At 29.5% G+C, this 576,716-nt stretch overlaps 20 protein-coding genes across 21 annotated transcripts; 9 read left to right on the forward strand and 11 right to left on the reverse strand.

The window, feature by feature from the left end:
- The first annotated feature begins 2,273 nt into the window (after positions 1-2,273).
- LOC123294181 (eye-specific diacylglycerol kinase) lies at positions 2,274-302,658 on the forward strand. 2 transcript variants are annotated; one of them, XM_044875288.1, is made up of 16 exons: positions 2,274-2,432; positions 8,929-9,036; positions 294,524-294,680; positions 294,747-294,950; positions 295,160-295,985; positions 296,116-296,411; positions 296,650-296,840; positions 297,333-297,430; positions 297,918-298,046; positions 298,189-298,381; positions 298,448-298,660; positions 298,878-298,925; positions 299,683-299,746; positions 299,808-299,965; positions 300,055-300,218; positions 300,292-302,658. In XM_044875288.1, exons 1-16 carry the CDS (start codon positions 2,350-2,352, stop codon positions 300,339-300,341), a joined length of 2,982 nt encoding a protein of 993 aa, XP_044731223.1. In that variant the 5' UTR covers positions 2,274-2,349; the 3' UTR covers positions 300,342-302,658. The 2 variants fall into 2 exon arrangements, with proteins under 2 accessions (XP_044731223.1, XP_044731224.1); XM_044875289.1 differs by lacking the exons at positions 2,274-2,432; positions 8,929-9,036 and adding exons at positions 277,840-277,914; positions 277,980-278,580.
- Positions 302,659-306,251: 3,593 nt separating this feature from the next.
- Positions 306,252-320,334, reverse strand: LOC123294205 (nose resistant to fluoxetine protein 6-like). Its single transcript, XM_044875315.1, has 13 exons — positions 320,250-320,334; positions 319,090-319,325; positions 311,837-312,063; positions 311,700-311,770; positions 310,920-311,110; positions 310,684-310,844; positions 309,716-309,893; positions 309,460-309,653; positions 308,978-309,104; positions 308,544-308,876; positions 308,357-308,471; positions 308,178-308,278; positions 306,252-306,413 (listed from the first exon to the last, which is right to left on the reverse strand). Exons 1-12 carry the CDS (start codon positions 320,263-320,265, stop codon positions 308,220-308,222), a joined length of 1,908 nt encoding a protein of 635 aa, XP_044731250.1. The 5' UTR covers positions 320,266-320,334; the 3' UTR covers positions 306,252-306,413; positions 308,178-308,219.
- Positions 315,513-317,845, forward strand: LOC123294206 (larval cuticle protein A2B-like). The gene is made up of 2 exons (XM_044875316.1): positions 315,513-315,596; positions 317,339-317,845. The coding sequence occupies exons 1-2, from the start codon at positions 315,585-315,587 to the stop codon at positions 317,816-317,818; spliced, it is 492 nt and encodes a 163-aa protein (XP_044731251.1). The 5' UTR covers positions 315,513-315,584; the 3' UTR covers positions 317,819-317,845.
- A 4,182-nt stretch (positions 320,335-324,516) lies between the features above and the next one.
- On the forward strand, positions 324,517-328,568 carry LOC123292369 (integrator complex subunit 10). The gene is made up of 13 exons (XM_044872999.1): positions 324,517-324,693; positions 324,755-324,822; positions 324,886-325,019; positions 325,157-325,272; positions 325,337-325,549; positions 325,664-325,770; positions 325,925-326,109; positions 326,358-326,540; positions 326,760-326,953; positions 327,160-327,330; positions 327,574-327,741; positions 327,834-327,937; positions 328,056-328,568. The coding sequence occupies exons 1-13, from the start codon at positions 324,544-324,546 to the stop codon at positions 328,216-328,218; spliced, it is 1,956 nt and encodes a 651-aa protein (XP_044728934.1). The 5' UTR covers positions 324,517-324,543; the 3' UTR covers positions 328,219-328,568.
- A 1,153-nt stretch (positions 328,569-329,721) lies between these two features.
- On the forward strand, positions 329,722-335,514 carry LOC123292370 (GPI mannosyltransferase 3). The gene is made up of 8 exons (XM_044873000.1): positions 329,722-329,822; positions 330,166-330,404; positions 331,476-331,689; positions 332,060-332,210; positions 332,465-332,848; positions 332,965-333,150; positions 333,769-333,969; positions 334,214-335,514. The coding sequence occupies exons 1-8, from the start codon at positions 329,795-329,797 to the stop codon at positions 334,302-334,304; spliced, it is 1,494 nt and encodes a 497-aa protein (XP_044728935.1). The 5' UTR covers positions 329,722-329,794; the 3' UTR covers positions 334,305-335,514.
- Positions 335,515-335,677: 163 nt separating this feature from the next.
- On the reverse strand, positions 335,678-340,817 carry LOC123292257 (trypsin-1-like). The gene is made up of 7 exons (XM_044872834.1): positions 340,764-340,817; positions 338,480-338,510; positions 337,667-337,835; positions 337,195-337,397; positions 336,821-337,014; positions 336,352-336,409; positions 335,678-335,921 (listed from the first exon to the last, which is right to left on the reverse strand). Exons 1-7 carry the CDS (start codon positions 340,782-340,784, stop codon positions 335,797-335,799), a joined length of 801 nt encoding a protein of 266 aa, XP_044728769.1. The 5' UTR covers positions 340,785-340,817; the 3' UTR covers positions 335,678-335,796.
- Positions 340,818-341,195: 378 nt separating this feature from the next.
- Positions 341,196-347,253, reverse strand: LOC123291495 (plasma kallikrein-like). The gene is made up of 7 exons (XM_044871800.1): positions 347,148-347,253; positions 346,416-346,608; positions 345,180-345,394; positions 344,777-344,997; positions 344,255-344,312; positions 343,911-344,073; positions 341,196-341,223 (listed from the first exon to the last, which is right to left on the reverse strand). Exons 1-7 carry the CDS (start codon positions 347,215-347,217, stop codon positions 341,196-341,198), a joined length of 948 nt encoding a protein of 315 aa, XP_044727735.1. The 5' UTR covers positions 347,218-347,253.
- A 1,686-nt stretch (positions 347,254-348,939) lies between these two features.
- LOC123291497 (transmembrane protease serine 13-like) lies at positions 348,940-350,675 on the reverse strand. Its single transcript, XM_044871804.1, has 5 exons — positions 350,660-350,675; positions 350,191-350,365; positions 349,819-350,021; positions 349,228-349,433; positions 348,940-349,014 (listed from the first exon to the last, which is right to left on the reverse strand). Exons 2-5 carry the CDS (start codon positions 350,274-350,276, stop codon positions 348,940-348,942), a joined length of 570 nt encoding a protein of 189 aa, XP_044727739.1. The 5' UTR covers positions 350,277-350,365; positions 350,660-350,675.
- Positions 350,676-352,268: 1,593 nt separating this feature from the next.
- LOC123292265 ((11Z)-hexadec-11-enoyl-CoA conjugase-like) lies at positions 352,269-356,715 on the reverse strand. The gene is made up of 6 exons (XM_044872849.1): positions 356,663-356,715; positions 356,176-356,500; positions 355,727-355,857; positions 354,807-355,012; positions 352,873-353,058; positions 352,269-352,685 (listed from the first exon to the last, which is right to left on the reverse strand). The coding sequence occupies exons 2-6, from the start codon at positions 356,471-356,473 to the stop codon at positions 352,310-352,312; spliced, it is 1,197 nt and encodes a 398-aa protein (XP_044728784.1). The 5' UTR covers positions 356,474-356,500; positions 356,663-356,715; the 3' UTR covers positions 352,269-352,309.
- A 2,003-nt stretch (positions 356,716-358,718) lies between these two features.
- Positions 358,719-368,283, reverse strand: LOC123292263 (ATP-binding cassette sub-family C member 4-like). The gene is made up of 15 exons (XM_044872847.1): positions 368,040-368,283; positions 366,069-366,179; positions 365,823-365,960; positions 365,513-365,726; positions 365,210-365,435; positions 363,915-364,999; positions 363,532-363,684; positions 363,255-363,454; positions 362,705-363,095; positions 362,093-362,243; positions 361,501-361,731; positions 361,234-361,407; positions 360,858-360,985; positions 360,221-360,627; positions 358,719-359,958 (listed from the first exon to the last, which is right to left on the reverse strand). The coding sequence occupies exons 1-15, from the start codon at positions 368,111-368,113 to the stop codon at positions 359,583-359,585; spliced, it is 4,059 nt and encodes a 1,352-aa protein (XP_044728782.1). The 5' UTR covers positions 368,114-368,283; the 3' UTR covers positions 358,719-359,582.
- Positions 368,284-374,829: 6,546 nt separating this feature from the next.
- On the reverse strand, positions 374,830-406,426 carry LOC123292264 (ATP-binding cassette subfamily C member 4-like). The gene is made up of 16 exons (XM_044872848.1): positions 406,247-406,426; positions 385,381-385,491; positions 384,145-384,282; positions 383,760-383,973; positions 381,667-381,892; positions 380,816-381,475; positions 379,999-380,453; positions 379,777-379,917; positions 378,655-378,848; positions 377,958-378,327; positions 377,742-377,892; positions 376,988-377,218; positions 376,692-376,865; positions 376,501-376,628; positions 376,040-376,446; positions 374,830-375,778 (listed from the first exon to the last, which is right to left on the reverse strand). The coding sequence occupies exons 1-16, from the start codon at positions 406,321-406,323 to the stop codon at positions 375,538-375,540; spliced, it is 3,918 nt and encodes a 1,305-aa protein (XP_044728783.1). The 5' UTR covers positions 406,324-406,426; the 3' UTR covers positions 374,830-375,537.
- Positions 406,427-411,141: 4,715 nt separating this feature from the next.
- LOC123291500 (ATP-binding cassette sub-family C member 4-like) lies at positions 411,142-416,808 on the forward strand. Its single transcript, XM_044871807.1, has 11 exons — positions 411,142-411,291; positions 411,482-411,707; positions 411,843-412,915; positions 413,010-413,362; positions 413,613-413,985; positions 414,290-414,440; positions 414,838-415,068; positions 415,331-415,504; positions 415,819-415,943; positions 416,004-416,410; positions 416,574-416,808. Exons 1-11 carry the CDS (start codon positions 411,166-411,168, stop codon positions 416,806-416,808), a joined length of 3,474 nt encoding a protein of 1,157 aa, XP_044727742.1. The 5' UTR covers positions 411,142-411,165.
- A 4,549-nt stretch (positions 416,809-421,357) lies between these two features.
- Positions 421,358-426,173, forward strand: LOC123291505 (ATP-binding cassette sub-family C member 4-like). The gene is made up of 9 exons (XM_044871811.1): positions 421,358-422,109; positions 422,204-422,559; positions 422,644-423,016; positions 423,266-423,416; positions 423,728-423,958; positions 424,236-424,409; positions 424,716-424,840; positions 424,903-425,309; positions 425,644-426,173. Exons 1-9 carry the CDS (start codon positions 421,375-421,377, stop codon positions 425,876-425,878), a joined length of 2,787 nt encoding a protein of 928 aa, XP_044727746.1. The 5' UTR covers positions 421,358-421,374; the 3' UTR covers positions 425,879-426,173.
- Positions 426,174-426,806: 633 nt separating this feature from the next.
- LOC123291506 (ATP-binding cassette sub-family C member 4-like) lies at positions 426,807-433,283 on the reverse strand. The gene is made up of 12 exons (XM_044871812.1): positions 433,242-433,283; positions 432,720-432,945; positions 431,192-432,255; positions 430,689-430,823; positions 430,398-430,594; positions 429,561-429,948; positions 429,026-429,176; positions 428,384-428,614; positions 428,143-428,316; positions 427,605-427,729; positions 427,136-427,542; positions 426,807-427,047 (listed from the first exon to the last, which is right to left on the reverse strand). Exons 1-12 carry the CDS (start codon positions 433,281-433,283, stop codon positions 426,807-426,809), a joined length of 3,381 nt encoding a protein of 1,126 aa, XP_044727747.1.
- A 7,153-nt stretch (positions 433,284-440,436) lies between these two features.
- On the reverse strand, positions 440,437-455,975 carry LOC123292141 (ATP-binding cassette sub-family C member 4-like). Its single transcript, XM_044872697.1, has 15 exons — positions 455,849-455,975; positions 448,636-448,746; positions 448,241-448,565; positions 447,583-447,805; positions 447,046-447,202; positions 446,841-446,979; positions 445,862-446,686; positions 444,900-445,049; positions 444,602-444,825; positions 443,661-443,900; positions 443,072-443,286; positions 442,223-442,456; positions 441,131-441,666; positions 440,898-441,067; positions 440,437-440,773 (listed from the first exon to the last, which is right to left on the reverse strand). The coding sequence occupies exons 1-15, from the start codon at positions 455,920-455,922 to the stop codon at positions 440,494-440,496; spliced, it is 3,903 nt and encodes a 1,300-aa protein (XP_044728632.1). The 5' UTR covers positions 455,923-455,975; the 3' UTR covers positions 440,437-440,493.
- A 6,853-nt stretch (positions 455,976-462,828) lies between these two features.
- On the forward strand, positions 462,829-464,312 carry LOC123291509 (odorant receptor Or2-like). Its single transcript, XM_044871817.1, has 3 exons — positions 462,829-462,999; positions 463,324-463,584; positions 464,247-464,312. The coding sequence occupies exons 1-3, from the start codon at positions 462,829-462,831 to the stop codon at positions 464,310-464,312; spliced, it is 498 nt and encodes a 165-aa protein (XP_044727752.1).
- A 1,607-nt stretch (positions 464,313-465,919) lies between these two features.
- LOC123292144 (elongin-B) lies at positions 465,920-468,204 on the forward strand. Its single transcript, XM_044872701.1, has 4 exons — positions 465,920-466,078; positions 466,183-466,276; positions 466,348-466,492; positions 467,876-468,204. The coding sequence occupies exons 1-4, from the start codon at positions 466,076-466,078 to the stop codon at positions 467,985-467,987; spliced, it is 354 nt and encodes a 117-aa protein (XP_044728636.1). The 5' UTR covers positions 465,920-466,075; the 3' UTR covers positions 467,988-468,204.
- Positions 468,205-474,771: 6,567 nt separating this feature from the next.
- Positions 474,772-479,488, reverse strand: LOC123292143 (importin subunit alpha-5). The gene is made up of 9 exons (XM_044872699.1): positions 479,239-479,488; positions 479,010-479,181; positions 478,777-478,924; positions 477,378-477,633; positions 476,870-477,184; positions 476,435-476,617; positions 475,279-475,461; positions 475,053-475,199; positions 474,772-474,904 (listed from the first exon to the last, which is right to left on the reverse strand). Exons 1-9 carry the CDS (start codon positions 479,287-479,289, stop codon positions 474,809-474,811), a joined length of 1,551 nt encoding a protein of 516 aa, XP_044728634.1. The 5' UTR covers positions 479,290-479,488; the 3' UTR covers positions 474,772-474,808.
- Positions 479,489-481,593: 2,105 nt separating this feature from the next.
- LOC123291510 (anaphase-promoting complex subunit 1) lies at positions 481,594-491,691 on the reverse strand. Its single transcript, XM_044871818.1, has 18 exons — positions 491,558-491,691; positions 490,197-491,491; positions 488,714-488,908; positions 488,456-488,645; positions 488,180-488,346; positions 487,975-488,120; positions 486,448-487,697; positions 485,972-486,103; positions 485,712-485,908; positions 485,329-485,655; positions 484,903-485,156; positions 484,660-484,842; positions 484,245-484,463; positions 484,052-484,184; positions 483,787-483,988; positions 483,199-483,683; positions 482,546-482,930; positions 481,594-481,986 (listed from the first exon to the last, which is right to left on the reverse strand). Exons 1-18 carry the CDS (start codon positions 491,579-491,581, stop codon positions 481,594-481,596), a joined length of 6,177 nt encoding a protein of 2,058 aa, XP_044727753.1. The 5' UTR covers positions 491,582-491,691.
- An 888-nt stretch (positions 491,692-492,579) lies between these two features.
- Positions 492,580-498,330, forward strand: LOC123292142 (CLK4-associating serine/arginine rich protein). Its single transcript, XM_044872698.1, has 8 exons — positions 492,580-492,903; positions 493,406-493,503; positions 493,568-494,884; positions 495,239-495,299; positions 495,451-495,523; positions 495,876-495,981; positions 496,046-496,305; positions 496,589-498,330. Exons 1-8 carry the CDS (start codon positions 492,805-492,807, stop codon positions 496,762-496,764), a joined length of 2,190 nt encoding a protein of 729 aa, XP_044728633.1. The 5' UTR covers positions 492,580-492,804; the 3' UTR covers positions 496,765-498,330.
- Positions 498,331-576,716: the final 78,386 nt, after the last annotated feature.

Raw genomic sequence — 576,716 nt, forward strand, 5'->3', positions numbered from 1 at the left:
CACCAGGTCTCCACATTCTTGGAATCTAATAGAGCTTGGTTAATTTTGATCTCAAAAGTATGACCCAAATTTAGTAGGATTACATACTTGGTTTATTAAAATTGGATAAATTTTGGATGTGATAGAGAAAAATTAAATTTTTTTAATTTTGATGACGTCATGAAGTTAAAAAATTCGATTTTTTTGATAACACAGGCAAATTTGATCCGATCTTATTGGAATTTTTTTTGTAAGCCACTAATTTTGGGGCAGTCTTTTCATCTGTGATGTCAATATTTCGCTAGCTATCACTTATATGATTAATTCCGACACCAGGTCTTCACAGTCTTGGAATCTAATAGAGCTAGGTTAATTTTGATCTCAAATTTGAAAAGTATGACCCAAATTTAGTAGGATTTCATACTTGATTTACCAAAATTGGATAAAATTTGGATGTGATAGAGCAAAATTAAATTCTTTGGATTTTGATGACGTCATGAAGTTGAAAAATTTGATTTTTTTGATAACACAGGCAAATTTGATCCGATCTTATTGGAATTTTTTTTGTAACCCACTAATTTTGGGGCAGTCTTTTCACCTGTGATGTCAATATTTCGCTAGCTATCACTTATGTGATTAATTCCGGGTCCAGGTCTCCACATTCTTGGAATCTAATAGAGGTAGGTTAATTTTGATCTCAAATTTGAAAAGTATGACCCAAATTTAGTAGGATTTCATACTTGGTTTACCAAAATCGGATTAAATTTGGATGTGATAGAGCAAAATTAAATTTTTTGGATTTTGATGACGTCATGAAGTTAAAAAATTCGATTTTTTTTATAACACAGGCAAATTTGATGCGATCTTTTTGGACTTTTTTTTGTAACCCACTAATTTTGGGGCAGTCTTTTCACCTGTGATGTCAAGATTTCGCTAGCTATCACTTATGTGATTAATTCCGGGACCTGGTCTCCACATTCTTGGAATCTAATAGAGCTAGGTTAATTTTGATCTCAAATTTGAAAAGAATGACCCAAATTTAGTAGGATTTCATACTTGGTTTACCAAAATTGGATAAAATTTGGATGTGATAGAGCAAAATTAAATTTTTTGGATTCTGATGACGTCATTAAGTTAAAAAATTTGATTTTTTTGATAACACAGGCAAATTTGATCCGATCTTATTGGAATTTTTTTTGTAACCCACTAATTTTGGGGCAGTCTTTTCACCTGTGATGTCAATATTTCGCTAGCTATCACTTATGTGATTAATTCCGGGTCCAGGTCTCCACATTCTTGGAATCTAATAGAGGTAGGTTAATTTTGATCTCAAATTTGAAAAGTATGACCCAAATTTAGTAGGATTTCATACTTGGTTTACCAAAATCGGATAAAATTTGGATGTGATAGAGCAAAATTAAATTTTTTGAATTTTGATGACGTCATGAAGTTAAAAAATTCGATTTTTTTTATAACACAGGCAAATTTGATGCGATCTTTTTGGACTTTTTTTTGTAACCCACTAATTTTGAGGCAGTCTTTTCACCTGTGATGTCAATATTTCGCTAGCTATCACTTATGTGATTAATTCCGGGATCAGGTCTCCACGTTCTTGAAATCTATTAGAGCTAGGTTAATTTTGATCTCAAATTTGAAAAGTATGACCCAAATTTAGTAGGATTACATACTCGGTTTACCAAAATTGGATAAAATTTGGATGAAGTTTAAAACCCTTTACTTTTTTGTCCAACTTGTGCTATAGGTATAATTAACTACTTTAGCCGTAATTACATTAATTTATATGAAATGGTCTTTTTTGAAATTGTGTTTTAGAATCATGACAAATGAATGACAAACAGGCCATTAAAAAAAATCAGTCGTGAAATAAAATATCTACAGTAAAAATGATTAATGACTTATGTATAAATTTTTAAAAAGCTTGTAAACAATTTTTCAAATAATAAAAATATAATTTACAAGTAATTAAAAAAAAAATATTACAATTAAGATATGAAAATTATTTCTATTTGAAAAAAATAAATAAAAAAAATAGGTATTCAAAGGAAATTATTTAATATAATAATAAATTTTGATAGTGAATTTTGTGTGAGTAAAAGGTGGAAAAGTGTTTTAAAATTTATTACTTTAAGTATATACAATTTTTGTGAAATATTTAAAGTATATCGCGACAAAACAATTTCCTTCCGTCTTTAGTTTTAAAGAGTTTTTATTGTTTTAAAGCACGCACTTATTTTATACCTTATTCAAGTGTTATTTTTAAACTAAGCTATCTACCTTTATAAAGTTCATATAATTTTAAGTGTGTTTATACAATTTTTTTTATTGTACCGTGATTATTATTAAAACATCATGCATATTAAAATAACAACATGCCCGTCTTTCAAATTACCAAATTTTTGTACTTCGTATAGTAAATGGAAAGGTCAATATAAGTAAGTATTTATTTATTTTTTTGTTAATTAACAACATTGTTTTTTTTAAGTTTTTATTTGATTTAAGATTGCTTAATTGAAAAATATTTAAATATCCGTTTTAACAAATTATTTAAATAAATTCATAAACTTAGGGTGTCTCTGTTTACCCTAATATTTGAGCAGATAAGGGTGCATCCGTTGGAGGAAAATTTTGAATTCGATTTATGTTTCCTCCTTAGAATTTTTCCAAACATTTAATTGTTAATATTTCGGAAACGGTGAATTTTGAGAAATAATCACAAGATCCTTTTTTGATGTAAAATGACCCAAGAATAATTTTTATTTTGTGAAGAAAATGTCGCATTTGAGACTTATTAAAAAGACAGTTAGAAAGTTATTTGAAATAAGAAGGAATAATATTTAATATACAAAACTATTGAATTTCGATAATTTGAATTCGGCGCGCTTTGTTCAGCAATCCACTATGGCCATAATGTGGCTATTAACAAAAAACAAGAGCAAACGCAAAGTTTAAAAAATCAATTTAAAAAAAATAAAAAATTGTGTGGTAAATCATGTTGAAATTCAACAAAATTTCGTTTTTAATGCTATTTAAGGATGTTCCAGCATGGTATTTGCAGTTTCTATGTTAAAGCAATGGTACAATTTTTTTTTCGACAGAATTTAACGAAAAATTAAATTTAAGAATTTAATAATGCTTACTATTAATTCCCAAAGTTTCAGAAATTTTGACCGTTTAAAATGGGAAATAATTATGCCAACGTCCCAATTTCGATCAATTTACGTCAAAATTAATATCTCGAAAGTGAAAATTAATTTCTAAATTTTTTTCTTAGAATTGTATTGTATAAACATTTTTTTCTACTTTTTCTTCAATATATAATAATATCATAAAAAATAGTTGGAGAGACCGGACATTTTACATGCTTTAAATGGGACATGACCCTCAAAATCGCGAACTTTGTCTTTAAATATCTCGCGATCTAAACGGTCAAAAATTATGAAATTTTAGGAATTCATAAATAAAGCTATTATAAACCCGAGAAAAAAAATTCGGCCAAATCTGTCGAAAAGTGATTTCATGCTGGTACTACCTTAATACATCAAGATGTTTTTTTACTATAGAGAGACTGTGGTAATTTTTCAAACAGAGCTTTAAAAAAAGGAGTTAACTTTGACCTTCGGTACTGCTCCACTACTTACCTTAAAATATTCGGCTAGTACAGGAGTGACGAATCTTTATTACCAACGTGCCATTTTTTCTAAATAAATGCTTAATGAGGCCACAGACGTGCCACGTCAATTAATTTTGACTTCGTGATTATTGGGATTTGCAATTAATCCTTTATTAATGACGTTTTCTACGAAATATTGAGAAAAAACAGCTAAATTTGATGATTTATAGACGTCAGTGCTTTCGCCTAGTCATACATTTCGCCAAATCGTTGCATTTTTGTCAGTTTTAGGATTCTTTGTTTAATTGTGATTTTAGATAGAGTATCTTTGATGCGCTTAATTATCTTATTTTTACTATCCAAATCATCAAAAAGTGAGGGCGCGCATGTTAACCAGGCTTTAAAAACCTTCTAAAACCTCAACCTCTTGAAATGGCTTAGGTACTATGCCAAAGGTTTACTTGGCGCGCGTATGAAAATTTTTTCCAGCACATTTAATTATATAGACGTCCACTGTTTTTTCCTGTCTATCATTGCGCTTGCAATTAATTCCTTTTGTTCTTATGACAAACGATGTAACTACAATAACAAATGAGCGCGTATTAGTTCGTAATATAAGACTTCATAATGAAAATTGTGATCGGTGGCGTGCCTAAAATATTGTGTCGCATGACATCAATGGCACGCGTGCCATTGGTTCGCCATCCCTGGAATAGTATATAAAATCAGGTTGTTGTTCATCAAATCACATGTGTCGAAAATTTTGCCATAAACTTTTTTGATCGAAAACATTTTTTGTTCATGTTTCATTTAAACTGCAATTGTTTGAATTGAGTTTGTGATTTGAACTTGGGAGGTCATTTTAGTAATTATGTAGTATTTAGTATGTACGATGGATGGATATGTGACTAATTGATAGGTATAGGTAGGCAGCTAATTATTATTTTATTTATAAACATATAAATAAATATGTTGAAACTCAACCAACTATGAAGAATTAAATTTTTTTAATTTATAGGAAAAAAACATTTGATTTAAATTATGAAGGTTACTTTTTTATGATAATGTTACAAATAGTTATTAAGTAGGTATTATTAATACGGAACCTAGACGGGTTACAGCCGTGAATGCTGTCAATAGATTTTAGCTTTTTTAAGTTTGTGATACAGAAATGTACAATGAACTTTAATTATCACAATACTGTGTACAATAATCAAAAATCATAATTTTATAGAGCTTATATATTCATTATAAAGCCGTGTTTTTATACCATGCATATATGTAATATGCAAGGTATATTAAGTTTAGTACCAAGTTAGTCAATTTCCGGTTGTCTGTCTGTCGTCTGTCTGTCCGTCTGTATCACGATTACTCAAAAACGAAAAGAGATATCAAGCTGAAATTTTTATAGCGTACTAAGGACGTAAAAAGTGAGCAACATAGGTCCCCATCCGTAGGACCCATCTTGTAAACTGTTAGAGATACAACAAAAGTTTAAACGTAAAAAATATTCCTTATAAAAAAATAACAAACTTTTGTTTGAAACATTTTTTCGTAAATATCACTGTTTACCCGTGAGGGCGCATCAGTTATGTATGTGTGACATGTATGTATGTGTAACGTGATAGAGTCATCAACACTGTCTATGCATGGTATTTCAACAATTAACTCAGTCAATTGTTTGTTTTCACTTGTTCTCATTGAATTTGGTTTATATTTCATTTCTATGTGATTTTCATTCCATTTTTGGTTTGTGCAATTTCGGAAGAGGCTTCTAAGGACGCCCCCGAAAATCTGGAACAAGTCTACACTCAACTTGATTATACATTGAAAATTAAATATGAAGAACTATTATAAGAATTGCCACACAGACAACTGTATGTAGCTTGCTTACGCTCCGGGTAACCGTCTGACTTATTCGCTTACGCACCAGACGCAAAAACAAAAAATCACTAAACATAATATACAGCCAAACGCTCTTTATGCGGGATTGTAACGCGGTCCGCATACGGCTTGTCTATTTTAAGAATATTAGATGTATGAACTAAAAGTATTTGCAAAGAATAAAATTACGTATAAGTATAGTTATTAATTTATTTATCTTTGTAATTAGTACGTACCTATATGCGTATGATTTATCAATATTTTGGTAAATTATGTAAAAATTACATTATGGAATTTATAGTTTGTATATTGTAGCAGGTAGAGGGGAAAGCTAAATGGAAGCAGCGCTGTTATCTTATAAAATTTGCAATTCGCGACTTCAAGAAACTATAGAAGGCCCTCTAATAGCAGTTGAAGAGGGTATAAATATCTATCTCCATGGTATAAACAAACAAAAAGCCATAGAACATATAATCTATTTTATACCATTTACAACTCTAGTTCGAAAGTAATTAGTAGAACTTTTCTTTCTATGTCAATTAATTATAGAAAATCAATTAATTATGTTAATTAACGCCATGACAAATTTTAACTGTCGTTTATCTTCATATTATAGAGACGTAGATGTCCTGCGAATGTCCAACTTGTGCTACGCACTCGTTGTGCAAATTTCGTAGGCGTACGATAATAACACTGTTATCCCACTAGTATCGTAAATAACTATAAAAAAATTATTTAATTTTTGATTTCGATTTTCACGGTTAAACCGTGACCTTTCTGTCAAAATATTAAAAATATGATGTATAAAGATTTTATCAAAGGTTATTATTTTTACCAAATATAAAAATGAATATGTTAAACACAATAAAGTTAGTTTAAATAGAAGTATTAAATTAAATATTTTGATTTGAAATGAAGAAATAATCAAATATAGGTACTTTATTGAAAATGTTATGTAGACATTACCTAAATTAAATATGAATATTAACATTATACGCTGACATGAAAACAATAAAACACAATGCGTTTAATCAAAGAATTCTTTTACTTTGAATCATAAAATGTTTTGTGATTTTGAATTGAATTGAATTTTTATATACATAAAATTGTAACAATTATATTTTCTTTGATAAAATAATAGACAATTCAATTGCAGTGTAAGCAAAAATCAACACTAATAATCAACGCGCCCGTAGATAATTTCAAAATTAGTGTCCCTTCATCGTAATAAAAAATTTATCAATAAACACCTTCTTTTTAGTCCAAATATCCAAAAATTTGAATCATATTTTCAAATATATGGTCAAATTTAACTCACCTTCAATAAATTTTGATAATACAGTGACTTGGTTAATTCCCTTTTTGGTATAAGGGATTCGAACCCGTAACCTAGGCCTGAGTAAAAAAAAACGGTTAAAGTATATCCGTTATTATGCAACCTTTTTGAGAGCCAGCTTACGGAGACAGCCGATATATTTACATACACTCTTGATTTCACTTTGCATGTGTTTGTAACATTGAAATAAGATAATTAACAAAAATATGTTAAAAAAATTTATATGTCTAGGTTAACATAAATTTACCAAAACTGAATATACCAACATCCCAAAAAACAGTCATTATTTTATTAGTGATGCCGCGAAACGAAACTTTAGTGGTATCTCCTTTTTTGTTGAGTTGACAAAAATGATTTTTACTTGCTACGTTTTCTTGGAAAAAATGTTTTATTTTATTCTATATTAGCAGATACAACCCCGCTTTGCTGGGCAATTTGTCCTTCAAAAACAAGACTATCACGTTATAGCTCTCACTTATCCACCATCCTTTTTGTTCACAATTTTACTGATTTTTTGGTGGGGAACTCTAACTTATTTGAAAATGGTGTTTTGCCCATGATACTTGCTGACATTATAACTTTCTATAGGTCCAATCATAAAAATTAACCTGAATTTTATACTTTTTGGATAAAAATTACCAATTTCGATAAAACTTATCGAAAATCGGATTAATTCTGGTCTCGCATATCACATTTCTGGTATAGTATCTGTTAGACCAAGATCTTAACAACAAAATATAATGTATATATGTCGCAGCCAATTAGCTTAATTTTAAGTTTTTTCTCGTCTCAACTAAAGATAAATTTCTCGATAATTATAGAGGCGAGAATTCTCGAGCAGAAACCCTAGTGTCGCAATAATAGAAGATAAAATTTCAGTTTAACTTGCGTTAACAAATAATATTTGAAAAAATGAAAGTTACGCTATTTGATCTCATGATGTTATATTAGACAATAAGGCTGAAAATCATCCAGGCCTCTAGTTGAACGGAGCCGTTTAATAAAAAGGCTTGACTGTTAATTGAACGACTAATTAAGTTACTTGGCTGCGACATATACATATATAATACTATGCTTTAATAACCATTTTATATGAAAAGTGAATGGTAATTTAAAGTATAATAGTAATATTCTGTTCTGTATGTTCTACGTTATATCCTATGTCAATTGCCAAGGTAAACAACTTCTGATGTTATTTAGTTATGATGCATATAACATTCATAAAAATACCCGACCACTGCACTATTACTGTTTATTAATAATATATTAAAAAAAAATTTTAGGAAATCCCCGACACAAAATCAGGTCTGAACGGATGAACCGATTTTTATTATTTGCTTGTTTGAAAGATAATTTAATCGAGACTATTCTTAGCTATATTTCAAAAAAATCTGCTCATCTGTTTGAAGATCTTTCCCTCTTTTCACAAACATCCTTACTTTCACATTTATAATATATAAGGATAAGGATAAAGATAAGGACAAGGATTTGAATGATTTTTCTTGAAATTTTACACAAAATAAAACATCTTTTAAATTTTTTTTTGTTTCTTAGCGATGCACTCAATATATTTTAATAAGATTCATTAATAATTACATAATCAAACAAAAAAAAAAAAGAAAAAAAAAACAGTAAATATTGTAATTCAATGTTTAGCTTTACATTTAATTTTACAATCTCGTTAATTTTATATCTTAATTCAAGGTGGAACAAAACCTATTTTTTTTTCTTTTTATTTATCATGAACCCATAGTTTAAAGTACTATAGTTCATTACTAGTATTAGGCAAATGAGTTTAAAATTAAAAAGAATGAACCCGTCCGTTTTTTCAACGTTAGGAGAAAAATAATAGTTTTTAAGAAAATATAAGCAGAGAAAATAAATGGCGCAAAATGCGAGTTTTCGAGATAAAGCGAGTTTTCTCGTAAAGTTTTGAACGAATTGGACTTTTTCTTTAGCTCTGCATCCCTCTATTTCAACAGGATAATTACGCCCGGCCCGGTTGATCCAAGACCCAATTGACCCATCAGATATATTTGTAGGATAGTAATATAAATAGAGAATATTTGTTTCATAAAATACTTGAAATTTGTTTCAGAATGTCACAAATAATACCAGGTCTAAATTATGACAAGAAAAAAGGTGCTTGGGGAGATAGACCTCCAACTCCATTACCATATGGAAGATATCGTGTCGAATCTGAACGGTAAGTCGATTATTTGTTTACTTAGTAAAATTGACGACGAAAAGAGGGTAATTTTACGTTTAAACGACGTAGGAAGGGCTTTTAATAATGTCTGGGATATGCCATCGGAAAACTTCATTCCAGTTACCTCTTCACTACAGCCCCTGTGAAATACCAACCTTTTATTTAATATAAAATAACAATTAGTATACTTGCCTCCTGACTATTAAGTGTTTTGTGATTTGATAAAAGATATTTGGCAAAATTTCCGAAATTACGCAACAGATCGAAATTTTGTAAAGAACTTTTTTGTTCGTATTGATGAGATTAATCTCATAGTAAACTTTTCCAAAGTCAATTAAGGAACACCCTGTATACTAACTTAAATTTTTGAAAATTGAAAATGTTTTTTTTGTTTTTGTTTTTATATTATGTTCTCATAGTTACATTATAAATGAATTCTCATAACAACATCATTTAATACGTGACGAAAATTTTTCAAACAAACGGTCACGTCACAAAGGTATTAGAATGACAAACATAAAAAAAGGGTACTCTGTATACAGTACAGTATATTCGCTCCGTGCGTGAGTTTCGTTTCCATGGTAACGATACACTACTTTAATTATAGAATTGTATGGATGCATATATAATTGTATGGATTGTATTTAAGACTTACATTGAAAATTTAATATTATTGTCTCACAAATTTAAATAAATTATTATGATAATTTACATTTGAAAAATAATATTTGTTCAATTTGATTTCTTATTTTCACAATTTTAAATGCATTAAGGATGTATGAGCATGACAACAATGTTTGATTTAAAGGCTTAAAATTTGTTTGTAGGTAGTCTTTTACTCAAAGAATATGTGGTTAAAATTTCAGCTAAGGTAACCGTGCAAATTTTTAAGAAAAAAGTCATTAAAAATCGATATAAAATACATTGGCTCTTATGGAGGAATCTCAAAAAACGACATATTTTGGAAGTTTTTGATAATTTTCATTTGGAATGAATGAAAACAAATTAAAAAAAAACTTTTTAATAGAAAGTAAACATATAAGCAATGAATTAGAAAAGAAAAAAACTAAGTGTCACCGTCCATATAAGGGATGTAAGAGCAGGGTAGATTAAGGGTTGAAATTATTTTTATCTTATTTTCAACTTTGATGATGAATTTTGTTATAACTTCATGAATGTAGACGAAAAATAAGAATAAAATTTTTCGATATGTGTCTTGGTTTTCGAAATATCGAAAGCTAAATAATTAGACAAAATTTTCAATTTTCGATATTTTGAAAATTAAGCCAGATATCGAAAAATTTTATTCTTACTTTTGGTCTTATATCGTCAAGTAATAATATAAATTTATCATCAAAATTGAAAATATCTATTTTTAAATTTGTGCCCCCACTACCATACATCCTTAAGTTTAATTAATTCGTGTTTTACAATAATTTTAGTTTGACATTTCTATAACATTAACATGTAAAGAACTGCAAATTAGTAATAACAGCCCCCTTTAACGCCAAAATTTTTCACTGGAAGCGCTGGCATCGATTTTATTGTCCCTATCATGACTACGCACACAACGGATATAGTACAGTATACACATATGCATGCACAACTATACTATCTATCATAAATACTATATTACTGCACGTAAGTACATACATAAATATGTGAGTGAAAAATAAATGGGACAGTCATTTTCTTTATTCTTTTTCACATATGGAAATTTGTTTAGAATGTTTAAGATTTGTATTTATTTGAATCTCTTAAAATTTTCGTGTCGCTATCGTTGAGAGGAGTGTCCATAAAACAGAATTTTAAACTAACATTATGCATGTAGACAAGCATTTGTACGTTTGTTACAGTTGTGCCTCTTCCGATCGAATGCCCTAGGCTGGTGCCTGGTTTGTTTTAATGTAAATCCACGTGTCGAAATTTGTTTAGAATATTAATTTATAGTCAACTAAATTCATATTAGGGATGGGTGATTCCTGCAAAGGAATCGATTCTTGGATCGATCTCGAATCGATAAATCGTCTTATCGATTAACTTAAAAATCAACTGTAATGAAACGATCTTAAAAGGAATATTAGATAGGATATGGCTTTCTGTGAAACTTTGTTTTACCCAACCTTAAATGTAAATTCAATCACCCTTGTCATTCTGATAAAAAGCACTCACGGTACCACAATCTTTTAACAAGTTGTTTTCTGTCTACGGACGATCAAAGCTACACATATATTATATTTATAGCACCTTTATGACTAAGAACATGGCTTTCAAAAGCTCTCGCGGCCACAAAATTTTTTGACGAGTAGCTTTCGGCAATCAAAGCTACTCATACATTATAGTTATATTGCATAAAGCTCGAAAACTATTTTGTGGCCGCGAGAGCTCTTAATCAGAACGAACAATTTTTTTTGAACGACGTTCTTTAACGAGGTCTACGATGGTGAGCTAACTGATAGAAATCGTCACGTAACAGTGTGAGGTATACTGCATACTTCGACGTTCGTCGGAGCCCAGCCTAATAGAGACTTTCTGTACAATGTTTGTTTCGTCAGAATATTATTTTTAAATAAGAAAAGTTTTTCAATTAATGTCTCTTGATAATCGTTTTCTTGGTTTTTATTTTACTGTGTTTATTTATTATTTTGTTGTTTTTCTGTTACTAACTAATTATAACTGTTATATATTCTAACATGTAATAACAACAATAATTATTAATAAAAATATTCATTGTATTGACTGTTTTGATCCAAATTAAGCTCTGTTACGAAAGCGACGCAAAGTAAGGAAATCGCATTTAAAAAAATGCCAAAATTAGGTACTTTTTAAGTGCTAATTAGGTACCAAAGTCATGAAATTATTATATATTCGTTAAATATTCCAATTAAATCAATTTACAATCAATTATTGTTTTATGATAGTCTCCTCTATATTCCAAAGTGACACCTACTACTTTTAATGAATTTGATAGGTCTGGCAATTCATAAATCTTTCTATTTTTCCCATAGCCATATCTCCCGAATCAGGCCTCAGATTGAAATTTGGTAGAGAACTTTTCCATTTGTTTTGATAAGCTTAATTTAGTGGTATAATTTTCTGCTATCAATAACAGAACACCCTGTATATATTATATAAAGCAGGCTGCACGTTACATTATTGAAATATTTTGAATTTTAGAATAAGCATCGTCAATATTAATTAATACCTCTGTCTTTCATCTGACTAATACAGATCAATAACTTCTCTACATAATATTTTCATTTTGCAAAGTGGTGGAAAAATATTAAAAGAGAGGTAGTGAATTTTATTTTGTAAATAATAAATTTTTTTCGATTCTTATTAAACCGTTTACGAAGAAAAGGAATGTTCACCTCCCTTGATAAATTTAATTTGATTGGTTTAGGTAATGAATTTTAAAACGAATGTTGGTAAAACATGCAACTTTTCATTTTTTTTTATTGTTTCGTTTAGTCCTTGTTTTTTTTTTGTGTTATTTTTGCCTGATATATATTTTAATCAATTCATAAAATTATTTTCTGATTGATATGAGTTCAATAAATTTTTTATACTTTTTCAAGGTTGACACGCGTACCTATAGTTTAGTGTGTTTTTTTGAGTTATTCAACAGTGAAAATTCCAAATGGGAAAAATTTTGTTTGTTTTAAAATGTTTACAGTGGTTAATTTTGTTGTCAATGTTTTGGTTTTATTTTTGGACTGGCTATTGTACGCATTAGTGATGGGACGAATGTTTATTTCTAATATTCGCGAATGCGAATGCGAATGTTAACTTTCAACTGAAGCACTCACTAATTATATTTTATTCACTTAATTATTCCTTATACATTATTTCTCCAGCATGTTTTTATACCATGCATAAATGTAATATGCAAGGTATACTAAGTTTAGTCCCAAGTTTGTGACACTTAAAAATATTGATGCTACCATCAAAATTTTGGTAGAGGTGTTCATAAAATCACCTAATTAGTCCATTTCCGCTTGTCCGTCCGTCCGTCCGTCTGTGGGCACGATAACTCAAAAACGAAAAAAGATATCAAGCTGAAATTTTTACAGCGTACTCAGGACGTAAAAAGCGTACTCAGTGATTAATTTTGTTGATGTTTTGTTTTCATTTTTGGACTGGCTATTGTACGCACTAGTGATGGGACGATTGTTTATTTCTAATATTCGCGAATGCGAATGCGAATGTTAACTTTCAAGTGAAGCACTCACAAATTCTAATTTATTAACTTAATTAATCCCTTACATTATTTCTCCAGCATGTTTTTTCTTATTTTCCTTATTCCTTTATCAAATTCCATGGTAAACCCCTCATTTTCAAGCTTATCATGTTGGCTTTTAATGAAAAATATACTCACGAACTAAAATTGTACCGCTTAGGAAAAAACATCCTAGACACAATTTTAACGAAAAAATATAATAAGTTAAAATGTGAAATAATAAGTGTATCAAGCAAACATGATTCGAATGTAACAGTTTTTATAGATGTTGTCCTAATACTAAAGACATTTTTAAGAAGTGAAACAGAAACTGTAAAGATACACCTGTATATCTACACTGTTTTCCTTCAGTTTGAATATATGATAGGTACTTTATATATGTAATTGTTATTTGTATAATGTACTTAAAATTGCATAAATTAAATAGCATTGAATAAGAAAATTATACAAACAAAATAATATAATTTTATTAATAAAAAGTGCATACGTTAACAAATTTCATCGACTAAAATGATACTAGTAATTGTAACCAGGAAAAAACACTACTTCTATATTTAAACATCATGTATAGTTAAAATGAGAAAAATTGAAGCAATTTAAAATTTTTTCTCACCTCCGTGCAGAAAATGTTAAATTTCGTCTAGCTTTGCAAAACGAAGTTGTATAAATTAATTTTTTTTTGTTATGGCGGGAATCGAACCCGCTACCCTAGGCATGCCGTGAACGGAATTGATTACGCCTTAACTAACTAAGCCACTGGGGTTGACTTGATTCAATTTGTTTATGTTACTTTTTGTTCTGGATATGATAAAATAGTATATTTCTCACTTCCATGCAGTGTCAACTTTCTGCCCGCTGCGCAAAAAGAACTTGACGCTTTCTGCCTCCACCGGGGAAAAATAGTACACACACCACGGAAGCAAGTAAAGAATGTCACAGATGTCATGTTTCACGTACTGGTTTCATTTTATAAGAAAATTTAATCTACTTTAAGAAAGGTTATTAGCAGTATTTCGGCAAGCATTTTGTTAGCACATCATCCTGAAGGTTGTAAATCAGGATTTACAGTCAAAGTAATGGTCCAAAACTCATATTAAAAAATTAAAAATTAGTAATACTCCACTTAAGGATGTATGAGCGCCGGAGCAATTTTTTGATTTCGAAATAATTAAACAAAATTTTCGATATTTTGAAAGACGAAAAGTAAAAATAAAATTGTTTGATATATGGAGTTATTTTCAAAATATCGAAAATTGAAAATTTTGTTTTAGTATTTAGCTCTAGATATTTCGAAAACCAAGACAGGTATCGAAAAATTGTATTCTTATTTTTCGTTTTCATCCATGAAGTTATAACAAAATTAATCATAAAAGTTGAAAATAAGGTACAAATAACTTCAACCACAAGGTTAAACTTACCTTGGCTTTGTCTTGTACTACTTTAATGTAGGATCATGCCTTTTTTGTTTTAACGTTTCGTTTGAGCAATTTTTTGATTTTGAAGTATTTGTTTGAGTGTTCAATGATTGTTGAGCAGTTTGTTTCTTTGAAAACGAAGAACCCAAAAATGCTTGTTTAGATGGATCGAATTCTAGACATCGACAGTAATATACCTATGTGTAGTTATTATTGTTACAATTTAAGTAAAAACTTCATAAGTTTCCTTACTAATTGCATTAATTTAGTCGTCTGACTTAAGTACTCTTATTCTTAATATTTATCTATAATAATTCATCGTTATCTTGTTTTGATACATTTCAATTAAATATTCACCATTTCATTTCAATATTAAATAAATATTATATAAATATTGAGAATACCAACTTGAAAGTATACATTGATAGATGCTCTAGTTTATTTTAAAAGGATTACACAGCTACAACCTGTGTTTTACATAATCTTATTAACTTAATTCTACCCAAAGGACATTTTTTACTTACGTACTGATATATAGTTATTGTTTTCAACACGAAAATAGAAATCTTGATATTATCTTTATGAAGTGTTTGCCTCATATCCGCCCGTTTCACTGGGCTTAAAGTAAAAAACATCGCTTTATAGCCGCCACCTCTCTTGATGCGCAAAGTTTTCAATTTTGTTAAATGTAAAACAGTCATAACTCATTGAGTATATCAGAAAAGTTGGCCATGAATGGTTTGACATTTACTATTTTAAATTTTTACAGAATACTTTAATTTATGGTTCAAAATGATGATTATAGATCTACTCCATCTATAATCATCATTTTGAACCATAAATTACAGATTTCTGTAAAAATTTAAAATAGTAAATGTCAGATTAAATTTTATTTTTTTTAAATATATCTTTATAAATTATAGTTCATGTGTTATTCTCATATATCAGCTATATTTCTGTACAGTTTCATTAGAAACCATTCGCTAGTTTTAGCGTGAAAGCGTAACAAACAAACAAACATCCTTACTTTCGCATTTATAATATATAGAGATGGAGAATAGAGATAATAAGTAATAATGAGAATATAGTTTAAGAAACTAAAAAACACGCTTGTTGTTTGTTCTAAGTATAATGTTTAGTATGGTTATGGGTAGTAGAATAAATGTATATAACTGATGATGTCCTATGCATGGGTATGATATAAGAGAGTTAAATACAATCATACATACACAGAAATGAAGCTTATATAAGCGTGTTAAAAATGATTATGTAGCGATAGTAGTGCTACCAGTATTGATCAAGAATACAACTTAATCAGAAAGTTATTAATTTGGTTCTTTCAGGCCACATCCGCCACGGATTGTTAGTTTGGTAGGTAAGTAGAATATGAGGCTAGGGTAGTTTTTTCATCACGCTATATGTTTTTTTTTTTGTTTTTTTTTATTATCAAATCTATTAGTGATTGAATTTAATATCGAAGTTAGTCTTCAAGGAATCATTGTTTAATTTTGTTGTTTTTTTTTTTCGAGGCAGAATTTTTCCACCTAGTGATTAGTGACGTTTAAGATTTAATTAACCATATTGAAAAGTTAATAACCTGCGGGAGTTTAAATCGGTGTGTTATTTTCTGATCTTTAAAATTTAATTCAGATTAGAGAGATTATGAGTTAATTACTATTTGTGAGATTTATTGATTTATTTTATTTTTTTGTTCTGGCTACTCATCGTAAGTTGTTTTTTTCCCCTTTGTGTAGCAAAACATCGAACCATTTGATGTTTGAATGAAAAGAAATGATTTGAAATTTTGTTTAAAAAGTTTTTCAAGGCTTGTAAAATCTTGTTCAATTACGGTAAATTGAAAAAAATTTTGAAAAATGTAAACTGGAATTTTTTCTTTCGCAATTTTAATAATAGTCCATAGTTTGATCCTCAGTAATTCAATTTTATTGACTATACATTAAAGAACCTGGAATGAACGATACATTTTTCCATTTATGGACTGTATTTTGGACTAAATAAGAAAATTAAGAAATAGAAGGACAGATGATTTGTATAAACCGGGTTTCAAATTCAGAGTTAATCCTAGAATTTTCAAATTCCAATCTTTTTTTTGACAACATTGAGTCTTTCTGAAGAGAGAAAAAAGATATAAAAAACACAAAATTTGCAAAATAGGCCTCATTTCTGATTAGACCAAATAGTTCATATTCTTATTTTTACTTCTATATGAGAATTATTATACCATGTATATATGAAATATATCATAGTATATTAAGTTTAGTCCCATGTTTGTAACACTTATATGTATTGATGCTACGAATACAATTTTGATAAATTTTGATATAGATGGTCAGAAAATACACCTAATTAGTCCATTTCCGGTTGTCTGTCTGTCTGCCTGTCCGTCTGTCCATCTGTGTACACGATAACTCAAAAACGAAAAAAGATATCATGCTGAAATTTTTATATCTTGTTCAGGATAAAAAAAAGTGGGTCAATTGGGCTTCTAAACCTTTAGAGCTACAACAAAAGTTAAAAAAATCAGAACATAATGTGTCCCATCAATCAAACTCTGCAACTTTTGTTTAAGTTATTTTTTGATTTATTAACTTTAAATTGCGCTGGTCTAAGAGGGTTCTTTCCATTTGGACTTTTGATCAGGAGTTTCAAATTATTTTAATCAAAAGCCAATTCCCATGTTAAATTAGCGGGAATCCTTACATCCATTAGTGGATATTATTGGTAAATCATAATATTCTGTTCGATATTTTGCTACCACTCTCATTTTTCTAGATTTTTGGTAGCGGTGAACAAATTATAAAAACAAAATTAACATTTTAGTGAGTTAATTTTCTAAAAATCAATTATCAAAAGTGATTTTAAAAAAAACATTTTTTCTTGAACTAAGTATATAAAAATAGTTGATAGACTCGTAGATAAAAATCTTAGCAAGGATTATAACTTTTCTATTAAATTTTAATATAAAAATACTAGGTAACTAGAAAACTAGAATAATAGTAAATAATCTGTGTTAAATTTAAAAAAAAAAAAAAACTATAATACAACATGGGTGACGATACATTGCCAGTGCCAGTGCCGCTTTCAAGTGAAACGCAAGTACCATCTGGTACAGATGATAATGATACTTCTAAAGATTCAATTACCAAGGATACTACACCGACGGTTGTTGAAGATGACGGTCCTGATGAAGATGATACTGAAGAAGGGTGAGTAGAGTACAGCACATTCGCATCATATCTATTGTTGTGGTAAAAAAAAATCCTTATAATAATATAATAGTATTAGTCCCATCAAGTTAGCTGAAATGATTTCGCATTATTTTATAGGAAAATCACTTTCTGAGAAACTTTGAGAACACCCTTTTCTTAGTCATATAGGTATGACTAAGAAAAAGGGCTTTCTATGAAATTTTTTCAAATCGCCCACAAAATGCTCTTTGGATCGTTCTAATCTAAATCTTTCACGCCCACAAAGCTTATAAACGGGTAGTATTCGAGCTACGGGCTACAACTATAATTTATTTGTATAGCTTTGAAAGCCCGTACCTCGAAAACCACCACTTCATTTTTGTGACATTGTGAGCTTTTGATCAGAATGATATGAAGAACATTTTGAGGGCGGGTTTAAAAAATTTTGCAGAAAACCATTTTGCCAGTCATATACGTACTCTACTCTTAAAATTTTTGTGTCCGCAAGAGCTTTTGATCAGAATGATTCAAAGAAAATTTAAGGGTGGATTAAAAAAAGTTTTACAGAACGCTATTTTCCTATCTAATATTGCGGGGTCCTTTACTGAATTTTTGGGTACAGCAATGCCACCCACCTATGTTAAGTTTTAGCGTTTTATCTCTAGAATAGAAAGACACAGAAAATTGTGCATTGATGTAAGTAAGAAAAAGTTTATATACACAAATCGTGGGGAAATTTTACGCCCGACAACTTTGGGTTGAACTATTTTTCTCTAAAATGCATAGTTTTCGAGTAAATTGCAAAAAATTTTTGTAGAATATTGAAAAATCGTTTTTATTATACAGGTACAAAAGTTAAAAATTGGCATAGGTGATATTGTAGGTACCGAAAACTTCAGTAAATCATAAGAAATTACTACTTGATGGGGCTATATGTTGCATGCATCATTGTAATTTTTACAGAGTTTGTTCAAAACTTATTCCCTATGTATAATCTCAATCTCAGTTTGTCAGAATATATTGTAGTATTTTTCTTATATTTGTTTATTGACGTATTTGGTGGAGAAAGTCTCTTTTTTCCTACCAGAACATTTTTAGCATAATTTATAGAATGTTATATAAATTAGTCAAAAAACCACTTTGAAATTTATTGACAATGATTATTGTTGAAGGATAATAAAAAAAAAAAAGTAACAGAATGTCTTAATAAATTTCAATTAAATGTCAACTTACATAAAATTTATTTATCCAAGTCTTAATACTCAACCTACACCAGTCATGATGTAATTGATATTAAATTACTTGAAGTTTCTGGAAAATATCGAGAAAATTTTATTGTTAAACATACATTTTTATTCACAAATGTCATTTAATATTTATATTATATTTCCACTTCTTTTATTCTGTATGAAAAAGTATGGTGTGGATCACCTCCACATAACCTGTATATTTATGTAATGGACATTATTCCACTTGCGAAATATGTGCACTGTCATAGACCATCATTAGTTCCACTATCTTATAAGTCCCCTCAACTCAAACTCCCACTGAGGAAACAAGGTGGCTAGGAGTATTTGGAAGATACATTAACGAAACAAAAATGTGGACTTACCTACATATGGTCCAAGAGGCAACCGTAAAAACATTTGATTAAATTATGAAAGCTTTTTTTGACAAAATTTTGGTTACAGTGGAAAAGGTGTGGTATGATGCCTATTGCCGCCTTTCTCAGGAGTAATTGACACATATTTTAGAGGAGCCTATATCGATTACGATACCGTCAAAGGATGTTATAACGAAAAAATTCGTTCGAAACTCTACATCGTATTTTTTAGTTGGTATGACTAAGTATACAGAGGTGAAAATATCAAAAAGAAATAAAAGAAAAACAGTTCATTAAACATAGCAGTTCTTTTTCAAAGATGTTTTACAAGAATTCGAAAGAAATGGGGTCCATTCTTTGAAATATATATATACTATGAGTAATATAGAATTTTATGCAAAATTTTGTATGTGAAAAATATCATATTACATCCAAAATTATGAACAGAGACAGTCTTTATATTTATACACCGTGGTACAGAAAGGGTGCATTGTTAAATGATTAATACATAATTGAAACTTTGTGAACGGCTTTTTTAGGCGTGAATATCTGTCTGCGCCTTTTTTCAAAAGTGATGAGTTTTCAAATAAGCATTATTTAAGATATTGGTCTGAAAAAACGCGGCATGGAATTTGTCGGACACTATGACCACTTGATGACCAATTCAGGAAAAGTGAACTGTATGTTTGTATCCAAAAACAAAAATACTAAAAGTACGGCCTGTTCGAGATATAGAAGAAACAAGTGAAAGCAAATAATTGACTGAGTTAATTGTTAAAATACCATGTACACATACATACATGTCACACATACCTAACTAATATAATTGATATTCCTATATAATATATACTATACAATTTACGTTTAATTTGTGCTCTCACGGGTAAAGACTGAGATGTTTACGAAAAAATGTTTCAAACAAAAGTTGTTTATTTTTTGCTAAGGAACTTTTTTTACATTTAAATTTTTGTTCTATCTCTAACGGTTTACAAGATGGGTCCTACGGACCTAAGACCCAATTAACCTAGGCTGCTCATTTACGAATTCGACCTCACTTTTTACGTCCTGAGTACGCTGTAAGAACTTCAACTTGATATATTTTTTCTTTTGTGAGTTATCGTGCTCACAGGTGGACGGACGGACGGACGGGCAACCGGAATTGGACTAATTAGGTGATTTTATGAACACCTATGACAAAATTTTGTGTGTAGCATCAATATTTTTAAGCGTTAAAAACTTGGGACTAAACTCAGTATACCTTGCATGCTACATATATGCAATGGTATAAAAAAGCAGTTGGGTAATTTCTTTAATGGATGGTATGGTTTCAGACTTATAGAAAATTATATAGATATTCATAAATACAATGAATTAGGATAGCAAGAAATATTTATTATATTTTTAAAAACTAGTACATTAACAAAGAAAATAATAAAAAAGCATTTATTTCTTTGAAAAATAATACAGTGTGGAACATTTTATGATTTTAACAAGAAAATTTTAGAATAAAAAATATTGGGCTTAAAGAAAGATATCTATTTAAGTTTGAATTGACCTTAACCTTTTGGAGAATCTAAAAACCACCTCAGGCTCTCTTAAATGGCAAGAAATAGAAAAGACCTTTAAACTATTTGTTATAGTCAAAAATTTGAAAAGTATGACCCAAATTTAGTAGGATTACATACTTGATTTATCAAAATTGGATAAAATTTGGATGTGATAGAGCAAAATTAAATTTTTTGGATTCTGATGACGTCATAAAGTTCAAAAATTCGATTTTTTTGATAACACCGGCAAATTTGATCCAATCTTAATGGAATTTTTTTTGAAATCCACTAATTTTGGGTCATTCTTTTCAGCTGTAATGTCAGTTTTTCCCTAGCTATCATTTATGTGCTTGATTCCGTGACCAGGACTCCACATTCTTGAAACCTATTAGAGCTAGGTTAATTTTGATCACAAATTTGAAAAATATGATCCAAATTTAGTAGGATTACATACTTGATTTATGAAAATAGGATAAAATTTGGATGTGATAGAGCAAATTAAATTTTTTAGATTCTGATGACGTCATAAAGTTCAAAAATTCGATTTTTTTGATAACACAGGCAAATTTGATCCAATCTTAATGGAATTTTTTTTGAAACCCACTAATTTTGGGTCATTCTTTTCAGCTGTAATGTCAGTTTTTCCCTAGCTATCATTTATGTGCTTGATTGCGGGACCAGGACTCCACATTCTTGAAACCTATTAGAGCTAGGTTAATTTTGATCACAAATTTGAAAAATATGACCCAAATTTAGTAGGATAACATACTTGGTTTATCAAAATTGGATAAAATTTGGATGTGATAGAGCAAAATTAAATTTTTTGGATTCTGATGACGTCATAAAGTTAAAAAATTCGATTTTTTTGAGAACACAGGTAAATTTGATCCGATCTTATTGGAATTTTTTTTGAAACCCACTAAAAAAAAACCTTTGGGCCATTCTTTTCAGCTATGATGTTAATTTTTCGCTAGCTATACTTATGTGATTAAGTCCGGCATCAGGTCTCCACGTTCTTGAAATCTATTAGAGCTAGGTTAATTTTGATCACAAATTTGTATAGTATGACCCAAATTTAGCTAAATATACACTTTCACTAAAAAAAAAAAGATTATAACCAGTACTCAGTACTGTGATAATACCATCTTCTAGCGGCGGTCACACTGTAGGATATCATATGAAAATGCAATACATGTATGCTTCTTTTCTTATTTCACTTAAATTATTAAATGAACTGAAAGAAAAATAGAATGGACAGTTTAAAAAAAAAAAAACTGTAACTATAGAATACGTATATATATCATAAAATTAATATCATAATGAAATATGGTTTGTACGCTTACTATTACTGAAAAATATAATTGCATCTGTTGGACAGAGAAACACACCAATATACCAGAATCTATAACTCGACTTAATTTTGAGTTTGTGATGATTTTAAGGTGGAAGTTTAGCTAGTGGAATTTTCTTGAAAATTTTATTAAATTTTTTTTTTTGTAATTTTCAGTCTGTTAATTCACATTTTTTTAAATCGTCTTTCTAGTTTGATAACAATAAGCAATAACAAAGCTGGCCATTGATCCATTACCTCTTATGGAAAGAGTATATATTGTTTCGCTTGCCTCTATTTTCCTGGGTACGCGATATCTTCTTTATTCCTTTATCAAATTCTATTATTTACTTCTCATTTAAAAGTTTATCGTGCTGACTAATGATGAAAAATAGACTCATGGTCTAAAAATGTACCGCTTAGGAAAGAAAAGGATAGAGAAATAATATTAATATTTTATTTTGTTCATTACGTAATTTGCCTGAGCAATACCCCCACAAAACTGACCGCTCTGTAGAAAGAGACAAAGTGTGTGGGAAATTCCATTAATGAAAAGTGAAACTTAAAGGTGCAACCTGCTTAAATGAGATCGACAATCGCGAATCCTCGTTCACACCTTACAGAGAGACCATCATGGATTCTTTGAGATCTTGGAGGTCATATGGAGCACTTTGGGAATCACTGATTTAAACAAATTTCTTTTTTTGTTCTCAAAGAAATCGTTTTTAATGTAATTGCACGGGACATAATTTTTTCACAGAAACTAATTTTCTTTTGAAACAATAATACTTTAGCTGTCCTTAATTTTCATTCTGTTTTCATAGCGATAATGCAGAAAGTTTGGTTCGAAAACAGAGTAGGGTTTATTCAGGTTTCCCGCCTTGTTACAAATAACAAAACATTGTTACTTATATATAAATTCTTAAAGAGTAGGTAAGGATATAAATCTTTTGTGTTCAAGAAGATATATTAGACATTTTATATAAAGATATCGTTCATCTGATTTATTTTGTATTTTGGTTACCTTAACACAACAACAACAACAATAACAATAAACATGACGAACAAACTGGTAAACATTTGTAAACAAACAATAAACGCCTTTTTTTTAGATAACTAAAATGTGTGTAGATGAATACCTACAAAATAGAAAAATTCATTTTAAGAAGGAATACTGAGAAATAATATTGTTTGTGCACTGTTGTTGCTTTTATGAGATTTACGGTGTTATCTTTTACGTTTTAGTCTATCAGTATGCTTCTTAAAATGATAGGACGCACAAAATAGAACAAACAATAAACTTTATCCTTTTAGTGATTGCATCAATTCAATTGTTTTTCCGGTGTCTACCCAATCCCACCCATGACAACCTACCTCCCTGCCTCCATTAGAAACCAAATCGGCCCTACCTCAAAAATTTTCTCGAAAAAGTCGAAAAATATGAAATTGAAGATTTTAATGGTAAGAAAGACTCTATCTAGTGATAGAAAAACGAACTATATGTGTTAGCTGTGTAGGTATATAATATTTAATTGAAATGTTGTTTACAATACTGTATATTGCATACCATAAATACGACCGAACGCCGCATTATTTTCCAACAGGATGTAAGTAAAGTTGATCCTTAGGGAGGCCAATGAAAGGAAAAACAACCGGGTTGAAAGGTAGCATGTGTTTTCAAAGTTGACATCTATATTGCAGTATAGCAATATATAGAGGGGAAAAAGTTTGGTTAAAAGTGAGGTAAAGTTTGGTTTGGTTCTCTAAATGAATCAATGATTTACTATATGATACATTATCACGAGCGAATGAGAGAGAAGTATACTGTATCACTGTTTTATTTCATTCTTTAAAAGAGCACAGCATGACCCAATGCCGAGCTATTTTCCAGGGGGATATAAGTAAAGTTGATGTTTAGAAGGCGGGCTAAGCGAGGAAAAGTGGGTTGAAGAATAGCATGTGGGTCTTTAAAGAAATGAATCATGTATGAAATAAATTGAAATGAATCTTTATCACGAGTAAAGCCGCGGACAAAAGCTAGTTTCAAGTTTCATAATTTGCTGTTAAAAATTTCCGGAACTGCATTTTATATTTTCGTAATATACTGTAAAATTAATATAAAGAACAACACTATAGATATAATAAGTATTCACTCGCATATTAAAAGCATCACAGAATATTTTACTGCTTAAATGTTATATGGTCGTTCATTTTGTTGGTTCTATTCTATGTACAGTTAAGCTTTATTGCTGTTCCTGGTTTTCGAAGAAAAGAGATTTTATTTATAATATCAGGTTTCAGTATGCATGAAAATGTAGTTTTCATTGCCATATATCTGAAAATTTTATATAGTTCAATCAGTGCCGATTTTCCAAATTTCAAATTTTTATACTAAAAGTTCTAAGTTTTCACTTCTATCGGCAGTCCCTATGCCTACAATTCACTTTATTGGCAAGTTTCAGGTTTTCTTCATTGTCTTGGTTTGTGAAGAAAGCTTCGGTGGAACCAGAATTGGAGTTCGGATATAATCTTTTATATAATTCTTCGGTATATTTAATTAATGTCGTTTTATTGCAGCGTTGAAAAATTCTTTCATTTTCATTGTTATATGTTATAGGGTTTTGCTTTTTTTTAGTCACCTGGTGCACGGAATTTATTTTTCGAGTTCTTGGAGCATAAAGTGTTTTTTCCCGTCTCGACTGAAGACAAATTTCTCGAGATTTCTTGAGGAGAAACTCTACATTTGTTGTTCTTTTAAAATTTCCGACGTTGACAGATATCTTGTAACATGAAAATTAAAAAACTGGACTGTGCTTACATTTGTTTGATATTTGAATGGTACAATTGAGTATACCCAATCATTAATTAATCAATATATCTTTCAAATAATGATAAATAAAAACTATGTTAGTAGATATTTATTTCTCGAGTTCTCGAGGCATAAAGTGTTTTTTCCCGTTTCGACTGAAGACAAATTTCTCGAGGAGAAACCCTACAGACGACACCTGTTGTTCTTTTAACATTTACGACGTTGCCAGACACCTTGTAACAGGAAAATTGAAAAAACTGGACTGTACTTATATTTGTTTGATATTTGAATGGTACAATTGAATATACCCAATCATTAATTAATCAATATAACTTTCAAATAATGATAAAGAAAAACTATGTTAGTAGATGTTGTTGGATTGTTGGTTTATAATAATAATATATAATAATAATATGTATAATATAAAATATAGTATTGTATACTTGTACCACTTATATTACTCTACTAACTTTTTACAATACATTTACAATGTTTTATGATACTCTTGTTCTAGATTCCTTGAAATGGCGTCACTTGGTATTCATGTACAATTTGATGAATCTACTTTTAAGTGAGTTTTATGTTGTTTGTCATATTGTTGTATACATATAAATATATGTTATCGGGAATGTATTATTTACGTTACACTATTTTATACAATGTAGAAAATAGCTAATAAAACGTTCAGGCAATCTACAAATCATTATTTTTTTATATTATTAGCTAAATAATGTATACAATCTATACGAATTATCGAATTTATCGCATTATAGAGTACTGCCACAAACCCCCTGTAGTTCGGAACTTTTTGAAAAAGAATATCTTGTAATCCGACAGATTACATGTCAAAGTAGTAAGATTTCAATCATTTTTTAATTTCAGCCACGAAAGTATTGCAATTTCCGTAATAGATGTGTCGGATTACAAAAGATGTCGGGTTAGACAAGGGTCGAATTGACACGGGCCTACTATATTATTTATCTAGTCTGTTTTTTCTTGTCCACGCGATATCTTCCTGATTCCTTTATCAAGTTCCATGATTTATCCATGATTTTCAAGGCTTTCGTGCTGGCTACTGATGAAAAATAGACTCACGGTCTAAAAATGTACCGGCTTAAGAAGAACAGGCTAGGGAACTAATATTAAGATTTAATTCTGTTTATTATGTAATTTGTATATCATATCTGTAATAAAATTGCCTATAAATAACATGAATGTAAATTTTTGTATCACTTATATATTATTTCCCTGGCCAGTTTTTATCCTCGGGTACAGCAATAGTTAATCTAGAGCCTTGATCGATCAGAAAATTTATTCTCGAATTTTCAGAAAAAAAGCAACAGTAAATTGGATATAAAAAATCGAAGTTATGATGAAAAAAATTCTTCGATCAGGATCAAAAATTCAGGATTATATATGTTTTAAAAAAGTTGTACAAATTCTTTTCAAATTATTCGAACAGTTTTTGAATGGCTGGGATATTAGAAACATTTGAGAAAAACTCTTTTAAAGTTTTACACTTGCTCCCGAGCGTCAGAGAACTTTCCCAAAAAGTGCGTTATATGTGTAAACGTAGATAAATTTATACCTTATAATATTAAGGATATATATGTTTAAGATGACTAAAGATTCTATAAAATACCACTGCATTTTAATACTTTACCGGTAACATATATATACATACATCTAAGTACGTACATTATTTATTTATGCATTTTTATTTCTCTTCTTTATGACAATTTAAGATGCACTACCACTATCCAGGCTAATTTCTTTTATATTAATGAAAGAGTGACGTACCTTAGATCAAAATTTACTTTTCTATTGTTATATTTTAGAATGTATATATAGCGAATCTAGGAAAAAGTAGATTTGAAAAAAATAGATTCGGAAAAAACACCTGAAAATAGTAACTGACAAGAATTTTGATTCATAAACATAATAAATAATTAACAATTTCGTTCAATGAAACTATTTTTCAGTTTAAATTATCTTGATGGATTCATCAACATCGTTAACTTTTGAATTATTAATTACTAGCTGTGAACTACCCGCTTTGCTGGGCAACATCCCCACTTGCACCCCTCCCTCCACATTTCCTTGCGTGGGATAACAGTTTTGTAATGTACACGTCATGCTCTTTTATTTGATACCCCACTTAGGTATATTTGTAAATATTCGATAATTCCTTCCCACTTTCTCGCTACACCTTTCTACCCTCCGAAGGTTAAAAGTAGATAAAAACAATAGATCTTTGAAGCTGGTTGTATATCGTGTCAATATTTTAGCTTAATCGATGCACAACTTTTTTAGTTTTTGAAGCATATCCCTTTCAACCCATATTTCAACCCCTTACTCTACTATAATATGGATGTATTATACATAAAAACCTTCCTCTTGAATCACTCTATCTATTTAAAAAATCCGCATCAAAATCCGTTGCGTAGTTTCAAAGATTTAAGCATACAAAGGGACATAGGGACATAGGGACATAGGGACATAGGGACATAGGGACATAGGGACATAGGGACATAGGGACATAGGGACAGAGAAAGCGACTTTGTTTTATACTATGTATTGATATATCAAAATCCAAACTCAACAATTTTCTTTACTCAAAGAAAATATCAGGCGAATTTCGTTTACGATATTATCTCCGTTTACTGTAATAGTGTCTCATTTTTGAAATCAAGGGCTAAAAATTTCAGAATCCATCCAACTCCTCTATATATTCAACAAACTTAACCCAACCAACGCGTAATCAAAACAAAACAGAACTATCAAAAATTAATATCAGATGTGTTTGGAATTTATAATTCTGGATCTAATTTTCCGTTGTTTTTTTCCGGGTGTAGCTTTTGCGTCCCTATTGAGATCGATTTCGAAACCATAATGAAAATATTCTAAATTAATGAATTTCTCCACAAAACTTCTGTATTTCTATTCCGTGTTGTAACAATCTTTTATAAGAAAAATTGAAAGCCATTTAGCCTTATTAGTGAAGTACACATTATCCAATGGAGATTTTAATTGATTTATTATAATATCAATAATAATAATTAATAATCCTTTATTTAAACATTTAGTTAATTGTGAAGCAGGTATATAACACACACACATCATATGTGTTATGCTTCAAATAGCTTATTAAATAATTATGATATATTGTTTGTTTTATCTTAAATATGACCTGATTGTATTCTATTTTACAGTGTGCTCCATCCAGTTTTGCCACCGCAAAGTTCTGGGAAGTGGGAAGATAAACCAGAAAGTGAAATTAATCTAATTATACCACCGATTTATAATATTGCTCTATATTTCTTTTTTATTTGCTCTGTTCAAGGTTCGATAGCAAGCAAGGTCGATGCAGAATTTTTTGACAAACAATTCTTTTTTTTTATTAATCTCATTCCGATCAAAAGAAGTAGAGATATTCATGAAAACGTCACCAAAGAAAACAATCTAGAGATAAAAAAGACGTGCAGAAGAACGTGCGGGTTGAATCAATCTCCTTTTCTCTATTTTTTACAACAAAGGAGACCTATTAAAAAATTAGACATTTGCAAAAATCATTATCAAAATCCGGTATATTTATCCAACTTAAAAGTAGTCATTTTTTTTTTTATAAAAGCTAACTATGTAATTGAAAGCTTTGGTTTCTCTCTTAACTTGCATAAAATTAAATGCACATCGCATACTTTCGTTTAAGTACAAATAAATTTTTGTTTTCAATTTTTAGAAAATCTTGGCAGTTCAGGAATTTAGGCCACCATACTAGGTCGAAGGAAGATTTCCTTTCCACAAGTAGAACCACTATCGGTTTTTTTCCTAAAACAATTCGTTGTTCTCAAACATCTATTAAATTTTATTGTTACATATATGGGACACCTGGTACATATAAATAAACGATATGTTAGTGAGTCCATTTTGAACAATTAATGAATTGTATGTTGAATTAAGGGATTCTGGTTTGTTGGATCGGAAAGTTTAGGATAGGATGGATATACTACTGTTCTACAGTATTAGTATTTAACTCCTGAAAACAAGGGGTCCAAGTGACATTAAACAAGTGAAAACAAACAATTGATTGAGTTAATTGTTGAAATACCATATATAGATAGTGTTGATTACTCACATTACACATATACCTATACATGTCACACATACATAACTGATTTTTCCATATTAATATATACTATAAAACTTGCATCTAATTTGTGCTCTCGTGAGTGAACAGTGAAGTTTACAAAAAAAATGTTTCAAATACAAGTTGTTTATTTTTTGATTAGGAACATTTTTAGATTTAAACTTTTGTTCTATCTCTAACGATTTACAAGATGGGTCCTACTATGTTGCTCATTTACGAACTCGATTTTATCGGTTTTCAGACGGACGGACAACCGAAAATGGACTAATTAGATGATTCTAAAAGCATCTATACCAATTTTTTTTTGTAGCTTCAATATTCCTAAGCGTTACAAACTTGAGACTAAACTTAATATACTATGATATATTTCATATATACATGGTATAAAAACTAAATTAGATGCTGTAAATTAGATGAGTATGCAGTGTTGCAAACAATAAATTCTCAAGCCTGCTAGACAAACCTTTCATTTTATTCTCAACACGGTATTGTTATTTTAGCTCATTTTATGCCTTCTTATAACCAGCGCAAGATCAAGTCCCTTCCAACGAGACCTAATTTATCAAATTATGATAAGTAGTTTATAATAGTAGTACATATATACGTATCGGTTAAACACATAACCCTCTTCGTCGGCTGAGTAAACACAACTTTCAATACTCAAAATGAAAAAAATGTCACTTAGGTCCCTTGTGTTCTACAGTCCACATTTGTAATAAAGGATGAAGGTAGGTATATGTTGAATGAATTTCTATATTATTATTATTATATTGTTTATTATCTACCGAACATAACATAGATAATCCGACATACCTACATATGCAGATTAAATTGAATCATTTATAATAAATGTGGGTTTAAAATGTACAAATGTAAATTAGAAGCCGAGTATCGCCTTTCCGAGTATGACGTTTACAAAAAATTGTAGTTGGTTTTTATATATTTTCATACAAACTTTCATCCCCTATTGCAACCCCTTTAGGGGATTAATTTTGAAAAAATTCTTTCTAAAATGACATCTGCAGTATAAAATCAATATTCTATCGAAATTTAAAACTTCTATCATTAGAAATATCAATCGGGATACTGCATTTTCCCCCGCCAGATAATTATCTGATTTTAAGTAATATAAAAAAATAATCATTTTGAAAAAAAAAATCATCAAAATCAATGCAGTTATTGATGACTCCTGAGTAAAAACATTAATTGATGTGACTAAATCCCTATATATTATAAATGTGAAAATAAGCATGTTTGTTTGTTTGTAACACTTTCACGGTTAAACTAGAGAATGATTTTTAATGAAACTGTACAGCAATATAGCTGATATAACAGAATAACACATGAACTATAATAATTTATAAAGATATATAATTTATAAAAATAATAAACAAATTTAATTTAATTAGACATTTACCCTTTTTTAAATCTTGGAGCAAATCTATGATCATCATTTTGAACCATAAATTAAAGAATTCTGTAAAAATTTAAAATAGTAAATGCCAAACAAATCATGGCCAACTATTGTGATATACTAAATGAATTATGACTATTTTACATTTAACAAAATTGAAAACTGTGTATATCAAGAGAGTGGTTTTTACTTTAAAGCCCAGTGAAGCGGGCGGGTATCAATCTAGTAGTACATAATATCTTTGGTCTGACATCTTGTATTTAGGATAAGCTTTATACAAGTTTTTATTTAACTTAGTCAAACCGTACCTACTCGTATAATATACAAACATGTATACCATGTGTGTTTGTACCATCTGGGCATATACATATCTTTAGTATGATATAATACATGCGATTAGTAATGTATCTAAGCGAGAGGTATTATATACATGTATTGAACATTAGTTGGAAGACGCTTGGAGAGTGGGAGTTTTTTAGTTACAGATAACTAGTAAGTATGCAACAAAACTCCCACTCTCTGCATGCATACAACAGAAGATCTGTTGTATCGTATCTGTAGTCTTACAACAAATGTATATAATACCTCTCGCTTAGATGCATTACTAAACGGATGTATTCTGTTATACTACAGATATGTATATGCCTAGATGGTACAAACACACATGGTATAATATATACAAACATATACAATAACATATATATATAATATATAATATAATATAAACCCATTAAAAGTATCTTTTACGCAGTATGTAGAATTTAAATATTAATAAGAATGTATTATACATTATTTATAAGAGAAATGTTTTTATATAATACTAACATACTTACATACAAACATACTTGACATTGACTATAGAGCAGGTCGGAATGGTACATTCGTAAATAGAGCTATTAGAAGTTTTTTTTTTGTTTCTTCAAAACCTTGGTTAAGTTAATCATAAATTGATATTATATCATGAATCATAATAGAAATTTTGATGCTGTTATCTTCGTAATCTATTACGAACAAGTACCCTGTATCGTGTAGGTGATTGCAGGTGTTTTGTATGCACTGAATGGATTTAGTCGAGAGATAGATCAATTTATATGTTTATCGAATGTTTACTCATAGACGAAGAAATGAAGGAATAAAGTTCGAAAAATTTGAGCAGTAAGTAAGATATGAATGCGTCAGGAAATTTTGTGACCTAATTTGATTTATATGAAATTAAAAATATGCAATTATAAATTTCTTATAAAAAGAGCCCGAATAGTTTTACTTATAAGTGTGCCATCTCGGCCTGTTCTATCAAATGATATTTTACGCATTCCACTTTTATTTAATAATTAATTATTAATTAGTCAATTTTAGATGTCTTTGATTATATGTGTATATACGTAGGTACCATTAACAAATTTTATATATACTGACAACCAAAGTTTTTTGTGGCAGATTTTGTTTCTTTTGTCAGAAATTTTTGTCACCCGATTTTATGTACCATCAAAACCAGTACAAATTTTTTTCGTTCCATGAAATCATGAAATCACTCCCATAGGCTTTTATATTTAAACATTACTATAACATAAACATAGCACACTATGTCCAATAACGTTTGAAATTTGTAAATACTGAATTCTTGCTTTGAGATACGGACTAAAATCGATCCAAAAATTGCGATATCTCAGAAACCCTACATCCAATCATTAAATTAACCCGATTTTTATACTTTTTGGATCAAAGTTACCCCATTCACCGAGTTTCATCAAATTCCAAAACAAAATTTTTTTTTCGATTTTCTCGATTTTTTCAAAGGGGGTACCCCTTAAAAAAATTGCAAAAAATTGAAAATTTTTTTAAATCTCCAATTTCGATAAAACTCAATATATAAGGTAATTTTGACCCAAAAAGTACAAAAATCGGGTGAATTTGTTGACTGGTCGAATAGTTTTTGAGATACGGACTAAAATCGATCCAAATATTGCGATATCTCAGAAACTCTGCATCCAATCATTAAATTAATCCGATTTTTATACTTTTTGGGTCAAAATTACCCCATCCACCGAGTTTCATCAAATTCCAAAACAAAATTTTTTTTTCGATTTTCTCGATTTTTTCAAAGGGGTACCCCTTAAAAAAATTTCAAAAAATCGAAAATTTTTTTTAATCTCCAATTTCGATAAAACTCAGTATATAAGGTAATTTTGACCCAAAAAGTACAAAAATCGGGTGTATTTGTTGACTGGTCGAATAGTTTTTGAGATACGGACTAAAATCGATCCAAAAATTACCATATCTCAGAAACTTTGCATCCAATCATTAAATTAACCCGATTTTCATACTTTTTGGATCAAAATTACCCCATCCACCGAGTTTCATCAAATTCCAAAACAACAATTTTTTTTTCGATTTTTTCGATTTTTTCAAAGGGGTACCCCTTAAAAAAATTTCAAAAAATCGAAAATTTTTTTTAATCTCCAATTTCGATAAAACTTAGTATATAAGGTAATTTTGACCCAAAAAGTACAAAAATTGGGTGTATTTGTTGACTGGTCGAATAGTTTTTGAGATACGGACTAAAATCGATCCAAAAATTGCCATATCTCAGAAACTTTGCATCCAATCATTAAATTAACCCGATTTTCATACTTTTTGGATCAAAATTACCCCATCCACCGAGTTTCATCAAATTCCAAAACAAAAATTTTTTTTTCGATTTTCTCGATTTTTTCAAAGGGGTACCCCTTAAAAAATTGCAAAAAATCGAGAAATTTTTTTTATCTCCAATTTTGATAAAACTCAGTATATAAAGTAATTTTGATCCAAAACAAAAAGGATGAATTTCCGAAAATCCATTCTTATTGCTCACTTACGTTACTTAAGGTGTGTACAAAATTTCAGGCTTTCAGGCTTCTAGATCCAGCGGTTTCAGCTGTGCGTTGATCGATCTGTCAGCTTCCATTCTTTTATATATATATATATATAAAAGTAGAAACAAAATACAAAAATTTATAGTAACGGTAGTAACCGTAGCAGCGGTAGTAGCCGTATAACCTTAAGGTGTTTTCATAAACTGCATATAAGCTTGGAGCACACTGTTGCAAATAAAGTAAGTACGTACATATTTACACGTTTGTTGTTGTAATAAGAATAATAATACATCATGTTTCTTTATGGGCACTATCAAATGTGACGCGTTTAATACCCATGAGTGTGATTCTATTTTAAACAACATATATACGGATACGAAATGATGTAAGTCTTATTCTTTACTATGAACAGAATACTTGTAATCAAAAATAATGATTCCATAATCTTGGAGCTCTATACTACCCCAATAAACGAGGCGAAAAAAAGACGAAATCTCTAAATTTTGATTTATAGCACCGATTTCGAAGAAAATTTGGAAGTATATAGGGTGCTTAGTTATGCTGTTGTCCAGGGGGCGGAAATTGATAGAGCGATTAAATCTAAGCAAAAAGTCTCATTTAAGTATATTTCGAAAAGTCAATATTTTCCGAGTTATTAACGATTGAAATTCGGAGTAGTTAACGTTAAATAACTGAAAAATTGGACGTTTTTTGGAAAAAAGTATTTTATACATTTTTTAAAGTTTTAACAAGTGAAAACAAACAATTGACTGAGTTAATTGTTGAAATACCATGTATAGACAGTGTTGATTACATTGTCACATTACTCATACATACATGTCACACACATATAACTGATATACCCATATTATACTACAATTTGCGCTCTCACAGGTAAACACTGATGTTTACGAAAAAATGTTTCAAAACAAAGTTGTTTATTTTAAATTTTTGTTCTATTTCTAACGGTTTACAAGGTGAGTCCTACGGACCCAAGACCCAATTGACCTACGTTGCTCATTTACGAACTTAACCTCATTTTTTACGTCCTCAGCACGCTATAAATTTTAGTTTGATATCTCTTTTCGTTTTTGAGTAATCGTGATGACAGACGGACAAACGACAGACAGACCACAGACACACAGACAGACAACCGGGAATGTACTAATTCTGTGATTCTATGAACACCTATACCAAAATTTTTTTCGTACCATCAATATATTTAAGATTAGAAAGCGTTGCAAAAGATTTAAGTCGTTTGCACGAAAATTAACGGAGTTAAAATGAAAAATAAGTTTCTCTTACCTTTTTTAAGCTTTATTTAGCTCAAAAAAATTTACCACGGAAACTAAATGGTTGACACTTTCTTATTTACTTTATTTAGGTACTGAACACATGTTCAAACTTAAAAACGTAAAATAGTTCATTTTTTTCTAATTCGCATGTACTTGTACTTTGGAAGAGTACAGTTTGGTAGTAACATAAGCTTGGTGTTGGATTTAAAGCACAGGTGGGTGGTATACGAAAATGGTTATCCTGATTTGTGAGTAAATTTTTACCATTCTAAATCCTTTTCTTGTATATTTCTCAGTATCATTTACAATACGGAAGATTTGTTGCTATTTCATACTTAAGTAAAATGAATGTTACGTGCATAAATATATGCATTTTATATTTCTTTATTTATTTATGTTTATTAATCCACAAGTTTGAATACTATAAAAAACACAATACGGCAAGAGGTGCTGTCCTCTGGAAGCGCTGGCGTTGGTTTGATTGTCTCTACCAAGATTAGGCACCCAACGAATATCGCCCATTAAATGAGAACTAAATATTTAATTTAACAAATATTGGGAAACATTTTATTTTATTATATCGTCGATAATCATCAATAATAGATCAACATTTCATTTATTCGATATATTTTTAGAATTATGGATTTTATATGTTTACATATTAATTTTGAGTTATATGTATTCTTATACTAATCAAAAGTATTAAAGGAAAATTTTTTAAGACAAAATTTTAACAAGTACAGCTGTATCTTCTTAACATTAAGAAGATATGCTAGGATTGAATAATACTAGGAATTTCAATAAAACTATATAAATACATTTTTTGATTAACAAAGTTTCCAAAAATCACAAAAAATTCCTAGTTCACCGGGCTTTTTATTATTATTTTATAGTTCAAAGTTGGCTGAAAAAATGATGAATCATATAGGTTATCTTTTTTAATTGGATATTTCTATATCAAAAAATCTAGAGAGTGTGATAAAAAAACTATCTAAAATATTTAGAAAATCTTTTAGTTTGTAAAAATACCATAAAAATATAAGGTTGTCGATGATATAAAAACAAAATTTTAATTTAGTTATGGGCTCATCGAAGATCCATCATTTAATGAACAGAGACGACTATACTTAGAGTATTGATGATTGAAGAACGATATCTATTTTATCAAATTTACAAGCAGCACTTGCACACATATATTATATATTTTTGTGGTTGTGTGGTATTGTAAGGCTAAAAATAATCCATTATTTGACTACAAAGCATGTATTTTGTTTGTATGTATGTACCGTGCAATAAACCAAAACTTTTTTACAATACTGTAAGTTTGCAATCACCTTAAACTGCTTTCTTTTATGTCATAGCATTTTGTTTTGTAAAAACTTTTATCACTCTTTCACTTTTCTTTTTTAAAACATGACAAAAAACATAATTATTCAATAAATTTTTACCGCCTGGGAACTTCAGTCTCACTCACATGAATCGAATGCATATCTACATTTTTTGCCATGGATTTATTGTATGGTAGATAGCTCAATATGTAAAAATATCTTAAATTTTTCGATTTTGTTTTGAAAACAATATTTTTCTATCAGACATTTAAAAATGGAATGTTATTAATAAATATATATATACAGATTGATGGCCATTAATTTAATTTTATATTAAATCAGAAGAGTAGAGATCAAGTTCACGAACTTGTTAGTTTTAAAATAAACTCACATTCGAAAATGTTATAGACATAAAAATGCATAAACATTGTTTGTTATATTGTGGTGGCGTCTTATATCCGTATAAACACACTGGGAATACAAATATCGAATTTTTACACGTACTAATCAGGTACAATTCTTTAAATTTTGTAAGAAAGCAATTTCCTCATCACCTCCAACTATTTAACGTATATGTAAACGATTGGCTAATATTCTAGGAGACGGAATGGTTGGCTAAACAAACATTTTACTATGAGGAAAATGTGCTCGGAAACGATCTTATTTGGAACAAGCAGCTATGAAATACTCATAATTAATTGTTAGCTAGAATGTGCAATTGGGTTGTTGAATAAAAAATAATAAGTAATTTTTGTATTTTACTTCAATACTTAATAATATTGAACTTCGCCAAGAAAACTTTTTTAAAAGCTATGTATAATTAACTTAATTAAAATGTATAGTATATTCAAAAGAATTTACAGATTGCAAACGTTATTTAAGCATAGTGTGGTATTCTCGTGACGTAGAAATATACAGAGTGTCCCGTGACTCGATGGACATAGCTTAAGAGCGTATTCGTTGGACAATTTTAAATCAAAAGTGTCTTATATACTTCTGTCCAAATCCCAATATTTCAGGAGCTATTGGCACTATTAAATTTAACTTTCTAGCATCAAAATTGGCTGAGATATACCACTTTTTACGATAAGTAGGGTTGATTGGGGCTACTTGTGCAATGGGGCAAGTTGTTGGAGGCATTCAGCAGCGCTAGTGCAGCGCAATGCGAAGTTACTTAAAATTCAATGTATGCCGTATAGATAAATAATATTAGATATCAGAACAAGATTATACATATTTGTCTGCTATAACTCCTGCCACTGCCCATAACTCCTTAACTATTGGGTTTTGAACAAAAGTCCAAAAAGCATTTTCGACTTAAAATTGTTCAGAGAATATACTCTTAAGCTATAACCATCTAGTCAAGGACACCCTGTATACACACATAATTAAAATTATTACTTACACGATATTTTACATAAATGTTTTCCTCGGGCGTTTTCGCTTCGCTTAATTTTTAAAGTTTTATAAACTTGTTTGTAATTATTATGACGAAATTATTATGTTTTTTTTTTTATAAAACTTATTCTAAAGTCAATTTTGTTTCACTTTCCTTCCAAACTTTGATCAACTTTTAGGGAGTTCGTACCTCTTTATCTATCTTAAATTTTGAAGTTTTAATTTTTTAATAGAAACGTTTTGCTATTGTATCTGCATGTGAACACAGCCGCTAGCAAAACTATTTCTTTATAATATTCTTTTCTCTATATTCACCACTTATAATATGAATGATAGAATTGCCCTATAGCCATAGGCTAAATGTGATGTAGCTATACCCTACTTCTACAGCTTTCATAACTCATAAAAAAGCACAATGCCATGCAGATTGTATTTTCTTGTAGACTTACTTGGAAGACATTGAATGAAAATTATTTTATGTTTAAGGTATACTTAAATAATTTCTGTATACGTAATTTTAATTAAACAAGTTCTAGCTAAAAGCGTTTTAATTATGGTTAAGACAAGTAAAGCATTCTTCTAATTAGTCCAAACAATAAAACACATTAAGGATCAATTATACATGATTTAACTGAAGATATTTCCAGCATGATATTTGCAGTTCCTATGTTAAACTAATTTTGAAAACGACAGAATTTAACGAGAAATTACATTTAAGAATTTAATAGAGCTTGCTGTTTAATCCCAAAGTTTCAGAAATTTTGGCCCTTTAAAGCATGTACAAATAAACTGTATATTCGAACGTTGAATCTGTTATGACGCGAATCATGGATTTCGCATTTCAATGTCGTATTCATCGCAGATATAGCTCATGGTTTTGAAAATTTTCCTTAACTCTCAAACGTTTCCTCTTCTTTACTAGTTCGATTGCCTCGCCAAATAAACGAATGAACCAAGCTCAAAATATAAAGGACTATGTATGGGTTTTTATAAAACTGAATAAATGTGATCCGTAATAAAAAAAATTGTGATTAAATGTGTTAGAAGCTTTACCGGGTGTTTGATAATTCGATGGCCACTTTATAGAGGCTTATACTACAGCCTATTTGCAACAAACTTTAATTTGAACTTGCAAATACTAGCTTGGATTGTTTCGCTTTTTAACTGTTTATTGTCTAGACTAAACAAGTTTGTGTATCGCATTGTAAACTATTCCAAGTATGGTGTTTAAGATAAACTTTCATAAGATAATGAAAATAGTTGTTAATTACCAAAAATAATAAACATGTATGCTATTGCGTTGTTCACGAAGTTTTCAAAGTCGTCTTCTAGTCTCACGTTTACTAGAAGTTAGTGTGAAATGAAATAATTGTATTTTATTGATAAGAAAATCAACAGTCGATGTCTACAGGCGAGAGGGAAGTGAAGACCAATGAAAACGTGAGAAGAAATATAGACTGAGTTCATATGCACTTTTTGTTGCTGATATTATCGGCTTAATTGATTTCAGTTTTACCGCCCTATAAGAGAATTGAAAAATACCAGTAAAAAGGACAAAATATTAGTATTTGCTCAATTAAACCTGTTCTCAATTGAACTATTTTAGAGGTAATTTCTAAAAATTAAAACGTCCTTAAAATCAGAACAGGACATTGATTTATAGCTGTAGAAAATCTCACAATAACTATAAAAAAATCAGCCAGATAATCCACTACTGATATTAACAGCTTCGAGCCCATAACTTTGCACTAACAATGCTGCAGAAATCTAATCCTAGAAGTTTAAGTACAAATTGCCGTCGGTGTGTTTGTTATGTTTTCAGGTAAAAACTTAGCAAAATACTATCTGTGTACGTGGGTTATTCCATTAATGAAAAGTGAAAATTAGAGTCACAACTTACTTACTTGAGAACGACTCTTGTGAACTTCTGTTTACATCTCACAGACCTCCAATTCTGCTTTTTCGTTAACAAGGATCTCTCGTAGGTCATCGCGGATCCCTGGAGGCCATATAGGCTACTCTAGGATTTTCTGAACGACTGACTGGATGTCGGTGAAGCGGCGCAATGGTAAGGGTGTAGAAATGTTTCATAAGACATGTATACTCAATGTCACAAAAAATGCTCGTTTTAAAACATTCTAAGTGTTACTATTATAACATAACATATAATGAGTACGCTTATATGTTAGTATACATCAGACATGGGCGAGTAATTTTAAGTCGAAGTCATCATTGTTATAACTTTATTGTGTGTCATAAACTTTATTGTGTATCTCTTTATCCAAGTCCGTATTGTTCATAAAGGAGGAAGACGGGTATACTACTCTTACTATGAGAGAAACTGAGATAGGTAGAAAAAAAATGTTGTCTCTCTGTTACACTAGTATTTTAGATTGTCACTGTCTTATTTGTCTGTTAAGTTAGGAGTCCGAGGGACTTCTGTGAGTCACATTTGCCCATGCCTGATATACATGAAAAACTTTTAAAATAAATGAAACATGTATTATTAATAGAATACAATAATAAATTTATGACTTTTAAAAACCATAAAATTTTAAACAATAAATTTTAAAGGAAACAAATATGAAAAAGAATATCATAATATAATAGTTTATTCTTTATAGCTTATATATTCAACGTATATATTATGTACATTGTACATATATTTATATTTGATCTATGACTCTCTATAGAGAATGCCAATGTGTATTCTGGCTGCTATCTGGGGACGGTAGAACTATAGCGATCCAAGTACCATTTTTATAATTGTGAGAAAACAAATAAATGTGTATTTAAGGAGATATACAAGGATTGAATAATAATAAGGATTTCAGTTAAACTTTATAAATACATTTTTTGATAAACAAAGTTTCTAAAAATCACAAAAAAATTCTAGGTCATCGGGCTTTTCATTATTATTTTATCGTTCAAAGTTGGCTGAAAAAAGGATGAATCGTATAGGTTATCATTTTCAATTGGATATTTCTATATCAAAAAATCTGGAGAGTGTGGTAAAAAGCTATCTAAAATATTTAGATAATCTTGTAGTTTATAATAATACCATAAAAATATAAGGTTGTCGATGATATAAAAACAAAATTTTGATTTAATTATGAGTTCATCGAAGATCCATCATTTGATAAACAGAGACGACTATAGTTAGTTATTTCTTTCAAGAAATTGCTCATAGTGCCTAAGTTTCCAAAATCGAGGCTATAGATTTACACATACACCTTGCGCCAGTCAAATTTGTTGCTTTTGTGCAATCAACTTTAAAATGATTAAGTTTATTACTGAAAAAGTTTAAACTGATTTACATTAGCAACAAGTAGACCATAAGCTACAAAGCCATATTTCATTCGACGTTGTTAAATTTTACATACATACCGGCTCAATATGTTTCTAAACAAGAAAAAAAACTACCAATGATTTTGCTATATTGCGGTCTTTCAATTAACCAGTGTTTTTATTTCAAAAACAGTTTTGTTCGAGATTTCGGATATATTATTATTTTTTATAATTAATGCAATTTTTTGAACAATGATTATGTTTTGTTTCGATACAACACACGGTATCAGCCTTTCAAGTATTTGTAGAACTACTAACTATTCACCATTGTTCTATTTTTAAAATGTAATTTATAACAAAAAAAAAAAAATTTAATTAAAATCTGCCATTATAATTCAATTAAAAAAAACAACAGTAGAAATGGATTTGTTTAGTCAGCGAGAGTGCTTCGAATGAGGCTATTTGAGTGAAAATTAAATAAGTGTTAAGGAAGTTCGCATACGGTACCTTTAAAAAAATTTAAATCATTAGAAAGAATTGGAAAAGAAAGATGTGTCTTTTTTAAATTGTCATGTGCTTGAACCATAAAAACAAACTTTTTTCGATTAAAATTCTTCAAGCGGAAAATATTGGGTGTATAGGTGCACATCTTACGCAGAAATTAAACTTCTGTCCCACGATCTATAGCTTTTAATAAAATTAAGCCTCACTGGCATTTCTAAAAAAAAAACAAAGACTTGTTTGCTTAAGGGTTATGTGTGGCCTGTTTTATGGCATGCAGGCGAATTTACTGTACATATTTTTTGGTATGGGACTGAGGTAGAAAAGAATAGAGGAAGACAATGCATTTTTAATCTTCCTTCGCGTATTTTCCTTCAAGACAGGGGGTGCAAGTGCACCTTCTTGAATACCTCCCCCTCCTTCCAGTGCCTATATTATTCACTGAGTTATTGGATTGTAAATAATTTTTTAAGATGAATTTTTAGTTCATTTATTCTTATTTGAGAAAATTTTTATATTTTTTAAACGACCATGAAGATACAGGTGAAATTGAATGTCGTCGTAATAAATTACGAATTAGGACACACGGTGCGTTGTTACAGGATATAATATTGAGGTTATGCTGTGGGTTACCAAATATCACTCACATATTGTGGTGAACAACATGCGTACGTGTATATACGTGTTTAAATTATATATATTTATGTACACATTATAAATTTGGTAACCAAAACTGACTAAATTCAATTGAAAATACAAATGGTGAATGGTTTTAATGGTTGACCTCGCAATTTTTTTTATCCATGAATTTTTTTTAATCAATTCTAGGTAAGAGAGGTGGCTACTATAATTGCATAGTTTAATTTTTATTTCCTTATTATACACTATTCTATAGAATGTAGAATACCTAATAAAAGGCAATCTTTAACATTTGTTTATACAGAATGTTCGATTTGCATATAGTCATATAAATATCAAGAGTATGACAGAGTACATACCTTAAGCAATGCATCTAAGTAAGAGGTATTATTACTACAGTAAATAAGCCGGAAATTACCATCAAATGTGGAAAAGTGGTGGAACAGCTCCGATTTCAAAAATTTTTTGTGTACGTATTCCTTAGACCTCTAGGAACATTCAGCCGCACTAACCTTGGCATTTGAAAAAAAAACGAGAAAGTTAGGGTAGTTTTCCCATCCCCAAATTGTAACAGTGAAAACAAATCAACATTTCACCTCAAAAATCGTCTCCCGAGGGTTTTCGTGGTCACTGATCATGAATTCAAGGTTTAAAAACAACTGAAAATGGTTGCAACCCCATTAAAACTACCCCTATAAGTGTCAGTAATTAAAAAATTTTGAAAATTTTGAATTTGATCTCAGAAATTATCTTTCTGCGGTTTTTGAAGTCGTTGATAATGAATTTGAGAGTAAGAAGCATGAATGTAGTTCCAAGCCACCCCTAAAATCCACCCCTAGAAGATACAGAGATAAAATTTTAAATTTTTAATCAAATATGGTCTTTCGGGGTGTTTTTGGCATCGCTGATCACGAATTCAAGGTCAAAAAGTAACTTGGATGGTTGCAACCCCATTAAAACTACCCCTAGAAGTGTGAATGATTAAAAAATTTTGAAAATTTTGAATTTTTTTAAATGTTTATAATTTTTACATCTGGGGGAAGTTTTTTGGGGTTGCAACCCTCTTCAGCTACTTTTTGACCTTGGATTCGTAATCAGCGCCCCCAAAATTACTCGAAAGACGATATTCGAGGAGAGAATTCAAATTTAAAATTTTATCTCTGTCACTTCTAGGGGAGGTTTTTATAAGGATGCTGTGACATTTAGTTATTTTTTGACCTCAAATTCATGATTAGCGACTCCTAAAACCGCAGAGAGACAATTTCTGTGGTGAAATTCAGTATTTTCAAAATTAATTTATCATTGACATTTCTAGGGGTAGTTTTAATGGGGTTGCAACCATCCAAGTTACTTTTTGAACGTGGATTCGTGATCAGCGGCCCCAAAAACCCCCCGAAAGACGATATTCGAGGAACAATTTAAAATTTTTTCTCTGTCACCTCTAGGGGTGGCCTTTAGGGGTGACTTGGGACTACATTCAGTTGCTTCTTGCCCTCAAATTCATTATCAATGGCTTCTAAAACCAGAGAGAGACAATTTCTGGGGTGAAATTCAGAATTTTCAAATTTATTTTATCATTGACACTTCCAGGGGTAGTTTTAATGGGGTTGAAACAATCCTCCATTGCTTTTTGACCTTAAATTTGTGAACACGAAACCTAAAAGCTTCACGAGACACGATTTCTGAGGCAAAATTTTGAATTTAATAAAGTTTTTGTCTCTATCACTTTAAGGGTAGTTTTATTGGGTTTGCAACCATATTCAGTTGCTTTTTAACCTTGAATTCATGATCAACGACCTCAAAAACCCTCGGAAGACTATTTTTGAGTTGAAATATTGATTTGTTCTCACTGTTACTATTTGGAGAGTTTTGGGGATTGGAAAACTACCCTAACTTTCTCAGTTTTTTTTCAAATGCCAAGGTTAGTGCGGCTGAATGTTCCTAGGGGTCTAAGGAATACGCACACACAAAATTTTTGAAATCGGAGCTGTTCCACCACTTTTCCACATTTTCCGGCTTATTTATTGCACTATATAGGTGTTATATGAAATTGCAAAAGTGACTTGTATTGTGGCTTATCTGTTGTAGTTAATCTATTCAACTAGGAATCTCCCACTCTTCAAGCATCTTACAACTATCTCAAAGCATATCGAAGCATATATATATATATATATATATATATATATATATATATTATATATATTTCAAATATTTAAAAAATCATGTCGATGCATGCTAAGAAATGTACGGCGTTTACTTCAATACTAGTATGGTATATGGACAGATCCCTAGTGTCTTTATTAGTATAAGTAATATTACAGTTTTGAGGTTTCTATCAGAAGTATTGTTGATATCGCCAACTAGTATGGGTCTGACTCCCACACTGCATTGTTTCGTCCGCCATAACTATTGCTCATGTTACTACTACCTCAATACAGTACATAGTATGGCGTTCACACCGATGTAGGATAAGTACTATGAAATATTTAACTTTCAGAATGGTTAAAACTAAACTAAGAATAGTACATTTCTATAGCCTTCCACTATAAATTCTATTCAACATCATGCTATTTACCGATAAAATGCAATTCGAACAGCATAGGTATAGCATAGCATACTTTACCAAAACATTATTAAATTTTAAATATGATATTATACTTTACTGAGAAAATTCTGCTTTTTTTTTTTAACAAAAGAAAATGTTTGCGTGCTTTTTTACAACAATGCTATATTCTCGTTTTCCTGGATTATATATTGAATTTAAGTAGTTTTTCACATGAAAACTCATATTATTTCTAGTTAAGAGAAAATAAATTTTCGATTTTATGTTACATTATAATGAAGGTGTTTTGTTACTATTTTTAATGAAAATTTCATATAAATTTTAATATATCCAAAAAATAAACAATTTTTTTTTGTTTCAGGTGAGTGGTTTTTCTAATGGTTTATTCCTTTAAGAAGAAATTTTTAACAACAGAGAAGAAATACAAATCTGATAAATTAAATAAAATTGTAATTTTTAACTTAAGGTAGTACTATCGGTAATAGACTTTGCATTCAGAATTTAATGAAACTTGGCATAGTTGTCCATTATTATATCATAATTAACCAGTTAAATTTTTAGGGGCCTTCAGAGAACTGAAAATCTGAACGTCCATTGGTATGTACGTATAGATATGCTTAGCACACTCAAATAAGTATTAATTTTAGCATGTTTTTAACTCAACCGTCCATTTATCACGTATTCTGTATGATAATAGCATGATAAAAAAACATCTGTAATTCTGTATATAATAGACATCTCTCTTACACTACTTATACTCTAAATATAATTGTTTCTGTCAACAAAACTTTAAAAAAAGTAATTATATCTCAAGAATGAAAATGTCAAAAGTTTTGGTTTATTTTTTTAAACTCACGTGCACAAATTCATGAATGTTCAGTTAGTTTTTTGAAAATATCTTAAATCTAGTTTTTTTCTAGAATTAAAAAACTTGTTAAAAACACAACAAAACGCAACCTTTCCTATGCTCTCCATGTTAATTATCCGAACTTTAATTGTATTTAACTTGAGTTAGAGACGGTCAATTATGGCACGCCATTTTACTATTTAATGTCCGAAAAAAAATGATCGTAATAATAATACATTATTATTATGTTATCATCATAATAATAATCATTTTCATTATGTACATAATTTTAATTCAATCATTTTTATTATGTACATAATTTTAATTCAATCATTTTTATTATGTACATAATTTTAATTCAATCATTTTTATTATGTACATAATTTTAATTCATATTAAATAGTAAAACGGCGTGCCATATATTTCCATTATGTACATAATTTTAATTCAATCATTTTTATTATGTACATAATTTTAATTCTCTATTTCCAATATGTACATAATTTTAATTCAATCTTTTTTATTATGTACATAATTTTAATTCTCTATTTCCATTATGTACATAATTTTAATTCAATCATTTTTTTTAAATCTAATTCAAATAAAATTAACTGATTTATTATTATGTATCATCATAATAATAATACATTTTTATTATGATGATAACATAATAAAAATGTATTATTATTATGTATCATCATAATAATAATACATTATTATTATGATGATACATAATAATAATACATTTTTATTATGTTATCATCATAATTTTAATTCTCATCTCTCTTTTCTCATCTTATCTTATATCAATCTCTCTTTTACTAAGATTTATTTTACAAAATATAAAATATAAAATTTCTGATTGAAAAAAAAAAATTAATTAATTTTTTTCTCGATAAAAATTCGCCTATTAAATAGTAAATTGGCGTGCCATAGTCAATAGATTTCAAATTTGTTTGGTTAATGTATTATTATATTCTTAATAAATATACATAAATTTAGAATTTTCTGTCGATATGCCCATAGCAAGAAAACAATGCAACAACGAGTAATTAAGTAAATAAAGGACAATTATAAGATTCAAAAATTAATCAGCAAAAAGTTTATTTATTAACGATTTTATGAAAAATAATTTGATAAAAAAAGCTGTGTTCATCTAAAAATAAATAATTTTGTGTCTAATAGAAATTGAGATTTATTAACCAGAAATAATATTACAAGAAGTTTTTGTAATAGTCACCTGTACAATATAACATGTAAGTAATACTCCAACAGAAATAAACGCAGACAATATGAAAGGTCATTGAATTTTAAGGTGATATCTATCGCATATAAATGTTTTCTATATTTTTTTTTTGTTTACCCTTTAATAACGGGTTTTTGTAAGGGTTGAATTGTTAATATATAAAAGTGCTTTTCTCCGGATTTACAAAATGTCTAGAATATTGAACTCTCTGAGAAAAACTTTTATCGAATCTAACAAAAACAATTGAATTGTTTGATGAAAATTGAAATCAAAGGTGTAATTTTATTATACAAAAATATATAACAAAAAAAATAAAATATCTTTCAAATTGAGAGAGTTTCGTAAGCTTCATCCCAAATTCTTTTTTGATTTATTCGAAAGAATATACCTTTATGTTAACTTATATAGAAAAAAATCAAATTTTTTACTACATTGTTTAAGAAATATAATTGATTGAAAATGTGGAAAATACATCAGCTCTTATAAGTTTGATTGTTTAATATCGGCGGAAATTCATGGTTTGTAAAAAGTCGGCAAACAGCTACAGAGTAACAGAGGGAATGAAAAAGTAGATAAAACTTTGTCGTTTTTGAAGTTAGAAATATAAAAATTGATGTGTGTTCTCATGGTTTGAGATAAAAGTAGATTATATCTAAATTTTCGGCATTTTTTTCGTACATTTATAATCGTGTAAGGATCCCCCATGATGTTTTAATATCAATATTAAAATGAATTTGACTGGTCTATAAAGAAAAGCGTATTTTGTCATCAAACAAATTTCACTAAACAATTAATCATTAAAAAATAACAATATTGGTTGTTGATATTTCTATTCTTTGTCGGTTTATATGATCTGAGCAATACCTTCTGAAACTTAAATTTAATAACTGTAATTCAGGCATTGCAGGTGTTTAACAGCTTAAATTGTCTTCGCTTCATTAAAATCGTTTTTATCGGGGTCTATTTCGCAAAATGGATGATAAATTGATTCGCCTTTGTGTTATAAAAGTCAACCCATGATAGTTCAACCCAACACAGCTGAACTCATTTATTTTAGAGAGAGATTTTTGAGGCAACTAAAAATAAAACAGTGAGTGCTCTCCGGCTCGATAAATAATCAGTAAGTTGTTTATAATAATCGTCATAATGCTAGCAATCTCAAAAGTTAGTCCGCGATAACTCAACCCAGCTAGGTTTGGTTGATTTTTGTGACAATTGAAATTATTCATTTGAATTGTATCTTATATAATATTTATAAATCGATTGTCAGAAGTTTATTTTGACATTTCTCTGTTACATAGATAATTTGATATTGGATATTTTTGTCACTGACATTTTCACATTAGGTAATTTATATTAGACATTTTTACATTGGACATTTTTGAAATACAATAGTCTCGTTAATTCTGCCTTTTAAACACTAAGGGATGCTGGGTTATTGGAATTTGCAACAAAAAAAAATTTTTTGCTGTAGATATTTTGAACTCCGCACACCAGTACTTCTCTTTCGTTCATTTGATATATTGTCGTACGTTCAGCAGTATTTCAACTGACCAACTTGCCCCATTGCACAACTAGCCCCGGTCAATACTACATCGTACCTGAACATTAGTAGTAATAATAATATTGCCCAGATTAGATCCACCTTTTATTATTAATTTTTTTTTTTGTCGATTTTAATGTAAAAATCAAATGTTTATTCTTTATTATGATTAAGCACGTATTTTTATTTTTACAATATAAAGTAATTCCCACATTTCCCAACAAATGCTAGCACACGAGTCACTCACTCACTTTTTATCTTATTTCTCTTTCTATCTAATGTTATTTGTGTTGGTAAAACCATATAACACTTTCACACCTAAAATTAATATTTTGTGTGTTTGATTGCTATTGAAAACCAATTAATTATTTTTTTTATTTATACCTTTTAAATACAGACCAAGGGCAAAAAAAAAAAAAAAAATGAAAAAACTTTTATGATAATAAATGATGCTGTAAATGATTTCACAAAAACTTTTATTTCCATATTACATATTTCTTACCTAAAAAAGACTTTTTCTTGATCTTTGCTCAAAATTTTGTATCCGAATTTTAGGACTTTTTTGTCAAAACTTGTTTTAAAAGACGTAGGTGTCAAAAAATGGACGATTTTAGAAATTTTCTTTCTTAGAAAAATTTTAAATCGGAAATATTTGAAACGGATTTTAACCAGAATTTATGTTCTGTTAATTCGCATTTGAACCTCTTAATATTATTGTTTGGAGTTAATATGAAATTGGTAGGAATAAATTCACTAATGGAAGCTTATAAAAATTTGCAATTCTATCTTTTATAATTGTGAAGAAAACGAAAACTTTTGCTCAGCGTTGATACTTTATGCATGTATTATTTATACTGTTATATAAGATCTTAAAACTTTTGCTTTTTGAGTGTCGGTTAATGAATTTTCAATTTGAAGTGAATAAAACAACCGAAACTTTTTCGAGTGCCATGACAAAGAACATTTCTGTACCGAGAATTTTTTTGTGAGACGTTACTTTCCAGAATATAAAAAACGCATATACAAAGTCTAAACGGTGATGTTATCAGTAATTTCTCGGGTGTAATCCTGCAAAATATTAACTTACTTAATAATTACTTACTGAAACTATACATACCAATTTCAACCTTTTATAATTTCGAAAAAACAACTTTGGAAAAATTTTCTATTTTTTAATTTTTGGAAACGCGCTTTACCCTTTTCTTATCATTAAATCGGAATTAATTGGATACAAAATTCTGTATAGTTTGAAAGAAAAGCCTCAAATTTTGAAAGTTGATTGAGCTTTTCCTGGCTGGATTATAATACCTTCTATGGTCTCATTTTTTTGGAAAATGAGAAGCAAAAGCTAAAACATGTTTTAATTTAACATGAATAGGTTCTTTATTGGATGTATTTGTATTTTATAGATTCCGTAGCTGATAAAATATCTTTTGAAAAGCTTTGATCACTAGTACATCGTCAACTTAAATTACAGACCGAGACCAAACCAGAAAAATGGGTCGCAACTATAACCAATTGATGCAAATCATAAATATTCAATTTTTGGAACTCAAACAATAGTTCTACTCTTAGACAACAATTTTCATTCTCGCTTATTTTGAAAATTTCGATTAAAAAACGTTTATTTCAATTAAACATTTCAATAATCAACGATAAAAAGTGGAATCTGTGGCGAAATATTTCGCACTTGACCTGTTTTTCTTCAATACAAATAGATATAAAATTAAAGAGAAAATTAGGTAATCATATTAAGAGTCAAGAAACTTTTCTTATATAGAATAGAAAAACTTTAATTCTTCGTTCATGATTTTCGGTATGAATTTCAGTATAATTACTGATTGAAATTGAACATTCATATTAAAATTTGTTTTGATATTCCTTCTAGCCAACTGCCAGACCCTGATTAGAAAAATGAAAATAAAAATTTATATTTTTCACGAAACCCATATGAGCATGTTGGGGCCCACTTAACCTCAAAACGCTATAAATTAATTAAATAAAATTTAAAAAAAAATCGTTATGAGTAAAATAATTCATCATTTTTTGGCAATACAAATTTTACTTGTCATATTTAAGTGATTTTTTAACTGAAAAAAATTTAAATTAAAAAAAAAAAGTATTGATGGGCCATGATAGGTATATAGTTGGCAAAGATGGTTAAAAAACTATGTAAAATTATCATTTTATTGCGTTTTTATTTTAATACATACGTCCATTTAAAAATTAAGAAAATTTTGTCAAAAAAGTGGAAGTTTTAGGCTTTTCAAAACTTAAAATTTTCTTTTATCTTTTCATATTTAAGACATATTTTTTTAATTTCTTTAATTTAAAAATGACGAAATAAATTTTCATTACCGTGTAAATTCTCTTCGTAAATTAATGAAGGTCGAGTTACTAAATGAATTTATGAATTTCGTGATTTTCAATCATTTCGATTAGTTCCACATAATTTTTGCCATTACTTTCAAATTTCTATTTAACAGTGATTTATTATGTACACTATTAAATAATATTTTATTTCCCAATTAATTTTAATATAACTGTAAAATTCTCAAGTAAGTTGTAAACTTTGAAATTAGTTTTTAGCACGATTACTTGAAAATGAATAAATATATATAAAATTTCCATATATGTTGAGCGTAAAAATAAAATAATTAGTTTCTTAAAAATGTTCGAACGTCAAGACAATTTTGAATAAAAGGCTGGATTTTTTTATTTATATGAAGTTGGACTTAGGAAATTTTAGGGGGGGGGGGAATTACACAAGAAGCAATCTAGAACTGCACAAACCCGAAGTAGACCCACAAAATTTTTGTCGAACTGCATGCTGCAATGACGCCATTACTACAATGTTGGTGTAATATAGAGGCAGATACTATATTTTCTATTACATTATTGAGAATAGGGCTACGCTCCTGAAGTATTGTGATATCGCACACTAGTATGGGCTTGACGTCCATATTGCACTGACTCGTCCGGCATAACTATTGCTAATGTTACTATTCCCCCAATGGACAAATCAGTATGGCGCCTACACCTATATTGACATAGTGATATCTACAAATTTCTTACCGCGTATATTGAAAATTTGATATTAACTTTCAAAATTATCCACTATTTATTCATCCTGAAAGATTCTGTTGCACAATAGGTTAAGTTTAATTTTGAAAACTGCAAGCAATGAAACACTATTCCCATAATATTCTCAGAATGTATTTTAAAACGTTTCCTTTGCAATCTCATCAATATTTAATAAACCTATCTCTATTTCATTGAACAATAAAATTTTATGTGTTTGATTACAACTTTAATACCAAATGTGATGTTTCATGGAAATATTTTATATCGATTTCAACGAAATTTCCATATAAATATTTAAAATCTATTACAGCTATATTTTGGTATAGGTAACTACGTATTCATTCAGAATATTTGTGTTATACAAAATTGAAATTGTGTATTTATGATATTAGAAAATTTGTTTTTTTATTTTTCGCAAACCAATATTTTGTGTCGTGCAAATAAAAATGTTACAAAATAATATTGTAATGTATATTATGGATTATATAGCTTGTGAATTTTTAACGCATATATTATATAAACTAGAGGCATGTTAAAATTTGGATACAATGATGTTCGTTATCATACGTATTGTGTTTGATTGGGCTGTCGGAATACAGTGCAATACTAACCCACCAGCCCTATTATCTCAATTGGTTAAAGCGTAATCAGTTTCGTTCGCAGTATGTTTAGAGTAGCGGGTTCGATTCCTTCCGTCGCAACAAAATTAATTTAATTAATAGTATTGATTGGTTGGTGTAGTACATGGTATATGCATGAAGGAGTTCAGCCTCTGAAATTGAGGAGTTGATAAATGAAATTATCAGCGAACAGGCGGTAAAACACATATATGGTATCACAATGGGCTCTATAGCCTAAGTGTGTCCTTCGTGGACAGCCAATATAACCTAACCTAACCTAACCCACCAGCACTCGCGTTAACTGTTCGATAATCTTTAGCCGCATGATGAGTGATTTGCTCAAGCGTTCTATACGTCAAATATTTCGCGCGTTAAATGTTCTTTAACTTTGTAAATCATAACCTCTACATTACTCTAGTGGTTACGCAATACCGTTGCCCTTAAATAATGTTGTAGTAAAAAAAACAATTCCATATGAACAAAATAATCGTAAATTTTTTAGTTTCATACACAAACTGTGTCTAGTTAGTAGACACTCAATGAAACTTGTCTTTTGATGAAAGAAAAACACACACAGTATGTTATTTATAAATACTTCTTCTTGGGCTCCTTTTATTTCTGTAAGCTGAACCTTTTTTAATTCTCGAGGTACGAATCTTTTCAACCAGGATTTTTCGAGTTTCTCGAGTATTTTATAATAAAAAACCATATATTTATTACAAATGGGGATATTGACTTAATTTTTTTTATCACTTCAGATGAAGAATTCTCACTTCACGAATAGAAAAGTGAGTTGGTTTTTGAAAATACACAAAATATGAACGTTAAAAACTTCTAATTAAACAAAGAGGAAAATATCGATTAGTGACTTGGATAAGGTGACTGATTAGGAATTGATTTATCGAGCTCTCGAGGCAATGACGTATTTTCCCGTCTCGACTAATGATAAATTTCTACATAATTCTCGAGGCGAGAATTCTGAGCAGAAACCTAAATAAGGATGCAAACATTATAAGTACATACTTCATTTATCTGCGCCTGTGAGAGAAATAGTTCATTACCGCACTGATTGTCATTACCACATTACCGCAAAATGATCTTTTAACCTGATTCGTTTACTGATGCGTATTTATAAATTATTTCATCATTCGACTAAATACATTAAAAGCTCATATGTCATATATCTTACTATATAAAGTTTTTGAAAGTTAATAAAGTTTTCTTATATTATCATATTTTTTACTTATTTGTATCCATCCCCAGAAAAATAAAAAGTTTGTTGAAATAAACTTTGGTTAACATCTATATTCAGTTTTTTTTTTTTAAATTTAGCTTTCTACGCATATCATCTAAACAAAACAATTTATTTTGTGAAAATGATTTTTTATATTTATCGTTTCACATATAGCTTCCTTGCCAGCTTTATTAGCTTTAAAAATAGAAAATCGATTTCAGTCTCCCATAAAATTTTGCAAACGTGGCATGAGTAGTTCCTTAGTAGTTAATGTATCCAAATGTTTTTGGATACATTAATATAGGTGTACATTGGATACACCTATATCAAATGTACACGAAAAAAGCTACAGAAAAATGCTACATTACCAGCGAGTAACATGGGCTGTATTTTATTTTCAAAAAAATTAGGACACCGCACAAAAAAATTAAAACCAACGAATTTAACGGGGAAGGAAGTTGCAGTTGCTCAGCGAAGCGGGTGAGTAAACTGCTAGTTTTAGAATAAAATATGTTTTTAGAACAACTGGGATAAAATTTCAATTTCCCGTTATCAAAGCTATGATTATTTATGCTGATGAAATCCTACAAAAGTATGAACTATGGACTTCTAGAAAATTCTTATATATTTCGCTTCAAGTTATTATTATAGACAAATCAGGATGTTCCAGAAGTAACGGGCACTCATTGCATCAGTTAGAAAAGAAAATTTTAAGACGAAAAGTTCTCTTTCATTTTTTGATCTGATGCACGGTTATATCCGCCCCTTAAAACACATTCACACACTTGCACACGTATGCATACGTATAAGCTATAGTGTAACTTTGAAGCTCTCGCGTTTCACTCCCGCAATTTCTTACTATTTTCATTACAATTCCCCCACCGCACTGTCTAGCCGCTGAAGCGCGCTTCTATTTGGCTGCGTATTTTAATTAAAAGCTAATTATCTATGCCTCCGATCAACAAATCGAAAAATACTTTTTGTTATAGAATTTTATTTTCTATCTAATGCAACAAGGGTGTCCGTTACTCCTGGGACACCCCTGTATATTTTTCTAGATAGGGTAGGGTATACATACCTAGTAAGTTTCTAACTTCATATTTACCTATACTTGAGAGTAGTTTGATACACACTAAAATTATTATACCATGTATATGAAATATACCAAAGTATACTAAGTTTTGTCCCAAGTTTGTAACTCATATTGATATTATAAACAAAATTTTGGTATAGGTATAAAATCATTTAATTAGTCCATTTCTGGTTGTCTGTCAGCCTGTCTGTCTGTCGCCTGCCTGTCCGTCTGTCATCACGATTACTCAAAAACAAAAAGAGATAACAAGCTGAAATTTTTTTAGCGTGCTTAGGACGTAAAAAGTGAGGTCGAGTTCGTAAATGAGCAACATAGGGCAATTGGATCTTGGATCCGTGAGCCCCATCTTGTAAACCGTTAGAGATAGAACAAAATTTTAAATGTAAAAAATGTTTCGTATAAAAAAATAAACAACTTTTGTTTGAAACATTTTTTCGTAAACATCACTCTTTCGATGTGAGAGCGCAAATTATGCGGTAATTGTATAGTATGCATTATATGGGAATATCAGTTATATATGTGTGACATGTTTGTATGTGTAATGTGACAGAGTAATCAACACTGTCTATACATGGTATTTCAACAATTAACTCAGTCAACTGTTTGTTTTCACTTGTTTTATTTTATAAGGATAACACGTGGAAAACTAAATCTTGGTAGTTAAATAAATATACAAGGTATATAAAATATGAATATTCAATACTTTGTTTTACTTTTCTTTTACAAAGTTGTTGAATAGCGACCAAACTAGCGAGCTTAGGTTGTGTGCAGTTAGTCATATGAGATGGTTCTCATGATCGACCATATTTTATATGTAGCATTATTAGAAACATTTTCTTTAGGAGGAAAAAAGCTCAAAATGAAGAAGTTGTAGGCATTTAAAGTGATATATTCTACAACAAGTGCGATAAAAATTGATAAATTCACACGAGCGTGGAGTTGTGACTTTGGTTTTCTTAGCAATTTCAAATTTAAATTTCATGAATATTCCCTATTGATGATAATGGTTGTGTAGCAATCGAAATACAATACAATTAGAGGAATATATATTTATATGTGGGTCTCTTTTCAAGTGGGATAAAAATTGTCAATTTCACACGAACGTGGAGTTGTGACTTCGGTTTTCTTAGCAATTTCAAATTTAAATTTCATGAATGTTCCCTATTGATGATAATGGTTGTGTAGCAATCGAAATACAATACAATTAGAGGAATATATATTTATATAATATATTTATATAATATTATTATATTTATTGTGGCTTAAAAAATTTATTTATATTTATTATTGTTTATTTACAAAAATTATTACTGTTTATTATGGTTTACAAAATTTATTTATATTTATATTTATATTTATATTTATTATTATTGTTTATTATCGTTTCTATTCCCTGTCTACTGGAATTATTATTACTATTATTGTTTACTAAGTCTATCTATATAATCCTTAATGTTGTTTTCAAAAATAATAAAATAATTAATTATTGTTTACAAAATTTATTTTGTCGAAGTCGACGCATTCTATGTACTATGTACGTCAAATTTTTGAGAATAAAGTTTATTATTATTATTATTATTATTATTATTATTATTATTATTATATATGTGGGTCCCTTTTCAAGTGGGATAAAAATTGTCAATTTCACACGAACGAGGAGTTGTGACTTCGGATTTCTTAGCAATTTCTAATTTAAATTTCATGAATATTCCCTATTGATGATAATGGTTGTGTAGCAATCGAAATACAATACAATTAGATGAATATATATTTATATGTGGGTCTCTTTTACCTATTTAAACAATGAACTCATCTACATAGGTAAGTAAAATTGTACCTATGTATATGATATTTAACTGGTAGATACCTATATAATATATACTCTAAGACTGACTAGGCCGTCCAACATACACGTCCGTCTGCCTACCTCTCTGAAAGCTGTTCTGTTGTGTACTTTATGTAGGCAGCTAGTCGATGTACTTCTAAGTCTGTTCGTCACAACGATCATACGTTCGCGCAAACGTTCATCACAAAATAACATAACACAGAGTAAACTGGCTGTTTGTGTAAGTTCACAGTACAACGAACGATTGATATGAACGTCGTCGCGCGTTCAACTTGGAAAAACAAAAATTTTTCACCCAGTATGTTTATAGTAAAAATTGTTATCGTGTGTCGTCCAGTAAACAACAAACCTTCATAGACGGTATCACGAAGTTGCAATCCAGTCAGTATAGTTAGTGTGGTGTTATTATTATTTTTTTAAATAACTTACTCTTGGTTTTATCAGATAGATAGATTTGATCAACAAGCGTCTACAGCGAGTGTCTACATTAATCATTGCACCTCTTATCAACAACAATAACAATTTTCCACGTTATCCATCATCAAAATATTATATATATTTTTTTTCGTTTTTTAATATTTTGTGTGTTTAATTTTTGAGTGCGCGTCCTTTTCGGTTTTTTTCTACGTTAAATTATTGTTGTATTTTTCTAGTTTTTCTATATTATTGAGTGGTTGTTTACATAAACTCGTGGATGTGTTTATTTTAATTTGATTTAAAAAAAATGTAAATTTTAATACCTGTTTATTATTTTTAAAATCATTTAATTTCTAACAGATTTATTTGTTTTGATTGAATATTGAATGAGATAATCTGTTTGGCTTTAGTTGAATTCTAACAGGTAGTTGGAATGAATATATAGTTATGAATGGTTTATTTTTTCAAAGGTTTCATTTTAAGAGGACCTAATTATTTTCTCTACAAAAATTTATCGATTCCAACATTTTATATTTATTAATATTTTTTTCGCAATTATTTTCTTTTTAAAAATTCATCGATTTTACATTTTCAAATAATGATAATGTAAATCTATTGTAATCGGATGGGAGGTAAAATTTCAATACACTCTTTAAATTAGTATAATTGAAAAACCTAAAAGAAATTCAGTCTAGAGTACGCATTGCGTAATTTTTGCATTCCAAAGCTTTTTTCTGAAACTGAATAAAGAATGGAAAAATTTGTTGGTTCCCCTGTGTTGAAAGTTTATTGTACCTAATTTCATACCAACCACGTCTAACAAGCCTCTACGTTGGAGGTCGAAAGCCATTTGTTCCGAAAAATGATATGATTATCTAAATATCTTTCAATGGTTTCATTTCATTGGCGTTTTTGCGAAAATATTTGCAAAATTTGGAGGCTGTTTATAAAAAAATATCCTTTGTGGACATAATTTTGGAAATAAATCTTGTACCTACATATAAATCAATCAAGAGTTACGTATCCCCTAGAGGATGTTGGATGAGGTGGTTGAATTTAATGTTGGTCCATTTTATGATATTATCCAACCGTGATGTTTGTTTTTTTTTTGCTTTCTGATTATTTGACCTACATATAAAGTTTCAAAAAATTTACGACATAATTAATAGGATTTTAAGGCATTTATAAGATATACGTAATGTGCGAATTTTTAATTTGACATCATTTTTATTTCTTATAAATTTTAAATTTTTAATGAGTATAATTATTGTAAAAAATTGTAAATTTAGGTAGAATTTATTTTGAATTTAGTATTTTGCAATTTAGAGACTCTTTCTTTGTTCGTTTTGTATGATAAATACAATCGGCCTCTAAGATTTTGATCAAAATGGTAGTATGTTTGGTTTTTTATGATTCGCTCGTCTGGTAGATAATTTGTTCTCGATTAAGTTGTAAATTTGATGTTTGTAGCTATTAATGATGAAGTTTATTTATAAATATACAATAAATATAACATGTTTTCAATATACTATTTTTAAAGCTATTAATAAAGTATACAGTGATCTATATATGTTTAATTTAATTTATATCAATTTTTTTAAATAAATTTTTTATAATCAACTATGATTTTTGAAATATTTAAAAAAATAATATTTTCTTTATAAAATTATTTTGGTTTAAAAAACATAGAACAATTGCAATTAAACTGTTTTAGTCCAATTAAGTATAGGAGAAATCTCGATAACTCAACCATCAAAGGAAATGCCAAAAATTTCGAGTTGATTAGCTTTACTTTACTAAGTGTCACTTCATTATAATTTACTAACCACGACTTATAGATTATCTGCTTTTGAAATTCGAGTTACAGAATATAAATATGTACTATCAATACCTCGCAGGTATATAACATTTTGTTCGGTCAAAAACTATAAATAATTCGAGATACCGAGATAATTCGATATAAAGGAGGTTCGAGTTATGAAGATTTGACTGTAATTCCGTACTTGCAAGTAAAATGCTTACACATGCCTTTGGTGGGTTTGTAATTTTTCCGAATTAACTATTTATTGTTTGGATTTATACGAATCCGAACTTTTTTAAAATTATTTCTATATACATTATGGTGACAATCTCTACACAAAGAGAATAATTTACGATTGAACATCAAAGAGAAAAAATACTGCAAATAAGTTCATAATTCAAGTAATTATTAACATGTTCCCCTGGATTTACCGTTCTTAATATTATAGACTGGATTGTTTTGAAATTAGGATCAATAAACCAACAAATTGAAGGGATCTACAAATTTGGAACCCAACCCAACCCAATTTGTAAATTTTTTTGCATTTCGAAATCCACTTACCTTTTATTACCTAGCTATTACAAACACAGACCATTTTCTTCAGAGAATTTAGACCATTTACTTCAGACTACAGAGAATTTTTTTCTGTATTACATTACAGGAGTTATTTTTTTATTTAAATAAGTTCAGTACCACGTACTGAATGTAATTGCACAAAATCCTTCCAAAAAAAGAAAGGAATTCTTCAATTTTAGGGAAACTCGTTTTGGTCAATATTATTTAAGATAATTAAATTTCCTATCTTCTGTGTAAGATTTTTTTTGTATCACTAACCGTTTTATGACTATGACGATTTACTTTGACCAATATTTCTTCTAATATTTGTTTAAATAACTTTTACATCTACAACTTTTCTTTCTAAAATTAATATTTTTAAAAATATTATACGTTCAAATTAATAATTGCCACAAATAAAAAATGGTCTTGAACATTTTTTAATCATGTCAAGTATAAATGTTCATGATTCGATTCACTTTATATTTCTTAGAAAAATCAGAAAGCAAAAGTAATTTTTGAAAATATTTCACAACAAAAAAGGAGTGGTATATGTATAGAAATAAAATTTTTGTTGAAAAATAAACAAATAAATTTGTTAGAAAATTTAAAGGTATTAAAAATATTAATCTACCCAAAACATACGCACAATGGTACCTATATTACCGAGTACCAGTATGAAAGTATAGAATATAATTTCTGTTTTTTCTTCACATTATTCCAGGTAGAAAAACAGTTTTCACGCAATTTTTAATAATAATAATAACAAGAAATAATAACAAACATTTAGAGGTAAGGTTTACAAATTACCTTACAACATTTATATTTCATTTACAGTTTAATTTTTCCTCTATTTAGACAAGGCTGTATGGGAGCTACTATTCTAAAATTTATTCGGATTGAAGTTTTGCTGGAATCGATTCACTAATTTAAAAAATGAATGAAAAGAAAACAGAACAGAAAAATATTTCACCATTTTGTCAGAAATTGAGAAATACTTCCTCGTTAATCGTCCAATTCGCTGGACTATTATTTGACCTTTCTTAAAGTCCTCTTGACCTCAAACAGACAAATAAACAAAAAATTATGTATACCCATCGTTCGAATCGTGCGTTATCGTCATGAGTTCATACAAAAATCCTCTTTAAAAAATACATTCAACTGTTTCCGGATTTTCCAATTTTCAAAACAACCTCCAACTTTTCTTACGGACTCTTGGAATTATTATAAACAATTAAATAAAAAAAGCAAAATCAGCCCAGCCGGTTTCGGGTAATGTGCTTACCAACGAAGAGCATTTTATTTTATGCAAGCAAATAAACAGTGAAACTTTAAGGCCATAATTCAGAGTAATTTAAAGCAGAAAATATTTCTTACATTATTTCTCATAGCTCAAAAGTTAAAGATACTCTGAAAGAGAGACGTCTTCAACTATAGAAGGGCGAAAATATGTTTTTTCGACCTTTTATAGTTTTAAAATTTTTGAAAAAAATCACAGTATTTAAAATGATTTTTTTCATATAAATTAAGGCGGTATTCAGAAAGGTATTTTCCCTTCAAATTGACGAACTTATGTATGAAACAATTAAAAAAAAAATCATTCCTTAGAAGGATAACCTTCCCCTGTACGCTGTTTAGGAAATAATTAATAATGATTTCGCTAGAAAGTAGTAGGTGATATATTTTTGTGATTTTTAACTTGGAAGAGAAAAATAGGGATGCCCAGGATTTAGTTCCTGGTAGTTTTACTATATGTTTAAGAGCCTAAATGGCCCAGCGGTCTAAGGAGTTTGCCTTTGACTGTTTATCGATTTAGACTTGGTTGCGGGTTCGAATCCAGGCAGCGGCAGTGTGAACAATTTATAATTAATGGGAGTGCAGAATTGATCACATTGTCGTCGCTTGGATAAGAACGAAGTAACCGACTCCACCCACATCAAAATGTAATTGTAAAATATGTTTGTAATTAAATAAATAAAGATTAACAAATAATGATGTGGACGTATATGTCAGAGAAACGGAGGTTAAACCTCATTATAATTATTATTACTATATGTTTTCGTTTCATTTTTATGTCAATGAATTTAGACTGTCCAAAACATTCGTTCCGAATTTATTGCGGAATATCAGCACCCGTATAAACTTGTCTAATTTAAATTTTCTTTTATTTTGAGACACTCTAGTTAAATACAATTGTGGTTTAGTTTCTTTTTAATTTTTTTGAAATTCTTGTTTAGTGAATTGGTAATAAGAGAAAAGTTTTTGTTTGTTTTTCTGGTTAATTTTATGTGTTTATGGTGTGTGTACGTTATGACAGGAAAATCACAGGATGAAAATTGACAAAAATTTTAAATTGTGTTATTTTAAATAAAATATACGAATATCAACAGACATCAATAACAACTAACATCAAAACCAGAACTATATATATATAGAACTATATAGCTACAGGTAGGTGGGGTGTAATTATTATTTTTATTTAAAAAAAACATGCTTTGAAAAACAAAAAAAAAAACAAATGTAATGAACTCAATGCTTTGGAGCTTTTTGTTCTCTTCAAATAATGAACCATATCATAACATACAGCATTTATGGTATATTTTTTTCTGCGGAATTGTCTAAGTGACCGGCGCCGGTAACAGATATTTTCTAATTAATTCAGTTAAATTATCATTCAGTAATTTTTGGCGTAAAATTAAAAGAATTTGTCTTTTGTCTTCTTGGAAGTTCGATCTGCGGACACTGGTATAGATCATACCATAACTAATCTGCTGGTAATGATTAAAATTAATTTAAAGAGGTTATTTTAAAATTTAAAATTATTACTTTGGAAAATGTTAGTTTCTGACGGCGGCCACGTAGACTTTATTTATATTTTATATTCCATTCTATTTCAGTGATGAGAGAGAGCAATTCAATATAATGAAGGCCATGTTCTATTCGGGTGGTTTTCAGTTTTGTAGGAGCAGATTTTTAATGAAAACAGCATTTCTATAATTTAGAAATTATTTTATAGTATAGTAAATACGTAAGAAAATACGTCAGATTTTTAAAATAATTCTCTCGTCTTTGGAAAAAATCAGAGTGTAGGAAGTTGTTTAAGAAAATCGGAAAAAAGGATAGTTTTTTTCATTATTCTAACTCATTTTCAAGGTTTTTTATACTACTTTAAAAAGTGCACGGTACAATTTTTTAAAAAAACGTCAAATTTTTCAGTTATTTGACGTTAAATACTCCGAATTTCAATCACCAATAACTCAGAAAGTATTGACTTTTCGTAATATACTTAAATCATACTTTTTAGTCAGAATTCATCCCCGTTTTATTCAACATAATTTTTCCCACCTCCTAGAAGGGGTGGTTATCACTTCCTGGACCAAAGCACTACTCTACATCTTATGACTTTTGTTTCTTGGGGTTTTATTCACTTATCATCACGTTTTAAAGTCAATCGGAGCTATAGGCAGGAATTTAGAGGTTTAATCCTCGTTAACTTGTGTAAAGATGATAATTACACGGATTGTATCTAATCTTAACGGTGATCAACACCCCCACCCCCCAAGACTTTTGCTTCAAAGAGTTGTGTGCTTGGGCATGTATCTCAAAAATTTGGTACGTATAATACTATATCTTCTTGACCTTTCAACTTTTTACTAATGGTATAGTTGGTAGTATAGTAAGAGAATAATACACAAAATAAAAATGAAATTTAAAAAGATGTTTTATGATGCAATCAAGCAAATAATAAAAAATGTATTCAATGGTTACTTCTTATGACTATGAATGGTTGGTTATTATTAAAGATACATATTATTTTGATTATTACCATTTCTACTCTCTATTAATTTTCATCGCCTTTTATAATAAGATTAATAAAAAAAATAGTCGAAAGAAATGGCTGGCTATGTCTATGAAAGTAATAAAGTTTATTAAATATTGAAAGATGAAATTACTTGTAGCTTTCCCGAAGAGAAAACCGTAAAAGTCCTAAATTTGCATTAAGTATGCACGACCAGAGGGCGAATAAATCAATATCACGCTAACCGATTTCGATGATTCTTTTTTTAGTGATAAATTAGTTAGTGTACTTCAGATTCACTAAAAATCACAAAATAAACTAAAATTTTAACAAAAAGAAAACCGACTTAAAAAAAATATGCACTAAAAAGTAAAAAAAAAAAAAACGATAATATAATGTAGTTAAAATAATTGTTATTTTTAGAGTCGGTGTCAGCCAAGCTAATGGAGCAAACTGTTCTGTCAGAGTTGTTTCCATGGCTGACACCGACTCCAAATATAACAATAGTATTAATTGCATTATATTATCGTTATTTTTTTACTTTTTAGCACGGTTCGAGGATATATATCAATGGATATACATCATGATATATATCCGATATATATCCGATATATCACGTGAATTTTTATGATATATATCAATATAAAAATGATTTTAAAAAATTTAATATTATTTAGTAATTTTTGGCGTTTGTTACCGTATTTCTACTTCCGAAATTTTGATGGCATTGGAGTAGAGTTAAAACCTACTAATACTAAGCTCAAATCCTGTCGTGTCAGAAAAAGTTCGTTACTAAAGAGTAAGTTTAAGTAAGATTCAGAATCGGAAGATGATCTAGCTTTATCTTCCTTGCAGTCAAACCACGCACAATTATGCAACGACATTTTTTTATTTTTTATTTGATAATTAACAATTTATTACGAATGACTGATGACTGATTTGATAACTGATTATACTCTAGAGTTATTATTTGTAATGTTTATTGTTTTGTTGCCTAAGTGTAGGTATGACCATTGACTGATAACAATTTATAAAATTGTTTTTTGTTTTAAAGTTGATTTTTATTTATAAAAATTTTATTATTTTTAATTGATTTTGTCTGATCTAGAAGAATATTTTATGTTTTGGTTTCATTTGTCTGATTTGAAGTGCCTAAGTAAATAAAACCCTTAAAACATTTTAGTTTTTTTTAAATATCAAAATTTTGATATATATCGGATATATATCAAAAATATCCGATATTTTGATATTTATAATAAATATCGGATATTTTCGAACACTGCTTTTTAGAGCATATTAATTTGTTTTGGAAAAGTTATTCTTTTGAAGTAGGTTTTCTTATTGTTTTTTCCAAGTCGAGTTTCAGTATGATAGAGCTGAGTACTTCTAATTTCAAAATTTAAGAAACTCTCTGTATTATGGATTTTTGTATAGTATGATATTCACCCAAAAAAAAAATACCAACAACTAATAAAACCCTATTCAAAAGAAAAATAATAATGAAATTAATATTTGTATATATATATTTCTATTTGAATTTTTTTTTTTGTGCTCTATTTACTTTAACTTTACGTAGGTACATTACGAACCGAATAGACCGGCTCTGATAAAACGAGCATAAACCTATTTAATTAAAAAAATATACTTTTTCTTTGTACACGCGAATAAAATAAAAAAATTTTCAGTAAAATTCTCTTGTTTACAAATTCTCTTCAAAATTAATTTTTATATTCTGTTATTTACTTCTTTTAAATAATAAATTTATAACTTTTCTATTGTGGATAAAAATTTTTTTTATTACTCAGTTTTTATCAAATTAAAAAGATAATATAACGCTTTATTAATATTATTTATGATACAGATACCAAGATCACATTTACCAAAAGGATATTTTCAATTTTATTTAAATTTTCTTTTACAAAAATATTCATTTTTTTAACCCCCGAACTAAAAAAAGGGGTGTTATAAGTTTGACCGATGTATGTGTGTCTGTCCGTGGCATCGTAGCGCCTAAACGGATGAACCGATTTTAATTTTTTTGGTTTCATTTGAAAGGTAATTTAACGGAGAATGTTCTTTGCTATGAGTGTTCTTTCAAGTGCGAGCTTTGAGTTCCAAACTAACTAAAAAATTGGCGATGATCTTCAAAATCGATTCATAACATTTAATTTTAACATATATTAATAATTACTATGGAAATGAATGGTCAAATAAACCTGGCACCTTCAAAAGTGAAATGATAAAATAATTAAATAATTCAAAAGAATAATTCAAACGTACAAAGTCAACTCAAATATTTCAATTTCAATGAAAATATTTCCAAAAATTTGTCCCAAAAAATGATCGCTCTCTAAGTATCCTTTTCATCTCATCTGATATTGATTTCAGAAGGAGTGTATAATTTTAAAGTGTTTATCTGCGCGTCTGTGTGTTTCTCAGTGGCATCGTACCCCCAAACCGTCGAACCGATTCAATTGAGAACATTTTATAGCTAAGTTTCCAAAAATCGGCTTACAAGGAATAAATCGCATTTGTCGTGGGTTTATTAAATTTCATAAATTTCACTTGTAAATCATATAAAAAAAATAGCTGTAAAAGATCGAATAGTTTTTAATATTGCATAATTTTTGACTCTGAAGACTGAATCTTTTCGAGTACTCGTCGAGAAGGAGGTTTTCAATTGATGACAGAAACCCACTAATGTAGGAAACGAAACCAAAAAATTCAATCTAACACAGAAAACATTCCAGTGGAAAATATTTATCTGAATATCCTCAACAAAATCATAAAACTATTCAGTGAAGTTCAAAAATCGTTCTTTATTGCAGATGATTCTCTATAAAAGTCAAAATTTGCATTCATGATTTATATTAGTGTTATTTTTTTTGAAGTACCTTTGTTCTATAAAATTCTGTTTTTAATTTTATGAAACGTTTATACTGGTTATTCAAAACTTTTGAATCAAAAGTAATAATATTCAACTATGATTGTGGGGGGTTCAACTAGTTCCTATGAAATATCTAACCCTATGCTTATACTACAATAGCACATACAAAACATAAAAGTAATGGATATAATATATGTACTACATATAATACAGATTCATTGATACATACGAAATGAAAATATGTTATGGTCAATGATTTTTTGATGTGAACATAGGTGGAACACAGAGTGTGCTTTTACTTTGCCAATCAATAATTACATTATACGATTTGGGTTCTTTTTTTTCTGGAAAAGCCTATAAAATTATCTTTCCAACTGCCAGGCTGGATTGTTTATTAGGGATGTATGAGCATGACAACAATGTTTGATTTAAAGGCTCAAAATTTGTTTGTAGGTAGTCTTTTACTCAAAAAATATGTGGTTAAAATTTCAGCTTAGGTATCCGTGCAAATTTTTAAGAAAAAAGTCATTAAAAATCGATATAAAATACATTGGCTCTTATGGAGGAATCTCAAAAAATGACATATTTTGGAAGTTTTTGATAATTTTAATTTGGAATGAATGAAAACAAATTTAAAAAAATCTTTTTAATAGAAAGTAAACATATTAGCAATGAATTAGAAAAGAAAAAAACTAAGTGTCACCGTCCATATAAGGGATGTAAGAGCAGGGTAGATTAAGGGTTGAAATTATTTTTATCTTATTTTCAACTTTGATGATGAATTTTGTTATAACTTCATGAATGTAGACGAAAAATAAGAATAAAATTTTTCGATATGTGTCTTGGTTTTCGAAATATCGAAAACTAAATAATTAAACAAAATTTTCAATTTTCGATATTTTGAAAATTAAGCCAGATATCGAAAAATTTTATTCTTACTTTTCGTCTTATATCGTCAAGTAATAATATAAATTTATCATCAAAATTGAAAATATCTATTTTTAAATTTGTGCCCCCACTACCATGCTCATACATCCTTAAGCGGATTTTAGTATCACTATCTTCATTGATAGTCAAGGGACGACAAAATCATTAAGCTCTGTCTACCTAGTTTTCTCGAAATGAGGTGTCGAAAAATATGTAAATCTGTGTAATACCTACCATACGGACTATTCGTTGTTTTTGAAGTCATGGTAGGGACAATAAAATCGACGCCAGCGCTTCCAGTGGATTATTTTGGCGTTATAGGAAGCTGTTATGACTAATTTGCAATTCTTTACATGTAAATATTATGGTAAATTATATATATCATCCATGCAATTATATAAATAGAAGAAGTGTATCGTTATCATGGAAACGCCTCCAATAAAACTCATTTACGGTGCGAATAGAAGATCGAAGAACAAAAACAGTATGGTAGGCTTACCTAGCCAACTGTTCCTTAATTTAATGTGAAAATTGAATGTATAAAATGCAAATGGTACGCCTGTATTTGTATTTATATATTTATATGAACACATATTGCCAAGGTTTAAATAAATATTTATGTAGTTATGGTTTGTTTTCAAATGAAAAACCAAAAAACGTTAACTAGCTAAACTAAACGTAAACTAAAAATATTTATTTATTACCATATCATATCCGCATATTATTTTGTTAATGTGTTCTGTGCTGTGCTGTGTTCTGTTCAATTGGCTAAGGTTGAATGACTACGAATTTTTATATATCTACGTTACATCAAATTGTTCATTTTTAATCAGCTTACGATGCAAAAAGTTTATGTCAAAATTTTGATGAAACCTGGTAGAATCTTTTTTTGATATCCAGTCATAAATATGTCACATACACATGACTGATGTTCCCATATAATACATACTATACAATGTTCGAACCTAAGTTGTATATTTTTCAAACAAAAATTGTTTATTTTTTTATATTTCTTACACTTAAACTTTTGTTCTATCTCTAACGGTTTACAAGATAGATCCTACTTTTTTCGTTTTTAAATTATCGTGTTGTCAGACACAATAATTTGCAATTTTTATGTGCTGAAAAACGATTCTAGCACATTTTCCCGATTCTCCGTGAGTTTTCCGACATCATACCGAATTCAATGTGCTATCACGCGTATTTTTACGACCAATATTGCACCATTTTGAAATTGTTGACTAGTTTATTAATTTTTCAATGGGTAGGTACTTGTGTATGGTAAAGTTGGGTGCAGCCACGCTCCTGATATTTTTTCCTATAGGGGAGCACTTATGGCTTTACGTTTTACCAACGATTGAGTTACTTTACATAGTTTTGAAATTTAATAATATACATATTAAATAATTTTTTGAAAGCTTATTAATTTTTTTTTTTTTTTGCAGTTGAATGCTTATGCAAATTATGTTTTTTAAAATTATTTTACCATAACCTTCAATTAATTCAATTTTGATGTTATTAATATTGTTTATCTACATCAAATTTAATATCATTATCAAAACATAATAACATGACATAAAATTGTCATAGGTTCATGTTTTGAAACATTAAATTTTATAGTAGAAGAATACAAGCTCATGCTAAAATTTTTCGGGTGAAATGACCCACCAGGAAGTATGTTGAAAAAGATGCAAGTAAAAGTAAGTTTTACGCGGTACAGGCGAGTACAGATGAGAATTGAATGTTACATCCCTTTATTAGCAAATATGTCCGGCGTTCCTGGACACTAACTAACTCTACATAAGTATTCGCAGGGAATTACTTAAATGCGGTGCAGAAATAAATCACGCAGGGCTTCGAAAATTAACCAATCGAAAATAATGGTATAGGAGGCTTATCTGAAATAGCCACTGACACTTCACTTCTGACAAAAATCAATAAAACTGTATAAAAAATATGTCTAATGTGGCTAACGATGGGTGAAGATCGACCTTATACCGTCTCGTGTACTATGACTTTATACTCACATGTATAATTTTAGTTATGCAACTGATTTGTGGACATTATCATTTAATGCTATTAAAATTTCAATGTTTATATCAATAGATGCATTATTTTATTTGTAAAATTTAAAAGTAATTATTTTTGTTTAATCAGTTATTCATGTTTATATATTAGTCTAAGAGCCGAATTAGGATCAACCTTAACCCTTTTGTTTACCGAAAGATAATTATTTTTTATGAAATGTAAAATATTATCAACTATATCTCGATAAAAGGTTGTTTAAAAAAATTTGGTCTGAAGGACTACTTTAAAAAATAGTAAATGAAAAATTTAAAATAGTAAATGTAAAACAAATTATGGCCAACTATTCTGATATACTCAATGAATTATGACTATTTTACATTTAACAAAATTTAAAACTGTGTATATCAAGAGATAGTGGAGGATATAAAGCGGTGGTTTTTGCTTTTAAGCCCAGTGAAGCGGGTGGGTATCACGCTAGTTAAGTATAATGTATTTTGGTTTTTTGTTTCAATCAAATTGTTTTTAGTGTTCATTGCTATTTTGTTATTTGTTTTGGTAAAAAACATATTATAAAGTGTCAAATATTATTTTGTTGAACTTATGTAACTACCAAAATAATCCCTCATTAATATTTGAAAATTGTTTTTAGCTTTAATATGCATTTAAAGGATTAAATATGCATTAAAGTTATAACAAAATTGAAATCGGTTTATATCCACAATCATATTCTATTTTTGAATAAGTAGCTATTCAATGCGATACCATTTATACAGTGTGCTAAAAAAGTTCGAAATCCCACGGAAGTGAAATTTACGAAAATTAAAAAAACCCTCGACAAATGAGATTTATTCCTTGTAAACCAATTTTTGGAAACTTTGCCATAAAATGTTCTCAATCAAGTCGGTTCGACCGTTTAGGGGCTACGATGCCATTGAGAAACACACAGACGCACAAATTACCACTTTAAACTTATAACACTCCTTCTTAAATCAATATCAAAGTGATGGTCAAGGACATTAGATGAAATGAAATTGATACTCAGAGAGCTATCATTTTTCGGGGCAAATTGGAATGTAAAAACTGAACAAATTGATAATTTAATAGAGTTATGTATTCAAATATTTCAATAAACTTGTACTAATTATGAGTGTGGAACGAAATATGTGCGTTTTTTCTATATGTCTAACCATCTCTGAAGCTAGACAAAATATTTAGAATGGGCCCTATTTGTCAATTTGTAAATCAAATAAGTATCAAATCAAAATTCCTATAAATAAATAGCTTATTCCTAAAATATGAGGGTCTTACTAAAATATGAGGGTAATGTACTTTATATCGTTAACTACCATATACGTATATCACACCAGCTATCTATCAACCAAAACTGACATGTATGATATGGAAAGTAAAAACTTTACAAAAGGTTGGACAAGCCCGAAAAAGATAATATATATTGTGTAACCGTCGAAATAAAAATATTAATATTATTACTTGTGATGGTATCGTATCTTTTCTTTTCATGACGATAATGATAAATAAATTATAATTTCTTGATCAATCAATTTATTTGATTATTATTATACAAATACACGCACTTGTACTTTATAAAGACTTTTACCCATTATATCTACACTATATAACTACCTCCATTAAAAAGTTTGTGTGTTTTCTTTTAACTATGTATCTGTTTTATTTACTATTTATTTACATTCTAAAAGTAGTTTATACAACAAGGGTGCATACATAGGTTTTTCTTTCTGCTGAGGTATGACGTAAGCTGACGTTACTACAATGTTCAAATGAGTAACAGTGTAGTGGTACTGATTTTGAGGAGGTATGCAAGGATTGAATAATACTAGGGGTTTTAATTAAACTTTATAAATACATTTTTTGATTAACAAAGTTTCCAAAAATCACAAAAAATTCCTAGATCATCGGGCTTTTTATTATTATCTTATCGTTTAAAGTTGGCAGAAAAAATGATGAATCATATAGGTTATCCTTTTCAATTGGATATTTCTATATAAAAAAATCTAGAAAGTGTGATAAAAACTATTTAGACAATCTTTGTTTGTAATAATACCATAAAAATATGAGGTTGTCGATGATATAGAAACAAAATTTTAATTTAATTATGAGTTCATCGAAGATCCATCATTTGATGAACATAGACGACTATAGTTAGAGTATTGATGATCGAAGAGAGATATCTATATTATTAAATTTATAAGCACTTAACGAAGAATAAGAATAATTAACACTAGTAATTCATTAATTTTATCACATCTCATCAGGTTAACTAATTTTTTCCAGTTTGGTACACAATTTGTAAGCCTATTCCAATAGTCTAACTTTGGAAAAAATAGAGAAATTTTAGTCAAGAAACTTTTTAGTCTGGAATAACCTGGTGCCAAAAATTGAAGTGGCTGGAAAATTTTTCAGAAAATCATCCTTGTTTAACCCAGAATGAGGTATTTTCTTAATTCCCCCTGAAAATAAGATCCGATTTTATCTAATTTGAATATTCCAATACATTTTTTAACGAATTTGCTGGAAAGTTTTTAAAATATTATTAAACAATATTATTAATATATTCATACAATGCATTATTTCAATGAACTGATTATTATATACTATTGCTAGTTGCATTTAATTAGTTAGTTATTTGTATAAAATGTTATAATACTATTTTTGAAAACTTTTCTGAAGTAATGTGCAACAGTAGCCTTAACTTTAAGGGGGTTTCTAATAAAATTATGAGTGTATGAACATATTTGAGACTTACGTGCCAAATTTTGAGGGTGGATTCTGTTAGAAACCAGGAAAAATTAGACGAAAATTAAGATTAAAATTTTTCAATTTATACCACAGTTATTGATGCCTAAAGATTAAGAGAAAAATACTTATTTTTATACCAGGTATACCTATATGAAATATACATAGTATATTAAGTTTAATCCCAAGTTTGTGACGCTGAATTTTTACAGCGTACTCAGGACGTAAAAAGTGAGGTCAAGTTCGTAAATGAGCATCGTAGGTCAATTGGGTCTTGGGTCCGTAGGACCCATCTTGTAAACCGTTAGAGAAAGAACAAAAGTTTAAATGTAAAAAATGTTCCTTATAATAAATTAAACAACTTTTGTTTGAAACATTTTTTCGTAAACATCATTGTTTACCCGTGAGGGTGCCAATTAGGTGGAAATTTTATACTATGTACCATACTTGAATATCAGTTATGTATGTGTCACATGTATGTATGTGTTATGTGATAAAGAAATCAACACTGACTATACATGGTATTTCAACAAATAATTCGGTCAATTGTTTGTTTTCACTTGTTTTAACATAAATTCCATTCATTTCATCACTTTAAATTTATTTTTTGGAAAAACGAGTGCAGCTTATTATATTTTCTTTATAGAAAAGTATTTGTCATGCTTTTAATGAATATTAGTTTTCCAAATTAATCTTAACAAAATTAGCCTTGTTACATAAAAGATACTATTAAAAACACTTCATTATAGGATTTATATGTTAAAAATGCAAACTTTAACACTCGAATCTATAAATTTAACACCGTAAGGAATTTTGTAAAGGTCATTAATAATAATAATAATAATAATAATAATGGGGTTTAACCTCCATTTCTCTGACATATACGCCTATAACAGAGGCCACCCACATCATTATTTGTTAATCTTTATTTATTTAATTACAAACATATTTACAATTACATTTCGATGTGGCTCTCAAAGGTCATTAATAAGAATGTATATGCACGATTTAAAGATAATCTTAAGAAAACGTGATTTGCTAAAGAACCTGGTCTAAATGCGAAAAATCACCACCATATCATAAGTTGCGAACGCTATAACATGCGTAAAAAGTAAATTTTTGGTAAAGGGTAGTATGATGATATAAGAAATTATTTTTGTTGTATTTATTTTTATATTTCTAATAACAAGTTAGTTATGTATGTTGTCCTAGAAATTTAATGAAATATAATAATAATAATAATAATAATAATAATAATAATAATAATAATAATAGGGTTTTGATATAATAGTACCCTACGTTTGTATGTTTTGTATGTCTACTGTGTATGTACGTATGTCTGTCTACATAACAATCATTATATAAATGATTATTGTATACTTAACTATTGTTGAAGAAATCATTTAAAATTAATGTTATTTATAATATGAAAAGCACTTATCAATAATATATTCCTCAGTTCATGTGGTAGTAAAAATGCAACTGCCTAGCGAAGCGGGTGGGTAGAGTTTCTGAGATATCGTAATGTTTGCATCGATTTTAGTCCGTATTTCAAAAACTATTCGACCAGTCCAAAAATGCACCCGATTTTTGTACTTTTTGGGTCAAAATTACCTTATATACTAAGTTTTATCGAAATTGGGGATACAAAAAATTTTTCGATTTTTTGCAATTTTTTTAAGGGGTACCCCTTTGAAAAAATCGAGAAAAACGGGGAAAAAAATTTTGTTTTGGAATTTGATGAAACTCGGTGGATGGGGTAATTTTGATCCAAAAAGTATAAAAATCCGGTTAATATAATGATTGGATGCAGAGTTTCTGAGATATCGCAATATTTGGATCGATTTTAGCCCGTATCTCAAAAACTATTCGACCAGTCATTAAATGCACCCGATTTTTGTACTTTTTGGGTCAAAATTACCTTATATACTAAGTTTTATCGAAATTGGGGATACAAAAAATTTTTCGATTTTTTGCAATTTTTTTAAGGGGTACCCCTTTGAAAAAATCGAGAAAAACGGGGAAAAAAATTTTGTTTTGGAATTTGATGAAACTCGGTGGATGAGGTAATTTTGATCCAAAAAGTATAAAAATCCGGTTAATATAATGATTGGATGCAGAGTTTCTGAGATATCGCAATATTTGGATCGATTTTAGTCCGTATCTCAAAAACCAAGGGCTATAACATGATAGTCATTATATGAGAATATCAGTAACATGTGTGTGGCTATCTTAGAGTGGATATCTTTCTTTGCTTACGTGAAGTCAAAAAACAAACGATTGTCTCATCAACACTGTCGATACATGGTTTTCCAACAATTAACTCAGTCAATTGTTTGTTTTCACTTGTTTTTTATTGGGATTTATTTGCATGGAGTTATTTTTTTATTGAATATAGTTGTATTTAGATTATTCTTTTTTTTATTGATCGTATTTAATTATATTTATATTTAATTTAATATTTTTATTTGAATAAATTAATTTTTTTCGATCATAATTATTAAAATCAAATCAAACGTATGCAATTAGTGTGACGCTATAGCAAATGATTGACTTGGGGTACGATGTTATGCCAGAGGAAGTTTTGTATAGATAGACTTTTACACAAAGAATATGTGGTTAAAATTTCAAAATAGATACTCGTGTAAATTTTTAAGAAAAATCGATATAAAATACATTGGCTCTTATGGAGGAATCTCAAAAACATAGAAAGTAAACATATAAGCAATGGCATAGAAAAGAAAAGAACCAAGTGTTTCCGTCCATACAAGGGATGTAAGAGCAGGGTAGATGTAGGATTGAAATTATTTATATCTTATTTTCAACTTCATGAATGTACATATGAAAAATAATAGTAAAATTTTTCGATACGTGCCTTGGTTTTCGAAATATTGAAAGCTGAATAATTAATTAAAATTTTCAATTTTCGATATTTTGAAAATTACGTCAGATATTGAAAAAAATTACTCTTACTTTTCGTCTTATATCGTCAAGTTATAATATAATTTATCATCAAAATTGAAAATATCTATTTTTAAATTTTTATAGGAGTTGGCACACCTATAATTCTTTATTTTGAGTAATTTTTTTCTTGCTCCTGAACTACAATTTTCTGCTTTTATTTTATCATCATTATCAATCTCGACATGAACTAAATGTTATACCCCCTGGATGTTTTTAACAACCCAAACTTGTAATAAAATTTCTTAGAATTAATTTTTTATTATCATTTTTCTTAATATAATTTAAATAACATATTCATAAATATTAATATTTAATGAATTAATTTTAATTTCTGAGAAATAAATATTAAAAAAAGTAGAACATTCGTTTAGTGCATTGCCAAATTAAGTGCCTTCTCGCAGAAATCGGTGACCAGGGATTGTGAAATGCATTTAGGAACTGGAGCAATTTTTATGACATAATTTCGCATAAAATGCGCAAAATTATATATAAAGCATTATAGAACTTTTGTTTGAAACTTTTTTTTATTTAACGCATAGTTTTCATGTCTAATCGATAAACAAAGTAAAGTAAATTGGGTATATTGCTAAATATAAATACTATTTCCCTAACAATTTTTTTTTTTTAAATTTGCCAATAATATTTTGGTGGTAAAAATGACTATTTTTAGGAAAAGGTGGCATTTACTACTTGCAATATGTTTACCATTTTTGGGCAGTTTACAATGAAAGGTATGGAGTTATTCTAAATTAAATTACGAAGAAAATGAGCCGCGTTACGTCTGAATCAGACTGTTCTCAAAAAAATTAGATTTAAAAACTCTATTTGCCTACACTTTTGAAAGAATTTATATAGAATAAATTTTATTTCTGTAAATTCATGATTTATTTACTACAATTATTTGCTAAATCAGAAAGCTATTGGTCTATCTTAGTAACGCCATATCCACCACTAGTTAAAATTATCTTTACATTATTAATATAATAACAATTTATTTATAATTTTATATAATAAAGAAATATAGAAATTTTTTAATCATGGGAAAATTTTTTACTAACAAAATATGTTTTATGTGGGTTTCGTGAATATAACAGTTTACAGCGAACTATTCCATTCTCTCTCTGGCATGGTAATTTCGATTTGGCTTGCTTTTACCTTTAATTCATTTTTCACATTGTTTTCAATAATTATATTTGCTTGATTTTCAAAGTTGAGTCAACTTTGGTTACCTTAACATTCAAAAAATAAGACGACCAGGTTTAACACCTCATCTCCAGGATTACCTCTACATTGTAATAAAATGCATCCAAATTAATTACCCTTAATTACTCAAGGTAGCTGATCACGGATATTATGTCTAAAATAAACCTCCATGTACTTGAGGACCAGAATGCCCTGGTTGCTTAGCTCATCTTCAGGACTATTCAGAAAATTGGTCGCGAAATGCATCCAAAATGGGTACTCGGGTGTTGCTGATCAAAAATATGATGTCTTTCAAAAATTTTGTGAAAAATCTTAGAGATGAGCTTTGGAACCATGGTATTCTAGTCCCCAAGTAAACTTGGGAGTACTTTATACATTTTATTCGTGATCAACGACCTCGGAAATGCCGAGTAATTATTTTGGATGCATTTTATAACAATTTAGCTGTACCACCAAATGCATCGAGGAAATTTTGAACATCATATACGGGATCGGAGATACCAAAACCTCCGAGCAACAAAATTTTGTCGATTTCGTTAGTTATTTATCAAGTAATAAAAATTGCAAATACGAAAATGTATCTAAGCGATGCCAAAACCGTTTTCATGGGTTGTATAGAATCGAACACAAAAAATCGAATCGCTATCTGTCTTGCCTAAAAAAAAACCGATCTCAAATGTTATATTTTTTCGTCTATTTGTATTATGTTATTATAAGTTCAGGTATGTGAATTCGATCGCTCATCGACACCGATGGTACGTATTATATATAAATATTATAATAGAAATCAGTATTGAACCCCATTCAATCTACGCATTAACAAAATATATATAAGAATAATAAATAAGAACTAAGAATTACGTTCTTTCGTACACTCGTCGGCACAAAATTTCCCTCCTGAAAGAATTATCAAAATAATTGTCGTAATTTCACATATCTATATCTCCTCGAAACATGATCCGAAGCTGGCCGTATATATAGCTGAACCGAAATGTGTTTTCATTGGATTTTAAACTTTTTGAAAAAGTTGCTTTTTCAACGTTTTAATATTCCTTTTAATTTACGAATAAATAAATATTGATGGCAACCTACTATTACTATGAAAATATTATTTTTGCCTTTATGATCTCACATCATGGCGACTCCTTTTTTAGGTAATTTTAATATAATAAAACAATAATGTGCTTTTATGACTCAAAATCAAAATATTGAAGTATATTTCTACATAAAATTTATTTTTAATCAAATTTCATAATTTATTTTTCACTTCCGAAAGTATCCGATTCTTTCTGGAAGAAATTCTATGCTGGTTAGTGTATGTGATAGGGTGTAGCTAAAATATTTATTTTTGAGGGAAAGAGTTTGAAGAAAATAATTAATGATCATTTTACATTATAGGTATATTTTATATATTTAAATAATAATACTTTTCGACTTAATGAAAAGTGATTGCGTAAGTAAATGTTATTAAGTGCGAATATAACAAACACCGTATGTTTATTTAATATTTAGAGTTTTAATTTGAACGAACCATCCATAAGATTATTTTTAATTGCCCTTCATGTCGTTGTCGTTGCCCTTCATGTCGTACTTTATTGGGTGCCATAAACTTTATTTTGTGTCTCTTTATACAAGTCCGAATTGCTCATAGGAGAGGAAGCGAGACGGATATACGACTCTTCTACCTATCTCAGTTGTATCTCTGTCTTACTCATATTATTGGTTGACACTGGTTAAGTTTTCGCTGTCTTGCTCGTTATTTAGTTACAAAAGTCTGAGGAACGTCTCTGAGTCACATTTGCTCATGCCTGTACTAGACGAATTTAAACAATAATGATTCCCTGAAGTTTTACATTCCCTGAATCCTACACGGAGCTTTCGAAAAGTCTAAGACATCCGGTATATTTTACATAATACAAAACATAAAATAAATTGTTATTACACAATATGAATATAATAAATTATTTATAATACATTTTCAGACTTCTTATAACGTTTTATTTTGTTTTTTTAAAAAGAAAGCATATCAAATGATTAATTATTTTATCCTTTAATTACTATTTGCATATACTTTTACAGCCATTTATATTGTAGTAGGTATAATAACACCATCCCCTCAAGAATATTAAAAAAAAGAAAAAGAATGAAAACTTACTTCAATGCTGTACTAATTTATTAATTCTAATAAAAATTACTTTTATTTTGAATTAAATCAAGTATCGTATTTGTCATAAAATATAAATTAATTTATGCTATCTATTCTATATAAGATACAAAATTTAATGAATAAAATCGTTTTAAAATGATTTAATTTCCTGTCAAATCTTACCCCAACTTATTGAAACACCTTTTAAATGCGAAAATCATTCATTTGTAAACCTTTATTTGTGAATAATTTTGAAAAAAAAAAACTAATGTTTGTCTTTGCATATTATGCGGTTTTTTTTCGAAAGTTTATTAACAATTACTAATTTTTTAACCCGAATTTTTTAACTTGGACGTCATCAGAACCCAAAAATTTAATTTTTCTCTATCACATCCAAATTTTATCCAATTTTGATAAACCAAGTATGCAATCCTGCTAAATTTGGGTCATAGTTTTCAAAGTTGTGATCAAAATTAACCTATCTCTAATAGATTTCAAGAATGTGGAGTCCTGGTCCGGAAATTAAGCACAGAAGTGATACTTATCGAAAAATTGACAACACAGCTGAAAAGAATGACCCAAAATTAGTGGGTTTCAAAAAAATTTCCAAAAAGATCGGATCAAATTTGCCTGTGTTATCAAAAAATCGAATTTTTTAACTTTATGACGTCATCAGAATCCAAAAAATTTAATTTTGATCTATCAAATCCAAATTTTATCCAATTTTGATAAACAAAGTATGTAATTCTACTAAATTTGGGTCATACTTTTCAAATTTATGATCAAAATTAACCTAGCTCTAATAGGTTCGCAGGATGTGGAATCCTGGTTCCGGTATTAAGTGATAACTATCGAAAAACTGGCATCATAGCTGAAAAGAATGGCCCAAAATTAGTGGGTTTAAAAAAAAAAAACCGGTAACCCCGGTAACGGGTGCCTCTTTTGCCACGTCCTAGTTACGAACCTGTAGACTTGTACTTATATTATAATTGTATTGTCATTACAGATATAATAACAATGATGTTGTTAAAATAAGTTTTTGTACAATATTAACTATTAACTATGAACACAAAGGCAACAAAAAACTATATAATATGTTATGTATCATATACACACAAAAGTTGAACTTACGAAAACTAAAACAACTTAACGAAGAGAAAGCCAAAGACTTTCTATTCTAAATCCTCAAACCTCACTACTTTAATACCTTGTAATTCTAGTTGTATTTACTATTTACCTATATTATGAAACATTTTAATCACCCACAAGAGTTCTATGTTATTCTGTTTTATGTGTTAAAATATTATATTATTTGTTTCTAATTTACAACAACTATAACTAACACTTTAGTCGCATCAATGAATGCTTTTACTCGGGAGTCCTCAATCACAGCTCCGATTTTGATGATTTTTTTTAAATGCCTCTTTTAGAATATCATTGAAAGTCTGGATGGAAATCTGGAGGGGGGAAACGAAATGTCCCGACTGATAGATCGGCGTTCTGCTTATATCGCTTATGATAGAAGTTTGAAATTTTGAGATAATATTGATTTTATACTGTGGGTGTCATTTAAGAAAGGATTTTTCGAAATGCTTCACCTAAAGGGATGAAATAGGGGATTAAAGTTTGTTTGAAACCCAAACTTTTTTGAAAATAAAATATAACCCATGTTATTAGCTGATAATGTAGCATGCTATGGTAAATGAATTTTTGGAAGCGTTTAAGGATGTATGAGCATGGTAGTGGGGGCACAAATTTAAAAATAGATATTTTCAATTTTGATGATAAATTTATATTATTACTTGACGATATAAGACGAAAAGTAAGAATAAAATTTATCGATATCTGGCTTAATTTTCAAAATATCGAAAATTGAAAATTTTGTTTAATTATTTAGCTTTCGATATTTCGAAAACCAAGACACATATCGAAAAATTTTATTCTTATTTTTCGTCTACATTCATGAAGTTATAACAAAATTCATCATCAAAGTTGAAAATAAGATAAAAATAATTTCAACCCTTAATCTACCCTGCTCTTACATCCCTTATATGGACGGTGACACTTAGTTTTTTTCTTTTCTAATTCATTGCTAATATGTTTACTTTCTATCAAAAAGTTTTTTTTAAATTTGTTTTCATTCATTCCAAATGAAAATTATCAAAAACTTCCAAAATATGTCGTTTTTTGAGATTCCTCCATAAGAGCCAATGTATTTTATATCGATTTTTAATGACTTTTTCCTTAAAAATTTGCACGGATACCTAAACTGAATTTTTAACCACATATTCTTTGAGTAAAAGACTACCTACAAACAAATTGAGCCTTTAAATCAAACATTGTTGTCATGCTCATACATCCTTAAGTGATGAACTCAAAAAATATGATATGATATACAAATTACATAATGTTAAACTATCATATTATTTCTCTAGGTTTTTTCCATAACGGTACATTTTGAAACCGTGCGTCTATTTTTTGTCATTAACCAGCTCGATATGCTTTAAAGCCACGCATATAGTTATCTGGAACATGGACTAGGTATAAGACTCAGCTAGATAATGCTAGGTTCGTACACGGCGCGATACAACATATTTATCCGTAAATAATATTCTGGAATAAAAAGACAATATATAAAGAGAATGTCGTATGCCTTTGTGTTTGAGAATGTAATGTTGTGAAAATTAATAAAATATCATACGTACAGTGCGTTCAATAAATACTTGGATTGAGTTGACTTTTCATGCAAGGAATAAAAAAATTACCAATCAAAGAAGGTTGTTGGTTTTTAAAACTCAAAATTTACTACGTTGACTGTGACCCCGAAACTTCCCAATCCATCTTTTTACTCTGGATATTGAGAGTACGTAAAAGTTTAGAGACGCATTCACGACCCAGGTCATCGTGACCTCTAGGGGTCAGGTAAGTGGTCAACAGGTCAGCCATGGTGTCTGCCAAAACATCCCCTACCATCTTGTTAAATAACCTTGTGCTTTACAAGCTTTTATTTATTTTCGTGTTCCAGTGCCTGCGTGTAACCTGTCAGAACTGGATCCGATCTTATTGGAATTTTTTTTGAAACCCACTAATTTTGGGTCATTCTTTTCAACTGTAATGTCAGTTTTTCCCTAGCTGTCGTTTATGTGCTTGATTCCGGGACCAGGACTCCACATTCTTGAAACCTATTAGAGTTAGGTTAATTTTGATCACAAATTTGAAAAATATGAACCAAATTTAGTAGGATTACATACTTGGTTTATCAAAATTGGATAAAATTTGGATGTGGTGGAGCAAAATTAAATTTTTTGGATTCTGATGACGTCATAAAGTTCAAAAATTCGATTTTTTTGATAACAACGGCAAATTTGATCCGATCTTATTGGAATTTTTTTTGAAACCCACTAATTTTGGGTCATTCTTTTCAGCTCTGATGTCAATTTTTCGCTAGCTATTATTTATGTGCATGATTGCGGCACTAAGACCCCACATTTAGTAGGATTACATACTTGGTTTATCAAAATTGGATAAAATTATCTGCTGTGATAATTATACATTTTTATGGTAAACATGGCCAAATTTTTACATCGTTTTCATCATATTTCACATTCGTTTTTTAGTTGTGTATTACAAATTTGAATAAAAAATTCTTTTTAAGAGACAAAAGTTTTATTGGACTCAAATAAGTAGAAAATTTGATATTTTAAATTGGTACTTATTGGACTCATTGTATAATAACGTAGAAGCAAGGAGAATGAAAAGAAATGCTCACAAATCAGTTCCACAAAGAAAATAAAGAGATAAACCAACCACAAAGCCCACAACCATTCAACGAACCATCAATTTCGTTTTATAAGTATAATAATCATGCCATGTATAATATTGTAAATAGTACACTTACATCCATGAATTCAAATCAAAATCAATAAACAAATATTTTTACAACTCAGACCGCTTGGGTTTTTTACCAAATATGATAAAATAGACTTAAATATATGGAAGTTTTTTCTAAAATATGAAAGCGAAAGTGAAAATTATTAGCAGAAAATCGAAAAGGAAAGTAACGAAGGAATTTCTTTTCTTACAAAAAATCACTTGCTACATAGCTTTTGGGTTAGTAAAAATAAGGATAAAAATCACAGAATCTCGGTTGGAAACATTTTTTAAATAATTTTTTTACTTTATTATTAGGCAAGAATATTTCAACTTTAAGGCGTTCATTTTTGTTCTGCGTTAAGCAAATATACAGGAGTGATTTGATCACTCCTGTAGCCACGCCCAGACTTGATACTTTAAGGATGTTTCAAAAAGAAAAATGAGTCAATGAAAATATTTGAGACTTACCTTTCAAATTTTGTTGATGAATTCTTTTAAAAGCTTGGGAAAATTGGGCGAAAATTAAAACTAAAATTGTTCGATATATAAAACAGTTTTTGAAATTTTATTGCCTAAAGATTAATAGGAAATCACTTATAGAAGAAATACTAATTTTCTTAAAACAAATGCATTTCATCACTTTAAATGTATTTTATGAAAATGAGAGTGCCGCGTGTAATAATTACCTTACAATTAATCTTACAACTCGCACCTTTCCATAAACTCGCACTTGAAACATAGCCAAAAAAAAAGACGAAACTAAAAAAATTAAAATCAGTTCCCCCATTTAGGCGCTACGATACCACAGAATACAGACACACACACACATAGCGGTCAAACTTATAACACCACTTTTTTGAGTTCGGGGGTTAAAAAATAACAAAAATAAGACCAAAGAAACCATCCAATCGAATTGATTTATAATTGTAGATTGAAAACATTTTTGTTACTGTTAATTTGAAATATTATATGATTGTAGAAGTAAAGAATAAAATACCCTCAAGACATTTCAAGTCCTTTTAAGACTTGATCATCATGAGGATATGAAAAAAAAAGGAAAAAAATTAATCGGTTGATATTTTATTAAAATAAAAGTCGTTCAGTGTTTATGACATTTATTATTAGTAAACAATATATTTTTTTTTAAATCTTCCGGTGTCAGGAAGTCAATTGTAATCTTCTGTCGATCGACCTTTTTTTCATTTTATTAAAACCTTGACCGTTTGACATTTGTTCTCAAAACAAACACAACGCTGTAATCTTTTGCTTACGTCCAACGTGAACTCAGCTAAGAAGTTGCACAAAATAAAAATTCCTGCTGCTTATTATTTGAGTTTTGCACCTATTAGAGTTTCTGCTCGAGAAATGTATCTAGTATTAATTCCAATTACCGAAATATTGGAAGAGGGGTATGGCAGCTCCAATAAAATTTGGAGTGGAGCAAAAGTGCCTTTCCCACCCATTGTTGCCGCTCCGGCATACAATAAGAATATGAACAAAAATTACCTACGAACATTTATAAGCTTTATCCAGATGCAGGTAGCTAATTATCTTTATAATTGTTATCAAAGATTATAAATGAGAACTCGATAAAATTCGAAATAAATTTCGATTTTCCCCAAATTTTGTAAGTAGGTTGAAAACAACAGAACAAATAAAATATGAGTACAAACGAACGTATTCTCTATACATTTTAATTTAAATCGAAATTAATATTTCGACTAAAATGTTAATTTAGTTTTAAATTAACATTTTGTATTTATGTTATGTGACAAGAGTCCGAATTATAGTATTTAATTAAATTTCAATCTATTTTTAAATTTCCAACAAGCGGATATTAAATAAAGAGCGTTTATTCTCAAAATTTTGGTAGAAATTTTCAACATGTTATTGTCTTTTGTTTTGACAGGTAGCTGCGTAATCTATTTGTTTATTTCTTCGCTCATTTTGTTATTATACTTTTGATGAAATCAGATAATATTTCATAATGAGAATGCTTAGATTAATATTTTCATGATATATATTTCCACGAAAAGTTGAAGGTTCTCGTTGGATACCACTCTTAGTTTTTTACAAACTGTTAAGGTACATGTTAAGGTACGAAAGACAGGCCACGAATTGTAAAAAACAAACGTTGTCTCGAGTTACTGTTTTGGGTTTTAACCAAGAACAAACAAAGTTTATTATCGTACGGATGCTTATGGTACAGTTTATAAATAAATACATCTATTTTATATTGTTTTGTAATACAATATCTTTTCATACTTTTCATACTATTAAAGCCATAATCTGCTTTCCTGGGGGGGGGGGGGTGGTTAGATTTCTGGATAATAGGCAATTCGTTATAATTTAAAATTATTATATCTTAGTTCACTAAAAAAGGGACGTAAAAAGTGAGGCTAAGTTCGTAAATGAGCAATATAGGTCAATTGGATCTTGGATTTTGTAAACCGTTAGAGATAGAACAAAAGTTGAAATGTAAAAATTTTGTCGTCACTGTTTATCCGTGAGAGCGCAAATTAGGACGAAACTTTGGAAACTTTTGAGCGCAAATTTGAACGAAAACCAAATAAATGTGCGGACGAAAGGTCGTCATAATTGTGTTGGTACTATAAACTCTTCTTATTTATAAAAAAAAATAATGCAAGCACTGATATTCAACACTTTCTATACAGGGTATTTCAACAATTAACTTAGACAGTTGTTTCTTTTCACTTGTTTTTTTTAAATTTCTGATTTTAAAATAGCAGCTGTGCTTCTTAAGTCAATAGAGGTTGTGTAGCATATTGATTGATTGACTAATTGAAATATCTCTTTACAAAAAGCAGCACTTTTACACTCCACAGTAAATTAAAATATTATAAGATAATCAATAAAATGTAAACAATTTGATTTTATCTGATAAATAAAATGATTCAGTATAAAGTGTTAGTTAAATGTTGAAGGTGGACATATTTCGATTAATATTAGTAAAATGGAAATTGGTGTTAGGAAAGTCAAGTTGAAGAGGAGAATTTAATATAAAAAATTCAAAGATCTTGTCATTGTTCCATGAAGTTTAAATCAGTACAGTTAGAGGTAGCGCTTTGGCGTTCATCTTAGCGCTTGATTTTTTGTAAGCGCTAGTGAATTAGTATATTTGTAACGCGCATTTTTTTTTAATCTCGATAACATTGAAGTAGTGTTTTGATACGTATTTTTAAGATTTTAGGAGTTGAATTCCACGTTTTATTCCTATAAACAATGGTTTTGTGATTAGTTGTAGACATTAGACATTTGAATCGCATTTTCCAGGAAAAGTATCATTATCAAAAATGCCCTAATTAAGACTATAGAAAACAAAATTAGAACAATTTGACTTGAATTTGCACCTCTGTATGTTGATTTCTTGAGTTATACGCCTTATGTACAGTTTCCTCCGCTAACATCATGCAGTTGCAAAAAGGATTTTTTTCTTTTATACTTTCTAACCAAGAATTGAAAGAGTAATCCCGTGACTTAATTTTTCGTACGTGCACCACCTCAATACAAAAACGATTCTAATTTCTTTTACTACTCTTCTAAATTTGTACAAACTTCCAATATTACTTTTACTGATAAGGCTGCTTTTACAAGGGGTGCGAAATTTATATATTTTATTTACATATAAATTTATGAGTATATTGTATGCCATAATATGTCTATGTTATATGCATAACATTTATTTTTTCCGTTTTCAGTCACGATATAGTCAAAATTTATATATTTGTTTATTATTATCCCAATTTCATTTTGAAAATCTATTGATTTTAACATTTAAATAACATTTATTCATTCAAAATACTGGAATTGTTACATTCTTTATGTAAATTATCTTTTAATGATTGAATTCGAGCAATACAATGATGACAAAGACGAAAAAAAATGACATTCTAGTCAAGATAGTATACGCATTTATAGAAATATCTTATGAAAAAATCGAAAGAAATTTCACTTTTAATCAATTTCTTTTAACGATTTTCACTCTATTTGACCCCCGAACTAAAAAAGGGGTGTTATAAATTTGACCGCTATGTTTGTGTGTCTGTGTGTTTGTCTGTCAGTGGCATAGTAGCGCCTAAACGGATAAATCGATTTTAATTTTTTTGGTTTCATTTGAAAGGTTATTTAACGGAGAGTGTTTTTAGCTATGTTTCATGTGCGAGCTAAGAAAGAAAAAAATTCGGCATGATCTTCAAAATCGATTCAGTTTGGAAAAGGCATGAATAATTACTATGGAAATGAATGGTCAAATAAACCTGGCTCAATTCATTTTGAAAAGTGAAATAATGGTCAAATAATGAGGTAATTCAAAACAATAATTCAAAAGAACAAAGTAAACCCAAATACTTCAATTTCAATTAAAATATTTCCAAAAATTTGTCTCAAAAAATGATAGCTCTCTAAGTATTCTTTTCATTTCATTTGATGTCCTTGACCATCACTTTGACGTTGATTAGGAGTGTTATAAGTTTAAAGTGTTTATCTGCGCGTCCGAGTGTTTCTCAGTGACATCGTAGCCCTTAACCCGTCGAACCAACTTCATTGAGAACATTTTATAGCTAAGTTTCCAAAAATCGGTTTACAAAAAACAAACCGCATTTGTCGGGGGTTTTTTAAATTTTGTAAATTTCACTTGTAGTCAACTGAATATAATTTTTTACAACGATTTCATGTTTTTAACGTAATTAACATATATTATGCAGCATTTTATAAAGAGCGAATTCACAATGAAATAAAGCATTAAATTTTGGTATGTAAATGAAATTTGTCAGATTGTCATCAAGCGGTCTATTTGATTTGTGTAATGTTCAAAAACAATGTGTGCTAAATTTAAACATGGATATAAATAGAATGTCATTTTTGTTGCCAATTAAATGGCACTATGTACTAAATCAGGGTTGGGCTAACTGATTTACAAATATGATTAGAAATAAATGAATATTCAAAATTCGTTATTAAGGATGTATGAGCATGACAACAATGTTTGATTTAAAGGTTCAAAATTTGTTTGTAGGTAGTCTTTTACTCAAAGAATATGTGGTTAAAATTTCAGCTTAGGTATCCGTGCAAATATTTAAGAAAAAAGTCATTAAAAATCAATATAAAATGCATTGGGTCTTATGGAGGAATCTCAAAAAACGACATATTTTGGAAGTTTTTGATAATTTTCATTTGGAATGAATGAAAACAAATTTAAAAAAAAAACTTTTTAATAGAAAGTAAACATATTAGCAATGAATTAGAAAAGAAAAAAACTAAGTGTCACCGTCCATATAAGGGATGTAAGAGCAGGGTAGATTAAGGGTTGAAATTATTTTTATCTTATTTTCAACTTTGATGATGAATTTTGTTATAACTTCATGAATGTAGACGAAAAATAAGAATAAAATTTTTCGATATGTGTCTTGGTTTTCGAAATATCGAAAGCTTAATAATTAAACAAAATTTTCAATTTTCGATATTTTGAAAATTAAGCCAGATATCGAAAAATTTTATTCTTACTTTTCGTCTTATATCGTCAAGTAATAATATAAATTTATCATCAAAATTGAAAAATCTATTTTTAAATTTGTGCCCCCACTACCATGCTCATACATCCTTAATAGATAGAATTTAAAACTGAGATTATATTCATAGAATATTAGATTATTTTGTGTATCTACTAAAAATCTGGTTCACAAAAGTACTAAGGTAGATTTTTGATACAGATTAAAAGAAAAACACTTTCGAGAAATAATATATAGAGATGGTCGATTTTAACTAAGTTTTATCAAGAAAGAATTAAACAAAGTTAGTCGTATTACGAAACAAATGACACTAACGTATCGGAATAACTCGAAATAATATCATTGAATTTATAAAAAATAATTTTGTCTTAGAAAAAAAATTTTATGAACAAGTGAAAACAAACAATTGACTGAGTTAATTGTTGAAATACCATGCATAGTCAGTGTTGATTTCTTTATCACATTACACATACAAACATGTGACACATGCTGATAATCAAGTATAGTACATATTATAAAATTTCCGACTAATTGGCGCCCTCACGGGTAAACAGTGATGTTTACGAAAAAATGTTTCAAACAAAAGTTGTTTAATTTTTGATAAGGTACATTTTTTACATCTAAATTTTTGTTCTATCTCTAACGGTTTACAAGACGGGTCCTTCGGACCCAAGACCCAATTAACCTATGATGCTCATTTACGAATTTAACCTCACTTTTTACGTCCTGAGTACGGTGTAAAAATTTCAGCTCGATATCTTTTTTCGTTTTTGAGTTATCGTGTCCACAGACGGACGGACGGACAACCGGAAACGGACTAATTAGGTGATTTTATGAACACCTATGACAAACTTTTTTTCCTTGCATCATTATTTTTAAGCGTTACAAACTTGGGACTAAACTTAATATACTATGTATATTTCATATATACATGGTATAAAAATGTTATTATACCCATTGAAAACAAATACATCAATGTTTGAAAATAAAGTTTTACGATCAATTTAAACGGTATTAGAAAAATGTGTGAATCGTATTAAGTTAAAACAATTGTTTGTGGCTTTTGTATTTTCAGAACCACAGAGCAGTTTTCTATTCAGTTTTACGACAACCTCAATCAATATCTTATTTGGATAAAGTGACAAACAAATAAAATATTTTTTATTATTATTTTATTACTTCATCATATAAAATATGAGAACAAATTTAAAAGAGTATTAAAATCCCTATATATTATAAATGTGAAAGTAAGGATGTTTGTTTGTTTGATTGTTACGCTTTCACACAAAAACTACCAAACGGATTTGAATGAAACTGTACAACAATATAGCTCATACATCAGAATTACACATGAGCTATAATTTATAAAAATATATTTAATAATTTAAAAAAATAAATTTAATCTGACAGATTACTGCCCCATCTATGATAATCATTTTAAACCGTAAATTAAAGATTTCTATAAAAATTTATGATAGTAAATGTCAAACAATTCATGGTCTTCTTTCCTGATATACTATAATAATATAAATATTTTAGCTGTGTAAAATAATTCCTTCGAGCGTCATGGAAGGGGAATAAGTTAGATCAAGAGAGGTGGAGCCCATATGCCGGTGGTTTTTACTTTTAAGCTCAGTGAAGTAGGCGGGTATCAAGCTAGTTAAATAAATTGATGAAACATGTCTGAATTTTATTACTTTAAAAGAATGAATTAATTCATAAAAATTTTGTAGCAGAATTTTAAGAATAATATCTCAATAAATTTATAATAAAATACTTTGTAGAATGATTTTTAAAAAAGTTTTTTCATTCATATATGTCGAAAACAGAATAGAAGTGAAAAAATGTCACAAGTAAGTTAAACACAGGTTGAATTTATCCAATAAATTAGCGCCGAATTTTGGACAGGGTCAGCGGGGCCGTGGCCCCAGAAACTTGAATTTAGCTAATGAATTGATTCATCTCGCCATCTTTGCAAAACAGTAAGAAAAGAAAAGAAAACAAGTGAAAACAAACTCTTGACGGAGTCAATTGTTGAAATACCATGCATAAATAGTGTTGATTACTATATCACATTGCACATACATATACAATTTATATAATACATACTATACAATTTACGCCTAATTTGCACGGGTAAACAGTGATGTTTACGAAAAAATGTTTCAAACAAAAGTTGTTTATTTTTTGATAAGGAAAATTTTTTGCACTTAAACTTTTGTTCTATCTCTAACGGTTTACAAAATGGGTCCTACTGACCCATAGGTCAAGACCCAATTGACCTATGTTGCTCATTTACGAACTCGACCTCTCTTTTTACGTCCTGAGTACGCTGTAAAAATTTCAGCTTGATATCTTTTTTCATTTTTGAGTTATCGTGCCCACAGACGGACGGACGGACGGATGGACAACCGGAAATGGACTAATTAGGTGATTTTATGAACACCTATGCCAAAATTTTGTTCGTAGCATCAATATTTTTAAGCGTTACAAACTTGGGACTAAACTTAGTATACCTTGCATATTACATAATATATGCATGGTATAAATATGTCGTATTATGAGATTCCTCCTTAAGAGCAAATGTATTTAATTTTGATTTTCAATGATATTTATCTTAAAAATTTGCATGGATATCTTAACCACTGATATTTTTATTGAAATTTTAATCACATATTCTATGAGTAAAAGTCTACGCATAAAAAAAATTTGAGCCTTTTAAATCAATTATTGTTGCCATACTCATACATCCTTAATCAAAATGAAATCTAAACAGCATATTGTAACACAATAATTTTTATTGTGAAAACAATTTACAAAATGAACAATAGTAATAAATACTTAACATTTATTACTGGTTCAAACATTGGATCAATTACATACGTAACGTAGACGTTAGAAGAAGGTACGTTAGAAGAATGATTGACCTTGACATATTATTTTTATTTGAATTGTTTGTTTATTTTCTATTTTGTTATCTTAAAAATATTCTCCATTGCATATTGAAATGTAATCAAGTGAATATCATCAAATGAAAGAAAATATATTATTTTGAAATCAATAATAGAAATTTTATAAGAGCATCTTTATCATCAAGTTACCAGTTAAGTTACGTTTTATACCTTCTACAGAATATCAACATCCTACTATCACATACTGTCTGTATTCTCTTGAAAATTATTACTCTTGGGAATTACGGATAGTAATATTCGAAAAATTCTTACTATTTTACACACTATCTAGTTTTACATATTTCCGCGGTTTCAAGGATGCAATATCTGAATCTAACCTTTTTAATGTGATGTCTGTGTGTGCGTATCGATTATCTCGCGAGCCATTTATGACATTAACACGTGACTGGACTTATTCGACCCGTAATCGCGTATTCAAGAACTGAAAGAGTTTTCAGGAGAATTAGTTGAGCCCTTTTTAATGGTAATAAAAAAACTGGAAGAAACTGAATAAATAGAATCTGAAAAGTGGATAAAACACATTTTTTATCTATGGAGATAATGATCGTTCCAGCATAAGCAGTAGTACATGTTCGAAGATCTATGAAGGCTAACAAGACATTTATTTACTGTTTATTTCCCGCCTGGGAAGTTAGTCGTGTGGGCTATAGGAGTCGCACTCACACGACTTTAGTACCACACCGAATATGTAGTGCCAATTTATAAAAATCTTTGTTTTATTAATTATTTTAGTGCTCAAAATTAACAAGTGGCAAATTGTGGTGAATGAACATCAAACTTTCAGCATTTGTTTGTAAGAGGCGACTCTGCTTGGCTTCGTATACCATATCAGCTTTTGAAACTTCGGGTATTGATTCACATTAACTGGCAACCGGGTATTGGTCGTGATTGCGATCGATTCGACATGTCTTTAAGAAAAAGTCAACCTTGGTAGCAATTGGATTTTGTTTTTCTTCATCGCGACAAGCACTACTATTATCGTTTGCCACTTCATTGAAACAGTGGCAGTCAGATTACAATATGGCTAGTTGATTTAGATTGTGTTGAAATGATGTAATGCTACGACATATATATCAATACTAGCTTAATACCCGCCCGCTTCACTGAGCTTAAAAGTAAATACCACCGCTTTATGGCCTCCACCTCTCTTGATTTAAATTATCTTACTTCCATAACACTCGAAGGGATTATTTTACACAGCTAAAATATATGCACAGTTTTCAATTTTTTTAAGTGTAAAATAGTCAAAAATTCATTGACCATATCAGAAAAGATGAGAATTAAGTATATCAGAAAAGATGGCCATAAATTGTTTAACTATTTAAAAAATTTTCAGATATCTTTAATTTATGATTCAAAATGATCATAGATGGAGTAGTAAGATGTCAGATTAAATTAATTTTTTTTAATTATTATTATTTTTTAAATATATCTTTATAAATTATAGCTCATGTGTTATTCTGCTGTATTAGCTATATTGTCCTACAATTTCATTAAAATCCAATCGCTAGTTTTTGCGTGAAAGCGTAACAAACAAACAACCAAACATCCTTACTTTCACATTTATAATAAATAGGGATAGAGATGGTAGGTAGTAATATATATCAATTACCATAATTGAATTGAATATTGTAAAGTTAAAAGCTTTTCTTCAAATAATATAAAATATATTTATACAATAATATAAATAATATCTACTCGTATAAAATAATTTAATATCTATTGTTTAACTTTATCTTTATACTTTGAGGTAGTATTTCTTATTTTTATTTTTAAAAAATAAATAGAATATCATTGAAATAACTAACCCAATTAATAGTTTAAAAACTACTAATCTCCTGACACAAATGACTGCCAACAAGTGCCATAACCTAAGTGCAAATCTGCATATTCCATTCTTTTTTATTTTTCAGAAAAAATAATACAAAACTGTATATAATCTCTTGGTACAAAACAAATATAAAAGCAGACACAAAATCTCAATGGTCTCAAAATCTCAAATCATATGACTATGACAGGGACACAGGGGAACTCACTAACATTCTTCTCTCACATTCATCATTCGATCCCTCGCGTTCTTTATGTGTATTAACTCTTTTGATTCAAAACCATTCATAAAAGATGTTAATATTAACCTTGTAAAAATTTGAACTTTAATATAAAATTTTTGATTAAATGGACGATTAAAAAACGGTTTCGATAGCTTAGATGATATTTTTTGGACTTTAACTAAACTTTTAAAGACAAAAAAAGCTTTTTTAGCTTAAATTAAAGCATAAAGTTTATATGGATTTAAAAAATAACTAGTAATTTCTTTTTTAAATAACTAGCAATAACAGCTAATACTCGAATGAATATTAAAAATATTTCGCTCTTTTTTCCGTACCATTATTTTCAATTTATGCTCTTTTAATATTTGCTTGCCTCTCTTTGTACAATATTATTGTATTATTATACAATTCAATAATAAATAGACAAGTTCTAATTCAATTTTACCCAACATAATAGAATTACGTATAAGTATTGTAATTTCTATTATACTATTATATTATATCATTTTGAGTCAATTTAAACGGAAGTAAGACGTTTGAAGTGACTGCACGTTACAATTCTTTTCATTTTACGTATTTGTTTACATAGAAATTTTACTTTGAAAATTTAGAATATTTTCTGGTTTGAATAATAAATAATGTAAATAACTTTATAAAATAATAATAATTCTTAACAATATAAACGTACACGAAATAAAAAGATGAAGTATTCTAACATTTTTAAACTTGAGTTGAATCATTCTCACCTCCATTGCTATACAGAATGTTCGAGTTACATGTAGGCATTTAAATATAACGAGTATGACAGAGTACATGCGTTAAGCAATACATCTAAGTAAGAGATATTATAGGTGTTATATGAAATTGCAAAAGTGACTTGTATCGTGGCTTATCTGTTGTAGTTTATCTATTCAAGTAAGAAACACCGACTCTCCAAGCGTCTTACAACTATCTCAATATCGAAGCTTCAACACATGTATATAATACCACTCACTTAGATGCATTGCTTAACGCATGTATTCTGTCATACTCGTGATGTTTATATGCCTAAATGTAAATCGAACATTCTGTATATGTACATTTGGAGAAATAATCTTAAAATCATTAAAATGGAAATTGCGCTACTCTCTGTATTAGACGAATCTAACGACGCCTCGTACATTAAAATCCAGCAGGTGAGGCTGCTTGAAGACATGCGCTTGACGAGAATACAAACAAATTGCGTCTAATGATTTGGAAAACACTTCTCTTTTTTGAGACTATCGAGCCAAAAGTGTTATTAAAGTATATGCCTCAATTAATGGGATAAAAATATGAAATGGAAAAAATTTTTTTTGCCTCATTCCACAGGAAAAAAAAGGTGAATAATGTAATCGAGACATTAAAATTAATAAACATAAATATGAGACTAATAAGCACCACACAAAATGACTTTTTTTCGCATGCTATTATGTAAAGAGAATATATTTGCGTTGAAATATGAACATTGAGAGCTTAAGGGTATTCAAACAATTAAATTCCAATAATAATTTTCCAAAATTGATTTGTATACATTTTCATTAAGGGCATTCAATTTAGCTTAAACAATAAATATTTTGTATTTGTCAAAGTACCTCCATATAACGAATAAATTATGGGCAGTTTAAAAATACTTCACTAGCCTGCGAATTTTGATGTTCTGCGAAAAAGTATTTATTACATTTACTATGGCAACTGTATCATTAAAGGTGAATATATTTAAAATAGAAAAAATACTCAATATCGCTATCATTTATTGATTAATCGATCAACGCCCAGCTAAAACTGCTAGATCTAGGATCATGAAATTTTGGAGTGTGCACTACAAAGTGATTTTTGGTCATTCATACCCTAAGGGGTACAAACGAGGGTTGGAAAACTTGGTCAATTTTGAAGTTGGAAATGTAAAAAATGATATGTGAGCTCATGGTTCAAGAAAAAAGTTTGTTGTATGAGTTTATTTTGGAAAAGTTCAAGGCATTAAAAAAGGGGGCGAAAGTTTATATGAAACTTTGTCTTTTTGAAGTTAGAAATGTAAAAATTGATATTTGTGCGCATGGTTTGAGACAAAAGTTTTCTGTCTCCATTTTTTTATGAAAATTCATTCTTTAAGGGTGTAGAATAAGGGATGAAAGTTTATATGAAACATTGTTATTTTTTAGGAATGTATTCAAAATCGAAATTATTCATCGATGCCGGTGGGCAACTACTGAAATTGTCCAAAATTGTTCAACAGTTTTTACATAATGACTTTCTTTGACGTACGAAATATTGATCAATACTTATTTTTCAATTTTATTCGCTTAACTGACGTATCTCCTGCACGACGATTTTATTTTTTTGTTGTTGTGTAAATTAAGTTTTATAGACCATGTTTTTGCTAACACAATCGGACACGACATCATGTTTTGTTTTATAATATTAGCAGGCAGCATCACTGTTTTGTTAATGTTTTTCCAATATTTACAAAAAAATTAATTAATAAAGAGTGAAGCAGTTAACTAATGTTAAATTAAAATCATGTAACAGTTGTAATTGTACTGAATTGTTTATTTTCAATTTATAAATGTTTTATGTACCTTCAGGATATTTTACAAACGGTACAACATTTTTAACTCTGACAGAAATTTATTATTTTCATCCCGAACACCGACTTTTAAAATTCGGAACAATTCAGTGTTAGACAACTAACACGAGATGGATGATTTTTCATATAATCACAAATAATTAATCACAATTAATAGATTAAATTATATTGTGCTATCAAACATATTAAATTATAATCTTCTATCAAATAGATTATGTAATCTACTGAATAATCAGAGAAATAATTATGAATAGATTAGAAATTATTTAGGCGCTAGTTCTTCTTGGGGTTGTGGGATCTTCTCTGAAAATCTCGATCTGCGTCATTTCGGCTGCCGAATGACTGAAGCGTGTATCAAGCGGAAGTGATTGCTATTTATGAGGTATATTAATGTCTAAGACTGAACACCCTTAGGTGCAGTGACATTATAATCTTCACCGACAGCCAATCATTCCTTAAATCCTTCAGCTCTGTCTATCTAACCTCAAAGGTAGCACAGGACTGCCGTGAGTCCTTAAATGAGATGTCGGAACAAATGAATGTAAACCTGGTATGGATACCGGGACACAGAGACATTCCCAGAAATTTTGCAGCGGACGAGCTTGCTAGAAATGGCACAATGCTGCCGGACCCAATCTAAGATGGAAGGAGGAACGTACTTTTAGTACTACAAGACAGATATGGTCCGAGCACAATCGTAGGCGTTCATATCACTTCCAACGGCTTTATTAGCAAAGAGGTTGCGGCTATTACAGGACACTGTTTGTCTAGGCCTGGCAGTGTATCACGACTACTGCAGGCGATGTCACAGTAGTGCGGAGGAGGATACATTGTCTCATCTTCTCTGTCACTGCCCAGCTCTTGCCATGAGAAGATAGACTTACTTTATCCAGCCTCTCTGTGACGACCTCTCCAACCTAAAATCCGTCGTCGTCACAGCACTCCTGCTGTTCTTAAAGAGCTCCAAATGGTTCATGGAGTAGTGGCCGGGAACTGGTTCATTTTCACTCGGAGAAAATATTAAAATGAACTCAAATACTTGCCTAACAATTATGAAATATAATTGCATATCTATTATTAAATAAACATAATTGCCTATCTATTATGAAATATGATCCGCTTGTGAGTGAAGTATATTTTGTAAATGTTTCTAAAACTAATTATATATTAATAAACTACTGCAGTGTTCCATATTGACTTCCCTTCGAATATAAACCATATACAAGCATTCAAACCAAACGATCTGGGGGTGGTATTTAATGACCTGTTAGGACATATATCTAATAATAATATTATTAGTAATCATTGCTTTGCTTGTACCTATGTTACGGATACCGGAACGGATCATTACATTTTGAATAATGTATGTGTGTGTGCACCTACTTAGAGGGTACCTCAGAGAATACGGTATATATTTTGCAGCCAATTATCTTAATTAGCCATTTAATAAACAGTCTAGCCTTTTTGCTAAACGGCGCCATTCAACTAGCGGCCTGAAAATATTCAGCCATTCAATCAAATAGCTAGGCCAATGACTTGGATCGATAGCTTTTATCTATTTGCCTAGTCTATACATATAAAATGCTTTGTCCTGAATGACTGGCTGACTGATGGATTAACGCACAACATAAACCGTTGATCGTTGACACTAGAAACTTGGAGGGGTGGTTTTTTGACAATGCGATTTCTTGGTCCAATCTACTTCAAATTTTGTATAAACATTCTTTTACAGAATTGATAGAAGATGTGTTTCGTATTTACCCACCAAAGTGGATTGTGGGCTTTTGGACATGAAAAATATTCAAGGGAAAATTGTTGATGTAAGAAACGGTGTTCATAAAGTAGGAATGGCCTAAGCTTTAGCCAGCTATTAAATACTATATTAGACGTTACGGCTGATTGTCAATCATATCGCTAGTTGAACAGTGTCGTTTTGTAAAAAGGCTAGGATGATATTTGAACGGCTAATTAAGCTATTTGCCTGCGACATATCCGCTCAACAAGTGTGTTACTGGTAAATCACCACGTATAGCGAATTCAATGGAGACCTTAGAGTGCTGTGGAGATTGTATGAAAATTTCCAAAAATACTGGTAATGTAAAATAAGTGTGGGAACCTACTATTGATATCCAAATATTAAAAAATGTTTATATAAAAATGGGCTAAAAAATATCCCGCTTCCATAAGATAAAAATGTGTCATTTAGGATCACTCTCTTTTATAAATTATTGCAATTCCTTTTTTGATTCGAATTTTGAAAAATTCGTTTAAAAACATATTCTTGACTGTCTAACCTTTAAAAAAAATCGATTTTTTCTAATTTCTAGACGAGAATAATGCCTGAAACGTATATGACATAAAGTGCTTTATGTTACTTTTATTTAAATATACAATTTGAATAATTCGCAGTATCATAATCGGTAAAGTTATTGATACAATATAATTGGAAATAATTTGAAAGGCAAACTGTATAATTTTAATGAAATTAAATACCGTCATTCATTGTCACTTTTAACTTAATTATAATATAACTTTGATAGTTGGTAATTCTCAAATTAAATGTGGACTCCTTTACCGATGTCAGGCTATATAGTGATGATATTCCTGAATAGATGCATCTAACATTTAAACGATACAGGATTTAACAAAAACAAAACTGTTGCAATAAGTTTATTGATAATATTAAATCAATCAAAGATTTGAACATGTATCAATTAAACTATCAAAGATTTTAACACATACAATTAATAGTCTAGAATCCGAATTAGGGTCGACCTTCATTCATATGTTTACTGAATGAAAGATAACAAATATCTCTACAAAAATACCAAGAGTAAAATTTTTTGGAATTTGGCACTGGCTTGCTTATCTAACGAATTTTGGTCTACTTGAAAGTAAAAGTCGTGAGGAATATGCAGCAGTTGAATTGTCTGTTAAAGTTGATAAAACTACGGTGTTGTATGATTGTCCACGGAATATCGGTCTGAGGATAGAAGCTTTCGAAATTTTGATATTTTTATTAAAAGTATTCTTTACCATATTTTTTTTTAAATAACCCATTCATTACAGGGATATCTGATACATTTCATAAAAAATAAATTTTATTCTGTAATGGATGAAATGGCAGTACGGATTTTGATGAAATTTTGTGTATGTTTTCAAGTGGAATGGCTTAGATTCACAATTCAGTTCACTGTAAAATGTTTTTAAGGGTTCAGCACAATAATAATAACATTATACCTCATAAAATAAATGGTGGAAACGCATATAAATGATGCGTTATATTACATCTTACAATGTACTATGTTTTTATTTGCGCTTCCACCATATTTATCTAAAATTGTGAGCATGTATTTAAATGTATTTAGGTATAATTTATTATTATTCAAAGATTGTGACTTCATTGTGTGTACAGGCTAATTATGATTCGTAACAAAACAATTATTGATATCCAAGTATAAATAAAGTTCTTAAATAACTGACTATTTTTAGTTTTAAAAAATCAGAGATAATTCCCATGATACAAAGTTATACAAACTGCCATATTTAATTATATTTGGTATATTTTCAAATATTTAATTTTTCTATTGATGTTTACATATATGTATACTCGTTGGACTATTTTTAATCGATAATGACACAAATTTTGTAGGTTAATTTAAATTTAGAAAAATATTTCAAATAAACAATTTTGGAAAAGGAAGACATGTTTAAGACAGTGCAAATGGATCGTGACCTTCTAAAAGTCACCTAATAAGTAAGATATAAGAGATAGTCTGTAGAACATCACCGTTTTTGTTAAACGATTAATACAGACTTCCTTTTGGCGTGCCTAACAAACTTTTTTTGACGACTTTTTTTCGATAGTGCTGTATTTTCAAATGAGCATGATAACGTTATATTTAAGCTATGACGACTTGATAGCATTAAAATTATTTTCTCAAATTGATTTTTCTGGAGAATTAGCTTGAGCGAACTTCTAGGACTAGATAAAAATGTACTTTCCAATTAATATGACATTGGTCTAAACACACACATACAAAAATTTTGAGTCGATTTCCTACAATGGGCGAGTTTCCAACTTTGTTGATTTTTCATCTCCCTTTTTTTTTAACTAACTTAAGAGATTGAATTAGCCTTTTTCCTCTGAAGATTAAAAAACTAGGGGGGGTACAAATATATTCTGCCATCTAGAGGATCTTTTTTTAATCTTCAGAAGAAAAAGGCTAATTCATTTTTAGTCTTGAACAGCATATGTTTTTTATTTGATGTAACTACTTTGTAATTTAAAGTGATCTTTTCTATCTCTTGCTGGAAATGACTTCTAGATGGTCCCGAGGTTTTTGGTCAATTTCAAGGCGTTTAAAAGATGTCGCCCTTTGAGCTCAAATTTTTGGTGATTTTAGTTACCTAACTTTACAATATTTTTCCCGTTATCGATTAAATTTTTCCACCCCGTATACAGTTTAAACTACAAGTTTACTATGCATTATATATAGCTTGAAGCATTTGCATATTATATATATTTTACAATTTAGAATAAAACTGAATGTAGGTACATAAATGTTGTTGGATTTCTAGTGCTAGTGTTAATTACGAATGAGTTTAGTTTTAGTTTAGTTTAGTTTAGCTTAAACGTGAAGTGAGGAGTTTGTTTAGTCACTAAATATATGTATTTTAAAGATTTAACTTAATTTATGAAAATTTAAACAAATGTTATCACTGTTTATAATTTATACTTTATGAGATTTTCTACGATTCAAACACAAAAGGATATACGATTCTAATGTTTAAAATGAAACAACACTAAGTGTTATTTATCATTTTTAACCAACTTCAAACAAAAAAGGAGGAGGTTATCAATTCGACTGTATTTTTTTTTAATGTGTGTTACCTCAGAACTGTCGAATGGCTGAACCGATTTTAATGATTCCTTATCTATTTGAAAACTGGTGCTTTCCGTGTGGTCCCATTTTATTTTCGTCCAGTTCTGACAACGACATCCATGAGAAAAACATAAAACTATGCACGACAAGACGACGAATAACTCAATATCACGCCAACGGATTTCGATGATTCTTTTTTTAGTGAAAATTAGTTAGTGTACTTCAGATTCACTAAAAATCACAAAATAAAAAAAAACTATTTTTGGAGTCGGTGTCAGCCAAGGAAACAACTCTGACACAACAGTTTGCTACATTGGCTTGGTGTTCTTTTGAAGTCGGTTTTCTTTTTGTTAAAAGTTTTTTGTACTTTGTGATTTTTAGTGAATCTGAAGTACACTAACTAATTTGTTACTAAAAAAAGAACCATCGAAATCGGTTGGCGTGATATTGAGTTATTCGTCCTCTTGTCGTGCATACTTAATGAAAATTTAAGACTTTTATGGTTTTCTCATAGATGCCGCTGTCAGAACTGGATCAAAATAAAATGGGACCACATGGAAAGCACCAGCTTTTAAATAGATAAAGAATCGTCAAAATCGGTTCATTCAGTCAAAATCTCTGAGGTAACACACATAAAAAAATACAGTTGAATTTATAACCTCCTCCTTTTTTGTTTGAAGTCGATTAAAAAGTCATTTTAAACAAAACGTGTGATTTATTGCAAATTTCATAAGAGAGGAGCACTGCGATCGATTCAGTTGCCCCCTCCAACTATTTTGCCCACAACGAAAGTGTATCATCCATCACAAAAGCAGGTTTTTTATCTGTTTCTTTTCTATAACGATGGTCAATATTTCATATATCGATATCGATATAAGTATAAATATAGAGTTTCGATGAAATCGAACTATTATGAATAGTATTGTGTTACATTTTAAATTGACATAAATTTTGCATTAAAATGCATCTAATAATATTTAATAATGTTGGTATGAATGTCACGTAATTCAAATTCTAAAGGTTAAAATTATAACGATTTCTGTCTCAATTGATAAAATTGAATTACGAGAACAATAGTTTGAATTCAGTTGTTATATTAACTGTATTCTATGTTCGAAAATAGAATTTATTTGATGTATAGATTATTGTATGTACTTCTGCAATTGTTCGTATGCATCGCATGTATAGGATGATCAAATTGGATTTATATAATTTACTTTAAAATAAATGAAAAATGGTATTTTTTTTTATTCCATGTATATGAAATATATCAAGGTATACTAAGTTTAGTCCCAAGTTTTTAAAGCTTAAAAATATTGATGCTACGAAAAAAATTTTGGTATAAGTGTTCATAGAATCATCTAGTTAGTTCAGTTTCGGTTGTCCATCCGTCCGTCCGCCTGTGAACACGATAACTCAAAAACAAAAAAAGATATCAAGCTGAATTTTTTATGGCGCACTCAAGAGTAAAAAGTAAGGTCGAGTTCGTAAATGAGCAACTTGGTCAATTGGGTCTTGGATCCGTAGGATCCATCTTGTAAACCGTTAAAGATAGAACATTAGTTTCGAAGAAGAAAATGTTCCTTATCAAAAAATAAACAACTTTTGTTTGAAACATGTTTTTGTAAACATCACTGTTTACTCATGAGGGCACACATTAGATGCAAATTTTAAAGTATGTATTAATATATGATTATCAGTCATGTATGTGTGACATGTATAGGTATATGTGTAATGTGATAGAGTAATCAACACTGTCTATACATGGTATTTCAACAATTGTTTGTTTTCATTTCAGGAAATGGATTTTTTACTTGTATATACATTTTACTTTCAATGACCATCGTTACAATTTATTTAAAAGTAATAGTTTCATACTCTTAGGAGGACAATAACTGGTTTTACGATTACTGCCTTGATGAAAATGAATCACCTTGTATATACCCACAACAAAAAACCAAGTATTGTAAAAAAACTCGTAAAAAAGTTATTCTACATTTTGTTGTTGTTATTGTAATAAATAACAAAATTATTTCCAATTCTATTTTATTTATGTCGCTGTCAACTTGTTTAATTAGCCGTTCAGTTAACAGTCTAGTCTTTTTAATAAACGTCGCCGAACTGGCTAATGCCTAGATAATTCATACAATAAAGAGACCATTTGTAAAAACAAGATGAAATTTCTGACATTTGAAAGTGTTTATTTTCGTAATTAAGGTGTTTGTTTCCCCACAGTGTTTTATGAAAATTTTGGTTTATAGCACAGTACATACATATAAACCAAATGCTTTGTAGTCAAGTTAAAATACCACGCTACTACAAAAATATATTATATATTGTATGCAAGTGATGCTTATAAATTTCATAATATATATATATATATATATATCGCTCTTCAATAATCAATACACAATACTGATTCACAGCAGGCCTACAACTATACATTTTTAGAAGGTCTGGCAACCAAAAGGTGGCAGACTTGCCACGGTCTGGACGGTCTAAACGAAATAACACTTTCTGAAATATACACTACACTCTTCCATTATCCTTTTTTTTGCGTCAACCCAAACAAACAGTGATAAACATCAACAATATTGATGCTTGCCGATGCCATACTGACAGTCCGTGGATTACAACGCCTAGTGGTAGGAAGTAGAACTAAATCTAAATTACTAGGCTAGACAAGCACTTGAACGTTATCGATACACTTGAAGTTATTTGCCTAGTTGGTTGGTCGATGAATATCGTTTAGGTTGCAAGTTGAACGGCGCCGTTTAACCAAAAGCCTAGGCTGGTCATTCAACGGCTAGTTAAGCTAGTTGGCTGCGACATATACATAACAATTGATTTATAATACTGAACAAAGTTTTAATATATTTCAAATATTTATTATTACATTGGTTGGTTGACTGCCTGACTGGGTAGCTAGTAGGGTTGCCAATGTCAAACTACACCTTTTTTAATCAAAATTGCATATTTTTGACATTTTGTGGCAGGTTGACGAGTCGACTTATCGATTACATTCTTCCGAATATATGTTGATCATAACCTAAAAACTCGCTTTAACCTGCCGTTATTTTTACCGTGCCATTAACCCTAGATTGGGGTCGTTGACCTCTTCGAACTATTCCATTTTCTGTTGCTGCGGTAACGATGAACGTAAGCATGGGTAAGTTATACTCGGCCACAATAGCTACGTAACATTTTTATAGACTGTTTAGTTTTTTCAATTTTCATGATAAAATACTCATTTTATATTACACAAATGTCCTTAATGGCTATGTTCTGTTTGGTTTCCACAATGGCGCTGGGTTAAGAAATTCTAAATGGTCGATTCATTGCTCAATATCCTGTGAAAGATTTTACAACAGTAAGTCAAAATATCTTCTCAGAAAATACCAAAAATTCTCCAAATAATGAATAATGAAAAAAAAAAAAGAACGATGATTAATTCTCATACCTTGCTGAGAAAGCTAAGAGATTTTCTAAATCCAAAACAATTGTTCTTGTTAAACACATACTTGGAATTGTGTAGCGAAGTTAGCGAGTAACAGCCACTTTTCTATATAACAAATGTCTGCATTACTTATATATTGAAAAAAATTCTTGTATTTTTTTTAAACTTTCCAATAATTAAATTATAAAATATATTTTTTAGTATATTTATAAAAGCTATTAGCTTATAATTTACTTTACACAAGGGAATTTCATTTTGTTATAATGTTTATTTAACATTTTGATTCGTTCACTATTTAACTTGCTGTTCTCTATCACATCATCTAACGGTATAATGTTATGACGTCAATATTAGTACTCTAATTGACGCAGAAAAATACAAATTGTGATGGATATTGAGCTTTAGGGGATTTATAACTTTCTGTTTAAGTAAAATACTATACTAATAGTTCAGTTTACGTCTAGGCATAGACGTCTGCCACGAGTATGACATGCGTTAAGCTATGCATCTAAGTAAGAGGTATTATAGATTTTATATGAAATTGCAAAGTTTGCCTTACAACTCTAAGCGTTTTACAACTCAACGCCTATCGAAGCTTCAACACATATCTATAAAACCTCTTTCTTAGATGCATTGCTTACGTATGCATTCTGTCATACTCGTGGTAGACCTATGCATAGATGTAAAATGCACATTAGGTATAATGAAAATAGTGATGAGGAAGACTCAGATTGAACTTGAATACATTTTACAAACGTCAACGTCATGACGTGTACAGAAATAATTTCCAAAAGGTCACAACTCTTAGATATGTGCTTTTTTCGAATTGATTGCTTACACATCGGCCAGCTACAAATGAACGAGAAAAAAGTAAAAATTTCTTAGTTTCAGTTAATGTTTCGAGAAATTCTGGAGAAATTTTTAGTCGAGATGGGAAGAAAGAACTCAATACCTCGAGAAATCCATGCGCTTGATAACAAGAAAAAACACGCATATAACACATAGTTCCATGAAAATTAAATTAGAGCCTTTCCATTTTTCCTGTTTCCAAAAATATTTGTGATCGAAGTTGAGCATGAGAAAAAAATCTCATGGCCCATAAGCTGAGGGGTTAGTTTTCGGGAAATTTTTGTATTGCATATAAAAATTCGTTTCAAAACAGCAGTTTTTTAGAATAACATGGGGACATGCAGACTAAAATGCTATACAGGATATTGTTGCCAATTATTTTCACTTGTTTTTACTATTTTCGATGGGAGAACAATAATTTTCTTATAAAAAGTAAAAGTTTCAGATAGATAATGTATTATGAAAGCTAGGTGTTTCAAAGAAAATTCGTGCAATATCTTAAAAATTATAAATTCTAAAATGAAATTTTCAAGCATCTGTATCTTATAGACAAACAGATTGGTTCAGCATAAAAACGCCATTTAACTCGCTTGTCTCAAAAGACATTCCTCACTTCAATCCATCAATCGCAACATTTTGCAATGAAAATCCCTACAAAACATTTTGGTTTTAATTGGAATCTTATAATATCCATTTAGAATTTTATTTTTACCCATAAAAGAATACATAAAATAAATATACATCTTTTAAGGGATTTTTTTCAAAAACGTTTTTTCTTAAACTCATCTAAGCTCGCGTAGTACAATTAGCATCGTGAGCTCGCCTCCTGTAAACATAGTGTACAGTAAAAACGTATGTATGTAATTTTTATGAGCCATTTTGTAATAAATAAATCATTATTAAAAAACATCTTCAAGTCGAGTATCTTCATGGCCATAAGTATTTACCTTACCTAAAGGGAATTTTTAAGTAATTTATTATTTGTTATAATAACATATTTATATTTTTTTCTTGTGTGGGTGGTACAGACCTAATTAGGTTTTCTTGAAAAATGTTACACTCAACTTTCTATACGACTGAACTGAATAATATTTTAGTGAATAGCGACTGTTATTATACGGCGTGTTAGAAAAATACCGGAAGAGCAAAAAAATGACTCCATTGATCAATTTATTTGAATAAAAAAAGCTAATATATCGTGTTTTGAATTAAATTTGTTAATCGCTCTATAGTTTAAGCTTTTGGTAAACCAATTTGTTGTAATAGTACAAGATCCGAATTAGGGTCGACCTTCACCCATCTGTTTACCGAATGAAAGTTATTTTTTATGAAATGTAAAATATTAACAAATATTCCTGTAACGGGTTGCCTTAAAAAATATGGTCAAGACCATTTTTAATATACCTAAATATCAAAACTTGGAAAGCTTGTAAACATTATTTTTGACCAATATTTTGTGGCCAATCATATGCCACCGTAATTGTAACAAAATTATCTTTATTTAGATATGCGAGTCAATGAATTAACAGATGCACGTAATTACTATTTTCAACTTGTATAAATGCGATAATAGTGAACGAAAAAAGGCAGACAACATAGCTGCTGCATATTCTTTATGGCTTTTACTTTCGAGTAGATCAAAATTCGTAAGATATGCAAGTCAGTGAAAAATTTCTAAAAATTTTACTCTTGATATTTTCACTAAAAGTAGTCTGGACCACATTTTTTTAGGCAACCCATTGCAGGGATATTTGTTAACATTTTATATTTCATAAAAAATAACTTTCATCCGGTAAACAGATGGGTGAAGGTCGATCCTAATTGGGATCTTAGACTATAATATACTAACAATTATGGTTGACTTAATAGAAAAAAATAAAAAACCAGACTGCGTTCAATAAAATCTGAAAAGGAAGAAACAAGTCCAGCAGTTTACATTGCCCCGAAGACGCTATGTAGACTACTGGACTTGTTTCTTCCTGTTTAGATTTTATTGAACGCAGTCTAGTTTTTTATTTTTGTATTATTTATTTTATTTTAGACTTTTTAGTGTCTCAGCCTCTAATTATGCTTTGTTATAAAACCAATTTATTCACCGTAATTAAATGTTATTTTTGTTACAGCTTTTTATTTCCTTTATTTTGATACCCTACTCAAAAGGTTTTGTTAATTTTTTTTTTATTTATTGTATTACTATTTTGCTTCAAAAATCCGCCATTTTTTTTTTAAGAATACTTGGGTTTTCGAGACAAATATAATGATACGTGAAATGTTGAAATCCATTTAGCCGTTTAGAAGATACGAGGTAATAAAGAAATTTACAAACATACATACAAGATACGCGCAAAAAAACTATTTCTTGACAGTGGGGTAAAAAGAAAATGAAAACTTATGTGACCCAGTTTTCTTAATAAACTGAGTTATACGGCTGTGCTTATTAATACCAAATAATATATTCGCACCGTGCGTGAGGTTTATTGGAGGCGTTTCCATGGTAACGATACACTAATTCAATTATAGAATTGCATGGATGCATATATAATTGTATGGATTGCATTTATCACTTACATTGAAAATTTAATATTATTGTCTCACAAATTTAAATAAATAATTATGATGATTTACATTTGAAAAATAATATTTGTGCAATTTGATTTCTTATTTTCACAACTTTTAATGCATTAAGTTTAATTAATTAGTGTTTTTCAATAATTTTAATTTGAACATGTAAAGAACTGCAAATTAGTCATAACGCCCTCCTTTATCGCCAAAATTTTTCAATAGAAGCGCTGGCATCGATTTTATTGTCCCTAGCATGAATACGCACACAACGAATAGTATTTTTTAATATCACACACATATAAAATTCATTTCTCTGAAATGTATGAGGTTTCCTGCATTCCGTTTATAAGAAGAAAATATTTTAAATATCTCTTTTTTTAAAAGTATTAAATATTTAATGCTCAGATATTTAAGTTTATTATACCATGCATATATGTAATATGCAAGGTATACTAAGTTTAGTCCCAAGTTTGTAACGCTTAAAAATATTGATGCTACGAACAAAATTTTTGTATAGGTGTTCATAGAATCACATCTTCGGCATCTTGTAAACCGTTAGAGATAGAACTAAATAAAAAATGTTCCTTATCAAAAATTAAACAAGTTTTGTTTGAAACACTTTTTCATAAACATCACTGTTTACCCGTGAGGGCGCTAATTAGGCGGAAATTTTATAATATGTACTATACTTGATTATCAGTTATGTATGTGTCACATGTTTGTATCTGTTATGTGATAAAAAAATCAACACTGACTATGCATGGTATTTCAACAATTAACTCAGTCAATTGTTTGTTTTCACTTGTTTTTATTTTAGAACATTAAGAATATATAAAATAAACATTATTAATTTTACCGTGAAACAAATTAATAAGAAAGCTTTTCGCTATAATTTATGTAATTTTAATTTAAAAGTTTTTTTCAAATTAAAATTTGAAAAAAAAATTTATTGATGTAAATGGGTTTTGAACTGATGACCTTTCACATGTAGAGAAAGCATCGGAACTACATTACCATGGCCTCTTTGAGAATACTAGCAATATTTAATGATAATAAACTGTACAAAAATGTGTCGGTCAGTCGGTCGGTGGTGAACACGTCGCCATCCGTCGAACGCGTGATAAGGAACACAGTTCCAAAAAATAATGTCTATTCAGGATTAATATTTAATTTGATTTGGTAAATAATTAATTTTAATTATCGATCTATTAGCTAATAAAATATTAACTTTATCCATTAACATTACAAATTCATTTCCTCAATAATCACCATAAGTAGAATCATATCAAAAAGCACCATATCAACCTTAAAAACCCCTTTCTAAAAATCGAGAAAATCGTAAAAAAATTTTTTGTTTTGGAATTTGATGAAACTTGGTGGAGGGAGTAATTTTGATCCAAAAAGTAAAAAAAATAGGGTTAATTTAATGATTGGGTGCAGAGTTTCTGAGATATCGCAATATTTGTATCGATTTTAGTCCGTATCTTAAAAACTATTCGACCAGTAAACAAATGCACCCAATTTTTGAATTTTTTGGGTCAAAATTACCTTATATACTGAATTTTATCGACATCGGACATAAATTAAATTTTTCGATATTTTGCAATTTTTTTAAGGGGTACCCCTTTGAAAAAATCGAGAAAATCGTAAAAACATTTTTTGCTTTGGAATTTGATGAAACTTGGTGGGGGGGTTAATTTTTATCCAAAAAGTATAAAAATCGGGTTAATTTAATGATTGGGTGCAGAGTTTCTGAGATATCGCGATATTTTGATCGATTTTAGTCCGTATCTCAAAAACTATTCGACCAGTCAACAAATGCACCCAATTTCTGTATTTTTTGGGTCAAAATTACCTTATATACCGAGTTTTATCGAAATTGGAGGTAAAAAAATTTTTTCGATTTTTGCAATTTTTTTAAGGGTTCCCCTTTGAAAAAATCGAGAAAAACGCAAAAAAAATTTTGTTTTGGAATTTGATGCAATCAAGTTGTAATTTTGATCCAAAAAGTATAAAAATCAGCTTACATCTTAACTTGTGTTAATTAACGAACTCAAACTCCCTTTTTACGCACTTAGCACGCTTGATATCTCTTTCAATTTCAACTTAATATCTCTTTGCGTTTTTGAGAAAGCTTACTGCGACAGACGAATGAACTAAAGTAAATGAACTAATCAGATGATTTTATGAACACCTATACCAAAATTTTGTTCTTATCTTTAATTCTAAGCGTAACAAACTTGGGACTAAAATAAATATACCTTGATATATGTTTGATATACTTATACAGGGTATAAATATAGCTGTTTGTTATATAAAATAGTTTTGTACCCAAATTTGATTAGTTTTATTCAAAAAGTTTGACCTAATTTTGTGTCGATCATGAGATGAATGAATGAATGACAATATCTTTAAAAAAGTTTTTACTGTTTTACTTCGAATGACTTATTTTCTTGAAAATGATTATTTTTCTTTGCTACCAGTATCTTACATTTACAATGTAGATTTATTATTTTAATTTAAAATTGAGTTTTTAGTGTAATGTTTCTCTTGAGAGTCTCTAAACCAAATTATTATACTTATCTTTATTGTGTGTATACATTATTTACGCTTAGTGCAAGTAGAAGAGGATAGTCATATTACACTGAATTATCACTTGCTCTTACTTACAGTCAATGTAGTACACCGCAAGAAAAACCAAATATAATATCTTCTCACTATACAAAGTCGAACTTACAAATATTATACGTTATGTGCGTAGTCATTGTAGGGACAATAAAATCGATGCCAGCGCTAGCAGTGAAAATTTTGTCGATAAAGGAGGCTGTTATGACTAATTTGCAGTTCTTCACATGTTAATGTTATAAAAAATGTCAAATTAAAATTATTGAAAAACACTAATTATTTAAACTTAATGCATTAAAAATTGTGAAAATAATAAATCAAATTGCATAAATATTATTTTTCAAATGTAAATTATCATTATTATTTATTTAAATTTGTGAGACAATAATGTTAAATTTTCAATGTAAGTAATAAAGGCAATCCATACAATTATATATGCATCCATACAATTCTATAATTAAAGTATTGTATGGTTACCATGGAAACGCGTCCAATAAAACTCATGCACGGTGCGAATAGGAATAATTGAATTACTCGCAAAAGGTACTTTGTTTTGAAAAACGAAAACACCCAATATTCTTATAATAATCAATATAATGAAATTAAAATTGTCTCCTCCTCTCGTTAATCCCATGGGCTGGAGCAAGGTTCAACTTTAAAATCATTAAACTAAGTAATGCCAAACACTCTATATATGTTATTTTATTTTATTTAATATATGATTTTTTTTGTAAAAACTAGAAAAATATCTCAAATATCTTCTTAGCAAATGATTATAGAATGTGTAGAATTCATACATATACAGATTAAAGACTACAAACGTACGAATGGTAGGTATGTATAAATGTCATAGTACAGTGACCATGGCTGATTTTCTTATATTCGTTGTCCTCTTTCAGAGATCGCAGCAATAATTATTTATAAAAATTTTTTAAATAATCAAATACAATTTTTTCATATTTTCAAATTTGAAAGAGAAATTTTGAATTAAAACATATCAACTGCTACTATTTCGAATTTTTCAAAGATTTATATTTACAAAATTAAAAAACGTCCGAAAAAGTTTTTCGGGTACGGAATCCTAAGCTCGCGTTTGAAACATATCTAAGACCAAGCCTTTTCCAAACTGAGCCGATTTTGAATAGTATTTTACGACTTTTGCTTTTATACGACTTTTGCAACTGTACTATAAGTTTCATTCTATATTAACACAAAAATTTACGTTACACATTCGTCATAAAATTAATTAAAATCTTATTTATTTCTCTAAGCTGTTTTTTCCTTGGCACGCGATATCTTCCTTATTACTTTATCAAATTCCATGATTTACTCGACCTTTGGAAGCGTATCGTCCTGGCTTATGACTTAAGAAAATATAGGATAGAGGCTATGTATATCATATCTGTAATAAAATTGCCTTTAACATTTCAAAAACTGGTAATAAAAAAACCATTGTTCTTATTGACACTTTTGATCAGCAAGTTAAGAACTTTCTTCTAGTAAATTTTCTACCAATTTGGCTGAAAACCATTTCACATAAGGATTCTGCTAAACTAACTTTCCTGTTGAAAAATTAGCTATTTTGTTTTTCTCTATTAAAGTTCATATGACTGAATAAATCTGTATGTCCTAATTAGTGTCATCATTAATTGCTCCGTTCGATTTACCATATATTTGTTTATATTTGAAATTGACAGAAATTCTCCCAATAATGTCAGGTTTTGTTAATAAAATGACTATTCGATATTTCTAAACAAATTATTATTTTATTAATAATTCGCAAAATTCGTATACGTGGGTAGTATATTATATATAAAGTTTGTTCAGAAAATCAGAAATTCTCCCAATAATATTAACGTATTTTTGTTAATATAATGAATATTCGAAATTTCTAGATATTTTATTGTTAAGAGAGATTTAATTTGTGGAAAGATCTTGTTAAGATGTATTAAGAGTATTGTTAAAGAACATATTACAAATGTTACACGTGGGAAAAGCAAATAAAAATAATTCTTGAAATTAAAGTGTTATTTTATTTTTATCAAAATAATAATTTCTTAGTATTTTGTGTCTTTGATGATTGTGTATTGCAATATGTTAAAAATTTCCATGATGAGATAAACTAAAAGAACACTCGATAAGAAAGAAGGAAAGATAGCTCGTTGAATTCGAAATAATGCATAGTAAATTAAGACAGAAGCATTTTTCAGCACATAAAAAATTGCCAAAGTCATAAGCAATTAAAGATAAAGAATTCCAAGAATTCCCACTTCTGGAAGTCGATCTCTTTTATTTAAAGATTTAAAAAAATTTTGACGTGATTTGGTTAAGTATTTACAGAGTGTTCTGTTATTGATAGCAGAAAGTTGTACTTGTAAATTAAGCTTATTGAGACAAGTGGAAAAGCTCTTTACCAAATTCCGATCTGAGGCCTGATTCGAGAGACGTAGCTATGGGAAAAATAGAAAGGTTTATAAATTCACAGACCTACAATAAATGATTGAATTGGGTAGCGAATAATAAAAAAAATATTTCGTTGTCTTTATTTATAAAGAAAACAAAAAAATAATCAAACTATTTCACCAATACAGAGACATTAAGATGTGGGAGGTATCAAATTATACATACGAGGGGATTAAATTGTGTAATTTGAAAAACGAAATACGATTTTTTTCATCTTTAATTGTTTGTTCCATTATTCTGGCACAATTTTCTAGACATTATACCGAATCCACCAAGCTACCACCCGTATTTTTACGAATATTATTTCGATATTTCACCAAAATGAACTTGTTAACCAGACTGTTTTAACGAGTAGCTACGAGTGAACATATATAGTTAATATTTTGTTATTTATGAGTAATATTCTGAAACTTGTAACAGAGATAAATAATGATACATAGTTTGTAATTAAATATTATATTTAGCATTGGGTTGGGTATAGCTAGAAATAGAGCAAACAAATATTTACAAGAACGATTGCATTTTGGTACAAGTTAAATGACAAACAATTATTCATTATCAACAATAATTGTTTGCATTAAACAATAACAACACTATACTAATATTATCATTATTCTTAGTTATGTAAGTTAGTTAGTGAATGTTTATTATATTATACGGGATATCATTGTAGTTGCGCAAAATAAACAAATATTAATCTTGATCTCAAAAATTACCGGAAGAAGATGAAACTATGTATTTAAGGAGTTGATGGGATGTAAAATAACATTTTCATTGACTTGATATCATACATAGACTGTCAGGAAAAAATGGAAAAAAGAAGGTTTTCTCAAATAAACTACAAAATTAGCTAAAACAAGTGTAATTTACAAAATTTAAAAAACCTCCGACAAATGCGATTTATTCCTTGTAAACCGATTTTTGGAATTTTTGAAATGTTTTCAATCGAGTCGGTTCGACTGTTTAGGCGCTACGATGCCACAGACAGACAAACACACAGACACACACACATAGCGGTCAAACTTATAACACTCCTTGTTGTTGTAGATGACGTAATTTGACACTTTTTCGTTTTTTATTCGACTTTCTTGTATCAAAATTGCCTGAGTAATGTCACTTTTTACTATCAGTACTTTATAGAGCCTCAATGGCCGAACGGTCTAAGGCGTTTGTCTTTGTCTGTTTGTCCATTTAGATTTAGCTTGCGGGTTCGAATCCAGGCAGCGGCAGTGTGAACAATTTATAATTAATGGGAGTGCAGAATTGATCACATTGTCGTCGCTTGGATAAGAACGAAGTAACCGACTCCACCCTCATCAAAATGTAATTGTAAATATGTTTGTAATTAAATAAATAAAGATTAACAAATAATGATGTGAGTGGCCTCTGTAATAAAAATAATTTATATATGGAGCCAACTTAAGAAGACACGCTATATACATAAGTTCTTATAGATGTATCATTATAAACATCCTTGATAAAAACTAAAAAATTGTTTTACATTTAACTTAACCTTAACCTTAAAGTTGAGTTAACTTAACCTAGTTAACCTTTCAATTTTATTTCCCCTGCATAAGTGTATAAATATAATTTGAAATCAGTTGCTTTTCATAATTATTAGGTTGGTTTAACAATGTTGACATAATAGTGTTTTATAGTACAATTATTTTGGGATTTCACCTCTCAAAAAAATACAAATAAAGCAAACTTTATTGAAACAAATTTACATCTGAAAACTAAATCGAGTATAAAAACTTTAAGTCGCGGCAAAACATGTCTCTGAAAATTAAAGGAATAGAGTAAAAGAAAATTTTTTTAATCACCGTATATACAAAACGCTCATAAAGAGACATATTTTTCTTTAGGAGAAATCTATGAAAATATATCATCCATCTATCGTTTTTCCATAAGACCAAAGTTACAGATGCATACTTTTGAAGTCATTTACTTTCTTAAATTGGCAACATCCCCTAAAATTTTCAGAATTGATTTAAAACTAGTCCAACTACATATAAAAAAATCAAGCCTTTTATAATATAATAATAATGGGGTTTAACCTCCGTTTCTCTGACATATTCGCCTATAACAGGGGCCACCGACATCATTATTTGTTATTGTTTATTTATTTAATTACAAACATAATTACAATTACATTTTACTTCGGAGTCGGTTACTTCGTTCTTATCCAAGCGACGACAATGTGATCAATTCTGCACTCTCATTAATTATAAATTGTTCAAACTGCTGCTGCCTGGATTCGAACCCGCAACCTAAGTCTAAATGGACAAACAGACAAAGATAAACGCCTTAGACCGCTCGACCATTTAGGGTCTTCAAGCCTTTTATCCAACATTGTCGTGTCCCTCGTTCATCCTTAAGACAAAATTTTTTTTTGTATTTTGAAAAGTTGCAAATTATGTATGTTTGGCTCGCACATTAACTATTCTACTATTTAAACTATTTTTTATTCTATCAATCTAACTTATCTCTTCCACAAAGTTTACCATTAATTGCAGAGAGGTTTACTTTGTAGAACTCCATAATGTAGGATTCAAAGTTTTAGTTCTTCAAATCTTAAAGTTTACCATTTTTCTATTTTCTGAGAGGTTGGTGTTGGAATAAACTATTATAAAAGACTGTAGTATAGTTATATTATAATACAAATTATATAGATAGATAGATGCTGCTGAAGTGCCGAACCTCACACTTGGTGAAACCAAAAACCATAGGTTAAAAGCTTCATTTACTACTTAGTCGTTAGTGCCAGTGTCATCCATATATTATAATAGAGGTACTTTATATGAATATTATAATTTAGCGAAGGAAATATGCTTTGCGTCACAGTTACATGTTTCCACTCAGGTAAATTTTTATATTTCTTTAACACATTAAATTTTATTTTAAATATGTACATGAACGCCATAAACTTCCTATTAACAAAAAAATTATCGGATATTTTTTTGCCACTGGGCCAATTCTTGGTCGGTCTATAACTTATATTCAACTCGATTTAAAGAAACTGTAATTTACAACTAGCAGAAGAGCAGGCCACTAGGATAATTGCTTCTCGAATGAAAGAGCACCCAAATAGATGTCAAAATTTATGAAAGCCCTGTTGAAATTCGAATAGAAACCCCTTTAAAAAAATCGAGAAAAACGCAAAAAAAAATATTGTTTTGGAATTTGATGAAACTCAGTGGGTGGGGTAATTTTGATACAAAAAGTATAAAACTTAGGTTAATTTAATGATAGAACCTACAGATAGTTACAATGTCAGCGAGTATCATGGGCAAAACTGGACAAAACTTCATTGTCAAAAAAGTTAGAGTTCTCCACCGAAAAAATAAAATTCATAAAATTGTGAACAAAAGAGTAGAAAAGTGAAGGCTATAACGTGATAGTTTAAAGGAGAAATTGCCCAGCAAATCGGACCGATATCTGCTATTTTCTGGTCTGGCTTGCGACTGGTCTCATTCTCTCGTTTATAATGCGTATTAAAACTTCAATTTCTGCTGTACAAGCCCAATGTATTTTCAAAATGAATTTCATAATTATAAATATAATACACGCAAATTATTACTACGCTTACGTTTAAACGAACAAAGATGATTACTAACGCTTGTAATGAGCAAAACTATTTAAACAGCACCGCTATTTACGACAAAACATATACCTACCTATTTAATTTAGAACCAGGTACGTATAAGTGGCAACGGTGGTCGTTACATCGGATGATGAACGACTGGCTCTCTAGATGTACCTACTTTTAATTAAATGTTGAATATAATTATAAACTTACTGTATCAAAAGTATTAAGAAATTATTTTAGGCGATGTACGTTTTATGCACATTTAAGGTTGGTAGGATACTTAAAAAATTGTTGGATAAATTTGTGAATTTTACATCTGAATATGCTGCAAGAAATAAGAATCAAAGAACTATATCTCAAAATTTATTCCGCAATAATGGAGTAGGTACAAACAACAGGCGTTGCTTAGAAAATATTTTGTTTACAAAACCCAATTGACCTAAGTATGTTGTTCATTTACGAACTCGACCCTACTTTTTACGTTCTTAGCACGCTATAATAATTTCATCTCGATATCTCTTTTCGTTTTTCAGTTATCGTGGTAACAGACGGACAACCGGGAATGGACTAATAAGGTGATTTTACAAATACCTAAACCAAATTTTTTTCATAGCATCAATAAGCGTTACAAACTTGGGACTAAACTTAGTATACCTTGATATGTTTCATATATAAGAGAAAATTGATGTGTTACGTCATTTTACAAAACATTGTGCATCCTCTTACACTCGGAAAATTACAAATTTTGGTTGTCGAATGACGTTTGATAATTTATCTGGTCTTTTTTAGGAACACTTCACTTTTCTATTTATACTTATTTTCTAAACAGAATAACAAAAAAAAATAAACGGGTATTAATGAATTTTTTAGGATTGAGATGTTCTTGTTATTAAAAATTTTCGGAGCTACGCGAAAGAAAACGTCCCGTTCTCGACTACTCATCGTAAATCTATAAACAAAGTTACAATAAATGTGTATAAGTTACAACTTATAAAGAATATTGTGTACCATTTCGGTCGTTAAAATTAAAGTAATGGTAAGATATGTTACCTTTCAAAACTTGAAACCTTCTAGGTTAGTTCTTTTTTAATTCGTCTCTGTATTGTATCGAAAATCATTAAAAAACATTAAAGTAGAGAAATCATAAAATATTAAGGTATGTTTTTTTAAACTTCGGTTTAGTAGAATAATGGATAGAAAAATCAATTTAGATTCCTTTACAAAAAAAAAAAAAAAAAATTGAATTAGAAACAAAATTGAATAAACTTGTGTTCTCAGCATAAAAATCATAAGTAAAGATATAGAATTACTGAAAGAAATTCGTTAAGTTCTATTATATCGAAAATAATACCTTTTTAACACCTATAGGACAGAGTTTGACATATCCTACAACATTCGTACAATACTAGCCAGTTCAAAGTACGAAATTACTTTTCTCTTTTTTTAAATGAAACTTTTCATTTTTATGATTCCGTTTCAAATTTTTAGATAAAACAAATATATTATTATTCTCTGCAACTTCGCTTGTGAATTACCAAACAAAATAAATTTGAGAGTATAAACTCAAGAAACTTCATGATGGCTTATGATGATAAATTACGAAAAGCATCTATAAATAAATTGTAGGACCAAATTTTCAATCTTTTCAAGCAGATATTTTGATCATGTTCACAATAATATCTTCTGGGAAATAGGGCTCTCCCGGATATTAGTAACTCCATACAAATTATTCGTACCAACACTTGAATTTTCTAATACGAAAATTCTCTACCACTTAAAATTTTTCAATACAAAAATACAGAATTCGACAATAAACTACATATTCAGTAATTTTCTTATACAGGGCAGTACAGTGGCGAAACACTCATCACGGTAATCTAACTCGCACTTGTCTGTTTGTATTATTTTGTTACTTTCTTCCCATTTTTTTGTGAAAAGTTATTAAGGAACACCAAACCATTAACTAAAAACCTGTGTGGGTATTACCTACGTCATACAATTCACAAAACGACACCATCACACCTTGATAATGGTATTGAGAATTTTATATTAAATAATACAGAATTTAGTTTTTTATGAATAAACGTTTCAAATAGAAATGGACTCGATATTCAATTTATATTGATACTGTTATAGACATTCATAAACAAAATAAATAAAAAATTTGTCTGGCATACGTCCGTAAGTAATTTTATTTTATAGTCCAGGAAGCGACAATCCTGATTTGAAGATAAATAAATGTCTCAACTGGTTATCAGATGGATGAAGAACTTATTTCGTCTCCTATACTAACGTAAAAATTAGGTCTCCTGCACTAAAATGGGGATCTTAATTAATTGTAGCAATTGTCACATGGAAATGAGAATATTTTATTTAAGTTTTCCCCTAGTGTTTAGCCTTCTAATGTAATTTATTATAGGGTAAGATTTAGAACCTTAGTAGGTATGGATATTTTCCGGACAGCATTTGTATTTAATGAAGGTATTTTATCAAAATACAGGTAGGTTAAAGAGCCACTGTCATTGTGATTTGTTTTCGAATAAACTAAATTTAAAATAAGGTTCTCATTTAGGTTTAATCGATGAAAGTGATTTTATGTACATTGCGGTGTGAACCATGGTACATTATGATGTTTTACCATAGTTCAATCATTATTATTGGTAGTTGTTTAAAATTTAAAAACCTTCCCCTAATATAATTTTAACGATTACGTACCTATAATAAATGTAATAACAATTTTAACGATCAAAAACATGAATGTTTGTATAATGAAAATGTCACAATAAATAGTAATTAAAACAAACGTTATATGTATAAATACCAAAGTTATTAGTAATTTATGATATAAAAAATTAACTGTTATATGTGTAGGGCTAAAAATATGGTTATTAGCGTGTTAAATAAAAATATACACATCATTAACATTAATAAATAAATAAATAAATAAATAAATATTATTATTCAGTAATTAAAAGAGAATATTAATTACCTTCTGTAATAGTTCAGAAATTTTGTATGTAACGAAAACCACCATATAAAAATTCTTTCAAACGAAACTATTTTAATATAGAGTGCATTGCAAAAGTATTTCTCTAGGCCAGTGGCCAGAAATCTGCGGCTCTTTAGTTCCACATGCAAAGATTATTTATTTTATAAAACAATTTTTCTGAATCGATTAACGATTATTAGGCACTATTTCTATATCTCATTCATAGTAAATCCTCTCAACACAAATAGTAACGAAATTCACATTTAGCCATTTGGAGTTTATACTTGCTCTAGAAATGCAATTGATCGATTTAAAAAGTAAAGCTTTGCAGAGTGGAAAATTTACAGACTTGAAAAGCAATACGGAAGATAGTTATTGAAATAGATTTTAATTATTTCCCGTTAAAGTGCGTTTATATTTAAATGGCTGTGTATGTTTCCCACATGAAAAGTTTTTGATTGGGTAGCATAATTACCGAGGTATTTTGATTTTAGCAAGAAACATGGAATTTTGATTTGAAACCTTAAACGTTAAAGGTGCATTTGATCGTAAAACTCAATAGGATTTTTATTAATAGAATTTCGTATAGAATTCATAGTTTCTGTGTGATAGATGGCAAATGATTTAGAGACAAGCATATGAAATTGATATTCTTAAATAAATTTCAGATTGCTCTTATGAGTTACGAAATCCGGCTTAAATACTTTTGTTGTCTATAATCAAATCGATATGCCTAAAACATACACTAAACATAAATAAAAGAATTGATAAAAAAAATTTAAAATTCTTTATAGAATCTATAACAATAAAAAAGTTTGATCATTTTGTTTTTCGAGTTGATCGTTTTCTAAGAAAACAAACACAAATGTTTTATTTATAACTTTATTTTAGTAGACATTTCATTTCTATTTACTGTTTGTTGAACATTGAATTTTCAGGGAATAAAAAAAAATTATCTTGATGACAAAATTGAGAAAGAAATGATTATTTTGCTTGCTATTTTGCTTTCGTGAATTGTTCTGTTTCAAATGATAAAAACAAATAGTCATTTGCTTTATTGAAATTAATGATTCATAAGCAATAACAAAAATTTTGGTTAGGGGTTATTTTTATATCTTTATTTTGTGGAGAACTTCTGATATAATTCATCACTTTCGGGGATGTATAAACTCCGAAAAGAACGTGACACTTTTCGATATTTTTTGTGTGAAATAACAGCAATAATGGAATGGTATTACTCATCGATAATTTGGTGACTAAACTTAGCAGATCAGCACTGATTGGTCACAACTTTAGCTGATCGTTTTCACTGGTTAAGGCTGGGGGATTAACAGTGCAGTAATCACAGAATCGAATTATGTTTATATAACTGAATCTTGACCAAAATGTTCAATCATAGTCGGTGTGGTATTGAAGTCGTGTGAGTGCGACAACTGTAGTCCACACGACTAACTTCCCAAAGGGGGAAAAAACTTTGAAAAAACGTACTTGTTAGCCTTCATAGATTGTTCTTCTGCAGGTTATGCTGGACCGATCATTATCTCCATAAATAAATGATGTGTTTTATCCACTTTTCAGATTCTGTTTAGTCAGTTTTTTCCAGTTTTTTTATCACCATTAAAAAACGGCTCAAATAATTCTGCTGAAAACTCTTTCAGTTTTTAAATACGCGATTACGCGTTGAATAAGCCCACGTGTTAATGTCATAACTGGTTTGCGAGATAATCGAGACGAAAGAATCCGAACGAACATGCGAACATACAAACATACGTACACACACATACAAGCATCACTTTGAAAAGGTTTGATTCGGATATTGCGGCGTTGGAACCGTGGTAATATGTAAAACTGGAGATTTTCAAAATCGGTCCCATTACATGAGCTTCCTTGGGAAGTTGAAAATCAAATTCTTCTTATCAAACATGCAGTGCAATTGATTGGAAGTATTTGATCTAATAGTTTCACATAAACCATCCATTTCTTTTATATATTTGAAATGATGACTACGAAATCACAAAAATAAAATAATGAAAACGGATATATTTATATTTTGTAGTTTTTTTCATTTTTCCAGGTTGAATGACCTATTGATTCGTATACATGGGAAATAATTTATAGAAAAAGATATTAGGTATATAGCAAGGAGCGAAACACTATACAAGCGTTGTTATTATTATTATTATTGCTGCTATTTATATTATTAGTCAATAATAGTACAATACCTCCCCCCTCCCCCTTAACTAGCGATACTAGTAGTGTGATATTTAAACTAGTCTAATGGGTATATGAATACGGCTGGTATTGGTGCAAGGCTAGCTAATTGGCATACGTTAGAAAAGAACAAGATACAAAAACTATAACAAAGACAGTTATAAAGGATGTTAATTTTAATTTCCCCAGTTAAATGAGTCTTAAAATCTCTCTCGAATTTACCAAACTCGTAGAAATAAAGCCATTTATATGTATACCATCTATTATTATGTATTAGCCAATTACTAATAGTGTAAAGAAAGTTTCCACGTCTGTTTGATTGTTTATTCGTCAACTCCTTCTAAACAACGCAGCGAATTCTGAAACGACTTACATCATCATGTAGAAAAATTTTTTATCGTGCGAAGCCGGATAGGCTAGTTAAAAATAAATAGTGGAAATTCTTCTGTACCTACCAACGAATACACTTTTACGAACTTTATTTTGGAATTGAACCAGGTTTATTTGACCATTTATTTCTATAGTAATTATTTATATGTCATGCCCTTTTCAAACTTAATCGATGTTGAAGATCATCGCCAATTTATTAGTTTTTTCTAGTACGGAAACCTAAGCTCGCACTTGAAACGTAGCTAAGAACACTCTGCGTTAAATTAACTCTCAAATGAAACCAAAAAAATTAAAATCGATTTCAGGCGCTACGATGCCACCGACAGACAAACACACAGACACACACACATAGCGGCCAAACTTATATTAACACCCCTTTTTTTAGTTCGGGGGGTTAAAAAAAAGCCCTTTCCCGCGGACTAATAGTAAAACATAAAGATTTGTATATCACTGCGTAGGTAGAAATAAAAATCTAAAAACACTTTTGAGAATCATTTCTCTTGATCTCTCTCCTATATGTAATAAAACTAATTTTATAACTTTTACAAAGTCATTATTATTAAGTGAAAACATGATACTTATTCGATGGATATATATTCGTAGTTTTCGTAAGTAGTTACAACAGTTACAGTTCCATAGTTTTGTTAGCTATAATCTTATTACATTGAAAATACAACACCATATGTAATAGATAAATTGATAAATGATATCAGGCTATCGTCTTCCATTTATTTAAGTTTGTGTAAAAAGTTCATTGTCTTCATTGTCCAACAACCAACCATTCAAACTAATCTTGATAAAAAACATAAAATAAAATCTATCTGTTATCTGCTTGACAAGACGTAGGTACTTATATATAGAGTGTTTTATTTTATCACCTACTATATTTCACCAGAAAAGTTCTTAATCTTAAAATGACCTGTATCCAAAGTAGAGTAGGTCAGCTTACGATTCGAGGAACATTCCGAAATATATGTGGTGATAATTTGAAACAAAATTCAATTTGCGGGAAAAAAAGTTTTTACGGGAATTGCAATTTTCTTTAAAAAAAAATCTTATTTATTATTCTTCTGATTTTTTCTAACCACGCGATATCTGCTCATTACTGTATCAAAATCCATTATTTACCCCTTTTTTTCAAGCATATTGTCCTGGCTACTGACATAAAATAGGCAAAAAAAAGGCTAAAGATTTAATTGTATTCATTATAATATTTTCATATCATATCTGTAATCAAGTTGCCTATAAATAAAACTAAAGTAAATAACAATTGATATTAAAAGATCTTCAAAAAGATACAAAATTACAAAATATGTGTGTTTAACAGTCGTAAGTTTAGTAGAAATATAAAATACAAAAATAACATGTTAAAAAATATACAGAAGAGGATTAATAAAGGACTACACATTAAAAAAACAATAGTTAATAAATACTTAGAAAGTAATGTAGTTAATGTAGAAATTTATCACTGCTTTTAACTACGGATACCGCACTGCGGAATTCAACTGGGGCTCGACCCAATAGAGAAACAATTTAGTCTAGAAAATTTTTTCATATGACATTCTTTTTCTTATACATTTTCGTATAATTCTATTTAAATAAAATTTCTGTCGAAATTATTTGATTTTCGAAAAAATAACTCGAACAAAAGATGATTAATATTTGACATGGAACAAAATAATTCGAAGTTTTTTTTCATTACCGAGCTCGGATTTTATCTCTTTTCATGCACAAGTTCGAAGTGAGCTTCAAGTGTCTAAAAGATGCCTTTCTGTTTTTACTTCCACTTTTTAGTAATGCTTGTGTATACGTATTTAACACACAAAGCATCTGTGGTTCGAAACTGACAATAGCCTGACGGGTGCAGTACATATTGTAGTTCTTATCCATCGATAGAGAATGATTACATAGCTACTCAGCCAACGTACATACATCGTCCATTTACGGATTTTTTCGAGTTATCATATATAAATTATACTACATAGTACATAAAACAGACAAAGGATCTATTGTTTGAAACTGTTAGCACACTATATAACACTTAAGGAGTAAGCTCCAGTAGTGCGTCAAAGCTGACACACACATTTGTTTGTATTTTAGCGCTAAAGTTTTTCTCATTGTACTAAAATGATACAACGTGTACATAGAATTCACCTTTATCTATTTCGATATAATGCCAAAGAACTTGTCAAGTGTTGTCATAGTGTGTGGTTAGATTTTTTCAATAGCCATAAATCAATCTTCTTAAATTATGACTATAGAATCCAGTTTATTTACGTACTACATGTTCTTTGGTGTTTTATTTAAATTGTTGATCGAAACATTCGAATCTACTTTATTTTTCTCTTAACTATAAAAAATGCATGTTTAATTGTTTATAACTTTGAAAATTTTTATGTACTGAAAAATGCTTCTAGCACATTTTTCTAGGTATCATTCTGAATCCAACGGACTATCACATGTTTCCGACCAATATTTCTATTTTTTACCAATTTCAACTTGTTGCTTAGACTAATGATTTTTTCTAAAATTTGAATGGACACCAGAGCTGAAATTTTATGTTAAAAAAGCGAGGGGAATAGAGTGTGATTTTTATACCATGCATATATGTAATATGCAAGGTATACTAAGCTTAGTCCCAAGTTTGTAACGCTTAAAAATATTAATTTTAGGAACAAAATTTTGGTATAGGTGTTTATAAAATTACCTAATTAGTCCATTTTCGGTTGTCTGTCCGTCTGTCTGTCAACACAATAACTCAAAAACGAAAAATGATATGAAGATACATTTGCATTTCAACATATAAGAGCATCGTTGGTTCAGTGGTAGAATGCTCGCCTGCCACGCGGGCGGCCAGGGTTCGATTCCCGGACGATGCTCAATTTTTTTTAATGGATTTTCAATCTTTGGAGAAACTTATGGTCAGCGCCAAAGGCGGAATCATTTTCTCAATGGGCGGCATTTCCAATAATAATGTGTGGGTTCTTCGATAGAGGGAGTGGCTTGTTCGACCATGAGACGTACCCAACTCTTGACTATCCAGCCCGGTTTTCTGAATCAGATAGCGTAGTTTATCTTCCTCTGTAATATTATTTAAGTTGGAATATTCTATTTCCACGTTAACATTATTTGGCGAGAGTGCGCAACTTTTTATACCATGCATATATATAACATGTAAGGTATACTAAGTTTTTATCAGCTCGAAAACGAAAAAAGATATCAAGCTGAAATTTTTACAGCGTACTCAGGACGTAAAAATTGAGGTTCGTAAATGAGCAACATAAGTCAATTGGGTCTTGACCTATGGGTCCGTAGGATCCATCTTGTAAACCGTTATAGATAGAACACAAGTTTAAATGTAAAAAATCTTCCTTATAAAAAAATAAACAACTTTTGCATGAAACATTTTTTCGTAAACATCGGTGTTTACCCGTGAGGGCGCAAATTAGGCGTAAATTGTATAGTATGTATTATTATATGGGAATATCAGTTAAGTATGTGTGACATGTATGTATGTGTAATGTGATAGAGTAATCAACATTGTCTATGCATGATATTTCAACAATTAACTCAGTCAATTGTTTGTTTTCACTTGTTATTGTATACATTTATTCAACAAAACATTTGGTCGTTTATATCTTATATTGAAGGGCCTTTTCTTTAAGAAGGAATTTTATAAAATAAAAATTATGCATATAATTGTCAAACAGAATTTTGTGAAGACTTTTTTGACTTACTAGCTGATGAGATCTGTCACGATACCAAAACTCTAAATGAAAAAACACAATATATCAAGCGTGTTCATAAAAATTAAACACAAATTGTCTCATTTTTTTCCAAATCGATAGTACCTACCATATTCAAGTTTCTTAGAAAACATCTTCTACTACCTTCAATTCTCGTTTTTAATGTCTCCTTCAACGGTCGGTACGTAAGAGAAAATATGCATATACCAAATAAAACATGGTTGATTTTGTCTTCTTCTTCATTCCGTCTGTGTTATCTTTCTGATGTAGAAGCGAGTTGAAAAACAATTCAAAGTGATTGATAGTTTATTATTATCAAAATTGTCAAGATTTAAAGAAGTGGATATTTGAAGAATACCTAAACCTGAAATATTTATTAGTTGTTATTTCAAGATTATTAGTTCTAGAGGTATGTTTTATTAGATAAACTTCTTGAAAAATCATCGACATTAAATTTTTTATTTAATAAAATATACTTTCATATATTGACGTTAAAAACACGTTTACGCCAGTAAAATCTTACAAAAAAAACAACTAAAAACGCGATGTAAATTTTTTTTTAAATTTCTTATTTAGATCCTTTAGAGAAATTTAAAACTGCGTTTTGCAAGCAAAAAAAATTTGTGCTCTTTGCGTAATCCGTGAAGAATTGGAAAATTTTCGGACTTTTTTTAGATTTTGCAGTTCATTTCAAAAACTATGAGCTTTTGCAAGCAACAAAAATTTGTGTTATTTTCGTAATCAGTGAAGAACTAAAAATTTTCTAACTTTATTCAGTTTTTTGAAAATTAGTTCAAATGGTGGCCGGAAACGGATATAAGGCGGATTTTTTGGATTGTTATTTAGACCTCTAAGGGGAGTGTGAAAGTACGCTTTGCAAGCAAATCAAGTTGTGTTACCTGCGTAATAGGTGAAAGACTGAAAAAAGTTCGATAATTTGCAGCACAATTTTTTTTTTGCTTACAAAATGCAGTTTCACACTCCCTAAGGGGTCCAAGTAACATAGCAAAAAGCAGCTTTACATCGCGTTTTGCCATTTTATCGTAGAATTTGACTGGCGTAGTTTGGTTGTGTTAAAATAAAAGGCAAAAAAAAACTTTACTATAAATTTGATTAGACAATTTGAAAATAATTAATTGTATAAAATTTATGTAATTGTAATACAATTCTTTTACTATAAAATACTCAGAAGAACGAAATAGTATTCTAAATATTAACATTATAAAGAGACTAAACGCGTGGGCCGATTTTAATGATGCTTACGTCAATGAATTTGTCTATTTAATATATGTTTAATGATTACCCTACTCGATAGGTTTTGAGAAAAATCTTTTATGAAAACATATAATATGGCGACAAAAACTGTCCATTTTAATTTTTATAATTTTCATTTAACCAATGTCACTCTCAAAATTAAGAAGAATCTAACGACACTTTATTTAAAATCCATCAAGCCTTTTAGATCAAAATTATGCTCGTAGCGTCAATATTTTTGAGCGTTACAAACTTAGGACTAAACTTAGTATACCTTGATATATTTCATAGACACATGGTATAAAAACAGTGGAAATATTTTATCTAGAATTATGATTTAAGGATGTATGAGCATGACAACAATGTTTGATTTAAAGTCTCAAATTTTTTTTATAGGTAGACTTTTGCTCAAAGAATATGTGGTTAAAATTTCAGCTTAGGTATCCATGCAAATTTTTAAGAAAAAAGTCTTTGAAAATCGATATAAAATACATTGGCTCTTATGGAGGAATCTCAAAAAACGACATATTTTGAGAGTTTTTGATAATTTTCACTTGGAATGAATGAAAACAAATTAAAAAAAACTTTTTAATAGAAAGTAAACATATCAGCAATAGAAATAACATAGAAAAGTAAAAAACCAAGTGTCCATATAAGGGATGTAAGAGCAAGGTAGATTTAGGGTTGAAATTATTTTTATCTTATTTTCAACTTTGATGATGAATTTTAGTATATCTTTATGAATGAAGACAAAAAATAAGAATAAAATTTTTCTATACCAGCCTTGGTTTACCAAACATCGAAAGCTTAATAATTAAAGAAAATTTTCAATTTTCAATATTTTGAAAAATACGCCAGATATCGAAAAATTGTACTCTAACTTTTCGTGTTATATCGTCAAGTTATATCATAATTTATCAACAAAATTGAAAATATTAATTTTTTAAATTTGTGCCCCCACTACCGTGCTCATACATCCTTAAGTACTAAAAGTTATCCATTATACCTACCTATTTTGTGTTTTTGCACAGAATAGTAATTTCGTATACGCAATAAAATAATAACACAAAACATCCCAGTTTTTTTCATCGCATAAAAACATTTATATACCCACAATAAACTGACACATTACACGCAATTCTTACTGACAAACCTTACCTCTAAACAATAACAAAACAAACTCAAATTTTTTATTATACAGGATGTTTTTCTTAATTTGGCATATGCTTGAAACTGGATAAATAAATTTAATCGGGGATTAAATTGTTAGTTTCAATGAAATACATTTTATAAATTTTACACCGGCTTCGATTAAATTTTCAGGTTCAATGAAAACCTCATTCTGATCCATAACTGACATACATTACATGAAAGCTTTAAATTAAAAAGTTGTTCTTTATAAATAAGCAAACATTTTTTTGTATACCAAATAGTTTAGACAGTAATTGATAGCAAAAATTTAGCTTTGTGTGTGTGTTCATTTAATTTGAAGAAAAATCTTTTTTATTGGGTTTATTGGAAAATTTGTTTCGAAGAGTGCTTTGATTTCGCAGAAACAATAGGGGTTTTCATTTACAAAATGATTCTTTTTTGTGTCGGGCTGTTTTCAATCAAGTAAAGATATATCTTATATCTTCTATCCTTGTCAAAAAAAGCTGCTTGAAAAAGATAATATATATTGAGCTTTCTTAGGTTGAATAGTTTTTTGACAACTGTCCGAAACAAAAGCAAATCGATGAAAAGGTCTATTATACAAAATAACAATTTTCATAAGATTTTGGGTAAAACTTTTCAGTCCGTTTTTGACAATACTGTACCATTTGCGGAAAAATGTTTGGAACAAAAAATGTTACATGAAAATTTCGATTTTGCTATGATCGAAATTGCTATGATTCTTTTTATGTGCCGTTTGGAAAATTGATGAAGTAAAGTTTAAGGAAAATTTGTCAACAGTAATTATACTTTATTTACTTTTTGCGATCGAGTCCTGTTAAATCTTTAATTTATGCTACAAAATAATATTTATACATGTAAATAAAATATAAAGGGAACATTAAACACGTAACGTTACTCCCATGAAAGCTTTCGTTAAACAATAAAATAAAATAAAAAAAACATTGTCTCATGTATTTATTACTGCAGTAATTATTATATAAAAAATTATATTTTAGCGTAACTCTGAGGTACTAAAACAAACAATACGAAAATATGAAACTGCGAAGTATACAATACATAGTGAATACTGCCTTTATTGGACATATCAATAATTTTCTGATCACGTAATTTTTAATGTATTAATATATCATATTACCAATTTTACTTTTTTACTTTGCAAATATTTTTAATGAAGGGTTTCCTAAAAATCAAGAGTACAGAAGAAACCCTTTTATTAGTTACTCAATACGGTAATATTAAATTAAATTTTTTATAGTTCATTACTTTTTGTTGTCTAGAGCAGGCATGGGCGAGTTATTTTAAGTCGAAGTTACCATTGTTATAACTTTGTTGTGTGCCATGAGCTTTCTTGTGTGTCTCTTTATCCAAGTCCACATTGCTCATAGAAGAGGAAGCGAGACGGGTATAAGACTCTTCTACCTATTTCAGTTTCTCTCTGTCTTACTCGTATTATTGGTTACGTTGTCGCTGTCTTGCTCGTTATTTAGTTACAGAAATATGAGGGCTTCTCTGAGTCACATTTACCCATGCCTGCTCTAGAGGGCACCGAATTATCGTTTATAAACAGCGGATTATCAAGACGCTTTCGACGATGCTATTGGTTAAATTATTAAGTTTAAAAGTTCTGAGGCAACAGATGAACATATATAACCCTCGGCTTAGTCGGCTTAAAATTAATTCATTATGAAAACTTATTACATTTAAAAACAGGTCCTTGGCTTTTTTCTTTATTCATAAAACTAAAAAATATCATTCTATTCGAAACAACATTCTAATCTAAAACAAACTTCCCTCCCCCTCTCTAAATCCTCCTTTGCGACACTCCAATTTGAGAGAATGGAATAAAGACCCCACTAACAGTTAAATACAAAAAAATTTGGTTTTGGTTTTCAGAATGAATCTAATGGTTTCTTGCTGAATTGTAAAAAAAAAAAACTACAAGTTTACTCATTATAATAAAACATTTTACATTTTTTGTAATAATGTCTGAAGAATACATTGAATACAGTGAACTTGAAAATTCTTGAAATTGTAACTATTTGTTCTTAGAAAAATTATAATAAATAAATGCAATACAATCGTAATGTGTACACGCCTACTTATAATGGGCGAGCCAGGCCAAAAACTACAGGAGTCATTAGGGCAGGAGTCAAATGCTATTAAGATGGCTATGATTGCCGGGGTATTTAAATGAATTTACTAAACCTGAAAAATGTTAAACATATTGTATATTGCATATAAGTAACAATTATGATAATCAATCAGTTAAATGTGAGAACAGAGCTGGTCAGTCAGCCTTAATATTGTATGTACAATAAATAAATAAGAAGCAATTTATTTTTTAATAAATTAATTAATAATTTAATAATGATTAATTAATGAATGGCCTAAGCACAAACACATGATTTGAATAATATTTAAAATTTTTCGTAAAATTTTCACGATTTAATCGAAACAATCGAAATTTGTTTTGAAGAATTCGAAAATTGCAAATAGTTTCGAATATAACACAATCCTATTCTAAAGTTCAATCTTTAAAGAACTTTCTGTAAATTATTTAAATTTGATAATAATTAAATCTAGAACTACATGATAATTTTATATAATAATATTTTTAATTAATTACATTTTTAATTATAAATATTGTTATAAATATGTTATAATGGATGTATAAAAGATTTATACATAAAAAAAAAGTTTACCAGTTGTTCGTGTTGGAAAATTAAAAACTTTGACATGAAAAGTCTCATTATCACAACAAAAAACATATGAGCATTTTATTTTTGACCAAAAACGAAAATAAGCTGTATCTCACAGGCATGAACAACCCGTTAATTAGTGAATGAATGCAATCACAGGATGGGCGATCCAGTCTGCAAATGGTTGTCCCGTTCACGCTGTAATTGCCATGATCCTTTGATCTGTGTGTTGACCATGGCTCTAATGGGGTTGACTTAGCACGAGTTTGCGTTAATTTTCTAATTACCCATGGTTTAAGTTGTAGAAATTCTAATTGCAGGAGGTTCAAATAACATAAGTTCAATTTTTTGGTTGGAAGATATTCTGGTCGGGCACCTAAAATGAAAAATTTACGGTTACAGGCTCTTTATTTATGATTGTAAGTTATATATGACTGTATTGAATGATATTAATTTGGTACTACTATCGATTCTCAAAACAATATGGGCAATGTTATGCTCAGGTGTGTGTGTGTGTGTGTGTGTGTTTGTATGTGTCTATGAGTGTACTTATTGATGAAATAATAATCTATGTATTGAACATAAACTAATTATTATTGAAAGTAGCTTTACATAGTATTATTAATCTATTTAAATAATTATTAAAGCAATTCAAGACCAAGCAGACACTGAAATTTGAAAGCAATTTGTAATTCTGTTTGAAAGTTCAAATCAATTTTGTACACTAGCCTAAGAGCTTGCAAAGTTTCTTACAAAAAATTATAATTATGATTACTTAATTATATTTTCCGCTCTTTAGCAATCATGGTGTATATTAAGAGCCAGCGCTGACAAACGTTAAAGTATAAAACTTGATACTTTGTGTGTGTATTGTCAATATTTCCGGTAAGAACGCTTAGAGGCTACAAACCTTGATTAAGGATGTATGGGCACGGTAGTGGGGGCACAAATTTTACAAATATATATTTTCTATTTTAATGATAAATTATGTTATAACTTGACGATATAAGACGAAAAATAAGAATAAAATTTTTCGATATCTGTCGTAATTTTTCAAAATATCGAAAATTGAAAATTTTGTTCAATTATTCCGCTTTCGATATTTCGAAAAGCAAGACACATATCGAAAAATTGTATTCTTGTTTTTCGTCTACATACATGAAGTCATAACAAAATTCATCATCAAAGTCGAAAATAAGATAAAAATAATTTCAACCCTGCTCTTACTTCCCTTATATGGACGGAGACACTCGGTTTTTTTCTTTTCTATGCTATTGTTTATATGCTTTCTTTCTATTAAAAAATTTTTTTAAATTTTTTTTCATTCGTTCCAAGTGAAATATATCAAAAACTTTCAAAATTTGTCGTTTTTTGAGATTCCTCCTATAACGGTTAGTCTATAATGTTTTATATTAGCTCTATTGTACTTTTATACAAATTTTAATTGTCTATAATATTAAGTATTAACTATATTGTACTTGTTTACAAATGTTAACAGTTTGGAATGTTTATTATCAAGTTTATGATACTTATATACGAATATTAAGTGTCTAAAATGTTAAGTTTTAGCTCTATGATACTTATATACAAATATTAACTGATTTATTCTAGTGAACTTACTAATTTGTGGAAATCCATTATTAATACAATGAAAATTAATAAATTGTGAATTCCAATTTTTCTTTATTTTCTTTCCCATTTAATTATATATAATAAGTGTAATTATATATAATAGGTTTCGAATTATGAATCTATTTTTGAACAAGTTGAAAATTGATTCGTATTGCGAAACATGTCACATATTATAGGTATATAATTAAGTGGAAAATCAAACATTAAAGTTGGCTTTTCCTGATTAAAAGTTGTTATGGGTGCGTGAATATACTCATTTTTTATCAAAATAATTTTTGTGTGATATTTTATAGTTAAATGGGTGAATTGATCTTAGCTGTTAATTATATAGAAACAAAATATTTTATTGTTTTTTTTGTTTGTTTGTAATGGATAAACTCAAAAACTGCTGGACTGATTTTAAATAATTGGGACCCACACCAAAAAATAAAACCCATGACATTGTAATCAAAAGGGAGAGGGGTAATTGAACATAAGTACTATATAGTTGTAGGTTTTACACCAGGCAAAAATGCATTAATTCCAACTAGTGCATTTTGCAATTCAAAGAGTTGCATTTGTGTAAGAAGAGTCTAAGAAAGTTCCCACAGACAACCTAAAGGATTGACTAACTGTTTACCCAGACTTGAATAGCTAACTATCTTTTAAAACAACGTCTTCGTCTTGTGTGTATTATTAAGTGTCAGTCAATAAGTCTACTCCTCTATCTATATTTATACACTCCGCAAAAATAAAAACGCTACACTGAATATGTTATTCTAGCAGGTATGTAATTTTGTTATTTTTGATTCTTTTGGCTAGGAAACGCACATCAAAAATAAAAAAATGACGCTCTAACGAAGTACTCTGCCCTAAGGTACTTATAGATGAACACACAACTTTTACAATGAATAATTGAAATTGATTTTTCGCCTTTCGACCTAAATATCTAAAGACTCTCTTACACGCAACTACTACCAAAATAAAGGTTTGTAGAAATATTCGACTTATTCCTAAATATTATTTTGACTAAGATGATCGGCTTAATGTCCATTTCTTTACCCTTAAAAAATTCGACTCAATTACATGTTTGCCTATATATTGAGTATTTTGAATGAAGTAAAAAGTGTTGCGTTTTTACTTCTGAAGAGTGTAGTTAGATAACCTAATAGCTACTGTACTGGTAGTCATAGCTCGTAGGTGTGTTTGAGTTCAATTAAGACTACAGCTACGATAATAAGTAATATTGATTTTAACTAGCTATATGTTTATATTTATATAGACATACTTAGCTTATCAAATAATTAGTAATTTATATTAATTTTCTAATATATACACTTTTAATTGACAGTGTAACATATAGTTCGAAGACGTTCAATTTTTCATAGTCACATTCACCAAGAAATTAACTTTTAATATTTACATTAATTTCTTTGCTTTGTGGTTTAAAAATAAAATCAATCTCTGTCAATCAATTGAAATTCTTTTGGTGGGTTATTTCATTTTTATTTTATTGACGTTTTTATTATCATACAAATGGCGTGTATATTGTTTATAGACAAATAACTAACAAGAGTATGTAATGTCAAGTTTGAAACGCATAAAAATATTTGATGTGATCATAAAATCACCTAATAAGTTCATTTCCGGTTGTCCGTCTGTCCGACTGTCCAACTGTCAACACGATAACTCAAAAAACGAAAAGAGATATCAAGCTGAAATTTTATAGTGTACTTAGGACGTAAAAATTGGGGTCGAGTTTGTAAATGAGCAACATAGGTCAATTGGGTTGTGAACCATTAGAGACAGCAGAAAAGTTTAAACACAAATGTTCTTTATACAAATATAAACAACTTTTGTTTCAAACTTTTTTTCGTAAACGTCACTGTTTCCCTGTTAGGGCGCAGGCTAGGACAAATGGAGTATGTATACAAGAATTGTATTGTATCAAGTATACAATAAGTTTTTAAGTTCGAAAACAAAACCACATTGACAAACAGTCATTAGGCTACCTACATTATGATAAAATATCCTCATTTAAATACAATTGCTGTCCAGTAAATATACTGAAACACTATACGAATGATTCATGGAACATGGTGACACTAGGTAATTACATCGTGCCCTATGTGTATCTAATTATTATTTTATCCAAATAATTGTATTAAATTTCATTTTACAATAATTTGTAATATTTTCATGTACAAATAATTATTAATATAATGAATAATATGTAATATGCATTATTTTATCAAAATATAACAATTGATAAATTGTGCATGGATAATACATTTGTTATAATAATTTGTTGTAATTTATGAAATATATGTGAATCAGCTCATTCATTCACACCATTCGTGTTCTGGTGACTAGTCTATTGCATGTAGGTACTATTATTAGAAAAATTCTTCTCTATTTTTTGAATATACCTACTACTCGTTAGCCAATGGATATTTTTGTTATAAAGAAAAGATTATTCTGAACATAATCTTATCTAATTTTTGTATCAATTTTAAAGTTTGCGGCAAAAACTATACAAAACACGGTTGTACATAGACAATTTTGAATAGCATTAAAAGATCCGGCACTTATTTTGTGAAAAATGAGTCTCGGTCTTTGCAAATCTCGTAACATGGATTTTTGCGGAGCCTCAAATATAATCTATTTATACGGAATCGTTTGATACTTGGAATAATCAACAAAGTAACGAAATTTTTCTGAAGCAGCAGTGAAAAGGAGATCCTTAGATTGGAATCCGCCAGGAGCCAGCAGAAAATGACTAAGAGAAATATGGAAGAGGACAATTGAGAGAGAAGCGAAGGAAGTGAGCAAGAATTATGGCGAGGATTTCCTTATTCCGGATTTCCTTTGTATCCCCGGAAGATAAGTCATGAAATCAGTATTAAAATGTAAAAAAATAAAATTAACTTAGAAAGTGACAAATATATATAGCCACAAATTGAGTACGACAAATTCACTTGTTGCACGCAGATGGTAATTTTACGTAGAAAATGATCAAAAATTGTAGGCGGTGGTCAATTTGTAGTCGGTAAATGCTATAGCATTTGTTTAATACAATTAAATACAAAAAATTACCGAGTTTTTTTATGTTATGAGGAGTTATGGTAGAATAAACCTGTATTTTAATAACTATAAAAATAATTTTGGAGTTGAATTTAATAGAATAGAATATTTATGGAGTGGAGACCAATGGTTTTCGACGTATTTCATTATGCGTAATCCGAGAATCAAGGTCGTTTTTGCGAAATAAAGTCGAATAATTTGTTATAAAAAATTTAATTGTTTATAACGCTATACCAATTAAAAAAAAGTTCTCGTAGATGTTTCTTTTTGTGTAACTATGTTATTTTTCTATTCATTATGTACACATGATCGCATTCCAATTATGTAATGACATATAGAATTCATTTCTAAGCAAAAAGGCCAATAGAACATTATCGGTACCTACAACTCTTACGCCTACATTGCCTACGTAACGTAAAGGAAAAACAATTATGTCCTAAAAAACAGTGAAAATATAAACAATAGACATAACGATATAATATTTCTAATAACTTTCTCAATCTTCAAATTGTTCTTATGTAATTCTTATAATAATATAAACATGACATATTTATCCTTTTAATCCTAGTAAAAACAAAATAAATTCGGCCAATGTGATAAAACCTTTTACAGCTGAAAGTAATCTTTTAAATTCTTAATATTTTATAGTTTATAAACAATCACACTAAATTATATTATAATTAATATTATACAAAAGCATAGTTTGCCTTTGAACGACTAAGATTGTTGGCACTTTAAACTACAATGTCTTTGAAAGTCTGTATATGATACAAGTTGTAAAGGAAGCCGCTTACAACTTCTCTCTAAAAATGCTCTTTAAATGTAAATACAGGCATTTAATACTAGTGGCTGCAGTTTATATTTCATGTATAGGATGTTCAAAAAGTGGAGAATAGAAAATCATAAACGATATAATACCTTTCTTTTCTTTTCGTTTTTCTAATTTAGACAACCTTTTTATTAAAAATTGTTTAATAAGTTTGTATCAAGAATCAACAAAGGAAATTGGTTTTCAACATGTGTGTGTTACTATTTTTATTCGAAAATGGTTTAGAAGTATTATTTATGGATATATGCATGTCGAAATATTTACAAGCATATATACCGTGTGTATTAAACATACATGAATGAGTATGTGGTGAATTTCATAAGTGATAGGTATCTCAAGACAACTTTGCATATCTCCCCAGAGGAAATCGATTAGGCTAGGTTAGAGTACATATCTTGGGATGAGATACACTTACATTATAAGGACCGTGAACACAAAAACTAACCTGGCTTATTATGAGAATTGCAAGAGAACAATGACGTCAACGTATTTCATCAGATCGGATCGTTCGTCAAAAAATGGTTGACTCAAGTGAGTGAATCTACTCAACGAAGGTCTTCAAAAAGCCTACGATTGTACTCCGACCATATCTTTCTAGCAGTACCACAAATGCGTTCTTCCCTTCATTCATTATTGGCATTTTTTAAATTTCTTCATTAAAGAGCAGCTTGTTGGTCGTATCCGATAGTCTTATGCCATTTCTAGCAAACTTGTTTTCTTAAAAATTCCCTCAGGCTTACATTATCCCATATTGGCTTAACAATTCCCATATCAGGCTTACATTGTTTCAATTTACTTGGTCATTGAAAGAACTTCGATAGTCTTGTGCTGTCTTTGAGTTTAGGGAGATCGAGCTTGGTGATATAAACTCTTCTTGCCTGCAGCCGATACAGCTGGATATGAATTCAATGCCCTTCTACAAACAGGGCATCGAATTGACGTGCACCTTGTATAAATTTAACCCAATTATTATTTATTATATATAAATGCATGTATACTTATAACTTAATTCATGTAGGTAACCATAACACTTACAGAGTGACACCAATGTAAATTTTAAATTAAAAGAAAATTAAATAATTTCAAGGAATTCCGTTTTACGTTTAAATATCGATATTATTTTTAAGAAATATCGATTAATATTTTCCACTTAGCTCCATGTTAAACCTTGTTTTTTCTCACTTTTTATACCATATAAATGTGAAATATTTCAAGGTATACTAAGTTAAGTCCCAAGTTTCTAACGCTAAAAACATTGATGATACCAACAAAATTTTGGTGTGTGTGTGTGTTCATAAAATCCATTTCCAGTTGTCCGACTGAATATCTGTCTGCCTGTCTGTCTGTGGAGACGATTACTCAAAAACGAAAAAAGATATCAAGATGAAATTTTTATTCTCAGGAAGTAACCGTTACAGATTTTTTTCTTTCTGAAATCAAACGAAATCATATTTTTAAACTTTCATATTCTCATAAATTTTTTATTTGTCTATTAACAAGTCTCATGAATGTCTTTAATGTGATGGTGTAAACCATTAAAGAAATTTTCCAAATCTACTACTCATGTACGCATCATTCAAATCAAATGATAATATTTTCGAAAAGCCTATAGCTATTGTAAATTTTCTCCACAATTTCCATATTTCAAAGTTAAAACTATACGGATATTAAATGTCTTTCTAACTCACAGAAATCAACCTTGAAATATAAGGTGCTATTTTTAAGATAGCTTCTTTTAATTTTTCTTTAACGATAATGATATGAGAAAGCACTCGATATCTTAGAAAGAGAAAAAAATATAGTTCTCTAAATAGTTGTTGTATTAGTGAAATAAACTGCCAACGCTACAACTCATACTACTATATATTGCTCATCTGTGTACACAGTATAGAAAGCAGGACATCGTCACAGCACAGAAGTAAATGGCGGAACTTTAATATCTTGCCTTAATTTCGGGACACTCTTTACTTAAAAATTTTACTTGGAAGGCTAAACACTCTGTACAGTATAATAGTAAAGCTATAATATGTAGTTTCAAATAAGTCTACACTAATTATGTATGTTAATGGGAAACATTTATTTGAAAAACTATATTTATATAAAGTTTAAAAAAATTATTAACTAAACCCAAACTAAATTTATTTCACTTGAATACTTACTCTAGTACTGTATATAATAAGCATTCATACTATGTATATGCTACACTCAAAGACCAAAAACGTTCACTAAACGAAAACAGGTCACTGCTCATTGTTGGTTCTTTTCAACTAATTGAAATCCGCGTTATGAAATTTGATTCATGATATAAAATGGTCGATAACGTGTTCTAGTTAACCACATACTGAAACTTCTCTCGGGGCTTAAATGATATTAGACCTTTGGCTTTAAAACTTTTTAGTGATTGGCTATATATTTTAAACATAATTTTGCTATATGTATGTGGTGTAATTTGATACCTTCCACATCTTAATTTCTCTGTATTAGTGAAATAATTTAATCATTTTTTTGTTTTCTTTTTAAATAAAGACAACAAAATATTTTTTTTAAATATTCGCTACCCAAATAAATTATTGTTTTACGATAGTCCCCTCTATATTCTAAAGTGACACCTACTAATTTAATGAATTTGATAGGTCTGTGAATATATAAATCTTTCTATTTTTCCCATAGCTTCATCTCTCGAATCAGAACTCAGATCGAAATTTGGTTAAGAGCTTTTCCATTTGCATTGATAAGCTTAATTTACTGGTATAATTTTCTGTTATCAATAACAGAATACCCTGTACCTATATGTGTTTTTTAATGTTGATTAAAAGAAAATTACTTGTGTTAAAGTACCTATTGGGATACAAAACGAACTTCGTAATGTGGTGTTTTTCTGTGCCAAAACGCGCCAACGTCGTACTCAGTAAAATAATTTTTATACCTTAATGACATTACAACGCGTTGTGAGATATTCTTCGTTCAGTAGACGTTTTTAGCCTTTAACGGTAACATATATTTAATTATAATAAGCGTTAGAGTTTTTTAAAAAATATTTTAATTAAATTAAATTATTTGCATTATTTTTTTTATATGATGCACTTTGTATGGGTATGTATTTTTTACAAAAAACTACAATTGCATGTAAATTATCTCGAATAAAAAAAATCTACAAATCTAGTAGAAATGAGAACTTATTTAGACCATACAGTAACATCCAAAAGTAAGCCGAACACTTTTTTTTCAATATAATGAATATTTTGCCTTATTTTAATTCGTTTAATTACTGGCGATACCTAAAATTCTGCCATTTTTCAATTTGATTTTAAATGAAATGTAGTTTCGAAAAGAGACCACAAAATTCTATCGTAAAAAGCTTGGAGTTTTTAAATATTTTATTTACTTTTACCAATATCTGTCAAAAATATTGTATCCTTTGGATTATATTATTATATCTTTTAGAGCAAGCATTGTATCCTTTAGAGTTTAGGGTTTAAGAGCGGAGACTGACTTATTCGATAGCTTCTTTACAAATTTGAAAAAAAACATTTTTTGGTTTTTGAAACGAAAATTACATCTTGTGGACACGCAATATAATTCGTATGATAACAAACAAACAAATTAAAATTCAGTATTACATAATTTCCAAACAAAAATAATAAAATAACATAAATAATAAATAACCAGCATTTAAATGAACAAGAAAACACTTGCTATTAAAATTATCATAGAAGTTAAAAGTAAAAAATACGCATTATGTCGGTATAAATATTTTATAAATCCTTGCAATAAATAATTCCACAAGCTCTTATTCTCATTTTGGATGCTTTTGCAAACAGACTTTTTATGTATATGAAATATATCAAGGTATATTAAGTTTAGTCCCAACGCTGTAACGCTGGAAAATATTGATGCTACCAACAAAATTTTGGTACAGGATTTCATAAAATCACCTAATCAGTCCGTTTTCGGTTGTCTGTCCGTTTCCCTGTCAACACGATAACTCAAAAACAAAAGGAGGTATCAAATTGAAATTTCTTTGTACGTAAAAAGTAAGGCTGAGTCCGTAAATGAGCAACATAGGTCAATTGGATCTTGGGTCCATAGGACCAATCTTGTAAACCGTTAGAGATAGAACAAAAGTTTAAATATTATATGTTCCTTCTAAAAAAATAAACAACTTTTGTTTGAAACATTTTTTCGTAAACATGCAAACATTGTAGTATGATTTAATATGGGAATATCACTACATGTGTGTGGCTATCTAAAAGTGGATACCTTTCTTTATTTACATGACGTAAAAAAATAAACGATTGCAACATCAACACTGTCTATACATGGTATTTCAACAATTCACTCAGTTCATTGTTTGTTTTCACTTGTTCTTAGAGAAATTCGTGTCGAACTTATTGTTATTGTTTTCGAATAGTTACGAAAAAAAGTTTTAATTCTTTAAACATTCATCTATTTCGAACTATTTAATAATTTTCGAAAGCTAAAGGGATCAATTTGTCTACACTGAAGGTGCTTTGTCTCAATACCGATTTGTAAGTTTATTGAGCTTTTTTTATGCTCAATATCAATGAAATTTTAATAAATTCCGGACAGCATAACTTTTAGATGTGTGGAAAATTTTATTTTCCGGACTCGATTACAACCGTTTCCATTCTTTAATAATGATAATAAAAACTGAAATAAAACATGATCATCTCTTTTGAAAATATACAAATCATCAAAAATTATAAATTCTGTATCAAGTAAAAAAATAAAATACCCGAATAAAATTTAAATAAAACCTTAAAAATTTTTTCGACTTGAAAATTGTTTAAAAACATACACATACAGGTATACACAGTCATTCATTTATACATATTTTCCATACAATTTATACAAATATTCTAGAAATATGTCAGTTTTTTTTAATCTTAAGTACAAATATTATAAATTCTCTTCTCGAAAAAATATTTTTAGGTTCTTTTGTGTATAAAATGCGTGCGTATGTATTAATACCAACGTAAAAAAATCTTCACTTAAATATTTTTTGCAAGAATTTGATTACGTTATCATGTGTATGAAAAATAAAAGAATGGTCGTCACCAGTGTGCTACCAACTGAATAGTTTTTCTACTAAAATTGAGTATTACCCTTTCAAAACAAGAAATTTCGTATCTTGCAACCATGAACTGATTAATTTTTTGCAGGAATTTGATTACGTTACCATGTATATGAAAAATAAAAGCACGCTCCTCGCCAGTGTTGCCAACTGAATAGTTTTACTACTTAAACTAGTAGTTTTACTTTGCGTTCAAGTAGCAAACAATTTTTTAAATATCATGGCTGATAATTATTGAATGTTTTTTGATAAAATATATTCTGGTAACACAACTGTCTAGATAGTTTTTTAGTGATTTTCTATCGTCTGTATAGAAGAAAAGAGGTATTTTTTCAGGTGTTTTTCTCATTTTCGAAGGGGTAAATAATCATGTTATACAATTTTACAAAATATTCTATCAATTTGACTTTATTTTTAAATTTAAATAATTTTGTTACCGAATATATCAACAAAATTTTTCCATATATGAATTAAACGACTCAAAAAAAACTATTCGCACCCTGTGTGAATTTTATTGGAGGCGTTTCCATGGTAACGATACACTACTTTAATTATAGAATTGTATGGATGCATATATAAGTATGAATTGCATTTATGACTTACATTGAAAATTTAATATTATTGTCTCACAAATTTAAATAAATAGTAATGATAATTTACATTTGAAAATAATATTTGTGCAATTTGATTTATTATTTTCACAATTTTTAATGCATTAAGTTTAATTAATTAGAGTTTTTCAATAATTTTAAGTTGACATTTTCTATAAGATTAACATGTAAAGAATTGCAAATTAGTCATAACAGCCTTCTTTATCGTCAAAATTTTTCAATGGAAACGCTGGCATCGATTTTATTGTCCCTACCATGACTACGCACACAACGAACAGAGAAATAACGTATAGTATATCAATATTAATACAATATTTTTCTTATTCATAGATTTATTGAACCGAGCCCTTAAGGCCAAATTCATTGGTTTGTTATCATCATTTTATTATTACAAAACTAGTTCATATTCTAATAAATATTGCATTCGTTAATAAAAAATATCATCTATCACCTACTGATTTTGATTAAAATTTAAAAAGGAAACATGCATAGTCTGTCTGTTGGTTATTTCATTGACAATTTTATTTAAAAAAAAGAACAAATAATATGTGAATATATGCGCGTTCTTGGTAACATCAATAATTTTCTGATTCGGTCAACTAGCTTTTCAATTACACTTTTGTTAAAAAGATAGTATGTAATTTAAATGTTTTTTTGTAATTAAGTTACGAAACTTCATAATTTTTACATTCATTTTTAATCCCCGAACTAAATGAAGGGATGGTTGCAACATTACACGCGTTATAACTTCGTAAAAATTATCGAAAATTTAAGTAAATCGTCATAGTCGTATAAGTAATAAACGGTTAGTGATACAAAAAAATATCTTTCAAAAAAGATAGGTAATTTAATTATCTACAATAAAAGCCGCCATTTAGACCATTTTTGGTCGAAAGTACACGGTTATAGCCCAAAACGATTTTCTTTAAAATGGAGGCACTTCCTCCGCCTATTTTTGTAAGGATTTTTTGCATTTACATTCAGTACGTGATACTGAACCTATTTAAATAAAAAAAATAACTCCTGTAATTTAGTGCATTATGAACAAGAGTAACGAAATTAGTCGATCAATGAGTTCGAAGCTATCTGGATAGTAGATTTATATGTTCGATTTCTTTTTTCAAAGTGAAAACTAATAACTTTCTATTAGAAATTTAATATTAGATTATTATTGAATATATTCCAATAAATGAATTTTAAATGAATGGTTTTCAATCTATCGAATAGTTTAGTCATCGATTCTTATATCCAATTTAGATTGCTTACCTTTCAAAGTGGAGTTTAGGGTACATCAGAAGAGATATATTTCCACCTCTGATTACTAAAGCCCAATACCATCTGCTCCCTTTCGGCTAAGATAGTCATATTGGACTAAAAATGAAGCCATTAAATCCTTTGTAGTAATTCATCCCCGATTTGGATTTTAAATCTACTATGAAGGATGTGTAGTAAGAAGAACAATTTAACAACAATGAGAGTTCTTTCTGACGTCAACTACCCAATTATTGTTAGAGATTTAAATTTTTTATTCAGATCTTTGATTAATATTTTTAATAAATGCAAACTGATATTTTTTATTTTCATAATTTAATAGAAAATTCGATATATTTTTTTGTTGTTAGCTAGTACACATACAATAGTGAGGTTCATTTTGAATTAAATCATGGTGTCCTGGGAGTTCATGTTTCATACTCTACAAATTTGTTCTTTTCACATGAGTGTACTAAACTAGGTGTCAGTAGAAAACGATAGTACCATTACAGTATTATAAGATCACCCTTTTCTACTGACACTGAATGTAAATAGTGTTTTCATTATCATTGGCTTCTAGTTATTGAATTATAATCAGTAAATGAACAAATTTATCAATTTTTGCCATACCATTATATCCCAAATTAGGTCTCAGATCCAAATTTGGAAAAGAGTTTTTTTTTTCCTCTTGATGAGCTTATTTTGGTAAGCCGGGTTTCTGCAGTCAATAACAGAACACGGTGTATAAGTCAAAGTCAGATATTTCAAAGTATCGTTTTACCTAAACATAAATTTTTATTATGATACTAAAATATAATACTGTCGATAGTTAATAACTGTATTATATTGCCCAAAGATATCTATCTATGAGTTAGCTATCGAACGATTTGTTTCGATGGAAGTGACAATAAATACCAAGTCATATAGATATTACCAAATAAACAGATATAGTATTAAAGTTCAAACTACGATTGGATTGGATTTAGGAAATATTTGGTATCATGTGTTCATCTTCACATATAGTCGAGTAGCTTTCAACATCGCGCAGTGGAGTATTTCTATCAATTTTCTATAATGAAAGGATTTTTATGCTCAAAATTGATTCAAAAGACTATTTAGATGCAAAAGTATCTTTTTATTTGGTAATAATTAAAAACTAATTTTTTTGTCAAATTCGTTTTATCAAATATTTGAAAGCGATGTAAAAAAAATATATATATTTGAAGCCTTTTCAGATGTTTGTCGCATATGTATTCGCATTGTGAAAGATCTATTATGAAGTATTTAATTCTCGCATTTTGCTAAAACCTCATGGAATGTTTCTAAGGTGTCAAATATCATTAGTCATGATTTAGTGGTGCAAATGTTTCTATTTGTTAATAAACAATAAATTGTTAATTCAATGAAACGATCAATATCAAAGTTGACTTACAAAATTAATAAATAACAACTTGAATTACATATACGTTACATATATGTATTGTAATTTTGGATTATTTGAAAAACACTTAACATTTACGTTAAACAAGTTGCATATCTATTAATTTTTAAAGTAAACTTTAAAAATGATCTTTTCATTGAATTAAAAATTAATTGTTTATTAACAAATAGAAACTAATTTTCTATTGACATTGGACACCTAAAAAACACATTCCATGATATTTTAGCAAAATGTGAGCGGTTTTCATTCATTTGTCTTTATTAGCCGGTTTCTACTGTACACATTAAACTGTACTAATACGGAACACTACTAATGCGCTACTCTTGAACTATATGTCATTGAAATGAATTGTGCTCATTTTTTGCATTTGGATAAAGTTTTTTATGCGAAAACTTAGTTTTTTGTAAAGAATGGTTTGAAAGAACCATACTTATATTTGATTTATTATCTTTTGAATTAGGTCAAATATAAATAAAGTTTATAGTAGTATCTTCTGATTTTCGATCAGAGAGTTTTAGAATTTTTATTACTTTGAATGAATGAAATAGAATGCTTAGGATAGTGTCACAGTCAAATATTAAAGGCATAATATATTGAATATGCATATCGTCAAAAAAGCCTCTTAAGGAAATCTGAGCAATCATTTTCTTATGTCTTAAAATCCAGCACTTTTCCATGCATCTAATCTTGTAGTATATTAAAACAGGGTAATCTTCCTACACAGTCTCAAATTTTTGCTGTCCTCGTAGAGTGGGCATCAATTTTGGTTTCGTTATCATCATCTTTTGAACATTTTCCTTGAAACGTTTTTTCATATTCAGAAACTTGAATTTTTGGACCAAAGAAATGATTAGATTATTCAATACTGGATGAAACTTTTAGTGTGTAGTTCCTGTGATATTTTTCGGACTTTCTGTAAACTATTCTCGATAAGTTTAATTCATGATTTTGGCGATTCAAGTGCTGATTCAAGTGGACTCCAGTTTGTTAGAAGGTGAAATGAGACCCAATAAAGGATATTGCAGATGTATATGTGTACCTACATATTAACTCAAACATTACGACACTCATGTCACTTTGAACGACGTATAATGTTGAAATTTAAATGGACTGGCATACAGCATGTACAAATGGTAATCCAAATTAATGAATGTCTTTAAGCAACAAACTAACCAGAGTTTGAGTATGAAGTTTAATGCGGTAAAATATGTAAGATTTACAACTCTTGAAACGTGAATTGATGTCAAATAAAAATATAAAAACTCATTGACTAGAGATGTTTTTCTGTTTGACACAGGTTATACTAACCTAAACGTATATACAAGATTTATAATGCAACAAAAAAAAAAAACTCAAAACACCTGGGGAAAGCATCATGCGTGTACACTTTTATTCATAAAATTGAGACCTATTATTATTTTAAAATAATTTTTATTCTCGGGATCTCTCAATTTTTTTCTTTATTGTCTGTGATTGTGTCGAGTACAAAGGGTCAAGTTGCTTAAATTCGTGATTATCGTTATAGAAACATCGCTTTCTATAGTTATAATTGTCTGGAAACCATTTTTATCGCAGAAAAATATCGAAAAATTCTGCACTTATATTTGAAAACAGATTATAAATAATATATTTATTTTTATCGGACGCTGTTGAAGTAGGCTCAATTTTTTAGTTAAACAATGTACTTATAAAAGGTTGTAACCACACTAATAGAGGCGAAAGAATCTACTTCATGATATGTATTTCACGCAGAACATACAAAATTGTATAACTGAATAAAAAAAAGTTTCTTTTAAAGACGACAGTTTAGGGCTTAGGGTTGCCAATTCGTTGGCTTTCGAAATCCTCTGTAAAAAAAATTTACTTTATTTTATAATATAGACTATAAAATAAATACTTATAATTTCCACTATTCAATTTTTTTGATAACACAGGCAAATCAGATCCGATCTTATTAGAATTTTTTTTGAAACCCACTAATTTAGGGCCATTCTTTTCTGCTGTGATGTCAATTTTTCGCTAGCTATCACTAATGTGCTTAATTCCGGGACCAGGACTCCACATTCATGACATCTATTAGAGCTAGGTTAATTTTGATCACAGATTTGAAAAGTATGACCCAAATTTAGTAGGATTACATACTTGGTTTATCAAAATTGGATAAAATTTGGATGTGATAGAGCAAAATTAAATTTTTTGGATTCTGATGACGTCATGAAGTTAAAAATTCGATTTTTTTGATAACACAGGCAAATCAGATCCGATCTTATTGGAATTTTTTTTGAAACCCACTAATTTAGGGCCATTCTTTTCTGCTGTGATGTCAATTTTTCGCTAGCTATCACTAATGTGCATAATTCCGGGACCAGGACTCCACATTCTTGACATCTATTAGAGCTAGGTTAATTTTGATCACAGATTTGAAAAGTATGACCCAAATTTAGTAGGATTACATACTTGGTTTATCAAAATTGGATAAAATTTGGATGTGATAGAGCAAAATTAAATTTTTTGGATTCTGATGACGTCATGAAGTTAAAAATTCGATTTTTTTGATAACACAGGCAAATCAGATCCGATCTTATTGGAATTTTTTTTGAAACCCACTAATTTAGGGCCATTCTTTTCTGCTGTGATGTCAATTTTTCGCTAGCTATCACTAATGTGCTTAATTCCGGGACCAGGACTCCACATTCATGACATCTATTAGAGCTAGGTTAATTTTGATCACAGATTTGAAAAGTATGACCCAAATTTAGTAGGATTACATACTTGGTTTATCAAAATTGGATAATATTTGGCTGTGATAGAGCAAAATTAAATTTTTTGGATTCTGATGACGTCATGAAGTTAAAAAATTCGATTTTTTTAATAACACAGGCAAATCAGATCCGATCTTATTGTAATTTTTTTTGAAACCCGCTAATTTAGGGCCATTCTTTTCTGCTGGGATGTCAATTTTTCGCTAGCTATCACTAATGTGCTTAATTCCGGGACCAGGACTCCACATTCTTGACATCTATTAGAGCTAGGTTAATTTTGATCACAGATTTGAAAAGTATGACCCAAATTTAGTAGGATTACATACTTGGTTTATCAAAATTGGATAATATTTGGCTGTGATAGAGCAAAATTAAATTTTTTGGATTCTGATGACGTCATGAAGTTAAAAAATTCGCTTTTTTTAATAACACAGGCAAATCAGATCCGATCTTATTGGAATTTTTTTTGAAACCCGCTAATTTAGGGCCATTCTTTTCTGCTGGGATGTCAATTTTTCGCTAGCTATCACTAATGTGCTTAATTCCGGGACCAGGGCTCCACATTCTTGACATCTATTAGAGCTAGGTTAATTTTGATCACAGATTTGAAAAGTATGACCCAAATTTAGTAGGATTACATACTTGGTTTATCAAAATTGGATAAAATTTGGATGTGATAGAGCAAAATTAAATTTTTTGGATTCTGATGACGTCATGAAGTTAAAAAATTCGATTTTTTTAATAACACAGGCAAATCAGATTGGATCTTATTGGAATTTTTTTTGAAACCCACTAATTTAGGGCCATTCTTTTCTGCTGTGATGTCAATTTTTCGCTAGCTATCACTAATGTGCTTAATTCCGGGACCAGGACTCCACATTCTTGACATCTATTAGAGCTAGGTTAATTTTGATCACAGATTTGAAAAGTATGACCCAAATTTAGTAGGATTACATACTTGGTTTATCAAAATTGGATAATATTTGGCTGTGATAGAGCAAATTTAAATTTTTTTTTATTATTATGATGGCATTAAGTTAGAAAATTCGATTTTTTAGATAACAAAGGCAAATCAGATCCGATCTTATTGGAATTTTTTTTAAACCCACTAATTTAGGGCCATTCTTTTAGCTGGGATGTCAATTTTTCGCTAGCTATCACTAAATGGCGAAAAAACGAGGGTGTCTTCATCTTAAATACAATAAATACTCTATGTAAATTCCGGATTTATTTTAATGATTTCCAGATTTTTTGTAATTTTGATTTGGCAACCCTAACAAGGCTTAAACTAGGGATTAATACTTGAAAGAATACATATAGGAATAATATGTATGCATTTGAATATTACACGTCAGATATTTTTTCGTATTAAATAAGAACAGGAGAACAGCATAACACTTTTTCAGAAAAAAAGGGATATTAATAATAGAACTTACCGGGAGCTACAAAAGTAATAGATGTGTGCAATTTTCAAGAATTAACACGTTTGATAATTTTTACGAAGAATAAAATGTATAAAGTGTTAATAGTTTTATTGGAAATACGATGGTATATGATTTACGATTGGTAAAAAAAATAAAAAAAACTTTCGAAATTTTGATATTTCTATTAAAAGTAGTTTTGACCATATTTTTTAAGTAACTTTTTACAGTGATATTTCTTAATATTTTGCATTTCATGAAAAATATCTTTCATTCGGTAAGCAGATGTGTGAAGGACGACCATTAATGTTAGTCATTTGAGTTTTCATATATATTAAAATAAATACTTTTAGTTACACAGTAGGTACAACAGTTTTATTCACATAAAAGAAAAAGATGTCTCCTGAACAGATGTCAAGTGAAACATAAAATTCCCTTCTTTTATTCTTAAGAGGGTAGATTTAAAGTATTCAGGAAACACTTTTTTATGAACAATTTGGCCTGTTCATGTATGTGTATACATGAACATATATATAAATGTTTGCATACAAAAAAATTATTAAGCAGTTAATACCTCTCGTGAAATTATATTTAAGTAGTGCATTAATGCGTATGTTATGATCTAGATACGAATCGAGAAACCTAAGTTAACATTCGTGTCGTATAACGTAAAATAACCCTGTAAAATGTATTTTTACTTCACGCTGTATGAGGTTTATTACTACTAACTGATTACAAGAAAGTTAAATAAATATTAGTCATTAGTTTTTCTGAAAATTTTACTGCAGAATCACCGTTCACAAATTGAAAGTACATTTTATTATATTTTGAAATTCTTCGAATTCGAAATGAATTTATTGATTTCAATAAGTATTTCAGTTATTTTATTCTATATTTATGTAGTAAGGTATACTAAGTTTAGTCCCGAGTTTGTAACGCTTAAAATCTACGAAGAAAATTTTGGTATAGGTGTTCATTCATAAAAACACCTATACATGAGATGTTTTATCGAGGCCAACATTTAAATAACATAGTACATTTTTAAAGCACATAGTTTAATTTAAGTAATTTAATTCGTTTAATTCTAATTGAAATTTAGCAAAAATATAAATTCGAATCAAATTATTAGGCTCGAAAACACGCTTTAAAGTTCAAAAAGTTGGCCTCGATTAAACAACTTAAGTATAGAGTCCATTTCGAGTCTGACCGTCTGAGATCACGATAACTCCAAAACGAAAAGATAATTCAAGCTGAAATTTTTATAGTGTGCTTAGGGCGTAAGAAGTGAGATCAGGCTCGTAAATTAGCAAAATAGGTTATTTGAGTCTTAAGTCCATGGGACCCATCTTGTAAACCGTTGTAGATAGAACAAAAATTTAAATGAATCCACTGTACAGACCCATTGACCTTTTGACTTATAGAAACTCATGACAAGTCATCTCAACGATCGGTTTTTACGAGAATGATTCAATCCATTCGGATACCTAAAACCACGCACGTTGAGGCACTACTCTTAGAACCATGAGGAGCTGTGTAGGAAGAAAATGATTTTCACGTTAAAGAATTTTATATTGGTAATATTGCCAAGAAATTGTTATCTCAATCCTACCCTCTTCTCAAAATTGGCGACATCCGAAAGCCTTAATGATAAATAAAAAACTTTCTAGAATTAAATTTAACTTTGAGACAATAGATGCGTCAAATGCGTACTAAAATGATTACAGAATATTTTATTTTGACTTCCGTTTTAAATTTGAAGATTACATGACGTATCATTCCCCTTGGATAACCACCCTAAAGGTTATATTGGGATAAGTAATAGTATTATCATTTTTTGAAAGAATATAAATTGAGTTTTGTTGAAAATTAACAATACAAAATTAAACGAAGCGACACTTAATGTAACCTACTTAATTAAAATATGTTATTTTTACAGTACAAGACAAAATTTTGTGACTGTTTCATTTGGAAGATATTCGTAACTTTCTGAACGCTATCCGCTATGCAGTATATGAGTGATTGCATATGTAAAGTTTTTCTTAAAATAAAAAAATAGGTGTACTATTCAAACTTAACGATGTTCCAGCATGGTATTTGCAGTTTCTATGTTAAAGCAATGGTACAATTTTTTTTTCGACAGAATTTAACGAAAAATTAAATTTAAGAATTTAATAATGCTTACTATTAATTCCCAAAGTTTCAGAAATTTTGACCGTTTAAAATGGGAAATAATTATTTCGATCAATTTACGTCAAAATTAATATCTCGAAAGTGAAAATTAATTTCTAAATTTTTTTTTTAGAATTGTATTGTATAAACATTTTTTTCTACTTTTTCTTCAATATATAATAATATCATAAAAAATAGTTGGAGAGACCGGACATTTTACATGCTTTAAATGGGACATGAACCTCAAAATCGCGAACTTTGTCTTTAAATATCTCGCGATCTAAACGGTCAAAAATTATGAAATTTAAGGAATTCATAAATAAAGCTATTATAAACCCGAGAAAAAAAATTCGGCCAAATCTGTCGAAAAGTGATTTCATGCTGGTACTACCTTAAGGTATTTCCTAAGTTAAGGAAAAAATTCAGGTAATTCACAAGATAACATACCTTTTCTGATTAACAGCACTATGGAAGTTTACTCGCTTAAAGTTTTTCTGGACATCGTGCTTAGACTGTATGAAAATAAATGCATGCTTTCGTGGTTCTCGGGCTATTAATTTAATAGTTCTGGTGATAAAGAAAGATTTAGTGTTTTCTCGAAAATTCAGTACCAAAATTACTAGTTTCATTGCTAGTATACTGAGTACATACCTTTTTGCTCCAATATTTCAGTAGTAATTTTTTTTGGGATATAAGCTTATACGAATTTTTTCTTATTTTGAGCTAGAAAACACGCAATTTTAAGCTTTGCGTAAGGCCATAATTCGACTGAGAGCGATTATTCCACAGAAAGCTTTAGAACATGTTAATTATTGAGGGTTTTTGGTGTAGGTAGTCATTTTTGAGGATAAAAAGATGTTGATACTACTTTTTTTCAGTTTTTCAAGAATCTCACTCACCTAAACGGATTCTTTAAATTAGTATAGAGTTGAACTTGATAAACTTTTCAAGGGTAGTGTACTTTTAATAAATAAAGGAAATTGTGAATAATTTATTAAATAAAGCATTATGTGCGATATTTGATGGTACCATGCCTATGTTATGTAACCTAACCTCTTTTTGTATCCAATATTCTTAGTCTTATGTACATGAACCAGAAATACAAAGGCATCTATCTAAAATACAACTTGAATAAATTAAATTCATTATAGTTTTGGAGTATATCATTATTATTATTATTACACAGGGATGAGTTGTCTTCATAGTTCGCTGTCTAGGACGATTCATTACAATTGATAAGGTTTTCTATAAGCTATCGTAAAGTTTGACTCTTTACCTATATTTATTAATGATAATGAAACGCCAATGGTGTTATTATAAAAAACTAATGCAAGGCATTGATATTTAACACTTTTTATAGTGGGTATTTCAACAATTGTTTGTTTTCACTTGTTTAATGACAATTTAAGTCAGTATCAAGGTATGTATTTTCGAAATCAGAAGTTTGTGTGGAATTTTGTTTATTCTGAAAATAGTCGATTTTCATTTCTTCTACTGTTAAGGTGATTGTCTACTAACAGTATTGTAAAAAAGTTTTGGTTTATTTCACGTTACATACATATAAACCAAATACATGTTTTGTAATCAAGTAATGAGTTATTTTTAACTGTACAATACCACGCAACTACAAAAATATATATTATATTGTGTGCAAGTGATGCTTATAAATTTGATAATATAGATATCGCTCTTCAATCATCAATACTGCAACTGTAATCGTCTGGGTTCATCAACTGATCGATCTTCGATGAACTCGATAATTAAATTAAAATTTTGTTTTTATATCATCGACAACCTTATATTTTTATGGTATTATTATAAACTACAAGATCTAAATATTTTAGATAGTTTTTTATCACACTCTCTAGATTTTTTGATATAGAAATATCCAATTGAAAAGGATAACCTATATGATTCATCATTTTTTCAGCCAACTTTGAACGATAAAATAATTTTTTGTGATTTTTGGAAACTTTGTTAATCAAAAAATGTATTTATAAAGTTTTATTGAAATCGCTAGTAGTATTCAATCCTTGCATATCTCCTTTAACTTAAAAAGTTTGTACAGAATCTGGTTTATCCTGAAAATCATCGGTTTTTATTTCTTCTACAGTTAAAGATGTACTCTTCTACTGTTAATGTTCAGCCTGTATTCGTACGTATATATTATAGTTATTTACATACAATCTTTTAAACAATAATACACATTAATTATTCAGATTGTAAATATATTTATGTTGGTACTACATACGTATGTATACAGAATGTTCGATTTACATCTTGGCATATAACTATCGTGAGTATGCAAAATACATGCGTTTAACATTGCATCGAAGTGAGAGGTATTATATAGATATGTTGAAGCTTTGATATTCGTTGAGATAGTTGTAAGCTGCTTGGAGAGTTTGAATTTCTTAGTTGAATAGATGGACTACAATAGATAAGCCACGATACAAGTCACTTTTGCAATTTCATATAACATATGTATTTTGTCATACTCGTGATATTTATAAGCCTAGATGTAAATCGAACATTCTGTATAGTGCGTATACAATTTAAACATGGTAGGTAGTCAGTCAGTAGCTCAACGTTCAAACGTTAAGTGTTACATATACGTAAACCTACACGTAATAATATCGTGTTGTGTTGTGATATGTAGATATGTTAACGGTAGCTTTAGGTACATTCATGTATGAATAACGAAATGTATATATTTTTGCATGAAATACTCATTCATTTTATGCAAATAATATTAACCTAATTCAAATGTAGGTGAAACGACAATAATATTGGCGCAAAGGGTTGTAAACTGAATACCTACTTTCTATAAATTTACAGTTTTCTACTTTATTCTAGCAGATAGTACGCCATTCGATACATGAATCATTACCGCTTGTTGTCTCGTAAATTAATAGTTAAATCGATTTCGGAGCATTGTTTTTCCAATCGTTTATTTAACTCGAAATGGCTGCAAGATGTTGGTATGGATCAACTTTCACATATTGATCAATTTTCATTCTATAACTTAAGCTCTCCACTATCCTATAAAAGACAAACCTTCAAAATCAATATTTTTTGGTTTAACCTATTCTTTCCAATGTTTTCATTAAAATTTAGCTAATTATTAACCCAAAAGGAGATTGACTACAAGAGAATTTTTAAATTTACTTGGTAAAAAAGAATTTACGGTTGAATTGGATGATTGTATTGTTACAATAAAGAAAGATAATCCAATCTTTTACGGTTATAGTTAAGATAACATGTTTTATAAAACAACAAAATGAAAAATGAAAAATCTCTGCTAAACTTTACATAAGAATACAGGAAGGATTCTCTGCGTATTTCAATAGACAGAAACTCTAAAAATATCAGTTTTAATATAAGCGCTAAATATATCATGACTAAAATAAATGTTTGCAAACCCCGGGCAATTTTGGATAAAAGGCTTGATTTTTTTTAAATATGAAGTTCGATTAGTTGGGGGAGGGGGGCAAGAGAGATAGCGATATTTACACAATTGAAACAATTGAGTCATTTTCAATTGATAGAAAACAAAAGACAACTCTGATGCGCAGTACAAAGTACGCAACGAATAAGATTAGACCTCAGACAGATAGGCGCCTTTTTTCCTGCTACCCTCTCCACTCGAGTTAGACGTCCTTGTTATATGGGTTTGTGGAATGAATATTATATATCCAAATAGTGGCACAATCAATTGCATAATTCCGCACAATTTTCGCTGTCTCTCTTTTATACATTGACATCCCTGAGAACTTTTCTTACTCATAAATATATGTATAATTGAATTATTTCCAAACAGTAAAATTTTTAATTAAAGAGAATTGAAAAAAATACACTTGAATCAGGACTCGAACCCGGACTTCTTGGATTCATGTTAAGCGCCCTACCAATTAGGCTATTCGAGTTCTAGACACGAATGCAATTTTTTCAACTCAATGAATTTTTTTAAATTTGTTTATCCACTTATTTATTATTATTACTTATTGTTGTTCTTTACATTTAATCATGCACACGATATTTACATCATGGTATATTCGACTATATTTTGATAATATGTTACATACAGGCGTAAACTAAATATTGACAAATATCTTGTCTAGTAATCTTAATTAAAGAGAATTGAAAAAAATACACTCGAACCAGGACTCGAACCCGGACTTCTTTGGATTCATGTCAAGCGCCCTACCAATTATTAGTACAATTTTTGTTGGGTTAATCCTGTACACCCAGATCCACACGCTCTAAACTAAACTAGCGGGCTATCAAGTATACAACAATAAAAATAGATATATAAAACCAGTTAAGTACTTCACTAAAGTATAAAGAAGAAATATCATTATATTCATCTTTTTATATCAGAGCAGCAATAGAAGAGCAGATATAAAAGCATAAAGCTTGTCTTGTGTATTATAAAACTGTAGTAAAACTATTGTCAAGCGTCCGCTTCGCGTCGTTATGCCACCTAAAACATTTCAATAGAACTATATAGAATTGTAGAAGAACTACGAAAACAAGTAACAGACACTACTTTACGATTTCAATTGTGGGGATATGATTGTGCTATTAAACTATCATCTCTCATCAAATAAATATATAGAATGCAAAATAAATGTATATGTATATAAATACAGAGTGACGCAGTAAAGGACATTTAAATTAATCGAATTAAAATTATAATTACCGATTATTTTTACATTTTAGTGGCGTAGATAAAGTTTTGTATGATGTACGTGTGATAACTCATTGTTTATGTATTTCTGCGATTGCCCAACTTGAAAGTACATTATACAAATTTAATTTCAGGATTCTGAGAGCTAAGAGAGTACTCTCCAACTACCCGGTGAAAGCTATAGTTTATATGCTTAATGTCATGGTTGTATCAATTTTAATATGAGGTTGCGAAATTTGGCCTAGGTACCGATGCGACGAAAAGGCATGATTTAACTATCACACATGAGTGCTCGGAAGTGAGAAAGATTTACTAAAAATATTTATGATCATTGAAGTTAGCAAAATTTTCTTTATCTTTGTCTCTGAAGGAAATGTACAGTAAAGAAAGTTTAATTATATTCAGCAAACTAAGTCATTACATGCGCAAAGTGCGCATTACCTGTGTTAGTGTGCAAGGGATGAAAAGAAAAAAGTTTGTGAGTTTTAGGATGTATATTTTTAAATGACAAAATAAAAATAAGAGCAAAATCAAAAATTGCACATCTAAGAGTAGGTTTTGCTCAACAAAGAGTAAGTATTTTTTTCTAGTGACAATATTTCATCACGTTTCTGGTGTGCATCTGTTGATTTAAATTTAAAAAGAGTAGGAATATGTGGACACACTTGATATGAGTGCCCTGGAACCGCGGGAAAACAAAAAATTTCATCAGTCAAACATGCAAAAAGCGATAGATACTACTCTCATAAATATACCTACCCTTTGTTGAACAAAATCAAAAATTGCACAACTAAACCATAACTTTGTTGTAAATATCAAAACTAAAGTTTAAGAAATTCCGAAAGAGTATCGCTTAGAAGTTACTTTACAGAATTGATTTGTTAAACTATTTTGAACGCAAATTTTACATATTTTGTTAATAATAATTACTGCCACAGGCAACAAAATTCCACGAATTATAAAAAAATTTTCTTCTACCTCTGTTCATTGCTTATGAAGACTTTGTATCACATATCTTTGCACACATTGTATAAATATGATTGTATCCATACATTTTAAAATTATAATATTAGCCTAGTTTTTTTTTTAATATTTTTATTGTATTGTTTGTTTATACCATTATTTCAGTAATAATAAATTTATATCCTAGAAATAAAAAATTTTCGCTGTAGTAGACAATTCATAAAAGTTTATTTATTTATGCGAAAAAAATTGATTAAAGTACTTATGATGTCTGATGAAGATTGAAATAATGGATTAAATTTGTAACACTTAAATTTTCTCTCTAAAGATTATCCGAGTTATAATAATAAAATTCAAACAGAATGAATAAAAATGCACTTTACCTTTTTTACAATTTTATACCTCACGAAAAGAGATAGCGAGTTTTAATTTTAAGAGCGATTTCTGGACCTAGAGAGTAGCCTTGAGTTCATAAATCAACAAGGCTGAGCAGTTGAGCAATATATTAAATTTTCGAATGTTCCGCTCAACTTAAAAGATATTAAATGCAATAAATGGTGGAAACGCAGATAAATTAATGCTTTATATTACCTAACTATGTACTTATGTATTTAATTGCGCTCCCACCATATTTATCTAGACTTATGAACAGCTATTTGAATAGTACTAAGGTATGATTTATTATTATTCAGGTATTGTGAATATGTATCTATTAGAGCTATATGCGAGCGAAGCGATTTTAATTTTAATTTTCTCTGTTCTTTTCAGTTTTTTTCTTGTGCTTTTTACATTTATTTTTGTTTTTCCTTGTTTAATGTCTAGGAACTCTTTGTAAAAGGTTGTACAATCTTAAAACAAATAAATTTATTATCATTATTATTCAATGAGTTGAATGAAAAAATGACACTCTGTGTCTAGAACTCGAATAGCCAAATTGGTCGGGCTCTTGACATGAATCCAAGAAGTCCGGGTTCGAGTCCTGGTTTGAGTGTATTTTTTTCAATTCTCTATAATTAAGATGACTAGACAAGATATTTGTCAATATTTAGTTTACGCTGTATGTATCATATTAAAAACATCAATTATAATCGAGAGATTTAAAAAAAGTAACAGGTTTTAATCCGTTTTTTTCTTCGTAAAGGGAACTCGATTAGTTTACGCAGCTTCTGGCTTTGATGAATTTCTCTTGTTCTATGAAATTTGTATGATATTTGTCGCATTATAATTAAACCTTAATATAAAAGAATATTTGTGGTTTGATCTAAATTTATATTAAAATCTACATTCATCTGCACATACCAACCTAAACCTAATACTTATAATAAGTAGATGAATTGGAAGGAAGGAAGTAAATTAATTGTTTATACAAACAATATAATATAAAACTTTTGATCCTTTACCATTTATTATGATATAACTTACACCAAAAATATTTATAAAAACATTCTCATAGGCTAACAAAACAAACACACAGCTTTTCACTGCTTATATTACCTAATGCGTATACCTACTTCAACTTTAGCCGTGGTGCACACAAAGCACAAACCAAACCAGACCGGGCGAGAAATGTGTTAGAAACTTTTAATTGAAAAGTTGATTGAATATATTACAATATACAGAGTGTTTAATGAGTACTGGACAGGAATAGCCCTCACTTATCCTCCCTTTTGTTCACAATCTTATGGATTTTAACTTTTTTGAAAAAGTTTTGCCCATGATACTCGCTGACATTGTAACTTTCTATAGGTCTAATCATTAAATTGACATGATTTTTATACTTTTTGGGTCAAAATCACCCCATCCACCTAGTTTCATCAACTTCCAAAACAAAAAATTTTTTTTCGATTTTCTCGATTTTTTCGAAGGGGTACCCCTTAAAAAAATTGCAAAAAATCGAAAATTTTTTTTAATGTCCAATTTCGATAAAACTCAGTATATAAGGTAATTTTGACCCAAAAAGTACAAAAATCGGGTGCATTTGTTGACTGGTCGAATAGTTTTTGAGATACGGACTAAAATCGATCCAAATATTGCGATATCTCAGAAACTTTGCATCCAATCATTAAATTAACCCGATTTTTATACTTTTTGGATCAAAATTATCCCATCCACCGAGTTTCATCAAATTCCAAAACAAAATTTTTTTTTCGTTTTTCTCGATTTTTTCGAAGGGGCACCCCTTAAAAAAATTGCAAAAAATCGAAAAATTTTTTTAATGTCCAATTTCGATAAAACTCAGTATATAAGGTAATTTTGACCCAAAAAGTACAAAAATCGGGTGCATTTGTTGACTGGTCGAATAGTTTTTGAGGTACGGACTAAAATCGATCCAAATATTGCGATATCTCAGAAACTCTGCATCCAATCATTTAATTAACCTGATTGTCAGATTATGCTAAGTAGTTTAGTGGTTATGAGGGAACAAATGATATATACCGGCCAAACGCAGAACCCGCGCCTTTGTCGGGGTAAACATAATAAAACTACGACAAAAACCGTTTCTCTTTTTGATAATTTAATAATTTAAATTTCCATATTTCTCTTGTATTTTTGATTTTGAAAAGCACTTGCATTTAAAAAGTAATTTTATTTATTAATCCATTTACTCTGTCATACTCGTGATATTTATATGCCTAGATGTAAATCGAACATTCTGTATGCACAAAAAAAGTATACAAAATAATATTTGATCAGTCATTTGTAGCAGTTTATAGATGATAATTTTATCCGGTATCAAAATCTGTTGGAGTTCCAATTATTCTGTAAATATTCTTGAAACAAAACATCTGTGGGCGTTCCAATTATTCCGTAAATATTCCTGAAACAAAACAAACTCAAAAGTTGAATAAAATTATGCCTGTCAGCCATACTACTAGATACTATTCTACAATCGTTAATTTAAAAACACCTTGTAAAAATCCACTCGGTCTGTATTACACAAAATAAAAAGTTTTTAAAATATATTTTAAACCATCAAAACGGTAAATAATTCAGTCAGAGCCCTCTCACACAAATTTTTAATTAATTTTTTTTCCTTTTTTTTGTTATTTTTTTTTTTTTTTTTTTTATACATTTAGATATATTATATGAACAACTACACAGGCGTACATATCGCATACATATAAAGCCCTTAATACCTTTGAGAAAAAAAACAAAACATACCTATATTTGAAGATTTCCCCCTTTTCATTTTTTCGTAACTTTTTTTATTTATTTTACCTTTCTTATTAAATGTGTATTTTTCAATGTGTGAATGAATGTCTTGAACACGAGATCACATTCATCATGGAAGCTTCTTTTATTTCTTCCAAGAATAACTGAGATAGGTTTCATAAAGTTTACAGTTTGTTAAATCTTGAGAAATTCATTCAAGAGTATTGTATTATGGTTCCCACTCAAGAAAAGCTTGCGAGGATGCCATACCAAGAAGGTTTTGACAGATTAGGAGATAATCTGAAAAACCAACAATTAAAGGCATAAACCAGCTACGAGGGAATGCGAATCGCCAAAAGCCTGTTGGGTGAAGGAAACTCGCTCTGTAACAGAGTCGAGGAGATCTTGAAACTAAACAGAGCTGATATTAGAGACATCGTAGAGTTACTCACAGGGCATGATAACCTGAACAAGTTTCAACATCAGATTGGAAAAAGACAATCTCCCACGTGTGACAGATGCGGAAAAAATTCAGAAGAAACATCGATCCACTTTCTCTGTTACTGTCCGGCGCTCATACAGCAGTGAAGGAAATGGTTTGGTCCAAGCATAGTCGAACCAGAAGAAATTAGGAAACTCAGTGCTAGGCAGATCCTGGGTTTCAGTACATCAGTTGGTTATAATAGCCACTGAAAAGCGTAGCGGGGATAGAGTACAAGGGTCTATTTGGCTAGGTGCTCTGAACCATTGCTTCGAGGCCCGATGCTCGAGCATGGCCCGCTAACCTCCATACCCATACCCCCATACCCATTATATTATACAGAACCAAGGTATAAAAGGAAAATTTCTTTAACACACAATTTTATCATAATTTCAAACAGCTGTATCTCTGCGAAAAATCAAGTCAAACAAATCAAGAGACAGTTTACTTTGTCATTTTCACAAAACTGTTCGGAGGTCTAAGGAACCGGAATTTTGTGGTCAAACTGAATTCAATCTGCGTAGCGGACCTCGTATTGGTTTGAAAATATACAATTTGCCAAGTAGTAACAATCTCTTGGACTAATTAAAATGATCTTATTGACTTTTGACTTATGTATAATATTATGTTTTAATAAAATAGCCAAAGATTAAGTAAACATTGTATACATTTGGTTTTAGTTTGAATGATAATAAAGTTGTTTTGGGAGCAGCTATCAAAACAGAGAAAATTCATGATTATTGCAATAAATGTGTTTTAGTGGTTGGTAATAGCAACTGTAGTGTGTATGCTTTATTTTTGTTAGTTGTATATGTTATGATTTTAGCTATATTAGTAATGTCTTCTGGTTAAGATGTTATTATTATATGAGTTTATACGTGTGATAATGTACACCTGAGGCATTATAAACCTTCTATATCTATAGCATTGTAATATATCTACTGTACAGGGTGCTCAAAATAATTTTGTATATACAGAGTATATGACCAGTTGGGAGGAAAACAAAACATTGACTAAGTTAATTGTTGAAATACCATGTATTGACATTGTTGATTTCTCTATCACATTACACATACATACATGTCACACAAACATAACTGATAGTCCCATAAAATACATACTATACAATTGGCGGTAAACAGTGTTGATTACGAAAAAAAGTTATTTATTTTTTTATAAGAAACATTTTTTACATTTAGTCTTTTGTTCTAACTCTAACGGTTTACAAGATGGGTCTTACGGACCCAATACACAATTGACTTATGTTGCTCATTTACGAACTCGATCTTATTTTTTACGTCCTGAGTACGCTGTAAAAATTTCAGCTTAATATCTTTTTCGTTTTTGAGTTATTGTGTTCACAGACGAACGGACGGACGGACAAACGAAAATGGCCTAATTAGATGATTCTATGCCAAAATTTTGTTCGTAGCATCAATATTTTCAAACGTTACAAACTTGGGACTAAACTTAGTATACCTTGATATATATTACTTATATACATGGTATAAAAATTCATAATATTTCAATAACGATACAAAAATTGTTATACCGTTGGATTGGTGAAAAATGAGTTTCGACTAGGTCCAAGTTTAGAATTTTGAGATTCGAAAACATAATCATTACTAAACTGCTAAAATTATATAAATATGTGAATTTAAGTCTTCTTTCGACATAGCAAAGGTGGGAAGAGCATGTCCAAAATGAGTAACAATGCCAAAAAGGAAGCCTCCATAAATTTTCGCGAACTTATAATGCACTCACTACCCAGAATGTGTTGTTCTTCCACACAGAACATAAGCAAATAGAAAACACGGTATTTCTGAGGTCACGTCGAATTTTTGTCGTGATAAGTTCGTAAAATATAAAATTTAATTTTAAGAATTTCACGATTATTTTTAAACAGTTGAAGGTTTTATAATAAATAAAATTATACTAGGTACTTAAATAAAAATAAGTTTCATTAAAATCCTGCTAATTAGTTTTATGTCAAATAAAAATGTATTTTAATTTAACGCATTATTTTATTCCTGATCTTTTTCGTTTGAGTATCCTGTATATACTTAAATAGATTGAAATAACAATAATGGAATCCCTAAATAAAAATAGAAATCCCTATTAGAAAGGTAAATATTGGAAATTGAAGATCGAAGACTATTTTATTTCATAAAGACGCACAATAACAAATAATAATTTTGATAGCCGTAAGGTATTAGAAAATATAGAAAATATACCTAAATAAATGCTTATTTCCATAAAAATAATATAAACGCAATATATATAAAACAAATTTTTTATTTTGTTTTATTCTAGTTCTAGGCTTTGAGTACTGTAAAACGTTATTTTGGATATTTACCAATGGGTTAGACCTCTTCGTGATTATTCAATTTGAATGTTTATGTATACAGAACACACAAACGTTTCACATTGCTATTTAAGTCAAACAAATTAAATTTGTATACCATGTATATATGAAATATACATAATATATTAAGTTTAGTCCCAATTTTGAAACGCTTAAAAATATTTATGGTGCGAAAAAAATTTTGGTATAGGTGCTCATAGATTCATCTAATTAGTCCATTTTCGGCTGTTCATCTGTGAACACGATAACTCAAAAACGAAAAAGATATCAAGCTGAAATTCTTACTGCGTACTCAGGACATAAAAAGTGAGGTCGAGTTCGTAAATGAACAACATAGGTCAATTGAGTCTTGGGTCTCTAGGACCCATCTTGTATGTATGAGCCCAAAGTTGGTAGGATTGTTCAAAACACCGTCATAAATGAAATATTAAAAGCCCTCATCGTTTCGGGACGTGAAAAATGTCACAAAAACGGTTTTATCTTAAAATTATTTCAGGCGAAAACTGACAGCTCTGTTCTCACATTTTACTGACTGACTGTCATAACTGTTATTTATATGCAATATACAATTTGTATAACAATTTTTAGCTTTAGTAAATTCATTTAAATACCACGGCAATCATAGCTGAATCTTATTTATTTATTGTACATACATAAGAGATGACTGACCAGCTCTGTTCTAACATTCAACTGACTGACTGCCATAACTGTTATTTATATGCACCACGGAAATCATCACCATTTGAACAGCATATATATTCGAAGCCTGTTCTATCGTTCGCTTGACTGACCGCAGTATATGTGTGCACACACTACTATAACCAATATCGCCAAATGATCAGCTTTAGTAAATTCAACGAATTTTTTTTGACATGATTCTTAATCCATAATGTTAAAGTGAAAATTCGAATTAAAATTTGTGTTTTTATTAAACATATTTGATGAAATTCTTTAAAGAAATGCGGTTATGCGTAAGCTCATAACGTTAATTAAATTACATGCCTACATTAAATCACATATTGTCTCACCAAAGATGTAAACATTCAAGATCAAACCTTTACTAACATACATTATGTCATTCAATAGATAATATCCCTTTAAATTAAATAAGTTTACCTTCGTCATCGTCATCAAATAGGTATCTAAATTTTAACAGTTGAATAAACATAATTCATTGAATCATTCATTATTGACCATTATAAACTTTTATAAATGTATTGTTAAATAATTAATGATATGTATATATAGGTAGAAAAAACTTTTAGAGTAAGTCAATAAACAGTAGGTACCTAAATACAATAAATTATCTACCAACTATATAACACCGATACAATTATTTTCTCAGAAATATAAATTCAATTTTCTATATGAGTTGTGGGTAGTAGTAATATTTGCTATGTATACCAATTATAATCAACTAAATATATACAAAGTCTTTGATAAAATTTGAAGGTGTTTATTTCTCTACAGTATTGTAAAAAAGTTTTGGTTTATTGCAGGTTACATACATATAAACCAAATATATGCCTTGTAGTCAAATAATGCGATATTTTAAGCTTTACAATAGCATGCAACCACAAAAATGTATAATATAATGTGTGCAATGCTGCTTATAAATTTGAATATAGATATCGCTCTTCAATCATCAATACTATAGTCGTCTCTGTTCTTGAAATGATGGATTTTCGATGAACTCATAATTTAATTAAAATTTTGTTTTTATATCATCGACAACCTTATTTTTTTATGGTATTATTATAAACAAGAAGATTGTCTTAATATTTTAGGTATTTTTTTATCACACTCTCTAGATTTTTTATATAGAAATATCCAATTGCAAAGGATAACCTATATGATTCATCATTTGTTCAGCTAACTTTGAACGATAAAATAATAATAAACAGTCCTAAGAATTATTTGTGATTTTTGAAAACTTTCTTAATCAAAAAATGTATTTATAAAGTTTTATTGAAATTCCTAGTATTATATTCAATCCTTGCTCATTTTGTTAAGCAATATTTGTATTTGGAGGCATAATGGAATCAGCACAGTAATTCCAATGTACTGGCTTGGATTATTATGCTGCCTGGGCATTAGACTAGTGCTCAAAGTGTCTGTCTACACGAGGATATGAAATTCATGCCAGTATGATTGCAGCGACATATCTGTAGTAACTTATGGGAATGGGCTAGAAATTGGGCATAGGCTGAAATCACTCTCTATTTTGTTGTGCTAGCTTAGTAGCCAAGTCAATTTTATTGGCACGCTGTCAGTTTTATAGAGGTAAGTAAGCCAAAAACTTGAAAATTTGCAATTCTTATTTGACTATGATGGCTTCGAACGCAAAACAGATGTGTTTTTAATGACTTGGCGCGTAACCAGGGGACTAGTTTATTTATAAAGTAAAACAAGCATAGAATTAGTTAATAAAATTACAGAGCAGAATTGTATTTTGAGACGACAGAATCCATGAAAAAATCAAAATATACCAAATTTTGATTTTTATTCAGACAGAAAACAAGTTTTACCATAAATTTTTTTAAACTCACTGTAAAATAAACTGAAAAACATTATAACATGTTGAGTTTTGAACATAGAACAATAATTAATTATTTACAATAGTTAAAATAAAATCAATATTTTATTAAACTAATTCAAAAGTTTTCAAATTAAATCAGAGAAAACTTGATAATGTTTATTCATTCTATCGTCAGTCAAGTACCCGTTCAGGGTGTTCGGTAACTTCATATAATGATTGAAGGAGCTTATAGTATGGTTTATTTGCAACAAATTCGACTATAGAACTAAAGGACCTAGAAAGTGACGGAAAAACGTCTGATGTTACATCTGTTTAGTGTATTTCAATTCAAAGCTGTGAAAACCATTCATCGATCTATTATAATACCTTTATAATGAACTCATCTTACATAATCGATTTGACCTTGAAGTGGCCTTTATGGCCAAATTTTAGATGATTTGACTTTTATCTTGGTTTTTTTTTCAGTCATTATTTTCTAAAATTCAAAAGTTTCTCGACTTTTTGAACACGGTGTATAAGAAAAATGTAGCCAGGAATAAAAATTTGATGGACAAGCTTATAGTATTCACCTCAAAACGTTTTGTGGTTTTAATTTCTATATATAAAATTGGAGTCGATAAATTAAATTATATTAATAAATTATCTACCCATTTACCCCAATATATCTACCAAAAAAAAAATAAACTAAGCTAACATTATTCATATCAAAATAAATGACACTCTAGCCACTTTAATTGGATTTAGAAAATGATTTATTCAAATCCGTATAACATACAAAATACATGATATTAATTTTATATTTTATTCATCTTTATAATATAACCAACTTACTTCAATGAATGAAAGCCAAAAGAACGAATAGCCTCCATTTTTGCGTCTAAATAGATTTTACAAACCTTTATTTAACTTGCAATGTATTAGTAACTATGTTTGTTCGGGTGAAATCTTGCAACTCAATTTTGAGGCAGACATCTTCATCCGATTGACCTTAACCTTCTTGTATATGTTTAGTTTGAATGAAAATGCATTTGTGGTATGCATGATCTGATTTTATCATCGCTTTCACCATATTTAATATACATACCTAAAAGTTTAAATAAAATATATATAATACTTTTTAAAGAACAAGCTTTTATTGTATTAAAAAGAAGAAAATAGCTGTGTACTCTTTTTGTTATTAATTAAAATTCCGTACACTGACGTAAAGATACCGAAACGTAAAATTCCGTACACTGGATGAGAGAAAACAAGCAGTAAGACCCTTTGTACAAGAAATATGCTTTGGGCAAGAAGTGGAGATCTAAATTCGTTATTTACTGGATTACATTTACGCTTGTTATTTTCTTGTATGTTACGCGCTTTTCATTCCATAAACTTTTTATACGTCTGGTTAGCTGGTGGCATGTCTGTCAAAAAGATTATAAATTTTCTCTACATAAAATGAAAAATGTCATAACATTCTAAATGTGGCAGGAAAAATAAATAATAAAGAAATAAATAGCATATTGTTTACATGTAAATAACGAATCGAAAAAAATGAGCGAATCCTATGGGTAGTCCATCCATTTATCGACAATGTGTACCATCTGGTCTTGGTATTCATATGTGACGTGTTAATTGGTGACAGTTCAATGTATAATTTACACTTTAAAATAATGAATTTACAACACAGAATTTACACTCGTTATTATTAAGCTTTCTAATGAAAATTCGTAGAATAATATAAACTCAATGTAATACCATACAAAATATAAGTAATTAATACCATACAGTATGTCAACGAATTTGACAAGCCAATACTATGACGTTATGTCCGTTTTAAATTTTGAATTTCCGTTTTAGAAAATTTGAATTTCTTTCATTGAATTTGCACTTTTATTAATTAGTTTTTAGTTAGTAAAAAGATATTAATTACCTACTAAATTAATAGTTTAGTTGAAATTTCCAGGCAATAAAGTTACGGAAAAATTTAAATTTCATGAATTCTCCCTATTCGCGAATAATACGCGGAACGTACAAACGTTTTCTTTTTACAAATAATTACAGATAATTTTATTTTATTAAAAACACTGTTTTATAAGTTTAGTAAAGAGAGTTGGTAAAATAAAAACTTCAATGTTAGTTTAAGAAAACTAGCAACAATTTAAAAGATTTACAATTAATATTGTGGTTTTAAATAAAATTGAAAAAGTTATGAAGACGTACGTACAATGTTCTATTACAGTACAGCAGAAATGGCTACAAAATAGTATAGAAAATTTTATTTTATTTAAGCCCGCATGCTGAACGAGACAAAGAAGTGTTCGATTTTGAAAACGCAGTAAAATGAAATTCCACCAATTTTTTCAAATTATCTCTTTAACACCTTAAATTAAATAAAAAAGTTTGTAAGAAAAAAAGTTTAAGTCTTGTAAATAGAGTTTTTGAAGTGACAATATTAGAATTATAATGAGGAATATGAAGAAATTTTGTAATCATTTCAGGTAAAGAATTCTCTCTGCACGGACAAAAATTGAAGTTGGTTTTTGAAAATCTTTAGAAGTTTGCAAAATATGTACATTTAAAATAATTAAACAAAGAGCGAGATATATATAATTGACGTCATTACACGGTATCGTCATACTGATTATATATAAATCTTTGTTTTGCAAGAAAGAAACAGGCTACAATCTTTTAATGCTTAAAATTTATTTATTTTTTAATCAATTTTAATTTAACTTTCATTTAAATTTTTATGGATAATGTGGTAAAATCGATACCAGTCATCTTACTCAGTCGGTCAATCATTCTCTGAGTCACAATGGATCTGTGACTATTCCTGCATTACGTTTCTCATGTGAAAACGTTTTATGAAAAAAAAATATTGAAGCACAGAAAGAGCGGATCCGACATAAAATTTTTCCCATTGGCAATACTGGGGTATGTGGGGAATATCTTCAAGCCTCATGTAGTTTAATATTGTAAAAAGGACACTGATTGGATTTCTTTTTAAAGCATTTTCAAAATCGATCACGTCTGCACCACTCTGTACATTAAAAAACTTATTGAAGCTAACACACTAGAAAATGAAATTTATTTCAAGCAAGATGCTATTGAATCTATCTCTTCATACCTAACTCTACTTTTATAATAATATCATGAAGAACCTTTGTAAATCTAGTTCCGTTTTTATCACCGAATACATAATTTTGAATAATATCTACAGCATGAACTACGATAGGTATCTATCGATCTGTATATGTTCGAATCATAGGTTTTATCTTATAAAAAGCTAAAATGAGCCGTAATGAGATATTATATAGTATGTATAAAGGTATTGTATATATTTTAAATTTATACATTACATAATTATGTACGTGATGACTTGATATAGCATATACTATGTCCGCTGAGGAAGTGAGAAGAAAGATACTTTTATTACGTTTGTGTGTAAGAGTGGCTATCACTATACACGATGCAAGAAAACAACGATTGTGTAATCAATACTGTCTATACATGGTATTTCAATAATTAAATCAGTCAATTGTTAATTTTAACTTGTTTATACTGGTTTTCCTAAACTAACGTTTTTTTTATTGCCAACATAACCTTAAAACATTCTGTAAAACTTCCACTCTTATAGGAATGTAAACGCATGTAAGCCTGTATAGTTCCGTTTTTACCTTCGAATACATAATTTTGAATAGCAGGTAAGGTATCTATTATACATACAAGTATAAACTAACTAACTAACTAACTAAGTACTATTGACATTTCAATAAAGTTACATTTCTATCACAAACAACCAACAAACTTTCGAAAGAAAACTTTACAAAGAAACTTTGTGATGATTGATGAGGATTGGATCATAAATGAAACAGGTATGGATGCGATACGGGAAAACTTATTGAAAAAGATAATGAAAATGATGTTAATCTTACATCCTCACAAATATTATAAATAAAAGACAACATCTAAGGTTTAGTTCTATTTGTAAGTAATTTATATAACTCTTAATTACTACAAAGAACAGAGAATTTGGTCTTGCATTCAGTTACAGGAGTTTTTTTTAACGCAATAACTACTGCATGGATTTGAATGAAACTTGACAATAATATACATCAGAATAACACATGAATTATAATTTATAAAGATATATTAAAACAAAAGATGTATTTAAGAAGTTATATTTATTGTTTTGACATTTCATAAAACAGGGTAAAGGAGATACAATTTATGGACATCTGTTCAATTTTCACCTTCATCTAGTCATTTTTCACCTTCAGTGATTATAAAATATGTTAAACTGTATACAAAACCCTACACTGTTTTTCGTTTGAAACTAAATCCAGTGTGAAGATTGAAAAGCAAAAAAAGAAGCAAGTTTATTTTATTGAAAATGTTCTTTTTTAGTGAGCCATAAAACGGATTTTTTTAATCACTTTGAAAGTATACATACACTTTTGACGGCTGCATTCATTTTATATAGGTATCTATTGATAAAAAAACCACTTTGTGAAATACATTCACTATTTATATAATGGTTCCGTATACATATTATGTTTTTATGGATTTAAATTCTTTGTGTATAGATACTTCCAGTAAATTTTTCGATGTACCAAAAACAATCGAATCGATTGTAAGGACCAAAAATTTCAATTACAATATTTCTGAAAAAACTAATTGTGTACTTAGTATATTGTGTACTTAGTATAAACTATGGCCACATATTGGAGAATATTTTTCAGAAGAAAAAAATACAAAACTGTATAAAACCTTTTTGCACAAAACAAATATAACACCAGACATAAAATCTGTATGCATCATATGATTATGACATATGACTATGACAGGGACACAGTGGAGCTCACTTACAGGCTAGCTAATTCGTAGCGTTCTCTATGTACATAAACTCCTTGGATTCAAAACCATTCATAATGTTCATATAAAACATACTATACATATATTTTAAGTAAGTGTTTACAAAACCTCTATAGCTTCAGGATTATTTCAAGCTTACTTTTACCCTTTTAGAGTTGTGTTTTATTTACATGTAATACATATTATGCATGAACTATTTGTGAAATAAAAAATTGTATCTACTTCAAAATGAGCAACTCCTTTTAAGCTTGCCCTTGCCTCCACCTTTTCTCCATCTCTCTCTGTGGAATACAAACACAAAAACCAAGTTAAATATAATCAATTTCTTGTAAATAAAATTAAACAAATTTTGTATTTTCAAGCAGAAACAAAATTTTTTGTTTGTTTATTTTACTAATAAAATATTTACGAGAAAATTCGCATGGCAGGAGATACGTTAAGTATACAGATTTCCTTTAAGGAAGAAATTAAATTAAATTGAAATTGTAATTTGTTTTGAACATCTTAAAATTAAATAATATATTTCACAAATCGTGTTTCAATTTTCTTTAGCTCTCCTTTATATACGCTCCCTTCATGGGATAAAGGTTTCTTATATCAATAGATCGATATTTCGCGATATTCGAGCAGTTTTACACCAAATTTCATGGAGCTATTTTTATGAATTTGGGCACACGAGTCTTTGTGCAAAATTATAGATAGGTTTTTATCTTTGACAAGTATTAAACTATCCCTAGAAAATTATCTTCTTATCACTTCCATCTTATATCACTTATAAGGGCCTCTGTTATCAAAGTTGTTGCGGCTATTACAGGGCACTGGTTGGGCGGCAGGCATGCCGAACACCTGAGCCTGGCAGTGCATTACGACTGCTGCAGGAGCTGTCACAGTGGTGAGGAGGAGGAGACTATGTCTCATTTTCTCTGTCACTGTCCAGCTCTTGCCATGAGTAGATAGACTTACTTGAGCCAGCCTCTCTTTGACGACCTCTCCAACCTAAAGTCCGTCGACGTGAAAGCATTCCTGTTGTTCTTAAACAGCTCCAAATGCTTCATGAAGTAGTGGTCGGGGATAGGCCAACCCTTTTTCGGTATCACAACGGACCCTATGTTCTAAGTGTATTCCACCCCAGGACAGCCACACTAAAATAAGCTAAGGGAGAAAATTAGGGCAAAACGTTAGTTTCAATTTTTCTAAAATTATACAAGATAAAAAGTTTAAAATTTGTAGGTTACTTCAAATAGTGAGGGTATTTCATCAACAAACTCAGCCAATTCTTTATCACCTGTTTTGATTGATTTTAATGATAATTTTTGACAATTTTGTTAGGTTTACTTTATTTAATACATATAATACAAATTTGATTGGATTGTGGTTGTGCATGAGTGCGTCCGTCTGCATGAACAAACATTGGCCTTTAAATTGGTTTTGTTATAACACTTGAGTTTAGAATACATTAATATAAATAGTCTTTTAAGCAATGTATTACGTACGCTATTTTATTATACGCTAGCTTGGATACGTTACGTTATGTTACGTTATTATTAAGTTAATTAAGGTTTATATCAAGTGAAATAGCTTAGGTGTATAAATGTATCAACTCAAATTATTTGTATAAATCTAGTATTCGCAAAAGAATTTGTATATACGGTAAAAATTTAATCAATCAATTAAATTTTTTAACGAAATTTTAAAAATCGCTCAGTCGACGATCTCCTCACGCAGTTTACGGAATCTTGTGCTAAAAATTTTGTGTTTAAATGGACACCCATTGTATGTATAGGTGGAATATGCTTTAATTTTTTTTTAAACTCATATTAATTTATTAATTGCAGTACTTACTTTGTAAAAGTTTTTGATTAAAATATTTTTTAAATACTTCACATTGTTTTGAAAATTTTAATTCTAATTACGTTTTATGATAATTTTTGTCATTCGATCGTATACAAAATCATTTATTAGAAAAAAATTATAATTTCGACAAAAATTTTCCCATTCAAATACAATTGAACAAAATATTGAAAAAAATTTGTACTCAGCGTGTAATGCCTGAAAACATATACTGACGAACTGTATCCAAGGTGAATGGTAACAAGTGTGAGTGCGCTTCAAAATTGCTTCGACATTTTAGCAAACAATGATCCATATTTGCCCATAAAATTATTAACATGGAGCTTCCATATACAAACTATCATTCATTTTTTCACCACCTTAGAGTACGGGTAGAAGAAAGAAAATACTTTAAGACCTATTCTCAAATAAAAAAATTATTTATATTTTAAAGCGAGCGTCAGCGAAATGCTCAAAACGGCCGTGTTGGCATAATAAATACGCATTCCGTGTTTACATTTTGTTCGAAAAATACTATTCACTTCAATATTTATATGTTAGAACAACGTAAGTAGGAACGAATTAGCTTATTAAAGCCATTGATGATAATAATTTTATCAAATGGATGTATAAGTGGTTCTTGGACATCCTAATATTCAAATGTATGTGTAGGAGCTTTATAATTTGATAAACCGGGTATCCATAAAGTCAGCTAATGCTGGATAGCTCGAGAAAAACATTTTATTTTCAAAACCGGAAAATACATGTTCGATGTTTTTAAAGCTAACCCAACTTCACCCATCAATGGAATAAAAATTCCTTCCTGTAAATTAACGGAAAATTTTACAGAGAGATGAAAAAACAAAAGTTCTAGGTACTTGAACAAAGCTTTCAATGGTGGTAAAACACAAAGAGTCAAATTTGAAAGCTGCAATAGAAGTCCCACAATTTTTGTACTTTTGTTATACAATTTTTTCGTCGCTTCGTCGTAAATACATTCTTTGTAGTCAAATAATGTGTTATTTTTAGCTTTACAATACCACACAACTACAAAAATATATAATATATTGTGTACAAATGATGTTTATAAATTTGATAATATAGATATCGCTCTTCAATCATCAATAATAACATTTTTTTTTTTATCTATTCAAAACTTTTTTCTGCAAAATTCATAGGTTTTTATTTTTAATGCTCCAAACTCTTTTTAATTTTTTTATTGCTTAATACATAGTTAACGGTTTATGATACTTCAGATATTTGATAAAACGTGTTTTCCAATATGGCGACTGAAGCTTGCATCCAACCGCCCCTCCAACTTAGAATTACATTGGGGGAATACCTCTGAATATACTCCAACAAGAAAATTCCTTCTACAGAAAAAAAGTACCCGGAAAAATCTATTAAACTAAGAGTAAATGTTCGCGTGTTTAATGTCCATAATAATTTAAATAGTCACCTCTATACATAATACAAGAGAAACTTATATAAGCGTATTTCTAAATAAAAATGTCTAATATCTAAATAAGTAGTTTCGTTAAAAGCTTCCGTTATAGTACAATAAAAGCTATGTTTTAAACCATTTTATTTTTTTCGCAACACTGAAGAGTTTTTAAAATATTGCTATAAATAACAGAGTGGCTTATATTGACCAGTTCAACGTATTTACAAGAAAAAAATTCATATTTTAAAGGTTTTTTTTTTTGAAAGATTTATTTTATTATAATTTACTCTTTTACCGTTGATATTCTTTATTTTTCTTATTAGTACAAGAGACAAGAGAAGGTTTGAGGTCGAAATTCGCATCTGATTACCAGAGAAGACCTTTTTTGAATTTTTGTTGATTTATAAACACTAAAATCGCATAGTTTTTCTATCGAAAAGTGTTCTCGGATACTTTTAATTCAACTAATTTTAATCAATTTTTTCCATGAACGGTTTTTTGCAGACAAGCCTATACAAATATTTTCGTAATTAAATTATCTTTCTTCTGATACCAATTTCGATTGGTTAACAGATCCTTGAAGTTCTGTTCATACCATATGCACAGGTAAAGCAATATAGATTGCTACACCGATCTGTTAACTAATCAAAATTGGTATCAGAAGAAAGATTATTTAATAACGAAAATATATAGGCTTGTAAAAACCGTTACGGAACAAATTGATAAAAATTAATTTAATAAAAAATAGCCATTAACACATTTTGATAGAAAAAGTATGATAGTATTTATTAATCAACAAAAATTCATCAAAAATCAGATAGGTGAAGATTGAAACTCCAAAACATGCTACTGTTCAAAATAAACATGCGAAACAAGTTAGAAAAATTGAAAAATAATCTGAAATATTGTTTCCTTTGATTTTGTGCAATAAATCTTGATTTTATTTTCGATAAATCGCCGCTGTCATAAGATTTTTTATCTTATATACTCAAGTTACTGTGAAATTGATTTTTATCCAAATTATTATGGCAATATAACGGAAAAAAGTAAAATTAATTTTCTATTTCTATTTTTATTGAAAAATTATCTTTTTTGGGGTATTTCTTTTTTATCATTTTGGCCATATTTTATACATATGTTGAGTAACGATATCATAAATATAATTTTAGTAGAGGTAATCTTTAAAAAAAATGGCTGAATTCATCCCTTCATAAATTATCGTATTTAGTTTTACATTCGTGTGTGTATATTCTTCAACAAGTATAATTTTTTTTGTAAAAAACAAACATTATTTTGGACTAAATAATGACAAAAAAGTCAATGATGAGGCTGAAGAGGTCATCGATAATATTTTTATCTATCCATAGAGGCAAATAAACACTTCACGTCCTATTTTTGAAATAATATACTCGTAATATTGTCCTAAATTACAGGATGAATCACTAATATGTAATCATTCGTACTTCCATTAATAAAATACGTTAAAGAACTATTAATTAAATTTTTTCTTAAAAACTTTTATCGCTCTTTTACACATTAAAAGAAACTCTTGGTGTTTTTTTACCGATCGCATATATTAAAAGAAAGTCAAAACTCGACACTTTCAAAACTGATATCTCGACTACTAAGTTTTTTTCTATCTCTAACGGTTTACAAAATGGGTCCTACGGATCCAAGACTCAATTTACCCATATAACTTATTTACAAATTCAACCTCAATTATCCTCCACCTAGATATCTCTTTTTGTATTTGAGTTATCGAGACGACAGACATTCAGACGGACAACCGGAAATGGATTTAAGAACACCTATTCCAAAATTTTGTTCGTATCATCAATATTTTTAAGCATTACAAACTGGAGACTAAACTTAGTATACCTTGATATATTTCATATGATATATATGGTATAAAAACGTAATAATTTTTTTTTTCAATTTTTATCAATTGTTGTCTTGAAAATTAAAAGTAATGCGAAAAAAACATAAAGGTGTCCACTTTTTGTTCCATATTAAACAGAAAATCAAAAAATATTTGGTATAACAGCGGTTTTTTCCGAGGTTTTGTTTATGAGACTTAAAATAAACTTCCACTCAAAATAAAATTGAAGTATTTGATAGAAGTTGCAATACTTTCTATTACCATTTAAAGAACACAATTACAAAATAATCAAGACAGTTTTTTCACTCAAAGGCCTTTTCCACTAAGTCTTGTTTCTTTTGAGTCAGCTACCGTAAAACAAAGGCTATTTTCAGCTAGATGGGTAAGATATTTCGACGTTAATCTGTTGTAATACGTAAATATGAATCGTTACATCCTGTAGATTAAAACTTTATTTATGAAATTTTGTTATTTATGAAACAACATTTTTTATGATAATTTGGAAATAATGTAAAATGACCAACCATTCACTCATGTAATATAAAATATTTCCTGTTAGTCTGTTAAAATGTATTAAACTTTTCAATGTGAGAGTATGTCAAATATTATTTATTTTTATTTTAAAGTATATTGATGAGTGTCCGATGTTCTTTTTAAGCACCTAGAAACTTAACAGGTATATGGACCATATTCCTATTTCCAAAATTGCCAAGTCAACCAATATGATAAAAAAAAAGCCGTGGATCTGGTGCGAAACTTGAGGTTCACACGAATAACTTCCCAGAATAATAAAAAATTATAAAAAATTAAAAAGTTGTAAGCAAAATTTAGAAAATTTTAAAAACTCCCGAGAAATTTTTTCGGTACGCAAGCCTAAACTCGCACTTAAAACGTATCTAAGAACACTTTCCTTTAAATTACGTTTTTCCCTATAGAGCATTCTCCAAACTGAACTTATTTTGAGATCGTCGCCTATTTTTGAGTTGTCCATAGCTGAGAACACTCCCCGTTGAATTACTTTTCAAACAAAACAAAAAAATCAAAATCGGTATATCTGTTTAGGCGCTACGATGCCACAGATAGACACACAGATATGCATACATGGCGGTCAAACTTACAAACTTTTGAAATATCAATGCCTTAAGATTGAAAGAAAATCACTTGTAGAAAAAATAACACACAAATGCAAGGCAATCACTTTAAATGTATTTTATGGAAAAACAAATGCCGCTTGCTATAATTGTCTTTATTGGAAAATATTTTCTATGCTTTTTTACTAATGAATATTAGTTTTTCAAATTTTCTTAAGAAAATTAGCATTTAATTAGCAACAGCTCAACGCAAACTTTCACGGCTCAAATCTGTAAATTTAACACTGTAAAGGATATTAAAAAATTTACCTGTTTATAAAAGGCATTAATAAGAATGTATAAACGCGATTTAAAGATTTTCCATAGAAAACGAGCTTTTTTTTGGTCCATTTCGAGGAACGTCCTTTAATAATTTGAGAAAAAATATATATTTCTCAATGGGGTTTCTGTTGCCATATGTGTATATATAGTAGTAAACTCTACTTTTTAAATTTTATTGGTATCAAGAGGGATCGAATTTATTTTTCATACAATTTACATGACATCGAAAATTTTTATATACTAAATAGAAAACGTAACATATAACAAGTTAAGCGTTCAAGTTATTTATATTTGAAATGTAATGTGGTGTAACTAGACAGAGATAGATAAAGAGTGTGAGAGAAACAGATAAAGTGCCAGTTGTACCAACATTATTTATGGTTGGTTATGTACAAGTTTAAATATTATATTGACAACTTTATTGTGAGATGTATATTTATTTATACCATGTATATATGAAATATATCAAGGTATACTAAGTTTAGTCCTTAGTTTGTAACGTCTAAAAATATTGATGATACGAACAAAATTTTTTATATAGGTTTTCATAAAATCATCTAATTAGTCCATTTTCTGTTGTCTTCTGACCGTCTGTCAACACGATAACTCAAAAACGAGAAAATATCTAAAGCTGAAATCTTCATAGCGTACTCAGGACGTAAAAGTGAGGTCGAGTTCGTAAATGAGCAACATAGGTCAATGGGTCTCGATTTTTTGCAATTTTCTTAAAGCATACCCCTTAGGAAAAATCGAAAAAAATCAGGAAAAAGTGTTTGTGTCCAATTTCGATAAAACTCTGTATATAAGGTAATTATGACCCAAAAAATACAAAGATCGGGTTTATGCGTCAATTGGATGCATATTTTCTGAGAAAATCGCTCTTGTTGCCCAATTTTGGATTCTATCTTAAAAGCCACGCATCCAATCATTAAATAAACCCTATTTTTGAATTTTTTGGGTCAAAATTATCTTATCTAATGAATTTTAGCGATATCGAAGGTAAAAAAAATTTTTCGATTTTTTGCAATTTTCTTAAAAAAAACGAAAAAATCGAGAAAAAATTTTTATTTCCAATTTTGATAAAACTCTGTATATAAGGTAATTTTGACCCAAAAATTACAAAAATCGGGTTTATGCATCGATTGGATGAATAGTTTTTGAGAAAATCGCTCTTGTTGCCCAATTTTGGATTCTATCTTAAAAACCACGCATCCAATCATTAAATAAACCCTATTTTTGGATTTTTTGGGTCAAAATTATCTTATCTAATGAATTTTATCGATATCGAAGCCAAAAAAAAATTTTCGATTTTTTGCAATTTTCTTAAGGGGTACCCCTTAGAAAAAAATGAAAAAATCGAGAAAAAATTTTTATTTCCAATTTTGATAAAACTCTGTATATAAGGTAATTTTGACCCAAAAAATACAAAAATCGGGTTCATGCATCGATTGGATGTATAGTTTTTGAGAAAATCGCTCTTGTTGCCCAATTTTGGATTCTATCTAAAAAGCCACGCATCCAATCATTAAATAAACCCTATTTTTGGTATCAGTATTTAGTGGCTATCTACTTACATGACGTAAAAAAACCAACGATTCCATAATCAACATTGTCTTTACATGGTATTTCAACCATTAACCTAGTCAATTGTTTGTTGTCACTTGTTTTTATTTTATTTTTATTATGTGTTGTGGTGAAAAACTTTGGAAAAACTACTTCTACGTCTTTTAAAATACAATACTTTGTTCAATGAATAGGATAAGATAAAATGAATTTTATTAATTTAAAAATAAATATTTAACTTATTAATTTACTACATGTAACATGATATTGGATTGTTTTTAACCCTCGAACTAAAAAAAAGGTGTTATAGCTCAAGAAAAATACACAACCTTTCCAGTGATTGAAGGAAGTTGTTAAATAATTTTTAAAATTTTGATACAGCTCTAAACTTAATATAAAACAAGTGAAAACCAACAATTGACGAGTGATGAGTTAATTGTTGAAATACCATGCATAAATAGTATAAATAATAGTACCTTATTGATAGTTACCTATTTATAAAATTTCAACTAATTTATAATTTCCAAATAAAAAATAATCAGTAGGTTTTTACATTATTTACACTTTAGTGATTATCATTATCATTAATGATAATTCATATCATTATCATGGTTAAAATTAAAAACAAAATGAAAGGTACAAAGATGTAGATAATAAATAATATTAATAAAACAGACATAATAATGGTTTAAAAAAAAACAAATAAATATTATTACATAATTTTGGTGTTAGATAAATTAGGATAATTTAATATGACAGTTAATATTATTAAAAATAATGGTCACAAAAATATAATAATAATGCCTTAAAAAGCTTTTTTTATTATCACTTCCACTAAGCAAATACTTTTTTTTATAATTGGCCCTCGCATTATATATGGAAGGTAAATTGAATTGATGTGATTTGAATATTTAAACAAATACCCAAAAAAATTAGGTATTTGAACCAAGAGAAATGTTTTCAAAAAGTATCATTATTTGTTCCGAGAAAATTACTTTCGTGAGTTTAATCAATAAATTCTGATATCAAATTCAATAAAATAAAGTTCGAAAACTAAAACCCAGACTCTCTTAGAAAATCTTGCTCTTAAAAGTATGAAAACAATAAAATATTTTCTTCTGGAATTATTGTTATGATCAGTTAAATCGTCATTACAGTCGGGGGACCTCTTTTCCGGCATGTTTAAAACTGTTTATTCTTAGAAGTACCCCGATTGTAATGACGATTTTACTAACCATAACAATAATTTCAGATGAAAATATTTTCTTGTTTTCATACTTTTAAGAGCAAGATTTTCTAAGAGAGTCGGGGCTACACGAAAGTAATTTTCTTGAATCTAATAATGGTACTTCTTGAAAAATTTCTCTTGGTTTGTACTTTTGATCATTCATTTCAAGAGAAATTTATCGCTGAATTTTAGGTTAGTTCACTTTGAAATCATATATATTTTATATTATCAGAGAAAAACTTTGAAAGCTTTGTGTTCTTAATGAGATTTTCTTAGTATTTTGTATGATTTTTGGAAATAAATATGAACTGAGTCAGTTATGGAAGTAAAAATATTATAAAAAGTTATTACAATTATTATTTTTCTAGTCTCTAGTCGGCTATATATGTTTAAAAAAATTACCAGAAAACAAAATAATGAAAAGCATAACAAAGAACATAGAATTACAATAGTTATTTTGTCAACGTTATTACTAACGTCAAAGTGAAAATAAAAAAAGAAAATAATGTGTAATGTAATTCACAAGCAATTTTATTTTATAAGAAAAAAAAATTATTCTATGATAAGCTTTATATAAATTTTTGTATTTCATATAAATAAAGTTTCATCATGTGCTCATTTGTACTAAGTAAGTACGAAGAATTATTATATTATACATATATACATAGAGTTTTGAAAAATTTATGGTCAGAAAGACATAGTGCCTGCAATATAATAAGCCTATTAACTAATCGTAACTTCATGTTACGATTCTAAATCACCCCACTTATAACGATCAATGGAGAGTCTTTTCCACATTCCTCCTGTATAGCTCACAAGACTATACCTCCATCGTTTAATCTGGCGTCCCTTCCTTCTTTTGCAGTTGTATGGCATTCAGTTTGTGGTGCGCACTGTCCAGCGATCGCCTACCAGTCTAGCTATGTGCCCAACCTATTTCCAGCAATATGGATGAACTATTCAAGTAACATTCGAAGCAACAAGGAAGGGGACAGCATTTAAAGGAGAATCTTTATATATATCTCTGCCTATCAAAATTTTGTTCGTAGCATCAATATTTTTAAGCGTTACAAAGTTGGGACTAAACTAAGTATACCCTGATATATATTACATATATACATGGTATAAAAACAAGTCTAGTAGTTTACATAGCGGCTTTAACAAACGGGACCCATTAAAATATAGACAAATCTTCCCAATAATAGATCCCGACTATTAAAGTTAACTACTGGACTTGTTTTTTTAAAAAGTAGACCCTATAAGGGGCTAATTTTGAAAGAGAATACAAAATGATAGGTTGACGTTTTAGAATAATTTAGATATCTTAAAGTATACGAATCTTCCTTGAGTTTTTTTATATACTCCCAGTTGAAATAAAAATAAATTATATTTTAAGTGATATAATGAATAAATCTTATATTATATTACTTTTTTTTTGCTTGTCATAGATTGTACATAACATCTAACACTAACACACGCATTAAAAAAAAAATTAAACTCCAAACTTTTCTAATAATTCTTTTTATCAACAAATTACATACCTGGCTATATGAGAAGAATTATTATGGCAAAAACCCAAATATAATGTTTCTGCATGTGAAATGTAATTCAGGCTTATATTTATATTGGCCCCATATTGCTTGCCTAAAAAATTTTTAAAAAATAATGATTTTTAAGGTAACGTTTGATTTTTCAAAATTATCAATATTTTTATTTTATTTTTTGCAATTGCTGACAAAACCTCTTTTCTAAACGTTCTTTAAACGCATATTTTCTCGCTTATATTGATACCCAAGCATATGCAAGGTACTTAAACAATTAACAAGTCAGTTAGTTGTTATTTGCACTTGGTTATATATCACATATTATACGTTCTGTCATCATTAAATGTTTTTTTACAAAGAACAGAATTATATTCTAAAAATAGTCATGTGAAAAGTATCAAATGTTTTTTGTAGTACAGAACTGAAGAACTGAACACAAATGGACGAACTAATCAATTTACTAACTGAGTTAATCAAGTGAGTGAGTAAAAAATATAAGCAGTATATAATTAACTCTATTTTTCTCCATTTTATTTATGTTTTTTCGATTTTGTAATATATGATGAAAAGTATCTTATGATGTAAAAATTACGAAGGTATTCGAATAATAAAACTTAAACGAGTACAAAGTTTTATACAACAAAAGGTTAAAAAGGGCAAAAAGCACGACAAAATACTGTGGAAACCTACAAAGAGTATATTGTACATACTTTTTAAACAATTTTTCACTACATTGACACAATATCGAATAAGTTAAACTGGAAAACACATTCAACAATTGAACATGGTAAACCAACGTCTTCAATTTTAATGAAATGTTATGGAGTATTCCACTTAATTCTCCGGTGTCTAGTCTAGAATCTTCTAGTATTGACATAACACACAATACCAATGTAGAAATATTTTCTATACTAAGTTGTTTGAGTTTTTCTAATGTCTCTATCACATTTTATTTATTAAAAAGTTCTTAGTTTATTTATTTTTTGTTCTTTCACTGTTACATAACTTTTATCTAGCATACCGTAAAACAATATTATTAATACCTCGCCTTGTGCAAGTGCATTTTCACGTTTTGCTTCTCGAAAAAGTCACTTTTCATCGATTTCAAGATCGATTAAATGAATTATCTGTGTTAAGTAGAACAAAACATATAGTGAACAGAATTTAAAAAGATACAGGCTTGATACAAGATTAATCATTCAGATAAATAGTAGGTTAGACACACTTAGGCTCTATAGCCCATTGCGATACCATATATATGTGTTATCAGCTCCTCTATTTCAGAGGCTGAGTGACTTCCTTCATGCATATACCATGCATAACACCAGCCAACCACATTTATTAATAAAATTAATTTTTGTTGCGACGGTGGGAATCGAACCCACTACCCCTCGGCATACCACTTACGGAATTGGTTACGCCTTAAGCAACTGAGATACCAGGGCGACAGATAAAAAATAAAAGGTATTCAAAATTCTACTGAACCCTATACGGATCACATGTGATTGTCTGTGGGATAAACTAGATTCACCGAATATTTTCTCTCGTTTTTTGTAAATTTGATCATTAACAATGTTTTTTCTTTTTTTTTCGTTTATTCGTTTTCATACTTTATGAGTCCTAGAGCGTGACTGGTGATACGAACGAGGAGAAAATGAAATAAAACGTTATCATTAATAAACGTTATATGTTATTATCCATATTATCATGAGACTTGTTTCAAATTCCTTTTTCACAACAAAGCGATGCTTTTTTCTTTGCTGTTTTTTTTGTAGACATGTTTGATATATATATATATATATATATATATATATATATATATATATATATATATATATATATATATACATTTTTATAATGCACTACATTCTTATACCATGAACCTCGAAAAAAGAGATTGCGAGTTCTAATTTAAGAAGTGATTTCAGTGCAATAAATGGTGGAAACGCAGATAAATTAATGCATTATATTACCTAACTATGTACTTATGTATTTATTTGCGCTCCCACCATATTTATTTAGACTTATGAACAGCTATTTGAATAGTACTCAGATATTATTTATTATTATTCAGGTATTGTGAATATGTATCTATTAGAGCTATATGCGAGCGAAGCGATTTTAATTTTCTCTGTTCTTTTAAGTTTTTTTCTTGTGCTTTTTATACCATGTATATCAAATATACCAAGATATACCTACTAAATTTAGTCCCAAGTTTGTAACGCTTAAAAATATTGATACTATGAACAAAATTTTGGTATACGTGTTCATGAAATCACCTAATTAGTCCATTTCCGGTTGTCCGTCTGTCTGTCGCCTGTCCTGTCATCACGATCACTCAAAAAGGAAAAAATATATCAAATGAGCAACATAGGTCAATCGTGTCTTGGTTCCGTAGGACCCATCTTGTGAACCGTTAGAGATAGAACAAAAGTTTGAAGAAAAAATGTTTCTTATAAGAAAATAATCAACTTTTGTTTGAAACTTTTGTTTAAATATTAGTGCCAAATCAAAATGTTCCTGGATACCTACTTAGATTACCCATTGCTTTGAACGTTTTGTGTAATGACTAAATATCGGATGTTGTATAATTATTTTTTTTAAATAATAAAAAAAATAATAATAACAATAACATTAGGTATGTATATTGTTATTGCATGTCTAAAAATTATAAAATGCATTAACATAAAAATAATCATATGCTTTCATAAATGCATAGAAAAATACCTTGTATTGAAAGGCTACATAAAAATATAACCATTAAATTAGTATACTTTTTATTTATACGTTATAAAACTATACCAGGTAATTCATTCCACAGAGTTTTATAAGAGGGCAAATACTAGTAGGCTATATCGATGTAGCCTGTGCGATTATGGCCATTTTGATTTTCGAAGTTCTTCAAAATTCTTTTCTTTTGCCTATTAGTTAGGCTAGGTTAAAGTGTCTGCCTGAGGTGGGACACACTTAAACCATAGCGACCGTTGTGATACCGAAAAAGGGTGTTTTGGAGCTGTTTAAGAACAGCAGGAGTGCTTTGACGTCGACGGATAGGTCGGAGAGATCGTCAAAGAGATGCTGGCTCAAGTAAGTCCATCTTCTCATCGTAAGAGCTGGGCAGTGACAAAGAAGATGAGACATTATCTCCTCCTTCTCACTACTGTTACAGCTCCTGCAGTAGTCGTGATACACTGCTAAGCCCAGGCGTTCAGCATGCCTGCCGCCCAACCAGTGTAATATATTATATAGCTATAAGCTTGATATCTCTTTTCGTTTTTGAGTTATCGTGCTGACAGACAGACGGACAACAAGAAATGGACCTATTAGGTGATTTTATGAACACCTATAACATAATTTATTTTGTATTATCAATATTTTTATGCATTACAAACATGGGACTAAAATTAGTATACCTTGATATATATTTTAAATATACAGGATAAACAAATTTAAGGGTTGGCTGCCCTTACATTTACATTTAATTTTATTTACATTTTGGCTGCCCAAGTTGATACCATGAAAAGACATCATGTATTTTCAACTCCCTAGTTCACAAATTAAATTTTGACCGAAATAAGCCTTCAAAAAACCATCAAAGTGAATAAAATTTAGCAATCTCACTGTACCTGCCTACTGTATTTTATATTTCTATTATCATGATAATAATAGTCATAATAATCATAACTTTATTCCCAAGGAACAACAATACAAATGTATGCAATTTTAATTTTTTTCAAGTCTTTTGTACAGTAACTTATACTAGTTGTTACTGCTTACTTGTTACTTGTAACTACCCATTGGTTGACAGTTTTAAAAATATTGTACAGGCTGGCGCAAAAGTCACGCAACATTTAAAATTGTATAAATATTTTTTTTTAATGGAAATTAACATAATAATTTGTTAATTTAAATTTGTTAGATAATAGTATTAAATTTTCATTACAAACCATATATACAATTCATAGACATATACGCCCATTCATAAAATTTTATTAATAAAGTAGTGTATCATTTCCATGGAAACTCCTGAAAAAAAAAGCTCATGCACGGTGCGAATATTACCTAATTATAAATAAAAATTGACTTGAATTCCATGCTTGTTTGAAAGATCTCCTGTAAAATTTCTTCAGAAAAAATTTTTTTAAAGCAAAATAAACTTAAAAGAACTTTTATTAAATTATTAAAATATACTATAAATCCTAGAGACTTATGTTAGAGCTTGAAAATACAATCTCTACAAACTTATTTATATTTATTAGCGTGTGTAACATTTCTTCTTTGAAATTTAAAATTTATACATTTCTTTTGATCACGATAGTATATATTGTATTATGTTTAAATATTTAGACATACATCAACATTTATTCACGTTCTTTTATTGAAAAAAATACCCTGCAAATAATTCCACAAAAATGTATTTAAAGGTTTTGGAACCCAATTTGATTATCAACATTAAATTCATCAATCATGAAGTCAAGAAGTCATGAAACTACATTAAATGGAGTATTATGGATGTTTGAATATATGTTTTGAACCATTACTGTGAATCGAAATGTTTATTTGCAACCCTCAGGATTCTGTGCTAACAAAATAGTAGCTGAAAAACTACCATTTTGTCGCACACATTTCGGTTTTCCACCAATAACTCCTTATATTACAGTTAAAGATGTTAAAAATAAAGAAAAATGAAAGGAACCGCTCGCATTTTGCTAAAACCTCACGGAATATGTTTCTTCAGCGTCAAATATTATTAGTAACGCATGAGTTAGTAGCGAAAATGTTTCTTTTTGTTAATAAAACATAAATTGTTAATCAATGGAACAGTTAATGTTAAAGATGACTTACAAAATTAATAAATACGCAACTTGAATTACGTATATGTTACATGTATAATACATGTACTTGTATAATAGGTTTCAATATTTGAAAAACACTTTACATTTACGTCATACAAGTTGCCTAGTTACTAATTTTTTAAGTGAACTTTAACATCGATCGTTTCATTGAATTAAAAATTTATTGTTTATTAACAAATAGAAACATTTGTGCCACTAACTTATGCGTTACTAATGATATTTGACAACTTAGAAACACATTCCATGAGGTTTTAGCAACAGGCGAGCGGTTTCTTTCATTTTCCTTGATTAGTCGATTTTTGTTTCTTTTACAATCATTTACATCATTCCTTTTTTTAAAGTAGATAAAAGTTTTATAAAATGAGACGAGTGCCGTTTTTCTAAGTAAATTAGTTTCAGTGTGGTTTATAGTGTTTTATCCCCATTAGATTACAAAAGTTTCTACAATCTGTCATTTCTTTATTTTGCAAATTCAAAAAATCGCTTAAATAAAATTTCGTAATGTGTTGAAAACGAACTATACTGTATCACCCCGAGCTCGAACGGGTTCATTTTTATTATCAGAAGGTATTTATATTACAATAGTATAGTTCTTCTAATGCATAATTCATTAGTAAATAAAATGGAATAAAAAATGTCTTTGTATGAATTATATAAAACATTTATTATTTTTATTAATAATTTATGAGAAACTACAGAAATGGTTCATTTTCATTATTTTTAGCTTTTCATCATATTTAATCGAAATGTAGAGTTAGTTCATGGTACAGATTGTTAATTATATTTCAAACAAGTGAAATTTACAAAATTTAAAAAAACTCGGAAACGGACAACTAAATTTTCGGAAACGGACAATTAAATTTCCATCTCCATTAAAGTACCTTTTCCAAAACTGAGCTAATTTAGAAGGAACCCTAAACACACTTGAAACATAGCCCCTTAAACAGTCTCCATCAAATTGTCTTTCAAGCAAAACCAAAAAAAATCAAAATCGGTTCATTCGCTTAGGCGCTACGGTGCCACAGACAGACAGACACACACACACACATAGCGGTCAAACTTGTAACACCCCTTTTCTTTTAGTTCGGGGAATTTTTGTTCGGGGAATAACTTCCTATACTGGGAAGTTGAAAAAATTGTACCCTTTAAAATTATTTATAGCGTGAATATTATTTTAAATTATTTATAGTGTGAATATTAAAATTTCCGGCATGTTTTTCTTTTACACAAACAGGGTAATTTTTTGACATTTGATGGCATTTCTATTATTAAAAATCATGTTATGAATGAACTAAATTATTTTATAACTATAAATAAAACAATAATACAAATATAGGTTGATTATTTAAAAACAACTCATAATTCGAAAACCTCACCCACGCAATATTTATAGAATGTGTTTCATAATTACTTGGAACTATTTTTAATTTGAATTTCTTTATTCCGTCATCACTCGCGTCAATCGGTCGATAATTTTTAGTCGCGTGTTGAGAGAATTGCTCACACGCTCTGCAAAGAGCATTAACTTTTTCTCTTTTTCTCGCTTTTCGAATTGTAAGGTTTTTAGCTATACTCTTTTCGAATTGTTAGGCCTTTAGTTAGTCTAATTCTAGCTGCCAAAAGCCAAAATGATCATGGCTAAAAAAAGATCGAAAATTGAATCCATAACAATGGTATATCTTTAGCAATGGTCAATCAAAACACAAAATTCAGAAGTTTCACCGGAAAAGTATGATTTGGTTAGGATAGCTGTAGCGCCTGGACTTTTGGAGTGGAATAGTCGTTCCAAACTGATGATATGAATAATCAAAGTGCTGATATGAGCATAGGTAATATCATTTGTATGATATTTGGATGCAGGTATTTAAACATGCCTAGATATTGGTTTCGAATAATAGGTTCACTAATTAAAAATCCATTGTAGGTTTAGTGTGTATTGGTAAAGCCTATTTTAATCTCAATAATATGGTAGCGCTCGCTATACTAGCTAGCTGGTATCCATTTAGCATTGTTGTGCATTATATTATGTATTGTTATTTGAGAATTAGGGTGTTTCAATTATTATCAGATATTTGTAATGGATTTTTAATACCTTTACATTCTCATTTTGCAAAAAAACATAATGTATAGTTAATGGAATCGAGTCAGGGAAAAAGTGCGCCTCTCCTCAAAAGGGGTATTGCTTAGTACAAACGAAGTAGGGTTGTAAAAATGCTAATTATTAGGTTCGGCCTGGCATTAGTCTTTCACAAACTTAATTAAAATATTTCTTTACCGAGTCCGCGGAACAGACAGTCAGTTAAATGATTAAGTGGATGACCGAGTATTTTTTGAGTTAAAAAGTACAAATTTGATTACAAATATAAGAACCGTTTAAAATGTCTTCACTCAAATACCAATTTGAATGTCCCGCTAATGTACTTTATTTCTTTAACTACGATAAACACCAATAGATGTCAGGAAGAGTCGTCTTTTGCAGTTTGTTTCAGTTTTTCCTGAAAACACGGATAAAAAAAAATTTTCTAAAAAAGGTAACCTAGCTTTATCGATTTTTCGTCCCAAAAAAATAAGTTAACTTTTGCTGAATTATTAACGTTTTCAAGTGGCCACAGTTTCCTATACATTTCTTGCAGCGTTTTTCATACAGATCGGTTAAATATGACGTTATCATTTGAAAATGCAGTACCGAAAAACTCGTAGAGAGAAATGGAGACAAAACACTTACAAAGTTTCAAGTATGTATTGATCATTTAAAAAAAAATAGTGCTTTCCCGGGGACTTTAGGATTGGTATTCTAAATACTTTTAAATTTTCTCTTTAAATCATTTCTAATTATTTAATACATAACACTTGTTATCAATTTTGTGTGTGTTTTAACAGCATTAAAATAAATGCTGTGAATTATTATTTTAATCTGATTATTTTAATCTTCCAATTTGTTTTCTCTGGTCATTTTTATTCTCTTTATAGCACTGATCGTGTTTAATGTCGTATCCATCCACGAGAAAGGATAGACTAGGAAAATAAAAAATTCCCCGGCCTACATCATGAAATTAATAAGAGATGAAAACGTAGAACCATTAACCATTCATTTTTGTAGTTTATTTCAAAGTGAATGGTAGCAGTTTTATATTGACACCCGCTAAAAGCTGTACCTGTAGGTACGTTATCAGAAGTATCGATAAGTAAATTCAAAATAAACGAGAATATATTACGATTGACTAAACACACCTGAATAAATGTTTCTTGTCTCTTCTATTTTAAAATAATAGTGGAAGACATTGAAGTATGTAACTATATTCAAATGTTCAAAGGTAAAAAGAGAAAATGAAAATCTATCAAGCATCAAATAACAGATATATTATAAATTATAAAAACAGCTTGAGAAATATTACAGGTATAACATTATTTTTTCAAATGGTGGCAAATCTCGAAGTTCCACGGTTTCTAACAAAATTAAACGACGTTGAAAGCAAAATCAGAACTTATTTAGCACGAGTCAGTTACGCAAGGAAAGTTATTCAAAATTCGTCTGACTTTTCAAACTCCTATATCTTATGAGTACCCAAAAGTTTCAGTCAGTCCGAAACTACAACAAATTTTTCAATAAAGTTCAAAAAACTAAAACTCCAAAATCACGCTCGGAAAAGTATGAAATAAGAAAATATTTTTATCCGAAATTGTTATAACAAGTAAAATCGACATTACAGTGAAGGTATCTCGAAAATTAAACAATTTTCCACAGGACGGAAATTTTTTCATTGGGTTCCATGTTGTTCATTGCAAAATTTAAAATTCCCTAATTAGGAGTTTATTAAAAAGAATGAGAGCCTCTTATCAACGCATAATATTGAATATAACTTGCAAACCTAAAAGTTTTCCAACGAAGTGATCATCATTATTATGTAGTTATCAGTATTTGAAAGATTCCCTGTATAATACCTGGTTAATATTGTATGTAGAGCATTCTGAAATACTTAAAGACTAAACAAGACAGTGTATGTCAATATTATTAGGTGTAATATGCTTCGCTTCTTTATTGATTTTTTGTTATATTTCCTTATTTAAAAAAAAAAATTCGCAAATGAGTTTTTCACGAATTTTCTTCTAGAGAATACAGCTATTTAACAAAAATGTACCATATAATAAAAGTATAAGACTTGGTAATGAAGCCATCGTTTTGTTAACTTCAGGGATGGATGAACTAGACCTTAAAACTTATATACATGGTCTCTCAAAAGGATGGAAACTCCTGGAGATTTCACAGAATCAGGTGCAGCGGGCGAAAAAATTAAAAATACCATATCCGACGTATTTTCCGACGGCACATTCAATGGTGACCTTGGATTTGGCCTTGAACATAACTTTAAAGCAATAGGAAAAGCAGTATGTTTTATGTCCAAGTATAACTTTGACTATAACCTTCAGGTCATTCCAAGGTCAAAAGATCCTATTTCATACGAAACTCTATGGCAAGAGACAAAATCCTGGCCAATAAAGGCAAGGAGGTAACCTCGGAAAATTAACTGGGGGCTTACATACTTTTGGGAAACCCTCTATAATGGTTGATACCATAGGCAACTACAGTATAATATAAAAATTGAATATCTATGGTTGAGACGCTTTATTAATTAATTTAAATTTCAGCGATGTTTTCCTCATGGTGTCTGGCTGGCATCCGTCTGAGAATCTAATATTCTCATTTTTTTTAAATATCAGACAAAATAACCAGCGCTGCTAGCTCTTTATTTCCTATGATCTTATTTTATGAAGCTTTACAGTATTATCTATCTTATTCTAGTTTTCCATTTTGTAATATCACAATATAAGAAGATATATTTGACCTAGAAATATAAATTTGTTAAAAGTTTTCTTCTGTGATCAGTGTATAAGAAGAACAAAATTAAATACGAAATTATTTCAATTATTGTTCGTAAAGATAGACTTAAATGCGCAAACAACTTTTTAAAATAACCATTAAGTGTGAACAATGCACACCATACTAAAGGTCGAAAATATTGCTTAGATACTCAAACATAAATTTTCCTTAAAGTTTTCTTCTATCATCAATGTATTCGTTTTATAATTAGTTAAAATCTATGAGCATGATCCTCGACCGCTTCGCTGAATCTAAAAGTCAAGACCATCGCGTCTAAACCTAAAGGTAATCAACACGATTTACAAGACTTATCACTATCATCACCACATATTATAAAACAAAGTCGCTTTTTCTGTCCCTATGTCCCTATGTCCCTTTGTACGCTTAAATCTTTGAAACTACGCAACGGATTTTGATGCGATTTTTTTTAATAGATAGAGTGATTCAAGAGGAAGGTTTTTATGTATAATACATCCATATTATAGTAGAGTAAGTGGTTGAAATAGGGGTTGAAAGGGATATGCTTAAAAAACTAAAAAAGTTGTGCATCGATTAAGCTCAAATATTGACACGATATACAACCAGCTTCAAAGATCTATTGTTTTTATCTACTTTTAACCTTCGGAGGGTAGAAAGGTGTAGCGAGAAAGTGGGAAGGAATTATCAATATTTACAAATATACCTAAGTGGGGTATCAAATAAAAGAGCATGACGTGTACATTACAAAACTGTTATCCAACGCAAGGAAATGTGGAGGGAGGGGTACAAGTGGGGATGTTGCCCAGCAAAGCGGGTAGTTCACAGCTAGTAAACACTAAAACAAACTCAGTATATACCTTTAAAAAAATCAGAAATTAATATAAACGCACATAAAACGACCTAAACTAAATTATACTAATTAGTTAATGAACACAATAAGTTAATTATTATCTAAACTAAGGTCCAAAAATTTAATCGTAAAGAGCCATCAGGAGTAAGCAACCATCTTAGAACTAAAAACAGCCAAAATTTCTCAGAGAGTTGCAGATCTGTTTTAAATTTATATTATAATCTATGGTTGGATTGTCGTAATAATTTCTTGAATCTGAATGTTATTGATATAGTCACCAAAGTTCATCTTATCTGTCAAAAGCTATTTTTACATCGTTACAAACAATATATATAGAATAAAGTTGTAACTATACGAACTGGTATTCGATTGAAACGGAATACTTGTAAATAAGATATATGAACTGTGAGATAGATGTTATTCCTTATCCAATTTCATTTGAAATAGTATCTTATATACTAATATTGAATGCATTTGACAGGATTTCAATACAATAATAGGTATCCTTGAATCCTTTTTCTTTTCTACGACGATATTATTTTCATTCATACACAAGAGAGGAACGACGCAGACAGAGACATCTATCTATCTATCGTTGATACACTCACATTCTAACCAAAACTAAAAATGGTTATTTATTGTATTTATATGTGGAAAGTTTATATATAAAATCAAACTCTTTGGAAGTAATCTAATTCGGAAAAGTAAATTTGATGGTATAGTTTTTTTTTTGGGAGAATTCATTTTTATAGAGTGTCCAACCGGTACTGCTAAGTTTAAAATAATGCACGTTTATTCTACAGCCTGCGCCTTGTTATTTGTAGCTCTTTAAAATTAGATATTAACTTTGGAGCTAGGTTTTTTTCTAATTTATTGCATTGAATGAACAATCAACTTTATTCTAGACAAGTTTTTCTATTTCTAGAAAAAAAATTAAATTAAGACCGTAATTAATTGAAAGTTATTAAATGGGGTAATTACCGATTAAAAATATTGGTAAACGAGAAGAAATCGACAGTTTATTGAAAGCCTTAATGGAGAAAATTCTCTCAAACTGAAATTGTTCATTTTTATACCATTTATATATGAAATATATCATAGTATATTAAGTTTAGTCCCAAGTGTGTAACGCTTAAAAATATTGATGCTAAGAACAAAATTTTGGTATAGTCCATTTTCGGTTGTCTGTCCGTCTGTCAACACGATAACTCAAAAACAGCGTGCTCAGTACATTAAAAGTGAGATCGAGTTCGTAAATGGGCAACATAGATCAATTGGGTCTTGAGTCCATAGGACCCATCTTATAAACCATTAGAGATAGAACAAAATTTTAAGTAAAAAATGATCAATTGTTTGTTTTCACTTGTTTTATCTTCTCTAAACCATTACATGAAAGCATGTTTGGTGTGTGTGTTGCAAATGGTTCTTGTTCTATTTACTAACTAAAAACTAAATTGTGCAATTTCATTAATTTCACAATAAATTGCACACAAAACTACTTTTACTGTTGTTGATGTTCGTCAGATGTCCGATACATTTAATCTTCTAAACACGCTACGAAATGCAATTCATCAGTTTCGAGTTCGAGCTGCAGTTAGAGTCAATAAATAGATAAATATACAGGGTATTCAAAAAGTATGGGAACAGCAAAGAACAGTCAAAAGAATTTTATTTTGAAAAACAAAAAAACGTGGCCATTATTTAAAAAAAAAAATTATCTTATGAAAAGAAAATCGAAACCCCACGTTATTCACCTGAAATGGGGTAGAAGTCAACTATGTGCAAACTATGAGGTAAGAGTCGTATTTAGGGAAATTACAAATTAGTATTAAGCTCGTTTACTTAAAATTATCATGCAGATGCTTTTTGCACTAGTAAGTAGGTAATGTCGATTCGCGTTTGAATATTATCTACGATTAAAACTTTTTACGATTATAGTGTTTATTTAATACGTCTATAAAAGTTTACGATGTGAAAATTGACTCCTATCCTAGGCCAAGGGATTAATGGAGATATTTGATTTTCATCCCATTGTTTTTTTTTTTCTTTTTTCAAAAATAAATTCCCCTTTTCAAGTTCTTGAACTGTTCGCATAATTTTGGAATTCCCTGTATGTAGATTGTAGAAGCTGTGTATTTTTGAACGTTGTTGTATAGGTAGATACATACTTGAATATATACAAGTGAACGCTATTCAATTACGTTAAGTGTTTTAACTAATCATAAAATTGGAAAAAAATCATTCCCCATGTATCTATATGTAACAGAACAGGTACTATTTTAAACACTGTAGGTGAATTTACCACTTTCATTTCTATAAAATCCAGCACGTATAAGCAAAATAACCACATTATTTTCTAGGGAAACGAACGACTATAATGCGTCCAACACGCTTCAATCTTCCGCCGGGCGCACTTTATTTTGGATCTACCTATGCCTGTATATATGAGTTGATTCCCCTTGGCCACTGTTTGCTATTTAACTAGATGTAATCATTTTGATGTCTGTCATTATTGTTCATTTAATATGGAATTTAATTACAAATTTACGACATCCAGAATTTTAAAACTAAAGTAATTTTGTGTAAAATGTCGTATGGTTAATAATCACTATGATTAAGTTTAAATTAACAATTCATTTTTAATTATACAGCACATGTTCATGTCCTATGGAAGTATTGTCATTCAAAACTAATAACCTTAAAAGTTGTAGCTAGGCATACACGCATACACGCATACATATACCTAAATATATACCCACGCATGCAGATAGGAACTCATTTCCATAAGCCAAATACTGCGTGCGTATGAACAGTGAATAAAAGGTAACGAAAAAATAGTCACACTACGAAAAATACAAAAACTAACCGTTTTGTATAAGATACCTAGAATGCAGACCAATTATTTTCTGATTCAAGTAGTTCCTGAAAAAAGTAATGTATGATCAAACTTGAGACTTATTATTGTTATATACAGTCAAACCTGGGTAAGTGAGAACTGGATAAGTAAGAAAACTCTATAAGTGAGAGTAATAGCCAGGACTCGTCATTTTAAGCTCCCAATGTCTCTATTAGCGAGAAAAAAACGCCCCTCTCTTACAGAGGTTTTTTTCTCGCTAATAGAGGGGTGGGAAAATCCTTTTTACGGTATCACAACGGACCCTATGCTCTAAGTGTGTCCCACCCCAGGACAGCCACTCTAACCTAACCTAACCATCAACATTTTTAGGCGTTAGAAAGTTGAGATTAAACTTATTATACCTTCATTTATTTCATATATACAGGGTATAAATATCAAGATTCACAAATTAGAAATTTCTATTTTAGAGACACATGCAATGATTTCCTTTCATTAAATAATCAAAAAAACAAAAAGTAATTTAGTCAACAGAAGAGACATTTGAATATTTAACATGTTCAGTTTAGAAAGTTAGATGGATATTTTTTTTTTTATTAACGAAAAATTTCAAATATAAAATTTTAAATTAAATTTTCGTCGTCGGAGTAAATTTTTTTCTAAAAAGCTGTGTTTTTTCATTTGTAACATGGATTTGACTGATCGTATATATTCACTTGTCCATATAAATTTTATTTTGTTAATATATTAAATTTTAGTGAATATTAAAAAATTTTTATTTCACAATAACATTTATTAATATTAATGAGCAAAATTTTGGCTTGTAAAAATGCATAATAAAAACTGCTGTGTTTAAAATCTTCACACGACATGAATGCTTATTAGCCCTTAAGGTATTTTCCAGAACTTAATAGATCTTACTATTAAATCCAAAAGCTTCAAAAATTTTTGTACGTTTAAAACACGAGATAATTATGCCTACGTTCCAAATTTTGTTTGTTTGCAAATTGTTATAATTATCAAAACAGAATACTTTTATTGACTGTCAAATTTGTTTTAGAGCCTTGAAAAAGACCCAATTGAGGTCAAAACGTTGGCAAATAACAAATTAGAAGCCAAATACACTTGATTTGAGTCCTACATTCGCAAGAAATCCAAAAAATAAATCGCGTTGTCATTTTGTAGCGTTCATTTATTAGGAATATATCATTATCTTAAATAAAAATGAATAATGTACATCATGCAAGTAATATACAGGTAAATGTAATGATCGTGTAATACATATCCATAAAAATTGATAATATTTATTAACGAGAGCTTTATGACGTAACATAAATATTATGTATAGGTAGAATACGCTTATAAAAAATTATCTTCAAACCCGTAAAAAAAAGTATTTGAAAGGCGATATATAATATTTAAATTTTTGTTGACATGAAAACAGTTATGTAAAATATACTTTTATTTCTCAGAATATCGAATAAGTAATAGAAATTGTAACTCTTTCAAGAGAGGGGGCGAGAAATAAAAAAATTGGACCAATCTGGCAACATCCGGAATATTTATATATAAGCTTTTCTGAACAAGAATCAATTGACAAAATGTGGTTTTTGAATTTTGCACACTCAATTTTATCCAGCGCCTTATCTTAAAGATAAAGCACTAATTCGCAGTTTACAAAAAAAAATTACAAATTATATTTTATAGTCTCGTGTATGGAAAACTACTTAAACCCTTTTTGTTAAATTGAAAGTTCGAAGATGATATGTAGAAAAATACAATAAAGAATAAAAAAATTGTGTTTCGCATACAATCATAATTTTAATAGAATTTTCTAATAATATTGTTAGAATATGCAGAAGATTAAAGTGAGATGTAAGCAGAAAATGATCCTATAATATTTGCATGTAGGTATATCTCTACCTAGTTATAAGGTAATAACTAAATTATAATTAAACCACTTTTATACTCAGTTGTTTGTAATACGGATTGATATATGAACTTTATCAAATTAAATTTTAGTTAATGATTTTATAAGTTTTGGTTTATTGCACGGTACATACATATAAACCAAATACATTCTTTGTATTCAAGTAATGAGTTATTTTTAGATTTACAATGCCACGCAACTAAAAAAATATATAATACATTGTGTGCAAGTGATGCTTATAAATTTGATAATATAGATATCTCTCTTCATTCATCAATACTCTAACTATAGTCGACTCTGTTCATCAAATGATGTACCTTCGAGGAACTCATAATAATTAAATCAAAATTTTGTTTTTATATCATCGACAACCTTATATTTTTATGGTATTATTATAAACCACAAGATTGTCTAAATATTTTAGATAGTTTTTTATCACACTCTTTAGATTTTTTGATGTAAAAATATCCAATTAAAAAGGATAACCTATAGAATTCATCTTCAGCCAACTTTCAACTATAAAATAATAATCAAAAGACCACCGATGACCTAGGAATTTTTTGTGATTTTTTGAAACTTTGTTAATCAAAAAAGTTTTATTGAAATCTCTAGTATTATTCTGCATATCTGCTTAAAAAAAATATCAGTGAAAACATATCTATAATCAAATTTTGTACATCTTCTCAACAAAAATAAATCGCTTAGTGTCTGTGGTATGAAATTTAAAATATGAGCATCATTTATATATACATTGAGGTTTGAGGTTTACTGGTATACTTCTTGTAAACCTGTAAAGTAATATGTATTAATACAACCAGCATATGCATTTCAAATCGATAACCTATGTTATAATATGAATATCTACCTATCCACCTAGTTTAAACCTTACATAAGGTATAAAGTAAAGGTATACAATATAATAAACCTTATACATATAGGAATACAAGAATGGTTTACATATTATAGTAAAGCAAACAAAATACACTAAGTCATAATTATATACACGGAGATCAAATCATGGTTATTATTTATACATATTAAATACAACGTATCATTGGAATTATGCGAAATTAATACAATAGACACTTCCAAAAAAAAATGTTTACCCTTTTTTTTTGTCTTAAAAGTTAGTTAAGTCAAAAAAATGTCATATATGCTACCGAAACCGTTTTTTAATCGTTCATTTAACTTAAAATTTAATGTTCAAGTTCAAATTTCAAGGTAATAAAAACATCTATAATGAATGGATTTGAATCCAAAGAGTTAATTTACATAGAGAACGTGAGGGATACATAGAGAACCTGTAAGTGGATGTGATATGATGAATAAGAGAGAAGACTGCCAGTGAGCTCCTGTGTGTCCCTGTCATAGTCATATGCCATAATCATATGATGCATTGAGATTTTGTGTCTGCTATTATATTTGTTTTGTACAAGGAGGTTATATATAGTTTTGTATTATTTTTTTCTGAAAAATGAAAAAGTGTTTAATTTGCAATCGGGTGTAATTTGATCGAGAGTGATTTTAGCTATATTTCAAGAAAATCTGCTCATGAATTAGAAGGCCATCATCTTTTTTCTTGTTGTTATCGGGTACAAAGCACAAAACACACATTTTACACAAGTTACACAAATTACTTTTCAAAAAGACAAATCAAACTCGGTTCATCTGTTTAGCAGCTACGATGCCACAGACAGACACATATATACACATAACGTTAAACATATAACACCCTTCTTTTGAGTCGTTTTTCATTTAAAAAATTATTTATTGACTGAAGTTATATTTGCTTTAATCAAAAACACGCGTTCTTAAAATAAAAATTTAAAAAGAAGAAAAAAAATATTTATGGAACGAGAGAAAATTTACTTTTAGCTAGAAAAATTCTTTGTCTCTCGAAACATTTTCTTTTGTTTTTCAATATTATTGAGCCAAGAAAACCATTTTTCTGTGTTTTGAATGTTCAAACACATATAAGTATTTTTAAATTATATTAGTACAAGAGACGATATAAGGTCGAGTTTCACCCGCATGTGATAACAATATGCGAAACATTTTTATGAAATTTTATTGACTTTTTAAACACGCCTATCATAGTTTTTCAATCCAAAAGTGTTCATGGCTATTCTTAATTAAATTAATTTTAATCAATTTTTTTCAATCTTTAATTTGCAGGCAAGCCTATACCATGATTTTCATAATTAAATTATCTTTCATCTGATATCAATTTCGATTGGTGAACAGATCGGTGTAGATCTGTTAATTTATGGTAATATCTTAACAGGTAAGCCAATTTTATAACAATTTTACCAATCGAAATTGGTTTTGAGAAGAAAGATAATTTAATTACGAAAATGTTACGTTAATGGAAAATATTGATTAAAATTAATTAGCCATGAACACTTTTCGATAGAAAAACTGTGATAGGCGTGTTTATAAAGTCATAAAAAATATGTTTTCATCTGGTTATCGGATGGGTGAAGATCAACCTTATACAAATACTTAGGTATATAACCTACGAAACGCTTGTTATAGTAGAAATTTATATTCCTTGGGGAAATGTATTTTTCTTTAAATGTATTTTTGTTTAATGGCGGAAGTTTATGCTAGCATATTCAAAAGTGTTTAAAAAAACACAAAAATACATTATTTCTTTTCTGTTTATTTTGTATTTGGTTGAAATATAACGAACCAATTTTTATAAAGTAACACAATCAAAATGAAAATATGTGTATTTATGAAACCGATATGATGTGATGTGAAATGATAAGATATAATATGATAAGATGTGATATGATATGGTAATATAACAAAACCATTTTATAGAACAAATACAATTTCAGAAGCAGAAATAATGTTGGTTGTTTGTACCTGAGCTATGTATATGCATTAAGTTTACTTTAAACTCTACACCTACAGTAACAGTATAGCTCATGACAGAATCAAGTATAGTAAAGAGATATTCCTGTAGACAATATAATTTTGGTATGATATTTCTAGACTACTATTAATCTTAACTCATCTTGAAGTCTAAGCGTTCACTTACAGCGGCGCCTTAGTTAAATCAATGAGTTTTTTTGAAATACATGAACTCTAAGTTTTTTGAAAATGAAGTTTTACCTATGATATTCGCTGACATTGTAGTTTTCTATAGGTAAAATCATTAAATTAACCTGATTTTTATACTTTTTGGATCAAAATTACCCAATCCACCGAGTTTCATCAAATTCCAAAAGAAAATTATTTTTTGCGTTTTTCTCGATTTTTTTTGAAGGGGTACTCCTTGAAAAAACTGCAAAAAATCGAAAAATTTTTTTTTATCGCCAATTTCGATAAAACTCAGTATATAAGGTAATTTTGACCCAAAAAGTACAAAAATCGGGTGCATTTGTTGACTGGTCGAATAGTTTTTGAGATACAGACCAAAATCGATCCAAATATTCCGATATCTCAGAAACTCTGCATCCAATCATTAAATTAACCTGATTTTTATACTTTTTGGACCAAAATTACCCTTTCCACCGAGTTTCGTCAAATTCCATAACAAAATTTTTTTTGCGTTTTTCTCGATTTTTTTGAAGGGGTACCCCTTGAAAAAATTGCAAAAAATTGAAAAATTTTTTTTATCTCCAATTTCGATAAAACTCAGTATATAAGGTAATTTTGACCCTAAAAGTACAAAAATCGAGTGCAATTAATGACTGGTCGAATAGTTTTTGAGATACGGACCAAAATCGATCCAAATATTGCGATATGTCAAAAACTCTGCATCCAATCATTAAATTATCCTGATTTTTACACTTTTTGGACCAAAATTACCCTTTCCACCGAGTTTCGTCAAATTCCATAGCAAAATTTTTTTTGCGTTTTTCTCGATTTTTTTGAAGGGGTACCCCTTAAAAAAATTGCAAAAAATTGAAAAAATTTTTTTTTCTCCAATTTCGATAAAACTCAGTATATAAGGTATTTTTGACCCAGAAAGTACAAAAATAGGGTGCATTTAATGACTGGTCGAATAGTTTTTGAGATACGGACTAAAATCGATCCAAATATTGCGATATCTCAGAAATTATGAACATGCAGTTCGCATATACAATTTCAGGCTGCTAGACCCATCGGTTTCAGCTGTGCGTTGATCGATCAGTTAGCTTCTTATATAGATGATATAAACAATTTTGGTATAGATGTTCATAAAATTACCTAATTCATTTCCGATATTTCCGATTCTTCGCCTTTCTGTCCATTTGTCCACCCGCACGTCTGTCCTACTTCTAGTGTTACTGAACGGCGAGCTATGACATCTGGTATTCTAAAGTTAATGAATAAACATAATAATATTGTTTTAAATTTTCTGTGTTCTAGAAATGTTACTTTAGTATATTTTAGAAGTTCTAGTATGATGTTAGTAGTATGTCTTGTCTCCAGTCTTTTTGTTTAACAAACATTTGAGATCGATTCAATATTTATGTTATAAATAGAATTGTGTTCAATACCGCAATAACATATCTACTTGTATTTTTTACCGGCATAACTAGAAATTGGCCGTTATACCAGTATGAGAATGAATTGACTACGTTTCGACAAGTTTCTTGTTAAGCAAATCTTTCTATTACTACCCTACACTGACAAAAATGTATTGGTTTTTCAACCATCAAATAAACTGCAAAATTATTCTTTCAACTTTCAGAATATCACACGTAGTCAGAAGCATTTTTTTGTCTCTTTCACTCCTTCATGAAACACGTAACGCTTCACTCTCCCTGCTCGCGCCTAACTTAATATTTAAAGCCTAGGCAACCATGGATATGACACACTTTTGACAAAGCAACGTAATACTTGGGAAATAAAAAACCTTTAATTTCATAGAAAAATAATAATACCTGTTTGTACCTGGGAATTTCATTGGGACACCTACATTTTTCAATTATTCGTGTAATATTATTTTGGCATATGCTGAATTTTCATCAATAAAAAATTGGGGAAGTTGATCAAAAAAGTTAATATTAGTTAATAGTATTGACCCGTGATTTTGGTAGAAAACCCATTTGCGATTTTTCTATTTTCATATTATCAAACATATAATCTTCGTCGTCATCTAGTAACAGATGAGGGCAGTGGCGTTCATTACATATAGACAGATAGACATTGCCTACCCTGCATAATTCAGACAAATATGTATAATCTTGTTCTGATATCTAATATTATCTATCTACGAGTACTATCAATAAACACAACATCGTAACGGATATCATTTATAATTCTATACGGCATACATTGAATTTGAAGTAATATCGCATTGCGCTGCACTAGCGCTGCTAAGTGCCTCCAGGCAAAAAGGCGGACTATTCTTGCCTGAATTTTTATATTTGTGCACTCATAGTCATACGTGTGTGCGTTCGTATAAATACAATAAAATGCCACACAAAAGTACGCACAGAAAGACAGTGTCTTTAACAACACGACAAATTACGACATTTACCGAAGTAGCTTCGTTTCTAAGTCATTTATACACACCTACATGTATACACTACAAGTATTAGATTGATCAGTTGTTTTTTAATTTTTCTATTATCACTTTTGGCAAAGAAAATTGCTTTAAATAGATTTTAGATCAGGGTGGTAAAATCGAGTTACTATATAGTCCATTTACTTCAAACATAATTATCATAAAAAATGCGGTCACATGTGTCTGCTATAAGTTTTGGTATGATTTCGGATACACTGTGTAATAAACAACCAACATTGGTGCATAAAACTTTGAAAAATAGTTATTTTACCAGTTTTTAAAGCGATATAACTAGATTATACCAGTCAAATCTGTATACATAGAAGTATTCTCTGCTTCTATTGATCGGATTGAGACGAATAAAAAAAGAATTATTTATTAAGAATTTCTGTAGCACTAATCCTTCAAAAGTTTTGTGGCTGTGAGAGTTTTTAATCAAAAACGATCCAAAGAACATTTTAGGATGAACTAGAAAAAGTTACACAGAAAGCCAATTTTTCTATATAATATTGCGGGGTTCTTTGGTGATGTTAAGCCACTGCATATACTGAAATCTGAAATATTTTTATTGGTGAATAAAAAAGCAAATGAAATCGTATATGTGTCACTCAAGTTCATTCGTTAACTAGACAATTCTAAAAACTTATGACTTTTCTGCAATGATTTATAAAAAAGAAAAAGTTAAAAAATTTATATATATCTATTGTTAATCGAAACTTGATTGCAATTTTGTTGATAACAAAAAACAGTTGGAATGTGATTATTCAATTTATATGTATAAACTTTTTTTAATTTGCATTATTATTTAACAAGTTTAAAAAGCTTTAAGTGAATTTACAATTCAAATTAACAACAATAAACTTTTTTACTATCTACTACCCACGTAATATCTACTTTATAGTACCTTTATACGATGAGGTAGCTACTGTACCTACAGAATCCAATCAAGAAACTATTAAAATTTATGTCAGAACAAAGATTTTTATTTATTCACTTTTTGATTCGCACAAGCTTATTGATTTCACACAGAAAAACAAAATTAATGTTTAAAAACCAATGGGAATAGGTAATGTGAATTTTTTATTTCGGGGGTCTACTTATGTAAGCAAAAATTCAAGATCATAAATTCAAGATCATAGATTCAAGATCATAAATTCAGAACCCCCTTACATGCCTTTTGCTTTCTGACTGCCAGTGAAATAAACGGTCCGAAACATCGGACAAGACTTACGAAATTGGGCAAAATAATTTTGGTAAAAGGTAGGTAATTTTTGGATAATTTATTATTTTTCCCAAATTTTATTTTATATCAGCTATAGATACAAGCATAGCGGTATATTTGGAATCATACGGTAATGAGGAACAGGCTTAGATATTTATTGGATTTAATATAATTTTTAGAAGGATGTAGTTTGATAAGGGTTAAGCAAAGATTACCAAGTTACAAAAGTTACTTAAAATGGCATTTTAAATAATATTTGATCAATTTTGGGTAGGGTTGATTTGACCACTTTTGACGATTTCATCCCCTCCAGCTCCACGGCTCCAGGGGGAGGGTTCGCAGAGGGGAACTATATCAAACCTAGGACCTTGTTGATATAAACCCCGGTACGAAGTTTCACTGTTGTCCCCTCAACCTCTTCCTAGAAACATTCATTTTCCTGTTTTTGAAAAGGTTTTCCCTAAGGTGTGGGCCTTCTCGAATTTTCCCGGATATGTGGCTTATAGCAATCTTAGTGCCAAGTTCAATCGAAATTGTTAGAGCCGTTTTGAGAAAACCTCAAAAATTCTGTTTTGGAAAATGAAAAAATCGTCTGGAATTATGACCAAACTGAACCCATGTACCGAGTTTGAGAAAAATCGGTTGAAAATTGAAGACTCCAGCTTGGTAACAGACAAACCGATATAAAGTCATACCGACGGACGCAACACTTTTTAAACACTTTTTTGGAATCAGGGACCCTCAAAACGTGTATCTCTATACCTCTCAGTACAATGCCAATTATTTTGCAGATTTTATTTCAACAGTTAATAATTGAATACGTTATTTAATTGATGACACAAAAACTAAATAAATTAACTTCTCACACATAAATAATTGTTCAAGTAATGTCCCACATATAAATTTTGCAAGTAATATAAAGTAGATTAAGTAGAAGTAGAAAAGAAATAAACGATGAAAACACATTAAATGAAAATCATGTCTTGTTTGGAACACTCTTCCGAAAGTATGTTACTAATAATATAGGCTGTTTTTTTTTAACTTGACAATTGATTTGATTTGATTGATTTTTAACTTGAACAAAAATTTGATTATTTGAAAGTTACGGTCTATTCCAAATGCATTTTTAGGTGGATAGGTTGCACCCATGAGAGTGCAACTGAGGAAAAAACTTTGGCGTTCATTTTCTCCACAACTATAAAAAAAAGTGTGTTGATTTTTTTCAGGATAACTTCAACTAAGTAGTAGTTTTGTGAAACATTCTAGGCAAACAAAAACAAAATTCCAGAAAATATATACAAAAATTTTGAAATTGAGACTTTATTACCATTATTTAGACTATTATTTCTTTTGCAAATGTCAAGTTAAAAAAAACCACTCTGTATATAACTGAAATGACGTGACGTGAAGTGTTAATTTTCACCGATATTAAACAAAATGGTTTTACGACTCTGGTAGAAGGGTATATAAATCCATAGGATTTATTTAGTTAACACCTTTTGATGTTGAACACCTTTTAACTATAAAATATATAACTTATCTTTTCTCATAGCTATGCAATTTTAAAGATGCTGGAAGATTACTTTCTAAAAATGAAAAATAAATCATCTATGAAGAATATCTTCGAATTTTTCCACTCTATTTACTATCTAAATATATTTAAGCTTTGTTTAAACCGTTTGCATGTAAAGTGGCCATTAATTTTATAATTGATGAAGTAATGGATTTTAAATATGAAAGAAAACTTATGACAGTTGTTTACTAAAAGTTGTTATAAAATTACCGCAAGATTTGAATGTTTGCCCATTTGCGTGGAACAAAGATAGAAAGGTGTTAAGAATATTAAAGTTTAAGCAAATACAACTCGCGATTTTTGTATAAACCATGCAGGTTGAAATACTGTTTTAATGCTTCATCAACTTTGAATAAAAAAAAATTCAGGATAAATGATAGGGTTTATGAGCTCGAATAGACCTATTTTATGAAGAACTCGACATAATGCAATTTTTGGCACATATATATATGAAATAATCAATGACAAGAACATCTCGACAAAACAATCTACAATTGTTCGGAAAGTTAAAAACAATTTTATACAACTTTTACGATGTAATTATTATTTATGTCAAAGGCAGAATATACTTTACTATACAATATGACCCATTAGTTCCTAGCACCCACTCATCACTATGAGAAATATCTAAGAGTAAGTCAGATAAAGAAAAATTTTTTTCGAAAATTTATTTTTTTTAAATACCTTAAATTTGACTTTGATCTTAATGTACAATTTTAACAGTCAATTCTGGATAAATATTTTAACAATATTATATGTTGCATTCGACGACAGTGGAAACCGTTTCTCCCGTAAAGAACGTAAAATTTTTGAAAAAAATAGCACCTTACTTCTTCTTTGTTTCATCAGCCATCTGATCGAGTTTTCATGAAGTAAGGCAACATATGAGTCTTTATTCGTTTCTTACATAACCGAGTTCAGTTTTGCAAGCAAAAATATTCATAACTTCTAGAGCGTTTCGATATTTTAAGTTGAGTTTCGCAAAATGACTGTCTAACATCATTTGTTTTGAAGAAATTTAGTGGCCAAGAAGTTACACTTGAGACATACTGTACCAAATACGTGTATTGGATGTATTTAATTATTATTTCCACAAACATTTATAAAGTATAAGTATTTCTATGCAATATTTCACAATCATATTTTCCACACATGATAAGAATATTTATAATAGTACAGCAGAAACATAATAAAATCAAAGAAATCTGACATAAATACAGTGCGTAAAGTTGAATTAAAAGTTGAAAATACTGAAAAAGTATCAATCTCGGATATGCCAACTAGGCCCATTATTATGGTCCTACACCAAAAAAAGGCATACATCCGATGCATAAAAGGGATTCATTTTCATATTATTCAATAATCAATACCAAATTTTATTTATCGAACATGTAATCATTCACTTATCGAACATGTAAATTTTTTATAATAAAATGTCTCAGTTAAAGCATAAATCTGACTTGGACTTACATCGTTGCTTGAAAGTCAACTCATTCTTTAAACTGATAAGAAATAGCGAAAAAATTTTTAATTTTTCTTTATAAAATAACAAATTTTTTTGTACTTTGTTAAGATCTGAATAAATCGAACGAAAAACTGTTTACTGGTTATAAACTTGAGTTTCTTTTCAAAAGACTTTGCAAATCTGGATTAAATTTAAGTCTTATATGAAACGTTCCCTACGAATAGAATAACTTTTACTTAGGTAATTTTTTTAACCCTCCGTTTTAAAGCTTCAGCTAGATTGTCTTGCTAGAATTGGCACCGGGTATATAAATAAATTTAGATGCTGGAGTATTAGTGTGTTATTAATCTATATTATTGATATTAAATATAATATCATATCTAATACATGTGTTTATCTATATCTGAATCAATATATATATACAGTGTGTCAATGTGTGTAATTTCTAAGACATTTAACTGAAATCCGAAGTTGAAACTCTGCCTATTACAAATTGACAAATGGGGCCGATTCTTAATATTTTGCCTAGCGTCAGAGATGGTTAGAGATATCGAAAAAGCTATTAGAAAAAGTTGCATAGCACACTAGTACACTAGTTATAAAAGGTTTTCTAATTTTATAACTAGTGTGCTATGGAATGTAAAAACTGGACAAATTGATAATTTAATACTGTTATGTATTCAAATATTTGAATTAACTTGTTATAATTATGAGTGTGGACCAAAATAATGAAAACTTGAAAAATTTGACACACACCCTGTATGACTAAATCCATATTGCTATAAATAACGAAAATATGAGGGTCTTCATCTTAAAAGCAACACACTGTATATTTATAACTATATCTATATCTATCAATATGTATCACTTGAACTACTTGCCAAAGTAATTAGCTAATTCTAACAAATGATTTTACTTTCTGATAGAAAGTTATTGTTTTCCAACCGAAATTTATTGTTTACAACCAGCTATGAAATATATTTTTTTGAAGTTATATATCTTATAGCAAAAGGTTTGTCTGCAACTTGTATTACGGAAATGTTGCGATTATGTTACGGAAATAATTTTAAAACATTTTATATGTACATTTTATAATGTCATTACATAGTTTGGATACTGTTCACTTTAAAAACAGAAGCTAAAGTCAGAACGGATATACATAAGCGAATGCTCTTATTAAATTAACGGAAAAACAGGATGCACTTTAAAAATTTTTGAAAATCGTATTTAATTTTAATTATTAGCCATAAATACAAACCATAGACATATATGCTAATCCATAAAATTATATTAGTAAAGTAATGTATCATTACCATGGAAACGCCTGAAATAAAACTAATGCACGAAGCGAATAGATACATTCTGTACCAACGCCTGTAACATAAATTGAAATTAAACAAATAAATAAAAATTCGTGAGCAGCAGAGGTCTATACTAAGGTCATATTTTGCACTCATTAGATGCTTCTTATTTAAATGTAATATTTGTTTTTTCAAGTTTTTAAACATATTAAATATTTGCAAAAATAGGCAAGAAAAGAAGCTGGGAAGTAGACACCACGAAAAGAAAAACGACTACAAAATGGTCTGACTCTGGAGACATCGGTTCGGAGATGTTTAAAAATAACGAAAAAAAAATGAAATTCTTAAAAAGTGTTCTGGGGGGTTATTCGCACCGTGCCTGAGTTTTATTGGAGGCTTTTCCATGGTAACGATACGCTACTTTAATTATAGAATTGTATGGATTGCATTTATGACTTACATTGAAAATTTAATACTATTGTCTCACTTTAAATAAATAATTATGATAATTTATATTTGAAATATAATATTTGTGCAATTTGATTTCATATTTTCACAATTTTTTATGCATTAACTTTAATTAATTCGTGTTTTATAATTTTAATTTGACATTTCTATAACATTAACATGTAAAGAATTGAAAATATCATAACAGCCTCCTCTATCGCCAAAATCTTTCACTGGAAGCGCGGGCATCGATTTTGTTGTCCCTACCATGACTAAGCACACAACGAATAAGACAGATTTACAGTTCACAAGTCTATATGTTTGGGAAAAGCTTGACTGATAACAACCTTTTTTTTACAAGTAACCAAGTTTTTCTTTCGTTTTCGTTTTGTTTTGCTGTATTTACTTTTGTTCATATTGTGTTTAGTGTGTTGTGTGTTGTGTTTTCGTATCTATATTTGTTGTTTGTTTTATCAAACATTTATTTTAAATAAATAAATTCCAATTTTAGGGGTTGAGTTACTCCATTATTGCAAATAAAGAGTATACTTGCGTAATATTACATTCGACAAAAGAGATATTATTGTTTTATTCAGGGTTAATAGATTCCATTTTCACAATCTTGCTATCAAAGTTTATTTTTTTATCCATAAAAGGTCACTTTTGTGCTTTTTTCTGAAATTTATTTAGCTCACAAGAAATAAAGTTCGAAGAAAATTAAAGAACAAATGCTTACATCTCAAAAGCAGTCAAAAATAACAAACTCAAAGTAGTGTTTCAAATTAAAAGATTCTTGGCGAAGTCCGAATATGCTGCTCTTCAGCGACTATGAAAATGATCTTGGTAAATAGACTCATACGAATCTGAACCCGACGGGTGGCGGATGGTGTTATAATAATAATCAGTGCGCATAGAATACATGCAAGCTGATGGTTCAATCAATAACTGAATAGAGGTATGAGACAAAAATTACAAGCTTTATCATTCATATGTTTGTAAAAGTGGGCTTTATCATACATGAATGAAAGTAGAAAGCGTTCGAAGGTAGAGTAGAGTGGAGTTCGATCTGCTGAATTGTTGGACAATAATATACATAAATTGATGCTGGTTCAATCAATATTGTACAAGTTGTCCTGATGAATTTTTCACAGAAAATATTAGGATGTATTTCTCAAAAAAAAAAACTAATATATTTTTTAATATGTGCTGAAAACCGTTCACCGTGCCTGCCGTCTAGCCAGTGTCCTGTAAAAGCCGCAGCAATTTTGATAATATAGAGGCCGTTGGAAGCGATATAAGATCTTCGGAACACCCACGATTATACTCAAACCATATCTGTCTTGCAGTCCCACAAATACATTCCTGTCTCCATCTAAGATGGGACTTTTTTTTGGGACCGGAAAAGTCCAATCTTACGGAGCTAATCTCAAACGGAACTACAAGATTCCTATTGATGCTTTTGTCCGACAGCTTTGTGAAATTTCCACCAAGCCCGTCGGTTTCACAATTTCCTGGAATGTTTCTGTGAATCAATACCCATAACAGGTTTACAAGTATTTATTATGCCAGCTCATTTAAGAACGTATGCTTGACTATAGGTGATTTATTTATTACAATTTCCAATTGATCCGTCAATGTACAAATATTACATAGGTAAGTAACTAACATCGTCATAGACCACTTATATATGTAGTACTAACCAATTCAATTCAATGTTTTTAAAGCTTGTGGTATTGGTGCCTAGTTAGCTATGTTTGGTTGATCGGATGATTACCTTCAAAGACTTATTCGATATGCCAGAAGCATGTATGAAATATGTTATTAATAGTCCCAGTTAATTAAATTAAGTAGGTACTTGAAGGAACAAGAGAGTACAGCATGTATCAAATCACAAAAGACAAATTGAATTACACCAAATTATTGTAAAAGAAATAAACCTATAAACAGAGATTCGTTTCTGTACTCCGATGACAAAATGAATGTTCAATACATACTTGAAACTTCGTGAGTGGTTTCCTTTTGACGAGTCTACCAAACTTTCTCTGTACGACTTTTTCGAAAGTGCTGCGTTTTCAAGTCATATTTTAGCTATTTGTCTGAAGAAACGCAGCAAAGAATTGGAACAATAGGACACTAGGACTATTTGGTAACATTTATAATTATTACAGAAAGTTGCTAAACAATACCTACAAAATAAACTCTGTGAAATGGTTTTTTATAAACATATCTTGTAAGCCAATTCGTTACTTTGGAAAGTCTTCTATCCCATGTCACTGGCATCATAACGACCCCTCAGTTGTTTCTCGAATTTCTAATCTACAATGATACAATTCAAAATCCACATATAGAAAAATTAAACACATACAGCCATTCGTCTGGTAGAACTCACATGCACATGCAACTCTTGAAAAGCGTTTTATTCGGTTTTAATATAAAGTTACTTTTTTTATCTGGATCAAAAAGATCCTTCTATTATTGTTTCGGTAACTTTGATGGAAGAAATTTTTGGATTCTACTGAGCTTATTTTTCTTTTTTGAGACGTGATCAGCCAAAATGATTGTTATCTACATATCCTTGATACATTATGTCTGTCTGTTCACTACATACCTATATATTTTCATTGATTAATTTCATCGTTTCAATTCTTCTTTCCAATGAACGTCTTTGGTAATAAATTAAATAACTAGATAGAGTGGACCATTTTAATCCATACACCTAAATATCTGGTTTTGTGGTTATCCAATCAAAAAGTAACTTAAATAAAAGTTGAAGAGTTTGATGGAGCACATCACGTTCTGACATCAGATTGGACCTAGTGCTTTAGTAGCCAATTTAGTATCAAGTGGTCATTGTGTCCGACAAATTCCCAGCTGCGTTTTTTTCCGTCTGATGGCTTAAATATGACTTCAAGGTGTTTATTTGAGAATGTAGCGCATTCGAAAAAAAAATCGTAGAGAGAAGTTTGGTAAACTCGTCAAAAGTAAACCACACACGAAATTTTATGTATTAATAATTTTACAAAGGACCCTTTCTATCCCACGGTCTAAGGAATTTTTGGCCAATTTTGCGGAACAGTTGAGAAGAAAAAAGTCAAAGAGTGTCTGTAATCATTTTACAGACATCCGATCGGCCCTACGGTCTACTTTTTAATACCCACAAAATTTGAAATAAAAAATATACGATTTAATCAAACATGATCTTGAATGTACTAAAAGAGAACTTTGTATGTAGGTTAATGAAATACAAATCAAATTTCCATCCAACGAGAAGTCGATAAAAGATTTTTTACTAGCATATTAACTATTTATATTTAACCTTCTTATCTCGGGTACTATAAAATAACATATTGAAAGGTTTTTGGAACTACAATACACTGAACATTTTTACGCCTAACATAAAAGAAAACAAAATTTTTATAGTTCAAAATAGTTTACGGTTTGTATTCCTTTTATTTTTTTCGTACTTCAATCGAATAACATTCATTTAAATTTCATGCATCGACGGCCTATGTATACTATTTTACTTTGTTGTATTGTATGTTCAAGAAAGCGTGAGCAATTCTATACGTCGTTATAGGGGCTCACCGGGAACTTATAGAAGTGCCGGTCCAATTCGTTTACCTTTGTTTTAACTTTGCAATGGCATTTTGTCATGTGGAGCTACTTTATTGCTCCAGAGGACGTGTATTAATGAAAAAAGCGAAAACATAGGAAAAAGCGATAAAATCTCTAACATTTCTACGAATTTTCAGATACAAATTTGAAATATTAAACATTTCAAATAACAAATTAGAGGCTGCTAGATCTGTCTATAGACAAATTCCTTCCATTTGAAACTATACCAGCCATCGGTAGGTCGGTATCTTGGAATAAATTATTTTGTAGGGTTTGAAATTACTACTGTTATTTTATCGTTATCCACGATAAGAAAAGAACATATGAGGGCGAATAAGTTCTTGTTTTAATCACTATTTGCCAATACCTTGTACATGGTTTCTCTTTTAAATTTTCTAGTAAAAAATATTTAATAATAAAAGAAAAAATATAAAAGGAAAATTGAAAAACAACATACTTATTCTCGCATGATGATAATCTTTATATAACAAAAAAAATTGAATTTTTTCAAGTAAATTCCATTATAAACATTTTTCTTGTTCTATTTTCTTAACAAAAACCTATTCTATTTTTGTAAAGTGCTCTGGGGCGTTTCTAAAGGGCTAGCTAATATTCAACCAAACAGAAAAGGTATAAAAGAAGGATGCAAAATAGGTAAAAATTTAAAATACAGGGCGTTCTGTTATTAACTGCAGATCGTTGGCCTACAGAATAAGCTCATAAAGACGAACAAAGAAGCTCTTTACCAAATTTCGATCTGAGGTCAGATTCGGGAGATGTGCCTATGGGAAAATCAAATTCATTAAATTAGTCGGTGTCACTTAGAGGAGACTATCATAAAACAATAATTGATTTAATTGGGTAGTGAATACTAAAAAAAATATTTTGTTGTTTTTATTTATAAAGAAAACAAAAATATAATTCACCAATAGCCAGTTAGATGTGGGAGGTATCAAATTATATATTTATATAGGTACGGGGCAGGGGGAAATAGATTGTGTAATACAGAACACAAAATCTTAAACATTGTATCACTTTACAACTTCAACACACACATACATACTTTGGTTTGTGTCGGTGTATGTGTATCTCAGCATATATTTATCAAAACGGACAATTGTCCGTCTTGCCAAATATATGCCTAAAGTATGTGATATTCGCACGATTAGTTGCGTACAACACTTAATTTACCTAGAAACGTAGTGTAGGTTAGTTTTTATAATAACAAAAGTAGCCAAATAGAGTTTTTTTGTAATAGTTTTGCATTTAGAGACGCCTTCCACTATGATAAAACACATCCTCTCTTTAAGTAGTGTTTTATTGGTTTCATTCAAAATGTTATTGAACTGTGATTCGCTAAAGATATATTAATTTATTTTGTTAATTATCGCGCAAAGTAGGCCTCAGATCCAAAAGTGGAAAATAAGTTTTTCCTTCGTCTTTATGAGCTTATTCTGCAGGATCATATATCACATATCTGCAGTCAATAACAGAACGCCCTGTATATACTATATACACAAATGAGCACAGATATGCTGGTAAAAAATCTTCTTAAAACGATGAAATTAATTCTTAGAAACTTTGATAAACATTTTTAAACGAAGGTATTTGGAAAGGTATATTTTAATTAGACAGAATTATAAAATATTTTTACGCATTAATATTTCAAAACAAAGTATTTCAAAACAGTGTCGCCGTATTAGCTCAGTAAGTTAAGGCGTAACCAATTCTGTCAGCGGTGTGCTTAGGGTAGCGGACTCGATTCCCGCCGTCGCAACAAAAATTACTTTAATTGATAGTTGTGATAGGCTGGTGTAGTGCATGGTATATGCGTGGAGGACATGTACTCAGCCTCCACGAGGAGCTGTTAAGTTGGTAAAACACATAGCGGAAAGGTCCTAAAACACATATATGATATCAAAATGGGCTCTATAGCCTAAGTGTGTCCTTCGTGGACAGCCTAACCTAACCATTTCAAAACATTATTATATTATTTGACGTTAAATACTCCGAATTTCAATCGCCAATAACTCGGAAAGTATCTATTGACTTTTCGAAATATGTTATTCCCGTTGACATTTTCAGCATTAATTTTTCCACCCCCTGCGCAAGATCGCACTAATTTTTGTTTTTAATGTCTTTAAGTAAGCTTTAAACAATGCAGTTATACATTTTTTATCAAAATTCAATGACGTTCCCTGGATTCCGAAATTCTTAGATATTTATACCTTACGGCTCTCTCTGTTAAGTAGAATAATCAATAAATATTTATGGAGACATGGTGCTACAAAATCACATTAAAACGGACAAAACTTTTGAAACTACCAATACTAAAAAATAAGGTTTTAAAATAAAATAATTTGCAATTTGGCAGAAATTTCATTATTAACTTCCTAGTATAAGGAAGTGCTTTTAATTGGTTCGGAAAATCCAAATCTAAATTTTCAACTCATCTTTACTTTTTTAATAGGGTGCACAATTTGTAACACATACATATTCTTAAATTATATTAATAAATATAAAAAGCGACGTGTTTTTTTTCCTTTGAAATTAAAAAAAAAAAAAATTTATTTCAAACAACAAATTAGCTGTATTTGTTAAAAATGTTAATTAAATTTATTAAAGCTAACGCTATCCGGCTTCGAGTATGCCAGAATTATTATATGTTTTTTGTCATCATATTTCATTTCAGAGCAGGTTTAACTCAATTTATAAAGTTTTTTGATTTGTGCAAACATCATGCTTTTATTTACATACAAATGATTTACTTGTGCGTATTAGTTTTCGCAAATCAAATGTCACAAATTTCATCTGCGTGTAAACTCATCAGATTCAATTCCACGAGCGTGTAAACTGTCAAAACAACATAAATTTGTTCCATTTTGAACTTCTAAAGATTAAAATTTTCGTAGCTAATTCTCCGTTCCTGTAAATTATGTCGAGTAAATTATTATCGAGTTGAATCGAGCTAAATACAACATAATATTTTGAGTTTGGCATGTAAAAATCTTAAGGTGGGCTTACAAGTTGATTCAATTGTTCCAAACTAATTTACGCAATTGAACCAAAAACACGAAGTTGTTGCAAATAAAAAATTTTGCTTGTAAAAAATCTGTTTTGACAAAAAAATTGGTGGGGAAAAAACCAGTGAAGAGAGGTGAAAAAAACCAAAAGATAGCCAGCCCAGTTTAAAGTCAAATGTTTGATCGAAACCACGCAATTATTGACAATTTCATCAAAATTAGGTTTTTTTTTAAACATTTGTATCTCAAAAACGGTCGGTTTTAAGAAAAAATGTTACGACACAGAAAATTACTTAGAATATCTCAAAATATAAGGTCCCACGACTTTTTTGTTTTCTCTAATTTCATAATTTTTTAGCAAAATTAGATTGAAATTTTAGGGGCACGCTTCCTGATCAATATGACTTTGTTCTACACACTCATACGAACATTTTGATTTGAGTCGGGTCTCCTAAAAAGTCATATTATTCCATTGAATTGCAGCCTTCGACCTTTTTCCGAATTTATTTCTTACAGTATTATCACTTTTCCTTTTAAGTACCTATCTGTCAAAGTTTAGTTTTTCATATTATCAAAGTTTTTTGCTTGCATTAAAGAACTTGGTCCAATTTCTTCAATAATACAGATAGTGTGTAAAAGAAGTTGTATAAATCGTTTTTAACTTACTCAACAGCAATTAGTATCGTTTCTGTTTTTTTTATAAACAAATACACAACATTTTTATTTGAAATGCTCTTTTAAATAAAAATGGTACACAAATTTATATTTCTTTGTTATGTATATTTTTCTAATTCAATTTAAAAAAAAACTCGTGAGCAAAAAAGAAAAACTGCGCACTAAATGATAGTTAATGAAGAATTATAACAATATTCCTAAGTACCAAGTTCCAATCGCTCTAATACAAAAAATAAGTATCACTAAGAATACGGGAGTCGTATTGAAATGGTTGAATTTATGAACTTTCAATGTTATGATTTGATCGGATCTTCATGTTATAGGTTCTATGAATGCAAAAAAGGAACTGCGTCAAGTAGCAAATTTCCTTGTCAGATAATTAAAAAATAAATCATATTTCACATTAGAAAGTACATTCATACAGATCAAAGATTTCTGGACATCAAACGCCCAAAATTTTAATGTTGAGCTCAAGTAATAGATGTATACTTTTTCTTTTATTAACCCTCGAACCAATGTGTGTGTATGTCTGCCTGTCTGTGGCATCGTAGCGATTAAATGGATTAACCAATTTTCATATTTTGTTTCGTTTTCTTAACTTTGTTTCAAGTGCAAGTTTAGGGTAACGCACCCGAAAAAAATGTCAGGAATTTTTTTAAATTTTGTAAATTACACTGAGTACGTTTTGTTTGCATTTAATTTTAGGCATATCTTTAATTTACTATTGAAATCCTTGTTCGTAATCTTGAATTAAACGTTTGCTGCATAGTTTAACATGATTTTTCTGTGAAACTTTTTTATATAAAACCTTTAATTGTTATATTTTACAATTAACACGATTTCTTTGCCAATAAGTGTATATTTAATAATAATTTTATCTAAATTGTTTCATGTAATTAAATTGCGTCACTGAATAAAAATTACACATACAAATAGTGAATGTATACCTACTTTATACCGTGTTAAAGTGAAGAAGATCTCATTAAAATATATGTTACAGTTCAAAAACATACAGGGCTGTCAATTCTATCGTTATGCCATTAACATATACAGGAGTAATTAAATCATTTCGAATTTACGTATATTAAGTCTATAATTGGTATTACCTGCCTAAAATTGGCAAACTTGGGCTGTCTTTTCTCGCTTGAAATTGGATCCCCTATTGTTTTAAGTACAGTGGCTTTAAAAATGCAATGGAATCATTAAATTACACGTCTTTTTTTCACCAGGTAGGTAAAATGATCCTTTTCGAGATGAATAATTGAATTGAATAATTCTAAGAACATTTACTAATCCAAAAAAGATACCAAAACTATCTTCATCGTTATGCTTATCTCGAATAGTTACGATAGGAATAAGGGTTGCAAACGATTGACATAAAGACCAAATTTTCTAAGAAATCATGATGATTTACTCCGAATGTGAATGATCAAGAAGGATTAACGTATAGAAAATGGAAAATAAATGTTTAGTGTTTATGTAATACATACACTTACATATTTTATTCCCTCATTTTTGTCATTGAATCCTGAAATAATTTTCAAGCCCCTATGAGACATCAACAAAATTGACCACTACCCCATAGTTAATAATAAAAAAAATTCTTGCTGAAAGTTCTCTGGGTCTAATTGTAAGTTCATTTTACATAACCAACTGAATAATATGTTGAATGAACAATACGGTATAAAAACTTCATTTCATATTAAAAATAAACAAATCCCTATGGAGTGTTTTTTTTTTCGTTCCAAATGATGTTATTTTATTATTAGAGCTGTTATTAACTTTCTGATATACAGTTATTGCCTTTACTTCGAAAAACGAAATCAGAGATTTCTTATTCATGCGATAATACCACGAATATCAATTTGTAATCAATCGATATAATAGAATCGCCCATATAATTGGGTTGTAGCAAAAGAGAGTTTGGTAAAAAACTGAAAAATTCATAATTCGAAAAGAGATAGAAGAAGTTTAAACAACATACGTAGCAAAATACTCATAACGCGAGTGCTGGCAGGCTAAAAAGTTAAATCATAAATTAAAGTTACTTAGTGTCTAACAAATAAAATAAACTTTCGGAAAAATTTCGAGGTTATAAAATTATTCTTAGTACCACTAATACTCTTGATGAGTATATTAACCTAGTTATTTGGATTTTAAGAAGAAAAACTTCGTTTAATGATAATCAAATTTAACAGTTAGAAATCAGATTTTCTATCTGATGATTTTTTTCTATTTATGAAATAAATTTTTCTCTACTTTATCTATTTAGTAAAAGAATTTACATAATCAGAAACCTGTTGGTCAGGATTCGAAAGGTCACTTACATCATAGCATGTTACATATTTATAAAGTATAAAAATCACTTCATCAAGACTGTTTTATCATTATGGTGATAAAAATATTGATCTAGAATTAATCGTTTCGTTAGTGTAGAGCAAGTAGATAATCGTTACCAAGTGATTAATTTTGATATTAATCGATAAATTTATTTATTCTGTGTACAACCTTGAGAGATATTCAAAATATTTTTTCTGTAACCTAGTCCAGTTTTGCCCAGTGACGAAAAATAGAACAAACGTTCTAAAAATATGCCACTTTGAAGAAACAGAATGAGAAATAATATTAACATGTAATTTTGTTAATTATGTAATTTGTATATCATATCTGCAATAAAGTTGCCTATAACTTAAAAAAAAAGTAATTTACTATTGATATTGTATAGCATTTAATATTATTTCTGTTGTTAGACACGGGCACCGTACTGCGTTATTCCCCACGGGTCGAGTTAGTACTTTATAATTATGTAACAAAACAACAAGCTGGCAGTATGATGCTCTTCAAATACTTTTCTTGTATATACGTACCTTCCTTTTTGGTAATTTTTGTTAAACATTTGATGTGGTTATTTTCAAAATGTATAGACAACAAAATTTTAAATAATTTTGTATATTTTGGTATGCGATAATTAAAACACAAATTTTAATAACTTTTATGAAATAAAACACTATTCAACTTGATCATAATTTAGATTGAACTATACACTATGTTACGGACACGGTTAAGACTACTGATTATCCACAGTCTGATACTTTTTCTTCAAAATGGCATGCAATTTCGGATAACGTAGATCATAAACCCATTATTAGGCTTTGCAAATTTCGATGTTGGTTAAAATCGCGTGAGTATGTTTACTTCTATATATAAAGGTAAATCAAATTAAGGGAAGAAGGTGGACTATCGAAACATCTAAATGAAAAGAGGTTTTTTCATTTGTTTTCGAAATATCACAAGTGTGACAGATATACATGTGATAAACAATGCATCTAAGTGAGAGGTATTATATACATGTGTTGAAGCTTCGATATGCGTTGAGATAGTTATAATACGCTTGGAGAGTGAGAGTTTCATAGTTGAATAGATGAACTACAACAGATAAGCCACGATACAAGTCACTTTTGCAATTTCATATAACACCTATAATACCTCTTACTTAGATGCATTGCTTAAGGTATGTACTCTGTCATACTCGGGATATTTATATGCCTAGATGTAAATCGAACATTCTGTATATTACTAATTTAAGATACTGAAAATCTTATCTACCTAGAATTCTACTTATTAGTTCATGTCTTTTTGAAATTTAAAAAATCTAAATGCTGTTTAGGAATTTTTTATTTCTTATTCTTCTATTTCTTAATTTTCGAAAAATAATTAGAAGCGACTTAAATATTTTGTGAATCTTTTTTATTATAGAGATTTTATAAAGAATTTTATTTTACTGTAATAAAATATTTTAAAAAATTTAAAAAAAAAAAAAAAATTAAAACTTATATCCAACTGACAGCTGATTTTCCACTTCTAATTTTTGGTGTACTCTTATCTGGTTTTTGGAAAAACTTTCCGAACAGATAATTGAATTGTGAAGGATATGGAGCTTCACCTTGTTTTTCATATTTTAGAATGTCTTCTGGAGTCAATTTTTTTAATATTTCTAAATTTTTTAACATACGATTTTTATAAACAATTCCCCTTGAAACTTGTATAAATTTTTTCAACGTTAGAAATCTTAGAAACCATAGATTGTTAAAGACTTTTTCTTCATTATCACGAAATGTATTCTGTATTTAAAGAAATAATATTTATAGGAAACCAACTAGTATGAAATAGACTACAAGCAAATTACTACAAATTTTTCGGGTGACCCACCAGGAATCATGTTGCAAAAGATGCTCTTCCGAAAAATTTTAGCATGAGCTTGTAGTCTAAAATGCAATAAAAACATTAGATAGAACGATGAAATAGCATAAAACGAGTTGAGAGATTTTGATATCGACTGATCCGAATGTAATTTTTAAATAAGTAATAATTTTTTGTTATACAATCTGAATAAAAAAGAATACTTACACTTTCATGGGCAACTCTTTTTGATCTAATTCTCAGCTTTTGTTCGTCATTTTTTTCAGGGAAAAAGTAAGGCTCATTTAAAACATGCTAAAGTGAAAAATCTTTTTATCTGATGAAAACTTATGTTTAATTTCGAAGAAATTGGAGGAAAAGTAAGAATAATATTTTTCAATATCTTTAGCGAACAATTTTATTCTTTTTTTCATCTCATTTCGTCAAGTTCTGAACAAAAATTGGAATTTATCGTATTATTAATTAATATTATTTTAATTACATAAATAATTTTAATTTTTTTTTCTATACATCAAATTTTAGCCGATTATTTTATCAAAAAGTGTCCAGACACAAGCGAATCTGTCTAGACACTTGAAGATTACAAAGAAGGATGTTCTGATTTTCGTTCCTATAAAAATAAAACTTTTCGAATCATTGGTTATTGGCGACGTTTTTCACATATAAGTAGTAGAAAACTTTTGATTCCTCATAAACCCTTTCTGTGGTTCTAAAATATATTTTTGCGAACGGTTTAACGAGAGATTTGGATTATTTCTTATGATTTTTTGATGGTTTTCGTTCATCAAACCGAAAATTCTTCTGCCCAGTCAGTTTTTTCTTATTCCGACTTTGCTGGTTGCAAAACAATCCTTCTGGCGATCAAACTCAATCCCTCTTTTTTAATTTTAGATGATACTACTTCATCTAACTTTATCCAAATTTGCCTTAAAAAATTTTGAGCTCAAAATGTCTATTGTTTATAATACCAGGTAATAAATAATACAACATAGAGGCTTTAAAAACATAGGGAACGCAATAAGTGAATTATTGACCGCTAAAAAAGAGACCGAAAAAAAGGATAGTCTTCCCTCTTTGTCTCGCACTCTGACAAAGCGCGAATATTAATATTTTGAATTATTTTATAAACACGTGCATATCTGTGTATTTCATAGAGGTAATATAAGACAGACGAAAACAGCTATACACATGCTTTTTATAGGTCTCTCTCTATAACAACGGTTCTATGTTATAGTAGGGGAGCCCAAGAGGGGATTTGTGTAGTAACTCGAGCGCGTCAGATTAAAATATGGGCGGTTCCTTGGACCTTCCTTTGTACTTCCACCAAATATTAGCTCTAAATATGGAGGGACCCGCGTAGGGCAGACGGTCAGATTAGTAAAAACAAAATTGCAATAGATGAATTAATTCGAAAGCGCCAGATTAATAAATGGTGGGTTAATTACATGCTAAAAAATGTAAAATTTTGATCACGCTCGAGTTGCTACACAAATCCCCTCTTGGGCTCCCCTACTATTATGACTTCTATGATAATAAACCATACATGCTTACAATAGTTTGATTATATAGAAATTCACGTAATTTTAATTCTTCAATTGATATCAACGTTGGTTCTTCACCTAATCTTGTTTTACGATTTCTTAATACTGTTTTATTTTCATCATTAAATTGTTCAATTTTCTTTTTAAATTCATCACATTTCTTATAATAATGTTCAAGTTCTTCATCCTTATACAGACGTGATGGTAATAATAATTCATTTGGATCACGTTTTTTTTCATATTTTTTTATTAATAATTTATTTACTTGTTGTTTATTCATTATTATTTTTACTAATAATAAAATATTAGTGATAATAATTAAATTAATAAAAAAATTAAACACTTCTTTAGGTATTAAATGAACATAAGTAACCATAGTTATTAAAACAAATACTTTTCATAGAAACCACTATAAACTTATTGCACATACCTATTCGCACCGTGTGTGAGTTTTATTGGAGGCGTCTCCATGGTTACGATACACTACTTTAATCATAGAATTGTATGGATGCATATATATAATTGTATGGATTGCATTTATGACTAATATTGAAAATTTAATATTATTGTCTCTCAAATTTAAATAAATAATTATGATAATTTACATTTGAAAAATAATATTTGTGCAATTGGATTCTTATTTTCACAACTTTTAATGCATTAACTTTAATTAATTAGTGTTTTTCAATAATTTTAATTTGACATTTTCTATAACATTAACATGTAAAGAATTGCAAGTTAGACATAACAGCCTCCTTTATCGCCAAAATTTTTCACTGGAAGCGCTGGCATCGTTTTTATTGCCCTTACCATGACTACGCACACAACGAATAGATGATATACAACGAATAGAGTTCAAAGGAAATTCTGAATAGGGTATATAATTCTAGAGTGAAACTCTTCTGGCGTTCTTCGATACGACCGTTAATGGGTGATTTTATGAGCACCTTTACCAAAAATTTGTTCGTAGCATCAATATTTTCAAAGAGTTACAAACTTTTGACTAAACTCAGTATGCCTTGATATATATGACATATATACATGATATAAAAACCGATCAAGTGAGAGTGAGACTCGCCGGAAGAGGGTTCCGTTATAAATCACCGCATTACCTAGTTGTATTTTTTTAAAGTCTTACTCTAGACGTACTCATAAACAAATAAGTAAATGCTTATTTCAAGTATGTTTTAAGAAATAATTTTAAAATTTCCACTTTCTGGCGGCCTAGCTCCAAAACGAAGCTAATATAGACTTATTTTACCATCTTTTAGAGATACCCTGTATATGCCTACTATAAAAACGATTCATTAATTTGCAAATCAAATAATGGAAAGTTTGTTAAACATTTTGTTATAATATGTTAAAATAGTTTTCATCACAATAATTAATTTAAAACCTGTCACATACCTAGCTATGTAGATACCTATATTACCTAATACCGTTCAAAAAGTTCATTCGGGTGTTAAAACAGGATTATTTACCTATATTTTTCGGGATAGTTTTAATATAAATATATTAATATTACTTACATAAAGTTAATAACTATGACCGTACGGTAAATTGGGTAATTTGATCTAGAATAAGAATCTAGTTTGTTGTTCCTACCAAATGCCCATGTAACTGCCAATGACAGAATAAACAGGAGGCGGCACTTTGAATTTATGTGATGGGACTATGCACATCGACCACTAAATTCTAATAGAAGTTATTTCCCAATGGAATAAATTTTAGCGACCCGGGTGGAATGGAATAAATTTTATGATGTACCATTTTAATATATTATGGGTAAGAGCTCGTTCAGATTGGTGAACGTATCGATGTAGTTAACTTTGAAATGATTTACCTGCTCAGATGGTATGCACAGATCTACACCGATCTAATAACCAATCGAAAATGGTATCAGAAGTAACATAATTTAATTACGAAAATAATGGTAAAGGTTTACTTGCAAAAACCCGTTCATGGAAAAAAAATTGATTTAATTTAATTAAAAATAACCATAAACACTTTTCGATAGGTAAGCACAAGCGTATTTAAAAATCAATTAAATTTCATGAAACAGATGTTTTTCCTGGTTATCAGATGGGTGAAATTCAACGTTATTCCATCTCTTATACTACAAAGTTTCAGGAAATTTGATTCAGCGCCATTACCCATAAGGACTAGACAGCGTATTATGTAGGTCAAAAATACCAAGCCTACTCTTTTTACATAATATTTAATAGAATAGAACACGTCAAAATATAAATTCTAGTTAATAAATGAAACGTTTTCTATATTACGTCGTTTTTAGAACAATAGTTTTTAATCAGAGCCTTAAGATGAATTCCGAACTGTAACAATCTTAGATAAAAATATTTTAATTTAATAGTGATACCTACCAGGCCTAGCAAATTTTGATCGTGCACTGAGCTTCTTTATAATTATTTATTTATAAAATTATCAAAAACAGTTTCAAATTAATTGAATTAAAAAAATGAAAAACCCGACTGTGTTAAATAAAATCTGAAATGAAAGAAATAAGTTCAGTAGTTAACATAGTGACTTTAATAGTCAGGGCACGTTAAAATCTACACCGATCCAAATCTTCCCAATTAGCGGTCCCTTATATATGGGACTAATGGAAAATATAAATCTATATTTCTCAAAAACAATATCGTCAACTATACTTGAAACTTTTACCAGTTAATAATTTCAAAACAGAATTTCAAAAAATTCATCAATTTTCTACTAAATTAAAATTTACGTTTTTTTCCCTATGAACGCACATAGCAAAACAGATTGATAAACAAACGTCCTTAAGCATTTGATAAATTGTTTGATTTGAATTTGTTGTTGATTTACCTACATACATAAAGATTGTATGAAGATCGTATTTTATCTATCAGTTAAACCTTTACATTTAGAAGATGATAAGTAAGTTACAACAAATTATTTATAATTTTACTACAAGCATGTAATTAGAGAGTGTTTCGTTCAAGTAATGGAAAATATAATTCATCGACAACAGAACAGAGTTAAGAGATAGCAAATGAATTTTCAATTTAGTTTGTTTGTTAACACAAAATCAACTTACGACATGTGTACAGCGGCCATAAGCGGTTCGCTCCATATTTTGATAAATAAATATGGATAGATATACCAATTATGAACCAAACGTATTTTGAATTTTCTAAAAATCTCTAAAAGGTTCGAAACTATTGCCAAATAAAGGTCAAAGTTTGTCACTCACCCCTCCTCCGCACTTGTTCGTTCATATTGCCCCTTCTAATACAGTTAGCGAGTATACAGAACTAATAAGTCTACAGAACTAATATAAGCGATACAAAATTTTACTTTAATTTATAAGCAATTTTATTACAGATATGGTATACAAATTACATAATGAACTTTAAATCTTATTATTATTTCTCTAGCCTGTTTTGTCTAAGCGGTACATTTTTAGTTCGCGAATCTATTTTTCTTCAGTAGTCAGAAAAAACCCATTTTTCGACAGAATTCAACGAACTTTTTTTGTGATTTTTTCGTATTTCCGTTCTTGATTTTTTTAAGTTTACAATATCGTTAGATAACTCAAAGGCAACGAGAACTTTCTTTTAAATTTCTCGAAAATCTTTTATTTGGTCCAAGGTTATTGCGAAATAAATGGCGCGCTTATATACTAAACATATTTTTTTTGCTAGAAAACTTCATCTTCATTAAAAAAAGAAAATGGGAATAAAAAAATGCATTAAATTTATTAAACTTCGTAACAAGTTTGGAGCTAATAAAGATTTTAGATAAACTCGATACAACGAACCGCCCTTGTTCGCTGTGCTAGTAGCAGTAGGTAGATGGTACCTAAGTAGTAAGAAGTCTATATATTGTATTGAATTTGAAACATGTATTTGAACATCATCATTTTCTTAGAACGATAATTAAGAAATAACAAGCATATTATTATATCCTTTGATATATCTCAAACATCTCATCATAGTCCGCGGATCCACACCTAAACATCTTATATTTAATGTTTTCGAGCAATGAAAGCACAAAACGCGTTGTGTTGTAGTACACGATCCGCGCGTTCTGATGAAAATGTACATGTGAAGGCTACGATTTTTTCTTATTAGAATTTGTCTGTTCTAACGACGTAAAAACGATGTAAAAAGAATAATAGTTATTGAATATGCAGATAAGTTTTAATTAATGTAATTGGCGACTAATAGACGAATCTACAGTTTTTTTAACCTCATTTTCATCAAGCATAAAACTTTTCCGTTTATTATTTTGGTACAGGTGTTGTAAATAAAATAAAATCACGTAAATAGTCCATTTCCGGTTGTCTGTCTGTCTGTCGTCTGTCGTCTGTCGTCTATCGTCTGTCGTCTGTCTGTCTGTCATCACGATAACTCAAAACTGAAAAGAAATATCAAGTTGAAATTTTTATAGCGTGCTGAGGACGTAAAAAGTGAGGTCGAGTTCATAAATGACCAACATTGGTCAATTGGATCTTGGATCCGTAGAACCCATCTTGTAAACCGTTAGAGATAGAACAAAAGTTTAAACGTAAAAAATATTCCTTATTAAAAAATAAACAACTTTTGTTTGAAACATTTTTTTGTAAAGAACACCATACTACCGAGCATTTTTATGAAAAACATACACATGAAAACATACGCATGCACATAAGTCTCCACGCTGGTATAATCATGTTTTTTTGCATGAGCTTGCGGACTATAATTAGGTATCACGCTTATGTACAAATGGTACCTTTGGGTTCCTTATTACAGTTACAATTACAGATACAAGTCTATTACTAAAAGCAATTCTACATTTATTCCTATCTTTATAATATAATAGAAATAATTATTCCTTTTGGCAAATGAGAAAATGCTATTTGTTTAAATGATATTTAATAAAAGTCATTTATCTTTTGATGGGGTTTATTATGTTTCTACACATGCTCCACAAACTTCATTTTCTTTCTATACCATGTATATGAAATATACCAAGGTATACTAAGTTTAGTCCCAAGTTTGTAACGCTTCAAAGTATTGATGTTACGAACAAAATTTTGGTATAGGTGTTCATAAAATCACATAATTAGTCCATTTCTGTTTGTCTGTCGGTCTGTCTGTCCGTCTGACAACACTATAACTGAAAAAAGATATCAAGCTGCAATTACAGCGTTCTCAGGACGTAAAAAGTTCGTAAATGAACAACATAAGTCAATTGGGTCTTGGTTCCGTAGGACACATCTTGTAAACCGTTAGGGATAAAACAAAAGTATAAATGTAAAAAATGTTCCTTATAGGTTAGGTTAGGTTATATTGGCTGTCCACGAAGGACACACTTAGGCTATAGAGCCCATTGTGATATCATATGTGTTTTACCACCTTTCCGCTGATGTTTTCATTTATCAGCTCCTCAATTTCAGAGGCTGAGTGCACCTCCTTCATGCATATACCATACACTACACCAGCCCATCACAACCATTAATTAAATTAAATTTGTTGCGACGGCGGGAATCGAACCCGCTACCCTTATGCCGCGGACGGAATTGGTAACGCCTTAACCAACTGAGCTAAAAAAATAAACAACTTTTATTTGAAACATTATTTCGAAAACATCATTGTACTCACTTTACTTACATGACATAAAAAAATAAACGATTGCGTAATCAATACTGTCTATACATTCCGGTATTTCAACAATTAACTCTGTCAATTGTTTGTTTTCACTTGTATATAATATGATTTCAAAATCAAATATCATCCTTGATGAGAAAATCACTAATGACAAGCAATCAATATCTCCTCTTTTAAGAAATTATTAAATATTTATGCTCAGATATTTAAGTTTAATTTTATTTTAGAATGTTTTACAAACATTAAGAATGTAAAAAGAAAAAACATCAATAATAAATTTTTTAAATTATGAAATAAATTAATAAAAAAGGAAATGGTTATTTAAGATTAATATTTAATTTGATTTGGTATACAATTAATTTGAATTTTATCGATCTATTATAGTTGATGAATTATTAACGTTATCCATTAACAGTACATTATTGTCTAAAAATTCATTTCCTTAATAACCACCATAAACAGAATCAATCAAAAAGATATTTTATCACCCAGCTATCGTTTTTATTTCGAAGTGGTTCTCCAAACACACTTTTTTACTTTATTATATTATAAATACAATAAAGTATTGTGATCGAAAAAAAAAATCGATATCGGGGTTTCAACGGAAATACACGTATTGAGGGCCCCTGATTCCAAAAAAGTGGTTTTTAAAAAATGTTGCGTCCGTCGGTATGTCGATATGTCGGTATGTCTGTTACCAAGCTGGAGCGTTCAATTTTCAACCGATTTTTCTCAAACTCGGTACATAGGTTCAGTTTGGTCATAATTCCAGACAATTTTTTCATTCTTTCCCTAGCCCTCTTTTTAAGGGTACTTCTCTCTAGGCCAAAACAGGATTTTTGGGGTTTTCTGAAAAACGGTTCTAACGATTTCGATTAAACTGGGCACACGGCTAGACCTTAAGGTGTTCCTAGGATTGGTATAACCCATATATCCGGGAAAATTCGAGAAGGACCACACCCTAGGGAAAATTTTGTTTTTTGGGTTTTCTCAAAGACGGCTCTAACGATTTCGATTAAACTGGGCACAAGGTTACACCTTAAGGTGTTCCTAGGATTGGTATATATTGCTATTTTTTCGGCTTTTCTCAAAAATGGCTCCAACGATATCAATTTTTAATAATAAATCAATTTTATAATATAATAAAGTCTTGTCCGATGTTTCGGACCGTTTGTTTATATGTTCTTGAGTATAGACATAGTATAAAATCTGTGGCAGGATTTTATTCAGGGGATCAAAACAGTAGTCTCGATAATCGGGGCTCAATAAAACATTATTATTATTTAAGCGAAACTTGACATATAATACATATACCATGTATACAGAGTGCTTTTTTAAGTTGAGATATGCTTGAAACTCGATTTTTTTTATATAAAGCCTATAATTTTCGTTCTGCTTTAAAACAAACTTTTTTTTTTTGCAAAATGTAAAACACCGATTACGAAAAATAATACAAAAAAATGCTTTTAAGGTAAAGCAATTTGTACTTTTAAGGAAACCAAAATAAAAACTTTTACCTTAATTTACTTAAAACCCTATACACAATGAAATAGCCTATATATCTGTCTATATAGTATATGTCTTATTCAGATTTCTTCCTCCCTACTTCATTTTGTTTACAGAATGTATAATATAAATTTTTCAACAAGTAAACTATCAATCAAAAAAATTGATTTAATATTGAATTTCACTTAATTTTAAAACAAAAAAAAAAAAATAATTTCTTAAGGTAAATAATGTCGGTTTTATTTGCTCCGTGCATGAGTTCTATTTCAGGAATTTACCATAGAATTCAGGCACCATGGTATGGTGTGGTATGGAGGTTAGCGGGCCATGCTCGAGCATCGCACCTCGAAGCAATGGTTCAGAGCACCTAGCCAAATAGACCCTTGTACTCTATCCCCGCTACACTTTTCAGTGGCTATTATAACCAACTGATGTACTGAAACCCAGGATTTGCCTAGCGCTGAGTTTCCTAATTTCTTCTGGTTAGACTATGGCCGGACCAAACCATTTCCTTCGCTGCTGTATGAGCGCCGGGCAGAAACAGAGAAAGTGGATCGATGTTTCTTCTGAATTTTCTCCGCATCTGTCACACGCGGGAGATTGTCTTTTTCCAATCTGATGTTGGAACTTGTTCAGGTTATCATGCCCTGTGAGTAACACTACGATGACTCTAATATCAGCTCTGTTTAGTTTCAAGATCTCCTCGGCTCTGTTACCGAGCGAGTTTCCTTCACCCAACAGGCTTTTGGCGATTCGCTCTCCCTCGTAGCTGGACCATGCCTTTAATTGTTGGTTTTTCAGATTATCTCCTAATCTGTTAAGACCTTCTTGGTATGGCATCCTCGCAAGCTTTTCTTGAGTGGGAGCCATGGTGGTTCAGGCACCATGCTCATATATCATTTTTTACATTCTAACTTCAAAATTGACCAAGTTTCATACAAACATTCAAGACTCATTTTAACCCTTTGGGGGATAAATTTCCGACAATCCTTTCTTACTGTACGCTTACGTAACTTAAGGAACGTTTGTACAAAATTTCGTACTTCTAGACCCAGGTCAGGTCCGGTCAGTCAGTTTCTTCTTTTATATATATATAAGCAGCAGTTACCCACCCGCTTCGCTTTTAAGACAAGCTTTCAAAAACAATACATGACTATTGGAGCACCACAAGCTTTTACGAATAGACAAGTATGAGTGGCTACTACAAAATAATTTTTCACATTTTAGTATCATAATATTATACTACATAAATATTTTTTTTTTAAATTAGAGTTTTATACTGATTCAATATATTTGATCCAAATTGTACCAAAAAATAAATTCCCAAATGGGAATATTTAAGAAAGCATGATAGAATAATGGCATGTAACATTTAATCTTTCAACTTGAATATTTTACTTATTATTATACGAGTGCGACGTTACATGTGTGTGTGTATATATAGATAGATCTATCTATATTCGTGTTCACCAAGAAACTTCTAGGTAGGTAGTATCATTCTATTCATCACATATATTACGATTCCCAATGGATTAGTTATATATATAGGTAAGATACCTACCTCGTAACAAGAGGAGACTTTCTTGTCCTATTATTATTGAACGAAGAAAATTATCAGAATAGTACCAGTATTCTAGATACTAAACATTCATTCCCTTTCTATTTAAACAATGAAAATTGAAGGATCGCAAAAATCACGATGGAATTATTAGTGACGTTCTGACAGAAAATTATTGTTTTCAACTTAAAAAAGAAAAACGATATCCCTATATATTATAAATGTGAAAGTATGGATGTTTATTTGTTTGTTTGTTTGTTACACTTTCACGCAAAAACTAGCGAATACATTTGAAGGAAACGGTACAACAATATAGCTCATACATAAGAATAACACATGAGCTATAATTTGTAAAGATATATTTTAAAAAAAATTAAAAAGATTACGTTTAATCTGACTTTTTTTTGCTCCATCTATGATCATCATTTTATACTATAAATTAAAGATTTGTTTAAAAATTTATAAAAAGTAAATGTGAAACAATTCATGGCATTCTTTTCTGATATACTCAATGAATTATGACTATTTTACACTTGAAAAAATTGAAAATTGTGCAAATATCTTAGGTGTTTAAAACAATTCATTCGAGTGTTTTATGATTCTGGTTCATAACAAAAGTTTCCTGTATTATTTTTTTTTTAAATTCATTCTTCAGGGGAGGAATATAGAGGTGAAAGTTGATATGAAACTTTGTCATTTTTGAAGTCAGAAATATGATGAAAACTTGATATATGAGCTCATGGTTTGAGACCAAAGTTTACTTTACTTTTTTCATAAAAATTTATTCTTTAAGAGGGTGAAATTGAGGATGAAAATAGATGGTATGAAAATTTGTCATTTTTGGATTAACTACCGATTTTAAGAAAGTTATAATATCATCGAGTATCATGGGTAAAATTTCACTTTCAAAAAAGTTCCTGAACTACTTTTAAGTAATCATTATTTAGAGTTTCTCGGTTGATATAATAATAAAATCGATATCAATAATATATATTAAGTTATTTTCTCTGATTTTCAATAATTTATAACATTCGATATTACTGTATATACTTAACGCGGCGGTGTATTATCAAAAGATATAAAAATATCTCTTTTTCGTTTTTTTCTCTATGCATTATTGGTTCGTTCGAAATGTTTCTAAGATCAAAAAAAGAAAAAAGGAATAAAAAAATTATTTTTACTTTCATTACCGCTGTTCTTTCATTTTAAATTTACAACCATTGATAATATGATTTGCGTAGTCTTATATATCAAATTTATTCATTGAAGTGAAGTTTTTTCAATTGAATATAACGCAAGATCTGTTAATAATTTCACGTTTTCTAATAATTTAAATATACAGAGTGGAAATTTGCATTTTGAACATACAAATGCTTTTGAACTGTTTTTAAAAGGCTTTCTCATTATAATATGATATAATAATGGAAAGACGATACTTGATAAGAATGATAAAAATATAATTTTATCGAAAATAAAGCGTGGGGTGAATTAAAGATATGTTATAAAGGCTTTATTTTTACCAAAATCCATAAAATACTTACAGTAATTGAAATCTAGTACCCCTAGTTTTTTTACGATATAATGATTTTTGTTCTCACTCTATTTTTTTGTTTTTTGTAGCTTATAGAAATTACCTTCTACGTTTTAGTTCAGCTACAACGTAGTAAGTAAATAAGTAACAAAAGCGTTTTATTTTTATTTGTTATAAACTATTATTTATTACACAAAAATTACCATTGCATATACTAATTTTAAAGTAAAACAAGTGAAAACAAACAACTGACTGAGTTAATTGTTCAAATACCATATATGGACAATGTTGATTACGTCATATAAGTAAAGCAAGATAGCCAATATTAGATAGCCACATAAACATACAATGCACACACACATAGCTGATATTCCTATATAATAAATATTATCTAATTTGTGCCTTATTTGTGCCCTCACGGATAAAAAGTTTATTTTTTACATTTAAACTTTTTTTGTACGAACCCAAGACTCAATTGACCTTAGTTGCTCATTAAGAACGTAGCCTCAGTTCTCTCAAAATTTCAGCTTGATATCTCTTTTCAAATGGACAACCAGAAATGGATTTTATGAACAGCTAAACTTGGGACTAAATTTAGTATACTTTGATATATTTCATATATATTACATGGTATAATAAAAAATGCTAGTAAATTTAAAAAAATATTAAATATTAACTAAGTTATGTTATTAAGTTTTATACAGTTTCACAACGCTCGCTAGTTGTTTAAGACATTAGATAAAAGAACACAAATCTTAATTTAAATTATAATTAAAATAAATTATACCATTTAGCTAATCTGATTTAATTAACACGTGGTGTTCAATTATTCATAAAGATTATCCTTTCAGATTACTCAAATTATTTTATCTTACAATATGCATAAATATTGTACCTTTAAAATAGTAGTACCTATTATTATTAATTTAGTAAGAACTTTAAAAAAAACACTTAGTGCTAAAATTTCAGCTTGGGTAACAGTGCAAATTTTTAAGAAAAAAGTCATTAAAAATCGATATAAAATACATTGGCTCTTATGGAGGAATCTCAAAAAACGACATATTTTGGAAGTTTTTGATAATTTTCATTTGGAATGAATGAAAACAAATTTAAAAAAACTTTTTAATAGAAATTAAACATATTAGCAATGAATTAGAAAAGAAAAAATCTAAGTGTCACCGTCCATATAAGGGATGTAAGAGCAGGGTAGATTAAGGGTTGAAATTATTTTTATCTTATTTTCAACTTTGATGATGAATTTTGTTATAACTTCATGAATGTAGACGAAAAATAAGAATAAAATTTTTCGATATGTGTCTTGGTTTTCGAAATATCGAACGCTAAATGATTAAACAAAATTTTCAATTTTCGATATTTTGAAAATTAAGCCAGATATCGAAAAATTTTATTCTTACTTTTCGTCTTATATCGTCAAGCAATAATATAAATTTATCATCAAAATTGAAAATATCTATTTTTAAATTTGTGCCCCCACTACCATGCTCATACATCCTTAAGGCGCGAGTAGAAAAATCTATTTTTTACACGCTTCGATTAGCTATCTATTTAACGGAATCTTTAAACGTGATTTGCACAAACTTCAAAACGTTAGACACAAATTTGCACATCTATGTCCATATTGTCCAACTATCTTGATCAGAATCTTTAGAATTAACGATTAACTAATAATCTTTGATGGTGGAAGTGCAGATAACGTTCCATAATATTAATAAATAACAGTTTAAAAAACTAAAACACACGCTTTTTTCACTAGCTTAAGTAAAAAGTAAAAAATTATTTTATTAAGTACTAAGAAAATAATTAAATGATTAGTAAAAAACAACAAAAAAAGCGTGGGTTGTGCTTTTAAGATATTTTATAATGATTTTACATTTACCAATATCTGTCATTAAAATATTTACAATAATATAGCACCCTACGCTTTTTTACGATAAAATAATTTTTTTTTATCACTCTGTTTTTAGAACTATTTTCTACTATTTAGTTCACCTCGTTACAAAAGCTTGTATTTTAATAAGAATTTAGAGAGAGAGATAATATATATAAAAGTTTTATCGATGTCCATTTTTGATATCTATTAGATAGGATCGATGAACATTTCAATTTTCAAAATTACATCATCAGTACAAAAGCAATAGCTCCATTTACTTCGTAAATTCGCTAATAAATCTCACGAAATTGTGAACAAAAGAAGGTAAATAAGTTTGAGCAAGAGTAGTGAAGTATATATAATGAGTAAGCCTTGGTTTTTAAAGCCGAAATTGTACAGCAAAGTGTGTGGGTAACTGCTAGTAGAATAATTTTGATAAATTATAAAGAGTCGAGATATAGAACCCGAGCTTGTTTTTACTTTTGTGAGATATTCGATCTCTCCGCGTTACTTTGTTGTAAATGGAAGGGCTAACTTCATCCATCAGTTTTTTTACTTCCTATTAAAATAATGTAAACATTCTAAAACCTATTTTTTTATTCGAATCATAGAATCTTAACGTGTAGGTAGGTAGGTGGTATATAGGTACTATTCATAGCTTAGTATCTAGCAAGTATGTAAAGTAACATACATTAAGCTTTTCTTTACCAAATGAAAATACTTAGCTACTTAATATTATACATTTTGCTGTTTATTTATTGTTTTTATACCCATGAATATATGAAATATATCAAGGTATACTAAGTTTAGTTCCAAGTTTGTAACACTTAGAAATATTGAAGCTACAAAAAAATATTAGCATAGGTATTCATAAAGTCAAAGTTCCAACATCAGATTGGAAAAAGACAATCTCCCGCGTGTGACAGGTGCGGAGAAAATTCAGAAGAAACATCGATCCACTTTCTCTGTTACTGTCCGGCGCTCATACAGCAGCGAAGGAAATGGTTCGGTCCGGCCATAGTCGAACCAGAAGAAATTCGGAAACTCAGCGCTAGGCAGATCCTGGGTTTCAGTACATCAGTTGGTTATAATAGCCACTGAAAAGCGTAGCGGGGATAGAGTACAAGGGTCTATTTGGCTAAGTGCTCTGAACCATTGCTTCGAGGCCCGATGCTCGAGCATGGCCCGCTAACCTCCATACTCATACTCATACTCATTCATAAAGTCATCTACATAGTCCATTTCCAATTGTTCGTCTATCGGTCTGTCTGCCGCTACGATAACTGAAAAAGGGAAAAAAGTACCAAACACACGACTGAAGTAAGACTTCGTTAGCTACATCTTTTGGTGTAAATACATGTAATAAATAGAATAAAATTATTTATAAGATTATTGAGTTATAAAAAATATTTGAATGGGCTTGAGGTGGTTTGTTCTGCCTAAATGTATAATATTTTACATACTTATAGTATGACATGGATATTGTCATGTTTTTGAAACGTAACACTCTCGCTTTCCAACTTCACTAACTTATATCTCAACTTGATCACACTTTTCATAAAAAGATCTATCACACATTTTCGTAAGATTGTGATCATACATTCACCAGTTTACTCCTCAAGTTAAACGCGCCTAAAGAAGTGAAGTCGAGTGAAGTAAATGTCAAAAAATACATTCCTTACAAAAATAAAAACAAATTTTGTTTGAAACGTTTTTTCATAAAACTTCACTGTTTACCCATGAGGGTGCAAATTAGGTTAGAAACATTGTATAATGTATATGTATACAAGTACTGTATATATTTTAAATTTATACGTTACATATATATTATGAATGTGTTTGTTTGTTTACAGTCTATATTTCATATATATTACATGGTATAATAAAAAATGCTAGTAAATTTAAAAAAATATTAAATATTAACTAAGTTATGTTATTAAGTTTTATACAGTTTCACAACGCTCGCTAGTTGTTTAAGACATTAGATAAAAGAACACAAATCTTAATTTAAATTATAATTAAAATAAATTATACCATTTAGCTAATCTGATTTAATTAACACGTGGTGTTCAATTATTCATAAAGATTATCCTTTCAGATTACTCAAATTATTTTATCTTACAATATGCATAAATATTGTACCTTTAAAATAGTAGTACCTATTATTATTAATTTAGTAAGAACTTTAAAAAAAACACTTAGTGCTAAAATTTCAGCTTGGGTAACAGTGCAAATTTTTAAGAAAAAAGTCATTAAAAATCGATATAAAATACATTGGCTCTTATGGAGGAATCTCAAAAAACGACATATTTTGGAAGTTTTTGATAATTTTCATTTGGAATGAATGAAAACAAATTTAAAAAAACTTTTTAATAGAAATTAAACATATTAGCAATGAATTAGAAAAGAAAAAATCTAAGTGTCACCGTCCATATAAGGGATGTAAGAGCAGGGTAGATTAAGGGTTGAAATTATTTTTATCTTATTTTCAACTTTGATGATGAATTTTGTTATAACTTCATGAATGTAGACGAAAAATAAGAATAAAATTTTTCGATATGTGTCTTGGTTTTCGAAATATCGAACGCTAAATGATTAAACAAAATTTTCAATTTTCGATATTTTGAAAATTAAGCCAGATATCGAAAAATTTTATTCTTACTTTTCGTCTTATATCGTCAAGCAATAATATAAATTTATCATCAAAATTGAAAATATCTATTTTTAAATTTGTGCCCCCACTACCATGCTCATACATCCTTAAGGCGCGAGTAGAAAAATCTATTTTTTACACGCTTCGATTAGCTATCTATTTAACGGAATCTTTAAACGTGATTTGCACAAACTTCAAAACGTTAGACACAAATTTGCACATCTATGTCCATATTGTCCAACTATCTTGATCAGAATCTTTAGAATTAACGATTAACTAATAATCTTTGATGGTGGAAGTGCAGATAACGTTCCATAATATTAATAAATAACAGTTTAAAAAACTAAAACACACGCTTTTTTCACTAGCTTAAGTAAAAAGTAAAAAATTATTTTATTAAGTACTAAGAAAATAATTAAATGATTAGTAAAAAACAACAAAAAAAGCGTGGGTTGTGCTTTTAAGATATTTTATAATGATTTTACATTTACCAATATCTGTCATTAAAATATTTACAATAATATAGCACCCTACGCTTTTTTACGATAAAATAATTTTTTTTTATCACTCTGTTTTTAGAACTATTTTCTACTATTTAGTTCACCTCGTTACAAAAGCTTGTATTTTAATAAGAATTTAGAGAGAGAGATAATATATATAAAAGTTTTATCGATGTCCATTTTTGATATCTATTAGATAGGATCGATGAACATTTCAATTTTCAAAATTACATCATCAGTACAAAAGCAATAGCTCCATTTACTTCGTAAATTCGCTAATAAATCTCACGAAATTGTGAACAAAAGAAGGTAAATAAGTTTGAGCAAGAGTAGTGAAGTATATATAATGAGTAAGCCTTGGTTTTTAAAGCCGAAATTGTACAGCAAAGTGTGTGGGTAACTGCTAGTAGAATAATTTTGATAAATTATAAAGAGTCGAGATATAGAACCCGAGCTTGTTTTTACTTTTGTGAGATATTCGATCTCTCCGCGTTACTTTGTTGTAAATGGAAGGGCTAACTTCATCCATCAGTTTTTTTACTTCCTATTAAAATAATGTAAACATTCTAAAACCTATTTTTTTATTCGAATCATAGAATCTTAACGTGTAGGTAGGTAGGTGGTATATAGGTACTATTCATAGCTTAGTATCTAGCAAGTATGTAAAGTAACATACATTAAGCTTTTCTTTACCAAATGAAAATACTTAGCTACTTAATATTATACATTTTGCTGTTTATTTATTGTTTTTATACCCATGAATATATGAAATATATCAAGGTATACTAAGTTTAGTTCCAAGTTTGTAACACTTAGAAATATTGAAGCTACAAAAAAATATTAGCATAGGTATTCATAAAGTCAAAGTTCCAACATCAGATTGGAAAAAGACAATCTCCCGCGTGTGACAGGTGCGGAGAAAATTCAGAAGAAACATCGATCCACTTTCTCTGTTACTGTCCGGCGCTCATACAGCAGCGAAGGAAATGGTTCGGTCCGGCCATAGTCGAACCAGAAGAAATTCGGAAACTCAGCGCTAGGCAGATCCTGGGTTTCAGTACATCAGTTGGTTATAATAGCCACTGAAAAGCGTAGCGGGGATAGAGTACAAGGGTCTATTTGGCTAAGTGCTCTGAACCATTGCTTCGAGGCCCGATGCTCGAGCATGGCCCGCTAACCTCCATACTCATACTCATACTCATTCATAAAGTCATCTACATAGTCCATTTCCAATTGTTCGTCTATCGGTCTGTCTGCCGCTACGATAACTGAAAAAGGGAAAAAAGTACCAAACACACGACTGAAGTAAGACTTCGTTAGCTACATCTTTTGGTGTAAATACATGTAATAAATAGAATAAAATTATTTATAAGATTATTGAGTTATAAAAAATATTTGAATGGGCTTGAGGTGGTTTGTTCTGCCTAAATGTATAATATTTTACATACTTATAGTATGACATGGATATTGTCATGTTTTTGAAACGTAACACTCTCGCTTTCCAACTTCACTAACTTATATCTCAACTTGATCACACTTTTCATAAAAAGATCTATCACACATTTTCGTAAGATTGTGATCATACATTCACCAGTTTACTCCTCAAGTTAAACGCGCCTAAAGAAGTGAAGTCGAGTGAAGTAAATGTCAAAAAATACATTCCTTACAAAAATAAAAACAAATTTTGTTTGAAACGTTTTTTCATAAAACTTCACTGTTTACCCATGAGGGTGCAAATTAGGTTAGAAACATTGTATAATGTATATGTATACAAGTACTGTATATATTTTAAATTTATACGTTACATATATATTATGAATGTGTTTGTTTGTTTACAGTCTATACTATACTTACTGAGGAAGTGAGAAAAAGATCTAAGGAAGTAAGAAAAAGATAATTATTATTTTGTGTGTAAGAGTAATTGCCGTTCTTTACTTACACGACGTAAAAAAAAATTAACAAATAATTACGTTACCAACACTGCCTACACATAGTATTTCAACAATTAACTCAGTCAATTGTTTATTTGTACTTGTTTTTTTATTTATATTTATTTTTTATTATTGTTTTGTAAACATCATGAACAATTTGTTGTATTTATATACTAAAAAACATTTCATTTATAAATTGTTTTGTTTTTAAAATGTAGGTTTTTCTAAAATGCATAGTTTTATAAAATGTATGTATAGCCAAGTAGCTGGGTAATAATAGATTCCGTACTAGATAAACGAGCTAAATAGTAGTGATGGTAATAAGAAAAGTTTCTTTTGTCCCTATATAGTACATTCGCTGTAAAATTTTGGGCATGTACCATAGATAGAACGTTCTTTTTCCTTTTAAATAAGCCCTAAGTTCACTTAACGTTCTTCAAAATTTACATAAAAAATATAGATCTTCTATATTCTCTTAAGTGCAAAAAACACCTGGAAGACAAATCATTTTCTACTGCCGATTAATTGGTCAAATTTATTGTAAGAACGTTTCCAAAAAAATCACGTTTTCTTAGGACCATATAAGAACCACCCTAGTATAGTTACTGCGACACAGAGACATCCTAGGGAATTGTGAAGCCGACGAGCTTGCTAGAAATGGCACAATGCTGTCGGATACAAGCATCAATAGGCATCCAGGAGTTCCGTTCGCGAACTGCAAGCTGCTCCTTAGAAAGGATATCTTAAAAAGAGTCAATCTTAGATAGTGGGAGCAACTTACTTGTGGTACTTCAAGGCAGATCTTGATGATCTGAGTACAATCGTAGGCCTTCAGAAGATCTTATATCGCTTTCAACGCCTCTGTTAGCAAAGTTTTTAATTTATGGTTTAATGATCATTAAAAAAATTTATATGTCTTTATGACTTATAGCTCATGTGTTATTCTGATATATGAGCTATATTGTTGTACAGTTTCATTCAAATCAAACAAACAAACAAATAAACAAACAAACATCCTTACCTTAACATTTATAATATAGAGGGATGGACGATTAATAAATTGATGAAACAATAAAGAAGTAATTAGTATTTACGTGAGCGGTGCTAACAACGGTTCAGCACGCCACGAATATTTTTAAAAAAAACCCAAATATCAAAAAACCAAAGTATCACCCAATTTAAATCATTAAGTTCGATTCGAATATTTTTATAAAATGCATAAAGTACTTGAAATGCTTTAGTATTTTTTATCAGACTAAGTACTGATAGAAAATATTACATTGTTATCCCTCTATAGTAGCTTGGGATAGAAGTCTCCGATTATGATAGACACTTTAGCTCCCGTATTCCGGAAAATTGTGCATTTTCCGATTTTGGACTCATTGAATTATTCATCACCGATGTAAAAGTACCTCACCGACCACCGATGTAAAAGGTCCCAAAAATGATTCTTTAGAGGCTCTTATAACTTATTTTAAGCAGTAGTTTGAAAATTTATCATACTAAAGTCATAGCATGAAGCCTGGAGCTCTTGGTCTACTAAAAATATAGATCTGTAATAAAAATTAAATGTCCTGTAATGTAAATATTTTTTTAAAATTCCGTATTGTTCATGTAATGCTTGCTAATATTACACTATTTCTCCTGCCGTTAACCGACTTATAGAAAGTTTTCAACCGACTTTAAAAATAAAAGAAGGTTTCGATGTAATTTTTTGTCGTTTCTTAAACTTAGAATGTGGATACGTTTTAAGGATAGGGTACATCGAAACATGCATTTTGGTGTAAGGAACATTTGTTTGGAAGCGCTTTTCTTAAGAGCTACATACGTGTTAGGAGCTTTATACATCGTGGCGAGTTTCTGTTGAATAATATAATACAAATTTTATTGCATTTGAAAGAAGTTAATTAAAGAGATGTTACTGAAAATTTCTCGTTTTTTATTTTTTAAAGAACTGCTTAAGAGATATTCAGTATTTACGGGAATTAAAGAGTTGATTGTTATTGAAAATTAAAGTTCAATCTGACTGCTTGTAATACAATGAATAATCCGGAAAAACCCGAAAGTGGATAAGTGTGGAAACAGTATCGATTTTAATGAAACTTTTTATAACGTGTTTATAGGACTACAAGAAATATTCAACCATCTTAACCTAGTCATAAGGGGGCACAGGGTCCCAGCGGGACCAACAACCACCAACAAAATTTTTTGATATGCTTATTTTGGTTCAAAATTGTCATATAGTAGGTATTTTTGGTCACCGATTAAGAATCTCATGTCAGATTAACGGACTCTGTCACGTATTCCGAAAACAGTGCCATTTTTGGCCAGGAATTTCATATTTTTGGCATAGAAACGGCAATAATATCTTCTAGAGCAAAGTTTAGACGATAAGTAAGATTTTTTTAACAAATTGTTATACTCTCGGCATATTGTTGAAAAACCAAATGTTACTTTACTTACTTTAAAGTTTTGGTAGGGATATTTTTTAAAATAAAGTAATATTTGTGCTTGGCTTTAAGTCGATGTTATTTATTGTTTAATAAAATGGCATTATTTTCATTATGTAACTGGAAGCAATCATTTGTATATAACAGCAGTGTAATTTACAAATTCTTCTAGAATTATTAGAATAATTACCATTGGTAAAATTTTAACTGTTTATAAAACATGTCATACTATCATTTATCATTCTTTCTTTTTGAGATAAATAAATTGAAAGCGTCTATTATACATGTTGATCCAATTTGTGACAACAAAACATTAGCTAATACTAAATAACACGTGGGAGAACCTCCTTTTCTGGATATAGGTCGAAATTTTGAAAAGAAATTATATTTTTGTTAGTATTGCCAAAACGGCTGTTTAGAAAAATTGGAAAGAATATTTGATAGTATAAAAGTAATTCAAACAAGATGATAAACAACCCTCGCCATTGTATAGTCGGGGTAAAAAATACACTGTTGTATCTATCACCAATCGATACTAAAAACTTTTATGAAAATGAAGACAATTTTACCTTCAAAATTTCTTGAATTCCTTATCGAACTTAATATACTACGCTCTAAATTTATATCAGATTTTAATGATATAAATTACGTACAAATGAGATATATTAAATATTCATGTCGAACTCTTTTTAAAGTCTTATTTTACCCGAAAATATACACTTATGCATTGTATTGTAGGTCAACGGAGGAAGGTCAAATAAATCTGCATATAAATATTATAGTATATCACGACACTCAGCCAGAAAGTTTAAAAACCCATACAAATTATTTTAAAAAAGAGAAAAAAATAATGTGTGCTGTAATAAAAATGTTACCAGGTACATTTTAATATTGTACAGAATCTCTAAATTGCAAAATCCGAGCTGCCCTTTCACCCCATTTTATATTAAGTCCCAATTGTGTAACCCTTAAAAATATTGATGCTACGAACAAAATTTTGGCATAGGTTTTCCTAATTAGTCCATTTCTGGTTGTCCGTCTGTCTGTTTGTCTGACAACACGACAACTCAAAAACCAAAAGAGATATCGAGCTGAAAGTTTTATAGCACCTTATGTAAAAAGTGAGGTGGAGTCCGTGAATGAGCAACATAGATCAATTGGATCTCGGGTCCGTAGTACCCGTCTTGTAAACCGTTAGAAATAGAACAAAAGTTCAAATTTAAAATTACTGTTTACCCGTGAAGGTGCAAAATATTAAGCTTTTTCGCGGTTTTTATGTCTTAAAACTTTGAATGGCAATCCTGGTCTTCATTCGAAAAACCAAATATTTCAATAAAATCTAATAATAATAAGAAACATTTTTCAAGTGAAAGTAGCTCGACTACTCAAGAGTTTTTTTTGTATATTTCTATTTGTTTAACCAAAACGAATGTTCTAGTGAAGTGGAGTGTCCATTTAAAACAAAAATTGACGGTAAAGTAATTTATCATTACAGGAGGAGATTAAACGTGAAAAAGACGTTACCTGATATGATAAAAATATATTCTAGGTAACGCATTTATACACGCAATATTCGAATTTGATTTGTAGTTTTAGGATTCCGTTACAAAAAATTTTAAGGTTATCAATAGTTTTTATGCAGATCGTATGAGATACGGTCTGGCTTGAAATAGTTAAAAATAATTGAAAAAGTTTCATACTAGTACGAAGTTATTTATTGCAAGTGAGACCTTAACTGAAAAACTTTGGCCGTACCAAACCATTTCCTTCGCTGCTGTATGAGCTCCGGGCAGTAACAGAGAAAATGGATCGATGTTTCGTCTGAATTTTCTCCGCATCTGTCACACGCGGGAGATTGTCTTTTTCCAATCTGATGTTGGTACTTGTTCATGTTATCATGCCCTGTGAGTAACTCTACGATGACTTTAATATCAGCTCTGTTTAGTTTCAAGATCTCCACGGCTCTGTTACCGAGCGAGTTTCCTTCACCCAACAGGCTTTTGGCGATTCGCCCTCCCTCGTAGCTGGTCCATGCCTTTAATTGTTGGTTTTTCAGATTATCTCCTAATCTGTTAAGACCTTCTTGGTATGGCATCCTCGCAAGCTTTTCTTGAGTGGGAGCCATGGTGGTTCGTGTGTTAGTTACATTATAAAATATTGTAAATAATGGTGTGTATTTTACTGAACTTGCCTACTTGGTAAGTACTGCTAGAACATCACAATTTCTAAGAATACATAATGATCACTAGAATATAATATATACAATGTATATATAGGTAGGGAAGGTATATGTATACATATGAATAATTTATTTATATACCTACGGGATTAAAAACATAGGAAATATAAATCTTGATATTCCTCCTAATATAATGGTTTTTTTGTTGTTGTAAATTTTACTATTCTTACTATTGCAACTATATATTATAAATTTATTACAGGTATTACAATCGAAATATCACAATTAGTACATTATTAGTTTCTGGTGACTGTAAGCCTACAGTATTGTAAAAAAGTTTTGGTTTATTGCACGGTAAATACATATAAAGCAAATGCATGCTTTGTAGTCAAATAATATGTTATTTTTAGCTTTACAATACCACACAACTACAAAACTATATAATATATTGTGTGCAAGTGCTGCTTATAAATTTGATAATATAGATATCGCTCTTCAATCATCAATACTCTAACTATAGTCGTCTATGTTCATCAAATGATGGATTTTCGATGAGCTCATATATAAATTACAATTTTGTTTTTATATCATCGGCAACCTTATATTTTTATGGCATTATTATAAACTACAAGATTATCTAAATATTTTAGATAGTTTTTTATCACACTCTCTAAATTTTTTGATATAGAAATATCCAATTGAAAAGTATAACCTATATATGATTCATCCTTTTTTCCGCCAACTTTGAACGATAAAATAATAATAAAAAGCTCGATAACCTAGGAATTTTTTGTGATTTTTGGAAACTTTGTTAATCAAAAAATATATTTATAAAGTTTTATCCCTAGGAAGTCCCTAGTATTATTCAATCCTTACATATCTCCTTAAGAATTGTGTATGTGAATTGTGAAAATTTTGTTAAAATCAACCCGTTTACCCATAATCTTCCGTGTCGTATAGCGTGAACAACCCTGTACATAAGTGAATAGACAAACAAACAAATGTTAGCTTTTTTTCTAAATAAAATTTATTTCTTTGACTGTAGGATGAAAATCTTATTCTAAATACGAAACTTTCATGTCACAAAATAACACTATCTACCGTAACAAAAAACAAAAGATTAACACGGAAATGACCACAAAAAAAAAGTTTATTTTAACACCGAAAGAAAAAGTATAAAGTGAAAATTGTACCACGAAACATAAAAAATTCTTTTTTTTAAATAAAAACATAAATTTTTTAGTTGGTTTAACCCAACACCGACATTAATCACAACATGGTATTACAAAAAATATGAAAATGTAATAGGTATAAAGGAATCGGAAGGAACCACAAGGAATAATTTTTATTTTTACTGTATTATGTTCTTTACAGTGATCATTCACTGCTTAATATTACATATACATTGAAACTCTTCTGTTTCTATGGTTGGTTAGTCGTTACATTTTATTAATGAAAATAATATACGAAGTGGTTCAAGATATATACAGGGTGTCCCCATGTCAGGATGGACACAGCTTTTGAGAGTATTCTTTGTACAATTTAAAGTTTAAAGTGTCTCTTATACTTTTGCCCAAAACTAAATAACTAAGGAGTTATGGAAACTATTAAATTTAACCAATAAAGTAAAGACATTGTTGAGTAAAGCATAGTTTAAGGTTTAATTAATTAAAAATTTTGTTTCGTACACTATTAACTAGAGGGTCTACTTTCGACCATGTTAAGAACAGCTTTTTCGTCGGAAATTTCTTTCCGTACGGGACGTTCTGCAATAGCTTCAGGAAAAGTACGTTTTATCTGCCAAATGACGAAGCCGATGTAATTATTAAGATGCACTTGTGATTATTAAGATTTCTTCGATCAGGAAACCGTCATTGATATTCCCGCAAGAGCGATCTTGATTTTCCGCCACAACATCCGTTAATAAAGTTATTACTTCACATTCTTGATTTGTAAACGCAGCTAATAAATTTATCTCAAAATTACAACTTAAAAAATAAAAAGCACTTTTACTACCACAAGACCTTTAGTAGGATACTTTACTTAGCTATAATCAACTCTGACTAGTACATGTCGATCAAAAGTCAACTGTTTTCGATTTTAAGAAACTTTTACTGAAACGAAAGGTAACAGTTACGTTTACTTAAGAAGAGTCAACTCTAACTGGAGAATCAACTTTTTCTGTAACATAGATACCAGCAAGATGGAAAATTTCAGATTAAATTTGTAGTTAAGCTAAAATATTTGATAACTACATGTTTTGAATTTGTAATTATATTATATTTTTCACATTATATTACGTTTCATCACATCATAAATCTAAACTTCCTACGAAAACTATGTATAAACTTACTATAATATACGATACATACAAGTGAAAACAAACAATTGACTGAGTTAATTGTTAAAATTCCATGTATAGACAGTGTTGATTACTCTGTCACATTACACATACATACATGTCACACATATAGGTATAACTGATATACCAATATAATACATATTATACAATTTGCGCATAATTTTCGCTCTCACGGGTAAACAGTGATGTTTACGAAAAAATGTTTCAAACAAAAGTTGTTTATTTTTGTTTTATCTCTAAAGGTTTACAAAATGGGTCCTACGGAACCAAGACCCAATTGACCTATGTTGCTCATTTACGAACTCGACCTCACTTTTTACGTCTGAAGCGCGCGATATGATAGACAGACAGACGACAGACAGGCAACCAAAAATCTACTAATTAGGTGATTTTATGAACACCTATACCAAAATTTTGTTCATAGCATCAATATTTTTAAGCGTTACAAACTTGGGACTAAACTTAGTATACCTTGGTATATTTCATATACATGGTATAATTCACGATACATAGATGAAGACAAACTTATGTATACAAAAAAAAAAGTTGGTATTTAAATATTAGTTCAATATTGGACAACATTAGTTTTGGACTAGTGAATATTTGAAATACCTAACAGGTAAATTTATAATAATAGACATTATCGATCACAAGTACATACATATACATTGCGCGTCAAAATACTAGAACTATAGGAAAATATATTAGCCAGCATTCAAAGTGGTACTCTTTCAAATTTTAAAATTTTAAGAGTACATTATGTATAATTTCACGCCGACAGAACAATGACAAACTAATCAATCAAACAAGCAACATTAAAGTGTGGAGTATTAGGTAATCGCGAGCAGTGTCTGCTCATTATTTGCAAGCTGTTAATGTAAGTGGAATCCTTATTGGCCACGAATTCAATTTTCCAAGTGATGAAAAAGTATATTCCACATCTAGGTAGCAAAAATTAAGTCGGTCATCCTCGACTTCGCTTCGGACGACAATGAAAATGAAATCTGAGACATTTCGTTCTTGCTCCCGTGGTGTGTATACTATTCGACGGAGGCAGAAAACGGCAAATTAATAATAATAATAATAATAATGAGGTTTAACCTCCGTTTCTTTGACATATACGCCTATAACAGTGGCCACCCACATCATTATTTGTTAATCTTTATTTATTTAATATTTAAAATAACATTTTGATGTGGGTGGAGTAGGTTACTCCGTTCTTATCCAAGCGACGACAATGTGATCAATTCTGCACTCCCATTGATTATAATTTGTTCACACTGCCGCTGCCTGAATTCGAACCCGCAACCTAAGTCTAAATCGACAAACAGTTAAAGGCCAACGCCTTAGACCGCTCGGCCATTTAGGCTCTTTCGTTAAACGTTTCGTAAAACGGCAAATTCGTTTAGCGCAATGGGGCAAAAGTTGACACTTGCCGAGGAGATGAGAAACCACTTTTTTACCACTTTACCACTTACAAATAAAAGTTATTAGATATAGACACCGAAAGAAATTTAGTTAATATGTAGCATCATTTTGTTTTAAAACAAAGTTTTTTTCAAATTTTTTTCAATTATTGATGTATCATAGTTACCTTTCATATTCTCTCTGTAACAATTATATATGAAAGGATAGAATATGAACTTTTGAAATCATCAGTATCGATTTAACCAAGAGCAGAGTATTAGTTTAGATAGTTTAGTTTACCATGATGCTATTGACTGATGTTCGAATACAATAATTCCCTTATAAACATGAGAAACAGATGTCAGATAATTAAATTTAACACACCTAATGAAATTAGTATTTGTTTGCTCTACGAGGAGCTATAAATATTTTAGTAAACAACAAACTTTGATTGAGTAATTTGTAAATAAATGTTTAAGGTCCTTATTTGAAAATCAGGAATGTCAAGTAGGCTATATATAGGTGGTATCTATGTTATTTGTATTGGGAAAATGTATACCTGACTGTTAATTATAAATCTGTTGCTCTTCAAACGTCGTGACCATATTTAATTAAACTTCCGGTAATAATTTATAGATCTATTCATTGATGGATTTATAATAAGGCACACCATGAACTTGCCAAAAGCATCAATGTCAGGTACTTAGGGATATCGCTATTAAATTCAGGTAAACAGTATTTTCGCAGATTAAGATATACCTCAGAGGATTGTAACTATTTTACTTTTAATATAAAACCTATATAAAATGAAAAACTAGGACAACATTTGCTATAAAAACCTCGGACATCAAAAAGTTAATTCCGGCGCTTGATCTATTGTATGAACATAACAATATTATATGAAATATTTTTGAAAAAATGGATCTCTAAAAATTAATATAAATAATTTTTAAATAAATATTTATTTTAGAATTTTAAAACATCGAATGATTAAAACATTTGAGTAAATATAAAAATAGTTAGAAAAATTGTTTGTTACCCGTCTGGTGTGGACTATGCCAATTTATTCATTAATACCATCACAAAATATTTCTTTTTGAATTCCTCTCCCCTTTAAATTCGTTCGAGCCCCATTTACCTGAGTCCAACACAATTAAAGCCCCATTTACCCGATTCTCCCATAAGTCGAGTTGACATAAAACGAACAAAACAAATACCGTCACACAATTTTGATCTTTGTACCCCTTCTCGTTTAAGCCCTTTTGACCTGACCACTCAGCGAACAAAACAATAAATACGCAAATCCGTCGTTCGAGTTATAAAAAACCTAGAACAAAAACAAATTTCCCCATTTTTCGGATAATTTTTAAAACTTTTACTTTCTTTAAACTTTTTTCCTACTGTAATTTCTTCCATGATTGAGATTTTTGAAACAAAATTAATGTACTTTAGAACTTAAGTACCCAAGTGTCTAATAATTTGCTTAACCGGGACCAACATGCTCATTCAAAAAAAAAGTCGTCCCAGGTTAGGTTAGGTTAGGTTATATTGGCTGTCCACGAAGAACACACTTTAGCTAGAGAGCCCATTGTGATACCATATATGTGTTTTACCACCTCTTCCGCAAACGATTTCATTTATTAGCTCTTCAATTATTTTCAGAGGCTGAGTGCACCTCCTTCATGCATACAGCGGACAGAACTGACTACGCCTCAGCAACTGAGTTATTAGGGCGGCGTTCGTCCTACCATCGAACAACATTTCATAGACTTGTGCAAAAATATACTGCACTATAACAACGTGAAATATTGCTAAAAATTAAATCAAAGAGGGAAAAGGAGCTTTTTTCAGGATCCAATTTCTGCTTGGAATTTTCCAGAAACTAGTCATACTAAACTTTAGGGAATAGTTTTTGTTACATAATTACTCATGTGACAAATTCATCCTATTTCTCTTTCTATGACTGTCAGTGTCATGTTAAGTGTTATATTGTCATATGTATGATGTTATTTATACCTAATATTTCACTGTTCAGTATATTTATAATACCGCATGCTAATAATTGTCAAATCGAGATCACAAACAATGATGAATAGTCATAACAAATCCAATAAATATAATTAGTAATTGTGTCACTACATTATGGGTATTGTTGTAGACTAAGCATGAAAAAATAATTGTGCATTTTGTGTAAAATGAAACCCAGTTTCATACAAAAATATTACATTTTAGGAAGTATTTTTTTCTCATAATATCTAATATCTCCAATTGAGATAAAACTCAGTATATAAGGTAATTTTGACCCAAAAAGGGCAAAAATCGGGTGCATTTGTTGACTGGTCGAATAGTTTTTGACATACGAACTAAAATCGATCAAAATATTACGATATCTCAGAAACTCTGCATCCAATCATTAAATTAACCTGATTTTTTTACTTTTTGGATCAAAATTACCCCATCCACCGAGTTTCATCAAATTCCAAAACAAAATTTATTTTTTCGTTTTTCTCGATTTTTTCAAAGGGGTATCCCTTAAAAAAAATTCAAAAAATCGAAAAATTTTTGCCATCTCCAATTTTGATAAAACTCCGTATATAAGGTAATTTTGACCCAAAAAGTGCAAAAATCGGGTGCATTTGTTGACTGGTCGAATAGTTTTTGAGATACGGACTGAAATCGATCGAAATATTGCGATATCTCAGAAATTATGCATCCAATCATTAAATTAACCTGATTTTTATACTTTTTGGGTCAAAATTACCCCATCCACCGAGTTTCATCAAATTCCAAAACAAAATTTATTTTTGCGTTTTTCTCGATTTTTTCTAAAACATATAAAAGTTACAAAATTTACTATTACGATTTTTTGAGGTGAAAACAGTAGATTTCCTTTCAAGAAGTTCGTAACCAAAAAAGATTACAATTTTATATAAAAATAATCCAGAAATAATAGCTAAAGCAAAAAATTAAATTACATACATTCACAAAAAAAAATAAATAAAACTTTTAAAGATCCACAAAGAATAGAAAGAAACTATAACATTGAGTTAGGTTATGTAGAAAAACTTACATCTAAAACTATCATCATTTGTGGAGGTGACGCAATACACACGACCTACGCTGTATAGATAAAAACGTACCTACGTAGATATAGGAAAGGAAAATGATGCTGTTACGAGCTTGTTTAACTTCCTAAGTAACTTAAAAACTTAATCTATTATAATATAATATAACAAATAGTATTTTGTATCCACTTCCTATTAGTACAATCTTCTTGGGGGATTCAACTCTCAAAAAGTGGTAAAACTTGTGCAAGCATATTGGATTTTAACGCTAAGATGTCAGCGGTAAAAGTAAAAAACATGTAAACCATACCTGAGTTCAAAAAAATCGAATTTTTAAACTTTATGACGTCATCAGAATCCAAAAAATTTAATTTTGCTCTATCACATCCAAATTTTATCCAATTTTGATAAACCAAGTATGTAATCCTACTAAATTTGGCTCATTATTTTCAATTTTTTGATCAAAATTAAACTAGCTCTAATAGGTTTCAAGAATGTGGAATTCTTGTCCCGGAATTAAGCACATAGGTGATAACAAGCGAAAAACTGACGTCACAGCCGAAAAGAATGACCCAAAATTAGTGGGTTTCAAAAAAATTTCCAATAAGATCGGATCAAATTTGCCTGTATTATTCAAAAATCGAATTTTTGAACTTGATGACGTCATCAGAATCCAAAATATTTAATTTTGCTCTATCACATCCTAAATTTTATCCAATTTTGATAAACCAAATATGTAATCCTACTAAATTTGGGTTATATTTTTCAAATTTGTGATCAAAATTAACCTAGCTCTAATAGGTTTCAAGAATGTGGCTTCCTGGTCCCGGAATCAAGCACATAAATGATAGCTAGGAGAAAACTGACATTACAGCTGAAAAGAATGACCCAAAATTAGTGGATATCAAAAACAATTCTAATAAGATCGGATCAAATTTGCCTGTATTATCCAAAAATCGAATTTTTGAACTTTATGACGTCATCAGAATCCAAAAAAATTTAATTTTGCTCTATCACATCCAAATTTTATCCAATTTTGATAAACCAAGTATGTAATCCTACTAAATTTGGCTCATAATTTTCTATTTTTTTATCTAAATTAACCTAGCTCTAAAAGGTTTCAATAATGTGGAATTCTTGTCCCGGAATTAAGCACATAGGTGATAACAAGCGAAAAACTGACGTCACAGCTGAAAAAAATGTCCCAAAATTAGTTTCAAAAAAAATTCCAATAAGATCGGATCAAATTTGCCTGTGTTATAAAAAAAAAACTAATTTTTTTATTTTATTACTTTATGTAAATTAATGAGCGCCTTTTACATAATTCTTTACTAATTTTTTGTTTTTCTTATAAAACATACTTTTTCTTTTGCGCCTCTATTTCTTATGAGCCGGTGGCAAGTGCATTCTTTGTCACGGCCTTTCGTACCTTCACATCCTTAACTATTCATAATACAAATCATTTATTAAGTTTATAACTAAAACTATATGTTTAGTTTAAAAGATATACATAGTAAAATTGTTCGTCATAACAAAATTATCCAATGCTTTTCTCAGAACAAAAACTCTAAGCCCCAAGAACACAAACACACATGCAAGATAATACAGATAGAACTACGAACTAGTTAGTATACTAAAAGATTTAGAAAGTAATGTAAAATTTTAAATATTAATACTAAATTACATAAAATGTTCTTATTTTACTTTACATGTTTTTAATGAACTAGGTTATCTGCCCTGTTGTTGCTGCTGTTCAATGTGGGTATAAAGTTGAGTTGCATCTTAATATAATTACCAACAGTTAATAACTCTTTGTATAGGTGATTCAAATTGAGTTTCTTAAGGAGGTTCGACCGAATCATATGTAAAAAACAAGTGAAAACAAACAATTAACTGAGTTAATTGTTGAAATACCATGCATAAATAGTGTTGATTTCTTTATTACATTACACATACAAACATGTGGCACATACATAACTGATAATCAAGTATAGTACATATTATAAAATTTCCGCCTAATTGGCGCCCTCACGGGTAAACAGTGATGTTTACAAAAAAAATTTTCAAACAAAAGTTGTTTAATTTTTGATAAGGAACATTTTTTACATTTATTCCTACGGACCCAAGACCCAATTGACCTATGATGCTCATTTACGAACTCGACCTCACTTTTTACGTCCTGAGTACGCTGTAAAAATTTCAGCTCGATATCTTTTATCGTTTTTGAGTTATCTTGTCCACAGACGGGCGGACGGACGGACAACCGGAAATGGACTAATTAGGTGATTCTATGAACACCTATATCAAAATTTTGTGCGTGGCATCAATATTTTTAAGCGTTACAAACTTGGGACTAAACTTAGTAAATACCTTGCTTATTACATATATGCATGGTACAATAACTATTTGTAACTTAGAGCTTCGAAATTCAGTGTGCATATAAATAAACAGCAGGCCACTCAAGCAGGTCAAGGATCAAAAAATGCTTTTAATAGTGCAAAATATTTTAGATAGTTCTTTCGCCTCACTTTTTAGGCGAAAATCGAAAAAACACAAGTTCGCATGAATTCAATTTTGTTAAATACACTCAGACAAACATTTTCCACAAGCTACCATAAAAATCAATTGGCGAGGAATCGATCCCTGGACAAAATGCCTTATTTCTTCAACTAGATATGAAATAAAAATATCATATCAAATTCTTAAAATTGTTTCAACATATTTTGTTAAAATATATTTTATGAATCCCCTTGAAACTTTTTATGAAGTTCATAAAAAATTTTTAAGTAACGTAATATAGACGTCAAAACATTTTAACCAAATAAGGGATAAATTAGCTGTAACTAAGGATCATATATTACGTTTTTTAAGTAAAATATATCATATTAAGTAGAAAATTGAAAATCTCTTCTATGAGCAGTGACGGTACATGCATAACTAGAATTGCCGTTGTTAATGATGAAGAAAAAGAAAACGGAAAATTACTTTTGAAGGATGGACAATGAAGGATTAAGGATCAATTAACCTCTTGTAACAACAATGTCGTCGTTGCCTAAAAGTTGATCAATTTGAGTCCGATCGCAATTTAAGTCCGATTGGAATAAAATTCTGAATCAAAAAGGGTTTTGGTATTTGAAAGGTCAAGATTATTAATGAGACAAATCGACCGACAAACAAGAGCCGAAGGAATGGTGCGCAAAGCACAAAATTTTGAATTTTTTCAAAATAAAAAATATTTTTGTATTTTTTGATCAGTTCTTTGCAAAAAAAGTACTCTTTTGATGGATTCGCTTGGCTAACTAAGCACCTGCGCTACGATTTTTTTTTAATTTTGAAAGGTATAATAGAAAAACTTTGTCCAAGGTTAAGCTCCAGGATTCCAGGATTTTACGATTGAAGTACCGTTGATATTGTACTCAGTATTTACGAGGTTTAAACAAAATAACTCGGCATGTTACTATATTTCTTGATTTCTATTATTTTACACTTAGGTTAATGACTGTATGGTCTTGTAAAAACAGTTCACATCCGTCACTGACCCGAGCGTTCAATTTAAGACAAGAGAAGTACTTAATTTATATCACATAATATACTTTTCCATAGAAAACTTTTACTTCTAGAGAAAGACTTTCATTTTATATGAAATATGACATATTTTTATGATATTATTATGTATAATGTATATATGTTTTATATTCACTAACGATTCAAAAAAATGCTTACATTTCAAACATACATTATACATTATATCTACTATAATGTATATTTTGGATTTAGAATTCATATTATTTAATTATCGTAAAAGAAAAAAAATGCAAATATACGCTACTGTTTGCTCGTTAGAAAGATTGTAAGCATGACGTTCCCAAAATATCACGTTTTTTTAGAGTGATCTTTTTTTTTGACATTCCTCCATAAGAGCCAATGTAATTTATATCGATTTTCAATGACTTTTTTCTTAAAAATTTGCATGGATACCTATGCTGAAATTTTAACCACATATTCTTTGAGTAAAAGTCTGAATATAAAAAAATTTGAGCCTTTAAATCAAACATATAATCATGCTCATACATCCTTAATCGAAAGCAATCAGTCATCCATATCATAGTAAAAAAATTGTCGATATAATATTGTTTTTGTTAAATTATTTTATATAAAACACGTGTACTTCTCCCGTGAAACGATTCATGTTTGAGTTACATATCCAAAAAAGCCCCGCGTGATTGGGTCCTACTCTTTTCCGCAATTACCTAACACTACTTGAAAAGTGACCCGTATTTGTACGAATTGGTGGTAATTTTAGTTCTGCACTAACATTAAGCAAATAGCAAAAAGTAAGTACTCTTAAACTACTTACTATTAATTGAACTATTTCACAATAATTACATAAATTTATTGCAAAGAAGAGAAAACAATAAATTTTTATTATTTTTTTAAAGTACAATTCAGTGTGCATTGTACATAAAATTAAATTTTCAAAAGCACTTACTTAAATACAACCAGAATCAGATAAAAATAACAACATTCTAAAAGGTTACGGAATACCAACGTTACATGTAGTACCTATAGGTATTAGTCCGTGGGACAGGGCTCTTTCTGTTAAATGGTCAACACATCCTTGAAACTGCGTGAGTAGCTTCTCTTAAGCGAGTCTACCAAACTTACTCTTTAAAACTCTACGACCTTTTTACGAGTTTTCAAATGAGCAAATGAGCATCATTGATCGGAAACAGTAACTACTTGATAATTGAAAATAAAAGTACTTAAGTACGGTAAGTTTGAGGTGATAGACAAGCTCATCGATGCAGTATTATTATCGGACAGCTTATTTTATTGTTTAATATGAATAATTTTATCAAGCAATCATAGTTTCCGACAAATTCATAGTGCCCGGATGCGTTTGCTCATTTGAAAACCCAGTACTTTCGAAATAAATCTGAGCGAGAAAGTTTGGTAGTTCACTAAAGAAATTTCTACTATGTATTAATCATTTAACGAAAAGGATGCTGTCCTGCGGACTATATAAGGAATATATTTTTGCTTACGTAAACGGGAAAGTATTTATGAAAGAAAATTCTATAGGGAAAATATAGACATGTATAAGGAGAACTTGTAAAATAGTGAAAGAATAATAATTATTTCCATTAGAGGAATTAAGAATTTAATAATATCAGGAATGGCATTATTCCTCAAGCATATTAAAAAGGTAACAACGACTGCCCGGATATAGGACAGTTATAAAAATTTTACCAGTGATCAGGCCAATTTTAACATATCCAAAATGTAAAAACTTCGGAATTAGCCACGAATATCATGGGATATTAGTTCTAGATAAAATTTTTTGTTCCGATAGTGAAATTTTTGTAAATCTGGGAAAGTGAAGAGACTCTACAAAGTCTTTAAAAGTTTAAGCAACATGGTTACTACACAGGGTCGGATAGAAAAATTGAGTTCGTTACATTGAAGAATATAATCAAGGCATGTTTTTTTATGAAATTCTAATGGATTGCAATGTTTTTAAATACGAACAATCCAGTAGAATGGAGTCACCTATTTCTTTTGATTAAACATTTACTATTGTTTTTCTATTTTCTTTCTAGGAATCCCCAAAATCGATGACCTATCAAATATCATATGAAATTTTTCTTCGAAAAAGAAAAATATGATGACAAATAATGAACTAATAAATGCAAAAACAATGAAAAAAACAATTTCCACAAGACAATTAGAATCGATTAACGAATAAGAAAAGTCAGACGCATATTTAAATAACTGCGTCTGACTAATCACCTCTCAAAAATCACTATTCAACCAAACAATGCATAACATAGTTTAAGTGGTCACCCAGATCGGTGGTTCCTCCAAGAATGCACCGTCTGAGGACCACCTTTAAACGTTCAAGGACTCCAACCGGTGCCGAAATGAAAACACAAAGTAGTTTAGAAGTACCAAAGCAGGTACGTTCTGCTTCATTTGATGAAATTCAATTGGAAGCAAAACGTCATCAGAATTTAGTACTTCAACAAGGTGGTGATGGAAGTGGGGGTCCAAGTGGCACTAGCTCATTATTAAAAGTACCACAATATATTAATCAACGTTCAAAGAGTGTAGATTCAGGTGGATCAGATGAATCATCAACGTATTTAGAAGTACCAAGACGATTTCAACGTCGACGATCGTCTGGTTCAAAAACGCCTATTTGTGTTCATTGTGTTTGTTTAGAAGAATATTTAAAACAAAAATCAAGTGATGTTGGAAGCTTTGAGCATCAATCGTCAGATCCAAGATCATTTAGTTTAACTGATGACGATAGTGATAATACTTCTAGTGATGATGAAGACGATTCCCCAGCAACAATTGGTTCTCCGGAACCAATTTCAGTACCTCCACACCCATGCAGTATTACGGTTACGCTATCACCAACGATTGAACCACCATTGGAGTCCCCACCTCCAGCGGTTGTTACACATCAAATGTTACCATTGGCAATTGAACATCCACCTGGCGACGAAGTCGAAGTGCCTACAACACCAACACGGCGACGAAGTATACAACGACAAGAGGCCTTTTTTGCTGAACCAACGGGCAATTCACTGGAAAATATGTCCGATGCAGCATCCGATGTTCCATCAGAATACACATCTGAGGCATCGGCATTTTCAGAGGGTGATGCAACAAATGTGACATTACCACAAGGACTTATTGTACGCGACATATATTTAGCTGTGCCTGATTTAAAACGTGACCGTGCTGCGTCAGTCGATTCATGTTTTTCCAAAGTATCACAAGGAAAAACCGAAGAACTACAACATTCTGGTGTTAGTTTAGAAGTGCCTGTTAGTCCAAATGTGGCGTTACGTTCACGCTCTGTGGATATTGTGCTACCAACTGATGAACAAGCACGATATAAAGCGTTGGCGATGACCAACGTTACAACAACGGCAGCATCAACGTCAACTACTACGAATCAAACTGTCACTACAAGCCTTGCACGAGGGTATGTAAAATTCCAAATTTAATGCATGCCAAATATTTATATAATTATACAGAGTACTAAAAAATTAGACACAAATTGAACCTAGCCACAAATTTTCAAATTAATATGGGTGTTATACTGTTATACTGTATTCAAAGGGGAGATTCCTCGGCGAAAATTCGCTTTTTCGACATTTCTATGGCTTCAACCTTCATTGCAGCCTCGCAAAATTGAGATAGAAGGTTAAAAATCCGAGGTATATAGGTTCTGTTAATGTCAAGGATGTAGTTTTTGAGAGTAGCAACTTCTAAGTCTCTCAATACTTGTTTGCATTTAATGTTTTTGACAAAAGATAAAATAAAGTGATGCAGACTTACTCGCGAGTTTTTTTCTTTTACAAAGTGTGAATAAATTGATTTCACTGTTTTATCTCTAAAATTTAACAAGTTTTACTTTATAGTGGTATTTATTTTATTTATAAAAAAAAAATTTAACACCAATATGGAAACCATTGAAAAACAATTTGCTATTTTGTTCGCATACAACTAAATATATTCCTAAATAGTAGTATACACATAATATATGAAAACATTATTCTAATAAGATTAAAACCTATACAGTTCTTTATCAAAAGTTGATGGCCATGCGTTTCTATAAGCTACCTATTTACTGTGTGTTTTACGAATCAAAATTAATACTATTCCTAACTTTTACTATACTAACTTTACTAACGCAAAAAAAATATGGTTTTTGAATTTGATGAAACTCGGTAGATGGCGTAATTTGGATCCAAAAAAGTATAAAAATCAGGTTAATTAAATGATTTAATGCACAGTTTTTGAGATATCGCAATATTTCAATCGATTTTAGCCCGTATCTCAATACCTATTCGACCAGTCATCAAATGCACCCGATTTTTGTACTTTTTGGGTCAAAATTACCTTATATACTGAGTTTTATGGAAATTGGAGATAAAAAAAACTTTTCGGTTTTTTTGCAATTTTTGAAAAAATCGAAAAAAACTCAAAAAAATTTTTTTTTTGGAATTTGATGAAACTCGGTGGATGGGGTACCCAATAGACCCAATTAAGCTATGTTGTTCATTTACAAACTAGACCTCAATTTTAACGTCCTAATCACTCTATAAAAATTTTAGCTTGATATCTCTTTTCGTTTTTGAGTAATCGTGATGACAGGCGGTCAGACAGACGACAGACAGACAGACAGACAGACAACCGGAAATGGACTAATTAGGTGATTTTATGAACTCCTATATTAAAGTTTTGTTCATAGTATCAATATTTTTAAGCGTTAAAAACTTGGGACTAAACTTAGTATACCTTAGTATATTTCATATTCATGGTATAAAAACAATAATAATAATAATAATAATAATAGGGTTTTACCTCCGTTTCTCTGACATATACGCCTATAACAGAGGCCACCCACATCATTATTTGTTAATCTTTATTTATTTAATTACAAACATATTTATAATTACATTTTGATGTGGGTGGAGTCAGTTACTTCGTTCTTATCCAAGTAATTGTTCACATTGCCGCTGCCTGGATTCGAACCCGCAACCTAAGTCTAAGTAGACAAACGGTCTATAACTAATGCCTTAGACCGCTCGGCCACTTAGGCTCAATAAAAATAGGCTTAGGTATAAAAACAAAAAAAGGTGAACAAACAAAAAATTTGGATGGGCAAATGTGGACAAATGATGGATAAACTCAGTATTTTATGCGCAAATTCACATTTGGGGGTATACTATTTCCATCTAACGTTGGTATATCAATCTTCATCTTTTGATTGTCCCTGACATCACATTCATTCAGCATTGATATATATCACTCACTCACTATAAGGTAATATAATAAATACTATAAACTGACTGAACTTGAAACACTTTGTATCCATATTAAATCTGATTTAATAATAGTATTACATATACATTTATATATATACATATATACATATTCATCCAAATATAATATAATAATAATAATAATATTAATTAGTAATGTTTGAGTGACTTACATTATTGGATTACCAACAATATATCTACTAGAATTACCTGTTTTTTTTTTTTTTTTTAAATACTCACATCATGGTTAACAACTATAGTTATAGGTAATAAATATAGTTATCTATTCATTACCCACAAACAGTTACCAAAAAATCATAGTATTACGTCTTATAATAGCCAATACTTGTACCTTGATTATGAATGTACTTCTGGTTAACAATGAATTTAGTGTGTTTTACTTGTTTAGTTAAATAATTAGACGGGTAAAAAAAAACTATTAATCGTGTCTATTTATTGTTAGAGCACGTGGTGACTAAGTAGCATGCGTTGTTATACCTTAATAGTGATGCCATTATATTGTTAATAAATAAAAGCGAAATTGGTTTTTTTTTTCTTTTAAATAAATGTGTTATTTAAGTTCATCAAAATACCGTCGATTTTAGAGTGTTTGATGTGTAGGTGTAGCGGTAACCGGTAAGTTAAGAAATAAAATTTTATGATCCATAGAATCATTGAAGATGTTCCCAAAAAGTTTCGTTTTGTTAGGTTCATCTTTAAATCGTGTTCATTCTCATTAATGGAACTGGTGGAAAAAATATTTGAAAAAATCTTTGAAAAAGTCTTAATAAGTCTTAGGAAACTCTGAAAAAATCTGAGTTAGACTAGTACGAAAACGTTGAGAAATTCAAAGTTCCTAAGACTTTTTCAGAATTTCTTATTCTTTCTTTAAATATTTTTTGCGCCTGGGAACGCCTCTTACGGTGTTAAATTTCTAGATATGAACTCTTAAAGTTTGCACTATTATGTATAACCAGGCAAATTTTCTTTAGATTAATTTGGAAAAATTTGATTAGCTAAAAGCATGACAAAAACAAGAGACATTTGTGTTAAAAAAATAAGTTTTTCTTCTATAAGAGATTTTCTCTTAATCTTTAGGCATTAATATTTCAAAAACTATAGTTAATATCGAAAAATTTTACTCTTAATTTTTGTCTAACTATCCCAAGTTCTAACAGAATCCAACCTTAAAATTGGAAACGTAAGTCTCAAATATGTTCATACACTCATTTTTTTTGGGGCTTAAGTAACCACACAACTTGTAAGTATGGATAACTTTAGTGCTTACCAAATAAGAGTAGAAAACAATTATTTAAGCATTAGTTAACACGAACACGGGCTATCATTTTTTACTCATTTACCTAAACATTTGACAAATTTGAATCCGGTCGTCAAGGTCATTTCATTTTAAAATTTTTTTCCTCTTAAAGACATTAAACTTAGTGCTGTTTGTTTTTTTTTTAATAATGAGGTTTAACCTCCGTTTCTTGACATATACGCCTATAACAGAGGCCACCCACACCATTATTTGTTAATCTTTATTTATTTAATTACAAACATATTTACAATTACATTTTGATGTGGGTGGAGTCGGTTACTTCGTTCTTATCCAAGCGACGACAATGTGATCAATTGTACCGCCCTCATTAATCACAATTGTTCACACTGCCGCTGCCTAGATTCGAACCCGCAACCTAAGTCTAAATAAACAAACAGTCAAAGACAAACGGCTTAGACCGCTCGGCCATTTAGGCTCTTTTTATTTTATTTTTTACTTAGAGTTAGTGTTAGCAGTGTACACACTAATGTACAAAAAGAACATGTAAAAGTGTGGAGAACAATATGTTTTCGGTAGAACGTATCAATCCTATTTAATTTGTGGACAGATTTTATCGTAGCAAGGAAGTGTTTTTGAATGGGATAAGAATAAATTTAAAATTGGTAGTATAGAAACTATCACCAGGTTGTAGAAAATCAATTTTATTACAAACTCCTATTCTGTAAGTAATGTAAGAGTATACTTAACGTTCGCATGCGAAATTTCCATAACTACGAGTTGGGAAATCACAGAAGTACGTTAATAATTCGTGATCACTCGTATATCATACAAAACTTTATTTGCGCCCCTAAAATTTTAAAATAAATGGTAGCGAACCTCGTTAAAACTGGAAAAATAAATAAATAAATAATAATAATAATACATGCTACCCACAAAACGGTGATATAAGTGATACTGACTATAAAATAAATGTCAGAGGATTTACTACTTAGCTTACAGTTTAGCCATAATTAAGCCACAAAATAGTTTTTTTGGAAATAGGTACTCGAATACAATCAAATTTTATACGAAATATATTTTAAGAAAAAATTATGGATCTACAGAATGCAAATTTTTTTTCTTAATTAACTATCTGTTATTGAATTTTTAATTTATGTATTTATAATAAATAAATATGACATTTATTTGTAGGTAGTAGTATTTACAAGGCCGTTCTATGGCTTAGACACAGGTATTATTATTATTTTTAATTTATCCAGTTGTAATTAAATAATTATAAACATTCTCAAGCGTTCATTGAAAAATTATTTCGTCGAATATAATGCACACTGCTTGATTCAGGTGACTGACCCTCAATAATCGTTTTAAAGATTTTATAGTATGGCTGTTAGCGTTGTTAGCGGAATCAAACCTGTATTTCACTTAAATGTAATAGCCTCGGTAGTTGCTTACCAGTCCTGTTTAAGTCTCGGTTCTATCTTTTTAACTAAGAGCAAACATAAAGAAAAAGTTGTGACTTATTTAAAGATCCTTAATAAATATTCTTTGCAACCTTCACTCTCAGTCCTTGGTAGAGGTTTTAATAACATATTGACCAATATGTCAAATTTATAACGCAAGTCGTCTAAAATCTGCGTGATCTAGTCAATTGTATAGGTATTGTACATCATCACTACATAGTATAAAACAAAGTCGCTTTCTCTGTCCCTATGTCCCTTTGTATGCTTAAATCTTTGAAACTACGCAACGGATTTTGATGCGGTTTTTTTTAATAGATAGAGTGATTCAAGAGGAAGGTTTATATGTATAATAACATCCATTAAATAGTGGAGAAGTACTCAGTGGCGGATTTACCAGCAGGCTGAGTAGGCTGGAGCCTAGGGCGGCAAATTTTAAGGGGCGGCAAATTTAGTTCATAAATTTTTTATTTCGATTGACAAAATTTAGAAAAAATTATAATACACACACAAAATACGAATTTCAAAAATTATAGAGGAATTAAAATATTCAACAAAAACCGAAATATAGTCCTATATACAGTGCTAAATAATAAATATCTCAAAATCTCTGCATAAACAATTGCTAAACGCTTTTGATTATAATGTAATGATCATGAATTTTTAGAATATCGCAATAGCGATTCCATATTATAGTCGAAATTTAGTTATTTTTACATATTTTCTTCACTGATAATTACTATAATTTTTTCTCCGTGTACCTAATAATTATGAGATCTCCTTACACAATTCAATCTTGATACAATATCGATGGTCTAATCATGATTGCTGCAGCAAGTTTGCAAATTGTCAAATTCTATTCCAGAAAGTTATTTCTTTATGCGTAAAAAATACTGACTAATTTTTATTAAATAAAAAACTAGTTCGATATCTTATAGAGATTCAGAATAAGTATAGTCTTTTTGTTTAAATCAATCGAATAACTGATATTTGAACGATTGCAGGATATATTTATTGTGTTGTTTTGTAACTGTAAGTGTAATAATAAATATTTATCAACGTTCGCCAAATCTAGATTTTTTGTGTAAGCTTTATTCCTATTACATAAGTATTGTATAGTTTTAACACATACCTTAACTTACTTTAAAATTGGTACATGTTTGAGATATTTTTTGCATAAAATATTGTTTTTTGATAATTCTTTGCTGTAAAAATAATCAAGGATCTAACACGGTACCATAGTTCTCGATGATACTAACCATACGGGAAAAGTTGATGTAATGAGGATAATGGAGCACAAATCATAAAGTTGCAATTTTATTGATAGATAATTGATATGATTGTGAACTAAGATATCAAAATTTAGAGGCGGCAAAAATTGAATAGCCTACGGGCGGCAAATCTCTAAATCCGCCACTGGAAGTACTGCTATTTTTGAGGTTTCTAATGTGATGTCGTAAATAATTACATTTTTTTATATACAACGTTCACAGTTTTTCTGTAGTGTATTTAGTATCAGCATTGCACCCGTGCGAAGCCGGGGCGGGTCGCTAGTCTAGAATATAGATCACAGTTAGAATTAAACTATTTTTATTTATTGACAAAATCAAGCAGCATAACGAATTTTTATCACGGTTCACTCATAAATGTAACGGTTATCTTTGGAAATAATATTTCTATTTTATAAATAACTAAATAGTTTAGCATGTAGCGGCGAACGAGCGCGAAAAAATTGCGAATCAATGAAATATAGAAAAACGTTGTATGTTGTCAAATTGAAAAGTGTTCGGCTTATCCTTATCATCGTTTTGTGTGGTTGCAAAAACGTCACGCATTTGATCGACTTAAAAATATGTCTACGTATAGTAAAAATTCTCAGAAAAACCAATCACAGACTTACGGTCAGGCTGTAAAATATGACTGAACCAAAAATTAATTTTTATTGACGTTCACCCCAAACATATAGCTTTGCAGGAAGGTACAGACAAAGCCATAAGAATTTTAAGATTTTTGGAACATAGACAGATAAAGCGATTAAAATCGGTCCATTGAGAAGTTCAATTCCATAAACACTCGGGATAAAACGTGCGTCACAAAATTATGATACTTCTAATCCAGTTTTTTCTCTTTATATAAAACTAGATTGATACCCGCCCGCTTCACTGGATTTAAAAGTAAAAACAACCGTTTTATAGCCTCTACCCTCTCTTCATATACACAGTTTTCAATTTCGTTAAATGTAAAATAGTCATCATTCATTGAGTATATCAGAATAGTTGGCCATGATTTGTTTGACACCTACTATTTTAAATTTTTACAGAATTCTTTATGGTTCAAAGTGATGATCATTTTGAATCATAAATTAAAGATTTCTGTAAAAATTTAAAAAATGATAAATGTCAAATTAATTTGACATTTTTAATTATATCTTTATAAATTATAGCTCATGTGTTATTCTGATGTATGAGCCATATTACTGTACAGTTTCATTACAAACTATTCAAACAAACAAATAAACAAACATTCTTACTTTCACATTTATAATATATATGGGATTAACAAAATTACTTTTTTTACTCTTCCATTCCATACAATCAATAACTAAATTATTTATCGGATGTCAACAAAATGATATTCGCGTAAAAGTAATTTCATTAAAATGTCATTATTTTCAATTTACCAAATATATTACACAATGTCAATAAAAAGCAAAGAAAGATGAATTTCATGTTAGAATCTTTCTTTTTCATTACATTATTTTCAAATATATCTTCCGTTACGATAAACAGATCGTTTATAGTGTTTTCAAATCTATAATAAAACCTCTACACACGTACCGGGTACTCTTTTTAGCTTGAATTATTTATTAATATGATGGGTAAAAGAAAAAACAAAGCTATTAATTAATTTGTATTTCAACTTTAGAAATTATTTCTATGATCTTGACTCGAACTTTCTACAATACCGACCCAACTGGTCGAATAGTTTTTGAGATACGGACTGAAATCGATCCAAATATTGCGATATCTCAAAAACTATACATCCAATCATTTAATTAACCTGATTTTTAAACTTTTTGGATCAAAATTACCCTATCCACCGTGTTTTATCAAATTCCAAAACAAAAATTTTTTTGCGTTTTTCTCGATTTTTTCAAAGGGGTACGTACCCCTTAAAAAAATTGCAAAAAATCGAATAATTTTGTTCACTCTAACATTGCAACTATGCATCCAATCATTTAATCAACCTGATTTTTAAACTTTTTGGATCAAAATTACCCCATCCACCGAGTTTCATCAAATTCCAAAACAAAAAATTTTTTCCGTTTTTCTCGATTTTTTCAAAGGGGTACGTACCCCTTAAAAAAATTGCAAAAAATCGAATAATTTTGTTCACTCTAACATTGCAACTATGCATCCAATCATTTAATCAACCTGATTTTTAAACTTTTTGGATCAAAATTACCCCATCCACCGAGTTTCATCAAATTCCAAAACAAAATTTATTTTTGAGTTTTTCTCGATTTTTTCAAAGGGGTACCCCTTAAAAAAATTGCAAAAAATCGAAAAATTTTTTTAACTCTAATATTGCAATCGTTCTTTGATAATAAAAATATCGCAACTAAAATGTTACTAATGTAATCTCTAAAAAAATACATATGAAGTCAATTTAAATGCCTTTGCATTATTTTTTTATTTAATTAAACTATAACAATACACAATCAAAGTCAATATCAATTTTTATTATAAATTATTCATGATACAATTTTAAAATTCAATGCTATCTTTAAAAATATCCATATGATAAAGTAGCTCAGTATATGTCTGCACAAACTTAAAGTAACTCAAATCCGAAAAAAAAATTATAAAGAGACTACTAGCTCAAATCGATGTGAAAAACATTCTAGTACAAAATATTAAATTTCTCTTTGTTTATAGGCAATTTTATTACAGATACGATATAGAAATTACATACTGAACAAAATTAAATCTTAATATTATCTCTCTAGCCGTTTGATCGTGAATCTATTTTTCGTCATTAACCAGCACTAAGATAAGCTTTTAATAACGGAATAAGTAAGTTATCGTGATTACCATAAACAGCAGAATCCAATTTGATCTGACTAATTTCCAAAATAAAATACTACGAAATATTTCGTATCTCTAAGAAAAAATGGTATTTCTAAGTTTTCGCGAATCTAGTGCTATTCTATACTGTTTAAAAAATATCGACACGCAATTAAATAGAAATACAAAAACAATTTTAATTAAAAATAAGTACCTACTGCAGGGGAAACTGTAGTACCAACACTTCAAATTTACATTTTGTTTTTTAAAGTCATTTATAAAAAAAATCTCAATGAAAAATTGACTCTCGCAATAATATAGGAACTTAGTGAATTCTTCGACACCTTTTATACCATGTGTATATGAAATAAGTTCATAGTATATGAAGTTTAGTTCCAAGTTTGTAACACTTAAAAATATTGATGCTATGAATAAAATTTTGGTATAGGTATTCATAAAATCACCTAATTAGTTCATTTCGGTTGTCCGTCTGTCTGTCCGTCTGTTAACACGATAACTCAAAAACGAAAGGAGATATCCAGCTAAAATTATAGCGTGCTCAGGACGTAAAAAGTGAGATCGAGTTCATAAATGAGCATCCTACGTCAATGATTGGGTCAACCGTGTCATAGTCACATCTTCCGCATCAGGCCTCAAATGGAAATTTGGTATAGAGCTTTTCCATTTGTCTTGACAAGCTTAATTTAGTGGTACAATTTTCTGCTATCAATAACAGAACACCCTGTATAGTATGTATTATATGAGAATATCAGTTATGTATGTGTGATATTTATGTATGTGTAATTTGACAGTGTAATAGACACAGTCTACACATGGTATTTTAACAATCAACTCAGTCAATTGTTTGTTTTCACTTGTTTGTTTTGAAATTTATTTTATCAATAATAATATTCAACAGATACAAATAGTCGATTTGTTTATACCCACACGTACCTATCTATATGAGAAGAGTATTACCACAAAAATTTGTATAATGCTCGTTCAATCAAATATATTTATTTAATCTCTTAATTGAATTTGAATTGTCCTTTAAAAACAATTGAAGTGAACTGTTTTGAATATACATGTAGATAGGTAGAGGTATGAAAGCTTGTAGAATGTAGGATGTAGGATTCAGGATAACCTTATTACAATAGTCCAATGGTTTACCACAAAACAATAGCCAACCAAACAACTCTAGCTATACCGAAGCGCACCGTACCGTTCTAATAACAATGGCAATATTAATTGAATTATTTTAATTTAACGTGGGTATTCACAAACTGTGTATAACGTATTTGTTAGCAGTCCAAGAGTCGGTAACAACTTCTTTTTTACCCCGACTATACACAATGGCGCGGGTTATGTGTTTGACCGGTATGTATGTATACTCACTCATCTGTTTCCTCCTAGCTTCGAAACTACTTATCATAATTTGACAAATGAGGTGTCGTTAAAAGCATCTTGATCAACCCGCTGGTTATAAAAAACTATTTAGCATTACATTAATTTGCATATGGCGCCCTCTAGAGCGTGTTTGGTATCAAATTAAAGGGCGTAATTTTTACTTTCCAAAAATATATGTATTTATAAACTTAATCACGAAAAATAGTTTAAAATGTAAGTTGTTTTTTCGTCTGTTCCCTCAGAGCCTTTAAACTTGACAAATGATGTATGGATAGAAGCGTCTTGAAAGTGCATAAAACTAGCTCGATCCGTACGGAATTCCGTAGTGCCGTACCCGTGGCTAAAAACAGGCTTTTGAGAAATAATACTATTTAATTTATTTTTATTTATAGGCAATTTTATTACAGAGACGATATAAAAATTATCTAAAGAACAAAATTAAATTATTTTTAGTCTATTTTTTTTCTAAGCGGTACATTTTTAGACCGTGAGCCAAAGATTGTTTAACTAGACTTTTAATTACTATGATATCCTTATTATTTAAGATTTTATTTTAATGGTGTTTTTTCTTTTTTTCTAGGTGAGTTCATACAGTAATTATTACGTTTACTCAGTTTGGGTAAGAATTCAAAATATATGCTTTAAAATATATTATGCATGTATAATACATATAAACCTTCCTCTTGAATCATTCTCGCATCAAAATCCGTTGCGTAGTTTTAAAGATCTAAGCATACATAGAGGCAAACAGCGGGAATCGACTTTTATACTATTATAGTGATGATAACTAATACAGTTCGAAAACGCTCATGTCAGTACAACATATATTTAGTAATAGAGGCAAATTACTTACAAGAACGTAGTCACAATTGCTACTACTGTTATTTTCAATTTCTATAAGGAACAAAATTTCAATTACATAGACGTAGACAATTTAATTATATTTTCAAAACCTTTCGTGAAAAAGCAATTCTGAAGTTGAAATTCAGCATTCAAAATCCATAACAAATGTAATTTTGCATGACTATAACAAAAAATCGAAATTTTTCGATCAGTGAATTATTAGAAAATGCAAGGAAAAACAATTAACATACTAATTATATAGGACTGATTTTTGCAGTAAATTTCTGTCGGTTTTCAAAGATCTTTTTGTTGTATTTAATTGTTTATAAAATGATTCATTTTTTGTTCATTTTTTTTTTACTGTTATCATTTTAATTTTTACGATATCAAAACAACAAGAATTTTGTATAAAATCTAGTTCATGTATACCGAAAACCATTTGCTCAATTATATCAATCTGTAATAAAATTTCGAATACATTTTCGTGATCGTAATGATAAGTTTCTTGTCAATTTCAATACTTTTTTAGAGTACCTATATAAACGTTAGTTTTTTTCCTAGTTGAAATCGAAATAAATCCAGGATTTAAATTTAAACAATTAATTAAGGTCAATGAATACTAACCATTAACTTAATTGAAATTTGCTAATATATAATTATGCACATCCATAATGTAATTATTAAATCAATATTTTAAATAATATATTAATATGATAATAATGTCGATTTTAATTATAATATGTAACTACAATTGGATATTAAATTATTTCATCTAACAATCAAAGCTACATGTTAAGCCTCATTTTCACGCTTATTTTTCGTGATATGCATCATAAAAGTCCCAGATAACCGATACTTTTGTTAATTTAGATTGTAGTTTGTTATCAAAATTAGTCCTGGTACCGGAATTAAGCACATCAGTGATAGCTAGCGAAAAACTGACATCACAGCTGAAAAGAATGACCCACAATTAGTGGGTTTCAAAAAAATTTTAATCAGATCGAATCAAATTTGACTGTGTTATCAAAAAAATCATATTTGTCAACTTAGTGACGTCATCAGAATCCAAAAAAAATAATTTTGCTCTATCATATCCGAATTTTATCCAAATTTGTTAAACCAAGTATGTAATCCCACTAAATTTGGGTCATACTTTCCAAATTTGTGATCAAAATTAACCTAGCTCTAATAGGTGTCAAGAATGTGGAGTCCTGATCCCGGAATTAAACACATTCGTGATAGCTAGCGAAAAACTGGCATTACAGCTGAAAAGAATGAACTAATGAATTTCAAAAAGAATTCCAATAAAATCGGATCAAATTTGGCTTTATTATTAAAAAAATCGAATTTAACTTTGTGACGTCATCAGAATCCAAAAAATTTAATTTTGCTCTATCAAATTCAAATTTTATATCATTTTGATAAACCAAGTATGTAATCTTACTAAATTTGAGTCATAATTTTCAAATTTGTGATCAAAATTAACCTAGCTCTAATAGGTTAAAAGAATGTGGACCTGTACATAAATATCAATGTTTACCCGTGAGGGCGAAAATTAGGACAAAACTTTGGTGTAGGTATATTTTCTCCAAAACTATAAAAATAGGGAGTTGAAAATTGCAGGTAGCTTTTAATTTCTTATTTCTATTTTATGAATAGATTAGTAGTCTGCGGGACAGCACCCTTTTTGTTAAATAATGAATCCATATTGGCAACATCATGGATGACTTTCCCTAGCGAGTCTACCAAACTTTCTCTCTACGACTTTTTTCAAAAGTGTTGCGGTTTCAAATGAAAGCGCAGCAGTATGCGATCTAGTGAAGAGAGGATAATTACAGTGTGATATCGTGAAAATTAGACTTTACTATAATATTATTTGTATGATATAATAAAATAATTATATTATTCATTTTATTCATTTGTTGTTAATGCTTCGAGGTATGCAGCTATGCTAGCAAATATATTTTGATTGTTGTACTATTTACACTTTGATGTAAATGGTATAATTAGTAAATATTTATTTATGTTTGCTGCTGTTATATGCTGAATTGATTTCTAAACAATTGATAATAATCATTTATTGTTTACTAGCTTTTACTCGTGTTTTTGTCTTTATAAATAACTGCCAAACATTATTAAAAAGTAAATAAAATAATATGAACATTTTTTTATTGCCTTATATATATATATACAAACAAAGTTTATTTAATCTTTCCTCTTTAGAATAGCCCAAAACAGAGATATAAGCATCGCAAATGGCTTTTATTACTTACTCGATTAAAAACCCAGAGAAACAAGACAAAAAAAACAGCCAAACTGAAAATCCAAGTGAAGTTTTTTCACCGGGATTATCTTTATTTGGATGATGCAAAAAATGACTTATGAAAATTCCATTGCAAAATAATTTTACAAGGTCAAAGGTCGCGAAAGTAGGTTTTTTTCAAATATCTCGTAAACTTTTAAGTTTATGATAGTTTTAGCTATTATAAAATTTGTTCGTTAGTAAAGTAGCTAGGTATCGATGAGCAAAAACTACTCTGTGTACTGTGTCCGTCAGTTCAAGGTCAGTTTCGAAAAATAGATACTTTGTATGTTATACGTATAGAAACGTATTACTAAAAAGTGAAAGGTGCACACCTTACAAAAGTAAGTTAAAAAAACTTACCTTTTGATCAAGTCCATCTGATAATAATCAGGTGATAGGAGGGAAGAATCTAAATTAATTTCAGAAAACACCTTAACTTTTAAATGGTGTATTTTTCACAAAATAGACTAAAAAATAAAGTGTTTTCGTAAATGGAATCATTTCCAGCGTTTTTGGTAACATAAAAATTCTCAATACCTTATTCTCATGGTTAGAAAGTTAGTACTTATGTTTTGTTTTAATTGGGTATAATACAATATAAATATTCGTTAGGTCCTTAGTTATTTAAGGCAATTATTTGACCAATGTTAAAACTTTTACAATGAATCCTGTTTGTGAATAATTATTTATAGAATTATAATAATCTTATTTATATTATAATAATCCATTATACATAGGATTATTAAAGCCATTCAAGGATAATTTTGGTACAATATTATACTGTACAATATAGGCCAAATATAACCATATTATTTCATCAATACTTTACAATATTATTGTAAAACTAGCTAGACCCGTCAGGAAATGCCGCACAAATTATACAATGAACCAAATTAAATGTTAAAATTATTTCTCTAGCGTGTTTTTTCCAAGCGGTAAATTTTTAAACCGTGATTATATTTTAGGTGAAGAGACAGCACGATAAACTTGAAAATATATGGAAAATAAATTATGGGATTTGATAAGGAAATGAGAGAAATCCATACTAATATTATAAATGCGAAAGTAACTCTGTAACAAGTAACATGTGTCTGTCTGTCTGTCTGTTACTCTTTCACGCCTAAACGGCTGAACGGATTTTGATGAAATTTGGTATGGTGATAGATGATAACCTAGAAATGGTCATAGGCTATAAATAATCACGCCATCGTTCTTAGGGGGTAGGCAGTAGGCAGATAACTAAATTGAGTTAGTGATTTTTAGTCGTTTTTGTTGGGACTTTTGCTCTTTCACGTCTAAACGGCTGAACAGATTTTGATGAAATTTAGTAAGGCAATAGATGGTTACCTAAAAACGGATATAAGATCAAAATGATCACGTCATCGTACTTAGGGGGTAAGAAGTAGGCAGAAAACTGAATTGAGTTAGTAATTTTTTTTATGATTTTTGCTGGGAGTTTTGCTCTATCATGCCTAAACGGCTGAACGGATTTTGATGAAATTTAGTTAGGTGATAGATAGTAACCTAGAAAAGGATATGAAATATGGGGGAGGGGTGAAAGTGGGAATGTTGCCCAGCAAAGCGGGTAGTTCACAGTTAGTAAAATATAAATTACGTTAAGGACGTTCCCAAAAAAATGAGTGTATGAAAATATTTGGACTTACATTTCAAATTTTGAGGGCGGATTCTGTTAGATGCCTAACGATTAAATATTGATGCCTTACTAACTAATTTGTAACTAAAAAAAGATAATCGAAATCGGTTGGCGTGATATTGAGTTATTTGCCCATTTGTCGCGCACATACTTAATAGAAATTTAAGACTGAACCAATTTGTAATGGAACCACACGGGAAGTACCAGCTTTCGAATAGAAAAAGAATAATCAAAATCGGTTCACCGAGTCGACAGTTCTAAAAAACATTTAAAAAAACACAAATTGAGAGCATCCTCCTTTTTTGTTTGAAGTCGGTTAAAAAGTACCGTTCCATGAATTATTTTGGTTGGTCTTATTGTAAATTTTTTGTAATTTTTTTCGTATTCATGAATAACGATGATTTAATAAATATTTTCATTTGAAAATTCCTGACATCATTTGAAGATTCGTTACATCGCTATATAGTTACATAAAGAAATTAATTGGGTGTTTACAAACTTGTAAACTTGCCTTTTATTATTAATTAATTGATCAATAAAATGTATACGGATATTAAAACTAATAATAAACACATATCAAGCAATCATACATAGATAAATAAGTACAAATTACTTAATAAATAATGTCATTAGGTACGTGTGGGCTTGATGAGGAATCATTCTAAAAATAGATTAAATCATTCTAATATTTTCAATATAAAGGTTGTTCTAAATAACGTCATTTAACTCTTAAGGATGTATGAGCATGGTAGTGGGGGCACAAATTTAAAAATAGATATTTTCAATTTTGATGATAAATTTATATTATTACTTGACGATATAAGACGAAAAGTAAGAATAAAATTTTTCGATATCTGGCTTAATTTTCAAAATATCGGAAATTGAAAATTTTGTTTAATTATTTAGCTTTCGATATTTCGAAAACCAAGACACATATCGAAAAATTTTATTCTTATTTTTCGTCTACATTCATGAAGTTATAACAAAATTCAACATCAAAGTTGAAAATAAGATAAAAATAATTTCAACCCTTAATCTACCCTGCTCTTACATCCCTTATATGGACGGTGACACTTAGTTTTTTTCTTTTCTAATTCATTGCTTATATGTTTACTTTCTATTAAAAAGTTTTTTTTTTAAATTTGTTTTCATTCATTCCAAATGAAAATTATCAAAAACTTCCAAAATATGTCGTTTTTTGAGATTCCTCCATAAGAGCCAATGTATTTTATACCGATTTTTAATGACTTTTTTCTTAAAAATTTGCACGGTTACCTAAGCTGAAATTTTAACCACATATTCTTTGAGTAAAAGACTACATACAAACAAATTTTGAGCCTTTAAATCAAACATTGTTGTCATGCTCATACATCCTTAAACTTCAAATGATCTTGAAATTTTACATGGAACTTAAATGTAGAGCACTATGTCTATAAATGTGATAACTATTGTCTAAAAAAAAGCAAGCTTTTTACGCTAGTTTTTCCAAAAGTAGCGTATTTTCTTTCGAATAAATACAATAATGACATATTAAAGCCCCTTAATGCTATTTTTTTACCATTCAAAAGCACTCGCATCATTTTTGACTTGAAGAGAAATGAGTCCTGTAGAAAAATATTCATAAAAATAAGTTGCTTACACTATATGTATATGGCTTTTATTTATTGGAGTCCGCTATATTTATGAGAAATAATTGCCAACTTTTTGAACCAAAAAAAAATGCGAACGAATGTATGATTCAAGATCCAAAGAAGAATATATATTTACAAAAATTTTTCTTGGATACAGAAAATAAAATGATTTAAAACAAAAATTCTATTTGGTTAATATCTATTTCTAGGCTTTTTTTTATAGTTTTATTTATTTTTTTATAGATTAGCTTTCTCTCTACCAATATAAAGGTAACAAGTGAAATGAAACAATTGACTGAATTAATTGTTGAAATACCATGTAAAGACAGTGTGACAGTGTTGATTACGCAATCGTTTGTTTTTTTTACGACATGTTAGTAAAGAAAGAGAACCACTCTTACACACAAAGTACTAAGAGTATCGTTCTTTTCACTTCCTCAGTGGATATAGTATATTCTATAAACAAACAAACACATACATAATATGTAACGTATAAATTTGAAATATATACAATAAGTGTATAGTGTATAGATAATATGTATATAATGTTTCCAACCTAATTTTCGCCCTCACTGGTAACAGTGATGTTTACGACAAATATTTCAAACAAAAGTTTTTTATTTTTTTATGAAGAACACTTTTTTCATTAAAACTTTTGTTCCTACGTACCCATGACCTTGACCCATGTTGGTCATTTACGAATTCGGCTCACTTTTAACGTCCTGAACACGCTGTAAAAACAGCTTAATATCTGTTTTCGCTTTTAAGTCATCGTGTTGAAAGACATGCAGGCAGACAACTGAGAATGGACTAAATAGATGATTTTATGAACACCTATATATACCAAAATTTGTTAGTAGCATCACCGTTATAAACTTGAGACTAACTTAGTATACCTTGATATATTTCATATATACACGGTATAAAAGTAGGTAATCACAATTTTACTTCATAGTCAATCCAGAAGAGAGATATCCCATCATATAAATTTTATGTAATCTTTCGATATGTAATATAATGTCAATACGTAATCCGTAAATAAGCTGACTGACAATAAATCTATAGAATTTTTTTTTTTTTGTGTGAATGTTATGATATTTTAGAATAATATAGTTAAGTTTCATAGAATAATACAGTTTGAGGGAAAATTTTTTCCCTATATTTCTAAGGAATATTTCTCGGGCCTTTGAGATGGAAGGGAAATATTTCGACATGATTTTGGATAGTATCGGATTTTTACAGACTGACACAGACGAATGCTAAAAATTACCATTACGTTATTTTTGCCCTGGTTATACTCGTTCTCATTTTAGTGTAATATAAGCGTCAGATTATCTCATCAGAAAAACTATACTTTGCACACTAATTGCACATTATTATAACATAATGTATGAAACATATGTTATAAAATACACAGTAATTTATTAAACATATGATTCATGATATGCGCAACGAAGTCGACATTATATGTTTTATAAATTCAACTCCTATTAACATTGTAAGTATAAAAAGGTAGTCTTATCACACTATAATTGCACTATCCATTTCTACTTGCAGTCAGTGTACTAAGCCAAGTCAAAAGGAAAAAACGAGTTTATCACCTACAAACAATCAAATCGATTAAACCTTATTTAGTCTAGTCTGTATATTTATTGAACAAAAAATCAAATGTCGAAAGGTTTTAGGTTTCGAAACTTGAAAAAATGTTTTGAGCAAACATTATTAGTACCTATTTTGTATGGAACTTTTCAAGCTATAAGTTGAAGAATTCAGACTTAAATTAGAAGAAATTTGATGGGTTTCTTTGTGGCTGATATTTTCAAAGCTTATTTTTCCATATTAAATACAGCGACATTTTTGTCAACCGTGATATAAAAACGTAACATTGAAAAACGATTGACAAGCCTTATGTCTATCGCTTAAAGTGGATTTAATAAGGTATTGTTTTTGTAAGAAAACAACTTTATTAGTTTCTGCCAATCAAGTGAAAACCCTAAAATACTGTTTCGTATTTTGATATAAAAACAATAAATTTGAATTAGACAGTTAATAATAGTAAAGTAAATTGGATGCGATAGTAGTGTCGTCTGTTTACTCGCATCCATATTCTATATTTCTTTCGAGTTGTATATTATAGAAGACGATACAATTTTATCTTATAAGTAATGTATTTTTACTAATTTTATTTAATAAAGATGACGCTCTTTTATACATTCATTATAAAACATAAAATCATAAATAAGTACATAAATACACATTAAATTTTATAACTGTTTGCTCGCTATATTTAATTTTAACTGTCATAATAGTAACGGAACGATTCAAGAACTTTCTAAAGAAGAATTGTTTCGATAAATGTTTCCTACAAAAGATTCATGAATCAAAACAATCGATTTCGTAAGCATATGAATGTGAATTTGAGATGACCCTTAAAAGCCCTTTGAATAAAACATATATTCGAAAAATTGTTTTCTAATAAAACTCGACATGTAATTGCGAAGACCAAGGCTCGTAATCCCACATCAATTCATACTTAATGCTCAAATGTACAGACTGCTTCAGTTGAAGATACAATTTACATATCGTACATCGATTTGCCTCTGGCACATTTACAGGATCGATATTTGAATTATTTTTTATCAAATTTTGTATCTTTCCCAACAATAGAAAAAATTCGATGAAGACTCTTGCACTCAACTTTTTGTATCATACTCTCCAATTGTGCACGATGATTTCCAATGCATCTGCGTCGGGACAATGAACTTTGGCAAAAAACCCATTGTCGGGAAGGGCGTCTTAAATCCACTCGAAGCACTCGATGGTTGCAATGAAGGTGCTTTCCAAATGTCTACCAAATGGTTCGCGTTCTGGCGGTTTTGCCTGTGACAGCAGCGACGAATGAGCGCTCCTAAAACATACCTTAGATCGACAATGTCTGAACATCGGCTAAACGCTATTCTCGTTCAAGAGAATCAGTACATGTTATTACGATACACAGAGCAGAGTGGCGCAATGGAAACGTGCTGGAGTCGTAATCAAGAGGTGATTATATCGAAACTATGCTCTGCTACCAGAATTTTTTTAACAAAATCATGGAGGAGAAAAGCGTAGAAGCCAGTAATAGAAGCCTTCTCTTCTATCTTACCCTCTTTGATATACATTACGATATAGAGCTGGATGCGCACACAGTTTGGAAAAGTTTCCAATAATTTATTGAAAAATAGTGACTGAATATCACATTTTGACTTAACAAAATTGTTCTCTCTTACTCGAAAAAAGAGTATTATTGTTTTCACTGACTATGACCTAACATGATGAACTAAAGTTTAAATATTACTCCCTCCCTTGCATGATTTCTGCGCACGTACATACCTGTATCTTACCTAAATATAGATTGAATTTTTTAAATGAATGATCCAATTTTAAGTACGCTTAACTTAAATAGGTACATTTAATTCATAAAAACAATTGACACTCACAAATAACTTACACAAATTTAAATGACCTTGACAACACTGTATATTTGTACTAATAAAAATTTAAAATACATACTTATTTCATGTGACTCTTTATAATATTAGCTTTTTAAACAAGTAATAATAATAATATAAGCCAGCAACAACACAAACAACTAATACTAGATGCATAGAGTTTGTGAAATAACGAAGGTACCTATTTTGGTTAATTATATCACAGTCTAGCTAGACATTCCAGTGGCGCTAGTGTTGAGGGTTCAATTTTTTTATGCGTATCATCAATCCATATTTATCTCTCTTTTTATCTCAATTTGATGATAAAAAGAATCTCACTTCTTTATTTTTATCCATGCTACTTATTTTTCTCAATGAATACTATACTACAAATCCCAATTATATTATGTACCTTTGAATTTCGTTCAAATAAAATCCACTCGTGAAAAAGTCCTGACAAAACCACTGGCAAAAACAGGAAACTCAATATTAAAGAAACTTACATGGTTTGAAATGACTGTAGAGATTGCGATTATATACTGCATGGAAGTCCGAAAGAATATTTGTTATGTAAACAACAAAAAATGTACACTCTGCGTCACAAAAATGCTTTTGTTTTACTATTCTAAGATGGAGGGAGGAACGTACTTGTGGTACTACAAGACAGATATGGTCTGAGTGCAATCGCAAGCGTTCCGAAGATCTTATATCACTTCCAAGAGCCTCTGTTTGCAAAGTTGTTGCAGCTATTGCAGGACACTGGTTGGGCGGAAGACATGCTGAACGCCTGGCAGTGTATCACGACTACTGCAGGAGCTGTCACAGTGGTGAGAAGGAGGAGACAATGTCTCTCTGTCATCATCAATCTTCTTCGTCACTGCCCAGCTCTTGTCATGAGGAGATGGACTTACTTGAGCCAGCCTCTCTTTGACGATCTCTCCGACCTGGAGTCCGTCGACGTCAAAGCTCTCCTGCTGTTCTTAAACAGCTCCAAATGGTTCATGGAGTAGTGGCCGGGAATGGGCCAACCCTTTTTCGGTATCACATCGGACCCTATGGTCTAAGTGTGCCCCACTCCAAAACGGCCACTCTAACCTAACATTCTATGTGAATCACATGTTATGTTATAGTAATAAATCTTAGAATGGTGATTTAAAGTATATATACATATATGTACACATAACCCAAATCAAACTCTTACTCACCTTGTCTGTTGCTACCATTCAATAAGTTTCTAAGCTGGGACTATAGAAAGATGTAGTACTGTTCTTGTTAAAGCTTCAAGTCCATTACTTTATCTAAAGCCTTAAAATGTTACATGTCTCCTCGCAATATATATTTTTCTTGATTTCTTGTTTTTATTATGCTATTGAATCTTATTTATAATATGATGAATTTGTGCTTCTTCAGTCCATCGTTAACTTTTATTCGACCATTGATGACTACACTTAACTGAAGCTAAGTATAGTCATCAAGTGAACATAACTGAAGTTATGTAAAGTCATTTCTACTTTAGTAGAAAAAAATAACTAAATATATTTAATATATATTCACACACCTCTAAATATAATACCCCTGAAACTACCAGCGGCCTGTATTCTACCAGCAAAAGTTTCAAAAGAATGGGAATTTTTTTCTTTTGGTTTTCTTGGAATGTACTTGTTCCTCAAAGTGTACAGAAGAGAACCAGTTGATTAGACAGATGGACTCGACCGTTAACAAAAAGACTCGGCCTAGAGACTTTTGACCTTTTCTGCCTTTCAAGTTAGTGGGATTTTTTTTCTTCTGGTTTTCTCGGTATGTATTTGTTTATCAAAGTGTACCGAAGAGACCCAGGTGATTGGATAGGCGGGCTCGACTCTTAAAAGAGGTCTATTCAAGGTAGAGCAACTCAAGACCTTTCTTAAAGGTCGAATCCGCCTATCCAATCACCCTGGTCGGTTCTGAACCCTTCCAGGAACAAGATGATAACAACAAAAGCAGAAGAAAAAAATTCCTATTATTTTACTACTTTGGCATTAATTTCTATTCTACAAGTTCAATTTAAGCTTGATATGAATCATCACCGAGGAATGTCACCAATTCTTCATCTTCAAATTTTTCCAAAGCGCAAAGTGCTTAGCATCTTTAGAATTTGAATCTCGTGAATATCTCTCAAAGACCAATAGTCAATAAATATAAGAGCTAAGCGAGACTTTACTCCTTAAGTAATTAGGTAAAAGATTTGTTTTTGTAATTCGGCTTGTTTACTTCCTGTAGACTGTTGAATAAGAAATACCATCTATTAAAACCTAATGACTGACGTTTACACTCAATTTAACTGTGGTATTCTAATTTGCAAAGTCGTGGTAGTGGTAACACCATCGGATGAAAAACAACCATTGCTAAAATAAATTAACTGTTAGAGTTTTCTATTATTAACGTTGCCAAAAGGTAAATCACCTTGAATATTTTAAAAACACTGTATATAAAACAACATGCCGTGTAGTGAAACAACCTCTCTCCACCATAACAATATGCATAACATAAGCTTATAGTCACTCTCGTTCGTTTGTAAAGTACACGCAGCGAAGAAAACACACACATAAATGAACACGGTGTATATTAAAACATAATATTTTATAATTAAAAAAAGTTAAATCTAGTTTGTTGTGTTAACCAGAGTAACAACTAAATTTCCACATGGTTTTAAAAAATACATATGGCCGCCAATAACAAACAAATGTAAAATATTATTGTGGTTTTAAAGCCATGCAACATATAACAACAACTGTTTTTAAATAAACAAAATTCACCAGAAAAAAAAAACAGTAAACATGTTCTGACGATTCTGTGGTCGACTCTTCTGTGTATGAGAGCGGTGAATATGTTTTTGTCATGCAGTGTTGTGCCTGTCATAGTGGTTGTTGACGACAATGCCGGTTTAGTGGTTTTTTTTCAAAATATAACAATTGGTCAAACAACCTGATGTTTATTTTTTTTGTTATTTTATATCAAGGACATCAAATAATTGTATGTTATTATAAAAATCAATAAAAAATTATTAGCCACACATGAAGTAATAATTCCTTATTTACTGTTGAATTTTGTTGTGTAGTGTTTGTGATGAAAAATTGTAGTGAATTGTTGAATTTATTAAAATCAAGCAAAAAAATTAGTTTGTATTGTTTAAACAAGAGAAAAAATCTAATTTTAAAAAAAATTGTGTGATTTTTGTTTTTAGTTCTATTTACGTTCGCGATCACGTTTCATTTTGGAAGAAGGTACACAAAAACAAACGTCATTCTCTATTGTTTTTTTTTAGACGTTATTCATTTTGCTGATGGGAGAAATGTATGACGTTTATTTTGAAATCATATGACGTCAGAATTTTTTTTGAATTTATTTTCAGGTGAATAAAACTTATAAGATCACATTTTATTAATATGTTTTGAAAAAAAAAAACCTTCAACTTGGATTTAGCCTAGAAGGAAAATTCAAGTTGTGTGGTTGGTGCAGTTACCTTTCAGTACCACGTGGTATTGTGAAAAATACATGAATCAATTTCAGCCTGAGGACTTTTAGCGAACGACTTAAAAAATTTATCATTATCATAATGTGAATTAGTAGCTCAGTTGGTTAAAGCGTAACCAAATCCATACGTGGTATGCCTAGAGTAGCGGGTTCGATTCCCGCCATCACAACAAACAATTATTTTAATTAATGGTTGTGTTGGGCTGTGGCAGTGCATGGAATATGCATAATGAGGATGTACTCAGCCTCTCGAAATAATTGAGAAGCTGATAAATGAAAATATCAGCGGAAAAGGTCGTAAAAAACACATATCATGGTAGAAAGTAGGCAAGATATGTTATTGCGCATGTGTGAGATGGTGAAGGGGAATAGTGCTCTCTCACTGATGTCGCCAACTAGCCCCGCTATACTTGTTGTTTACGCTCTTATTTCTATTTTTAAACAAGACCGGGAAAAATCTAATATGGCGGCAAGACCATACCTTGTTTTCTTTCTACCATGGCCATATATTGATTGTATCAAAATGAGCCCAATGGTCAAAGTGTATCTTTCGTTGATTGCCAATATAACCTTACCTAACCTATAATGACAATTTACCGTTTTTATTCGTAAATTATTCGTGCAATTTTTTATTTTGCCGCTTAACCTAGCAGACCATTACTACCTCAAGAAAATAATATTTTCAAACTTCACCATACTGAGAATTTGTAGTTTTTCATGCGTAAAAAGTTTTACGTTAGTTTGTATCTTACAGAGTTCTTTATTAGCCGCGCTGTATTTAATTTTAGCACTATCATAAGACATGAATTATGCCGTATTCATGATGATAATTCATTCAATAAAGCGAGTTATGCTTGCCTTGCTTTTATTATATGAGTTTCAACATACTGCATGTGAAAGGACAAACAAAATTAAGTTCGATATATCTATCGAACTATTACTTGTATGAAAACAGCTTTCAAACAAAAGTAGTTTGTCTTTATCCCTGGACCTGACAGTGCACCACGATTATTGCAAGAGCCGGCACATTGTGGAGAACTTGGGTCTTTCTTTGACGATCTCTCCGACTTTGAGCTCGTTGACGACAAAACAATCCTGTTGTTCTTAAACAGCTATAAATGGATTAGTGGCTGGGGATTACCCTTTTCGGTATTCCAACGGACACTTTGGTCTAAGTGTGTTACACTTTAGGGCAATCACTCTAGTCTAACCTTACCTAACTTAGAGGTAAATCTTTAAAGCCCCCAAAAATTTGAGTCCTACCGTTTTCAATTTAATAGACCTTAACAATCTATTTTAAAATTTAATGGTTACGTATATTAATAAACAGAATCACCGAAGTTTGTTTCGACTACGTGATGAATTCAAAACTTTGTATACAAAAATATTTATGTATTTAGAAAAAACAAATGTATATACACATTTTTAATTTACGATTATAAATTTTCTTAATTATTTTTAAACATACTATAAGAGAGTTATAGTAGTTTTGCTATTCACTGCCAAGAAATCCAATTGGCACTTGCGGCATTTGTTACACGATTTTAAAGTTGTCACATTACAATTTTGTATATAAATAAACATATAATTATAGTACTGGTCATATAGTCCAAATACCTGAAAATTGTCTATGCAAGTTAGTAGTATTTAGATGCAATTTATTGGAATAAAAAATAATTATATCCATTACTCCGTTTTTAAATAATTTCTAGCTAATTTTTTTGAGAATTACATTTTCCTTTTTGCAGGAGATTCAACCATATAAGTCTTAGTGATAATCAAAATTAATTTCGGTCTTGAAAAATTTGCCAGACCAAGACCAATATAGTACCATTCCAATACCATTTATGCTAGACCAAGATCTAACTCTACAAGACCAAGACTTATTTGCGGAAGACCAAGACTCAAAACAAGACTTTAACCAAACTTAAAGGAAGAAAAGTAAAACTAGAGAAATAAAGAAAAAACAATAACTAATCTACAAACTCTTGATATACCATAGTTTGAGTGACATACTTTGATTGATCTGTTCTCACCATTTTATATAAAAAATATTTATGTAGATAATTGGTTAATTTTGTAATGATTGTTAAGAATAAGACTTCAAAAAATTTGGAAATAAAACTCAATCGAAACTTCAAATTTCAAAACTTGATTGAATATAACCAAGACTCAATTTTGCTAGACCAAACTAAGACTAGGCTCAATTCTGCAAGACCAAGACTAATACTAGGCTCAATTCTGCAAGACTAAGACTCGATTCTACAAGATCAAGAGATATTTTTGCAAGAAGAAGACCTAGTTAACTACGGTTTTCTTCCTGAACTTGGTCTCGATCATCACTATGTTTGACTTTGACGTTTAATTAAAATGATTTTTGTTAAGCAATTTAATTTTTTTCTTTATAGAGATTAATGACGAGCAAGATCAAGACCAATACTCAAAAATCTTGATCTTGTTCTTATTTTTATAATCTACTCTCGATATTAGTCTTGCAACAAGACTATTGCACGAGGCTTGATTTTTTACACATTCAGAAAAAAACTTTCTTCGAAAAGTTAGGGATTTAAAATTCCTCAGACTGCAATTTTTTCCAAATCTTGTAAATTTCTATTTTCCCAAAATTGAGCTAGTTTGTACAATAAAACAATACGACAAACAATATCCGGGAAGAACACCAAATCAAAGTAGCAAACTCCTCCGGAAAGAACGATAAATGTATAACTACCGGAGGAAACTGTGCAGTTTAGGTTAACCATAAAAATTGAATATCACGTACGAAAATTAATACAGGGAGAACAACAAGGAAGTGTACAATGATACATAATTTTCTGTGACTTGATTATGATAATGAACTTTGCACGAAGCTGGAAATGCTTCAATCCAAAGGATTACAAATTACAGATGATCGCCATAACTGGGGTAGCATAATTGACCATAGGCCTTCAAGTAAAAGGACCGCGTTTAAAATACCGAGCTCTTAAACCTAATCTAATCTAAGTGGAAACTACAATAAATCTATGATAGATTTTGTGGCTGTTGAATTTTCTAAAGAAAAAGATTTCATTAGGTATACATAAAAAGTTTCGTTCAATTCTTATTTTAAAACATTTTCTTCTTATTTAAAACGTAAAAATTAAAGTTTTGTAACATTTGTTGTTAATTTAAGTACAAAACTCTAATTAATATGCAAACACTTACACACACACACCATGATGTATTAAGGTACTCTTAAAAAAAGTTTTTTAACATAACATCTGGTATGACATTTTTATATTTCAAACAAACCCTTGTTCTACTTAAAAAAAAATATTGTTTATCGTTCATAGTATCAAAAAAAAAAATTATACTTCCGGTTGAATAAATTTATCATAAAACCACAAAATAACCCTGGTCAATATGTTGTTATTTAACGTCACGTTGAATAGAAAAAGATTTTTTGTAGAAAAATAATCAAAATGGGGAAATGTTTAATTGTAGGTGGCAAAAACTATTGAACATATTAAGGTGCGTCTTTTTTATAGTTCCACAGGGTGTTAAATATTCGAAGAATATGTGTTAGTAGTGCGGATATCCTAGGAAAGGCAAGGTTGAAGCATCAGTGTCAATACTCTGTCATTAGTTTATTAATAATAATAATAATAGTTTATTTAAAACAAATGATCATTACAGATGCTTGTTACGTCACAGAAAATGAATCATATAATAGAAGTGAAAACTTCTCTAGGCAAGTTAGACGATTTTTGGTAATGATACGTCATCATGATCAACATGTTTTTGCTAGGTGTATGTTTAGCTATACGCATAATATTTCAACTAAGGTACAGTGATCTCACCAGAAGCCAGCGTTCGAGTCTAGCTAAAGAATCTGAAATTTTTATTCTATCTTTAAATTTACAAATTATTTTATTTGATTAATCACATATTTGTCATATAATATAAATTTAATTTTAATACAAACAATTGACTGAGTTAATTGTTAAAATACCATGCATAGACAGTGTTGTCGATTATGAGATTAGTCTATTGCATTACCCATACATACATGTCACACATATATAACTAATATAAGTGATAATCCCATATAATACCTACTATAAAATTTATGCCTTATTTGCGCCCTCGCGGGTAAACAATGATGTTTACGAAGAATTGTATCAAACAAAAGTTGTTTTGTTTTTTATAAGGAACATTTTTTACATTTAAACTTTTGTTCTATCTCTTACGGTTTTCTCTACGGACCCCAGACCCAATTGACCTATGTTGCTCATTTACAAACTCGACCTTTTACGTCCGGAGTACGCTATAAAAATTTCCTCTTGACATCTCTTTTCGTTTTTGAGTTATCGTGTTTTCAGACAGACGAACAGACAACCGGAAATGGACTAATTAGGTGATTCTATGAACGCCTATACCAAAATTTTTTTCTTAGCATCAATATTTTTAAGCGCTACAAACTTGGAACTAAACTTAGTATACCTTGCATATTACATACATATATGCATGGTATAAAATTATGAAATTTAAGTTTTTAATATTACAACACAGATTATTGATTGATATCTCATTTCGTTTTTGAATTATCGTATTTACAGACAGTCATTTAGGCAGACAACCGGAAATATACTCTTTAGATGATTTTAAACTATACCAAAATTTTGTTTGCAGCATCAATATTTTATTATGCGTTACAAACTTGGGAGAAAATTTAGTATACCTTGATATTTTTCATATATGCATGATACAACAAACTTGGGACTAAACTGATGTTAATTTACGATAACTTATTTTCTGAAGAACTTACATAATTTTCAGACAATCTTTTTGATAATTTAATTGTGGTTTCTTAACATAAATTTCTCAAAATTTTTGGTTAATGGTATTTCTGTTTCTATACCAACTTAACAACCTTTAATCCAAGTTCAACTAATTGTCTTGCTATTACAACACTAATCTTAAGCACTTGAGAATTTAATATCAATAATAATGTAGGTGGAAATACAGGAGGTACAAGGTAGAAGGTGGGGTACGATTGAAGTAATGTTGATATTATTTAAAAAAATAAAAATAAAAAACAAATAGAATTCATTAAAACAAAAGTACATAGTAAGTATTTACATAGGTAAATAATAGAGTCGTTTTATCATAATAAAATTTTTTTATAATAATTAGTTTACACAAACATCTGTTAATATGGGGTAATTTTTTATCATAAGAGTTTTGTTTTATTAAATAAATGATTGTGTAGAAATTGATAAATAGTACAGTCGTCAAAGATGTAACAGATTAAGGAAAATAAAATAATACCATTGAGATGCAAAGTCGTTGACAAACGGTTGATTGCAGTAGAGAGAGAACAGATAAAGTAGGCGCCTTTTATGATCATGAGTTGTGCAAATGTTTCAAAAATTTAGCTATAAATTTTTAATTAAAAGTTGACTTAAAATAAATAAATAGGCAACTTGTACTACGTGTGTGTTGTTTTCACTACTGACTGTCACTTCTATACGTGTATAACATATGTGTAATACAAGTTGCCTATTTATATATTTGTTAAGTCGTCAAATATCCGAAAAACTCCTATACGTGTATAAAATATGCGTAATACAAGTTGCTTATTTATATATTTGTTAAGTCATTTTTCATATGGACCGTTTTATTTAATTAACAATTTATTATATATTAACAAATAAAATCATTTGTGTAACTAACTCATGGTTTACGAATGATATTTGACACGTAAGAAATATATTCCACCCGGAATTTACAAGCATTTTTAAGCTAAAACTTGAACAATTTGAGCCCGTTTTAGTTTTCGAATAAATGTGGGTTTAGCAGGATGGGATAGGCCAGCCTGAGGGCTTAACGGGCTTAGCGGCATGGTATAGGTATTAATGAAGTCTAAGCATAGTATAGGTATTAATGAATTGGAATTACGTTTTCACAGGACAACATCTATCGGGTCCGCTAGTACTTATATAAATATCACTTGGTTCTTATATATGCATTCCAATTGAACTAGTATCATTGTTCAAGCACTATTGTCACAAATGACAAATGATAGATGATATTTAATATACGGTCTTTGTGCACATGCATTAGTATATTGACAATGACGGATTTTATTTTGATTTTGTTTCTATAGATTTTTTTTAGATTTTTGCAACAACTGACTCTATTTTCGATGAGCATTTTACACATTTCTGTAATGTAATGTAACTCACACCCAATTTTCATTGATTTAATTTTTTCCATATATTAAGTTATGATACATTCTCATTGTTCTCTACTACCAATTCATAATAATTTACGGCTGCAAATGATTCCACAAAAATTTGTTATTTTATTCAATTACTTTTCACTTTCTATGTCACACAATGATACAAGGACTGGCATTGTTTTCGAGAGTTTTCAATACGGCTGAATTTTGTTTATTCCTTTCCTTATTCAGGAATCATTCATAAATAGCGTCACACAAATTTTACTATTTTTAAGCTCTCCCCCCTACGTTCTTGTCACAGATTGTCTCATTTTTGAAGCCCCCTTTCGTTTCCATATTTAGGGACCATCCATCAATTACGTCATACAAATTTCAGGATTTTTGATAACCATTCCCTCAACCCTTGTCACAGATTTGAGGCCTCTCCCCTTTGGTTTGCGTTTTTGTAGTCGTGGAATTTTTAAATATTGCTATTCCAACAGGTATATGTTGACGATTGTGCTCTAGAAAATGCGCCTGAAGCTGCCAGCTGAAGTAGCTTATAGTTGATTTTTTTCTTCTGGTTTTCGTGGTATGTACTTGTTCCTCGAAATGTAGGTACAAAAGAGACCCAGGTGATTGAACAGACATTCTCGACCATTAAGAAAGGTCTGGAGTCTTTTATCATTGAATAAACCAGGAAATCGAAATTTCAAATTTAGAATTTACACGAATAAATGAACTGTGTTTAAAAATTATTTTCAGCTATTTTATTTTTCTATGTCTTACATTTCTATGTCATTTTCTTTTACTACTTTGCCTGGTAGAATACCAGACGCTACATTCAATAATAGCCTATCCTATAATAATAATAGTTTTCCCATAAATTGGGCAAAGACCTCTTCAAGAGAATTCCAGAACCTTCTGTCTTTGGCTAAACGAGACCAACCACCTTCTGAAAACTTTTTCAGATCATCGTGCCATCTACGTATTGATCTACCTTTTTTCCTTTTATTTCCGTCCCATCGCCTCTTCTGTTTTTTCACCTAGTCAGCCTTTTCACTCAAAATTTTTAGAGCACCTGTTATTAGTATAAATTAAACACTAAAATGTTTAAATATTCGTTAGTTTGAACCATTTCAATAAAACTATCTGAAATAAGCTAAAGACTAAAAAATGTCAACGATGGTATTTTCCCTTGTACAACAATTCAATTACAATAGTTAATTTACAATATTTATTATGAAAAATTAAATATTTATAATAATAATAAACCAAAAGATGAAATATTGTATTATTTCAAATAAAATATGTATATGTGTATATAAAATATTAATTATAAATTTTAATTAAATGTAATATAATTATTTATTTATATATAAAACATATCAATATTGAACCAACTAATTATTCAAACCAATTCATTCATTTATATGTCTACCATACAACAGAATCAGTCTAAAAAATGGTCACAAAAAAAAAATGCTAACATTTGAATATTTCTTAAGATACTTCACTCGAAAATTCATATTTGTATACCATGTATATATGAAATATATCAAGGTATACTAAGTTTAGTCTCAAGTTTGTAACGCTTAAAAATATTGATGCTACGAACAAAATATTGGTAAAGGTTTTCATAAAATCACCTAATTATACCATTTTTGCTTGTCTGTCTGAAATAAGAAGTGAGGCAGAGTTCGTAAATGAGCAATGTAGTTCAATTGGGTCTTGGGTCCGTAGGACTCATCGTGTAAACTGCTAGAGATAGAACAAAAGTTTAAATGTAAAAAATGTTCCTTATAAAAAAATAAATATTTTTTGTTTGAAACATTTTTTCGTAAACATTATTGTTTACCCGCTAGGCCGCAAATTAGGTGTGGTTATCTAAGAGTGGATTATATCTTTCTTTAATTACATGACGTAAAAAAACAAACAATTGGGTCATCAACACAGTCTATACATGGTATTTCCACAGTTAACTCAGTCAATTGTTTGTTTTCACTTGTTTTTAATTAAAATTAAAAAAAATACAGTGAAACAACTTAAGGTAGTACTCTCGGTAATAGACTTTGCATTCAGAATTTAATGAAACTTGGCATAGTTGTCCAATATTTTATCCTAATTAGCCATTTAAATTTTTAGAGGCCTTCAGAGAACTGAAAAAAAGGATATTTAAACAGTGGTCCTTATGAGAAATGACAGATTTTATTTTATTTCACAAAACTGGACGTTCAGATTTTCAGTTCTCTGAAGGCCCCTAAAAATTTAACTGGTTAATTATGATATAATAATGGACAACTATGCCAAGTTTCATTAAATTCTGAATACAAAGTCTATTATCGATAGTACTACCTTAAAATAAAATTGTAACAAATTTGCGTAGAGAAAAACTTTCTGTGTATAATAATAAGTTTATTTAAATCTGATAAATGTATATGTTTATTTATTTAAATAAATGTTTATTTTTAGTTAATAACATCACTGAAATTTTTACATACATAGTTTAAAAATATGCATAAATAAAGAAAGTCTAGTACCTTTTCTAGATTCTCCACTGCACAAATTACCCTAAAAATTATCAAGCAATATTAATGCAAATGAATAATTGGAAATTAAATCATTTAATAATAATAATAAAAAAAAACGCATGCCATCTATGAACAGTAATCAAAAGTTTCCAAAGATCAGAATCAATTATTTAATAGTTTATTGTACAGCTATAATTATCATTACATAGGTGTCGGTTTTTCGATTGAAAAAAGTTTTAGGTTCTTAGATTACCGTATTATATCTGTAACAGATAACATACTTTTTATCCCGATAGTATATTCCCATGGGACAATTATTGCTGACCTTTTTTTATACCATGTATATCTGAAATATATACTGGGTGTTCCAAACCACCCGTCCAGGCTGATTATTCTGAATAGTTTTTAAAAAAAATTGAAACGAAAAAACACGTATCAAATATTTTTTGAAACTCTATCTAACCATACCAAAAACACCCTCCACCCTCAACCCCTGTTAGGGGTAGGGGGTAACTTAACTTGGGGGTAACTTGAAAAAATCAAATGGAAACCCCTATTTTTTTCTGCAGATTTGGATTCTTCAGAAGAAAAGACAAACATTTTGTCTAAGAAATTTTTCCGGATTTTCGGTAGATCGCGCTACAATCGACAAAAATCGTTCTTTTAGATTTGGCATAAGAATTGCGCCGTTCAATGACAAAAATCAAAACGAAAAAGTAAAAATAAAAATAAAAACACAAACACACAGAACCAAAACAAAAACAAAACAAAAGCAACACAAAAGTTAGAAATTCAACGAAAATAAAAGAGAAGCGAAAATGTCGAATTGCGGTAATTGAGGTAAACCACTAGACAATTGGGAGGATGCTAAATAAAGCTCTTAGAAAGAATTAGATATGAATCATTTTAGATTTAATTTTTTTTCAGACTTTCCAAAATAAAAAAAAAACATTTTTACAAAAATAATTTTTCTAAATCATAATAAAATATGAAAAACAAAAACAGAATAGTCTTCAAAAAAACAAAAACAAAATTGAAAATAACTATTCTCGACTCAAAAAACTTTTCTCGCCTTCACTTGAACTGCAATTCTAATGCCAAATCTAAAAGAACGATTTTTGTCGATTGTAGCGTGATCTACCGAAAATCCGGAAAAATTTCTTAGACAAAATGTTTGTCTTTTCTTCTGAAGAATCCAAATCTGCAGAAAAAAATAGGGGTTTCCATTTGATTTTTTCAAGTTACACCCCCTACCCCTAACAGGGGTTGAGGGTGGGGGGTGTTTTTGGTATGGTTAGATAGAGTTTCAAAAAATATTTGATACGTGTTTTTTCGTTTCAATTTTTTTTGAAAATTATTTAGAATAATCAGCCTGGACGGGTGGTTTGGAACACCCCGTATAATATATTAAGTTTAGTCCCAAGTTTGTAACGCTTAAAAATATTGATGCTAGGAAAAAAATTTTGTCATAGGTGTTCATAAAATCACCTAATTAGTTCATTTCCGGTTGTCCGTCCGTCCGTCTGTGGACACGATAACTCAAAAACGAAAAAAGATTTCGGGCTGAAATTTTTACAGCGTACTCAGGACGTAAAAAGTGAGGTCAAGTTCGTAAATGAGCATCATAGGTCAATTAGGTCTTGGGTCCGTAGGACCCATCTTGTAAACCGTTAGAGATAGAACAAAAGTTTAAATGTAAAAAAAGTTCCTTATCAAAAATTAAACAACTTTTGTTTGAAACATTTTTTCGTAAACATCACTGTTTACTCGTGAGGGCGCCAATTAGGCGGAAATTTTATAATATGTACTATACTTGATTATCAGTTATGTATGTGTCACATGTTTGTATGTGTAATGTGATAAATAAATCAACACTGACTATGCATGGTATTTCAACAATTAACTTAGTCAATTGTTTGTTTTCACTTGTGTTTTGGTACTTTTTAATATTTAACAGGTACTTTCCAAAAAATTAAAATCCATAAAATTATGAACAAAAGGGATTATATAACACGGTAGTCTTTTCTTTTAGAGTTGAAATTGCCTAGTAAAGCGGACGGATATCTGCTAGTTATACCTACATATATTACATATCGTCTAGTGAAGTTTTTCACAAAAATGATAATGTAAAGCTTAAAAAGAAATAATAATAATAAAACTTTTTAATAAATATTCGAAAATTGTATTTTTCCTTGTATATGAAATTCTATGTTTACTTCCTACTACCTGTCATGAACAGCTTTACCTGCTATGCATTGGTGTACTACTCAGTGCTGGACTATTTGAAAATAGATGTTTATATTTAGAAAAGTACAACCATTTTTAAATGAACATGTAGGCGGTAGTTTTTTTGTTTTGTTGGTGTTAGTCGTGTATTTTAAAAACGTCTGTATTTTGGAAAATTTACGAGAGTGACACAAAGAAACGTTACATAGCTTTATTTATTATTGTGTGTTAAAGTGGAATATTTATATGCAAAATTTTAAGTAGTTTCTTTTTTTTATTAATTATGTCTTATTTAAAAATAATTTTTCTGTTTGCAATTCTTTCGTAGAGGTATTTTTTCCGTTAAAGATGCTTTTCTTAACAAGGTTATCTCGAGCTCCAGGAAATTGACTTCGGGATAGTCTCTTATGTTATAACTAATGTCATTTAATTATTGGATGCAGAGGTTCTGAGATATTGTAATTTTTGGATCGATTTTAGTCCGTATCTCAAAAACTATTCGACCAGTCGTCAAATGCACCCGATTTTTGAACTTTTTGTGTCAAAATGATCTTATATACTGAGTTTTATCGAAATTGGAGATAGCAAAATTTCTCGATTTTTTGCAATTTTTTTAAGGAGTACCCCTTTGAAAAAATCGAGAAAATCGGAAAAAAAATTTTTGTTTTGGAATTTGATGAAACTCGGTGGAAGGGGTAATTTTGACCCAAAAAGTATAAAAATCGGGTTAATTTAATGATTGGGTGCCGAGTTTCTGAGATATCGCAAAATTTGGATCGATTTTAGTCCGTAGCTCAAAAACTATTCGACCAGTTAACAAATGCGCCCGATTTTTGTACTTTTTGGGTCAAAATTACCTTATATAATGAGTTTCATCGAAATTGGACATACAAAAAATTTTTCGATTTTTTGCAATTTTTTTAAGGGGTACCCCTTCGAAAAAATCGAGAAAATCGGAAAAAAAAATTTTGTTTTGGAATTTGATGAAACTCGGTGGATGGGGTAATTTTGACCCAAAAAGTATAAAAATCCGGTTAATTTAATGATTGGATGCAGAGTTTCTGAGATATCGCAATATTTGGATCGATTTTAGCCCGTATCTCAAAAACTATTCGACCAGTCATTAAATGCACCCGATTTTTGTACTTTTTGGGTCAAAATTACCTTATATACTGAGTTTTATCGAAATTGGACATAAAAAAAATTTTTCGAATTTTTGCAATTTTTTTAAGGGGTACGTACCCCTTCGAAAAAATCGAGAAAATCGAAAAAAAATTTTTGTTTTGGAATTTGATGAATCTCGGTGGAAGGGGTAATTTTGACCCAAAAAGTATAAAAATCATGTTAATTTAATGATTAGACCTATAGAAAGTTCATTTTCGGTTAAAATCCATAAGATTGTGAACAAAAGGGAGGATAAGTGAGGGCTATAACGTGATAGTCTTTGTTTTTAAAGGAGAAATTGCCCAGAAAAGCGAGCGGGTATCTGCTAATTTATATATATTCGCAGACATACTTATATTTTAGAATTTTGGCATGCTTAGAAATCGATTAGAAACTCGAACCTTACAATTTATTTTTTAAACGAATTTTTTGAACACAGTTATTCTTATCCCAAAGGTCAATTTTTGTATGTGACACTACCACCTGCAGAGTGGTATTTGTTGTCTACCTACATACTTAGAAACAAAATTTTGCAAAGGTTTTGGGTCTCAAAACATTTATAATTAATCATGCAGGGGTCTATATCAGGCGAATAATTTAATAAAAAAAAATTGAATAATAACTTTTGTGATTGGCGGGTTTTTTATAAATTATCATCTGTAAAAGACGTTGAAAAAATATAATTTTAAAAAACAATGGTTCAATTAAGTGTAGTGGCATATCGTGTATGTTTATGTAAAAATATATCACACAATACGACAATTAGGAGAAAACGTGTGATACGACGTCGTCCAGTTTGTCCATTAACCAGACGCGGACATGTTATTCGTAGACGATCATTCTACAAAATTGATAACAGGTGATTTTGATTGATTTGATTCATGTATTATTGGATGCGTCTAGTCGAACTGATCGCTTAGTATTTCCAAAGAATACAGAATACCTAATAGAACATCATTTTTATATATACGTATCTGAACTTTCATTTTGGTAGTTTGAACTACTCCTCCAGAGGGCTTAGGAGTTACATATTTATAAGGGCCCTACGGGCATAATAGGTATTTTATAATAAAATATGTAATGCTTAAACTCTCTGGAGGAGTAGTTCAAACTACCAAAATGGTTAGTTCGGACACGTATACCATGTGTGTTTGTACCATCTAGGCATATAAATATCTGTAGTATGACAGAATACATCCGTTTAGTAATGCATCCAAGCGAGAGGTATTATATACGTGTGTTGTAAGACTACAGATACGATACGACAGATCTTCTGTTGTATGCGTGCAGAGAGTGGGAGTTTTGTTGCATACAAATATTATTAATTGATTTGAAAACTCCCACTCTCCAAGCGTCTTCTAACGAATGTTCAATACATGTATATAATACCTCTCGCTTAGATGCATTACTAAACGGATGTATTCTGTCATGCTACAGATATGTATATGCCTAGATGATACAAACACACATGGTATACAAATGATGTTCTATTAGGTATTCTGTATTCTTTGGTATTTCTCATTTAATGTCGGCATCCCGTGTATTCTAAAGAGTGCCGATGTTAAGTTAGCGTTTGCTAGCTAGCGCTCAGTTCGGTTGAATGCATCCATTGAATGTTGTCTACTTTGTTGTGAATTTTTTGATGTTGTTACAGTTAACAAGTCGGAATACATTGGAAAAGTTGGGAAACAGCACCGATTTTAATGGAACTTTTTGTAACTTATTTATAAGACAAAATGACATTCAGTCAACTTAACCTAGTTATGGGGGGAGGGGTATAAGGCTCCAAGGGGAGGGGGTGCATATGTAGCCCAAAATTTTTTTGAGGCTATATATGCCTCTTTTTGACTAGGTTATGTTGGCTGAATGTTTCTTGAGGTTCTATAAACACGTTAAAAATCGTTCATTAAAATCGGTGTTGTTTCCCTACTTTTACATTATCGATAATTTTTTCCAGTATATTCTTATTCCAGCCTATTCCTGTATTAAATTTATAAAGCAAAATATTTACAAATTACTGTAAAACTTTGTAGTTACACAGTCATCGCCGAGGCGTCGAAGTTTATCGAACTATCTATACCTTAATTTCCTCAGGCTAATATACCCTCCAAGCGAAAAATGGCGATTATAGTTTCCTGTACTTTAATGTTCTTCTCTAATCATCAATAAGAAATCATATAGTTATTCTTCAAAATGATATGTCTACCTGCTACTAATTTGTTGACGCTTTAATTATGCTAAAAATACGATTTCTATTCCTTTAAGTTTTCCCTTACAATTTCCTACCAACTACAATAAATCAGATTAACCTTCTGAACCCTTTGAGAAAAATTCACTACTTTTTCAATTTTTCTGCTTCACAAATTATTGTTTATTGGAAAAAATTACAAACATTTATAAAAGCTTTAGCCTGGAGAAATTAAAATGTAGCATCTGGTTATTGAAAATTGATGTGCTTTGTATGTTGTCTGGTGAGCTTTTTGTATCAATTCATGTTGTTAAAAGTTTATGTTTACAAACAAATATAAATAAAATCTAAAACTAAGTTATAGTAAAATCTACTGTAAATAAAATCTAAGTCTTATTAATTTAAAAATTATTATGCCTATGAAAATTTTTTTTATAAAAGGAAGTTTTCTAAGTAATTTATCGTTTCCACGTTTTTTAGACTGAACTATTTGCAATTTTTCCAGAATCTAAAGGATATTAGTTTTGTTTCAAACTACACTCTTCATTTTTTCATTAATATAATACATTTTTCTATTTTTTATACTAAATATCATTTATCTAATCTATTTCGAAACAAAATATTATCTCCCCTAATATTGTACAGGGTGTACAAGTTTCGATGCCAAAATCGCGATATATATATAACATCCTTTCTATCAGAATAACAAAAAATCTGATAAATTTGACCTTAACTTTGACCATAAATTTGAAAAGTTTGGCCCAAATTTAGTAGGATTACATACTTGGTTTATCAAAATTGGATAAAATTTGGATGTGATAGAGCAAAATCAAATTTTTTGGATTCTGATGACGTCATAAAGTTAAAGAATTCGATTCTTTTGATATCACAGGCAAATTTGATCCGATCTTATTGGAAGTTTTTTGAAACCCACTAATTTTGTGTCATTCTTTCCAGCTGTGATGTCAATTTTTCACTAGCTGTCACTTACGTGCTTAATTCCGGGACCAGGACTCCACATTCTTGAAACCTTTTAAAGCTAGGTTAATTTTGACCACAAATTTGAAAAGTATGACCCAAATTTTGTAGGATTACATACTTGGTTTTTCGAAATTGGATAAAATTTGGATGTAATAGAGCGAAATTTAAGTTTTTGGATTTTGATGACGTCTTTAAGTTCATAAAATGGCTTTTTTTTATAACACAGGCAAAAATGTCCTAATCAGAATCGAATTTTTCTGGAACCCACTCATTGTCAGACCTACTTTTAATGTTGGTTGAATATAATACGAAAATTTCTTACTGTTTTTATGTGTAAATAAGGAAAGGCAACATATTAAAAGTTTTATTGTAATATTTTAACATAAAATTTTTATTTTTTACAGACGAGCAGTTGGAGATGCCGGCGTTGGTGGAGATGCGATATCCCGTGGCATACGGTGCACTCCTGATTGGACCGAAAATGCCGTTAACGGTGATCACTTATGGGTACCCACCTCCGTTTCCGGTGATTTCTGCTACGTTGGCGATGCTGACTGTACAGTAAGTACACAAAATAATTTTTTTTCAAAATTCGTCATAACTGTTCGGATTGGTTATTTTTCCTAGAAACATGGATCACGTATGAAATGTTCCGCATGTAATGTTGTGGTCCATATGAATTGCATTGGCGTGTTAATGGATCGTATAAAATTCACCTGCAAACCAACATTTCGTGATGTGGGTATACGTCAATATCGTGAACAAACATCCATACATCATCATTGGGTGCATCGGCGGTCTGAGAAAGGGAAATGTAAGCAGTGTGGCAAGGTAGGTTATTTATATATTTAAAAATCTTATTTTTGCCCAGAGTGACGATCGAAATGGTATTAAAGACGTTCCCAAAAAAAAATGAGTGTATGTAAATATATTGGAGACTTACGTTACAAATTTTGGGAGTGTATTTTGTTAGACCTTAGGAGAATTAGACAAAAATAGAGAGTAAAATTTTGAGAGTAATATTTTTGGTTTTTTTTCAGTCATTTCAATCGAAATTATCATTTAGTTCCAAGGAAATTGTTGCAATCAGTTGTTCATGGTGTAAATCTGCGTATCATAACAAAGAATCATGTTTCAATATCCAACGAATTGGTGAAGAATGTAACTTAGGTGTTCAACAAAGTATCATAGTTCCTCCATCATGGATTGTAAAACTACCACGGCGTGGTAGTTTTAAATCCAGTTTACGAAAATCTCCTAAAAAGAAGAGTGCAAGTAAAAAACGTAATCGTGAACAAAAAGACCAAAAAGATCAAAAAACATTTGTAATAAAACCTATACCATCAACTGTGACACCTGTCATTGTTTTTATAAATCCAAAATCTGGTGGAAATCAAGGCTTAAAATTACTTCAAAAATTCCAATGGTTACTGAATCCGAGACAAGTGTTTGATTTAACACAAGGTGGTCCAAAAATGGGCTTAGAATTATTTCGAAAAGCGCCTAATTTACGAGTACTAGCATGTGGTGGGGATGGTACCGTAGGATGGGTATTATCTATATTGGATCAAATACAAATTGTTCCACAACCAGCTGTGGGCGTGTTACCTCTTGGTACTGGAAATGATTTGGCTAGAGCTCTTGGTTGGGGTGGTGGCTATACCGATGAACCAATTTCGAAAATTTTAGCAAATATTGGAGAGAGTGATACGATATTATTGGATAGATGGGAATTAAATGTTGAAAAAAATCCGGATGCTGAACCAAATGAAGATGGTAAAGATAACCTACCCCTTAATGTTGTAAACAATTATTTTTCACTTGGTGTTGATGCCCATATTGCCTTGGAATTTCATGAAGCCAGAGGTAAAATATTCTTAATGTTTGTTTTATTTGTAGTTATAGAACTAAATAAAAAGTTCTAGAATTGGAAATAGAATAAATTCCCAAAATGCAGTTTTGTTAGTAGGTTATATTTACTTTTTATTTTTAACAGAGGCACATCCAGAAAAATTCAATTCTCGATTACGAAATAAAATGTTTTATGGTCAAGCGGGTGGTAAAGATTTATTGAAACGTAAATGGAAAGGGCTAGCAGAATTTGTTAAATTAGAATGTGATGGAAAAGATTTAACACCAAAGCTAAAAGAACACAAAGTTCATGCAATTGTATTTTTAAACATTCCAAGTTATGGTGGCGGAACACATCCATGGAATCGATCTGGAGGTAGTGTTGAACCTGCAACTGATGATGGTATGATTGAAGTGGTCGGACTTACCACTTATCAACTGGTAAGTAATTTATATTCCACGTTAATGAGCCGTTCATTAAATTATTTTTTAATTTTATTCATTAATTAATAAATGAAAGCTTCCAAATTAGAGGTACTCTCAAACGTTGTTAATTTATTACTTCAACTTCTTGAAAGATACTTCGTTTCAAATTATAAAATTTTATAGGAAAATTCATGTAGCTAAAATTGTATTTCTTTAAAAGTTTAGCTTAAATTGTTATTCTCATTTATTTCAGCCCTTGTTACAAGCTGGAGGTCATGGAACATGTATTACCCAATGTAAGAGTGCAAATATTATAACAAGTAAAACAATTCCAATGCAAGTTGATGGTGAAGCATGCAAATTGAAGCCTTCCATTATTAAAATGACACTACTCAATAAAGCGACAATGTTAGCGAAGCGAAGAGGTGCAAAATCGAATACTCCGTAAGTACAGTTATATTTTAAGAGAATTGAACTCATCTGGATTTCAAAAACACACAAATTATAATTATCTTAAAAGCCTTTTTTAACATCCATTGGAACCGAAATAACTTTTTTGAGGATACTAGAAGTATTGTGATTAAATCTTAGAACATGCAAGTAAATTTCTAAGTTCTATAAATTTTCAATAGATGGCGGTGAGAGTTATATAATTTCCCTCAATATTTTTATTATTTTTATTTTGTGTAAGTAATCAATAGATGGCAATTTGTTTCAATTTCAAAATTGAGCCACAGCAACGCGTGGCTAGATAAACTAGTTTCTCATAGGGATTGGCAGAATATTTAATATTAAAGTATGGCCTTTTGGAATAAGGTGTATATTGAAGACTTGAGAAATGTTTACCATATTTTCTGTAAAAAATTTTTAGATGGGTTCAATATTTTTAAAGATTTTGAAAGATATTATTGAATCCTAATTGATTACCATTTTTAGTCAAGCAACATTAGACCAAATGAAAATCAATGTCCAAAGAATCAGTATGATCGATTATGAGCAACATCACTACGACAAAGAACTTTTAACACAAGCTGGTAAGTAAATGTATTCTTTAGATTTATGTATTTTTACACTCGATTCAATCTTTACTGTTATTTGCAATTGTTAACTGCAAATTGACATCGATTATTTTCTTGGTGAATACATTGGAGAAAAAGAGGAAATATGTTTTTCCCGATGTACATAGAATATAAAGACGATGATTAATATTTATCCCCAGGTGAACTATGATGACAGATCAATTTGATGGGTGCCTTATCTTCCTAAAAGGTGATATTCAAAAGGGTTTTTGTAAAACGGTTGTCTAGAATCCATTATGTACACGGATTGCCCGAAGATCTAGGACAAACATATTGTTAACTTCCGGCAAACAATTATTGATATTATTCTGGTCGCTATGCTTAAGAGAAGTGTTCAGAAATTTTACTCTCGCCTTTTTGTGAACAAAAATTTCACACTCTTGTTTTCTTGTTCGGAGTGTAATTTATGAGGCGATAATAAAATATATTTATGTATTTTCAGCGTTTACGGTAGGATTAATTGAAGTGAATCCTGCATCCGATTTAGAACAAGTACGTGCACAGATTAACAAAATGTGTACGGACAATCCAGAAGCACCAAAACTAAATCCCGATTGGTGTTTTGTGGACTGTAAGTAAATTAATTACATATCAAATTTCAATTAAATTATACTAAACGGATTAAAATATTATTTAGTACAATTTTTGTTATATTCAATTATCGGAAGTTGACATTCTAATCCAATCCAATTAATAAATTATTGTTTATGTAGCTTGTACAGCAGAACGCTTTTTTCGAGTTGATCGAGCTCAAGAGCATTTACATTACATAACTGACATTGCTGCCGATTCATTATTTATTTTGGACACCGGTACTGGCACTATACCTCAAACACCAGACGACGAAACTGCTTTACCTTCACCGAGTTCAAATCATCAATACTCCATTCCAGAAATGAAAGTTAGGTAAATTATCAAAAATCAACTCTTTTTTTTATACAAGTACAAATTAAAAATACATTTTTGTTTCAGTGATGAGAGTTTAGATTCCCCAAGTGGTGATAAATCAAAATCACTAGATTCAGTAGATTCAAAGGATACAAAAGAGAATTCACTAGATCAAGCCGATGAATTAACGTCGGAACAAAAAGCGGATGTGAAGATTATCGAATCAACACAATCGGCGGTGAATGGAAAAATTCCACAAGACTTTACCAATGAAAATACCAGCATTAATTATAAAAGGTTTGTTCTTTATTTCAATGTAAATACTAATTATAGTTACAATTATTAATTTTTTTAAACATATTTTGCACCTAATTTTAATTAATTATACACCGTAATTTTGGCACTTAATTTGTTTTAAATTTCTGGTTCAATTTCACGATTAATTTTGTATTAAATAAATTGCACAATTTAATACATTTAATGCACAAAATTTGCGTCTTTTATTTGCATGCAGCATTCATGAAAAATTGTTTGGATTAGGTGAAGACGTATTTGGTTATAGGTAAGCGAAGCTTGTTTGTTAACGTTTGTTCATGTGACATACACTCTGTGTCACAAAAAATGCACGGCTTATACCATTCTAAGTGCTATAACTATAACATTATAAGTGAGTTACACGTAATGTTATAGTAATAATGGTTTAAGTTTTGCGTTTATTTTGACTTAGAGATACATTTAAGATATGTTGTATTAGAAATACAGTGGAAACCCGGTAATCTGGCTCCTGGCTAATCCGACGTCCCTTGTAACCCGACATGTCTATAATAAAACTGAAGCCCTCCATTGTGTTGTTTTATTAACTAAATTCGACATACAAAATGGAATATGATTTGTACTTCAAAGTATAACATATAGAATCTTATTATTGGATTTGTGATTTTTCGGATTACAAGGTACTCTTTATAATCCGACAATTCGACAGTTTGACACTGCCCTGCAAAATGTTTACCGAATTACCGGGGTTCCACTGTAAATTGTATATTTCACCACATTTTAAAGAAAGGCATATTTTTATTTGATAAACACATATCTCAAAAGAAAAATTATTCCATTAGTTTTTGTGAAAGCTTAACAGTCTGTCCGAAACAATAATGAATCATAATTTCAAAAGGTCTAATTACAGCATTGTACTCGAAGCATGATAGTGCTATTCTCAGTTTTTCAATTTGCCACACTTTAGAAATATTTTAAATAGTAATAATAGTAAAATTTTGAATTTATCAAAATTTTGAATTTATTAAGTTTTTTCTTTGTTTTAGCAATCTCTTAGAAAAAACTACGGATGGAATACTTAAAGCGGCTAAATTAGGAGATCTTAAAATGGTAAATACAGCTTTTTATTACAACTGGAAAATAGCTTTTTAATATTTATGTTATTTTACAGCTAAAAGAACTACACTCTCAAGGATATTCCTTGTTATCCATTGATTCACAAGGGCAAACGGCATTACATTATGGTGCAAGATATGGTCATAAAGATATTGTAAAATATTTGATTGCTAGTGCTCCAACATCAATTTTAAATATGGCTGATAATGATAAGTAAGCATGGCGATACATTTAAAATGAACTAAAACCCCCTAAATAAATACTTCTATCCATACCTGAACCGTCAATTTATTAATTTTTAGGGGTCAAACAGCATTACATAAAGCTGCATCATACAAACGACGAAGTATATGCTGCATGTTGGTAGCTGGCGGTGCTTCGTTAACAATACGCGATCATCGTGGTGCCACCCCTCGCTTATTAGCCCTCGCAGCCGAAGATAATGAATTAGCTGCATATTTAGAAAGTATGTTAAATACCGAATAAACTGTATATTTTATTCATACTCAAAATTAATTTTTAATTGTTTTATTTTTTAGGTCAAGAACATTTCCAACTTGTTTCTGAAGATCTAGAAACTGTTGTTTGAAATAGATTTTATGAGCTTATAATCCTTCCCAGCTACAATCACAATCATAACAAATTTTTCAAACCTAATCCTAGATGATTTTCAATATTTTTTTTGTTGATTATCTTATCGTTTTAAAAAATTTAACGAATGGGTATAATGATAACACGCGTTAATATAAGGACGGCGATAAATATCAATTTCAAAGTCATTTTCGATTTAATGATCCAATTTAATTCGATTTTTAAGTAATTAAAATCGTTTCGGAGATAAGACTTGTCTGAATAAATTGAATTTGTTAAAAAGATATGATAAAAAATATGTAGCAAATTAATTAAATTATTTGAACAATGGACCAAAAAATGACCAACCTATTTTTAAAAATCAAATCATGATTGTGAATGTAGTAAATTTAACTTATGCGAAAGAAACTGCTAATATAAATTGTTCAGAAACAATAAATAATTTTTAACATATCATTATTTCTTTTACATTCCGACGAAAAGTATGAGAGACGCAGAGGTTCTGCTACTATGTGTAAATACTGATACTAATAAACACTAGATTGGCTAATTTTTATTTGTTCCATAAGAAAAACAAAGTAAAGTCTAATTGAACAGGGTAATATTTAATAATTTTACGTTAATTGTATTTGATATTGGGCTAATATTTAAATCAACTTATGTTTTTTGTCATATAAAATGAATTTTCATGCTCGTTCATTCAATTTTCAAATTATTGTTTTACTTGTAGACAATTTAAAAAAATCAATATTAGTTAAAATCATAGAGATTATACCATAGAGTTGTATATCAATAGCAAACGCTATAAATGAAATCTTGACCGCAGTGAGCGGTAGAAAGAGACAGAAAATGTAGGCATATAAGAGAAACGAAGACAGCTATACTTTATCTGTATTATCTGTTTCTCTAAAAACTATAACTGCTCATCAGAACTATTATTTTTCAGGCCAAAGTTGTTATAAAATTACTATAGTTAAAACGGAATGAACTCTATTGCTCTTAACTTCTATAACCATGAATGAAATTAGCAGGACAGTTCAATTTATCTGAATATATATTTTTAGCAGGGATTTTATAAATATTTCTTACATCTATTGTACGTAATATATTTTAATCGATTGTATAATGGTACGACAGCTGGCAACGTTTTCGAGATTTAGTTTTGAAGACAAGTGAGTTTCAGATATTTCTTTCTTTGTTGAATTTAAGAAGGGGTAAAGCACGTCTTGATCTTGAAAGTGGTTTTTGATTAACAACTAATTAACACCCAATGTGCGTTTTTTTTTATCAATAAGGTAAAATCTGACTCGGTGTTAGCAGCGCGTTATATTGATAAAAGAACATGTCAGATGATCTACTAGTATTATTATTTAAAAAGATCAGATCCAGAAGATATCATGCCGTGATTAGGGCTTATTTCTCTGATTAAGAATACCTCTCATCCTGATAATAGTATATAATCTACTAGGAAATTTTCACAGCTTTTGGCAAGTATGCGCAATGAAATCAGTAAGCGTAACCGCTTTCAGGTACCAGGCTTATTTCAACTCCCTATCTATTTTTTCAATAACTCAAAAAATATTTCAATAACTAAAGAAATATCCAAAATCCAGCTCTGATATTATAATGTCTTGCCTCTACAAAAATATAATTTATTCATACTCGCAAGTAAAAAACATACATATTTATATATTAAAACAAAAAAAATACAATACTTGCCTTGCATCGTAATAATTTCTAATAATACTCTATAAGAGAATAACCAAATAATTGCGTTAAATCATTTAAAAAAAATTGTGTTTCTTATAAATATATTCAAAAGCAATATAATTATTATTCATTTTTTCTAGTGTGATATAAATCAATTAGGACACTTAGTTAATTAGTAAAAGGAAAATTTTTTTAATTGACTTAGAATAAGTGCACTGTTTTAATTATTTCTTTTTATAAAATAATAATATTACTCATTTCTTTCTGTTGTTTTTAATAAGAAGTCATATAGAATGTTTTCCATTTAAACGGATCGTTGACATATCCTAAGGCTGAGGCTTAAGCGTGACCAAGCATGGAGACATTAGCTCTCTTCTGTTTGTGATACAAAATTGTGCGTGTTTAATAATCTGATAAGAAGTCATGATCAAAAATAAAGAAGTCATTTGTTTCATCGATAGACGAATCTATAATATTATCAACTAATCTAGAAAATAAGAACTGATCTCCCAGTACTGCTCGATTAGTATCGGCACTCCATGAGTTTTAAGGCAAAAAAAAGTATCTATAGAAGGAGTGACATTGCTGAGTGAACGCTTGGGAGTGCTTGACGGTGCTGTTTAAAATATTTGTAGGTGTCAAAACTTTGAAATGGAAAATACTTTTAAAATATGTGACTGCATAAAATTATTTTAAAATTTACATTGAATTTGAATCTCTGATATAATTATGATTACACAAATCTAAAAAGAATAATTAATGCCTTTAATAAGAATTAATAAAATAAATCAAACATTTTTTATAAATGTACTTTAGATGACAATCCATGTAAAATTTTTGTATTGCCATCCATTTCTTTCATGATTATATAGGATGCATCAGAAGTCACGACGCATCTCTTGAGAATTAATTTGCCAACTTAAAAACATAAGTCTAAAAGTTACGTTTCGATTTGGTGTTACATTAAGAATCTAAGTTTTCGTTAATTAAAGTATTTTAATTTATTAATACCAATAAAATCAAAACTTTTATAATAAGTCATAGAAAAAAGTCATTGTACAATAATTTATTTTCATTTTTTTCTAAACTTTTACTATTTCAATTTTACTGGTATTAATAGGCCAGAGAATAAATTGTAATAAAATGTATTTTCTGTACCTTTTTGCGTTATAAATATTTCCGAATTTTCGTTACTATTCGAGAAATTCTCAAAATTTTAATCTTTTAGGCTTATTTTGACAAATTTCTTTTTCCGAGATACGTTGTAACTTACGATACACCCTGTATATCATTCTCTGAGTTAAATAAAATAAGAAAAAATAAATAATTGTAGGAATTAAAAAAAAAACTATTTTAATTAGAATTATATTCGCCACTAAACGAAATTTGTAAATGTGGCCATGAAAGTATATTAATAGTGATAAATTTAATGTGTTATAATTGTGCGTGTAACTGCCTTGCAACGAAAAAAACAAACTTATTTATTTAAAGAACATTATTCATATGCGAAGGATTTCATGCATTCTTTTTGGTATCTTTGAAGAATTCTTCACGAAATCGAAAACAATTCAATAAAAAAAAAAATACTTTCGCCAGTCTTCCCGTAATTACTTTTTATGGCCTCTTAAACTTATAAATTATCTTTATGGTAATTTCGAATAAATAACTTTTCATATTTTGTGTTATTCTTCGCATAAATTGATCATAATATACCTAAACAAATACTAAATAAGTGCATAAGACAATCTCCTTGAAACAAAAATTATAAATAAATAATATAATAATAAAATTTAAAAAAAATAATAATAAATTCCAAAAATGTGTACATAGTAATATTTTAATAATTGATGTTTGTTTTATTTTTAAAGACAATTTTCAATGAATTATTTCGGCCAATTTCATACTGCATTTAAAAGCCTAGAGGATTTGAAAAACAAAATTGTAAATAAATATTAATAGCAATTAAATTTCTTGAATGTTGTATAAAAATTTTCTTTTCAATTACAAATTTTTATTTGACAATGTCTTAAATTTTATTTATGCAGTATTTGAAATATTTTCAAAAAAAAAAAAGCTTTGTATACTTAATTAGCCATAGAAGTTCTATTTATTATTAATTTTTCATTATTCGAATTTTAAATTTTGAATTTTTCACGTATGCTTTTAATAAAAATTGTTAAATTTATTTTATTTTTGATTACTCCGGGGAAATTTATTTTCTGAACATTTGAGGGAATAAGTCGATGTACTGATGTATGGTAATTTTTTTGAAACAAGATATAAGGTAAAAAAGTCTATAATTACCGATATGCAAAGTTCAAGAGAACTTATACATATTGTACTCTCTCTCATTCGTTCCCATTTTAGCTTGAACGACCTATAGATCTAATTCTTACTAGATGAAATGTTATTTTACTTACTTCAAGCAGTTTTTTTACTTTTTCTTTTAGGTTAACTATAAAAATATAGATAATGCTTCACTCTATTGTTGTTTTTGCAAAAACTTTTCCTATAATCCTATAATATAAAATTATACTTGTATTAAAAAAAGCTTTCCTACTTGTAATTAAATAAGTACTTGTATATAAAAACTATAAATTATATTTAAATAAAAATTAAATAGTGATATATATCATTTTTGAAAAGCAATTTGACACCATTTTAGATTTAATTACTTATATAGGTATTTAAAAAAAACTATTGCATTTGAAAGACTCTTTTAGACTTAAATAAATTAAAATTTATCTATAGTTTTAATATTTAAAAAAATTATAAGTAGATTCTTATATTTTTATGTTATTATAATCATCTGTATAAAAAATTTAAAAAAAAAATTATTTATAATATTGAAAACTTCCCTCCCAATTTTAAAATATGACACTTTTTCAGAGTCATTAAAATTGTAGCACGTGGTCAAAATAATGTATGTATAATTAATAAAAATACTTCCTAAATATTTTTAGTAAATTAGAGAAGATTCTTTCAATCAAAATTTGATTGCTAGAATCTTTACGTGACATATTATTTATCGACGCTATTAAAATTGTAAATTTTTCTTAAACAATAATTCACGTATATGATTATAAATCGAAAATATTCACAAATGACCAAATCATTTATAAATATTTTTGTATATAATAAATATTTTTATAATAATTGATTCCTTCTTTGAACGGAAACTAAGAGTACTTAATTAGTTAGTTTTAAAAATTTACTCCTTGGTAAGTTGTTACATGGTTAAGGGCCCTGGACCATAACAACTCACTGAAAACTCAAAGAAAATTTACAAAATTTTCATTTGATAAATAATATGTTAAACAATAAACACTTTTTTTAATTATAATATTAATTATTTATACACATAATATTTAAAAAGAAAATTTGGGCACATCAAAAACAATTTTTAAAATTATGTTTTTAATAAAAAGGCACTATTTATATAGAAAAAATAATAATTTTCAATAAATTATGCACTTAAATCACGAAAAAAAACGTTTCTCATAACGATTTAAAAATTAAGATTTTTAAAAAGGATTTATTGATAAAACAAAATTAATTACAGAAAACAATATATTTATAAAAAAAATATTAAATTATTTACACTTACAATAATTATTAAAAATTTTATGAACAAAATAATAAAAAAAAAAACAATTATTAATTAATAAGAATATATTTAACTGCATCACAGAGCAGAATATTTTCTCTAAACATTTAAATAATTAATAAAAATAATGTTCAATAAAAAATATATATAATTATATCGATTTGAAAACATCATTTAAATAATCAAAAATTATATAAGGTTATTTTTAATGTGAAAAAAGATTATACTGCGCATGTCAATTAATTTTTATGGTGACATAAACCATGAAGAATAGAATCTATTTACTATCTACTATTCTTGATGTTGAAATGTAAAGAATGATTTTTGATTATTTAAATTTTTGAAGTATTCACCGCCTATATAAACTTTTATATTTATTTTATAATAAACAAAAATTCTCTTTAAATGACAATGAATTGTTACATGAATACTTTCTGACTATTTTAAAAAAAAAATTGTTTCGTTATGTTTAAATGAATATCAAAGTTGTTCTTATTACGTTTAATACTTGATGAATCTCAGAATTATTTATTCTTATGTTTTAGTAGAATACAAATTTAAATAAAATTTTAAAAAATATGTATGTTTTAATTTAATGACCTTAATTATTACCGTTTAACTTCTTAAGCCCCACAGCATTATTTATTTACTGATATAATCGACTAGTTCAACTCATGATTTTTAATTATATTTGAAGTTATACAGTGAAGTTATGAAGTTATTATTATTATATAAGTTTTAAGTTGCCAATATCTGAAAATAAAAGTAAATTAAATTTAAGCAACGAAATAGAATCAGTTTATTTTGGTCAGTGGGATGTTTATAGTAGAAAATATACTCGAAAATATACTTTTTTAATTCTCCGAGTGGACGATAAAATGATTTACGAAGAAAGCAAATGATACGAAGAAAACAAATTTAAAACTTCGCCTAGCGGCCCAAGATAATTGCATTGCCTAGGAGCCCCAGCATGAGTTAATCTGATCACTCATTCACCCTATATGTGTATTACTGCCAATATAAAATTCCACCGCTTTCTTAGAAAGGGGCCATCCATAAATTACGTCACACAAATTTTATACTTCTTTGAAACAACCCCCTATCCCCGCCTTACAGGTGGTCACATTTGTGAAGTCTCCTCCCTCTAGAATGACGTCATATAATTTTCAATTTTATATTTAGAAATAATTTAATTAAAGCAATAGTTTCAATTTCATTAAAAACATAACTACGATAAGCGCGTATGGAAGCATTTGTCTCACAGACAAGGCCCGCGCGAAACGGTAGGATACCGAGAATTCACTCGAGTTATTAATATTTTTTTGTTTACATATAAATTTCGCGTTTGAATATTTTATCTTTTTGTTAACTAACTCTTCTCCCCTAAACGTGTGGCGCAATTTATTGTGGCCCTAAATGGCAAACTATTGTGGATTAACTTATAGGATTGCAACTTTCTGAAAAATCTTGACAGTCATGGAATGTCATTCTAGGACATTCTGCTTTGATTGAAAGATACGTGATTTGCTTTTGGTATTTGAAAGGTTCTCAAAAAATATCTAATTATATTTAATCTATTTTTTCTATCAATAATATAACAATATTTTAATACATACATGGCTTTAAAAACATATTATGTAAATTTTGATCCAAGGTAAGACACTCTCCCATATAATTTGAACATAAAATCTCGTTACATACTTTTACAAAGTATACCTAAGTATGTAATTATAATAAATTGTTTGATATTCATACAAATAATAAAATAATTCATAAATAGATAGGTAATACTTAAACTTTTACTTAATGACTTTTCTATTTTGATAAATGACATTGATAAACTTAAAATTTAGTTATTAAAATTACATTCACGTTTATCTGTGAATGGCATAATCCATAATTATTATTATACCTAGCAGATTAAACTAAATTTTTATACAGGAAATAACTATGGAATTATATAATAATTAACATTAATAATATTATAGCATATTATCAAATAACATCACCAATACATAGTACCTACAAAGCCGCTTCAATCCGTCTGTCTGTCCCTAATCCCTATTTATGATTAGATCTTAAAAACTATGCAACGGATGATGCGGTTTCTAATAGACAGAGTGATTCAAGAGGAACGTTTTTAAATTTGACAAGATAAACAACCAGCTTCAAGGATTGTTATATCATATATATAAAATAAATCAAGGTATACTAAGTTTAGTCCCAAGTTTGTAACGCTTAAAAATATTGACGCTACGAACAAAATTTTGGTATAGGTGTTCATAAAATCACCTAATTAGTCCCTTTTCGGTTGGCTGTCGTCTGTTGGTCAACACGGTAGCTCAAAAACGAAAAAAGATATCAAGCTGAAATTTTTATAGCGTGCTCAGGACATAAAAAATGAGGTCGAGTTCGTAAATGAGCCATGTAGGTGAATTGGGTCCGTGGGACCCATCTTATAAACCATTAGAGATAGAAAAAATGTTTAAATGTAAAAAATGTTCCTTATGAACTTACCACGTTTAGGTATTCTCGAAGAATAATGAATTTGTACTGCTATTACTGTAATTTCTTTTCATCGCCTTGCGACACATCACTCTCTAATTTTTTCCTTTTATCTAAGTAAAATGAAAATAAGAAATAAAATGAAAATAAGTAAATTTCACTTGTATTGAAATTACACATCTGTGCTTTACCTTTACTACTTTCACTACCACATATTAATCGATGAATATTTATGAAAGGCATTTCCACAAATAATGTAAGGGCTATAGAAAATAAAATAATAAAAGCAACTTCGCAAGGTTCCACCTAAAAAAGACAAATTACTTAAACTTAAATTATTTTCCATTTAATTTTCTATAAAATTATAATTTCACCTACCAACATATGCGATTTGAACGTCTCCGAATTTCGACGTCGACCAATATTATAAAAAAATATTGGAAATTGTGTTAAATAGAATGAATAGGCAATTCGAGAAAATATTTGAAATTTATTCCAATCCATGAAATTTCCAAACCAACCACCATTGCCGTTATTAATAGCAATTAAACCCCAAAATATAAATAATCCCCAAACAATTGGAGAGATGGCATTATACCATGCTGCATGTACTGGACTATAAACATATGCTTTTGTAGCTAATGGATATGGACCAATAACTGTGGTGAGTGCAAAAAGGGCACCAAGAGTCCAGAAGAATCGTACTTGGAACTAAAATATAGAAGAAAAGTATTAACTTAAACTTCATGGATTAGCACTTTTGGTAATCAAATTCACGGAATTAATATTCCAATACTGATCTAAATACTTACACTTGTGAATGCGATTTTCCGATTTTTATTCAAAATATATGCAGCTAAAATTCCAAATAAGTAAATTGTTATTCGATGTGTTGGCAGAATGTATGAATAATTTGCTGTGTCAAACAGTTGCTGTAATCTGAAAAGTAGGTTCATAAATAGTTAGAAACTTCAGTTTCATTTCAGAATAAATAAATGAAACTTTAGTTTCATCTCAGAATAATCGCTTTTTAAAAGGTGACAACAAAAATGATTTGATTTTTTACATTAACATTGAGGTTTGACCTCCCTCCTGGCCCAGAGAGTAAAGATTGGATCCGATTTTGATTTTTCTTATCCAATATATATATAATTTATGTTTTTAAAACAAATTTTGTTTTATTTCAAAATCATTATCAATATATTTTGGGTTTTTGTGAGTTTTTTAAGTCGATTGTGTCGATTTTATAATAATTAACATTTTTCGTAAGCATTCTGTTTCGATTAACTCTTACTTGACTCCATTAAAAACAATTGGTGCTAAATTATAGTAATAACCAGCCCATCCACGTAATATGGTGGACGCAGTTGCAACACCAGCCATTAAGTATAATCCATATTTCATGTTCTTCCATAACAAATAAACAAATATGGGACATAGTAAAAATAATTGCATATCCATACCAATTTGATGAGTGTGAGTCAGGCACTAGAAAAATAATAATCAAAATATTTATCACATTCTAAAAAATTATATGACAACTTTTTTACCATATTTTCAAATCCAAAATAATTATGTATAAATAAGAAATTACGCCACATATTCTGTTTACATAATTCTGAATGAACATTGATTACTTGTGGCCATAATGGTCCTGATGATAAAAATGGTAAATTGGGTAAGAAATATGTACAAAATAGTATTAAAGCAGCCATTGATGGTAACATTCTGAAAAGAAAATTTTATGCCAGTTTAGCCAAAAAAAATTATGCGTTTATACGCAAAAACGAAAAAAATACTCTAAGAAAGATTTGTGTCTTGATAGTCTCGATTTGTGTCTTGATTTTATTTGAACCTGACATGATTTTTCGTAAATAATAGAATACCTCCATTCGAAAAATGTTAGAACTTCTTGGTATTAAACAGATTTTTTGATGCATATATCATAATCATTGGTGGCTCTACCTTGAGTGTACTGGTGACTACGTGGCTTTTGTTATGTAAAATGTAATTAAAAATTCCAATTTATGAAAAATATAGGCAATGTATATTACATTATTGTTATATGTTTTGTATAGACAGTAATGTAAAAGCTATCAAACAATTAAAAACGTTAGTTGTGAACAATAAGAGAATTATTGACCGCAGTGAGAGGGGCAGAAAGAGACGGAAATTGTAAGCGTATCGGAGACGTATAAGACGAACATAACGGACTGAGTTGATTTTCGTTAATAGATGTTGAGTTAGCGTTAGTTGAAGAGGTTTTTACTAACTAGTTTACAATCTAATGGAAATTACAATATTACATTGACATATATACTTAGAACCGAGAACGACAAATTATTTGAAAAATCAAAGTAAGTTTCAAATAGTTAAGCGTAAAATTTCTCACGCCAGCCAGATTAGTTGTATGTTTAACGGGGTGGCGAAAGAGGGAATGCATAAATAAAAACGCCATTTAAATTGTTTTTCTGGAAAATTTTGATAGCTGTAGTCTACAATTTATGTTACCATTTACCTAAATATTCTTGCAATAATTTTTTTCACAAAATTAATGTTTCCACTGGCTTGAAGCTCTTTTAAAAAGGCATGCCCATTTAATAATCCACTTAATAAAATAAAAGAATCTGTATATACAATTGCAGATCGTCCAATTATTGACCATGGTAATCCTAAATTCTACAGACAAAAAATCAAAAATGAAGAAATCATGGCATCCAGATACTTGTTGTTATATCTATAAATATCTCTTACTTCAGTCATTGCAGTTCGATTAATATACGGACTGTATAATAAAGCCATAGATTTATGTACAAGTAACAACGCAATGGCATTTAAACATCGTAAACCATGCACGCTACGGATCTCATCACGACTATCGATTTTAGTTAATTGTGTTATGTTCTTGTGTAGTGAGAAGCATTTTATGAATTTCAATAATTTACCTGAAAATTTAAATAATGTAATCGGAATTGTTGTCTATGTTGTCTGTGGAATACCACATGGGTTTTAGAGTTTTCACAGCGAAAATTAGATAAAATATTCCAATAATATGTTTTGTATCTGCAAAACAATTCGAAATTGAGATGATAGCAAAAATTCTGACGGTAGAATTTACCGAAAGAAATAAGAATGTTTCAAATATTTAAGATTTAGTATGTAAGTAACAAAACAAGCATGCCCAAAAAGTTTACCCAACTTTTTTCCCAATAGAATAATCAACTTTTATCTTCTACTGTTGATTTTTTGAACCTTATCGCTTCATTTTTTTTAATAAGAGAAGTTTTTAGGACGATATTCAAATATGTCGTTACGGGTAAAATGATCCCCTTTATGTACGTCAAAATAAAATCCCTATTTTGTGTGTAAAATTATAAAAGGCAAAATGATCTCCCGTTACGTAGCGGGTCTTGAATGTGTTGGTTTAGAGGATTTAACACTATTTTTTGTTAAACGTATTTAACATGATTGAATAGACCCCGTAAAAACGACACAAAAGCAATAAATTTTTCACTACTTGGATGCTTTACTTACTATCATTTTCCTGATTTACATCAATAAACATTCCCAATATTGTAAGAACAAATAGTATTCCAAATAATATTCTGGAAGAGAAAATATTATTAATTATAATTTTATAAAAAATCCTTTAACTTGTTGTATATAACTACCCTGAAATCAGGAATCCTAATGATAATTCAAATTTATCATGGATTGCTTTATATTTTGGTGATGTTGAACACATTTTCTCGTCAATTTTAACTGCAATCTCAACATTGGTCGGAAAAGTTTTTTGTAATTCTTGGTACATTTCATTTTGTAAATGTTGTGATGTACAACCGGATGGTAAACATATGCCCCAACTTATTGAACTAAACCGTGGAACACGATGTCCAAACTGAAAAAAATAGAAACATGTTAAAAAGGACATTTTTATACTAAAGCCGGGATGTTAATAAGCCGGGATGAAAAAGTTCGGAAACAGCATCGATTTTAGTGAAAGTTTTTGCAACGTATTTACTCCAAGGAACATTCACCCAACTTAATCTAATCATGGGGAGACATAGGGACCCCAGAGGGGGGCATATGTAGAACAAATTGTTTTGAAATACTCTTTTTTGGCCTAAAATCGTTAATTAGTAGGCATAGTATTCTGTCACGTATTCCGAAAATCGTGCCATTTTGACCGTAAATTCCACTTTTTGGAACAAATACGACAAACTAAGTATTTATTGTCGGATTATTGCGTTTTCTAAAATTGAATATTCTAGTTCAAAAAGTCGAGCGAGAGTTTTCATCAAAATTTTCCATTTTGATGAGAAAGAGACAAACAAATCAACTGAATCAGTCTATATTTTTGTGCGTTGAGTCTGTTATGGCGCGAACCTTGGCTTCCGCAATTCTTCGCCATATTCATAACAGATATTTGCCTGAACTCTTCTCCAGAGTTTCCTCTTCTTTTAATCAAAATATTTTTCGCAGCATCAGCCAGTTCGATAGCCCTACTAAGATCCAGATTTTCTTTTTGAAGTACTCGACTCAAAATCAAAATTAAAGAATGTACCGAACTCAAAATATGCATGGATATGTCAATGGATTCGTCAATGGAAATGCGTCTCATAAATTGACGCAATTTACAGGACTATATTGTTAATTCAAATAGACGGGGTTACCCCCAAAACCCCTCCCGTGTGAACGGGTCTGGTAATTTAAAATGCTTATTTTATCAGTATTTTTTGGGTGATTTTAATTTTAATTTCAAATTTTATTAAGAAATTTTTAACAAATAATCATCGATATTCCCTATTATAATTAAACAATTATTTAAAATTAAAATAGAAGTGATATTGTCTCACCGTTTTAATATGCTAAATAATTCATGAATATATTAAATTTAATATTAATAATAATAATGTTTACAAATTATTAATAAGTGGGACATTTAAAACAATAGAGCCGAGACTTTTTATTCAAAATATATTTCATAATTTATTTTATAATTTTAATCAATATTTAATTTTTTGTAGGTATTATTGTATATTAATTGACAAATCTCAATCAATCTATTATTGCTAATAGCTCTTTTGTATTATTTAACCAATCAAAAAATAACTGGAACAAAAATTGCATAGTTTGATGGGGACATCATATTCTGGCATCAGGGTGGCTTTAATAATCAATTTAGATTCTAAGCGGTAAGAGATAAAAGAACACTTTAAATTAGAAAGTTGATCCTCATAAAAAAACTAACATTTTTTTGAAAATCGTTAGCTGTAATATATGGCTATAACTATTTGCAATAATATATTACAATGGACTACCCTGTGTATACTTGCCGGCACCAAATTTCGCCCAAATGTTATTAATAAAAAAATTGACGTAATTTCAGACACCTACTTCATGGAAAATGATCGTGATAAATGTAGACCTTATACGTAACTTGTAGTGCTAACTCTAATACTGTTAAAAAGCGAACGCTGAGCAGAAAAATTATTTTGTATATAAACTGATATTATCATTGGCGAGCTTGTTCTTTTTTTTTAGAAAGAGCGCTGTCATATGAGCTTTTTGACCGAAATATTAACAGCCAAAGTTGTCATTTCCAGCATTAAATTGCTGTTTGATTCGAAAGAAAAAGTACATTTATTCTTCTAAAGAAAATGTTTCTTCTTGTCTAATTTCCGTTTTTAAAATATTCCAAAACAACACCTCTACCAAAATTTTGTTCGTAGCATCAAAATTTTTAAGCGTTACAAACTTGGGACTAAACTTAGTATACCTTGATATATTTCATATCTACATGGTATAAAAAAAGTACAGTACCGGTACCGAAATTGAACCAAACATAAACAGTTGGATAATTTTATATTTGATAGAAAACTAAGTAAAGCGGTGCTCAAGTTTTTTTTTTCAAATTTAAATTACAATTTACGGAATTAAAATTTTCAATATTGATATATTTTTTGACAAATCTTTTTGTTCGAAATCTTGTGCCGTTCAGTGTAAAATAGGTATCTTGTTAGTAAAATATATTCCAGGATATTATAATAAAATATTACTTATTGTATATTTTGATCTAACTAATTATAATAACAATGAATGATGCCATCGGGCGTTAACATTCAAATATAGCCTACAGATTAAAAATGAAAGTATTTTTAAGACTCTAAAAGAAGAACACGTTGTAGCCGATCACGCCAAGCCTCGTTGACTCTGTACTGTCACTCGACGATGTATTAAAATATCTACATGTGTAGATGTGTTACATTTTTAAATATTAAGAAATACAGTGCGTTCGTAAATTATTGCTAATGTTTATTTTATAAAGGAAGCATTATACAAATAAATAATCTTAAGGTGATTATAAACCTACAGAATTGTAAAAAAGTTGTGGTTTATTACACGGTACATACCTATAAACAAAATACATGCTTTGTAGTCAAGTAATGAGTTATTTTTAGCATTACAATACCACGTAACTACAAAAATATATAATATATTGTGTGCAAGTGATACTTATAAATTTGATAATATAGATATCGCTTTTCAATCATCAATACTCTAACTATAGTCGTCTCTGTTCATCAAATGATGAATCTTCGATGAACTCATAATTGAATTAAAATTTTGTTTTTATATCATCGGCAACCTTATATCTTTATGGTATTATTATAAACTACAAGATTGTCTAAATATTTTAGATAGGTTTTTTATCACACTCTCTAGATTTTTTGATATAGAAATATCCAATTGAAAAGAATAACCTATATGATTCATCATTTTTTCAGCCAACTTTGAACGATAAAATAATAATAAAAAGTCCGATGACCTAGGAATTTTTTGTGATTTTTGGAAACTTTGTTAATCAAAAAATGTATTTATAAAGTTTTATTTTGAAATCCCTAGTATTATTCAATCATTACATGTCTCCCCAATAAGTCGTCAGGTTATAACAAAGCTTATAAGGAAAGCACCAAATAACCTAGTTGTATGGTGTTCGCAGAACATAAAGATTTTTTAAAAACATAGTCAATCGTTTACAAACACTCTATAATTGATCTGATATTAATAATATTACTAATAATAAAAGAATATAATAATTTGTATCTGGGTGAGTACCTAAAGCATACATTAATAAATAAAAATAATAATAATAAAATTATATAATATTACCTATGTAATAATATATTCATTCGCGCCCCACAATCTCTATACTGGGACATAATCATATTTCTACTCTTCATGGGTTGCTTACAGAGTTTATCACCTGTCCCTCTTAACTTAATGAAAAAGTGTATATATAAAGAAAGATTTGTAATAAGATCCATTCATTATTTCGCAAAATTAACAAATTTTATAGATTTGTGATTAAAAATTTAATTATTGAAAAAAAATCGTACAAGAATCACTTAAAAAGATATGGCTTTTAAGGTAGAATTAATTTTTTTATATATATCTATAAATTTTAATTGTTTTGTGAAAGTTCGGTATAAAATTTGAGTGTTTTATATTAAAAATTTAAACATTGACGAAACTGTAGTGTTATTGGTCCAATGCGTAATTAAAATATTCTAACCACATAGTTATTGAAATAAATACCACAATACTCGAAATAAAATTGTATATTATGAAATTCTATTTAAAAAATATAAATAAACTAGCAGATACCCGCCCGCTTTGCTGGTACCCCTTAAAAACTCAGTTTATAAGGTAATTTTGACTCAAAAAGTACAAAAATGGTCTAATAGTTTTTGAGATACGGGCTAAAATGGATCCAAATATTATGAAATCTCAAAAAATCTGCATCCAATCATTAAATTAACCTGATTTTTATACTTTTTGGACCAAAATTACCCCATCCACCGAGTTTCATCAAATTCCAGAACAAAAAGTTTTTTTCCGATTTTCTCGATTTTTTCAAAGGGGTTCCCTTTAAAAAAATTGCAAAAAAACCAAAAAATTTTTTTACCTCCAATTTCGATAAAACTCAGTTTTTAAGGTAATTTTGACCCAAAAAGTGCAAAAATCGGGTGCATTTGTTGACTGGTCGAATAGTTTTAGAGATACGGACTAAAATGGATCCAAATATTGCGATATCTCAAAAAATCTGCATCCAATCATTAAATTAACCTGATTTTTATACTTTTTGGACCAAAATTACCCCATCCACCGAGTTTCATCAAATTCCTAAACAAAATTTTTTTTCCGATTTTCTCGATTTTTTCAAAGGGGTACCCCTTAAAAAAATTCCAAAAAATCGAAAAATTTTGTTTATTTCCAATTTCGATAAAACTCAGTTTATAAGGTAATTTTGACCCAAAAAGTGCAAAAATCGGGTGCATTTGTTGACTGGTCTAATCGTTTTTGAGATACGGGCTAAAATGGATCCAAATATTACGATATCTCAAAAAATCTGCATCCAATCATTAAATTAACCTTATTTTTATACTTTTTGGACCAAAATTACCCCATAAACCGAGTTTCATCAAATTCCTAACAAAAATTTTTTTCCCGATTTTCTCGATTTTTTCAAAGGGGTACCCCTTAAAAAAATTCCAAAAAATCGAAAAATTTTGTTTATTTCCAATTTCGATAAAACTCAGTTTATAAGGTAATTTTGACCCAAAAAGTGCAAAAATCGGGTGCATTTGTTGACTGGTCTAATAGTTTTTGAGATACGGGCTAAAATGGATCCAAATATTACGATATCTCAAAAAATCTGCATCCAATCATTAAATTAACCTTATTTTTATACTTTTTGGACCAAAATTACCCCATAAACCGAGTTTCATCAAATTCCTAACAAAAATTTTTTTCCCGATTTTCTCGATTTTTTCAAAGGGGTACGTACCCCTTAAAAAAATTCCAAAAAATCGAAAAATTTTGTTTATTTCCAATTTCGATAAAACTCAGTTTATAAGGTAATTTTGACCCAAAATGTGCAAAAATCGGGTGCATTTGTTGACTGGTCTAATAGTTTTTGAGATACGGGCTAAAATGGATCCAAATATTACGATATCTCAGAAACTCTGCATCCATTCATTTTCTTTTGCTCCCTAGATGTGTAATATACTCTAAAACTGTTAAATGTAGTGTCAGTCACATAGGGAATCACTCTAGATAGCACATCAAAAGAGAATTAATTTAAATAAAATTAATATTTAAATTTTCAGCTTCTTGCGGTCACTGCATGTATATTAGCAGTAACAAAAGCTATTCCAGTAAGTCCACAATATGCTTACGCTCAACCCGCTCAAGTAGCATACGCACAGCCCGCCCAAGTTGCTTATGCACATGCTCCTTTACAAAAAGTAGCTGTTGCCAAACAAGTAATCGAAGATTACGATGCAAATCCACAATACAGTTATGGATATGATATTCAAGATCATTTAACTGGTGATAGTAAAAGTCAACAAGAGACACGTAATGGTGATGTTGTGCAGGGGAGCTACTCATTAATCGATCCAGATGGTGTGAAACGTACCGTAGAATATACAGCAGATCCACATAATGGATTTAATGCAGTTGTACATCGTGAGCAATTGAGTGGTCACCAAGTTGTCAAAGCTGTTGCACCAGCTCAAGTTGCATATGCAGCTCAACCTGCCAAGGTTGCATACGCTGCTCAACCGGCGTATTATCAACATCATTAATTTTTTTTAAATTTGTTTTTTATTTTTTATATTTATTATTTTTTTAATTTTAAGTTAAAATAAATGTTTTCAAATAATACTAAAAGTTTTTTTTTAACCTATTCGACTATACATGTAACTTATTACGAACTTATGTCCCTTTTGCAAAATTCTTAAAATTTATAAGAGCTAGGATAATTTTGATCACAAATTTGAAAAGTACTACCCAAATTTAGTAGGATTACATACTTGGTTTATCAAAATTGGATAAAGTTTGGATGTGATAGAGCAAAATTAAATTTTTTGGATTCTGATGACGTCACAAAGTTAAAAAATTCGATTATTTTGATAACACAGGCAAATTTGATCCGATTTTATTGGACTTTTTTCTGAAACCCACTAATTTTGGGGTATTCTTTTCAGCTGTGATGTCAATTTTTCGATAGCTATCACTTATGTGTTTAATTCCGGGATCAGGACCCCACATTCTTAAAACCTATTAGATCTAGGTTAATTTTGATCACAAATTTGAAAAGTATGACCCAAATTTAGTAGGATTTCATACTTGGTTTATCAAAATTGGATAAAATTTGAATGTGATAGAGCGAAATTAAATTTTTTGGATTCTGATGACGTCATAAAGTTCAAAAATTTGATTTTTTTGATAACACAGCCAAATTTGATCGGATCTTATTGGACTTTTTTTTGAAACCCACTAATTTTGGGTCATTCTTTTCAGCTGTGATGTCAGTTTTTCCTTAGTTATAATTTATGTGCTTGATTCCGGGATCAGGACTCCACATTATTGAAACCTATTAGAGCTAGGTTAATTTTGATCACAAATTTGAAAAATATGACCCAAATTTAGTAGGATTACATACTTGATTTATCAAAATTGGATAGAATTTGAATGTGATAGAGCAAAATTAAATTTTTTTGATTCTGATGACGTCATAAAATTCAAAAATTTGATTTTTTGATAACACTGGCAAATTTGATCCGATTTTATTGGAATATATTTTGAACTCCACTAATTTCGGGTTATTCTTTTCAGCTGTGATGTCAATTTTTCGCTAGCTATCACTTCTGTGTTTAATTCCGGGGCCAGGACTCCCCATTCTTAAAACCTATTAGAGCTACGTTAATTTTGATCACAAATTTGAAAAGTATGACCCAAATTTAGTAGAATTACGATATTTGGATCTCAAACATAAGTCAAATTTGCAAGTTAAAGTTAAAATAGTGTTTTGGAATTAAAGTACAAAAAAGAAAGTAAAATTTGTATTACTTACGTCTGAAATATTACTTTTAATAATATAATGCGAATGTATTAACGAATCGATCTCCTTCATGTATTCACTTGGATATGTCAATGTAAATTGAACGTTTGCCAAACAATATTTTCCATAAACATCATCTTCTTCACTTGATAACTCCTTATGAATTGATAAGCATTGATCAAAATCACCAAATTGATTTATATTACCATTTAAAATACCGGATGGTAATTTTGCCGAAGAATCAAACACTAAAAAATGTTTGTAAATTCAAAATCACTTTGAATTAAATAAAAACCGTTTAAAATTAAGAATATTTGGAACATAATTTTTAGAGATTAAAACTTTAAATCCATGACATAACTCCAATCCATTTTTTTGTCACTTTTCTGGGTATCAGAGAAGAGTACAAATTCTAGCATATTTTGTGTGAGAAAACATATGAGCTGGGAATTTAGGATTTTTCTTGGCATTAAGTGTACCTACTTAATTTTTATAACTAAAGCTTTATCCATCCATTGTTAGTGAATGGCGCTGGCCCGGCATTCCAGAGAGTGTGAACTCGATCCCCACCCTAGTGTACTTTTCGTAATATCTAATGTTGATGTCAAAAATATTAAAATTGGCAAGGCATATGATCATATGATCAGTGGATGAACGCAATCACAGGGCTAACTAAAATCCAAAAGAAACGCAGACCCGTCCTAACTCGACCCCAGTAAAGTATGGTCAACCCATGGATCAGTCAGTGGACGCAATCACAGGATTACTTCAAGGGCCAACCTGTGATAACTCGACCCAATTTAAGGCATGGCCAACCCATGAATCAATGAGTGAACCAGTCGCAGAGTTTTTTGCACAGAGTGGCTTTTGCCGGAGTTGTTTTGGCACCTGGTTGTTTTTGAGTTATTAAATATTAAATTCTTCATGACTGCCCCCATGTTCTAAAATATAAAATTTGAATTTTTTCGAAAATTCTCAAATTTTGTATTTTAAAACATTAAAACGTAACCAACTTAGCAAATATTATAAAAAAAATTATTTATTTCAATTTTGCTTTTATTAGTTGAGAAATTCTTAGAATTAAAATATTATAAATTAACGAATTTTAATTTTTGTCTCCATAAAAAAAATGTACCTATATCCTAAATATCCTTAAATCTAAAAGATCTTACTTTTGAGTGCCCACATTTCACTATTTTTTAATGCACTTCGAAATAAAGCACTTTGTTTTCCACACAAATTTTCATTTTCATTAATAGTTTTTGGTATAAAATTCACTGGAAATTTATTCCATAAATCAATAATAAATATATTATTATTATAAATTATTTCAGATTTATCCAAATCATTGGATGTTGTTGCATTTTGATTAAAACAGGTATTATTATTGTTATTACTGTTTTGAATAAATTTTTGTGATGTAAATTGTATAAAATTTGAATAATTTTGAATGCTATTCACTTTTTGATCACCAATTATTATTAAAATTGTATATAATGTTAATAACCATAAACTCATTGTATATGATTGTGGCCGTTTTGAACGTCTTTGTCGCACGTGAACTTGTAAATACATTGTTTTTATTTGATTTACACAGAAGTAATGTTTTAATAAAAATAGTTTCTAATTAGTATAAATTTTACCTTTATATATTATTATTAAAATATTTTAAAATATTATTATAATTGATTTTAATTCATTATTTCATAATTATCTATTACCAAAAATACAGTGGCGTTCTTACCATTTATGTATTTTATTACTATTCCGAGTCAAATTGGACAAATAATCTGCAAAAATGGACTCACACAGTCACACCGATTTTCAAAATAAATAAGATTTAGATGCCAACTTTCAGAAATTGTTCAATTTTTTATTTTTGGCTATTTTAGTGGATAAAAGCAGCTATTGTATTGGAATATTATAATATTAGGTACTGCCAGATCCCCCACAAATTTGTTGGGAATATTATAAGAGAATATTTTCGTAGTATTTTTAAATTTACTTTACCGCAAAAGTGCTGTCAAAACATCGATAACTCACGTTAATTTATATTCGTAACTTTATGTAAAAGTAGAGTAATTGATAATTCTGCGTACGTTAGAAAATAGATAATCCATCGATTACCTATTCATTTATTCTAACGATATAATTTATTGACAAAATTTAATTGTAACGACTTAACATAAACAATTTAGAAAAAAACTAAAATAAAAACGACACTGATATTTAAAGTGGTGTTTAAACAAATTTAATAAATAAACTATAATTTTTTTTAATAAAATAAAATAATCAAAACCCACTGCTGGCTGGTGTAACTTCTTATATTTTATAATCTGCAATAGCTGCAACTGCGATTAGTACTGTAATCATAAACATTGTCCTTCACCTCCTTAAACTACTTGGTAAAAATAATAATATTTTAAAATGACCAATCAGACATATTTACCTCTTTTAGGAGACTAGAGTATATTATTAATAATTTTTTCTTTACTGTTTCAGATTAAGTACTCTCGTTCCGCACTATTTATCAGTGCGACAAATAGCTAATTGCCACATTCTATGCGCCAAATTTACTTGTGCACTCAAATTATCATTTACGCATGAGGAGAAAACGATTCCCACACAAAATAGAGATCATTTTAATGTATATAAAGGGGATCATTTTACCCGACATATTTGAATATCGTCATAAAGACTGAGCTTTTAAAACTTCTTATCATCAAAATGTGTTATAATTTTATTAAAAGTCAACACGAGTCATGAGTAAAACAACCTGTTTCCGAAAACTAACACAAAACAAGAAATTTTACGTTAAAATTTGACTTACCATAGATCATAAGCTCAAATATACATCGCCATATGTCTTTGTTGAACGATTAATTAGATTAAGTGGAAGCCATCGATAAATATTCTAGATGGCTTTAATGGTTCACTTAAATCAACAAGGAATCATTTGACCCTGAGAAATCATTATAGACCACTTTCCCCTGACTTCATTCTCGTACAAAAATAAAAATTTTGACCTTGTTACACAATATACTATTATTAAAATGCTAGATGCACATATTATGGAGTGTATTATCTCAATCCATAATTAATTTGGATTCCTTTATAAGACTTCTTACCATAAAAAAGTTTTTAATTTTCTGGTAGAGAGGTATTGTCTTCATCCTGAAAAACGAAATCGAAAATTTAAAATAGCTTTACGATTTATGTAAACAATGCTAAACGAAACACGTAAGCATTAGAGTTCAATCAATATATGGTCATATTTCCCCCTCATCAGATGCTTGCTATTATTCGCTGCTTTTTTATGAAAAGAGACTTTTTTAGAAGCTCTTATTACGTTTCACTTGCCCGTTGTTTGTAATCAAATCAAAGCGAATGGTCTTAAATTATATCGTATAGTATAATTTCATAAAAATCATGTCTCGAAATTGCAAAGTGGCCAAGTTATCCCATCACTTTTTGGGAGAAACTCTATATACTATAAATAACGAAAATATGAGGGTGTCTTCATTTTAAATGCGACACGCTGTGCATATATTACAAGCAAAGTTGTGTAAAAGAAATTTTACTAAAATTTATCAATGGATACAAAAACAGTGGTCAATCGAAGAGTTATTGATCTTAGCTAAAGGTCAAATACATCGCACGGTTTATTAAATATAAGTTTATCAAATGCATCATAATAATATATTTGTTTTGTTATTGACACGTGAAAAAAATTTTCAATTACTAATTTTAGTCCTGCGGAAATTTGTCATAATATTTACTAGTATTGCCGCGATTCAAGACAAGACGAAAATAGTACCTAAATCTCTCTTATATTGTATAATCTTAATAAACTTCTATTATCGTATCAATTATAAGTATATTTTCTACAGATGAAAATTATTTATTGGTTCGCCATTTTTCTATACAGTTAAAGATTGTCTATTCTGCATTTTCCCAACTAGATGGAACCCTAATTTAACGCTTAAAGCTAGCGTCAAGCGTTATCATAAGGATCTTAAGTCAATAAAAATTTTCGAAGAAGTATCCATAATAAACTGTACAACCGAAGCCTCTTCTTGGGTTTTTCGTTGTCGGTTAGTAAATAAATAATTGTTTGGTAATAATAATATTAAATTAACCAAACAGTGCAATGTAATGTGTAATTAATAGTTATATTGAATTTAATTACTTTTCGTGTGTATGTGTAATATAAAATTTTCAATTTATTGTATTGTTATTGTATTGTGTTTTTGTTGCTATAATTAACCTTTTGCCTCTTGAATTTTATGTCAATAACAAAATATAAACCATTAACGTAACGTGGTTTTTCATAATGTTTTAATATTTAAGTAGAAGTTATTTAAATTATGAATTATATAGGTCAAAATTATTAACCAAGTGCTCTGTTGCTGTTCACTACTTCATTGAAAATGTGTACATATAGTACCAAAGAATACCGAACACTACGGTATTCTTTGATAGTCTGAAGATGGTCGTACAAGCAGTCCGTGAGGCCTGTGCTTAGGGCTGAACTATTTTAGAGACGGTAAAATTTTTCAAATTTAAGATATACAGGGTTGATCACGCTAAACGATACTGAAGATTATGGCTAAACGGCTTGATTTTAACAAAATTTTATTACAAGGCTAGATGGAGGGTTTTTAAATGGCATATCCTGTTTATTATTTCATTTTCAGATTCTACGATCAAAATAAAGGAGTTACAGTATACCAGTATCTTTATCAAATGCAAACTCAGTATATCAACTTCTGAAAAAAACCGAAGAAGTTTTCACTAGCTATGGAAAATCATTATTGCATCTGCAGAAAGGAAGTGGCTATCCGCACAATACCGTCTACGGTCTAGACCGTCCACGGTATACCGTATACGGTCTATTTAGACGCGGTATGAAATTATTTTTGCCCTTTTATACCGTGGGGCCCTTATACCGTGAACGGTATACTTTTTCACGGTATACTCTTTATGCCGTCGAGCGAGAGGGCAAAAATAATTTCATACCGCGTCTAAATAGACCGTATACGGTATACCGTGGACGGTCTAGACCGTAGACGGTATACCGTACAGACGGTATACCGTATATATATACCGTATAGACGGTATACCGTATAGACGGTATACCGTATAGACGGTATACCGTATAGACGGTATACCGTATAGACGGTATACCGTAGACGGTCTATACGGTATACCGTCTACGGTATACGGTATACCGTCTATACGGCATACCGTATAGACGGTATTACGGCATTTTTAAGCAGTATTTATATTTTTTACTTTGTTATAACGGTGTAAACAATGAATTAAAAATATAAAAAAATACATGAATATTCTCTATTGCGGGAGAATTTAACGTATTAATTCACCCAAAACAATATAGAGACCCCTACTATGCTTTTCCACATGTGTGTTTGACAAATGACAATTGACAACAACAAATAAACAATAATGATTGTCGAAGAACCGAAAGTAGATTCTCTTTCAGATGAAGATTATGTTATTTTTAAAGCAAAATATGCACTTAAAACTGATCCGATTTTGGCTAAAACATGGATGATTACAGCTAAAACATTATATCCGAATAATTTTTCTGTGCAGGTACCATTTAAACAATTTCGATTAAATTTATAGGTTATAATTTTCTTGAAAAATTTTACAGTTCGAAGCGTATTTAGTTGAAAAAAATGCGAAAAATATTAAAGATGCAGCAAAAAGTTTAAGTGAGATGTAAGTAAAATATAAAATGATAATTGAAATATTTCTAAAAAAAATTGATTGTAATTTTTTTAGAGTGAGTAGTTTTCAACAACATTCGGAATTGTGGAAAGAAATAGATGCAATGACTTCGGCCTTACGTCTCGATCATGATAGTTTAGATAAAGATAATAAATTTTTATGTGATATGTTCAAGTACATTCCATCAGGTGAGTAAATTATATTTTTTCTTTAATCCAGAAAACAAAACACTTACTTTTAATCCATTTTTTGCTTAGTTTTACTCCACTAATAGATTTTAAAACTAAAAGTGTTATTTTATTGGATTTAATTAATTTTTTACAAGATATCCAACATCAAATTTTATTATTAACGGCTGATCGATGTGAGGATACCATGGAACATTGTAGACTTTTGTTACTTCTTCTAGAAAAATTTCCACATACTATATCAACACATGCGGTAAATATTTCACAAAATGTTGCGTAAGTAATAGTTTCTTTTTAAATTAAACTTTTTATTTTAGCCTAAGTTAGTAGATACATTAATGACGGCTGAAAAACACAGCCATTTTGGAAATCAACCGATAAATCCATATAGACGATTACTGGTGTGCGATTTACTGACACTTTTAGGTTTATCGAATGCTAAAATTGATTTACCAGCGAAGTTAATGTATAAGTTACTAAATAAAGCTATCGAATATTATTTATGCTGTATTGCTGCTCCTACCAGTGTGGTAATTTTTGGATTTATTTCATTTTATATAAATTGTTCATTATAAGAATGATTTTAGTATTATATTTTAAGTAATTTTTATAATTTAATACAAAATTTTGAATTTATATTACAGGAAACTGAGCCTGGAGATATGCCTTGGAATAAATTATTTAACGTTTTAGAATTAACCGGTCGTATTTTAGGTTGGGATCCAAGTTTAACATCATTTGATCAGAATTGGTAAGAGTGTTTATTACTAACTGAATATCCTAATCGTCAATCGAGTTCAAATTAAAAAAATAAAATCACTAAGAGGCTTTTTCACACAAAGCCTGTTACCTGTGTTTTCTTTTTCGTTTATGAAAAGTTATAAAAATTCATTTCTCTAATCTAGGAATAAAGAAAATTATTGGTATAAATTTTCATCATTTTTCAAAACACACAAAACCATGTTAGTCGATGATGTAATTATTAAACAAATTATATACTCGTCAACCTTGTTTTTCTTGTATTGTCTTCATGAATATACAGCGCTGTCACAAAATTCAACACAATTTACATTAGTTGAAGCTTTCACAGGTGTGTTTAACTTGAAAAGTTATCTTTATAAATCGATATCTAGTACAAAAAAGTTTCATTGACAGTAAATTTGATAGAAAATCCGTAAGGATAATTCAGCCAACGTCTAATATAAACTAAAAAATTGCTCTGCATTTCATTTCATTTCCGTTTTCTTTATCACTCAATACAATTTTCAGTAAAATGAGGCTTTTCTTACTAGATATCGGTCTATTATAAAATGATGTTAAACAATATGTAAGTTTTAGATGCAAGTTTACCGCGAGTAGTTATGGAAACTACAAAATCTAGTAAACGTAGAAAGATTGAAGAAGATATTAATCAGCCAATCTTGACAATAGACAAACCGGCTTCAAATACTGCTCTGACAAATTTTATTATGGCCGCCAATTGTTGGGAAATGTTACATTCATCAGAAATCATTCAGCGAGGTAAATACAATTTTAAATCAGAATTTTATTTGAGAATTGGCTTATATACTTTCCACCTGTTTGAATACGATTTAAAAGGGATGGTTATTTTGCCACAAGTTTTTAAATAGAACAAAAAATTAGATTTTAAAATCTTAAATACTACCTACTTGTTTGTTTCACTGTGCTTCTTCAATTTCCCCTTACTCATAAATAAAAACATTTTTGTTTATCTTTCAGAATTCAGCAAACTTACAAGTAATTTAAAATTGGAACAATCATTAAATAATTTCATATTGGATTTTGCAATGTACAAAGGACATTATGAAGATGCTTTATTACGCTTACAAGAAGATCGTCCAGTTGAACCTATTGCTGTGTTAACACGTAATTTACGTATTGCATCAATACTTTTCTTCCAAAAATATTACGGGGTATGTTATTGTTATATAAAACAAATGAAGACAGCAACTAACTGAATTAGTTTTTTAAATACTCATGTTTGAGTATAATTGTTTTGAGAATTTATAATTATTAAAATAGTTAATATATACAAAATACATGTAAAGAGATAAATAATAGAGCAGATTGTTACGAGATGCACTCGTAAAATTTTTCATTAAATTTAATTAATTTTCAGCAATGCTTCGATCAAATTTATGCGATTATTAAAACATTACAACGAAATCAAATGGGTGTGTTGAGTCAAAATTTAACAGTCGGCGGTATACAACGACATTTACATTTTTTACCATTAAATTATTTAACAGTTGTTCAATATTGTGTGCGATTGATTATTTGTGGGATTAAGGTAATCATTTTTTATTATTTTTATCAAATTAACCTTCATTCTACCATCAAAAACACTTTTTTTTACCTTCATGTATCGAAATGGAACATGTTTTTTTGATTGAATCGTTTTTACCGAAGCTGTAATACCGAGTCATTCATGAAGTTAAAAAAGTATCTGAAATTGTCGTTTTTGATACAAGGGTAGATTAAAGGTTAATTGAAGATAATTACATTCTTTTATAATTGTTATTGTTATTTATAGGACAGTATAAATAAAAATAGTATTAATAAAATACCAGTTTTTAACGATTTAGCATTGGGATGTTTGTTGGTTTTAATTCAACTAGATTGGCCGCAACAAGAGGATATATTACCAATTATAACGTCTACAATTACTCAACGTGGAACTTTTCATTATCCATTATTGCAGGTAATTATACCATGTATATATGAAGGTATACTAAGTTGAAGGTATATATATGAAGGTGTACCAAAACTTAAAGAAAACATATTTTTTTACAGAAACATGTTGTAAATGTTGATATCTTGGAAGAACTAATGTATCTTTGGACAGATCAGGGTGGAAATGCTGTTTTAGATATTTTTCTAACCCCACAATCATTGAGGTAGGTAAAAATAATCTATATAGACTAATCATTTAAATAATAATCCTACTTTACGATCAGCCGAGAGTAAGGCCCGGATTGTCGACGAAATAAAGTACATTTTGTTTTTTGTTTGTAGTAACCAAAGAAGAATTGGTACTAGGGGTGCTGATAAAGGTGTTAAAGAAGATTTTAAGCAAGCAATGCGACGTCAAGTTATTCGTAGCAACGATCCAATTGATCAAGTTGTAACAAATTTTATATTAGGTGAACGTGTACATATTTCACAATGTTTAGGTTAGCAAAAAATGTAGTTTAGTATAACGGAAAATGCCGTTTCTTTCGATATTCGTTGTACCTTTTTCAACAAGTCTTAGTATTTTGATCCGCTGTTTCCGAATTTAGAATGATACACTTTCAAAAGTTGAAATTCCACGACCTTTATTCTGTATTAACTTTTGACCTAATAGAGATTTTTGAAAAATTCAAAGTATGATTGGTTCGTAATTGAAATATCTATTAATATTTTAATCTAAAATTTTAGTGGCAAAACCGGAAATATGAAAAATTGCGTTTTTTTTTAATAAATATAAACAATTACTAGGAAAACTCTTTTGTGGAAAAAGTTAAAACGAATATGGAGTACAAAGAATACGGAGCGCTGTACTAGCAAATTATATGAAATAATATAAAATATATAAAGTAAGTAAAAAATTTCTCAATTTTCGCCCATTTAGGTGCCTTTTTTCTGCTACCCTCTCCACTCTAGTTGTACGTCCTTAATGTATATATTCTTGGTACACCCATTCGTGTGCGCGTCGAATATTGCTTTTCATTTTAAAATCACTATATTCACTTGTGTTTCGGACTAAATGATTTATAATCAATTATTATGATGAAAGGCTTACGTGAACACAATTCCATATAATTCTGTGCTGTTAAGACACTGATCTATATGAAAGTGGATAGAGGATGAATATGGCGTAAAATAAATTTAAGCGTTTAATTTGAAGCATTACCAGCACACCAGAATGAGTAGTTGGGAACTAAGTGAAATCATTGTACGAAGTATAAATTTATTACGATTTCATACGAAGTATATGTTTGTTAAACATGATGCGTTAGTTTATACTTCCAGTTTTTTATCAATTTCAATACATGGGATCCTCTATCTAGTTATATCAGAGATCAGTGGTGTACAAGTAGGTATGTACATCGAGCAAGTAATAATCTTAATCAATAGATAGATAATTAAGTTAGGTTGTACTTTGTACACTGGACACTTACTTAAGCATTGAATTTTAATGTTTATTGTTTTTTTTTTTTTTTTTTATTACAAATATGAAACAGAAACTACACGCTTCTAAAAGCATCTATAATGACTTTTATGCAGGTAAGTTGTATTATTTATTTATTTTATTTTGTCGATGTATAAATATTTTTACAAATAAAATATAAAAATACTAAATATAGAATTAATTTTGCATTATCTTTAATAAGTACTTCATAAAATGAATGCATTGTTTTGTAAAAAATCAATAAAAATAGAAAAGTAATTTTATAAGCCGCAATTTGGTTTTGTATTTTTTTAAATGTTTGTACTAGCCCGAGCAAGGTTTTAAAGGAAGGGCAAACTGGAATAGTTGAAAAAAATCTGGTATGCATATTGTATGTATGAATTTCAAAGGCGAAATATTATTTGAGATTGGTTGCCATTTTGTAGTTTTTAGTCAATATATTAGCAGTCTATTTTATAAAATATATGTCTGTAAGTTTTTTATAACATGTATTGTCTGTGGTTTCCGTGCCAGTCCACACAAATATGACATAAATAAATAAATAGCTAACCTATAAATGATTAAATGCTTTTATTAAATTATGTCTATCGCAGAAAAAATTAATTTTGGTACGATTTTAAATATACCATTGTCTAAATAATCCTAATCGCTTATATTAAATGTTTGCACATTTTTAACCCTTAAAGTACACTAACTATTATCGAATTGAATTTTAGGCCGTAGCGGCATTCAAATATAATCCCATTAAATACAATAAAGTAAATTGAAATAAAAAAAATCAATTAAACTCATCAGTAAATAAATAATTTTTCTAAAATATATAAAGATTGTTTTTTTTTTCACTGTCTTCTTTGAGTACCTAGCTCTTGATAGTTTTTCTTATCTAATCTGAAGTAGTTTTAACTTAAGTGTATTTTGTCTCTTATCTAATCAAAAGGTACATATTTACAGGTAAATATGTGTTGTTACACTTCTGTATCTTACGTTTACTATCAGTTTGGATTGTAAATACTTGGTATGTTCCGGACGAGTATTGGCAATCTACGGAAGTTGCTCACAACTTTGTATTTGGCTATGGATATTTAACATGGGAGTGGAAAACTGGATTACGTAGCTACATATATCCACTTTTTATAGCGGGCATTTATAAAACATTAGCATTTCTTCATTTAGATTCAGCTTATTTATTGGTAAATCTTCTATTAATAAAACCCGTTATCCCATAATGAAACGAAAATTATATGAGTCCTTTTACCTTCCCTTTTGTGGATTGATAAAGTAAGTTTGGTACTTTGGTAATAAAAAAATTGAAATTCGACCCTTTCGAAAGATGTATTTAACTTCTTAACAATTTTCCCACGAAAAATCAATCCTGTTAAATATTTTTGTTGTTGAATTTTGTCTGATGCACTGAGATATATGTATCATAATTATCGTGAATCCAAAATCTTTTTATATAAAATAGTCGAAAATCGAAAAAAGTGATTTCCATAAATTTGGAAACTGCAAGAAACTCTTTTTACCAGAAAATGAAGAGATTTAAACCATTTCCATCTTTCTCCGATTTAATTAGCCTAAACCCCTTTAATTGAGGTTTGTTTAATGGGTTATGAATGTTGAAAATAGCTCTCGGCTTATAACAACTTTTAAAAGTATAAAAATCATTTTGAGGAATATTCTTCGAAAAAATTAACATTTAAAAAAATTTTTGTGACTCATATGATTTGTTGCCCTACAGTTCTAACCGTTTGATGCCTTGAGGCGTGTATTGCATTTTAAAGCAGATACTATCTCTTTAACTGTTAGATCAAAGTTAGGCTAGTTATTTTTCGCAAAAAATTTGAAACGTTAAAAATTGCTTCAACTCGAGAGCTGTCCATTTTCAACTTGTTTTATGATCGGATTTGTTGCAACTGTATTTGTTGCGCGTAGTCAAATTAACTAACACTCGATACGTATGTAATATTTCTTTTATCGAAACGAACCAATTTTCATCGATTTTATGCGTAACTTTTTTATCTAAACTTCTTCATAGGGTGATTTAGTTTCAAGTCTTTTTAAGTCGAAATATTCATAAACATTGCTTCTAACACAGCTCTCTTACTGCTAAACTTACCTTTACCATTCTTCAAAAAACATTGCCAATTTAAAAGAACCTTCTAGAACAATTGTTTCCAATCCCTTCAAGTCTCTTTTCATTTGATCACTGGAATATTATTTGATTGAGGATAGACTTAATAGAAATTCATGTAAAATTGTAGGTCATATCACCTCGAATAGCTCAAGCATTATTGAGTGCATATTCCGATTATTGTTTTTACAAATGGACTGGAGGCAAAAAATGGGCTGTATTTTTAATTACCACACAATGGTTTTGGTTCTACACAGCTTCACGTACGTTAATCAACACATTTGAAACATCAGTCACTGTTATTGCATTGTCTATATTTCCATGGAAGGGATCCAAATATGAGAGTAAGTCTAATAATTCAAAGTTTATAAGTTTATATAAATATTACACAATTTTATAACCAATGATAACTGGGAATTGCAACCCCGGCAACTGGCGATAATAATTTGTATTAATGTAAACAGGAAATGGATCCATTTTCAGCAGTTCCAATTTATACTACCAAATTACTTACCATTTATTAATAGTGGGTGGATTTATAATATATACATATACACTGTGTTCCATTTATATGGGCCATTCTTTAATAAGATATATTTTATTTTCGTTTCAATAACTACGTAATTCAACTTATTAAGGATTATCATACTTGTAGCAAATGACTTGAAATTTTGTGTCAGTCTTTCTATTAGTATTTGTTATTTCATTTATTAGGTTTGGGAAGTACAACATTTTTGTGGATTGTGGCTGTACTTGGTGAAATCCGCCCTACTGCAGGAATTCATTGGTTACCTCTATGTGCGTATCATTTTTATTTGCAACGTACAAGATGGAAATGGTTGATATTTCGATATATTTATATAGGGTAAGTTACGATTTATTATGGTTTACTCATCTTTACCGTATTTGTAAACAAATTAAAGTTGTTCTCAATAACAAAGTTAAAATCAACCTGGAAAATTTCGGTTTGTTTTTCATTAAATTCGTTTTGTTTTTTTGCACACAAATACAAGTGAGTACTTGATTAACTCTCTTACGAATGTGATAATTGTCTCTTTTGCATATTTTCCGTTATTTCACAAGAATGATAGAATTGATATTTTATTCTTTTTATTTCAGGATTACGGTATTAACAATAACAACCACAATCAATTCATTATGCTACGGAAAATTAACGATTAGTATATGGGAATTTTTAAAAGCAAATATTTTCCAGAATGTTAGTGGATTTTATGGTGTTTTACCATGGTATTGGTATTTTACAGTGGGATTGCCAACTATTCTAGGCGTTCATACTTTACCATTTGTGTGGTCATTGTTTAAGCTTCTACAAAATGGACGATATAAAACAAATGAATTAGTTTTGATAATTACAATAATTTTTACATTATGCGTTTATAGTTTCATACCACATAAGGAATTTCGATTTATGTTACCCATTTTACCAATGTGTCTTTATATTTGTGTCGATTATTTGGCACCATGGAGTTCAAAAATTAATCGGTACGTATGCAAAATCGTTAATTTTTTTCAGCTTTGTATGAAATGCGCGAACCGCATCAGCCTTTAATAATAATCCATTTTCATAGCTATCAAAATTCATTTTTTTCTGTTTTCAGACTTTACGTATGGCTTGTTGCTGTTACAATACTAACATCTAGTTCGGTACCAATCTATTATTTTAGTAGTGTTCATCAACGAGGTGTTCTAAATGTTATGCCTGTTCTACAAAAAATTGCTTCTAAACGACCAAACGATACTACTTTCTTATTCTTAATGCCATGCCACTCAACACCTTTATATAGGTAAAAGAAAAACAAAATTATAAATCGATATTAAACATATAAAATTAATATCGTCATACGCCATGGTATTGGCCTCATTGGGAAACAAATTTTATACCATTTAGGTTTAAATATAATTTTGTCATCGTGACTGGAAGAGTAATCTGGAGATCGTAGTTGCGACCTTTTTACCGAGCTACGGGAGTATACCGGTAATATCGCGACATATGTTTTTGTTGAAATAGTCTTAGGTTTTGTAGTGGTTTATCGGTGCAACCCAAAGCTATAACAACCTATCTCCATAAGTGTAAGTTTACACAAATTATTCTGTCGCAGGTCTAGTTATGGTGAAGTAACAAGACAAGTTATTTACGGGCCTCGAGCTGGTTTAATCCAATACTGAGCACAAGTCACCTGGCAGCTGTCCAATTGACTCCCACTAAGGACAGTGTGGTTATGCATCATACATACTTTACGTTTCATTGAAGCCAGTCATGATGCTTTTAGGCCCTAAAACATATTTAAACAAAAAAGGGATACCCAATATACCAATATTATGGCAATTGATATTATTTTTATATGTTTAAACCTCCTTTAGAATTGACAGGATTCTTAAAATTTTTCAATATTGATTTTTAGTCATTTACATGTGAATGTGCCAGCTCGAATTTTAACATGTGAACCTGATTTTACGAACAGTCCAAACTATCGTGATGAAGCTGATTTATTTTATGAGAATCCTGTTGAATGGATATCATTAAATTTTCCTGCAAAATCTGATTTACCTTCTCACATAATTGCTTTCGATCATTTACATGATTCGAGTAGTATATTTTCAAGGTTAGTTGTTTATTTATTTATTGGAGGATTTACTTAGAAAAGTATACGTTCCTTCAATCATTTAGCAAGATTTCTTCCTTATGAGAAATAGCTTAAGGTGTTAAGTAAATAAAAGTTGTATAATTCAAGGGGCATTTTTTGTATCAATATCTCAAACATTTTTATCATCCCTTGTTAAATGCGCCACTTTTTTTGTGGGGCAGTATATATTAGAAGCACTAAAGTACTAAATTTATGTTTTTAGGTATAAAAAAATACATTCGGAACATCATACAGATATTCCTTCAGGAAGAGTAGGGCGTATGGTGAACGTTTATCAATACATGGACTATTAACATATTTTTGAGATGCATTTACGTAACTGAAATTGTTTTTTTTACACAATAATCAGAAAAAGTATTATTAGTTAATGTTTTTGCAATTTGCGACTCCAAGGATTTAAAGGTAACACAGTGATCGAATTGTCATAGCCTTAATAACCTTTCTAGTCAATTAGTAGAGAATTTACTTTCATTTTATTATTTTATTATTGGACTTGTAAATTAAGATTTTAGCACTATAATGGCACGAATGTCGTTACCCAATCAACTGTTTTATGTTGACAATATTTTGTACTATTTGCCTAGTAAAGCATTTTTATCGAATTTATTTGATTTTTAATCGAACAAAAATTTTTTGTATAAAAATATAATATATTTTTTTAACATCATAGAAACAAAATACAAACTAGAATGATTATCTACAGATCACTAATTGGTCGATCACTTATCATAAATTTCGACCCAATAAATGTGTTCTTTTTGTACCTTAGTATATACACTATTTACACTGAATATAAGTAGAGAGAGAGAATCGTATAATGCTGAAATGGCAACATTCTTTTCTACTTTTAGTTACTACTTCGTGTACTACACCGAGTCAAAAAAGTAACAAAAATTTACACTAATATTTGTTTCTGTTCTTTATTGTTGCATTCTTTTCATATTACACCAAACTGAACTTACTGGTTTAAAATTTAAAACCACAAATATTTTCTCTTAGCTTATAAAAAATGTAAGGTAAAATGTAAGGGGTGGGCTTGATTTAAAAAATATGACGCATTTTTTTTAGTATTTCGTTCGTATGTTTGTATGTGTCCATTTTTATTTCGTGCATTGCACTTCGATGCAAAAGAAACGCTAGCGCAGCTATAACTTCTGCCTTTTCGTTACCAAATTTTGCCAATTCCCCCGTTTGAGTTGAATGTCCTTGTGTAGTCTCCATACCTAGACCTTGAGAATCTGAATGAATTTTAATGGCTGTCACACAATAAAAAAACATAAGTAAGTGTAAGCCGTAATTGTAAATTACCTAGTCATACCTTAGTATTTTATGGTCCCAACCACCTGATATAACATTCGCGTTCCCAACTGTCAAAACGTAAGACATTTGTTTGGCCATAATTAAAATGAAAAGGTCTATTGTACCGGAATATTGATACCAAACAATTAATAAGTTTGGCAATAAATAATTTTTTGTGGTAGAGTGATAATTTTTTTTATATTAACGGAGCTTTTTTATTTATTTTTATTTTTTATTAAGATTATTTTAACAAATTATGCTTTGCTAAATAAACAATAAGGAAGTTTTGAAGTTAAATTTTGAAATATTATAAAACGTGTTTAGATATCGTTTAGGTTTTAATAAAATTTTGAACTGGATTGTTTGCATTGCTCTAAATATTGAACCATGTTTTTCAAATTTATTTTTGATTGTAATCGTTATAAAATATAGTTTTGTTTTAATAAAAAACCATTTGTTTTTTAAATCCATGATATTATTTTAATTTTAATTTATTGCACAATATACTGCATCTCTAGTGTTATCGGCTATCCAATCTAAATAATCAGTCACTTTTGTATACATTCCAGGTATTCCTGGTGTGGCACATCCGATTCCCCATGATACAATTCCTGAAAAAAACATCATTTTTATTATATTTCCAATTGTGTTGCAGCAGGTGTCTTAGTCTATCGTAAAATCTCTCTTAAATCCAAAAGATTTCATTGAATGTGAAACTTGAAAATATCCAATCAATCCAAATCGATCAAGGTATGCCTGATTTAGAATAACATATTTCAAGTTTCACACTCAATGAAAATTTTTTAGTTCTGACTTAGGGGGATTACCATGACATATTGAGGTCACTGAATTCACCAAGGTGATGAAATTCCGATAGTGGAAACTCAAAAACACGTTCAAAACTTGTTGATTTTTTTAAATCAAAAAAGGTCTCTTGAAATTTTTTTCTAAATCTTTAATTATACGTGGAAAAAGTTTGCGGAGATCTCTTATTCGAGCCACCATCAATGTGCCAGTCTCGGGAGTATTTGAATCACTTACCTATCAATTCCATTTTGCCAGGTTCTCTTTCATAAACTAAGGGACCACCACTATCTCCCTAGAATAAAACAACATTCATAGAATTATCTTTCATTTATAAAAAACTAACATGCCAAAAAAATAACAGAATTTACGAAACTTAAATCGTAACAACAAGCAGATGCCAAATTAAAGTTTTACTAATTAAAATACTAATATAAATCTTATGAAATAATTTTGATTTGGTGAATGTTGATATTTTTCAACATTTTAAACTCTTGTATGAAGCCATTTTAAATCAAAGATGTTCTTCTGGAGAGAATAGTAAAAGAAATTGAAATAAAATGATTCGGCTTTGATCGGCTGTCATTTCGTTTCTTCTGGGCTGTTTTGTTACACTTGCGTTTTACTTTAATTTGGCATTCATTTATTACTACGATTTTTGTTTTAATTTTATTGGCCTCTAAGTATATAAAATGAAACCTCCAACCTGGCAAGCGTCTTTTGCAGTAGCGTAAGCGCATAACATTGTATCAGCCAAATGTGATGAAATTGTCGTTTTGTTACAGGCAGCTAAACTCATTATACGGACCGATGTATATCTTAAAGTTTCGGCCGGGTCATCATTGACTCCAATTCGACCCCATCCGGCGACAAGTGCGTCCCTTCCAGTGTAATCTGACACTATAAATAGAAAATATTAGGAAATATATCAATTTTATTGTCGCAAGATGAATTGAAATTTGCTATTGTCATCAGGATAAACTTTTACGTCATAATAACTTTCATATGAGCAAAATCCATTATAAACTTGAGTCATAAGAGCCCTTACAAATTCAAATCAGATCGGTAGTAGATACTTACATGGATGGGGTAGGCATACTGGTGAAACTTCACGTGTGTATTGAATATTCTGGTTTAATTTGATCAATGCAATATCGTTTGTGTCATGTAAATAATCACTTGTGAATCCAGGATGTAAAATTATTCGTTCAATACCAACTTGAATTCCATCATATTTTCTATTATGCATTCCTAAATAGACACTCAAGTCATGCGGGTCTTCCCTACGAACAAAAAAATTCGGTGTAAATGGTCTACTGCTATGAATGTTGTTTAAACGGTTTTTCCACGATTAGCTCACCAATCTGTCTAAAAAAGCTCAGAAGTTTTTCAATATTTTCGTATCGATAAAACAATGTTTTACGATTTGATAACATCACAAGCCTTTATACAAGGTTTTTCAAAAGCTAGCGACCCATTTTAAAATGGAATAACTTTCCACAATGAATTTATTTTAATATTTTGACTTCAGAAGACATGAAAAATTTCTTACCAATTTGTACAGTGGCCAGCAGTTACTACATATCGATTGTTAATTAGTGCACCTCCACAGTGTAACATATTATTCTTCTTATAAATTGCTACAATCCATGGGAAGGCATGCTCGTCGGATACCACACCGCCGACAATCCTCATTGAAATTTCATTACTTAATCCACATTCTATAAATATGTAAATGATTAAAAAATTCCACAATTTGTTTTGTCCGCAACCCTTTGGGAGCATTCTTCTTAACAAGGCTATGTCAGTAGATCGATAAAAATTTATCCCCTGACAACTTTATGATATGTTTAACATCTAAAGGAATATTTCTGATTCTACTCAATGTTAGAAGAAAACACACACAAAAACTAAAAAGTCATAAGCTAGGAGAGATTTACCCCTTCGAAATATATCCTGATATTTTTCAGGTTCCTAACTTTCCTTCGGTATTACGTATTAAATCTAATCTTGTTGATTATATTCCAATATTGCATATACAGAGTGTTCTTTAATTGATCCTAGAAAACTCTACTACGAGATTAATCTCATCAAGACGAACGAAAAAGATCTTTACTATATTCCGATCTAATGCGTAATTTTTGATATATTACGAGATATCTTTCATCCAATCACAAAGACTCAGGAGGCTTGTAATCAAATACTATTTTATATTAAGTTGCAGAATAATATTTCAGATACGGGCTGTAAAATTTAGATCAAACTTACATCATTGTAAATTTTAAATAAATGTCAAACTCCTGATTTCTTCTTCTTGGAAGTTTGAGGTGGCAACCCTAAATTTAATAAATTTGTATTAACTTACCACATTGTGCTAATCTTAATGGATCCACAACCTGAAAAATATAATTTTATTTCCATATCATAATAAGAAAAACTATATCATTTTTGTTTCGTATTTGCTATTATGTTACTTTATTGCATGTATAAAAATTTTACTCCCAAGTGCTACATCATGTTATCAATTCTAATAAATACGAGAAGAAAAATCCCACACAATGCTTGTTAAAATTTAAATAAACAATTACTTAAAATTAATAAAATGAAATATTTTTTGTTATTAGTGCAATTCGTCGATTTTATCGTAATCGTTTCTGAAAGTCTATTTTCTGAAAATAGTTTCTAAATGCTAACTGTTCTAAAATCAAATCGAAATTTTCTTGAAGATTTTTTGAAAAAATAGATCCAAATAAAAGTTGTTCTACTGGAGGGTCATATTTCATAGAATTTTCTATTTGGAGGGGACTTAGATTTGAACTTTACTTGCAAGGTCAAATTGCGTTCAAACTCATTTTCTAATCATCTATGATTTGGTAACTTTTTTTTCCTTAAAAGTAGAAAGCATAAGCTTGAAGTTAAAGCCCGTGTATTTCAATTGTTGATATAAATAAAAAATCTATCACGAAATTAATTTTGTTTTGGTAATATTTGAATCTTCTTGAGTGGAATTAAAGCATCCCTTATTGCTTATTAATTAAAAACTGAAATTATTTTTTCAAAAATCTTATCAAAATAAAAAATAATTAAAAAGGAACGTATATTTAAAGCTTACTTGAATTAAATATAACGGTTGAGCTATTCCCTGGCAAGAAATATCTAAGACACTCAAGTTAAGGATCCACCATAAATATAATACAGTTAATTGAAACATTTGGCTCAAAAACATATTTTCATTATCACTTAAGATGGTTTAACGGATATTTGGACAAAATTCAACACATTAACTTATTATAAAACCTTACTTATTGTAAAAATTTTCATTATTTTTCCAATAGCAGCTATTGCTACGTAGGTATGTCTTCTGAATACGTGGGATTTTTAGATTTAGATTATTAATTACAGTATTTAATATGACTTATTAATTATTAAAAATTTTGTAAATAATTTCATGCTAAAATATGATATTAATGATTTTTTTGCTGATTTAAAATCAATAAATAGAAATTTTATAAAAAAAATAATAGGTAGATAATATTTAATCTTTCTTTTTGGATCATATTGCCGTTAATACGCTTCGATTGGTAATATAACTCAACGAAGTCGATATTATTTTTCATTCGCACTATATCGATCAGGATAAAAGTTAAGAAAAACCTCACCCGACTCGAAACGACTCGACCGAGAGTTATGAAATTCTTTTCGGATCATATTGCCTTTAATACCCGTCGATCGACACCTCAACGAAATCGATATCATTTTTTGCTCACGCGATATCGACGAGGAAAAAATGTCTACGGGCGTACGTATACGCACACACACACACACACACACACACACATACTTCTTCTCCAAAGTAGTGTTAATGCTTTGTCCTAACGATGAAAGGTAGAAATATGTAGAAAATTCGATTTCGAAAATCGGACCCATTACAATAACTTCTTATAGCGGGAAGTGAAAAAAAAGGTCGGTAATAATTATTAATTATTATTACAGAAGTTGATCTTGGTAGTTACATTTTATGAAATACATACATGAAAGCAGATGATGTAATCTGTAAATATGCTGAACAACCCACAATCCCAGTAAACACCCACATTGGGTATAGGTATATCCCAAAATTAAGTTATAATGTGTACTAAAAAATTTTTAACGGCACTTCAGTCTATACGTAGTTTTCTCCAAAATTATTGATTGAATTCTAGTATCTACCAATTAATTATCTACGCATTTAAAAAACAAATTGAATTAATCAATTTTATGCTTGGAAAATTCCAAGCAATTGTCTGTCTAGTTTGGATGACAATGCATTTTTATGGTAAGCATGACTGGATTTTTCCATCGCTTCCACAATATTTGATATACATGCCATTTTAGTTATGAAAAAATTATTTTTAAAGAACAAGCTTTTTTTTTCAATAATACATAACATATAACGAAAGGGACATAGTTTATACCGGGTTTCCCACGGCACATCTCATTTTTTTTTGTAGGTAAATCATAATTTCCTTTTTTTTATGCGTGATAGAATTATAAATCGTCTAGATCGTAAAAAACGTTGATTATTAGGTAGGTAAAACCTAATTATTATCAATTTAATTATTAAATTAAATAAATGAATTAAAATATAAATAAATAATAATAATATTTACCTTATATTGTAAAAATAACATTAAGAAAAATAAAATAAAACATTTTTTTAATATGAACACTTTATGAAATACCAGCATATTGTAAAAATTAAAATGGATATATTTTGGCCCAAAAAATAAAAATCTAATATTTTTATTAATTATTAAAGTACGTGGTCCAATACTCCAATGTCAATGCAACTATTAAAAATGATTTTCATAACTGGCTATATCGCTCTATACAAAAATAATTTAATGATTTTTTCATTTGATAAGAAATGTATGAGCCAGAAAACTCTACAATAATTTTCAACATATGGAAGAAAAACATGACCTCAAAATCAAAATTGTATATAATTTGTGTATGCCGAAATTTTTGTTTGTTTGTATTTGTAAGAGAGAATTTTAGAAGTATTTAGGATCAAAAATTATTCATTAAGCTTTATGAATATATTAATCAACATTTTTGGGTTGTTGGAACCTATAAATATTTGATTTGGAAAATTTAATGGACTGTATTTTGATTTGATAAACATGAAAAATAATTTTAGTTGCAATAATAAAAAAAAAAAAATCGTGAGCAGCAGAGATCCATTCCTAAGGTCATTTTTACACCATGCTTATGATGTTTAAACTTTATATATCTGTCTTTAATAAATCCGGATAAAATTTGGATCTGATAGAGCAAATTTAAATTTTTTTAATTCTGATGGTGTCATAAAGTTCGCTTTTTTTGATAACACAGGCAAATTTGATCCGATCTTATTGGAATTTTTTTTGAAAATACTAATTTTGGGCCATTCTCTTCAGCTGTGATGTAAATTTTTCGTTAGCTATCATTTATGTGCTTAATTCCGCTACAGGACTCCACATTCTTGAAATCTATTACAGCTAGGTTACTTTTGATGACAAATTTGAAAAGTTTGACCAAAATTTTGTAGGATTATATACTTGGTTTATCAAAATTGGATAAAATTTGGATGTGATAGAGCAAAATGAAATTTTTTGGATTCTGATGACGTCATAAAGTTCAAAAATTCGATTTTTTGATAACAGCGGCAAATTTGATCCGATCTTATTGGAATTTTTTTTGAAACCCACTAATTTTGGGTCATTCTTTTCAACTGTAATGTCAGTTTTTCCCTAGCTATCATTTATGTGCTTGATTCCGGGACCAGGACTCCACATTCTTGAAACCTATTAGAGCTAGGTTAATTTTGATCACAAATTTGAAAAATATGACCCAAATTTAGTTGGATTACATACTTGGTTTATCAAAATTGGATAAAATTTGGATGTGATAGAGCAAAATGAAATTTTTTTGATTCTGATGACGTCATAAAGTTCAAAAAATCGATTTTTTTGATAACACCGGCAAATTTGATCCGATCTTATTGGAATTTTTTTTGAAACCCACTAATTTTGGGTCATTCTTTTCAACTGTAATGTCAATTTTTCCCTAGCTATCATTTATGTGCTTGATTCCGGGACCAGGACTCCACATTCTTGAAACCTATTAGAGCTAGGTTAATTTTGATCACAAATTTGAAAAATATGACCCAAATTTAGTAGGATTACATACTTGGTTTATCAAAATTGGATAAAATTTGGATGTGATAGAGCAAAATGAAATTTTTTGGATTCTGATGACGTCATAAAGTTCAAAAATTCGATTTTTTTGATAACACCGGCAAATTTGATCCGATCTTATTGGAATTTTTTTTAAAACCCACTAATTTTGGGTCATTCTTTTCAACTGTAATGTCAGTTTTTCCCTAGCTATCATTTATGTGCTTGATTCCGGGACCAGGACTCCACATTCTTGAAACCTATTAGAGCTAGGTTAATTTTGATCACAAATTTGAAAAATATGACCCAAATTTAGTAGGATTACATACTTGGTTTATCAAAATTGGATAAAATTTGGATGTGATAGAGCAAAATGAAATTTTTTTGATTCTGATGACGTCATAAAGTTCAAAAATTCGATTTTTTGATAACAGCGGCAAATTTGATCCGATCTTATTGGAATTTTTTTTAAAACCCACTAATTTTGGGTCATTCTTTTCAGCTGTGATGTCAGTTTTTCCCTAGCTATCACTTATGTGCTTGATTCCGGGACCAAGACTCCACATTCTTGAAACCTATTAGAGCTAGGTTAATTTTGATCACAAATTTGAAAAATATGACCCAAATTTAGTAGGATTACATACTTAGTTTATCAAAATTGGATAAAATTTGGATATAATAGAGCAAAATTAAACTTTTTGTTTTAAGCCCAACCCAACCCAACCCAACAGTTAAAAAATATATAATTTCGGTATGTAAATTCGATTTTTTTGGTAACACAGGCAAATTTGATCCGATCTTATTGGACTTTTTTTTGAAACCCACTAATTTTGGGGTATTCTTTTCAGCTGTGATGTCAATTTTTCGCTAGCTATCACTTATGTGTTTAATTCCGGGATCAGAACTCCATATTGTTAAAATCTATTAGAGCTAGGTTAATTTTGATCACAAATTTGAAAAATATGACCCAAATTTAGTAGGATTACATACTTGGTTTATCAAAATTGGATAAAATTTGAATGTGATAGAGCAAAATTAAATTTTTTGGATTCTGATGACGTCATAAAGTTAAAAAATTTGATTATTTTGATAACACCGGCAAATTTGATCCGATCTTATTGGACTTTTTTTTGAAACCCACTAATTTTGGGGTATTCTTTTCAGCTGTGATGTCAATTTTTCGCTAGCTATCACTTATGTGTTTAATTCCGGGATCAGAACTCCATATTGTTAAAATCTATTAGAGCTAGGTTAATTTTGATCACAAATTTGAAAAGTATGACCCAAATTTAGTAGGATTGCATACTTGGTTTATCAAAATTTTATAAAATTTGGATGCGATAGAGCAAAATTAAATTTTTTGGATTCTGATATCAATGTAAATATCATGAATTTATCCTTAACAGTTTTGGTTCAGATTTTTGAAGCAAAAACAATTACTTTCAACCAGAAAAAATTGGACTTTAAATGAATTTAAAAAAAAAAAAACAACAAATTTTTTGTAGAATTGTGTATATATATAGAAGTTCATATTGATTGTTATCACAAATGATTTAAATTACATGGATTTATAAATTATAGTTAATTAAATTATTGTACCATTGTAAATATTGATAATAACTATAGGGCCAATAATTTGTATAGTATCCCGGATATTTAGGCCCATTTACTTTGGATACAATCCAGTTCATATATTTGCTAACATCTGTGTAAAAACCTAACGAATCTTCTTCGGCACAACCCCAACCAAACGATGTTATTCCTGAAATTTTTAAACTTAATTATAACTTCAAAATTTAGGATTTATTTAAAAGTTTGTTGGATTATATGCACTATAATTCAGACAAGAACAAGTAAATAATCTCTTTTGCAAGAAATTTACATTAAGGTCTTGGATGAAGATATTTTTATATAAGTATAGAAATATTAGAAAGCTTGTGTACCTTTTAATATCATTCGATTGTTTTGTCCCATAATTTGTAATGGGCCTCCACTATCTCCCTGGAAAAAATAAGTAATTTTATATTTTATTACATTTTCTGTATATTTTATTGACTGCAAAGAAAGGATTATGTGATTTTTATTGATAAGTGATTTGGAGGCGTGGCTTAAAAAATATGGCTACGTATTGTGTGCAAACCGAGAGTTGACAGTTAATAAAAATTGAAGTGCCTATCGCCACTTTCCACCCCCTTCCCACTTTTATGTCGGAATATCATGTTTATCCGCTATTTTTAAGGCTTTCCGCATCTCTACAGCCAAGTTTAGTTATAGGGATGAAAATTTGTATGTAAGTTAAATTAGTTTCAATGGGAGGTTTCCTCCTTATCTTGTCTTACCTTAAAAACATAATAATGTATGTTTTTCGATCGTTTAGCACGGGTTTAAATCATATTTGTTTCATATTTCGAGTTTATCGATTTTTTAAAATTGTTATTTTTTATTCATTCGATAACAATATTTACCTGGCAAGAATCAATTGTTCCTTTTATATAACCAGCACATATTAAGGTATCCTTATGCTCTGTTTTAATTTCATGACCCTCCAACATTGACTCACATGTGCTGTATGGATAGATCAGAATTCTAGCTTCTTGTAACTCACATGCTAGTGACGATGAATTATCAGGTATTCGCAATCCATATCCAATAATTAAAGCTTCACGTGATATTCGTGGTAGAGAAACTTCAAAAAAAAGTTGGAATATTAATTTTGATGTTTTATCATGCCGAAACATAAAAACCAAAGTTGTGCGTTTTTGCTTGTAAGTAGTTCGCTTTTGCTAAGTAGTACAAATTTTGCAATTAAATGAAACTATTTTAGACAGCTTCTTCCTAGTAAAAAGAACTCACACTACGCGGACTTACCTTTAAATGGCAAACAAATTGGAGTAAACTCATATGCTTTTTCGTCTAAAGTGATTAAAGCAATATCGTAGACAACTCCATCTTTTGAGTATTTTTCATGTACAACAACTGATTTTGATGTGAATTTTTTGATTCGATCTTTATGTTCCTCACGCTTACAATTATCCGTTACACCTAAATAATAATCGTAAATTTTTTCTGGTGGTTGATAATTCCTGAAAAACAAACACAAAATATTTAGTTTTGACTATTAAAAGATTCGGTGGGAAGTTCTAACCTTTTTTGCCCATGATACTTTCTATGGACCTATAGAAAGTATCATGGGCAATCATTAAATTAACCTGATTTTTATACTTTTTGGATCAAAAATACCCCATCCATCGAGTTTAATCAAATTCCAAAATTTTTTTTTGCATTAAAAATTGCAAAAAATCGAAAAATTTTGTTATTTCCAATTTCGATAAAACTTTGTATATAAGGTAATTTTGACTCAAAAATTACAAAAATCGGGTGCATTTGATGACTGGTCGAATAGTTTTTGAGATACGGACTAAAATCGATCCAATTTGTGCGATATTTCAGAAACTCGGCATCCAATCATTAAATTAACCGGATTTTTATACTTTTTGGATCAAAATTACCCCATCCACCGAGTTTCATCAAATTCCAAAACAAAATTTTTTTTTCCGATTTTCTCGATTTTTTCAAAGGGGTACCCCTTAAAAAAATTGCAAAAAGTCGAAAAAATTTTGTTATCTCCAATTTCGATAAAACTCAGTATACAAGGTAATTTTGACCCAAAAAGTTCAAAAATCGGGTGCATTTGATAACTGGTCGAATAGTTTTTGAGATACGGACTAAAATCGATCCAATTTTTGCAATATTTCAGAAACTCGGCATCCAATCATTAAATTAACCGGATTTTTATACTTTTTGGATCAAAATTACCCCATCCACCGAGTTTCATCAAATTCCAAAAAAAAATTTTTTTTTTGATTTTCTCGATTTTTTCAAAGGGGTACGTACCCCTTAAAATCAGTATATATAAGGTAATTTTGACCTAAAAAATACAAAAATCGGGTGCATTTGTTGACTGGCCGAATAGTTTTTGAGATACGGACTAAAATCGATCCAAATATTGCGATATCTCAGAAACTCTGCATCCAACCATAGACCTCCAAGGTAAAGTGAATGTCTATTATTGAAATTTACACTTAATAAATTGAATCTATTTACGGTACAAAACAATGGGCTGCTGATAACACATGTTGTCTGGTAATTAAAGTCCCACCACAAGAAAAGATTTTTCCATATTTTGCCTGTAATCCAACAAACCATGGATACTTATAATATCCAACATCATAACCACCGACAATTTTGCCAGGGATTGGGTCAGTAATTGGATTTGTGTTGATGATTCCACAATCAGCTTAAAATATATAATATAAAATTAATATTTAAATTATATTAATGGTTTGGGAGCCAGCGAAAAATTTTTATAACCAAAACCCCTCTGGCAGGTTTTTTTAGATAGGTATTATGATGATATACCTAGCAGCTTCTAGAGATCGTCAGCCATGGTTGAGTTGGGAAGTGGCAGCCTTTCATTTACGTAATTGTAACTTTTGATCGGCGATTATTAATTTAACTATCCTGCAGCTCCAATAACTTTTCTTCTATCTCTAACGGTTATTAAGATAGGTCTTACGGTCCCAAAACCCAATTGATTTACGTTGCTCATTTACTTACGCTATAAAAATACAGCCAAACAGACAGACAGACGGGCGAACAAGCGGAAATGAACTAATTAGGTGATTTGATGAACACTTACACCAAAATTATATTAATATCATCAGTATTTCTAAGCGTAACAAACTTGGGACTAAAATTAGTATGCTTTGATATATATTTCATATATAACAGGATATAAAAATAGCTTTCAAATATTTTGCCCTATTGTTTACTTACAATTTGAAAATTCAACACTATTTTTCACTAAAATTAATCCGATAAAGAACTCTAATAAAAATGCTTTCATGGCTTTGATAAAGAAAGGTTTCAACTAAAAATCTAAGAATAAACTAATTTTTTCTTTATCGATTTCTATGTGGATTTTTATTTATTTTTTAAATAGATATAATTTTACTTAATTATTTAATTATTTTCGTTATACATTATAATTAATTGTTGTAAAGTAAGTGATTGCCTTATCAATTATTGTCCTTGTAGTTTGCATATTTAAAAATACTTAGCGGTAAGATAAAAAAGCCGTGTTGAATATGGGCTTTAAGTGTTACTTCAATAATTTCCTGATAACTGTTATTATTTTATTCGATTTCGATATAGACTTACAGCTAATAACTAGCACTTAAAATGGTATCATAACCTAATGAAACAAATTTCCAATTCTCATCCATTTGTAGAATCATTATTAGAAACAGTGGGATAAATTTTTGCTTTAGGCACTGTGATGTATCAGCATTCCACATGAATTTACCTACTAATAAATATTTTATAGAAACATGAATCAAATATTTAAAAAATTTTAAATAAATAAGTATGTCGAGGTAAATACAATTTTATTCAGTTAGTACTGGAGCTGTAATAAGTAAAATTTTGGTTAATGTCTCCCGGGAACTTTGGCTATACACTTAGTAGTATGCGCTGTCTCTAAGTCTCACCACCGTGCTTTAAAACTACTACAGGTTTGAAATGTTAGCCAACTTTATAAAGATTCATTAAAACTTTGAATTGATTTATGGAAACATAATTTTTGCCACTGGAATTTTACCAAAGAAGATAGTAGAAAAACAGAAAGACAATTAAACAATTTTTAATGAGTGAAAATTTAGGCTTTAGAATCATACAATCTGTAATTACTCTTCCAAACTTCTGTTCAAAGACGATTTTCAGATTTTGAAAAACTTAAAAATTTAATTAATTTTCAGCTTTGAAAATAACGTTTCTGAAGTTTTTACAAACATTAAACTGTTAATAACTCAAAAACAGTAAACTTTAGGAAAAATGACGGAAGGAGTTTTTGACTTAAAATTATTCAAAAATCATCGGATAGCTTTATTTGGTTCAAAAAATTAATATTTGACTGTTTCTTTGGAGAGGGAGGGATATACAAAAATTCGACCAATAGGGTTTCTGGCAACACCCGGAATATTAATATACACTCAACTCTATCTAGCCCTTTGCAAATACCTTTTTTTATTCTTTCTTTGGAGAATCAACTATCGTATATACCTTTTTACTTATCGATTTATTTACAACAAATTTAGCCACCACTTTAAAGGATTCTTATCTAAATGTATTCTTTTGGTATTTGTTTGAATCCAATCCTTAAAATATGGAACATCTGTATAAACACCTAAATATCCTGGTTCAGCACAATCATAACCAAAGGAAACAACACCTAAAAAATTTTTAAGTGATAGAGGAGGTCGTAAAACATGTACTGATGTTTTTTTGTTTACTAGGTATTTTGTCTACATGACATTACGTTATAAGTGAGGGAAGGTATTCTATATTATATATACAAGCGCCAATTGTATTCCAAGCTTTTGCTATCATAAATGGTAGCAAAAGCAACTACAATTTATATCGCACTTATTACAAATTCAACAGTGCATTCTACGGAACTCAGAAACGTGAAACATATCAAGTTATGTTCAGGCTCGAATCCATCCTAGCATGTGGTTTTTTAAAAATTCGACGGGTATATAAAATCATTTGTGGTTGTGCGCGTCTTTTTCTATAAACAACTAGGTTTACCTAATAAATAATATCGTCCATTTACTCTGTAAACTAATGGTCCACCGCTATCTCCCTGCAAACAAAAGAAATAATAAATTTAATTAATATAGAAAATTATTTAAATAAACAGTATTTCCAGCATGGTTAAACTATGGTAACACCCACTTTTCGATCCAATTTAGAGAATTTTTTCACAGATTAAGGATAGGGCTTATACATTATCCCATATATACTTAATCCGGGTTACTTTGTTTTCAAGACCAGAAAAAATTCGGCAGAACATTACCTGACATGTATCTGTTTTACCAGCTAGATTTCCTGCACAAAATGTTCCAGATGCAACGTCTTGCCTTGTTAATTTGGACTGATTCAAACATTCTTGCCGTGTGTATATAGTTACAGGAGCTACTTGTAATGCACACGATAATTTCTCAGATGTTGGTGAAGTCATACCAAATCCAATTACTTCAGTAACAGGGGTTACTTGCACAGCTGAAAGCAAATATAATCAAGTAGCACGCGTAAGTTATAGTATAGTAAAATCATACATTGAGGTTTGCGTTAAATCGTAGCCCGAAGAAATTTTAGTTATACCACCAACAAAACATACCTTCAGAACACTTCACTTAAATCTACCCCCTCATATTTCAAATGGATTGGCGACATGTTGAATTTTAAGGGAGGTCAATCTCGAGAAATATTTACTTGACTTGAAAAATGATTAAAATTTGTTAGAAATAACTATTAAATTTTCAATATAAACCATTTATACAATTCATAGACTTATATGTCTATTCATAAAATTATTTTAATAAAGTAGTGTATCGTTACCATGGAAACGTCTGGAATAAAACTCATGCACGGTGCGAATACTTACAATTTGATGGTAAACATATTTTTGGAAACAAAAGTGCAGAACGATCTGTGCGTATTATTGCAATATCAAAAAATGGTTGTTGATATGCATAATTTTCATGTATTATCACTTCAGCAGTACCAAATACTTGGGCCGGATTAGGTATTTCACAAATATTATATACTCCTATTATTACATTGTATAAATCGTTATGGTCAAAATACCTGAAATGTAATAAAATAAAATAAATAATTAAAAAAAGCCAAAACCCGACTGGAATATCGAAGTTTACAGATCGATCTGGAATTTTTCTAATTATTCCAGAAATGTCTAGACTAATCAAGAACGTTGCAAATCGTTGTAATTGAATAATATAGTACTAAAAAATATTACCCAAAATAACAATGAGCAGCGGTTAGAAGGTGAAAATTTGTTATCAATGTTGCTCCACAGTTTACTTTATTTGATTTTTTTAACATTAGCGCACCATACCATGGATATTTATTTGTTTCAGCTCGTGTACCGCCAATAATTCTCCCAAGGCCACCTTGAAATGCTAAACCACAATCTAAGCAAAATATACAAAACATTAGAAAGGGCCTTATACAGGGATATCAACCTCTCAGTCTCCTTTCGCCTTTCTTTTTGTCGAAATATCATGTTTTTTCGAAGTTTTCAAGGCTTTGCGCACCTCTACAGCCTCTCCAAAATCAATTAGAGGGTTAAAAATTTATATGAGAATTCTGTTACAGATATGCCTCTTTCGATGGTGTCATCTAACCAGTTCTTTTCTCCTTTTTTTATGTAGATAAATCATGTTGCTAAGGGAAATAACCCTACAAGCGAAATAATACAAACTTACCACAATAAATTTTTGAGAGAATTGCAAAAAACACGCTAGTTTTAAAAAGATTCATTTTCATATGTTTAAATAAATAACTATTTAAAATCAAATGATATTTCATTGATATAAATAATATTAAAACTGAAATTTTTGTCCATTTTTCGTACTTTTGTTTTTATAAATTTAAAAATAATTAAACATTTTGTAAATTAATAATAGGTATATCATAATTTTTAATATATTAAAAAAAGCATAGTAATTTTATTAAAGAAATATAAAATTTAGATATGATATTCTGAATATTTTTAATTTTTAATAAAAAATAGGTATCTACCGTTAATAATTTTTCATATATTGAATTCGATTCAGTCAACTTGAACTGAACTGAATTGATTTTTCGGCAATTAATTTTCTTGTAATTAATTTCTAATAAGCAATAATTATTAATAAAATTTCATTTCAAGTATTTGTATATACTAAGAGCCAAACCTATTAAATTTTGATGGCACGTTTGACTTGGATTAGTAGTTTTATAAACAATAAAAAAATAGCCAGCAAATATATTTCCGCGAAAGTATTAAAGGATAATGTTTTATACCCCAAAGTTTGCCAAAACTTGAAAAGAGATCAAACATTTCTTGATACTTGCAACCCTTAAACATGCTTTGGAAATCACTTTCTTGGGCAATGGTATTTGTAGAAGTAAGTAATACTTACCTAACCGCTATTAAGTGAGTGATTCTTTGAAAATAAAATTTACTTGAAAACCTAATGAAAAACCACTACCGAAAACAACCCACAATCCCTCATCAAACACTCCCCAAAATTCGAACACTCTTCTCGTGCACATTCTTAAAAAAAAAAAAAACAACCTCCCCCACCCCCGAACATTTCCCAAAAAATAATTAGTTTTCAGTTAGTTTTCTATTAAATATGTCGTTTTTTTGATATCTTTGCTGAAATTTTAACATATTCTTTGAGTATGTAAAAACCTGTTAAAAAAATTCTATACCTGTAAAAATTTTTGCCTTAGGTACCTACAGAATCATATTTAAAAATGTTTGGTGGAAAATTAATTATTTTGTTCTTATATTATTCTTAACAATAACTTTATTTAACATAAAAATAATTTATAAATAATTATAATATTAAAATAAATTATTAATCATAATTGGTGTCTATGATAATAATTATTTATTAGTGAAATTTGGCAATAATAATCTTAATCTTTTCTCAGATTCTTAAGAAAACTTTTTTTTTGAATCAACTTGAAGAAGTTCATTTAATACAGTTTATATAATTAAGGTAGTACTATCGGTAATAGACTTAGCATTCAAAATTTAATGAAACTTGGCATAGTTGTCCATTATTATATCATAATTAACCAGTTACATTTTTTAGGGGCCTTCAGAGAACTGAAAAAAAGATATTTGTAAAGATATTTTAACATTGATCCTTATGGGAAATCACAGATTTTATTTTATTTCATAAAACTGGACGTTCAGATTTTCAGTTCTCTGAAGGCCCCTAAAAATTTAACTGGTTAGTTATGATATAATAATGGACAACTATGCCAAGTTTCATTAAATTCTGAATTCAGTCTATTACCGATTGCACTACCTTAAGTAGTCTTTTCATAAAAATATCAAGATGTTCAAATTTATATCTTTAATAACCTCTTTCAACTAGTTTAACCTCTTCAGTATCAAGATTATCATTACTATCATAATTTGTGACACGTCCTTTTAAATCGATATCACCTTCATCTGCTACATCCATTTCTTTTAATACTCCTTTCGAATATAAAGGATGCGTTCCATCACCAGTACGTAGACTACGTTTTTTAATTAACGAATCGCTTGTTGTTTTTAAATCAGTGGCTAAGCCCAAAAATGCTAAAATGTCAATAATCATTGTTGTTGGGCTGTACCGGATACCTAATTCAGCTGCACGATAATCCCATGGGAATGCATGATGATAGTTGTGCCAACCTTCGCCGAATGCAAGATAACCGACAATTTTACTTTCACCAGGTAGCATATCTCTAAAATAACATAAAACCAAAATTTTATTCCCTAATTTTTTGCATGGAGAAACGTCACGAAATTTTTACTATGGTCGGGCAACGTGAGGGGAAATTATAAGGAGATACAGACATGCGCGCCGGGAGATGGGTTGCACTGTGGTTGGTGATATTTAAAATAAAATATAAATAGTAAAAAGGTACTTACTTGTCATAAGGTTTATTACCCCAAGCATGTGCTCCACTGTTCACTAGCCATGTAATATTCAATTCTAATATATAACGTGCCATATATGCTACAAAGAATGAATTCCAATAATTTTCACCCCAAAAATATACTGGAATTGCTACTGGTAATGCAACGGCAAATACTAAATATAAGGGTTTGTAAAATCTGGAAAAAAGAAGTAATACATATATATTTAATATTTAACCAAACTATAAAAAAGTTTGTTGTATTTCCCATTCAGAAGATTTGGATTCTGGAAGCTTTAGAAGTTTTTTTGAGGATGATAAGATGTCCAAAATGTTATTTGTATTCCATAAGATTTTAAATATAAAATTTGTATGCCATTTATATATGTATCGCTTAAAAATATTGATCCTACAAACAAAATTTTGGTATAGGAGTTCATAAAATCACCTAATTGGTCCATTTTCGGCTGTCCTTCCGTCTGTCTGTCCGTCTGTGAACACGATAACTCGAAAACGAAAAGATATATAAAGTGAGGTCGAGTTTCGTAAATGAGCAACATAGGTCAAAGTCTTGACCTATATTCCGTAGGACCCATCTTGTAAACCGTTAGAGATAGAACAAAAGTTTAAATGCAAAAAAAATGTTCCTTATAAAAAAATATACAAATTTTGTTTGAAATATTATTTCGTCACTGTTTATCGGCGAGGGCGCAAATTAGCTTAGAAACATTAAAAATAAGAAATTAAAGATACAAAATAATTATTATATTGAAAAATTATATTGAAAAATATTTTCGTATTGTCGTGAAATAAAATACAATTTTACGAAAAAAAATTATTATTATTTTACTTATTAATCAGCTTATGGGTGGGTTTTTGTGAATATTAAAAATATTGTATAACGCGTATTTAAAATTATTGCAATAAAATCGTTATCCTACGAGCACACATTATTCCAAAACAAAGGTAATATATGGTTTACGTTTTCACAAAAATATTCACTATTGTTTGAAAGAAATTTTATGGCTTATAAATAATAACACAATATATTTTATGTAGGTTTGAATATTTGATTATTTAAGTATTTGACGGGCGCGGTATAGTAGTCGGTCAGTCGTTCCGTCCATCAATCCATCAGTTTGACCGATCTATTGTTTAAGGTGTTTTAATTTTATTTACTTAAAAGTGTGTTGGTTATCACATAAAAATCGATTGTGTTATATATCAAACGCATGTAGGTGGATTTTTCCGAATTTCAAATAAATATCTATAGTATGCTTTTTTTTTAACTTATGACGTGACATATGGGTGAAACTCGAAAAATAAGTTAATTCGAGAAAAATGCTTCAAACGAAAAATGTTATTGAAGTCGATTTAAGTTTTCCGGTTTAATTTAAACCTCACTCTAATTCATAACCGACAAACGTTAGACGAACACTTTAAATTAGAAAGTGGTTCTTTCTAAAAAAGACAAAAATTTTGTGCTTGAAATATTCTTTTGTAAACCGAATAGTTAACAGACAGTAACTGATAGCAAAAATACCTATAGGACCTAATAAGGAACTACGTATCACAGGTTTTTGCGCGTTTCTTCATTTAATTTGAAGAAAATTGGTCCAAAAACAAACCACTTTTATTGGAAAATTGTCTTCGAAAAGTGTCAAGATTTCGCAGAAGGCATACGAAAAAATAATTTTGGTTAAAACTTTTCAGTCCGCTTCTAACAACTTTCTAATTTAAAGTGTTCATCTATCGATTACCAGGTAAAGAATAGAGTGAGCTTTGGTTCCCATTCCCATGTTTTATTTCCCGAATGAGGCCTCAGATCGAAATTTGGTAAATAGCTTTTCTATTTGTCTTGATAAGCTTTATTTACTGGTATAATTTTCTGTTATCAATAACAGAACACGCTGTATATAGGTAAATCATAAAAATTACTAAACTTACATTTTTTGGATCATTATTATAGGATCAGCTTCTAGATCTGACATATCAATGGATTTGCCTTTAGCAATTACAGCTGGATGTTTACGTGACATTAACCAACCAATATGTGAAAAGAAGAATCCACGAGTGGCATTATGTGGATCAGCGTCTGTATCACTATATTTATGATGTTGACGATGATCACGTACCCAAATGTACATGCAATTCTATATCGACATAAAAACATTTCATTTGAAATTATAAGTGTAAGTTGCGCTCAAGATCTTTATGTAAAACGGCTTTCATTGAAACTTTCTGATTGTTCTTGATGTAAAGATTAAAAGGGTACAAAGTTTTTAAAATTCGATGTCCTATTCAAATACCTATGGGTAAGAATATAAGGAAATTCTACACGGTACGAAATTCATGGCGGTTACTAAAATGCTGGTATATGGTATACAGACAGATACTATTGACAGATAAGTTATATTACAGTATTGAATACTGCTACCCACCAGAAGGTTTGTGAGTAACGCCAACCAGTATAGATCCATACTGCATTGACTCCCCCGCCATAACCATTCCTAATGTTACTATTTCCTCAATACAGTACACAGTATGGTGTTCGCCCATAGTGATATACTGATATCCACAAAATATTTCTTACCCTGTATCTATCTAGTGACTTCTCTTCTATTCTCTCGAAAGGGAGTTCACAAAAGTTCTTGAAGGAGTGTATCATTGCTTATGTTTTACTTTGACTCCAAAATCGATTAAAAAATCTTTAAGTATGTCGAAAACTCGAATTTTTGAGATTAAAAACTTATGAAGATTTTTGGTCATTTGGCTTAGATAGACTCTATAGTTTCAGAAAGTTTCATTTTAAACCATTTTCCGTAAGGGTTGAGTGTATATCAAAGATTAATATGATAAAAACATACTTGTCCAGCAATTGTATGTAAAATTACAAGTGCTAATCGCGTGAGAAAGTGCCCTCTGAAAGCTTTATGTGAATACATTCTATGGGCTCCAATTGTGACACCTTCACCTGATGCGAATGATATTGCAAGACCTGTATAGAAATAAGTAAATAGTCAATATTTTGAGATCTCCTTAAAGGAACTCCTACATTTAAAATTTGATTTTGTTTTTAGTTATACTTTATTGAAACTCCAAATACAGGACGATACTTTCATTTTAATCAAAAGAATAAATAGGTGAAATCCTTTAAAACTATTCGTTTCGGAATTATAATTCTAAAAAAATAACCATTAATCGAGTTTCGTATTTCTATGCTGGATATCGAATAATAACTACTTTTTGGACTTTATTTAGAACGTTTTTAACTTGAAAACAAGCTTTTGATTTAAGTATTTAAGGGCAGACTTACTCCATAATGATGTTAATATGTGTGCACTAGTAAATCCTAGATAAAATCCATAAATAGCCGCTAAATGTAATATTAAAAAACCAATTGCATTAAACCATACAATTTCACGTTTAAACGACCAATCTGTACCAATTTCAGCTGGTAACATTTTGGAATAATCTTTAGGTGCGGATTTATTATCAATATTATGATTCGCGACATCTTCTAAATTGTGTTCTTTTATGTTAGAATGTTGTGCTGGTTTCTTATAAATTATTTTTCCATCTGTATCAGTACTGGTTACAATATTTGGAGCCATTTTAAACCAAAAAATAAATTTCGTTACCTTAGAAAAAAATGTTCTTATATGAAATTATTTCCTTATGAACACGAAAATATTTAATTGTTATTATTAAATCTTTAATTTTTATATTTAACAAAAGCTAAAAAAAGCTTCCTAATTTTTTATCGTTGTCAAAATTTCCAGCCGCTAAAATAAATAACTTACTTGATTGTACAATATTCAATATTAAGAATAATAAAAACTTTAATTTATTTCCCAAATAAACCGAATGCTTTTTAAACTTTTTTTAAAAATATGTATCCACTTTGATTATTAATTTTTAAACTTGAAATTCACCAAAAAAAAATTTTCTATGCACTAAATTAAACATTTTAAAACAAATGCGTTATATTAAATATTGAAAATACTGGAGGAGGGTAAAATGTGTTCAAAGTGGGTGGTTTTTATCGGGCACACATTTATATTTGGTTGGTAGGTATTATTGTCCACTAATCTAAAACCAAATACCTACTGATAACAAAATATATAATATTAATTTGGTTTATATAATTTAATTATTTTGCTATATTTACAACAAGCATTTAAATATTAATTATTAATTTAATTTACTATCGATAAAAAGAGTTCGTTAAACAATCACAGTGTGATAAATAATGCCGCATTTAGAACTGTTGTTGTCTGAAGGCGGACTTTTGGGGGAGGCCTACTTAAAGAGATTGAAATCATTATGAATGAAAAAAAGGATAAAATATGAAAATTAAAACACTTATTAATTAATTTTTTTCCGTAAAATTTTAGTTTTTTTAAATTTATGTTTACTTTATATAACACTAATTAAAATTTATAATATAATTTCTATTTCAAATTCATTAATAAATATTTTATTTGCATTTTAAATAAGAACCGTTTCTTTTTTGAAAATTCGTCTACGAATACATCATAGTCCAGGTCCTTGTAGCAGGTCCAAGGTTTAACCGACCTTGTAGCATTGAAGACCATAGTTTGTTATTAATCAACTTCAATTTTGATTTGCTTGCAAAATTTATTGCCATTATAACCAAATATATGCTTAAAAAGATTGCAACTTTATGAAAAGCATCTTTTAATTTCTTGTCAACTAATAGGTGGTGGCCCTTTTTGGTGGAGGCTCCTTGGTGGAGGCATTTTTATGAACCTACTTAAATACTTCAATTATTAGATGACTTATCCCGTCAGCACTCGCGCCAACCGTTCGATAATATTCAATCGTGTGATATCCATAGTTTATAATTGCCGAACCTGCTGGGCAATAAACCTTATAAGTGTTTACTTAATAAATAAATTCTTCCGTCAATATTCTAATAGCTCTCTGTATAATATTTTATCCCACCTAAATTATGTTGGACCAAACTTTAGATACCTGTATCCTTACCCCTCCCGAGTGTATTCATAATATAAAAGTTTTATTTTAATTTTCATCAATTTCCATAATAATAATTGTATTATTTTATATCAATTGAAATTATTTATTGTTTTATAATTTTTTATAAATATTAAAGTAAGTCCAGTAGGTTAATAATAAGCACAAATTTCTGAAAGTTTCAAGGCAATAAGTGAAACATCAGTGAATTCAGATTTCAGGATTTTTGGAAAGATCCATAAAAGTCTCCAAATTTAAACTATAGATACAAGCGCAATTTTTCTTCTAGACCACTTCACAATTTTCGCTAAGAAGAATCGGTCTATTAATATAACGCAGGAAGCACAATTTTTTTTCCTTGCAAAACGTGGATTCACACTTCCTTCCCTAAGGGATCCAAATAGCATACCAAAAAAGTAGCTTTACATTGCGTTTTGTAATTTTAGTTGTTTTTTTTTTGTAAGATTTTACTGACGTAATATGAAACTTTTCTAATGAGTTATGAAAGGCGGAAAGAAATGGGGGCTACAATTAGTATTTTTTTCATTTCGAATACTGTACATCATTTTTATTTTTGTTTTAATGACCATAAGTTGTATCATAATCGCCTTCATTTGTTCATTATCCATTAAAATCGTGCCCACATTGATTTGTACGATTCATTTAAGAAGAACACATTAGTTTTGTTTGATTCTTGGAAAATAAATCAAAGTTTATTAAAACGTAAAATTATTTATATATGTTACAGGAAAAGTTAATTGGTAGTAAGAGTTGACTTTTTCTAAGCAGAGTTAATTATGCCTGCTATGATGATGTTTTCTTATTAAGGTATTGACAAGGAGAGTAAAATAAGAGACGGAATAATTAAATAATAATGATTTATTTGATTAGTTTGAATATATGGTCATGAATTATAATACAGAACACAAATTTGTATGAATTTAATTTGCACAGTTTGTGTAGCGCATGAAGAATATTCCGATATATATCGGTTAACATTTCAATATTCCCATTTTAGATTTTCTTCTACAAAGTATTTTACCGGGAAAAACTGGATTATATATAAGGATATCTCCGACAATTTCTATTTATTAAAAAAATGGTAAAACATCATAAAAAATTTAGATATATCTTAGTAGATGAAACCTTGATCGTCTGGGTAGATCTACATACATCATAATGGAGGTACAGTAGTCCGTGTACATCAGACTACATCAATGTACATAAGCGTACATCAGTGTGGCTCAAAATTTATATCCACAGATGAACTATACTATATCAACGTACATAAGCGAACTATACTACATCTTTTGATATAAATGTAGACCAACACTGATGCACGGTTATGTACATTGATGTACTCTGATGTACACAGATGAACTAATGCACATCAATTGTGATGTTAGTAGATCTACACAGGTGAACAATTATCTAGTAAGATATAACTAAATCACAGTTAAAGTTATGGTTATGGTCACAGTTTTACCATTCTTTTGATCAAATGAAAATATCGGAGATATCCTGATAGTTTTTCGCGGATATTCTCTCCGAAAAAACTTTGTTGAAGAAAAATTCCTGCTTGTGAACCATTTTTAGGAACTCTGTGTAGCTATCTTAACACTCCGTATAAGTCTACTTGATCCTGTTGAAATATATGATTTTTAAATTCACCCACTTATCACATTTTCTAAATTACACGTATTTACATTGTTCTAAAACACATATTTACAGGTGTGTTGTAGGATTTTCATTTGTATAATTATCGTCAGTAGAAATAGTGCTAGAGGTATCATCAGGGTAGCCAACAAAGTCTGGCGATGTATTCTCTTCAACAGGAAGTCCAAATTTTTTCATGAAACTTTCTTTGGCAACATTATACAAATGTTCACTCATTGATACACCAGTTTGCTCCACTAAACTGTAGAATATTCCCTTTTTATTTTGTAATAATTTATATGGATGATCATATTCTGCCATTTCTCCAGTATCCATAACTAATACCTTATCTGAATCCATAATTGTATTTAAACGATGAGCAATTGTTAATACTGTACAGTTAGCAAATTTTTCACGAATTGTTTCTTGAATAAAACCATCAGTTCTGGGGGAAAAATAAGAAAAGTATAATTAATATGTGATAGAGGCAGAGGTTATCAATTCATACTGCATGCGAGAGGACAAATTGAATTGAAACAACATACTGCATGTGAGAGGACAAATTGAATAATATGACTATTTAAAACATTGAAAGTGGAATAGTTTAGAAAAATTCGACCGTTCCGTGGCTAGTTTCGACACCAGGCAACTTACGCATTCTTCATTAATTATATTTGTCTTCGTTAAAAAATGATACATAAACTTACTGTGGATCCACATTAGCTGTGGCTTCATCCAAAACTAATATTTTATTTTGCTTCAAAATGGCACGAGCTAAACATATCAATTGACGTTGACCAATACTAAAATTAGTTCCACCACTTTGTATTTTAAAATCTAAACTTGGTACTGAATCCTTTAATTCAACTTCTTCTAATGCTTCCCATAAAGCACCATCTGTGTATAAGTTAAATGGATCTAAATTGAATCTCATGCTTGCACTAAATAATACTGGCTGTTGTGGAATAATTGAAATACGTGACCGCAAATCTTGTAATCCAACATCTTTTATATTAATACCATCGATAATTATATCACCATCAATAATTGATAAATGAAATAAGGACGATATTAAGGATGATTTTCCAGCGCCAGTTCGTCCAACAATACCAACCTAATAGAATTAAATACATCAAAATTTAAATATGTCACACTATATCAAAGAGTAATAAATGGATCGAATTACAAAAGTTAACTAAATTGCTACAGTATTAGAGCTGGGAGGGGGGGGGGGGGTCGTGTTTCAAACCAAAAAGTTTTAATTATTTAAATTGATTTCTTATTGAAACAATACTGCCTGAATTTATGTGGCTATTCGGTAACAAAATTCAAACATGATTGTACCTTTTCAGTGGGTTTTATATTCAAATTCAAATTTTTCAATATTGCTGGTTCGTTTTCATCGTACTTCATATACAATTTATCAAATCGTAAATCACCTTTTTCTGGCCATGTGTTACGTAACGTTTTGTCTAAAAAGAAAAAATAATAACTTTGTAAATACAAGTAAAAAAAATTATTGTATGTTCTTCTCTACGCGCTTAACATTGTTGTAGTGTTACAGTATTGCCAAAAAGTTTTGCGTTTGCTTAGTGCGCTAAAGAATGGAAAGTCTGCAACACTGATTTTTCCTGTTGCGTGTGTGTGTGTTTGCACTCGAATTATTTGCTCATAAAATTATAAAAAAAGTATAACTTCAAAATATGTAAAAGTATTATACCTTTTGATGTCTCAAATGGACCTTCAGTTTCAAGTTTTGTATATTGTAGCATACGTTCAACACTGGTCATTTGACATACAACTTCCACTGATTGTTTAATACCATATTGAACCATATTGATGAGAATCATACATTGTGATAATGCCAAACCCATGTTACTTGCAGAAAAAATTACTAAAAATAAAATAGGTTGTCAAAAGGAAATGAGACTGTTAGAGTTCGAGAGCTAAAAAAGTTAAATTTGGAACTTTAAATAACAAAACTTACAATTTCCAGCTATAATAAAACTGAACATAACAACGGCCAAAAATAATACGCATAAAAGATCAACCCAAAGACCTAAAGCTACACCAGTTACCACAAATAAATACCATGTTGAAGTGTGTAAGTCTTGATGTAAATCAAATTCAGTTTGTAGAGCGTCTTGAGCATTACATGCACGAATTGTTGTCAATCCACTCAAAGTTGAACTGGAATGTGAAAATACTGGACTTCTAGCTGTTGGAATAGATAATTAAAATTCTTGACATACTTTGATCAACAAAAATTACCAAGTACAAGCAAAATTTAATTAAAATAGGTCGAGCTGTTTCGGAGAAATGCGAACACAAACACCTGGACACGTTATTTTTATACAAGGGTGTCCCAAGAGTAACTGACGCCCTTGTTGCATCAGGTAGAAAATGAAATTCTAAGACAAAACGGATTAAAAAATGGAAGAGGACTTTCGTCTTAAAATCTTATTTTCTACCTGATGCAACAAGGGTGTCCGTTACTCTTGGGACCTTTGTATATTTGATAAAACATACCATTACAAGTCGAAAATTAAATTTTGCTTTTAAATCAAGTGATTACTTACCAATGCCTTCTAAGCGCTTTAAATCTTGTGCGGTACTTATAAAAACTGTACGAATTTTGATAAAACTTATCAACAAAATTGCTGTAGGTATTAATAAGATTGGATTTACAACCGAAATAAGCACTAAAATACCAACCATTACTGAAAATATCTGTAAAAAATTAACTAATTTTGTATTCTAAAAAACATCAATGTAACAAATCGTGGGACAGAAAGGGTGCTTTCTTAAATGATTAATACATATCTACTTTAGAAGCTTCGTGAGTGGCTTCCTTTTGGCTAGCCTACCAAACTTTTTTGCATAACTTTTTATAAAGAAAAAATTTTTTTCGTAAACCTTTCCATGTAAAAGTTTTCCATGCATTGCCTACTTAGCTAGCACCCTGTATATCGAAAAATTTTATTCTTAATCTTCGTCTAAAGTTCTACCAGAATGCAGCCTCAAGATTTGAAACGTAAGTCTCAAATATTTAAAAACACTGATATTTTTTTTGGGAACATTCTTAAGCTCCAATATCTCAGTAATAAATTATTTTCGGACATATGCTTATATAAATTTTTTGTACGCAAACATGCTTTTATATAAATAATAATAATAAAAAGAATACATACTTGTGTACTATCAATTAATGCTTTTGGTAATAATTCATCCACAGCACCAGTATCTTTCGAAAACCGATTTAGAATACGTCCAATTGGATTCTTATCAAAGAAACGCATTGGTGCTTGTAAAAGTTTATTAAACATTGTATTATGTAAGTTGATGGATGCATTCATACATATTCTATAAAAATATACAGAACGTACAGATGTTGCCAGGATCACAAGAGCTATTAAACTTGCATAAATGTAAACAGCTTCATTTGTTGATAACAAACCAAATGAACTATCATCGTAATCATAGTTGTATTTTGTATCACTTAGATCCGATGGTAGAATTGTACCATTGACATCAACAATTTTTGGATTAAAATCATCATAGCGTTTTTGTTCTAAACTTGTCCTAAAAATCAATTGAGCTCTTTTAATTAGAAAACTGTATACTTTATTAGATTTAGTTATTACTTATTACTCCAAGTAAATTAGTAATTGGTTATTACTGTCTTTGGCATGAAGTAAGAATTCGTTGAAAATTGGACTTTTCTTTGATTGATTTACTTACCAATACGATAGCCAATAATCATTAGCACTACAAATAACTTGCGAAAGAATCAAGATCAAGATCAGAATGAGTCGTTGGCAAATATTACCTCCAGCCCTAAAGTAATCAAAATACAATTGAGTATCCAATGTACCACTTTCCATTTCTTCTTCAGACATTGGCATATTTTCTATCACTGAAGATGGACGTCCAATTGCATACTAAATAAATAATAAATTTTTATCATAATGCTTGAAAACGTAAAGATAATTTATTTGTAATTATATTAATTACGCACTTCCGTATTTTGTCTGGTAAACTTCGGAATAATTCTTTCTTCCTCTTCTTTCTTCGATTCCTCATTTTCCTCATCAGCGTTATCTAAATATTTTATAAATTCTAATTTCTGCGACATTAATTCTGCATATGATCCTTCAGCTTCAATTTTTCCCTAAATAATTAAATATACTAAACTTAGTTAATAATCATTTTTCATTTTAAACATATGGACCGATTGCGCTCTCCTTCGAGACAGACCAAAGAATATATTGTGTAATCTCCAAGTACTATAGGAATTATTACGCTTATGAAAAGTTCTCATGTTTTAAGAATTTTCTTGCAAGAGAAAAAGGATATGAAAGACATAGACAAACATGAATAAATATGGTTCAAGTCACTTACATTTTGCATAACAATAATATGATTAACTTTTTGCAAATGTTGAATTTGATGTGTGACCAAAATGCGAGTGGTTCCGTGTAAAAATGTTTCAATACATTCTTGGAATAAATGTTTACCAACATGTGTATCAACTGCGGATAATGGATCATCTAATAGATAGATATCCGCACTTCGATAAACTGCTCTTGCCAAATTAATTCTTGCCTTTTGGCCACCACTCAATGACGCACCTTTATCACCAATAACGGTTCGATCACCATATGGAAATTGTATAAAGTCCTGTTTTAAAGAACAAGCTTGTACAACTTTTTGGTATTTTCGGCGATCATATGGTAATCCAAAAAGTATATTATTTCGTACTGAGCCCACAAATAACCAAGGCTCTTGACAACTGTACGATACTACTCCATTCACATTAATTGTACCATCATTTGGTATTATTTCTGATAAAATTGTATTTAATAGAGAACTTTTTCCAGATCCAACAGGACCAATAATCGCACATAATTCACCAGGACGAATTTTTGTTGTAATATTATGTAAAATTGGAGAACCTTTTATCCAAGAAGCTGTCATATTTTTTATATTAATTTCACCCGTTTTTGTTTCACCTTTTGTGGGAATTTTCGTGGTCGAATCGGCTTTAGTAATTTCTTGTTCTTCCAATAAGAAGAATGTTTCCAAACGACGAATGGATACCATTACTTCTGCACCCAGTAGAATTGCCGTAGGATAATATAAGGCCAGAGTACATTGTAAAATATTAAAATATTGGGCCATAGCAAAAGCTTTATCTGCGGTTATTACATTTCCCATATATGTAAATGTTACGGCGGCCACAAAAATTGTTGTACGTTCAGTAAATACCATACTTGCGGAGTTTAAACCTTTTATATAGGAAGCAATACGAATTATATTAACTTCCTTCAATCTAGCTAAGCGAACAAATTCTTCAAATGGTTTCTCCCATGCATACATTTTTAATACTTGTATTCCAGACACAATTTCATTCATCAAAACTACTCTGCTATCTGTTAAATTAGCTATTCGTAACCGAAGTTTAGCGCTTATTTTCCCCACGTATCCTGAAGTAAGAAAAAAATGCATTACTGATTATATTTTCCTCGCTATTAAAACCTTATTTACTGTATCAAAGGTTTGTGACCGCAAATTTACAGTCAAAAGCACTCTTAACCAATGCTTTTTTAAGCACTACTATTGACCAACCTGTGCGGTCAAAAGTACTTTTGACTGGCTAAGACTTTTGACTGTGACATATGTATATTGTGACTTACCTTGAACGGGTATAGTTTGTAATGCTAAAAGTAAAACACCAGCGAATGCAGCATAGTTCACACTTTCCCATAATAAATATGTAATTAAGGCTACTTGAAATGGCACTATTGGAAAATAATATATAAATGCGAATAACATATCAAAACGATTGACGTCATTTGATAGTAAATTTGTAATTTGTCCAACGGATGTTTGGCTCAGAGCTGATTGATTTAAGCGTAGTATCTGTAATAATTTTAGAAGCAAAAAAAAGGAAGCGTTATTTTTATGAGCTATAAACTAAATTTTTCTAAAACTGTTACCTTTCGATATAAAAGTGAACAGCATGCAATACGGAATCGCATACCCAATAATACACGTTGTTTATTTGAATGATTAACAAAAAATGCATTTAATGTTGAATTTAATAATAAGAATCCTGCCGTATAATATACATTCGTACTCATTGAATTTGTTTCTGGATCGATTTCATTAAAATATATTAACAATTTTCCTAATATAAATGGTGATAATACACTAGAAATAAAAGAATGATATAAAGATTTATAATCCACCGTATTACTTCAAACTTTAGCAGGGTTGTTTTTAATTTTTTTTTACTTCGTTACTTACCGAAAAACGCATTCAATAATCAAAACAAATATAAATTCTAATATCATTGAACAATAAAACGTTTTGATTAAAGCTTTTAACAAGCTGGGTTCATATTTTGGATTTTTTTCGCTTTTAATTAGTTCTAATTTCCAATTTCTGTAAGTATAACAAAAAACATCTTTTATTAATCATATTTCAACCTTAATGGTGAAGCTTTCCTGCTCTCTAATTGTTTTAAAGCAAAGTCCAAAAATTATATCTTACGCTTCAAGTTTATCGCCGACTACTTCAGATTTATTGTGATCTTGTGTTTCGTATATGTCACGTAATTCTAATGTTTTTCGATAACCTTTGTAGAATAATTTTACCAGCCATCTGTAAAATAAGAAGAAAATTCTATTTTAAACTTATCACAAAGCGAATTTTTAATTTTACGAAATTGTTTCGAAATTTTACATTATAAATAAAAACTTCGGATGAAATTTTTTATAAGTATATATATTTCAATTTGGGTTCAAATTGAAACTGGATATCTTCATAAAATGGGTGTTAATTGCTATTCAGGCTACGATTATGTTAAAAAAAATTCTGTTAGCAGAGCATAGTTTCGATCTAAGGACCTATGAGTTATGAACCTAGCACGTTTCCACTTCGTCACACTACTTTGTGTAAAAGTACCATAATAACATGTGCTGATTCTATTGTACATTTTATGATGAAATAATTCGTCACATTTTGAAACTTTTTTGATCTTTTTTTTTTTACTATGTTTCGGAACTTTACAACTTTAGTACTTATTGCATAATATAGATACTAGTAAGAGTGTAAAACACGTATATTAACTTAGTTAAGTTCGTAGGGTAAGATTTAGTTTATCGATGAAAACTGATGACAAATGGCACCTGTTTATCATTCTCGACACCTATTCAAGAAAAATTTTTATTGATAAAACATTTTGTTATCAAATATGTAAAATATGACATAGTTATTTACAAACATTCATTTAGTGATATTCAGAACGTTAATTAAATATATATTTTTTTATATGGTATATTTTTATTATATAACTAGCTGACCCGGTGAACTTCGTATCATCTACCTAATTTATTTGATTATAACTTTTGGTCAGCGATTATTAATTTTAATGAAGATCACAACAAAAAATGATTTGGCCAAATAGATGCAGCCGCTCTGAAGAAATGCGCTTACAAACTAGATTGCTCTGTAATAAGAGTAATGTGCTGTACCTCGAAATATTTATAACTTTCATCATTATTAATTTCTTGAAAGATATTGCTATCTACGAGACAGCAACTATAGGAAGTTAAATTATCTTTAGACCAGCATTCGAGAGCATGATTGATAAAAATGAAACCGAAAGAAAACCTTTGCCTTTTAGTTTTGTTTTCCGTTGCTGATTTTTATGAGATTCGGCGAAAAAGTTCGTTAGATTATCATTCATGTGCGCTGAAGTCTTTTAGATTTACCGTGATAACCGCAAATCTAGAATATTATATTTTGGAATATTCTCTGCATTTTTTAACTTTTGACATTTTTTCCTATCTCCACGTTTTCGAGATATAGGTAAACGATAAAAAAATTTCATATTTCAACAAAAAAAAAAAAAATGTTATCATAAGGAATAATTTTTTTCTTGTAATCAAAGAATTTCACGTTCTACGCGAATAAATTGATGAAAAACTTAATTTTTATGAGGCCTCTTTTGTCCTATAAAGCAATGTCAACATTGTAGCGAAAAAGACTGGCACAAAGGCAAGTTTACTATATCTATTAGCACCTAGTTCTGGCTGTGCACCTATCTGTCGGCACGACAATTTAAGCTCAGTAAGAAAGTAAGAAAGAGTGTCTTTTTTATCATTAATGAGCAAAAGCGGTCAAGTTGAAGTGGGTAATAGGTCTTCGGGACTTACCTTTCAAACCTTAAGAGCTCTAAGTAAAGTTAAATTAAAATGAAATCAGGTCGAAGAAGAAAAGACATAAGTACCTACTTCTAATATTATTGTTCATTATGACTTTTTTTTTATTTCTCATACTACCGTAAGTACAGGGTATTTAAAAAATTGAAAATGTTAGTTGTTATAATACTCTTACTTGAAATGTAATAAATAAATGAAATAATAATAAAAAATTATGGGAAAAGCGTTATGGTCGATCATTTCATATTTAAAAAAAAAAAACTATTCTTCGAAAAATTCAAAAACAAAAAAATCTTACCCGAATGTTAATCTTGAAATGATATTCGCAGACGGTTTTGGGTGGGATTTCCCAGCGTATGTTACAGAATTCATTTTTTTTTTTTTTTTAACTTAAAACAGGCACTTAATCTTAATTTAGTAACAATGAGCACTATATAGTTTTGATTAACGCATGTAACAATAATTTATTACATATTGTTTATTAAGGTATACAATTAGAAAAACGTGACAATTACATTAATTGTTACTTCTTGTTATTGTAAATAAAAATTATTATAAACTAAATTAAAAGTTTTCATATATATTATATTTAAATTATATGGTAGTAATTTTTGAAAAAATTTTTCTTATCATTTTTTTTTATTATACGTCAAAAATATTTAAAATACCAAAATAAATATTAAAGAAACTTCATCGCGTGTGCTCCAATTAAATAAGATAATAAGGAGTTCGTAGAACAAGAATCTATGAATGCAAGTTTTTTTAAATTTTCAACTTGAATTTATCCACATTTTTTAAATAATTTTCCGTAAAATGGGTGCAAACTTTAAAATGAAAGAGTTCATATTTTCGCTGGACAATTCTGCTCACTAGTAATTTTCGAATAATTCGCCAATTTCTAGACCCTTATATTTGCTTGGTTGAATATCGTTTTGGTGTGTATTGGTTCAAATGTATACGTTTATTTGCGTTTTTGATCCGAAAACAATTACTTTTACAAAAAATAGTGACTGATAGGAAAATGTTTTAAATAATCTTTATCAAATAAAATGAATTTTTTTTGGAGTACATTATTTTTCTCCAAAAAGGTAAGAGATCAATCAATAAACAATGTTATCAAGTGGTCCTAGCGTTTCCGACATATTCCATCTTGCGTTTTTTAAGACTGATAGCTGAAGATTCATGCTCATTTGAAAACGCAGCACTTTTGAAAAAGTCATACAGAATGAGTAAGTTTTATAGACTCGCCAAAATGAAACCACTAACGTAGTTTTTTCAATTACCTTTGTATTGATCATTTAAAAAAAATAGTGCTGGCCCGCGGAATATATAACACCCCCAAGAGTGTCTCGATCTTTGTTCGGTGTATATGTCCGTGCCCAGTTTTTAGATAGTAGCAATTTTTCCACACAAATTTTAAATGGTACTGTAGTAGGTATATACAAATTTTAAAATTTACAACTGATGGTGGATGTATTCTTTCTACGGAGATAATTTTAAGACTTAACTACATAATAGGTAATAATTGTACCTAATTATGTAAAAATAAATATGATTCATAATATTTTTTTGATAATATTAGGTCAATTTAGCACTTATTTAGGTCATAAAATTAACCTTTGATACCCCAATATTACCAAAGATTACCACCGTAAATTTATTTTATACCGACCTTCTCGAATGACACCTTAATCCTTCCCCTCCAAAATTCAAAATAATTCGTTGAAACTATAGATTTATTGGGTCTTCTTCAACATATGATGATGGCTATACCTAGACAAGATTAAAAAATTAGAAAAAATCTTAATCTAAGCCCCAAAAACTTAAAAGTGGCCCATAAGTAAGAGTTTTTGGTAATGCTACCAATTTTTGGGAAGTTTTTTGGGTCATATTAACTATGCAGCTTTTGTTCATCTTCGGTCAAACTATGACCCTATGGAATTCAAAGATTGTAAGCAACTTTTAAAACATAGGAAGCTATATAATTGCCCAAGGAAGCTATATAATTGCCCGTTACATATAGAAAACTCAAAATTTAATTTTTTTAAATATCACACATGACTAATTAAAGATCTATCATATTCATTTATAATAAAATATAGGTAATAAAGAACTAGTTTAATCAGTCATATATTTTCGGTCATAATATTTTGTGCGCCATTTTTCATTGCTTGGAGGGCTATCAAGTACAATATTTATAATCTTAGAAAGACCCAGACCGGGATCTTCTAAGCAAACCACGTACTAGTCAATCCAAATTCATCAAATCAAACTCTACTCAATTCATCAAACCTAACAAGTTTATTCTTGTTTGAGTAATGATTAAGCAAAACACTCGCTAGGAATTTTCTTTTATCATATTTAATAAATAATTTTATTTAATTAATTTATTCTATTTTTTTAGAGTTAATTGCTGATATCTACTGGTGAGAATTTTAATTATCTTATTTGAATTCAATTTCTTATGTTTTTTCAGAGTCAATTACTGGCACTATTATCATAATTTTTATTTGTGTAAATGTGAAATTATTACGTCTAGGTAAACATAATACAGTAGAATCTCGCTAACCTAAACCTCGATAAAGTAAAAAAATGTATATATTACTTCAAATAGTAATAAATTACTTCAGGTATAAATTAATTGTAGGTAAAACGAAGTTCACGGGGCCGCCTGTTAATAAATAATAATACAGCTTTAATCAACTTCTTTTTGTTTGAATAACGGAACTGTTTTGTTAATGGTTGTTTGTAACGGATGTAAAATAGCTGATTAGGCAATCCATGTGACTTCTGGCTGTCCAGCAAGCTCAAAAGACCGCTCCGAGGATACCGTTTTGATACGATAGAGGAGATTCAAGCCGCAGCGAAGACGGAACTGAATTCAATCCCGGAAAGTGACTACAACCAGTGTCTTGAAGATTGGAAAATCCGTTGGCATAAGTGCATTGCATCAGGAGGGGATTACTTTGAAGGGGATGAAATTGATTTGGAAGAATAAATAAAGAATTTTCAAAATAAATACAATGTCACCTTATTTTTTGGACACTAGTACATTATTCAAATAATATCATTGATCATTTTTATATAATACATATATGACAAATTTCTATTTTGAATGTTATAATAATTAAATAAAATAAGCACAAATTTATTATATTTAAATGCGGATTATATTTTATTAAATTTATGATTTTGTTGATAATAAAGATTGCAGAAACTTTAAAAAATTACAAATTTTTGATTTCATTTACATTTTTTGCTATACTTAATGTTGCATCGATGATTAGTAACATGCTTTATTTAAAATTCTGAATATTTAGACAGTAATTAACTCAGTAAATAAGGATCGCCGAAAAACTAACTACTTGATTATAAACTCTCGATTTGTCTCTTCCTTATATTTTTAAATTATCATCAATCCAACAAAGTATAATTAATATAAAATGTCAATGAAATCAAATAATTTAGAATTTTTTTTTCAGAGTACCAGCAATCTTTATTATCAACAAAATCATAAATTTAATAAAATATAATCCGTATTTAAATAAAATTAATTTTGTGTTTATTTTAATTATTTTAATAACATTCAAAATAGAAATTTTGTCATATATATAAAAATGGCCACTGATATCATTTGAATAATTTTATAGGATTTAATTTAGATAAATGGTAGTCATAAAAAAAATATTACACAAATTTTACGTGAATTTATATAATCTCAACATGAAATTGACAATATTATTTTTGCAGTAGTGTAAACATAATTTTATTTGACTTTCTACTCGGAAATAAATTCAAAAAACCTAAGCCATCTGATCGAAAAGCGAGATACTCTTAATTCATAACAGGCACTATCTCGCAAGGGTTGTAAAACCCCGGCAAAGTGGCCCACAAAACAAAAAATCAGTAGTGCACAACCAATTGACCCCATAGCAGAGTCAACTAAGCCAGAAATTCTAGTAATAAATTGGTCCATCATCTTAAAATTACAAAGAGTGCAGCATAGTCTATCGATCGACTCATGTCCATTCCGGGTGAAAATCTCTCTGATCAACAAATCGTGAAAAGGCAAAGCTAAATTCTGCTAAGCGACAACGTTGGCAAGAAGAAGCAACCGCTCCTTTCCAACAAGTCCAAAATTGGACCTTTGTCCTGCCAAGGGGGTCAGCTATTGAATCGGCCATTCAGTGATTAAAGAACTCCTCATTTGGGCGATAATATACCGCTCTATTGAGGGTATATGAAAAGGTCCTAGATCAAAGATCTGCAGAGCTTGATAAAACGGTCATAGGCGAGGGGGGAGGTTTGGGAGTACAGTAGGCTAAACTGGATACTCTTCGCAAGAATTTCGTAATTAAATAATTTCAAACAATCTTAAAATGCTCTATTATAAATGCAGAATTCGTATCATTCTTAATTACAAAGATTGGTTCATTTCAATTTAAATAAAATTTTTTCAAAGTAAATAAAGAAACAAACCAAACCCCCCTCCCCCTGGACGAAATCCTGGATCCGAGCCTGATTTGAAGTTGTTCGTAACGTTCAGGACCAGCGTCTTCTTTAATATATCTAACGTCTTGGTAAATAAACACTGTTTAAAACTGTGTTAGTACTTCAAGTTTGTAATAAGGTAGTTTTATCTGAGAGGTAATATTAATGTAAATATTTCATTTATTAAAATTTATGATAGACCTTGTATTTAAGTACACCTGAATAATTATGTTCATGTTCATGTGATAAGAAATATAAAAATTTTCAAATAAATTATAATCATTTCTTAAATAAATAAAAAAAATTCAAAATTATTTATTTCAAATAATGGACATTACATTACCTACCTATAATTTCAAAAGAGTCATTTCGGGACTTGGCTCCCTCGACGCTTTCAATACAAATGAATTCAGAAAAATTTATAATCTGGGAATTTTCAAAATGATAAGCTTTTTACAGATATTACTTATTATGAAAAAACAAATCGGATAATATTTTGCCTGTGTTATCAAAAAAATCGAATTTTTGAACTTTATGACGTCATCAGAATTCAAAAAATTTAATTTTGTTCTATCACATTCAAATTTTATCCAATTTTGATAAACCAAGTATGTAATCCTACTAAATTTGGGTCATATTTTTCAAATTTGTGATCAAAATTAACCTAGCTCTAATAATTTTCAAGAATGTGGAGTCCTGGTCCCGAAATCAAGCACATAAATGGTAGCTGGGGAAAAATTGACATCACAGCTGAAAAGAATGACCCAAAATTAGTGGGTTTCAAAAAAAATTCCAATTAGATCGGATCAAATTTGCCTGTGTTATCAACACAATCGAATTTTTGAACTTTATGACGTCATCAGAATCCAAAAAATTTAATTTTGCTCTATCTCATTCAAATTTTATCCAATTTTGATAAACCAAGTATGTAATCCTACTAAATTTGGGTCATATTTTTCAAATTTGTGATCAAAATTAACCTAGCTCTAATAATTTTCAAGAATGTGGAGTCCTGGTCCCGAAATCAAGCACATGAATGGTAGCTAGGGAAAAATTGACATCACAGCTGAAAAGAATGACCCAAAATTAGTGGGTTTCAAAAAAAATTCCAATTAGATCGGATCAAATTTGCCTGTGTTATCAACACAATCGAATTTTTGAACTTTATGACGTCATCAGAATCCAAAAAATTTAATTTTGCTCTATCACATTCAAATTTTATCCAATTTTGATAAACCAAGTATGTAATCCTACTAAATTTGGGTCATATTTTTCAAATTTGTCATTAAAATTAACCTAGCTCTAATAGGTTTCAAGAATGTGGAATCCTGGTCCCGGGATCAAGCATATAAGTGATAGCTAGAGAAAAATTAACATCACAGCTGAAAAGAATGGCCCAAAATTAGTGAGTTTCAAAAAAAATTCCAATATGTTCGGATGAAATTTGCCTGGGTTATCAAAAAAATCAAATTTTTGAACTTTATGACGTCATCAAAATCCAAAAAATTTAATTTTCCTATATCACATTCAAATTTTATCCAATTTTGATAAATCAAGTATGTAATCTTACTAAATTTGGGTCATACTTTTCATATTTTTGATCGAAATTAACCTAGCTCTAATAGGTTCCCAAATGTAGAATCCTGGTCCCGGGGAATCATAATCTGTAACAAGAAATGGTAGTTTCCATTTATCATTTAGAATTTTTTTAATATTTCACTTTTTTTTTGGATTTTCAAAACAAAGTGTACTAATTTAACTCGATATCATCGACTGTTCTCAAACTTTTTAATAACCCTGTAGAAGCATTACATACTGCCTACATTTCGTTAATGCATTACATTAATCATAGCCCTGAGATATAAACCAAATTATATTATAACTATGCAATATAATCGAAATAAATATAAACATATATTTCCTATATTGTATATTCATCTGAATATTTTAAAGTAAACAGTAAACTCCGCCTGTTTTGTGAGAATACTTCTTATTTTATACAGGCATTTGTTAATGAATACACCCCTTATATACAAGTTGGGCCATTTTAATACCTACATCTAAATATCTAGTTTTGTAGTTAACCAATCAAAAAATAACTTAAAGAAAAGTTGCAGAATTTGCAGATGGGAGGACATCATGTTCTGACAACAGATTAGACCCGAGTTTCTTTAATAGTCAATTGAGATCCTAAACAGGAAGAGATAGAATGACACTTCAAACTAAAAAAGTTAATACTATACTAAGGAAAAACTAACAATTTTTGTTTAAATTTTTTCGAAAAACTTTAGCTTTTGGAAGAAATGCGACTTAAAAATATGTCATTATTGCATTTCTTCGAAAGAAAACACAAGAAAACGAGTGAAAAAAAAACGAGATATTTAGGAATATGGCCCAGCCTGTAGATTGAATTAAGACAGAGTTAAGATTTCGCATAAAATAACTCCCAGCTACGAGAAAAACGGTACGCAAAATGATACTCTCCCTTAATTACGGTAGACTCTTGTAATAAGGTTCACTATCACTAGATTTAAGAAAAAAATTACGGGAATAATAAAAATAATGATTTAAAAAAAATTAATTAATATAATTTAAAAAAGCTTTCAAACAATTTATTTATTTAAGTATTCCAATCAATATTTTAACATATTTAAATATAATAAACTTACCAGTAAACTTAAAAAACCTTAACAATTTACTACTATCACCTAACGTTCACTAACAAGATATTTGTAATAAAACCACAAATTGATCGGCGATTTTTTCGATCGGTACGGGAATTTAATTGATTAAATATGTTCAAAAGTCGATTTTTATTGTTCATATTTTAGTTTAAGAGACTGTGTTACTATTTACAATTAAAAATTTATCTAGTATTTCTTATTTTTTGATTAAAATTAAAAAACTCCTGACGGTACGTACCATCAGTCAATATTTGAATTAAAATAACACTCATGTTCTGAGAATGAAAAACGCCCGTTGCAAGAATAGTTTATCATTTCAAACATTGTGTTTTTTTCTTTTTTTCACTGGTCTTGGACTTCCGATTGCCTTGACGAAATTTAACACGTTATTGGATATTCTAAAATAAGCACCGGAGGAGCTTAAAAGGAACAAGAATAGCCAAATATTGTGCAAAAAAAAGTACCGCGTATTGATTTGTCGGATAAGTATTTGTCTAAGACGTACTCAGTATCATAAATTTAAGAAATTACAGCGATTTTATACTTTATTTCCAATATCCTAACGACAATAAAATGAAAACACAATAAATAAAAAAACAATTTTTATCTGAACTAAAAAAATCAAGAATTGAAATTATTATTATGAAATATTTGTGAACCATTGCTTTCTTGATGTAATTTGTAAAATACTCCATTTTTATTTTGTAATAGCCGTTGTGGATGATCAAATTCTACCATGAATCCTGCATCCATCACCAAAACTTTATCTGAGTCCATAATTGTGTTTAAACGATGAGCAATAGTTATCACAGTGCATGATTTAAACTTATCACGAATTGTTTGTTGAATTAGAGCATCAGTACTGGAAAAATAAAAAATAAAATATTATAAAAATTTAGTTATAATAATAAAGGGGGGGATTTAACCTCCGTTTTTCAGATATCCATCTATAACAAGGGCCACCCACATCATTATTATTAATCTTTATTGTAATTTAAACTGGATTCGAATCCGCAACCTCTCAGTCAGTAGCCAAACGAGTAAAGTCAATTGCTTTCACTCGCACGGCTACTGAGCAGCTTAATAAAAATTTAGTAAAATACTGAACGTTTGCTTAACTTACTGTGGATCCACATTAGCTGTGGCTTCATCCAAAACTAATATTTTATTTTGCTTCAAAATTGCACGAGCTAAACATATCAATTGACGTTGTCCAATACTAAAATTAGTTCCACCACTTTGAACTTCAAAATCCAAACTTGTAACCACATTTTTAAGTTTCACTTCTTCTAAAACATCCCATAAAACATGATCTTCATATTTATTAAAGGGATCCAAATTAAAACGTAACGTAGCACTAAATAACACAGGTTGTTGTGGAATTATGGATATTTTGGATCGTAAATCATGCAATCCAATTTTTGTTATGTTCACATCATCGATAATGATCTCACCATCAATGATCGCCAAACGAAACAGTGATGAAATAAATGATGATTTTCCAGCGCCTGTTCTGCCAACGACTCCTATCTTTTAAACAGATTTTTACAATATTTTTTCATTGCTATTTCATAAATTGCTTACCTTCTCGCCAGAATGAATATCTAAGCTAATTTCTTTTAAAATATTTGGTTCCGTTTCTTCATAGCGCATACAAAGTTTATTGAACTTGATGACACCATTATTTGGCCAAGTTTCTGGAACTTTAGTATCTAAAATGAAAAAAAATTTTAATAAAAATTTCTATTAAAAATAAATAATTGTGGATATTTAACCTTCAGGTGTATCAAATGGTCCTTCTGATTTAATTTTTGTATATTCTAATATTCTTTCCACACCAGTCATTTGGTTTATCATTTCAGATGCTTCTTTAATACCAAATTGTACCACAAATAATAAATTTAACGCTTGCGATAAAGCTAGACCAATTTCACTGCCAGTAAAATGCGCTAAAATGTAACAAAAAAATTACTTTGAATTATCCAAATTAACGAGAAAGAAGGCAGGACTTGGAAAAAGGCGGGATAATTTATGCCGGAAGAGTAATAAACTACTGAAACCATTTACTTACTTCGATAAAAGAACACTAAACTAGTAGTAACCGTCATTAAATAAAAACCACAAAGCATGTCTACCCACAATCCTAAAATAACACCACAAACAGCAGCTAAATAGGCAGCAGCGGTATGAACATCTTGATGTTGATCATATTCATCCAGTAGCTCTTTTTCGACTCTACTAGCACGGATTGTTGTTAAGCCTTCGAGTGTCGACGAAGTATGAGAAAACACGGGACTTTTTGCTACAAGCATATAAATTACATTAGTTATTTTAAAACAACTAAAATAGCCGAGTCAGTTTGTCGAACCTAATTTTGACATTAACTTAAAATTACGTGACATTTTCCAAACAGAACTTATTCAAACCTATTGCCCCCTTTATTGAACTCACTTCTTCTCCTTGAAAATGAGAAACAGTCCTTAGAAAAGTTCAAGAGCACCAAGGAAATCAATGTTACATTCCCACAAAAATTCACAGCCCCGTTATTTGAGACGCTATGTGACGAGGACAAAACTGTTAGTTTTGACAGTGACACGCCGTTTAAGGACATATTTGAACAAAATTTTGATGAGATAAAATCTTCATGAAGACTAGGGGCAGAAGCTACAAAAACTGATCTAGGATGGGCTGTGGAGAAATTTTCAAGTAACGTTCTTGTTCTTCATAATGAAGCAACTTCAAGACAAGGAGAAGCCAAATTTTGGATTATGTTAAATGTCAAAATCTAGACAAATTGACCAAGCTATTTAAAGTCTGAAATTTACTTATTCCTTCAAGACGTTTAATATCTTGGGCAGTCATCATGTAAATATCTTGGGTTTTTATGATAAGTAAAATTAAAATTATCGTTGGGATCAATAAAATCGGATTAACAATTGAAATTAATGTACCAATACCGATTAATACTGATATTACCTACAAAAAATATTAATTATCTAAAAAAACAATTATCACACACTACTTAAAAAACATATACTTACATGCCAAGTATGCATAAAGGATTTTGGTAAAATTTCATCTACAGCTCCCATATCTTTTGTAAATCGATTTAATATTCTGCCAACAGGATTTTTATCGAAGAATCGCATTGGAGCTCGACATAGAAGATTAAAAATTGTATTATGTAAATTTCTGGATGAACGCATGCATAAGGACATGAGGTAAGCATTTTTCGCAAATCCCAAAAATACTATCACAATTAAAAGTATGCCATAAATTAAAATAGCTCTGCCTGTTGTCATTAAATGATCGTCTAATTCATATGAAACGTGTGTAGAATCAGAGCCATTCAACGGAATAATTTCGAGGGGATTCAATTTATTTTTTTGTCTGACTTCTTCTAAATTAGTCCTAAAAATTAAAGTAATAACTAGAAACACATTTTTCTGAATTAAATCAGAAACTACAGAGGAAGAATTCGTACTGGCTTACTGTAGGTGGAAATGATTGTGCATTTTGATATCAAAAAATCAAATTCAATTGAACAGCCTCGTAACTCTTTTACCAAGGCAAAACGTGTACCTTTATGTCTTTACCAGAGACAGGAAGGCAAATTTTGTGATTTCGCAATAGATTTTATCCTTTCTATCCCAAAATGCACCATTTTTATCTACAATCAGACCTGTGCGAGTTATTCCGACTATAAATATTTTTTTCATTCGCCTAAATTATAATTACCAATAGGATAGCCAATAATCAGTGAAATTATTTATTAATTGACTTAGGATCATCAAAAAACAAAGAGCTAAATGCCACCAAATATTTCCAGCCGACATAAAATATTTATAAAACAAATGTGTTTTGATTTTATTCTTAGACATTTCTTCATCTTTTATTTTTGGTTTGAGTGATTCAACAGACGCTGTTATTACCTAAAAAAAGATATTTTATTTAATTTTTCAAGTAGAATAGCCTATAAAAGTTTTTCGATCCGATGTATCGAGGCTTCGTTAATGTTTGGTTTTGTTTAAGGTCCCTGGTTTTTGTATATGGATCGTGTTTAGAATGTTTATACGATTATTTATTTATCTTCATATAATTTTTTAAATACAAAAGTTGGTCAACAAGTTTTTTTAATGGAAAAACAATTTTTTTTTATTAACAAGTATATTTACTGACAACACTTAAAGTTATTGCATATTACTTGAAATTTAATTAATTATTTTGATTATCATTAAATTTATCCAGAGAATAATCACACCTGGTTTATGTTTACCTTGTGCATTATTTTATTTATAATTAATTAATTTATTACACTTTTAACAGCATTGGTGCAATATTACATAAATTATTAATAAGTATAGTACTAGGCTAAGATTTTCATATTAATAGAAGACTTCTCCGGTTTTTAAAGGCAATAATTAGGAGAAAAATAGAAGTTAAATGAAACTTTGGAAAAAATTGTAGTATTGGAAGTTATTTTTAAAAAATCAGGAAAAGTATTTAAATAAAAAACAAAAAATAGGAAGTTATAGCTCTTAAAAAAAAGAAAGAAAATACAGGCTAGCTGAAATCAAATTCGCGGAAAACTTCAAGAGAAAATACGGTTTTATCACGCTTTCATCATTATTTTCTCGGCTTGTATGAGTCTCAGTTTTTATTTTCTGCTTAATTTATAAATTACTTTGCTAAATTATAATTGTTCATACCTTTAAATACAAAACGAAAGTACCGAAGGACGAAGACTTATTGATAATACATCGGATCGAGAAACTTGCTTTAAGTTTTTTTCTACTATGAATTTTATACTTTACAATCTATATCAATGACCCTATAGATATAATGAACATAAAAATTTACCTCTTTATTTTTCGAATTTTTAACTTGTTTATTATTATTTTTCGATTCATCATTTTCGTCTGTATTCGACCTTAAGTATTTTGTAAATTCTAAATTCTTTGCCACCAATTCGTCGTAAGTACCTTCAGCTTCTATTTCACCCTTAAAAAAATTAATTTGTTAATATTATCATTCCCATTTTAACTTCTCGGACAGATTGCATAAGGTTGGCTAATCACTTACATTTTTCAATACAATAATATGATCCACGTTTTTTAAATGTTGGATTTGATGAGTAACCAATATTCGAGTTTTATTACCCAAATAATTTTCAAAACATTCTTGAAAAATATGTTTTCCAACATTTGCATCAACAGCCGATAATGGATCGTCCAATAAATAAATATCAGCATCACGATAAATTGCTCTTGCTAAGTTAATTCTAGCTTTTTGTCCACCACTTAACGATGCACCTTTATCCCCCACTAGCGTATTGTCGGCATATGGGAACTGTAAAAAATCTTCAGCCAGCGAACACGCTTCAACAACTTGCTTATATTTGACGTCGTCATAAGGTAATCCAAATAATATATTATTTCGAACTGAACCACTGAACAGCCATGATTCTTGACAACTGTACGAAACTGTCCCATTTACAAATATATTACCATTGTCAACATTTACTTCGTTGAGAATACCTACCACAACAAAATTTAATCAAAAACAAGGTAATAAAAAAAAGCGTTGCATCTTTTAAATTTTCCACAGTTATTTATAAGGTTGTAAAAAATTCGTACAAGAAAACCGACCTCTCAGAGGGGGAAGAGCTAACACCCCTTTCTGTCCATTTTCTCCAGAACTATAACAGATAGGGGAATTAAAATTTGCAGTTATCTCGGTCAATTTTCAAACTAGAAAGTGGGAAAATACAAAAATGTGCCCAATTATATCAGCTAGAATTAGACGCCCCCCTGAAGGGTGAATTTTTTGGTACGTTTTTACTACCTCATAAACAACTGTGGAAAATTTCAAAGATGCAACAAAGATGCATTTTACTAACCGTGCAATAGAGAACTTTTACCAGAACCCACTGGTCCAATTATTGTACAAATTTCACCATTTTTAATTTTTGTGGATATATTCTTTAAAACCGGATTGTTTTTCAGCCATGATCCAGTATAATTTTCAAATACTAAGTCTCCACGCTCACTTTTTTCCTCAATACAAGGGGATGCCTTTATACTCAAATGATTGTTTTCTGCGGACGGAGGGATAATATTTGAGAAATCTTGTTCCTCAAGTTGTAAAAATGTTTGGATACGCTTTATTGAAACTATAGTTTCTGTGGTCATTAACATCGCCGTTGGATAATAAAAGGATACAGATCTTTGAAATATTTTAAAACATTGATACATCGAAAAAACTTTTACAGAATTCAATGCATTCCCGAGTAATGTAAATGTAACAGTTGCTGTAAATATTGTTATTCGTTCTGTAAAATTAACACCAGAAAAGCTTGCTGCTCGATAGTAATTACTTGTTTTAATCTTTTTTATTTCATTGAAACGTGCAATTTCAACAAATTTTTCAAATGGTATCTCCCAAGCATACATTTTTATGACTTGAATACCCGAAATAATTTCATTCATTAATAGCACTCTTCTGTCGGTGAGTTTAGCAATTTTTTGACGTAAAGCACCATTCTTTTTTCCAATAAATCCTAAAGTAATAAAATATGGATTAAATTCAAAGAATAAGGGTTGAAAGAAAGAAAAGAAAGAATAAGGGTTAAGCGTGTGATAAAATCTCTTATTATGCGCCTAAGGATTACCGAACGGTTGACGTGACTGCTAACGGTTTAAGGAAACTAACTAAAATCTAAAGAAACTTTAAACTTAAAAGAATAGTTACCTTGAACTGGAATGGTGATCATAACTAAAATTAAGAATCCAGTGAGACACGCTGATTGAATTTGCATCCATGTAATTATTAATACTACAATTAATTGAAATGGTATTGTGAAAATATGATAAAAATAATAGAATAAATTATCAAATCGATTTACATCGTTTGATAATAGATTTGTTATTTGTCCATTGGATGTTTGTGATAACGCAGATAACTTTAAACGTAGCATCTAAAAGTTATAAAATTATTAAAAAAATTATCCAGCCTAGTCATTAAAAAATAAAGGGCAAAAGATATGTTTCGTTAAAAACGTTTTAGAACAAAATAATAAAAGTTTTATCTAAATTTCAGAAGTGGCGAATTTAACAGGTGAGCAAAGGAGTCTTTGCCCATTGAGTCCTCACTCCCGTGGTGTGTATACTATTTTTCTGCTCGATGTCGATCGGAGAACGTCCTTTTCCGCCCGAAGGTGGAGGAAAAATTGCTACTTTTTAGTTAGTTTATATTATTGTTTAAGGACCCGGTCCAATTTTAGGGGGATTGGTATTTGGTCAAATTTGCTCATATTGCGAAATTTTGTAGATCTTTGCCTCCAAATATAATACTCAATAGGCTCAACCATCAAAATGTAAACGTTAGAATGTGAAAATTTCTTTGTAAAAATATATGCGTTATTCAAAAATATTTATAACTAAATTCTTGTGAAAGCCAGTGAAAGTAAAAATTGCAAAATCTCATGATGTTACACAAAATACCTCCGGTAAGATATTGTGACTAGGGTTGACAACTTTTTTTGACCAAAAAAAGTATCAAATTGTTTGAATAAGAAAAAAAAAAGTATTTTTCAAATTAATGCTTTAATCCCATGAAAAAATATTTTTGGATGCTTTTGGAGCTATCAATTTTTTATTATATTTAAAAGTTTCAAAGATAGTTTTACAATCAAAACTGTATTGTTGAAGAGACGGGAACAGAGATAAATAAGAAATAATTTACTTTTATATTTGGTAAGCTATCCGATGCTTTTTAAGTATATATTAGCATTTATCAATAGTCTTTCTCTGAAAAAATCTTTATCATTTTTGGTAGTCAATAGCAGCCTGTACAATTAATACAGACTTTACGTATAGCTCCAGATACCAACGGCTACTTTTTTTTTTATAGACCAGTAAAAAATATTAACGAACGAAAAAAAGTATAAGACTGTTTTTAACAGTATGGTTGGGAACCCTAATTGTGACCAATCACAGTATTTATACAGCCATGGAATATTTTGCTAACTCATCGAAAAATGAAACAATTATAGCTTATTTTACTATAGCCAATTTATTTATTTAACATTGAATAATTAATTATTATTTATCTCTAATTAGTAATTACAACAAATTACTTGTATTTTGTTAGATTCAAGTTTCAGTCTTAGGTTACTTAATTATTATGTATATCTTTTATAACACGTTCAGCTGCTGAATTTATATTTACTAAAAAAATTTGTTATTGATTTTGAAACTGAATGTTTTTATAACGTTTTTAAAGTATTTAAGATTTAATAAAAATAAATCCTTTTGCTAATTGTGCAAAGAGATTTTAAACTATTTTTTATTTAAAAGCAAAAAGTGTTACAAGTGAATATTAAATAAATATTAAATTATAATTATTTACTAATTGCTTAATGTTTTCTATGGTTTTATAATTACTCTGGATGTGACCTTAAGGTTTGGTATGATAATTTTAAGGTTGAATGTAAAATTATTTTTGAAAAATGCATATATTTTTACATAGTAATTGCGCTCTTCCGTGGTCTTTATTTCAAACACGGTTCAACGTATAATAAAAAGGTTTGGTCGAAATTTGTAGAGAATTTAATCTTTTACAACTTCAAAAAACATATTTTTGCAAACTTTGAACTTAAATATCTAAGGGCGTTGACACGTGGCCATAGATAACTTTCGAGACAAGATTTGTACTATCAAAATAAAGGTTCTTACAAATATTCAGCTTATTCCGTTAGACTCCGAGGTGAAACCCTAAGATGATTGGACTATATAATAAAAAAACCTTTTTTTTTTTTAAATAACGTAATAATAGGTACTAACCTTTCGATAAATTAGAGAACAGCACGCAACACGTACTTTCATTCCTAATAGTAGCGTAGATTTTGCATAATTATGTTGTATAAATGCTGATACAAATGTGTTTAAAAATATTAAAGTACCAAATAAATAAACATAAAAATAATCGTCTGTGATACCATTTTGATATTGTGAATAATTTTCAATTAAATGTCCAATAAAAATTGGTGCTAAAACACTAAAATACCATAATTATGTCTAATTATTAATAATCAGATTATTGGATTTAATTCGATCAGTCAAGAGTGGGATAGAAAAAAATGGCATAAAAATTTGATCAAACAATTAAATTTAAGCCTATGACTGATCGAATCCCAATCTATACCAGTAAAATAAATAAAAAAATTACCTTATAACTACTTGTAAAAAAAATAATAAACCGAATTGTATCATCATTGATGGATAAAATGTTTTAAATAATGCCTTTGTTAAGCTTAGTTTATAATTAGGGTCTGTTGCATATTTTGATAGTTCTTCATTCCAGTGTCTAAAAAAGAAATAAAAACGATTGTTTTATTCAGTGCTTGTTATCTAGTATTAATAATCAATTATTGATCAGCAGCGTTTAGTTAGTATCAAACTTTTTTTTTGTGCGTTTCATAAATTCAGCAGTTACTTTTAATTAAATTATGATATCAATCAATACTAAAAATTCTGAAAAATAACACCTGAGAATACCCAATCTGGAAATGATTTGAATCTACTTTCCCTGGGTATAATCAACATTTACTAGTTAATGTTAACTAAAATAACATATTTATTCCTTTTTTATAATCAACTTAGACTAAAATGACCAGGGAAAGTAGATCTATAAAAGTAGCATCAACTTTTCCTGTAACATATACATCGTATTAAAAATTTCCGTCTTATCTAAGCTTCCGAGCATAATGAATAGAATAGGATTTACCTATGAGGTATGCTTCGATATACGCTGTGACCATGGTCACAGGAATTTGATTTTGTTATCAGGGCAGTGTAAGGATATGGCATTTATTCAGTATACTGCGAAGTCGTTCCTTTATATCTAGTTATTCTGGCTACTGTTTAAAGCGAAAAGTCCAGTATACTGTCACCCCGGTTTTGTGATACCGTTTTCAAATGGAATTAATTTTCATTAAGATGTTCAACAAAATAAATTATTATAATTAAATATTGTTATAATTAAATATTTGATGAATAGTATTTATAATATATTCAATATTTTATAATAACATTATATAAATTTTTATTTAGTCGTAACATGAATGTTTTTATGTATGTGTAATTTTTATGTAACATAATGATAATTTATTTATGTTAATAATTGACGCGAAATGTTATAAAACTGGCGCTGTTTGATTTTAATCACGTGACCAAAGCACTGGGAGTGCCTTACCTCTAAAGCGCCTGTACACGCAGTACAAAATTGACGGTGATTAACGTCATTAATTCCTAATAATGTAATCTTTAGCGGAGAACGAATTTCTCTCCAGTAAGCCCACTGAAAAGTGCTCGCAGTGTATATCGGAACGCAACTCTAAGTAATTCTGCCCTGTTGTTGTGTTGTTTGTATTAGGATTATTCTTTAAGTTAACAAAATACTTACTTTTCTAGAAGATCACCAACAGTTTTCGATTGATTTCTCTCTGATATCTCGTACAAGTCTTCAATATTAAAATTTTTCTTCCGTCCTTCAACAAACAGTCTTACGAGCCAACTGAAAATTAAAAATAATAAAATATGAAAATTTGATTGTATATAAGTGGGACGATACAGCCCCAGTGATCTAAGTAACATTTATATATTTGTGAGAAAATAAAGACAATGTGTTTTTAAGTTTGTTGACGAAATTAATGTTTTTTACATTTAAAATAATTTCTATAAATTCAAAAATTGGTTTTTTTTCTTAATCACAGAAAAAAAATTAGAAATTATTTTCTACTTTTTAATTCAACTAGTTACAAATACATGTTATTTTAGTTTGTTTAAACTATTAATTATTTTCTATATTTTAGTTCAGCTAGCTACAAATGCGTGTTTTTTAGTTTTTATACTGCTATTTATTAACATTATGGAATGTTACCTGCGCTTCCACCATCAAATATTTTTAATTAATCATTAATCCTGAAGACCCTTATCAGGAATATCGGACAAAAATTATTAAATTATTTATTTGATAAATTTTGTCGATTTAACTCGGTTAGTTGTTGTATTGTCTTTTTGCATTGGGATAAACCTCAGAAATTAAAGGGTTTAAAAGATTTTACCGAGAAAGAAATTGACCTGGCAAGATTATTTATCAGTCATATCTTGGTTTTGAATGATAATAGATTAAGAGTTACTTTTAAATTGGAAAATTGTTTTGCCTCACAAATTATGTTCGAAGCATTTTTTCGTAAAACGTATCACTTAGCAGGTATTTAATACAAATTCTTTATATTCTGATATAATATATACTGTTACCGACAGTTATTATAATAAATTAATATCCGTCTATTATTTGTATTATAATTTCATAATTTAAAATATTGAATATTATTATGATGTTATTTTTAATAATTATTATACCATGTATATGAAATATACAAAGGTATACTAAGTTTAGTCCCAAGTTTGTAACGCTTAACAATACTGATGCTATGAAGAAAATTTTGATATAGGTGTTCATTAAATCACCTTATTAGTCCATTTCCGGGTACTCAAAAACGAAAAGAGATATCTAGCTAAAATTACAGCGCACTCGGGACGTAAAATGTGAGTTCGAGTTCGTAAATGAGCAACATAGGTCAATTTGGTCTTGGATCCGTAGGACCCATCTTGTAAACCGTTAGAGATAGAACAAAAGTTTAAATATAAAAAATGTTTCGCATAAAAAAATAAACAACTTTTGTTTGAAACATTTCATCGTAAACCTCACTGTTTACCCGTGAGAGCGCAAATTGTATAGAATTATATGGGTATCAGTTATATGTATATATGTCTCATGTATGTATGTTTAATGTGACAGAGTAATCAACACTGTCTATACATGGTATTTCAACAATTAACTCAGTCGATTTTTTGTTTTCACTTGTTAATTAATAGTTCCTACATACATGTTTGTTTGTTTGTTTGTTTTTTTCTTTTTTAAATAAAAATAAACATGTTTTTTAAGTTCATTTAAAAAAAAAAAAAATTTACCTCACGCTGTGATCAATGGCAATTATGCTCTTGAACTATGGCTCACATATTAAGGGAAAATTCTTATTTAGAATTGCGATAAAAAGAATTTTTAAATATTTAAAATAAAAAAAACAATTATATTTATTTATACGAGTCCTTTGTAAAAGAGAGTCCTTCGTAAAAATTAAAAAAAAAAATTCAAACGCAATTTCATTTGCAAGACTTGACAATAATCCCTTAAAAATAAATTTTTATGATTTTTATACTCTAGTCTAGTTTTTATTATAACGAACCATTTGGTTTCTAAAGATAGGTCTTGTAGAGTACGAGAAACGAAAATAAATTTCAAGAAAAATAAGTTTAAAGTTATGTATATCGCTTTGTGTAGAAATCCATTCCAAAAAAAGTAGAATTATAAGTTTGACTGCTTGCTATGTGTGTGTGTGTGCGATGAACCGATTTTTACTGTTTTAGTTTTGTTTGCAAGGTAATTTAACGGAGAGTGTTAGAAACTTACTCGGTAAGAAACTTTTTTGTGGATTTCAGTATCGGTGTGAACACCATAATTTATACTGTATTGAGGGAATTGCAACATTAGCAATAGTTATAGCAGATGAGTCAATGAAGTATGTTGCGTCAGGCTGTAATGGTCAGGCTGTACTGATACCCACAATACTTCTGGTGGATAGCCTCATTCAGTACTATAATATTACTTATACTACCATAGATACTATAATGTTTGTCTCTATACCATACCAGAATTGTAATAAACGCTATGCATTTCTCCCCGTAGAGGTTCAAATGCGAGTTTAGGGTTAAATATCCGACACAACTAAAAAAAAAGGTGATCATCTTCGATATAGGTTCAGTTAGGAGAAGGCCATAGAAGGCCATATTTTGAAGAAGGTAATTCAGTTTAGTGTTCGGGTTCAAACATTTGTTGACTGTTTTTTAAATTTGTTGTTTGAACTAGAGCATCTTTTCTATTGATTTTTTTTGAAAATTCTAAATGGGAAACTCCCCTTAATACAATATAAACAAAGTTATTATCGATTTTAAACTTATTATTTTTTGTTTGTGTACTAAATGTTATTGATTAGCCGTTTGACAGTTCAATTTAATATTATTAATATTTTAAACAATTGCTTTAAAAATATGTAAAAGTAAATTATGATCTTTGGTAGGTATCCTTTATTTATTATTATCTTTGCGAATGATAGATAGTTTATGATTTTACATATTATTATTATTAAACAAAACAGTGATGTAATAATAACCAGATAACTTATTTATTCAAGTTTTTTTTTTTTTATCATTTCCTTGTTCGCATTTGTATTGAATAAGAATATTGTATCTGTAACTGGTTTTTGATATTATTTTTGTTCTTGATGAAATAAAATTTATTAATATTTTAAGTGGTTCCCAGATAAATAATAATATATTACGTATATGCCTAGTTAGTTTCCTGAAAACTTATGGAATACTCCGCATAATTAAACAAAAAGCCTAAGGCTCATTTTTTTAATTATTTATAAAAAAAAGAAAAATTTTTCAAAACAACATAATGGATATTGTTGTTGTCATCATCCTGTTAGAAAGGTAAATGTTTCATCCCAAAAATCTAACGGAAATAATGTTGTATCCTGTTAGAAATATATATATATAATATATAGATATATATATATATATATATATATATATATATATATATATATATATATATATATATATATATATATATATATATATATATATATATATATGCTGGACTTAAGGAGATATGCAAGGATTGAATAATACTAGGGATTTCAATAAAACTTTATATATTTTTTGATTAAGAAAGTTTCCAAAAATTACAAAAAATTATTAGGTCATCAGGCTTTTTATTATTATTTTATCGTTCAAACTTGGCCGAAAAAATTATGAATCGTATAGGATATCCTTTTCGATTGGGTATTTCTATATCAAAAAATCTAGAAGAGAGTATGATAAAAAACTATCTAAAATATTTTGACAATCTTGTAGTTTATAATAATACTAGCTGTGAACTACCCGCTTTCATGGGCAACATTCCCACTTTCACCCCTCCCCCCATATTCCATATACTTTTCTAGGTTACTATGTATCACCTAACTAAATTCCATCAAAATCCGTTCAGCCGTTTAGGCATGATAGAGCAAAACTCCCAGCAAAAACCATAAAAAAATCACTAACTCAATTCAGTTTTCTGCGTACTTCCTACCCCCTAAGTACGATGACGTGATCATTTGGATATTATATCCGTTTTTAGGTAACCATCTATTACCTTACTAAATTTCATCAAAATCTGTTCAGCCGTTTAGACGTGAAAGAGCAAAAGTCCCAACAAAATCGACTAAAAATCACTAACTCAATTTAGTTATCTGCCTACTGCCTACCCCCTAAGAACGATGGCGTGATTATTTATAGCCTATGACCATTTCTAGGTTATCATCTATCACCATACCAAATTTCATCAAAATCCGTTCAGCCGTTTAGGCGTGAAAGAGTAACAGACAGACAGACAGAGTTACTTTCGCATTTATAATATTAGTATGGATCATAAAAATATTAGGTTGTTGATGATATAAAAACAAAATTTAATTTAATTATAAGTTCATCGAAGATCCATCATTTGACGAACAGAGACGACTATAGTTAGAGTATTGAAGAGAGATGTCTATATTATCAAATTTATAAGCATCACTTCCACACAATATATTATATATTTTTGTAGTTGCGTGGTATTATAAAGCTTAAAATAACTCATTACTTTACAACAAAGCATGTACACATACATATATATTCTGATAAACACATTACCATTCCCTTGCTTCATCCAGTCGGGTAAAATTTTCCCTTATTTTCATACAATATAATAATAAATTGAATATCAGTGCTTATATTATTTTTATAAATCAAAAACCACGAAAATTTATCTAGAATGATTTTTTCAGTATTTGAAGCCTTCATTTGAAATGAATTTTACACCAACAAATTTATCCCCGAAAATGAACCCTTTTGAAAATAAAGGTTTATTTAGGCTTACCTTCAAAAAATGATTATAAACAAAAAATTAATTAAAATTAATTTAATTAATTAATACTCATTTCAATAGACAAGCTGTCATAGGCGTGGTTATCAATTAATAAAATTACATAAAAAATATGTCTCATCTGGTAATCAGATGGGTGAAGGTCGATCTTACACCGTCTCTTAGATTATACAATTTTTTACAAGGACAAATTGAATTCAATTATTAATATAATATAAAAACATACAAAATTTGGGAAAATTGGGCAGCAAAAATTATTGAATTTCAACTGTATCTCTTTGATTTTTGAAAAATACTTCTTGTAAACTTGTTTTTGCAAGTTTTTTACTTATTACTTAAATAAATTATTTCTCTATTTGTTCACTGTTACGAACTTGAGTTGACATTTAAATAAAACTGGAATGTCAAGGTTAATTTCAACGTGACAAAGCGATGCTCCTATTTGATACAAATAACTCTCATGTAGGTCATTTTAACATTTCTACACCTTTCATTCAAATCATTGGGAACTTCCATATTTATAGGGAATTCCAAAATTCACAACTATATAGACCGTGTAGATGAATTTTTAATGTGACAAAAATTTATTTTTTCCTTTGTAAAACCTTTGCAACTTATAGATAATATATTCACACTAAACATGAAGCTGAGGGCTTTGAAAAACCCTTGGTTGTATTATTTAGAACGCAATAATGTTCGATACTTTCACAAAATAAATAATAATAATAAAAGAAAAAAACAGTCAATATATAGTCTAATAAACAAAATATATATTTAAAAATATAGGCAATATTATTACACTAAATAATTTTGTTCACTATGTAATTTGTAAATCATATCTGTAATAAAATTGCCTACACAAAAAAAAAATTAAAATACTTTTGATATTTTGTATCACTTAATATATATTATTTCTCTATCCTGTTTCCGCACGAGTTGGCTAGTATTTGTTATTATATTAAAAATTATATTTGTTGATTTACGAATTAATCTGAATTCTTCTTATTATATGTGATTTTCTAGGTGAAAGCAATCGAAGCTTATCATAAAGCAGTTAAAAATTAAAGAAATATTTTTTTAAATTAAAATTAATTAGATACTAATAATAACTAAATGAATTAATTCATGTTTATGCTTATTAGTTCTACTATTTTGTAGATAATTTTAATTATTTAAATTATTGTCCTCATTATGATTATTATTAAAATGAGTATTTATAATTTTGGAAAAAAACTGATGTTAACAACATTCAATAAGCAAACTCACTAAGACTATACAGATTTTACGTACAGGATGTTCCAAGTTATAACATATAGTCAAATGGAAGATGATTACGTTAAAATAATGACAATGTCTTCATACACTTATAGTCAGGAAAGCGTTATTTTTTTGACAAAGGATGTTAAAACATTGGAAGAGAAAGGATATTTTTGTAAATATTGTCAAAACGCTTTCCAAAAATTAGCAATGACCCCGCAGATTCGACAAGAAAATCGCTTTCTGTGTAACTTTTTCAAACCAATCCCAAAATGTTTTTCGAATCCTTCTGATCAAAAGCTCCCATGGCCACCAAATTTTAAGAGTAGTTTTCGAGCTACAGGCGATCGGCTACTGTATCCGGTATGTTTGTGTGTGTATATTTGTGTATAATTGTACTGTTAGTTGATGCGTTGTATGATGTATCATTATTAAGACAATAGTCATATACTAAACTATAATATTTGTATAGCTTTGAATCGTTAAAAAATTTTGTGGCCTTGAGAGCTTTTGATCAGAACGATTCGAAGAACATTTTGAGGGTGGTTTGCAAAATTTTCACAGACAGCCATATTCCTATCTAATCGTGAGGAGAACTTTCACTGTAAGAACTAAGGATACTATGTATTCATCATTTATGACTTATTACGATGAATTACGAAAACCAGTTTCTGAAATTTCAATAATATCTAGTTAGACAAGGATGCTTCCTCGATATTGAGATACTGTTATTATTATATATATCATTTACCATTTTACCATTATTTGTCATGTGATGAAGTCCTGCCGTTATAATTTGGACCATCCTGTATATATTTTATAAATGCTTAGAGCGTATATTAAGTAATTTTCTCTAATAATATTGAGTATCAACAACAACAAAATTCTCTTAAGGACGTTTCCAACAAGTGATGAAATTACTAAGTATGCAATTTTTGGAGACTTCTAAATAATTAAATTAAAATTTTGTTTTTATATCATCGACAACTTATATTTTTATGGTATTATTATAAATTACAAAATTGTCTTAATATTTTAGATAGTTTTTTATCAAATTCTCTAGATTTTTTAATATAGAAATATCCAATTGAAAAGGATAACTTATATGATTCATCGTTTTTCAGCCAACTTTGAACGATAAAATAATAATAAAAAGCCTGATGATCTAGGAATTTTTTATGATTTTTGGAAACTTTGTTAATCAAAAAATGTATTTATAAAGTTTTATTGAAATCCCTAGTATTATTCAATCCTTGCATATCTCCTTTACAGCTTAAATCAAAAGACATTATTAAGAATGTATATACACGATTTAAATATGATTCTAAGAAAATGTAATTTTTTGGTCGATCCTTGGGAACGTCCTTAATTTAAATATTTTTCAACTCGGCGGCGTCTAATTATATATCACTTCGTATAACACTATTTTTTTGTATTTGCAAGTAAAAAAAATTATAATTATTATGAAACTTAATAATTATTATGATGTAAAAATAAGTTAAACTATACAAGTAAAACAATTATAATTATTATAAAAAATAATTATTATTTTGACGTAAATAAATTGTATTTCCATTTTGCTTATTTAATACATTTTTCTGCCAATATCCTATTATTTCCTTCAACTTTCATAACAATAACTTTTCTGTTGGATTGGTCATTTTGCCGGTTTTTATGAAACATGTAGAAAACTTTTGGAAAAAAAACTTTCAAAAGGATATTTCTGTAATTATATTTGATTTTGAATATAATATAGTTCGAAAACTAAAACCCTAACAATTAAAGAATCGCGCTATTAAAAGTATGAAAACAATCAAACGTCATTACAGTCGAGGGATCTCTTTTCGGTAGTTTACAAGCTAGATCCGAACAGATGAACATACATACATATCGTTCAAACACATAACCCTAGCCATGAAAATTGTCTAAAATCATACGGTTTATTTACTGACGAAAATCCGAAAAAATTGTATTTTTTTGCCACCGTTTTGTTAGGGTTGCCATCCTGAGGGTTGCATTTCAGGAAATGAAATCACAGTAATGATCCAAAAGCCATATTTAAAATTAGTACCTAATACTGACTGCATTAAATGAAATTCCATGCCTTTTTGGGGTACCTTTCACCTTCGACTGGGCTATATGGGAATTAAAACCCAGGCGAAGTGTTTGTGATAGTTTTTTTGCCGAAGCGTGACAACTCTTAAATTAACAAATAACTTTTGTTTGTACTAAACGTTTCAATAATCTACAATACAAAGTCCAAGGCCTATATTTGTGGTTTAGCATCTGAACTACATTAATATTAACAATTTATTGATAAATATTTTGTGAATATAATTTCGTACAAATCAAAATTATAAACCCAACCGCAGATAAAATGAAATAAAACCACCAAGGCTAAATAAAATGACAAATTCAAAAATATAATCTTCACGCACAAAAGAAACTACTTTCTGAATTCGAAAAATTTTAAAAAATTTGCTAGGCCTTGATTATTAATCTTCTTAAAGTTTAAAACAATAAAACCGCTGAATATTACTTAAAATCTAGTTTTGAACTTCACTAAATATGGGAAAAATTATCTATATCTGGGATTTGCTAGGATGACTGATCGAATATTCTCAAATATACTCAAGTCTCGTACCAAATAAAAGAGCATGATGTGTAAAACTGTAAGTTACATGAAAGTCAGTTCAAAAAAGTGATATCGATAATATGATAATTAAATGCAACGATAAACACATCCTCTTATTTACAAGTGCTCTGTCATTGGATAAATTTATTTATTTTTACAAATTGATTTGGTTATAATTGTCTAAAGTTTAGAATACTCTTGAATATGGCCTCTATTGCCCAAACTCTACGTCTTCACGCCAGTTTGTTTTATGAATGTCTGGGATGGTAATTCTTCTGAACTTAACAGAAAATTAATTTTCAATGACGAACATGCTCATGCTTTATCTTGTTTATTATCAATTATCGAGCAAATACATTTTTTTAAATGTCGATTCAAAACAAAAAGTTTGTTTCTTAGGGCACAATAATTTCAAATAGTAAATAATTATCTGAAGGTTATTATAAGAAGCGATCCATCCCAAGTAAAACAACTCATTATTTAAAAAAAAAAAATTCAGGTGTGCAATTACAATCATCACACGTGTTATAGATTAAGTTGAAACTTCACCTTGAAATTAGGTATGAGTTATTAAAAATATTTAAAATTTTACTTAGATAGAATTAGAAAGTTTTAAAGTGGATATTAAAGGATGTTAAAAAGCCTTTCTTTGTATGGAGGTAAGAACAAATGTATCATCAAAGGACTTCAAATATTTAAAATAAATTTATTGTATACAGTTATTGGATCCTGACTTTTGAACATCCTGTACTTTGGTATTACATAAAACTTTAGTACGTAGGTATATGTAAAATGATCTTTCTCTAGTAACAACTTATTTTTGAATTGGGTTGTTGAATAAAAAATAATAATATTTGTATTTTATTTCAATTCTTTGTCATAAATAATATTGAACTTCGCCAATAAAACAAGTTAAGTTAATTATATTAATAATAATAATGGGGTTTAACCTCCGTTTCTCTGACATATACGCCCATTAATTATAAATTGTTCGCACCCCCGCATTCGCATTCTGCACCCCATTAATTATAAATTGTTCACACTGCCGCTGTCTGGATTCGAACCCGTAACCTAAGTCTAAATGGACAAACAGACAAAGACAAACGCCTTAGGCCGCTCGGCCATTTAGGCTCTGTTTAGTTAAGTTAATTAAAATTAATGAATTATTGTAAAAAAAGAATTCAAGGCATAGTGTACTATGTTCACGACGTAGAAATGTTAAAATACAAACGCCTATTTATAAATATATACAATACATATATAATTGAAACTATTACGTCACACGATGTTTTACGTAAATTTTGTCTTCGGGCGTTTTCGTTTCTCTTTTAAGTGGTTGCAATTTTTTTAGCGTTTTAGTAGCAATCTTATTGATTATAGACGAATAAAATTAATTTTTTTAACAGAAATTTCTCTAATGACATTGAATTGAATTTAATATATTCCTGTAGTCATACATTGATCCGATAAATAACCGCAGGCCACATTCTAATATGGTGACCAGAGCACAATTACGCATTAAAATAAATAAATTACTTATCTTTACAAGAAACAACTTTTGTAACATTATAAGCGAAAAATAATACAAATTTCATGTTTATTTATTAGTTATTTGAATAAATGTCTTCCTATTTATAATTCCGTACCGCAATTGAATAAAAACTCATTTTGTCGCTTGATTCAATCGCTTGAAACGGGGAAAAACAAAATAAAATGACTGTGAGAACAAGAGAATTTATATTATATGTATAATATTAATTATCTAAACAAGTTTACCTTCGGCTGATAAAATTTTTCAATAGTATAATAATTATTTCTGATGTAGATATCAATGTATCAAAGTGTGTATATAATTTCAAAAGTCTTTAGATCTTGATACTTATAAAGTATCCAGCTTACTATTCCTAAAAAAGTTCTTTTTGAAAAAAATCACATAATAGCACAAGAGACGGTATAAGGTCGATCTTCACCCATCTGATAGCCAGATGAGACTTATTTTTTATGAAATTTTATTAATTTTTTTAACACTTTTTTCCACGGCGGTTTATATAATATATGGCAAGTTATAGTAAGTTTAGTCCCAAGTTTGCAACGCTTAAAAATATTGAAGCTACGAACAAAATTTTGGTATTGGTGCAGATCATAAAGTCACCTAATTGGTCCATTTCCGGTTATCCGTCCATTCGTCCGTCTGTGAACACGATAACTCAAAAACGAAAAAAGGTATCAAGCTGAAATATACAGCGTGCTCAGAGGGTAAAAAGTGAGGTCCAGTTTGTAATTAATGAGCAACATAGGTCAATGAGGTCTTACAGAAAGAACAAAAGTTAAAATGTAAAAAATATTCTTTATAAAAAAAATAAACAACTTTTGTTTGAAACATTTTTTCGTAAACATCTCTGTTTACCTGTTAAGGCGTTAATTGTCTAGTATGTTTTATATGAGCATATCAGTTATGTATGTGTGACAAGTATATATGTGTAATGTGACAGTGCAATCTGTCTATACATGGTATTTCAACAAATAACTCAGTCAATTGTTTGTTTTCACTTGTTTTTCTTCTGTTATCAATTTCGATTGGTTAACAGATCGGTGTAGATCTGTTTACACCATATGAATAGGTAAGACAATATAGAAATTGATATCAGAAGAAAGATAATTTAATTACGAAAATAATGGCATAGGCTTGACTGAAAGAAAAAAACCGTTCATGGAAAAATTGATGAAAAATAGGAGTGTTTAAAATCAATAAACTTTCATTAAAAAATATATCTCATCTGGTTATCAGATAGGTGAAGATCGACCTTAAACCGTCTCTTCGACGATAAGATGAGCTTAAATTTGACCATGACTTTCAAGGTCATTTAAAAATCAATGCACGTTCCTAACTAAAACAGTAAAATTTTAAAATATAAAATTCTTTCTTTATTAAACAATTTTTTAGTAAACAATTCAGAGAATTTCCTATTCAAGGTTTAATGAATTGTTGCCTTTGTATCGATCAACAAGGAAAAATTGTCCTGAAATATCTAGCTTGAAGCTGTCGAAAATGACTCTCATTAAAATTTATAAACCATAATTTTAACAGTAACTTACAAAAGAAAAATTATACTTAGGTAGAAATCTAAAATGTCATTGTCTAGACACTAAGAAATCAAAACTTTTAAATACATTTGTGATGCAATTTACTTTGAGAAAAAAACAACTTAAGTAATTAATTCGGATTTTTTTTTTTTTAAGTAAAAATAAAAGTGTATGGACTTAAGTAACTGGTTGACACTTTAAGGTGGGGAAAATTTATATTTATTTTGTTATTATTTAATTAATTACAATATTAATCATTCAATTTAAGAGTGAATTATTTAACGATTAAATAATTACAATATTAATAATTCAATGTAAGAGTGAATTATTTAGCGAATGTCTTCTTCAATGAAAGAAAATCTCTGTTATTTTTCTATATCAATAATGGAATTTTTCAGAAAATTACTTCTAATATTATACTATATTTTTCCTTTTTTTTTCTTACACATTTGAGTTTTTATAGCGTCGTTGTCTTAACTGCGACGGCTCTTTTTAGAGCCGAGAATGCCCGATCATGAAAGAAGACTTTGAAGAAAACGGAAAAATCCTGAAATGCGCTAACTGCAACCAAAACCACCCGACAAACTACACAGAGTGTACTGAATACCTACATAACACACATACAGCGTACACTATATAGTTCCGTCACGTAGTGGAGTTTTTATATCAAATTTTTGGTCAAAAGTCAGAAAACTTAACTCTTTGTTTTGGTTTTTTGTTACAGTTAGTAATTTTAATATTAAATAATACCTCAATACTTTTAAAAATACATAGTACATAGTAAGTTGTAATTATAATGAAATATATATGATTTATATGCGCTCCCACCATTTAATATAATTTAATTTTTTTGATACGGAACCCTCCAAAACGGTTGTAATGAACCGAATTATGCATCTAAACCATCATTGGATCCACTTGAACACAAAATTTTATCAAAATCGGTCCATCCGCTTAGGACGAGTTCAGTGGCTAACATCTACACACACGAAATATATATAACGCCTAACGGATTCAAAAACGGGTAGAAATAAGCGGGGATAGTCTTTATATTTAAAATTGCACTTTCCCAGCGGAGCGGTTGAGTTAACTGCTAGTATGTTGATATAATAAGAGTAATAATTTGTTAATGTAGTCCTGTCTGGTGGATCGATGCATCAAAAACTACATTGTTAAAAATATAGATGCCTCAAGCTAATAGTCCCGAATACAGATATAAACCAATTATTACACTACACAGACTTGCTAAAATTCCAACTATTTATAGGCGGAGAACCGATGACAGTAAAACTACACTTGAAAGGATTTCAAAATACAATATTCCCATATACAAAATTCATATATCCTTTTTAACCCCTTGGGAGATGAATTTTCAAAAATCCCTTGTTAATTCTCTTAAGGAACGTTTCATGCTTCTAGACTCAGCGGTTGGAGCTGTGCGTTGATCGATCAGTCAGCTTCCATTCTTATATATGAAGATAAACATTCAAATATTTCAAAACATACAATAGTTTGTCTACTTTAATTATATGGCCTGCGGAATACTTTTAAGACCTGTGATGAACTATATAATATTTCCATGCAATTTAATATGAAACTATTTAATTTTATTAAAAAAAATTCCGTGAATATTTTGGAGTCATTGAATGTCATAAGTTTTACCACGGGAATTCCAAAATTAATAAAGGTATCAACTGAGTTAATTGAAAGATAATAATACGAAGTCAGATTTTGAAATATTTTTTTCTTAGATTTTAATTTTTTTTCCTGACCTTTTTACAAACTTAGAGAGGTTTAGAAATATTATTTTTTTTTGTTTTTTCATAAAATATTTTTACTTTGTTTCTTTTTATGCTTATTGATAATACTTAGTTAATATGGACACGGCAAATATTTCGTTTCTGACGAATATTTGTTTTATGTGTATGACAAAAATTTCGTAAATATTTGTTTGGTGTTTTGCAAGGAACGAAGATTATGTATAAAATACCAAACAACCTCGGCATAGATTTACCATCATATGTGATGTACATAAAAAAATATTTAATGAATGGCAAATATAGTCCAATCCTTTACGTCTTCTAGAGAAATAGCGAAACAAAAAGGGAATAATCGAATTCAAATTCTACTAAATCCGTGGTCCTTCTTAACAAATATTTGTATTTTATAGAATTTTGATAAGGGTTTTTGTTCGATAAAAATCTGCATTTGATCAGATAAGATCATAAAAACTACTGGAAATTGATACAGGAAACTTTTTTTGAAAAAAAAATTACAAAATTTGTACAGGAAACTTTTTTTTAAATTTAAAAAAAAAAAAAAAAATTAAAAATTAGAAAATTTGTACAGGAAATTTTTTTGAAGCAAAAAAAATCTACAAAATATACAGAAATTATCCTTTTGGATTGGATTTTTCATAATAAATCAACAAACTATCAAAAAATATTAATTACTAGGAAAATTAATTGCATCATGGGTAATTTACGAAAACATGTCCTTTCTCTAAATAACAAATTGAAATTCTTCTAAATCCGTCAAAAAGTAGAGCTTATTAAAAAAGAATATTCAAATGTAATTAGTTTTCGCGAAGTTACGAAGTTTCAATAAAAATTTTTTTGATAAAAATTTTTGTTATTTTTGGCGTCGAATATATCATATTTATAAGCTTTTCAGGAATTCCATTAAGAATTCATTAATATTTCGCTACAAAAATTAATTTAGGGAATGTATTTTAAACGAATGCATAATACAGCTCCCAGAAATTATCATTTTATTAAATATTTCGATTTCTTGATAATTGTAGAAATATTTTATGTATATTATATCTTAATATATATATTTCTTGTGTGTGTCTGTATGTGACTGAACTCCTCCTAGACGGCTGGACCGATTTCGATGAAATTTTTTGTGTGTGTTCGTGGAGATTCGAGAATGGTTTAGATTTACAATTTGGTCCAGTACAACTGTTTTTGAGGGCTCCGTACCAAAAAAATGAAATTTCATTAAATGGTGGGAGCGCATATAAATCATATCACATTATGTATACTATGTGTACTATGTATTTTTAATAGTATTCAGGTATTGTCAATAGGCATTTATTAGAGCCATATGCGAGCGCAGCGAGCTCTACTATCAAAGGTCAGGCCAAAGGTCGAAGGTCAGGCCACTCCAATAAATAGGAGTTAAATTGGGGTTTAGCGGGATGGGTTTAGCGGACAGGCTAAACGTAGTATAGGTATTCATGAATTGGAGTTACGTTTTTACGGGACAACGTCCGTCGGGGCCGCTAGTATATATATAAAATATTTCTACAATATATAAACATAAAATTCTTAATTTAAATTTGTAGGACAAATTATTTTTTGTAACCTATGGTAAATTAAACATTTTGATTTTGGAGAAATCTTTTAAATTAAATTTAAAATCAGCTATATTAAAATATTCAAAGCACATTTTAGTATATAATTTAGTTTATAAAAATCGATTCAAATATTGCGATATATCAGAAACACTGCATCCAATCATTAAATTTACCTTTGCGGTTTTCTCGATTTTTTTCAAAAGGGTACCCCTTAAAAAATTGCAAAAAATCGAAAAATTTTTTTAATCTACAATTTCGATAAAACTTAGTATATAAGGTAATTTGACCCAAAAAGTACAAAAATCGGGTGCATTTGTTGACTGGTCGAATGCATTTCGAGATACGGACTAAAATCGATCCAAATATGGCGATAACTCGGAAACTCTGCATCCAATCATTAAATTAACCTGATTTTTGTACTTTTTGTTCAAAATTACCCCATACATCGAGTTTCATCAAATTCCAAAACAAAAATTTTTTTGCGTTTTTCTCGATTTTTTTCAAAGGGGAACCCCTTAAAAAAATTGCAAAAAATCGAAAAAATTTGTGTATCTCCAATTTCGATAAAACTCAGTATATAAGGTAATTTTGACCCAAAAAGTACAAAAATCGGGTGCATTTGTTGACTGGTCGAATACATTTCGAGATACGGACTAAAATCGATCCAAATATGGCGATAACTCGGAAACTCTGCATCCAATCATTAAATTAACCTGATTTTTGTACTTTTTGGATCAAAATTTACCCCATACACCGAGTTTCAGCAAATTCCAAAACTTATAATTTATATAAATAAATATCTATTATTAAAATTTGTTTCAAATACACAAGCTAGATATTTGTAGGTGAAATAAAGTATTGTTTCTGAATGATTAAATTCTAAATTTGATGATTTTTAATAAAAATTCAAACAGTCAAACTGGTTTTTTATTTATGCAACTTTTTATTTTTTTGTATTTACTAGCGAATTGCCGAAGGAAATGGAGCTATTGCTTTTGTACAAATGATGGAAAGTGGTAAAATTTCGATCCTCCCGAATAGATGTCAAAATGACCATCGTTAAAATTTGTATATATATGTATTTATACGTTTACGTGTCTCTATTGCGGTCGCAATTTAAGTCCGATTTGAATAAAATTTGGTATCAAGAAGGGTTTTGGTATTTAAAAGGTCAAGTTCGTTAATGAGAAAAAACGACAGATAAACAAGTGGTCGGGGGGCGCAAAGTATAAAATTTTGAATTTTTTCAAAATAAAATTTTTTTTTGTATTTTTTGATCAATTCTGAGCAAAAAAGTACTCTTGTGGTTTTTTCCCTGCATGCTTCGTTATCGAAATCAAAACTCTTGGAAAACGAAAAGTGCAATAGTTGATTTTAAGAATAATGTGTTTTTTTTTTTTTTCAATCTCTGAGGGAATTCGCTTAGCTAACGCAGCTCCTGCGCTACGAATTTTTTAAATCAAGCATGTTTCAATTCAGTATGAGGCTGCACTGCTCTTTTAAAGAAGAAACTATGAAGACGACATGATAGTAACTTTTAACGTAGTATAGCAGTATCGAAGGTCATAGTTATTTTTTTTATACCTACCATGTATATATGAAATATAACAAGGTATACTAAGTTTAGTCCCAAGTTTGTAACGCTTAAAAATATTGATGCCACGAACAAAATTTTGGTGTTCATAAAATCACCTAATTAGTCCATTCCCGGTTGTCAGTCTGCCTGTCTGTCGTCACGATAATTCAAAAACAAAAAAAGATATCAAGTTGAAATTACAGCGTACTCAGGACGTAAAATGTGAGGCCGAGTTCGTAAATGAGCAATATAGGTCAATTGGGTCTTGGTGCCGTAAGACCCATCTTGTAAACCGTTAGAGATAGAACAAAAGTTTATATGTATAAAATGTTTCTTATAAGAAAATAAACAACTTTTGTTTGAAATTAGATGCAAATATTATAGTATGTATTATATAGGAATATCAGTTATGAATGTGTGGCTATCTAAAAGTGGATATCTTTCTTTACTTTAAAAGCAAACGACCAACACTGTCTATACATGGTATTTCAATAATTAATTCAGTCAATTGTTTGATTTCACTTGTTTTTATTTAATTTATTCAAAAGTTAATAGAAGAATAATTAGATTTTTTTACTGTACCGTTTAAGAGACATAATTAATTAATTAAAATTATGCTAAATTACATGGGCTCTTATGAGTATTTTTCTTAGTTCAATTTTATCGGAAATGGTTTATGTTTGAAAAATTGGCACAGTTCAACTATAGTAAAAAATTTCTTGATGGATTAAATAGCCAAAACCAAATTTTGTCGCTGGTTCAAATCTAACTCGAAAAAATCACATTTTTTTTAAAAATAAAATTATTAGCAGGTATAAATCTTTTATTTTTTTTAACCTGCTCATGTGGTTGTGCCAATCACATAAGTATCTTGTTATAATAATGGTATGTTCCAATTTTTTTAAGCAAATATCAAGAATATTCAATACCTGTATCTAAAAAAAGACGACTGTCATATTTTAACGTAATTTACATATGTTGAAAATCCTGTAGCTATACCCTGAAACACCCTGTATTTACATCATTAAATCCCAAAACTCAATCAATCGTGTTCTGAGCGTCACACACTTTGCAAGACATCCCTACTCGCCTCCATTGACCTTCGATACAGTGTATAACTCTGTACAGGGTTGCTCAATAAGATGTTGCCACTTAAATGGATGAGATACATATTTTAATATATAAAGGATCAAACCAACCATTTCAAAGATTTTAAATATCCTGTCTTTGACAATCTCAGCTCGATCGTCCTACAGATAATCGCGTTTCTTATAGGAAACTGTTATTTCATTCCCGAAATCGTTACTTTCAAGAAAAAGTGCTACTTTTTGTTAAACTTGGATTCAGATAAGCGGTTGAAACGTCTGACAAGTTTTACAAACTTTGTAGGCGGTGGCACGAGTAGTTTGACTGACCTTGTATAAAAGTTACATTACTCGTATTACACGTTCCTAAAAAAACATATCATCCATTTAAGGTAGTACTATCGGTAATAGACTTTGCATTCAGAATTTAATGAAACTTGACATAGTTGTTCATTATTATATCATAATTAACCAGTTAAATTTTTAGGGACCTTCAGAGAACTGAACGTCCAGTTTTGTGAAATAAAATAAAATCTGTGATTTCCCATAAGGATCAATGTTAAAATATCTTTAAAATATCTTTTTTTCAGTTCTCTGAATGCCCCTAAAAAATGTAACTGGTTAATTATAATAAAATAATGGACAACTATGCCAAATTTCTTTAAATTCTGAATGCAAAGTCTATTACCGATAGTACTACCTTAAGACGCAGCATCTTTTTGGAAAATGTGTCTCTCACATTAAGTGATAACGTCTTATTGAACAACCGTGTATTTTCGAGAAAAATACGACTTAAATGTTACTATCATGTTGTCGTATAGTTTTAAGTTTTTTTTTTTTTATATATCAGCGCAGCCTCATATTGAATTGACAACATGCTTGATTTAAAAATATACGAAAAAATAAAAATAAAAAGTTGCATAAATAAAAAACCAGTTTGACTGTTTGGATTTTATCAAAAATCAACAAATTAAGACTCTTTAATCATTCCCAAACAATATTTTATATTTCACCTACAAATTTGTAGCTTATATATGTATTTTTTTAACAAATTTTATTGGAAGTTATTTTTTATTTTCTAGAACAAATCATACATGAATAAGAGTATAGACAAAAGCAACGATTTTCCACAGTGAATTCGGGTTGAATTACAAAGCTAGAATTGCAAACAATACCTACTGATTATGAACATCTCCATTAACTTTTTTAAAACCTTTTATATATGAAATATATCAAGGTATACTAAGTTTAGTCCCAAGTTTGTAATGCTGACAAATATTGATGCTACCAACAAAATTTTGGTATGGGTAATAAAATCAACTAATTAGTACATTTCCGGTTGTCGGTCTGTTCGTCTGTCGTCACGATAACTCAAAAACGAAAAGAGATATCAAACTGAAATTTTTATTGTGTGATTAGTGCGTAAAAAGTGACGTCGAGTTCGTAGGATCCGTCTTGTAAACCGTTAGAGACAGAACAAAAGTTTAAATGTTAAAAAATATTACTTATAAAAAATTAAAAACATTTTTTCGTAATCATCACTGTTTACCCATGAGGCCGCAAATTAAGTTAGAAACATTATATAGGTAAGTACACAGGTATTGTATATATTTTAAATTTATACATTACATATTATTATGTGTTTGTTTGTTTATAGCATAGACTGTATTCTCTGAGGAAGTGAGAAGAAAGATAATCTTATTACTTTGTGTGTTAGAGTGGCTTTCTTTCTTTACTTACATGACGTAAAAAACAAATGATTGCGTAATCAACATTGTCTATAGATGGTATTTCAACAATTACCTCAGTCAATTGTTTGTTTTCACTTGTTTAAATATTTTATTCAGTGCACAGGACCTTTGCAGTTTAAAATATAATATTATTTTTCCTAACTAATGCAAGATACTCTCTTGTTGCATTATTTTCCTGCGTTCAAAAAACCAAAAAAAGCAATTAGTGTTTGTAAATTTATTCATTAATTTTGAATTTGTTCTAGATTTAAAATAAAAAATGTAAAAAAGTTTCCATTGAAGGTAAACTTCCTTTAATTTTTATCTTCTTATTTGATGAAATGGAAATTTTATCTGATCAAAACAAAAATCTAATTTTATATTATGAAAATTTATATAGTTTGTTTTCCATTCATATAATTCAATTAGCAAGAAACTCACATGCATTGAAAGAATCACAATTAAATTATGGAGAAATTCTATTTTGTATATTTGAAAATTTATTCTAAAATAGTAGCCAGTGCCTCAATTTCCGAAACTTATAAAATGAGGAAATCATTGAAAAAAAAATTTGTATCCCACATATAAAGCGTTATTTGGCGTTATTCGGCGTTAATTTTAAATTACAAATATTTGTTAAAGTTTTAATGGATCTAGACGATGCATCATTAAATTTTTCAAAAAATCAGCTTTAATTACCTAAAATAGGTAAAAAACAAACAAAATACCATTTTAAATTTGAAAAATAAATATCATTTCTAATCTCAAACGACAACTTTTGATTGAGTAATTTTTTTTTAAGAAAAAAATCTACAATAAATACAGAAATAATCTGTTTCGATATTATATAATTAATCAATAAATTTGGGAAATTTTTTAATTTAATAATAATTTTTTTATAATCGCTCACGCAATAAATTAATTTTCTTTCTTAAGTGCTTTCAAAAATATATAAACAAAAAAAAATTCCGATTTTTATTTTTAAATCAATGCAAATATTACAAATTTCTCTTGAGTGGAGCATAGCATCGTTTGTAGAATAATTTTGGATTCGATTTTTTTCATATCTCAGTTCTTAAGACATCCAGAAGAATCGTGAGTTTGGCAAACAAAACTCTCGTATAATTAAAAACTTAACAACTTTGATTCTGACAGTTGTAAAATATCAATTTTTTGAACCAAATAAATTGGATTTTGGCTCATTAAACGTTAAAAATAAATCTTGTAATTTTTTCATCCACCGTTTCTAAAATATTATTAGTTTATTGTTTTTAAAAATTCCAAAAAAAAAAAATCATTTTAAAATCTACAAAAATAAATTTAAAAAATTAAATTTTTAAGCTTACTAAATTTCAATAAAAAAAGCTTGGAGATTAATTACAGTTAGTCTATTCTTAAAGTCTTACTTTATAATTGTTAAAAGGATGTTTTAATTCCTTCTTATAACAATGTGTAAGACATTGTTGTTATAAATGAGAATTAGAAATTTATTATAATTTATTAACTCACCTTAAAGAAATTTTTGAAATTATATTAGCATTATTTTTTGGATTTTTTCGCATTTGATATTGTATGGTGGAATTCATGCTTATAACTTTTTAGGCACGCGTTTCACAAAACAAAATTACACTTAAAATTAAAACTTAAATTATTGATTGAAAGTTTAAACTTGACCATAAAAAGTTATAGTTTTATTTTATTGTAAATCTTATAATTTTATTATAACTTAATTAAATTAAAACTTAATTAATTTGTTTAATTGATAGTTTACACTTGATCATAAAAATGTTATAGTTTGTTTTTGTAAATTTTTATTATATAACTTAACTAGTTTTTATTTTATTATTATTTATTCTATCACAACACAAACTAAGACGATCAAGTGAATGATAAGACAAGGGTTCTTTCTTTCTATACCTACTAATATTTATTAAAACAGTATGAGTCCTATCATTTTACTGTTTGTATTTGTATTCATAATATTTGTACCCTTTCTTATAATTTAATTAATTAAATAATATTAATCAACTATTAATATATGCTTTGTATATTATTTCTTGTCACAAGTTATGCAATATAATCGATAAAAAAAATAATTCTTCAGACGATTCTTCTTAATATTTCAGTCAATAAGAATGATTGTGAACCATGGGCGTCGGGAGGAAGGAGCAAGGAGATGCAGTTGCACCCCTTGCCGAGAACGAAAATACACATAAAAAGATTAGGGAATTTTGTTTTAGCCACCATTTGCATAGAAATTTAAAGCATCTGGATTGCTGTCCAAATTTATTTGTAAGAGACTTTTTTTTATTTAAATTTTCCAAATAAATTTATAATCTTTTCGAGGCATAATAAATAATTTTCGTAATTTTCAGACCTGGCAACATGCATTTATATCATTATTATATCTGTTTTTCTCAACTCTTTTCAAACTTTTTTCCTACAGTATCTTTAAATGCTTAGATTAGTGGGAAAAAAGTCTAAGAGGTCTCTTTTGTAGATAGTTTAAAATCATACAAAAATATGTGTTAAGAGGGCAAGATATTAATTTGTTTAAATGGGACTGAGGTACAAATTTTGAATAAAAAATTTTCAAGAGATGAATAACAACCAATTTTTGGGTATCGGAAGTTAAAAAAAGTCGATTATTTCGACCCACTCTAATGTAGATTCAGATGCACCACCCTGAATGTAATCCTGACGGCGCCCATGTTGAGTACCAAGAACTATGCCAGTAGACTAGTTAACTAACTTACTGTTATCTGAATTCAAGGTTAATCTTCATAACGCCTGTTTGCCATCCCAAAAACGCATGTCTTCGAAATATGTGGTTACGTAATAAACGAATATAATCTTGCAATTATCATGATTTTTCAAGTTGAACATAAAAAAAAAAAGCTATTCCTAGACGGTATAGATGTAAAATTTTCTGTTATAAAGTATAAAATTGGTAAAGTTATTTCCAACCGAATGCAAAAATCCGCATCTTTTAAAGGAGTAAAATTGATAGTTTTGAGAGATTCTTTATTTTATTAGAATTAGATAGATATTCCTAGCCAGTATAGATGTAAAATTTCTAGTTATGAAGTATATTTGGTAAAGTTATTTCCAGCCGAATGCAAAAATCCGGATCTCTTAAAGAAGTAAAAATTGATAATTTTGAGGGATTCTTTATTTTCTTAGAATTACACATCAAATACAGTATATAATAGTTGTTATTCGAATACAAATCAAACATAGGCAGCATATTTACATTTATGTAGATTCTATTGCATAGCTATGACAATATTTGATTTAAATCTGAAAGCGACGATTATTGTCTTGCATCCGAGGAATATAGGCAATAGGTATGTTTTATTTCTATATCTTAGAAATATAAAATAGCTTAGAAAAATTGCATAATATGAAAATATTATATATTTTATCACAACAAAAAACCCAAATTAAGACAAATGAATTAAAAAGAATTTCAAAGAATTGATTAGAAAGTTTTGATACGTTCGGTCTGCTAGGTTTGTTTTTATTTTAATAATAGGTACTGATCATATTTTAATTATTGTAAACAAGTTTACCAATGTAAACAAGTGTTAATTGTATTATTGTACTTTAATAAATGTGTATTTCGTATATTTAAAAACAAAAAGTTATATTTTTTAACCGATTTCAAAATAGGAAGAGGTTCTTTTATCGACTTTTATTTTTTTTTCTGTGTGTTTGTTGTACGCGATTACTCCGCGAATGAGTGGTCAGAGGTCAGAGGTGATTCCAAATAAATTTTATCGAAATTAAATAAAGTAATTTTTGAAAAAACATTAAAATTAAAAGGTAGACGTAAAATTTTTTACGAAAAATAGGTCTGACTCCAAAAAAAATGTACATACAAGTTAAAAATACTTTTAAAGAACCAACTTCTAGTAATCAAGCTTTGGAATCAGATGACGCCCATTAATCGATTTTTGGCTAAGGATATGGTTATCGTTGACCTCAAAGCGTGATAATTCTCTCTATAATACAGACGTTATACAGAGAAATCATATCACCTTCTTTACGAACTAAAGTCTAAGTTAAAACTTCCACTGGTACCACAGATAACCCACTTTCCCCTAAATATATTTTCTATGTTTTTTAAAACCAGTTAGGTACCTATTTCAAGTTCAGAATTAGTTTTTAAATATATTTGTATTTATAATATATACAGCGTGTCTACTTAAGCTGGCTCCATTGGAAAACTTTTTTCATTCCTATTGCAATTTTTCAATAACACTCTGTACATTCAATGTCTAAAGTAAATAGCTGAATTTTAATATTTTCGAAAGCTGAAATGTTTAAAAAGAATAACTTCTTTTCGTAAACCTTAAAATAAAAAAGTTTTCCATATAGAACCAACTTAAATAAACACGCTGTACAAATATGTAATAATAGTACAGTCGCAGTTAAAATTGAGAGGGGGTGATGTCGTAGAGGAATAGGCATAGAAAACTTTTTATAATTTTAATTGTTTAAAATTATCAATTTAATTTATAATTAACGAACGGAATAAATAAATAAATAATATATCTTTTAAGATATATGATTAAAAATTGTTTGAATTAATCATACACAGTAAAGAGAGCCTCATTAATCCAGAGTCAATTAAAATCAGGGTATGTCTGATTACTAGATTTGATCGGGTTGATTGCATTCCCATAGGTATAGAAAAGTGTACGGATTACTGAACGATTCGAATTACCTGGCGAATTAGTTTGGTAAGGACGATGTATCGTTGTTATATTACGGCTGTACTATATATTTCATCTGATACTATTTACCTATTTGGAATAAATTATAATGAATTACTATATTTTTTTAAACAAAGCAACAATTATCCGTCTCAAATAGTATCTAAGTATTTTTGTGAATTTGTTGTAAGGACTTAAAAATGAATTCAGTGATAGAAACAAATTTTCAAGAACATCCAATTGAAAATGCATCAATATTATCAAAAATTTTTCTTGGGTATGTATTAATTTATTACAATTTTATGCTATTAATGATGAAATCGGGGAAATCATGATTTAATATGAGTTCTTTAGCAATTTTAAACGGTTATGTTGCAATGCCAATGCCCGCTATTCCAAACTTTTAACTTTTACCAAAAGTGTTTAAATGAGTGTTGCACTTTATGTGAGACCACTACCTATTTTCCAAGAGTTGCTTTAATTTTTCATCCCTATTTATTGTTTCGCTTGATTTTTAAAATGCTTGTGTAATTGAAAATATTACCAATGTAATCGAAATTGACTTGAGCAAAATATAAATAAATTTTTTAAGCTAAAAATATTTTGTGTCTGTATTTTAACAAATTCTGATTAATATAAAAATTGACAAAATGTTTTTTTTTCCAGATGGCAAATTAAATTATTTCGTAAAGGTCTTACAAAAAATTTAGAAATTGATGATTTATATGAAGCCTTACCAGAATGTCAATCCGAACATCTGGGAAATGTATTAGAAACGTAAATATACTTTCATTATTTTCCAAACTTGGAACAATATCTCTACTACGCAAATCATACCCGCTTTGACATTGTGCTGTAGTCTAGTTTTCGTCTTTTAAAACGTGATTTTAAATAATATAGGTACGTGATTGTAAATAATTAATAATAATTATCTGCTTGTAATTTTCCACCGTTATAACACGTCAATCAAACAATGCAATACAATCATCAGATCAATTGATCAGTACAATGAACAGTATTCATTCTAATGAACAGGATTCATGACAAGCGCCCTACCAATTGGGCCATTCGACCTATAGATACAGAGTGCAATGTTTTCAACTCATCAAAGTTTCATTAGTAGTAACCGCAGTGTTTATGATCGGCCAAGATAAGACTATTTAATCGTTTTGGTCTTAAATTCTATAATCTTTTTTAATCTTTAAAAAAAATTTATTTCAGGAAATGGAATAACGAATTACAAAAGCAAAAACTCAATCCAAAATATTCACCAAATTTTTTAAAAGCCTTAATCGTGACGTTCTATCGCAAAATTATTTTACATTTTTGTTTATTACTTTTTTTGCATTGTTTTATATTGTAAGTAAAAATTATAGTTTTCAATGCACTGCTAAAAACATGTACTAATTAAACTGTCACCTCAGGAGTGATCAAAGTACCAAGTTCGTGATGCCCAAGGTTCGCCATTTTAGCACACCGCCTTCACCCTCTTAGCTCTCCTTCCCAAATGTTTGTTGGAAGGAATCCACACAATTTTATGCCAGTGATGCTGGAACTAAATACTCACAAAATAGCCAGACTACATATGAAAAAAAACCTTAATAAATAAAATTATATTTAATATGTTTTAGTTTAATTTCACCATTTTTACTTCAAAAATTAATAGAAACCTTTAATAATGGAATTAAATCTGAAATAAATAAATCTTTAATGTATTCAGGATTACTTGTTTTGAACACATTTATAAGAGCACTTGGATCGTGCCATATATTGAAAGCTCGACAACTTTTGGGAATGCAAGTTCGAATTGCATGTTGTTCATTAATTTATCGAAAGGTATATTTATAATACAATGTTGAATAGTTTATTTTTCTTTTTTATTTACCATGCATTTACTAAAAATTTAACTAATCTATATTATAATATTTAAAGTAACATTATCCCGTAACTGGCAACTAACACAGCGAGCGCAATGTATAATCGAATAATATCGAACACAGTTGATACAGTTTTGTTCTTTTTTTAGCTTTTACGCCTAAAGATATCATCATTATCACAAACATCAAATGGACAAATAATTAATTTACTATCAAATGATGTGAATCGATTTGATAGATTTTTTGTGTTTGTACATTTCATTTTAGTGTCACCAATACAATTCATGATAATTTCGTATTTTTTGTGGCAAAGTGTACAAATTTCAAGCTTAATTGGAATCGCTGTTCTTGCATTAATGACACTTCCTGTACAAGGTAATTATATATAGGTCTAAACTAGAGAGTTTTGGGAAATGTATATAGAAATAATTTTGGGTTTAGGTACGATAGTAATTAAACGTGGCTAAACGCTTGACTGAATTTATTTTATCAGAACTGTTTCGTTTTCAGCTTGTATAGGAAATTTAAATGGATCTTTTCGCAAAAAAATTTCAAAATTAACAGATAGAAGAGTATTATTAATGAATGAAATTATTTCTGGAATTCAAGTAATAAAAATGTATGCATGGGAGAAACCCTTTGAAAATTTTGTTCGAATTGCTCGTATTAAAGAAATCAATGTTCTAAAATATAGTAATTATTTAAAAGGTTACAGTTCCGCAAGTATGAACTACACGGAACGTTTACCAATGTTTGTGACTGCAATTACATATGCATTACTAGGAAATGTAATTACATCTGAAAAATTATTTTCAATGACACAATATTTTAGTATAGTACAAACGGGAATGTCTTTTAATTTTGCGAATGCTATATTACTGACATCAGAAACATTAATTACAATCAAACGAATAAAAACATTTCTACTTCTGGAAGAAATCGATTCTATTGATAATGAAACAAATAATTCGAATTCGGCAATAAATGGTGAAATTCAAATCACAAATTATTATGCATCATGGATACCAGATCAAAAAATATTACAGAATATTACAACAGTTATACACAGCGGCGAAATTTGTTCAATAATCGGTCCAGTAGGTTCAGGGAAAAGTTCCTTTTTGAATGCAGTTCTATCAGAAATGCATACAGATGGCGGGAAATTAACTATCAGCGGAACAGTGTCATATAGTTCTCAGGATCCATGGCTGTTTAGTGGTTCCATAAGAAATAATATTTTATTTGGATTGTCTTATAACGAAGATAAATATAAAGACGTTATCGAAGTGTGCTCCTTAACAAAAGATCTTTTACAATTTCCATATGGAGACCAAACTATTGTAGGTGATAAAGGTGCATCGTTAAGTGGTGGACAAAGAGCTCGTATTAATTTAGCAAGAGCAATCTATCGTGATGCTGATATTTATTTATTGGACGATCCATTATCTGCTGTGGATGTTAATGTTGGAAAACATATATTTCATGAATGTATTGAAAAATATTTAAAAGGAAAAACTAGAATTTTGGTGACTCATCAAATACAACATTTACAAAATGTTAACCATATTATTGCTTTACAAGATGTAAGTACTTAATTTGGTTTAAATTGTTTTATCGCAGGTATTTAACTTAATAACGCTGGAAACTGCTGACAATACAGTTTTTTATTTATTTTAGGGTGAAATAAAATCAGAAGGTACTTATGACGAATTAATTAATTATAATGCCGAATTTAAACATTATTTAAATAAGGAAATTTGTTTACGAGATGAAAAATCTTGTCTATCTTATAAAGATCAAGAACTGGAACAAGATACAATAGCAGATACCTCTCTTACATCCTATATAACAAATCAAAATGATCCCAAAAAAATTGAAAATGAGAAAGTTGAAACTGGAAAATTGGAATTTAAATTATTTCTCTACTATATAAAAGCGGCTGGAAACATGTTTGAAATTATGCTCTTTTTAATTTTAATGGTTGGAAATCAAATATTTTGTAATTCAACAGATTTCTGGATGTCCTATTGGTAAATATTTTAGATTCACTTTATCTTGCATTGATCTTCTGCTGTATAAGAAAATAATGAAATTATATCTAAAACGCACACCTCCCAGAGAAGCTGCGGAATACATTTGACTGGTATTATATATTATACAAATTAATATAAAATTATCTTGCAAATGAAATTTTTTTAAATTATAAATCAATTATACAACTTGTTTAAGTATAAATCTATTACAGTCTTAATAGACTCTTTGTATAAACATTTTTTCCAGGTCCAATCTAGAGGACAAACAAATATTCTCTGACAAGACTAAAGTAATACTTTTAAACGAATTTGGTGATAAGGATTTAAATAAAGTGGAATATGTGAAGCAAGAAAATGTTTTAACACGTACAGAAGTTATGTACGTTTATGCTTTACTTATATTATTCGTTATTTTAACATCCATAAGCAAAGCTTTATATTTTTATAAATTATGTATGCGAGCTTCAATAAATTTACATAACAAAATGTTTCATTCATTACTGAAAGCTCCAATGCGATTTTTTGATAAGAATTCAATTGGTCGTATTTTGAATAGATTTACAAAAGATATGGGCGCAGCTGATGAACTATTACCTTCTGCATTAGTACAAGGTGCTCAGGTAAGTTTTTTCCTTAATCATCCAACATTCAGAATCATTAAGCATACATACATAAAGAAAATAGGAAAATGTGACCACATGGTGTCAGTTACCTTGAATTAGTTAATCATAATTATTATCTTGAGAGATGTAATTCGTTGCTAATTTGGTGACTGTTTCACGACAGTAATTATTTTTTTATTTCTACCAGATTTCATTCGAAAAACCTATTTGTATCACTTCTTTTTTTCTATACTTTTAGTATATCAAAAAGATGCGAATTAGGAACTAAAACTTTTATTTTTTATTATTTTATTTCTTTTAGATTTCAACCACTGTCCTTGGAAGTGCGATATTGATATCAATATTAAATCCATATTTAATATTGCCAACATTGCTATTAATATTTTTATTTCTAAAAGTACAGTCTATATATCTGGCAACAGCACAAGATATTCAACGTTTAGAAGGAATCAGTTAGTATTATTTACGTTAAGATTTCAAAATCTCTGGCAAAGACTTTAGAAATGAACGTTTCAACAAAGAAAGAAAGAGTGATAACGCGGCGACCAACCTGAATCTTTCAATCTTAATTGCAATCAACACTTTGAAAGGGCCAGATATTGACCGTAACTCTATTCTGTTATATGGAAACAAATATATTTTATTCAGGGACACTAGAATCTAAACTCCTTTGCCTGAGATATCAAGGTAATTCTAAAATTACCTATAAATGTAAATTACTCTCCACATCGTGAAAACGAACCTTGCCGGTTCTAAGACTGGAATTAATTTCATCCCAACTTTTTTGAGCAGCCACGACAGTAAAAATGCAGAAATGTGATTTATCATTATGTAATATTTATCATTTAGCAAGGAGTCCCGTATTTTCACATACAAGTTCATCTTTGTCTGGCCTTGTGACGATCCGTGCATGTAAAGCAGAAAAAGTATTGAAAACGGAGTTCGATAAACATCAAGATTTACATACATCTGCTTGGTATTTAACATTACTTTGTGGACTATCGTTGGGATTATGTGTTGATTTAATTTGTGTTATTTATATAACAATTGTGACATCAAGTTTCTCAATTGTTGGTAACTGTAAGTCTGCAAATAATGGACCGGAAGACACTGACACAAAATTTTCCGAGTTATTTGTCACAGTATGGTGATCCGTTTAATTACGCAGTCAAAGCATTGGCACAGAAGCTTTCACCATCAATTTAATTCTTCCAATAATTACGTACTTCGACTTATTATCGGATTGCCATACTGTGACAAGTGGTTGAAAATTTTAAGCTAGTATCTTCTAATCTAATAATAAATTATTAATGTGATTTTTGTCAACAATAATTGTTTTTAGCTGTTTTTTCAGGAAGTGAAGTAGGCCTGGCACTAACGAAAGCATTGACGTTATTATTTATTGTACAATATGGAATTAGACAATTATCTGAAATAATTTGTCAAATGACCAGCGTGGAACGTATTTTACAATACACGAAAATAGAGACAGAAGGGCCTTTCGAAACTGCTAAGGGTAGGTTCAAGTCAGTATCGATATTTCAACGCCCTTATATCACAAAGGTTTCCATTTGGATTATACTGAGACTCTTAATCAGGAACCCACCCCAAATCTTCAAAGTCTAACAACTTGAGCAAATTAGATCCAGACTTCTTTTGTATATGATTCCTCCCATTAACCATCTTTTCCCATTTACTTATAGCCGATGATTCAGTCCAGCCATTAATTACTTCTTTTTAAATAATAAAATCCTGAAGTACTTACACTATTCGATTGATACATTTCGTAGTGATGTATGCCTGTATCATTTTAAATTCCTTTTTTTGCAGATATTTTACCAAAAAAATGGCCAATTGATGGTGCAATTCATTTTAAAAATGTTTTTATGAAATATGATACAGATCAACCAAGTATTCTGAAAAATTTAAATGTGGAAATACAATCAGGAGAAAAAGTATGTAGAGAATAACAATCAATGTAAGGAAATTTTATTAATACTTTTTATTTCAAATAGATCGGTGTTGTTGGCAGAACAGGAGCTGGAAAATCATCATTAATATCATCATTATTTCGATTATCGATTATCGATGGTGATATTATTATCGACGATGTTAATATTCAATTACTTGGATTAAAAGATTTAAGATCAAGCATAGCAATAATTCCGCAGCAACCAGTATTATTTAGTGCAACGATGCGTTTTAATTTAGATCCCTTTGAAAAATTCGAAGATCATACTTTATGGAATGTTTTGGAAGACGTTAAATTAAAACACTGTATCACTAGCTTAGACTTTGAAATACAAAGTGGTGGCACTAATTTTAGTATTGGTCAACGCCAATTGATATGTTTAGCTCGTGCAATTTTGAAGCAAAATAAAATATTAGTTTTGGATGAAGCTACAGCTAATGTGGATCAACTGTAAGTTCATCACTTATGTTGTAGCCTCATCAATGTGTTCATTAGTCTAATTACGTACTTCTAGTGCTTCTATTTATTCATAGCATATTTTTGAGACATCCCAACGAATTCCTTAAAATTCCAAACATTTACTGTCGTATTTATAAGTTTGTGTATTTTCTAGTACTGATGCATTAATTCAACAAACGATTCGTGAAAAGTTCAGAACATGTACTGTAATAACCATCGCTCATCGTTTAAACACAATCATGGACTCAGATAAAGTTTTGGTGATGGATGCAGGACAAATGGTTGATTTTGATCATCCACGTAAATTATTAGAAAATAAAAACGGCATATTTTATAAACTATATCAAGAAAGTAATTCTTTAGATGTGCAAAATAAGAAAAACTCCTAATTTATATTATTCTAGAAATTAATTAATATTTATATTTTGTAAATATTTTTGTACAAGAAAGGAGAAAACAAATATATATAATATATTGTGTGCAAGTGCTGCTTATAAATTTGATATTATAGATATCTCTCTTCAATCATCAATTCTAACTACAGTCGTCTCTGCTCATCAAATGATGGATCTTTGATTAACTCATTATTAAATTAAAATTTTGTTTTTATATCATCGATTATAAACTACAAGATTGTCTAAATATTTTAGATAGTTTTTCATCACTCTCTCTAGATTTTTTGATAAGGAAATATTCAATTGAAAAGGATAACCTATATGGTTCATTATTTTTTCAGCCAACTTTGAACGATAAAATAATAATAAAAAGCCCGATGAAACCGGTCTAGTTAAATATTTTTATTGTTGACCCTAAACGGGATATATTTTAACAAAATGCACCAGTGAATTTGTTACAGTTGCATAACGCCATGGGTATAAGCCTTGCTTTATTGAAATTAATAAGACAATCAAAAAAGTGTAAAACACATTACAGGTGGCGAATTTTATTTACAATCTACACATCAAACAATAAAATAAAATTACTACAATTTCCATCTTGTTTAAAAAAATAATATAGAAGGTCAACAAATATTATTTTGAATTAAAATAAGGGAGAGTTGGCTATATCAATTCATTCTTTTTTCATTTCAAATTTTTTGTAAACTTGTAACAACAATTTTCATGTAGCATGTAGGCTCAATTAAATATGGACTAGACATGATAGATATGCGATCATTATAAACAAATCCTCTATTTAAATCAAACGCAAAGAAATTTTCTTTTAATTCATCGGTTCGCTTTATTTACACGATTATATATATTCCAACTAGGTACAATTTTATTTCCCATCAACAAGAGGCATGACTTTAAACTAAAATCAATTTCTTTCGCAGAAGTAATGATTTTGTTTATTTAACATCAGCGATTTTGTATCAATGAATTCATATTTTAAATTCAATCCCATTCTATTGTAAATACAAATATTTAGCTGTACTTGTTCCAATCCTTAGGCAATTTTTTGAAAGTATTTTTACTTTATTTCAATATGAAACGGCCGATTTCGGGATAAGGTTGTCATTATTTTAATTTTTTTTTCAGTGCATATATAGTCCACTTTCCTTTAAGTGTTTTAACAAACTATTATTGATATTTCAAGTTCAGAATTAGTTTTATAACATGCGTATGTATAATATATGTAATATTAGAAATAATAGTCAGATCGTAGTTAAAATAAGTAGGCCGTAGAAAGCGTTGTAGAAAAGGCAGAAGAATAGTGTACGGGTTACTTTACGTTTCGTAATATTAATTGTGCAAATTACCGAGACTCTACTGTATTTAAAATATAGTGTCCATGCTAGATCCTGACAATCCTGATAGATTCCATGGTGCATACACCACTCATAGATTCCATGGTACCTATTCGTTGGACCCACTTTTTAATTTATGATATTTTCTCGAGATCAAGGGATCGCGTGGAAGACTTTTTTACCAAAAAGAAAATGTATTCACGAAGCGAAAACAAAACAGATAACAATTGTAGATCAAATCTAGTATCCACTCCACTAAATATTTGAAAATCTGTCACAAAAACTTGGAAAGCTATCAAAAAGGTGAAAAAATATAGATAACGATTTAGGTATTATTCATATTCCAAATTTATAGTTAACACCCGGAATCAAAAAGTGTTTTTGTCTAAAAATGTCCTTGCTCAATAATTTGTTAAATAGAGCTTTCGGTTCATACAAAATAAATTCCAGGAACATTTGTGCAAACAATTTCTTTGGAATTTGTATTCATAAAAACATGAGAAATAGAAGCCAACAGATTTCCTTCTAGCAAATTAGCCTGGTAATGACTTCATATCGTTGTTATACTACGGCTGCACTATATTTCATCTGATACTGTTTACTTTGAATAAATTATAATAAATTACTATATTTTCTCAACAAAATAAAAGTTATCTGGCTCAAATTGTTAGTAATTTGTGTATTTGATGTAAATATATAAAAATGAACTCAGTGATAGATACAAATTTTCAAGAACATCCAATTAAAAATGCGTCAATATTATCCAAAATTTTTCTGGGGTATGTATTAATTTATTAAAATTTTATTTATTAGTAATATTAAAAAGGAGAATTTAGGAAAGCATGCTTTACAAAAGTTTTAAAGAAATTTAAAAGGGTTCATATGTTAATGCCCGCTATTCCAAATTTTTAACTTTTACCATAAGTGTTTTAGACCACTACCTATTCCCAAAAGTTGCTTTAGTTTTTCACTTTTGTTTGTACTCAAAATTGTAGTTTCTATTTTCCATATGTGAAAATGTATCTCATTTGAAGTTTTTTAAAGCAAATAACGAAGGTCCACAAACAGACCCGAAAATTTCCGAAGGTAACATTAACTTGGTTACACATTCTCGCAATTTCTGAAGGCCTTGATAAAATGTTTTTTTTCCAGATGGCAAATAAAATTATTTCGAAAAGGTCTTACCAAAAATTTAGAAATTGATGATTTATATGAAGTCTTACCAGAATGTAAATCCGAATATCTGGGAAATGAATTAGAAACGTAAATATACATTCTTTATTCTTAGCTAAAATGAACACTTTACACAAACTTTCTATATTGATATTTGAAGAAAAAAAAATTTATTTCAGAAAATGGAATAACGAATTAGAAAAGCAAAAACTCAATCCAAAATATTTACCAAATTTTTTAAAAGCCTTAATCATGACGTTCTATCGTACAATTATTTTACATTTTTGTTCATTACTTTTTTTGGAATGTTTTTTATTGTAAGTACCTAAATATTGCCGTTTTTTTTAAATATACTGCTAAAAAAAGTACTTGTACTTGGGGTGATGAGAATTCGAGATGGACCATCCATATATTATGTGACGATTCTTTACTATCATCTTAGCATTTCGCCCCCAATTCTATCTATGAGCTCTTCTTCCCATATGGTTGTTGGAAGGAATCCATACAATTTTATGCCAGTGATGGTAGTACAAAATACTCAGAGAATGACCATAAACTGCATATGACAAAAAACTTAATAAATAATATTATATTTATTATGTTTTAGTTTAATTTCACCATTTTTACTTCAAAAATTAATAGAAACATTTAATAATGGAATTAAATCTGAAATAAATAAATCTTTAATGTATTCAGGATTACTTGTTTTGAACACATTTTTAATAGCAATTGGATCGTGTCATGTGTTAAAAGCTCGACAACTTTTGGGGATGAAAGTTCGAATTGCATGTTGTTCATTAATTTATCGAAAGGTATATTTATGATACAGTTTTGAAAAGTTTTTTCATTTTTTTGTATAAACAGTTTTGTTTTATTTTTTAATAGATTTTACGTCTAAAGATATCATCATTATCAAAAACATCAAATGGACAAGTTATTAATTTATTATCAAATGATGTGAATCGATTTGATATGCTTTTTGTGTTTGTTCATTACATTTTAGTATCACCAATACAATTAATGATAATTTCGTATTTTTTGTGGCAAAGTGTACAAATTTCATGCTTAGTTGGAATCGCTGTTATTGCATTAATGACACTACCTGTACAAGGTAAATATATAGAGTTTTCTATTAAAAGTGTCCGAACTTTACGATTAAACATTGTTGTTTCTGAGATATTTTAAAACATTTTTGAAGTGGTAGTTCCATTTGACGCGTTGTGTGATGTTTTAAATTGTTTTGGAATTGGTAAAAGCTTAGTATATCGCGTCACCTATTTCACCTTCTTAGGGGTAGAATTTAGAAAATCCTTTCTTTTACGGATGGCTGCATCATACAAAGAACACATTCTCCAAATTTCAGGTCTCAACGATCAGCGGTTTAGGATAGAGTTGATCTGTCAGTCATTCAATACTTCACGACAAAGCATTTTATATGGATAGAAAGATTTCATATTAGATTATTTTCCGAATTTCTAAAATGTTTTTATAGCCATTTTTCTCATGCAAATCTTTCTTGCAATATGGTAGATATTTTGTAAATCTATAGAAAAGTTAACAAACAATTCTAAACAACAAATTTTTTGGCAATGTATGTAGAAACCATTTAGGATTTAGTTTCGATAGTAATTAAACCAGGCTAAACGCTTGACTTATCAACTTATGATATTACTTTATCAAAATTGTTTTTATTTTAGCTTGTATAGGAAAATTAAATGGATCTTTACGAAAAAAAATTGCAAAATTAACAGATAAAAGAGTATTATTAATGAATGAAATTATTTCTGGAATTCAAGTAATAAAAATGTACGCATGGGAGAAACCTTTCGAAAATTTTGTTCGAATAGCTCGTATTAAAGAAATCAATGTTCTAAAATATAGTAATTATTTAAAAGGTTACAGTTCCGCAAGTATGAATTACACGGAACGTTTACCAATGTTTGTGACTGCCATTACATATGCATTACTAGGAAATGTAATTACATCAGAAAAATTATTTTCGATGACACAATATTTTAATATATTACAAGCTGGAATGTCATTTCACTATGCGAATGCTATATCACTGACATCAGAAGCATTAATCACAATCAAACGAATAAAAACATTTCTACTTCTGGAAGAAATCCATTCTAGTGATAGTGAAACAATTAATTCACATTCGACAATAAATGGTGAAATTCAAATCACAAATTATTTTGCATCATGGATACCAAATCAAAAAATATTACAGAACATTACAACAGTTATACACAGCGGCGAAATTTGTTCAATAATAGGCCCGGTAGGCTCAGGCAAAAGTTCCTTTTTGAATGCAATTCTATCAGAAATGCATACAGATGGCGGGAAATTAACTATCAGTGGAACAGTGTCATATAGTTCTCAGGATCCATGGTTGTTTAGTGGTTCCATAAGAAATAATATTTTATTTGGATTGTCTTATAACGAAAATAAATATAAAGACGTCATCGAAGCGTGTTCCTTAACAAAAGATCTTTTACAATTTCCATATGGAGACCAAACTATTGTAGGTGATAAAGGTGCATCGTTAAGTGGTGGACAAAGAGCTCGTATTAATTTAGCAAGAGCAATTTATCGTGATGCAGATATTTATTTATTGGACGATCCATTATCTGCTGTGGATGTTAATGTTGGAAAACATATATTTCATGAATGTATTGAAAAATATTTAAAGGGAAAAACTAGAGTTTTGGTGACTCATCAAATACAACATTTACAAAATGTGAACCATATTATTGCTTTACAAGATGTAAGTACTTAATTTGGTTTAAATTGTTTTATCGCAGGTATTTAACTTAATAACGCTGGAAGCTGCTGACAATACAGTTTTTTATTTATTTTAGGGTGAAATAAAATCAGAAGGTACTTATGACGAATTGATTAATTATAATGCTGATTTTAAACATTATTTAAACAAGGAAATTTGTTCACAAGATGAAAAAATATCTGTTCTACCTCATAAAGAACAAGAACAGGAACAAGATACAATATCAGATACCTCAATAGCCTCCCGTACAATAAACCCAAAGGATCCAAAAAAAGTTGAAAATGAGAAAGTTGAAACTGGAAAATTGGAATTTAAATTATTTCTCTACTATATAAAAGCGGCTGGAAACATGTTTGAAATTATGCTTTTTTTATTTATAATGGTTGGAAATCAAATTTTTAATAATTTAACAGATTTTTGGATGTCCTATTGGTAAATATTTTAGTCAGACGTACGAGTCTGCAGTCGAGTCGAGTCGTACTTTATAATAGAATCTTTGTATAAATATTTTTTTAGGTCCAATCTAGAAGATACCCAAATATTCACTGACAAGTCTAAAATTATACTTTTAAAAGAATTTGGTGACAAAGATTTAAATAAAGTGGAATATGTGAAGCAAGAAAATGTTTTAACACGTACAGAAGTTATGTACGTTTATGCTTTACTTATATTACTTGTAATTTTAACATCCATAAGCAAAGCTTTATATTTTTATAAATTATGTATGCGAGCTTCAATAAATTTACATAACAAAATGTTTCATTCGTTACTCAAAGCTCCAATGCGATTTTTTGATAAGAATTCAATTGGTCGTATTTTGAATAGATTTACAAAAGATGTGGGCGCAGCTGATGAACTATTACCTTCTGCATTAGTACAGGGTGCTCAGGTATGTTTTACCCTGAATTATCCAACATTCAGAATCAATAAGCATACATACATAAAGATAATTGGAAAATGTGACCACGTGGTGCCAATTACCATAGATTAGCTAATCGAAATTGTTCTCCTAAGAGATGTTATTCGTCGCTAATTTGGTGTCTCATTCACGACCCTTCTTCATTTCTCCCAGATTGCGTTCAAAAAACATATTTGTAACACTTATCTATTCTTATTTGAATTTTTTATTTTTTTTTAGATTTCAAGCATTGTCCTTGGGAGTTCGATATTGATATCAATATTAAATCCATATTTAATATTGCCAACATTACTATTATTATTTTTATTTTTAAAATTACAGTCTATATATCTGGCAACAGCACAAGATATAAAACGCTTAGAAGGAATAAGTTAGTATTATTTACGTTAAGATTTCAAACTCTGTGGGAAAAGTTCAAATAACAAGTTCAATAAAATTAGAAAAAACAGCGATATCACGACCAATCTGGGTCTTGACAGCGTAGGGAAAGACTGTGGTACACGGTTCATTCACACCAATAAAAATGATACCTCTAGATTTGTAAATTGTTTTGATTGTAAATTATACCGCCTTGCAGGTTGATTTGATAAAGACTTTCATTTTCTTGTCATTTAAACCCAACGTTTACGACAGTAAAGATGCGAAAATGTAATTTATCATAATGTAATATTTATTATTTAGCAAGGAGTCCCGTTTTTTCACACACAAGTTCATCTTTATCTGGCCTAGTGACGATCCGTGCATGTAAAGCAGAAAAATTATTAAAAATTGAGTTCGATAAACATCAAGATTTGCATACCTCTGCTTGGTATTTAACAATATTTTGTGCGATATCGTTGGGATTATGTGTTGACTTAATTTGTGTTATTTATATAACAATTGTAACATCAAGTTTTTCGACTGTTGGTAACTGTAAGTCTGCAAATAATCGACCTGGAGATACTAACAAAAATTTTCGAGTCATTTGTTACAGTATGCAAAACTGTAGCAGTAAAGAAGATAAAGATGGATAGAAAGAAGCCTCTATGTTCCGCCGAACAGAGCTTTGATCAATTTTCTTCCAATAATTACGTAATTCGACTTATTATCGATTGCCATACTGTGACAAATGGTTGAAAATTTTAGCCTAGTATCTCTAGGTCAAAAAAAAATTATTAATTTGATTTTTGTCAATAATAATTGTGTTTAGCTGCTTTTTCAGGAAGTGAAGTAGGCCTGGCATTATCGAAATCATTGGCGTTATTATTTGTTGTACAATATGGAATACGTCAACTATGTGAAATAATTTGCCAAATGACCAGCATAGAACGTATTTTACAATACACGAAAATAGAGACAGAAGGACCTTTCAAAACTGCAAAAGGTAGGTTCAAGTTCAAAGTAGATCAGCGTTTCTGTTAAAACTCTTGATGAGGAACGCAACATCTACAAAATGTAACAACTAGACCAAATTAGATCGCGACTCAATTTGTATTTGATAAGTTCGGAATCTTCTCCTATGTACTTTTAGTCGATAATTTAGTCCAGTCATGAATTACTATTTTTGAAATGATAAAAATCCTGAAGGAAATACACGATTCGATTGATGCCAAATTTCTGTTACCTAGTAGCTATCGATCTATGTCAATATCATTTCAAATTCTTGCCGTATCATTTCTCTTTCTTCCAGATATTTTACCAAAAAAATGGCCAAATGATGGTGCAATTTATTTTAAAAATGTTTTTATGAAATACGATACAGATCAACCAAGTATTCTGAAAAATTTAAATTTGGAAATACAACCAGGCGAAAAAGTATGTAGAGGATAACAATCAATGTAAGGAATTTTTATTAAAACTTTTTTTTTTGCAAATAGATCGGTGTTGTTGGTAGAACAGGCGCTGGAAAATCATCATTAATATCATCATTATTTCGATTATCGATTATCGACGGTGATATTATTATCGACGATGTTAATATTCAATTAATTGGATTAAAAGATTTAAGATCAAGCATAGCAATAATTCCGCAGCAACCAGTTTTATTTAGTGCAACCATGCGATTTAACTTAGACCCATTTGACCAATTCCCTGACCACACTTTATGGAATGTTTTGGAAGACGTAAAATTAAAACACTGTATCACTAGATTGGATTTTGAAATACAAAGTGGCGGAGCTAATTTTAGTATTGGTCAACGACAATTGATATGTTTAGCTCGAGCAATTTTGAAGCAAAATAAAATATTAGTTTTGGATGAGGCTACAGCTAATGTGGATCCAATGTAAGTTCATCAGATGCCTATAATATTAAGTGCCTTTTAAAATTGTAATATGACTGTAAACGAATTCAGTTTCACGACTAAATCGCCTTAATTATTATTTTAAAGAAACTGTTCAAACTGAACACCATCCACGCTCAGGCAACCTATAGTACTGAATTCCCACGCTCAATTTTATAGCAGCACTTATATTGTAGCCTCATCAAGATGAAAATAAGCCTGAGTTATTCGTAGATTTAGTTCTTCTATTCATAGTCTATTCTGGAGACATCCTCAACGTATTCCTTAAATTTCCAAACATTTACTATCGTATTTATAAGTTTGTGTATTTTTCCAGTACTGATGCATTAATTCAACGAACGATTCGTGAAAAGTTCAGAACATGTACGGTAATAACCATCGCTCATCGTTTAAACACAATCATGGACTCAGATAAAGTTTTGGTGATGGATGCAGGACAAATGGTAGATTTTGATCATCCACGTAAATTATTAGAAAATAAAAATGGCATATTTTATAAACTATATCAAGAAAGTATTTCTTCAGATGTGCAAACTAAGAAGAACTCGTAGTGTTAATGTTTAATTTGTTTTACGTGGGGATTGAAGTCATTTAAGAGGCATTTAATAGAAAACTTAAAAATTATAGGTGGTAGATCTACTTAATTTTCAAAGTAGGATTGGTAGGGAACTACCAACTTTTTACCAAAGTCTTGAGAATATAAACAGGTATACACTTGGATGAACGTGTGGAATGTTTTTTTAGTAATTTTTGCATTGAAAGTTGATTTTTGGTGTAGTTTGATAACCACTCCATCACAAACAGGTCGCTAGAGTTACCTTAACCTCGCTCCCCGTCTGTTTTGTTTGCCGCAATCTACTACTCCTATGGATACATGTTATTATTGTTGTTGCTTTCAATTTACCGTGTCATTCAATTTGCGTTTATTGTTTTGTTAGTGCAATTAAGTAAGGATTTTTTTTATAATGAAAAAGAAGGTTTATGCTTCATTTATTAGTATTTAATGAAAATTTTTCTATTAAAATAATTAAATATTTGTGATTCGTATTGTACTTTTTTCATTAAATTTATCAAACTCAATTTCTTTTTGTTTATTTGTCCCTTTTTCCTAGGTAAAATTTTCTGTAACAGGGCAAAGTTTAAGTATTCTATAACCAGTTTATGAAAAACAATCTTGTGCAAACTTGCACCTTTTCTTTTAAGACTAAGATAAGGATAGAGATTAATAAAGCTAAAGTGATAAGTCAAAAAAAGGAGCAAGAAGTTTTCCAGTGAAAATTTGTAACTTATAATTACAAAATCACCTTACGTGGACACAAAAGCAAGCAAAGACTATTGATTAAGTTCAAGCGATCCTCATAGAAGTATACTCGTCAATATTTAAACTACATTCGGTAAACTAAACACAAATTCATAAAAAATAACGATTTTCATAAATATTTTTATTTACTTAATAAATTGAGTGTACAATAATTTGATTCAAACTATTTTGTGCTCAAAATAATCTAATAAAGATATACCAGTTTCTTGAACAAGCTTATAAAAAAAGCCATTTTCGTTTTGTAACAGCTTACATGGATGATCAAACTCTACCATTTGTCCTGCATCCATTACTAATACTTTATCTGAATCCATAATTGTGTTCAAACGATGGGCGATGGTTATCACAGTACATGCTTGAAATTTTTCACGAATTGTTCGTTGAATTAAAGCATCGGTACTGGAAAAAGACACAAATGCAAAACATTTTATTCATAATAAACAGTTGGGCTTGGAGATACTGACACAAAATGAGAAGTATAACTTACAGTGGATCTACATTAGCTGTAGCTTCATCCAAAACTAATATTTTATTTTGCTTCAAAATTGCACGAGCTAAACATATCAATTGGCGTTGACCAATACTAAAATTAGTGCCACCACTTTGAATTTCAAAGTCTAAGCTAGTGATACAGTGTTTTAATTTTACGTCTTCCAAAACATTCCATAAAGTATGATCATCGAACTTCTCAAACGGATCTAAATTAAAACGCATCGTTGCACTAAATAACACTGGTTGCTGCGGAATTATTGATATACTTGATCTTAAATCTTTTAATCCAATTAATTGAATATTAACATCGTCGATAATAATATCACCGTCGATAATCGATAATCGAAATAATGATGATATTAATGATGATTTTCCAGCACCTGTTCTGCCAACAACACCGATCTATTTAAAAAAAGAAAAGTATTAATAAAATTTCCTTACATAGATTGTTATTGTCTACATACTTTTTCTCCGGATTGTATTTCCAAATTTAAATTTTTTAGTATGCTTGGTTGATCTGTATCATATTTCATAAAAACATTTTTAAAATGAATTGCACCATCATTTGGCCATAATGGAGGTAAAATATCTTAATAAAGGTAAAAAATAAAAATTAAAAAGTGTTCAATAAACCCCACTTTAAACCTTAAACTTTGTAAGTGGCTTCCTTTTGGCGAGTCTAACAAACTTCTCTTTACAAGTTTTTTAGATAATGCTGCGTTTTCAATTGAATGATAACGGCATATTCAAGCCATTAATCTGAAAAAAATCGACATGGAATCTCTGCTGCGTTTTTTCAGACCGAAACCTTAAATATGACTCATTTGAAAACGCAGAATTTCGTAGAGAGAAGTTTGGTAGACTCGACAAAAGGAAGCCACTTCGAAGTTTAAAGTACGTATTAATCATTTAACAAAGCACTCTTTCTATCTCAAGTGCACATAGCAATACGCTCTCGAGTCACGGGACACCATGTATATTTTTGAAAAAAATTCACTATACCATTTGTTGTTTCGAAGGGACCTTCCGTTTCTATATTTGTATATTGTAAAATTCGTTCCACACTGGTCATTTGGCAAATTGTTTCTACCACTTGTTTCATTCCATATTGTACCATATTTAAAAGTATTAATGATTGAGATAATGCAAGACCTACTTCACTGCCAGTAAAACAAGCTACAAAATTAGCAACAAATGTATTAAAAAGTATTCAGAGTAATAATTATTTAATCGGAATACCTACAATTTCCAATCACGGTAAAACTGGATGTTATGAGTGATACATAAATGACGCATAGTAAATCGACCCATAATCCAAATGATGTTTTACAAACCACCGTTAAATACCATGCAGATGTATGTAAATCCTGATGTCTATCGAATTCCTTTTCTAAAACCTTCTCCATTTGACATGAACGTAACGTGACAAGACCAGTTAATGATGAACTGGTATGTGAAAACACGGGACTTCTGGCTTAAAAAATTACCATAAAAGTGTTAATGGTACCTGGTTAAAAACTTTAATAAAAAGTAACTTTGCACATTTATATCCTTAATTTTTTTCTGTCGTGATATGTTATACGGCAATACCCGTACGGCAAGCTTCAAAATGATAGGATAAGTATGGAATTTGATAAAGGAATAAGGAAGATATGGCCATGTAACAGAAAAACAGGCTAGAAAAATAATAATATAGATAAGGGCAGAATAGTATCGTTCTCTGTGTCTGTGCTACATTCTAATGGAAATTAGAGACAGGTATTGATCCCACGGACGTTTTCCCCATTTCTATGGCTGTACCTAGTATGCAGAAGTTAATCACGCAACTATTTGGTGTTTGGCATATGCCTAAATTTACAGTAAAAAAGAAATTTGAAATACTTACTAATGCCTTCTAATCGTTTTAAATCTTGTGCTGTTGCTAAATAAATACTTTGAATTTTCATAAAACATAACAATAAAATGCCAGTTGGAATTAATAATAAAGGATTTACAATGGAAATTAATGAAACAGCTCCAATCGTTGTTGTAAATATCTGTAAATTTAGTATCCATTCATAATAAAGAGTTTTCCTTTAAGGACGTTCATTCAAAAGTATAATAAAAATATAAAAAGTGGGATTTGACCAAAACCAAAGAATAATTTTGTCCTTTTTTAAAATCCCTTCCATTATTTAGTGAAATTTACTAATATCTACTGATTATCATTCTTCGAATATCTACTGATTATCAGCTACTGGTTATCGAATGATAGTCAGCAAATGAACAAATTTATCAATTTTTGCCATACCCCGTATCTTCTAAATAAGCCTCAGATCCAAATTTGGAAAATAAATCGGTTTTTATTAATACAAAATACTCCGTCTTCCCTGTTCTTAATTTCCGATATCATATAGTAATTAACTAAATATTTTACTTACTTGAAATCCTTGCGTCATTGTTTTAGGTAACTGATCATCAACAGCTCCAATATCTTTTGTAAATCGATTCAATATACGGCCAATTGGATTTTTATCAAAAAATCGCATTGGTGCTTTCGATAATGAATGAAACATTTTATTGTGTAAATTAATTGAGGCTTGCATACATAATTTATAAAAATAAATACACTTCAATAATGAAGTGGTTATGACAAGACATAAAATTAATGTTAAAATATACATTATATTTGTTTGATTCATCAAGCCCACTAGAGAAGATTCTTGTAAATCATATTTCGTATGATTTGAATTAGTTAAATTATTATTGTCAATGATAATTATTGAATAGTCGATATTGGTATTTGCTCGCACTTCTTCAGAATTAGTCCTATAAAAATTAACAATTTTATTCTCCCCAGCTTAATTTTTCTTCAATGAAGCGCTATGGAAAAAAATGATCCAAGTGAAAGTTGTTTTACTTGAAAGGGGACGTTAGACTTTTGGGGTCTTTAAAAATGGAACTCGCGCTCGTCAATGATAAAAGATAGAAGAAATGCACGTACACACACACAAACATACTTTTTCTCCAAATTTTTGTTAATGTTTTGTCCGGACCATAAAGATATGTTAAAAATTTCGATTTCGAAAATCAGACCCATTACAATAACCTGTAGTTATACCTTTTCTAGGTATCCACTCGAATAAGCGACTCTTTTCATTAGTCCTTGTACTGCCGTAAGGAAAACACCGTATTAGAATATTTTCCAAATAATTTACAAACCAGCAAATACGTTACATACAGAAACACAATCATAAGTGTAGGAAACCTTATCTTACCAATAGGAAAACCAATAATCCATCGTGTTATTACAAATTTGATTACCAATCAATAACAGAAACAATAAAATTAATTCGCATTTATTTCCTGCAGCCTTAAAATATTTCACAAATTGTTTTAAGTTATATGATCCCGTTTCTACTTCCTCAATTTCTAAGCACTTTTTATTTTCCATTAAAGGTACAACATCTAACGACTAAAAAGTAAAAATTTAATTTTGAAATATCATGTATAATATTATTAAAAAATCAAATTAAATCAATTTCTTTTAACTTGTATATACTACATACCTTTCCATTTTTTGAGTTATCCTTGGACTCAAGCTCAGTATTTTGATCAGTTTCAATTTTCTTTCGTAAGTGTTGTGTAAATTCCAAATTCTTGGCCAATAAGTCATTATAAGTACCTGCAGCTTCGACTTTTCCCTTGAAAAATAATAATTTTTAGTTTTCTAGGTAAGGTTAGAGAAGTCCTCTTCCTGTAATTGGTTAGAGAGCTCCTTCTTCCTGTAATAGGTCCCTCAACAATCATGGTGAGCTGGTACATCTAATCGTCTATCAATGAGTTTTCACCCAATCATTTTACTGAGATGACGCAAGATTATAGTGGATTTTTAAAAATGCCAAAAAATGCACAGTTTTCACAGTTTTCTTAATCTATTTTTTTAACCCTTACAAAATATAAAGTTTGGCAACCATTTCGTTAGCCATTTATAATATATGAAGTAAGAAGTGTATAATATAAGAAGTTAGACGTTCTTATGCATAAAACAAAGAAAACAACTTTTACTTACATTTTTTAGCACAACAATATAGTTAACATTTTGTAAATGTTGTATTTGATGAGTCACCAAAATTCTAGTTTTTCCCTTTAAATATTTTTCAATACATTCATGAAAAATATGTTTTCCAACATTAACATCCACAGCAGATAATGGATCATCTAGTAAATAAATATCAGCATCACGATAAATTGCTCTTGCTAAATTAATACGAGCTCTTTGTCCACCACTTAACGATGCACCTTTATCACTAACCAATGTTTCATCACCGTACGTTAACTGTTGAAAATCTTGTGCCAGTGAACATACTTTAATAACTTCTTTATATTTTTTCTCGTCATAAACTGATCCAAACAAAATATTTTGTCGTATCGAACCACCAAATAACCAAGGATCCTGTGAACTATATGCAATTGTTCCATTTACATTAATTTTTCCACTATTTTTACTAATTTCCATTAGGATTGCATTTAAAAATGAACTTTTCCCCGATCCAACTGGTCCAACTATTGTACACAATTCTCTTGCTTTAATGTGAATTGTTACATCACTTAACGTTTCCTTATCATTTGTCCAGCATGCATTATAATTTTTTATATTAATTTCACCATTTTTTTGTGAATTGGTACTTGTATTTGACGCTAATTTTTCTTCGAGTAGTAAAAAGTTTTGTATCCTTTTGATTGTGACCAACGTTTCGGATCCCATTGAAATAGCTTGTGGATAATAGAATGCCATTGAGCCCATAATTATTGTAAAATATTGATACAATGAAAATAGTTTTTCTGGTGTTACAACATTACCAAATAATGCGTAGGTAACAGCAGTTGTATAAATTGCAATTCGTTCTGTGTAATTCATGCTGGCCAAATTGTAGGCATTTAAATAATTCGAGTATTTTATTTTTTTTATTTCATTAATTCGAGCGTTGCGTACATAATTTTCAAATGGTTTCTCCCATGCATACATTTTTATAACTTGAATGCCGGAAATAATTTCATTCATTAACAATACTCTTTTATCCGTTAATTTTGCTGTTTTCTTTCGTAACATTCCAAATAATTTGCCCAAATATCCTTAAGAAAATATAATATATTATAATATTTCCTTCACTTCGGTTTCATTTTCAAAAAACAAAGCAATAAATCCCATTTACTTTGTCTCTAAAGGTCAACCTTAACCTGCACTTTCAATTATATGGTCGGCTTCAAACCAACTTTGATTCAATTTAGTTTATTTTATTGAAGACCCTCATTGCAAAATAGTATGGGTGACAACTTCGAGTGCATTTTTTTTCCTTGCACCTGAAATTGTTGAAGTTGACCAAAAGCCAAACCCCTCCCTCGTTTTATCTGCTACTTGTTTTGCATCTTTTCGAGATCCAAAATTCCCATTTTCACGAATGCTACCTACCATACCACAGTGGGGCAAAATAGGGAGGATTGATAAGTGTGTTTTGCACCACTTTTTAATATTGTTCGACAAAATTTAAGATAAGAAAATTTTCACAATCATCTGTCAATCGAAATGTTATAAATACCTTGTACTGGAAGTGTCATTAATGCGATTACAGTAATTCCACATAGACAGGAAAACTGTACATTTTCCCATAAAAAATATGAAACAATTATTAATTGAATTGGTGATATTAAAATATAATATAGAAAAACAAATACAAAATCAAATCGATTCACGTCATTTGACAATAAATTAATAATTTGTCCATTTGATGTTTGTGATAACGATGATACTTTTAATCGCAGTATCTAAAATTTTAATAATTTCTATAATGACTTTAATTAACCAAAACTATCATTTAACCTTTAATCTACTCTTGGGTCAAAAACGACACAGATCCGATTATTTTTAAAATTTTGTACAATTTCGCTAGTAGATGTTAAAATAAAATATTTCGATTACTCGACCACAGATTTTCGGTTCGATATCATCGATGCCATGGTTTTCTTGAGAATTATTACAAAAAAAAATGAGCCACTCGAAAGTAGATAGCGTTAATTTTTTTTTGAGGGTAGATTGAAGGTTTAAAAAACAAAAAGATTACCTTTCGATAGATTAATGAGCAACAAGCAATTCGAATTCTCATTCCTAAAAGTTGTCGAGCTTTTAAAGAATGATTTACGGCAATTGCAATAATGAATATATTCAAAATTAATAGGCTTGAATAAATGACTGCATCATTTAGTAAAAAATCGTCACCATCAGTTTTATTAAATGTTTCAATTAATTTACGTAACAGAAACGGTGTAATGATTCTGGAAAATTTATTTTATAAATCAGTTATTGCTGAGTAAAATTTTATTTGTGTAATTTGTCCAATTTGTACTCTAGTATCCGTTTATCGTGTTTTTGTTATGTAAAAAACTTTTTAAGCATTCTTTATGAATTAATTATATCTATTATTATTACAGAATGGAAATATCCGTCCATGGTCGATACAAATTCACTAGAAAAATCGGGTACTCAACATGTTTTTCGTTTAAAAGTACCAGGCATACCTGACATACAAAATCCACAAAAATTAGTAATTGAAACTCCCTGAATACAGCAATATCAGTAGAAAAAGTGTGAAATTTTTCTAAAATGCCGGTATAGCAGACACATTTTGTACTTAAAATAGCTAAATAAATTTATTTTAAGCTGAAATTTACTTTGTGAGCTTTTTAAAAAGCTTCCAGGGACACTTTGTATGATTATAGCAACTAATTTTTCTTACCCAAAAAAACATTCAATTACGAGTAACACAAAAAACTGAATTACAATTGACAAATAAAAAGTTTTGATTAAAGCTTTTACAAAATGTGGTGTATAATTTGAGTTCAATTTATTTGTTAATAATTCTTGATTCCAATTTCTAAAAAATAGATAAAATATTAGAAATTTTATGTTTTATCATTTAAAAAATTGGACTTGTAACGTAATGAACTCACATATTGGGTTGACTACTAAATCAGAATTATGACTTTTTTAAACTAATACTACAATTATTTCATACAGCAAAAACAAAAAGTACTAATAAAGTTAAATTCTTTAAACACGTATTTGATTTCCAAAATTAATACCTTAAATTTTCATAAAAATATCTTGTAAATAAAAAAAGCAAAGTACGAAAGGTATATAGTTCCTACCGGATGTTTCACGACACCTCTCGATATTTTTTATCTACTTTTATGGATTTTAACTGTGTTCGCTTTGCTAGTACCAAAGCGATTGCCAATGAAATGAAAGTTTTTCTGATTTGACACGTCAATTGTTTATTAACAACTAAATATCAAACTTTTTCTTACTTTTCTAATTGATCACCCAGGAAATTTGAACGATTATGTGGTAGTGTTTCATATAAATCTTTGATTTCCAAATTCTTCTTCATTCCTTTGTAAAATAATTTGAACAGCCATCTAAAATTTATACACAGCTTTATTTATTAAAAACTGTAGACACTGTGCTGTCTCTGTGCTCTTTACAAAAACGTTTTGCCTTAGAATAAAATGCAAGATTCTATCTCTTAGCGTCTGTATTACATTGTCCAGATGTTTTTTCTTGTTTAATATTATATTGAACTGTATTCTTCGAGATGTTTGAATGATGCACAGTGGAGTCTTTATACCTTTCCGGGCAAAAGTCTGAAAACTCAACTCTTTTGTTTTGCATTGAAAGTTGTTTTTTGGTGTAGTTAGATAACCACTCCATCACCAATAGGTCATTTGAGTTACCTCAACGTAGCCCTCCCCCCTCATCGCCGTTTTGTAAGCCGCAATTAAGTAAATATTTTGCTTATATTGAAGACTAATATTTGTGCTTTATTTATTAGAATCTAAGTTAATGTTAAGCTTATATATAAAAGCTGATAGTAAATTAAATGTGATATATGTATGTATACATCAAGGAGCCCGGCGCGGCAGTTTTATATTATAACATTCATAGTATCAGTCAGTGTATTGGAGATGCATTGTATAGGCTAGGCGCACTATTAATCCCATACATTGCATTTATTTTTTCCGCTCCAAATTTTGACACATAATATTTGAATATGGTTTGCTATATTTTTTATTAGCGAAGAGGGTAATATTTTCAACCATATTGTCTTTAAATTCTTGGCATACTGGTCTTAGTAAAAGTATAAATAATACCTACTGTAATTAATTATTTTGATTAAAATATAATTTGTAATTAAAATTTTCCTGTTGTGTTTTTCCAGGCATACTGTCTAAGTAAAAGCAAACAGTAACTGTAAATAATTATCTTAATTAAAATATAATTTTTAATTAAAAAATCCTATATATTATCAATCTACCTTCTTCCTATAAAACCAATGTTAAATATACCTATTTTGAAGTCATTTATTTATTTAAATAATCGTACAACCTCCCCCCACCCCCTTAAAAATATAGAATTGATTTAGACTTAGTCCAACTTCATATTTAAAAAAGCCAGCCTTTTATCCAAAATTACCCTGGCACTCGTACATCCTTAAATATTGCAATATTGCTAAATTTTACTGTTTTAAAGACAAGAATTGTAGGTTTTGAGTAAACTCTAGGTAAAACTTCAATTTGCCCAAGCGATTTCACAGTTTCCAATCTATGGCTTGATGATGGTGAACAAATTCTTATTTTAAGAATATTTATTTTATACAAAATTTAAGAAAATTTAAAATTAAAAAAAAAAAAAAAAATATTTAAAAAAAACATACCCAAATGATAATTTTGAACAAAACAGGGCCTGTTGTTTTGGATTTTTTTTCACAATTGGTGTATTATTGTAAGCATTATCCATAGTTGTTTTGTAATATACGGTTCGACAGTTTTATTAAAAAATTCACTTTAACAACAATATTAATAATAATATATTAAAAAATTACTATGTAGTATGTTTAAGCTACAACTATGAACTGCTTAGCATGCATTATCTAGATGAGATAGATTTCTTCTTGAAAATATAATAAATTCAATTTTTACACAAGAAAAACTTCATTTACAAAGCAAATTATGGTAAGCATATATTTATTTACCCCCTATACCATCTAAAAATATCAAGGTCATAGCTAGCTCAAAATTTACCAAATATAAAAAGAGTTTCAACTACAATAATGGAATACGGTAGATGACCGTGAAAACTCTTTTGATATAAAAAAGCATTAACCATACCAACTATCCTTACTGTATCCAATTATGTGCGCGTTGATCGCATTTCGCAGTATTTTCAATCCCACTTTCTGTCTTTTTTTCACTTTCCATGTCTCGATGTTTCTATTCACAACAAGTGACTGAGCTAACTGTTGAAATACCATGTATAGACAGTGTTAATTACGCAATCGTTAATTTTTTTACGTCATGTAAGTAAAGAAAGATAGTCACTCTTTATACAGTCGTGTATATACCGTGTGTGTTTGAAGCATCTTGGGATAGAATTATGTCTGTAGTATGACTGAATACAGAATACATTCGTTTAGTAATGCATCTAAAAGAGTAAGACTACAGATACGATAAACAGATACGATAGGACAAGCTGTTGTATGCTTACAGAGAGTGGGAGATTTGTTGCATACAAATATTATTAAGTGCTTTGATAACGTTCAATCATTACTAGTATGTGAATGCTTTTGGAAATACGTGTTTGTATTCTGTTTATTGGTATTATTATAACAATTTCTCCTCTCTTTTAGATGCATTACTTAATGAATGTATTCTGTATTCAGTCATACTACAGACATAATTCTATCCCTAGATGCTTCAAACACACACGGTATAACACGACTGTAGTGTCACACACACATATTTAACTGATAATTCCATATAATACAAGCTAAATAATGCTCGAAGTAATTGCATCGAATATTACTATTAATTGATTACTTCCAATAGACATGACAATATTATTGATACTTCGTTTATTTTAAGATATTTTAAAAGTTTCAATTGAATTATTAAACACTTGATTTTAATTGATTAATTACTTTCAATATAGACATGACTATATTATTGATACATCGTTTGTTTTAAGGCATTTTAAAGGATTCAATTAGATTATTTTTCACAGTACATTTACTTGACATAATTAACTTACACTTGGCATAATTATTAACAGAAGGTATAAATAACAAAATATGTCGCCTTAATTCTATTTAGCAATAATTACCCTAATATCTACCCATCAATAACTCATAAAACAAGTATCTAAAAGTAATGAAATTTAACATGAATTTTCATGAATTTCCTCCTAAAGAAATGGAGCTATTCCACCCAAAGTCGCCCTATATTATTAGCTCAGTTGGTTAAGGCGTAACCAATTCCATCCGCGGTATGCTTAGGGAAGCGGGCTCGATTCCCGCCATCGCAACAAAATTAATTTTATTAATAGTTGTGATGGGCTGGTGTATGCACGGTATATGCATGAAGGAGGTGTACTCAGCCTCTGAAATTGAGGAGCTGATAAATGAAATTATCAGCGGAAAGGTGGTAAAACACATATATGGTATCACAATGGGCTCTATAGCCTAAGTGTGTCCTTCGTGGGCAGCCAATATAACCTAACCTAACCTACCATGCATTTTCACAAATTTCCTCCCAAAGAAATAAAGCTAGTACTTTTGTACCGAATATGGAATTTTACAAAAATTTTCTTAATTGCATATCAACCCTATCTAATACGGTGTCAAAAATAACTATGGTTGTGGATGGAAAAGTTTACAGATTAATTTAAAACTTATTTGTTAGATTTTATTTTTGAAACTTATTTGTTAGAAAATAGTTTTTTATATTGTTTTTCACGATTGAAAGTTAGTAACATCCTCTCGTTAGCGTTATTGATATAAAAGTATTTATTTTAAAATTATGTTCATTTTTTTTTTTCAAAGAAAGAATTTTCTTTTTTCATTCATTTTACTACAGAACAGATACTCAGATATTGATAAATTGTTTCATTATCAATTATTTACTTTTGAATATTTCATATTTTATAGATTTAAATAAAACACAAAATTATGTAAGCATCTATTTATTCATCGATAAATAAATAATTAGCTAAAAAAAAAGTCGATTGTTATCGTATTTTACCTATAAGTTATTTATGTTATTTACATGAATTATTTTTAATTAATTAATACTAATTAATATTAATTTTAAGTATTGTACACGCTTCATTGATAAAAATATCAAATACTCTAAGTAAACAACAAATAACTTACTGAATCTTGGAGAACAAAACATAATTATTTTTCCCAATTTTCGACATCAAATTTATTTACTTCATGACTACTATATGAAAATCTCAATGCTCTGACATTATTAAAAGACCCAGAACATCGGATAACTCCAATTCGTCTAGATCTTGGCGAAGCCACCATCAATGCTGCTACACATCGATCATGAAAGTCCAGGTCATAAGGCTTACCTTGGTGTAGCTGGAGCTCAATTTGGACAGTTTCAATAAAAAATTAGGTAATTTTGACATTGAATATTAAAGTTTAAACATTATTTTGACATTTAAAATTGCCATAACTTTCGAAAATCATGAAGGATTTTGAAAAAAATTTTGTTGTCTGCCGGGCCTAAAATATGTAAAAATATGAAGAGGTTCATTTGAAAATCAAAATTTGGATGTTGAAAAAAAATTTTGATCTCTTAAAATAAAGGAATAAGCTCTAAGAAAAATGTAGGTGAATCGTTATGGACTGATCACTTTGTATAGACATGAAACCAACAATTATATTTTTAAGTGTAATTATAATAGTTTTTGTAACTTGTAAGGAATATTTTCTTGATTTCATTTGTCTATAATCATTCATTTAAACTGACCTTGTCTGTCAGTCACTTAGTGGAGCCTATTAGGACATTCAAAAGCTTTGAAAAAGACAATACAAGTAATTTGTTTAAAAAAATAATATTTTTATTTTGTAAATTCATTCTGCATAATTTTTTTTTTACATTTTAACATTCAACACAATTACACTACAATTAATTATAAAATTCAAATACGTAATTTAACAACAAACTAACATCGATCATACAAAATATATCAAAATCACGGATGCTTAACTCTCGATAAAGAGTGATAAATCGTATAAACATAAATTATAAAAAATATAGAAATTCAAAAATTAATTCAACGAGTCTGTCCAGAAAATTTTTAAAGGTACCTTTACAGAGAATAAAATAGCAAAAATAATGATTTTACGCGTAATTAGTAATTCTAAAAAAAAAAAAATTAAAATAACAAATACTTCATATTTTACAAGCTTTTTATTTCCCTTGCAACGTATTTAGTTTGTTCGGATGGAATCTTGCAACTAAATTTTTTAAGCAGGCAATGTATTTTTGTGGTGAGCTTTACCTGATTTTCCCATCGCTGCCACCATATTTGATACACAATAAAAAATTTAAATAAAAAATACCTTTTAGGTACAAACTTTTATTGTATTAAGAAGTAGAAAATTATTTTCATTATCAGTCACTCATACACGACTATTAGTAAAAGCTTGAGGCGCTCTGATTCATTCTTGATATTTTAAATTCAGCACATCCAACTTTTATAAATAGTCGTGTAGGAGTGACTCGAAAAAAAATTATTTCCTACTTTTTAGTGCAATAAAAACTTTTTAGTGCAATATTTTTTATTAAAATTTTTAAAAACTTTATTATTCTTTCTATAAAAAATTGTAATTTTGCTTTTTATCAAAATATACTTTGATTCACAAAACGAATTCTTTTAGAGTTTTTGACGTAGTATTTACTTTGTAAAATATACAAAGTATTATATAATTGACTGCAAAACTCTTGACTTCCTACCGTTCTTTACCAAATTTTGATCTGAGGTGTAATTTTCGAGATAATTAACCTAATCAATTAATAAATTTATCCAATGACAGAGCACTTAGAAATATAAAGATGTCTTTATAGTTATTAATTATCATACTATCTTACCTCACTTTTCACCCAGTCACGATAAAGAAATCTTTCTATTTTTTAGTGTTCTGTCATTGGACAAATTTATTAATTGATTTGGTTAATTACCTCCGAAATTATTCCTCAGATCGAAATTTGGTAAAAAGGTTTTTCGTTCGTCTTTACAAGCTTAGTTAGAAAGTCGAGAGTTCTGCAATCAATTATAAAACACCTTGTATATGGGGGGGGGGAGATTGGGTTTAATTCTTTTATTATTTTGAAAAGTATTCGATTTTTTTTACTGTACAGGCTTATTGTTTTTTTTTTCGATTATTATCATTTTATTTAGGTTCAGAGATCTAGCCGAGGAACAAGTATACTTAAAATACATAAATTAAATTATAATTAAATTATTTACAAATATGTAACCGCTAATTTTTTACCATTAAATGAATCTTGTGCAATTTTTAATAATTGTTCAGTCATAGCTGGACCAGTTTCTTGAACCATTTTATAAAAATGTCCATTTTTATTTTGACATAGCAAATGGGGATGATCATATTCTACCATTTGTCCTGCATCCATAACCAAAACTTTATCGGAATCCATAATTGTATTCAAACGATGTGCAACTGTTAATACTGTACAATTTGCGAATTTTTCACGAATCGTATTTTGAATTAACGCATCAGTCCTGAAAAAAAAATGGTTTTTTGTTTGTTGAAGGGTAAAATGGCATTGAGAAATATTGATATAGATTGGAAAAAGATTGTTCAGTTTAATAATTGAGATGAATTGGTGGAAAATGATTAACTTACTGTGGATCCACATTAGCCGTAGCTTCGTCCAACATTAAAATTTTATTATTACGAATAATTGCACGCGCTAAACAAACTAATTGTCTTTGACCAACACTGAAATTTGATCCATGATCCATAACTTTACATTCTAAAGCGTTACCGCTACTTTCGATATCCTTGAGTTCAACCTGGAAAAAACAATTTCTCAATAGTAAAAAATATTAGTATCAAAATTATTGCAGTATACGCACATCTGCTAAGGCATTCCATAATACAGAATCGGAATACTCTTCAAATGGATCCAAATTACGACGCATTGTACCCGAGAACAAGACCGGATCCTGTGGTATAATTGATATACGTTTACGTAAATTTTGTAAATCAATTTCCTTTGTATCAACACCATCAATTAATATTTTCCCTTCGATTATAGCCAAACGAAACAGGGCTGCAATTAGTGAAGATTTTCCAGCACCGGTACGACCCACAATACCAATCTTTTCCGATGGATTTATAACAATATTTAAATTTTTTAGTACAAATGGATCTTCTTCAACATATTTCATTGATGTTGAAATGAATTCGATACGACCTTCGGATGGCCAACTTTTTGGTGGTGGTTTATCACTTTCGAAATTTGGTTCAGGTTCTAAGTTAGTATATTCTAATATACGTTCAGCAGACATTAATTGATTTTGTACTTCGGCCGTTTGACGCATACCCCATTGTACTAAACCAGTTAAAGCTAATGATTGTGTTATGGCCAATCCAACGTTACCAGCATTGTCTAAAAATAAAATGTATTTTTATAATTTACAAATCTGTTTTAATATCTTACTGGTCGCCCTATTAGCTCAGGTGGTTAAGGCGTAACCAATTCCGTCCGTGGTATGCTAGGGGAGCGGGTTCGATTACCGCCGTTGCAACAAAATTAATTAATTACCAGAAGTCAGTGGCGGACTTAGGGAAAAAATCCGAGTGGGCAAAATCTATCAAGAAGGCCGTTGTTTTTTAACCCTCTTGTGGCGCCCTTTCATCAAATTTATCTTTATCCCCCCTTTTTTAGACTTCGTCAATGAATTTGTGAATGAATTTTTATGGTACTTTTTCCTACAGGTTTATCTTTTTCTCCATTTTTAGTAAGTCTTCCTTAATGAACTTATGGCCCCCGTCTTGCCTCTTATACAAATTTTGTCTTTTCCTCCTTTTTTAGTCTTTATAAATGCACTTCGCCCCCCCCCCTATGGTACCCTACTTCGAGGGCCCGGTAGGCAACTGCTCCTTTGCCACCCCTTAAATCCTGAAGGAGTTTTTAAATGTGATAATTGAATTTTTGTACTTACTGTCTGACTTAATTAAAACAAATATTAATATAATAGTTGCAATAAAAATAAAACACAATAGATCCAATGAGAATCCAAACGCTGAACTAGCATTTATAAACATGTACCATGCACCAGTATTTAGATCTTGATGTTTATCAAATTCTTCTTTTAATATATCTTGCGCTTTATACGCACGAATCGTTGTTAAACCTTGTAACGTTGCATTCAAGTGTGTGAAAACGGGACTACGAGCTATAAAAAATATTTATTATTAGTATTTCAGTTCAATCACTTATGTAAGAAAATAAAAATGCGATTTTGCGCATCCCTGTACGATATTTTTGACCGATTAATTCGTTCAGGCAAGATGTGAGGCTGGGAGGGGGAGAGAAAAGGGAAACCTACAGACCCGGATTCTGCAAAGAACCCGTTAATCGGATGCACGAAAATTTTTTTGAAATTTTTACTATAAACAAAAGTGGTTTGGCAAATTTTTCTAAAAGCATAAGTTGAACGCTTATTTGAGCGTACTTCTCTATTTTGCACTATACCTTTCGCCAATGCTGAACGTTCTTTCTGTTCTTACCCGAAAGAAAAAACTTTCAATGCTCAGCCTCTCCGCAAGAGCGTTCAAGACTTGCCACTCTTTGCATAGAGGCCCTCGTTAAGACAAACAGTTGCAGCCCAGAAAGCAAATCTCTAATTTGATGGAGTTAGAATGTGAACAAGCTATTTAAGATTTATTGTTTTATTGTTCTAAGGTTCGACTGACACTCAATCTTGTAGTTTAGATCGAAAGTGCTGAAAGGTCAGTGACTGTCTTAAATTTTCGCAATGTGTATATTTCCCCGGACTTTTAATACTTACTTATTCCCTCCATTCGTTTAACATTTTTCGATGTTTTTAGATAAACTTTTTTAATGTATTGGAATAGTACTCCAATGATCACAACAGGTACTAAAAAGAATGGGTTAACATATGCAGTTAAAGAAATTGATCCAATCATGATTAATATTACTTGTCCTGCATCTAATGCAGCTTTTGGTAGCAGTTCATCAATTGCACCCATATCCTTCGAAAATCTGTAAAAAATATTGATATATATAGTTTTTCGTTATTTTTACATCTCTCGTATGATAGTCGTAGTTTATTGTAGAAAGACACAGCTCTACAGATATTATCCCCAAAAATGAATTAGAGAGTTAAAGTTTTTTATGTGATATTAGTTAACCCGTCAGCACTTGCGTCAACTATTCAGTAATTTTTAATCGCATGATGAGAAGTCTGCTCACGTGTTCACGGTTGAATATTCTTTAACTTAGTAAATCATAACCTCTACATAATTTTACATAAATTTAATTACGATTAGTATTGTAGGATAAACTAATTCAACTTATTCAGCTAAAAATAATTTAAAGCACTCTGTAGATATGTGTAATACGTTGCATTTAATTACCTGTTTAAAATCCTACCAGCTGGATTGATATCAAAAAATCTCATTTTGGTCTTAATTATATTAATAAACATACTGTTATGTAATTTTGATGAACATCGTATACACAGCAAATAGAATGCAAATGACCGTGTTAATGCAATTATAAATAATCCCACTATTAAGCCAGTAAAAATATAGATTTCTGTTTGTTGAGGCAAAAGTTCGGGTGTAGTTCCATTCCTACGTTCTTCATCGTTAATCCTGAATTTGAAGAAAAAAAAAGAATCAGATAAGAATTATACATTTTTTATTGATATCTTGTTTCAAGAAAATTCCAATAAGATCGGATCAAATTTGATTGTGTTATCAAAAAAATCGAATTTTTTAACTTAATGACGTCATCAGAATCAAAAAAATTTAATTTTTCACTATCACATCCAAATTTTATCCAATTTTGATAAACCAAGAATGTAATTCTACTAAATTTGGGTCATACTTTTCAAATTTGTGATCAAAATTAACTTAACTCTATTAGGTTTCTATAATGTGGAGTCCTGGTCCCGGAATTAAGCACATAATAGATAGCTAGCGAAAAACTATCATCACAGCTGAAAAGAATGACCCAAAAATAGTGGGTTTCAAAAAAAATTTCAATAAGATCGGATCAAATTTGCCTGTGTTATCAAAAAAATCAAATTTTTTAACTTTATGACGTCATCAGAATCCAAAAAATTTAATTTTCCACTATCACATCCAAATTTTATCCAATTTTTATAAACCAAGCATGTTATTCTACTAAATTTGGGTCATGCTTTTCAAATTTGTGATCAAAATTAACCTAGCTCTATTAGGTTTCTAGAATGTGGAGTTCTGGTCCCGGAATTAAGCACATAATAAATAGCTAGCGAAAAACTGACATCACAGCTGAAAACAATGATTGTTAACTGAATTAACAAACTTACCAGAAAGACACGAAAAAGTCACAACTACTAGCAATTGTTTGAGCCATTAAAAATAATATGAATACAGCTATTACTGCACAAATATTACCACCAGATGTAAAATATTTCATGAAAAGGTTCCCTTTCACTGTGCCTTTGGATGATTGTTCAGCTAGTTGAGCCTTTAATGTAGCATCCTCATTTTCACCGGCAGAGCTTGCACTATTCACTGACGCTGTTTTTTGCTGAAATATTAATTTATTTATTTATTTAAATTCATTAACTGAATAAGATTGTGTGATCTTTGCGTTCTTCTTACTCGGACAAGTTTTCGAGCTGCTTCTTTTGCTTTCTCCATTTCTATTTGTAATTCTTCTTCACTTATTTCCGGTTCAGCTGTTAACATTTGTGCATAATCTAAATCAGTATGGATTACTTCGTTAAATGTACCTTGAGCTTCAATACGACCCTGAAAATAAAAACTAATTTTAGAAGTTACTTTATTAGGGCAGCCATTCAGGCATTTCACTTCACCGAATTTCACCGATTAACGCAAAATTTGGTCAGACGTAGGAAATGGTCCAAGAAACAAAAGTTATATTATGCCAATATGCGCCTCTGATCCAGGGGTACGGATGCCACCCTATCTCGTAGATAAAAATTATGGCCTTCAAAAGTACAGGAATCGATTGAAGGATAGGAGTAAAATTTTGATTTAACGGAATGGAATGGAGTTTAGTGGGATGGATAGAAGGCAATAAATAAGACTTAAATTTGGGTTTAGCAGGGTGAAATGGGGTTTAGCTGCGGGATATGTTTAGCGGAATGACCTTAGAGGGCCTGAGGGATGGGCTATCGGGTGGGCTTAATAGGCTTAGCGGTAAGGAGAAGCATAGTTTAGGTATTAATGAATTGGAGTTACGTTTCCACAGGACAACGTCTGTCGGGTCTGCTAGTTTATTCTATAAATTTCAATAGTATTTTCATCAATAAAATGCTTAGATATGTATTTTTCTGGATTTCTAGTGAAAGGGGGAATTTTCACCCGTTTAAAATAAAAAACACAGATCAGACGCATATTACTTTAGCGGGTAAAAGAAGCTCAAGCACCAATTTTCATAAAAATCGAGCTTGACACACAAAATTGCTAGATAACACTTTATTTTGACTGTCCTATATGGACAGTCACTGAGGCTCACTCCAAACTGAATTTAAGTCCTCCAAACTGAATTCTTCAAACTTTAAGTTCTCTAACAATAATAAATTTGTTTGAATACTCACATCTCTTAAAATTACTAAATGATCAGTGTCTTTCATATATTGTAATTGATGCGTAACCAAAATCACTGTTTTGGAAGCCAAATAATCATTTATACACACTTCAAACAAATGTTTGCCCACATGAGTATCCACAGCTGATAATGGATCATCCAATAAATAAATATCTGCTTTACGATACACAGCTCGGGCTAAATTAATTCTAGCTTTTTGGCCACCACTTAACGAAGCACCACGATCCCCCACCATAGTCATATCACCATGTGGAAATTGTTCAAAATCACGTTTTAAAGAACACACTTCTACAACTTTAGAATACAGCGCTTTATCGTAGGTCTGTCCAAATAAAATATTTTGTCTTACTGATGCTGCAAACACCCATGGCTCTTGACTAGCATACGATATTGTTCCATTTATTTCAGTTGTACCACTTGTAGTTTCTAATTCACCTAATAAGGTTTGTAATAAGGTACTTTTTCCACTTCCCACGGGTCCAATTATCCCTACTAATTTTCCTTTATCAATTTTTAAATTTATGTCATGTAACTGCTCAGTTGTAGATGCTGGATTCCATTTGGCACTTAAATTTGTTAATTTCACAGCTACATTTGTATCTTTTATTGGTTTCTCTTCAATTAGAGGTGGTTTTTCACCGTTTTCTAGACCTGGATATAATGGTGAATTATCTTCATGAAATTCTTCATACATCATGTATATTTGTAAACGTTTCATCGCCACTAAACTTTCAGCTAATTCAGATATACCTCTCACAAACATGCCAGACATTGTATGCGAAAGTATGGCAAAGAATGATTGGAATACGAAAATCTGAAAGAAGAAATTTTTGTTAGATACACAATATTTTCCCAGGCCTGGATCAATATTGGTCCGTTTGTTATTTTCCACAGAAAAGAGTAAATTGAAAATAAAAACATATATAAAAGATCGCTTTAATTTCCATTAATTTATCCAAAATACTGACCTGATCTGCTGTAATTGGCTTATCCATTAATGCCATTGCAACCATAGCACTAAATAATGCACAACGGGTCGTAAATAATACAAACATCATATATAAACCACGCACATATGCATTTTTTTTAATAATATTTAATTCTTCTCTAAAATAAATGAAGGAAGTAAAAATTAGTTTTTTTTAAAGGTTTCAACTAGAAAAATTTTCTTACCTTCTAGCAAATTTAATAAGCTTTGCAAATGGATACTCCCATGCATACATTTTTATAACTTGTACACCGCTTATGATTTCTTCCATCAGCCGAACACGTTCATCAGTTTTATATGCAGTTTGTAAACGAAATCTTGAAGATAATTTTCCAGTATAAGCTGAAATATTGTTGGGAAAGTTAGTGCCAGGTCGCTGAACTTAATCTATACTTAAGAAGAGACAATGTCTTATCTTCTCTGTCTCTGTCCAGCTCTTGCCATAAGGAGATGGACTTACTTGAGCCAGCCTCTCTTTGACGACTTCTACGACCTAAAGTCCGTCGACGTCAAAGCTCTCCTGCTGTTCTTAAACAGCTGGTAATGGTTCATGGAGTAGTGGCCGGAGATGGGCCTACCCTTTTTCGGTATCACAACGGACCCTATGGTCTAAGTGTGCCCCACCCCAGGACAGCCACTCTAACCTAAATGCATTCAAATAATAATGCATAAAATATGAATAAAAATGCATTCCAATATTATTTTAATGATAAGTCTCTTACCTTGTATAGGTACCACAAAAAAAACTACACCCATACCAATAACTCCAGCCCATTGAGCTTTCGTCCAAATAAAATATAAAATAATTAATGCTGAAATCGGTGACGTCCATAAATAATTCAAAATCGGCAACAAAATATCAAATCTACTCACGTCATTCGATAATAAATTTACAACTTTTCCTGTTGCTGTTTCACCCAAAGCAGTTTTACTTAATCTTAAAGACTGAAAATAATAATAACTGTATCAATTTCAGTATAGAAGTTATTTAAGTTTATACTCTAACTCAAATTTATATTCTTCTATTCGGACTTAATAGTCCGCGGGACAGCAGCCTTTTTGTTAAATGATTAAAATATACTTAAAGCTTCATGAGTGGCTTCCTTTTGGCGAGTCTACCAAACTTTCTCTCTACTTTTCGAAAGTACTTAAAATACAAGTAAAAATAAACAATAGACTAAGTTAATTGTTTAAATTCTCTGTATAGAAAGTTCTGAATACAGTGCTTGCATTATTTTAAATAAATAATAAGAGTTTAGAAAACCAACACAATTATGGCGACCTTTCGGTCTCAATTTTCTTCTGGTTTTCGAAAATTCAGAAAATTTTCACAGTTTACATGAAATAATTATAAAAGCGAAACCATGATGATTTGCATACCTTACGATAAATCACTGAACAGCATGCAACACGGATTTTCATTCCACAATGTAATGCTACAATCATATAATGATTGATTAAAAATGCCGATACACATGATACAGCGATCATACAACCAGCATAAATTAATGCTGTCTTTTGTTCCATTGTTGAATCTTTCTTAAAATATAATAATAACTGTCCTAGCAACAATGGTGGTAATAGACGTACAATTAATTCTAAGATTGCCAACATTATCGTTGTCTTTAATAAATCCGACCAAAATGCAGCTACCACAGCTTTTAAAAAACTTGGCTGTTTCTTTTGCGTTTGTATCATCCATTTTCTGTAAAGAAATTATATAAAGCAAACAAGAAAAACATCAAATACTTTTTTGTTTAGTAATTTGAACTTACTTTTCTAATCGATCGCCTAGCACAGCTGAATAATCTTCAGGTAATGGATCATTTAGATCTTTTTCACTTAAATCGGTGCTGTAGCCTTTTTTAAATAATGGTATTACATAACTGAAAAGTAAAAACAAAATTTAAAAAATTGGTTATAAAAAATGAATTCTTTGGTGTTTGATATCAAAGTAGATTTCTAAATCTTATACATATATTATTTCTCAGGTAATGTGTCCAACTTCCAACTACCTAGGGATTGTAATTTAAAATAATGGACCGAATCAGCAAGTGTTACACTCATTCTAGCATAAGGTAAAAGTAAAAACAAAATTTAAAAAATGGGTTATCCGACCGAATCAGCAAGTTTTACATTCATTTTAGCATAAGGTAATGATGTTTGGACCCCAAACTTTGGGGTATAGAAGGGTGTGAAAAGGAATTGACCGTTTTTCCTTATAAATTGTATAAATTTATTGCGCAATGAATTTGGAACTTGGTATAACATCTATACAAGCATTAATTCAGCAATTTTTTTATTATTTTATTTTATAGTAAGTTTATTTCAAAAACTTTGAGTTCTCATTCTCAATTATTATTATCTTTGAGATACTCTAATCATCAGCCCAAACATATTCGAACCAAAATGCAACATGTAATCTAGGAATATGAAATTTAATTTATCAGGGTAGTTAAACATTTGTTTTTATAAGTTTATAATTATATAAATTGATTTGAAAATCATCTTACTATCATATTTTCTAAGTGTCGTGGCTGTGTGTGATTCGATTGTAAAGTATAAATAAAACCTTTGGATATTAATAATATTATTGATTTAATATTATTAATTTATAGACCCTAAATAACTTATTCATAATTTACGATATAATACGATAACTTTCAAAAACAACAATCATATCATTATTTAAACAAAATCATTCAATTTAAATAAATTATTATTATTATTATAATTTTTTTTTTATAATTGTTAAATTTAAACTAATTGATTACTATGTCAAATAAATCAAATTAAAATAAATTAACCCTGGACTCATATCATTTTTTCGGTCATTCAATCATCTTAGCTTCATAATCAATTTGTGAAGATAGCATGAAGGTAGTAATCAATTCTGGTACCTATATTGTTGTCGGTCTGGCTTTGTAAAGCTTTTAAACTCACAAATATAGTTGGTTTAATATAACACAATAACTAAGTGTTAAATTTGAATAAACAATAAGCTACCCGATTTGTTTTAAAACACTTTAAAAAATATATATAAAAAATTTATAAAATTTCAAGTTAAGGAATTTGGGTATATTAGCTCCAGGACTAATACAAGTAAGTATCTATTTGTGAATTAAATAATAAAATTAATTAGTAGCCATTATTTACATTGTAGTACCTTCGTATCAAAATACAAATAAAATAATGAATAAATCTAAGTATTCGACATAATTATTCAAAAAAGGCAAGCCATAAAATATAAAATATGATCCAATAATACAGCTTACAAAGACGTTTAGGAAGAACTTGGCAAGTCAAGCAAACCACAAGAATGGATATTTCAATCAATTCAGCTGTATTAAATACATGTATTAGAATTTACAATATTTCAACAGAAATATCTTTAAGAAAAACCATTCCATAATCTCATAAAACTTAATCTTCTATTGTCTGTCTCTAATATATAAAAGTTTATTATTAGCTGATAAGGGAACTAATCACTTTCAGATTTTTTTGAAATTGATTTTTTTTCCACAAATAGATACCGTTAAACCTTTAGAATATTGTTTGTATAGGTATATGTACCTACAGTAAATCATGGGTGTTCTTTTCTTTAAATGCGTTTTTCTCAGCTTCGCGTTTTTCAAAAATTGTTACCCTGCTAACTGGTTACCACAAACAAAAAATGTAAAGAATCGTAACTTGTTTATTTTTTATTTCTTTTAATTTTGACCGTTTTAAGCCTAGTAGCTCAGTTTGTTAAAGCGTAACCAATTCCGAGTTTGTGCTTTGCCTAGGGTAGCGAGTTCGATTCCCTCCAACACAACAAAAATTAATTAAATTAATAATTATGATGGGCTAGTGTAGTGCATGGTATATGCATGAAGGAGGTGTCTGTGGGACTCAGCCTCTGAAAATAATGGCGGAGCTGATAAATGAAATTATCAGCGGAAAAGATAATGGGCAATATGGCCTAAGAGGTCTCTCGTGTACAGAGAATATAACCTAACCTAACCTAACCTTATTGTATCTGAACTTGCTGAAGAAACTTAGGACGGCATTTTTTCCATTGCCCAAGGGGGGTGCTTTATGCAAATCTGAATCCGGGCTATATATTATTGCTAGAAGTCTAGCGCACAATTAACCTATTCATTAGTAATGAACCTTTTTTAACTTCGGGGGGTCCATCGATAAAAAATGCTAAATTATGATATTAAATCAGTTGTGACATAAATTGTGCGTCAAATGAATTAATACAAAAATTCAATAATAATGATTAACTAATATATTGATAATAAGGTACTTAATATATCTATACATCATTAAGCAATCAAAGAATTGAATTTATAATTGTTATCAATATGGATTAAAACTTTGATTACCTTATTTCGATTACTGACCGTATATATCATACATTTCATTACTTTTGTGACATATATAGCAGATAACAGTAGGTAACTACCGACCTACAGTATTATTGCCAAAACTTTCTGTAAGTTCTCTCTGCAGCCACATTTTAAAACTCTCTGCAGCCGCATTTTTTTGTCAAATTGTATCGACGTCTACATTCGTTGACGACCCTGGTAGAAAAAATATTTGAAGAAAGAATAAGAAATTCTGAAAAAGTCTTAGGAACTTTGAATTTCTCAACGTTTTCGGACTAGTCTAATTCAGAGTTATTCAGAGTCCTTAGACTTTTTCAGAGTTTCCTAAGACTTATTAAGACTTATTCTTTTTTCAAATATTTTCTCCACCAGGGGATCCAGTAAAAAGGAAAAGGTGGAGTTAACCTAAACTTTTAAAGTTAACTAGCAGACAGATAAAATTACGGTTTGAAAAAGTTTCACAGAAAATCATTTTCTCAGCCATATAGGTACTATAAATATGATTACATGTAAGGCTTTGATCGCCCGTTAGGTCGAAAACTATTCGTTAAAAAGTTTTATGGCCGTGAGAGTTTTTGATCAGAAAAATCTGAAGAAAATTTTGGGAGCGGTTCGAAACAGTTTCACAAAAAGCCATTTTCCTAGTCATATACTAAAACTATAATATATTCGTAGTTTTGATGGCAGCTGTAGCTCGAAAACTACTCTTTAAAAATGATTTTGGTCGTGAGAGCTTTTGATCAGAATAATCCGATTGTGGTGGGAAGGTAATTGGAAGGTCCTTTCTAAAAGAAACCTATACTATGACCTAAGCACTGGAAAAATGTAAAGCCAACTTAACTACAGAAGACCCTAAATTCTCTAAATTAAATTTTTTCAAAATGCGTGTGCAATGTGCACCGTGCAGTTGATGTTGCGTCACTTATGTTTCCAATATTTCCTACGTGATCACAAAGTCAACAATAAAATTAAATATTTATACATAATAGTAAATATTAATACGGTAATACCGTAGGTCAATCGAGAAAAATGCGACAAAAATTCGAAAAAATAGTAGGGGTTGAATAGCAGGGATTTTGGAGATCGCTCATTACAAACTTTTTGTCAAATTTACATCATCCACCCTCTGCATGAAAATCGAAATATGACCAAAATTCTAAAATTAAGTAATTTACTACAAAATTGAACTGCAGGGGTTTTTGGGGTCGTTGATTACAAATTATATGTCTTTACGAAAATTTAGTTAGGTACTGTCACTTAGAATGTTTCCCGATCAGATATATTGAAGAAGTAATTTCTTCGACTGATTCATCTACTACGACCTTTCTCTTCCGCATCCTTTTTGTGTCCTTATCTCATATTATTTGACTATTGAGAGTTTTTCAAGGCCGTTTATTTTTATTAAAATTTCCCATTTCTGAGGAAATTATACGAATTACACTGCCATCAATTTGAATTACTGTACAAATGTCAATATCAACAGACTGTAATTTTTACATATTTACACGATTAATTTTATGTTTGTTTAAAAACTTCCAAGCGCGCGTCCATTTGTAACGTCGCACTGTAGGCACATGCCTACTTTGCCTTTTTAACCGACTTCAAAAAAGGTTCTCAATTCGAATGTGTTTTATTTGTGTTTATTATCTCAGAACTTTCGGCTGAGTATACCGATTTTGATGATTCTTTTTTTATTTGAAAGCTGGTGCTTCCCGTATGGTTCCATTTCAATTGAGTCCAGTTCTGACAATGGCAATTGTGGGAAATCCATATAAGTATTAAATTTACGTTATGTTGCGTAAATGGACGAATAACTCAATATCACGCGAACCGATTTCGATGATTCTTTTTTAAGTGAAAAATTAGTTAGTGTACTTCAGAGTCACACAAAAACAAAAAACCGACTTCAAAAAAAAAGCACTAAAAAGTAAAAGAAATAACGATAATATAATTAAGTTACAATTATTGTTATTTTTGGAGTCGGTGTCAGTCAAGTTAATGTAGCAAACTGTTCTGTCACAGTTGTTTCCTTGGTTGACACTGACTCCAAAAATAACAATAATTGTAACTACATTATATTATCGTTTTGGAATTTTTTTTTAAGTCGGTTTTTTGGTAAAAGCTTTTTATTAATAAACTACCTCTAGGTAATACTATATAAAACAAAATATTCAATGAAACAAAATTACCTGATTATTCAAGAAAAGATTATATTTATCTAAAATTTTATTTATAACCGACCAAGTAAATTTTTATGAACAATTTTGTAAATATAACAACAGTTAACAACCTTGATAGTAACCTAACGATTTTATTCATGTCAATAAAACAGTTTATTTTTAAAAATTATATCAAATAAATAAATAAAAATTTTGACTAATAATTATAAAATAATTTTAATTTAAGTAAAATTGAATTATTTTATGTTTTTTACTGTCCTAACAAGAACAAATATTTTTTTGCATTTGATCGCCAACATACATTTGAAATTAAAGTAATTAATGTTTATAATTTGACCTAATTCTTGAAACGGAAACCTGGGAAATTTTTGGAACATATATTAGTTAAAAATTTGTTTTATTTTAAAATGTTATTTTTACAGAAAATAACAAAAAAGCCCAAAAAGAGCAGAAAAAAAATTTTTTTGGCGCTTTAATCCAAAGTACGTTCTAGCCGGTTGCAGAAAACTCTGGGAAGAGCGACTTTTGTAGCTTATTTTTTTAGACTCTTTAGAATACAAACACTTTAGCAAGCAAGGTCGAAATAGACCGTGCTAGCGGCTAACGGATCAATAAAAATAGTATACACCCAAGGCAAAATCTCTGATCTCATTATAACGTAATCAAAATTTACCCCTTTCCATTTTTCCAGAACTATTGTTTAAACCAGGATCAAAAAAAAGTATAAAACAAAAAGATTTTATTCTACATAAACAAATTAAGTCATAGAAAAGTTGGAATATCAAATCAGAACATTACAGTTGATCCAGTTGGACGTTTCGCCTCTTTATTGAGATTTCTACAAACTACAAAGTAATTATATATTAGAGGTTTTATTGTAATTTTGATCATTATAATTTGTAGTTACTGAAGAAGTCTCAATAAAGAGACGAAACGTCCAACTGGATCAATTGTAATGTCCTGATTTGATCAGAGTCCAACTTCCCTGTTATTCAATTTGTTTGTGTACTTTTCGTTTTAGACGTGATAAAAAAATTTTATTCTACATTTATTCAAAATTTATTTTTGTTCAAATTTTCTAAAAGAAATATTTTCGATATCCTTATTTCCTATAACCATAAATTTTCTGTGATATTATTGGACTAAATAACAAGTACACTTGTTTAATTTTAATATCGCGGAAATGATTACAGGTAATAATTAAACACGTCAAACGCGTATTCTAACTGATGTCATAGCACGATAATTATAATGGTGTGATAAATACGGAAGATGCCATTTTTAATTACAATGATTGTATTTATCCTTTCTCGAAGAATATTCGAATTTACAAAAATTTTTACAGTATATAGTAATGAAAATTCAGATAACCTATTTATTGCACGGTTATTTAATCGTTTATTGACCTAATTTTAAGGTTCCATATTGATAATTGTATGGTATTCTTCATTAGGTACCATAAAAACGTTAAAATAACGTAATTAAATTAAAAAAATTTAGGATTTTCCCCACACCAACAAATGGGAAAATTGACTAAAGTTTTATACCATTTTGAAAATGGAAAAAAACCCGAAACACGTGTCAATATAAATAATAATAGAGTGGACTTGAAATCACTTGTCGGCAGATTTGGCCTATTTTTCCTCACAGACTCAGAATATTGTTAGCTGTGAGATTCCGAAGTTCCAGGATTTTTGGTCGATTAGATCGCGAGATAATCATCTCCAAACTTCGAAATTTCGAGGGTCAAAGCATGTAAAACTCACTGTCTCTCAACAGAATTGCAAAAAGAGTAAGAGCGTTGAAATGAATGTTTTTAGAAAAAAAAATAGCACCACGTTATTTTGTTTTCGAGATTGGAAAAAAAGAGAAAATTGGGAGCTTAGGCATTAAATATCTCGTGTTTTAAACGGTCAAAATTTCTGAAATTTTGGGATTTAATAGTAAGCCCTGTTCTTAGCCTGTGAAAAAAACATTCGTTATAAATTCTATCGAAAAGTGGGTTTTACCAAAGTTTTAGCATAGGAACTACAAATACCATGGTTATTACCATAATTGTTGTAAAAATAATTTTTCCAACACCTAATTATATAAAACTGGGGAAATATTTATCCAAATTTAGTTAAGTTTGGCCAGCACAATAAAAAAAAGTTTATAGATGTTATTTCGAAAAAAAAGTCATACAATTTTGGAAAGAACCTTTCAATTATCGTCATATGACTGTTCCTAAATAAAACTTTAATGTCTACGAATTGAAATTCAATTATTAAATATTTACTCCCATAAAATATCCCAAAAACGATTCAACGATTTTATCTTATTATAAATGAAATCGAAAACTTAAAAACAAAATTTAAAGTATACACACACAATTCGTAATATTATAAAGTTTAAATTCACAAGAACTGATCATTTATAAATATAAGCGCACTTACGCAAAAAATAGAACTGATAATGGATTTGCATTCTCTCTTGGATTCGGATTCCTTGCTTTTCGTGATGTATCCATATTGTGTGTGTGCAAAGCAAACCAATTAAAATTTAAAATCAATAAATTTACACAAATCAAGTTATTATTAAATTTTAAATTGTGCAAGTTCAACTAACGCAACATAATTTTAAAATATATTTTTCACTCCACTGTAGGTCCGGTAATAAAATTTAATTTTTTTTTTAATTGAACTAAATCAAATTGTTATTTAATTGAGTTTTAAAAGTGAACTGAAAATCATGAGAGTTATCATTTTATTTATTAAATTAATATTGTTTCAAAAGCCCCAGAAAATGAAAGATAACGCTTTTATAATATTTATAATAAAATCATTGAAATAATACGTTATCTAGTTAATATAATAATATGTATAATGTACGTATAACAATTAACTAGCTAATTGTACATTGTATTGTAATACCCACGATTACGATAACAATCCTTAGATATTTTATTTAATTGTATAGTTACATTCAATAAAATCTAACCGACCTAAAAGGATGTATGAGCATGACACAATGTTTGGTTTAAAGGCTCAAAATTTTTTTCATAGGCAGACTTTTACTCAAAGAATATGTGGTTAAAATTTCAGCATAGATATCCGTGCAAATTTTTCAAGAAAAAAGTCATTGAAAATCAATATAAAATACATTGGCTCTTATGGAGGAATCTCAAAAAACAACATATTTTGAAAGTTGGAACGAATGAAGACGAATTAAAAAAAAAACTTTCAAATAGAAAGTAAACATATAAGCAATGGCATGGAAAAGAAAAAAACCAAAGTACGAGCAGGGTAGATTTAGAGTTGAAATTATTTTTATTTTATTTTCAACTTTGATGATGAATTTTGTTTTAACTTGACATGAATATATCCGCCTTGGTTTTCACACTATGGCCTAAGTGTGTCTCTCGAGGACAGCCAATATAACTTAATCTATTTCCTATAAGCAAGTTGTTTACTTTAAGTTTAAAGGTCTACTATTCTTTACATTCTTTATAGAAATCCTTTATATATGTTCAAATTTTTTGAACAAAGTTTCAGTTACAAATATTTTAAATATAGCGATATTGTCATTACTATTTTATAAGTTTCAATGTTAGTAAAATGGCAATTTTTGAATGAATTACGAATAATTTTAAAGAACAAGAATAAAAATCGAATTAATTATAAATAATGCCCTTATTGCCAGTCATAAAAGGAGTACTAAAACAGCATTCACCAAATAAACAACGATTTGTCTAAACAAATAGAAAATCTACAGACGCTAAATTGGCGTAGATCGTAAGTAAAGCCCAGGATCCATAGACGATAAAGAAAATGTTCTTTGCTCAAATCTAGGTATAGAAGTAGCTTTTGACAACACAGAGAATATAATTTTAGAAGCTGTGTAGTATATCGGCATAGAAAACTCCATTGCTAAGTGGATAGACTCAATGCTTTTTTAGAGAAACATAAAGCTTCACTTAAATAATGTCATATCACAACGAAAGTCACGAGAGATTGCCCGCAAGAAGGAGCATTGTCACCAGTACTGTGGTATCTAGCAGACGATACATTAATTGCAGCCGATTAATGATTTGCTAGGATATGCTGATGACATAGCCATCATTATCAGAGGTGAAGTGAGAAAGCACCTCTTCTGCTCACATAATGCGGTGAATATGGTCGATCGATGGTTTAAGCAGTGTAAACTTTCAGTAAATATAGACAAAACCATTACTGTATCATTCACCTAATGGAGACTAAAGTGAACCCCATTATACGCGTCAGTTAAATATCTAGGAGTAAATCTAGATGCTAAACTCACCGGAACTCGTCATATCGACAAAGAAGTACAAAGAGCGATAGCAATCCTGTAGGCAAGTCGCAAATTCTCAGAAAGAGAGTGGGGATAAATCAAAACACTAAAATCATTCTGGTTCGAAAGTTTACTTGAAGTTTTTTCTCAAAAGTTGACTAGAATTTTCCACACAAATCGTTCAATGCAAAAATGCTTAACAAACAATTCATTTTTTTTATTCTTCTCAACCGGATTATAAAAGCAGAGATATTCAAGAAAACGTCACCAAAGAAATGAATGTAGAAATAAAAACCACGTGCAGAAGGTCACGCGGATCGTTCCGGTACCGGAAAACTCCTATTTCTGCGTATCTTTTACATCAAAAGAAACCTATATAAATAATTATCCATTTGCAACAACTTTTCTAGTTCAATATCAAAATTCGCTACATTTTTCCAACTATTAAGAATTGAATCATAGAAAACAAAAAAAATTTTGAAAATTGTGTCAAAAAAATGGGTGTGTGCCATCATAGGTCTATCAAACTCAAAATTTTTACAAAACATAAATTTTTTCGTAAATCAAAAATGTCACACATGATAAGATCTATCACATTCATTTATAACAAAATATAAGGAAAAAGTAGTTTAATCAGTCATTTATTTTTAGTCATGATCGCATGATTGATTACTTGGAGGCCAATCAAATTATAAGCTTAGAAAGGTTCGGGCTCGGGTCTTCTTCATTAGCGACCGCAGAGATTTATACATTATTTGCATGTTTAGACAAAAATGAGTTATTATTTATACAATTAATTCATTGTTTTTAATAAATTTAAAGAGAAATATTTGGGATTATTAAGGATTTCTGAGTGAGTATGGGTTTGGGTTGATTTTTGTAATCAGATGGATATGGCTCATGTTTGTATGTCCAATTCGTAGTCTAATGATGGTACCTACAATATTCCTGTAATACAGCATTGTTTTTTCCATATTTCGAAATTGTGAGTGCAAATGTTTGATTCGTATGACTATGAATATTCGTCGAAAATCGTGAACTATTTTTTTTAAATTTTATCATCAAAATTATCAGAAATATTTTCTTTAAATTAAAAATATGTAAAGTACAAGGTTTAATATAGATTACACGTGAAGTAATTAACATATCTTTAATGAAATATCATTCAATTTTCTATTCAACTTATATTATTTTTCTATGGGCTGTTCTATACCTTAATGTTGCAATAGAAACAATCTATCAAATTATATGCACTAAGAATTAAGACACTGAATTTTAAATACGTTGAAAGCTGCCAATGTGACCTGAAGCGAAACGTCCTGACGAAGGAGCAATCGGGACTGATGAACAGGATATGTAGGATGGACCTCCTTATAGTCCAAAGGCTAGCTGACAAGATGACGTTTGGTTAGTTGATTGATGATTGCTTGGGATGAAGCCTATGATAGTATAACCAAGAGAAGATGGTATTTAATACGTGCAACTACCCCCCCCCTCCCCGTTGGGCAAAACAATGCTTCCGGATCACAAACTCAGAATTATAGTCTGAATAGTTTTACATTACAACCAAAAAATCAAATCTCTTCTCTTTATACATGTAATCAGTACATATTTTTAATCATTAGTAGATTAATAAAATTAAAATGATAATTAATTAATCAATCACTTTGATTATTCCAATTTTTTTCAACAAACTTGTGCAATCATAATAATATGAAACGTAACAGTATTTAAAAATTTTCCCAATTTATTACCCAAAGTACATGAGACCCTGTTCTTCAATCTTTCGACTCTTTTCGACACTAAGTTAAAAATTATGACGCCACTGAAAAATAATCGTTTACGTTTTCGAAATCTATGTTCTCTGAAACCTAAAACTTTAAAATTTGATGGGTGGTCCAAATTTGTTTTCGTGATTCGATTTCCATTTATCGTATTTTGCAAAAACTTGCATAGAAATGAAAAACGTATACTTTTAAAAGAAGTATGAGTACTTACAATATTTGGCTTGCGCCTAGTACAGTGATGGACATTTGCAGTTATACCCAATAATTTAGGTGTCATAAATGTCAAAATAATTGTTAATAATAAATTTATTATATTGATTATTTGTTTGATTCAAATTAAAATTTTACAACTTCATTTTTCGTATACATGATGTTTACTAAAATACCTTGAAAAAAATTGATATTGTTTTAACTTTATTCTCGAAACAGGATTACTAAAAAATTGTACCCAGTGTATTGACCTGACAAGTTACCCTGTGCTGAATATTATCTCTTTGCGATACTTCGCTTGAGAGTGTCCGAGGGAAACTTTAAGACACAGAATTGTCCCGTTTTCAGCTAAGTATTCACAATACATTTGGAGTACGTGTTGTGCAACGATGGAAGCCGCTGCACACGAAAAGGATTTCAAGAAGTCATTTTCCAAGATGATGGCGAAATAGTTAGTTTCCCGAATACGCAAAATCTCTATTTAATGTCTCTAAACAACCCCCGATTAAATCAATGAATAGAAAAATCTAGTGTCAGAAATTTTGGGTCACCCCTCTAAGATTTACGTAAGTGCACTGGACCAGCATTATTTCATCTGTTGAGTGGGCTTGAGAATTGAAAGTTGGCAACACTGATCATAGAGTGAATTCGACAGTAAGGCGTCTTTCCCATTAAACGTCTTGTATATTGTTAACGAACCTTATATAAACCATGATATTATTGTTAATTATTCTTTTTATCCATGTCAATAAAAGGTTGCTTGAAGCATTAACTTGAGGCATTATTATGTTCGGTATAAAAAATATTCATTTTCGTTGGCATATAACTTTTTTTAAAGTTGTTGGAGTATCATTATATGAATTTGAATTAAAACCATGGTTCATAATGTATTCCATAGTCATGTTAACATTTTTGGTATATAGTTCAACAATACTGGCTTCATACGATTTATACAAGTTTTGGACAAGCGACATTAATGTTTTTGCTAATATTTTGGGATATCAAATGACTCATATTTTAGGTAGATATCACTTATTAGGTTCACTCTACTATATTTTTATGTTGTATATGTTGCAGCAAATTAGCATAACGTGTTTATTTCCCTACAGTATTGCAGAAAAGTTTTGGTTACATGCACGGTACATATACATATGAACCAAATACATGTTTTGTGGTCAAGTTATGTGTTATTTTTAGCTTTACAACACCACGCAACTATAAAATATATTATATTTTGTGTGCAAGTGCTGCTTATAAATTTGATAATATAGATATCTCTCGTCAATCATCAATACTCTAACTATAATCTTCTCTGTTCATCAAATGATGGATGTTCGATGAACTCATAATTAAATTAAAATTTTGTTTTAATATCATCGACAACCTTATATTTTTATGGTATTATTATAAACTACAAGATTGTTTAAATATTTTAGATAGTTTTTTATCACACTCACAGATTTTTTGATATAGAAATATCGAATTGAAAAGGATAACCTATATGATTCACCATTTTTACAGCGGCTAATACAACATTCATTATACTAGACTATGCAACTACTTGTCTAAAACGCTATTGTTCCATGTCAATTGCCTAGATGTTTGATTGAATGGCTGAATATATTTCAGGCTGCCAGTTAAAGGGCGCCGTTTAGTAAAAAGGTTAGGTAGTTAAGTTCCGAAATCGAATGCGCATTAAGCCACCTATTTCTTCTGATCAAACCCACAGATTTCGAACAAAGATATCCTTGTCATGTTTCCGTTTTAGGGTAATCACATATACATTTTGAGTATTTTTGGAAAATTTAAATCGAAATAAAGTTATTTGAACAAAATCGTTCAACTGCTGATCTATACTTCCATTCATATTTTTAGGTGTTGCTAAAGTAACAATGCTTTTAATATATCGCAAGAAATTAATGTATATATTGCAACAATTTGAGATTAGTCCGTTTACTTGTGATATAGAAAGAGGTGGTGAATGGGAAAACGATATGTTAAATAACGTCAAACGAAATTATAATTTTCAGGTAAAATAACAATTTAGCCGTTGAGAACTATTGATCTTTTGTCTAAAGACAATCATGGTTACATCAAGGCTGGTTTTCATATCCACATTTTTAAATTTTCAGACATTTTTATGTTACTTCATGAGTGGTTCTGTAACATCTAGTGGTATTTTAGATGGCATATTAACTCGTATAGGCAAAGCGCCAAATGAATGGTATATGCCATTTATACCATATGGATTGATTAATCCTGTAAATGCAACAAGCCCTCAATTCGAAATAATGTATGTGTATCAATCGATATGTATAACAACTTATGGATTTTTTATCAATACAATTGATTGTTTTATTGCTGGTATGTTTGCGTATTTGGCAACGCAATTGATTATCTTACAAAAATCATTAAAGAATACATTGAAACGTAGCAAAATTATGGAAATGGTAAGTTTCAGTATGTTTTAATACAACTGTCAAACTAGTTGGAAATATCCTTATCGCAACAACACGTCCTAGTTGTTAAAATTCGACCTTAAATAAAATAAATAAAAATAAAAATATATAGTGTAACAAAAAAAACGACACCTATGTAATAACAATTAAAGCTGTATAATTAATTGATTCTGATCTTTGGTTACTTCTGATTGTTATTCATAGATGGCTAGTTATATAAAATTTAAAATCATAAAATTTATTTATTTACAATTTTATAATAATAATTAATAAGAAAATATCTATTGTAACACAATTTCTATTATGTCATAAATGTGAAAGTGAGTTTGTTTGTTTGTTACGCTTCAACGCAATAACTACTCAATAAATTTTAATGAAACTTTACAATAATATAGGTCATCCATCAGATATCAGATATCACATGAGCTTTTATTTATTGTAGGTTTGTTCATTATGTAATTTGTATATCATATCTGTTATAAAGTTGCCTATAAATAAAAATAAAGTAAATTACTGTTGATATCTATCACTGTTTTTAGACACGGATACCGCGCTGCGGCATTCCGAAAATATAATATGTAATTAGGATAATATGGTATTTTTTAGAAAAATTTGAATCCTGATAAAAAAATAATAATATCAAATGAACAAAATGATAATTTGGATCCGATGTCAATAAAACCAACATACTTAGAAAAAAGTTTAGAGGAATCAATCAATCATCATATAAAAATACTAAATATTTGCACAGAATTGGAACAAATTATTCATTTAATGGTGCTAATTGTATTTTTAGGCAGTGTTATTTTACTTTGTTTTTTACTCTTTCAAACGTCCATGGTAAGTAAATGACTTATACACACATTATTATGAGGTCCAGATTTATCTGTCGGATTCTTTAGAAAATGAAAAAACAGTCATTTAAGTGTCGACTGCAAAGAAATTGGAGTTAAAATCATCAAATATTACAAAATCCTTGTATTTCCCTTTCCAGGTAGGCCATATTCTAATTTTCCCAAAATTACCTCCAAATTCTCAAAAAAAAATAGTAATAACGTTACTTAGTTAATTTTTAGGGTCACTGAATCCCAATTTTGAGTCAGAAAGAGTTCTGAAAGCCAGTTATTATGAAAACAACTCAAGTTTCGTTTATTTTAATTGCAGACACCAATTGCAAGTATAAAATTTTTACAAAGTGCATCTTACTGTTTTACAATTACCGTTCAAATATTCTTATATTGTTGGTGGGGCAATGAAGTTAGCGTACAAAGTGAAAAAGTAGCAGAATCAATCAGCGAAATTAACTATGTTGGAACAACAACAAAATTTCAAAAATCATTAATATTTATCATGAAACGTGCCCAAAAGCCAATTGTTTTTACCGCTGGCAAATTCTCTGCATTATCTGTGGAAACTTATAGTGCGGTAATCTAAATTTTAAATATTTTAAGCTAATTTTTTAACAAAAAACCTCGTTCAAATTCGATGTAATCTGCATTTCGGTCAAACTTTTTCAAATTTTTTTAGGTTTAAGTCATTCTAAATAAAAGTTCCCCTGGTCACAAGTCATGAAAATGACAGGATTTCATGTTATAACTAAATTAAAGTTGGAAAATGTACTTATTTTTATAATATATGCCTATATGTGTATAGGCAACTACATATACAGATATGTATAACTACATGCATATGTTATTTTAATGTAAGGGTGTTTTATGATATATGCATATGTGTATAGGCAACTACATATACAGATATGTATAACTACATGCATATGTTTTTTAATGTAAGGGTGTTGTTTTTTAATTCTTTTTTTTTTTTTTTGAAGAATTTGTTACGAAATTCAAAGAAGAAGCAGTGTTAAATATTCAGTGGATCAATAATATTAAGTGTTAAGATATTTTCATGACTTATGATCATGGAAACTTTTATTCAGAATGACTTAAACTATCATTTTCCAAAATTTAAAAAAGTTTGATCGAAATTCAGATTACATCTAATTTGTGCGAGGTCCAAATTTATCTTATTATTAATTATTTTTATGTAACAAATTTTATCGTATTTAAATTGTACTTACTTATTTGCAGATAATTCGTGGATCATTTTCTTACTATACAATCTTACATCGAATGAACGACCCTGAAAATTTATAATTTTAAAATTCACCTCTCGAATTCGACAAATTCGTATTCAAGTCAATAGAAATACGTCCAGTTCAATGTTTGTGAAAATCATAAACATTTCATTTATTTAGAATTTATTCCACTAACGAGTTGTATTGAAAACCTACAGTGTACTTCACTTAACTTAATTATGGTTCAGTAAACTTCAACAATCAGACAATTAGGTGCATTTGTGAGGGTATTGTGTAGAATGGGGTATAGCCCCGGTAAATATATTTTTCTTTTCGCAGAAGTTTTGTTGTTGAGATTGTTCTGTTTAGAAATACTGTTGTAATAAAAATATTTCATTTGTAGAAAATTTATTGCTGTATCAAGTGTAATCTGACTCAAACTGTTTATAATTAATAATTTTTATGTATTTTCAAAATATAGTCCCAGCAAAATCCGTCATTGAGCATGCTTAAATTTCGAATGAAAATTTTTTGCAGGTTCCCGTTTAAAACATGCCCTAGAAATAAAAACAAAAGAGTTTATACAACTAGAGAACGCCAGGGCCCAAATACTTGTGTTATGATGAATGAGAGGGATCCCTCGCGTTCTCTAACTGTATTATTCTATGGTTTCCCCAATAATATAAACAATATATAGCCAATAAAACAAAACATGTATATTAGACAAGAATAATTCCGAAAATTTTACAGCCGACGAGCTTGCCAGAAATGGCACGATGCTGCCGGACACAAGCATCAATAAATACCCGGGAGTTCCATTTGCGAACTGCAAGTTACTCCTGAAAGAGGATATTCTGAAAAAGGCCAATCGTAGATGGAAGGAAGAACGTACTTGTGGTACTACAAGACAGATATGGTCTGAGTACAATCGCAGGCGTTCCGAAGTGCTCATATCACTTCCAAGGGCCTCTGAGCGCAAAGTTGTTGCGGCTATCACAGGACACTGGCTGGGCGGCAAGCATGCTGAACGCTTAGGCCTGGCAGTGTATCACGACTACTGCAGGAGCTGTCACAGTGGTGACGAGGAGAAGACAATGTCTCATCTTCTCTGTCACTGCCCAGCTCTTGTCATGAGGAGATGGACTTACTTGAATCAACCTCTCTTTGACGACCTCTCCGACCTAAAGTCAGGCGACGTCAAAGCCCTCCTGCTGTTCTTAAACAGCTCCAAATGGTTCATGGAGTAGTGGCCGGGGATGGGCCAACTCATTTACGGTATCACAACGAACCCTATGGTCTAAGTGTGTCCCACCCTAGGACAGCCACTCTAACCTAACTTAACCTAACGTAGCAGATCTCTCGCGTTCTCTATGTATATAAACTCTCTGATAAAAACCGCCAAAAATTATGACGTTAGAAGTATGGAAAAATCACCACATCTATAGAATGAGAAGCCAAAGTATAAAAATTATAAGTTTTTTAACAATGAAAATTTTAACTTAAAAACTTAAGTGTTTTTAAAAATATTTGAGTATACAATTATTATTTAAAAAGTTTTTTTCAAAATTCGTCATAAACATAATGAAAAAGTAAAAATAAATACTAATATTACTAGATATTACTACATTTTGTGTCTTTTTTTATCTCGTCTATTGGATATTTGATAGCATTTCAAAAAGGATGACATCTGCAAGAATAATTCCGAAAATCTTACATACATACACCACACATATTTGCTTCTTTAAGGTCAATTCTGTTGTAAATTTTACTTAGAATTTCTATTTTTTCTTTTAACAAAAGCAGTATCCGCTAATTAAGCGGACAATTAAATAATTGTTCAAAATGGTAAATACATTTTTTATTCAATTAAATCTATATAAACAACAAACGAATCAAAACAAACTAACCTACAAATTTAATACATAAAAAAAACCTTTTTTCTATTTTAGGATGTATTTTTAATGATAAGGCGAAAAAAGTTAACAATATTTACCGATGCAAAGGATACAACGACTGTTGGCGAATTAAAGCAAATGATCGAAGGTTCTTAAATTTTTTATTTTGATATCGTGTATTTTAAGGGTAATTTTTGTATGTACTTTTTTTTTGCTTAGGAATTATAAAAGTTATACCCGCAAGACAGCAGTTATACAATAAGGATAATCAAGTTATGAGTGATGAGAAAACTTTACAAGACTATGGATTAACTTCAGCTACGGCTAAAGCTCAATGTCCCGCTTTAGTTGGATTAGCTTTAAAGTAAGAATTTTGTTTTTTATTCTCAATTGTGTAGAACTGTGTTAGCCAAATTATAATATTTTTTAATTTTTTGTAAGTATCTTGAGGATAGTTGATATATAAATAGAAATTTTTCTTATTGATCGCTCATATCTACCCGATTTCATTCGTAAGAAAGCTTTGGGAGTTATTAATTGTGTTAAGACTTATATTAGCCATTTGGGGGAGTATATGATGACTGCGGTGCCACGATTTGAAGATGAAATATGGTTAAACATAGTAAAACAAATCAAAAATGAAGTGTACCAATTTTCGAGTTTCGGCTTAGTTTTCGAGTAATCGATTCTTAAAGTCTACATATGAAATAGGGAATATTCATGAAATTTAAATTTGGTTCAAATATTTTTCTTCCGTAACTTTAATGACTGGACATTTCAACTAAACCATTATTTTAGTAATTAATATCTTTTTAATTACTTTAAATTAATTAATAAAAGTACAAATTCAGTGAGGGCATTTAAAAATTTCTAAAACGGAAATTCAATTTTTTATACGGGCGTGACATCAAAGTACGGGCTTATAAAATTTGTTGACATACTGTATGATATTAATTACTTACATTTTATATGGTATTTCATTAAATTATACCATTCTACGGCTTTTCATTAGAAAACTTAATAATAACGAGTGTAAATTCTGTGTTGTAAATTCATTTTTTTAAAGTGTAAATTATACATTGAACTGTCACTAATTGACAGTTCACGTACTTATACGTCATCAACAGAGAGCGCCAAAAAACTAGGTTTAAATATCTCAAAATTATAAAGTATTTTAAATATTTTTTTACATTAAATACAGCATTTTTAAGCAGTATTTATATTTTTTACTTTGTTATAACGGTGTAAATAATGAATTAAAAATATTATACCTTTACTTTTGTATAACAAGGTATAACAAAGTTATACCTATAATCTATTCAATCAAAAAATCGGTATTCACATAGTGAGCGTGATTCCTTAAGTGGGCGTGAAAACTAATCATCTCTAAGCTGATTATTTTTCACGCCCAACTAAGTAAAAAAATGCGTCATTACGTGTCAATATCGGGGAAATGTGTTTTTTCTGTATATTTTCACGGTAAGCAAGGAAATTGTCTCCTTTTAAACGATTGTATATAACAGTTCTTTAAATTGAATTTTATATTATATCACTCGGCTAGGCGTAGTTAAATGACCATTGCCAAGGTCACTCTTAATAGCTGTTGTCGGAAAAATAAAGTTTTTTCTCTGCTGAATAGAGTTTTTTCGCTTCTAAAACCAATAAAAACGAATTCATAATCTTCGGTAATATGTGACTGTGTACCGAGTTAAAGTATTAAAACATTTTCTTATTTTTGTATTTTTAGACAAGAAACTGGCGATTTTGAACCATTAGAATTGACCCCATATTCAGCACCACCAGATCTACCAGATGTTATGAAAGCACAAGACGCAAACGGTCAGGAAACATCCTCTTGAATATTTACGTCCATTCAGCAATATTTTTGCTTTTATACATTTACTTTTTGGCTTATTTATCAAAAAAAATAAACAAAAAAAATTATGAAAATCTAAATAGCTTCATTAAACCAATTCATTTTATCACTAACGTAAAAATATTGTCAAAGTTTCATCATTCGAATTTGCTTATAGAATTTAACATATTTTTTACATATTAATGAGCGATTTTCAAATCGAAATTTTGATAAATGGCCAAATAAAATTAATTCAAATAATTATGTTTTGGAATAAATTAATAATTAATGTTAAATAGTAAAAAACAAAATGCAGTTCTTAATAAAAAATAATTACTTTCACATTATGTTACCATATTTTCCAAAAACAAAACCAAAATAAGTCGCTCATTTTTTCATAATATAATTACTGCCCACATAATTTTAATATTCATAAAAATTCAACGAAAAACTTTATTTTTTAAAACGGGATGTTTTCGCTCTTTCAAATAAACAAAAAAAAAGGCTCTTAAATGTAGATTTTTTCAAGTTTACTAATAAAACTAATTATATATCTTCTTTTTTTTTTTTAAATATATAAATTACAAGATTATTTCATTTCGTTATATCATTGTAAAAAAATTTTAACTCAGTCTCTGGTTATTGTCGGTTGTCTTATCTTACTGAAGAAATTGTAACTTAGATAGGCTGATAAGATATATAAGAAAACTAATCAACGCAGAATTTTAAAGAAACTCAAATTTAATGTAGAAAAATAAGTGAAAATAATAATATTCATTGGTTTATTCAAATAATGTTTATGGTTCCACGCATGAATAAGGTGTAAATCGCCCATTTTCGAACAATCATCTATCAGAAGTCCCAATCCACTTCAGAAACAAGATTAAATTATACTTAGAAGTTCTAAATTGGGAAGCATGCCTCGTATTATAGTCATGATTATAGTTATTTCTATACATTGTGTTTAAATAGAGCCCTCTATCGACAGTAACGTTCTGGGCGGTATCATTTTTATAGAAATGTAGTGTAATGATTCTATCGATTCTGAGGTCAGAATAAACAATGACTTTCGAGAATGTAACGGTGCCATAAACATAATTTTAAGGACGCGAGTTAACAAACGACTCTTTGTGCGATTTGCAAACTTTTTTTGTAAGTCTCTTCATAGTGAAACGGTACCACAAATTGACCATTTAAAAAATATTGAATATTTTTAAAATTTGCTGATCTGTTTTGAAAAGTTTTAATTTTAAACCCAAGACTGCGCTTTAGACTGTTTCCATATAACATTTCTATACAGGTCTTTTCATCGATTTGCTTTTGTTTCGGACAGTTGTCAAAAAACTATTCAACTAATATGTGATATGTCTTCACTTGATTGACAACTATCCGAAACAAAAAAGAATCATTTTTTAAATGAAAAGCCTTATTCAATCTTCTTAAAATCTATAGAAATTACAATTTTTATTTAGACTATTTAAGAAGGTACAAAATAAAAAGATTTAAAATATCGAGGTAGAAAAAGACTAAGAGGTTCGTAAGCAGTTTAAAGTGTGAACTTTTTACCAGTTCATACAATTTTCTGCGCGTTTTAAATTATGTGATAAAAAATTTTGAATACGAAATGAAATAATTTAGAAGCATTTAACTGTAACAAAACTTACCTTTTATTTTAGGTGAAATAAGTTAAATATTTTTTAAAAACTTCTATATGAGTTAGAATATTTTTTTAAATGCCTTAATCGTAATTTAAAAAAAATTAAAGTATTTTCAAGTCAAATTGTTATTGTGTACAGAGAGTTGGTTCGGTCTGTTTTTATGTTACATAGTTTCGAGTCAGAGAATAAACGATGAATGTAGAAATTCAAATTATGACTTTATTTTAATAGATCTGATATATATGTGGTTATATTTTAAAATATTTACCTCCCCCACTGATCTGGGTTTTAAAATTTTTTTAAAAACTTTACCAAATTTGTATTTTAAGTAGATATTAGTTAAAAAAAAGTCTTATTAAAATTCAATAATGATCTCAGATCATATAGAAATTTTTAAAAAATCATTATCTTTAATTACATAGAACAAAATTTGTAATAGATTTCTAAAATAATTTTCAAAGCCAATCAATTTTTAAAACATATTGTAATACCAAGGAGTCATATAAAGTAGTGATTCCATTATATTGCTAATATAAATAAATCATTGTTTTGATTGTTTCATTACTGTGATGGTGTAAAGATGATTTTATTCAAACTTTGAGCGCCATGCTCATCGCTGATCATTTTCAAATCTTCATTCAGACTAGGCGATTACGAGTGGTCATTGCTCATTTGCTTATTCCGTCAGCACTCGCGTCAACCGTTCGGTAATCTTTAGTCTGAAGGACTTGAAAAAAATTTATTTTAAAAAACTGTAGATAGGTTGAAAAAACCTGAAATATTCATAATTCGAAAATAGAAAATATTTATATGAAGATAGAAAAAATTTCAACCACCATTAGAAAAATAAAAGTTATTTATGTTTTAAAACGAGCGTGAGAAAATTGCAAAAGCGAGTGCTGACGGATTATATAGCGCCATTTACTTACTCGTAGAGATATTTTTATGCTAGCTAATTATACGGTCTCGGGATACATCTGGACTAAGAATGCTAGTGGTATGAATGAGACTCTGTATATACAAAATGATTCTCAAATAGATAGAGGAAATTTAATATCTCACTGTACAATTGGAATAAAATTTTACACAAGCATTGAACATTGTAAGAGTGGGCTAAAAAAAAGCAATTACTACTTTTACACTAGAGCCATTTATTGAACCTCTATTTTATACCTAAGGGCTACAGAGTCTGTCATTTTTACCTCTACCATCCTTAATTTGGACAGATTAGACTTTATTTTTATCCAGGACTGAAAGTTAATTAAATTAGTGAGATTTCTGGAATGACTACGGCGCTCAATGTATTTTATAGACCTGTTTTTAGCAATTCTAGGAAAACAAACTGAATATATTTATTAATTTTTTATAATTTAATTTTATTAAATAATAAAAATTGACCTATTTTTCCCACAAACAATTTTTTACAGCAAACTAATCCTAAAAAAAGACCAAAAACAAAACGGAAGCTTCTTACACAAATATTAATGTAAAGAAACACTGTTTGAAATTCTTACAATTATTCTTAACGTTTGACAAGAATTGATTTCAACATAACAAAACTGTGATAGGATAAAAATTTTTTTAATAAAGTGCGATTTGTTTGCTTGTTTGAGATGACCTTAACGAACAGTCATAATCGTTGAGTTGAGTGAGATTTGCTTCGAAAAGTGGATAGAAATGGGAAGCAATTACATGGAATAGCATGGTCTTGTTCTATTTTCGAACAGTTAATTCGGTGCCGTGTAATCATAGGCGATGTTTTGTCTGTGGTAACTAGGAATTATTTTCTACCTAAAGTGTGATCTTTAATAAGGCGTATGCCATAATCAGCGGATCAGCCCCAGCCAGTCTACCCTAAAACACAGGAGCTTCATTATATTCTTGAACTCCAATATGCGTATACATACTTTACATTTTTATTTGTGGAAAAGCAATTCCACTAGAAGAAGAAACTTATGACTTTTGATTAAGTAATTATCCTCATCGGTGAATTTTGTTACATTTCGTTTCTATAAATTCGATTTTAATATTTTTTAAAGTGTCCCATTCCAATGTTTTTGTTTCTATTCTCTTTTTCATCTCAATTGAACGAAGATGAGGTAAATTTAGCTAATAAAAAAGCTTACAAAGCTATTGAAAGAAAAATAGTGATCGTTGACTTTTATCATTATCACTGTGCACTTTTCCACTGTATATACAGTGAAAAAGTGTACAGTGCAGTACATACAGAGAAATACCCTTTACACTGTATATTAATTTTTAATTAGAATGAGGGAAAATTACCACAAATTTAATATCGAAAAATTTGTTTTTCAATATCGTACGATTAACCGGCTCAGTGGTGATGCGATCTAAATCGTCTTTAAAACGTTCGGCTACTGACCGGGAGGATGTACACTGTCGTCGCTTGGATAAGAACGAAGTAACCACATCATAAAAAATTTAATTGTATATTGGATGTAGTTTAAAATAAAATAAATAAAAAATTAAAAAATAATGATGTGGGTGGCCTCTGTTATAGAAAGATATCTGAAAAACGGAGGTTAAACTTTATTATTATTATTAATATAGTACGTTTTTGTAAGCTCTGCCATTTTCACATTAATTCTATGAAAGAAGCTAACACCGAAAAAATGAATATTGATTACTGCAAGATCGTCAAAAATACTAAATTAAGGTCTATCTACTAAGATTAAGTTACTGAAAAATGGAAACTAAATTTTCGATATATTTATGTATTTTCTCTCATTTTAATCAATATTGAAATACTTCTCAGCCCCTTCCGAAGCAAGCGAGAACTGAAACACTCAAATCTATCACTGGCTTACAGTCTTAATGATGAATGGGCATAAAAATGTTGGATATCTGTAGAAATCTTTTCAATAAGTTATCATCTTAACAGTACCGGCTCTAGGTATGTGCGAGCGCACAGAACGCCACGAAAGAAGGGCGTACAAAATTAAATCTACTTATGTCTGTACTTATGAAAGAAACTTATCAAATTAATAAAAAACAAACATCCAATCAAACTTTTAGAATATTAAATTAAAAATTTAAATGAACCCCCAGCATAAAATTTTAGGCTAAGGAACGTTAAACTCGCACTTCAAACATAGCTAAGAACTCAATTCGATCAAATTACCTTTTAGACAAACAAAAAATCAAAATCGGTTCATCCTTTTAGAAGCTACGATCACAAAGCGAGACACATAGAGATGTTAAACTTAAAAACCCCCCTTTTTATTAGTCGGGGGTTAAAAATGTTTAATCATATTACTTACGTACTTCGTTCATACATATACGATAAATCCATGAACATTGGAAATATCGGTACAAAATCAATGATTTCGTTCCCTTAGGAGAAAATTCGCTAAACTAGAAAAGTAAATTTTCAATCATAACAATTTGTAATAAGGCATGTAAAAATCCAGATGAAAGGTGGAAGGGACACTCTGAGAGTTGGCACATGGTTCGAATTACTCTCGAATCACTGCATCTTAATTTTACCTAAAGAAATTGTATACAAAAAATGTATTTTACTTTTATTTTGTGTTAATAGAATAGTGAAAATGAAAAAATTAGAATTTATTTTTTTTAATCTTTTGAGTGTGGATTACTCGACTGTTCCAATTCGATATTTTTTCAAAAACAAATTTGAAAAATATATTAGACTTTTATTCTATAATAGTGCCTAAATTACTTAGGCCTTTAAAAAATAAAATTTCTTACAAAATTAGCTGTTTACAATGTTTAATAAAAGTCTCAAAATTAAATTCTTCCTATTGGGCCCAAATTTTATTATTTTCTTTTATGTGAAACCCTCCCAAAGGATGAATTTACTATTAATGTCAATTTATTTTAAATTGCAATGCAAAGTGGAGAAATTTTTTAGAAAAAATGATGAAGGCTACTCAATTTTGATTCGATTTTATAAATACCTTTCTGGAAAATGTAAAATTTATGGTAAATAATAATCTACCTCACATTTACTTGATGTTAAGTAAAAAAAAAATCATTGCTCTGAGGTCGAAGGTATGTCGATTAATCGAACCTATTTTTTTTTTTTTTTTTAATGTAATTTTTTTGTAGCATTTGTAATTTAAACTTATTTTTATTGACTGAAAATTTAAAATAAATTTGTTCATTTCATGTGTAATATAATAAAAATAAAGGAAATTTATATAATATGTAAAGAAAAGTTTTAAATTCATAACTTCCCAGTTTTTATCCGACTACACCACGCAAAGAAGTGGCAATGTGTTATGTGAATGAAGAATCAGGCGAATGATATGTTTGATATGATACCTGCCGTGCCAATGAGTGCACTGCTTCGCTAGTTTCCTTTTACACCTGAGTGGTTCGATACTCAGATTACCCTAGCTGTGTTGTTTAGTGCCAGGCGTTTCAGTTTCTCGTAGCATTGATAGTAAATCTTCTATTGGAATCATGAAGCCTCAAGAATTTGATGTGTAGCCAGACTGTCTGATAAAATGCATATATGAACCCCGCTGTATTCTTTCGTGTTGCAAACTTGGACACCTTACAGTAGATTTTTCTTGAAAAACCATCCCGTTCTTAGTTTAGGCCCATAAACATCATTTATCTCATGAAAAATTAAATACATATCGATTACAATCCTTGTAAAACGTAACAGCCTCGAATTTCCAGTTGTGAGGCCATTGTCCAAAATTCCTAGGTCGATCGATAGACAGGGAATTGTTCGTATAGAAAAAAAAAATTATAAAAACTTTTTTATAACTTTGTTACGAAGCTAATAAAATTCCCTGACTTTCTCTTTTTTAACGAAATTCCCTGACATTTTCAGGTTTTCTAGTAATGTGGCCACCATTTATAATTGATGAGCGGGAAGCTTGACAAAATAATAATACTTGTGATTTTTAAAAGTACGTGGAATATATTTAAAAATACAAAATGGTTTGAAAAATAGTCTATGGAACAATTAGTTTATATAATAAAGATTTTCTCAAAATTTTTTACAAACAGATTATTTTTCATAATAAATGTAAATAGAAAAACTTATTTTTGTATTATTAAATTGTATAAACTTAAAAAAATATTTATTTATTTTTTTTTTAAATATTTAAAATAAAATTTTAACACTAAATAATATTACATGTAAAAGTACATTTTAAAAAACGAGAACATTTTAAAATGAGAATCCATTTGTAGCTCCTGTATTCTCAACATTAAATGATATTTCACCATCCGAATTTTCATTATTGGGTACATTTTCATCACCATCCTGTAAAAATCATAACAAATTTAAGTTTTTTTCTTAGTTTACAAACCTATCAGAGGGAAACATTTTTGGGAATCTCTGAATTAGATAATTTCTATTAGGATACAAAACTATAGCAAGAATGATACCTATGGATAACAAATATATTTACCTCTGAAAAGAATCGATCAATTAATGCTAAAGCTTTCTCATAAACTCGTTCATTTTCATGATTTTGTAAATTCTCTAAACTATCAAGTCCACCACACGCTTCAATCATAATGGCTACATTCTCAGCTTGTCCAAGCTTTTCAGCTGCCTGTATAAATAATTTAAAAAAAATTAATTTTTATCAAATTGTCTTGTGACTGAAGTTAAATTTAAACAAAATTACTTACCATTAAAATATTTGTAATACCATCCAAAGCAACTGTAACAGTTTTTGTATCTTTGGAATTAAATAGAGCACATAGAGGTCGAAGTACACCAAGTTGTACCAAGTATGCGATTTGATGTACCGTACCACCACTAGTGTAATTTGTAACAGCCCATGCTGCTTCTTTCTGTGATTTGAAATCGCCCTGTACAAGATCAAATTTAAGAATAAATATTAAGTTTTTTTTTTTTAAATATGTGAGCAACAGAGAGAGCTACATTACTAGGATCATATGTCCCTCACATTAAATGTTTGGCACTATCTCAACCTACAAATATACTTTAAAACTTTTATCTCAACTTGAGGGGATTATACAGATAAGAAAAGCCTTAAAAACGTCGAAAAAACTATTTTTTTTCCATTGAGAATTGCTGAAATCAACCATCGCTTTTATAATCTTGTTCTGTCTTGTGAAAAACCTAGCGTACCGAATTACAGGTCATTTGAATCAAAATGAGCATCTGGAGATATACAAATCGAAAGCCACATGCCAATAGGGCGTTTATCCAAAAATTTTCTGTTTGTAAGAAGATTTAAGCGTAAAAAAAGTGAACAAGTAGGGCGAACCTACACTCTTGGAGAAATATAATCAAGTAAATGCACGCGAATTCAAAACCTTAAAAAGCAATTACAGATTATTTTAATTATTTAAAGTGTTAATTTTTAATTATACACGATTTTCGTGCCTATTTTATTTTTGGAAACGTCAGGTGAAAAAAGAAAAGAAAACGTTAATAAAATGTTTGGCTAAATACCCATAAATTAATTTTAATTAATTTTTAATGGTTAAAAAGACATTATAAGCTACTGAAAATACTGATGTATCTGACCGTGAACAAAATACAACAAAAACAACTTTTACGATTTCAACAACTTCAATCGTGTTCATGGTCAGTGTCTGGAAATATGGAAAAGAAAAATCTTGCCTATAATAAAATGGACCCTTATCTTGTGTAATAATTGCGTATGGATAATTACAATAGAACAACTTTTATTCGAGTTTCTGGTTTTCCGTGGCTTTAAGAATCGAACGATACATGTTCAGTTTTGAAGAATAATAATTATTGATGATAATGTGCTCATAAATCCAAAGTTTAAATCATAAACTGATTGCTTACCGTAGATAATACATTTAATAATGGTTCCATAATGCCAGCATCAATAACTTTTTGAATTTGATCAGAATTACCAGCAGTTACATTTGATACAGTCCATGCGGCTTCTTTAACAATGTTTATTCTTGAATGTTGTAACAATTTTACTAAATGAACCAAAACGTCTGCAGCTAAAACCATGTCTGTCTAAAAAATATAAAACAGAAAAGTTTCAAATATAAAACAAAAAAATTAAATAAATTTCTTATAACAGCTCCATTATTTTTAATCAGTTGTGTTTTTGGCTATTTTTAATGATTATTAACGATAGTAAATTCACATATGGTTGAAATTCGAAAAATAACTTTTATCGATAAAAATGTTTAAAAAGAAAATTACCGAAAAAGAAAACAGCCTGTATATATAAAAAAAAAAATTAATAATAATCAATAAACTTACTTGTTGATCTGTACCAGTAACAATATTTCCAACCGCTCGTAACGATGGTGTTAAAACTGTAGCCTCTTCACTAGATAATAATTGAACTAAGCGTGGAACAAGACCAGTATCTATGACAGCTTGAATTTTTTCATTTGATCCATCGGTAAGATATGAAAGTGCCCAACATGTATCAGCTAAAACATCTTTATCCGGTGAATATAATAATTGTGCCAATGTTGGAAGACATTCTCTGACACGAATAAACTCTGGTGGAGGATTTTTGTTTCGACATAAATTCGATATTGCCCATACAGTATTTCGTAGTAACGATATCTGAAATTATAACAAAATTAAGTTTGAGCCTAAACACTTTTGACGATATCTGAAATTATAACAATTAAAATTAAGTTTGAGCCTAAACACTTTTGTTTCGATTCAATACAATTATAATGCTCTTAATATAAAGCCCCAATTTTTTTTTAAACATTGTTGAATTAATATAAAATATCTCCATAGTTTTACTTACCGATGTATCCGGTTTGATAAGTTTTAATAAAGCTGGCATCACGTTACAATTAAGTACTAAATCTCTGTTTGTTGCACCATCGCCAGCGATATTACCCAATGCCCAAACAGCTTGTTCAGCAACATTTAAATATGGTGACCCAAGTAAAAGTACCAACTTTTCCAAAGCACCAGCTTGTACCACAGCCATTGTTTGTTCAGATGTACCAGACGCAATATTGGTTAAAGCCCAACATGCTTCAAATTGTAATACTGAACTACAATTTTAAAAAAAGATTAAGTACTTTAGGTACCACAAATTTTAGAGTAGAAACTGTGTAATAGGGAATAATCATGTATTTTTTTTTATATTTTTAATTCATTGTTTACACCGTTATAACAAAGTAAAAAGTATAAATACTGCTTAAAAATGCTGTAATTAAGTGTAAAAAAATATTTAAAATACATTATAATTTTGAGATATTTAAACGCAGTTTTTTGGCGCTCTCTGTTGATGGCGTATAAGTACGTGATCTGTCAATTGGTGACAGTTCAAAGTATAATTTACACTTTAAAAAAATGAATTTACAACACAGAATTTACACTCGTTATTATTAATTTTTCTAATAAAAAGCCGTATAATAGTACAATTTAATGAAATACCATATAAAATGTACGTAATTAATACCATACAGTATGTCAACAAATTTGACAAGCCCGTACTTTGATGTCACGGGGGTCATTATGTTCTGACATCAGATTGGTCCTAGTTCTCCAAATTGCTTTAACAGTCAATTTAGATCTTAAAGGGTAAGAGATAGAAAGTTGATCTTCATAAAAAACTAACATTTTTTCGAAAATCGTTAGCTTTCGAAGGAAATGCGACTTAAATTTATGTTATTATTGCATTTAATCGAAGACAATACGCTAGCTTTAGAAGATTTAGGCAAAATGTGTTAATTACTTTTAAGCCCAAGTAATTTTTCTAGATCATTTGAAGATCAAGGTCATGAATGACCTTGAAACTAGAATTTCAGGTCAAAGTCATAGACACAGGCAAATATTCTCTATTGCTCTTGACAACTTTTGTCAAAAACATTTTTCTGTAGCTAGCGTGTTTTCTTTTGATTGAATGACATATTTTTAAGCCACATTTTCTCCGAAAGCTAACGGTTTTCCCTATTGTTCCCTATAAATGTGTCTAACTCCCTGTACATGCTTGACAATTGGGATGTTATGGATACAAAATTTCGGATTCGAATACGGATATTTGAATTTTAATACCGGTTTCGGTTACGAATATCCTTTTAGGAGTTTCGGTTATGGACTTCCATAACATCCCTGTTGTGAAAAATGTAAATACAACAAATATAGTCGCCTGACGTCAAAAATGATAACTCAGAAACTAATCAGGCACTTACTTTTCAGTCTTGGATAGGAATTCAACACATTTTGGCACGACACCACACTGGATCATCAGGTCAATAGGAGGATTTCGTTCACGACTTAGAATCTTCCTGCAAGCTTGTGTTGCCTGTAATTGAATTTTCTCGTCCATACTCATTAAACCTAGAAAGAAAATTAACCAGTTTAATAGCCGGTAAAAAATGTTTTTGATTGCCAGCGTTTAAACGATGTACGGTTTAGTACGTACCTTCCATAATTTCTTCTGGTGTCATAGTAATCGGAGAATATGCACTGTTTTTCTCCTGTAATGGAGATAGTGGTTCTTCCATTTCAGAGATATTTCGACGTTTTTGTAATTGATCATCCTTTCGAGCCTTTCGTAATTGCACATTTTCTTCAGTCCGACGTCTTCGCATTGTCTAAATATAAAAATTGATTAGATTATTGAATTTATGAAATTTTTAAAACATGTGTACCTCTGTATCTCGTCCTTTATTTTTAAACTTGTTCATTCTTGCTTCAGACATTTTTAATGATCTAAAATTGAATAAAAATCACAGAAAGAGGTTAACTATTGATTATCAATTTATCGAATATATTCAATGATTCACACAATTTATTATAAAAATGGTTTTAAACAAATAATTAATAACTTTTTTAATATCTTCTTTGAACAACTGTCGTTCGTTGAATGTCTGATATCGAAAAGTTTATGAATATTCAATTGAAACCAATCAAATGTTATGCTGTACAAAACTTATTTTTCAGTTAAAAATTTTTACCAATCAACGTTGTCGTTTATAAATTTTAAATGTGAAATTCAATTTGATTGGTTGATTTTGATGTTACTTAACTCGGTGGTTTTCATAAACAAAAGATCATGTAAACCCGCTACACATTAAAGCCCGTTACACACTATACAGTTTATCGGAATCATTAAAATTTTTTTTCTTTTCACAGTCAGTGCTAATTTTAATGACTGGATTGATTTTTTAATTTCGAAAAATGCTTAAAATTATTAATAATCCCGTTCCCGATTCAAATGTTATTTCATGAATATAAATATTGCATGAATATAAATATAATAAATATGTAAAATATCTGTTTCTTCTTGTTCTTGAATAATTCGAAATTTATTTTTAACTTGTTAATACTGAATTTCTTAGCAAGCATAGATAGGGGCGAATTTCTTTGTAGCACCCCGCCCTACATTATAAAAAGAATTATTCGTAATTAAGCTCATTGGGACTTTATTATTTAGCCACGTTGATGTGTGGGTAGTTAGTTCTATCTATTATTTCGTTTGTTTAGTAGTCGCAAAAAATAATCTTTAATAAAGTTCATTAAAACTTACTTGGTACTAACGTTGGTAACTGCGTACATGTGAAGCAGGTTTTAGAGTTGTTTTTGTTTACCAAGTCGGAAATCGCATATACATAATTTTTTTCTGGGTTTGAGAATTGGGATCAATTTGAATTGAATTTATTTTTTATCAAATTAAAAAAAATAATACCCAAACATCCTTTAAAATTTTCCATAATCAAGAAATCTTAACGTCATACTGTTTTATAACGTTTTATTTTCAAAAATTTTAAAGTCAATCTTAAAAAGCTATAGTATTTGAAAAAAAATTTTGTAGTGACTCATTTTAATCTCTCCGGTTTAATATTTTTCCAGTTTTTGGAAAAAAATACTCTGACTAAAAGTTCTACTTAGAGATAATATCTTATGAAGTCCTTCAATTTGACCTTGACTTTCAAGATCGTCTTAAACTATTTTTCATAAATTATAACAGATAGAGGAAATATAGGAAATCGGATAAAAATAAACAAATAATTAAAAGTAATAAAAAACTTTTTTCAAAGTTTCCCCTTATAAAAAAACTCTTGAAGAAGTATTTAGCCAAGGAGTTTATAATGGACATATTATATAGGGACTATGAAATGTAGAGTTAAATATTGACATAGAGTGCGTTCCATTGGCTAGCGACTACGCGCGAACACATAAGAAATTGAAAATGATATTTAGAGAGATTTAATTAGAAAATTTGGATCCTCGCTGGAAATAGGTATTATTGCTTATTTCCGACACTTGTTGTTAGTTGATGAAATACTTCAAACTTACAGAATTCAACCATCTATGCTGCGCTGTACCTGTGTATGAACCTATTTTTTTGCTCTAGCTGGAGGGAATATTCATGTATTTTTTTATATTTTTAATTCATTGTTTACACCGTTATAACAAAGTAAAAAATATAAATACTGCTTAAAAATGCTGTATTTAGGTGCAAAAAAAATATTTAAAATACATTATAATTTTGAGATATTTAAACGCAGTTTTTTGGCGCTCTCTGTTGATGACGTATAAGTACGTGATCTGTCAATTGGTGACAGTTCAATGCATAATTTACACTTAACAAAATGAATTTACAACACAGAATTTACACCCATTATTATTAATTTTTCTAATAAAAAGCCGTAGAATAGTATAATTTAATGAAATACCATATAAAATGTAAGTAATTAATATCATACAGTATGTCAACAAATTTGACAAGCCCGTACTTTGATGTCACGTCCGTATAAAAATTTGAATTTCTGTTTTAGAAATTTTTAAATGCCCTCACTGTATTTGTACTTTTATTAATTAATTTTAAGTAATTAAAAAGATATTAATTACTAAAATAATGGTTTAGTTGAAATGTCCAGTCATTAAAGTTACGGAAGAAAAATATTTGAACCAAATTTAAATATCATGAATATTCCCTATTGGGGCTATAAATGGTGAATTAATAAAATAACAAAATAAATCAACGTAGGTATGGAGTAAATTTATTTTTTGGTTGAATTTATAATTTCAATAATTTTATGTACAGCATTATTTGGTAAATGATAATCATTCAATTTCAATAACAATTCAATATAATTAGTGGATAAATTTAAATTTAAATTACATGGTATATCATAATATGTTACAAATTTCGATAATTTATTTTGTATATTTGAGTCTCTTGTTATTGATTTACCTTGCAAATAATTGATTAAATCAATTTGAATTTCATTTTGCCATCCATCCATAATATTATTGACTTGCTGTACAATGGCTAAAGCAAATTCTTGTGATATTAATGAATTACCTGTAGGTTCTAATAATACTTGAGCACAAACTAATTTTAATTGCCATATATTGTATGCATTTGAAAAATCATGTAAACTTTCAATTGCCTGCAACAAAAATATAAAAAAAAATTGTGAACAGAAGAGTTCGATCACCAAGGTCATATTCTTCTATTAGATACTTTGTATTGGGATTGAATTTGTCTTTTCATGTTTTTGAACACATTAAATGTTTATAGAAAGGGGAAGTTCTCAATTTTGAGAGGGTATGGGGGGGTGCACAAATTGTTAAAAACTACAAAAAACAAAATGGAAATGAGAGACCTGGAAAGTGAACTAAACGCAATTCTTTGAAACTTACTCAATTCATTCTATAGTCTATTATATAGCCAAGAGGAGTTAGGTTTGGTGACCTCGAAGGCCAGCGGGGGGACATTTTGAACCAAAACTTTAATTATATTTGTGTTAGAAATAACACAAATTTTGTCGTATGTTTTTTAAATAAAATTACGTAATATAAAATTTTATTTCGAGTATCGTGGTATATATTTCAATAACTAGATAATTCTCATTTTACTACGACTCGCTTAGTAGTAGTATTAACCCTTCTTTAACGAATAGCCGGGTTTGACTTGTTAACTTATGCTACAGTTAATATAATATTTACCTTAATAGTATTAACCAAAGTTGGTAAAATTGCAATTTTGTCTTTGGTAACACATTCATAAGTAATTGTAGACAATGTTTGCTTTAATTTTAATTCATTGATATTGACGACATCATCAATCTTCATTGACGTCGTCGATTGATTTTCATTGATATTTTGTTTTTTGATCGTTGGTGATAATAAATATTGATTTATACAATATCTCACAGCAGTGTCTGTTGAAAATGTTGACGTTATATCAGTAAAATTGATATACCATGGCATCACACTTGATTGAGTTATTTTGCGTGCTATTAAACTTTTTGTTCCTGTTGGATCTTCAATATAGCTTAAACATCCAGCACGTTGTTTTACATCCAGGTAACCGGCACCGTGCAGCAATTTTCTAAAACAATTTAAAAGAAAACCTTTCAAAAAAAAGTTACAATAAGATACGGCATTGGGGAAGTTATTATCGTCCAAATTGGCTGAAACTTTATAAAAAAAGCAGTTCTCAGCATGCTGTTCAACAATGTCAAGAAGTTTAAAGTAAAAAAATTCGAAATAATCGACATATTTAGAGTTAAAAGTCCCCGCCTCTCTCTCTGATAAGGTGAAAATTTTAAAATCCATCATTATAAATAATACTGTAAAAAATAGGAAGTATTACTTACAACAAATAATCCCAATTTCGTTCTCTCTCAAACACAATCGGCCAATATCGTTCATCGTCCACAATAATCTTTTGAATTGTACAAAGTTCTGGTAAAATACATGGAGCTTTTACTTTTTTATTTACACCATCTATTGATACAATTGTTAAATTCGTATAACAAGGCGATCCATGAATTATATCACGTGGAATTATTAAACGTGGTTCCACAGCTAATACATATAAATGACGGAATGCTTGTAAATGATATCTGTTATCGTTACTATGGGTGGGAAATTTGGGGAAGAAAGCACAAAGCATTGCAGCCACTGCTGACGGTGATGAAGATAATGTTAAACGACCACCACCTAAAAACAATAAACCTAATGCCATATGCATAGATAAATGTGAGCCGTATGTTACAGTTGAACTACTGGCAGGATTTACGCGTCGGCGTAAATGTCGGACAAATCGCATTACTGATAAATCACCAGTACCAGCCATTACCTAAAAACAAATAAAATTTTTAAAATAAAATTGAAAGACATTTTTTCACAAAGGAGAAGAGTAAGAACTTTTTACAATGACTTTTTAGAGAAAAATTACAAACCATTGCTAAAGATAATAAAATTAAATTCAAACAATATTCAATTGTCGGTTTTCCAGCCAATTCAGCAATCGATTTTGCTGTTAATGAAACAAACATTCGACAATAATGATGTAATACTTGAAAAGCTTCATCATTTGCTGAACCAGCATATCTTAACCCCAAAGCAAAACAAGCTCCAGCAATTATATTACAATACGCTTGACTGAAAACAATAATAAAAAATTACTATTTACTATTTTATCCAAACACAACAGCAATTACTCACTTCATTGCCTCAAAATCAATATTTGGATCCATTTCAGGTTCAGGTTTAACTAAACAAAATGGTCGGATTGCCAATGGTACTTGACTTTCTACCCATTCACAGGATGGTTCTATATCATCCCATAAAATTAAAGCTAAAACATCCAAACATAAATAAAATATTCCCAAACAATTACAAAATAGAAATGTATTACCTCTTGCCACTATTCGTAATAATAATAAATCAGGTCGAACAAAATCTAAAAGATATTGTGTATCAGGAGGTCTCATCCAATCCGCAATTGCTTTACTTCCACTTCCTAAATACATTAAACCTAGCGCTAAAGTTGCACCAGGTGCAGTTACATCTAAATTTACGCAGGAACCTTCACGAATTTGGAATGATGGCACCTTATATTTATCCTTTTGCGCACCTGAAAAATTTTAATTTTTAAATTTGAAATTGGATTTTTTCGAGTAAAATCCTTTCATTATAATTGAAAACAATAAAATATTTGAATTTTACCAAGTGATTACAAGGTATTTCGCCTACTTTTCTGGATATTTACCAAAGTTAAAAATTAAAATCTAATGAAAATTTTTTTTGTTAACAATTTCGAAATTTTTTACCTGTTAACGGACGTTTATTTCCACCAGCCATGTAATAATGTAAAGTATCTGAAACAGCCAAATCTGCTAAACCGGATGGTTTTCCACCTTGTCCAAGTGTTACTAAGCCTAATGCCAGACCGGCCGCTAGTGAATAAGATTCTCTATCAATACTATTTTCCATTTCAGGTCCCGGAGGTCGTCCTTTAATTACAAAGTATTATTAATTAAAAAAGTTAAATATGCAAATAAAAAGTTGTATACCAATTTCAGCAAGTAAAACTTCTGTAATATGTCGATGCGAAGAACCTTCATACACCAATCCTATTCCTAAGAGAGCAGCAATCTGTATATTTTGTGGTACATCTAATTCCATTGACGTTGGTGGAAGTAATGCTTCCACATGTATACTTAACATTTTTGTGGTTGCCGTATGCATGGTACCACGTTTAGTAGCTGCTAATCCCAATAATAATCCAATACTTGTTAGTTCATTAATTTTTACTAAATATTCGTAGCTAGAAATAGAAATGCCATAAAAGAAAATCTGTAGAGAAAATTGTGCCAATAGGGTCTTAGTTCCAAATAGAGAAAATTGTAAAGTTTACTTTATTCGCAATAAGTGATTATACTGGGATTGTGTCTTTCTGAAAACCCCAAAAAGATTAGATATATTTTTGAAAAACTTACGTATACAAAATGGCTAAATTTTTCAAATGTCCGTTCAATCCTAAAGCCATTAAAAATCCTGCATGTTCTGCAGGAGTCTCTTGTGAGGATTTTGGTTTATTAAAAACAATCCATGCTGAATCAATATTCGATGCAGTGGGGCTGATTCTTAGCCCAGCCGCTACACCATTATGGAACAATGGCCACATATTCATGTTTGGTGGTGTATCAATATGTGACAATTCCACAGCGTTACCACGCGGAGGAGCTTTTCCACCAAGACAAAGTCGAGGAATAGGTAATGTTTCGGTAATTACAGGTGAATGTGTGCGTAATGTAAACATTCCTCTGAAAAATACAAACGGTTAAACAAAAATTTTTATTTTTCGAAATTTTGTGCTAACCTTCCAACCGGTAATGCCATAGTTCGTGTACAAATAGCATATAAATGTTTTTCTTGCTCTTCGATATAATCATGATCAGTTACTTCTGGACGTTGTACAACATTAATAGGTACCGGAGTGGCACTTTGTAATAATCGTCGAATTTCTGTAACCCGATGATCATGCGGAAATCGCAATTTTAACATCTTTAAATCCATCTAAAACAATAAAAAAAGTAATTTTTATTCGATTTGTTGATGTTACAAAACAAATTTTCTTACATTTTCCATTCCATCTTCAACTTCATTTTTAGCATTATTTGCAAAGAAAAATGGACATCGTAAATCTTCTTGGCCTGGTTCAGAATATAAATGTAATTTTTCATCGTTTGCGACAAATTTTGAATCTTTAGACTGAAAAACAAATTAAATCAAAATTAAAAGTTGTTCATCTTTATCTATTTCTGGTAGGAAGCTATTCCGGGAAATGTCCATAAGATTCTAAATCAACCGTACCGAAATATCGTTTAAAAATATTGGCAGTCAAGGCTATAGTTCTCACTTGACTTTCAATGAGAATAGAAATACCACTTAGAAATTGCTTGATATTTAACCAGCTAAGTGTTTAATCATCACAACTTACTCAATCCTCATATTAGATTCGTCAACATGAAATAAAGATTTTTTCAGCGCAACTAAGGTATCATCCGGCTTTAAAAATAATCTACATTTCCTGGTATCGAGTATACAATATTTACCTGCGGTAAATCAGTCTGGGTAGCCAAATCCAAACGTTCTAACAACTGATAAACACACGATGGCCAAGAAGGTGGTGGATGCTCACGACATTGCCATAACGCCTCATGTAACAATAAATTAATACTAGGAGGTAAATTTTCAATTTCTCGACGTGTAAAACCACGTTCAGCCATAAATACTACAGCATTTTGTACTAAATTACATTGTAACGAAATAGTTTCCATATCTTTTAACGGTATTTTCTTATTATACCGACTTCCAGGTGGTATAACTAAACGTACAAATGATTCTACTTGAGGTTCAATCGATAAACCTTTTCGATGCGCCAAAATCATAGAACATAATCGTATGATATCTTTACTGCGTGAATTTACTTTATAGATAAATGGATACGGATTAATTTCTTTTCCATTCATAATTTTATACAAATGACTCATAATATTCGCCGGTTGTGAGTCTAAAAATGATATTTGATTCATTTTACTTAAATCGACATCAGTTATTTGACTTTCTTCATATTCTTCAATATTATTATCCAATCGACATATATTTGGAAAATCGGACCAATAATGGACAACATATTCTTTTAATCGTAGATCTTTTGCCAACAGGTGTAACAACGCACCAATAATTGGCAATTCATTGCTACGAAGTACATTTAATTTTAATTCTTCATAAACTAAATGTAACGTATAAAAAATTAACGGAAAATGTGGAAATAACGAGGAATTGGTATTAATTCGTCCAATTTGTGTGATTTTCGATGAGTCTGTTACAGGTTGATTTGATTTAAAGCATAATAGTTGTGAGATGCCCGTTGAGTATATTTGATTTGTTTCAGAATTTAATAAATCGATCCAATCAGTTTCATCACCTTGATCGGATGAGACACGTTTACGTTTAGGTATAGGTGAAACATTTCGATTTTGCGATGTTTTTCCACCACCCGACCATGATAAAGAGTCCATATCATATCCTAACATGCTAAGTAATAAATTTGAGAATTGTTCCCATTCATGTTGCAAACTAATTTCCGTAGATCCAGGTGCGTTTCGTGTTGCATACCATTTTGTCATCAATAACATTGCCAAATCTTTTTGTAATGCTTGTCGTAAGGCCGATAAACATGTTTTTACTAAGGAACTTTCAGTGAGTACAGGTAATTGTATCCGATATAATGTATTGTCCGAGTATTCTAAGGTAATTCGATCGTAGACAGAATCTCGAAGTGATTTTAAATTTGTATTTTCTAAAAAAATAAAAATTTTAATTAGAATAAAGATTAGTTAAAAAAATTTAAAAAGTTAAAAAAAAATTTAATTTACACTGGTAGTAGACTTTTCAGTAATAAATGTTCAGCGATAAATTTTAGCCGAGCCAACTGTTTATAAATATGCAAGGAAAATTTGCAAAATTAAAAAAAAAAAACCCGACCCCCTCAAAAACATAAATAATATAGCTAGCATCTAGACCAAGGAGTGACAATGACAAAAATTTGACACTTAATCATACAAAATATCTAATACCATCTCCCGGAGTTGTTGAATAATACACAGGCGATGTATTAGCACATGGAGTTGCAGCTGGTACGGGAGATATTAAATATCCAGAATCATTAAATTTAATTTCTGGAATTCCTGGTGTTTTACAATGTGGTAATAAACTACTGCGCCTGTAAAAAAATTATGAGTATTTATGACGACAATTCACTTATAAACCTTATTGTTTTACCTTGGAAATGGTGAACTTAAACGATTTCCTGCAGCGTTTGATGCAAAATATGGTGAACTACTAAGACTAGCTGATACACCACCCACATGTAATTTACCGATGGCAGTTAATCCAGATCGTAAAACAACCTGACCATCTGGTTCAAGTACGGCCATTATGTTTAAATGCTAGGAAATTTAGTAAAAAAAGAAAATTAAATTTTCATATTTTAAATACTTGAATGACTTTTACTGCATCATTTTTTTTAAACCGTTCAGTGTATAATTTTTAACTTACAGGAATTGCTATTGCATCTTTTGCACGAAAACTTTTTACAACACCGATAATTAATTGTAAATTATTTGTAACTTCTAATCGAGCAATTGATAATTGACTACGTGATGGTATCAAGTAACAAAAGTGCATTTGTCCAACGAAATCAATCGATAAAAATACTTTTGTTGCAGAATTTGTTTGAGAACTTTCTCTGGAAAATATAAAATTAATGATTATATTCATTTTGGATTTAAAATTTCAATTCAATAAATAATATACCTTGCTATACGTAAATTTTCAGTCCAAACATGTTCCATGCATAGTTCTGGATTAGCACGTTTTGGTGCATACACAGAATTTTCTTGACGGGCTGTGCAATCCATTGACGAATCATTACTGTTAATGGTTAAACGTGCGGAACGATTAAGCCATTGGGTAGAATTTAAAGATGAAGATAATGGTGACTGACATCGACTGAAAACAAATTAAAATTTGGATTAATATTCAATTTTTCAATTCGGTGTATCCCTTAAAAAATTTGCAAAAAATCGAAAAATTTTTGTTATCTCCAATTTCGATAAAACTCAGTATATAAGGTAATTTTGACCCAAAAAGTTCAAAAATCGGGTGCATTTGTTGACTGGTCGAATAGTTTTTGAAATACGGATTAAAATCGATCCAAATATTGCGATATCTCCGAAACTCTGCATTCAATCATAAAATTAATCCAATTTTTATACTTATTGGATCAAAATTACCCCATCCACCGAGTTTCATCAAATTCCCAAACAAATTTTTTTTTTCGATTTTCTGGATTTTTTCAAAGGGGTACCCCTTAAAAAATTTGCAAAAAATCGAAAAATTTTTGTTATCTCCAATTTCGATAAAACTCAGTATATAAGGTAATTTTGACCCAAAAAGTTCAAAAATCGGGTGCATTTGTTGACTGGTCGAATAGTTTTTGAGATACGGATTAAAATCGATCCAAATATTGCGATATCTCCGAAACTCTGCATTCAATCATAAAATTAATCCAATTTTTATACTTATTGGATCAAAATTACCCCATCCACCGAGTTTCATCAAATTCCCAAACAAATTTTTTTTTTCGATTTTCTGGATTTTTTCAAAGGGGTACCCCTTAAAAAATTTGCAAAAAATCGAAAAATTTTTGTTATCTCCAATTTCGATAAAACTCAGTATATAAGGTAATTTTGACCCAAAAAGTTCAAAAATCGGGTGCATTTGTTGACTGGTCGAATAGTTTTTGAGATACGGATTAAAATCGATCCAAATATTGCGATATCTCCGAAACTCTGCATCCAATCATAAAATTAACACAATTTTTATACTTTTTGGATCAAAATTACCCCATCCACCGAGTTTCATCAAATTCCTAAACAAAATTTTTTTTTCGATTTTCTGGATTTTTTCAAAGGGAATCCCTACAGGGTACCCCTTAAAAAATTTGCAAAAAATCGAAAAATTTTTGTTATCTCCAATTTCGATAAAACTCAGTATATAAGGTAATTTTGATCCAAAAAGTTCAAAAATCGGGTGCATTTGTTGACTGGTCGAATAGTTTTTGAGATACGGATTAAAATCGATCCAAATATTGCGATATCTCCGAAACTCTGCATCCAATCATTAAAATAACCCAATTTTTATACTTTTTGGATCAAAATTACCCCATCAACCGAGTTTCAACAAATTTTTGTTTGCATTTTTCTCGATTTGAGAAAGAAATTGTAAAAATACAAACCTAATCGAAGTCATTGGACTTTGACATCTGGATGGTTGCGGACTAACAATATTCAACATACTCGACGCTCGATTACAATACGGACTCCCAATTGGTGTTCCAATATTTTGTAAATTCCATAACGAAGTATTTCCAGTTTTTTGTTTAATTGACGCATTCATATTCGATTGTATATTTGATGTGGATGCGGTACTAGCATACTCTTGATATTCATTGACACGCACTTGTCGTAAAGTGTAAATACTATGTAAACCGGTTTTCTTATCGTAAATCATACAAATACTTGGTTCGTCGTTAGCGAACACAATTTTCTGTGTGGAATCACAACAAATTTGTGTATGCGATCCAGAATTTTTAATTAATACCGGACATAATTCATCCAAGGGATGTAATAATGAATAAATCGTTGGTGTTTGATCTTCTAAAATACTATTTTTCTGTTTAATTTCATTCTCTTCGCGTTCTAATAGAATACCATATTTTGTGGGCCAAATATTTGAAATGGATATTTGTAAGTTTGTTATAAAATCATCCCCATTTTCAGCGAATACCCGTAATTTCTGTGAATCCATAACGCTAATACATCGAAATGATTTACTACTATCGATTATATAATTATTTGGACGTATATTAAAGTCGGTCGATTCAAATTTAAGTCGATTACTGTGGAATGTACACCAAACCGCATGTTTTATTGGATTATCCATTGTGTATGTACAAATTGTTATACGCGACTCACTTGTAGAGAATTCCGTCGACGGGGTTGATATTAACCCTTTCGACCAAATTACCGTGTTACCCTTAATATATAATTCTTCTTCCACGAATTGAAAAGGATTTGTTCCTAATTCATACGATGGAATTTTTGTTTCAACTTTTATAGGATTATGTTTAATTTCAGTACGATTTAATTCTGGATCACTAGCAAAACGTGTTTTAATAGGGGCTGCTAACTTCGGAGCAGGTATATCTGATAATCGATTACCACTTCGTGAATTAAAACTATGATCCGCATTCTTCCAGAACTCATCGTTATACTCATTCGATTGACGATTTGAATGTTTTTGTGTATCGGATTTTAATTCTTGTTGATCCTTTTTTAATAATAATTCAATATCAGACGGCAGTGGAGCCTCACGTACAATCCAACGTTCCGTATTATCGGATTCAGAAATTGTGACTTTTTGTAAACGATGCCACAAAAATGCTTCTGGTGCACTATGTCCATTTGTGGGGGACGTATTTAAGCGACCTGGATGTCTGGTAATTTGTTGTCGTCCACTTGGAATAAATTCCTAAAATAAATTTTCAAGTGTAAACAATTTTTTATAAAAAATTGCCGGATGTGTTTTTCAATAAACCTGTGGATCAGACGCAGCTATCATGATTTCTTTTTTGAATTCCAGATTTGCAAATTATAAAAATAAGATAAAAAAAGAAATAATTAAAAAAAATAATATAAAAATTAACGTGTTTCAACTAATTTTGATTTTGTTGTTTTTAACGATTTTTGCAATAATTTAACCTCACTCTTTAAATGTTTATGTTTTGTATTTTTGTTTAAATTCATGTTGTCAAACTAAGGTAAATGTACCATATTACGGGATATTTAGGCATAATGCACTTTGAAGCTGATTATTGAAGTAAATATAAATATTTCCACTATAAAAATTGATTTGTCGTACAAAATGATTTATTGAGAGTTAGTTTTGATCATTTTTTCACGCCAAAGTCTTTAATTTATAGTATTAAACGTTAATTTTCTGGACTTCGAGTTTGTCTCTAATAAGGTATTATCGTTAGTCAAAAATAAATCATGAAATTTGAAGAAAGTTAAAATTTATGAAATATACTTAAATATTCTGATTTCGAGTCATAAAAGCACAATTTTCTTTTATAATATTAAAATTAAAAATCGTAATTTTTAAACTGTATATCACGTGACCTAAAACGCGGGTAAGCTCTGCTGTGATGTCATAGCGGTATGAGTCATAGACTATCAGTTAGTTCAGTGTAGACAGCTGGGTATAAAATATGCATAGATAGTAAGTATTTATATTTCTTATAATCAGATGTCTATGAATATATCTGTCAAACTTATTTGTGTTATTTCGTATAGTGATACTCATATAACGTCATCAAATTGGATGCCCGCGTTTTTGACAGTTTAAAAAAGGTTTAAAATTTAATTTAAGACAAAATCAAAATTTTCAAAAAATTTTCAAAAATCAACATTTTGAAGTACTTTTTCAAAAATAGTGGAATACCTTATTACAAATTATGCCATCTTTTAGTATCTAATTCAAACACTACAGTCGTCATAAGTCGATAAAAAATGTTAGTACAATAATAGCTTTTGCTTAGAACGCCATACTGCAGTTAGCTTAATGAAGTGAAAATAAATAGATTTTGCGTACATTTTGCAATATGACAAATATATTTGGGCGATGACCATACGTTAATTAATTAATTTTTCGTACATTTGGTTAAATTGTTTACATAATAAAAATGAAACACTTAATTATTAATAAAATGATCACGTAAAAACCGTAAAGTTTGTGTATTTAGATTTTATTTGTGAACCAAGTGAAAGTAAAACTACAAAAAAATGTGGCATGAGGCTAGGAAACAAGAGCGTAAAATACGTGGTATGCTGGTTGATTACCGGCGGCGTGCAGAACGTCGGCGAGATTTTTATGAGAAAATTGTAAGAATTTGATTTTCTATCTGTATAAACATGTTTGTTCATTTCCTTGTTTCAAAAATAACTCGACGAATGTTTAGCTTTAGAGTGATTTAAAATGCTAGTAATGGAATAAATCTTAATAGGATAACAATTGTTACACATGCTTACAAATTACACATGACTTACAATTTTCAGATTTCCCACCTATAAAACTGTAAGCTATATAATGTGAAATCGTGTTAAACGGTTTTAAAATTTTGTTTACTAGTGTAAAATATAGTGGGCTGCCAATACTAAAAGTAATTTCGACACAAATAGATATTTATAAACGGACAATCTACCTACTTTGAGTTTTTATTGAAAAATAAAACTGAAACTGTAATGGCTTTTACATTACCAGTCTTTCTTTTTTGTTTGACCGTTTAGTGGAAACCGGCATTAGTAGCTATCTGTTTTGAGAAATCGTGTTTTATTAAAATTTTTATAGTTTAACAAAATTTATAACTTTAAATTATTTGTTTAGAAAGCTGACCCTACACAATTTATGCAACTTCATGGACGGGCATACAAAATTCATTTAGATCCAAATGTGGCTGCAGCTGCCGAAAGTTCGAGTACAATGTAAGCATAAAATCATTAATAATAATTTGGTTTAAAAATAATTTACGATTTTTACATTTTACAGGATGCCGTGGCAAGGTCAAACTGATAACATGATCGACAGATTTGATGCTCGAGCTCATTTAGATTATATTGCTCCATATAATAGTGCAAATGATAGTCCAGATAAAAGTGCTGAAGAACGTCAGTGTAACTATGAACGATATCGTGTTTTAGTACAAAATGCATTTTTGGGATTAAGCGAAGAGAAATTTTTAAGGCAATTACATTTAGAAGAACAGTATGGCTACACAGCCGATTTAGAAGCTAGTAAAAAGAAAAAAGGCCAAGGTGCTGCTATTGGTTTCAATTATGACGATGCTGATGGGTCAAGTCATCCTCAGCCCACGTACAAAGAGGGCCAAAAAGAGGAATCTGATGAATCGGATGGAGATGTAGATTTTGATTTGTCAATAGATGTTTCAAAAATTGAAATGTCTCAAGCACATGAGTTAAATAAATATGGCCAAAATTTTGGAATGTCGGGTAATGATTTTTATTCATTTCTTACAAATGATATGGAAGAGGCTGAAAATTTACGTGCAGCTCGTGAAGAGGAAGAAGAGCGGGCTTTATTTTCTGGACGAAGATCAAGACGTGCACGTCGTGCTCATCAAGAGAAACGATTGCATAATCGTGTAATTAGTCCTCCAAGTTATGCGGCTAAAGAACCTGATAAAGAGGTTTTGATTGAACGCCGTTCAAGATCTACATCGAAATCTGTATCACCTGTGAATGCTGGTGAAATCACTTACATAACGTCATTTGGAGGCGAGGATGATACACCTTCGGTGCCAACACGACCATTGTCATACGCAGACAAAGTGAAAGCAGGTCCATCAAAACCATCATCTTCCAAATCCAAATCCAGTGAACGTAGAATACGCTATCGATCAAGGTCACGTGATAAAAAACAGCGACATAGTTCATCTAGGTCACGTAGTCGATCACGACGTCGATCTAGAAGTTTATCTAATGGTCGACGTCGCTATAAACGGCGATCTCGATCTAGATCTGTATCATACCGTAAAAGTAAAAAGAAATCGTCAAGTAGTTCATCAGGTAGTCGTTCTAGATCACGTAGTAAATTGAAAACAAATCGAAGTTCATCGTCATCGAGTACTAGTAGTTCGTCGTCATCAACAACGACACGTAGTTCAATTGAACGACGATCTGAATCGAAAAAACGTAGTCCTAGTCCGAAACCAATGGATGTAGATCAGGAATCATTAAATAAACCATTACCTAGATATTATGGTCGGCGAAAAGATGATAAGAGTTCATCTGAACTTGATGAAATGAGTGAGGATGATTCTGAATCGGTTACAGAATCCGCCAATAAGTAAGTTTTCGTATTTCGTTACTTTAATAGTGAATGATTTTAAAAAAAGAAAATGCCCCCAAAACACCACATCTAAATTTCCTTTCTCGGTTTCAAAAGGACTTGTGATTATCTAAATTTTCGGATTAAAGTCATATTAGTTTTAACGTGATAGATATCCAAAAGTTGCCTGCCTGCATAAAAGTTATTGCGGCTGTGTTATGAAGCAGAACGTGCTGGCGCTGAATTTGACCCAGAAGTCCATTTTCAACTAAAAACTTAATCGATTCCGAAATAAATAATGATAATATTTTGAGATACTTTTTGTATTTGTCCATAATTTGAAGTTTAATTTTCATTTGTGTTTGATTTTAGGGCATCCTCCGATCGCAAGTTGACAGGGTTAGTTAATTCTAAATCTGGAGCTGCGTCCAAAGTCAGTAAGAATCATACATATTCATCGTTATTACAAAATGTTTTTAAATATGTTTCAATCCTAGTTTTGTAAATGATATATAATATTGATTTTAATTTTTTTTATTTTTACATATTTCCAATGAATATTACTAATGTTCGGCTATTTGCAGCTAGGACATTCGTCAAATTTAAAACCTCAAGAGCGCCTTAAACGAAAGATGCAACTTTTGTTGAATAAGCAATGTAAGTTTTTTTATGCACTTTATTTTAAAATGAACAGAAACTATTAGTCTATTATCTAGGATCTATGGCGTAATAATCGTCACCTTAGTATCAATGCTCGAAAGTTAAGCTTATGTTGCTAAATACTGTGGTGACCATAACTCCAAGAGTCGGCCAGTCGGCTAGTAATCACGGCTCCACTTTTTTTTGGAAATTTTGTTTGATAAGTCATTCTTCATAAATCAATGTTAATAAATTAACAAAAGTTCATTAAATTTTCCTACGAACAACTTTTACTATCAAAAATGGATCATGATTCATTTGCTTACCACAGCCCAGACCACTTACCACTTACCAAACTTTTGAATTACAGATAAAGCTGATAAAAAAGCGCAACAATTACGCAATGAAAAATTAGAGCAAGAAGCTCGTGAAAGAGATGATCAAATGCGTGAATTGGCATTGAAATTACGCCGAAGGTAAAATTAACCTTTTTTTTTTGTTGATATGATTAAAAGTATTAACAAGTTTTTGTTTTTCTAGACAACGTGAATTAAGAAACTATGGCGATAGTTCTAGTTCGAATTCGGACAGCGAAGCCGAAGGACAAAAAGAAGATTATGACGTACGAACAAAGTCGCCTGTTTCACCTACTGAATCACGATCTTCAAGACGATCACCAAGTAATCGACGTAATGAACGGCGTAGTGTTGAACGCCGTAGATCACCTCGTGAACGTCGTGATCGAGATTCGGATCGTGATCGTTACAGAAATCGATCTAGATCGCGTTCCCGTGATAGAGGTAATCAATTATTTTTTTGAATCACGGTTTTTTAATCCTCTTTAGTCCAATTTGTGGATATTTGTAGCTGAAGAATCCATCTAAAATCCATCTTCATTCGGCGTAATAATCGCTTAATTCTCTGCAATATCAGAATTTCTCTTGGAATTTTTTACGTATAAAAACTATGGGACCCCTTACCAAGTTAGGCTAGAGAGGAATATTTTAACGTAGTTGTTTCAAACAAATAGAAATCATATTTTACTGATTCTTTTTTAATAAATGCACTTGAATTTTGTTATAGAATACCGTAGAAGACGTTATTCCGATGAAGAAAAATCACGATCGTATCATCGTAAACGTAGAGATCGATCAAAATCCAATGATTCAAGAGATTCAAGACGTTATCGTAGTTCTGAACGTGAACGTAAACGTGAAAGTAATTCTTCCTCGATTAAGAAACCACTTGTAGATTATTGAAAAGAAAATATATTGAAAAAAATTCTTATGATGCTAAGTGCTAATTATGTTTATATATTTTGAAAATGTGTATAAAAAAGTTTTGGTTCTTTTTTCTGCCATTAAATCGTTGTAAATACTGAATACAAGTCTGTAAATTTTCGTTTTTGAATTTTGAAAAATCGAATTATGATTTAAAACGTAATCTTCACTGCCAGTTACACTTCTCCATCCATTATTTTCAAATACTTGGTGCTCAATTTAGCTCAGATAAAAAGTATTTTGTTCGATAAAATAATACAGTCACTTGGTCAAGTGTCGAAAAGATAACTTCTACTATCGAAAATTCTAATTTGTGAAATAATTGACTCGATGAGTGAAAACGATTCTTGAACTCAAAATTTTAAACTGGCTTCAAGTATTGAGAATTTCGTATAATTTTTTTTTTATTAAACTTAACATCGTTTCAATTTCTAGAAAGTAATTAGGAATTAAATTTGATAACAGAAAATTTAAACTTAGTTGATGTGATAATGAATAAAACTTTATTTTACAAATATATTTCCAAGAAAACAGGCAATAATTTTCGAATCAAGGAGTTTATAAATTAGTGTAAGATTCTTAAAGAGGAATCGGAAGTGTCAAACACTCATGTCAAGCAAACCAAATAGAGAATATTATGTGAAAATATATCAACTAACACAGTTACTGCAGAAATTCGCTGCTCGTTAGCGCTATTCAACTAGCGGCCTCAATGATATTCAATCGTGGCGTCTAATACAACATTTAATGAACTGGCTGGCTGATGCTTAGGCCATACGTAGAATAGGGTGACCATTAGACAAAAACGCTGAAATATCTGACATTAGTAATAGTCAGAATCACTTACCAAGTAACTGTACTATACAATCTTACTACAGTAAAAGTTGTTACAAAAATCGATTAATTAAAAAAATTAAATAAACCGCTCACATTTTGCTAAAACCTGATAGATTCTTAGGTGTCAAATATCATTCGTCATCAACTAAGTCATGATTTACGAATTATATGTGGCACCTAAGAAACACATTTCATCACGTTTTAGCAAAAAGTGTGTGATTTAATTTGTTTTCCTTAATTTTTGACTGTACTATCTGTAATAATCAGTACTTGTAATTATTCGAGAATTAACATACTTGTGTTTTGTATAAACTCTTCCAATAAATATTCTTGATAAGCTTGTAGAATTTTTGTTACAATTTAAAATTATGCACCAAATAGTGCCTAGAATCCTGAAAGCAATACTATATTAAATTTGATTTTTCTGGTTTCAAGGTGCTGCATTTTGTATTTTTTTTTTTTTAATACATGCGTTTTCTAAATTACCAATTCAACATTTTAAAAGTTGGACGCTTCCAAGGCATTTTTGCTGATGACAATCTTTTTATATTATTTTTATTCTCAAAGTTCAATTGGTAGTTTGGTAAAACCATGACAAATATATACTGCCTAAAATACAACAGAAATTTTTATAAACTGTTACGCACGTTTTATTTTCTTGTTTATCTGTGCAAATCAAAGTTTACATGAAACATATGGCTTAGTTTAGCTACTCGATTATTCTAGAAATTGCTAAAAAATAATATATTAATGTAAAATGTATTGTTATTTTCTATGTAATTAATATGACTATTAAAGTTTAAAATCCTTATTCCCTACTTTGTTTTTATTGATTTTATTCCATAAACAACATCATTTAGTAAAGAGGAAAATCTATTCTTAGCCAGATAATCGACACTATCGATAGGTAAAAACCGAAGTTTTGCATTAAAATTTGTTTTTTAATGTATTGATTTTTGAAGGATTTTGATGTTTATATCTTATATCCTCAACAAGGTCTATACATTATGTATATACCGTGTGTGTTTGAAGCATCTAGGGATAGAATTATGTCTGTAGTATGACTGAATACAGAATACATTCGTTTAGTAATGCATCTAAAAGAGTAAGACTACAGATACGATAAACAGATACGATAGAACAAGCTGTTGTATGCCTGCAGAGAGTGGGAAATTTGTTGCTTACTAGTTATCTGTAACTAAATAACTCCCACCTCCAAGTGTCTTCCAAGTAATCCAATGCATGTATATAATACCTCTCTTTTAGATGCATTACTTAATGAATGTATTCTGTATTCAGTCATACTACAGACATAATTCTATCCCTAGATGCTTCAAACACACACGGTATAGAGAATTTTTATCCAAAAATTAATTAATTACAGGCAATTTTTTTACAAAAATATGTTAAAAATAGTCCAAAAATGTTCACGAGTCTATTAAATTGTTCGTAATACCATATAAGTTGCAATAAGAGCTTAAAAACCTTGTTGAGGATTCTACTAGTAGTGGAGAGCCGTATGATTTATATCTCGGAATCCAGGGCCAGTTAACGAATCTTTATAAAAACTGTTCGACTGCATTGGTTAAAGCTAGAAGTTCTAAACAAAAATTTGTTCTATCTTGGCCAGGGGGTGGGAGAGGGCAAATGAAGTGAAGGTTATGACACTCTTAATATTTGTATTTAAAATTGAAGTTTTCCAGCGAAGTGGTTGGTTCAAAGCTAGTAATATATATGTAAGTGATAATTTACTTTCTTTTTATTTATAGGCAATTTTATTACAGATATGATGTACAAATTGCCTAAAATAGTTTTTTTAAGCGGTACTTTTTCAGACCGTGAGTCCATTTAAAATCATTGAATTTGATAAAGAAAGAGAGTATTTAGTTCTTTTTTGTATATTTTTGGTGTTTTTTGATCTATGAATTATTTTCGTACTTACTTAAAATGTCTGCATTTATTTTAAGCCATGCAACATTATATTTATTTTAAACATTTGATAGATAGTTTAGAATAACCTTTTGGGGTGCTTGGTTAATATTTTTATATAAATGTATCTTCGTCTACAGCATATATTTTCAATTAAAAGTAATAATCTTAAAAGGAATAGCGTACCTGCTACGTACCTGTTAATATAACACTATATATACCGAATGATTATTAAATTTCCTACTATTAGGCTATAGTAAAAGATGAAATAGATTCGATTTTTTATACCCTCGTTATGTGTGGCTCGTTTTTTAGTTAGCCGATCAAAAAATAACTTCAACAAAAATTGCAGAATTTGATGGGGAACATCATGTTCTGACATCAGATTGGATTCTAGATTTAGATTCTAAAAGGTAACATATAGAATAACGCTTTAAATTATAAAGTTGATTCTCATAAAAAAAACTAACAATTTTTATTTAAAACATTTTTTCGAAAATCGTTAGCTTTCGGAGGAAGGAAAAACGCTAGTTATCAAGGACAATGAAAGTAATAAAATTGGAAAACTTTTTTTGGTAAAAACACTTACTTTGTCAGTTAATTTCTCCTTAACCGTTCAGAGAATCGATATGAATTTTTCTCCGAAGACGTATAAAAAGATGATTAACTGATAAATAAAATTCAAATTTTTCGGATCATTTTAATTTTTATGGTGTCGAAATACTTTAATAATCATACTATTTGTTTCAAAAGAATGTTATTTACTATAAGATCTCCATTATATTTCTGTATTATATATACTTACATAACCGCCTGTATTACTGCATAGTCATTAACATATCTCGTAAAGTAACGTTTATTTCTTGAAATAGAGAAATGGACACAGGTGCTTCGTTTGTATCTGTCGTAGGTCACAATTCAAATTGTAAAGGCGATGGGTTCGGTATATCTATAATATTTATATAGTAAAAAATGGTAAGGGGATTTCTTCTTCTTTACTTTGCTGCTTGTTACTATAATTCTTCCGCAGTACTAGTAGTCGGTGTAGCTCCCTAGAGGCTCGTATAGCCCCCCCCCCACACACACACACAAACACACATACACATGCATATCATGACAGTCTTATTTGCAAACATTCACCTTACTACTTATTTACAGATGAAAATAGTAAAGTTTTTAGACTGTGACACAATAGCGATTCTATTTATTATGGGTAGATCATAACAAATGCTATTTTAAATTAAAAGTAAAATTAAAAAATATACATATATATATGAGATTGTTTACCCTTTACGATTCTCGGGGGGATGCTTGTTATGATTTCTCATGAAAAAAATCGCGTTTGCTAATTGCTTTTTCATTTTGCGACTGGGTAGTCGACAATCAGGTTATAAGAAACCATTGATACGACCGCGAATTATTATGTAAATATTAGGCAAATCTACATCCGTATACCCTTGTTAGAACGAAACTACAGCTCTGTTACGCCAGCGACTCAAAGTACGGAAATCGCATTTAAAAAATGCCAAAATTAGGTACTTTTTAGGTGCTAATTAGGTATCCAAGTCAGAAATTTGGTGCTCAGTAACTTACACTCCAATTCAATACTCAAAGTTGCGTTGTTAGCATCACATAATGCAATAATGAAATAATGAATGTTAAGGAAATAATTAGGTGGTTATTAAGTACTAAATGGTTAGGTCTAATTAATAAACGAAAGCCTCGAATTTCGCAAAACAACGGATCTAAAAATCAGGTATCTCTAAAACTATTCCGAATGCTTACTCAGGTATAAACTAAGCTTGGTGCTAATTAGGTGCTTGCAGGAAATTAACATGAAAACAATCAAGAGGAAAAAGAGGTTGAGTTTGTCGACTATAGAGGAGTTGGTTGGGTTCTGAAGTTTTTAGCCCTTGCGTTCAAAACTGAGACACTATTACAGAATTTAACCGCAAACATATTCTAAATGATTTGTTATAATAACTGACCAATTATGACCATTTCAAGACCAACTGGGCTCACTTTAGGATCTGAAAAATGTATCTCTAAGTCATCTTATGTATACTCTAAGTCAAAATAAATGCAAAACCTAAGTGTTATGACTATAACATTACATGTAATTAACATATAATGTTATAGTTATAACACTTAGAATGGTAAAATACGTGCATTTTTTGTGACACAGAGTTACCTCTCGATGATTTTGCCATTTAGTTATTAATTAACCGCATTTCTCTCAGTAAAATGATCCATTAAATTAATATAATACTTTTACATAAATTACTTTATCGATATTAGAAATATTTCTACTGTCTGTATACGTACACAAACTATTTTATTTATATATACGTATTTTATGTATATAATACCTAAGTAATACTATATAACGTTTCACAGTCTAATATATACCTACGTGGACTCAAAGTGGACTATTTGAGAAGAAAAAAAAAACGAAGGGAAGACCGCAACAGCATCATGTACCCTTGGGACTCGTCCGCACGAAATTACATTCTTGTTGATCTATTCCGTTCGTTTTATAACATTCAAGAGTTAGGTACATAGATAGTAAAGCTATATAGTAAAGCTATATAGTAAAGCTATATAGTATAGTATATATATTATCTAGTAGCTAGCAGTAGTCGGTAGTTGTTGGTAGTACGATCCCACTACCATCACCAAATAACCTAACAACATCTTTTCTTAATGTTTTATTTGTGCCTTCAGGTGAAATGTATTTATTCAATATCACATTGGGAATTTCCTTTTTTTTACAATAAATATAATATATTTTTATTTATGGTTTAATTTTATTTTTCATATTGATTTTTCATTTTTTTTTTTTGTATTATTTCAATATATAACAAGTTATCACCTTTGTTTAAGGTTTTGTTTTCTTTTCTAACTTTTATTTTAATTTGTAGAAGGGATTGTTTTTTTTTTAGTGTAACACCGTTTCCAATAGCTTTTTTTTTTTTATAGGTGAGTCGATTAATAAAATAGTGCAATCACTTTCACTTATTACTTATTACAAAGTACCTAGATGACCGAGCTTTGCTCGGTGTTTTTTAAGTTAAAAAGACACAAATTTATCACTAATATAAGAACCGTTTAAAATGTCTCCATGCAAATGTCAGTTTGAATGTCCCGGCAATGTACTTTATTTCGTTAACTACGATATACACCAATAGATGTCAGGAAGAGTCATATTTTGCAGTGTATGTTTCATTTTTTCCTGAAAACACGGCTAAAACGATGTTTTTTAAAAATGAAACCTACCTAGATGACTTTTCGCCCCAAAAAAGCCCTGCATACGCAATTATGAAAGCCTAAGAGAGTAAACATAGTAAAGCACAAATATATAATGGAGTAGGTATATTTTGCCTTTCATTCAATAAAAAAATCAGCTTAATCTTGATGCATGGCTTACATTTTTTTACTCGTGGCGCTGACATCTTAGCTGAATAGACGTATTGTGTAGAATGTTGAAAAAACATTGGTAATGTTTTTCTCTATATTTTTGCACGTAAGTAATCTCTTTTTTCGACAAATATCTTATTACCATCCTAGTGCGCAAAACAAAATAAATTAAATTGTCACACTCTAATTACCATTTGTGTGGTATAAATAAATTTGGCGTACTAAATTTGACGAATTGTCAAGAGTGCAAGGACAATGAGGATTTATATAATGAAGGAACTCCTGGTTCTGGGAATAACTGGGATTAAAAACGACCTAAACGTGGGAATAAAAACGACAGGTTATATTGAACGCACCAACTATAGCTGCATAAAATACAGTTCGTTTCGGGAGTATAGTCTATACCTTCTTTTAATTTCGGTTGAGCCTCTAACCTTGACAGATAACCACATGAAACTGTTCGTATCTTCACTAAAATTATGCCCTTAAACACTCTGTAGGTGCATACATGTTTGGCCACCGTTTGAAGTAGAACAGTACCTAGTTGCAAAGTAAAAACCTATATATACGAGATATCTTTTAATATGTGTAACACTCTCAATACAATTGAGATATGTAAATTTTTATGTTTAGTATAATACTGTTGAAATAATAATAATATTTATCCAACAAATACCTCACAACTCGTGTGTGCAACATACGTGTATACTTGCAAATAATCTAGGCGCTAAGTTATATTACGTAGACGATGGAGGTATAAAGCTGTACTGAAAGTTTTTCTTTCGTAATTTGTAAACAATTCATGGCTAACAAGTGAAATATACAAAATTCAAAAAACCCCTGACAAATGCAATTTATTCCTTGTAAACCGATTTTTGGAAACTGAGAAACTCACAGACGCACAGATAAACACTTTAAACTTATAACACTCCTTCTTAAATCAATATCAAAGTGATGGCCAAGGACATCAGATGAGATGAAAAGGATATTTAGAGAGCTATCATTTTTTGAGGACAAATTTTTGGAAATATTTTAATTGAAATTGAAATATTTGAGTTGATCTTGTTCTTTTGAATTATTGTTTTGAATTACTTAATTGTTTTGCCATTTCACTTTTCGAAATGAATGAAGCCAGGTTTATTTGACCATTCATTTCCATAGTAATTATTTATATGTTAAAATTATGTCATGACTTTTCCAAACTGAATCGATTTTGAAGATCATCGCCAATTTTTTAGTTTTTTCGGGTACGGAACCTTAATATCTCACTTTTGTTTTAGTTCGGGGGTTAAAAATTATGTGACTATGTGGCTACAGATATGTGATACAAAATTTCAATAGTATTTAATTATTTGTTTTAAAGTGTTTATATTAATTTTTGGTATCACCTTAGAGACAAGCACCTTCGAAAAATTAGTTTAGGACATAAAGATTCATAAAGAAAAGTATAGCGTCTGTATGGTTATAGCGCCTAGATTATTACATCTTTTAGGCTTCAATGTATTGTCTGTTATAAACATATATATATATATAGAGAAAATCCCAATGTCCCAACACAATATTCTGATCTTGAAGACCATTCAAAATGTTGTTTTGTTGTTGTTTCTTCTGTTGCCGATCATCATTTTCATTCATACTTGCATCGCTCCATTCTAGGTTCTCTGATGTATGTTCGATTGGTGGCATGTGCTTGCCGGTTACCTTCAAAAACCCCTAACCTGTTATTGAATCATCATTTCTTTTACTGCTTACTTATACCTACCTACCATGTTTGTTATTCTTTGGAGACTTCACTGTACTAAATATTTTTATGCATAAAATTTATGTTTAAATAGATAATTTAATTCATATTTTTTTTATGGAAAATATCATTATTTTGGAAGTTGTATTTGAGAATTTCTATTTTAATTTTGTGAATATTATCATTATCTGCTTACAGTTTTATAGAAATTCGATATCAAATCGTTGGACATTCAGGAAGTTCCCAAAAAAATAAGTGAGTATATGCAAATATTTGAGACTTTCAAAACTGTATATGCAAACCTTTAAAAACACTTCAATATTAGATTTGTATGTTAACAAGTGAAAACAAACAATTGACTGAGTAAATTGTTGAAAAACCATGTATAGACAGTGTTGATGATATTCCCATATAAAACATACTATACAATTTGCGCCTAATTTGCACCCTCACGGGTAAACAGTGATGTTTACGAAAAAATGTTTCAGACAAAAGTTGTTTATTTTTTTATAAAGAACATTTTCTACACTAAAACTTTTGTTGTATCTCTAACGGTTTACAAAATGGGTCCTACGAACCCAAGATCCAATTGACCTATGTTGCTCATTTACGAACTCGACCTCACTTTTTATATTCTGAGCACGCTATCGTGTTGACAGACAGACAGATGGACAGATAACCAGAAATGGACTAATAAGGTGATATCTGTACCAAAATTTTTGATAGCATTAATATTTTTAAGCGTTAGAAACTTGGGACTAAGCTTAGTATACGTTGGTATATTTCATATAAATGGTATAAAAATTATTGCTGATTTGGCTAGAGTGGTATGGCTTGGATACTGCTATACTACCTTAATATATAATAATAATAAGAATATTCAAATATCCAATTGAAATATCCTAAAATTATTATCAATCATAATATAATTTTCAAAGTCATCATATTCCATCATATTATAATAATGAAAACAAAATATTATTTTACGCTAACAGTTAGTTATTGGTAGATAGATATGCAAACGTTTTATATAACTTACCATTATGACGTACATAAGGGAAAGTGGCTTATTGCGAACCGATGATTAAAACGTTTTCTCATAACTGTTGGTTTTTATGTGAATTGTGAAATTGGGGGGAAAATGAAAATTTAATTCATAAACTAAATGATAAATCCGTAATATAACAACAAAAAATTGTAGATAAAATTCCCATTTAATATGGCGATCATGTTAAAAAAATAAAATCATAATAAACAAAGTTCAAAAAACTAAAACCTCGATGACTAAAAAATCAAAAATCACGACTACAAAAGAATGAAAACAATAAAATATTTTTATCTAAGAAAATTCGTCATTACAGTCGTTTCCGCCCTGTTGAAAACTTTGATTAATAACCGCATATTTGATCCGTACACTCTTTCATTTGATACCTAACACGATATCATTCAATTTAAATTCATCACACAGACATCACATAGGCTATAACCAGCGGACGAACAAGACGCTTTCAACGATACCTCATTTGTCAAATTATGATAAGTATAAGGATGAGTTTTTATTGACTTCGAGTTGAGACATATTTATTGAAATAAATACAACGATACTCGAAATAAAATTGTATATTAAAAAATACAATTAAAAAACATACAATAGACAAAATTTATTCATATTTTCATTCCAGTTTAGGAAGAAATCAATAAGATTAATTCACTAACTCTTTAAAGTTAAGGAGTCCGACTTGGGCTACTCTCCCCTACATACATATCATAAGTTATCTAACAAAATTAATTTAATTAAACTAACAAAAGGTTAGTTTTAAATAAACAAATAAACCTTCTGCTTTATTGAGAATGATATTAGTTTTAGGAAAAATTTATAATAATATGCAAATTAAATATTTTGTGAAAAACAAACATCACTGCAAGACTCGAGCCACGAAGCTCTCGCTATTCGGGCAGTGTAATAATTATTGTAATAGTTGTTAATGTTTTAATCATGGTCATTGTGTCCGAAAAAATCCCTGCTGCATTTTTTCAGACCAATAGCTTAAATATGACGTTATTATGATCATTTGAAAACGCAGCACTTTCGAAGAAAGACATAGAGACAAAGATTAGTTGATTTGAAAAAAAATGAAGCCACTCACAAAGTTTCAACCATGAATTGATCATTTAACAAAAAGGGTGCTGTCTCGCGGACTAATAAACTATGTTAGACTTTAATTTTAACTTAGTTCGTTCTAATTACCGGCCTTGTCTGTGACTAGGAACCCAATGTGCAAAAATCTCAAGAGTCATCTTCATCTATAGGCATTTAGTGCAACCAAGATACCAGAGTAAATTTTTACATCCTCGAGTTGCTTATTTCTATTTTCTAGAAGGCTAATCGATTTTCTTTATGCGTAGACTTTCGTTGGTGGCTTCCTGCAATTTTTTTTTTGTAAAATCATACTACTTTTTGATCAGAGGTAACGTTTTTCTGACGGATGGTTGTGTATATTCTTTGTAATTAAACGTCATGTTATTTCAATTAATTGTCGTTAAAAATTATTAAATTATTGAACACGAGATAAAACAATCACGTGTATTCGAGTACACGTGAATTTTCTGTATTTATATGTTCATACCTATCATCAGAAAATTTACGTCACAGAATAAAAACCAATTAATAGTGATCTATTATCCCTTCTCTATTAAACTGAACGAAGATATTTCCCTATTAATTTTTGACTATAGTTTAATTTTTGTTATTTTTTTATGAACATTTTGATTAAAATTTACTTCACATTTACGACAGTCAAGAACGTTTGGGGAAAGAACATTTTGATGTGAATAAGAATAATTGTTAAAGAATTCAAAAGTAGAAAGCAAATTTTTGTCGTGGATTATATCATTTTTGTCGTGGATGGATATTACGCATCTATACAAAATCTCACAATATAAGTAAATTTGATCGAAATTCAATTCCCATAAGATTCTTACGGGATGGGGTCCTTTAAAATATTAAAGCAAAGAAAAAGAAAATTCAAAAAAAACAACTACAAATTTTTTCTACATTATTAATTCATATTGCATTTTATAAAATTGCCATTGTTTATAAAGCAGTATAAAAATCGAACCAATTGTGAAAAATAATCGAAGATCATATTTAGAAAAACAAGTGAAAATTAACAATTGACTGAGTTAATTGATGAAATACTCTGTATAAATAGTTTTGATTATGCTTGCATTATTTTTAATAAATTAGAAAGGTTTCAAAAACCAACCTCTAATGACGGGGACTTTTGGCCGATATTTGTTACAGTTTTCGAAATATAATTTTTTTTTTCGTTTTTCTATATTTTTTACAAGATTTACTAGTTCGAGCCACCTACAAATTTTCAAGCCTCTATCTATTATAGATTTGGAGAAATTTTAAAACAAAAGTTGTATATTTGTATATAATTTTTTTACGCTTAAACTTTTGTTCTGTCTCTTATGTTTTATGTTGCTCATTTACGAACTCGATCTCATCTTTGACGTCTTCAGCACGCTATAAAAATTTCATTTTGATATCTGTTTTCGTTTTTTAGTTATCGTGCAGATAGATGGATGGACAATCGGAAATAAACTAATTAGGTGATTTTATGAACATTTATACCAAAATTTTGTTTGTATTATCAATATTTCTAAGTGCTTCAAACTTTTGGACTAAAATTAGTATACCTTGATATTTTATATATACAGGGTATAAAAATATATGCAAATTCATATCGTCATGATTTTTCACTATTATGCAGAGAATAAGTTGACTATTAAAGGAGCATCTATGATGGTTTATTTTATTCATGCCACGATTTTTTATAGCAACGTAAGTTAGTTCCTACGATGAAAAATGACTCTTGGTTTTTCCAAAAAAGTTCTTAGTTTTTCATGTAAGCAAAACATTTAGAAACGATGTGCCTCAGAAAGTTTCTGCTTCTGTATAGGCGTTTACGAACACATGTTTTTCATAACAAAATGCTAGCTTTTTTTTGACCAATCTATTACTTTTTTTGGCTAAGACTTCCGAAAACTGTAAGAAACATTTTTAAAATTTTGTTCTATCTCTAACGGTTTACGAGATGGGTCCTACGAACCCAAGACCCAATTGACCTTAATTTCTCATTTACAAACTCGACCACGCTTTTTACGTCCTGAAAACGCTTTAAAAATCATTTTAAATTTCAGCTTTATATCTCTTCTCTTTTTTGAGTTATCGTGTCCATAGACAGACTGGAAATGGATTTTATGAACACCTATACCAAAATTTTGTAGTATCAATTTTTTTAAGCGTTACAAACTTGGTACTAAAATTAATATATCTTAATATATTTCATACATACATGGTATAAACATTAACTTCTCATATTGACCTTTTGATCAGATGCGCATCCACAATATTTTTGAAATTAAAACTAATTTTGAAACCATTCGATTGAAATAGTGATTTGATACTAAAGGTGGGTGAATGAGTACCTAGTGAATGTACCTAGTTATATTATTTATAATGATCATTCATGATGATGGATAGAATTTACGTAGGTAAATAACAAGCCATACATGTACATATTATATTTGTACATGGGGACCTACTTTTATACAATACGTTCCAGAAATGGATACCTACTTTTATACAGTTCTTAGCAACCCTTTAAGGTAGTACGAGATACATGCTTTGTAGTCAAGTAATAAGTTATTTTTAGCTTTACAATACCACGCAACTACAAAAATATATAATACATTGTGTGCAAGTGATGCTTATAAATTTGATAATATAGATATCTCTCTTCAATCATCAATTCTAACTATAGTCGTCTCTGTTAATCAAATGATGAACTCATAATTAATTAGTTTGTATTATTATAAACTAAAAGATTTTCTAAATATTTTAGATGGTTTTTTCACACTCTCTAGATTTTTTGATATAGAAATATCCAATTGAAAAGGATAACCTAAATGAGACATCATTTTTTCAGCCAACTGTAAACGATAAAATAATAATAAAAAGCCCGATGAACCAGGGGTTTTTTTTTGATTTTTGGAAACTTTATTAATCAAAAAATGTATTTATAATGTTTTATTGAAATCTCTAGTATTATTCAATCCTTGTCTATCTTCTTAAAAGGTAGCTAAGGACTTCTGAGACATACAGTCTATCATATTAAACCATCATATTACATACATATAGTCAATCAGTGAGTAGGTATAGTGTACCTTTACATAAATAAAGTATATGCTTACTATACTTACCAGTAAATACACTTTGTATTGTATTGTAAATGTAAAGAGCATCTTTCATCGTTTTTCACTAATAGATTCTTATTATTTATTTATATTCCAAAAAAAGAAAGAAGCAAAAAAAATTATATGTAATATACATTTTCATAAATACAACCGGGTGTTTAGTTAAGTTGGCTACATATATGGATAACTTTTTTATTATTATCTTTAGTTAGATAATAATAAAAACATAAGAACGAAATGTGTAGAGTTTTCAATGTTTCAATCAGATTTATTCTATGATGCTGCTCGCCTAGCGAAGCGGGTGGGTAGTGTTTCTGAGATATCGCAATATTTGGATCGATTTTTGTAAGTATCTCAAAAAATATTCGACCAGTCAACAAATGCACCCAATTTTTGGGTCAAAATTACCTTATATACTGAGTTTTATCGAAATTGGAGATAAAAAAAACTTTTCGATTTTTTGCAATTTTTTTAAGGGGGTACCCCTTTGTAAAAATCGAGAAAAACGGAAAAAAAATTTTCGTTTTGGAATCTGATGAAACTCGGTGGATGGGGTAATTTTGATCCAAAAAGTATAAAAATCATGTTAATTTAATGATTGGATGCAGAGTTTCTGAGATATTTCAAAATTTGGATCGATTTTGGTCCGTATCTCGAAAAATATTCGACCAGTCAACAAATGCACCCAATTTTTGAACTTTTTGGGTGAAAATTACCTTATATACTGAGTTTTATCGAAATTGGAGATAACAAAAATTTTTCGATTTTTCGAAATTTTTTTAAGGGGTACCCCTTTGTAAAAATCGAGAAAAACGCAAAAAAAATTTTTGTGTTGGAATTTGATGAAACTCGTTTGACGGGGTAATTTTGGTCCAAAAAGTATAAAAATCAGGTTAATTTAATGATTGGATGCAGAGTTTCTGAGATATCTCAAAATTTGGATCGATTTTAGTCCGTATCTCAAAAACTATTCGACCAGTCAACAAATGCACCCAATTTTTGAACTTTTTGGATCAAAATTACCTTATATACTAAGTTTTATCGAAATTGGAGATAACAAAAATTTTTCGATTGTACATAACATCTTGTATAACTTAAGAAAAAATTAGTAAAGGTTGTTAAACAATAGTTAATAAATTTATATTCTTGTTTAAAAGATACAGAAAACAATAATCCTTTGAATAAAAAAAGTCTATAGGTATTATTTTTAGTCGAAACGTAATTTGATATTTATTATACATTCAAAAAAATACCGCAGTAGTTCTATTATTATAAAATTTTATTTTTCGTTAAATTGACAGTTTTTAACCCTTAAATAAACGGCCCACAATCATCACCATTTACAAATTTGTATTCTTCCTTTTTATTATTATACAAAAAATTCTAAAGGTGCATATGATATTTATTACATGAGCATGTTTTAACATGTCAATCATTTGAAATATATTTTAAAAAAATGTCCTCAAGTTTTTAGTTCATGTTGATGGAGATATAATGAATGCATTTTGAAGTACGATTATTTAATTTTTATTTTATTCATTTTAATTTTTTTGTTTAAAAACAATCAATTTACTGACAATTAAATATAATTCTGAATGTTGTGCAGAATTCGATCAGTAAATCTTCGAAATTCTTCTCTCTTTAGTTTTCAATTAAAAAATACTTTTGCTTTAATGTTTGACTAGTTCAATCCGTACGGAGTCTCATACAAATAGGCTAGAAAAATAATATATAAGTGACCCAAAATGTCTATAATAATTTACTTTCTCTTTATTTATAGGCAATTTTATTACATATAATATATACAAATTACATAATGAATAAAATTAAATCTTTCTCAAAATTTCTCTACTTGGTTTTTTCCTAAGCGGTACATTTTTAGACAGACATTGAGTATATTTTTCGTCATTAGCCAACACGAAAAGCAGGATAAACCAGGCCAGAGAAGAAGATATTGTCTTTTTGAAAATTAAGTTTAAAAGCTTTTTCGCAAAATTCCAATTTCACCAAAATGTTTAAATATTATATTCATATACTCTTACTAACTTCCTAGCAAAGGAAATTATTGTAATGGGTCCGATTTTCGAAATCGAAATTTTCAATTTATCTTTACGTTTCATGGTCAGGACAAGACATTAACACCAATTTGAAGAAGATGTATGTGTAAGTACAAGCTAATTTTTTTCCTCATTGCTATCGTGTAAACAAAAAATTAAATCGACTTCGCTGAGGTGTCGATCGAAACGTATCAACGGCAATATGATCTGAAAAGAATTTCATAACATTCGGTCGAGTACACTAGCTGAGTTCGATGTGTATCGCCAAACTGTCAGTTTGGCGTCAACTTTTTGACACTCATTGAACACGGATAATAAGTGGAAGCAGAAAAGAATAGTCTTATAACAATTTATTAGTAGTAACTTTTTTACAAATTCTCAGTGCACTACACCGAAGAGCCAAAAAGAACATAAAAATTATTGCACATTAAGAGAAGTTTACTTCATCATATTCGACAAAACATGTTGATTTTCTAATCCGAAAGCTAGTTCGCCAACCAAAACTTTAGCTTTTAGGTGAATTTGGCATCACAAATTCGAATTTTCTCATAACGGGTCGAGCTAGTTATTTGTATTATCCAACACTCGGTGAGATCTGGAAATATGATAAACATAATTGTTTTTGATTATCGATTGATATATCGTCTTGAAATTGGCTGGGTATTTCAATATATCTGAAACAAAATAAAAATAAAAATTAAAACTTTGAGTAAAAAAACAACTTACATTTTAATAAATACCCTGGCGGAAAAAATATTTGAAGAAAGAATAAGAAATTCTGAAAAAGTCTTAAGAACTTTGAATTTCTCAACGTTTTCGGACTAGTCTAATTCAGAGTTATTCAGAGTTCTTAATACTTTTTAAAGTTTCTAAGACTTTTTCAGAGTTTCGTAAGACTTAGTAAGACTTATTATTTTTTCAAATATTTTTTCCACCAGGGTATGTCATCACAAGAATTATTACTAAAAAGAATCCATATCACTTAAATTGTAGATATAATTTTTTTATTTCTAGAATTAAAATCTAAAAGTTTATCCAATTTTAAAATAAGAATGAATCAAAATTGGGTAAATAAATTAAGTATGATAGCGGTCGGTCGATAATACATTGAATAAATTATCCTTCTATCAGCTTAGTTAGCACAATATCGTTAGCTTTTGCCTAACCAAACACACAAATTCCCCTTATCATAGTTGGGGTTTAACAAATACACATACACATATTAAATCCCTTCTCATCATAAGGGTTGACCGTACAAGTGGCCGCAATATTACTACTGACCAATAGTAGAAACTATCCTTACCCGGTCAATAGAAAATGAGGGGAGGTTGGTGTTAGGTGAAACAAAACAGACGGACAGGGTGAAAATGGTTCGACCGTCGGTAATCCTTAACATTGATCGGTTGTAGAAGAGGTATGTGTGTCTTTCATTATATACATAGTGAAGCCAGACGGACTTATATGTCGACCGTCCTAAAAATATAGGAGGGTGAGTATTATAATAAGGGTTCGTAGCGGTGGTCTGGATACTGTATTTTATATAATATATGGACGGACATTGATGATCAACCAAAGGGATAAATGGACAGGAATATACATACTGTCAAAGTATATTTATCCCTAAGTATTTTTGGGTTGTTGTAATAATATCTTAAATCGAATTTAGGAATATATTCATGAAGGATATGTACATAATGTTTTGCTGCACTAGTAAATATACGTATCCTAGATAAAAATTCACTTGGGTTTATGGAATTTTCGTGAACTTCCAAGTAGTAATAGACAAGAATATTTCAGAAATAGATTCGTGTGTGTGTGTGATTGCCTATTTGTATATAGTCAAATATTCATTATTTTCTTTCAATTAACCCGTTAGCACTCGCGTCAACCGTTTGGTAATCTTTAGTATCGTGTACATTAGTCAAATATTTCGCGCGTTTAATGTTCTTTAACTTTATGAATTTCTCTAAATATTTAGGCTCTTAATTTTCGCCTAATTTTGTCAAGTTCTAATAGAACCCACCCTGAAAATTTGAAACGTAAGTGTCAAATATTTCCATACACTCATTTTTTTGGAAGATCCTTAATGATACCGTTTTGAAATCTACTTTTAATTCGATACTTTTTATGACCAAATTCATAAATCTCTCTTGAATCATGCATGATTGACCAAATAGTTGTTTATTAATTACAATACCCGGTTTTTGGCTTTAGAGGATTCCGAACATTTGGACTTTTGACCAGGGTAAAAATATCGCCCTATAATAGAAAAAGACACCTTCTTTTTGAAAATCTTTTGAAAATCTATCTTTTAACTAAAAGACAGATCCAATATTAAATGTGTTTTATTCCTTTGCAATAAGGTAAATCTAATCAGTGCACTTACTTAAACTAGTAAATTCTTTTTCAAATATGACCAAATCATCTTTAAAATTGATAAATTAACCATCAATGATAATTCGATTAGCACTTTGGTATAGATATATTAAAGTATATCACAAACAGAGAGTATTAAGGAAAACTTTATAAGCTAACAGCATTATATACTAAATAGTTTTCATATGCAAATATCTCTAGCCATTATATAGAATGGACATTTAAAGCTCCCATACAAAATGATAATGATATCGGTCAGATTTTGAATATGTCCGTTGAATAATGTATTAGTTATAACACACAGATGTCGAATTCATGTTACCAAAACTGTTTTTACCCTTATAAAACTTTATTCTATTCTACGCCATACTTAATGCTTTAACAACTTTGTAAAATATAATGCTAAATGATTTTAAGAACGATTTAGGAAAAAAAAAATAGAATGACATTAATAATAAATTTGAACATATGGATTTGCTCTTAAGATATTCAAATACTATTGCAAAGTTAAATTTTATTTTTTAGGTGAGGAATTTCTTTATGTAGTTTGCTCCCCTGGAAAATCGGATTGCATAAATGAATATGAATTAAATTGATGCAGCAAAGCGTCATGCCCATACCAGACACTTAAAAGTTTAAATTTTTTAACTTTAAAGTGACCAACTGCGAATACAATTGCATTGTTGAGCTTTAGAGAGTCGATTATAAAGAGAAATTTTCACCAATTTTAAGCAAGAGTAGTTTAACCAATCGCGGACCAATAATAATTCCTTTATGTCTGACGTATTTCGTCTGGGTAAGGAATTAACTGCACGTGGACAAAAGACTTTATATAACAGACGTATTTAAACCCTTGAAGGTCCAAGAAATTGAGCTACCAACACATATATCCATTACATGGAAGTGTGGTCCATGTATGTTTATTTCCAGATTTGGCCAGAATTCAACCATGCGATTGTAAGTGAGATTCAGACAGACCCTGTTCAAAAATGTATTTAATGAAGCAGTAATAAAATGGTGTATCATTGTTATACATTTATTACACATTTATTTGCGCTCCCACAATATTTATTAATCGAGAACTGAATCAAACTTAATTTAAAGATTGATTCAAATTTATAAAAAACTCCCCAAGAAATTTTGGAAAAATGTCGAATATATTCTGTAAATCTCAAAAGGAAAATGGTAGGCAATTCTAATGTTATGAATTTCCTTAGGTTTTTTATGTTTTCGTTGGGGGTTGGGATATTGATTCTCAGTTGCTAGTGGACAAATTGACGAAAAGCGACAGCGGTATTAAATTGTCCAAAAACACAGTATTTCTCTCATTTTTTTTTCATTCTCTTCTAATTTCTTTTCCAGCTGTCAACTTTTGTGTTTCTTTCTTTCTTGAAAAAACCTTCTTTTTTCTAACAAATATTTTATGTTTTCAAAATGTTTATCAGTTCATTAACTAAATGATTTTAATAATCGAATGTAGAAAGAATACCTGAATTTAAACATAATTGAACATCTAATTTTCGAAAACTTTTGATCGATATTTCAGTTTTAATATAATGATCAGGGAAACACATGAGAAAAATCTGTTCGAGAGACTGCGTGGAAACTTTAATACCAGTAAAAGATGATTGCAAAAAATGAACAGATAGGTAATAATGGATCTATCTACTCGGTAACAAAATTTTTGTGGATATCACTCTGTCAGTATCGGTTTGAACGCCCTACTGTGTACAGTATTGAGGCAATAGTATCATTAGCAATAGCTATGGCGGACGAATCAATGAAATGATGTTCGTCAGATCCATACTTTTTGGCGATATCACAATACTTCTGGTGGATAGCCCTATTCAATACTGTAATAAAACTTATGCTAGCACGGATACTCTGTTTCTATACTATACCAACATTACAGTAAACGCCATGCATTTTTTTACCGTGCCTAATTTGCATCAAATTTCTTCAAACTACCTTCATTCAGAGAAGAGATACACGCTCCCCGGAATTATTTCAATTTTAGTGGATTATATTTCATCTGTGATTGAAGTGCCTTTATCGGTGTCATGTCAGAAAAGACGATATCTTGGACACATTTTAAAATGTGACGCAGTCATCCCGAGCGAATTTTTCCCTCGCAACTCCCGAATCATAATGTTTAAATGCAATGAATTCTTACAATATATATACATATTTTGAAGTTAATAATAGCATCTAACACAAAGTAAGATGTATTATCACTTTAAAGTCTTTAGAAAACTTTTCACTGGACTTAATAAAAGAGAAATATCTTACGTGCTCATATTATTCAAGTCCAATCTATCTATCGACCCTACCTGGTATTCATCCACACGTATCATTTAGTATGTATGTCAGAAGGTAAAGTATAGGATATTGTAAATATCCCTGGAGAAGACATATCAAATGTACCTACCCATATATAAGTTTGTAAAACTATATTTATTTCCTCCAGTGATTTCTTTGTCATTAACAAGGATGTAAGACAATCGAAACCTTTTACCTGAAAGTTATATCTACCTACCTATCTAAATCATATTTATCAATTAAATGTATATTCAAATAAACCATTCGAAAATTTAACTTTTAAAAAAGTTAAATAAAAGCACTAGAAGAAAATAAAATTTACTATTCGCACTGTGCGTGAGTTTTCTTGGAGGCGTTTCCATGGTAACGATACACTACTGAATTTTATGGATGCATATATGTATAATTGTATGGATTGCATATATGGCTTACATTAAAAATTTAATATTATTGTCTCACAAATTTAAATAAATAATTATGATAATTTACATTTGAAAAATAATATTTGTGCAATTTGATTTCTTATTTTCACAATTTTTAATGCATTAAGTTTAATTAATTAGTGTTTTTCAATAATTTTAATTTGACATTTTCTATAAGATTAACATGTAAAGAACTGCAAATTAGTCATAACAGCCTCCTTTATCGCCAAAATTTTTCACTGGAAGCGCTGGCATCGATTTTATTGTCCCTACCATGACTACGCATACACAACGAATATATATCCGTTCATACAATTATATTAATATAATGGACGGAGTGAATAAGTTACTCTAATCTCGTCTCAAAAATTTAATGAAACGTTTTTTAGATGTAAGTATATTATTGTTTTGTTTTTTTTAAAACCCTAATTCACGAAAAAAGCTGCAATTAATTTGAAATCTTAAAATACAAATAGTCGGAGACTCAAATTATGTTCTACTTTTTATTACAATAAAAGCTTGTCCCTTAAAAAGTATTTTTTATTAAAAGTTTTATTTACTTTATCCTCCATATTACTCTGGTTTTCGCTTGCAAAAGTAACGTGACATCGTGTATTTTTGAACAGTTGTCTATGTCCCTAGTGAAGCATAAAAAAATTAGCAATCATTTCCGTTAAAAAAAGAGTAAACTTTTAAAATAGTTACCCATTTCAAATTAATTAAAAATAAACACTCAAACTCAAAATGAATTTGGTGGTAAGATTAAGCTTATTAGGTGTATATATATTGTCTTGTTTTGAATAAAATTGATTATTTACGGTCCGTAAATACAATTAATTTAATTTATTTTATAGTGAGTTTATGAAGAAACACAACCATGGTCTATCTTTTAAAGTATAAAGGGGTTAAATATATGTGAACCATAAGTATGGTAAAGTGTACGTCTCAACCATATTGACTGACAGCAGTTAAACAGTTAAACAATTCAAGTTTGTTTAATATCTTTGATTCGTCACACAATCATCAAGGTCTGTATATAATTTTATTTCATTAAGAAATTGATATAACAATTTACTTTAACCCTTAAAGGGTAACATTCTTTTGAATTTTTTTTTTGGGTATATTTCTTAGTTCTTATAATGATCCGGAAATTTATCACAATTCTAAAAGTTAAATAAATATATCCCTATGTTGCTGTGTCGTTGCTTATTTTTCATCTGACTTGTGCATAATTCCTAAAAATAAAATGAATATTTCCAATACGATAAAATTTCACTTAATGCAATGTATATATATGTACATGTACATACAGGATGTTCTGTGAATCTATGGACATAGCTTAAGAGAGTATTGTTGGACAATTTTAAGTCGAAAGTGCTTTATTTACTTTTGTTCAAAACCCAATAGTAATTTAATGGCTACGTTTACAAATCAAGAATATATCAATATTCATTTTTATTTACGTATGAAAAGTCTAGTGTATTCAAATAAAACTCAATCCAGAGATGGGTTAATTCAAAATATTATGGCTGTAGCTGCATCCATGCGAGACGGCCCAGAGATTCTTCACATCTCTAGTTAGTATAAGAAGAGCAATAATGTGTTGTGTGACAGGGGGATGGCATTTTGAACCACCAAATCTTTAATTACTCGTACATTTGTGTTAGCAATAGTTTAAGAGACGGTATAAGATCGATTTTTATTTTTAATTAAATTAATTTAAATCAATTTTTCAATCAAGGATTTGTTTTCAGGAAATCCTTTCCCAATTTTTTTCGTAATTAAATTATTTTTCTTCTGGTACCAATTTCGATTGGTGAACAGATTAGTGTAGTAATCTATTGATTTACCTGTTCATTTGATATGAACAGATCCACACCGATCGGTTAACCAATCGAAATTGGTATAAGGCGAAAGATAATTTATTAACATTAATTTCGATAGAAAAAACGTGATAGGAGTGTTTAAAAATCAAAAAGATTTTACAAAAAGCATGTCTCATCTGGTTATCAGATGGGTGAAGAATTTTAATTAATTAAACATAAAACTACTTTACTCAATAATGTCCTTAATTTGTTGGTTAAATTTATTAGTGCAACATAACTCCTTAACTATTTGGTTTTAGACAAAAGTATATAAGACACTTTCGACTTAAAATTAACTAAAGAATATGCTCTTAAGCTATGTCCATCGGGTGATGGGACACCCTGTATAGTTACTTATTTATTGTATATAAATTTAAATGTGTGTAGGTAATAAACTGTGTATTAAACTAAATAAACTTGTAAATACTTTCGGCCGGTCATTTATCATAATCAAAACAAATACACACACACAAAACTAACTAACATATTATAATATTTAGCAACTAGTGTACGTGCTACGTGCCAACAGAGATTGAACGTGCTCCACTGGCTCTTTAGTTCAGTTAAACATTTTATATAAACTTTGTGTTCTAATCGTAATTATACAGTGGAAAGTTGTCTAAGTCGGGTCTTTATCTGGATAGGCCGACAAAAATCTTTATTTTCTCGATTACGTATGTGAAATGTTTTTACCTTGTATACAGGACGGACCAATTTAACGGGCCGTTTTGTAGTTAAGGATGTATGAGCATGGTAGTGGGGGCACAAATTTAAAAATAGATATTTTCAATTTTGATGGTAAATTTATATTATTACTTGACGATATAAGACGAAAAGTAAGAATACAATTTTTCGATATCTGGCTTAATTTTCAAAATATTGAAAATTGAAAATTTTGTTTAATTATTTAGCTTTCGATATTTCGAAAACCAAGACACATATCGAAAAATTTTATTCTTATTTTTCGTCTACATGCATGAAGTTATAACAAAATTCATCATCAAAGTTGAAAATAAGATAAAAATAATTTCAACCCTTAATCTACCCTGCTCTTACATCCCTTATATGGACGGTGACACTTAGTTTTTTTCCTTTTTAATTCATTGCTAATATGTTTACTTTCTATTAAAAAGTTTTTTTAAAATTTGTTTTTATTCATTCCAAATGAAAATTATCAAAAACTTAAAATATGTCGTTTTTTGAGATTCCTCCATAAGAGCCAATGTATTTTATATTGATTTTTAATGAATTTTATCTTAAAAATTTGAACGGTTACCTAAGCTGAAATTTTAACCATACATATTCTTTGAGTAAAAGACTATCTACAAACAAATTTTGAGCCTTTAAATCAAACATTGTTGTCATGCTCATACATCCTTAAAAGTCAATTTACGAAGGAGTAAACATTAGTCAAAATTATATGGTTTACCTTGACTATCTTCTCATACATATATCTATAATACGATCATTTTAGGTTCTCAATATTTTGGTATTAATCCCAATGTGGTTTTATCTTCCACTGATTTTGTATAATATTGTGTACTACGTATTATTTAAGGATTCGATATAGTTCTCCAAAGTTGATAAAATGTGTCCATATGATAAATCCATCTTCATTTGGGGTTTACAATTATTATTATTATTATTATTATCGGTATTATATTATAAACAATATCAATAATTTACGTAGGTGGTTATACCTTAAATTCATAAAAGTATACAATGTGATATCCTGTGATATCCTATTACGTTCAGAAACTATATTCTATATAAAAACTAGCGACCCGCCCCGGCTTCGCACGGGTTCAATGCTGATACTAAATACACTACAGAAAAACTGTGAACGTTTTATATAAAAACATAGCGGCCCGCTCTGGCTTCACACGGGTATAAAATATATAGCCTATGTGATTAAAATTGATCCAGTAGTTTTGATTTATTCATTACTGCCCGTGGCACGCACGCGTTAAATTTGGAGTAAAACAATCCCCCTTTCCCTATACCATGAAGATTTCCTGCTATCTTTGGAATATCTAAATTCATACACTCCCGGTCGTGCACTTCGAATGATAAAATCCTCCATACAGCTTCAGAGCTGCAGATGTAACGTCCAGACTGATATTTTTCCACTTCATTTGGTGATTGTAAATTACTACTGGTAGGAATTCATAGATGAAATTGTGGATAAACCTATCCATGTTTAAATTCCTTCTCTCCATTAGCAATATTAGGTAATTATTATTAATAAATATGAAATAAAATACAAAAAAGAACGAGAGGCATCGTGGGACACCTGGTAGGAACTATATTCTTTTCATATCTTGGTACATTATAAATGTAGCGCTTACTTTTTTTATTTACAAGATATTCTTCTGAAAATTTAATGTATTAATTTTAGAAATCAAATTCTTGTTTGATTCTTTCAAGAATTTAATTTTATAGATACTTTTAGCTTAAAGTTTATATATAAATTATTAATATACTTCTGATAAGATTCAAATGTTGAAATTTCTATTGAAATTTTTTTAAATAATTTATTAAATAATTTAATATTTGGAGAGGTTGCTTTCTTACAATACACTATGTATTATAGAAAATGTTTTAGAATAAACTCATTGATTATATTATACATATACAGAAAATGGACATCGGTGAATTTGTGTATTTGTACAAATAATAGTGTACACAGGAAGGGCAATGTGTACTACCTCGGACACGCCCAATAATTCAATGCGGTTTGCTATTCCCCACTAATTTTGAGTCATTCTTTTCACATTCTTGAAACCTATTAGAGCTAGGTTAATTTAGACAACAAATTTGAAAAGAATGACCGAAAATTAGTAGAATTACATACATGGTTTTTCAAAATTGGATAAAATTTGGATGTGATAGAGCAAAAATAAATTCTTTTGGTTTCTGATGACGTCATAAAGTTAAAAAATTCGATTTTTTTGATAACACATGTAAATTTAATTCGATCTTATTGGAGTTTTTTTTAAAACCCACTAATTTTGAGTCATTCTTTCCAGCTGTGATGTTAGTTTTTCGATAGCTATCTCTTAAGTCCTTAATTTCGGAACCAGGACTCCACATTCTTGAAAACTGTTAAAGCTAGGTTATTTTTGATCACAAATTTGAAAAGTATGACCCAAATTTAGTAAGATTACATACTTGGTTTATCAAAATTGGATAAAATTTGGATGTGATAGAGCAAAATTAAATTTTTTGGTTTCTGATGACGTCATAAAGTTAAAAAATTCGACAAAAAATACATATTATGTTTAGGAATAATAATGTTATTATCAGATACTATTTCCATTGTTACTATATCTTAATCTTCGGTACTACACTCTCCCCCTATTATATTTATCTATATATTTAGATCTATAAATTAATATCATTCATTATATTTTAGATGGTTTATAAAGGGAAAGTTTTAGGTAATAAATCTTTCTAAGTTTTGTGTATTTCATGAGAAAATTTTCTATTTGTGGGTTTGCAATATTATTATTATTATTATTTACAGTTGAAATTTATTGTTTAAATTTCTTATAAATAAAAAAAATTATCGGTTTTGATATTAATATTATCTTCTAAAAATTTAAATTATTTAAATTATTAAAAAAATCAATTATAACTACCCAAAAATGTAAATGTACATTTGATCTGTAAAAATTTTAACAAAAAATACTTCTTAAGGGACAAGCTTTTATGATACTAAAAAGTAAAAAACAATTTTATCTATGAGTCACTCATACCCGACGATTTGTAAAAGCTTGAGGCGTTCTATTAAAATATCAAAAAATGAATCGAAACGCCTCATCTACTCCACATACCAAATTATTTTTCGATTCATTCCTTACAAATAGTCGGGTATGAATGTTTCATAGATAAAATTATTTTCTACTTTTTAATACAATAAAAACTTGTCGTTTAAAAAGTATTTTTTTATTAAAATTTTTAATTTAAGACTAAAAAAATGTATATGTATCAAATATGGTGGAAGCGATAGGAAAATCAAGACGCCACAACCTTACATTGCATTGTCATCCAAACTAAATGTGCATGCAAAGTTAAGTTAAATAAGCAATAGAATTATATGCAAAACCATAAAATCATATAACGATTACAACTTTTCCAACTTTTTGAATTGTTATATCTCAAAAACGGTGGCTCTTAAGAAAAGAAGAATTGAGAGATTCCTTAAAATTAATTATCTGATTTACAATTTTCCGCTGGACTAATTTTATGATGAAACTTATGGTTTCGCTGAAACTCGCGAAAAACTAGTTTTTGTGACGTTTGATCCACATTTTGAATCGATGAGGACTTTTTAGATTTCATTTATGATGGCGTTTTGATCAATCCTACCAAATTTTAACCGACTGAGAATTTTTGTACCTTCGGATGATTAAATTGAACGGATAACAATGATTTTAAATGAAAACCAGAAAAAAAAGCGTCAAAACACTTATATACCATCAATAGCCCTAATTTAAATGTTTATAAACTTTAACCTAACATGATCTAATTATTAGTGAACCAAATTGACCTATTACATTTTTGTAAATACATATGTAGTAATGGATCATATATACCCAGCATCCCTTAAAAAAAATTGTGATTTATTCTAAATAACCCTAATTTTACAAAAATATTTTTCTGTACAACCTGTTTGAATGGACCACTTTTAATCTTGTATTGTATAACGCATATTACGTGTTATCAAGGTATTTAGAAAAAAAAAAGTTGTTTTTTTTTGTAACCAATTTCATTGAGAAATTAACTTATTTATATGCATTCATATGGACCAGTTTTCATCTTATTCATTCAAATGGTCATCATGTGTATGAGCTTTGACCTAAGCTCTCTGATCTTTCAGACAAAGAAGTTCACTGGACCAGTTCCCACCTTATAAAAAAGGTTTATTCATTTTAGATAGTTTTCTACTTTAAAAAAGACTGCTTTATAAAGAGATGGTAGCTTATTTGTATAAACTAATCCATTGTGGACCAGTTTTTATCTTATTTCATGGAGCCATCACGTATATGATTTTAAACCTTTGATCTATTTGTGTTATAACATGTAATTTTTGACCTAAGTGGGTCCGTTGTGTTGGTCTTTATAAAGTATGCTTTTTTACATTAACCTTTTGGGGAACAATCATATTAACCTTGATATAAAGAAAAAATCCTCTTTTAATACATTGTATATTTGTAATATTAATCAAGGTATACTAAGTTTAGTCTCAAGTTTGTAACGCTTAAAAATATTGATGCTACGAACAAAATTGTGGTATACGTGGGCAATCACCTAATTAGTTCATTTTCGGCTGGCGGTCTGTCGGTCTGTCTATTCTGTCTGATAACTCAAAAACAAAAAGAGATATCAAGCTGAAATTTTTACAGCGTGATAAGGACATAAAAAGTGATGTGAAGTTTGTAAATGAGTGACAAAGGTCAAGGTTTGGGTCCGTAGGACTCATCTTGTAAACCTTGAGGGTGTGACATGTATGTATGTGTAATGTGACAGTTTAATCAACACTGTCTTTACATGGTATTTCAACAATTAACTCAGTCAATTGTTTGTTTTCACTTGTTTTTTGTAAGGATTTTGTGTTTTTACATTCGGTAAGTTATACTAAACCTATTTAAAGGAAAAAATAACTCCTGTAATTTAGTGCATTATGGACAAGAGTAACGAGATTCTATATTACTTGTAGTATTACTATTTCGTAAAACCTTTATATTTCTCTTAGACCTCTTTGAAATTTGGATTAAAAACTAAATATACATAAAAATAACTTTGTAGTGTGAACAATCAGTCCCATGAAATCCTTTGATACCCAAGTTTCAGATAAAAACTATTGAAAATCTTAGTAGTCTATTTTCGGAATAAATATTTTACAAAAATATTGGAAATAAATGATATAGTTTACTTTTTTCTATATAAATAAGTATAAATGATTATACTCCTAATATGAGACCACTTAAGGAACGCAAAAAATTCACACATCGGTTTTGAGAACAGATAGATATTTCTTTTATGTTGAAGCGCGCCCGATGCTATTCAAGTAAATGGCGTTAATGTATCTTTTATTTACATAAATATGTGTAGCACAACATTCATTTATGAAATGATGAATACGCGAATGAAAAATATATCGTAGTGAATTTTTTTATCTCTGAGTAACGAAGGTCTTGTTTTCATCCCGAAAATAGAAATTAAAAACTATATGGTATGTTAAGGAGATAAGCAAGGGTTGAATAATACAAGTGATTTCAATAAAACTTTATAAATACATTTTTTGATTAACAAAGTTTCCAAAAATCACAAAAAATTCCTATAGGTTATCGGGATTTTTATTATTATTTTATTGTTCAAAATTGGCTGAAAAAATGATGAATCATATTGGTTATCCTTTTCAATTGGATATTTCTATATCAAAAAATCTAGAAAGTGTGATAAAAAACTATCTAAAATATTTAAAACAATCTTGTAGTTTATAATAATACCATAAAAATAGAAGGTTGCCGAGTTCATCGAAGGTTCATCATTTGATGAACAGAGACGATTATAGTTAGAGTATTGATGATTGAAGAGCGATATCTTTCTCATCAAATTTAAAAGCATCACTTGCATACAATATATTATATATTTTTGTAGTTGCGTGGTATTGTAAAGCCAAAAATAACACATTATTTGACTACAAAGTATGTATTTGGTTTATTTGAATGTACCGTGCAATAAACCAAAACTTTTGAACATTACTGTAGGTTTACAATCATCCTAACGTTTTTAGTATTTAGGAATTCTTGGATATACTTATTTGTCTTTTCAAATCTTTTATTGAAAAATAAGGCACTTCCTGATTACTCCTAACGTCAATCATTTAACTTTATAAAAGGTCAAAGGTAGAGGTTTAATGAGTTTTTTTAATAAATAAAATACTCTTATATAATTTTAAAGCTTGGCTAATTAGTTAAGACCATTTTTATAAATGTTTTTTTAAGAAATTCAAAAGAAATATTAGAAAGTTATTGGACTGGCCTCTAAGGAACATATAATTTGTATGTTTTACCAAAAAAAAAAAAAAAATCAACAACTTATACAACACAGTACAAACATTATCTGAAAAATGGAAATGCCATCTGATTTTGATTTGTAACATATATAACGTTATATATTGTTGTGTGAAAATTTTTTTTCCTTTTTACACATCAAAAGTGTTATGAGTGTATTATAGGCTATATTGTACTTCCCTTACTGTGTGGTAATCCCCTAAATGTTTAATTTGTATTTTTCGAGGAAATTATTATAAAAAATATCACGTTATTGCTATGCACAAGTGAAATTTTTAAAAAGTTGTACTGGAGGTGACCTATGCGGCCACACCATAAAATTGTGTATTTAGTACAATCGAAAATGTCTCTCCTGATAGCATCATTATTGCAACATACTGTATATTATTTTTTGATAATTATTATACATATTAAACAGCTATCGATGAATACATGTTACAAGACCATAATATACCATGGATCACCAACGCATTCTGCTACTTCTGGCTCTCTTCATCATGTAATCTTTATTAGTTTGAAACATTGAATATGCTTTGAGTTTCTCAGACAGTCCTGTAACGTAGTTTCAACTAATTATTTTACTAATTCGCGATACTTGCAAATCTAAAACAAAGAACAAAATAATTGTCACATTAAGTACTTACATTAAGTAGTACCACAATAATTTTTAACGAATAGTTTTCGAGCTGTTGTGGAGGCCTTTTTTGTGTTCAAGTGGATGCGAGGATGGTTTAGACTCACAATTCGGTCTACTAAGACAGCTTTTGAAGGTTTCGCAATAAAAACTTAAAATTTCATGAAATGGTGGAAGCGCTTATAAATAATATATTACATTATTATTACAACTTACTATGTACTTTGTATTTTTAATAGTATTTAGGTATTATTTATTATAATTCAGATATTGTGAATAGGTATTTATTAGAGCATTATGCGAGCTTCATTGTCGATGGCTCCAGCCAAGCCGTAGACCAGACCAATGGCCGAATGCCAGGTCAAAAGACGAATGTCAGGTCAATGGTCGAAGGTCAGGCCGTGGCTAAGTATAGTATAGGTATTAATGAATTGAAGTTACGTTTCCACAGGACAAGTCCGCTAGTTACCGTTTATAAAATAAGTATTTCATTAGGAAACTCGATGAAGGTAGAGCATGTCATCCTAGATCGACATCTTAGACTCTTCCGTGAGGCCAAGACGTTTAAATCCAGTACAGTAACTATGAAGTGGTGCGATATAAAAAAATCATGCTGTACATGAAAAAAATTATTTTATGATATATGTTTTGTATTTTATATTTTTGATAGAAATTTTTTTTTTTTGCACATTATAGGAGAAAAAGGAATCATAATAGTTACGGGTGAGAAATGTTATTGTCCGGAACAGATGTTTGTTATGTACAAACCATTATATACATACATATAGGTATAATGTACATAATATATGTAATATTACTGTAACAACAAACGGCCATTTACTAATGTTACTCATCAATTTGAACAAAACCATGAATTCGTCCATTTTATATATATAAAAGTTTTCAACCCCCAACATATATTTATTATAATATTTACTAAATATTATGTTTATTTTTGTATATGAGTTAAAACATGAACATCCCTTCCAAAAAAATATATATTTTATTTGTATAAAATATGTATTTTGTGTTAAAAAGAAAATTTCTTTTATGTTGATTTATATTAAAATATTTGATATTGCATAAAAATTATGAAATGGACAATTGCTAAAAATGGTTGATCTATTTAACAGATTAGAGCTTAGCTCATTCAAGAGCTTTTTCGTTAATTTTTGTGAAAGTTAATTGTCTACGATTCATGTAGTTTTTTTCACACTTTTCGTAAAAATTACCCTATAATATGAGTAAACAAGCCGTGGGTTTGGTCTGGTGCGACTCTTGTGGTCCACATGAATAACTTCCCAGTAAGTACACACACATACACACACACTTCTTCTCCAAATTGGTGTTAAAGTCTCGTCCTAGCCATGAAACGAAGGTATGTTATAGGAGAAAAAGGAATCATAATAAATTGAAAATTCTAGCTATAGTTTCTTGTCTTCGTTCTTGAAATTTACCCATTAGTATTAGTTATGCACTATAACTATGAACACGAAATATGAATGAACATTGTCATTCTTTATTAAATTTCGATTTTCTTTGGTTACATAATCCGTCCATTAAAACCATTTTTAAAAATAAGATCAACTTTTTTAAATGGCCCTCTTTGATACTCCAAATTTCATTAGCATGCGTGGCAGTGCCACGCGTACGATTTAAGAAACCGTACTTTTAGAGATTTGTATTCAATAAATTTTTCATTTTTTAAATATTAATGCAGATTCTATAATAAGTCTTAATTAGGGTATCTATACATGCAAGTAAGCAAGATAGCTGTGAAAATTATCTTGCTTTATCTTAGCTTAATAGTGTTTTAAAATGAATTTACCAACGACGTCATACAACACCCTCCTACTGTAATGGGAAGATTGATTGACGCTGACATGATTGTCAGCGTTAGCTGTAATATGCATTTTCCATTTTCCTGCTTTATTTTCAATTTATATCTCTAGATTTTTGTCAGTCAACCTTAACAAATGACTTGGATCTCGAAACAGATAAAAACAAAACTTTTTGTTTTTAGTCAGCTAATTTAAGAAAAAACTTGCGGTTCTTCAGCTCGTAAAGGTTAGAGTACTTTTTTGTACTCCATATATGAAATATACTTATTGAGGGAAATGAAGTTTAGTCCAAATTCAAAAAATGCTCCTTATTGGAAAAAATAATTTTTTGTTTGGAACTTTTTTCGTAATTGTAATAGTTTTCTCATAAGGGTGCAAATTAGGAAAAAATTTTATTTTTTTTGGTCTCCAAAACTATACAGAGGAGAAGGTTGAAAACTTGTAAGCAGCTTCTAATTGTGAGTCAGTTGCTTTTTAAAACAATAAAGATAGTTTTTGTTTCAACACAAGAAGAAGCTTTTTTTCAAACAAAATGAAAAGAAATTTTAATGTGTTAGCGACAAAATTTTTCCTTGTGTTAAAAACAATTTATTAATTCGTTGCCTTTAAGGATTTTTATAATATTAGCTCAGAGATCTATCAAATACAAAGTCGTCAAAGTTTAAGCACAAAATAATATTCGTTTTGTTAATAAAAGAAAATCTACAATGAACAATATAATATGTTCGGCATGTTTTATGCTGGTATAACATTTATATCACACCATCCAATTTCTGCATATACAATCCCATCCTCATACCATACCTTAAACTTCTACTTCTCTGCATGGTCGTATAATAATGTGAAAAGAATATGGACATAAAAATAAATCCATATTGTATATTGTAGAACTAAAAACATTGGTTCGGTTTCTTCTATTTGACTTTTATTATATATATTTTTAAGTCATATTTTTCACGAAATTATAGACTTACATATATTATATATCGAAGGTCAACGGAGAGAGGTGGAAGTATGTTATAAATATGTTTTGTAGCACCTAGAACACTATTTATGAAGTTTTGCAAATGACTAGTATTTTTGGAACTATGTTCCTTATTGCAAGCTATCGTTCTTATTTGTTTGCTGGTTGGAATATAAAATTAAAAAAAAAAAAAAAAACTGACACCGAAAACCAACCATTTTCACCTACTTCATCTAGGAAACTAAAACTTTTTAAGCGGTTTAGCTTGCCATGAATTTTGAGAATATGCAAAAATATTTTTATAATTTGTCAATTTGTATTTTTAGTCAAAATGTTATGTATGTCATAATAAACATCCTGATCAAACCAAATGTAGGTACGTGCATATTAGGTTGACTATTAAATCAGAAGTATGTCTTTTTTAAACTAATATTTCAATTAACTGATACAGTAAAAAGTAAAAGTAGCTAAAATTAAATTCTTGAGAGAATAAAACAAATATTTGACTTTTAAAATTAATACCTTAAATTTTCAGAAAAATATTTTGTAAATATAAAAGTAATCGCTACATTTATAATGTATGAAGATGGATAGGAACATAGTTTCTACCGGTTTCTCTCGTTGTTTTTTTCTCATTACCTTAGGACATCTTCAGCAGCTCTCTTTAGTTGCAATGAGTTGAAATACGTATTTGTAGAGCCTCTTCAAATTGAGTCTGAAGGTTGAAAATCAATATACAGATTGGATTAGTGGCAAACAATGCTCCAACTCCCTTTCTCCGTTTTATGGCAAAAAGTACTAGTTTTTCGCGGTTTTTAAGTACTTCTTAGGCTTCCCAAATTGAGGTAGAGGAATGCACATTTAACTGTTGATTGAGTTAATGTTATTAAAGTATCTTTTGGTACTGTCGACTCAAGGACCTCCTTCCAGCCCTCTTATAATTAATCAAGGAGAAACTCAGCCTTAATGACGGAGTTCTACTGCTCACGAGTTTTTTGTTGTATGTATATATCGACGGGTATAATATGGTTTGAAATATACTATCCATAAAATATATGTTATGGGACACAGAAAACAGTATTGTAAGTGTATATTATATGGTCTATGGACCAATCACAACAGTGGCGACTAATCCCAGAAAAATCTGTGGACGCAACATCATCAACATATCTATATGTGTATATAATACTTACATACGCGAATCGAATTTCCAAAAACCAAAGAAAAGACATTTCTTTTCTATATGTTTGTAGTCCACAGCACGTATAAGAGACATTTTTCATTGATTTAATCATTATTTGTATTTTTGGAATCTGAATTTCGTTACAAAGAATACTTTCTATTTGAAAAATTCTTAGTCACGGAGTCTAATTCACTGCGAGGGCAAAAAGTTTGAGATTCCTGCACTGCGGAATATGATGCCCGGGCATCATGTCGTGCAGTTCAAGGGTATGAAACTTTCTGCCCGTGTGATGTATACTATTTTTTTATATTTTCAGACGAAAGTACAAACTTGCTGCTTCTGTTTGGAGATTGCAAGTCCCACATTTATTAAAGCATAAATGTTGGCCTCCCAACAGAAGCAGCAAGTACAAACCTTCGGCCGTGGATAAAGAAATAGACTTTAACATTTGTCTCCTACATCTGGATCCATAAAGAAATGAATGCTACAAAATTGCCAAATGAAAATTGCGGGATTGATTAAGTTTTGCAAATAAGCTAGCCAAACAAAGTACCTAAGCGTAAATAAAGATATGAGTATTTAAGTTCAACCAAGAGTGAGGCTTCGATTCATCCCTTTAGACGAATATTTAGGCCTTGCATATTTAGCCTTGATCTTCATCTTCGTTTTGAACACTAAATTTCCGTCTAGGTCTTGAAACAAGATTCTTAGAAGAGTCTTTAAATGCAACCTATTAATTACGGAAGTATAATTTTCACGACTTTTGACCCCTCCTCAAGTAAGCATACAAAAGATTTCTCGAACACTTCTCTCTCGTCTTACGAAATAAAATGTTGTATTTTCAAAAATTTTCTCAAATAATAAGTCTCAAATTTAAGGCCTGTTATAACGCATAGGGATTGTTAAATGTGACCTCAAAGAAAACTATCATTCTTACGTACTGTGGACTATCATATACGTATGTATATATAAAATTGTGTTATATTTTTGATCAGTGTAATAAAATTATATGATGTTCGTATAATTCGACTGAATAATGCTATCATTATTTATTTTTTTTCGTTGTTTTGATTTTTATTCTTCCTCAATACTTCCATTAAATGTGAATAAACTTGTAAAGTCACTGGATTTCGCAAATTATAGGAATTAGAACTTTCGTGTCTATGAGTCGCATAAAGGAATACATAAAGTAGTCATTCTTAGGAAGTGCTCTATAGCAGCTCCGATTTTGATGATTTTTTCTGTCTATTTCTCTGTCTGTACGTCTGTCAACACGTTAACTCAAAAACAAAAAGAGATATCAAGCTGAAATTTTTATTAGGACGTAAAAAGAAAGAGTTCGTAAAATAGCAACATATCGATCAATTGGAGTCTTGTAAATTGTCAGAGATAGAACAAAAGTTTAAATGTTAAGAATGTTCCCTATAAAAAAATAAACAACTTTTCTTTGAAACATTTTTTCGTAAATATCACTGTTTAAGGATGTATGAGCATGACAACAATGTTTGATTTAAAGGCTCAAAATTTGTTTGTAGGTAGTCTTTTACTCAAAGAATATGTATGGTTAAAATTTCAGCTTAGGTATCCGTGCAAATTTTTAAGAAAAAAGTCACTAAAAATCGATATAAAATACATTGGCTTTTATGGAGGAATCTCAAAAAACGACATATTTTGGAAGTTTTTGATAATTTTCATTTGGAATGAATGAAAACAAATTTAAAAAAAAACTTTTTAATAGAAAGTAAACATATTAGCAATGAATTAGAAAAGAAAAAAACTAAGTGTCACCGTCCATATAAGGGATGTAAGAGCAGGGTAGATTAAGGGTTGAAATTATTTTTATCTTATTTTCAACTTTGATGATGAATTTTGTTATAACTTCATGAATGTGGACGAAAAATAAGAATAAAATTTTTCGATATGTGTCTTGGTTTTCGGAATATCGAAAGCTAAATAATTAAACAAAATTTTCAATTTTCGATATTTTGAAAATTAAGCCAGATATGGAAAAATTTTATTCTTACTTTTCGTCTTATATCGTCAAGTAATAATATAAATTTATCATCAAAATTGAAGAGGACGAAAATAAGGACAAAACTTTGGTGTTCATTTTCTCCAAAACTATAAAAGATAGGCAGTTGAAAATTAATAAGTAGCTTCAACTAATCGTCTCGAAAAATAAAAAAATTCTAGAAACTACCTTCGAAAATTTTCGAAAACTAAATGAATAGCGGCCGACAGGGCGGCAAATCAAACCGGGCCTAGGGCGACATCAAGCCTTAATCCACCACTGATAATGGAGGTTTAACAGGATGTTATTTCATTCTAAATAGAGGAATTTTCTAAAAAAAAAAACAAGTAATATTATTAGCACCGTGTGATACACTCATAAAATCGTGAAGATAGAGAGTCATACATGTTTATTATTAACACCTATCTTTGTTTTACAACATTATATATAGTTCTGTATTGTCTTATTTAGAGGTATGTGTGTAAGTAAATACGAGTAAGGTGTAGATTTGATATTTCATGTCTTTCGTAGAGTCAGTCGTAAATGTTTTGGTTTTTACACTACATATATATAAATACATGTTATATTTATAAATATTATTATATACTCCATATTGTATGAATGTGATAAGAATTTCAATTGATGTGGATATTATATTATGATTATCATAAAAGAGAGGTAAACTTGTTGGAAAATCAGTCAGAATTGTGAAAATAACAAACTTAATAAAATACAGTTCGAAAACTAAAACCCACCGACAATTACAGAATCGCGATGTAAAAAGTATGAAAACAAGAAAATATTTTCATCTGAAATTGTTATGATAAGTAAAATCGTCATTAAAATCAGGGGACCTCTTTTCGGTCCTGTGCAACATATATATATTTGAAAAGTGCTATCATTGCTTTATGTCTTCTAGAGGGCACCGTATTCAATTTAATGTGACGATAAATAGCCTATAACCAGCGGACGTTCAAGACGCTTCTAAAGATAAGTAGCTTAGAAGCTCGGAAGGAAGAAACGGAAATACATACTATTTTTACCAATTTGGTGGTTATAATTATACGCCCTTTAATTTAATACCAATTACGCTATAACTAAATCGAAATTTGTTTTTCGATCATAACTTTATGTCTTCTAGAGGGTGACATATTCAATTTAATGTGACGCTACATAGCCTATAACCAGCGGGCAATCAAGACGCTTCTAAAGATACCTCATTTGTTAAATTATGATAAGTTGTGTAGAAGCTAGATCCGAACAGATGAACATACATACATATCGGTCAAACACATAATCCTCGCCATTATATGGTCGAGGTAAAAATATATTAATAGCCCGCTACATGTCATGAAAAAAGTGTACCGACTGATTATACTTCTGTCACCATTATTAACTAATGCAGGAAGGAAGCTTGGATAATATTGCATATGATTCGTTTCGGCGGTGTTTTTCCGTTAATCGGAATATTACTTCTTCCCTTCCCTTCTCATTTGTTGTTTATTTATTAGTCTAGTATCGCTAGTCTCATAGTTTTGACTACAATTCCATAGTGTAGGTAATTTCCACATTTCTTAGAATCCTTCTCATCGAATTTAAAAAAAATATACTTTCATGAAAATTTTATTGGGGTAATCTTTCTTAAAATTCAAATAGAACTTTGTGCTTTTACAGTTTTTAAAATATTAAAATCCATTGTACATAGAACAACCAATGAACTTCAATATATATGATGATTATTGTAAATGTCGAAGGTATGAACCAAATAATCACACAATTTTGCACGTACTCACTAACTTACCGACTTTAAAAATCGTTTCTTTATATTACAAGGTGAATTTTATGATTTTGTTTCGATATACTATGATAAAGGTCTTTTCTATAATTCCACAATGTATTGGAATGGAATAATAACGTGGTTATTCTTATTAATGCTACATGTCTGGGTTTTATCGAAGTTTTATAATCGAAATACATTACAGTTCAATTTACTGTGTAATGTATATCGAATAGTTTGCAAAATTTGAATTGAATTAAGAGGACTATTTGATGTTTTGGAGCGAATTTTCAAGAAAACTTTATACGAAAATTAAGTAATTATTATTATTAACCCCCGAACTAAAAAAAGGAGTGTTATATGTTTGAACGCTATGTGTTTGTGTCTTCTTAGCTATGTTTCATGTGCAAACTTACAGTTTTGCCCCCGAAAACACTAAAAAATTGGCGATGATCTTCAAAATCGATTCAGTTTGAAAAAGACTTGACATATAATTTTACATTTAAATAATTACTATGGAAATGAATGGTCAAATAAACCTGGCTGAATTCATTTCAAAAAGTGAAATGGTAAAATAATTAAGTAATTCAAAACAATAATTCAAAAGAACAAAGTCAACTCAAATATTTCAATTTCAATTAAAATATTTCCAAAAATTTGTTCCAAAAAATGATAGCTCTCTAAGCATCCTTTTCATCTCATCTGATGGCCTTGACCATCATTTGATATTGATTTATGAAGGAGTGTTATTAGTTTAAAGTGTTCATTTGTGCGTCTGTGTATTTGTCAGTGGCATCGTAGCCCCTAAACTAAACGATCGAACCGACCTGATTGAGAATATTTTATAGCTAAGTTTCCAAAAATCGGTTTACAAGGAATAAATCGCATTTGTCGGGGGTTTTTAAAATTTTATAAATTTTACTTGGTTAAAGTAAATGCAAGTAAAAAAAACACATAATACTTTCTGAAATTCGACTACACTAAAGATTTTGAAAACTCATTACCGACAAAGTTTATTTTAAACAGACCTATTAGATATTATTTCTAGTAGCCTTTGACCTTTTTACAGTTTATACTTTTATTTTCTTCAATCCCGTCTTTATATACTCCTGGGAGAACATTATCTCTATCTAATGTTTATAGATTAGTTTTAGACGTAAAAAGAAGAAAAAAACAAACTTAAATAAAGTAAAACTTTAGAACCTTTTTTTATTTTCTATACATAGATATGAATACAAGGATCAAACATTACTTATTTAAATGAATGGTGGTGTGGCTACTTTTTAGAGTTCGTATATACATCCCTCCCTTATAGAAAAACAAACCATCCTGTTTGAAATGGGATGTTTTAGCTAGGTAGGTAGCTATGGAGTTGACCCTTAGTATAAATGAATAAATGGCTTCGTTTGTGTGCAAATATATGAATGCTTTTGATAAAATGGGTTTACTATAGAGTTTTATTTAAATATGGATTGACTTTTAATGAAATAGGTTGTTTTTAACCGACTTCAAACAAAAACGGAGAAGGTTATCAATTCGACTGTATTTTTTTTATGTGTGTTACTTCAAAACTATCGACTGGGTGAACAGATTTGGATGATTCCATATTTGTTTGAAAGCGGGTGCTTCTCGTGTGGTCCCATTTCATTTTGGTCCAGTTCTGACAACGGCACCCATGAGAAAACCATAAAAGTCTTAAATTTGCATTAAGTATGCACGACAAGAGGACGAATAACTCAATATCACGCCAACCGATTTCGATGTTTCTTTGTTTAGTGAAAAATTGGTTACTGTAATTCAGATTCACTAAAAATCACACAGTAAAAAAAAATTTTACAAATAGAAAACCGACTTCAAAAGAAAAACTTTTAAAAAACAAATTAATATGCATTAAAAAGTAAGTAGTTAAAATTATTGTTATTTTTGTAGTCGGTGTCAGCCGATATAAAAATAACAATAATTTTAACTAATAGCCAATATTGATTTGAGAAATATTCTTAAAAAATTCTATATAAATATTTCATTGTCTAGGAAATAAACCTAAGAGAATATATTTATTATACCTCTAAACTCCATAGTAGATGGGTATTTCAAAGACCGGCTATTTGTAAGTTGACATGTGATGTATGGACGGGTCGGTCGAATGAACTATATACTGCTGAAAATATATTTACGAAATGGGGGATAAACATTGAGTTAGAGAGAACGGACTTTATTTATTGTCTACTTAACCAGAACGGCATCAGGCGTATGTAGTATAAGCTACACATACAGTTACTACATAGTAGAAGCTGTTACAAAAGCTTTTGCGTTCTGTAAACTTTATTCACAGTGTGCAAAAAAAGCATGTGATGGAGTATTTTTTTACCAGCTGTGGATAAAGATACGATTTCATATATACGAATGGTTTAATGAACTTTCACTGAATCCTATAAAGATTCCAAGATAAGAAGAGCCAAGCTTAAAAATAAAGCTTCGCGTTTCCACTGTTGGAAAAAATTAGAAATATACAGTATTTAAAAGGATGTGATGTTCATTATAAATTTCAGGAGGGATCCAGGATTCAAAATTGATTATTGGTGAATAATTTAGAAAATTTTTAGCAATTTTGTGAATATCTACCTCCCAATGTCAATTAGGAATTGGTAAAATATGAAATTTTATTCTAAAACTGTACAAACATTTAACTCTGCGCTTACATTTTTATAATGACCTCTAAAAAAATATGAAATAGTCAAAAGTTTTTGCTCCAAATGTCTGAACTGGCTTGAGTTTTTGATCTAAAACTTGGCGGCTAATAAATGTTAATTTTACACTTTTCTGTTGAAAAAGTTTTCTTGCATTCGGTATAAAGTATTGTAGAGTAAACTATTCAGAACAAATCTATTTGTTATATAATATGTATAGGTCATCGGATTTTTAAGAACTGTTAGTTTATAATAAATCTAGTCAGAATTTAAATTGACGATATATTGTGAACGAACCCTCAGACTTTACGATATTACGCTTTTATTTTCGAAAGTTTATAAACTAACAATATTTACCAATCAAGTCTTAATTTAGCGCATGACGAAATGCAAATTGGATTTATTAATTGGTTAAATAAGTCGTTATTCTATAATGGTAATCAAATTTAAATAAGCAAGGTAATTTGATGCTACTATTTTATTTTGGTTAAATATAAATATTTTAGTCCGAGTCATGCTGAATTCCGCAGAGCGGTACCTGTAGCTGAAAACAGAATGGTGAAATAATATATAAGTGAGTAATTTACTTTTTTCATTTATAGGCAATTTTATTACAGATATGATACACAAATTACATAATGAATCCTTAGCGGTTAGGTTAGGTTAGGTTAGGTTATATTGGCTGTCCAAGGAGGACACACTTAGGCTATAGAGCCCATTGTGATACCATATGTGTGTTTAACCACCTTTCCGCTGATAATTTCATTTATCAGCTCCTCAATTTCAGAGGCTGAGTGCACCTTCTTGATGCATATCCCATGCACTACACCAGCCCATCACAGTTATTTATTAAATTAATTTTATTGCGACGGCGGGAATCGAGCCCGCTTCGTTTTGGTAATATACAGACACAAATATTTTTAACCTATAACAATAAGGCTTGGTAGAAATTATAAAAACTATTATTAGTTAAAAACCTACTAACATAAAGACGTTAGATTGTAATTATTCATGTTCTTTCACAATCTATCGCCAATTTTACAATCTGACTAGATTTATTATAAACTAACGATTCATAAATAATCCGATGACATATATTTATATTTATATAAAACCTTTTCGTAATACGGTTGGCTATATTTCGTAATACGGACAGTACACAATATAATAGAAGTTCGTGATACTTTCTTCGATTACCTTATTTCTGTTTATATATATTATATAGAGAACTAAAACCTTATGTGTGTACCTTTAGTATTTGTGGTGTTTATAGTCCCACAATATATGATAAGCTATTATCAGTGTAGTTGCATAACAAGTGATAATAAAAAACATGAACTTTATAGATGTATTGAATTTGAATACTGGAAATTATGCAAGTTTTGGGGAGAGTTACTGCTGATTTATTGTTAGGTCATTGATCTGCGTGTGTCTAAAACTATACAATTTACAAACCAGGCAAAATTGTTTTTATATGAAACAAACAGTTTTTCAAAAAGTTATGGAAGTTATTATTCAATAAAAAGTTCAAAAAATAAAACCCCGACCGCTTCAAAGCCAAGCTCTAAAAAGTAAAAAAGAAGAAAATATTTTAATCTGAAATTGCTACGATAAGTAACATCGTCACTACAATCGGGGGACCGACCTATGGAAAACTTTTTAATCTTAGACTTCCCCCGACTGTAATACAGAAAAGGTTATTAAAAACTTGGTTATTATTGGGCATTGTCTTATAGTGAAATAGGTCTTTGAAGATGGTATTTACACCCCCGCTGCATGAGCTTTTGGTTATTGTCCTATAGGTAATTTAGAAGGTTTTAAATGTTTTGTTTTTTGGTTGATTTTTGATTTGAGCTCATGTTTAAATAAGGAAATATCAGCTGTAAATGCAGCGGTTTGGATTATTCCGTTGACTCAAGTATTCGAAATGCAAATTAGATAGAGAGAACGCCTCGTTGTACACCACATAGAAGAGGAAGAAATGGGATTAAAAAAGTAGTAGACAGTTTTTCTTCAACTTTCTGAAAGTAAATCAGGAATAAGTTCTGGAAATGATAGATAAATTTTTATTTTTATTATAAAGATTCTGATATTTATAAAATGCAACAGTTTTCATTTTTTTGCAGAAAGCTTATTTGCGTTATATTATAGAATGAACTTTACTAGAAAGTTTAAAAGGATTTAACTACGTCATTCAAACATTATAAGTAGAATGGACAAAATTTTGTACATATAAACACATTGACAACAAACTTCTGTTTGGTCGTCAGAAAATCGTCTTATGTTTTCTTCTTAATACTTAGTTTGTTTGTTGTCTCTTACTTATAGGTATTCGATCAACCAATCAACATCTGATAACGATGGTCTTATAAATGTATATCTTAAGGGGCTTTATAAACTTTATATTACTATCCAGATGGATATTTCCTTGTTCTTTATATAATAGGGTAAGGTGTAGTGCCAAGATATAAATGTATATACATCGGTAAACTCTCTAAATTCTCATCAGCTGTCAATAAGATAGCTATTATAGGCAGATAAAGTTTAGTTATTTGAAGCAACGTAAATATTGAAATCATGCAAAATGTTGAGAAGGAAAAGTTTGAAAAGTGATGTTTCATGAATACATGGCAATAGATATTTCTGCAATTATTTTTTGCTTTGTAATAGTTTACCGTATAACAGTTAGCGAAGTTAAAATGAGAATAAAATGTAAAAATATATAAATTATAAATATTTTTAATTGATTATGTAGAATGCCAATAAATTGCCATCTGTGAATAGGAAATAGAACTATTGTTAAATTGTAGAACACAAACGCCATCTGTGAATGTGAAATGGAATTATTCCCATGCATATTGCATTATTAATTTAGTATCTAATTTAAAAGAGAAAGATAATGAAAATCATTTCTTAAACGAGGGCTAGCATTTTCGTTACATCTTGTATTTTATGTGTGTGACAAATTGCCTTTATGAATAAAGAAAACTATCTATATGATAAAAATTCTATGCACGGGATAATATCTGAAGGCTACCAAAAGAAGAAAAAAACGCGACCATTAGGTCGTTTACATTATACATATAAATCCATATTATGTCCTGTTGGATGAATAAACTGTACCCCAGTTGTATTTAATGTAATGTGTTTAATCTTTTTTTTCTATTTTTCGACATTTTGACTGATGTAAAGAATAAAAAGCATATCACATATTCCTGTAAACAATTTTTTTAATGTTTTAAAAATTTAACACAAAAAATTTTTAATGGACAAGCTTTTAATGTACTAAAAAGGAGAAAATAAATTTTTCTATGAGCCACTCATACAGGACTATATGTAAAAGCTGGAGGGATCCCGATTCATTCTTGATATTTTAAATTCAGCGCCTCCAGGTTTTTCTAATAGTCGTGTGTGAGTGACTCGTAGGAAAAATTCTTTTTTATCTCGAAAATTGTTTACCAATATAGTAGGCAAAAACGGACGGAGAAGTTTTACCCAAAATGATTTTTTCGAATCAAAATTGTGTGTTCGTATGATTGTTTCTTCGAAATTTATAGACACTCTTCGAAAACAAATTTCCCAATAAATGAATGAAATTAGTTTATTTTCTATTAAGACTATTTTTGTTCAAATTTTAAATAATCTAAAATAATTTGTCAACACATTTTTTATGTAACGATAGTGGAAAGACTGCTAATTATAGTACTTTAGTATTTTTAAACTTTGTTAAATAAACTAATTTAAATGTCTACTATTATTATTTAGTTTTCAACGTTGGACAAACTGTAATTACGTCAATGTGGTTTTACGTCAACAGTGTTGAAGTTCAGAGTATAATATCGACTTTGCTGATACACCAAATGTGTCCAGTTAGTAATTTCAAATATAATTATATTACAAACAAAACTAGTTTTCTAATTTTCTGTTTAGCAATAACACTCTCATCTCGTTTATTTAGTACATTGAACTGAAATTGTTTTAATCGATTTTATGTTTAAAGCTTAGCATACCTGAAAGGAGTCCGAACGGTATTGGCTTCTCCATGGTATTCATGTACAAAATAATAAACCCATATTATAGTTCTTTTTCTGCCAGACCATTCGTTTAAAATTACGTTGGGATTCTTTGTATCTACTTGCTTAAAACTGTCAGTAGTGTAACATATTATTCTATCAACAAAAGACATCAAAGAATCTACGATCTCAACATCCTTTGCTCAAGCCGAGGCTTGTAAGCAAAAACAGTGAAAGAAACTTTTAAACTACTTTCATGAAAAAAAAGAACGAAAGGTATCGTGGGACACCGGGTAGAAATTATGCTCCTTTCGTTATAAATTATGTATTATTAAATAAGAAGCACAATGTAGAAATGGTAATAAAATTGTATTTAATAAGTTTTTTTCAAGTTTTCGGTTGTAATTCGTCATGCAACGAAAATAGACCTTTTCTTATTGATTAATAATCAGAAGTTACCAAAGATAAAAATCAATAAATTAATAAATTGTACAGCTTTAATTATAATTACATAGGTGTTGTTTTTTTGTTACACTATAAATATGTTTCGAAAAAATTTTTACGATTTTTTTGGTCTCTCAACCCGCAAACTAATCAGAAACGTGCCATAAGGAACATAATTCCAAAAACTGTTTTTTTTTTTATTACACGTAAGACATTTCCTAGCAAGATAAATATCCGAAAACATTCCATCAGATCTCTTTAAAAGTTTTTCATTATTAAGAACGCTTGGCAGTTTTCAATTGTTTTTAGCTTCACAAATTAAATCCATTTCATTAAATATATGTTTTATCGTTAGAGTGCAGTGGATTAATGTTTTTAGCGAATAGATTAGGGTGACCATATGAGAATACAGTCGTCGGGTTATGGGCCGTACATATATATATGTATTTATTCTATGTGTATAAATATAAATGTGACCCAGTCCATTCCAAACAGGAATGTATGTTGTTATTTCAACCATCGACATTTACAGTGGTAATGTAACTACAGTATATGAACACATATGAACCTTCTTTTTATAATATAAAATATAAAAATATTGTCTTAACGCCGCATAACCTCTATATAATCCCGTCAAATCCCGTCAAAATAAACAAAAAAATATGAGTGAAGATACAAAAATTTGCACCCGGCTGAATTTCGGTAGGATTGTTCAAAACAACATCATAAATGAAATCTAAAAAGTCCTTCGAAGTCGATTCGACGTGTGGAAAATAATTTACGCGGGGTCAATTGTCACATTGGTAAATGGGTTTTTTTTTGCGTTTTTTAGTAAAACGGTAAGTTTTATCACAAAAAGTCCTGACAAAAATTTTAGGTCAGATAATTAAATATAAATAAAGTATCAATACTTTTTTTCGGAGCCACCGTTTCTGAGATATTACGATTCAAAAAATTGAAAGAGTAATTGTCATATTATGTTCACGTTTCCACGCCACCTCATGGTCACAGATTTCTGCTCTTTAGGATATTCTGAAAATTCTTCAGATCTTTCAGTACTTGAATTGATTAGTGGTGATTTTAACTTAACCATTGATGGTTTTAACTTCAAAAATGACGGATTTTCATAAAAATTTTCGGGGCAGTGATGAATCCAACAAATTAGAGATCTTTAAAATGGGTTCAGCCGTTCTTGAGTTATAAATGTTCTAACTAATACGACTTTGTTTTATACATACTAAGATATAGAGGTAAAAATAGCGTCATTGATGGTCGTTCCAATATAACTTGTATGGTATATAAAATCAACCAAAAGTAAGATAGAATTACGTGTATCGAATGTGCTATTATTTTATTTTACGTCTACAAACGAAATAATATCAAAAAATGTTGTTAAAATAACTATGGTACGTGCTAAATTTAGAACAACATATTGGACAGAAATTTTCTCTTTTTCCCAGTTATTTATACTGAAATTTAATGGTTGAAGGATAATTTATAATGGAAATGGAATTTTATATATGTTTATGCTGTATATATTTACTTATACTGATTCTTTTTGTATTCAATATTTATTCGAAGTGAAAATTGTTTAATATTTATTGCAAGTTTTTTGCAACCTTTCAAATACTTGTAAGCAAATTTTTAGCGAGTCTAAAATTTGTATGCTCAAAATCTGTAAGTCTCTATGAAGAGTAATTCTATACTCTACTATACTTCCCAGAAGCCAACTAAATAAGGTCTCTCACTTTTAAGGTAAGTCATACAGAAAAATGTTACAAGTACAAATTGTGCGTATGAAAAGATGCCCTCCTTAGATTGGATAGGCTGACCTCTCCATAATATTCATAGATTGTATTTAGATTTCAAGATTAGTTTAAGATTAAGTCATTTTCGTTATTGGTAAGAGATGAGATCAGTTTTAACCAGAAAATTATTCTATATAAGTAAAAATTTTATTTGAACAATTTTTAGGACTTTACTAATATTGTTAAATTCTCTAAGTTTTAGAAAAAACTAAGAGAAAACCCAAGATAAAGTTCAAAAGACGCATTTTTATGTACAGATAGATAGTTATACCCAAGCTTAAACAAGTATTGTAAAATTTATTAAATTTTTTTAATTTTGGATAAAAATTTCATTTTTAGTATGATAATAATTTTGATTATTTCTGGTTCAATTGAATTCTAAAACATTTCAAGTGTAAATGACTTCAGGTCAACGAATTGTTAAATCAAAATATACTATTTCATTCCCCAAAAAAAATTTATCTCCCTATATTGAGAGAAATTTGTTCACAGGTCAAAAATTAACATCCCTAATTATAAGATAAAAACTGGATCATTTGTTTCTTTTATAATAGAAAGGGCACATTAAACGCATGCCATTAATTCAAAAAAACGTCAAAGGTTAAAGGTCCTTGGACAATAAACTACACTATAGGTGAGACTGAAACTGGTCCAGATCACAAAGATCGTATTTATCTCTCGGTACATGTGAATATATAGATAATATGTAGGGGAATTTTTAAAATTATAATATATGCATAAAAAATGAAGAATAATATATAAGAAACTTGTTTACAGGTCAAAATTTAATTTTACAAATTAAGATTAAAAATGGATCATTTGTTTCTTTTTTTAATAGAAAGGTCAGGTATGACGTTTGCCATCAATTCAGATAAATAATAATGTCAAAGGTCCTTGGACAATAGACTACACGAGACTGAAACTGGTCCAGATCACAAAGATCATTTTTAACTTTCAGCGCTTGTGAATAGATAATAGAATATGTAGGGGAATTTTTAATATATTATTTATATAATAATATTATATATTATAATACGCTTATACAGATAAGTTTAAAACAAGGATTCTGGTTACATTCAAATTTAAATATGGTTATTTAGTTAAAAAACATTTTTGGGAAATGGGTCACTAATAATTATGTTTTATTTATAGAAATATTTTGTAATCATTGGTGGAAACGCATAAAAATAATATTTTACATTGCATCTTACTATTCAAATATATTTATTTGCGCTCCCACCATATTTATCTACAATTGTGAACAGTTATTTGAATAGTATTGAGGAATTATTTAGTATTATTCAGGTATTGTGAATATATATTTATTAGAGCTATAAGTGACCGCAGAGAGCTCCACTTCCGAAGGCTCCAGCCAGGCCGAAGACCAGACCAAAGGCCAGTTATTCCAAAGTTTTAAGTTTTCACTTTCGTCGACAATCCCCACGACTGACTATCTTTTTTTTTAAATTTCTTTCCTGATCGATATCACGTGACGAAAAAATGGTATCGACTTCGTTGAGTTTTCGATTGAAGCATATTGGTGGCAATATAATCCGAAAAGAATTTGATAGTGTCGACTTTCCTTTATAACTATTTATTATGCCGGGAAGTTATTCGTGTGGACCTCAAGAGTCGCACCAGATACTACTCAGGGCTTGTTTATTTTTCTTTTCAATACATATGTAGTCTTCTTAGCTTAATTGTTTAATAATTATTGTTTTTATAAAGTGGTCATAGTGTTCGATAAATTTCCTGTTAAATCAGACTCATTTGAAAACGCAACAATTTCGAAAAAAGTTTGGTAGATTCGCCACTCACAATGTTTCATGTATGTGTCGATCATTTAACAAAATAGATGCTGTCTGGCGGACCATTAATATTTATCATTGTTTTCAATTTTTAGTTTGAATAATTGATAGTTTTTTTTTAAAGTTCGACTTTAGGTACGAAGAAAGTATGCTTCCAAAGTTATTTTCAAAAGTAATAAGTGTTAATGGAATTCGATGCAGTCGACAGGACTACCTCTGAATGTATCGTCTTTGGTGGAACTAAGACATGATTAGAACTGTACTTTTTCCAAATTTAATGGTTTGTATTTTTTGTTCGAATCACTTTGACGAACGAAATATGTGAACATTTCCTATAAAATGTAGAAAGATTACATCGAATACTCTAATCAAATAGTCGACTCCACAATTAATTGTCGATTTTCTTTGAACGTATAATTTAATATAAATATAAATTAAAATTTTCAATAAGGTGTAAATAGAATTGTTTGCTCGTATTAGTCATGAATTTTCCAATAAGTACATCAATAATACCGTAATAAATAAGACATTGAAAATGAATGAATTGTTGAAATTAGATGACAACAATTTCACCCGATCTTCACAACAATTCTTTATTAAACACATACGTACATGTAGCTAACATATATATAATATATGTTATATATATTATGTTTGAGACTAAAAAGGAAGGCCTCGGGCAGCCGGGAATTCAATTCTGAAATTGATTCACTCCCATCATCATCATCATCATGAAAGAAAAGACCGTCGTTTCCCGTCTGCTTGTTACCACTATTTGTTACCAACAGATACAAAATACAATGCAATAAAATTTTATATCAAATAAATATATGTTTACAATGTGTGTCTAATTTTAGCGATCATATTTAACACCCATTCGAGATATGATATTAATTATATATTATTAGTCCGCGGCTACGAATCATCAGATACAAGATCCATGGATATTTCGTTTGATTAGTGCCCAAACTTGCAGACAGTAATATAACTTTCATAAACTAGGTGAAATTTACGTTATTTATTTAAGTTTTGAAGGCTGTAATGCCACCTATATCACCTATGCCAAGTTTTATATTTTTACCTATAGAAATCAACGATTTTCCACTTTTTTTCTCAATTATTGAAATTTAGTGGAAAATTATGCATTTTATTATATTATTATATTATGTGCATTATAGCGAGGTCTTTTAGAAGATGGATAAAGGTAAATATGGTATATTTGGAGTTCCAAATTTGCAGATGTTACATTAAAGCAAGGCAAAGTTGGCTATAGATATTACTAATTCTTGTAGTAATCACACCTCTAGTGGGAAAAGCCGCTGCGTATTGGCTATTAAGAAAATTTTAGTACAAATTACATCATAAATATGAATTTAACCGATTTTTAAGCAGCAAAACCTGATGGTCTATGCCCACTAAGTTTCTGAAGACTTCTTACTAAGTAGTGAATATGTCACTTGCCTACTTTGTATCACTTACCATTCCCTTCTTGAACGTATCAGCAAATAATTATAACCTTATGCTGTTAAAATAATGTGGCTATATTTTGCCGGATATTTTTATATCTTGAGCCATGAAGATCAACACTACACGTATGGTAATGGATTTACGTTGCATTTTTTGTCTTAAAACTGGTGTTATGCATGTATCAATTACCTAAGCTTTCACCTTTAAAGAATAATCTCCTCTCGGGACTTTTAGAGACCAGAATTTCTGCCAGGCTTTGGCGCAGCGACGTTGGATTTTTTTGTTAAAGCAATCTTTGAAAGATACAATTTGATCCAAGTACGTGAATTCTTCTACATAAACAATACAATTGTTTTCTACAGATATTGGTATCATTGGACCATTGGTGATAATTTTTGATTTTGAATAGTTTATGGTGAAGCCCGCAGGTTTTAGATGGTCGTTTAGTTGATTTACCATAATTGAAATGTTATCGGGTGGGTATTTAGTTGATTTAGCCAAATCTCACAATTAATATTTATACCGTATTCAGTTAAGTCAATTTTTCTGCATACTTATTCTAATGCACAATTGAATAGATCTGGGCTGAGTGGATCTCTTTTTACTGAAGCTATTTACTGATAATTCTAGCCTGAAGCGTAACCAATTCATTGTAAACGGGCATTAATTCACACAATATGTCTCAGTATAAAGAAGACCGACTCAAACACATCTTTATTATACATATAAGAACAAGAATTGTATATGTTCTTCTTGTGTAATAATATGTATGTAGACTCAATTCACAATGTAGACGTACAATAAATACATATATACATACATAACACATTCTCTCTACACAATAGTTAATTTCATTTACTGGTCCACTTTGTCAAGGCTCTTTTGTCACACAGTAAACTTAATCAGTGGTCTGATAGATGGATGAGACGTGTATTATGTATAAGAAATGGTAGTAGTAGTAGGAGTAATGGTGGGGATAGCCTAGTATAGAAATGGTATGTGGTATTACTAGAATATGTTGTAAAGAAGCTATTTACTATGTAATATATTAGCTAAATTGAAACCATTTTGTGTTTAAAATTAGTTTAATTTTATTATACTTCTCTACGACTATAAAAGATACAACATAATTTTAGTATTTGAATGTGGGATATTACAATTTATTTATTGACTGCAAAATTTGTTAATTGATTCGTATTTATATTTATGGTAGTTTAACGTACGAATAATGTAATTATATTAAATATGGATGTATTTTTTTTTTTTGTTGTAGTCAGTGATCTCTCAAATAACCGAGATAGTGTTTTTTGTGAATAGGGAATAATCATGAAATTTAAATTTGGCTCAAATATCTATTACTTGCCATAACTTTATTGGCTGGACATTTGAACTAAACCATTACAAAGATATTAATTACTTAAAATTAATTAATAAAAGTACAATCTCCGTGAGAGAAATTCAAATTTCTAAAACGGAAATTCAAATTTTAAAACGGACATGACGTTATAGTATGTGACTTGTCAGACTTGTTGGCATACTATATGGTATTAATTACTTATATTTTGTATGGTATTACCATGGATATATACTATAATTACTTCATTTTTTTATACCATGTATATATGAAATGTAAATCAAGTTATACTAATAATAATCCCAACTTTGTAACGCTTAAATAATATTGGTGCTACGAAAAAAAATTTGGTATAGGTGGTTATAAAATCACCTAATTAGTCCATTTTCGGTTGTCTGCCTGTATATGTCCGTCTGTCCCTCTGACAACACAATAACTCAAAAACGAAACGAGATATCAAGCTGGATATCAAGCTTTACGGAGTGCTAAGGACGTAAAAAATGAACTTGAGTTCGTAAATGAGCACAGTTGGTCAAGGGGTTAGTTCAGTAGGACTCATCTTGTAAACCGTTAAAGATAGAAAAAAAGTTTAAATGTAAAAAATGTTTCTTATAAAGAAATAAACAACTTTTGTTTGAAAGATTTTTTCGTAAATATCACTGTTTATCATATTTTAATAAAATTGCCTACAAATAAAAATAAAGTAAATTGCTCACTTGCATATTATTTCGCTATTCTGTTTTTAGCATTGCAGAATTCTGCACGAGTCGAGCTAGTTCATATTAAATATGAATTATACATTTAAGTATATATTTGTTTCATGACTCTTATAAAAAAGTTTTGCTTACAAAAAAAAAAATTATAAGATATCAAAAACTCGAATCAAATCATTAAACAAATTCAACAAACACATTGTTATGTCAAACAAAAAAATTTTTATATTTCATCTTTTGACAATGATGTGCTTAATAATAAAAATTGGAGCCAGACATATCCTATTCATTTTCACAAATATGAAAATTTTTTTATTATATAGATAAACTACTAAAAAATAGAATAATAAATAGTTGATAATTTTCAGAAGATGTTATAAAATTTTATTTTATACTAGCTGTGAACTACCCGTTTTGCTGGGCAACATCCCCACTTGCACCCCTCCCTCCACATTTCCTTTCGTTGGATAACAGTTTTGTAATGTACACGTCATGCTCTTTTATTTGATACCCCACTTAGGTATATTTGTAAATATTCGATAATTACTCCCCACTTTCTCGCTAACCCTTTCTCCCCTCCGAAGGTCAAAAGTAGATAAAAACAATAGATCTTTGAAGCTGGTTGTATATCCTGTCAATATTTGAGCTTAATCGATGCACAACTTTTTTTAGTTTTTGAAGCATATCCCTTTCAACCCCTATTTCAACCCCTTACTCTACTATAATATGGATGTATTATACATAAAAACCTTCCTCTTGAATCACTCTATCTATTAAAAAAACCGTATCTAAATCCGTTGCGTAGTTTCAAAGATTTAAGCGTACATAGGGACATAGGGACAGAAAAAGCGACTTTGTTTTATAATATGTAGTGATGTCACAAATACACGACCATTTAACTATGCGATAAAAATGTATTTAAGAAGGATGTTATTATTATAAAAAAAAATTTATAACGTTTAATTTTTAATAGAGAATACATGATGGAAATAAATTATGTACATCACATTTTTTTTTGGTCGATACTTGGGACAAACAGAAATTAAGGATAAAAAAATGTACCAAAATATTTTCAACGTCACTGGAAAGTGAATGCTAAGATAGTAATTCAAGGATAATTTTGATATAATTTTCATAAACAAAAAACAACGGTTTAGGTACTTTTTTTATATACATTTTGTGACATGTCAAAATCTATTTTCATATTATATTCATATCAAAAAAAGAAATAATATAACTATATATATGTTCAAATGTCCTTATGCTCCATCGTTTACATTATCTAAAGTTGTCTTGACGCATATCACCCACTCAGCATGTTTCCTGCTATTTATTCTGACTCTGATTTTTTTCCGTCACATATTTTGTGAAAACGACACATCCACTGAACGAGACACAAATTTTCGAATTAGTAGATGTAATTCTTCAAAGTTTATACAATATCTCCATTCGGTGTGCCTTTTTCATAGCCCTTCTCCAACTGCCTCCACTGTATTCCATCTTCGGCAACCTTTGTACAGTAAAGTCCCAAAGTGAGGCGTATTTCATCTCCCATCTTCTTATTGAACAACCATACCTTCTTGTACTGTATCTTGGGTACCAAGTGACTTGTTTGCTCCAATTTATTATATCAATATGGTAAAGTATGTTGGTTAATTTTGTCATGTTTCTTATTTCAGGAAATAACTCTAGTAAAACAAAATTGCTGACTAACTCCAAAATTGAGACATAGAAAAATATGGTATTAGTTTTGAATAGATTCAGGGGTATACTTATCTGGGACAAATGATTGCTTCTACTGACATGATTTCCAAGGAAGTCGTCAAACAAATATAAAGAGGTTAAAGGAAGTTCTGATCATTTAAGGAAATATTGAAGAGCAAACAACTAAGTTCTAAAATTAAAAGAACAACTTTTTTCAGCTGCATTCTTCCTTGCATAAAATTTGGGTTGTCAGCTAGTAAGATGACAACGAATCATGGAGAGAAGTATGCCTGGACTTTTTACAGTGTTATCAGTCTTTGTCAAATATAATTCTCTTTCTAATTGGACACATTATCTAATTGGGAACATTCCTACTAGTGGTATCTACTTGTAGGTCTAAAAGTAAATGGGAAATCACTATCCTAACATTTTAAACTTTCGATTCCGTGTGGTAGGAAAAATAGATATAATTTTGAAAAGTATGAATAAATATATTTTAATCATAATGATTCATAGCCTGGGTATAAATTTATTCTTTATGGGTGTGCTACAGAAAAGACAAGGTGGTAAGAAGAATTCCTAGAAAATATATATCAGAGAAGATATACCTTTATAGTTGTTGGAAGGTCGAATGACAAAAACTAAATCTGTATCCTCTAGGGAGTTGGCCAAACCACAATAACACAACATCAACAAAGATAGTCTGTGTCGTAGAAGGTCTGTAGCTTGAACACACATATAGCAACTATATACAGTAATACCAACAGTGTTCGTAGAACGAGTCGTGTATAGGAGTAGGTAAGTAGATATCATATCCACCTTGCGATGCTTGATGTTGCAGAAGTCCGGGCTTATTTAAATCAGGAAAATCAAATCGACGTCCGTTTACTTCGTCTATCCTTATATCATCATATTATTCCTTTCTACTTACTCCTTATCCACCACTTTCATTGTGCTCTCCCATCAAAAATATAATATTGTCCTTTCGTGTGTCTATCTGTCTTCTATGTCCCTTGGTGAATAAAGTCCTATGTCATGTACTGTCACACAGCTGGACTATAAATAGGTATATATGTCTATAATACAACACGTCCAGGATAACTATTTAACTCATTCTAAATGACATTAAGGTTGTGTGAGTTGTGTGACTCTGTAGGCCTGTAGGCATTGAATTATTTAAATTTTATTGAATTGTTTATATGTGATTCTTGTTTTAAAGAAAAGGTTATAGGATTGATTTTGATAGTAAAAACAACTGCTTTTGGATAGTATCGAACTGTTTTTTTTTTTTTAATTTTTAATCTTAAACTGTGGCAGATATAGTAAGAAAGCCGATAAAATAAATCTTTCTGATAACAATTAGGTAAATTTTATAGATTTAGCCTATTTTATATTTGAAGAAACACTTTTTTACTTTTTGTTTATTACTTTTAGTATATACTAAAACCACATTCACAATCAGTATTTAGCCTACTTGGATTTTGGTATTCAATGCAAATTTTTTCATTTACAGTGATACTATCTTCTCAAAGTTTGAGCAAACAGCTAACAATCAAGATTTCGTCCAAGAGATGATAAAATTATGAAAAGGACAGAACATCTTACCAGACCTGGACCTGAATTTATTCATGTGTTTATCCCAAAGTAAATATTATTATTATCTCTAAGCAAAAAACTCCTGTTTTACTCCCTGTTCTTGGACCTTAAACTAAGTTTGCCCATAAAATATAGGGTTTGATTTAATTTTACATTCTGATAATGAAATGGGAATGAAAATAATGTAAAGAAATGAAATTTGGAAGGAATTATTGGCACAATGTTTTAAATTTTGATTTTCTTCAAGATTTTTCTCATATTCTTTAAGTGGTAGTAATGTATGATATTATATTAGAGTTAAATTCGAAATATACTCTTCAACGACTATATGGACATAGATGGTAATAAAAAAAAATACGAAAAGCCGCTTACTGTTATCAAATGTTTCGTTTAAAGTATTTATATATAGCTCGAATTTAAGGTCGGTAAACAAAATATCTTATTTTTTTTATATATAAATATATTAAAAATGTATACAAAAAAAAAAGTACATTTTCCTAATTTTTAAAGATTTATTTTATATATGCATATAAATAAGTAATCGCAAAATTTTCTTTAAGTTTTCTGTGAATGGAAAAATAAACATGCAATGTTCATTCCCTACATTTAAAATTTTCAGCCACATTTCACACCTCGATGACAACGCAATTTTTAGTTCGAGAACTTCAGTATGGTTCACCAAACATACACTGCTAAGAAGATATTATAAATTAACTATTCGTAAAAACACTTTTCTATCAATTGCTTTAAAAAATTATGGTCCCACATAGTTCTCTAACGCGTATTAACGCGGATTTATCAATCCATTTAGAAATTTGTATGCTCATTATTAATGTTAAGGATGTACGAGCGACAGGGCAATTTTGGATAAAAGGTTTGATTTTTTTATATGAAGTTTGACTAAGTATTAATCAATTCTGAAAATTTTAGGGAGATTTCCTGATTATTTAAATAAATAAACTACTTCAAAAGTAGGCATATTTATCATTGGCAATTATCATTTCCGTATCTTAAGACTATGGCGAGTCGAATAAAACTAATTCGACTCTTAAATTGGCTGAAGAATTTCATTTGAGTGAATTTTAACTTTTTTGGTCAGTGGAAATAATTGGAGATCTGATAGTGAAAAACATGAGAGGGCGATATATAAATACTAAGGAATCGAATGATTCCACCTTCAACCCGAGCGAACAAGTTTTGATTACGGCTCTCTTTTTGGAATACAGATATTATTTTGAAAACTTGAAATAATTTGAAATTCGACATGTCCTGTATATTTCAACTCTGATGATGTCGAATAAAATCATGCGCTGCCCAATACGAGCCATAGCTTGACTTGGGAGCCCCATTGTTTTATGTTTGTATTAATGAAATTTTATGGCCTCCAAGGAGATTTAACTCATGTTTCACATGACGGGTGTTGGATTGTTTCCATTTTTCAAAAGTAATTCAATATATTAAGAAAATAATTTCTACACTTCACTAAAGGCCGAATGGAAGTGAAAATGGTGTTTTCGATTTGTTCTAATTTGGCGACCATTTTTCTGTACAAAGATCTGTATCCAGAACTGTAGGATAAAAATCGTATCGATCACATTAATCTTATATTTACATATTTTTTTTCGTTGGCAAAACCTTTTATTAAGTAGTATGAGTATTATATTTATAAATGTGGCCATTTTGGTTTGGATGAAAACAGATTCATTCCCCCACGAAAAAAACAGTTGAATAACAATGTTATATTCCACCCACCCTGAGTGTGAGATAACAATGTTTGTAAGGGTTGCTTTTTTCTTTGTCCAGCATGTTGTATAACATATATGGTCAGTTATAGATAAATATAAAATGATTTAAGATGGTATTGTAGTCGTCTATCTCTGACATATTTATGCTTTTTGGAGGGTTTTTCTTTGGGTTATTTATAACCATGTTTTTTGAATTATTTATTATTTAGTTTGAAAGTATAAATTTAAAATCGATTCGAATAAACTTTTGAAATTTTCATATTTTTTTATGCAAATGACTTAAGGTAGTACCTACACGAAAGTGATATTCCAAGAATTTCTCAAAACTCAGAATATAAAATATTTAATTCATAATACACTTGCTGTTAAAATTAGAAGATGATTTACCATGCCATACATGAGATATTAGCAATTAAAAGTGACGCAATTTGTACGTGTACATGGGAGAAGTGTATAAAAATACACAAATTTACAAATATTATATTTATTTACCAATGAATGACGTCCACCATCTCTATGAAAAACTAATATAATGTAGAATACTATATTTAGAAAATATATAAATAAAAATAAAAATTATTTACCATATAGTTTCGATAAAAAACTTAAATAAATAACTCGTTTTAGCGATGATTTTTGTGGAAAAGATATGAAGACTAATGTTAAAGGCATATGTCATAGTGTGTGTGTTTATATGTATACTAGAATCAGTAGTGAGGAACTACAGTCTTTTGAAAATAATATATGGTATATGTATAATAGTCATAGCACAGATAATGCACTGAATGATAGTATTAGTCCAAAACTTTTTGACTGGACGGTCGCGGAGGAACTACCTTAAGGTTGTCTATCGTCGCTAGGCCTTCATCAGTAGTTTAAGAACATAGCTTAATAGCTTTTTAATCAATAATACACTTTAATCTGCCTAAATTAGCTTAATTATTATGGAAATGAAAGTATTGGTAGATTTGACGTCCGCCGGTTCATTATTCGACCAATCGAAATTTTTTCGATTTTTTTGCAATTTTTTTAAGGGGTACCCCTTTGAAAAAATCCAGAAAATCGGAAAAAAAAATTTGTTTTGGAATTTGATGAAACTTGGTGGATGGGGTAATTTTGACCCGAAAAGTTTAAAAATCGCGTTAATTTAATGATTGGATGCACAGTTTCTGAGATATCGCAATATTTGGATCGATTTTAGTCCGTATCTGAAAAACTATTCGACCAGTCAACAAATGCACCCGATTTTTGGACTTTTTGGGTCAAAATTACCTTATATACTGAGTTTTATCGAAATTGGAGATAAAAAAAATTTTTCGATTTTTTGCAAATTTTTTAAGGGGTACCCCTTTGAAAAAATCCAGAAAATCGGAAAAAAGAATTTGTTTTGGAATTTGATGAAACTTTGTGGATGGGGTAATTTTGACCCGAAAAGTTTAAAAATCGCGTTAATTTAATGATTGGATGCACAGTTTCTGAGATATCGCAATATTTGGATCGATTTTAGTCCGTATCTGAAAAACTATTCGACCAGTCAACAAATGCACCCGATTTTTGGACTTTTTGGGTCAAAATTACCTTATATACTGAGTTTTATCGAAATTGGAGATAAAAAAAATTTTTCGATTTTTTGCAAATTTTTTAAGGGGTACCCCTTTGAAAAAATCCAGAAAATCGGAAAAAAGAATTTGTTTTGGAATTTGATGAAACTTTGTGGATGGGGTAATTTTGACCCAAAAATTATAAAAATCAGGTTAATTTAATGATTGGATGCAGAGTTTCCAAGATATGGCAATATTTGAATCGATTTTAGTCCGTATCTCAAAAACTATTCGACCAGTCAACAAATTAACCCGATTTTTGGACTTTTTGGGTCAAAATTACCTTGTGTACTGAGTTTTATCGAGTTATATAGGAATACGAAGCACTCGCTGATTGCACAAATATAACCCATATGTTTTCAATTACTAGGGCTATGGTAAGTTTCGATAAAATTTAGAATTTTTAAAAATTTTTAAAATCTAAAATCTAAAATATGTTATAGAATTGCACATTTGATTTTCTTTTCAAAGGTTTTTCTTTCCCGCTAATATAAATGTTGAGTATTATTATAGTACAAGACATACTTTAAAATATATGCTTACTAGTTCTACGTAAAGCATGCATATAAAAACAGCTTTAAACAGAAATATTTTTTTAATAAAAACATCAAAGTTAAATATTTTTCATTTTAAATAATATTTTATGATTTTTTTTTGTGCTTCGCTAACAATTTTTATTGTTGATAAGGATTCGTTTATCTGGTATAATGTTAATAAAATAAATTCTTTTCCTAAAATATTTGTCGATTTTTAACTTAAAATATATTTCAAATTTTTGTTAAAAGATTCGATAAAATACGAAAATCGAATCGAAAAAAAATATACAGGGTTCTTTTTTTTTTAAGTTGACGTGTTCTTGAAACTCGAAAATAAATTTTATCGGTAAAAATGCTTCAAGCAAAAAATGTTAGGTGTATTAGGTTCAATGAATAGCTCACTCTACCCCAAAACTGGTAATACATAGGTAAACACTTTGGATTAGAAACATTTTACCAAAATCCGCACAGTTTAGGCAAAAACGTACTGCAAAGTTATACCCAAAATTGTTTTTTTTTTGTATCAAAATTGTTATTTCAGCGGAATTTGGCACATTTCGAAAACAATTTTCCGACAAAAGTGGTTTGTTTTTCTATAAAGAAAATTTTTATTCAAATTGAATGAAAAAACGCACAAAAATGTTTCAAACAAAAAATGTTTGTGTTATTATAAAGAACAACTTCCTCATTGAAAGTGTTCGTCTATTGTTTTTCAGTTATGAATCAGTGTGAGGTTTTTATTAAACCTGAAAACTTAGATCGAATTCAATATCAGTATGATGTGTGTATTTGAAACTAACATTTCTCGTTTGAAGCATTTTACTCGATTAAACTTTTGTTTCGAGTTTAACGTATACGTCATGTTATAAAAAAAACTCTATATATTAATATGATTGGGAAAATTATAAAAGTTTAAGGCCCTCAACAAGTGATTTCAATTTAGAATGCAAACATTCCGAAAACAACCATTTCGGTGATTTTTTTTTTTTGGTTCAAATTGAATTTTGCAATTAGTCACAAAATTGTTTGAATGCATAGTTTCTCAATGGAAATGTGATAAATGTCGCGTGGGAAATTGGCACAGTTGTCAGGCTACTGCTTTTCCTAATTTAGGTTTTTCAATGCCATTGAGTGTAAAAAAAGAGTGATGTCGTAAATATCAAGTAGTTGAACATATAGTGGTTGCCATGGATATGACAAACACACACACACACACACACACACACACACACACACACACAAACACACACACACACACACACACACACACACACAAACACACACAAACACATACACACACACATCACACTGTTACGTTACGATTTCTATCAGTTAGCTCACCAAGGGAAGCCACTTTAAGGACCTTTGTTACAAAAACCTATATTAACTAGGAGGAGGTCTTTTAAAATATAGGTGCATCGCTTTCGGGCCATGAATTTTCAAAATTAACTAACAATATTTTTAGTTTATAATATTATAACAACGTTACCCACGCAAGTTTCTTGATTAAAATATATGTGAAATTCTAATATTAAAGTTAACATGTTAAAGCTCTATAAAACATCATCTCCACTTATACATGAAATGAATAAAAGTTTATATAATACATTTTTATCATTACATATTATTAGGTATTATTATTATTATTGAAAAATCCAAACGTCCATAAAAAATAATTGAAAATATGGATAGTTTTTTTATGGAAAAAATTATATGTTCAACTGTAATAAGTCGTAACAAGGTATTGAAAGAGACCTGGAAGACATGTTGCACACAGTAAAAGAATTGTTATTATTTACCATATAATATGAAGCTTATATAAATACATCATGTAATGTACTGAAAGTTCGTAAAATAATTTGAATGTTGAAGAGTATGTTTCTTGGTTGGCTAACGGGCTCATCTCAGGATCAACTGGTTCGAATTGTAAAAGTATTTCAATGTTTGGTGGATAGCTCATTTATCGATGAAGGCTATAGGGTATATAACATCACGCGCTAGCAGTTACCTGTTCACTTTACTGAATGATTTCGAAAACTATTGAATGGATTTTAATGAAACATGCGCAGACAAAGATGTGCGGGTAGGCTAGATTATAATAAATCGTTAGGTTAGGTTAGGTTATATTGGCTGTCCGCGAAGGACACACTTAGAGCCCATCGAACCCAACAAATCGTTAATAGAATATAATAAAGTTTTTCGAACATTTTACCATAAATTTAAAACGGAGGCTAGGTGCCATGTAAAACATAGCTGGTACCAGATGTGACATGCAAAATATCTGCAGGAAAAAAATGAATGAAAAATGTAGTACAAAATACTTATACACAAGTGAAATTTACAAAATTTAAACAACCACCGACACATTTTAGGGGTACGGAACCCTAAACTCGCACTTGAAACATATCTAAGAACATTTTCCATTAAATTACCTGTTTCCTTTAAGCCTTTTCCAATCTGAGCGATTTTGATGATCATCGCCAATTTTTTAGTTTTTTCGAGTACGAAACCCTTAACTCACACTTGAAACATAGCTAAGAACACTCGCCATTGAATTAACTTTTAAACTATACAAAAAAAATTGGTTCGTCCGTTTGGGCACTATGATGCCACAGACAGACACACACACACACATAGCGGTCAAACGTATAAAACCCCTTTTTTTAGTTTGTGGGTTAAAAAAAAAATTTTGTAAAACATTTTTTGTCAAAGTTATATTTTTTGACGATATATACGCAAAGTTTACGTGGATTTTTCCGGGTACATTATACTTATATGTAATACATATACGTATGTTGAATGACTCTGTATCACAAATTTTTTTTCTTTCGCAAATTCAGAAATTCTTTGTATGTAATAGAAATATTTTGTGTGATGGAAACCAGAGAGCAGCTTATTTTGTCAATGTGTATTTATTATGAAAAATGAAGAGGAAATTCTTCTTTATTTTTTCCTAAAGACAATTTTAAATTATGTACATTTAATGTTGTATGTATTTTATGATTCCTCTTAAACAAGTATTATTTATATTAGCCATTATTTTGTAAAGTATGTAGATAAACTTTTTTTTTACCAAATTTGAAATTAGCTTAGCTTTTCTATTTTTTTTGAAAGTAGGTATATAAGTATAAAGTTTTCAACAAAATTTTAAATTTGTTGAAAAAAATTATAGATTAGAAAAACTACTTTCGACACACTTTCTTAGAACTTTTTGTAAATTAATGATTAAATTAATGTTAAATACGTTCTTACTGTTAGAAGAGAATCAAATTGTAGCGTGTACACCGATTTACGGTTTTTATACCATGTATAATGAAATATACATAGTATATTAAGTTTAGTCCCAAGTTTGTAACGCTTAAAAATAATGATGCTAGGAAAAAAAATTTGTCATAGGTGTTCATAAAATAATTAGTCCTAATTAGTCCATTTCCGGTTGTCCGTCCGTCCGTCCGTCCGTCTGTGGATACGATAACTCAAAAACGAAAAAAGATATCGAGCTGAAATTTTTACAGCGTAATCAGGACGTAAAAAGTGAGGTCAAGTTCGTAAATGAGCATTATAGGTCAATTAGGTCTGGGGTCCGTAGGACTAATCTTGTAAACCGTCAGAGATAGAACAAAAGTTTAAATGTAAAAAATGTTCCTTATCAAAAATTAAACAACTTTTGTTTGAAACATTTTTTCGTAAACATAACTGTTTACCCGTGAGGGCGCCAATTAGGCGGAAATTTTATAATATGTACTATACTTGATTAACAGTTATGTATGTGTCACATGTTTGTATGTGTAATGTGATAAAGTAATCAACACTGACTATGCATGGTATTTCAACAATTAACTCAGTCAATTGTTTGTTTTCACTTGTTTACACTAATTTTGCATTATATTAAAAAATTTAGTTTTTTTACATTTTTACTTACATACCTTCAGATCAAGTATTGCCATTGTTATTGAAACTGGCATATTACCTGTGTCAGTGTCAAAGTGTCAAAGTAACGATAGCCACCAACAGAACCTAGGCTTAAAATTTGAACCGTCACAAAATATGCAAGTCAATTTCTCAAATCAGCCAAAAAAAATAAGTTGTAGATAATATTTGATAAAAAAAAAATCATGTTTCTGGACTTTAATGACTTTTCAAGGTCAAGTGATCATAAACTACATGTTTTACTATTAAAATATATTTTCTTTCCAATTGATGAAAGTTTAAAAGTATTTGAAATTTTACTTACTTTTAAAATTGTGTTTCATTTGTATTCTTCAGCCCGCAAAGTAAAAATAAACTAGAAGCAAATTATCAAATATATATGATATCAAATAATTCATGAGAATCAAAACACTTCAAAAATCAAATTAAATTAATTATTGTAAGCACAAAAGTAGTATTGTAAATAAACCATAACAATCAAATTACTACTCTAAAAACACAAAAAAACTATTCCAACCATCAACCACTTGACCTAGTAGTATTTAAGTACTAAAATACATCTAATTTTTTTTTTTAAAAACCTTCCCAAAAAACAGCAGTTGATATTTATCTCACGTACGAAAACCGATGAACAGATTACGTAAATAATAAACTTTAAAAAGAGAATTTCAATTGTATTACCAAAAAAAAAAGAGTACGTAAGTTGTATTTAGTTATTAGGTACTACTGCTTTAAAGTGTAAGGTGATTCATCGAATGTTTAAGTAGTTAATTCAAACAATAAATTATTTAACAAAATTTACATACAAGATGAATATGTAAGCTGTCACAAAATTGTGTTTCGAAATTTGTAAAACACTTTTCCACAAATCATTAGCTTTCGGAGGAAATGCGACTTTAGAATATGAAAAAGAAAATACGCTTAAAGTTATCGATAATTGTAGGTTAAACTCAAATATCCTCTTTGCCCTTGACAACTTTTGACTAAACATTTTTCTAAAGCTAGCGTGTTCGAATCCAGGCAGCGGCAGTGTGAGAAATTAAAATAAAAAATTAATAGGGGCGGTAGAATTGATCACATTGTCGTCGCGTCGCTTGGATAAGAACGAAGTAACCGAATCCACCCACATCAAAATGTAATTGTAAACATGTATGTAGTTAAATAAATAAATAAAGATTAACAAATAATGATGTGGGTGGTCTCTGTTATAGGCGCATATGTCAGAGAAACGGAGGTTAAACCCCATTATTATTATTATATATTCAATCTCTAACCTTTAAGTATCGAAATTGACTTTTAAAGCAACCCGGAGTACTTGGTCCAATCTGATGTCAGACCATGATATCTTTCTATCAAATTTTGTAACTTTTATTTTAGTTATTTTTTGACTGGTTAGCAAAAAAAACGGGCTATTAGCCATAATAGCCCGTTTTTTTTCCCATCAAGCTGGATATCCAAGAAAAACATCTTTCAGGCTATTCTTAACTTTCTGCAGTTTTCTAATTTTACGCTGGCATCATACCTATTTGCTGCGTTTGTGTTTGTCAAGCCTTAATGTTAGTTAAACTAATAAGTATTTGTCGAATTAACTAATTATTATAATACTGCGAACTTTCTGGCGTAATTAGCTAAGTATGAAATTAGTTTAAAAATAGTTAAGCTATAACATTGAATCACCCATTACTTTTATTATAATAATTGAATAATGCCCTCATTTTTTAAGTACGTGCCAATATCATGATAGTAAAGATACAACAAGCAAAAGGTGAGAACTTCCCGTAGTGTAACAAACCATCCCCATTTAGTTTCACTATTACCCTTCTGCCACAAAACCCTTTATAAAAAAAACACAACTAATCTAACCCTTTACAAAAATATCGGATTATTTTTTTTATAATTTTTTTTTTCTAAATAGATATTGCTACTATTTATACACCAGCAAAAAATTATTAAGGGTAACAGCCAAAAAAAAAAAATTATATTCATGCTGAGTCTTTACAGTGTGGAGATATTTTTGCAAAAATATAATTTATTTTTTTTCATTAAAAAAAACGCCATATGCATAACATTAAAAAATTGTATAGAAAATTTTTATCCTTTATTATTTTTTTTTTTTTTGGGTAGCGTCAGTTGGTTAATTCTGTCTGAATATGTAAATTGTATATTGAACAGTTGTCTACATCATCTTTAGTAATCGATTTGTAGCGTTTTGGTTAGAAGGGTTATTTTTTTTGTATAGTTGATGATCTAGAATTAAAACTAAAATTATTTTAAAGTTTTATTAAATAAAATTGGGTATTTGAGATCACTAGTCAGGTCAGAGTATTTACTTACAAAAACAACAACTAACAGAGTAAATAATACCTGTCTTGGTTAAGTACTAATCTTTGAATTATTTCGAGAGAAAAAAATTTTCATCTACCGCGAATCTTACAAAATTTTTTTAATCTTATAAAATTTCGAACGGGCTAGACGTGGTGATATGTTTGTTTGTTCATTGAGAAGTGACTTTGGTCTATTTTTGCTTTTAAAAATCCCCATAGCTCCAGAATATCCAATTTACAACCTTTTGAGGCTACATATAGAACATCGATTGTGTGTGGAAATTTATGGTCTTGCTCGATTAAATGATTAGCGAATGCCGAATCGATTTTTATACCATGTATATATGAAATATACATAGATAGTATATTAAGTTTAGTCCCAAGTTTGTAACGCTTAAAAATATTGATTCTACGAAAAAAATTTTGGTATTGTAGTTTATAGAATCATCTAATTGGCCCATTTTCGGTTGTCCGCCCGTCTGTCTGTGAACACGATAACTCAAAAAACCAAAAGATATCAAGCTAAAATTTTTACAGCGCACTCAGGACGTAAAAAGTGAGGTCGAGTTCGTAAATGAGCAACAATTGAGTCTTGGGTCCGTAGGGTTCATCTTGTAAACCATTAGAGATAGAACAAAAGTTTAAATGTAAAAAATAAAAAACTTTTGTTTGAAACATTTTCTTGTAAACATCACTGTTTACTCATATTAGATACAAATTTTATAGTATGTATTTATATGGAATTATCAGTTATGTATGTGTGACATGTATATGTGTAATATGATAGAGTAATCAACTCTATGTCTATACATGGTATTTCAATAATTAACTCAGTCAATTGTTTGTTTTCATTTGTTTAATTTTAAATTGTTTTTAAAATGTTCTCTTCTGATGGTCGAAAACAACACAAATTGAAAATATTCCACAAAGTAACGCTCCAATCCATACATATGCTCTTTGGAAATCAAACTTTGAAGAAAGCAGATATTCCAATTACCTTTAATAAAGAAATAAAAGTAAAATTCTAACAAAAAAAATTACGTTTTATACATAGACATATTACTTTTGATTTTTACCTCTCGTCCATCGTTTAATATTTATAATATAAAACGTATAAATAGAGAGTGTCTATTATAGTTTGTGGAAAAAAACTGTATGATACGCAAATAAGATATGAAAATGATGATGAAATTGTAGGCTACGAGGGAGTCGAGAGTAGAGTGGAAAGTGATTCGAAAGAAGTTTATACTGTGACTATACTATACTACGTCTGTGTGTATATATATGTATATAAAACATGGTTAAAAAAGGATGATAATATATCAGGTGAATGGGTCGAGTGACATTCCTTATCAGGTCTTTGCACGCCTTGCGGCCCATTTGTCCAACAGATTGGTGTTCAATCAACTAAAGGGACATTTATTCTGCATATTTATTACATTGCTATGTTACTTACTACTATCAAGCCAGTGGTAGAAGTAATATAAATATATTTATACAGTGTCGTCTAAGAGTCGAGATTTTATATTAATTGTAATATTTTTTACTTATTTTAGTGTACTTGTAACTTTGATATTAATACTTTACTTCTGATAACTTACTTTCACAGATCATTTTTTTAATTGAAAAAACATAAAATTTGTACAAAGAATACAAATTGACAAATTATAAAAATATTTGTGCATGTTCTCAAAATTCATGGCAAGCTGAATCGCATGAGCAAGTTTTAATTTTTTAGGTGACCTAGGTGAGAATAGTCGGTTTTTGATATCGTTTTTTCTTGGTTCTATCTCGCAGCCAACCAAAAAATCAAAACAATAATGTTCGATAAGGACCATAGTTTCAAAAACCAAAACCAATTTTCTTCGTCCTTACACATTAGTCTTAGACTTGCACAGTCGAATGTAGAAAATATTATTACGATCTTTTTACTTGAAAATAGTTCCATTAGAAATGCTGGTTGGTTTGATTAATGAAAGAGGCAAAACAGTAAGAAATGTCATGCCATCGAAAATGACTTCAACAAAGTTAGCGTGTAGTTGTAGGAAAAAGAACGAGCAAGATCAATCTTCCCTAACCAGTGGAAAAGAGCATTATGCCAGAAAAAACTCATAAAATCAACTGTCGGAGTTTGAATTATGCAGGGGCAGTGTGGATGTGATATCGCGAAACAAAAATTAGTATTTCAGGAAGGCGAGTATTGAATATTCAAAAGATCTTACATGCATACGCAATGGAAAAATGGAATACCGAAAATTTTACGACAATTAAACGACAACCACTACGGGGAATTCACTGAAAAAGTGATTATTGGGTAACTAATTTGGAAGTTGATCTAAAAAAACTATAGCTTACAATGGAATTGGATTTGCTACGAGAATTAGAGAAAGCATAGAGAGGACCAAATATTTCAATCAGTGAAGTCATACCTATCTTCATCTGTGAATTACATCTGGTGCTCTCAAAATTATTTGCTTTGGGTCATCTATAGGGCACTTGAACGTATCAAGTGAACGTATTTCAGAACTGTGGTTTACAACATGTGCATGATTTGGGTAGTTTAAATAAATCTGTATGCATATTCACATTCAGTTTAGTTTCAAAACATTCATAACTAGTTTTACAAGAATTCTAGAACGTTCTGTTACTTATTGATTTTGGAAATGTGTTTCTACTTTTCCTCTGTGTATTGATTACAGCTTAGTCTTGTCTAAAAAAAAATACACAAACCTGATTCATTCTGTAGGTATAATATGAGTATTAGAATACTTTATATAACACATAGATATAGTAAAGTATTCGATCTATAAAGGAATAAGAAAAAAGATGGTCCGTTGATTTTTATATGTATTTTATTAAAAATATTGGAAATATATTGAACATATTATTATTATATTTTTAAAGAAAGAAAGCACAACTTTTTATCCATATTATATGAAATATTTTATCCAATTGAAATATTCTTCTATACAGTGTGTGTTTGAAGCATCTTGGGATATAAATATGTCTGTAGTATGACTGAATACAGAATACATTCGTTTAGTAATGCATCTAAAAGAGAGGTATTATATACATGCATTAAATTACTAGGAAGACACTTGGAGGTGGGAGTTTTTTAGTTACAGATAACTAGTAAGTTAGTATGCAACAAATCTCCCACTCTCTGCACGCATACAACGCAACAGCTTGTCCTATCGTATCTGTTTACCGTATCTGTAGTGTTACAATACATGAATAATACCTCTCTTTTAGATGCATTACTAAACGAATGTATTCTGTATTCAGTCATACTACAGACATATTTATATCCCAAGATGCTTCAAACACAGGCTGTATACGTTTTATAATATAATATATATAAGAATTATAATATTACCCTATTTTACTTTAGTTATTGTGCATACTGCTTTGATCAGACAAAAGCTTTAACTTTTTTCCGAGCAAAATATTTCATCACACCAAGAATATATCCAAAAGAAGGAACAATTCTAAAACTATGCTTGGGTATGAGTATGGGTATGGAGGTTAGCGGGCCATGCTCGAGGATCGCGCCTCGAAGCAATGGTTCAGAGCACCTAGCCAAGTAGACACTTGTACTCTATCCCCGCTACGATTTTCAGTTTCTATTATAACCAACTGATGTACTGAAACCCAGGATTTGATAAGCGTTGCGTTTTCTAACTTCTTCTGGTTCGACTATGGCCGGACCAAACCATTTCCTTCGCTGCTGTATGAGCGCCGGGCAGTGCCAGAGAAAGTGGATCGATGTTTCTTCTGAATTTTCTCCGCATCTGTCACACGCGGGAAGTTGTCTTTTTCCAATCTGACGTTGGAACTTGTTCAGGTTATCATGCCCTGTGAGTAACTCTACGATGACTCTAATATCAGCTCTGTTTAGTTTCAAGATCTCCTCTATGATTACGAGATAAAGAATATTTCTTAATAAAAGTTCCTTACCCGAGATGATTCTGAAAGGTAAATTTAAATAAATATCAACGGTTTTATCCTTTATCTTAGAGGTTTTCAACAAATTTTGTGCCACTAGTTTCGACTACTACAAAAAAATAAAAATAAAAGAAGAACCACTCATAATTCCGTATTTTTATTTAACAAAATCCTGAGAAATTTTTTAAAAACGTTTAAAAAAAATAATAGAAACCCTTTTTACAAATAAATTAATCAATCACAAGAATTTATTACGATTACCTGACTTTATTTAAAGAGAACATATCCTTAATTTATCAGAAAAAAAAGGTTCCTTTCCTCTGTGGAAAAAAAAAAGATATCATTAATATTATTGATCCAATGACCCGTTAATATTAGAAAAAAAATTATATAACGTATTTTATATTTATTATTTAAAAAAATCCCACGGTGATTCACCTGCTTTATAAACTAGAAGCAAAATTGTTACCTTTACAACAGGAAGGTACCTATAGTTGCTAATACCTTGTACGTATGAGAAGGTATCATTTATACATGCTCTAACCAAAACAACCCTTCAATTCCTTAGGGAATATATGTATATCTTTATGAATGTATATTTATATAGGGATACTAGGAAGTCCAGTAGATCTTTGTATACATTTCTATAATAAAATATACTTACATATTAATTACCGTGTATTGCAAAACACTATTTTTTTCTCTTTTTTTTGTTCTTTGTGGCAAACATTCCTAATATAGGTACGGAATTGGAACGTGAAAAATTTTAAAAAGCCAACTTTATCATACCGAAAAAGTAATCATGATTTTTGAGTAGGTAAAGGCAGCTAAGTCGTTTCCCGATGCATACAATTGTAACGAATCTTGTAATTAAGAGTGTATTTAATATTTACTAGTAGACTAGAGTGATACCCACCCGCTTCGCTGGGTCTAAAAGTAAAGATTCTGTAACATTCGAAATAATGGTGGGGATTGTTTTACACAGGTAAAATATATATATATATATATATGGTTTTCTATTTTTTTTAAATGTATAATAGTCGTAATTATTCATTGAGTATATCAGAAAAGATGGCCGTGAAATATTTTATATTGCCTATTTTTACAGAAATCTGTAATTTATGGTAATGTCAAATGACTACTTTTACAGAAACCTGTAATTTGTGGTAATGTCAAATTAAATTAAATTTTTAATTTTTTTATTAATATATCTTTATAAATTATATCTCATGTGTTATTCTGATGTATGAGCTATGTTGCTGTACAGTTTCATTAAAAACCATTCGCTGAAAGCGTAACAAACAAACAAACATGCTTACTTTCTCATTTAAAATAGAGATAGAGTTAGAGATATAGAGATACAAGGTAGTAGGTTCTAAAGTGTATGATCAACATATATCCATTCAAATTTAGAGCTCTATATCAATTATATAATACCTATTTTTGTAAAAGTAAATAAAATATTTGTTTATTTATATAAAGCATTACTAAACAAATATTTAAATAAGAAATTATCCGGTGTATTATTTCTTCAGTTTGATTTTCTGCCGGTTCACGAGGTCTTTCTTATTCCGTTATCAAATTCCTCATTTTAAAGCTTATCAAGCAGGATATTGACCCACATTTTGATTCACAGATAAAATGTTAATTTTTACGGTAGGTACATGTAAAGATAGTTTGAAACATTTTGAGAGTGATTTTTTATCGTAAATAGACAGGGAGAGGTGAGGTCTTTTTGGAGTAGTTAGATAACCACTTCATCACAAACAGGTCACCTTAAGGTTAGTTACCATAACCTCGCCCCGACTGTTTTGTAAGCCACAATCTACCTGGTCTTACGGATGTACCGTGTTATTCAATTTACGTTTACTGTGTTTGTTAGTGCTGTGAAGGTTTGTGCTTTAGTGATTAGTATTTAATATTAATGTTTTTATTAATATAATTACATATTTGTGGTTCATATTTGCTGTTAGGTAACTTTTTTTATTAAATTTATCTAACTCGAAGCCTTTGTTTATGTGCCCCTTTTTCCCCGATAAAATTTTTTGTAACAGACCAAAGTTTAAGTCTTCTATAACATATTTATGAAAAAAATCTTGCGCCTTTTCTTTTAAGACTGAGATAAGGAAACAGATTAAGATAAATCTACCAGATTACTATACTATTCACAGTGAATGTTTCTTTTCATAAACTAAATAGCCGATTCTAATTTCAAACACTAAAACGATAAAAGCTGACTTTACCTTACATATCATTGGATTTTATACACATATTTATGTAACGATATTTTCCACCAATTTGGATTGGACGGGTTGGTATATTTCCGATATATATTTATTTTCTATAATGGTCTATCAACTGGAATAATAATCTATGACAAAAATATCCCACATATATTGTATGTGTATTTGTAAGAGAGTACAATCGACTTATATGTATGTATACTCACTCTCCGAAAAAAGAAATTATATTACCATTCAATAAAAAAAAAATTTAAAAAAAGCCCGACTGCGTTGCATAAAAACTGAATGAACAAAACAAGTATAATAGTATACACTGCAATGTTTCAATCAGGGGCCATTAAAATCCAGACCGAGTTAAATATTTCTATATGTTTTATTTATCGCAGTCGGGTTTTTGATTTTTTGGGATTTATTTTTATTATTTTTCATTTTCAGTCTATATATGTAATGTTTGGCTCTTGGTGTGGCGCCGTAGAGACCAAACTCTTGAGCCAATTTCAATGATTCTTACATCAATCGATTTGTCTATTTAATAGCTATTCAATGATATCCCATTTAACATTCGTCGAATTTCATCTTTTTTCTTTTCCACCATATAGCTTCTGGGGGTCGCCATATTGATTTTTCAGTACTGCCATATCTTCAGCGTCCCACGTAAGATTCAGATAAATCGATTGACGTAAGAATGATCAAAACCAGCTCATGCATTGGATCTCTAGTGTTGGATCTCTTTTATTTAATTTGCAATTTCATTTGAAACTACACTTGTTCGGGGGGAATCTTGCAACTCAATTTGGGAGCAGATATCTTCACCGATTGAGCTGAAATTTTTCATACACGATTAGTTTGGATAACAATACATTTTTATAATAAGCTTGGTGTGACCTGCTTTTCCCATCGCTTCCACCATATTTGATATATATTTTTATATTATACTTCTATTGTACTAACAAAAGGAAATAATTTTGTAGGAGTATTTGTAAAAGCTTGCGAAGCTTTTCCTAATAGTCATGTATGAGTGACCCCTATAAAATTATTTTCTACTTTTTAGCACTATAAATACTTGCCTTTTAAAATGTATATATTTAAATTTTTATTACAAATGAAACTAAATCTTTACCTTACCATGATATTCGTATCTTTAAAAGAAGACTTAATTTTTAGTACTATTGATTTTTAAACTTATTCACCTTATAAAAAAATCTAGCATAGAAAATTTTGAACAGAACAAATATTACCAAACGAGTAAAGCGGTGTTAACATGACCAGTATAGATCGATTTATACAGGAGGATATTTGTTAGAGGATAACACTGACTATTATATGAGAATATATTGCAAAGTATAGTATGTTTATAGACAGTAAATTTGTTTTGGTAGATATACATTCCCTAAGGATTGTGTACAGTCCATCCATATATTTATACTTGTATGCCCATTTTTAAAGCTACAGTAAAGTCTCATATTTCAAAAAAAAAAAAAAAAAAAAAATAGAAAAATACATATATCTCCATAGTGTGTTATCTTATGTTAACACTCTTTACGACTACGAGTGATAGTAGAAGGTAATATTACTGGTCTTCATATATCGTCCTTCGAAAGCGAAAATACTCTTTAAAAACACATAACTGGTATACAAGTAGTTTTTATCAATTTGTGCGTCATGTAATAAGAAAAAAAGTATTTTGTTGTATTCGAAATGTTAACTATCTAAGCATTTCGATTTGATGGTAAATCAACCTGATTCCTGATAGGTATATTATAAATGGGAAATTTTGTGAGGATAAATGAATGTATCAAACTAATTATAAATGCTGACCCATCACTACATATTATAAAACAAAGTCGCTTTTTCTGTCCCTATGTCCCTATGTCCCTTTGTACGCTTAAATCTTTGAAACTACGCAACGGATTTTGATGCGTTTTTTAATAGATAGAGTGATTCAAGAGGAAGGTTTTTATGTATAATACATCCATATTATAGTAGAGTAAGGGGTTGAAATAGGGGTTGAAAGGGATATGCTTCAAAAACTAAAAAAGTTGTGCATCGATTAAGCTAAAATATTGACACGATATACAACCAGCTTCAAAGATCTATTGTTTTTATCTACTTTTAACCTTCGGAGGGTAGAAAGGTGTAGCGAGAAAGTGGGAAGGATTTATCGAATATTTACAAATATACCTAAGTGGGGTATCAAATAAAAGAGCATGACGTGTACATTACAAAACTGTTATCCCACGCAAGGAAATGTGGAGGGAGGGGTGCAAGTGGGGATGATGCCCAGCAAAGCGGGTAGTTCACAGCTAGTAGCTATATATTTTAAACATACAGGACATTTCACAATGCCACATTTGAGAGTTACAATAATTCGGCTATTTTTTTCTTAAAATTCTAACCAATTGCTATCCCTAACATTTATTTGTTTCCCTATAAATGTTTGTTTGTTTGTTACGCTTTCACGAAAAAACTACTGAATGGATTTGAATGAATCAATATAGCTCATACATCAGAATAACACATGAGCTATAATTGATAAAGATATGTAAAAAAATTAAATTTAATCTGACATATTACTGATCCATTTATTATCATCATTTTGAACCACAAATGATTCTTTCCACGAGTGCTACTTTTTTAAATCGTTACAGTCTTTCAATGTGATTTTCTCGATAATAATCTTTAAGGAGATATACAGTCTGCGTTTACATAGTAAAAAATAAAACTATCCTTGCCTGTTTGTTCATTTGAATGCCAACCGTAAGTTATCTAGAAAAGAAACCCGAGCCTTACCATAAATGAAATACCTCCAATTGGATTAGTACAAAACATGAACATTCATCTGAACGAACGAAGCGAAAATATACTTCTGAATAATCAATAAAAGTACTCATATCTTGTTTTTGTCCCAATATAATACACTGAGTGTAAAATGAATACAAAAAAACGTGATTTTGTGATTTTTGTACACCGTACAATATTGAATGAAAATATAATTCTAATCTTTTAATTTTATCAAATGCTTATGATATTTTATTCCAAAAATAAAAACCTGTTACTTTATAATTCATAAAAATATATATAAATACAATTTTTTATAAAAAAATTGCTTTTTCCGTTATAATACGTGAAATATCAAATTACTTTAATTCCCATAGAAATTTGTCAAAAAAAAAAAAAAAAAACTTCACACTGTCAGTATGTGTGGAGAACAGGGCACTTGTCACCTTCAAAACAACCATAAGAGGGTTATTTATTTATTTTGTTATGTTGTGTAATGGACACCAATATGAAAAGTGATTTTTTTACCCCAAAAATCAGTTTCTCCCTAAGAACAAAAAATTTTTTTTTTATTAAATAATATTTAGATATAATTTTTTTTCTATTATTTTGGAAATTTGTTAGGCGGTATGTTTAGATAAGGGTTGCAGTTTTTTTTTTACATTTTTTTAAGTATATATTTTATTATCTATTGAATAGGGCATTACAAATTATCTTATATTTACAAAAAAATTTGACATTTTTATTGATTATGATTTAAAAGTTCTTTTATTATAAATATTATATTAACAGGAAATTAATATATAATTTACGTTTTAAGTGTTATTTTTTGTTATCGATTATCGAATTTAGTTTAATTTTGTTTATTTGTTATTGTTATTTTTGTATCCTGTTTATATTATTTTTTATCTAAATGTGGGTATTTTTATAATTTTAGTTCAAAGTAAGTTAAGTTTTATCGTTATTTATCGTAGAAATAAGATTTAAGCGTAGATGTTGATAAAAGAATGTGATTCTGAAAAATCATCGATTTTCTACGTTTATCACTAATTTTCTGCAATTTACTCGAAAATTATGCATTTTAGAATGAAAAATACACTGGGTCAAAGTTATGTGGAGTACAATTTTCCATCGATTTGTATAAATAAACTTTTTCTTACCTTTCATATTTTCCGTGCAATTTTTCGTGTTTTTGGCTTTTTATACCATGTATATATGAAATATACATAGTATATTAAGTATAGTCCAAAGTTTGTAACGCTTAAAAATAATGATGCTAGGAAAAAAATTTTGTCATAGGTGTTCATAAAATCACCTAATTAGGCCATTTCCAGTTGTCTGTGGACACGATAACTCAAAAACGAAAAAAGATATCGAGCTGAAATTTTTACAGCGTACACAGGACGTAAAAAGTGAGGTCAAGTTCGTAAATGAGCATCATAGGTCAATTGGGTCTTGGGTCCGTAGGACCCATCTTATAAACCGTTAGAGATAGAACAAAAGTTTAAATGTAAAAAATGTTCCTTATCAAAAATTAAACAACTTTTGTTTGAAACATTTTTTTGTAAACATCACTGTTTACCCGTGAGGGCGCCAATTAGGCGGAAATTTTATATTATGTACTATACTTGATTATCAGTTACGTATGTGTCACATGTTTGTATGTGTAATGTGATAAAGAAATCAACACTGACTATGCATGGTATTTCAACAATTAACTCAGTCAATTGTTTGTTTTCACTTGTTTTTAATTATACTGTGCATTTTTGGATAAAAATACTTTGAATAAAAGCTGCTAAGCTTTTTCTGTTCATTATTTTTATCCAAATTCTGTTCACAAAAATTTTTTTTAGTATTTTTTTTTTTAGTACAATTTATCATTCTTTGATTTTAGATATAACTAATAATGTAATAAAAATAGTCATTTTTTTATGCAGCTGCTAGTATTGCTTGCCAATATTCAAAATAATCTGTGTATTACCAATTGCAATTGCAAATAAAGTATTAAAGCTGTTTAAAAAAATTTTCGGGTAATATTATATTATTTTAATGATATACAATTTCATTCAAATATTATATAAAATAAATAATAATATGCAATACAATATCCTAATATCCTAGTTTTATACCTGGAAAAAAAAGGTTTTTTTTTAACCCTTCAATACGAGGATTATTTATTCATCCCAAAATATGATAATGACAATAAAAGTTTTTTAAACCCAAAAATGTTTGTATGTAATTGAAATCGTTATATAACACTCAATATACTTCTAGAGCGAATTAATTTGTAAAATGCATTTGGGTTTTTAGGTACTGTACAAAAAATTATGCATATGACGAAAAAAAAAAACGTTAGAGTTTTAGAAATATGCCTTCATTGCATATAAGCTTTTTTTTTTGTTAAACTGGATGGTGGAGTTTCATTGAGCCAGAATTAAATAAAATAGAGAATAACTTAAGAAATACAAAGTTGGTGTTTCGAAAAAACACTTTTGCTTGATATATTTTTTCAAAAGTAGGTCAGATTGCCTAGAAATTGACTGAAAAAACAGGAATAAATTTTCGATTTCAATCTTCATTTATGAAATTTACGAAAAAGGTAGAAGGACTATTTATTACTTGTCTACAATCGGAGTAATTGCATAACTGCACAAAACATAAATATAAACAAGGGAAAACAAACAATTGACCGAGTTAATTACTAAAATATCATGAATAGACAGTGTTGATTACTCTGTCACATTACACATACATACATGTCACATATACATAACTGATATACCCATTTAATACTACAATTTGCGCATAATATGCGCTCTCGCGGGTAAACAGTGATGTTTACGAAAAAATGTTTACATAACATAAGTTGTTTATTTTTTTATAAGGAACATGTTTTACATTCAAATTTTTGTTCTGTCTCGGTTTACGGTTTACAAGATGGGTCCTACGGACCCAAAACTCAATTGATCAATGTGGCTCATTTACGAACTCGACCTCACTTTTTACGTCCTCAGCACGCTATAAAAATTTCAGCTTGGTACCTCTTTTGGTTTTTGAGTAATCGTGATGACAGACGGACAGACGACAGACGACAGACAGACAACCGGAAATGGACTAAGGAGGTGATTTTATGAACACCCATACCAAAATGTTGTTCATAGCATCAATATTTTTAAGCGTTACAAACTTGGGACTAAACTTAGTATACCTTGGTATATTTCATATACATGGTATAATTATAAACAAACTTGGTCCATTAGCCTTGCCTAAGGCTTGGGTAGGAGTTGGAATAACAAAGCTTGGAAAACTAATGCCGGATAATCTTGGGAAATGGTAAGCAAAAGTTGATACAAATTAAATTGGGCTCATGCGAAGTGTCCTGGGCAAGGATGTGAACTTCTTTGTCATGTTTAGACTAAGACGAAACTTTCCATGTGTATAGATCTAAAGTTTCTGAAGATGTTTCTGAGAAAATTGGAAAATGAAATATCCAAAATTTCTAACGATTTTCTAGAAAGGAAATATTTATAATACGCACCCATTAATATCGATAGTAAAAATATATAAGAGTGAGTAAAAAAACAGTATCAAATTCATTTTATTTGTAAAGGACTATAAAATTATTTTAAAAATTGGGTCAAATATTTTGCACAGGTAAAGAACTGCAGTATGTATGGGTTTTACTATTTTTCTATTTTAAATATTTAAATAATCACTTGAAAAGGGTTACGTAACCAAATGGGCCACAATTCTACTTAGGCACAAGCATATGGCACATTTTTAAGTAAAAAAAAAAGGGTTAGATAATTTTATTTGAATCAAAAATAATGTTGCAAATGTTTTTTTCTTTATTCAGTCATTATAGTTAGATGATACCTAGCTACATCCTATTCTATCAAATAATAAATGTACAAAAAGGCTTCTGGGTACCGCATTATATAAATTTGATATCAAATAAAAAGGTTTGTTTAAAATGACGAACACATTTTAATAAATTTTACTTTCTATACTTATGGATAGTATAGAAGGTCAACAGAGAGGGGAATGTGTTTTAAATATAATTATACTTATTCAGAATATTTTTTTAGAATCACATATAGGTACTTTGGTACACAAAAACCCCATGATTTAGGATATACAAAAAGATTACAAGATATAATTTTTTCAAGTTGTTTATATTAAAAGTCTCTTACTTAAATGTGTGAGATACAATCTTTGAAAGAGATTAGATATTATTTGATTATTTATTTGTGTAATTGTAATGATTCACTTGACTTTTATAATTGAAGTACCTTTTACATTTTAGATAAAATCACAAAAAACATATTTGAATTGAAGCATTTAGTTTTTATGATAATGGGTTAACATGCCTTTTAAATATTTTCAAAGGTTTGATTATAACCCGATCATCTTAATCAAAATAAGTGGCCAACCTAATGGAATCTAACGGAATACGCTGAATTAATGTACAAACCTTAATTTAGATAGTACAAATTTTGTCTCAAAAGTCACATATGGTCGTGTGTGCGTGTCTTTAGATATTCCAGGTCCAAGGTATCGAAAATCAGTTTTTTTTGTAAATATCTCGTTTCCTTTGCCTTCAATTCTATTAATATTCGTTATAAAAGTTGTTGAGGATAAAATTTTCTACAATTTTTTTCTGAAACTTTTTTTTCTATGATGGTATTCTCAGCTTAACGTGAATTATTTAAGTAGTATTTAATCGACAATTAAGTGAAAAAACCGTATAATAGACAGGGTCATCGTGAATTCCAGCCTATTATGCGGTTTTTTTTCCATAATTATTCATTAAATTCTACTTAAATAATTATTTAATTCTTTATATTAATAAATATTGATCCAGCACTGAAGTACGTTAAGCTGAACGGACCATCTTCTGCACCCTCCATTTTAAAAACGGCTTAACGTACTTTGTAGAAGAAAAATTTCCGCCTCTGTACCTAGACTACAAAATAAAATTATTAAAAAATTTCTCAATTTGATTTGTAAATCCTACTAAATAAATTACTATGGATCAGATAACGAAAATTTTTGATCCCGCTTTTAATGGAAAAAACAAAATTATAACACAATATCAGAAGAAGAATTCTTTACTTTACAAATCCATACACACAGAAAAACTATATCAAATGAATCATTTTAAACGTGACTGGCATCTTATTATTTACTTTCCAATATACAATTTTTATTATAAATTGAACCGATTTCATTTTATATATATATCGACGTGATTTTGTTAATTTTTCATTTCGTTACTCGAAAAAAAAAGGGTGCACATAGAATATTGTGTGGTATGGATGCTGCTGTTTTCTAAATAACATATGTTTAAATCCCACCCTCTCTTATAAATAGTGGACCAATTTCTACCAATAATAATATGTATTACAAATGTATCGAAATTGTGTATTTGACACAATCATTGTATGTAATTTGAATGAGACGGTGATTCAAAAAAAAAAAAAAAAACCGAAGCTTTTTTAAAATTAATGGAATT

Source organism: Chrysoperla carnea, chromosome 2 (assembly GCF_905475395.1).
Source record: "Chrysoperla carnea chromosome 2, inChrCarn1.1, whole genome shotgun sequence".
NCBI lineage: Eukaryota > Metazoa > Arthropoda > Insecta > Neuroptera > Chrysopidae > Chrysoperla > Chrysoperla carnea.

What these genes read in the sequence shown, in the direction of transcription:
- LOC123291505 (XM_044871811.1), top strand. Translation starts at nt 421,375, where the DNA reads ATGTCATTTCACTATGCGAATGCTATATCACTGACATCAGAAGCATTA. An exon ending in TTTTTCGACTGTTGGTAACT is followed by an intron (nt 423,959 to 424,235) that starts GTAAGTCTGCAA and finishes AATTGTGTTTAG; the next exon opens with CTGCTTTTTCAGGAAGTGAA. An exon ending in ACAGCTAATGTGGATCCAAT is followed by an intron (nt 425,310 to 425,643) that starts GTAAGTTCATCA and finishes GTATTTTTCCAG; the next exon opens with TACTGATGCATTAATTCAAC.
- LOC123292263 (XM_044872847.1), bottom strand. Translation starts at nt 368,113, where the DNA reads ATGAATTCTGTAACATACGCTGGGAAATCCCACCCAAAACCGTCTGCG. An exon ending in GTCGGCGATAAACTTGAAGC is followed by an intron (nt 365,961 to 366,068) that starts GTAAGATATAAT and finishes TTATACTTACAG; the next exon opens with AAATTGGAAATTAGAACTAA. An exon ending in AAAGCGCTTAGAAGGCATTG is followed by an intron (nt 361,732 to 362,092) that starts GTAAGTAATCAC and finishes CTATTCCAACAG; the next exon opens with CTAGAAGTCCAGTATTTTCA.
- LOC123292264 (XM_044872848.1), bottom strand. Translation starts at nt 406,323, where the DNA reads ATGAATTCCACCATACAATATCAAATGCGAAAAAATCCAAAAAATAAT. An exon ending in ATATTATTGTATTGAAAAAT is followed by an intron (nt 379,918 to 379,998) that starts GTAAGTGATTAG and finishes AATTTTTTTAAG; the next exon opens with GGTGAAATAGAAGCTGAAGG. An exon ending in ATATTCATTCTGGCGAGAAG is followed by an intron (nt 376,447 to 376,500) that starts GTAAGCAATTTA and finishes TCTGTTTAAAAG; the next exon opens with ATAGGAGTCGTTGGCAGAAC.
- LOC123292257 (XM_044872834.1), bottom strand. Translation starts at nt 340,784, where the DNA reads ATGTTATTTTTACAATATAAG. An exon ending in ATTAAGATTAGCACAATGTG is followed by an intron (nt 337,836 to 338,479) that starts GTAAGTTAATAC and finishes ACATATTTATAG; the next exon opens with AATGTGGATTAAGTAATGAA. An exon ending in AGTATGCCTACCCCATCCAT is followed by an intron (nt 337,015 to 337,194) that starts GTAAGTATCTAC and finishes TTCTATTTATAG; the next exon opens with TGTCAGATTACACTGGAAGG.
- LOC123294181 (XM_044875288.1), top strand. Translation starts at nt 2,350, where the DNA reads ATGCATATTAAAATAACAACATGCCCGTCTTTCAAATTACCAAATTTT. An exon ending in TATCGTGTCGAATCTGAACG is followed by an intron (nt 9,037 to 294,523) that starts GTAAGTCGATTA and finishes TATTTTTTACAG; the next exon opens with ACGAGCAGTTGGAGATGCCG. An exon ending in AGAACTTTTAACACAAGCTG is followed by an intron (nt 297,431 to 297,917) that starts GTAAGTAAATGT and finishes ATGTATTTTCAG; the next exon opens with CGTTTACGGTAGGATTAATT.
- LOC123291506 (XM_044871812.1), bottom strand. Translation starts at nt 433,283, where the DNA reads ATGAGAATTCGAATTGCTTGTTGCTCATTAATCTATCGAAAG. An exon ending in AAAACGATTAGAAGGCATTA is followed by an intron (nt 428,615 to 429,025) that starts GTAAGTATTTCA and finishes TAATTTTTTAAG; the next exon opens with CCAGAAGTCCCGTGTTTTCA. An exon ending in TCCCTTCGAAACAACAAATG is followed by an intron (nt 427,730 to 428,142) that starts GTATAGTGAATT and finishes ACCTTTATTAAG; the next exon opens with ATATTTTACCTCCATTATGG.
- LOC123291510 (XM_044871818.1), bottom strand. Translation starts at nt 491,581, where the DNA reads ATGATAGCTGCGTCTGATCCACAG. An exon ending in TAGCTGCGTCTGATCCACAG is followed by an intron (nt 491,492 to 491,557) that starts GTTTATTGAAAA and finishes AATTTATTTTAG; the next exon opens with GAATTTATTCCAAGTGGACG. An exon ending in GAAAATTTACGTATAGCAAG is followed by an intron (nt 488,646 to 488,713) that starts GTATATTATTTA and finishes TATATTTTCCAG; the next exon opens with AGAAAGTTCTCAAACAAATT.
- LOC123292143 (XM_044872699.1), bottom strand. Translation starts at nt 479,289, where the DNA reads ATGTCTGAAGCAAGAATGAACAAGTTTAAAAATAAAGGACGAGATACA. An exon ending in TTATCAAACCGGATACATCG is followed by an intron (nt 477,185 to 477,377) that starts GTAAGTAAAACT and finishes TTATAATTTCAG; the next exon opens with ATATCGTTACTACGAAATAC. An exon ending in TATTAAATGTATTATCTACG is followed by an intron (nt 475,462 to 476,434) that starts GTAAGCAATCAG and finishes GATCTTGTACAG; the next exon opens with GGCGATTTCAAATCACAGAA.
- LOC123291500 (XM_044871807.1), top strand. Translation starts at nt 411,166, where the DNA reads ATGTATTCAGGATTACTTGTTTTGAACACATTTATAAGAGCACTTGGA. An exon ending in ATATTATTGCTTTACAAGAT is followed by an intron (nt 412,916 to 413,009) that starts GTAAGTACTTAA and finishes TATTTATTTTAG; the next exon opens with GGTGAAATAAAATCAGAAGG. An exon ending in GATTTCTGGATGTCCTATTG is followed by an intron (nt 413,363 to 413,612) that starts GTAAATATTTTA and finishes CATTTTTTCCAG; the next exon opens with GTCCAATCTAGAGGACAAAC.
- LOC123292265 (XM_044872849.1), bottom strand. Translation starts at nt 356,473, where the DNA reads ATGGCTCCAAATATTGTAACCAGTACTGATACAGATGGAAAAATAATT. An exon ending in TACATACAATTGCTGGACAA is followed by an intron (nt 355,013 to 355,726) that starts GTATGTTTTTAT and finishes ATGTCGATATAG; the next exon opens with AATTGCATGTACATTTGGGT. An exon ending in ATAATAATGATCCAAAAAAT is followed by an intron (nt 353,059 to 354,806) that starts GTAAGTTTAGTA and finishes TCTTTTTTCCAG; the next exon opens with ATTTTACAAACCCTTATATT.
- LOC123291497 (XM_044871804.1), bottom strand. Translation starts at nt 350,276, where the DNA reads ATGTTAAAAAAATCAAATAAAGTAAACTGTGGAGCAACATTGATAACA. An exon ending in GCTGCTCATTGTTATTTTGG is followed by an intron (nt 350,022 to 350,190) that starts GTAATATTTTTT and finishes ATTACATTTCAG; the next exon opens with GTATTTTGACCATAACGATT. An exon ending in GTAAAACAGATACATGTCAG is followed by an intron (nt 349,015 to 349,227) that starts GTAATGTTCTGC and finishes TTTTGTTTGCAG; the next exon opens with GGAGATAGCGGTGGACCATT.
- LOC123294205 (XM_044875315.1), bottom strand. An exon ending in ATCGAACTGCAATGACTGAA is followed by an intron (nt 310,845 to 310,919) that starts GTAAGAGATATT and finishes TTTTGTCTGTAG; the next exon opens with AATTTAGGATTACCATGGTC. An exon ending in CGTTCAAATCGCATATGTTG is followed by an intron (nt 308,472 to 308,543) that starts GTAGGTGAAATT and finishes TGTCTTTTTTAG; the next exon opens with GTGGAACCTTGCGAAGTTGC.
- LOC123292144 (XM_044872701.1), top strand. An exon ending in ATTAAAGCAAATGATCGAAG is followed by an intron (nt 466,277 to 466,347) that starts GTTCTTAAATTT and finishes TTTTTTGCTTAG; the next exon opens with GAATTATAAAAGTTATACCC. An exon ending in TTAGTTGGATTAGCTTTAAA is followed by an intron (nt 466,493 to 467,875) that starts GTAAGAATTTTG and finishes TTGTATTTTTAG; the next exon opens with ACAAGAAACTGGCGATTTTG.
- LOC123292369 (XM_044872999.1), top strand. Translation starts at nt 324,544, where the DNA reads ATGATTGTCGAAGAACCGAAAGTAGATTCTCTTTCAGATGAAGATTAT. An exon ending in TCTTCCAAAAATATTACGGG is followed by an intron (nt 326,954 to 327,159) that starts GTATGTTATTGT and finishes ATTAATTTTCAG; the next exon opens with CAATGCTTCGATCAAATTTA. An exon ending in TTCATTATCCATTATTGCAG is followed by an intron (nt 327,742 to 327,833) that starts GTAATTATACCA and finishes ATTTTTTTACAG; the next exon opens with AAACATGTTGTAAATGTTGA.
- LOC123292141 (XM_044872697.1), bottom strand. Translation starts at nt 455,922, where the DNA reads ATGGATACATCACGAAAAGCAAGGAATCCGAATCCAAGAGAGAATGCA. An exon ending in CTAGGCGATCGATTAGAAAA is followed by an intron (nt 448,566 to 448,635) that starts GTAAGTTCAAAT and finishes ATTTCTTTACAG; the next exon opens with AAAATGGATGATACAAACGC. An exon ending in TATGGAATGCCTTAGCAGAT is followed by an intron (nt 441,068 to 441,130) that starts GTGCGTATACTG and finishes TGTTTTTTCCAG; the next exon opens with GTTGAACTCAAGGATATCGA.
- LOC123292142 (XM_044872698.1), top strand. Translation starts at nt 492,805, where the DNA reads ATGTGGCATGAGGCTAGGAAACAAGAGCGTAAAATACGTGGTATGCTG. An exon ending in GCCGAAAGTTCGAGTACAAT is followed by an intron (nt 493,504 to 493,567) that starts GTAAGCATAAAA and finishes TACATTTTACAG; the next exon opens with GATGCCGTGGCAAGGTCAAA. An exon ending in AATCTGGAGCTGCGTCCAAA is followed by an intron (nt 495,300 to 495,450) that starts GTCAGTAAGAAT and finishes GGCTATTTGCAG; the next exon opens with CTAGGACATTCGTCAAATTT.
- LOC123292370 (XM_044873000.1), top strand. Translation starts at nt 329,795, where the DNA reads ATGTCTATCGCAGAAAAAATTAATTTTG. An exon ending in TTTCGATATATTTATATAGG is followed by an intron (nt 332,211 to 332,464) that starts GTAAGTTACGAT and finishes TTTTTATTTCAG; the next exon opens with GATTACGGTATTAACAATAA. An exon ending in TCGAGTAGTATATTTTCAAG is followed by an intron (nt 333,970 to 334,213) that starts GTTAGTTGTTTA and finishes TTATGTTTTTAG; the next exon opens with GTATAAAAAAATACATTCGG.
- LOC123291509 (XM_044871817.1), top strand. Translation starts at nt 462,829, where the DNA reads ATGTCAATAAAACCAACATACTTAGAAAAAAGTTTAGAGGAATCAATC. An exon ending in TACTCTTTCAAACGTCCATG is followed by an intron (nt 463,000 to 463,323) that starts GTAAGTAAATGA and finishes TTTTAATTGCAG; the next exon opens with ACACCAATTGCAAGTATAAA. An exon ending in CTGTGGAAACTTATAGTGCG is followed by an intron (nt 463,585 to 464,246) that starts GTAATCTAAATT and finishes ACTTATTTGCAG; the next exon opens with ATAATTCGTGGATCATTTTC.
- LOC123291495 (XM_044871800.1), bottom strand. Translation starts at nt 347,217, where the DNA reads ATGAAAGCATTTTTATTAGAGTTCTTTATCGGATTAATTTTAGTGAAA. An exon ending in AATTTGTTTGCCATTTAAAG is followed by an intron (nt 344,998 to 345,179) that starts GTAAGTCCGCGT and finishes TTTTTTTTGAAG; the next exon opens with TTTCTCTACCACGAATATCA. An exon ending in CAATCGAATGATATTAAAAG is followed by an intron (nt 344,074 to 344,254) that starts GTACACAAGCTT and finishes TAAAAATTTCAG; the next exon opens with GAATAACATCGTTTGGTTGG.